General features: G+C 40.5%; 3 protein-coding genes and 1 long non-coding RNA gene across 12 annotated transcripts; 2 read left to right on the top strand and 2 right to left on the bottom strand.

The window, feature by feature from the left end:
• Positions 1–118,983: 118,983 nt before the first annotated feature.
• On the top strand, positions 118,984–429,284 carry GHR (growth hormone receptor). Of its 5 annotated transcripts, XM_061393616.1 has the most exons (11): positions 119,397–119,493; positions 120,065–120,246; positions 254,869–254,949; positions 332,410–332,475; positions 385,347–385,476; positions 396,970–397,130; positions 401,449–401,627; positions 406,136–406,301; positions 408,469–408,559; positions 415,487–415,556; positions 426,259–429,284. In XM_061393616.1, the coding sequence occupies exons 3-11, from the start codon at positions 254,880–254,882 to the stop codon at positions 427,228–427,230; spliced, it is 1,905 nt and encodes a 634-aa protein (XP_061249600.1). In that variant the 5' UTR covers positions 119,397–119,493; positions 120,065–120,246; positions 254,869–254,879; the 3' UTR covers positions 427,231–429,284. The 5 variants fall into 5 exon arrangements, with proteins under 5 accessions (XP_061249598.1, XP_061249600.1, XP_061249599.1 ...); XM_061393614.1 differs by lacking the exon at positions 120,065–120,246 and having other exon boundaries at positions 118,984–119,493; XM_061393615.1 differs by lacking the exons at positions 119,397–119,493; positions 120,065–120,246 and adding an exon at positions 239,213–239,600.
• On the bottom strand, positions 350,572–521,956 carry LOC133233634 (uncharacterized). The gene is made up of 3 exons (XR_009731785.1): positions 520,688–521,956; positions 469,955–470,112; positions 350,572–353,019 (listed from the first exon to the last, which is right to left on the bottom strand). It is a non-coding gene; the product is annotated as an uncharacterized LOC133233634 (long non-coding RNA).
• On the top strand, positions 485,169–526,163 carry CCDC152 (coiled-coil domain containing 152). 5 transcript variants are annotated; one of them, XM_061393621.1, is made up of 9 exons: positions 485,169–485,258; positions 489,909–490,002; positions 491,699–491,804; positions 502,388–502,456; positions 513,990–514,054; positions 517,682–517,784; positions 523,243–523,370; positions 524,729–524,812; positions 525,345–526,163. In XM_061393621.1, the coding sequence occupies exons 2-9, from the start codon at positions 489,916–489,918 to the stop codon at positions 525,492–525,494; spliced, it is 792 nt and encodes a 263-aa protein (XP_061249605.1). In that variant the 5' UTR covers positions 485,169–485,258; positions 489,909–489,915; the 3' UTR covers positions 525,495–526,163. The 5 variants fall into 5 exon arrangements, with proteins under 5 accessions (XP_061249605.1, XP_061249606.1, XP_061249603.1 ...); XM_061393622.1 differs by having other exon boundaries at positions 485,190–485,258; positions 489,914–490,002; positions 525,345–526,035; XM_061393619.1 differs by having other exon boundaries at positions 485,203–485,308; positions 525,345–526,035.
• On the bottom strand, positions 525,598–535,204 carry SELENOP (selenoprotein P). The gene is made up of 5 exons (XM_061393618.1): positions 535,099–535,204; positions 531,914–532,129; positions 530,983–531,195; positions 528,801–528,918; positions 525,598–527,046 (listed from the first exon to the last, which is right to left on the bottom strand). The coding sequence occupies exons 2-5, from the start codon at positions 532,114–532,116 to the stop codon at positions 526,378–526,380; spliced, it is 1,203 nt and encodes a 400-aa protein (XP_061249602.1). The 5' UTR covers positions 532,117–532,129; positions 535,099–535,204; the 3' UTR covers positions 525,598–526,377.
• Between the last annotated feature and the right edge of the window lie 41,512 nt (positions 535,205–576,716).

Here is a 576,716-nt window from a genome sequence, read left to right as displayed (position 1 = left end):
CCCCCTTAAATCTTTCCCAGTATCAGGGTCTTTTCAAATAAGTCAGTTCTTCACATCAGATGGCCAAAGTATGGGAGCTTCAGCTTCAGCATCAGTCCTTCCAATGAATATTCTGGACTGATTTCCTTTAGAATTGACTGATTAGATCTCCTTGTAGTCCAAGAGACTCTCAAGAGTCTTCTCCAACACCACAGTTCAAAAGCATCAATTCTTTGGCACTCAGCTTTCTTTATAGTCCAACTCTCACATCCACAATAATATTAATATTTATCAATTTATTAATTAATTTATTAATTAATATTCTATGTTCTACAAAAGTACAGTGAATCATGTGAGGAATACATAAACTCTCCTTCACTGAAGTATTGGGGCTTCCCATATGGTGCTAAGCAGAGATTTTGAAACATAGGTCAAGGGTTGCTGTTGATGAGATCCTGGAATTTGGTCATGAATTGGGCTCAGTGATCTCAAAGGTTCACATGATATAGTTTTCACAGATACACAGACTCTTTGGGAAGCCAGAAGGTATCTCTCATTTATCATCATGCTACAAACCTGCCAGATTTCACCTGGCCTCTGTAACATTTTGTCATTTAGAATTTCCAAGAATATCTGAGCACCGAAGAATTGATGCTTTTGAACTGTGGTGTTGGAGAAGGCTCTTGAGAATCCCTTGGACTGGAAGGAGATCCAACCAGTCCATCCTGAAGGAAATAAATGCTGAATATTCATTGGAAGGACTGATAATGAAGCTGAAACTCCCATACTTGGGGCACCTGATGCGAAGAACTGACTCATTTGAGAAGACCCTGATGCTGGAAAACATTGAAGGTGGGAGGAGAAGGGGATGACAGAGGGTGAGATGGTTGGATGGCATCACTGACTTAATGGACATGAGTTTGAGTAAACTCTGGGAGTTGGTGATGGACAGGGAAGCCTGGCATGCTGCAGTCCATTGGGTTGCAAAAAGTCAGACACGACTGAGCAACTGAACTGAACTGAACTGAACTGAAGGTATCAGAATGAAAACAAACCAAATTATACTTCAAATTACAAAAAAAAAACAAATTAACAGTATAATATTTTGGTACCCCTTTGAGCACAACAAATTTGACAGACTTTAACAGTACCTTAGACTTCCAATTTCATTTTTAGGAACCACTACTTCTGTCTCAACTGCAAAGGTTAATGTGTCTAATTGGGCATTTAGACGTTTTAGTGGCACAAGCCTTTTTATTTATTTATTTATTTATTTTATTCAGAGGCTAATTACTTTACAATATTGTATTGGTTTTTCCATATATTGACATGAATCCACCATGGGTGTACATGTGTTCTCCATCAAGAATTTTTCATTTAGGTTCTGAGAGGTTTCAGGATTTTTCCAACTTGCTGAACTTTCGGCAAATTATTGTCTAAAATGCACTTATTTCTGCTTCCATATGTATCTCAAAGAGATGGCTTGGGAAAGTTTTGGAATTGCTATAGGGTGTAAGGTTTAAACCAGGATTTGACTCCAGATTCAATATGTTCCAGGGTAGAAACAGTTATTCCTATTATTATGGATTTAATTGAGGAAGGTTGAGGTAATTCAGCCAAAGGCACAAATTCCTATCTTTAATTGAAGGATTTCTGCAAAGGAACACTAAGGATCCAATACTCTGTTGAAATTAACCTTTGAAAAGAAGAATTTTAAAAAGGAAGTCCTGGATTTCCAGTAGCAGGTTTTGAGCAGGTCTTGTTTAAATGCAAGGGTTGATTTTTAATTGCTATTATTCCTTGACTGCTCATAAATGTAACATTTTCTATCTGCTGAGCAATTAAAGACAGAATTCAAGCCACTTTTTCTCAGACAAAAACTTCTTCATGTTATGATCAAGATCAAACAAAATTCTCATATTCTTAATTTTCTCTTGGTAATAATTGTCAAATTTTGTTACTTTTATATTTGGAAACTATTTCTTCTTATTGTGTTTTTTACCTCTGAAAAGATTTGAGTTTGCTATATTTATAGTAGCAGTGAGCCTAGCTACATTTCAGGATCTAAAATGCCATGTTGTCAACAGCATACATGACTTTGCAGAATCTTCTCTGATAACAAGAAACATCATAGTCCCCTTAGGATTCTATAAAATGACCAAATTTTACTTAAGTGATAATTTTACTCTATAATGAGACTGTAATGGCTACTATTGGCCAGAAGCCTAAAAGAGATATTTATTGTGTGACTATAAAGAGAACTCTGGGGAGATATTCATGGGTAATTAGGTGCAGCTTTTAAATTCCAAAGTGTGTTTCATTTAACTCCATCTCATAATTTTATAGACTTCCACTGAATGCCTGAATGAGGATGACTAGATGGCATTTATGAAAGGATCTGAGACTATCATGCCTCTAAAAGAGTCATGCACTGAAAGGTCTAGGCATTAAAGTCATGCATTTTACAACATATAGGCAACAATAACAAAATCAAATGACAATACTCAGTCCTTACGCTCCCCAAAGTCACATCACTGTAACTGATGCTAGTTGCAATAAAAATGACCAGAAAGCTAAATGCCTTTGCAATGACAACCACAAGCAGCCTGGCTCACGTTTCCTTCCAGTTCCCTATGCCAGCTTGCCCTTCAAGTCCCAGCATCTCTTGAGGCTGAGGTTACAAGTGTTCCCACAATGACAAAGTCAGCTATAAATATTGCTCTCTCCTGTGCTATAATTTAAAACTAGGAAATGTTTAACTAGCCATGGGAAGGAGGAATTTGGATAGAATTGTTTTTAATCCTAAAATTTCTTTGCAAAATTGATATTTAAATTGGGTTAGTCTTCATCCATGCCATCAGTACAATATTTTCATTATTCTTAGAAGAGATTTGGAGTTGAAATGATGGGGTAGAAACCTTGAGGGAGCTAGTGATAACCCTCCTCTGATGCTCTAGAGTCTTTGACTTTTTCCTCTTTTAACCATGCATACTGCATTCCAGAATATTTTTTCCAATTCCTTCATCTCTTCCTTTCCTCTTCTTTCTCCCATTTTTTTCATTGTCCCTCATTGTTCAAACATAGTGAAGTTTGAACAAAAGAGGAGTAAGAAATATTCTACTCTTCAGGTCCCTAGTTTTATCTTTCATAATAAACCTTGGACAGGAACTTTACAAAGGATGTGGATCATAGAGAAGCTTCTAGCATTTAGGTCTCTGAAGTATATTCATGAACATGTTCTTGTATTCAGGTTTTCAAATACTTTTTGAGTACCCCTTAGTTCATGAAGATAGATGAGGATACATGCTCCTTTCTCTAAGGGATTTTACCTAACATCCCTTCCATAAAATAACTTAAAATGAGGAACAAACAAATAACATGACAAAATAGAATTGGAATGATTTCTTATTTCCCCTCACTTCAAATATCAGTTTCACCATGTCACTATATACGATCTTAAAGTTCTGGGGAGACTGAATGGGTAGATAGATGGGATTAAGGGACATTGAGTGTTGCTTAAGATTCAAAGTCCTTATCACATAGTCCTGGGTTTTCCAAAGAGAGAGCCTGAGCTTACAAATAAATCATATATAAAATCTGAGTTTTCTTATGGCAAATTATATACATAACACACTATATATGTATACATATATATACATATATGCATATACATTCATATAATAACTTCTTTTTTTAATTTTATTTTATTTTTAAACTTTACATAATTGTATTAGTTTTGCCAAATATCAAAATGAATCCGCCACAGGTATACATGTGTTCCCCATCCTGAACCCTCCTCCCTCCCCATACCATCCCTCTGGGTTGTAACTTCTAATATTCTGTAGTTTACATAAAAAATTCATCTCAATTTTTCAGAAGTTTTAGGTGACTACATCCAAGAAGCAGCATTAATGTCACAGCTGGGCCTTGGCTCTGGTCCCTGGACACACAATGCAATGCTTTTATTTTTAGATGTTTCACCTTTACCCTTTCAGATACAATTTTCCTTTCTTCATTGTTGAACATATTTGAGAAACTTTATAATCATCATTCTTCTAATCTGGCCTCAGAAAGCCAGCCACTGATTTTTCTCTAAGAGATACAGACAATGTAGTATTAGAATTTCTCATGATGGAAGAAGTGTAAAATTATTTGTCATAAAGAGAGAAGACCAGTGGCTACATTTCACATTTTCACAGGCTAAATAAATCTGGTCTTCGCTGTGTCTCAAAAGGATTCACTTAGAATGTGTGCAGAAAAAAGCATCTGTCATACTGATACATGGGAATTGCTGGCATCATAAAGATTTTTCCAACCAGCTACAAAAGCTATGACGAGAAGATAAGATATGTCTACTGAAATGTATCCTTAAAAATTCATTTTAATGTTAGCAGGATTTGAGAAAACAAAGCCATTAGAATGTTGCAGCTGGCAGAAGGGAACTTAAGCATAGTTTGAAATTACAGATACTTACCTGAATTCCACAGAATAAATAAATAATAATTACATAACTAACTAAATAAAAGAAACTATCAAATTGTTTGTGCAGACCTAATCCTAAGGTATACAAATTTGTGGACATATAGGGCAAAACAGCCCTGACTGTCTTCCTGGGTCTCAAAGTCTCCTGTCCAGATATCAGGGGGTTCCAGCTTTCTCTCTGAATTTCTAGCCAGATCACTTTCTCTGTTTCTTTCATGTGTCCCAAAGTGAGAAGTCAAGCAAAGTTATCATGTTCCCAGGCAAAAATTAATGTGTGTGTGAATGTGGTTCAATTAAAAGGCAAAGGCCCAAACATCTTTACCTGTCTCTTGCTCACGCTCTGTGAATCAAAGAAATCTGTGCCTCCATCGCGTCCCAAGAAGAGACTTTGAATCATGTGGCTGTCCCCCTACTCCATGTCCTCACCATTTCTCATCATATTCATTAAACTAAAAATAGCAAACTGATCCACAGGACAACCAACTTGGAGAAACAAACACATGAACAACTTGCTTGGTCAGGTAGATTCCCAGTTTGAAAAACCAAATGGAAATAAAAGTAAAAAATACTCATTTTAAGCAGGTCAAGAGCAACTGAGTGTAGTTAATGGCAAAGCACTTTCAGCCTCCTTTAATCTAGAAATACCATCCATCTCTTACCTTGATCCCTTGAATCTTTGTAGATTTCATCTACTTTTCACTCCATAATTATCCTCAACAGTAACCTCCCCTGTGTTGAAATTAACCTGAATCATTGTTTCTACTTTCTAAACCAAAGAGCTCTGATTAAGACAATGCCAAGGAAGACACTTCACAAAATTCATCTCATTCTTTTGTGACTAACCTCTGACTTTAAGGGTGAGCCCTGCAGTTCTTGCATTCATCCTTCTGCTCAGAACACAGCCCTTAGAGCTCCCCAGAGAGACCCCTGAGTTCTTTTGTGACTCCTCTCACTAATTCTCATCATTTGCCCTTTACTCTTGCCCTTTGCAGACTCTTGAGTAAGCCTCTGTATTATACTCATCTAATGTGAACCAGGCAACCTGCTGGTCTTCATACTCTATCTGAATGGAATTTTTGACATACCCAATAGGAAGCCAGTGCTATACTTGTGTCTACTTTAGCTTTGATCTTTTGTTGCTTTACCAGGAGCGAAGTTAGTTTTCCAGTATATTCTCACACATCAAGGATCAGTTCAGTTCAGTTGCTCAGTCGTGTCCGACTCTTTGCGACCCCATGAATCACAGCACGCCAGGCCTCCTTGTCCATCACCAACTCCCGGAGTTCCCTCAAACTCATGTCCATCGAGTCAGTGATGCCATCCAGCCATCTCATCCTCTTGTCGCTCCCTTCTCCTCCTATCCCCAATCCCTCCCAGCATCAGAGTCTTTTCCAATGAGTCAACTCTTTGCATGAGGTGGCCAAAGTATTGGAGTTTCAGCTTTAGCATCAGTCCTTCCAAAGAACACCCAGGACTGATCTCCTTTAGAATGGACTGGTTGGATCTCCTTGCAGTCCAAGGGACTCTCAAGAGTAGCTAAAACCTGCTTTTTATAGGCCTCATCCCAGAGATTTTGAGTTCAGTGAACCTGAGAAGGAGCCCATAAATCTACATTTTATCTAGCTCCCAGGTGGTGCTGATACAAGTGATTCTTGAGCCAACTTTGAGAAACACTGCTCTGGAACACTGGATTCCAAATTCAGTAGGAAACTAATGGATTATTATAACTCGCTGGGGAGCATTTAAAATGATCTCCTCTGGGGTCACACTCATGAATGTTCTGATTCAGTAGTTCTAAAGAAGAGGATGGAAGCATGCTAACTGACCTAAAAAATTGAATGGAAAAGCAAAATAGATGCTCTTTGTATTATTTATATCAGGTAGAGCTTCCTCTGGTGTGTCTCAGAGCATGAACCATTTGCATTAAATTCATCTGCTGAGCTTGCTGCACATGGATTTGCACTCTTCTAGACACAGTGGTCACAATTTCTGGCAGAAGGTGGGTGGGAATCTGCTCATTTGAAAGTTCCTCAAGTGAGACTTACATGTTTCTGCCTTTCTCTTCTTCTAATCACTGATCATCACTGAAGCATGAGCATTACAGCATTTTTTAGATTGTTTCCAAATTTGAAAATACATCCCTTGGCCATGTTAAAACCATTGGTACTGAATTAAGCTTTCTCGTTTCATGAGGTATAAATAATGAAGTATCCATCTGGATTCTCAGAAAAGTTTCCATTTAAATGCTCGTATTGACATGAATAACGTGTAAGTAAACTGTCTGGTTTGGAATGATATTTTAATATTTTCACAAGAGTCACTTAAAAAGTGTATTGATTTTCTGTGTCATTGTGGATCCTTTTACTTCTGCCCAAACACCAAGAGACAGAAAATACCATCAGGCAGGGGTGGGAATGGAGAGCTTTCTCAGAAAAGATATCACCAATATTTCTTCTTAGAAAGAACCAGCAGCAGAAATTGCCTGTAAGGTTTTCATGAATTACAAAGTCTCACCTTTCAAAGAACATACATAATTCCACATGCCGCTAATTCCCCACTATATAAATCACCCCCAAATAAAATGTTTGTGTATCCCTCCCTTTCAAGAAACTGCCCAAAGTTAGAAGAAAGGAAGTAATAAAGATTAGTGCATCAATACATGAAAAAGAGAACAAAAAACAAGAGAAAAAAATCAGTGAAATTAAGACGGGCTTTTTCAAAGATAAGTGATATCAACAAAGTCAGCAGGACTAATCAAGAAAAAAATAAAGAAAATCTTAAATGAAAGAGAAAACATTATAACTGATGCCACAGAAATTTTAAAAAAATCATAAGGAACTATTATGAACAATGATACAGAAGCAAATCAGACAAGCTAGGAGAAATGGATGAATTCCTAGATGCACACACCTACCTTGATATACTGAAGAAGAAATAACAAGCTTGGATTTAAAAAAAGGAGAAAAGGATATACAATGGAAAAAAGACACTCTCTTCAACAAGTGGTTCTGGGAAGACTAGACAGCTACACAAGAAAGAATGAAGTTAGAATATTTTCTCACATGGTGTAAAAAAAATAAAATGGTTTAAAGGCCTAGGTATAAAACTAGAAACCATAAAACTCCTAGAAGAGAATATAGGCAAAACACTCTGACATAAAGTGTAACAATTTTTTTTTTGATCTGTCTCCTAAGGTGAAAGAAACAAAAGCAAAAATAAACAAATGGGACCTAGTTAAACATAAAAGATTTTGCATAGCAAAAGAAACCATTGACAAAGTGAAAAGACAATCTACAGAATGGGAGAAAATATCCGCAAATGATATGACCAATAAAAGGTTAACATCCAGAATACTGTAAACTCATAAAACTCAGTATCAAAAGGCAAACAACACAATTAAAAAATGGGCAGAAGACATGAATAGACATTTTGCCAAAGAGAAAATGCAAATGGCCAAGAGGCAGATGAAAAGATGCTCAATATTGCTAACCATCAGAGAAATGCAAATCAAAACCATGAGAGATATCACTTCACATTGTCAAAATGGCTATCATCAAAAAGTATACAAATAACATATGTTGGTGAGGATGTGGAGAAAAAGGAACAGTTTTACACTGCTGATGGGAATGTCAATTGGTGCAGGCAGGCACTGTGGAAAACAGTACAGATGTTCAACAAAAAGCTAAATATAGAACTACAATATAATTTACCAATTCCACTTGTGGGCATATATCCAGAGAAAACGAAAACACTAATTTGAAAAGGTATGTGCACCCCAATGTCCCAATATTCACGGCAGCATTATTTACAATAGTGAAGGTATGGAAGCAACCTAAGTGTTTATAAACAGATGAATGGAGAAGAAAATGAAATACTACTCAGCCATGAAAAGAATGAGATTCTGCCATTCGCAACAGTGTACATGGACCTAGAGGTATTATCATAGTGAAATAAGTGACGCAGTGAAAGACAAATACTACATGTTATCCCTTATATGTGAAGTCTAAAAATTAAAACAAATGAATGTATATAATAACACAAGAAAACCTGAATCAATAATAAATGAGATTGACTCAGTAATTAAAAACTTCCCAACAAACTCAGTACCAGAGGGTTTCACAGGGATCAAGTCTCAATTAATATACCAATTCTCGAGCATTCTTTAATTGAAGTTTTATGAAAGAAATATTTTTAATGTTTATTAGAATTGTGAGGGAAAAATAAAAATTTGATGGTTTTCAAATTATGTCTAAGTAAGACTGGCTCCTTAATTTGTGGGATCCAGTGCAAAATTAAAATGCAGGACGTTGGTAAAGCATTCTTACAAATTTAAAAGAAAATGACAGCAGAACATTGAAACAAACACATAGTTTTCTAAGCTTGGGATTGTGCAAATACAGAGGTCTCATGCCAAGAAGCCAGGCTATCTCTAAGCTTACAAGTAATTTGTTCTAGAATTTTATTTAATATTTGACTAAGCAAATGCCCAATGGAGGGGGAAATATAGCAGTAACCAAGAAAGAGAATACACACATTTTATCACCATATCACCTAAGAAACTGCTACAGAAACTTACATTATAATATATTTTAAATGTTTTCATTTAATATCTAAAACCAGTAATTACCAAAACATTCAAAAATCCAGGTTAGTAATCCATTTCATTGATATGTAAGATTTAGAAGGTAATAAGTCTGCAGATTAAATAAGGAAGAAATCATCAAATTTTCCATTAAATACAAATGAATCTAAGATATTATACTTTCTACTGGAAATAGAAAAATGATTGAGAAAGTGGAAGTTTATCAGACAAGATGTACAACTACGAAGGGCCATCCTGCAAGATGAGGTGTGTTTTAACAAGCAAGGTTTCTTAATTAATTATGGGCAATTCACTTTCTAATCAGATGTAAGTTATTGCACAAAAACAGGAAATAAATTATATTTGAGTTCTTACATTTTCTCATTTTAATTAGCACATATTGTGTGGTTTGCCTCAGCCCTTCCATAAATAATTTATTTCCTACTGCTCAAAGCTTCAATTTCTTCATCTCAAAAAAGAGAAGTTTCAGCTAATTGAGTTTTGAATGCTCTCCCAGTCCTAATTGAATTCAGTGTTACTTATTGGTAACGTACTGCCCACAAATTTCTGTGCAGGAGACTTCAGAATTTTAAAAAGAATAAGCCATGGTTCCTGACCACAGAGAGGTTACAATCCAGAAGGCAAGGCTAGCCAGGTGCTCAGTAAGTACAATGTAAGACAGCTCCAAAATTCTCGATTTTTAATTCTAAACAAAAATCTTACCGAAGAAACACAGAAACTTTTAAGGTTGAGATATGATGTAAAATTAATAGACTGAAAGCGTGTAATACAAATCAATTTCCTTAAACCTTAGCTGTAGATGCTAGAGGCTTGAGTGAATTTTTTAAGCTATCTTATGTTGGACGTGACTGAGTGACTAAACACATAGCTAGTATCAGGGAAATTCTGCTGCCATGCCAACCATCCAAATGCCCAGGGTGGTATATACTTTATAAATGTGCTTTCTCTATAGTAGGGTGTGTTGACTGAATACATATCATGGACGCAGTTTCAGACCACATTTATCTTCATCACTGACTAGTGCAGCAAAGTGACCATGAGGCAAAACTCAGGCTTCATTATTTCACTTTTTTTGTATCCTGGGAAATTTTATTTGGTTGTCATCGTTTTCAACATTGCATGACTTTCATTTCACATATTCAGTTCAGCTGATATAATCAAGATTCTAGTGCATCATTCATCTTTCAATAAAAAATGAAAATCTGGAAGATTAAAAAGTGACAGTTTAAAATAGAGCATGAAATACAACCAAAGTCACAGAAATTGAATTAATATGGTTTAACATGATTTTCAAAGGTCTCCAGTCTGGAGTTTGGGCCCAATTTCCTGGCTGGCTTAAAATGAGACCACGGATCTTAAATGATATGCCTGAGGAACAGCCATGAGTCAGTGCCTGAATGAGCCAGGCCTGTGAGCAGAGAGGGCACAAGAGATAATAAGCGTTGTAGGTTCCAAACCTCAAAACAATCAAGAGCAAGATTTTCATTAATAAAAAATGTGCTTACTTGAAATGACATCAACATGGAACATGTTAATAGTGGTTGTCATAGGGGACACAGATACAGAGATGAAAGTGAAATTTGCTCAGTCGTGTCCGACTCTTTGCAACCCCATGGACTGTGACCATGGAATTCTCCAGGACAGAATACTGGAGTGGATAGCCTTTCCCTTCTCCAGAAATGGTAATTTGCAATTTGGCGTGTCTCCGGGAGCAGTACCTGTAAGAGAGAGGAGCCAGGACTGGGAACAGGGAGAAATTGAACTATGATGCATCTACAACAGAGGTCTCAACCACTCCTCTCAGAGCCTCGGAGCTGGTTTGGTTCTCTAGACATATGTCCCAAATTAAAGCAAGGGGGATAGGCCCTTTTATGCTGAGGAGGGCCTCAGCTGGAAGCAGTCATTTCCTGGCAGGTGGGGACATGAATGCCTTGGTCCCAGACATGGGTCTGGACTGTGTACCTCAGAATCCACTAGAGTTCACCCTTTGCCTCACGCAGATCCACCTGTTTCCTCCCATCTGAGAAGAGTTCACCAGGATTCTGGGTGTTTTTTTCCCCAGGGAAAACTCAACCTGAAGAAAGTTAACAGAATGACCTGCAGCCTACATCATCACAGGGAGTGTCAGGGCTGCAATGAATACTACCATTTCTTAGCTCAACTAGTGATTCTAGATTATTCTCACCCCCAGCTAGCCCTGTGGCTAGTCTCCGGGGCTCACCTGATGTGATGACTCGGACTCTCATCCCATAACCTTCATAAAAACATGGCTTCTGAATTTCTCTAGCATCATAATCACCCAATAGAGGACTGGCTTCTGCACTTGTCTATTTACTATCAAAATTAGGAGAGAAGCAAGAGACACTCTAGTGAATCATGTGGGAACCAAATATTCTTTCCTGCCCTCATTGTGTAACAACAATCCTACCATCTGTCTCCCAGTCATTAGGATCAATTACCCCTGGTGCTTCTTCTTGTTTAACAGGTGTTCTTGGTACAAAGTAACAAAAGTTGCCAGGAGGCACCTAGTTGTGCTCACTCATGAAAGCCTTGGCCCTCTTGGAACCAGCTTCTTTGGACCAAGAGGGTCTTGCAGGGAAGGGTAGCACAGCTTTTCAACTTCATCTCTGAAATCAGTGGTAAACATAGAGGAAGCACAGGAGTGAAGGTTAGTGTAGAGATCATTTGTAGATTATATTATTAGTAGTATAAGGGAAGGTCGGTCAAATGTCAGAAGAAAAGTAAAATGGTTATGGTAGCAATTCAAGGAAAAACTGAAGAGGCCTAAGGCCAGTAATTAAAGGAGGACCAGTAATTAAGAAAGATCACCATCTAAAACATTAAAAATATGAGTGATGCTGAAGCTGAAGCACCAATACTTTGGCTGCTTAATGCCAACAGCCAACTCATTGGAAAAGACCTTGATGCTGGGAAAGATTGAGGGCAGGGGGAGAAGGGGGTGAAAAAGGATGAGGTGGTTGGATGGCATCACCAACTTAATGCACAGGAGTCTGAGCAAACTCCGGGAGATGGTGAAAGACAGAAAAGCCTGGTGTGCTGCAGTCCAAAGAGTTGTACACAACTTAGCGACTGAAAAAGATAGATGAATGGAAGGAGGCTCATAAGGGAGGATGGGAAACCTCAGGTCACTCCCATGACTCCAGCCCAACTTACTGCTAAGAAGGACAGAGGACACAGGAGAAAGAGCAGGTTTGATTCTTTTGGTTTATTTTCACGTTGCCATAGGAGACAATATTTCAGGGTCACTTATTTAAGGTCACTGGCCCATCAGTGACCTTGAGGGGGCTCCCAATTCTTTATTTGCTAAGTTTAAAGCCTCAGACCTTCTTTAAATGACCTACACATGGAAGTTAGCTGTGCCTTGGCTTTCTGGGAACAGTAGCAAGCATAACTTCACATCTTTTAAATGTTTTATATCGATTACATGCCTCTAGAAAAAGTTAGTAATTTAAAGCAAAACTATGTCTTCCCTGTAATAGCTCCCAAATCTGTATTTCCTTCCTGATTTTTGCAACTATGTATTCCAAACTGCTTGCTGGACACTTTCACATGGAATTCATGCGAGCGTCTCAGATTCACATACCCAAATTCAACTAAGCCCCACCTCTGCCAGTTTTCCCTCATCTGCAAACAGGCTTCAGCTCCTGGAGCCTCTATTTCTAATAAAGGAAGCACTGTCCTCTCAGTTGGGTTTGCAGACCACAGTCCACAGGCCAAACTCAGCCTGTTCCTATATACCAAATTTTATGGCAATATAGCCAAATGAATTCATCTATATATTGTTCATGTCTGCTTTTGTGCCACAGTAGCTGAGTTGAGTGTAGTTGTGACAGAGACCCTTTGGCCCCGAAAGCCTTATTATTATCTGAACTTTTGTAGCGCGTTTGCCCTTACCTGCTCTAAGTCAGCTAGGATCAAAATCTTAGTCCTGTTAGACTTACTTCCCCATTTCTCTCACCTCATCTACTCCCTGCCCTTTAAACATTACAACTACAGATAACTCTCACTCCTGTGTCTCTGCTCTCTCTGAAGCTGACCTGTTTTAGCGCTCTGCAGACCCTTAGCATGCTCTCTTACAGAAAAACCTTTACAAATCTACCTAGCTTCTCTCTCTACCCTTGGTGATGTGATATTAGAGTCTCTCCCTCTGCGGTTTGTCGAAAGGGAAGGGAGGGAGGAGGAAGGGAGTGTGTGTGGGGTTGGGGTGGGGTGTTGGTTAGGGGAAGATTCACAGAAGAAAGAAATGATTCAGCTGATGAAAGATAAATAGGCACTTTGCAGCAAAACAAAGGACCAAGGGGCAGATGGCTAGAGATGTATAGTTGAAGATACTGCACAACTTTTAAAAAGGTGTTTTTGTGGACTAGCAAGTAGTTTGGTATGTCGGGAACACGGCAGGTGGGGAAAAAAGAACAATGTAGTAAGAGCATAATGAGCCTAGACTGAGAAGCCCATTCTAGAACCTTTGTTTAAATCATTATTTCCACCTTGGTCAGCCCACTCCTACTCACCATTCTAGGCCCAGCTGTGACATATCTGGTTTCTTCCAATCAAGTCACTGTATTTTCCTGTGGATTCTAATTAATAATGCACTCTAATGTCTCCCATTTATCACTTTTCTAACTTGGGTGACGGTACGGCAGAATAGAAGCCCAATATTTATGTAGATGTGATAAACTTTTAGTAGGTAGTAATCTCTTCCTCTATAATCTCTTACCACCCTAGAGACCATCAGAGGTCCCCCTGCTTTTCTTGGATGTTGTCTTCCTCACTTATAGTATGGTTGCACCTTGGGAACACCGGAGACTTTTGCAAACTGTAAAGTGCTAAATAAAAACTAACATTTGTAGGGTACTTGAGTGAGTGTTAGTTGCTCAGTCATGTCCAACTCTTTGCAACCCCAACTCTTTGCCAGGCTCCTTTGTCCATAGAATTCCTCGGGCAAGAACACTGGAGTGGGTTTATGTTTCCTTCTCTAGGGGATCTTCCCAACCCAGGGATCAAACTCAGGTCTTCTGCATTTCAGGCAGATTCTTTACCACTGAGCCTCCAGGGAACTTGGTAGAAGTTTATAACTTGAGAAAACACCTAACAACCTGCAAGTTTTTGCCTGTTTATTTACATATCTCCCTTACTGGACTAAACATGGAGGAGGAAACAGCACCCACTCCAGTATTCTTGCCTGGAAAACTCCATGGATAGAGGAGCCTGGTGGGCTACAGTCCATGGGGGTCTCAAAAAGTGAGACATGACCGAGCATGGAAGCATGCACTGGACTAAAAGATAACTTGAGATCAGATAGCAACTCTATCTTGTGCATTTTTATACCATCAGTACAAAAAGAATATTCATTATGTGTTTATAAAATTGTACAAATATTTTAAGTATATAATGCATCATGTCTTTAAATATGTGCATATTTTGACTTAAAAAATACCTCATTGATTAAAAATGCTAGGCACCATCTGTTCCTTCAGTGAGTCATTATCCTTTTACTGGTGGAGGGTCTTGAATGGAAGTTGATGGCTGTTGACTGATCAGGGTGGTAACTGCTAAAGGTTGGAATGGCTGCGGCACTTTCTTAAAATAAGATGACAATGAGTTTTCTTCCTCAATTGACTCTTCCTTTCACAAGCAATTTCTCTATACAATGGAAAGCTGTTTGAAAATATTTTATCTACAACAGAACTTCCTTCAAACTCGGAGTCAGTCCTCTCAAACACTGCTTTATTTTATCTAACTTCATTTTATCTACTTTATCAACTAATTTTATGCAATATTCTAAGGCCTTTATTGTCATTTCAACAGTCTACAGTATCTTCACAAGGAGTAATTTACATCTTAAGAAACCACTTTCTTGACTCCTCTATAAATAGCAATTTCTTATTCTGTTAAAATTTTATCCTGAGATTGCAGCAATTAGGTCACATCTTGAGATCCCACTTCTAATTCTAGTTCTCTTGCTATTTCTACAACATCTGTAGTTACTTCTTTTACTGAAATCTTGAACCCTTCAAAGTCAGCCATGAGGGCTGGAATCAATATCTTCCAAACTTCTGTTATTGCTGATATTTTGATCTCTCCCCATGAATCATAAATATTTTACAATGGCATCTAGAATGGTGAATCTATTCCAGAAAGTTTTCAATTTATCCAGATCCAACAGAAGAATCACTATTTATGGCAGCTATAGCCTTACAAAATGTATTTCTTAAATAATAAGACTTTAGAGTCAGAATTACTTCTTAATCTATGAGCTTTAGAATGGATGTCATATTAGAGGCAGAAACACAACATTAATCTCATTGTCCGTCTTCATTAGAGCTCTTGGGTGACCAGGTGCATTATCAGTGGGAAGTAAAATTTGAAAGTAATATGTCAGAGCTGTACTACTACTACTACTACTACTACTACTACTACTACTAAGTCACTTCAGTCGTGTCCGACTCTGTGCGACCCCGTAGACGGCAGCCCACCAGGCACCCCCATCCCTGGGATTCTCTAGGCAAGAATACTGGAGTGGGTTGCCATTTCCTTCTCCAACCCATGAAAGTGAAAAGTGAAAGGAAGTCACTCAGTCGTGTCTGACTCTTAGCAACCCCATGGACTGTGGCCCACTAGGCTCCTGCGTCCATGGGATTTTCCAGGCAAGAGTGCTGGAGTGGGGTGCCGTTGCCTTCTCCATGTAGGTCTTAACTGTGGGCTTAAAATATCCAGTAAACCATGTTGTAAACAAATGTGATTTGTTGTTCCATTTATACAGCATAGATGGAGTAGTTGTAGCATAATTCTTAAGGGCCTTAGGATTTTGAGGATGGTAATTGAACATTGGCTTCAACTTAGAGTCATCAACAGTATTAGCCCCTAACCCTGTCCTCTGAAGCTTTGAAGGAAGGCATTGACTTCTCTCTAGCTGTGGATGACATCTTCTTCCAAAATAAGGCAGTTTCATCTATATGACTATCTGTTGATTAGTGAATCCACCTTCATTAATCATCTTAGTTGGACTTTCTGGACAACTTGCTGCAGCTTCTACATCCACACTTGCTGCTTCACCTGAACTTCTATGTTATGGAGATGGCTTCTTTCCTTCAACCTCATGAACCAACCTCCGATAGCTTCAAACTTTTCTTTTGCAGCTTCCTCACCTCTCTCAGCCTATATAGACCGGAAGAGGGTTAGGGCCATGCTTTAGATTCAGCTTTAGATTAAGGGATGTTAAGGTTGATTTAATCTTCTATCCAGACCACTAAAACCTTTCTTCATATCAGCAATCAGGCTGTTCTGGTTTTGTTTTTTAAATTCTTAGGTTCAATAAAGTAGCACTTTTATTTTCTTCAACAACTTTTCTTTTACATTCATAACGTTACTATTTGTCTCAAGGTTTTTGTTCAGTTTCTCAGTCATGTCTGACTCTTTGAAACCCCAAGGACTGCAGCCTGCCAGGTTTCCCTGTCCTTCACCAGGTCTCCCATGTTGCAGGCGGAATCTTTACCCACTGAGCCACACGGGAAACCTAAGAATACTGGAGCTGGTAGCCTCTCCCTTCTCCAGTGGGTCTTCCCAACCCAGGAATCGAATCAGGGTCTCCTGCATCGCAGGAGGATTCTTTACCAACTGAGCTATGAGGGAAGTCCAATGTTGATTACTCATTTTAAGTATAGCAGTTTGTACACATCGATCCCAAACTCCATAACTATCCCTCCCCTAAATGGTTCCCTCCTGGTAACCATAAGTTCCTTCTCTAAGTCTGTGAGTCTGTTTCTCTTTTGTAAATAAGTTCATTTGTATCATATTTATAAATTCTTCATTTAAGAGATATCATACAATATTTCTCTTCTGACTGATTTCTGACTGATTTCACTCAGTATGACGATCTTTAGGTACACTCATGTTGCTGCAAACGGCATTATTACATTCTTTTTAATAGCCGAATCACATTCCATTGTGTATACATACCATATATTCTTTATCCATTCCTTTGTCAGTGGACATTTAGGTTGCTTCTGTGTCTTGGCTCTTGTGAACAGCATTGTTGTAATGAACATCAGGGTGCATGTATCCTTCTGGGCCATGTTTTTCTCTGGTATATGCCCAAGAGTAGGCTTGCAGGATCATAAATAGCTCTATTTTTAGTTTCTTAAGGAACTTCCATATTGTTTTCCATAGTGGCTGCACCAATTTCCATTCTCACCTATAGTGTGGGAGGGGTCCCTTCTCTCCACGCCCTCTCCAGCATTTGTTGATTGTGGGTTCTTTGATGACAGCCATTCTGACTGGTGTGAAGTGATATCTCATTGTAGTTTTGATTTACATTTCTCTAATAATTAGTGATGTTGAACACCTTTTTATGTGTCTCTTGGCCATCCATGTATTTTTTTGGAGAAATGTCTATCTAGGTTTTCAGCCCATTTTCTGATTGGGTTGTTTGTTTTCATAATATTAAGCTGCATGAGCTGTTGGTAAATTTTGGAGACTAATCCCTTGTTGGTCATATCATTTGCAAATATTTTCTCCTATTCTGTGAGTTTTTTCATACTGTTTATGATTTCCTTTGCCATGCAAAAGCTTTGAGTTTAATTGAGTCCCATTTTTAAACTTCTGTTTTTATTTCCTTTACTCTCTGAGACAGATTGAAAAAGATATTGCTGAGATTTATGTCAGAGAGTGTAGACAAAACACTCTCTCACTGTCTTTAAAATACTGTGACCTTTAATTTAATTTTCCTTAGGGAGACTGTCACTTAAATAGTATTCTCAAATGGGATTTCCTGGACCATTATCACATATTTTTCCTACAATAAACTCATAGTTTATCTTTTGTAACAATATATGTCATTTGCAACTAATCTTCAATCCATTCCCTGCACTCTCTTTGCTCCCACAGGGACTATTGTATTCTCTATTATCAAGGTTCTCTTGCCTTCCAATTAAGTTTGGCCAGTCGGAAACTGTGGCACATCAGAGGGTTGTAGGAGTGAAATAATACTTCTCTATTGTTCTCTGCTTCAGGTGACATATCTAGCAGTAGCTGCATCTTTTCCATCTCCATTGATCTATTAGCTTCTGTGTTCCATGAGATACTCCTGAATCACTGCAGTAAGTTCCCATTTATGCTTAATGAGTTTTGTTGTTGTTATTCAGTTGCTCAGTCATATCTGACTCTTTGTGACCCCTTGGACTGCAGCACCAGGCTTTCCTGTCCTCCACCATTTCCTGGAGTTTTCTCAAACTCATTTCCATTGAATCAGTGATGCCATCCAACCATCTCATCCTCTTTTGTCCCCTTCTTCTCCTGCCTTCGATCTTTCTCAACATCAGGGTCTTTTCAAATGAGTTGGCTCTTTGCATTAGGTGGCCAAAGTATCGGAGCTTCGGCATCAGTCCTTCCAATGAATATTCTGGGTTGATTTCCTTTAGGAGTGACTGGTTTGATCTCCTTGCAGTCCAAGGGACTCTCAAGAGTCTTCTCCAGCACTACAATTTGAAAGCATCAATTCTGCTGTGCTCAGCCTTTTTTATTGTTCAGTTCTCATATCCATACATGACTACTGGAAAAACCATAGCTTTGACTATATGGACCTTTTTAGGCAAAGTAATGTCTTTGCTTTTTAATACACTCTGTAGATTTATCATTGCTCTTCTTCCAAGGAGTATCTTTTAATTTCTGTGTGTGTTTTTATTACCAGTTATCAAAATGACTTATCCTTAACTTTTCATCACTTAATCATATTCCAGTGTAGCCTCGAATATTCACCTCTTTAGCAGGAAGTGATTTATCATTCTCCAGGTCTAATACAAAATGGCAAGAGGAAAGAGTCACTCATCTTAGGGACATCGTTTACTATTTTCCTATAAAAGTTTTTTTCTAACTCTGAGCTAAGAAACAGAGAAGGCAATGGCACCCCACTCCAGTACTCTTGCCTGGAAAATCCTATGGACAGAGGAGGCTGGTAGGCTGCAGTCCATGGGGTCGCTAGGAGTCAGACAAGACTCAGAGACTTCACTTTCACTTTTCACTTTCATGCATTGGAGAAGGAAATGGCAACCCACTCCAGTGTTCTTGCCTGGAGAATCCCAGGGACGGGGGAGCCTGGTGGGCTGCTGTCTATGGGGTCACACGGAATTGGACACAACTGAAGTGACTTAGCAGCAGCAGAGCTAAGTAAACATTACTTCAGTCTCTCAGGTATCTCCATCTCTCACAAGTCTTCACTGATTCTTTATGAAGCCATTGGAGAAAATAGAATCCATAATAAAGCCTAGGAATAAGAATTGTTGTTGTTCAGTTGCTAAGTTGTGTCCAACTCTTTGCAACCCCATGGATTGTAGCTGACCAAACTCTTCTGTCCATAGGATTTCCCAGTCAAGAATACTGGGGAGTGCCATTTCTTTCACCAGGAGATCTTCCTGGATCAGGGATAACTCATGTCTCCTGCATTGGCAAGTGGATTCTTTACCACTGAACCACCAGGGAAGCCCAGGAATAAGAATTAAAAGTTACTAAATAACTTAGTAAAACTATATATGTGCCAGGTATATATATTTGTAATATATATAAAAATATCACTGAGGAAGGCTTTCTTATCTCTCCTTGCTATTCTTTGGAACTATGCATTCAAATGGGTATATCTTTCCTTTTCTCCTTTGCCTTTAGTTTCTCCTCTTTTCTCAGCTATTTGTATCCAAAAAACATCTTCATGACCCAGATAACCACAATGGTGTGATCACTCACCTAGAGCCAGACAACCTGGGTTGTGAAGTCAAGTGGGCCTTAGGAAGCATCAGTACAAACAAAGCTAGTGGAAGTGATGGAATTCCAGTTGAGCTAATTCAAATCCTGATAGATGATGCTGTTAAAGTGCTGCACTCTGTATGCCAGCAAATTTGGAAAACTCAGCAGGGGCCACAGGACTGGGAAAGGTCAGTTTTCATTCCACCCCAAAGAAGCACAATGCCAAAGAATGTTCAAACTACCACACAATTGCACTCATTTCACATGATAGCAAAGTAATGTTTAAAATTCTCCAAGCCAGGCTTCAACAGTACATGAACCGTGAAATTCCAGATGTTCAGGCTGCATTTAGAAAAGGCAGAGGAACCAGAGATCAAATTGCCAACATCGTTGGATCATAGAAAAAGCAAGAGAGTTCCAGAAAAACATCTACTTCTGCTTTATTGATTATGCCAAAGCCTTTGACTATATGGATCACAATGAACTGTGGAAAATTCTTAAAGAGATGGGAACACCTGACCACCTTACCTGCCTCCTGAAAAATCTGTGTGCAGGTCAAGAAGCAACAGTTAGAACCAGACATGGAATAACAGACTGTTTCCAAACTGGGAAAGGAGTACGGCAAGGCTATATATTGTCACCCTGCTCATTTAACCTATATGCAGAGTACATCATGTGAAATGCCAGGGTAGATAAAGCACAAGTTGGAATCAAGACTACTGGGAGAAATAGCAATAACCTCATATATGCATATGACACCACCCTTATGGCAGAAAGTGAAAAGGAACTAAAGAGCCTCTTGATGAAGATGAAAGAGGAGAGTGAAAAAGCTGGCTGAAAATTCGACGTTCAGAATACTAGATCATGTCATCTGGTCCCATCACTACATGGAAAATAGATGGAGGAACCAATGGAAACAGTTACAGACTTTCTTTTCTTGGGCCCCCAAATCACTGCAGATGGTGACTGCAGCCATGAAATTAAAAGACACTTGTTCCTTGGAAGAAAAGCTATGACCAACCTAGACAGCATAATAAAAAGCAAAGATATTACTTTACCAACAAAGGTCCATCTAGTCAAAGCTATGGTTTTTCCAATAGTCATGTATGGATGTGAGAACTGGACTATAAAGAAAGCTGAGTGCTGAAGAATTGATGTTTTTGAACTCTGGTGTTGGAGAAGACTCTTGGGAGCCCCTTGGATCACAAGGAGATCCAACCGGTCAATCCTAAAGTAAATTAGTCCTGAATATTCATTGGAAGGACTGATGCTAAAGCTGAAACTCCCATACTTTGGCCACCTGGTGCAAAGAAAAGACCCTGATGCTGGGAAAGATTGAAGATGGGAGGAGAAGGGGACCACAGAGGATGAGATGGCTAGATTGCATCACCGACTCAATGGACATGAGTTTGAGTAAACTCCAGGAGTTGGTGATAGACAGGGAGGCCTGGTGTGCTGCAGTCCATGAAGTCACAAAGAGTCAGACATAACTGAATGACTGAATGAAACTGAACTCCCGGATTGCAGGCAGATTCTTTACCAGCTGAGCCATCAGGGAAGCCCAAACTACTGAAGATTTAAAAGATAATAAATGAATTTTTTTGATAACCCTACCCAGCCTACTCAAGGACAAAGCACCTAGACTGATTATTTTTCCAACTGTAAATTTATCAGTTTGTCCACAAATACATAAAGACAGAATTTACTCTTCCCTGCAAGGTTGGTTGGAGAAAGATATGACAACTCGCTCCAGTATTCTTGCCTCGAGCATCCCATGGACAGAGGAGCCTGGCAGGCTACAGTCCATGGGGTCACACAAAAGTCAGACAGGACTCAAGCAACTTATTACACAATGTTGGTAGTGACTCTATTTGTCTGGAATTGCAGTTTTCTCTCTCCAGTCCTGTTTTATTCCCCTTCCCTTTATAGACATGTGTAGCACAAATTCCATTTCAGTGTACTTCTGGAGAATCCACCCACCAATATCAGATGACCCTCCTACACAAAAAATGTAGTAAAAACAAACTTACTGTTATCAAACTGCTCAGACTGTTTTTCCCTTTTCTCTCTTCTTGTAAGTCGGTTCTATTGCAAATGATAGTGTGTCCCTAGGCCTGGGCCTGGAGATGAGCACATGTGTATGGGCAAATAATTTTGATGAATAAAAAGTATAGCCTTGTTTTTTTTTTTTTTTTAACCAATTTAATTAAATACAAATACACATGCATAATGGGCTTCCCTGGTAGCTCAACTGGTAAAGAATCCACCTGCAATGTGAGAGACCTGGGTTCAGTTCCTGAGTTGGAAAGATCCCCTGGAGGAGGGCATGGCAACCCACTTCAGTATTCTTGCCTGGAGAATCCCATGGACAGAGAAGCCTGGTGGGCTACAGCCCATAGGGTGGCAAAGAGTCAGGCATGACTGAGCAGCTAAGCACAGCACAGCACAAATGTGCATGCTAAGTCACTTCAGTCATGTCTGACACTTTGTGACACTATGGACTATAGCCCATCAGGCTTCTCTGCCCATGGGGTTCTCCAGGCAATAATACTAGAGTGGGTGGGCATGCCCTCCTCCAGGGGATCTTCCTGAATCAGGGAGCGAACACGTGTCTCTTACATCTCCTGCATTGGCAGGCAGGTTCTTTACCTTTAGTGCCACCTGGGAAGCCAAAATACAAGCATATATTTTGACAATTTCTAGAAAGGGCATTAGAAATAAATGGTGTTATTTTAAATAACCAATAACATGATAAAAATTTAACAGTCTCCAGTGCTATCAAATCTCAACACTTCCTCAGAATGAAGCATTCTGCAGTGAGAAAGCACCCTCATATCAGGCTTTAACTGAGGTCCACATCCTCGGGGTCATTTCTTTACAGTGTGTAAGGCTCTCCTGAGGAACTTGAGAATCCCGTTATTAAACATGACTTGAGTGAGACTCATGAGTTGGCATTTTAACCAGTACCCATATGCTTTAACTGCATGATCAGAGAGAACATTTTTTTTTGTTTGAATGCAATTGCTTTACAGTGTTGTGTTAGTTTCTGTTGTACAACTGCATGATATAGCATACACACACACACACACACACACACACACACACACATACATATACATATATCCTCTCCTATTTGAGCCTTTCTCCCACTCCCTCACCCACCAAACCCTTCTAGGTCATCACAGAGAACCTAGCTGAGCTCCCAGTGCTATACATCAGCTTCCTGCTGCTGCTGCTGCTGTTGCTAAGACGCTTCAGTCATGTCCGACTCTGTGCGACCCCATAGACGGCAGCCCACCAAGCTATCTATTTTACACGTGTGAAAGTGAAAGTTGCTCAGTCCTGTCTGACTCTTTGCGACCTCATATACTGTGCAGTCTATGGAATTCTCCAGTTCAGAATACTGGGGTGGGTAGCCGTTCTCTTCTCCAGAGGATCTTCCCAACCCAGGGATTGAACCCAGGTCTGCCACATTGCAGGCGAATTCTTTACCAGCTAAAACACAAGGGAAGCCCAAGAATACTGGAGTGGGTAACCTATCCCTTCTTCAACACATCTCCCCAACCCAGGAATCAAACCAGCATCTCCTGCATTGCATGCAGATTCTTTACCAGTTGAGCTACCGGGGAAGCCCCATTTTACACATGGTATACATGTCTATGCAACTCTCTCAGTTTATCCCCCACTCTCCTTCCCACCCACACTGTGTCCACAAGCTCATTCTCTATGTCTGCAACTCTATTCCTATCCTAAAGGAATGAAATTGAGTCAGTTATAGTGATGTGGAGGAACCTAGTCTGTCAGAATGAAATAAACTGCAAAGAGAAGAACAGATTCATATATTAGCACATATATATGGAATCTAGAAAAATGGTACTGATGAACCTGTTTGCAGGATAGGGTTAGAAGGAGAACATTTTTTAAAAAAACTATTCTAGGCTCACTCAAAGTTCTTCACTGATGAAAAAAAGAACCAAGTAATGTCTTCTATTTTGATCAAAGGAATAGAAAAACTGGAATATAAAAACCTCTGGCCTTGACAGAGTAGGGTTACCAGATTTAGCAAATAAAAATATAGGACATCCAGTTAAATTTGAATTTACTATAGGTATATCCCATGCAATATTTGGAAGACATTTATAGTAAAAAAAAAAAAAAGTTATTCATTGTTTAACTGAAATTCAAATTTAAAAAGATATGTGGTCTTCCTGGCCTTTCCCGGTGGCTCAGCAGAAAAGAATCCATGCAATGCAGGAGTTGCTGGAGATGTAGTTTCGATCCCTGGGTTGGGAAGATCCCCTGGAAGAAGGCATGGCAACCCACTCCAGTATTCTTTCCTGGAGAATACCACAGACTGAGGAGACTAGTAGGCTACAGTCCATGGGTTGCAAAGAGTTGGACACAGTAAGTGACTTAGCACGCACCCAAGCATGTGGTCTTCTTATCTGGTAAACTTATTACAGAAAGGTCAATCAGATTTCAATTCAATGTGTTTTAAGGTTCCACTCATGTTTGTCTAGGCCTGAATGGGTCTTTTGAAGGGGGATGATAGCACCTTTTTATTACAAAAGTTTTCAAAATAAAAAAACCCACAGAAAACAAGGAAACATAATTCTGCACAATTCACAGGAGACGTGTTGCTGGACTCCACCAGTGTGCTCCACGTGACCTACAGATGGTCTCTTTCCTGAGACACTCTGGGCTGCTGAGCTCCTTACCATGAAGAAACCAAAATTAGCTCTAAACAGGGTTGATCTTGGTGCTTTTCAGACAATAATTTTAAAAGGGATTTATTTTCTGATTAAAACAAAATCCTGCTTATCTTGATATCAGACTTCCAGCTGATTCTGTTTTTCATTGAACAGTCTTAAATTTACAATTAAAGGGAAAAACTCAGATTTAGAAAATAGCTGGTACTGGCACATGTTCTGTGCCTCTTGGTGTGGCCTTGTGAGTCGAATTACCCTTCTTGCCTTTAAGAGTGTAATTATAATTTGTTCTGGCTGGTGGGTTAGTTAGAGCAGAGATGATATTGGTTGACTATGAGAATTCAATGCACTGGGAAACTGTGTTAGATGGAAAATTCTACAAACTGAAAACCAGGACTGGGAGCATAAGCCCTCTGCCCTTTAATGGTCCCAAAGGACTCCACTCACAGGAAGATGGACCTTCTGCAATGAGGAAATGGCTACCTGTGCTTTGGGGCTTCCCAGAAGCTAGCTCAGGCCTCATCTTCTGATCTAACTTCCTGTTTCTTTCCTTGCTGGGTATGAGCAGCAAAGAAAGTAGAAGTGAGGCCTGAGGACTCAGACTGGGGCCCTGGACTTCTACCTGGCAGCAGCTCTCTGTCTTCCTGGTTTCTCCCCAGCTACTGTGGAAGTAACTTCTTCAGGCCCTGATCTGCTGTGCAGTTGACACCTGCTCTGTCTCCTAACATCTTTGTAAGCATATTAGTTTGCCAGCTGCCATAACAAACTACCACAAACTGAGTGGCCTAAACAATAGGAATTTATCATTTCATAATTCTACAGGCTAGAAGTCTGATATCAAGGTGTCCACAGGCCCATGCTTCCCCCGACAGTGCAAAGGAAAACCCACTCAAAGCCTCTCTCCTAGCAGCTGGTGGTTTGCTGGCTATCTCTGACATTCCTTGACTTATGCTGCATCAACCCGATTTCTGCCTTCATGTTCACATGATGTTCTCCTCGTGTGTACACCAGTCATGTTGGATTAGGGGCTACTCCAGTATAACCTCATCAAAAACTAACTATATCTGCAACAAATCTTTTTCCAAATAAGATCACATCCTGAGGTACTGGAGTTTAGGACTTCAACCTACGGATTTGGAAGCAACACAATTTGATCCATAATGGTAGAACTCAAGAGAAATGGCAAATATGAAAGCACCCTAAAACTTTAAACATAATATGTGAATACTGTCAGGAGGAGCAGGGTAGAGCCTTCTTTGATTTTCTGAGATTTGCACAAAGGAAGAAATTTTCACCATTATCCCTACACAGTGAGTTCTTATTTTTCTCTCTCTGCAGGATCCTTTCCTCTAGGGTGGGAGATGAATCCTTCACAAAAAAGCAATAAAGATTTTATGCAAGAAAATAAAAGAAAATTTGGAATGCAAGATTATATACAAAAGTAAGTACTTGTATATAAGGAGCCAAAGAAAATTGAAGTTACACAATAAGTTATCCTCTTGAATTATTTATAGTCACTCTATTTGTTGGTGCTTACCATATGCCAGATACCATGCTACACATTGTGAGTATGTTATTTTATCCTCGTAACAACCCTTCGGGCAAATATTATTAGGCCCACTTTTAAAGTGAAATGATGACACTGAGGCTCAGATACTTCAAAATCAGAAGTCACCCAGCTCAGAGGCATGGGAGTTGGCAGCGAAATCTAGGTGTCTAGGCTTGAAGCCCATCCTCTTAACCACTATGCCCTGAGTAGGGGTTAGAGTGGGCAGTTGGGAATGGAGGTGAGGGATAGGAGAGAGACAAGGGGACAGGTGCGAAAGATATTATAAAAGAGGAATAGAGAAGACTGAGAACAGGCTAGATTTGAGAGGGAAGCAGGAGTTGGCAGGATTCTCCTGAGAGAGCAATGATAACTTTGACAGGAGGAAGGAAATGCAGAGAGAGAGCAACTGGGGACAAGAAAGGAAAGGGCAGGGGGAGCCCAGCCTGGGCCTCATCATCTCAGGAGCAATAAGCAGAGAGACCATGGTGCCAGCAATCCAGAAATCCATGGGCACAGATGCAGAGGAAAAGTCAAGTGTTGCAACAGACACAGGAGAAGTTGGAAGGAAGTGAGAAACATTAGGTTTAAGTTTTCCTAGTTCTGAATTTTCAGAACTTTCTCTTATAAGAAGCCTCTTCAATTGTGTTTACTAATGATTGTTAAGAGGGTAGGGGGTGAATTATATTTGTTCACCACTGCCCAGTTCAAATTTGATCTTTTTAGATTAAATTTCTCCCTACACTTGTTTTTTCTCAAGAAAAGACAAAACAACTTAAGTTACAAAGTGTCCAAGAAAAATAAACCTCTGTTGCTTATTTATTTCCATTAACGTCTGCCTTATTCACCAAGAATCAAGGGGATTTAGTATTTCTCTTTGTCTTATTAGTGATTTGTTATATGATATTAGGTGCTTAATGTAATTTGTTTCTTATTTTTCTAGTTATAAAATAAATCTTTGACCATATAAGGATTTTGCAAATCTATGGAACATGAGGCCAAGTGAGCAGTTTTAACATTAAAGCTTTATGGAATAATGTGCATGCGTGCTCAGTCACTCAGTCGTGTCCTGCTCTTTGTGATTCCGTGGTCTGTAGCCTGCCAGGCTTCTTTGTCCATGGAATTTCCTAGGCAAGAATACTGGAGTGGGTTGCCATTTCCTTCTCCGGGGATCACCCGACCAAGGGATCTCAGTAGATGCAGGAGACTGAACTCGCATCTCCTGTATTTCCTGCATTGACAGACAGGTTCTTTACCACTGAGTTACCAGAGAACAAATATTTATGTAAATCCAAACACATACATCTTAAATTAACTCAAATTCACATGTGGGAAAAAGATAGTATTAGATGATCTCTCACAATGTAAATTCTATAATTCACTACCTAATGAATCATGCAGAGAAGGCAATGGCACCCCACTCCAGTACTCTTGCCTGGAAAATGCCATGGACGGAGGAGCCTGGTAGGCTGCAGTCCATGGGGTTGCGAAGAGTCGGACACGACTGAGTGACTTCACTTTCACTTTTCACTTTCATGCATTGGAGAAGGAAATGGCAACCCACTCCAGTGTTCTTGCCTGGAGAATCCCAGGGATGGGGGAGCCTGATGGGCTGCCGACTATGGGGTAGCACAGAGTTGGACACGACTGAAGCGACTTAGCAGCAGCAGCAGCAGCAGCAGCAATGAATCATGTACTTAAGAATACTGAGAACATTTTGACATCTCAGCACCTTATAATGTCTCATCTCTTCTCTCCTACCCTCATAAACACTCCTACCTTCTGCTGTCAATAGCTACACACCCACAGAATGAAAATTTTCTATATTATCTATCTTTTAAATCTGTCTCTGTTCCCTTCTAATAGCTTGATAACTAAGTCTGATTAATCTCACTTATTTTTGTTCTTTTTTATTGAATTGGTATCCTGAAAAAGTGTGAAATAGTCACCTTTAAGGAAATTGTTGCTAGTTCTTTGTTGATTACCATTCTCTACTAAGACATGAGCAGGTAACAGTTGTTTCAGTTTTAGGGCACAGTCCCTGTACAGGAGATAGACAGACATTAATCAGTCTCAGTGTATTCCAGCAGTGGTTCTTAAAGGTGATCTCTCGACCAGCAAAATAAGCATCACTTGGAAAACTTTTTAGAAATGCAGATTTTTCAGACCCACCTTAGAGCCACTACATCAGCAACTAGGAGTAAAGGAAGGATTAGGCCCAGTACTCTTCAGTCCAAAAAGTTCTCTGGATAATTCTGATATACACCCTACAGTTTGAGAACCAGTGTATTAGAGTAACAATTGACTCAGCATAGAATGGAAGACTCTTCTTTTCAGAACAAAGTTAATATTCCCTGCTGTACATTAGGAAGACTGGGGTTCATCAGAAGAGCTTTTGCTATTCAATTGTTTTAGGAGAAATGGTATCCTCCCTCTGCCATGAGCTGAGAAGTAAGAGGGAAGATCAGAGTCATCATGGTAAGGTGATAGTAACATATGCACACAGCACACGAGGCACATAGCACGTAGCAATGAAGCCCACATCTCTGGGCCCTATAGGTAGCAGTCTATAATCACATTTCGTACCAAAAATTGTCACATCTCGGTATCAGAGGCAAGTAAACTTTTTCTGTAACAGGTCAAATAGTAAGTATTGCAGGCTTTGGAGGGTCATTGTTCTCTGTCACAACTACTCAATTCTGCCACAACAATGCAACAACAATCCTGAACAGTATGTAAAGGAGCATTTACTGAGTTTCAGTAAAACTTTACTTTGTAAAAAAATGGTGGGTTGGATTTGGCCCGTGGGCCATAGTTTGCCAGCCTGCTTTATAATGCTTCCATTTAATGAATTTTTAAAAGGACTTAACTATTTTTTCCCAGTTGATTGTTTAGTGATTAATCAGATATTTAACTGCTATTCCACTAACAATTCATTAACTAGTTGCAAATCATTAAAAGCAATCCCCCAAAATCCAGTGTCCTTCTTTTGCATTGTTGGTGGTTGATCTGTAAATAGGGCTTCCCAGGTGGCTCAGTGGTAAAGAATCTGCCTGCAATGCAGGAGACATAGGAGATGTGGGTTTGATCCCAGGTCAGGAAAATCCTTTGGAGAGGGATGTGGCAACTCATTCCAGTATTCTTGCCTGGATAATCTCATGGACAAAGGAACCTGTCAGGCTAGAGTCCATGAGGTCGCAAAAGAGTTGGACATGACTGACCACGTGCAATCTGTGAACAATCAACCAAAGCATAGGGTTGACCAAACTCAACTTTATGCCTGATTTTCCACCTAATGTGCAATGGGAACAAATGTTCTGCCTTCATAGACGTACTTTTAAATAGTTTGAGTTTACCACTCTTATCATACTATGGTATACCAATATATAAATTAATCTCACAGGGCATACAAAAATATAAATTAATTTACCTTACAGCTGTGGCTCCTACAACAACCATTTTAGCTGCTGTTCTAATGTACAACTCTTATTCAAAAGCTGCCTCTACAAAGTAGGTTATGGATACCCTGCCTCACCAAAAGTTATTGATGAAACATCGTTAACAGGGTTTATCTGTTTAAAACTTTGACTGAAAAAAAGGAAAGATTACATTTCCTTGCTGTTACTGCAAGTGATGCCATGCAAGTAAATTTAATACATGCTATCAGTGTCTATTCCTTTTTAGCAGGTTAGTGAGCCTAGGTAGAGAAAAAGAAGGACCCAAGATGGTGGTTTAGTGCTTAGTTGTGTGAATACATCCCAGAAACATGAGCAGTTGGGCTCATTTCATAAATGTAAAAAGAAAAGAAAAAACTCTAGACATCTTTCCAAGTACAATAAGAAAACACGTTGGGTAATTTTGAAATTTCCCACCCTTCGCTCTTGTCCCAAGTGAAAGCATATGCCAGAGTAATAACTTGAACTTCTTCTGAACTTTGAGTTAGATTCGTGCTAACTTTCCTTATACTGTTATTCTTTCAGTATTATCTGTATTATCCTTCTGTCCATTCATAATTAGTACTCAACTGAATTTTTGCAGAATACAATACTTAATGAAGAGCCAAGTCTTGGGCTGTTGATGTTTCCACCAACTTGATAAATATTTTGTCACTATGAATCGAGTGGAAAATGGGCGCCACAGAGATAATGGCCTATTGTGTTTTAGAATGATTTCTTTTTTATCATTATTATTATTACTTAGGAAACTATCCTAAAGTATTAAGCATTCTTTTGCACTATCCTGCCACATGGCTTTGTCTCAGTGCACGTATGCCACAGGCTGGCAGTCTCAGGGAACTAAATCGCCAGGAACAGCTCTCAGTCAGGGATGCCTGAAGTTGAAGGGCAAACATCAGCTTCTTCCCATTGCATGTCTGATAAATCTTGATGTGTTTCACATCTAGTGCCGCAGAGAGATTGAGCCCCAGTTGTTCACAGCAACGACCTGCTTGATAATGAGCCTCCTTCACTTCTCTGTCTTGTTTTCTGCTCCCCTACTGATACCCTCTGAGATCACACTCAAATATGGGAAAACAGGAATCACGCACAGGATATACTTTACATATTGATACAAGCATGCAGGAAATTCAAATTTGACTTCTCTTCTTCTTGTTTTCTTAGGGAGGTAAACTGAGAAGAAGATGGGGATTAAATCCCCTAAAATGGACTCACTAGAGGGCTCTCAAGTCTGTATCCCTTGGAGAAGTCACAAACTGAGACAGATGTGCTGCTGCCTGGAATTGTTGTGGTAAAAATTATCTGAATCTCAGATTTCCAATTTATATAGCCTAGCTGAGTTTGACAAATCAAAACACTGAGACCCGTCTGTGAGAATTGATTTGGATCTTTCTTACCCTCTGCTTATTGAATTCTGTGGCCTGAAGATAAAGAGATAAAACTCTCAATGATAAAATTACTAAACTGAAAACCAGAGTTGGGATACTTATTCCAAAGCATATTGAGTTCATAATATGAGTCAGAGCCTTGTTTGACCTTTACAGTGATCTGTAGATTTAGAGAGATTATAAACTCCATTTTATAGATAAGAAAACTGAGGTCAGAAAAGTTAAGTAAGTTGCCTAAAATAACAGCCAGTAGAGCCAGGCTTGCAAGCCAGGATCTTCTCAGTCTAGAACCGAGCTGTAGCCAGTAAGCTGTTCTGATTCTGCAGAGGTAGGCTCCCTCTATCTTTAGCTATCATCACGCCTGACAGTGATGTGTGACATAAGAGTATTCTTCCACATGCAAGAACCACAACATAGCAAGATCAAATTTACACCCAAAACAAAAAAGCACAGGTTTTAGGGCCAGCAAGTTGTGTGATAGACAAATTTTTCTATGACTATAGGTCTTACTTCTACTAAAATGAAGATGTTAGGCTAAAATATTTCCAGGGTCCCTTGCAGTTATGAAATTGTGCTGCTTTGTTTGGAACAAGATGGAAAGATAATTTTTCTTTTCAAACTGCTACAGTTTTATTAATGTATCATAGTAGCTAAGATTCAGAGACCCAACCTGAGATGTAGCAGTGAATTAAAGAGTTAAGGAGTACATTTGTTGGATTGAAAATGCTAAGATGACAATTGATTAATAAGAAAATTTTAAACATAAAAGGCAACTTAAACAGGCATTCAGATGGAAAAGGGAATTATCCTAAGTGCCCCTAATAAAAGATAATTCTACACTTTATCTCTGTGAAACTACTCTACATCCCTCACACTGTACCACCTACTTAAGTTTTAATCTTATTGAAGAAAAGATGATTGCAGATTTAGCTAAGGGATTGCAATATTGATACAGAATTCAAAAGTCTCATCACTAGCCATTTATATCATGTTGTCCATTTCTTTTCACATGTTAAAGGTAGAAACCAACAACAAAACCACCAAATGCTAACCACCTCTCATCCTTAACCCTTCAAATAGAAGGAAACACTATCACTAAAAAAAACAGTGTTGAAATCTCATAACTCTTACATGGAAATGTCTGTTCTCCCATAGCTTGGATGTTTACGGTTGGAATATGGAAGCACAAAGGGTTCGTTTACACTACAAACACAGGGTGAGGCAGTAGGCCTGGTGAAGAAGCCCACGGATGAACTTCTTTCACTTACAGGATTATGAGAACTCACACTTTCATCTTCACATAACAATACAGACTGTGCTTCAGTTTGTAATCACAGTATGACGATCATCTCTGAATACAGAAGAATCATAAGGTGTTCAGTTCAGTTCAGTTCAGTTCAGTTGCTCAGTCATGTCCGACTCTTTGCGACCCCATAAATCACAGCACGCCAGGCCTCCCTGTCCATCACCAACTCCCAGAGTTCCCTCAAACTCATGTCCATCGAGTCGGTGATGCCATCCAGCCATCTCATCCTCTGTTGTAGGTACAATGTTAATATTTCCTGAGTCTTGGGCTCATACCTCTGAGGGCATACCAGAATGAAAGAGCTTAATGGACTAAACATCACAACCTTTCAGGAACAGGTTGAAGTAAGACAAATAACTTCAAAAATTCAGTTGAGAAACAAAGCTTTAAAAGACCAACATCAGCAAATGAACTGATGATAAAGAAAGATTGCCATTCTGCCAAAGAAGCCTCTTTTTAGAACCTTCTACCAGCCACATTCTGGGATGGTCTTTTGAAATCCTTAACAATTCTTTGGATCACCTTCTCTGTGTTCCTATCAGAAATCTCCCTGAAACCTAAAGCATGACAGCCTATCTTCAAGCACTAAACAAGTCAAGCAGCCTTGACTTCTCCCCTTCAGCTCACTAGCTGGTTCAGTTCAGTTCAGTCGCTCAGTCGTGTCCGATTCTTTGCAACCCCATGAATCGCAGCACACCACGCCTCCCTGTTCATCACTAGCTCCCGGAGTTCACTCAGACTCACATCCATCATGTCAGTAATGCCATCCAGCCATCTCATCCTCTGTCGTCCCTTTCTCCTCCTGCCCCCAATCCCTCCCAGCATCCGGGTCTTTTCCAAAGAGTCAACTCTTCACATGAGGTGGCCAAAGTACTGGAGTTTCAGCTTCAGCATCATTCCCTCCAAAGAAATCCCAGGGCTGATCTCCTTCAGAATGGACTGGTTGGATCTCCTTGTAGTCCAAGGGACTCTCAAGAGTCTTCTCCAACACCACAGTTCAAAAGCATCAATTCTTCAGCGCTCAGCCTTCTTCACAGTCCAACTCTCACATCCATACATGACCACAGGAAAAACCATAGCCTTGACTAGACAGACCTCTGTTGACAAAGTAATGTCTCTGCTTTTGAATATGCTATCTAGGTTGGTCATAACTTTCCTTCCAAGGAGTAAGCGTCTTTTCATTTCATGGCTGCAATCACCATCTGCAGTGATTTTGGAGCCCAGAAAAATAAAGTCTGACACTGTTTCCACTGTTTCCCCATCTATTTGCCATGAAGTGATGGGACCGGATGCCATGATCTTCATTTTCTGAATATTGAGCTTTAAGCCAACTTTTTCACTCTCCACTTTCACTTTCATCAAGAGGCTTTTTAGTTCCTCTTCACTTTCTGCCATAAGGGTGGTGTCATCTGCATATCTAAGGTTATTGAGATTTTTCCCGGCAATCTTGATTCCAGCTTGTGCTTTTTCCAGCCCAGAGTTTCTCATGATGTACTCTGCATAGAAGTTAAATAAGCAGGGTGACAATATACAGCCTTGACGTACTCCTTTTCCTATTTGGAACCAGTCTGTTGTTCCATGTCCAGTTCTAACTGTTGCTTCCTGACCTGCATACAGATTTCTCAAGAGGCAGGTCAGGTGGTCTGGTATTGCCATTTCTTTCAAAATTCTCCACAGTTAATTGTGATCCACACAGTCAAAGGCTTTGGCATAGTCAATAAAGCAGAAATAGATGTTTTTCTGGAACTCTCTTGCTTTTTCCATGATCCAACGATGTTGGCAATTTGATCTCTGCTTCCTATGCCTTTTCTAAAACCAGCTTGAACATCTGGAAGTTCATGGTTCACGTATTGCTGAAGCCTGGTTTGGAGAATTTTGAGCATTACTTTACTAGCGTGTGAGATGAGTGCAATTGTGCAGTAGTTTGAGCATTCTTTGGCATTGCCTTTCTTTGGGATTGGAATGAAAACTGACCTTTTCCAGTCCTGTGGCCACTGATGAGTTTTCCAAAGTTGCTCGCATATTGAGTGCAGCACTTTCACAGCATCATCTTTCAGGATTTCAAATAGCTCAACTGGAATTCCATCACCTCCACTAGCTTTGTTAGAAAGCTAGTGGAGCATCACTTAGAAAGTGATGCTTTCTAAGGCCCACTTGACTGCACATTCCAGAATGTCTGGCTCTAGGTCAGTGATCACACCATCATGATTATCTGGGTCATGAAGATCTTTTTTGTATAGTTCTTCTGTGTATTCTTGCCACCTCTTTTTAATATCTTCTGTTTCTGTTATGTCCATAACATTTCTGTCCTTTATCGAGCCCATCTTTGCATGAAATGTTCCCTTGGTATCTCTGATTTTCTTGAAGAGATCTCTAGTCTTTCCCATTCTGTTATTTTCCTCTATTTCTTTGCATTGATCACTGAGGAAGGCTTTCTTATCTCTTCTTGCTATTCTTTGGAACTCTGCATTCAGATGCTTATATCTTTCCTTTTCTCCTTTGCTTTTTGCTTCTCTTCTTTTCACAGCTATTTGTAAGGCCTCCTCAGACAGCCATTTTGCCTTAAATCCCTCTATTCCTTTTCATTTAAATATATCTTATCTCCAATTAACCAATTTCTAAAATACTTTGCAGATTAAACAAAACACCCTTTAGTAGTTGACTTTCAGGCCTGATTGGCCTAAGTTACAATAAACAGTGACCCAACAGCAGATTATTTTTATTGCAGAGCCAAGGATATTTCTATGTAGGTTGATTAGAAGTAGGTTGATTAGGCTGTACTAATACTTACTGTTAAATGAATGTTAGTTATTTTTATATTAGGCGATAGCATAGACAATGGGGAAATCAGGCCAAAGAAAGAGGGCTTGATGGGAAAGTTTGAGGGGAAAGGGGCCAGTGCAGAGTCAGGACCTGAAGAGAACCGTAGCTCTAAGGAGGCTCTATTGGACTCTCTCCACTTCCCATCCAGCTGAGAACGGAGCCCTTGCAGGTTCCTGTGCAGGATGGGATTTATCAAGGCAAACCAAAGTATTACAGTAAGAAGTAATTTAATGACACACAGGTGACCATTTCAAGGTGATTCACATAACTGAGTTTTTGTGAGGTTCTTTGAGGATGTAAAAATGACAAAGTTAGTAGAATTTAATTATTTTTATTTATATAGTGACTTTTAATACATAGAGAAGGTACATGTTCCCAAAAGGATATTTTAAAAACAAAGTTATGTGTAATGAATTTAATTTTTTGAAAGAAAATTAACAGGTTTATTCCCATAAAAAAAATAGTATCTCCAAAGCATACTAAAATCTCTGCTATGAGGAAATTTATCAGCTCACCTTCGAAGAGCACAGCCTGTGTCCAGTGTGGTTCTTCTAGTGTTAATTCTAACGCCCCTTATTAAGCTTGCTTGGGAGGGACACATGGGATGCTGGACTAGGATCTACATCAGTTAAGGATGCAAATTACTCTCTTAACCATGATGTTGTGCTGTGCTTAGTCACTCAGTTGTGTCCGACACTTTGCAACCCCATGGACTGTAGCCCACCAGGCTCCTCTGTCCACAGGGATTCTCCAGGTGCAAATACTGGAGAATTCTCCAGGTGAGAAAACTGGAGGGTTGCCGTGCCCTCCTCCAAGGGATCTTCCCAACCCAGGATCAAACCCAGGTCTTAATTATGATAGTCATGAGTTATTTCTAATTCCTTAGTTAGGAAATAGGTACCAAAATTTCATAATCGGTAGGTAGATGATAAATACATAGACACATGGATGTGTACATATACATGTATGATTTGCTGAAGTCAGTTATATAGTGTGGTATCATTCTGGTGTCTTTAAAGTCTCAATCTAAAGCACCTCCTCCCAGTAATGAATTAGACAGTGTCTGGGGATGCTTGGGCTTCCCTTGTGGCTCAGCTGGTAAAGACTCCATCTGCAATGCGGGAGACCTGGGTTCGATCTCTGGGTTGGAAAGATCCCCTGGAGAAGGGAAAGGCTATCCACTCCAGTATTCTGGCCTGGAGAATTCCATGGACTGTACAGTTCATGGGGTCAAGAAGAGTCAGACATGACTGAGCGACTTTCATTCTCACTTTTCACTTTGGGGATATTTAGAACCTTACCCATTATAATAAATTCTGGTGCCCTAAATGAATTAAAGCAGTTAAGCATATGTCCTACAGAGCTCTGTCTTAACAGGGCTGCTTTTCAAGAGTCAAGACTGCATTACCCTAGCGCGCTGTATGATCACTCCATGCTAGAGTAAAAGTCATCATAAATGTTTCCACCATAAATCAATCTCTGACAGTGTGTAGAGAATAGTATGCACTCTTTTTTTAATTTACTTTTTAACTGGAGGAAAATTGCTTTACAGTGTTGTGTGGTTTCTTCCATGCAACAAGGCAAATCAGCCATAATTATACATAGACCACCTCCCTCCTGAGGCTCCCTCCCCTCCCCAGATCCTACCCTTCTAGACCATCACAGAGCACTGGGCTGGGCCCCCTGTGTTATATAGCAACTTTTCATCAGCTATTTATTTTACAAATGGTAGTGTATATGTGCCAACGCCATTTCTCCATTCATCCCACTCTGTCTTTCCCCACTGTGTCCACAAGTCTATTCCTTATCTGAGTCTCCATTCCTTCCCTAAAAATAGTTTCATCAATACCATTTTTCTAGATTCCATATATATGCTTATTCCGTATATATATTCCATATACACTAATATCTAGATTAATATATTTGTTTTTTTTCTTTCTGACTTGCTCTGTATAACAGGCTCTAGGTTCATCTACCTCTCTAGAACGGACTCACATTCACTCTTGGTGCTTAGGAGAAAGTCCTAGTAATATTCTATCTCCTCCACATTCTATGCTCTCCATTCGCCTCCTCCCCCACCTTTGTCACTGTCACTCTTGAATAACTTGCCAAATAATTTGCAGCATTTGGACCTGGAATAAGCTAAAGTAAATAAATTCCAGGTGTGACCTCACCTGGCTATATTTACCATCCAGAGTCTCAGGGTCAAAGCATATTAAACTAATGCTTTTTCCAGGCCTCCTATAACTAAAAGTATTTATTTGATATTTCTCATTTTGGTATCAGACTGCAGAATTCAACCCGTATGCATACCCACAGGCTTTTTTTTGGAAATATTACTCACCAGATTTATTTTCTCTTTTTAATATCTGTTGTGGTGTGTTTTATCAAATGCATTATCCAGTATTTTGCCAAATGAATTTGAACTTCTTATTTTCTGCCTAGGAGACTTGTCTGGGGATTGAGCTGCTTGCTGGCCTAGCTGCAGATTTTGTTTTAGGGCTAGTACACTGTTTTTTAGCAGCCCACTAATGAGCCATTAAATGAACCTAGCTTCTTCACTGCAATCTGACCAACCCCACCATTAAACACACCAGTTGTCTTTTTTATTTCCTGTTGCTTGGAATAATTCTCCTTACTTAGATTTGGCATTTCATTTAAAAACTGATAAAAGTCCAAAGATTGAACAGAGACCTAAGTCAGGACAAAATAATGGCAGAGAAAGTTTGGTGTTTTGGCCCTATCAATCCCTTCAGTGCCTTTACTCCATTCTCAATATCCTTCCTGTCTTACGGTATCCTGGTCCCTATAGCATGGGCGGGGGGGAATTATCTAACCAACATCTACTATAAGAACAGTGGTCTTTACTCAGGGGTGATTTTGCCCCTCTGGGGCATTTGACAATGTGTGGAAACACTTTTGATTGTTACAACTTGGGGCAGGGGTGGTTCTAGTGGCACCTAGTGGGTAGAGACCAGGGATGCTTTAAATACTCCACAGTCTAACAGAGCAGAGGACAACTCCCACCACAAAGCATTATGCTATTCAATGGCATTAGTAATGTTATCTATTACTCTTTTTTAGAGTTTTTCGTCTTTCAAAAGGGACCAAGAAAGAAATATACTTAACTCTATCGTCTTATCACTTATCGTCTTATCCAACTCAGGTGTACAATTGGATGCAAGACCCATCAGCTTTCAGAGATTCAAACATATCAAGAGATACCCACTCCTCTCTCTCTTCCTCTCTCTCTCTCTCTCTCTCTCTCTCACACACACACACACACACACACACACACACACAGACTAGAAACAGGGAGCAGAGTCTGAAGCCAAATCTGTCCTCTGTACTCCCATACTGAATTAAAACTCAGAGATGGAGTTTTGAGTGTCAAGGCAGATGAGGCCACAGCAGGCTAATGCTCTCAAAACCATGTGCTCCACCTGGAGGGTGTACCGAGAAGTAAAGGTTCAAAGAGGGTGTGATCAGAGTGTGGACTTTCTTCTAATTGGTTTGTGGTGAACCTTCTGCTTCCAATCGGTCTAGAATTTATGTGCTTGTGGACAGCATACCAGCCTTAACCATTATCGGTAACTTCTCACACATGGTGAGGGTTTCTGTATCTGCACAACACCTCAAAGATGTTGTTCTTTATATCCCTTGATGAGGAACCAGGATGTTTCCCCAAGGCTATACAATTGCTTCTCTTGACTGTTCCTCCCAGGCCTCACATCCCCTCCCTACTCTAATTAACACCTGCTTTGAACCTGCCCATTGGAACTCAGGGATTGTGTGGAGGCTGAATGAATCCTATTTCCTGTAATCGAAGAAATGGGGACCCAGGAAGATTTTTGTGCCCAGGAGCCCCACAGGGGCCTTCTCAGTATCAAACCTAATACTGGCATGTAAAACTCTCTTGTTCTCCCCTATAAGCTCCTCCTCCCAATCCAGATGTCCTTTTTGCCATAGTGAGAAAGTTTTCTTTTAAATCAAGGGATTCTTCCAGACTTAGTGGTTCATATTGTAAATTCTGTGTCCTTTATCTCTGTATCAGCCTATAACTTTTAATGTTTCAAAAGAAGTTTTTAAAATGATAAATAAATTTATAAACAGGTAAATATGAATTATTTTCACTTATAGCTGCTAAGCTTTTCAGTTGAAATCAGGGCTTTCAAAACTTGGTTCTGCTAAGTTACAAAAGACTATATAAAAATTCAAAACTAAGAATTTTTTAGTTTTTTTCCTGCGTGATTCTCATCCTGATGGTCTTGGCTATAGGAAAGCTTTACCACCATTAAATGGTGGGAAGAATATAAAAAGAAAGTGAATGGGCAAATATGTAGCTTACTTACAAAATTTACTGTAAATTTTCTCTTCTATTTTTTCTATAACCCACCATAAATAAATGTTGATTCTCATCTAAATATTTCCTGGCTAAATAGGTGGGGTGGAGGGGTTAGGTTGTGACTCTTTCTAGAATCTGTTTCTTTAGAATATTACTCCAAGTTCACTGAGCTTCTACTTGCATCAAGGTCTGGATACTGGAAGAAATGTTCACGCCCCTCCACCGAGGGTCTCACTGCTCCCTCCTCAGTGTGTCCCACGACCCCCTCATCACACAAGACTGGCCTCCAGAGCCCTGGCAGTCCCTGTGTGTGAGGGTGACTCGTGGGGCCTTCACTCAGGGAGTGAACAGCTCCCTGCTGGGATCTTGACCTTGACCTGTGAGGAGAGTCAGCACCAGCCGAACGTGGCCTGACCCAAGAGCTGGGCTTCATCCTTGGGTCTCCTGCCGACTTCCCGAGAACTCCGACCCCGACTAGCTCTGCTTAGCTGCCCACTCTCTTTATGGTAAAACTACTGCCAAAGTTCTATCTCTCTACCAAAAGAAAACCAGAAAGAGCACAGCATAGCTTTAAACTGTTAATGACCATCATGGAAATGTTCACCCTCAAAATTCTTCTCTCTTGCATTTTGAGCCAATATCACAGGAATTAGTCATTCCTCTTAAAGAAAAGACTTTAATGTTTTCAAACATTACAATCCAAGGTAGAAACCTTGATTTTTCATGACATTGACCCTTCTTCCCCTCACTTTTTTCTACTTCTCTGTTGATTATTTCTTGGGGGTTTAAACCATTCTGCAGTATATTTTCAAGCTAAATATTATTTAGTCCACTCTTATAAAGTCAAAATCTGGTTTCTCTCTGCATTCACCATCTCTCCTAGGGTCAAAGTCCTGGCCTCCAGCTGACCTGCTCCAATTTTCATGTAGGGTTTGTAATAGTTCATGGCACACAAGAATTTTTGAAATTCTGGGCTGATGCCCCAAAAGAAATAGATGTGAAACTGCAAAAATAGATGTAATCTTTCCCAATAACTGAACTATTTCTAGCACAGAACTCTCAGTCCCTCCTCATGTATCCTAAATCTTGAGAAAATGAGGAACCTAGATAAGAATAAAAATCTTTTGATGTTAAAAGATATTAAATGATACTTTAGTGAGGTTTATGCTAAATACTATGTTATTTTCTATCCCTTTTACTTTATGTTCTTTTGCCAAATTTTTTTTTCCCGTCACTTAGTTATCAGTGATATCTTTTCTCATTGCGCTGCTACAAAAGGAGAGTGAACACATCTCAAAACCAAGGGGACTTCCCTGTTGGTACAGTGGATAATAATTCACCTGCCAGTGCAGGGGACATGGGTTCAATCCCTGGTCTGGGAAACTTCCACCTGCCACAGAGCAACTAAAGCCCATGAACCTCAATTACTGAGCCCGCATACTGCAAGTACTAAAGCCTGTGCACCTAGAGCCTGTGTGCCACGGCAAGAGAAACCACCACAGTGAGAAACCCATCCACTGCTACAAAGATCAGCTCCTGCTCACTGCACCAGAGAAAGCTTGTGTGCAGCAATGAAGACCCAGCATAACCAAAAAAAAAGAAAAAAAGGATAGGCTGCATTTCTGAATGAATTTGTGCTGAACACATGGAATGGAAGCAAAAGTAAGAGCCAAGTTTTATGAGAAGAAAAGAGAGTTTTGTTTCATTTGTTTGGTTAGAGATTTTGTTTTCTGAAATTCAAAAAACTTGACTTTTCTAAGCAAGAGGAAAACTAAAAGCTAGATTTTTGAGTTTTAAAAATAAACAATAAAACTGAAGTGTTTATAAAATGACAATTTTAGCTATTTTCCCATTCAAAAGAAAAGGTCAATTAGAAAGCAGGAAAAGGAGAATTGAAAGAGATATTGCTGACATTTCGATACTAGAGATACTATTCCTGAGAAATGAAGCAGGAGAATGAAACTTTTAGTTGTTCTAAATGTTATAGTTCTAGACTCTGAAGAAACAGATGCCAAGATGTAATTAGGAATGAAAGAGAATTGGGGATAAAACATTGATGAGAGAAAGTGATAAGGAAGTCAGGAGAGATGTCAACTGTGATGAAGGTCTGAATCCCGCGAAGGAGGGAGGGAAACGAGGGAAGGCAGGGTACAGAAGGCAGTACAGTTCTTAGAAGGTTGCGGGAAAGCCTACGGAGTCCTTGAGCCAAAGTCACCCCTCAGATGAACCCTGGTCCCTCGCAGATAGTTTCTTGACCTTCGTATCCTGACCATGCTCTCATTGACTGGGAACAGCCCCTGGGAAGTATGGCCTCATTCAAACAGTGCATCTCTGATCATGGCAGGTAAAGTCATGGGTAAATCATACTCTCCAGTGTCAGATATCTGAGAGGCACATTTTCCTGAACACAGAAACACTCATGGGATTGAGGTAAATCTTACAGCAGAGAATAAGTTTGCCTAGCTTCTATTGACTGAAAAAAAAAAAAAAAGTACAACCCAAAAGTTGAGAATTATGTTTTATTTAACAGACAAACTGAGGACTTAAGCCTGGGAGACAGCCTTTCAGATTGCTCTGAGGGACTGTTCTGAAGAACTAAAAGGGAGAAGCTAGGATATATAGGAATTCTTGCAATAAAAACCAGGTAGTTGGAACATCAGAAGATTATTGTTAGTTAAAGATACTAGATATCTCAAGTTAATGAATATAGCACTTTTCTATGTATGGAAAGATGCAAGAGTCTGGGCTCATTGAAATCAATCCTTTGGTATGATCTTAGCTAATCAGGGCCAGTATCCTGTATTTTTCTATCCTAAATTCTCTCAGGGCACAGAGTTGGGGGGCAGCTGCAGTGACTGATGGCTTGATAGCCACAACACTCTTTGTTTACTGATATGACAGGCAACATTCTTCATCCACACTTCTATCCTGCAAGCCTAGGAGTTAAGCTTCGAGTCCAATACATCACCTGAGAGGTCAAATATTTATAACAGAAAGAAAAGATCTTGGCAGATTTACTTAGTATAGTAAGGCAGAGCAACCACAAGACTGACTGGAAATGAGTAAGGGAATGCACAGGGTTCTGGTGCCAGAGACATGACACTGACGTGACCCAAAACAATGGCAGTAACTGCGGATATTAGTCATCAATGCCAGTAACAGTGGCATTTCAATCACAGTGTTTTAAAACCGAGTGAGAGTAACCATATCTCAGCTGATATCAAAGAACATCACCCAGTGTTCAGTCTAGAAGACCAGCAAATGCCAGTGTGGACCTGGGTGCTTAGCAATTGCTGTGGAAGGCACTCAGTGAGTGGTAAAGGCCTGAGTAATTTAAGATGGAGTGCATATACAGGAGTCTGGAAGTGAAGAGTAGAAAAATGAAACCCATGTTCTCATCTGGTACGCAGCAGCATTTGTGTTTTTACTGCTGTCTCTAACCTTGCACCAATATAAGCATTCTGCAGCTGTTGGATGAGAACATAATTACTTAATTTTGGGGTCACTGTGATCATCAGTGGCACATATTAATATTTACAGCTTCAGAATACTAAAATCAGCATGCTTATCAGATTTCTTTAATGAAAAAACAGGGAATGAATTACAATATGTTTGTTTTTTCATACTGTGCATGTTTCTAATTCGTTTGAAGTTAATATATCTGAATTATCTGTAAGTTGTTAATAGTAAGCAGAGTTTATTTCAAGGGAAAAAATAGATTCTAATAAGAGCAGACTCAAGTGTTGGCAGAAGAAGCTAAATATTAGCCTTATGGCAAAGTACTAGATTTTGTGAACTGGGGAATCAGTTCAACACTTTAGGCACAGCAGAAGTGAATGGGAGGTGGGAAGACCAAGTTTCTTCCTCTGAGAAGTAAAACTGTGAGGAAGTCCAGCCAGGATGGTCAGCTGCAATTCATAAAATGTGGACAATGCCATTCTGGGGATGAGAAAACAGGAGTCAAAACAAAACTTCTCTCCTGGTTCTACACTACCTACACTCACAGGGCCTCCACATCCCACTCAAAGCCCAGTTCCTTTAGTTTAGACTGTGTCTTTCAAGATAAGCATTAGCTCCTGAGTTATCCTAGGGTAGCTTCGCCTCCCTCCCTGCCAAGGTGTCTGGCTGCTTTTTATCTCTGATAACAGTGAATGACCATCACAGCAGCAGCCTCCTTGCCTGAGCTCAGAAGAAGAGGAAATGCTTTTACTCAAGAGATTAGTAAGCTACTTCTGCTCTACTTATATTATAAAAATTATATTTCTGTTTATTCTTGAAGTATTTTTCTTTCAGCATTATTGAGGTATAAATGGCAAATAAAATGAATACATATTTAGCATGTACAAAGTGATATTTTGATGTATGTATATATTCAATATGAAATTTTTAGCACATCCATCATTTCATAGAGTTACCTTTTTTGGAGAATAATTAGGATCTCTTAGCAAATTTCAAGTATATGATACAGTATTGTTAACTATAGCCAACGTGCTATAAAGATCTCTAGAAATTATTCATCCTACATATCTGAAACTCCAAAGGAAATAAAATCAGTATCTCCAAGAGATGTCTGCCTCCAACCCCCAACCATGTTCACTGCAGTATTTTTCACAATATCCAAGATATGGAACCAACCTAAGCATCTGCCAATAGATGAAGGGACATTGAAAATGTGATATATATGAATATATGTGTGAATATTATTCAACTTTTAAAAAAGAAGAAACCCTGTCATCTGCAACAAGAGAGATGGACTTTGAGGACATTATGCCAAGGGAGAGAAGCCAAACACGGAAGGGTAAATGCTGTATGATCTCACTCATATGTGGCATCTAAAAAAGCTGTGTACTCTTACAAGCAGAGACAGCATGGTGGTCACTCAGGCTGACGGAAATAGGAAGTGTTGGTCAAAGACAGTTTTAACCATCTGTCCCTGCTAAAGATGCCACTGCCCAGGGGAGCTTGGCTCCACCTAAGCAGAAGTTTTCAGCCGTTCCTGCTGTGATGATACAATGCTGTGCCTTAGAGAAGCTCTGCACTGTGTCATCGTGTGATACTCACTAGAACATGAACCCCGTTATCTATTCCTGTAGAGATTTTCAGGAAACAGTGCTTCCATTTTCGTTCTGAGTCCTTTCTCCCCAGCACTCAAGGCAGCCCCAGTGGCAGACACTGTTTCAGTCATCCCTCCCTCAAACCCACGGCAAATTCCTCACAGTCAGAGTGTGTCCCTCAGGGTCTTTAACCTTGAGATGAATGCACCGCAGTCAGGAATCTCTGCTCTCAGGACTCCTGCAAGGAACTCTCAGCCATGCCATGTATTCCTAAGACCACAGGTAAACACAGGCTCCACGTGGAACCCCTGCTTCAATTCTTTTATCCTTCCATTCAAAATCACTTACAATAATAGCTCTTTCTCTATAGATGCTAAACTGTGTGTAATGTAAGAAAAACAGAACTACAGCTTGCCCTCAAGAAATCTACACTCTTATCACACCTAGCAGCCCTGAATATAAATGACTTTTCTGGTATTGAGCAATAGAAGATCAAAGAAAGCAAAAATAATTTATCAGAGGCATCTGAGGAAGTTTATGGAAAAGTTGACACTAGCGTGAGCCTTGAAACATAGGTAGAGTTTTAACAAATATGGTCATTGTTGATGCTATCATAATTCTTCTAGTAAGGATCTGTCTTTGTTTAACATAAAGAGAAAAATCATATGGGTCACAATAACATTAACAATAACATTTCAAATAAATATTTGAAATGCTGTGGAAGGAGTAGATTTTTCTCTTTGTAGCTTTAAGGAATACAAGAGTATTTACTGGGTGAGAGTTACAGAAGACAAGTTTTTTTTTAAGTTTTACATTTTACCTACTTAAAAAAAACCTGCCTTATAAGGTATATGTCAAGCACATGCTATCTATTAGGGATATCATAGAATGCGCTGTGCTGTGCTCAGTCTCATCTGACTCTTTGTGACCCCATGGTCTGTAGCCCACCAGGCTCCTCTGTCCATGGGATTCTCCAGAAAAGAATACTGGAGTGGGTTGCCATTTCCTTCTCCAGGGGATCTTCCTGACCCAGGAATGGAACCTGCATTTCTTGTGACTCTTGGATTGGCAGGTGGATTCTTTACCACTGCAACACCACCCATTATTCTATGATATGGGAAGCCATATCATAGTTATTCTCAAAGGAAGATTTAGAAACCCCTGAAGTTTTCCTGAGATGCTTTCAGGGGATCCTTGAGGTCAAAATGAATTTAACAATTCTGTGGTAGGCAGAATAACATTCTCCCAATGATGTCCGTATTCTATATAATTTCAATAACATGAGAATATATTAATGTCAAAGGGAATCAAGACTCTAATGAAGTAAAGTTGTTAATCATAGGACCTTAAAATAAAGAGACTATGCTGGATTATCTGGGTGGGTCCAATGTAATCACAAGAGTCCATAAAAATAGAAGAGGGAATCTGAAGAGGGGCCCAGAGAAATGACAATGTGAGAAGGACTGAGCCCAAAATTTCTGACCTTGAAGATGGAAAGAGGCCACAGCCAAGGAATGTTGGTGGCCTCTTAAAGCTGGAAAAGACCAAAACAACAACAACAACAGAATCTCTTGAGAACCTTCAGAAGGTGTACAACCCTGTCAATGTTTTGCTTTTAGGTCAATGACACCCATTTTGAATTTCTGATCCTCAGAACTATGATGATGTTGTTCATCACTAAGTCATATCCCACTCTTTGAGACCCTATGTACTGCAGCATGCCAGGCTTCCCTGTCCTTCACTATCTCCCAGAGTTTGTTCAAATTCATGTCCACTGAGTTGGTGATGCTATCTAACCATCTAATCCTCTGCTGCACTCTTCTTATTTTGCCTTCAATCATTCCCAGCATCCAGCTCTTTCCTAATGAGTCAACTCGTCACATCAGGTGGCTAAAGTATTAGAGTTTTGGCTTCAGCATAAGTCCTTCCAATGAATATTCAGAGTTGATTTCCTTTAGGATTGACTAGTTTGATCACATTGCAGTCCAAGGGACTCTTGAGAGTCTTTTCCAACATCACAATTCAAAAGCATCAATTCTTTGGCCCTCAGCCTTCTTTATGGTCCATCTCTCATATCTGTACATGACTACTGGAAAAACCATATCTTTGAATATATGGAATTTTGTTGGCAAAGTGATGTCTCTGTTTTTTAATACACTGTCTAGGTTTGTCATAGCTTTCCTTCCAAGGAGCAAGATTTTTAAAATTCATGGCTGCAGTCACCACTGGCAGTGATTTTGGAGCCCAAGAAAATAAAATCTGTCACTGTTTCCACTTTTTCTCCTTCTGTTCACCATGAAGTCATGGGAACAGATGCCATGATCTTTGTTTTTTGAATGTTGAGTTTTAAGTCAACTTTTTCACTGTCCTCTTTAACCCTCATCAGGAGGCCCCTCAGTTCCTCTTCATTTTCAGCCATTAGAGTGGTATTATCTGCATATTTCATGCTGTTGATATTTTTCCTGACTATCTTGATTCCAGCTTGATATAACTTGAGTATAAGTTAAATAAGCAAAGTGCCAACATATGGCCTTGTTGTACTCCTTTCCCAGTTTAGAACCAGTTCATTGTATATCCAGTTGTAATTGTGGCTTCTTGACCTGCATACAGGTTTCTCAGAGGCAGGTAAGGTGGTCTGGTATTCTCATTTCTTGAAGAATTTTCCACAGTTAAGTTGTGATCCACACAGTCAAAGGCTTTAGTGTATGTAGTCAATGAAGGAGAAGTAGATATTTTTCTGGAATTCTCTTGCTTTCTCTATGATCCAAGGAATGTTGGCTATTGAATCTCTGGTTCCTTTCCTTTTCTAAATCCAGCTTAAACATCTGGAAGTTCTTGGTTCACATACTGCTAAAACCTAGCTTGACGGATTTTCAACCTAACTTTGTTAACATGTGAAACGAGAGCAATTGTATGATAGTTTGAATATTCTTTGGCACTGCCCTTCTTTGGAGTTGGAGTGAAAACTGACCTCTTCCGGTCCTGTGACCACTGCTGAGTTTTCCAAATTTGGTGACATATTTAATGCAGCACTTTGACAGCATCATCTTTTAGGATTTGAAATAGCTCAGCTGAAATTTGATCATCTCCACTAGCTTTGTTCTTGGTAATGCTTCCTAAGGCCCACTTGACTTCATACTCCAAGATGTCTAGTTCTAGGTAAGTGACCATACCATCATGGTTATCTGGGTAATTAAGACCTTTTTTGTACAGTTCTGTATATTATTGCCACCTTTTCCTAATGTCTTCTGGATCTGTTAGGTCCTAACCATTTCTGTCCTTTATCATGCCCATCCTTGCATGAAATGTTCCCTTTGTATTTTCTTGAAGAAAAACTCTAGTCTCTCCCATTCTACTGTTTTCCTCTATTTCTTTGCATTTTTCACTCAAGTTCAGTTCAGTTCAGTTGCTCAGTTGTGTCTGACTCTTCACTCAAGGAAACTTTCTTAATCCTGCTTGCTATTCTGTTTTACTATGCATTCAGTTAGGTATATCTTTTCCTTTCCCCCTTGCCTTTCACTTCTCTTCTTTTTTCAGCATTTTTTAAGGCTTCCTCAGGCAGCCATTTTGCCTTCTTGCATTTCTTTTCTTGGGGATGGTTTTGGTCACTGCCTCCTGTACAGTGTTACAAACCTCCATCCACAGTTCTTCAGGCTCTCTGTCTACCAGTTCTAGTCCCTTGAATCTATTCCTCACCTCCACTGTATAATCATAAGGGATTTGATCTAGGTCATACCTGAATGGCCTTATGATTTTCACTACTTTCTTCAACTGAAGCCTGAATTTTGCAATGAGGAGCTGATAGTCTGAGCCACAGATGACTCCAGGTCTTGTTTTTGCTGACTGTATAGTTCTCCATCTTTGTCTACAAAGAATATAATCAATCTGTTTTCGGTATTGACCATCTGGTGATGACTATGTGTAGAGTCAACTTTTGTGTTGTTGGAAGACGGTGTTTGCTATGACCAGTGTGTTCTCTTGACAAAACTGTTTAGCCTTTGCCCTGCTTCATTTTGTTCTCCAAGACCAAACTTACTTGTTTACTCCAAGTGTCTCTTAACTCCCTACTTTTGCCTGAAAAGGACATATATTTTGGTGTTATTTCTAGAAAAGGACTTATTTTTTGGTGTTATTTCTAGAAAGGACATATTTTTTTGGCATTATTTCTAACACATGTATACCTGTGGTGGATTCATTTTGATATTTGGCAAAACTAATACAATTATATAAAGTTTAAAAAAAATTAAATTAAAAAAAATAAAGGTATGATGACAGTTGCAAAAAAATAAATAAATAAAGTCTTGTAGGTCTTCATAGAACCGTTCAACTTCAGCTTCTTCAGCATCAGTGGTTGGGGCGTAGACTTGAATTACTGTGATATAGAATTGTTTGTCTTGGAAATGAACAGAGATAATTTTGTCGTTATTGAGATTGGACCCAAGTACTGCATTTCAGACTTTAGTTGACTATGAGGACTACTCCATTTCTGCTAAGGGATTCTTGCCCACAATAGTAGATATAATGGTCTTTTGAATTAAATTCACTCATTCCTATCCATTTTAGTTCACTGATTCCTAAGATGTCAAGGTTTACTCTTGCCATCTCCTGCTTGACTGCATCCAATTTACCTTGATTCAAGGACCTAACATTCCAGGTTCCTATGCAAGATTGTTCTTTTCAGCACTGGACTTTACTTTTACCACCAGCAATGTCCACAACTGAGCATCATTTCTGCTTTGGCTCAGCCTCTTCCCTCTTTCTGGAGTTATTAGCAATTGCCATCTGCTCTTCCCCAGTAGCATACTGGATACCTTTAGACCTGGGGGCTCATTTTCCAGTGTCATATCCTTTTGAGGCCTGGCGTGCTGCGATTCATGGGGTCGCAAAGAGTCAGACACGACTGAGTGACTGATCTGATCTGATCTGATCCGACAGTTCATGGGGTTCTTACAGCAAGAATACTGAAGTGGTTTGCCATTTCCTCCTTTTGTGGATCACATTTTCTCAGAACTCTCCACTATGACCTGTCTATCTTGTGTGGCCTTGCATGGCATGGCTCATAGCTTCACTGAGTTATGCAAGCCCCTTTGCCACAGCATTGCTGTGATCCATGAAGAGGCCACCAGAATGGTTTGATTGTTTATTAGTAATTATAATTATTAATAATCATATCATTGATATGAACATTAATTAGTAAATATGAATAATTAATAATAAATCAATGATAAATTTGTGTTGTTCTCAGTCACTAAGTTTGTATTACTTTGCTAGAGCAATAATAAAAAACTAATACAAAGATGTCATTTAGCTTTGTCACTTTCATTCTCCCATGCATATACAGTGGGGTTTTCCAGGGGCTATTTGAATGAAATAATACAACATATTGAATACAGAAGCAGCTAAGAGTATCTATATGTAAAACAGTGACACATATATTTTTGGAAAATATAGTTACTCCTCATGAAGATGTTATTTATCTTAACTTGTAATGGGTCTATATATAAATTTCTAATGTGTGAAATCTTGATAACTTGATAACACTTAAACCAAAGTTCTTTGGACTTCTTAATAATTTTTAAGAGTAGATAGCAATACTGAAACAAACAAAAAAAAACACAAGAAAACAAAACAGAATTTTGGTGAATAGCTATGTCTTTCCATGGCTAAGACCATATGAATACATCAAAGGGACACAGCCCAAATGAATTTTGATGTGAGAGATGAGCAGGGAAAGTTTTGAATTAGTGAAGGAGAGTCACATTGTGAAGGGCAGGCCAGAGTAGCACCACATGGTTAAGTCTGGAAGGACATGAGTGTTAGATGTCGAGGCTTTGTTTGAGCCCCGCAAGAATTGAGGAAGCAGAGAATACACTTTTAATGCATGTTAACTGTGGAAAATTCTGAAAGAGATGGGAATACTAGACCACCTGACCTGCCTCTTGAGGAATCTGTATGCAGGTCAGGAAGCAACAGTTAGAACTGGACATGGAACAACAGACTGGTTCCAAATAGGAAAAGGAATACGTTAAGGCTGTATATTGTCACCCTGCTTATTTAACCTATATGCAGAGTACATTATGAGAAATGCTGGACTGGAAGAAACACAAGCTGGAATCAAGATTTCCAGGAGAAATCTCAATAACCTCAGATATGCAGATGACACCACCCTTATGGCAGAAAGTGAACAGGAACTAAAAAGCCTCTTGATGGAAGTGAAAGTGGAGAGTGAAAAAGTTGGCTTAAAGCTCGACATTCAGAAAACAAAGATCATGGCATCTCGTCCCATCACTTCATGGGAAATAGATGGGGAAACAGTGGAAACAGTGTCAGACTTTATTTTTCTGGGCTCCAAAATCACTGCAGATGGTGACTACAGCCATGAAATTAAAAGACGCTTACTCCTTGGAAGGAAAGTTATGACCAACCTAGATAGCATATTCAAAAGCAGAGACATTACTTTGTCAACAAAGGTCCATCTAGTCAAAGCTATGGTTTTTCCTGTGGTCATGTATGGATGTGAGAGTTGGACTGTGAAGAAGGCTGAGCACCAAAGAATTCATGCTTTTGAACTGTGGTGTTGGAGAAGACTCTTGAGAGTCCCTTGGACTGCAAGGAGATCCAACCAGTCCATTCTGAAGGATATCAGCCCTGGGATTTCTTTGGAGGGAATGATGCTGAAGCTGAAACTCCAGTACTTTGGCCACCTCATGCGAAGAGTTGACTCATTGGAAAAGACTCTGATGCTGGGAGGGATTGCGGGCAGGAGGAGAAGGGACGACAGAGGATGAGATGGCTGGATGGCATCACTGACTCAATGGACGTGAGTCTGAGTGAACTCCGGGAGTTGGTAATGGACAGGGAGGCCTGGCGTGCTGCAATTCATGGGGACGCGAAGAGCTGGACACGACTGAGTGACTGAACTGAACTGAACTGATATATATGTATTTGGTATCCTGTCACTGCCTTCTCTGCTAGAAAGTGAAAAAGAAACTCTAAATAAAATAATACTCCCATAATACTATTTGGAGTTTATAATATCTGTCTGCAATTACCCACTTTGCTTGAAATGAATAGGTTAGAGATATGTGAAACCCAAATTAAAGGCCAAGGTTTATTTTACAAAATAAACTTGACGTCTTGAGGCAATGTACTCTTGGACGAGACGGGCAGGTCTAAAACTTTTATTCAGAAAAACTTACTCTTGAGCGCTCTCTGCAATGCCACTTCACTCAGATGGAAAAATGGATGATTTCCCAATGTGGATGATTCCACATTTCTAACACAAAACAGAACTATTTGCACTTGAACCTGAAAATCTCCCAGTGGATCACTGAAAACTATAGCAATATGTTACTGAGGCATAGACCTCTTACAGATTGCTGGACTCTGAGAACCAGGGAAAAGGCAAAACAAGTTCTGAGCTTGTTTAATAAAATCTCAAAATGAATAAATCTCAAGATTCCAAGCATTTAAAGCTTATGAAATTTGCCATTAGAACAGCCTCTCAACTGCTGTTAACTCTAACTCTAGGTGCATCTACCACACTTGCTGATACACTGTTTAGGTCACACCACTTAAAACAGAAGCAAAACAGTTAGAAGTTCAAGAAAAGAAAGTACCCAGGGCAGACACCCTAATAAAAGGTGGCATTTATTTCTTGCATTCCATATGCTTTCATGGACTGTCCCCGGTGGCTCAGTGGTAAAGAATCCGCCTGCCAGAGTAGGAGATGTGGGTTCAATCCCTGGGTTGGGAAGATCCCATGGAGAAGGAAATGGCAACCCATTCCAGTATTCTTGCCTGGGAAATCCCATGGACAAAAGAGTCTGGCAAGCTATAGTCCATGGTGTCACTAAAGCGTTGACATGACTTGGAGACTAAACAAAAAACAGCAACTATGCTTTAATATATATCTTCTCTAATCCTGATAATCCAAAGAGGTAAATGCTATTCTTCCATTTAACATGTGAAAGACATCTAGCCTTAGAGTTTGAATAACATGCCCAGACCCCAGCGGGGATTCCTGCTGAGTACAGAGCACAGAGGTCAACATGTTTACATCCATCCCTTACGGCACTTTTCTTCCTCCGAAATCGACTTCTCATCAAAACTTATTTAGAAATAAGATACATAGAGTTTTGAGATAAAATATCTTATGTCAGTACTTAAATGTTATGATCCATAAATTAACAAAATAAAAGATATTCATTAAAATGTGTTCATTCTTTCTCTCTTTTTTTGTTGCATTTTCCCTCACAGAATTCAGAGAAGAGCTATTTAAATAAAGAAACAGATGATTTTAATGAAGCCATTGTTTTTAGAAGGCTGCTTTTACTTTAACTAATTAGATCTATTTCAGAATTAGTCAGAAATAATTTCTCCCCAAAGACTTACAAAGCCAGAATTTCTAGACTTCATTAAGGAGAGAGTAAAAGCCTCCAATAGGATGCTCTTGAGAACAGACAGGGGAAGTGGCCCAAGGGGATCTAAGCTTCTTTGGAAAATGCCCCAAACAAGAGCAGGCTGGAGTGGGGTGCAGAGGAGGAGCAACATAGAGGAGGGGATGGCTATGTGGGCTTATTTCCTTTTTTAAGAAAAAAAGTATCTTTTAGTGGCTATTTTCCTTCCTTCTGTCTCAGGAAACCACTTGTGCTCTCCTCAAAGAAATAAGAATCTCATCATAGAAACACAGCTCACTAGCTTTCATCTTATAACACTCTAGCATAACATTCATCTTTATCCTTCAAGACTACAGACTGTACATTTCAAATGTAATGACCTCCTCTATAAATGTAGCAAATTCAGCTCTTGCTTTTGTAAAGAATCTCAAAAGTACAAATGACTAATGAACTAATGTATGTAGCTAAGTTTCTGTAGATGGGGAAACAGTGGAAACAATGTCAGACTTTATTTTGGGGGGCTCCAAAATCACTGCAGATGGTGACTGCAGCCATGAAATTAAAAGACGCTTACTCCTTGGAAGGAAAGTTATGACCAACCTAGATAGCAGATTAAAAAGCAGAGACATTACTTTGCCAACAAAGGTCCATCTAGTCAAGGCTATGGTTTTTCCAGTAATCATGTATGGATGTGAGAGTTGGACTGTGAAGAAAGCTGAGCGCCAAAGAATTCATGCTTTTGAACTGTGGTGTTGGAGAAGACTCTTGAGAGTCCCTTAGACTTCAAAATGATCCAACCAGTCCATTCTAAAGGAGATCAGTCCTGGGTGTTCTTTGGAAGGAATGATGCTGAAGCTGAAACTCCAGTACTTTGGCCACCTCATGTGAAGAGTTGACTCATTGGAAAAGACTCTGATGCTGGGAGGGATTGGGGGCAGGAGGAGAAGGGGACAACAGAGGATGAGATGGCTGGATGGCATCACTGACTCGATGGATGTGAGTCTGAGTAAACTCTGGGAGTTGGTGATGGACAGGGAGGCATGGTGTGCTGCAATTCATGGGGTCACAAAGAGTCAGACATGACTGAGTGACTGAACTGAACTGAAATTTCTGTAAACTCAGCAAGGGCAGGAACCACATTGTTATATATATATATATATATATATATATATATATATATATTTTATATATATATATATATATCCTTCTTTCTGATCATTGTACATGTAGAGTCTATACCATGTCAGGCATATAGAAGACCATCCATATTTGTGCTGAAAGAATGAGTACAAAATTTTATAATTTGACCATCTATAATAATCTTAATTCAGACCAAAATACTAAAGGAATTTCAAACCAAAAGGGCTTGGATAATAGTTCTGAAAAGGGACTGATTCAATCTTTTGTTTTATTTATGATTTCTTTGTTCTTTTGAAAAAAATTCATTGGAGTACAGTTGTTTTACAAAGTTGTGTTAGTTTCTACTCTACATCAAAGTCGGTAGTTATACATATATATATACCCCTGGTGGGACTTCCCTGGTGGCTCAGATGGTAAAGCCTCTGCCTACAATACGGGAGACGCAGGTTCAGTCCCTGGGTCGGGAAGATCTCCTGGAGAAGGAAATGGCAACCCACTCCAGTATTCTTGCCTGGAAAATCCCATGGATGGAGGAGCCTGGTAGGCTACAGTCCATAGGGTCTCATAGAGTCAGACATGACTGAGCGACTTCACTTTCTTTCTTTATACATATATCTCCTTTAAAATTTCCTTCCCATTTAGATCACTATAGAGCATTGAATAGAGTTCCATATGCAATATATTAGGTTTTCATTAGTTATCTATTTTACACATAATGTCAATAGAGTATGCATGTCAATTCCAATCTCCCAATTCATCCCACTTTCCCCCCTTTCTTTGCTCTTTATTTTAATGGAACTATGTAAATGGTGGAAATTATATATAATAAAATTTCACTTAACCAGAAATGAAAATATATACTTAATTGTATTTTGGGATGAAAAAGACAAAATGCAAAGAGGGATATTGAAAAAAAATCTGAATTCTGAGGATGGTTTGAAGTCAATATGCAAAGCAATTCCTACTCCAGTATGCATCCATGTCCAGAGATACCTGTTTAGTGCACAGGAAGGTAAAATATCCATAGGTCCATAGCTAAGTGACAAATTTTATTTTCTTGGGCTACAAAATCACTGCCCATGGTGAGTGCAGCCGTGAAATTAAAAGACGCTCACTCCTTGGAAGGAAAGTTATGACAAACCTAGACAGTGTATTAAAAAGTAGAGACATCATTTTTCCAACAAAGATCCATCTAGTCAAAGCTATGGTTTTTCCAGTAGTCATGTACAGATGTGAGAGTTGGACCATAAAGAAAGCTGAGCACCAAAGAACTGATGCATTTGAACTGTGGTGCTGGAAAAGACTCTTGAGAGTTCCTTGGATGGCAAGATCAAACCAATCAACCCTAAAGGAAGTCAACTCTGAATATTAATTGGAGGAACTGATGCTGAAGCTGAAACTCCAGGGCTTTGGTCACCTGATGCAAAGAGCCAGCTCATTGGAAAATACCCTGATGCTGGGAAAGACTGAAGGCAAAAGGAGAAGGGGGCAGCAGAGGATGAGATAGTTAGATGGCATCACCGACTCAATGGACATGAATCTGAGCAAACTCCAAGAGATTGTGAAGGACAGAAGAGTCTGGCATGCTGCAGTCCATGGGGTTGCAAAGAGTCAGACATGTCTTAGCAACTGAAAAACAACAAATAGCTTAGTTACCTGCCCTAAAGAATTTCCCCTTCTCTGTGTGAGCTTGTGTACATGCACTGCCTTGTTGATTGACTACATCAATATGAATGTGTCTCATATTCTCAAATAAATATCAAAATCTTCACCTTACATTATCTATCTCTCTTTTAAAAGGGTTTTCCCTCAGCCCTAATTCTCTGAATTCACCCAGAAAAGTACACAAATCTAAAAAAAGAAGGTGCTTGCTAACTGTGAAATCCCCAAATCAGAGAGAATAATGATTAATATTTCTTTTCTTGTCCTCAAGAATGAACAGAAATCCAGTATAGTGGTGTAGTACCTGCTTGATAGTTTTCATAAAAATAAAATCATCAAGCAAAAAAGACTCTTTAATCTATCTGCCGGTGAGTTCACAAACCGCTACAGAAAAAGTTACTACAAGTGCCAGCATGAAGACACATGTATACCTGTGGCAGATTCATTCTGATATTTGGCAAAACTAATACAATTATGTAAAGTTTAAAAAAATAAAATTAAATTAAAAAAAAAAAGAAGATAATTTGACTAAGGAAGCAATGGTTTTAAAAGTAAAATAGCAGGACTTCTTGAATTCATAAATACACAGAAACATTTTATTTTTAAATCATTAAAGCTAGTACTGGAAACAGAATAGAGAACAAAATTATATTAAAATTTGCTTTGAATAATGCTGCAATGAACATGGAGGAGGTATCTCTTTCAGACAGTGATTTCATTTTTTTCTAATACCCAGGATAGTAATTGTGGATCATATGGTAGTTCTATTTTTAATTTTTTTGAGGAAACTCTATACTCTTTTCCATAGCGGCTACACAAATTTCCCTTCCCACCAGCAGTACACAAGGATTCTCTTTTCTACATATCTTTCCAATGCTTGTTCAGTTCAGTTCAGTCGCTCAGTCCTGTCCAACTCTTTGCGACCTCATGAACTGCAGCATGCCAGGCCTCCCTGTCCATTTCCAACTCCCAGAATTCACTCAAACTCATGTCCATCGAGTCAGTGATGCCATCCAGCCATCTCATCCTCTGTTGTCCCCTTCTCCTCCTGCCGCCAACCCCTCCCAGCATAAAAGTCTTTTCCAATGAGTCAACTCTTCACATGAGGTGCCCAAAGTATTGGAGTTTCAGCCTTAGCATCAGTCCTTCCAAAGAACACCCAGGACTGATCTCCTTTAGAATGGACTGGTTGGATCATTTTGAAGTCTAAGGGACTCTCAAGAGTCTTCTCCAACACCACAGTTCAAAAGCATCAATTCTTCGGCGCTCAGCCTTCTTCACAGTCCAACTCTCACATCCATACATGACCACTGGAAAAACCATAGCCTTGACTAGATGGACCTTTGTTGGCAAAGTAATGTCTCTGCTTTTGAATATGCTATCTAGGTTGGTCATAACTTTCCTTCCAAGGAGTAAGCGTCTTTTAATTTCATGGCTGTAGTCACCATCTGCAGTGATTTTGGAGCCCAAAAAAATAAAGTCAGCCACTGTTTCCACTGTTTCCCCATCTATTTCCCATGAAGTAATGGGACCAGATGCCATGATCTTCGTTTTCTGAATGTCGAGCTTTAAGCCAGCTTTTTCACTCTCCATGCTTGTTATTTCTTGTCTTTTCGATAATAGTTATTCTAACATGTGTGAGGTAATGCATCATTATGGGTTTTTTCGTTTTTTTTTTCAGTTGTGATTTTGATTTGCATTTCTATGTTAGTGATGTTGAATACCTTTTCATGTCTCTGTTGGTCATCTGTAGGTCTTTATTCTTTAAAAATGTCTGTTCAGGTCCTCTGCCCATGTTTTTAATGGGATTGGCTTTTAGCTATTGAGTTGTATGAGTTCCTTATATATTTTGTATATTAATACCTTATCAGATAGATAGTTTACAATATATCACTCAATTATGTCTGACTCTCTGTGGTCCCATGGATGGTAGCCCACCAGGTTCCTCTGTCCATGGAATTTTCCATGCAAGGATACTGGAGTGGGTTGCCATTTCCTACTCCAGGGGATCTTCCCAACCCAGGGATCAAACCTGCATCTCTTGCAACTCCTGCATTGTCAGGCAGATTTTTTTTTTTTACCACTAACACCATCTGGGAAGTCCTTTACAATATATACATGAATCAAATCATCATATTGTACATCTTAAACTGATAAAATGTTGTATGTCAATTATAACTTAATAAAGCTGGAAAAAATCAATAAAATTGGAACACATCCTCACACCATACATAAAAATAAACTCAAAATAGCTTAAAGACTTAAACGTAAGATGTCACCATAAAACTAGAAGAGAGCATGGGCTCTCTTAAAGTCCAAGTGATATTTCTCATTTGGCCCTTTTGCCTTAAGTTAGTGAAACAAAATCACTAGGTTTGGAAAAGAACAGTGATCCTGGTATCAAGTAATGGTGCAGCAGCCTGTGGCAAGGACAGAAAAGAGTTTTCTGATCTCAAAGGCCTCATATTCCTTACAGTGGGCTCCTTATCACATGCCTTTAGTCAACTATGTTTAGCTAGACTAACATGATGATCTGTAATTATAGGGGGAAACATTGAAATAGAAAATTTTAAATATTTCATGGACTTAAAAACATAAATACATCTAGAGTTCCAGAACCAAAGCAACTTAAATGTTTTCTTACTTTTTTAAATTGACTATAGGTGAGTGGGCTTATTTCCGGGCCTCTATTCTGTTCCATATGTCTGTTTATTGGTCCATATGTCTGTTTTTGTGCCAACACTATGGTGTTTTGATTACTGTAGCTTTGTAGTATTGCCTGAAGTCTGGGAGGGTTATGCCTCCTGCTTCGTTCTTTTTCTTCAAGATTGCTTTAGCAATTCTAGGTCTTTTATGGCCCCATATAAATTTTAAGATTAGTTGTTCTAGTTCTGTGAAAAATGTCATGAGTAATTTGACAGACATCACATTAAATCTATAGATTGCTTTGGTCATACAACCATTTTAACAATATTAATTCTTCTGATCCAAGAGCATGGGATATCTTTCATTTCCTTGAATCATCTTCAATTCCCATTATTAATGTTCTATATATCTCAACATATAAGTCTTTCACCTCCTTGGTAAGATTTATTTCTAAGTGTTTTATTTTTTGATGTGATTTTAAGAGGCTTTTTTTTTTTTTTTTTTACATTTCCTTTTTGATATTTCATTGTTAGTGTAAGGAAATGCAACCAGTTGATGTATGTTAATCTCATATCATGCTGCTGCTGCTGCTAAGTCACCAGTCATATCTGACTCTGTGCGACCCCATAGACGGCAGCCCACCAGGCTCTCCATCCCTGGGATTCTCCAGGCAAGAACACTGGAGTGGGTTGCCATTTCCTTCTCCAATTCATGAAAGTGAAAAGTAAAAGTGAAGTCACTCAGTCGTGTCCGACTCCTAGCGACGCCATGGACTGCAGCCTACCAGGCCCCTCTGTCCATGGAATTTTCCAGGCAAGAGTACTGGAGTGGGTTGCCATTGCCTTCCTGCTACCTTGCTGAATTTGAGACATATTGTTAATAAACTGTTAAAATTAAAGATAAAGTGAGAAATTTGAAAGCAGGAAGAGAAGAGAAACTATCATATACAAGAGAACCCCTCTAAGGCAATCAGTAGATTTCTCAGCAGGCCAAGAGAGAGTGAGATGATATATTTGAAGCACTAAAAGAAAAAACTGCCAACCAAGTATACTTTACCTAACAAAGTTCTCCTTCTGAAGACTTTCCCTGACAAACAAGCTGAAGGAATTCATGACCATTAGACATGCCTTGCAAGAAGTGCTAAAGGGAGTTCTTGAGACGAAAATTAAAGGATGCTCTTTAGTAACCTGAAAATACATAAAAGTACAAAAGTCACTAGTAATGATAAGGGTAAGGTCAAATTCAGAGTACTGTAATACTGTAAGGGTTGTAAATAAATCACTTTAACTTTGATATAAAGGTTAAAAGAATAAGTATTAAAATTAAGTCTGAAAGTGAAAGTTGCTCAGTTTTGTCCCACTCTTTAAAAGTAACTATAGATACTTTGTTAATGGATAATTATCAATAATGGTTAATGGATATACAAAATTTTAAAATATAAGTTGTGACATCAAAAGCATAAAATGTGGAGGGGAAAGTAAAAGGGTAGAGTTTTATTAATATATGCAATTTAAGTTGCTATCATATTGAAACCAACTGTTGTAACTATAAAATGTTTTATGTAAACCTCATTGTAACCCCAAGGCAAAAACCTGTATAATACACAAAATATAATGAGAAAATAGAAAATCATGCTACTACAGAAAGTCATCAAATCACAAAAGAAGATAGCAAAAAAGGAACAGAGGAGCTACAAAAAGTCAGAAAACAATAAGGTGATATTTGTAAGTCTTTACATATAAATAATTACTTTAAATGTTGTTGTTGTTCAGTCACCCAGTCATGTCCAACTCTTCATGACCCCATGGACTGCAGCACACCAGGTCTCCCTGTCCCTCACCATCTCCCAAAGTTTGCCCAAGTTCATGTCCATTGCATCTGTGATGCCATTCAACCATCTCATCCTCTGATGCCCTCTTCTCCTTCTACTCTCAATCTTTCCCAGCATCAGGGAGTTTTCCAATGTATGATCACTGAAATATTATTTAAAATAGCCAAATATGGAAACAACCTGTGTCCATTGATAGATCAATGGGTAAAGAAGTTATTTTGGGTTTTTTGGTTTAATGTTATAGAGATGTTTTCCCACACCCTCTACCCAATATCCCCAATCCCATCCTGGATGGTTTTGAAATAAATCTGAGACATACCATGAAATCCATAAATATTTCAGTATGTATCTCTAGAAAACAAGGAATCTTAAAAAATAAATCCACAATACCATTCTCAAGATTAAGAAGATAAGAGTAATTCATTAATATTATCAAATAAAACAGCAGTTATTTCTGAGTAGGAATGATTAGGAGGGAATGTGGTAATAGTCTTAAGAAAAGAACAAATGAGCCGTGGGAGTTCAGGAAAAGAAAGTTCAGTTGTTCTTTAATGTTTCCAGTATTAAAGAAAAGAACAACTTACCCAGGGGAAAGGATTATGTTTGGACATTTTACAACTGTTTGTTTTTGGCTTTTCTCAGAAAAGTGGTTCTTGAAGTAGTACATAGAAGGAAGTTCCGCTTGTACATGGACTACTTGTGGATTTTGTATTCTTTCCCTTTTCCCTAGTAAGCAAGAAATAACAGAGAAAGAGATTCAGTTAGTAGCAAGGAAGTTGTACATTTACAATTTAGACAAATTCTGAGCATTCAAAGCCAAATTCTACTGATTCCAGCATAGAGTTTATCTTTGTATTCATCTTCCCAATTGAAAATATTCTCCTTTCCCTGGTTTAAAAATCTTATCTCAAGCCATTGAGAGTACCTTTAAATTGCTTACTTGAGAAAAGGCTGCCTGGATTTGTTTTACCAAAATGTACCAAACATTTTGCCATGCCTTCCAGTCTAGCACTTCTAAATGATTTATTCAGGTCAGGTCTAGCACTAAAATTTAATATCTAAAGATGAGTAAGAGGATTTTTTTCTTCACATAATTTTCACTTTCTAGGAAGTCAGAATGCATAAGGTTAAAAAACAAAATTAAAAGAGAAACAAAAAACCTATTCCAGTAAATAATGATAGTATTGGATTATAACCTATAGGTAAAAGTCATGTATCCACATTGATATAAATAAATAATCAATGAGTAAATAAGTAGGGTAGAAAGGAGAGCTCCTCCTTGCAGCAGAAGCCCAATGAATAAACAGAGGAGTGATAGAAATAGAAAATCGCCTTTAGGTGATCACCATAGTAATACTTCTTGCAAAGAAAACTGTTGATGTTAAAATTGAGTGACATATAATGAAAAATAGATTATTTGGAGAGTCAAAGTGTCTCATTGCAATATATTAATTAGTTATAAAGGGGAAAGGAGTTACTTTACAGTGTGGAACCATGACAGGATTCTGGTTAATTATAGTTATCATCATCAATAATAAAATATATTACCATTGTAAATTCTCAACATGATGTTCCTACAAGATACAAACATCATTTCTATGATATTCTTATTCAAAATACATAACTTTTAATAGAGACAGTTTTCAAACTACAGATTAATATGTCTCAAAATTGTTAAGGTTATGAAAGATGATGAAAGACAGAGGAACTGTCACAGACTGGAGGAGACCAAGGGGACAGGACAGCTAAATGCAACATTGAATTCTTGGATTGGATCCTACAATGGCAAAAGAACATTACTGGGAAAACTAGGGAAATCAGAATAAGGTCTGTGAATTAGATGCAGTATTCTTTTAATATTAGTTTTCTGGTTTTTATAATTGTATTATGGTTATGTAAGATGTTAACATTGGGAAAAGCTCATTGGGAATTTTGTGATATTTTTCAACTTTTCTTTAAATACAAAATTATTTCAAAATAAAAAGTTAAACCTTAAGGGGGAAAAAACCCTCTTCCAGCAGTGCACAAGTATATCATGGCTTGAGTGAATCCATTTACAAACATCTCACCCTTTGGATGGTTGGGCTGGGCCATATTTGGACAGTGGACATTTGCTCTGCAGAAAAAGGCATTTTCTTGGATATCTCTAAGTCTCACTAAATACTGTGAAACCCTGAGAACAATCAATAGAAGAGTAAATGTTGGGAAATGTTTGTTTTATGCTCCATGCGTGTTTTAGATCACCCCTGGGAGTAGTTTTTGCTTGTTCTCAAATAGTTGGAGACATAAGGAGGCATTCTGAGGCATGACTAAACCAGAGGAAGCTGTCTGTGCCATGTGCAGACTTCTCTTTCTGGTCCCTTACTCTTTTTTTCTTTTTTAAACTTTTTATTGGAATATAGTTGATTTACAATATTGTGTTAGTTTCGGTGTACAGCGAAGTGAATCACTCATACATATACACTGTTATACATATATCCATTCTTTTTTCAAGATTCTTTCCCCATATAGGCCATTATGGGTATTAAGTAGAGTTCCTTCTGCTATACATTAGGTTCTATTAGTTATCTATTTTATCCTTGAACATCTTGATCATTCCTTACTCTTCCTTCCATCCTACCCTTAATATACTCCCTAAACACTAACCTCTTAAGTGAAAGTAAAGCAAGCACAAGTCAGAAAAAATTCTCATTAAACACGCACACGAGTGCACACCCATGTGTCTGTAGTATAGGAAGTTCTAATGGCATCAATATCCAAACTTCTCTTTCTCCATCCACAGAAGAGCAGCCAAAGTGCAGTCATGTGAGTTTGTGCCTGCTGCTGTAGTGTCTCCCTTTCTGCCCCTTTTCTCCTTAAATGCCATTCCCCTCATCTGCCATTTCCATTTTCTACAACTAGCTCTTTCCTGCTTTGCCTTCACATTCACTGCTAAATAAGAAAGAGATCCAATAGCTTAATTATAGTGACAGAATGTCTGTCACACTAATATAATGTTCCTTTCCTTTCAGGGACACAATGAATTTTTTCAAGGGCTTGGGAATACACAGCAGGCCAGAATGATACTAAGTGTTACATGGACCCCCACGAGCAGGAAGTGCTCCTGGACCCATCAATTCCTAGAGGAAGGGACAGGACTTCAGGTCGACAGACAGTTCTGGAATGAGACCTCTGACTTAGAAATTTCATGAGGAAGTCTCCCAACAAAGTTCCATGCCACCCTGAACCTTCACGGCCACGGTGGAGTATGGGAGACAATTTGCTCTGCCTCTGCAGAGTGTCCAGTTTTGATGTGTGAACCACCCACAGAAAGCCCTATATACTTAGCCCCAAATGCTTTCAGTTCACTACCTCTGTCTCTTGGGATGACATATGTGGAAACCATATCAGGAGATCCCCTTATCTTACTAATTGATAAAAAGATGATTGAGAAGAAAGATAGATTGCTATGAATACTGACTTAATAGTTAAATTTTTCTCATGGCCTTCTGACTCGCCCCCCAAGTCTCTTTCCCCACACTACCGTTGTTAAAACAGTAGTCTACAGTCCTTACTAGAATTTCACCAGGTATCCTGTTACTGCCCTTTTCCCATTCCAGAATCCAGTCCAGGATCCACATTGCATGTAGTTATCATGTCTCCTTGGTCTCCTCCAATCTCCAAATACCTCTGGGTGCTTTCTTTCCTTTGACCCCAGCAAGATGGTAGTTTATAAAGCAGAGTTTCAGTGACTGTCTTAGCCTGGCAGGGACTGTGGAGTCTATCAGAGAAGCTGCCATGCCGCAGGTGAACGTGGAGCTGGGACGCTGTACTACCTTGCTTCTCTCACATCATCACTTTCCCTAATAGGAGCACTCTGAAGTCAAGGATGTCTGGGGACTTAGACCAAAGCTTCAGGCTACAAGCCCGAGGTAGTTTTTTTCTTTTTTTTTTTTTAATATAAATGTATTTCTTTTAATTGGAGGCTAATTATAATATTGTATTGGTTTGAAGTCTCATGCTTAAAGTTTTCAGGGATTTTCTTATTTTACTCAAAATTATATATATTTATTTTTAATTCAGAAAGAATTCTTCCTTACATTTTATAATGAAATTAACAATGCCAGAAAGATGCACCATGTTTATTCCCTTACCTGAAGTATTCATTGTTAATCCCTGCATATTTCAGTCTGAGAAGCTCAAACAGCGTTATTTTACCATTTCAAAAGTATGACCGGATGACACAGGCCATCACGACTAAATGCTGGTGTCCCAGCCACCACCTACAACATGTCCCTATAGGCAAATGCCTTCCAACTTACAAAGAACTGATTTACAAAATTTGGCTCACAATCCACTTCTAAGTGGGGAACTGTTTGTTCTAATATAATATCCTTGCCACAGGGATTTTATATCATCACAACAAATGGTTCTTTTAGTTTCTGTGAAAACCCACCACTTCTTCAAGCTGTATGTTGATTTTTTTTTCCTCCAGATATCAAATGGGCTTCAAGCAGAAACTCCCAATATGGTGATCTAGCTGGGAAAATAGTCTGACAACAACAAAAAGAAGATACATGAAAAAGCAAGATTGAACAGAATGCATTTATAAGCAAGGGCCTTTGATTCTGTGCTCTGTCCTTTGGCTTCAGAATTTAATTTTCCTACTCAATTTTCTGCTGTTCAAATGATGCAGTCATTTTGTTGCTTGTATATAGATGGTAAACTCCAGCTCTGAAAGCAACAAAGTTGGTGAAAAGCCCACAGGAAGCCAGCTTCTTCTTTGAGTCCTCTTTTGTCAAGGACCTTTGTAGTTTCAAAATGATCAAAGGTGAGTGCAGGTGAAAAGCAAATCACTGAAGTGAATGACAGAAAGGGCAAGCCCTGGAAATTTTATTCGCCTCGGAAGACAGATGTCCCTGAAGGGAGGGGGCAGATATTGTTACCTTAGAGCCCACTGGGGTTGGATTTTGAACTTCCCAGCCCCATTTTAGAATTGGCTCAATGCTGTCATTGGTTCTTGGCTATGGGAAACTTCCGTCTCAGGGGATATCTTTTCTTCCCCTTCAATGATTGTTTTTCTAATTGTGCTGCTTCCCCTCCTTCAGGTGTCGTGCTTGAGGAGAGTGAGGGCCACTTCATTTATGTGGCAGTGCTTTCCAGGCTCCTTACAGATGGAGGTAATTGCAAATGGAAAACATACCACAGGAGAAGATCACTGGTGACCACGAGAATTTAAAAGCTGACATGCGTAGGTCATAATGCTCTCTGAAAACCTGGCTTTCTGAGTAACTTTCCGTTCTTTCAAGCTGGAATATTCTCTCTCTTTGCTTATGATTTGGGATAACTGACTACCTCAAAGGAGCCTGGAAACGTATTGAAAGAGCCTCACCTGTGTGTGTGACTCATGGCAAAACAGAAATAGATCAAGCTTCATGCCACTCACATACAATTCCTAGCCTCTGAGAGTTTACCTTTTATACTAGAGTTCATCTTTTATATTAGTTAAATCTTTTCTATTACAGCTCTCTAGACAGATCTGCCCCCACCACTTTGTGTGAGGTTTTTTGTTGTTGTTACTGTTATTTAGCCTACCTAAGAATTTTTAAAAATACTTTTATACGGTTATGGAAAAACAAGAGAAGAAAAATATTTTGTGACACAAGAAACTTACTTGAAACTCAGATTTAAATGTACATGAATATAATTTTACTGGAAACAGAGCCATGAGTATTTATTTATGTACGACTTTTGTCTGCTTTTGTGTCACAACTGCAGAAGTTGCAACAGAAACCGTGTAAATGGCCTGCAAGGACTTGCCAGGTAGCGATAGTGGTAAAGAACCCACCTGCCAGAGGCATGAGACTGTGATTCAATCCCCAAGTTGGGAGGATCCCCAAGGAGAGCATAGCAAGCCACTCCAGTATTCTTGTCTGCAGAATCCCATGGACAGAGGAGCCTGGTGGGTTATAGTCCAGAGGGTTGCAAAGAGTCAGACACGACTGAAGCAACTCAGCACGTACACATGCTTGGCTTGCAAAGCTTATAAAGTTAGCCATTTGGTCCTTTATGGGAAAACTTTGTCAACCTTTATTCCATAACACTGAGAGTTCGCTTTTGCTCAGTGATGTGCAGCAAGAAGGTGGACATGCCTGGGGCAGAGGACAAGTGTCATAAAGGAGTTGGGGAGGGGCAAGCCTGGAGAAGCATGAAAAGCTTTCGAAGGTGCGCTTCCCATTGTCATTGGTTGTCTACAGATAAAGCTGCTCTTTGCTCGCTCTAAAGTATTTCATGCATATTTTTAATAAAAGGAACTAAGATCCCAGTAAAAGTTGGACAAGTTAGGATATAGAAAAGAAGGACAGAACAGCTGTCTGTGTACCATAGTAATGCATTTATCTCTGACTCTTACACTCTGCCTCACTGTCTTTCGTGGTTCCTCTTGAAATGAGAATTGAAAGAAGGAGGAAGAAAAGGAAGAGACAGAGAGAAAGAATTTTAGATGAAAGTAGAGGACTCAGGTAATGAAATAGAGGACATAGCAGAAATCAAAATGAGAATGGTAGAGAAAAAGATTATGGAGTAGTGGGAAGGGCATTGTTAAAAACGTTCTCTGCCGTAGTTGGTGCCATCCTCTATTCTAGATACAAATTAAGCTTTCTAAAAGGAGACTGCAGAGGCTTTATTAATTGATTATAGAAAGAGGGTGAAAGTGAGACATGGCATCAAAAATTAATTTTGCTAGCTGTTATGTGATAAAAAACTTTTTTTTTTAACTTATTGCCATTGGACTCCAAATTCAAATAAAAGGTTATATATGAGCCTAATATGCAGACAACATAAAGATGACCATCCACACACACTCCTCTCCCTTCATCAGGGATTTCCACAGAGATTTCAAGGCACACACACGTCTACTCTCTCCCAAGAATAATCACCATTTTCTCATTTGGGGAGGGGGAGGGGGTCATTCTGACTTCATGGGAGTCACTTTCAATCCAACTGCCAGAATGTAGGAAGACATAAACATGCATTTGCAGTCTCTGTCCACACCGGACTTATATAACTGCCATAAAACGGTTTAGTTTGGTAATCATCCAGATAAATTTACAGCTCACACATTTTTAAACTATGTTGTAATTCTCCCCTGAAACTCAAAAACACTAAGTAAAAGATCAGCTTACTATGCATATGAAGCAGATGAAGGTTTGTTTCATGTGGTGTTGGGCAACTTTTTAAGAGCATCAGACACCTAGAAGAAGAGAACCATTAATCCCTAATTTTAAAATAGCAACATTAGCAGCACAGGGATGACCAGGTCCTGGAGTGAATAGCATTCTTTGTAACCTTAATCTATGGCAAATTTAGATTTATAAAAACATTTGCCATTTGTGTTGAACAAGTCAGTGTGAACAATTAAGGACCAATTTATTGACAAACAGCAATAACAAATTTACAAAGGTAATGATATGTCTTCTTTTAAAGAGTTTTCCATCTTCGTTCATCCTATGGCACACAGGCCAGCTTGTTAGAAGATCAGGAGACATGGGGTTTTTTGCACCCTTCTTGCCATTTACTTGTTCAGACCACACAAACCAACCACATTAGAAAACACACACAAATGTGCCAAGAATGCCTGCCTCTCTCTCCATCATATTTGTAGCCACCGTTTCCTAATGGAGCATGGAATTCCATAACCTCAGGGAACATCAAGACTATTTCAAAACACTCCCAAATGTTCTAGAAAATGGATTTGGACCTGCTCTTTATTTTGCTTTGAGAAATGCATTACTAACATTTGTGCTTAAAGAGGGTCTTCTACTACTCTGAAATATTTTCCTTAGAAATAAATGTATAGTGAGAAGTAGACAACTGAACACATCTACCCCTCCAGCCTCACTTCTTCCCTGTAATTAAAGGAAACAGTATACATCCATCAGCTCTACTTCAAAATCAATAGGAAGAAAAATGTTAAGCACAGAATATGAATTATCTTCTATTTACCTAAAGAAGACTCCCCTAAGGATCCTATTAACATTGAACATGAGTACTTCAAAAGACAACCACATGACTTATGGGTAGGCAGATATAAAAATCAACAGATGTTCTAGTTAACACAGGGAATCAGAGCCTCATGATGAAAACAGGACCTTTATAATTCAGCTCCTGCTGCTGCTAAGCTGCTAAGTCGCTTCAGTCATGTCCAACTCTGTGCGACCCCATAGACAACAGCCCACTAGGCTCCTCTGTCCCTAGGATTCTCCAGGCAAGAATACTGGAGTGGGTTGCCATTTTCTTCTCCAATGCATGAAAGTGAAAAGTGAAAGTGAAGTCGCTCAGTCGTGCCCGACTCTCAGCGACCCCATGGACTGCAGCCTACCAGGCTCCTCCATCCATGGGATTTTCCAGGCAAGAGTACTGGAGTGGGGTGCCATTAGTGTGGGCTAAAATCCTGGTGACCACTGAAAGCTCTCCTAAATGAATTAGTCAGGATGACAGTTAATGACTTGTATGGCTTTTGGTCTCTGAAAAACAGTTCTTTGTGAAAGGCAGAAGTTGGAGGGAAATGTTATTTCTCTTGCATAGATTGTTAAAATTGAACAAAAATACAAGAAGTAATATCAGCACAAAATGACTGTTTTTCTTGTGCAGAAACCCTTATCAAAATCAAAAGCTTACTTTGGAGCAGTAATAAATCTGCTCCTGACTTGCTCCACCCAGAGTTTGAACAGTCTTCAAATGATTATGCCTCAAATAGATTTTCAGTGTTCCATTACCCTGTTCCAAACTACAAAGGGATTTTTCATGCTCTACTACTTAACTGAGCATTGTGTTCCTGCATGAAAGCTTAAGAAGGTCAGAGAAATATATAAAGATTAAATGCATTATGACTCTGGAAATGAATTGTTAGATCAGAGAAATGCATGAAAACCTCATGACTCTTTTGCAGTAATGTCTAGCTTGGAGGTTGGATGGGGTATAAAAGTTGAGTGTTTGAGGGGGAGAAGTTGAATGTGAAGGAGGGAATAAAGCCATAATGTACAGAGTTTAAAAATGGTGGGTTATTACTTGACAGTACATTTGAAATGGTTCCAAAGAATGGTAAATGCAAAGGCTAATGTGAATAGCTGGGAAAGGTTTGACATTATTAGTGAACATGATGACTGACGGGAGGCTTCCTCCAGGAGGGCCTAGACAACACACTGGCTTTAAAAGCAGGCCCGGGTGTTTCAGAGATGAAGGGAGCTCAGGCTTAAAGAGGTCTTTACAATTTTCAGTAATAACTAGGCAGAAAGACTCATAATCCACAGGACAATGGCATTTTTGTAGCCTGGAGGGGGACAGCAACTCACAGTGCTATAGCAAAGGTAGAAAATGCAGAGAAAGGCTAAGCGAAGAGCAGACGGCAGCAAATTCAACCTCAGTTGCTGTATGTTGCTCTCTGGTAACATCTCCAATAGTTAACTGATAGATAAGTTTTTACGGAACATAAACCGTAGACCTAGTAAAAAAAAAAGGCAAGGTACTCTGAGTAAAAAGCCCAAGGAGTTAAAGGTCTAGCTCAGAACACAGAGTCATTTAATGAAACAAAATGTGTATAATAATATATCAGATTATGTGATACTAATAATTTAAAGCTAAAAATAAACACAATAAAGTGTTACTGGAGAAGGAAATGACAAACCACTTCAGCATTCTTGCCTTGAGAACCCCATGAACAGTATGAAAAGGCAAAAAGATATTACACTGAAAGAGGAACTTCCCAGGTCAGTAGGTGCCCAATGTGCTACTGGAGAAGAGCAGAGGAATGGCTCCAGAAGAAATGAAGAGGCTGAGCCAAAGCAAAAACAACGCCCAGTTATATAAGTGTCTGGTGGTGAAAGTAAAGTCCAATGCTGTAAGAACAATATTGCATAGGAACCTGGAATGTTAGGTCCATGAATCAAGGTAAATTGGAAGTGGTCAAACAGGAGATGGCAAGAGTGAACATTGACATTTTAGGAATGGGTGAACTAAAATGGACCGGGACGGGCAAATTTAATTCAGATGACCATTATATTTACTACTGTGGGAAAGAATCCCTTAGAAGAAATGGAGTAGTCCTCATGTTCAACAAAAGTCTGAAAGTCAATACTTAGGTGCAAGCTCAAAAACAGGAGAATGATCTCCATTCATTTCCAAGGCAAACTATTCAATAGCACTGTAATCCAAGTCTATGCCCCAACAACTAATGCTGAAGAAGTTGAAGCTGAATGGTTCTAAAAGACCTACAAGATCTTCTACAACTAACACCAAAAAAAGATATCCTTTTCATCCTAGGGGATTGGAATGCAAAAGTAGGAAGTCAAAAGATACCTGGAATAACAGGCAAGTTTGGCCTTGGAGTACAAAATGAAACAGGGAAAAGGTTAATAGAGCTTTGCCAAAAGAATGCACTGGTCATAGCAAACACTCTCTTCCAACAACACAAGAGATGACTCTACACATGGACATCACCAGATGGTCAATACCGAAATCAGGTTGATTACATTCTTTGCAGCTGAAGATGAAGAAGCTCTATACAGTCGGCAAAAACAAGACCAGGATCTGACTGTGGCTCAGATCATGAACTCATTATTGTGAAATTCAGACTTAAATTGAAGAAAGTAGGGAAAACCGCTAGGCCATTCAGATATGACCAAAATCAAATACCTTACAGTTATACAGTGGAAGTGACAAATAGATTCAAGGGATTAGATCCAATAGAAAGAGTGCCTGAAGAATTATGGATGCAGGTACGTGACATTGTAGAGGAGGCAGTGATCAAAACCATCCTAAAGAAAAAGAAATGCAAAAGGGCAAAATGGTTGTCTGAGGAGGCTTTTAAAATACCTGAGAAAAGAGCAGAAGTGAAAGGCAATGGAGAAAAGGAAAGATACACTCATCTAAATTCAGAGTTCCAAAGAATAGCAAAGACAGATAAGAAAGACTTCCTCAGTGATCAATGCAAAGAAATAGAGGGAAACAATAGAATGGGAAAGACTAGAGATCTCTTCAAGAAAAATAGAGATATTAAGGCAATTTTCATGCAAAGATGGGCACAATAAAGGACAGAAATGATATGGGCCTAAGAGAAGCAGAAGATATTAACAAGAGGTGGAAAGAATACATAGAAGAACTATACAAAAAAGATCTTCATGACCCATATAACCACCATGGTTATATCACTTAGAGCCAGACATATTGGAATGCAAAGTCAAATGTTCGAAGCATCTCTACAAACAAAGCTAGATGGAATTCCAGCTGAACTATTTCAAGTCCTAAAAGATGATGCCGTGAAAGTGCTTCACTCAATATGCCAGCAAATTTGAAAAACTCAGCAGTGGCCACAGGACTGGAAAAAGTCAGTTTTCATTCCAATCCCAAAGAAGGACAATAACAAAGGATATTCAAACTACTGCACAATTGCACTCATTTCATATGCTAGCAAAGTAATGCTCAAAATTCTCCAAGCCAGGCAACAACAGTCCATAAACTGAGAACTTCCAGATGTTCCATCTGTATTTAGAAAAGGCAGAGGAACCAGAGATCAAATTCCCAACATCTGTTGGATCATAGAAAAAGCAAGAGAGTTCCAGAAAAACATCTACTTCTGCTTCATTCACTATGCTAAAGCCTTTGATTGTGTGAATCACAACAAACTGTGGAAAATTCTTAAAAAGATGGGAATTCCAGACCACCTTACCTGCCTCCTGCAAAACCTGTATGCCATGCTATGCTATGCTAAGTCACTTCAGTCGTGTCCGACTCTGTGCGACCCCATAGACGGCAGCCCACCAGGCTCCCCTGTCCCTGGGATTCTCCAGGCAAGAACACTGGAGTGGGTTGCCATTTCCTTCTCCAACCCATGAAAGTGAAAAGAGAAAGTGAAGTCGCTCAGTCGTGTCCGACTCTTAGCGACCCCATGGACTGCAGCCTACCAGGCTCCTCCGTCCATGGGATTTTCCAGGCAAGAGTACTGGAGTAGGGTGCCATTGCCTTCTCCACGAAACCTGTATACAGGTCAAGAAACAACAGTTAGAACTGGACGTGGAAGAACACACTGGTTGAAACTTGGGAAAGGAGTACATCAAAGCAGTATTTTGTCACCCTGATTATTAACTCATATGCAGAGTAATCATGCGAAATGCCATACTAGATGAAGCACAAGCTGGAATCAAGGTCGCCGGGAGCAATATAAATTACCTCAGATATGCAGATGATACCACCCTATCGGCAGAAAGCAAAAAGGAACTAAAGAGCCTCTTGTTAAGGGTGAAAAAGGAGAGTGAAAAAATTGGCTTAAAACTCAACATTCAAAAAAATGAAGATCTTGGCATCTGGTCCCATCACTTCCTGGCAAATAGATAGGGAAACAATGGAAACAGTGACAGACTTTATTTTCTTGGGATCCAAAGTCACTGCAGATGGTGACTGCAGCCATGAAACTGAAAGACGCTTGCTCCTTGGAAGAAAAGTTATGACAAACCTAGACAGCGTATTAAAAAGCAGAGACATTACTTTGCCAACAGAGATCCATCTACTCAAAGCAATGGTTTTTCCAGTAGTCATGCATGATGTGAGATTTGGACCATAAAGAGGGCTTAGCACTGAAGAATTGATGCTTTTGAACTGTGGTGCTGGAGAAGACTCTTGAGAGTACCTTGGACTGCAAGGAGATCAAATCAATCAATCATAAAGGAAATCAATCCTGAATATTTATTGGAAAGACTGTTGCTGAAAATGAAGCTCCAATAATTTGACCACCTGATGTGAAAAGCTGACTCATTAGAAAAGACCTTGATGCTGGGAAAGATTGGAGGCAGGAAGAGGAGACGATAGAGAACAAGATGGTTGGAGGGCATCACCGACTCAATGGACATGAGTTTGAGTAAGCTTTGAGACATGGTGAAGGACAAGGAAGCCTGGAGCTCTGCAGTGCATGGGATCACAAAGAGTCGAACACTTCTGAGCGACTAAAAAACAATAATAGACAGAAAATGGGCTGAGTTCACAGGGAAAGCTCTAAGAAAAGTCATTTAGGAAAGGTTTCTCAGGAATGAATGCAGTGGTTCAGCAGCCCCTCCTTTAATTTTGACTTTAAAACATAATGTTTTTTTCTGTTGCTCAAATTATAATAAAAGCCTTAACCCAATGGTATGACTCTAAGAATGGGAATTGCAGAAAGAGTACAAGGATGTACTTTGTAAGGCTGTAAGATAAATATTTCATTTAGATGCAATTTGCAGTTTTATACATATAGCTTTCCTAAGAGTGTGATTGAAGGTAGAATATCTAAAAGAGAGGAAGAAAGGTCTATTCTCAGAGAACAAATTATTCTAAAATTCTTTTTGTATAGAAACATTATTGCTGTTTCTTAACCCCTGAGTGTCATACATTTTGAATACATATAACAAAAACATTAAACATTAATAATGGGCAATGAAAATTAATTTTATAAATGTAGTTATCTCAAATTCTAGTTTTCTTAGTTTAACTGAAATCATATTTAATTAAAAGAAAAAATTAATGAAGAAAAATGAAACATCTGATGGTAATTTGCAAAAGATGGAAAAGAGATTATGATGATAACTTTGGTAATGCTTTATAAATTATTTTAATAAACTTGATTTTTTTAAAGACTTATTTCTTTACAGCAGTTTAAAATTCACACAATATTGAGAAGGTTCAGAGATTTCCCTTCACCCTTAGTCTGCACCTGTATATCCTCCACATTATCAATTTCCCCCACCAAAGTGTTCCATCTGTTTCAATTGAAGAACCTACATCAACACATTATAACTACCTAAAGTCTATAGTTAACCTTAGGATTCTCTTTTGGTGCTATACATTCTATGGATTTGGAGAAATGTATAATGACATGTATCTATCATTTTTGTTCCATACAGAGTATTTTACTGCCCTAAAATCCTCTGTGATCCACCTATTCCCCTTCCTCTCCTTCAATCCCTGATGACCACTGATCTTTTTACTGCTTCTATAGTTTTGTCTTTTCTAGGATGTCATATAGTTGGAATTATACAGTATTTAACCTTTTCAGAATGGCTTATTTTACTTAATAATATGCATTTAAGATTCTTCCATGTTTTATAGGGCTTAATAGCTCGTTTCTTTTCAGCACTGAATAATATCTCATCATTTGGATGTACCACAATTTATTCATTCACCTACTAAAGGATATCTTGTTTTTTAGTTTTGTGTAAACTTTACCTTTAAATTTAATTTTAACTGGAGAATAATTGCTTTCTAATGTTGTGTTGGTTTCTGCCATAAAACAACATGAATCAGCCATAAGTCTACACATATCCCCTCTTGAGCCTCCCTCCACCCTCCCCCACCCGCTCCGTCTAGGTCATTGCAGAGCACTGGGCGGAGCTGCCTCTGTTGCACAGCAACTTCCCACTAGCTACCTACTTCATCCAAGGTGGTGTATCTATGCCAGTGCTACTCTCTCAATTCGTCCCACCCTCTCCTTCCCCCACTGAGTCCACAAGTTTTTCCTCTATGATTGCATCTCTATTCCTGCCCTGCAAATAGCTTCCTCAGTACCATTTTTCTAGATTCCATATATATGCGTTAATATATGACATTTGTTTTTCTCTTCTGACTTACTTCACTCTATAACACAGATCTTGTTTGCTCCTAAGTTGTGGCAATTACAAATAGAGCTGCTATAATATCTACATGCAGAGTTTTGTGTAGACATAAGTTTTCAACTCCTTTGGGGAAATACGAAGGAGCACAATTGCTGGACCATATGGTATGAATTTGTTCAGTTTTGTAAGAAACCACCAAAATATTTCCCAAGTGACTCTTCCACTTTGCATTCTCACCAGCAATGAATGAGAGTTCCTGCTGCTCCACATCCTCTCCAGCATTGGATGTTCTCAATGCTCTGACTTTCAGTTCAGTTCAGTTCAGTCGATCAATGGTGTCTGACTCTTTGCAACGCCATGGACTGCAGCAGACCAGGCTTCCCTGTCCATCACCAACTCCCAGAGCTTACTCAAACTCATGTCCATTGAGTTGGTGATGCCATCTAACCATCTCATCCTCTGTCGTCCCCTTCTCCTCTCGCCTTCAATCTTTCCCAGCATCTGGGTCTTTTCAAATGAGTCAGTTCTTTACATCAGGTGGCCCAAAGTATTGGAGTTTCAGCTTCAGCATCAGTCCTTCCAGTGAATATTTAGCACTGATTTCCTTTAGGATGGACTGGTTGGATCTCCTTATAGTCCAATGGACTCTCAAGAGTCTCCTCCAACACCACAGTTCAAAAGCATCAATCCTTCAGTGCTCAGCTTTCTTTATAGTGCAACTCTCACATCCATACACAACTACTGGAAAAACCATAGCTTTGACTAGATGGACCTTTGTTGGTAATGTCTCTGCTTTTTAATATGCTGCCTAGGTTGGTCATAGCTTTCCTTCCAAGGAGTAAGCGTCTTTTAATTTCATGGCTGCTGTCACCATTGGCAGTGATTTTGGAGCCCAAACAAATTAACTCTACCACTGTTTCCATTGTTTCCCTCATCTATTTGCCATGAAGTGATGGGACTGGATGCCATGATCTTAGTTTTCTGAATGATGAGATGATGAGTTTTAAGCCAGCTTTTTCACTCTCCTCTTTCACTTTCATCAAGAGGCTCTTTGTGTTATCTGCATATCTGAGGTTATTGATATTTCTCCCAGCAATCTTGATTCCAGCTTGTGCTTCTTCCAGCCTAGCATTTCACATAATGTATTCTGCATATAAGTTAAATAAGCTGGGTGACAATATACAGCCTTGATGTACTCCTTTCCCTATTTGGAACCAGTCTGTTGTTCCATGTCCAGTTCTAACTGTTACTTCTTGATCTGCAATACAGATTTCTCAGGAGGCAGGTCAGGTAGTCTGGTATTCCCATCTCTTTAAGAATTTTATACAGTTTTTTGTGATCCACACAGTCAAAGGCTTTGGCATGGTCAATAAAGCAGAAGTAGATGTTTTTCTGGAACTCTCTTGCTTTTTCCATGATCCAACACATGTTGGGAATTTGATCTCTGGTTCCTTTGCCTTTTCTAAATCCAGCTTGAACATCGGAAGTTCATGGTTCACAGTTCTGCCTTTAGGGCACTCGTAGGTAAGCAGTGGTGTCTCGTTGGTTTCATTTGCACTTCCCTGATAACATATGATGTGGAGCATCACTTCATATGCTTATTTGCCACCTGTGTATCTTTTTGGTGAGATCTGTTAAGGTCTTTGGCCCATTTTTTAAAATGGGTTTTTTGTTTTCTTACTATGAATTTTTAAGAAGGTATTTTAAAATATATTTGGGGAAGCAGTCCTTTATCAGATGTGTTTTTTGCAAATATTTTCTTCCAGTCTGGACTTATCTTCTCATTCCCTTGACATTGTCCCTCATAGAGCACAAGTTTTTGATTTTAATGAAGTCCAGCTTATCATCATGCCTTTGGTGTTTTATCTAAAAAGTCACCATCATAGATTTTCTAGATCATCTAGATTTTCTCCTAGGCTATTTTTTAGGAGTTTTATAGTTTTGCCTCTTGCATTTAGGTCTATAATCCTTTTTGAGTTAATTTTTGTGACAATCTTAAGGCCTGTGTCTAGATTCACTTTTTCACTTGTGATGTTGCTTTGTTCCAGCATCATTTGTTGTAAAGACTGTCTTTGCTCCTTTACATTGTTTTTGCTGCTCTGTCAAAGATGAGTTGATTATACTTATGTGAACCTATTTCTGAGTCCTCTATTCTATTTTATTTATCTATTTGTCTTTTCTTTCACTAATACCACACTGTCTTGATTACTGTAGCTTTATAGTCAATCTTGAAGTTGGGTGGTGTCAGTCTTCCAACTTTGTTCTTCTCCTTCAATATTCTGTTGGTTTTTCCAAGTATTTTGTCTCTCCATATAAACTTCATAATCAGTTTGTTGATATACATGAAATAATTAACATTTTGACTATGGCTGCATTGAACCTATAGATTAAGTTGGGAAGAACTTATGTCTTGAAAATATTCAGTCTTCCTATCTATAAACATGGAATATCTCTCCATATATTTAGTTCTTTGATTTCATTCATTACCATTTTATGATTTTTTTCATGTAGATCTTACATATATTTTGCTAGATTCATGCCTAAATTTTTTATTTGGGGTGATAATATGAATGCCATTGTGTTTTTAATTCAAATTTCACTTGTTCTTTGCTGGTATATAAGAAAGTGATTAATTTTATATATTGATCTTATGTTCTACAGACTTGCCACGATTGCTTATTAGTCCTAGGAATTTTTGTCAGTTCTCTTAGATTTTCTACATAGATGACAATGCCATCTGTGAACAGAAGCAGTTTTTTTTTCTTCCCAGTCTTCATACTTTTAGTTTTTTGTCCTTGTTTTATTTCATCAGCTAGAATTCTCAGAACAATGTTGAAAAGAAATAGTGAGAGATGACATCTTTGCCTTATACCTGATGCTAGTCAGGGAAAATTTGAGTTTCTCACCATAAGTATGATGTTACTTGTAGGCTTTTGGTAGGTGTTCTTAATCAAGTTGAGAAAGTTCCTCTCTAGTTGTTTGAGAGTTTTTATCATAAGTGGGTGCTGGATATTGTCTTTTTCCTGCATCTACTAATATGATCAGATGATTTTTTTTTCTTTAGCCTTTGATGTGATAAACTACATTAACTGATTTTCAAATGTTGAATCAAGCTTGCATGCTTCAGATAAACCCCACTTGGTCACATGCATGGTTCCTTTTATGCATTGTTGGATTTGATTTGCTAATATTTTGTTGAAGATTTTTGCATCTCTATTTATGAGAGATAGCGACTATATTTTTCTTTTCTTGCAATGTCTTTATCTAGTTTTGGTATTAGGGTAATGGTAGACCCACTGAATGTGTTAGGAAGTACTACCTCTACTTCTGTATTTCAAAGAAGATTGTAGAGAAATGGTATAATTTTTTTCTTAAATATTTGGTAGAACACCAATCAATCCATCAGGCCTGATACTTTCTGTTTTGGAATGTTATTTATTCTGATTCAAGTTTTAATAGATATATAGACCAATTTAGAGTTACTTTTCCTTCTTGTGTGAGTTTTGGCAAATTGTGTTTTTTAAGGAATTGGTCCATTTCATCTGTGTTATCAAATTTGTGGGCATAGAATTGTTCATAGTATTACTTAATTGTCTTTTTGATGTACAAGGGATCTGTAGTGAAATCCTGTCTTTCATTTCTGATACTAGGAACTAATATCCTCTCTCTGTCTTTTCTTAGTTATCCTAGCTGGAAGCTTATCAATTTTATTGATATTTTCAAAGAACCAGCTTTTCATTTCATGGATTAATCTCGACTGATTTCCTGTTTTCTCAAGTTGACTGGAAAAAGATTAAGTCTAGACTTCTAAGTCCCTTAATTAAGAGGTTGAAGAAAACTGTATCTCTATTTAGTTCAGTTCAGTCGCTCAGTCATGTCTGACTCTTTGCCACCCCATGGACTACAGCAGACCAGGCTTTCCTGTCCATCACCAACTCCTGGAGCATGCTCAAACTCATGTGTATCAGTGATGCCATCCAACCATCTCATCCTCTGTTGTCCCCTACTCCTCCTGCCTTCAATCTTTCCCAGCATCAAGGTCTTTTCCAATGAGTCAGTTCTTTGCATCAGGTGGCCAAAGTATTGGAGTTTAAGCTTCAGCATCAGGCCTTCCAATGAATATTCAGGACTGATTTCCTTTAGGATTGACTGATTTTTATCTCTATTAGATGATGTATAAGCCTGTGATGTTCTCTAGAGAATCAGCAGAATATTTTATTAATATAGAATCTCAATCTATAACTTTTAAAATTCCCCGTATTTCCTTTATTATAACACTTTACCTTTGGGTTTATAGTCTTCAAAAATATATTATCACTATTTTATAGATTTTTAAAATTCTTTTCCTCTGAAATTAAGCATAATCAACAAGCTTACTTCACATGTACATCCAAACCACACAGAAGGAAGGTACTTTATACTCTTGTCTTTTTATTAATATTAGCATATTGATTTTCTCTACCTTATATTTATTTATTTTAAACAATGAAGGAAATGTATTAGATAGTAAAGTAGACACACAAATAAGTATCTTATAATACAAAGATGGTTGTTTTATAGAAACCAAATAAGTTGACTGGTAAGCAGAGATGGATGGCAAAACTTGGTATTCTGTTACTGGAGTCTAAATTTGAAACAAGAAGAGTTATTTGAGGGTAACAGAGTAAAAGTTGAGTTCCCATAGAGCATACATATGTGGCCTAGAGAGAGCCTACCTGGCTGTTTTTATTAAAAAGTAAAGACTTAAGCACCATGGCTGTTGAAAAGGGAAAAATTACCCACACTCCAGCTGGTGAAATGTACATAAACCTCTGCTCCAGAATTTGGTCTAAATTCAGAGAAAATGGTGTCTTTCATTGGATTGTTGTTGCTGTTCAGAGGCTAAGTCATGTCCAGCTCTTTGCAACCCCATGGACTGCAGCATGCCAGGCTTCCCTGTCTTTCACTGTCTCCCCAAGTTTGATCAGATTCATGTCCATCAAGTCGGTGATGCCATCCAACTGTCTCATCCTATTTTCCCATTCTCCTCCTGCCCTCAACCTTTCCCAGCATCAAGATCTTTTCCAATGAATTGGCTCTTTGCACCAGATGGCCAAAGTGTTGGAGCTTCAGCTTCAGCATCAGTCCTTCCAATGAATATTCAGGACTGATTTCCTTTAGGATTGACCAGGATTGATCTCCTTGCTGTCCAAGTTACTCTCAAGAGTCTTCTCCAGAACCACGGTTCAAAAACATCAACTCTTCAGCTCTCAGCCTTCTTTATGGTCCAACTCTCATGTCTGTACATTACTACTGGAAAAACCATAGCTTTGACTATACTGGGAAAACCATCACTTTGCTGGCAAAGTGATGTCTCTGCTTTTTCACTGGCTACTAGGAAGATATACCATATAATTTGATTCTGAACTTAGCATGGATATATAGCATTGGATTAAGTGTATCCTTGTAGACCAGCTTATTTGAAGAGGTGACACAATCAAGTTTTGTCACCAAAACTACCAGCATGTGGTCAAAAGCCAGCTGCCCTTTCCCATTTGCCATCTTATCTTTGTTTTTCAAATCTGTTATATTGTGGTGTGTAATAAAATACTGTCACCAGGCAAAATCTTGCAAAATTCACTTCAAGCAGGGAAAAAAAACAAACCCAACAGTGTTAGTTACCAGAGCTCAGGCACAGTCCAGTGTTACCAATACAGAACCATCTACGGTTGAGTCAGTCAAAGGCATCAGCTATCAGTGCAGTAAGCAGAGTCAAATAACAAGTCAAATAAGTTGGCTAATCCTGAGTCCACAGGTGAGGTGACAGACAACAGGTAGGTGTCATGAAAGAGGAGTGAAGAAATAGAAATGGCAGACATATCCTAATACCTCTCTGCTAGGAGACCTTATAAGTTCTCCTTTGCTTTCATCACTACCCTCTCAAGAGATGGCTTTCGTAAATTCTTCTGCTTCATTATGGCCACTGTTCTAATCTTTTAATGTCATCTTATCTATTTGTCTTGTGCAATTATCCCTGCAACAAAGGAATCAAATTCAAGGCCTTGGTGACCAGAGTAACTGGTAGAAGACTCCTGCTAAATCCAAGGCTTCCTTGCTGTCCTCTTGACTATTATAGTAAAGTCCAAACCATTGTCAACAACTCCTGTGTGGTTTGTAGAGGTCATACATGGCTGTCCTTCCTATGGGTCTGCCTCTACATTATTATATCTGTTCTCTTAAATAATGACTCCTATTTACAGCTTGCAGAGACAAGCTTTTCTTGTCTCAAGGCCACCATCTCACACAGATCATTTGAGGAGCACATTAATAACAGGAACTATTTCCTTATTTAACTTTTCATGACAAATACCTAACTGCCCAGGACCTAGCAAATTCTAGGTGCCAAATACGTGTTTCTTGACTGATTGAATGACATTTTCTTCAGTTACTTTAACTTTAAAGAAATCTGTTTTCAGTGCTTTTCTTCTCCAGCTTCATAAACAGCCTTCACACTGAAATAATTTATAATCGCCTTGGGTCTTGGGAGGGAGAAACAATTTCCAGACCTTGGGCTATTAATTTAAGAGGATTCATATTAGATACAGAATTAGTGTCACGTTTGATTCAGCCTTTCATGTCTTAAAACATGCCTCAAGCCACATCTGAATGCACCGAAATGCAGCAGGAATTCTAAAGCTGTTGTAAATCTTGGTCAAAGCCATCAGCAGAGGAGAACAAATGAAGTGATCTCATGCTAGGCACTGTTGAGGGTGAGCAGTGCAAGAGGAAGGCCACGTGCAGCCCTTGAGATGTGTGTACTCTGGGATAAGCCAGAGACTCAAGCATATTTAAAGTCTGAGCAAGATTTTTGAGCTCCCCAAAAGTTTGATAGTCAACTGATCTATGTTCTAACATAATAGGGACAACTATGCATGTAATAAAGAACCAGTGTCTAGAGTTGTCCCTACCTTTCCCCCTAATATGTTCCAAATTTCTATTCACCCATCCACCTTAAATCATTGTAACTCTATACTATCATCCAACAGACATACGCACAAATACACACACACAGTTTCCCCAATTATACTAATCTACCTTGACTAAAGTGTGAAAAAAATTACTTTTGTTCTAATTTAGTCAAACTAAAGTGAAAGTTTTTTTAAAAAACACTTTAAGAGGAAAAAACTAACAGAATACAAAACAAAGAGTGTAGAAACAGATGAATTTCACAGAATCATATGTTTATGAGCCAAATTTAATTCAGTTGAATACACTTAGGTTAGCTTGGCTGGCCCCACTTTTCTTCTGATGCTTGGCTGGCCCCAGCATCTTCTGATGCTGAAGCTGAAGCTCCAATACTTTGGCCACCTGATGCCAAGAGCCGACTCATTGGAAAAGACCCTGATGCTGGGAAAGATTGAAGAAAGGAGGAGAAGGGGATGACAGAGGATGAGAAGGTTGGATGGCATCACTGACTTCTTGGACAGGCGTTTGAGCAAGATCCGGGAGTTGGTGATGGACAGAGAAGCCTGGTGTGCTGCAGTCCATGGATGCAAAGAGTCAGACACAACTGAGTGACTGAACTGAACTGAACCAATGAGGAGGGAATCTTTTTGGCACTGAGCATATTTGCACGTTGAAAGTGATGTCCATCACTAGGACTCAGTGATGCAGGCACCCCCATCCATGGCTGCAGTGGCTATGTGCCCTCCCATAAAAAATCCAAAACAAAACAAAAATAAAGTACACATTTTCTGTAACTCTATTCACTACCAAACTTCTTGAAAAACAAAGCCCAACTCACTGCCTTCCCTCCACTTGACCCCCTGCCAGTGACTCTTTATCCCACTGCACTTTGCCTCCTGCCTCCAGCACTTCTCTAGAGCTGTTCCCAGAAAGTCTGCAGCAACCTCCTGATTGCCAAACCAATTCCCAGTTCTCTAGACTTGTTGTTTGACCCTGTTGGCCAACTCCTCATTCTTGGATCTCTTTTCCCTCAGTTTCTGTAACTCTTCTGGTTAAAATCCTACCAGATAAAGTTTGTGTTTGTTAGTTTCAAAATTGACATGAAAGAGCTGATATGTTTTTATGAGTTTCTATTATATACTCTCTTCCTACCACTCTGGCCATTCTCTTGGCCTCTTTCTCTCTGTCTGTCTGTTTCTTTCTCTGGTAGTAACGTTATGTTTACCTATTGCTTCAGTTCAGTTCAGTTCAGTCGCTCGGTCGTGTCCGACTCTCTGCCACCCCATGAATCGAAGCACGCCAGGCCTCCCTGTCCATCACCATCTCCCGGAGTTCACTCAGACTCACGTCCATCGAGTCGCTGATGCCATCCAGCCATCTCATCCTCTGTCGTCCCCTTTTCTTAGATGTAATTATTTATTCTGCCTTCATTTGCATCATTTCTCTTCTTTTCTCTCAAAATATCTTCTATTTCTGTAGCTCCAGTTGTCACATAATGAACAGAAGACTTGTTAACTGACCCACAGCCCTGTATTCTTGGCTCCTGTTTCCCATTGTCTGCTGTCTACTGCCACATTCCTTGATAGAGTTTATCCTTGGCCTGGAGGATTAAATGGAGAGGGCAGTCTACTCACCCTTCTGCAGTCACAAGTTGTTGCATTTTAAAAGTTTACTGACTCTTTTAAGGCATAATTTTCATTATACTGCTTTGATCTTTGATCTCCTCAGTCAGTATTTACCAGTCATAGGAAGCTATGAGCCATCCTGGCTTTGCATTGCCCTTGTCTTTTAATATATCTCATAGTATGTCTGTGGCTTCCCTCATGGCTCAGCTGGTAAAGAATCCTGCAATGAGGGAAACCTGTGTTTGATCCCTGGGTTGGGAAGATCCCCTGGACAAGGGAATGGCTACCCACTCCAGTATTCTGGCCTGCCTGGAGAATTCCGTGGACTCTATAGTTCATGGGGTCACAAAGAGTTGGCCATGACTGAGTGACTTTCACTTCACTTCATAGTATGTCTGCACCTCTTTGGTGGCACAGTGGTAAAGAATCTGCCTGCATTGCAGGAGATTTGGGTTTGATCCCTGGGTGGGGACATTCCCTTTGGAGAAGGGAACGTCAACCCACTCCAGTATTCTTGCCTGAAAAATCCCATGAACAGAGGAGCCTGATGGGCTACAGTCCATGGGATTGCAAAAGAGTTGAACGGGACTTAGTGACCAAACAACAACATAGTATGTCATGCAAATTACTAGATTATAAGCTCTCTGGGGACAGAAATCCAGTCTTGAATCCAATCAGAAATCCAATAATTTAGTTGTTTGTTGCTTAGTACAGTAATTTGCATTAATTCATTCACTTATTTTTAATAAGGTATTCATTTCCCACCTATTCACGCTAGACACATTTTGGGCATTGGAAGTACAGTGGTGGGCAGGACAGATATAGTTCGTACTCTCAAGGAACTAGTTCAAGAAAATAGCCATATAAAAGAAACAGGCTAATTGCAGAGCATAGCAAGTACTATGAAGAAAAAAATGGAATGAGATAGACTGATAGGATTAACTTTATGTACAGGAAGTTCAGGCAGGTTTTCTGACATCTGAGCTGAGATCTAAATAAGAACAATAAGACCCCCACCAACTCCCCACCCCCCACCCACCACACACACACACACATGAATACACACAAAATCCTGAGGAGTAACATTCCACATAAAGGGAATAACAGGATTAGAACAGAGAGGTAAGAAGGATAGAGACTGTGTTGGACTGGGTAGTCCTTGAAAAGGATTTTGGGTTTTTAATTCAATGGGAAATATAAGACAACATTAATCAGACAAGTGATTTGATATGAATTCCAGTTTTAAATTTCAGATTTATTTTTAATGAAATGGGAAAATATAGGAGGACATAAATCAGAGAAATTATGTGATCTGAATTCCAGTTCTGGTTACCATGTGAAGAGCAAACTGAAGAGTGGACATAGGAAATAGGTAAGAGGTGATGCAGGAGCCCAAGTGAGAAGCAATGGCAGTTTGTGTTAGTTTGGGACTTAGGAGGTGGTGGGAATTGGTTCAATTTGTGATAGATTTTAGAGTTTGCCCTAACAGGGTTTGAGTTAGACAAGACGGGAATTGAGAGTTACCACACCGTAGTTACTTAATACGGAGAAGGCAGTGGCAACCCACACCAGTACTCTTGCCTGGAGAATCCCATGGACGGAGGAGCCTGGTAGGCTGCAGTCCATAGCGTCGCTAAGAGTCGCACACAACTGAGCGACTTCACTTTCACTTTTCACTTTCCTGCATTGGAGAAGGAAATGGCAACCCACTCTAGTGTTCTTGCCTGGAAAGTCCCAGGGACAGGGGAGCCTGGTGGGCTGCCATCTCTGGGCTCGCACAGAGTCGGACACGACTGAAGCGACTTAGCAGTAGTAGCAGCATCAATTACTTAATAAAGGTTAATTGCCTGATAGCTGATGAATTCAGGTACTTCCAAGGTAAATGATCTCCTAAGATCCTACAAGTATGGTTTAACAATACAAAAAAAAAGGGGGGGAGCCAGAAATATTTAGCATATGATTTCTACCAAAGGAAGGTAAGAATTCCAGCCTAAGTCCAAATGCCACAACCTCTACTCACATTCCCATCACATATTTCTATATATCCAGGGAAAACAATTATGCATTTTAATTGGATTTAGAGGAAATTTGGGAGACCTGGGTTTGATCCCTGGGCAGGGAAGATCCCCTGGAGAAAGGAATAGCTACCCACTCCAGTATTCTTGCCTGGAGAATTCCATGGACAGAGGAGCCTGGCAACCTACAGTCCATGGTGTCACAAAGAGTCAGACATGAATGAGCGACTAACAATTTAACTTTCAGAGGAAATGTAGAATGAAATCTGTGAATATATATATGTAGAGCTGTCTGCCTTTGTCTTTTGGGGAGATCTTTTTATGTTCCTAACCACACAAAAGACCTCGGACTCTTTAAATAAGTTGACAGTTTATCCTGAATCAATGAAAGGATAATTTGAGGATGATTAGAAGAAACTCTGTTTTGACCAGTTCATAAATATACCTTTTAGTAGTTCTTTAAAGCTGTAAGAGTTTTCTCTATATGAACTATTTTCATGTAAGTTATCTTAAGACTCTCCTAAATGGCCCCCGACATGTCTGTTGTCACAAGGATAAAAATAAAAATGCTTACAGGGAAAATTTTACTGAATTTTGATTCAAAAAAAAAAAAAAACTTAAATGAGAGCTCAATTTGTAGCAGTTTTCAAAGCTCACCAGGCCTGCAAATATGCTCTGGCCAAGTTTTCATTGATTCTTCCTGCAGTAACATGCCTCTGCTGTTTCTTAGGTATCTTCAGTTCCAATGATGTATGTATGTATCTAAGTATGTACGTATGTATCTGTCTAATTGACTTTTTGGAGATTTAAAAAAAATGATTTTAGATTTACAAAAGAATCGCAAAATTACACAGAATTTCTATATACCACTCCCCTAGTTTTCTCTAATGTTTACGTAAACATAGAATATTTATGAAAACTAAGAAATTAATCTTGGTATGATTAACTAATAAACAGCTAATTCAGATTTTACCATTTTTTCCCCCATTAATTCTGCTTTGTCTATACTGCGGGATCTTACATTACACTTAAATCAGGGGTCAGTAAAATGCCTATAACATTCTTGTGCTTAAGGAGGGAATTATAATAAAAGAAATGGTTTTTTAAATACAGTGAAATTGTATAAGAATATTAAAGTAGAAATTTAATGAACTATTATGTTTATTGATATGTCTTCTATTGTAATTAGTGTTGCTACTAAGTCACTTCAGTCGTGTCCGACTCTATGCGACCCTAGAGACGGCAGCCCACCAGGCTCCCCCATCCCTAGGATTCTCAAGGCAAGAACACTGGAGTGGGTTGCCATTTCCTTCTCCAATGCAGGAAAGTGAAAAGTGAAAGTGAAGTCGCTCAGTCATGTCCGACTCTTAGCAACCCCATGGACTGTAGCCCACCAGGCTCCTCCATCCATGGGATTTTCCAGGCAAGAGTACTGGAGTGGGGTGCCATTGCCTTCTCCGTAATTAATGTTATACTTGATCAAAAGTAGCATTTAATGCATTTGGTGACTAAGGGATTCATAAATTAGAAATCTAGACAAAAGTCCTGCTTTGATTAAACTCTAACCAATAGATTTAAGAAAACATAATGGACCTTGCCTACAGCAATTTGAACTATGATAGTCTAATGATGATTTTTAAATTTCCTTCATTCCTTTTACATGTCTTAATTGTACTTCTTCTGTAAGAAAGAGTTGTCACTTCCAGATCATTTATATATTTATACATATATATGAATTTATTACTATATAATGATAATGTAACTATTAGTATGAATTCATGAATATTTATTTTATCCTTTGGGTTATAAATTTTGTCACTCAAGTTCTAAATTTGGCCATTGGGAGCTTTTTTGGAATTTTAAAACTGTGCCCTTTTGATATGCCCCAATTCTTTTTTGTGTGTGTGCACTTCCTTTATTTCAGATTCCACAAGATGTTCAAGCTAATCTTGTGTTTTCCCTGATTCAGTCCTGGAGTAAACCAGTTTTCCAAGAGTCCTGGTTCCTTTTATTGGAGACTGACATTTAGAAAACAAGCTCTGGGTGTTAGATGTGCTCATTGCTACTAGGACATCACTAGTCTAGCCACTCAGTATGTGCTCAGTTGCTCAGTCGTGTCCGACTCTTTGTGACCGGATGGACTGTGGCCTGCCCAGCTCCTCTCTCCATGAGATTTCCCAGGCAGGAATACTGGAGTGGGTTGACATTTCCTCCTCAAGGGAACCACTCTCAGTGGACAAAGCTAAAAACAAACATGAGATCATTTTGATGCCTGTGGCACCAATCCACTGCTATGGGGTTTATGCTACTTTCCTCCTCTCCTCATTTGTAACTTCTTTCTCCAGAAGTGAGAAACGTGGCAGTAGTATGAAAACAAAGTAGTTTCAGAATTGCTACCATATCCTTGTAAGAAATACATTTTCCAATATAGTGAAATGTTTCTATACAGTTCTATTATTTGTAGACTTACAGTGTCCAGTCAAAACACTGTTTCCTAGAGTTACTTCCACTAGTTCCTTTCTTCCCATCTCTTTCTTGTGGCTTTGTGATGTATCTGTTGTATTCGGTTGGTTAGAAGCAAGTCACAGATCTTACCCTTTAGGGAATAAGACCACCAAGGGCAGGATTTTCCTTATGCATTCCTATACTTTCCATCCAAACCCTTAGGACTCCACAGACTTTATTAAGTCATGCTTGTGTTTCACTGGTTAATAATTTCTTTTAAATTATTCAGCTTAATAACAGAAAACCAAAATGACTGCACTGTAGCATGGACATCTAGTCATTTCAACTCTTTTGAACACTGAGGCATTGTGACTCAGCTCAAAACTTAGGACTTCTATGCAGACAAAGTCCAGGAGGCCATAGCTGTCCTCCTATAGCAGATAAACTCTGCTGAGGTCATTCCTTTAATATCAATTCCTTCTCAGATCAAACCAAGAGAAAATAGAAGGCAGGTGTTCTAAGAACTACTGTCTGATTTTTATGCAGCTTACATTCCCCCCACCCCCAACCCCTGGCCCACATTTGCTTCACTTATGTATTGGATACACAAACTAAAACTAATTTTTTTGTAGTCATAATATATAAGCTGGAACCGTGATGAAGTTTAATATGCATACTTTCCATATTACACTCTAGGATAGATGTGGCTGTCTCTAATTTTATTTGTTTCTCCCAGTCCTTATAGGAAAACAAATGCAAAGCATTTGGGAATTTTTGCCGAGTTTTCTAGAATTGAAACCCTGCCTGAATAAAATGAGGAACAAACCCCCTAGAGAAAGTAGCAGGCTCACCATGAGCTGAGCAAACCAAGGAATAGTGTCTTGCCTTGGGGTGAAACAGAAGAGGGATGAGATTTACTTCTCCGTTAAACTTGAAGTAGGTTTATATAATTTAGGAGAAGCTGTTGAACATCAAGTCTAGCCTTAGATAAAAAGAGTCACTTCTATAATTTGCTGCGTAGAGACCTTGTAGGCATAACTCTGAGATGTCCACCCACTCACTGATCTGGCATCAGGCCCATGTACAGCTCTGGGCTTAGCCTCACCCTTTGAAGTGTATGAAAGAAATGTAAGAGAAGACCTTGCTCTCCAAGGACTTTGGAGATTCACCATCTGCTTTCTTCATTGTCTGCCACCATATGAAGATAAGGAGTAACTTTGATTAGAAGGCATGGCCTTTATGAAAGACCAGCGGAGTTAAATAGAAGAGTCTGAATCATTGCATATTTTCAAAGTGGAATATACATGGGAAGTAAAGTAAGGCAGTGCTGTTTATAAAACTCAAGATGCCTGAGGCAAAGGAAAAAAAGAAATACAGACAGACCCTTCAATTGTTGACAGCTTTTGGAAGTATATGAACAAACAGCACATGAACCAAAAAGGCCCCAATGCTCTACTATAAAACTTGAGTCAAATCTGGCACTAAAGGTGAAGCAAGCAAAGATTTCCTAAGATGAAACAACCAAGAAAGAGGTACTGGAACAAGAGGCAGTCTTTGAGTGTTTTTAAAGTATTTTCAGATGTTTGAGTTCTACACTGGAAAGACACAAGAGTGAAAATCTTAAGGCTGCAAAAAGGCTGAAATGAGAACGGAATAATCAACTGCTACCATCTTAGTCCTCAGCATCTCTCACATGTTTTACAACAGCCAACCTCTTGTACTGGTCATTTTCACTCTTGCAACAATTCACCCTCCATACTTCCCTGGTGGCTCAAACAAAAAGAAAGCACCTGCAGTGCAGGAGACCTGGGTTCAATCCCTGAGTCAGAAAGAACCCCTGGAGGAAATGGCAATACACTCCAGTATTCTTGCCTGGAAAATCTCAGGGACAGAGGAGCCTGGCAGGCTACAGTCCTTGGAGTCACAAAGAGTCAGATACGACTGAGTGACTAACACACACACCCTCCATACAGCCTTGAAAATAAACCTTTAAAAGCATTCATTTCTTCCTACTAACAAACTTTCAAATAGCTTTCCATTGCACTTTAATACCTTGTCTTTATTTAATTCCTTGTCTTCATTTAATTCCATGATAGTCACACTAGATTTTCAGAATTTCCAAAGCTTCTTGCTTTACAGTTCCTTCTGTGTGTACCATTCTCACTTTGGCTCCTCATATGACTGGTCCTGCTCATCTTAAGGGTTATTTCCAGAGGGAAGGTTTCCTCGCCCAAATGCTAAGCAGACTCCACGGGGTATTCTATGCCATAATACCCCATTTATTGACTCATGGAAAATATTCCAAATAGTAATTACTTACTTTATACATTTTTATTTTATATTTTTCTCTTTCTCCACCATTAACCATGGGAGAGGTGCTGCCCAACAGGGGCTATGACGTTTGGTAGAGGACTGCAGCCTCTATTCCAGCTGAGGCCTGGCAGAAAGTGAATAAATACCCCACCCACAATCCTCACTCCTTCTGATCTTTTGCTGGCTCCTTTTGACAACAGACCAGGGGCCAAGAGAAACAGGACAATGCAGGCCATAGAGGTTGGCTTTCTGAGACACACAGCAGGACAGAGAAGGGCTGAGGGACAAATGGGTCTGAGAGGTAAATGGAGACTATCCACACAGGGACTGAAAATAGAACAAAGTGATTTTAATGGGACTATAAGAAGAGAAGTACACAGCATACTGTGCAAAGTCTGTGATCAAAAAAAATAGGAAAATAAAATATTTCTTGAATTAAAAAAAGATTTGAGTCTACTGATCGAAAATGCTCATCAAAGAACTGAAATGAAAGAGCTTTAAATAATGTACTATCTAGATACCATGCCTTAAAACATAACTGGATAAAACAAAACTCAAGAATGAGGAAAATAAATGAACTGTGGATAATCATTAACACTCAGAAACCAGGACTTCCCTGATGGCTCGATGGTAAAGAATCCACCTGCCAATGTAGGAGACATGGGTTTGATCCCTGGTCTAGGAAGATCCCATATGCTGTGGCACAACTAAACCCATGCACCACAATTGCTGAGACTGGGCTGTAGCACCCACGTGACACAGCTACTGAAGCCCACGTGCTCTATAATCTGTGCTCCACAACTAGAGAAGTCATCTCAATGAGAAGCCCATGAATTGCAACTAGAATAACCCCTACTCCCCAAAACTAGAGAAAAGCCCACACAGCAACAAAGACCCAGGACAGCCAAAAATAATAAATAAATAATAAATTTTTTAAAACCTCACATACCAGAGACTTCTAAAATATCAATAACCTATTTTTAAATGTTTAAAAATTCCAGTGCAAATATTAAAAGTAAGCTTGTAAAACATAAGAAGCTTATCAAATAAGTTCTCAATTTGAATAATATATGATGTCAATAAAACTGGGAAATTTGGAGAGAATGGGCAAAATTATTTTACAGATGTGTAGATGGAAACCATTGCATTCTTAGTATTCATAAGAAAAACATAATTTTTCTAATTAAAATAATTCCAAATAGTGTGTCTTAGAAATCAACTGAATAAAAAGAAAAAAACAAAACATAATCAAATACTAGAGTAAAAAAATCACCTCTAAGAAGCATTAATGCAGAAGAGGTACATAATCCTAAGCAAAACTGGACTGATAGTATTGAAAAACAAAAACTAATGGATTTGTCAAATTCTTCATGGTCTTTGAAAAGATGGACCTAAAAGTGTAACATAAAGATTTAAATTAAAAAAAAAAAAAGGATTTGTAGGTATGTGTAAAAACAAAAGTGAGTAAAAAACAGTAACTGTTTTTATTGAAAGAAACAACATAGAATTCAAACCTATAAGGACTAGATTAAGGAGGAAAAGGTCAACACTTTATATTGATTCATGGTTCCCCAAAGAAGAGATTATAATTAAGAAACTTTGTGGAGCAAATATCAAGTCATTGAAATATACAAAAAAAAAAAAAAGTGACTGCAGAAAACAAGTCCTTGAAAAAATACAACTTTAATGGGAGACTTTAGCAGTCCACTTTGAAATACAAAAAATGGCATACCTGATTTAAACAATATAAAGATGCCCTATAAATTAGATTAAATACTGTATTTTGGGAATACAAATTAGAGTAAACATTATTTCCTAGTCAAAAACAGAATTGACAATGTTAATACTAGTTAGCTAATTTGAGTTTGTTCCATTTCAGGCACTTATCATTTCATTTAATCCTTACAACAATGCAATGAGAAGGATAATATTGAACATATTTAAAGATGCAAACACTATAACTTAAAGAACTTATCTAATTTGTGCCCCCCACCTCACAATTGTAGTGGGAGAAAAAGAATTTTAACCAACATGCATGACTTCAGGTATGCTCCTAACCACTTTAATATACTCTCTCCCACCCAGATTGTTGTTGCTCAGTTGCTAAGTCATGTTTGACTCTTGTAACCTCATGCAGCACGTCAGTTTTCCTGGTCCTTTACTATGTCCCAGAGTTTGCTCAAACTCATGTCCATTGAGTCAGTGATGTCCATTTCCTCCTGCCCTCAGTCTTTCCCAGCATCAAGGTCTTTTCCAGTGAGTCAGCACTTCTCATCAGGTGGCCAAAGTATTGGAGCTTCAACTTTAGCATCAGACCTACCAATGAATATTTAAGGTTGATTTTCTTAAGGATGGGCTGATTTAATCTCCTTGCTGTCCAAGGGACTCTCAGGAGTCTTCTCCAGGACCATAATTTGAATACATCAATTCTTTGGTGCTCAGTCTTTTTTGTGGTCCAACTTTCAAATACATACATTTGTGTTGTAGAGTTGTGCTTAGTCGCTGCTGTGTCTGACTCTTTGTGACCCCATGGACTTTAGCCTGCCAGGCTCCTCTGTCCATAGGGATTCTCCAGCAAGAATACTGGAGTGGGATGCCATGCCCTCCTCCAGGGGATCTTCCCAAACCAGTGATCAAACTCAGGCCTCCCACATTACAAGCAGGTTCTTTATGGTCTAAGTCACCAGGGAAGCCCAGCTACTGGAAAAACCATAGCTCTGACTATGGACCTTTATTGGCAAAGTAATGTGGACCTTTATTAGCAAAGTAATATCTCTGCTTTTGAATATGCTATCTAGGTTTGTCATAGCTTTTCTTCCAAGAAGCAAACATCTTTTAATTTCATGGCTGCATTCACTATCCACAGTGATTTTGGAGCCCAAGAAAATAAAATCTGTCCTAATTTCCACTTTGACCCCTTCTGTTTGCCATGAATTGATGGGACCAGATGCCATGATCTTAGTTTTTTGAATGTTGAGTTTTAAGCCAGTTTTTTCACTCTTCTCTTTCACCCTCGAGAGGCTCTTTAGTTCCTCTTTACTTTCTGCCAATAGGGTGGTATCATCTGCATATCTGAGGTTTTTGCTATTTCTCCTGGCAATCTTGATTCCAGCTTGTGAGTCTTCCAGCCCGGCATTTCACATGATGTACTCTGCATGTATATTAAATAAGCTGGGTGACAATAGTGGGCTTTCCTCATAGCTCAGTCGGTAAAGAATCTGCCTGTAGTTCAGGAGACCCAGGTTCGATTCTTGGGTCAGGAAGATTCCCTTGGAGAAGGAAATGTGGTGACAATATGCAGCCTTGATGTACTCCTTTCCCAATTTTGAACCAGTCTGTTGTTCCATATCTGGTTCTGTTGCTTCTTGACCTCCATACATGTTTCTTAGGAGACAGGTAAGACAGGTAAGTGAAGCAGAAGTAGATGTTTTTCTGAAATTCACTTGCTTTTTCTATGATCCAACAAATGTTGGCAATTTGATCTCTGGTTCCTCTGCCTTTTCTAAATCCAGCTTGTAATTTAGAAATTCTTGGTTCACATACTGTTGAAGCCTAGCTTGAAGGATTTTGAGCATTATCTTGCTAGCATTTGAAATGGTAGTTCAAACATTCTTTGGCATTGCCCTTCTTTCAGACTGGAATAAAAACTGACTTTTTCCAGTCCTGTGCCCATTGCTGAGTTTTCCAAATTTGTTGGCAGACTGAGTGCAGCACTTTAACAACATAATCTTTTATGATTTTAAATAGGTCAGCTGAAATTCCATCATCTCCACTAGCTTTGTTCATACTAATGCTTCCTAAGGCCCACTTGAACTTCTGAGGCTACTCAGATTATATCACTGTAAGAATTTGATAAGGGCCCATTCTCTGAGCACAATACAATAAAATTAGAAAGTAAGCTTCAATAAAAGATAATTTTAAAAACTCTTTTTTAAAATAAATGAGTTATGCACTTCATTCAAGATTTTAGGAGAAGGAGAAGCACAAAGGGAGTGCAAAAAAACATACCTAAGGACAGAAATTAACTAATTAGAACATAGCTTTTTAAAGGGAGAGATAATCAATATGAAAATACAAGCTCTGGATACACACACACACACAATTTTCATGAAACAAAGTTTAAATTTCCTGAGTGATACACTCTGATGTTTTAATTTCTTTAACAGACTTATTGAGTTATAACTGATAAATACTAAACTACAAATATTTAGTGTGTACTATATAAAAAGTTTTGAAATAGATGTAGACTTGTAGAGTCATCAACACAATCAAGATAATGAAAATATCCAATATTATTAGAAGTTTTCTCATGTCCTTATGGTGTCCCTTCCTCTCACCTGTACTCCTTCCTCATCCACAGAAAATCACTAATGTGCTTTCTATTACCATAGATTAGTTTTAATTTTCTTTCTTTTTTTTTTAGTTTTAATTTTCTATGGAATCATAAAGTATGCACTTTTTGGCCTGGCTTCTTTCACTAATTATGTAAGTTACCTTAGATATCTTAGATATCTTCTGAGAGTTATCTACATTATTTTATCTGTCAGTAGTTCATTTTTTTCGTTGTTGAGTAATATTCCATTGTATGGATATACCACAATTTGTTTATTCATTAACATGCAAGTATGGATTTGGGTTGTTTCCAGTTTGCAATGTCTATTGCAAATAAACGTTATTCTATTTGGTTTCTTTGTTTTAATCTTGTCATGGCCATCTTAAACTGATTGCACTACTAATGTGATGTATGTCACTGATTAGCAAATAGTGCCTGAAAACATCGAAGGCTTAAGGAGAAGGTTTCTTTGGTGGCCCAGCAGTAAAGAATCTGCCTGCAATGCAGGAGCCACAGGAGAGAAGGGTTCAATCTCTGAGTTGGGAAGATCCCCTAGAGGAGGGCATGGCAATCCACTCCAGTATTCTTGCCTGAAGAATCACAGACAGAGGAGCCTGGTGAGCTATAGACCAACTCTACAGATGCAAAGTGTTGGACATGACTAAACAGACTTAGCACAACATACACATATTAAGGAGACTAGGCAGGAACAACAGGAAGATTATTCCTGCTACACTAGCATCCCTCATTCCATATGGATCGACTCTTCTACAAACCTGGTGATGACCAATGTTAATAATTCACTTTTAGTGCCTTGGAGAAGGCAATGGCAACCCACTCCAGTACTCTTGTCTGGAAAACCGCATGGACGGAGGAGCCTGGTGGGCTGCAGTCCATGGGGTCGCTAAGAGTCGGACATGACTGAGTGACTTCACTTTCACTTTTCATTTTCATGCATTGGAGAAGGAAATGGCAACCCACTTCCATTACTCTTGCCTGGAGAATCCCAGGGACGGAGGCATCTGTTGGGCTGCCGTCTATGGGGTCGCACAAAGTTGGACACGACTGAAGCAACTTAGCAGCAGCAGCAGCAGCAGCAGCAGCAGCAGCTATTAACTATTATTCTTAACAGGACATTCATGGAAGAACAAAAATGAAAGACTGGAAGATAGGGTTGGGGAGGAGAATGATTAGGACATGATATAGAATAGAAATGATAGAAGTGTGGATGAGGGCAATTGACAAGGCATCAAGGACATGGTGTAGGAGCCCTGGCCCTTATGTTTCACTCCTTTCTGTCCTTAGCCTGTAACCTTTTGTTCACAGAGGCAAGCAGTGTTTTGGTTATCATTTTGTGCATATGCAAACGTATAAGGATCTACTGTATGTGTGTGCTCACACACTCACAGTATGGAACAGTAATATACTGTATGCACCCACTTAGTACTTCATGTTTTTACTCAGTATTCCAGATGAGTACAGATTAATTGTCTCATTTTTTAAAGACACACACATACCTTTCTTCTAATCAGATAATACTTTATAACCCACATGTTAAAAACTTCCTTTTTAGAATTAATGTTCCTTGGTGGCTCAGCTGGTAAAGAATCTGCCTGCAATGTAGGAGACCTGGGTTCCATCCCTGGGTTGGGAAGATACTCTGGAGAAGGGAATGGCTACCCACTCCAGTTTTCTGGCCTGGGGAATTCCATGGTCTGTATAGTCCATGGGGTCGAAAAGAGTTGGACACAACTGAGTGACTTTCGCTTTGACTTCAAGATACCTACAATCTATTACTAATGTGTTCATTGTTAAATGTCCTAGCCTGTAATAAAAGTAGTCTCTGTAAGATTCACTAGTTCTTTAAATGCATAAGGAACTTTAAATATAGGCGAAGGAGTATAGTTAAAGGGAGAAAATATGAAGGAGTAAAATAAAATTTATTCACTGTCAACAAACCGACAGATCTTTACACACATATTATAGCATTCCTATGAAGTGAAATACTATTATTTCCAACTTGAAGATAAGACATAACCTCCAGCATGGCCATTCTGGATAAGTTTTTACTGAAGAATAATATATGTATAGAAACATGACAAATAATAATATACAATTCAGTGAATTCTTACATACCCATTTAACCATTACCATTATCTAGGTTCGGGTTCCCTGGTGCCTCCTGCCTGCAATGTAGGAGACCCAGCTTCAATTCCCCAGTCTGGAAAACCCCCTGGAGCAGGGCATGGTAATCTACTCCATTATTCTTGCCTGGAGAATTCCATGGACAGAGGAATCTAGTGGGCTACAGTCCATGGGGTCACAAAATGTCAGATAGGACTGAGTGACATTTCCTCCTCCTTCATATCTAGGTTTACAACATTACCAGCACCCCAGGATTCTCACTCTTGCCTTCTCATTGTCAATTCAGATGTCTGGCTTAGAAATCAGTCATGAGACTGGATGATAGCATTAAGGCAATGGTCATGACAGTAAGAGAAAAAACATTTGACTGAAGAGATCTGGAAGCCAGTTGATAGCAAAGGAGTCACAGATACACTCAACTTGTGAGCATCATGTTACACACAGAATAGGTTTTATTGGGCAAAATCTCACAAACCAAGAAGCAGCTGAGCATGCCTGATACCCTGAGTTCTCATTTCCACAGATAGGACTCCAGGGGAAGGGCATCACACCTATAATATGACCAGTGCGTTCTCTTGGCAAAACCCTATTAACTGCTTCATTCCCTATTCCAAAGCCAAATTTGCCTGTTACCCCAGGTGTTTCTTGACTTCCTAATTTTGCATTCCAGTTCCCTATAATGAAAAGGACATCTTTTTTTGGGTGTTAGTTCTAAAAGGTCTTGGAGGTTTTCATAGAACTGTTCAACTTCAGCTTCTTCAGCATTACTGGTAGGGGCATAGGCTTAGATTACTGTGATATTGAATGGTTTGCCTTGGAAATGAACAGAGATCATTCTGTCGTTTTTGAGATTGCATCCAAGTACTGCATTTTGGACTCTTTTATTGACCATGATGGCTACTCCATTTCTTCTAAGGGATTCCTGCCCACAGTAGTCGATATAATGGTCATCTGAGTTAAATTCACCCATTCCAGTCCATTTTAGTTCGCTGATTCCTAGAATGTTGACGTTCACTCTTGCCATCTCCTGTTTGACTACTTCCAATTTGCCTTGATTCATGGATCCAACATTCCAGGTTCCTATGCAATATTGCTCTTTACAGCATCAGACCTTGCTTCTATCACCAGTCACACCCACAACTGGGTATTGTTTTTGTTTTGGCTCCATCCCTTCATTCTTTCTGGAGTTATTTCTCCACTGATCTCCAGTAGTATATTGGGCACCTACCGACCTGGGGAGTTCCTCTTTCAGTATCCTATCATTTTGCCTTTTCATACTGTTCATGGGGTTCTCAAGGCAAGAATACTGAAGTGGTTTACCGTTCCCTTCTCCAGTGGACCACATTCTGTCAGACCTCTCCACCATGACCCGCCCGTCTTGGGTGGCCCCACACGGCATGGCTTAGTTTCATTAAGTTAAATAAGGCTGTGATTATGGTTTGTGTGTCTGCCCTCTGATGCCTCTCACAACACCTACCATCTTACTTGGGTTTCTCTTACCTTGGACATGGGGTATCTCTTCACGGATGCTCCAGCAAAGCGCAGCCACTGCTCCTTACCTTAGATGAGGGGTATCTCCTCACAACTGCCCCTCCTGACCTTGAACGTTCCAACAACACAAGAGAAGACTCTACACATGGACATCACCAGATGGTCAACACCGAAATCAGATTGATTATATTCTTCGCAGCCAAAGATGGAGAAGCTTTATACAGTCAGCAAAAATAAGACTGGGAGCTGACTGTGGCTCAGATCATGAACTCCTTATTGCCAAATTCAGACTTAAATGGAAGAAAATAGGGAAAACCACTAGACCATTCAGATATGATCTAAATCAAATTCCTTTTGATTACACAGTGGAAGTGAAACAGATTTATGGGACTAGATCTGATAGATAGAGTGCCTGATGAACTATGGACGAAGGTTCGTGAAATTGTACAGGAGACAGGGATCAAGACCATCCCCATGGAAAAGAAATGCAAAATAGCAAAATGGCTGTCTGGGGAGGCTTTACAAATAGCTGTGAAAAGAAGAGAAGCGAAAAGCAAAGGAGACAAGGAAAGACATAAGCATCTGAATGCAGAGTTCCAAAGAATAACAAGGAGAGATAAGAAAGCCTTCCTCAAGGATCAATGCAAAGAAACAGAGGAAAAGAACAGAATGGAAAAGACTAGAGATCTCTTCAAGAAAATTAGAGATACCCAGGGAACATTTCATGCAAAGTGGGCTCGATAAAGGACAAAAATGGTATGGACCTAACAGAAGCAGAAGATATTAAGAAGAGGTGGCAAGAAAACACAGAAGAACTGTACAAAAAAGATCTTCACGACCCAGATAATCACGATGGTGTGATCACTCACCTAGAGCCAGACATCCTGGAATGTGAAGTCAAGTGGGCCTTAGAAAGCATTACTACGAACAAAGCTAGTGGAGGTGATGGAATTCCAGTTGATCTATTTCAAATCCTGAAAGATGATGCGGTGAAAGTGCTACACTCAATATGCCAGCAAATTTGGAAAACTCAGCAGTGGCCACAGGCCTGGAAAAGGTCAGTTTTCATTCCAATCCCAAAGAAAGGCAATGCCAAAGAATGCTCAAACTACTGCACAATTGCACTCATCTCACACGCTAGTAAAGTAATGCTCAAAATTCTCCAAGCCTGGCTTCAGCAATACGTGAACCTTGACCTTCCAGATGTTCAAGCTGATTTTACAAAAGGCAGAGGAACCAGAGATCAAATTGCCAACATCCACTGGATCATGGAAAAAGCAAGAGAGTTCCAGAAAAACATCTATTTCTGCTTTATTGATTATGCCAAAGCCTTTGACTGTGTGGATCACAATAAATTGGAAAATTCTGAAAGAGATGGGAATACCAGACCACCTGACCTGCCTCTTGAGAAACCTATATGCAGGTCAGGAAGCACCAGTTAGAACTGGACATGGAACAACAGACTGGTTCCAAATAGGAAAAGGAGAACTTCAAGGATGTATATTGTCACCCTGCTTATTTAACTTCTATGCAGAGTACATCATGAGAAACTCTGGGCTGGAAGAAGCACAAGCTGGAATCAAGATTGCTGGGAGAAATATCAATAACCTCAGATATGCAGATGACACTACCCTTATGGCAGAAAGTGAAGAGGAACTAAAAAGCCTCTTGATGAAGGTGAAAGAGAAGATTGAAAAAGTTGGCTTAAAGCTCAACATTCAGAAAACGAAGATCATGGCATCTGGTCCAATCACTTCATGGGAAATAGATGGAGAAACAGTGGAAATAGTTTCAGACTTTATTTTGAGGGGCTCTAAAATCACTGTAGATGGTGATTGCAGCCATGAAATTGAAAGACGCTTACTCCTTAGAAGGAAAGTTATGACCAACCTAGATAGCATATTCAAAAGCAGACACATTACTTTGCCAACAAAGGTCCGTCTAGTCAAGGCTATGGTTTTTCCTGTGGTCATGTATGGATGTGAGAGTTGGACTGTGAAGAAAGCTGAGCACTGAAGAATTGATGCTTTTGAACTGTGGTGTTGGAGAAGACTCTTGAGAGTCCCTTGAACTGCAAGGAGATCCAACCAGTCCATTCTAAGGGAGATCAGTCCTGGGATTTCTTTGGAAGGAATGATGCTAAAGCTGAAACTGCAATACTTTGGCCACCTCATGCAAGGAGTTGACTCATTGGAAAAGACTGATGCTGGGAAGGATTGGGGGCAGGAGGAGAAGGGGACGACAGAGGATGAGATGGCTGGATGGCATCACCGACTCAATGGACATGAGTTTGGGTGAACTCTGGGTGTTGGTGATGGACAGGGAGGCCTAGTGTGCTGCAGTTTATGGGGTCAGAAAGAGTCGGACACGACTGAGTGACTTAACTTAACTGAAGAATGTTATAGGAACAGCTAAGAATACACAGCTAATCTGTATAGGGTACAGATTACCATGTAACACTGGAAGCTTCCTTCTCCAGAAAGTGAGTGTCTTAGAAAGTCCATTCTGAAGCTCATCAGCTAATATCCACCAGTTTTTAAATTGAGTCAATTCAGCCTCACTAAGCTACCAAAACCAAAGAAGAAATGAGTTTACAGGTCCATCTGGACATCTCTCCTTGGCTAGTGAGAAAGCAATATCAAAGAGTTGAGAGAGATCAGTTCCTTCAAGACTCTGCTGACAGGTCAAGTAAGAAGAAGACCAGGAACTGACCTTTGTCTTTAGCCATGGGGAGTTTACTGATCACCTAGGCAAAGCCATTATTAATGGAGCTGTGGAGGAAATATCTGAATGGGATGAAATTAAGAGCAATTGGAGAAAGGGATTGGAAATAGTGAATATAAGGAATTCTTTCAAAAAGTTTTGCTATCAAAGACAGAGAAAAAAATAGATGATAGCTGGGAGTGGAATTGGAATCAAGAATAGTTTTTCTTTTTAATATGGTAATTATGACTATCTGTCAGGAATGAGTCAAAAGAGAGCAAAAATTGAGAGTAAGGGAGAAGGGAGACAGAAATGTTCTGAGTGAAGCCATATGGAATCTTATGCGCAAGGAGGGGGTCTGGCTTTAGTAGGAGTGGGAATTTGATGAGTCATGACAGGTGTACATGGACAGATGCTGGAAGGTGTATAGATGTAGTGGCAGTGGTGGTAGAGGGCTGGTTTCTGGAAGCTCTCCTCCAATTACTTCAGTCTTCTCAGTGAACTAAGAAACAAGGTCACCAGCTAAAAGTGAGGATGGAGAAGAGGTGTTGGTGTTCGAGGGGAGATGAGAGATACTCAATAATCGTCTGAAATTGTAAACCCTGGTATACAATTGGTAAGTCATTCTGAATGGGCTCAGACAGTAGCATAATTAACAGCTACAAACTTAAACATTATTCACCCAGAAAAATATGGGCGTGCCTGAACTCATTGCTCACAAGACCCAAATCCTGACAGTTCTTTTCTATGACTTAACATCAGGAGGTTAAGTTACAACCTGTTCTCTGTGCTTCCCTTTCATTACAGCACTTCACTTAGGGGTTGAGAAGTGTTAAGCCCATTTCCTTTTAGCCACTTGCCGTTTTGCTATTGTTGTTGTATTGTGTATGCTAAGTCGTGTCCAACTCTTTTGTGACTATAGCCCGCCAGACTCTTCTGTCCATTGAATTTTCCAGGCAAGAGTACTGGAGTGGGTTGCCATTTCCTCCCAGGGGATCTTCCCAGACCAGGGATAGAACTCCTGACTTTGGCATTGGCAGATGGATTCTTTACTTCTGAGACAGCAGGGAAGCCCCCATTTTGCTGTTAGTTACTGTTGAACATGAGCCATATCAGCCATGTTGCACCTCTGAGTGCATATGTGTACTTCTGGCAAGATAAGAGCTTGTTTATCCTGTTTCCTTTTGTTAATTCTTTGCTTCAACCAGGAAAAAACCTAGGTTTCTCGGCTTCATTTTGGTTATGGTGTATCAAAAGGAGACCATCCACATAAACTGAGATCACTCAGTTTTGTTTCACAGGCACGTTTGCCAAATTAAAATCTGGGTTATTTCCCCTCATGGGGAAAAGAAAAGGAAATGATATTTTCAAGGCTAGCTTAGTGCATCCATAAAAAGAAGGAGCAATTTTTCCCCATTCTTGAAAGCATCTCTATTCCAGCTGTCACTGTGGGAAAAAATAGGAAAGAAAGACTGAGCTTTACAGAATTCCTGTTGATCATTCATATGCTTTCAAAATGATGCTAGATTTGATTTTAAAGAAATAATAAGCATGAAATGGAAGGTCCATTTAGCAGACATTTTGGCTTGAACTTGAAGTGGATGATAAGAATAACAGATGGGGAGAGAAGACACGATAAGAGTAATTTTATAAACTAAATCCTGGGCTCGGTATTTTTGGGGGCTCTAGTTAAATAGTAACTTAAACTTTTCAATGTCTATTTGTGTGTGTGTGATAATAACAAGTGGGGGATGAACAAGTCATTCAACAACATTCTATTATATCCAAAATGCCAGAAAATCTGTTTAAGGCTTCCTATAGGAATAAATGAATAAAACTGAAGAGACCTCTGAGGAGGAAATTATACGGTTGTGTCATAGTGCCACCTGGCCTGTACAATACTTTGCTCACATGGCATCAATTTGCTAATGCAAACATGAAATGGGCTATATTTTACATGGAAATTGTATATTTTCAGGCACAGGATAAATTTGAAATGTCACTCCTTCAAAGAGAAAAAATATAGCATAGTGCATTTAGAAGGCTTTCTATTTGGATGATTTGCTGATTTTTGAACAGTCTTGAAGTGACCATTTCCAGATACAAATGCCTTTATCTCAGATACCATCATTATTATAGACTGCTAGCATTATTATCTGGAGAAAGAAATGGCAACCCACTCCAGTGTTCTTGCCTGGAGAATCCCAGGGACAGGGGAGCCTGGTGGGCTGCCGTCGATGGGGTCACACAGAATTGGACACGACTGAAGCGACTTAGCAGCAGCAGCAGCAGCAGCAGCATTATTATCAGACTAGAAAATTTAGGGTGGATGCAGGAGAGGAAATCAGATACCTATAACCCAAATACTATTGCTTAAATTAGAATTTATAAATAAGGAACACTAATTGAAAATTTGCAGGATATAAAGACTTTTTAAACTTTCAGGTGAATTCAGTTGCATTTTTATATATAGTTTACAGCTATTCATTCATTCATTTTAAATTATGATGTCTTGGTTTTGAGATTTATTCATGGTTTTAAAGTTAGATATACTCCCTAACAGGAGCACAGAACACCTATTCATCAAAGCTATAAACAACGTTTTTCTTTTCTTGCCATATATGCTCTGTTTTAAGGTAGAGCAAGGAATAGACATTTAAGAACATTTCAGAAGACTTGGCACACCCGATCAGCATGTGCAGAGGCTTGCTCCCTACACTGCATATAATTTTTTTCAGACTGTGTTTTGGTAGGAGCTTATCCAGATTAGCTATAGAGCAAAGGAATGTTCAAGCAGGAAGGAACCCCAGAGAGGGTCTAGGGCTCAAGGCCAACTCACCCTGCCTGTTTTATAAATTCTCCTGAAGAAGTAAAGAGACTTGCCCAATGTTGCATTACTGTGTAGCATGGCCCCCATCTACCATTTAGGATATTTAGGAAGAATGTACCATGTGTATGTACAAGTACAGACTTGGGGTCAGACTAACCCTCATTAGAATCCTTGCTAAACTGAGAGCGGGTTATGTAACCTTGAGCAAGTTACTCACCCTTTCTAAAACCCAGCTTGCATGTTGTAAATTAGAGATAACATAACACATAGGGTTATAATGTGAATTATGTGAGATAATCAGTTCAACAGGTCATTGCACATAGAAAATAATAACACAGGAAATATAGAAATCCACTATGCTCATATTTATGATGGTATTGTAATACATAGTGAAAATAATATGCTCTAAATTGCTTAAAAATTAAATTTGAATGGAGTTTTATCAAGAAGTTCTTCAGATTGTTTAAATCATATTCATGAATCTCACTAGTTGCACAGGGCATTATGCTGAACCCATAGCACTAAAGCACCCAAAGTGCCTATGTAGAACCAAGCCACATTGAAAGAGATCTGTGTAAGTGAGAAAGCGGATGACTTATGTACCCATCTGGAGGGAAAATGAACATGCTGTAGATACATACATACATAGCTGGAAATTTTAAGTAAACTAGTCCTCTTGATTTATCCTTTTTCATTAATTGAATCTGAATATGATCATATTAAAACCAGATTTTGACATCCTCAAAGAATCAGATCAGATCAGTCGCTCAGTCGTGTCCAACTCTTTGCAACCCCAGGAATCGCAGCATGCCAGGCCTCTCTGTCCAACACCAACTCCTGGAGTTCACTCAGACTCACGTCCATCAAGTCAGTGATGCCATCCAGCCATCTCATCCGCTGACGTCCCCTTCTCCTCTTGCTCCCAATCCCTCCAAGCATCAGAGTCTTTTCCGATGAGTCAACTCTTCACATGAGGTGGCCAAAGTATTGGAGTTTCAGCTTTAGCATCATTCCTTCCAAAGAAATCCCAGGGCTGATCTCCTTCAGAATGGACTGGTTGGATCTCCTTGCAGTCCAAGGGACTCTCAAGAGTCTTCTCCAACACCACAGTTCAAAAGCATCAATTCTTCAGCGCTCAGCCTTCTTCACAGTCCAACTCTCACATCCATACATGACCACAGGAAAAACCATAGCCTTGACTAGACGGACCTTTGTTGGCAAAGTAATGTCTCTGCTTTTGAATATGCTACCTAGGTTGGTCATAACCTTCCTTCCAAGGAGTAAGTGTCTTTTAATTTCATGGCTGCAGTCACCATCTGTAGTGATTTTGGAGCCCAGAAAAATTAAGTCTGACACTGTTTCCACTGTTTCCCCATCTATTTCCCATGAAGTGATGGGACCGGATGCCATGATCTTTGTTTTCTGAATGTTGAGCTTTAAGCCAACTTTTTCACTCTCCACTTTCACTTTCATCAAGAGGCTTTTGAGTTCCTCTTCACTTTCTGCCATAAGGGTGGTGTCATCTGCATATCTGAGGTTATTGATATTTCTCCCGGCAATCTTGATTCCAGCTTGTGTTTCTTCCAGTCCAGCGTTTCTCATGATGTATTCTGCAAAGAAGTTAAATAAACTGGGTGACAATATACAGCCTTGATGTACTCCTTTTCCTATTTGAACCAGTCTGTTGTTCCATGTCCAGTTCTAACTGTTGCTTCCTGACCTGCATACAAATTTCTCAAGAGGCAGATCAGGTGGTCTGGTATTCCCATCTCTTTCAGAATTTCCCACAGTTTATTGTGATCCACACAGTCAAAGGCTTTGGCATAGTCAATAAAGCAAAAATAGATGTTTTTCTGGAACTCTCTTGCTTTTTCCATGATCCAGCGGATGTTGGCAATTTGATCTCTGGTTCCTCTGCCTTTTCTAAAACCAGCTTGAACATCAGGAAGTTCACGGTTCACATATTGCTGAAGCCTGGCGTGGAGAATTTTGAGCATTACTTTACTAGCGTGTGAGATGAGTGCAATTGTGCGATAGTCTGAGCATTCTTTGGCATTGCCTTTCTTTGGGATTGGAATGAAAACTGACCTTTTCCAGGCCTGTGGCCACTGCTGAGTTTTCCAGACTTGCTGGCATATTGAGTGTAGCACTTTCACAGAATCATCTTTCAGGATCTGGAATAGTTCAACTGGAATTCCATCACCTCCACTAGCTTTGTTCATAGTGATGCTTTCTAAGCCCCACTTGACTTCACATTCCAGGATGTCTGGCTCTAGGTGAGTGATCACACCATCGTGATTATCTGGGTCGTGAAGATCTTTTTTGTACAGATCTTCTGTATATTCTTGTCATCTCTTCTTAATATCTTCTGCTTCTGTTAGGTCCTTACCATTTCTGTCCTTTATCAAGCCCACTTTGCATGAAATATTCCTTTGGTATCTCTGATTTTCTTGAAGAGATCTCTAGTCTTTCCCATCCTGTTGTTTTCCTCTATTTCTTTGCATTGATCACTGAAGAAGGCTTTCTTATTTCTTCTTGCTATTCTTTGGAACTCTGCATTCAGATGCTTATATCTTTCCTTTTCTCCTTTGCTTTTCACTTCTCTTCTTTTCACAGCTATTTGTAAGGCCTCCCCAGACAGCCATTTTGCTTTTTTGCATTTCTTTTCCATGGGGATGGTCTTGATCCCTGTCTCCTGTACAATGTACGAACCTCATTCAGGCACTCTATCTATCAGATCTAGGCCCTTAAATCTGTTTCTCACTTCCACTGTATAATCATAAAGGATTTGATTTAGGTCATCGGTTACCATTTTAACGAATGTAGGAAAATTCTGTATAATACTATTATTTTTTAGAATTGATGGATCCAGTTATTTGATCTTCATGTAAGAACTCTGAACCTGAACATCAAACATAGTTTTGCAAAGTATAGTCAATAAGCTGCTAATCAAGAGTGATGGCCAACTGGCACTTAAGTAACTTTTTGGCTGAGAGGCAAATTGCACGGGGGTCAGAGAGAAAGCCAAGTCCCTGAAGATTCTCTCATAACACTCTAAACAGCAATAGCTCCATTGTTCAGATAAGGGGCCCCTTGCTCAAGGCTTCCTTGTAAGTATATAATCTAAAACACATTCAGATAGTAATGACTCTTGTTGGAACAAGCTTTTAAGTAGTGCTGAAAAGTTCTTCAAAAATATATGTAAAATTTAAAAGAACCTTTAGAAAATGAAAGTGTTAGTTGCTTAGTCATGCCTGACTCATTGCGACCCCATGGACTGTAGCCTGACACTGCATCAGTCAGGTCGTTGGGGAGCCACAGAACACAGCCTGCCCTTTGGAAGAGCCTATGCTGGGCAGAAATGGCTCAGCTGTAGTTGCCAGTCACTGGTTGGGTACAGCCTAAAGAAAGTGAAGCCTTGGTGTGAAAATTATGGCAGATCCAAAGGTTGGGCCTCAGGAGGCTGTCTGCCAACCACAATTCTTGGACTAAGTTCTCTGGGAGGGAGATCTAAGCATTTTCTTTTTTTTTTATCTTTCCCACAATGAAATTTATTTATTGAAACTGAAAAAAAAATTTTAATAGCAATAATTAATTTTTTTGAATTTTATTTTATTTTTAAACTTTACATAATTGTATTAGTTTTGCCAAATATCAAAATGATGCCTTCCTAAAATCATATCCATCTCCGACTGGGTTCCTTAAAAAGATAGGCGGAATAGTTAAGAATGATTGAAATAAGAATTGTATACATTTTACTATATATGACATTATACACAATGAAATAAAGTTAACAGCTGGTGTTCAGATAATAATTTCCAGTTTCTATACACAGGCATTGGTAAAATCTTTGGTCTAACATGGCTTAAGCAATTGCTTTTATGGTAAGTGCAAGTTTCCTTCTTAGCTATTTTATGGTTTGTGTTTCTTTTATCTGAGTTTCGTGCAATTGTAGGTTGAAATGGCTTTTCCATCAGATAATTGACCACATTACTAATAATACTATGAAATTATCAGTCTCAACTACTCATTCATTAATCCTGACTTTGTGCACTTTCAGCAGCTTAGTGACTTCTTAATTTCACAAAAGTTAAAGAGTGTTCTTCCTTCTTTGACAGTCATTGTTACGTGGGAATGATGACTTCACTTGTAAGACCTGTCACAGCTCTGCTGTTTCTGAGCTGTCTCTGTTGTTCTACACAGGGAAGACCAGGTGGAGAGGCAATGGGCTGGGTTTCACGTCCCTGGCTTTGGGGCAGAAAAGTAATTGTAGGGTTTGAGTCCAAGAAGAAGCAAATTGTAGTCTGTTAGGATTGCCTCTGTATGACACTACTAAAACCTCTCACTGTAATGACCCAGAAGTGTTTCCACCAGTTTCTAACTTCTAAATCTAAAATATACCAACACCATCCCCAGGCCTAATCAGACCAGCCTCTTGTCTGGCATCATCTAGAATTTCTATTTTTAAAAGAATCATTTTCAGCCTCTAACTAAAACTTTTCCTTTACGCAGGAGTTTAAGAATCACAAAGCTCTGCATATGCAGAGCATTCAAGCAGAAAAGCTATCATGTCTTCTTTGAAATCTTCTAGGGAGCAAGAGATAGAGTTTTTCCAGCAAATCCTGTGCCCAGATAAATTGACAAAGTACAGATGACCTCCTGAGCTAAACCCTTTACCATGATAGAATAATCCAACCTTAACCTAAGATGTGCCAAGAATTCTGACAACTCCTCCCCAGGAAAGAATGCATGTCTCCTCCCTACTTGCACCAAGATGATAATCTACTAGGCCCAGAGATGGGGCACCAGCTCACAGAAGAAATAAAACAGATTGATTATATGGGAGCTGCAATGAGTGACCAGCTTTATCCCACTTTAAACTCTTCTTTTTTTTCACAGTATACAGGTAAATTGGGCTTACATGATGCCGAGGGAGGCCTCATGGAGATTTGTAACACAACCGTCATTCTCTGTGACTCATTTTTGCTTGAATGGTTTTAAGACCTCTCCAGAAATTTGAGTTAATGGAAAAGCCAAATTTTAATGTAAACAATTCTTATTGAAAGTAAAACTCTCTAATCTATTGCTTTGTGTTGTTAATGGAAGAGAGATTTCAGACTTAGTTTGAGTCAAAAGTTTATCCCAGCACTTGGCTACACTGTTTCTTAAACCAAAGCAGATGTATTACTTTCATCTTTATAAAAATTATTGCTCTTTAAAAAAATTACAGAAGTTGCCTTTGCTTACTAGAGGGAAAAAAAACTAGCAAAACTACATGAAGACTGAATTTGTGAAAGTTTTAAATACTCATTGGAAAAAATTCAAATAGTACACAAAATATATGAAATATAGAGTGAATATTCACCTTTTCCCACTTGCCCTTCCCCATTTCCCCTCTCTAGGGGTAACCTAGATATTTTGCTATGCATTTTTACAAAAGTTGGTTCATCCTTTAGTTTTCTATATCAGTAACAGAAGTCATGCCAATGAAGACTGATACATCTCATTCTTCGTATATCTGCATCCCACTTCATTGTATAAAATTTTGATTTAATTGATTATAATAAGGAGCATTTTGTCATCAATTTTTCTCTATTGCCATTAAATATGAAGTAAATATTGTCCATATGCCTTTGTACATGGGTAAATGTTACTCTAGGATAGTCCCAGAAGTAGAATTGATGGTTCAAAGGGTTTGCAGAATTTAAAATTTTATATGTGTAGCCAAATGCCTTTTGAAAATGTTACTAATCATACATAACCATAATTATATGGGAACGCCCCTTTTCTAATGCATTTGTCATCCTAGATGTTATCAATCTTTTATTAATTTAATCTTTAGTACTGGGGTATAATTGATTTTCAATGCTACGTTAGTTTTAGATATACAGAAAAGTGGTATATATATATATATATATATATATATATATATATATCTCCACTCTTTTTCAGATTCTTTTCCCATATAGGTTATTATAGAATATTGAGTTCCCTGTGTTATACAGTAGGTTCTAGTTGATTAACTATTTTATCAATCTTTCTGATGTGTTAATTCAGCATTTGGAAATCACTGAAAATATTATTACCTTTAGAGATAAATTTCCAAACATGGAAATATGTCTAACATTCTAAGGTTGAGAAATATTTGGGTGCATACTTTATATACCAAAAACTAAGAGGTGGAATAAGTGACCACACTAAGGAGATCTATGCATTAGCAGTTAATAATCCTTTCTCCCATCTGGCGACCCCCAAATTGATAAGGATTAAAAGAGTGGTGGTGATCCCTGAGTTACTTTCAAAGTTTCAATCTTTTCAACATTTCAAGATTGAGTATAATGAGGTGAAAATACCATAGATTTTGAAGTCAGTTAGAACTGACATCAAAATCTCTACTTTCCTTTTGAGTAAGTGAGTGAATGCTCTTTTGGTTTGGTTTCTTGAAATGAAAAGTGGTGGTATTTGGTCTTATCTCAAGGCAGAGTTAACTAAGTGAGGAAATAGTCCTTGATGAACAAGTGGGTAAGTATGACTACGTAAAAATTACCTGTCTCTTTATAGAAACACTATATCATTTTTAAAAAGTCAAAAGATAAAGAATATGGAATCATTGTATTCATTACTTTCATTCACATAATTTAATGAAATTTTGTGAGTTTACAAGTATATACCTCTAAAAGGGATTTCTGGATAAAAGGATACAAGATACATGCATTTAAAATTTTATCAGAGTGCGCGTGGCCGCGGCGGCTGGTGTGGGGTTGAGTCAGTTATGAAACCCGGAGCTGCGGACCGGCGAGCGGCCCAGCGAGTCGCCGACAGAGCGGCGGGTGTCGGGTTCGGGAGCCGAGCGCTGGCCCTGCGTCGAGCCGGGCCGGAAAAAAAAAAAAAAAAAAAAAATTTTATCAACATGTCAAATTGTCCTGAAGACAGATTTTACCTATTTACATTCTTAATTGACATTGAATAAGAATGCCTTTTTCTCCACACCCTGACTGATAAGGTATATTACTAATATGTTTTTTCCAATATGATAGGCTAATAAAATTTTTTGTTTTGAGTATCTTTTCATATGTTTATAATTATTTTTATTTTTCTGTGAGTTGTCTCTTAATCATCTTTGAAAAGTTTATTTTTCTACTGGGTAATTTGTCTATTTTTTGAAATCAGTTTTTAAGACTTCTTTATATTAATTAAATTTTTCTCTGTCTTAATCTATTGCATATAAATTTTCATTCTGTATTCTTTAGTGTTTGTTTTTTTCTATCATGGAAATATGTTATGTTTTAAAATTAAAATTCTAGAATATATATAAGCATAAATTATATTATGATTATCTATATCTATGTATAATGAATTTCTTATAATCCCAGTATATTATACTTGACCCATAATAAAGTCAGGTAGGAAATATGAAACACCAAATTTCTGCCCACTGAGTGAAACTATGCTACAAATTTTATTTCACAGTGATCTGCAGTACAATTTTGTATTTATATAAAGAGAATAATGAAAATGGAAATACAAATAAACTTATACTTGGCACACAAACTCCTTCAAAATATGAATTCTTGGGGAAAACAGATAAATTAAACAACTATTTTATTTTAAAACTGTATAACCATTTAATTCATCTCTGTGAATGTGTAAATAGTTTCTAATAGATTAATTTATTGCTCATCTTAAATAAATATTTCAATTTTGACAAGACCATTCTACAAATGAAGACTTAGCCAAAAGAAGAGATTTTGCGATTGGAATTGCATGCTCAGAAAGATGAATTTGGGGTATAGCAGTGTGAGAAAATAGTGGGGAATTTTATCAGGGAAACTTTGATGACCTTGATTTGTGCCACAAAAACTGGGCTGCTGATTCCGCCAGTCTTATTATGACCACTTTCAATAATTTAATGTTACTAATAGTGTTTATTTCTACAAACTTATTTCCAGAGAGAACTCGAACAGGGAGAAAACGGGCTCTAAGTTGTGTTTTGATAATTTTCATTTTAGAATCAACACCCATCATGCATCAGGCATACAAATGTGGTTCAAAATGTTTATTAACCCTTTTGTGAGTTATAAACATGTAAGTGAAACAGCTGATGTATTTATGTTGTTGTTGAGTTGCTCAACTGTGTCTGACTCTTTGTGACCCTATGGACTGTAGCCCACCAGGCTCCTCTGTCCATAGGATTCTCCAGGCAAGAACACTGGAGTGGGTTGCCATTCCCTTCTCCAGGGGATCTTTCTGACTCAGATCAAACCTGGGTCTCCTGTGCTGCAGGTGGATTCTTTACTATCTGAGCCACTGGAGAGCCCATTATCCTCCAGAAGGCACCTCACTTCCTTTTCAGAAGAAGGGGGCTAGGAAAACATTAAATATAAAAAAGGAAATAAATAAAAAATAGATAATAAGGCATACAGAATAAAAACTGTCTATTGTTATACATAAAAATTATATAATAAATTGACGAGAGGATGTACCTCATCTTACATTATACAATGGATGTGTTTCTAGAATGTTGCTTATGAATCAAATTATTTTAAAGAAAATTACACATTTAATCTACTAGAGGAGCTTGCCATTCCAGCATTTGTCAAGTGCAGAATTTTAGGATGATATGAACACTCAGCTTCTGATACAGATGAAGCTTGTGCTGTGCGGATTCAGCTTTTATGCTCCCTGATTTAAAAGAAAATTTTATAATAGCTGGAAATGGACTATAACCTTTAACCTTGTGAATCACTGTGTTGTACATATGAAACTTAATACTGTAAATCAACTATACCTCAATAATAAGAAAACTAGAGTGTAAAAGTAAAAAAGTCCTTGTTCTTTCATTCCCCCACTCCATGCAACTTTCTAAAATTTTTCATGCCCTGGATAGTATCACCAACTCAATGGACAAGAATGAGCAAACCCTGGGAAGTTGCTGATGGATAGGGAAGCCTGGCAAGCTGTAGTCCATGGGGGTCACAAAGAGTGGGACATGACTTAGCAACTGAAAAGAACAACAGAGAAAACCACGGTTAATAATTTAATGTAATCCTTCCAAATAATGAAAAAATTAATATTCATATATGTGGGGAAAATTTTAAAGTTTTTTGTCTCAGATAGATGTTTGTGGTCTGCTGGTTTAAAAACACAAAATGGTTGACTGGCATGGATAACTGGAGAGGGTGTGGAGAAGTCTCAAGAATAGACCTGACCCAGAAAGCCTCTGGGTTCCCATTCTACCCTCACATCTACCTCATTGAATGATTTGGGCCAGTTGTTTTGCTTCTCTCATCAGCTTGCTCACGATAGGATAATCACACCTTTTTCGTAGGACTGCTATGAAGAAACATTGACATAATTTCTGTGAATATGCTTGGAATACTCTATAATGTTAGGAAAACATAGCACAAAATTTGTCAGAAACAAATTTTATGAAACAAACTTAATTTTGACCGACATTGTGATTTACTATTTGTCTGCAACAGTTGAGACCTGCTTGACTTAGCTCTCAAAATTTCTTTCATTCAAGACGTCATGAGTTCCTTCGGTTAATATGTCTCAGCCTTTACCTCATTCAGCATGTGCTGCAGAGGGCCACTGACCTTGAGGAAAGTGCTGTTACGCTGCAGGCCCTCTCTCTCTTCAATAGTCCTCGCCCTGCCTAAGCATGTTTCCCAGCCAGGAATTCTCCAGCAGTTCCTCCCCTCACCTTGACCTTTCCTGGCTTCACTGGGTGGACACCAGGTAGTAGGCAGGTCTATTCCTTTGGTACACAAAGGGATCAGTATTATTCCTCTTGGGTTTTCATGATACCCTTGGAGAAGTCTAATTAGCAAATTAGATAGCTTATTTAGTAACTGGAAATATTCTGTGTGCCTAATTTATATAAAGTTGCTATGAAAAACTTTTTCATATCTGCTCAGATTACTTTCTCATTCACATTCCTTTTTTATTTTTATGTTTCCTCTTCTTTTAAAAATAAAGAGGATAAATAGAAAGAACCAAGTAATATGTGAAGACAAAGAGTAGGAGATGATTGAATGTGAAAGCAAAGAAGGGATGGAAATGCCCTGATCATGGTAAGATTGCTAAATTCACTTCCGTGGAGCATAGGCTGAGTGACAGTGGAAGCTGGATCAGAGCTAGGGGTCCCATCACATCTCTCAGACTTCAAGACTTCTGCCATTTCCACTACTTCAGAAAACCTAGTTGGAGGTTCATAGCTCTCCTCTATCTTGTGGTGATCATAATGGGATTGAATTTGATACTGGCATCAGGAATTTATGAAGGATTTTGATGAACTGGAATATAATTAAGGCAGAGGCCTAGGATGGTATAAGGTCTGGAAAACTCATCACATGAGAAGTAGTGGAAAGACCTCCATGTGTTTGGCCTGGAAGAGAGGTAACTTATGGTGAGACATGCAGAAACTGTGTCTCATGGAAAAAAGCAAATTTAAATTTCTAGTTTTTCCCTATGTGCTTTAGAGATCGAATCAGGTATCATAACAGAATATCAGATTCCAGCTAAAGTACTTTTAACAAATGGTGCGATCTCAGAATGGAACTTGGTTTCCAATGAGGAAGCTAACGGGTTCCACATCAATATAATTATCCAGACAGAAGCTGGAGGATTGTCTATCAGCTACTTTTTAAAAACAAGCTTTTGCATGTAGAGGCAGGATAGAGAAAATAATCTCAAAATATTTAAAGCATTTTAAAAAATCTTTACACTTAAATTATTTAAAGGGGAACATTCTTTCATGAGTCTCTGTTAAGCTCTGTCTTGTCTGGTTCCTTTCTACCTGCTAGCTGCACATGGATGGCATTGCCCAGGCCCTGAGCTTTCCTGAGGGTGACTCTGACTCCACCAGAGAGAGTCAAGGCAATCATATTCCTTTTAATTTTTAAGAGCTCTGAATTGAAATACCAATTCTTTTTTAAAAATAAATTTATTTATTTTAATTGGAGGTTAATTACTTTACAATATTGTACTGGTTTTGCCATACATCAACATGAATCTGCCACAGATATACAAGTATTCTCCATCCTGAACCCCCTTCTTTCCTCCCTCCCCATACCATCCCTCTGGGTCGTCTCAGTGCACCAGCCCCAAGCATCCAGTATCATGCATTGAACCTAGACTGGTGATTCGTTTCACATATGGTATTATACATGTTTCAAAACCATTCTCCCAAATCATCCCACCCTCTCCCTCTCCCACAGAGTCCAAAAGACTGTTCTATACATCTGTGTCTCTTTTGCTATCTCGCATACAGGGTTATCGTTACCATCTTTCTAAATTCCATATATATGCATTAGTATACTGTATTGGTGTTTTTCTTTCTGGCTTACTTCACTCTGTATAATAGGCTCCAGTTTCATCTACCTCATTAGAACTGATTCAAATGTATTCTTTTTAATGGCTGAGTAATACTCCATTGTGTATATGTACCACAGCTTTCTTATCCATTCATCTGCTGATGGACATCTAGGCTGCTTCCATGTCCTGGCTATTACAAACAGTGCTGCAATGAACATTGGGGTACACGTGTCTCTTTCAGTTCTGGTTTCCTTGGTGTGTATGCCCAGCAGTGGGATTGCTGGGTCATAAGGCAGTTCTATTTCCAGTTTTTTAAGGAATCTCCACACTGTTCTCCATAGTGGCTGTACTAGTTTGCATTCCCACCAACAGTGTAAGAGGGTTCCCTTTTGTCCACACCCTCTCCAGCATTTATTGCTTGTAGACTTTTGGATTGCAGCCATTCTGACTGGCTTGAAATGGTACCTCACTGTGGTTTTGATTTGCATTTCTCTGATAATGAGGATGTTGAGCATCTTTTCATGTGTTTGTTAGCTATCTGTATGTTTTCTTTGGAGAAATATCTATTTAATTCTTTGGCCCATTTTTTGATTGGGTTGTTTATTTTTCTGTAATTGAGCTGCAGCCTTCAGAATGGGAGAAAATAATAGCAAATGAAGCAACTGACAAACAACTAATCTCAGAAATACCAATTCTTTGAGATTCATAAAATAAATGGTGATTACAAGCTCTAATACTGGCTCTGGGATCTCCTCTTAAATCTTGGCTAAGAATTTACAGATTAGGAAATAGTTTTTCCCCTGTTGGCTTTCAACAGAGGAAAGAAAGGGTAAATTCATTCCTCAATTGTTTTCTTCCTTTCATGATTCCCCTGCCACCTTCTCAACCAATGCAATTGGGAGTGAAGGCTAGGGACAGGGTGAGGAGAGTCAAGTGTGCTCTTGCAGAATGTTCACAACCATCACATGCTCAACTTCATAATATGCTGCTGAGTCCTGGGCAAGGAAGACATTCCCAGCATTTTTCCACCTGTTACCTGGCTTTCCTGAACCCCTTATCCTAGTATAGTTTTCTCTGAGTGGCTCTTCAGCGATTCACCTATTTATTATCTTTATTATTGTTCACTGTCTCCCCCAACTGGAATGCGAGTCCCGTGAAGGCAAGGTCTCTGTGAGCATGTCAGGTAGGTTTTGTTCCCTGATGCATCTTAAGTTCCTAGAACAAATCTGTCATGGTGCAGCCTCTCCAGTACTTGTTGAATGAAAGAACCTGGTGGATGGGAATTCAGTGTTAGTTTTCAAAAATCCTTTAAAGTAAGTGTGTTTTATCTTTAGAATATTACTAATTTTATCAGCAAATATTGTCATGGTTTAAATTCTCCAGCAAAACAAGAACAGTAGAATTTGGGAGACAATAGCAGTAACCCAGGCAGAAAAGATGATGGTGGTTCAGACCAGGTGCTAGGTATAGAGAGGGCTCAAGAAGAGACCCAATTCTGAACATAGAGTATGACAAAATGTGGAGGATGGCAGTCTGGAGCTCTGTATAAAGACCTAGGTTTGAGATACAAATTTGGAAGCTCTATATTTTCATTCAACTTGATTAAATATTTATTGGGCATCTTACTATTTGCTGGGAACCCACCTAGACATTTTAGATACAAATTGTAAGAATATATAGTACCTCCCTCAGAAGCCTCATAATTAATGTGAACAGTAGACATATTAATAAAAACTGAAATATTTAATAAAAGTAGGTGTAAAGACTTATGAGGGATAGATGCAGGGATAGTTAATTAATTCCACCTTTGGGAAAAGTCAGGCATGAAACAACTGAGTTGGAATTTGAAGGTTAAGGAGAATCTCCCTATCTGGTCAAAGTAGAATATTTCAGGCAGACAGGAAGGCTTGGTAAGTACAACTTCATGTTTCATAAGTTAAAGGTACTCTGTCATGCCTTAACTTGCAGCAAATGAGTTAATTCAGTACCTGATATATTTCCCCTCATAATCTAGAAAATATAAAGAGGCAAATACTACGATAGACCTAATATGATCATATATGAGATCGGAGGATCTTTATTCATGGAGCTTAAAGAGGGCTGCCTTTCATGTAAGCTGCAATTTTATGTCTGGTTTCATAACTTTTTATATTAACCAATGTTTTTAGTGCATGGTGACCTGTCTCTCAAAGATGGAGTAGTCAGTTCCCCTGCCTCACAGAATGAAGGCTCCAGATGAACCCAGAAGAAGAAAGAAGGTAATCTTTCTTTGCTAAGCATGGCCCTGAAATGGTCTCAGGGCACAAACACCAGAATTAGAATATATTTCGTGAGTCCATCTGGCACCTGCTAGACTAGATCAAGTTTGGACTTGAGGGGGAGAAGGGGGAGCAAGGATAAGAAGGCACAGAGGTGATATAAAGGGAGAATTTGGCTATGCCAGAGTCTGAAGTGCCAACTTGGAAGGTCATCTCAGAAGGAGTGGAGTCAGCATTCTAGGACTGCCTGATTTCCACTCCTGTCAGAACTGCCCTTTCCGCCAACCTGGCGGCAGCAGTGACCACCCAGCAGGTGTTCCGCCTGCTTGTGCCCTAATCTCTATGTGGGCAACTCCCCCTTTAAAAACCCCAGACACTGATAAGCACTCCTTCTGCTCTAGGAGAATATAACCCCAGAAGTCAAAGGATTAGGGGTGGTTCTGAGGGAAAGGACATGAATTTGAGCAAACTCTGGGAGATAGTGAAGGACAGGGAAGCCAGGTGTGCTGCAGTCCATGGGTCGCAGAGTTGGACACAGCCTAGCCACTGAGGGAAAGGAAGCCTCATTAGACTTGAATCTAATGATAGAGGGGATAGAGCTGGGGAAGCACCAGTTCAAGATCAACACCCACCTGCCTCAAGACGGGACAGTGTGATCCACACCCCGTCTAGAATCTTCCCCCTCCTTTCCTGCTGGGTGTCCTTGCCTTGAACAGGTGGCTTGCTGAGCCACAGCTGAGCACCGGAAAGGACTCCAAGGAACAGAATTTTCCACTTCCTTGATTCCTTTAAAAACAGGGGTATCTGATGTGACATCTGCTGCCCCCAAGTCCTTGGTCCTGTGTTTCTTCCATTCTTGCCCCACCCACCCTCTGGACTGTCCCCTCATCCCGTACTATTTTCCATGCCCTGGGGATTTTTGTTTTATTCTAGTGCTAAGAAGCTTGGTTTCTTTAAGTTGTTGCTTAAACATTTATCTCTGGGTATAAATTTGGCTTTGTGTCTCGGAATCCTGTAAAATACATACATACATACACACACACATATATATATATATATATATATATGTAATTTAGTAAACTCAAGCTGTTAAATAAATGACATTACAAGTGGCTGTGAGTAATAAAGTTAAATAGTAAAAAGATAGCATGACGCGCTGGTCTGTCAAATCTCAGACAATCTGGAACTGGACTTTTGAACTTTCTGCTTAGAAAAGCCTGTGGTGACGAGAGTTTGATGCTTTAACAACATGACGGGCTTATGCAGAACGACACTGACTTTCTAAAGCACGTTGACAGCTTTTCACTTTATTTTCCCTGCAGTGGAATGGGGTGGAAAGGCCCGTATTTGACAGATGTCACGCGCAGGACATTTAAAAGCCACCTTCCCTAGGTTGCACACAAGGATAATCCGGGGGCTGAGGCCTGTGTCTGAATACCCGCCTCCCTGTGCTCCAGGGTCTGGACATACTCCTATTCTAACATGCCTTGTGTCCTTGGTAAATTACTTCATCTCTCCTGCCTCTGTTTTCTAACCTCTAAAATGAGGTTCTTCCTACTTTTAACTATCTTTTCACTATGCCCCAGCAAGTAGGTGTTTGGAAATTGATTGCAGGTGGAAAGAGGCAGTGTTGGGTTTGCTAATTACGCTTTTCAAGTGGTCTTGTCCGTTTTCTCCCCCTTTCCAGCAGAGAGCTAAGCGTTCCTCTGAATTTGTTGACTGCACTTAGGCTCTTTTAGGTCCTGCCTCCTTTTTGGGAACAGGGGTGGGCGGAGAGGAAGGAAGTGCCTTGCAACTACCAATATTTTCCTCTAGGAGGAGCCGCGCAGCCCAGATGAGAGTGACACGCACCAACTCCCAACTCCTCGCCGGGGAACGCTTTATCCCAGCTCCGCCGAAGGCTCGGCCGGGACGGCGCTCGGCGCCTCCGCAGCGGGTCTCGAACCAGCCGCCCTCAACTCCCGCTCCCCCTCGCTGCGGCCGCCCGGCTCCCGGGGGCGGCTGGCCGGGCCCGGCTTGACCCCTGGTGAACGGCCGCCGCCGGTTCCCACCCCTCCCCTCCCAGCCTCCCTTCCCGGCTCACCCCGCCCCCTCCCCCCTCCCCGAGCCTGACAGCTTGCGAGCCGCGGAGCAGGGCGCAGCCATGGGAAGAGGAGGCGGTCTGGGGAGCAGCGGCGGCGGCGGCGGCAGCGGAGACTGCTGCAGCGGCGGCGGCGGCGGCGGCGGCTGCTGAGCCGAGGCGGCGGCGGGGACCCAGGGGGCCGCAGGGCCCCGCGCCCTGGGCCCCAGCGCGGACGCGAACCGCGCTCTCTCTCCCGAGGCTCGGCTCGCAGGTACTGGAAGGGAGGTCCGGGATCGGGCTGTTACTTTTCCACTGTTGTGTCGGGGGGCCTGGGAGTGGAGCCTGGGACGCCAGTTGTTTATGAAAACTGGGGAATCTGTCTTACGTATTTACACTGATAATTTTTGTCCTGGTGACTTGGGGATTGGAGGTGCGCCCCTCCTCCTCGCCAAGAAGTTGTTTTCAGCTGGTGGGTAGTTGTAACCCGATCCACGCTCTGGACGTGTGTATGTGTGTGTGTGTAAGTTAGTGGGGGGCATCATGGAGTTAGGGGTGACAGGCGAACCGCCCCACGCTGGCGCCTGCACCCACCCGTGTTTGCGGTGCCTGGCGGGGCTTCCTCCGAATCCAGTTTTGTTCAAGTCTTAGAAGTTTTGCGAGCGTTTCTGTTTGACACCATCAGTCAGCGAGGCTGGGGCAGGAACTGCAGAGACTCAGCTGCTGAGCGAGGAGAGGTCCCAGGCTGCGCAGGGAGAGGGCAAAAGAGAGGAGGTGGTCCGGCTGTGCGCCTCTACCCCTCGCGCTCTTCCCCAAAGCGCACCACCCTTTGTGCGTTTGTGCAGGCTGCAGCCGGGACATTGGCACCGACGGAGCTGGGGCTAGAGTCACGGCCAGCAGTCCGCATGAGCTGAGGTGGGTGGAGATCGTGGCGAGCCGAGCTCCTCCAGTCCTGGACACACTTGTGGTTATGAAATCGACCAGGCTCAAAGTTTTGACAGAACTGCTCGAGGCAAGAGAGCCGCGGGTGAGTGGGATAGTGTCGGATCTGGGGTGAAGAGTCTGGCGGTGCTCAGTGGGAGGGTGCTGAGCAGGGTCACCGACTTGCGGGTGCACAGGGAACTCTATTTGGGGGTGAGTGCTTTGTATATAACCCGGAGCAGGAGGGTACGCCTGTTGGGGCCGCGCTGCGGGAGTCGGTGGCCGGTTGCGGGGTCTGAGTGCTGAATGGGTGTACGTGCGCGCTGTGTGTGTGCGCCCATGTGTGCTCCTGGGGGTGGGGGGCGTGTCGGAGCCTGAGCCAGTAGGGTGTGCGGGGGAGTTGGGGGGAGGAGGCCAGAGAGGTGCTGCCCCTCTGTTTGTGCCGCCAGAAGACCTTGGAAGGGACAGGGAAAGGTAACGGGAAGCCAGAGGGTTGGGAAGTCGCAGGAGTTGCTGAACGGGATTTAAGTACCACAGACTTTAAAATACTAATCCCTTAGCCATCCAAGGGCTGGTGGTAGAGGTTTCTGGAGCTCTCAGGAGACCTGCACAGGAGGACTGAGGGTCTAGGAGATGTGTGAATGTGTGGGTCCAGAAGCCCGGAGACGCGGACGCAGTTTGGATCGGTGGATCTGAGATTCCCAGGGTGCTGTTGTCAGTCTCTGCGGAGTTTAGACTCCGTGGTGTGTGTGCCTGGGAAGGCACTCACCTTTCCTCACCGTGGCAGTTCTGTGCCCTGAGCAGTTGTTGTCATCTTGGAAGTCCTCTTCTCTGGGGATTCCAGGGTATATAGACTTTGCAGGTAACTAGTATTGAAACATTTCTAGAAATTAAAATGCTGGATAGAAACGAAATAAAATTTAGTGGACAAGAGTTGTTGGTTCCATCTTTTCTGTGACTGAGGATTGTTTGCTTCTGAGAAAAGCAAAGATCAGTGTTGCCAGATTAGATTTCAGGGAGTCTGGGTCATTGATGGTTTCCCTTCAGATGGACTTTAGATGGAGCTGGAAGGATGTGTTTTAAGCCAGAGACCGTTGAAAACCTTTGTTTGTGGCTTAAGTATGTCCCATCTCTCATCTTCTTCCTCCCTCTTGTAATCTTCTTGCTTTACATGAGTCTAAGGAAAGTTGGTGAGTCAACATTCAGTTTTTCTTTTGGAGTAAATATATCACAGTGAAATTATAGTTTAAATCTCCTGAACAGCATGGAAAACCAGCACTTCATGGGCAGACGTGTGAAATGAAAATCTATAAATGCATTGACAAAGTGACGACACCAGTGCATTTCTTTTTTCAAACTGAGCATAACTTTGCCTGCCAAATATTTGTTCTAGGCAGAGTTTGGGGCTATGCTTTTGATTGTTAGTTTTTAAACAGCAGACTCCACATCATAAACTTTTTAAATGAATTCTATTATTAGATGCCTTCTCTGTGCTATCTCTGGTGCCTGTGTTAACAGATGTTTATAGTGCTTAGTAACCTATGGAATTGTCATATTGAGTATCTTGTTAGCTCAAGACATGTTTATAGCATAATGTAATAAATGAACCCTCATTGCAGTCTGCTTCTGCCAAGCACATGAAGCACCCCAACATGGAAACAAATCTTAAAGTTGGTCCAACTTGGCAAACCTTTTGGGCTATCTGCTAGTAAGCATTGTTAATATAAAGATAGATCTGAGTGATACACTAAGAATAAGGCACAGCATAATGGTTCGCTTAGAAAAAAGGCATGGGTTGTATTTTTTAAATCTACTAACCTTATGCTTCTGGTCATTCCACTGGTAAACTGCACAATTCCAGAGTTTTGGTTTACTTTCAGAGAATATATTTTTAAAAAGTGTGTCAATAATGAAAATAATTTCTACTTTGTGTGTGTGTTCACATATGTCCATACAAATCACCTCTTTTTCTTTTTGAAAAAGAAAACCCTATAAACTGTGGTAGTGACTTAAATAATATGAGTATTCAAATCACCTAATCATTTTCTGAATCTTGAGTTGATAAGAATCAAAGTGTTCTAAGGATAGAGTCATACCTTTGCTAGCTGGGTAAACAAGGCAATACAGGATGTCTTTTTGGTAAAGTGATATTTTTTAAAACTTGGGACAGTATAAAGTAAAGAATATACTCAATAACATGGTTGATTAGTGTGACCACTGACTTAGAGATAACTCCCTACCAGGGGCAAGAACCACCACTTCAGAGCCATCCCTATTAGTGGACCAGCTGAGCTCTTCTTGGAAATAATCAGATGAAAATCTTGCTTCCTCACTAGCCAGTCTTTTCTAAGAGAGATTCATGACTAGAAAGTTCTGCCTGTACTGAATCAACATTTTCTTCTGCTTACTGGCCTAAACTGGAACCACATGCTGCTGCTGCTGCTGCTGCTGCTAAGTCGCTTCAGTCGTGTCCGGCTCTGTGCGACCCCAGAGACGGCAGCCCACCAGGCTCCCCCATCCCTGGGATTCTCCAGGCAAGAACACTGGAGTGGGTTGCCATTTCCTTCTCCAATGCATGAAAGTGAAAAGTGAAAGTGGAGTCGCTCAGTTGTGTCCGACTCCTAGCGACCCCATGGACTGCAGCCTACCAAGCTCCTCCGCCCATGGGATTTTCCAGGCAAGAGTACTGGAGTGGGGTGCCATTGCCTTCTCCGCTGGAACCACATACAGTGAATCTAATCTCCCATCCCTTTAAGTGCTGTATGGAGAACAAATAGCCTGCTCCTTCTTCCTGAATTCTTTTTTGCCTGTTCTCGGAGTTGTTCCTCACCCACTGTGGAGTGCCACACATTTCTGCCCTGACCAATATGTCCTTGAGTCCACATTCTCACCATCTTTCCTAAGGTATATCATCCAAAACATAGATGTGAAATGCTGAGTGCTGGACGTTCTACATCTATTCATTTCAGTTCAGTTCAGTTGCTCAGTTGTGTCCGACTCTTTGCGATGCCATGAATCGCAGCACGCCAGGCCTCCCTGTCCATCACCAGCTCCCGGAGTTTACCCAAACTCATGTCCATCAAGTCGGTAATGCCATCCAGCCATCTCATCCTCTGTCGTCCCCTTCTCCTCCTGCCCCTAATCCCTCCCAGCATCAGAGTCTTTTCCAATGAGTCAACTCTTCGCATGAGGTGGCCAAAGTATTGGAGTTTCAGCCATAGCACCAGTCCTTCCAATTAAGTCAGCTTAATATTCATGAGCTCTTTTAGCCATTTCATTACACTGTTCACTAATTTCAAACCTGTAAACAACTCATTTCTTCTCAGATTATTAATCATCCACAGTCAAAACATTATGATATAATGGTTTCAAGACTTTATTTCATGCCTGAACTCCCAATGAGTCTGTGGAAAATATAATACTGTGTAGGTGAATAGAATTCTACATGCAGTGAAGACAGCTCTCTCATTTCTTACTATCAAGGAGTACCAAGCCCTGAATAGCAGATGTAGAATATTCTGAAAATGAGCAAATTGCAGCTGCGCGTTACAGACAGGTAGAGATGACGTTGTGAGATATTCTTTTCACAAGTGTGAGTTGATACTTGCAGTCAGCATTTATTGAAGGCTTGTTCTGTCCAAGTCCTAGACACTATACTATCTGGCCCTAAATGAAGTGAAAGTACATCAGACAGAGACACTTCCTCAGGCAAATGGGGTTGAAGATGTACATATAGGACATGAACTGAGTCAACAACCTTGTCTTCCTCTGGAGATAAATGCTTGCTGATGCCCCAGGGAAGTCTTGAGCAGTTATATCTCAGTACTCAGGGAGCTCCCTGATACTCCTCACTTACCAAGTCCTCACCTTGGAGGGAGGAAGCAAAGCTGGTGCATACAGGGGAGAGGGCGTGGTGCAAAGGCAACAGCTTTGGGACCCATCTGAGCCCAGTTTGAGTCTGAACTTTACTACCAACATGCAAATTAACTCCACTGAGAATGAATTTTCTCCTCTGTGAATATTTTGTGTCTACTGCCAGTGAGTATTTTCTCCTCTGTGAGTATTTTGTGCCAGGACAGAGGTGTTTCCAAATGTAGCATTTACGACCTGGACTTGGTATTAGACACCTATCTGTTATGATTGATTTCTCTTTTGTGTATCCGGCTGAGGCTTCCCGACTAAATTATGAGTTTCCCCTGCCACCCGCTGAGAATCTGCCCCAGCCGAGACTCTTCTGTCTTCCTGCAGAAAGTGTTTATGCTTGATGATGATGACCGTGTTGTTTATATCAGCAAGTCTGGATGTGAAAGAAATGACCATTTCTTTTTGGTAAAGAGAGAAAACTAACCTATGATAAAGACTGACTTCTGGGCCTATCAGAAGATCCTGCTGCTGCTGCTGCTAAGTCGCTTCAGTCGTGTCCAACTCTATGCAACCCCATAGACGGCAGCCTACCAGGCTCCCATCCCTGGGATTCTCCAGGCAAGAACACTGGAGTCAGAGGATCCTACTTGTGCACAAACTTCAGTCAAGACAAGGGGCCAGTGCGAGTCTTGTGCTCTTAGATGCAATTGTCCATGCTGTCCCCTTTGTGTATGTGTGTGTGTGTGTGTCTATTTGCAGTAATAGTCCTCACCCATCCCCCTTGCATTAAGGTCTCCATTCATATTACATTTTCTTCCTTGCTTTATTCTTTCTTCATTTAAAGGGAGGAAATAGTCAATGATAAAGTGCATTTTTTAAAGTTCAAAAATCTATTTCATTGTATTGACCTATGTGGGAAAAGAAGCTGAAAAAGATATATATATACATATATATGTATGTATATGTATATCTGAACCACTTTGCTGTACACTTGAAACTAACACAATATTGTAAATCAGCTATACATCAATAAAAAAAATTTTTTAATCTATTTCACTACTCCCTACCTCTATTCACCCTCCTCCCTCAAATATATCAGATCTATTGATAAATACTTGAATATATAATTTCTAAACCAAAGTTCTGCTTTGATATTAGAAACCTGCCAGTTAGGATGACATAATGTGACATAAAGTAGGTGTCAGGAAACCTGGGTCTCCTCACCTCTGCTTCCAATAGGCTTTGTAATTTTTGCAGACTAGTTAACTTTCTTGAGCTTCATATTTCTCACAAGTTAATAACAAATAAACAGCAAAAAGAGAGGAATTATCAAGATGATCTCCTAGGATTTTTTGCAGAGCTATATTTGTATCCATTAAATTATTGAATTTCTCTCTCAGATCTTTTTGGGCTTTGCTTGAACATCTGTAGGAACACCTATTTCACTCATTTTCAGTCTCGTGGTCTACTCTTTACATATCTGTCTTCCTTTCTAGGCTGTGGGATTCTCAAGAACACAAAATAAATGTGATTCATTTTTTTTATTGTTTCACTCCGCTGAATGCTGTAGACACAGCCATGTGGAAAGAGTGTTATTTGACTTAATGTGGGCTACCTTGGACAGTTGAGCTATAATTTATATCATTTATTTAACAGTGTGCAACAATTTTGGATATAAGCATCAAGAAATACTGTTTAATGATTCTCTTTCCTTACCATTAATTTTTAAAAATCAGTTATGTAAAACAGATAAAAATGTAATCACAACCATGCTTCCAGCTCCCATTTCTAAACAATACCAGCTCCTCACAGTCTAATGCAGGAGGTCTTCCTGAAGTAGTTTCTTTTTGTTTGTTGTTTTTATTTTGAGTGAAACAAATTTCCATGAAGAGTACCAGACTCTTAAAAGAAGGATGACAGAGAGGGTCATTGCTTAGTCTCAACTTCCTTTTTGGGTGTTTCTTACTACCTTTTAATATAGGCAAATGAACCCTTAGGTCAGGTCCCCATTTCACTGAGTAATGATTCATAGGAAGGCGATGATTTCGTCAAATTGTTTGGCTGTGTGTTTTTAATTAGCCTCTCACCTTCAAATACTCTGTTCCCAAATCAGTAGATAATTTCTTCTACAGAGTCCTTAAAACTTCCAGATGTGTTTACTGCTCTGATTAGGGCTTGCGTCTTTTGTTATTGACTAGACTTCAGTCAGTTTTCTTTAGAAGAATGTCATTATAATCCCAATGAAATAGACTTCTTAGATTGTGAATTTGTTTAAATATAAACAAGTCTATCCCCTTCTGGCTGGGCTTCTCAGTGGAAAATGTATCCTAAGGAAAATGCTCACTTCGTGGAGATTTGGCACCAGTGGTAGAAAGTACCCCATAAATCCCTCAGTCAGCATTAGAACCAAAAGGGCTTGCAAATTGAACAGGTGCTTTGATGTATTGGTCTATGGTGGACAGCCTGCTATGCTAGACATTTGCTGTAATAACTCCTTGATTATATCTTCAGTTGTTTACAAAATAAAACATTTAAAGTAATATATAATTAAAAACCTTAAGAGAGGTATCCTTTAGTATAGGGCTTCCCTGGTGGCTCAGATGGTACAGAATCCGCCTGCAATGCTGGAGACCCAGGTTCAATCCCTGGGTTAGGACGATCTCTTGGAGAAGGGAATGACAACCAACTCCAGTATTCTTATCTGGAGAATCCTATGGATAGAGGGATCTGGCAGGCTACAGTCCATGGGCTCACAAAGAGTCGAAAACAAATGAGTAACTAACACTTGTTAATGTATTAGACATATGATAAAGTCATTGGTGCATAGAAAAACTCATTTTTTTTCTTAAAAATGTCCTTTATCAAAGCATCACATTATATCCACCTTTTTTTTTTTTTTAATCTTTGAGTGGTCATGTCAAAAAGTAGAGTGAGATCATTACAAAACAGAGTCTTACAAAGTTTTCTTCTCCTGCTCATTAAACTAGAAGGTGCTACTGTGGTGCAGAAAATACATCATCTCAAGTTTGAGGATGGCTGATGAGTCCTCAGTTAGACTTCCAGTTATGATTGCTGTCATTCAGCTTTGTCCTTGGTCAGGATGATGGCATATGATCCCACTTCACCCTATCAGTGGCTTCTTTGGACATCTTCAAGCTATGTTATTGTTACCCGGGAGAAACCTCAATTTGATAAAGCAAAGTAAAGAAGAGCCTGGAAAAGCATAAGTGAATGAGAAATTGTGAAAAGATTCCTGAAGACAAACTCTCTACAATGGTTTCTTCCCATAAAGGGAGAAGATACCAGGATCCCTGCCAAGATGGTGATGACAGAAAAGACACCAGTTTTATACCGAACAAGTCAGAAAGACTAAAGAAAGAGCAGCAGAATAAAGAGGAAGGATGTCTTTTTATCAGCAGTCAATGCAGCACAATATTTCCAATAGGGACATGTCCAGAACAATCTTTGTTTGTCATAGAATAAACATTCAATACTGATATGTTACTAATGATATTGTTGTTTTTGTTCAGTCACTAAGTCATGTCTGGCTTTTCGCGACCCCATGGACTGCAGTATGCGAGGCTTCACTGTCCTTTACTATTTCCCAGAGTTTGCTTAAACTCATGTCAGTTGGTCGGTGATGCATCCAGCCATCTCATCCTCTGTCATCCCCTTCTCCTCCTGCCTTCAATCTTTCCCAGCTATCAGGGTGAGTCAGCTCTTTGCATCAGGTGGCCAATGTGTTGGAGCTTCAGCTTCGGCATCAGTCCTTCCAATGAATATTCAGGTTTGATTTCCTTGCCATCCAAGGGACCCTTAAGAGTCTTCTCCAGCACCGCAATTTGAAAGGATCAATTCTTTGGTGCTCAGCCTTCTTTTTGGTCTAACTCTCATATCCATACATGCCTACTGGAATAACTATAGTTTTGACTATATGGATCTTTGTTGGCAAAGTGATGTCTCTGCTTTTGAATATGCTATCTAGGTTTGTCATAGCTTTCCTTCTGAGGAGTGAGTGTCTTTTCATTTCATGACTGCAATCACTGTCCCTCGTGATTTTGGAGCCCAAGAAAAGAAAATCTATACTCTTTTCACTTTCTACCACCTATTTGCCATGAAGTGATGAGACTGGATGCTGTGATCTTAGTTTTTTGAATTTGAGTTTTAAGCCAGTTTTTTTGTTCTTCTCTTTCACCCTCCTCAAGAGGCTCTTTAGTTCATCTTCACTTTCTGCTATTAGAGTGGTATTATCTGCATATCTGAAGTTGTTGATATTTCTCCCAGCAGCCTTGATTCCAGCTTGTGATTAGTCCAGCCTGACATTTCATATGATGTACTCTGCATAGAAGTTAAATTAGAAAGGTGACAGTATACAGTCTTGACGTATTCCTTCCCCAGTTGGAACCAGTTTGCTCCATGTCCGTTTCTAACTCTTGCTTCTTGACCTGCATGCAGGTTTCTTAGGAAAGAGGTAAGGTACGCTAGTATTTCCATCTCTTTGAGAATTTTCCACAGTTTGTTGTGATCCATACAGTCAAAGGCTTTAGCGTAGTCAGTGATACAGAAGTAGATATTTTTCTGGAATCCTGTGCTTTTTCTATGATCGAATGAATGTTGGCAATTTGAGCTCTGGTTCCTCTGCCTTTTCTAAATCTAGCTTTTATATCTGGAAATTCTCAGTTCACATAGTGCTGAAGCCTAGCTTGAAGGATTTTGAACATTACCTGGCTAGCGTGTGAAATGAGTACAATTGTGGTAGTTTGAACATTCCTTGGCATTGCTCTTCTTTGGGATTGGAATGAAAACTGACCTTTTCCAGTCCTGTGGCCACTGCTGAGTTTTCCAAATATGCTAAGATATTCAGTGCAGCACTTTGACGGCATCATCTTTCAGGATTTGAAATAGCTCAGCTGGAATTCCATCACCTCCTCTAACTTTGTTTGTACTAAGGCTCATTTAACTTCACACTCTAGGATGTCTGGCTCTAGGTGAGTGACCACACCATCATCATCTATGTCATTAACACCTTTTTTGAACATCTGTACAGACCTACAAGACCTTCTAGAACTAACACCAAATAAAGAATACCCTTTTCATCCTAGGGGATTGGAATGCAAAAGTAGTCAAGAGACAAGTCAAGAGACACCTGGAGTAACAGGCAAGTTTGGCCTTGGAGTACAAAATGAAGTAGAGCAAAGGCTGACAGAGTTTTGTCAAGAGAACGCACTGGTCATAGCAAACACCCTCTTCCAGCAACACAAGAGATGACTCTACACATGGACATCACCAGATGGTCAATACCAAAATCAGACTGATTATGTTTTTTATATTTTTTGTAGCTGAAGTTGGAGAAGCTCTATACAGTCAGCAAAAATAAGACCCAGAGCTGACTGTAGCTCAGATCATGAGCTCCTTATTTCAAAGTTCAGGGTCAAATTAAAGAAAGTAGGGAAAAACCACTAGGCCAGTCAGATATGACCTAAGTCAAATCCCTTATGATTATACTGTGGAGGTAAAGAATATATTTAAGAGATTAGATCTGGTAGACAGAGTGCCTGAAAAACTATGTGGAGGTTCATAACATTATACAATAGGCAGTGACCAAAACTATCCCAAGGGAAAAAAATGCAAGAAGGCAAAGTGGTTGTCTTATGAGGCTTTACAAATAGCTGAAAAAAGAAGAGAAGTGAAAGGCAAGGGAGAAAGGGAAAGATACACCCAACTGAATGCAGAGAATAGCAAGGAGAGATAAGAAGCCCTTCTTAAATGAACAATGCCAAGAAATAGAGGAAAACAGTAGATTGGGAAAGACTAGAGATCTCATCAAGAAAATTGGAGATATCAAGGGAATATTTCATGCAAAGATGGACACAATAAAGGACAGAAACAGTAAGAACCTAACAGAAGCAAAAGAGATTAAGAAGAACTGACAAGAATATACAGAAGAACTAACGACGTTAGTATGTAGTAAAACAGAGAGAAATTGAGGTTGTTGACAAGACCTACATGGAGAGTTGGGGGCAAAAGGATGTGGATAGAATTGGATGATCACTAGACTCTAAGCTCATAATGCAAATTTAGTGTTAATTCACCTTAGATTAATGATGGCACCCAAACATGATGACCAGGTTTCCAAAGTGGATCTTGTTCAGGGCCTTGGAAACCTTGAAGCAAGGTGCAAACATTTTTAATTTTTCCACAGGATGCAGTAGAACTGGGAATAATCATCCTGTCTGCCAGCTCTTGGTATACCCTCATCACAGAGTATGAAATTTTAATTCTCTTTGCCTTTGTCCTGTACACTTTAGTGTTTTTATTTATTCTTTCAGTACATATAAGGTATGCAAGAGTTAATTATGTCATCTGAAAAGTACTTTGAAAACTAATTAGGAAAAGATGCTGAATAAATAAGATATTTTATTAGCCTGCAGGATGAAAATTGGCCAACCTACTCATTCCGATCTCAAAGAAAGGCAATGCCAAAGAATGCTCAAACTACTGAACTACTGCACAATTGCACTCATCTCCCATGCTAGTAAAGTAATGCTCAAAATTCTCCAAGCCAGGCTTCAGCAATATGTGAACCGTGAACTTCCTGATGTTCAAGCTGGTTTTAGAAAAGGCAGAGGAACCAGAGATCAAATTGCCAACATCCGCTGGATCATGGAAAAAGCAAGAGAGTTCCAGAAAAACATCTATTTCTGCTTTATTGACTATGCCAAAGCCTTTGACTGTGTGGATCACAATAAACTGGAAAATTCTGAAAGAGATGGGAATACCAGACCACCTGATCTGCCTCTTGAGAAACCTATATGCAGGTCAGGAAGCACCAGTTAGAACTGGACATGGAACAACAGACTGGTTCCAAATAGGAAAAGGAGAACTTCAAGGATGTATATTGTCACCCTGCTTATTTAACTTATATGCACAGTACATCATGAGAAACGCTGGACTGGAAGAAACACAAGCTGGAATCAAGATTGCAGGAGAAATATCAATAACCTCAGATATGCAGATGACACCACCCTTAAGGTAGAAAGTGAAGAGGAACTAAAAAGCCTCTTGATGAAAGTGAAAGTGGAGAGTGAAAAAGTTGGCTTAAAGCTCAACATTCAGAAAAAGAAGATCATGGCATCCGGTCCCATCACTTCATGGGAAATAGATGGGGAAACAGTGGAAACAGTGTCAGACTTAATTTTTCTGGGCTCCAAAATCACTGCAGATGGTGACTGCAGCCATGAAATTAAAAGACGCTTACTCCTTGGAAGGAAAGTTATGACCAACCTAGATAGCATATTCAAAAGCAGAGACATTACTTTGCCAACAAAGGTCCATCTAGTCAAGGCTATGGTTTTTCCAGTGGTCATGTATGGATGTCAGAGTTGGACTGTGAATACGGCTGAGTGCCAAAGAATTGATGCTTTTGAACTGTGGTGTTGGAGAAGACTCTTGAGAGTCCCTTGAACTGCAAGGAGATCCAACCAGTCCATTCTGAAGGAGATCAGACCTGGGATTTCTTTGGAAGGAAGGATGCTAAAAAGCTGAAACTCCAGTACTGTGGCCACCTCATGCGAAGAGTTGACTCATTGGAAAAGACTCTGATGCTGGGAAGGATTGGGGGCAGGAGGAGAAGGGGATGACAGAGGATGAGATGGCTGGATGGCATCACTGACTCGATGGACATGAGTCTGGGTGAACTCCTGGAGTTGGTAATGGACAGCAAAGCCTGGCGTACTGCGATTCATGGGGTTGCAAAGAGTCGGACACGACTGAGCGACTGGACTGAACTGAACTGAACTGAACTGGTATTTTGGGAATTACTGTGAAAAATTAAAGACAGAACATGTATTATTTATTTATTTATTTTTGTATTTAAACATGTGTTTTGATTTGTCTGCATTTTAATATATATTTGATGATAATACCACATAATATATAGTCATTTAAAATTTTTTTCATGATCAATCATGTATTTACCTTATACATTAAAATTACTTGAAGATATATAACACAGGTTGATTGGAAAGAATCATCTTTATACAGACTTCATCTTTATACTTCACAAGTATTATCCAAGTTCTATTTATGTCATTTCAAATTTATTTATTTATTTTTATTATTTTAATTGGAGGCTAATTACTTTACAATATTTTGGTGGTTTTTGCCATACATTCACGTGAATCAGCCATGGGTGTACATGTGTTCCCTCCCCTGACCCTCCCTCCCACCTCCCTCCCCATCCCATCTCTCAGGGTCATCCCAGTGCACCAGCCCTGGGCACCCTGCCTCATGCATCAAACCTGGTCTGGCGATCTGTTTCACGTATGATAACATACATGTTTCAATGCTATTCTCTCAAATCATCCCACCCTTGCCTTCTCCCACAGAGTCCAACAGTCTGTTCTTTACATCTATGTCTCTTTTGCTGTCTCACATATAGGGTCATTGTTACCATCTTTCTAAATTCCATATATATGCATTAATATATTGTATTGGTATTTTTCTTTCTGACTTACTTCACTCTGTATAATAGGCTGCGGTTTCATCCACCTCATTAGAACTGATTCAAATGCATTCTTTTTAATAGCTGAGTAACATTCCATTGTGTAAATGTACCACAGCTTTCTTTTCCCTTTGTCTGCTGATGGACATCTAGGTTGCTTCCATGTCTTGGCTATTGTAAACAGTGCTGCGATGAACATTGGGGTACACGTGTCTCTTTTAGTTCTGGTTTCCTTGGTGTGTATGCCCAGCAGTGGGATTGCTGGGTCGTATGGCAGTTCTATTTCCAGCTTTTTAAGGAATCTCCACACTGTTCTCTATAGTGCTGTACTAGTTTGCATTCCCACAAACAGTGTAAGAGGGTTCCCTTTTCTCCGCACCCTCTCCAGCATTTATTGCTTATAGGCTTTTGGATTGCAGCCATTCTGACTGGCATGAGATGATACCTCATTGTGGTTTTGATTTGCATTTCTCTGATGATGAGTGATGTTGAGCATCTTTTCATGTGTCTGTTAGCCATGGGTATGTCTTCTTTGGAGGAATGTCTGTTTAGTTCTTTGGCCCATTTTTTGATTGGGTCACTTATTTTTCTGGAATTGAGCTGCAGGAGCTGCTTGTATATTTTTGAGATTAATTCTTTATCAGTTGCTTCATTTGCTATTATTTTCTCCCATTCTGAAGGTTGTCTTTTTACCTTGCTTATAGTTTCCTTTGTTGAGAACACATATTTATTGAGCCATTACCATGTTCCCAGAAATGTTTGGGACACTGGAGAATACAGAAGTAGTATAAGACATGACCTTTGATTTGCTGCTGCTGCTAAGTCACTTTATTCGTGTCCTACTCTGTGTGGCCCCATAGACGGCAGCCCACCAGGCTCTTCTGTCCATGGGATTCTCTAGGCAAGAATACTGGAGTGGGTTGCCATTTCCTTGTCCAACCTTTGATTTGAGGACCTAGCAATTAAGTTAGGAAGGCAACACTAATAATGTACATGGAGTGCCTATGTACTGACAAGTACACAATTTAACAAAAAATTATATTACAGAATGTAAATGTGACATTTATTTAGAGTGAAGGGAGATCTGTTTTGAGCTAAAGCATTTGAGGTGAGGCATTATGGACAAAGTGGCTCCAAAGCCAGGATTTAAAATACAGTGAATTGTTTGGATACGTAGACATTGTACGGGAGAAGGGTGGGAACTGAGCTCCAGGAGGTATGTCTGGAGCTCGCGGGGTCATTTGTAACAGGGAGCAGGAGGGGTGTAGCAGGCTGTGGATTGGTTTCCCCCCTGGAAGCCCTTCTCATTGCTAATTATGGATTTACAGATGTGCCCTATAGGCCCTTCCTTGGGTGGCTGTTCAGGTAGACATGGCCATCCTGAACCTAGTGCTTGCTAGACAGTGGTGATGCTTGCAGGTGTCTCTGTAGACTTCTCTTGCATGAACATTATGTAAATTCAATTTAAAAACTTCTTTCTTTAGCAGTATTCCAAGAAGTCTATTAAAGATGCCCACATTGTGGTTTCTCTTTAAGAATATGATCTTGAATGTACCCTATGATGGTAGAGTTGGCCTGGGATTTCCTCCTGTAGCCACACTTCCCTGCCACATCCTTGTTCTGACAGTGTTGGGCCTACAGAGCCATGGAGTTTCCTAGAATCTGAGATCCTTCACCAGTGATTCTCAACCATTCAGCTAAGCAGGGCATAGGGGCATTTGGAAATAGGGTTGTTCAAAGGACTGGAAGATTTATGGACTTTTAGTGCCTAGAGTCAGGATGCTAAATCTCTGTAATGCCTGAGGCAACCCTATACAAAGGAGAATGCTGGTGGACCCTTGCTGAAAGCTGAATCTGACATCCTCCCTTTATTTATAGATGAGGAAATGGGAGTGACAAGACTTCCCCAGCATTAAACTCCCCAGGGACAGTGCCAGATTTATAGCCCCGTTCTTCTAGCTTTCTTTCAAGGGTTCTTTCTGCTACATCACAGTCCCACTCATAAACATTGACATTCACTATTTTGTTTATAGCATGTGGTTTATGTCCATCATTCAGGAGTGGGTGGGTTATGGATTAAGACAAGTGACACTTGACCAGCAGTTCTTTTCCCTGGGAACACACAGAGATTTGCCTGTGAGTCAGGGCTGGCGGATGTCTTCTGCGGTGGCAGCCGCTGCAGAAGCTTAAAGGTAGGTTGGCATTTTGGAAAGGGCATGCAGTAGGCTTTGGAATCACACAAATCTGGCTTATCTGAAGAGATTTGAATCCAGCTCAGTCATTTAATCCCCTAGAGAAGGGAATGGCAACCCACTCCAGTATTCTTGCCTGGAGAATTCCATGGACGGAGGAGCCTGGTGGGCTACAGTTCATGGGGTCGCAAATGGGGTTGCAAAGAGTAGGACATGACTAAGCGACTAACGTTTTCACTTTTTCACTGCCATTTACTACCTTTACAACTCTCAGCAAGTTAATGAATCATTCGGAGCTTTATCTGCAAAAGGGGGATAGTGATTCTTGGGAAAGTTGATGTAGTTTAAATGAATCCAAACAATGCCTGGCTCATATGGATGACCAGCAGCACCATCTTGCTCTAAGAGCAAGCCTTCAAAACTTTCCTCCTAAAAGGTTATTTGATACCAATTGCTGCTTTTTCCCCCCTTCTGCTTTCGCTGATCAACCCAAGTTACAGTTTTAATGAGTCCCTGAAGTGTTTTTGTTTGTTTGTTTGAATTGTTGAAATTTCCTCCTTCAGAAGAGGCCAGAGATTAGTTTCTTGTGACTTCTCTGTTAATGTGCCTAGACTATTACTATACAACAGAAATGAAAGATATACCCAGATGATTATCAGTGGCTTGTGAAATTTGACTTTTAACCTCAGTAACATAAGCCATTTCTGGATATATATGTTTGTCAGAGAGATTGCTATCTGTCAGTGTAGGCAAAGTGTTGCTTGGTGAGTTAAGGGACAGTTGAAAGTTGGCCAGTTGGGGTGGTAGGGCTTGTAGTAAAAGGCTTTTCTGAGGACAGAACAGCCTACATTGATGTGCCTTGACTTGTGAGAACCTAGGGGGATGAGCACAAAAGCCCAAGAGTGTTTCAGTCCTTGACTTTGAAAAAACTTGCAGATTTTGACACCTAAGTGCACATCTTCTATTACTGGAACACTTTAAAGTTGCTTCTCTTTGTTAAAGGTTAATTTTCTTAAAAGGTAAAACCATGATAGAAAACAAACATGTAAAATAATACAGATATTGATTAATGAAGGAACTTGAAAAGATGTCATAGTAATTTCAAAGGAGAACCACACAAATGTAGATACAGTAGAGGAATGTTGAAATGAATTTGTAAACTCTGACTTATCCATAGGGAAATAATCAATTACATCCCATGGATACAACTGATTTGCATTTATTTGAACAAAAACTATTTTTGTGGCTCATTTCTACAAGTTAACTTCTGATTCTGCAAAGCTATAAAATAGCATAGTCAAAGACAAAGGCTCAGACTCCCATAGGATCAGGTAATCCCTGGAGGCTCAGCATTCCATTGAAAGGATATCCTGTAATTTCCTTTCTCAACGCATAGTCCAGAGTTTCTCCTTATGCCTTCATGATTCCACAGGACTCCTGTTCATGGTAGAACTTCTAATTTGCTGATGAAAACTTGGTGAGGTGAGACTTCTATAACTTTGAGAATTCTCTATTTTTCTTTGATATACATTTTACTTTAAAAAAGCTTTTGATTGTGGGAAGTTTTACATAAACAAAATAAAGCAAATAGTATTTTGATCCTCAGGTACCCATTACTGAGCTTGCAGGGTCATCAATATTTTGCTAATCTAGTTTAATCTTTCCACATTGCCCCTAAGTATTTTAAAGCTCAGACATCTTATCTTTTCATTTGTAGATGCAACTACTTTAGTATTTTATCTAACAAGTAAACCTCCTATTTTTAATAACCAGATGGTCTATATTTTATGATGGATAGAGAGATAATACTTTATGAAAGGACATTATACTCCTCAGGCCTGACTCTGTAATATGATAGAGGTGTGAATGTGTGTGTGTGTGTGAATACACACACACACACATATATATATATACATATACATCCATGTAAGGCTAGTTCTCTTTTGTCATTCAGGCCCAAGCTCAAATGTCACCTTCTCAAAAGGACTTCTCTGACCCCTAGCTAGAGTAGTCTTTCCTCAACTAGGGGATGCTATCATATATCTCTTTTATTTTCATCACAGCACCTACAACTTACCTAATGTTATCTTATTTATTAATTTGTTTTTCTATTTTTTTGTCCATTTCCCTTTAATAGTACAGATCTTTTGTCTTGTTCACTTTATATCCCATAGAAAATCCTTCCTAAGTTTTAGTTGAATGAATGCATTTTAGTAGTTCATGGAAGTTTTGTTACCATTCTTCCAAAAATTTATTTCCCTTCCACATGTCCAAACACGCATGTCTTTCATGTGCCAGTTCCTAGTGTATTTATAATTTGGTGGGATTTCCTCATACCTGGAAAATCCCATGGACGGAGGAGCCTGGTAGGCTGCAGTCCATGGGGTCGCGAAGAGTCGGACACGACTGAGCGACTTCACTTTCCCATTTCACTTTCATGCATTGGAGAAGAAAATGGCAACCCACTGCAGTGTTCTTGCCTGGAGAATCCCAGGGACGGGGGAGCCTGGTGGGCTGCCGTCTATGGGGTCACACAGAGTTGGACACGACTGAAGCGACTTAGCAGCTTAGCAGCCTCATAGTATGGAATGAGGGACCAGAGGTAAAATTAGGTCAGTTGTTATCTCTCTCTGTACATGCGAAGTCGCTCCAGTTGTGTCCAACTCTTTGCAGCCCTATGGACTGTAACCTGCCAGGCTTCTCTGTCCGTGGGATTTTCTAGGCAAGAATACTGGAATGGGTTGCCATGCCATCCTCCAGGGATCTTCCTGACCAAGGGATTCAAGCCGTGTCTTTACATCTCCTGCATTTGGCAGGTGGGTTCTTTACCACTAGTGCCACCTGGGAAACCCCATCTCTCTCCATAATGACCTTAAACTGATATATTCAGTAGGCTCTTCACTTGAGTTGTGTCTTGGTTTGGATTTCTCCCAGAAGAAAGCCATAACAGAAGGAATCTGGGTAAATGTTTATTTGGGAGAGTGAAAAAAGGAAGGGAAAGGAGCCAACAAAGGATACGTTACGAAGCCAGGTACTGTCACTGGCAGTTTGTCGCCTTCTGGAGTTTGTCATCTTCTTGGAGGGATTTTGGGAGCCCCAGCAAAATACACATCTCAGAGTCCTCTCGCCCAAAGCTGAAAGAATGTGAAAATTTACCCACCAATTTCCATCAGTCATTAATTCCTGGTCGCTAACATTCAGGAGGGCAAAGCAATCTCCAGATGCAAGAGAGAACCTTCAGGCAGAGAAATACAGGTGCAGTGAGAAATCAGGCAGTGTGCCATATTAGGGCTTGGGGAAGGGACAGGCATCTGGCGTCGGATAGCACAATATGAGTTTTTAAAATAAACTTTTTATTTGGGACTAATTTCAGATTTACAGAAAAGTTGCAAAAACTGTGGAGTTCCTGTCTGTGCCTTGCCCAGTTTCCCCTAATGTTAACACCAATAATCATGGTTTATTTGTCAAAATTTAAAAACAAACATTAGTACAAAACTATAAACTCCAGACTTTGTTCACATTTTCTTGGTGTTTTCACTGATGTCCTTTTTTCCATTTCAGAATTCACTCCAGAGTATCACACTTTATTTAATTATAAAATTTTAAAATACTGCACATACACTCTTTTATGAGGGTGCTGTTATATGTTCAACCAGCTAATCTTTGTAACTAAATAGTATGTTCTATGAGTGAAAATCCAATGATGTTGGTTTCCAACAATATGTTGAACACAGAGTATGGTCTCAAAACAAATACATCAAAAGCACAAGACTATTTGGTAGGGCTATGTGTAGCTGAGCCACCATCAGTTAGCTCAGAATTACTCATAGCAGTATGATGACTAGGAAGAAATTTTATTTTGAACATTGTGTCCTGAACATCAAAGGTGAAGCAGGATCCCCTCAATCAGACATGACCCAGTCAGTTCCATGTGCCTGGCTTTGTGTGTACTTGTCACATTTAATTCTGCTAACTGTGAGTCGCATAGCCTATACCTTGAGCCCCTTAGATAGATGAGGGAATGAAACTCAGGGAAGTTGTTACTTGCCCAGAGATTTACAAGTGGTAAATAACTCAGTTAAAATGAAGACATATGTCTTCTGCTTTGGAGCTTATTCTCTTGATACTATCCTCCCACCTTCCCACTCTTCTCCACCTGCTTGCTCAGCCCCTCTCCTTGGTGCCTTTTGATAGTCATGCAGTCATTGACAAATCTGTATTATGAAACATGCATGGTATATTTCTTAGTAATCTGGATTAAACTGTCAGCCTTAGATCTGTGAAACATTTTCTGAGCCTGCCTAACAATTTGTAAAATCTGTTGTCTTGGTATCTGCATACATTGACCAAGAAGCTCATCAGAAAATTCAGACATGACCAGTCGCTCAGTCGTATCTGACTCTGCCACCCCATGGACTGCAGCATGCCAGGCTTCCCAGACCATCACCAACTCCGGAGCTTGCTCAAACTCATGTCCATCGAGTTGGTGATGCCATCCAACTATCTCATCCTCTGTCGCCCCTTCTCCTCCTGCCTTCAGTCTTTCCCAGAATCAGGGTCTTTTCCAGTGAGTTCCTGTGCTCTAACAATAAAGTTGATCCAGGGTCAATAATAGGGTTTAGAATTAAGCACTTCAATAGAGTGGGCATTGATGTTGTATCATAATTCAAATATTTTATTATTTTATAATGTGTTTGACTTTGCTTTGTTAACCTCTATTTCTCAGTCCTTCAATAGTTACTTTTCTTTTTTTAACATATTACATGAAGGATATGGAATATTCAGTGAAATCTTAGACAGATCTCTATACCTTCAGTAGCCCAACTGAAAATTACCCTTGGTTGCTTTGGAACTTGGGTCATGAAATTCAGAAGAAGAAATTTTTATAAATTATTCAAACTTTGACTCTGGGAAGATAAACAACATGGATATCTGGGCTAACCAATGCTGAAAACCCTCTAACCTCTAATTCTAAATTCAGAAAAGAATAGGCTTTAAGGTTTTTTGTTTGTTTTTGCTTTGATTACAAGTTGTTGGAAGCTTAGAGTTAGTATCTAATAACACAATCTATGTAAAACACAAATTATTGGCTCAGAATGAGATCTAACTTCTAAGATGATAGACAGAAACAATCATGTAAAAATGGTCTTTTGTCCTTAGAAAGAATAAATAGGGGTTGACTGAAAGGTGATAATCCCTTCAGATTTTAATGTTTGAAGCACTACACATTTTTAAAGGAGAAAAAGCATTACTGTTCAGGTCATATTTATGAAACTGTTTTCTTTCCTTAAATAACTGCATTAGGTTAGCATGAGCTTAAACCGTGACCTTTGATCGGATGGTCAAAGGGCTATTTGACCTTTGATCTTAGTATTTGTGACCCAGGCACAATCTATTCATGCAGATTTGCAAATTGTGCTTCAGCAAGCCCCCGACTCAGGGCCCTCGGGGTGTCCAGAGGACAGGGCCACGCTGACTGCACTCCAGGCTTCCCTCTGCAGAGTGCTGTGCTCACCTCTGTTTTGTACATGATGCTTCTGAGAAAAAGTTGAAGGAAGAGCCTCTCTTCTCCAAAAAAAAAAAAAAAAAAGCAAACAGGCAACCAAACATATTTAAACCATCATATATTTCCTTATTTTGTTTAGACTGCTTTTCTGAACACTTCTCTTTAGGAACTACATGTTCTCTTTAGGAAGCCCTTGGATTTCTAGAGGAAAAATTAGTTTCTCTATGTCACATTAACTTTTCTATGTCTAAATTCAGATTTACTTTCATAATGGTGAGATTATAAGCTCCCACAGGGCAAAGGAGGCTTCCCAGTGGCACTAGTGGTAAAGAACCCGCCTGCCAATGCAGGAGACTAAAGAGATGTGAGTTTGAGCCCTGGATTTGGAAGATTCCCTGGAGGAGGGCATGGCAACCCACTCTAGTGTTCTTGCCTAGATAAGCCCACAGACAGAGAAGCCTGGCAGGCTGCAGTCAGTCCATAGTGATGTAAAGAGTGGGACACGACTGAACCGATTTAGCACCCATGCACAGGGCAAGGGACTGTGTATATTCTACTTGGTGGGCACTCAGTAGTTTGCTTCGCCAGCTACTGTTGTATGGGCAACATTAAAGTGCTTACTATTACCAGAAGCTATTCCAAGGCCTTTTTTCCTATTATGTTATTTAATCCCACACAAAACCCCCACGAGCCACCAGATTCTATATTTGGTGAAACTATGACACAGGGAGGTTGAATAATTTATTCAATGACCTGCAGCTATAAGTAGCACAGTCAATTTTCAAACATGCACCTTCCAAATTCCAACTCCCATGCTTCTAGCCACTACCTGTGGGGTGGTTTTTAAAAATATATCCACAAATTCTTTGCTACTGTTCCCATCAAGAGGTGGACTCCAGGTTTCTCTCCCTCAGAGTGGGACCTGGACTTGTTGACTCATTTCTAAGGAAGAGAATAAAGTAGAAGTGATGATTTGAAACTTTGGAGTCCAGATCACTCAAAGGCACTGTGGCTTCTGTCTTGGTTGCTCTGTCTTTTGGATCATTCATTCTAAGGGAGACTGACAGCCACATGTTGAGCTGTCCCATGGAGAGGCCCACATGGAAAGCGAGTGAGACTCCCACAGCCAGCGTGGAATGAAACTCAGGCCCCCAACCCAGTAGCCAATGTGAAACCAAAGCCTCTGGACATTAACCACCATGACCTTGGAGATGAAGCCATCAGCCCCAGTCTAACCTCAGAATGACCCTTTCCTGCCAACATCTTGACTGTGACCTTGTCAAAGACCCTGAGTTAGAATCACCCAGCTAAACCTCTTCTAGGCCTCTACCCACAGACTGTAAGATAATAAATGTTTGTTGTTTTAAACTGCTACATTTTGAGTTGTTATGCAGTGATAGATAACTAAGGCAGCCTAACACTACCTTGATCACTTTAAAAAAATAAATTGTCTTAATTTCAGTATATCTTAAATTTTGAAATATTGATAGAGCAAAGAGAAATTTTCCAGAAAAAAACAGCTGCCAAATATAAGTAGTAAAATGTTAATGACCCGTTAACATAATAGTTATAATGACATCCCTGGGATTTGGGATTTTGTAATTCAAAGGACAACTGCCTTAAAAATCCATGATTTAAAAGGAAGGATATTAATAATAACCACATTGCTGAAGATAGCATTTTGAACTTTTAAAAAAATCCTCATGGGAAAACTCAGGAAATATTTTGTTTGGTAAGTTATCACTCATAATCTTAGATCGTCAGGAGCATGCTTGCACTGTAAAGTATTTAAAGAGGGATATAAAACAAAGTTGAATTTTAACCTCTTTCCTAGTGATTCCACTCAACTTTTCAAAGAGGGTCCTAAAAGCTCATAGGTCAAGCCATTTCTTGGTTTGCTCTGCCTGCCAAATTGCATTAACTTTGCTTTATGGCCACTTACAGTTTAATAAATTACTTGGACTTTGATTAATATCTTTTGAGCTTAAACCCAAGAATTTGAATAAGACTTTGGGACATAGTACTGTAAACTTATTTAAAGATGGACTCTCAGAGCTGGAAAGAGATGGGTTAATGTTGGATTTAGTACATGTATACATACTGAATTTAGAGCATTTTAAGATCCTCATGGAAGACTCTAAATGATTTGCCTTTTTAAAAAACATGTAAAGGTGATTTTTTTCTTATATACTTACAAAGGGATTTAAGTAAGTTAAGGAATTATTCATGAAGTGGATATGATTAGTTCTTGCTTGGTATTCAGAATTGAATACAGAGATGCTGGTTTTCCTTCCCTATGTTGGAGAACATAGATTAGACCCTGCTAGTCCTTCCCTTTCAATCTTTTTTCCTCCATGCAGCTTACACCCTGAAAAGTAAAAAATACTTTTTATATTGAACTGGTCTTGTTAATTTATGCTTGACTTTGATTCATGGGTTTGTGCTGCAGGGGAGAATAAAGATGAGTATTGATAGCCTAAGTATAAAGAGCCATCATTACCATAATTCATTCATTCACTCACTCTCAAATCACTCATTAATTCAGTCTATACTTTGCCCAGCAGAGCAGGGACTGGGTGCTGGAATCCTATAATAAGCAACTCAGACATAGCCTTTGCCTCATGTGAGTTTATGGTCTACAATGGAGAAGGACATTAACCAAGTATAATTAAAAGCAGTTTTAAGTATACTATGGAATAAAAGAATAAGGAGACCTAATTCAAGTGGGGGCTTGGTGGGAAGGAAGGCTTTCAAAAGAAGATTTTGAAATCTAAAGGAGTAAGAGTAGGAGGGAGAAGGAAGAGCAATGTGGGCAGGGGAAACAGGAGCCAGAAAGTTACCCAGTACCGTTGAGAAGTGAAAACAGTCAGTGTAGCCAGAGCCCAGGGAGTGACGAGCATGGCCTAGGAGGCCAGAGGAGGAAGCAGGGGCTGTATCTCACATGGTCTTGCAGTCTGCATTGTAGTCTTTATTAACAGAAAAGACAATAGAAAATCATTGAAGAGTTTGAAGCAAAAGGGTGACAGAATCAGGTTTGCATTTTAAGGAGGTCACCTGGCTCTATAATGAAGAATGGATGAAGGGGAAGTGGAAAGAGGTATTCAGGGAGATGAATTCTAAATCTGCTGGAGGCCAGAGATATTGGTAGCTTGGACCAGAGTTGGGGCTTCCCTGGTGGCTCAGATGGTAAAGAATCTGCTTGCAGGAGACTTGGGTTCGGTCCCTGGGTCAGGAAGATGATCCCTCGGAGAAGGAAATGGTTACCCACTCCAGTATTCTTGCCTGGGGAATTCCATGGACAGAGGAGCCTGGCAGGTTATAGTCCATAGAGTCGCTAAGAGTCGGACATGACTGAGAAACTAACACTTTCAACTTTCAACAATAGTTAATGGATTTACCACTTATTTATGAAGGAAAGTGGACTGGACTTCGTGCTGACTTGGATATGACTGGGTGAGGAATGCCATGTAAAACTTCCCAGTATTTGGCTTCTTCGGGTGAATGGGGAACACTGGAGGGACACCAGGCATAGGCTGGGAGACAGTGTTTAATATGGGGACGTTTTCAGTGGGGGGACTTTTGTAAGACATTCAGAAGGAGACCCATTGTAGTCTTAGTCCTGGACCAGAGGTATCTGGAGATAAAAATTTGGAAGTCAATGCTTTCCACACAGTACTGAAGCCACAAAGATATCACCCTGAGCTCCCAGAGTGAAAGTGGAGTGAGAAAAGAAAGAGTAAACCTGAGTCCTGAGGAATTCCAGCATTTAAAAGCTACATGGAAGAGAAGCTGATAAATAAGAGTGAAACCTGTGACAGGGAAGATGGTAGAGTGTCATCTCAGAGGCCAAGGAAAGAGAGTCATTTAAGATGCTGATGAGGGGTAAAGTAAAAAAAAAAAAAAGAAAGAAAAAAAAAGCCCTGAAAATGTCCATTAGGTTAGTAAAATGGGTGTCTGGAAGGACTTTAAGGAGACCTGTGTTGCAGTAGTGATGGAGACAGAGGCCGGAGTGAAGTGTCATGGGGAGCAAGTGGGACATGAAGAAAGGAAGACAGTGGATAGAAGATAACTCAAGATATTTGGCTGTTGAGGGAAACAGAAGGATGGAGCTCTAACTGGAGGAGGAAATATAGCTAAGGGAGATGTTTCTAAGGATGAGAAACCTGAGCTTATCTAAGGGTTGATGGAAAAGAGCAATGCGAAGGTGAGGGGGTGGCTTGAAGCTAGAGAGGGTGGGTAATCCATTGTGCAGGATTCCTGAGAAGATAGCATGGTTCCACTCGGAGAACAGCTAGAGGAATCAGAGAGGAGCGAGGATCCCTGCCCTTCTGTACTAGGAGGGAAGAAGAAGGGAAGGGTGCAGATGCCGAGCTGTGGTAGCTGCAAGTTAGAGGCATTTCTACTTGATGGCTTCTATCAATTTTGGAAAGTAGTTGAATGAGAGAGAGAAAGGGATGGCATCCTGGCAAAGAAAGGAAGCAGTTTCAAATTTTTGTGGAAGACAGAGAGAGCTTGAATAGGAAAGGGAATAAACTAGTAAAGCTTAATAGGATCCCTAGTTATTACTTGAAGGCCCTGTTGAGATTGATGATCACAAATTTATGGTGACAACACTGTTAAAAGGATAAAGTATTTGCTGCTTTCTGGAGGCATTCAACCATTACCACACACAGGGAAAGTGGAATCCTCTAGGCCTTGGGTTTTGTCAGAGAGCTGTGGTGAAAAGATGGCAGGAACAAGGGAGCCACTGAAAGGACTAACCAAGGACCTAAGCTGGTTAAAAAAAAAAGTTGAAATGAGGAGAGAGTAGGAATCAGAGGAGTTAATTAAATGTGGTAGAAGAATAGAAGTCAGTGAGAAGAACAGAATGCTGCACCCAAGAACAAATAAATTCAAATTCTTAAGGGGGTGCTCATTGATTGTTTAAAGCTCACTGGTGATGCCAGTGCTTTTTTGAAAAAGGAATATAGGATGTAGTGTAAAAAACAAACCAAAAACAGGAATATGATGAAATGATTGTTAATAAGTCCATAATGAAAAAAGATACTAGCAGTATGAAATCAAGATGAAGACATAATTAGAGAACTCAGTCAAAAAAGTGTGCCTTTAAAACAAAAACTCTGAAATCAAGCCTTTCCTTCTTCACAAACTGAAATCATAGGCCCTTCTGGCTCATTCTCTTTGATTTTAGAAGTCCATAGCAAAGATTATTATAGGGAAGCTAGTACAAGGGGTTGCTAAGAGTTGGACACAACTGAGCGACTTCACTTTCACTTTCCACTTTCATGCACTGGAGAAGGAAATGGCAATCCACTCCAGTGTTCTTGCCTGGAGAATCCCATGGATGGAGAAGCCTGGTGGGCTGCAGTCCATGGGGTCGCACAGAGTCGGACATGACTGAAGCGACTTAGCGGCAGCAGTGCAATTCAGGAGGGCCTCCCTGGGGGCTCAGTGGTAAAGAATCAGTCTGCCAATGCAGGAGATGTGGGTTTGATCCCTGTGTTGGGAAGATCCTCTGGAGAAGGAAATGACAACCCACTCCATTATTCTTGCCTGGAGAATCCCATGGACAGAGGAGCCTAGTGGGTAACAGCCCATAGGGTTGCAAAGAGTCCAGTACAATTTAGCAACTAAACAACAACGAAATGTACAATTCAGGACAAATTATCTGATGCTGTGGGATTGAGCTGATGCAAACAGGAATTGGAAACATGGTAATATTTGTTCACTACAGTCTCTTTGGAGGGACAGCACTTTGGCTTTCTTGGCATGGGATGCTGTTAGTCTGGCTACAGAGGTCTGAATGTGGGGCTTGGGTTCCTGTAAGGAGCCTGGTTGGCCCTCTGTTAGCCCAGATCCTTGGGCTTGGTGGCTTTATTATGGTCCAGTCTCCTTGGTGTGGTGTCGAAATCTGATTTCATTGAAATCAGATGTGAGGCTACATTAATGTTTTATCTAGAAGTCAGTAACAAAGATCATCACTGCCACTTCTTTTCAGTTCAGAAAACTTACTTCTGTTCTCTACATGTTAAATAGAAGGCCATTATATAGTTAATATCTGGCTAAGCAGACTGCTTATTAAATACATGGGGCTCATAGGCACAACCATTGCCTAAGAAAGCCCAGCAAATCTAGCTAAATACTCCTACTCCCAGGCTTCCCTGATGACTCAGATATTAATGAATCTACCTGCAGTGTGGGAGACCTGGGTTCAATTCCTGAGTCAGGAACATCCCCTGGAGAAGTGAATGACAATCCACTCCAGTATTCTTGCTTGGAGAATCCCATGGACAGAGGAGCCTGGCAGGCTATAGTCCATGGGATCATAAAGAGTCAGACACAAGGAGCAACTAACAGCACGCAGCTGATAACCCTTATCTCTCATCCCATAAATTCCATGTCAAGAGAATTTTCTAGAGAAGATGATCATAAGAAGATTCAGGTAGACAGGACGCAGGTTGTGAAAACTCTGGCATGTTTTACCACTGTTTGAGTGTTCTCCAGAGAAACAGAACCAATAGAATGTGTATACATATGGAAGGAGATTGAAGGAATCAGTTCATACAATTATGGAAGCTAGTAAGCTCAAAATCTGTGGGGTGCACTAAAGCTCTGGAGCAGAACTGATGTTGCGCTTCAAATTCAGTTGTCTGTTGCAGCATTCTCCCTGACTCTGCGAGGTCGGTCTTTTGTTCCATTCAGGCCGTCAGCTGGTTTAGTGAGTCCACCCACGTTCCGAAAGGCAATCTGATATAAAAAAGTCTACTGATGTAAATGTTAATCTCATCAAAAAAACACCCTGAGAATAGTGTTTGACCATGTATCTGGGCACTGTGACCCAGTCCAATGAACACATAAAAATAACCTAATGCCAAGTGGGAGCATTGTCTTCTCTGGAACCAACAACAACAAAAATACGTGGGGAGTGCTTTTGACTTCCCTGGTGGCTCAGATGGTAAAGTGTCTGCCTACAATGTGGGAGACCCTGAGTTGGGAAGATATCCTGGAGAAGGAAATGGCAACCCACTCCAGTATTCCTGCCTGGAGAATCCCATGGATGGAGGAGCCTGATAGGCTACAGTCCATGGGGTCACAAAGAGTCGGACACGACTGAGCGACTTCACTTTCACTTTCTTGTATCTATCAGATGCCACGTAGAACATAAACATCACACTACAAGTTTGGTTTGGTCTTTGCTGGGAATCATGAGCATTTTGCTGTACGTATTTTTTGGCATTTTGGTAATATAACAGTTCTGGGCCAATAGCAAGCACACAGACTGCTCAATGCCAGTAACAAGAGACTTCATAATGATGTGTTTGAAGCCAAAGGTCTGAGAAACAAGGCACCACAGCAGTTAATAGATTTCCATTTGACAGTATCTGGGAACATTAATCAGAAGGATCCCTACCGTGTTCAGCTCATACACTTGGTTGGAGCAGAAGCCACAACCACAGAAGTCCTTATTTACCCTCCTTTATCTCATCTCACTATTGCAAAAAGGAGAAGGGGGTGGCAGAGGATGAGATGGTTAGATAGCATCACCAACTCAATGGACATGAATCTGAGCAAACTCTGGAAGATAGTGAAAGACAGGGGAGCCTGCATGCTGCAGCCCTGGGGTCACAAAGACTTATAGACTGAACAACAACATCATTGCCAAATCATCTTAAATAATTGGTGTTCTGACCACTCACTCTCTCAAAAATCATCTTATTAGTCTAAGGATTGATTGTTAGATTCCTTAGCCACATGGTCAGAGCCCTGTGATATTACCCCAACCTACTTAGCCATCTGAATTTTCTGCCAAGCTTCAAACTGAACTGCTCCTGTGCCCTCAAAATATCTCATTTGTTTCTGCCCAACAATTCTTGTTCATGTTATTCTCTTCACAGTGAGCTCTCTCTCTGTTTCATCCTCTCAGTCTACTCATCCTTTGAGGCTCAGCTCAAAGGCCACGACGTCAGACTCCACAGTGCCTGCTCTGATCTGATCCTTCTCCTGCATCTGCTCCCTTTCCAGTTGCAAGCTCTCTTTTCCTTTCCCCTGGCATTTCCTTGGCGTATTTATGAAAAGTCTCATACTTGCTCTCAAGTTTCTCATGAGTATTATCTAATTGCATATGGCCTACATGTGGGAACGAAGTCCACAGTCTCCCCAATAGCCTCTCTGCAGTGCCTTGCAGGTGCTGAGCACTGTGCTGTGCGAGATCTTGTTGAGAGAAATCAAAATAAGGGGCCTGATGTGTAAACCCTCATTCTGATGTATTAGTTTCATCAAGAAAAGAATTTTTATTTATTTTTTATTTTTTTGCATATCATCCAGAGAAAATTTAGCAGTGTGCTGGCCTATAGTGGCCATTCAGTAATTTGTAATTGATGGATTTATTCAACTTTATAAAGTTGTTTTGGATGCATTCAGACTAAAGTAGATTTGACGATACAAATTTCAAAAGGTAACCTTATTGATGATGCACATTATGAGGGCACTATGGTATCTTTGGGGTTTCCCAGGTGGCTTGGTGGTAAAGAATCTACCGGCCAATTCAGGAAACGCAGGAGACGTGGGTGCAGTTCCTAGGTTGAGAATATCCTCTGAAGGAGGAAATGTCAACCCACTCCAGTATTCTTGCTGGGAAAATCACATGGACGAATGAGTCTGGTGGGCTATAGTTCATGGAGTTGCAGTGTTGGACACGACTGTGTGAGCGCACAGACATGCATGATATCTTTAAAGGCCAGCAGATAGAAAAATGAGTCAGTCAGGAGTGAGAATCATTGATGGAATTGTGCCACCATCAAGCTCTACAGGATTGACACTGATGTCAATAGATAATAACTCACTCTGAGAGCAGGCATAGCTAGCTCTCTGTACTGAACCAGTAGTGTGAGTGTGACTTTTTTCTGGGGTAAAGACTTGGTAGTTTGGTAATCCTTGTGGTTTTTAGAATCTATTTTCATTTGTAAACTTGACGTGACTCTGATTTTCTGTTTCCTCCATCTCTGGTGGTGACTTTTCTGAAGATATTCTTGATATCTCCTGATTCAAATCACAGCAAAAGACTATACCGTAGAAAAATAAGAGAACACTGTAAAGCAACTATACTCCAATAAAACATTTTTTAAAAAAGATTCGCTTGAGGGATCTTAGTGATGGAATTGTCTATATCTAAACAGTGGTGATGGTCACAAAGTTACACGTGTGATAAATAAATAAATCACCACAAAAGAGGTTCAGGTAAATATCAAGAGAGAGTGCCTACGATGTCTGATTTGAAAAGTGTACTTCAATCAACACTGACTTTTTTATTAATTTATTTTTAATTGGAGGATAATTGCTTTACAATGTTGCCTTGGTTTCTGCCATATATCAACGTGAGTCAGCCATAGGTATACATATGTCCTCTGCCTCCTGAACCTCTCCCACCGCCTACCCCATCCCACCCTTTTAGGTTGTCACAGGGCACTGAAGTTGAGTTCCCTGTGTCATGCAGCAAGTTCCCGCTGGCTATCTGTTTTACATATGGTAATGTACATGTTTCAGTGCCACTCTCCTGGTTTGTCCCAGGCTCTCCTCCCCCACTGTGTACACGAGTCTGATCACTATGTCTGCATCTCCATTGCTGCCCTGAATACAGGTTCATCAGTACCAGGCTCAACGTCGCACCAGTCAGAATGGTCATCATCGAAAAATCTACAAACAGTAAATGCTGGAGAGGGTGTGGAGAAAAGGCAACCCTCTTGCACTGGAAGGGAATGTAAATTGAAACATTGACTTTTATGTCAGACATTATGTTTAATAAGGAGGGTCTGATTTAAGCTCAGTGTGTTTGAGAATAGAGCATATTTTTGTTTGCTGGTTTGTTTCAATGTATTTTAAAGTCCTTATTGAGGTAATTGACTAATAATATTGTGTAACTTTTTGTGAGGATCTGATATATGTATTGTAAAATGGTTACCGTATGAATGTTAGTTAACACATCCATCACCTCACATTTGTGTGTGGGGAAGAGAACATGTAAGAGCTATTCTCTTAGCAAATTTCAAGTGTGCAATACAGTATTGTTAACTGTAGTCACCATGCTGTACATTAGGCCTCTAGGACTTGTTCATTTTATAAGTGAAGGTTCATACGCTTTGACAAATTTCTCCCTATTTCACCCAATTTCCAACCCTTCTAGCCACCATTGTACTTTATTTTTATGACTTCATGTCTTTTAGATTCTATATAACTGAGATTGTGCAGTATTTTTCTTTCACAAGAGAGGCTTACAACGGAGTAGTTGAAGCCAAAGCATGGTTAAGCAAAACAGTCACAAACAGCGAGTAAGCTTGCTGTGGATGGGGGCCAGAGTTGCCACAGGAGGCAGAACCGCCCAGGACACCCATTTGTCTGCTTATCTGCACAGGTGAGGCAGCAGCAGTTGGCTGAACTTGGCAAACCTGTGTTCCATACGGAGTGCCTTCATGAGCCAGGCACCAGGAGGCGATGAAGGGCAGGCACCGGCTTTGGGAGCACACAGCCTGGAGCCATTTAATCACGTTCATAACTAACCCCAGGGGGAGGCAGGAGAGATGGAGGCGGCAGAGACTCACTGTCCTGGAGAGTCATGGAAGGCTTGGAAGATATGCCTTTTAAGCTGATTCTTGAAAAGCCCACCAGGTAGAGAAAAGGGGGAAAGGGAGTTCTTAAAGGGCCCACTCATACTCATGGACCTATAAAAGAAGATGGTGTGTTTGATAAGCGATTTAAGGTGGCTGACCAGAGGATATTTTGAGGGTAGGTGAAGAGAAACGAGGCTGGAAAAGTTGATGAGTTCATGCATTGGCCCAGGGATCACAGACCTTTTCTGGGGCACTGTAGGTAGTTGCACCAGTATTTCTTATGTAGGTAAATGACACGATCAGATTTGTTATTTTAGAGATAAAACCACAGATAACCAGTTAGATCCATCCCACCTGCCTTCACTAATTAAATTTGTTGTAAGACTTGCCTGTCCTCTCAGCGGTACCTTGCCTAAACAATCAGATGTTTGCCCAAGTTGTCTCTCAGGAACTTGGAGTCAGCAGCCTCTAGTTGGTGCTGAGCTGGTTGAGACTGGATAGGACTACAGACCCTTCACCTGGGCATGCTTGTGTCTGCTTGGTGACCTTTTGACATCGGAGGGCGAAAACTCCACCCTCAGAAGGTTCAGAGATCCGTAGACTAGTTACACCTGTGCAGAAGGGTGATTCCCGCACCTTTTTCCAATCACCATTCCCCACGCCTCCCATGCTGCGTCTCTATACCCCAGCCCCTCCTCTTCGGGAGGCGGACTGGAGATTTGTTCCCCCCTCTCCTCACTTGGCTGCTGCTGCTAAGTCGCTTCAGTTGTGTCCAACTCTGTGTGACCCCAGAGATGGCAGCCTACTAGGCTCTTCTGTCCTGGGATTCTCCAGGCAAGAACACTGGAGTGGGTTGCCATTTCCTTCTCCAATGCATGAGAGTGAAAAGTGAAAGTGAACTTGCTCAGTCGTGTCCGACTCTTTGCGATCCCATGGACTGCAGCCCACCAGGCTCCTCCCTCCATGGGATTCTCCAGGCAAGAGTGCTGAAGTGGGGTGCCATTGCCTTCTCTGCCTCACTTGGCTGCTTTGCTGCAAACCTTGGCATCTCAGCATTTTGGTTTGCTGTGCATCCTGGCAAGACAAACCTGGTTCAATAACAAAACGACAGCTCACTATGAAGAGAGAGGAATGGATTGCGTTGACTGACAGGTAGGGCAGAAGTGTGTGTTTTTGTTTTTGTTGTAAAATAATAAACCAAATGAGCAATAGCTTGTCTTACTCTTACACGATAAATAGGGATTTCCAGCATCTTTATAGGATGAAAGGAAGTCTGGTATTGATCACCAAATCTTTTGAGGTGTTAATATAATACAACTCCATATTCCATGTTTTGAGGTGAGTCGTCCCTGTAGGGTGTGAAAAGGAATAAAAGTGTAGACAGATAAGTGATTGCAGGGTTCTGTCATAGGGAGTCAAGAAACCAAACCGGATATTTAAGCTGTGGCTATTGATATTGGCAAGGGTTCAGCTCCAGGGAAAATAACTACTCTGAGTTAGTGGTGGTGATGAAAGTGACATAAATAGAGTGGTCTGTTCCTTTTTGTACTGTTGCAGAGAGAGGAAGCTTTAAACCTAATAAGATGGGCTCTTGTGAACAGCTTATTCCTTCAGTTACTGTTTACAGCTCTTTGCCGCAGTGACCTAGGGATCTCCCTCCTAGATAGATGAGACCTGATAATTTGTTCCTCTGAAATGTTTCTAGACATTGCTCTGTAGAAAATTGATTTTTGAGCTTTTAGGAAATTTTATTCCCAATTTATATAGTAATAGAACTTTGAAAATCACGAAGTCATTTGTCGACCAAGTGTTTATTGAAATGATGACTTATCTCACTGGTGAGGGAGGGACTCAACAATCCTTTGCTTTCAGGGAATTTACAGTGCAATGCAAATGTTGCAGGAGAGTCACTCAACTTAGTTCTTGATGCTATGATCCTCTTTTTCCTAACACTTCTGTTGAGGAAGCATTTGGAACACTTTACAGTGTTGGAGCCCAAACTATGTTGCCAGTTCATTGGCAAGAAAAGTAGCGTTTATAGTAAAGCTTTGCTAGGTCAGCATGTTGGGTAAAACCCCCGTTCTTTCTCTCCTGGTAGCTTCAGGTTGCTTTAGTCTTTGAGCCACTATTTCCTCTCTATAGAATTCATAGATTAGACCAGATTGGTGTTTTTCAACTCTGGCTGCCTAATAGAATCACCTGAAAGCTTACCCTTGACAAATTGAGGCAGACCAGTGTAGCTCCTCGGAGAGGGCAATGTCAGCCCACTCCAGTGTTCTTGCCTGGAGAATCCCAGGGACGGGGGAGCCTGGTGGGCTGCTGTCTGTGGGGTCTCACAGAGTCAGACACGACTGAAGCGACTTAGCAGCAGCAGTGTAGCTCCTGGGTGATTCTAGTTTTCTTTTTTAAGCTAGGACTGAAACTCACCGGATTAGGTTGGCGTTCCCAATTGAAAATCTTCAGGTGAGTTTAATATGCACGTGGATATGGAGCTTAATAATCTTTTAAATTAGTTGCCAACATTAAAAAATTTCCAGTTTCTCTTGGAAAAATGGAAAGATTGGGCAGCAATTGGGTTTATAATTCTGAGTGGTAAAAATTCAACAAAATAAACCCCAGTTTCTACCTGGCCTATTTCACTTATTTGTGTTACCTTCCTGGCCTTTGGAGGCATTTTCGTTTGAACTAGAAGGTCTCTAAAGTCTCAAATTATTTAAATTGCTTGTTTCCAAAGCCAGAAAACTGGTGCAAACAAATGGCACCTTTATCTATAAGCTGGTTGTTATATTAAATCAAAGGGAATTTAATCTTTGAAGATGGAAAAACCCCAGAGTCCAGTGGAAGGAGAGAGAATGTGTTAACAGTGGAACTCTACTTGCTACTATTTACAGGACACATGCTGGGGGAGCGGGAAGGGGAGGAAGGGGATTAATTCATCTTCCTGGGATTTTTAATGATAATTTCCCTCTTCTTTTTCATTATTTCCTGTTTGAGTGCTGGATTATTAGTTGGGATGTGACTGGCCCTCCCAAGGGAGCAGAGAGGCAATTATCAGGTTTTGCTCACTTTCCTGTGAGATTTTTGCTGTGGAAGCAAGCCTCTCCAGTCTCGCTCAACTTCAACTTCTTATGTCTGCCTGAGAGCAAATACCTGGGTGGAAGGACTGATTTGTGTGGCTTATTGACAGCTGCCTATCCTGATATTTAAGTGGGTGTATTTGAATTAATAGGATTTTACTTTTTACAGATTGAAAATAAGTAGCCTTGGTTGGTATAAGACCTCTTGCCCAAAGTGAGTAATGCTTTGTGCCTTGCTCTATTTTTCTTACTTTTTTTTTAAACTAAGAGTGATGGTACTTAAGGGTACAAACTCGTAAAGAGAAATAAATAAGCAATTTACTTATTGCAATGAATATAGACAATTATACTATAATTGAGTAATGTGATACATATTACTATTAGCATTCATACTATATATAAATATATAAATGTGTCAAAGTGATCTACTGTACACCTATGATATGTTATATATGGTAATAATAATAATAAATAGCGTTTAATGACTTCCAGGTACTTTTCATAGATATCCAATTTATTCCTCACAACTCTATGAACTAGATGCTGTTTATTATTTCTGTTTTTTAGATGAGGAACAATGAGGTGCAAAACCAGTTATTTGATTTCCCATATGTCATTGCTAGGTTAAGTGAGATCCATTAACCTGTATAACCAGATCTCTGTTTTTGGCAAATTCAAATGTGTATTGGTTGTGACCAAGACATGACACATTGTTGTATGTTAAATATATTTTCTCCCTAGTTCCACCAGTTACTTCACTCGATTTGTTGTTGTTGTCTATTGATGTTGTTTACACATGGTAGGCTACAAAATTTCATGCAACTACAAAAATCTTGAATGTATCTCTTATAAACTATATATCCTGCCTTTAGAAGAAAAAAAATTTGCAGCAATAACCCAAGCAAATTACTTCTTATCCACATGACCATGGGCTTCTCTACTAGTTTTCTTGCTGGAAAAATGGATATTATAATATACACCTGATTTCTATCCACAAGCGTATTTCCAGAATCAAGTATGATCATGAATGAAATGTGTTTCATCAACTCTAGAAATTACCTGTGTGTATCTTAAGTACGCTGTGTTCATTGTGATACAGAATGGGAGATGAACATTCTTTTGTTAAAGAATTGTTGATTGTTAAAAAACAATCCATGGAGATTTTTCCATTTGAGAGATTTAATCCCATTAAAGGCTTTTAGATTGGTTAGACAATGTGAATTTATCTCTGAAACCCAGGCTGAAAAGTTGATTTCGTTTTCCTACTGGTTTCCTGCAGAGTCCCCTTCCACACTGTCTCAAGACAACTGCTGCCAAGCTGTCTTCAGAGTGGATGGATAATGTGATGGATTAATTACTCTAGTTGAAGCCATATCTACTTTTTGGTGCTGAAAGGTTGCTTGTATATATTCAACTTCTGTATATATATCAACCTCTGTTGACAGATGATGTGACTCTGCCCTTAGATGATAGCTCTTACTAACTTGTCAGGCAAGATTTCTTGGGACTGGGAGGGAAATGAGGGCACAGTTTTGCTTGGCTGCTAAGTAATTTAAATTATAAGTTGAGCTTCTCATTTTTTTAATGTGTGATTGTGTGCTTGTCATAACTAATTATCTTGCTGCAAAAGTCATGTCTGACTCTTCACGGCCCCATGGACTGTAGACTGCCAGTCTCCTCCATCCGTGGGATTTTCCAAGCCAAGTATGCTGGAGTGGGTTGCTATTTCTTCCTCCAGGGAATCTTCCTGATCCAGGGGTCAAACCCACATCTTTGGCGTATTTTACATTGGGAGGCAGACTCTTTACCCTTGCGCCCCCTGGGATGGCCAGAAGTAGCAGCCTTTTAAAGTAAAAAAGCTGAAATCGGATTCATAATCTTAGGTCTCCATCCCTGTGGTGTTTTCCACATATGTATGTGTATGCATACCTTCATATCAATATGAATATGTATGTATGCTGTGTGCATACTTACTGTAACTGGTGCTATATATAATTACTGTAGTGAATTCAATAATAACGGGAAATGCAATCTTCCCCAGTAAATAGCCGCCCAAGAAATTTTTTGTTTTTCATATTGTGGGATAAAGTAAACATTTATTTTAAAACAGCTTTCTCATAAAGTTCTCTGTTTGGCACATACAAAACCAATATTTGACTCTTTAATCTTGTGAAAATGGTGAAGAATAAATGCTGAGTTCTATCATCTCTCCTACTCTATTTAAAGACTTATTAAAAAAAGAAATTTAGGAGTTTGCCAGCTGGACTAGAGTTTAAGTCCCATTGTCTTAACACACTAATGATCTAGGTCTTTGGAGTTTAAGCTACTGTATTTCCCACTTTGAGAGGACAGCTTGGTAAGTGGACCGATTATGGGTATTTGAGACCTCTATTCAAATCCTGCTCATATCACTTTCTGTTGTTGTTGTTCAGTCATTAAGTCATGTCCTATTCTTTGAAACCCCATGGACTGAAGCATGCAAGGCTTTCCTGTCCTTCACGGTCTCTCAGAGCTTGCTCAAACTCATGTCCATTTAGTCGGTGATGCTATCTAACCACCTCATCCTCTTTTCAAATCTTGCATGTATCATTTTCTACCCACATGTTATATATGGACTGAATGTGTCCCCCCAAAATCCTTATGTTGAAACCCTAATCCCCAGTGTGACTGTATTTGTAAATAAGGCCTCTGTGGAGGTGATAAATGTCAGATGAGGTTCTAAGTGTTAGTCACTAAGTCGTGTCTGACGCTTTGCGACCCCATGGATTGTAGCCTGACAAGTTCCTCTGTCTGTGGGATTTCCCAGGCAAGAATACTGAAGTGGGTTGCTGTTTCCTCCAATACATCTTGTGACCTTAGAAGAAGAGAAAGAGATACCAGAGTGCTCTCTCTGACAGTCAAGAACATGGAGAAAGGAGCTATCTGCAAGACAGAGGTCTCCCCAGGAACAGAATTGGCTAGAACTGTGAGAAATAGCTTTCTGTTGTTTAAGCCACCTAGTCTGTGGTCTTTTGTATGGCAGCTAAACAAACTGCAATATCACCATGTAAGCAGATTACTTACATTTAGTAGATACATTACTTAAAACTTCAGATCCAAATTCTACCGTTTACTAGCCATAGAAGCACATTACTTTTTTCTTCAGCCTTGCAAAATGGTTTTGTTGTGAAGTTTTAGTTTTGCTTGGCTGATGGGTGACTTTTGTCCCCTCATTCATTCTTTCTGTCCACCACATTTGGCCACAGTGACTTTTCTGGCCAGAGGGACTTTTTTTCCTTCTAAATTTAGACTTCATTATTTCATTATCTGCATAAAATTCTTTCATTGTTCCCCAGTGTTCTTTGAATAAATCTTTACCATTTTTCTCAAAGCCACATGGTCTGGCAGCTGTTTTTCTCTCCAGCTTCACATTCAGTTCAGTCACTCAGTCGTATCCGACTCTTTTCGACGCCATGAATCGCAGCACGCCAGGCCTCCCTGTCCATCACCAACTCCCGGAGTTCACCCAAACTCATGTCCATCGAGTCAGTGATGCCATCCAGCCATCACATCCTCTGTCATCCCCTTCTCCTCCTGCCCCCCAATCCTCCCAGCATCAGAGTCTTTTCCAATGAGTCAACTCTTTGCATGAGGTGGCCAAAGTACTGGAGTTTCAGCTTTAGCATCAGTCCTTCCAAAGAACACCCAGGACTGATCTCCTTTAGAATGGACTGGTTGGATCTCCTTGCAGTTCAAGGGACTCTCAGGAGTCTTCTCCAACACCACAGTTCAAAAGCATCAATTCTTCAGCACTGAGCTTTCTTCGCAGCTTCACATTACTACCCTCCTTTTTGGCAGTTGCCACATATGTCTTCTTTCAGGACCTCAGATGCTGCTGCCTCTGTGCCCCTCTTATGTAATGACTGTCAGTTCAATTGTCATTTCCTTAGGGAGGCCTTTCCTCCCCGCCATTGTCTGACTGTGTGTTTATCTCTACAATTATGTGATTCATGCTTGCCTTCCCCGACTAGTCCCTCAGCATCATGTGGGTGGACCTGTGTGTGTTTGGTTCCAACTGTGCCTTCAGTACCTAGCTCAGTGCTGGTGTCATGAGTATTTGTGAAAGGAAACATGTAGAAAGGAAAAGAGATCATTCTGCATTTCATCTAGGGAAAGTGAGGTGCAGGCATCTAGCCTTAGGGAAGCAGGGTGCTGGCAGGAGAGGTGGATGGGAACAAGTTGGAGAATGGGAAAGCACAGGGAATGAGTGTTAGCTTCTTGGAGACTTTGCTTCTGGTAGACCACCTCCAGGTCTGCCACCTTTAAGGGGTAATGGAAGTAATCCCTCTGGTGTGCAAGCTTCCTCTTCCAGACAGAGGCATGGGACCCAGGGACCAGGAGCTGCCACCTCCATTTTGGAAGCTGACTTTTAAAAATAAGTGGCCAATCTAATGTTCAGTTTCCAGTCCAGATATACTGACTTGAACAAAGAAACTGGGAATTGCTCTGTGTAGGGCTTACTTGAATTGTTAGTTTTCTTGTATCAGTCTGTTACAGGTCATAGCTCTGTTTCTGTCTTTAGAATGATTTGAATGTTTCAACTTGGACTCTGAGTCATAAATTTCTTTAGCATGACCATAGGAATTTTAAGTTGCTTATTAAAATGAAGCTAAGTTAAATTCAGTAATACTTGTAGATTTTTTTTTTTCACTTTTGCACCCAAACAGGATATAAGGGGGGAGACTTTGAATTAATAAAGGTGTTAAAAATCTGATATATATTTAAGCTACTTTGTCATCATATGTAAACTGTTTGATCCACATAGTAGACCTGTTTTCAAATAGATAATGAGATTACCTAAATATTTGTTTTGTGTAAGATTACAGTTAATTCAGTTGGTTCCTTATTATTGGAAACAAATTTCTTCCTTTGTGTCTGGCTTATTGTGGTTATGAGACTGACTGTTTTAGGTATTTTTATAACAAAATGTGTGTGTTTAAGAACACGTGTATATACAGCTGCTGCTGCTGCCAAGTTGCTTCAGTCGTGTCCGACTCTGTGCGACCCCATAGACGGCAGCCCACCAGGCTCCCCTGTCCCTGGGATTCTCCAGGCAAGAACACTGGAGTGGGTTTCCATTTCCTTCTCCAATGCATGAAAGTGAAAAGTAAAATGAAGTCGCTCAGTCATGTCCGACTCTTAGCGACCCCATGGACTGCAGATCACCAGGCTCCTCCATCCATGGGATTTTCCAGGCAAGAGTACTGGAGTGGGGTGCCATTGCCTTCTCTGGTGTATATACAGGGAGGCCCTCAAATCCAGAAATGATAGAACGTTGAAATGCCAACACTTCCTATTGTGTAGTTTTTATTGTTGGAGAGATGTAGCTTTGCATCATAACATTTCTGAAATGGAAAACTAGAATGTGCTAAACATGTACTCTACCTTTAAGCTTTTGAAAAACCAAGAAATTTCCAGAAAATGAGTCATGATAACTTAGTTTCAATATTGCACTGGTAAATATTTAAAGACTAAGTTATAAAAATGTAAGGAGGAGATTCATGATTTTAAAGCTTATACTGCAATTCCTGAAAGATTTTAATATTTGTTTGACCTTTTATTTATTTGATTTATAATAAAATTACTGTCATCTCTGTAAGCATTTATGTAATAATGTTTCATATACTTTTCCATTAAAATTACTAAGATAAATAAGGAGTCTTGGTGAATGAGAGAGAATTTAATAAACATGTATTTCTTGGTAGAAAACTAATCAAGTCCTGCTGTAAATGTATATTTAGAAAGAAGCACAGTAGGCAAACTTAATGACTTTGTCAGTGATATGACTTCAGGGAAAATGTTCTTATGCCATGTTGGCCATATCTTTTAATACTTTCACTGAAAATAAAATTACACTCCAGGATAATGAGGATTGTGGAATTTGATAATTGTATATTTCAACCCTAAATTGATTAACAGTGGTATAAATGTAGATTTTTTAGGTTCAATCTGAGAGTGTTTTCTTAAACTAAAATCTTAGTTTAAAATATTTTCCTGGAAGTTTTCCAAATGGAATAATCATCTTTCTGGAAATACAAAATGAAGGGGAGAGGTGGGTGGCCGGACCACAAACCTCTTCAGAGACCTCTCAACCTATAGCTGTAATTTATATTTTTTTTATTATATTTACCATAAAATGTTTAAAGAATATTTTTAAAATAATTTAGTGCCTACCCCATTGATTTTTTTAAAACCAAGGAAAACATTTGCTCATAGCCACATAATTTAATCCTTTCAGAGCTGGTACTAGATTCCAGGTCTTCTGACTTCTGATGCAGTTTGCATTTATCATTTTCTACCTGCCAGCAGCCGCTCCTCAACGTCCCTCAGGAGTCTGCATTGGTGTGTACTGAGCTTTAATGAGTGCTGAGCACTGCTCTGGGTGTCAAGGATATAATGATGAAGGGAGTTCACATTCTGACTCAAGTTAATTTTCTCTTCTTGTTTCAATGGAAACTGCCCTTTTGCTTCATGTGCAGCATCAAGTTGTAAGTTTCTTTTGACTTTGGAAGTTTTAGACTGTGAGAGTGGGGCTCTCATCAGAAATACTTGTGTGAAAAGTTCAGCTGCCTCATGGAATAAGGTCTCTGGAAGGGAGTAGAAGATGTAGGCAAGAATTATTGCTAAGTCACTTCAGTGGTGTCCGACTCTGTGTGACCCCATAGACGGCAGCCCACCAGGCTCTCCCGTCCCTGGGATTCTCCAGGCAAGAACACTGGAGTGGGTTGCCATTTCCTTCTCCAATGCATGAAAGTGAAAAGTGAAAGGGAAGTCGTTCAATGTCTGACTCTTCGCGACCCCATGGACTGCAGCCTACCAGGCTCCTCCATCCATGGGATTTTCCAGGCAAGAGTACTGGAATGGGGTGCCATCGCAGGCAAGAATGCATCCCCTAAAATATGGAGCTAATCAAGAGAGAGGAACAAAGCAAGTGTGAAGCAGAGGAAAAGTAGGAGGTTCATGACCACGTTCTACGGTTGTGTGCTGACAGGCTGTAGGAGAGGCAGACCAGTGACTTCTCAGCCACGTTGCCTCCGTTTTTCCAAATGTATAGTGGGGCCAAAGAGGGTTAATCTAGGTGATTCCTAGAGTCCTTGGCAAAGCTACTGTTCTCAGTTATGTGTGTACACACACACACATGCTGATGTGTCATTATAAGCATCTTCTATCTTCTCATCTACCAAAAAAAAAAAATCTGATTTTTCTTTCAAAACTAGAAGTAACTAGGTCGCAGTGACCCAAGTGAGTAAATTGAGCAAACAGAAAAAGTACATTGGGATGTATTTATTTTGGGGAAACTAATTTTTGAAATGCAGTAGAAAAATACTCTCTTTCAAGGAATAATTGTTTCCTGTTGCCAATTGAGCAACTCTGCGATCTTCTTGAAAACAGAATTATGTAAATGGTGCTGGGATGGTAGGAACTGTGTGAGCAGAGCCTGAGTTATAGATGGTTAAGAGGAATGGAACATGTTGGTTAATAATGAGCATCTGAATTAAGAAAAGCAGAGCAGCTGGGTCCAGAGGCAGCAGGCAGGTTGGCAAAGCCAGAACAGTAACTTCAGACAGTGTTTTTCTTATACTGAGTATAATGATTTAAAAAAATTTTTTTTGGAGTATAGCTGCTTTACAATGTTGTTTGTTTCTGCTGTACAGTGAAGCGAATCAGCTCTGGGTTTACATGCATCCTCTCGTTTTTAGATTTCCTTCCCATTTAAGTCACCACAGAGCATTGAACAGAGTTCCCTGTGCTCTACAGTAGGTTCTCATTAGTTATCTATTTTATTCATAGTAGTGTCATTTCCAATCTCCCAATTCATCCCAGTTCTCTCTTACTCCCTTGGTATCCATAAGTTGCTTGTCTACATCTGTATCTCTGTCTCTGCTTTGTAAATAAGTTCATCTGTACCATTTTTCTATATGCCACATATAAAAGCCACGTATAAACGATATTTATTTTGTTGTTTTTCTCTTTTTGCATTAGGTTTCAGTATATGAATTGGAAACACAAATATTCAGTCTATAGCAGGTTAATTGCGTGTGCTGGGATTCTCACAGCAAGCTTTGGAAGTGGGAGAGGTGGGAAAATTATCTCCACTTTGCAGATAAGGATTTTGAGGCTCAGAACTTCTCATGTATTGCACCATCTACTTTGACAGACCAATCCATTGTCTACCTTGGCAGATATTGAAGGAGTTGTCAGTGAGGAAAAAAAAGAGAATCTCACAGTGGCAGCAAAAGGGCCCTCTTTCTCCTTGTCAGTGCTTCTGCCCAGCCTTGCCTCTGTCAGTCAGGTCCAAGCACCTCGTCTTAGAGCCTCAAGACACCTTCCCCTCTGGCCAGTGAACAGTCATCTTCCTAGAACCCTGATTCCCCTGACAATAGTGAAAGCCAGACTTAAAGGCTCAGGGTAGCATGGAGAGGAGAGAAGCCTCCTGGGACCCAGAGACCCTAGACTGGCATCCCTAGACTGGATTCTTCTGATTTCTGCATCACCCACACAACTGGAAAATGGAGCTTCTGGTATCAGAACATAAGCATAAGCTGTGCTTGAATTCCAAGTTTGGACTTGATCTGGTCTGTTGCTTCATCTTCTAGCTTCTAGTTTGCTGGTTTGGTGTTTTTTTTCTTTTATAGTGTAAGAGTTCCTTTCTGGAAGGTTCCCAGAGATACTCAGTGTGGGGTAAATACTCATTTCATCTTTCAGAAAAGCATGTTGAGAATTAGCCTGTCTCAAAACCTAATAGTCCCATCTCCTAAGTGGGGGTGGGGAGGAATGGGAGTGGGGAGGAATGTATGTGTGTGTGTATACATAAACATATATGCATGTATATTGCTTATTTGCTAAAAAAAGTCTTGCAATTATTAACTGCTCATTCTCTTCAGTAGACCAGAAGAATATTTAAATTAGCACAATGAAAATCCAAATTCATATCTGTATTCCCAACAGATTTCCTCCAGAATCTGGTGGATCATTCCATCTCTAACAGGAGTTGGATACAGAGGTTCTGTTTGTATCCCACTGCTGCCTCCCTCAAATGAAATGTGACTTTTGGTCATTCCAACACCCATCAGTGCCTTTCTGATTATTAGAGCTAATCACATACCCTCCTTTCAGACCTAAACTTTCTAGAGAGAAATTCTGAATTTAGAGACTAGTTTGCCATAGACCCTAGTCCTAAATGGAAAGATCTTGCCTGCTGTGAGGTTCACTGTAAAATGGAAATGGTCCCCACCCCACCTCTGCCCCCAGGGCTCTGGCTCCCTGCAGTGCTTGAATATTTCTTACTCACATGAAGGAATACTGAATTCAGTCTGAATCTAAATTTGAAGTAAAAATATACCACTCAGTAAAGCTGCTTCTGTGACCACTTTTTCTTCCTAACTGGCATTTCCTTCTTTCCCTATCTTGAGGAGCTTGTTTAGAGCTTTCGTGGACTGGCTTTAATGGTTTTTCAAAAATTCATTGCACTGAACCCATTAGGATAAGCGCACCAAGAATATCTACTATATTCCAGCAGACTTGCTAACTGAGAATGTGTGGGGAGACACCTGGAGCAATATAGCAGATCCTGAGATTGCTTATTGGTGAGGATAAAAGTTGCTGTATATACTGTTTGTAAACTACCTGTAAATATTTGAGGACGTTTCTGTTCCTACCTTCAGGTAGGCCAGTGCTTAGCTCTGGAATGATCTTCATCTTGATGTTTTTCCTAGGAAATGCATTTTTCCTTTTCCTCCAGATTCCTGGTGCCTGGTGTAGCCCTTTTTTGATTTGTTCTTGTTCTGGCAATAAGTTGACCGGGGCTCATGGTCCCTAACATTTTGGGTAAATACTTCCAGCAGTTGTGACTGGGAAGGAATGCAAATCAATGCAAGGCATTTGTATCCACTTTATGTTCGAGGAACTATATTTTAGTGATTTTTTCCCCCGCTGGTTAGTGACAAAAATATGACTGAAAGGAGAAGCTGCTATTTGGAGAACTAATGGAAAATCGAGCAAAATTCACTTTTTTAAGGTGCGTGGTCAGTGACCTTCCTTACTATCCAAATGTTCTGCCATCAGCTCACATGGAGGGAGTATGGCACGCATGCAGAAGGCAGACTGCCTGGGTTCAAAACCCAGCTCCACCACTTGCTGGCGCGACAGTCCCTGACTGCGTTAGTTAACCTTTCTGTCCTTCAGTTTGCTTTTCCAGGATTAAATTAATATTTGTAAAGTGCTTAGGACTGCCTGGTCCCATTATATATACCACATGTCTTTGTGTAAATACATGAAATGTTGAGATTGTTGTTCAGATGGGGGAAACAAGGGTCTTGAGAGGTTTACACATGTTTCTCAAGTAACAGAATCAGGCAGTGGCAGAGGCAAGAATATGATCACTGCCCAGTGCCCTAGTGGAGAGCTATAGCTCTTAAGAGCCATGTGGGGAACGAAAAGAACTGATGAAAACCAACCATTACTAAAGGGAGGATGGGAGCTTGGGAACTACTCATTCATTTATCCAGTGGTTTAGTCAATAAGTAACTATTTAATGCTTATTACGGGCTTTGGCACTGTTAACATTGCAGAGATGATGATAAAAATATAAAAGAAATTTATAGAACATTTACTTAACCTGGGTTAGACAAGATGTCTTTTTTTAGGGCTGGTGACCATTCCACAGAGGACTCTCTTGTCTTAAACTAAAGGACACCTTCTAGCATAGCATGGTATTGTGTAGACTTTCAGCAGAATTTGAAGATGAATTTGCTGACCTTCGGGTAACAAACTGCAAAAGGTCAATGGAGGGAGTATGATGGGATTCCCTCCTTTAAACATCTACTGGAAGATGATGATTGTAAGATACATTAACTGCCTTGGAAGACACATGATATTCTCTTCTTAGAGAATCTAGTTTAGAGAATGTTCTTGTTTTAAATTTAATTTGAGCCAAGAGTTTGGCATAGTGCCCACCCCCCCCCCCCCCCGCCGCCGCCGCCTCCCACCAGATTAGCTCAACTGTGGATTGTACAAATGCTGTTGCATGAAAATAGAAGTATTGTGTACAGATATGCATAGTCAGACGACATCTAGGTTCATGGTTTCAGGTATGCTGCTGCTGCTAAGTAACTTCGGTCGTGTCCGACTCTGTGCGACCCCATAGACGGCATCCTACCAGGCTCCCCCATCCCTAGGATTCTCCAGGCAAGAACACTGGAGTGGGTTGCCATTTCCTTCTGAATGCATGAAAGTGAAAAGTGAAAGTGAAGTCGCTCAGTCGTGTCCGACTCTTAGCAACCCCATGGACTGCAGCTTACCAGGCTCCTCCGTCCATGGGGTTTTCCAAGCAAGAGTACTGCAGTGGGGTGCCATTGCCTTCTCCAGGTTTCAGGTATAGATAAATGCTTTAAGAATGATATTGACAAATTAGAGGACATCTAGAAGCCAGTGCCAGAATTGTGAAAAGGCAAGAAACTGTGCCAAGTGTTTAACAGTAGAAAGAGAATTCAGTGTCTAACTGGAACTTGATAGGTTCATCAAAAGACTGTCATTGGTAGAGTGAAAAAAGAGTCCTTTTAAAAAAAATTTTATTGAAGTATAGTTGATCTGCAGTGTGCTAATTTCTGCATATAGCAAAGTGATTCAGTTATACATATATGTTCTTTTGCATTTTGGTTTATCACAGGGTATTGAGTATAGTTACCTGTACTCTACAATAGCACTTTGTTGTAATAGTTTTCTTTGGCGAATCCCGAATGCCGATCCTTCCCTCCTACACTCCTCTTCCCCCTTGGCAACCACAAGTCTGTTCTCTGTGTCTTCGAGTTTCTTACTGTTTCGTAATTACTTATTGGTGCCATATTTTAGATTCAACATATAAGTGATACCATGTGGTATTTGTCTTTATGTCTTATTTCACTTAATATGATAATTTCTGGGTCTATACACATTGCTGCAAATGGTATTATTTCATTCTTTGTATGGCTGAGTAATATTCCAGTGTGTTTGTGTGTGCACACTACACAAGAGGGTTATTCTTGGTTGCTTCCTGGGTAGGAGGGGTAGATGAGGGACTAAAGCCTAGAAGTGGGAAAATACAAGGAAGATTTTCTAAATAGTAAACTCACACTCCAAGGAAATGGCCTGCCAGGTAAGCAGGGATCTCTGAGACTGGATCTGTTTGTTTGCAGCCAGACGAACAAGCTTCTGGACCCTGGGGACTAGAGTCCTACTGCTGGATGCGAGGTTCAACCAGATCACCTTGGAGGTCCCTTCCATTCTAAGTATCTGCTACTATGATTTCATGACGTGGATATCACCTCCAGTGCTATCCTTACACTGGTTACTCTGAATAATGTTAAAAGTCAGTGTTTGCCTAAAGACTGAATGCACTGCATCAGCATGATTTTTGCCATGTAAGCAGTTGAGGCTAAGAGTGAAACAGTTCTTTCTAAGCAGGAGAGGTATGAATGATGCAAAGATCAGATTTCTCTGTGGCTGAAAAGAATTTGCTTTTGGGCCTTGTTGGATACATTGTAGGTCATAACCAGAACCTAATTGGCCACCTGATGTGAAGAACTGACCCATTTGAAAAGACTCTGTTGCTGGGAAAGATTGAAGGCTGGAAGAGAAGGGGAAAACAGAGGATGAGATTGTTGGATGGCATCACCAACTCAACGGACATGAGTTTGAGTAGTCTCTGGGAGTTGGTGATGGACAGGGAGGCCTGGTGTGCTGCAGTCCATGGGGTCACAAAGAGTCAAACATGACTGAGCGACTGAACTGACTGAATTAGATGATCTGTATAATATGCATGCAGAAGATGAGGCCTTATTCTTAGGTAAAGCTCAGGAAAGCTGGTAAATGAACTCGAATGGCCTTTTGAGGTGTATCTGCCCACCAGTGAGCTTCTGAGAGGAGCCCTCTTCTGACAGTGGAAGTGCTTGGTCTAAGAGGCCATGTGCTTCAGCTGCTGTCAGGGGAGCCAGTCACTTGCTGGTATGGTCAGGACTGAACCTTTGCAAGACACCTTCTAAGTGAGGTGTTGCAGGTAGCCCCGGAAGCAGGCAGAGGTCTTTGGCAAGTTTTGAATGAAGCATTATTTCTCTGACCTGAGCTAAGAACTACAATAAAAGACCCTCTTTAAACATAAGTTCCTTTTTTCTTAAGCGTGCAGTGAGTTTTGATTGCTAACAGTACGTTCTATGAAAGAGAACATCATGGTAATATGCACCCTATGAAAATTGGGTGCTCAGACAAGATGATCAAGGAGGTGTGAGTAGTATTTTGAGGGCTGAGATTCTGTATTTTTAGGAACAATATTTTAATTTTCTACAATATATTTTCCTTTTTTTTACCTTTTGATTTTGAATTATTATGTCTCTTTGAGTCATAATAAGTCTTTCTCAGGGTTAAGGGGATCAAGTAAAGGGATAAGGCTTATTCTTGGGCTGGAATTTCCCCTTGAGTTAGCTGTAATGCAGGCTGCAGAGACTTAGGGTAAGAACAGAGGCAGGTGTGGTATGAAGCTCCTAGGAGGGATCGTAGCAATGTGCTGTCATGGTCATTTATTTTTAAGGTAATTTTGTTTTATTTTTAAGTTATTTTTTAAATAGGAGTATAACTGCTTTACCATGTTGTGTTTCAGCTGTGTGTTGATCTACATATATCTCCTTCCTCCTGAGCCTCCCTCCCCTCCATCCCATACCCTTCTAGGTCCTCCCAGAGCACTGAGCTATTTTTTCTAAAACTGCAAAACATAATGTATTTCAACCAACGAGAACTGATTAAAATCACTGCCTCCTTCCAATTCAGCTTGCCCTCTTATGTGCTTGCCTTCAGGGGGGTGGCGTTGAAGTGAACATGGTGTTTTGTATATGTTATAAGGTATATTTTTCTTAAAGATTTTCCAAGTTGCATAAGTTTCGGGCCTTACAAACATGGATCTTCCCCTGGGGTTGGGAATGCAGTGGATAGCAAATCAGAAATTGCCTATGTAACAGAGTCAGCCAAAATGTCGAGTCACACATGAACATGTGGAGATGCGAGTGAAAGTGAATTGGCATCTGTATTCCTACCAGTTTCTGACCGTAGGCACACAGAGTTTTTCCCTCATCTTAAAGGTCTGTTTTGAACGGGAATGTCCTTTGCATGGTATACCTTTATGTATTGGTTAAGAGAAATACATCATATTAAATATTTAAAATCATGCATTCTTAAAAATAATGTAGATTGACAATGAGCTGTGTGAAAATAATGATGAGAAACTGCTGTTGGAAGAAATTAACGGTATTCTCCCTTTTCCCCTGCTACTTTCCATAATTATAAAACTTTTCCCTCAAGTTCCCTTCTGAGAGAGAAATGCAGCCAACAAAAATTCAGCAGAAACTGGAGGCAATTTACAGCGCTCCAGGGTGGAACTGTCTCTGATAGACTATCAGTGGAATCTTGTGAGGTGAGGGTCTCTTATGCCTTCTCCCCTTCTCTCTTCACACACTTGTGGTTCCTGTTACTGTCACACTACTCTCTTTTTATTTGTCTGAGTACATAGTTTGCAAATGAGAAGTCTGTCCAAGGAGTCTGAGCTTGGTGAATAAGGGTTCCTTTTAGCCCTGTCTGTGAATTTCTGATTCTGGGAGATCTTTGAAGATATATTTTATCTGGACATGTAAAAAGTTTCTTTATAACATTCAAAAAACTGTCTTATTGTTGGTGATAAGGATTACTGAGGAAAGGGATAATCATTCATTATATCAACTGTTTCCCAAATGATACCTAGTTAACATGTTATGGAAGGGAACCAAGCCTAAAAGAGATGCCCATTTAATGAGGCCAAGTGACGTCGTGATAACTAAGGAAAAACTTACAAGGCAAGTCTTAAGCCGGTGTCCAAAACATTAACATAAAGACAAGTTGAGGAGCTATTTGATCAATTCACCCAGATCCGAACTCTCAAAACTCAAGCACTGTCACTCTCAGAGTGACACTGTCAGAGAAAAGATTAAAAACCAGTGATTGTGTATAATATCATATGTGAAACGAATCACCAGTCCAGGTTCGATGCATGATACAGGATGCTCAGGGCTGGTGCACTGGGATGACCCAGAGGGATGGCATGGGGAGGGAGATGGGAGCGGGGTTCAGGATGGGGAACACGTGTACATCCGTGGCGGATTCATGTTGATGTATGGCAAAACCAATACAATATTGTAATTAGCCTCCAATTAAAATAAATAAATTTATATTTAAAAAAAAACCCAATGATTGTAATTGTTGGCTCTCTTGTAATCCTGGGCTATATGCCAAGGGTAGGATTTGACTCCGATTTTTATCTTGTGTTTAGAACTAGCCATGGCAGTCTCTGTGCTCAGCACAAAGAACTTATTAATGGTGGTAAGTGTGTTCTAAACACTCTGCTCTGGGGAGTTTGTGGCCCTTTGGACTCTTCATGCTGTGGACATTCTTAGAAAGCCCAGAAAGGGCATCTTTTATAGACAAACACGCGTCTTATTCCACGTGAACTTAGAACTCAGTGAAACACTGTTCTTTGGACTAAACTCTCAGGACTCATGTGCATGGCATACAATTCATTAACTGAAACTACGATCCATCCTTCACCGCAGGTAGGACCACAGGTGTCCACTGTCTGGATGCCGTTTTACTCTTGTCGTGTGGATGGTTTTCACAAGTTGTAAAAAGTGATCAGAAATAAACACTTTGCAAAAGAGGGAGGTTTGACATTGTGATTGTCCAGCCTGTAACCTTACTCCTGCAATTGTGAAATCTGAGCAAGATGAAAAGATGTTTTCTGTGCATTCTCTTCCAGAAATTCAGAGCTGCTGCTCTTCTGGCTTAAGTATAACCATGCTGCCCTGAGGAGAGCTCAGAACTGCTTTTAAATTCAAGAGGACAGCTGCTTTCTCCTCACTCAGACCCTCTGAGGCCTGACCCAAGACAGAAAAGGGGTTCTTGGCAGAGGCCCTCTGCCAGAGATTCAATATATGAATTTTACCATGAGATTACAAAGTTGGCCTGCTTATAAAAGGTTAATCGAAAGTTCACTATAGGGTGTTCTTCCTTTCCTCTGATGGAATCAATTTAAATTCTGGCCTCTGAGCAACAAGATTTATTTTTTGAAGAGGCAAGCAATCCTTCTGCCAGGTAGTCCCAGAAATGCCTCTAATCTCATGGCAGGAGGAAGGAAAATGGAAGAGTTAGATACTCCAAGGACAATTAACACCCTGGCTCCTTTACTTTAAAGCCAGCCAAGAAGTCTGAGATAAGCTTTTACCCCAAATTCAGTATTTATGAACTGCTGAAAATGAAAAAAAAAATTGTCCTAGCACTGAACTGATTGATAAAATTACACCATCAAATTTTCCCATTATTTTCAGGCTGCTGAAAATTGAAAAATCAATCTGAGAGCTAGAAAAAGGCCTTGTCTTTCCGTCATCAGTCTAGCATCTGAAAATCCACGCTGGGCTGTTTCCACTCCCACACTTGCCCTGCCCTTTCTCACTCTCTACCTTTATGGTCTCCATCTGTTGATTTTTCTCGCTCCTTGGGATCTACCTCCACTGTCCGTTCAACATGAAGGCTCTCTTGTTTTTCTTATTTAGAATTAGCTGCTAATGCCTCATTGTTCTCTAGGCATTGGGTATTATCAATATCCCTATCATAGCCTTTACCGTAATCTGCTGTGTACTTATGTATTGGGTTGCCCAAATGTTCGTTTGGATTTTCTGTACAGTATTATTTTTCCCCCTCCCTTGTTGTTTGAATAAATGAATAGCTAGATACAAAGCTAGAGGAAAAAATGAGCCCTGAAGATGTTTAATAACCTTCCCAGGGCCACATAGAGTTATGGGCTTCACTGAGTCTTAAGTTTTCTTCCAGTATATTTTCTCACCTATTTTAATGCCAGTAAGTCTTTTCTTTTTGCCTAATTTGATTCATTCTATACCCTGGTGGCTCAGATGTTAAAGTATTTGCCTGCAATACAGGAGACCTGAGTTCGATCCCTGGGTTAGGAAGATCCCCTGAAGAAGGAAACGGCAACCCACTCCAGTATTCTTGACTGAAGAAACCCATGGACAGAGGAGCCTGGGGCCTGGCAGGCTAAGTCTATGAGATCATAAAGAATCAGACATGACTGAGTGACTAAAACACACACAGACCATACATACATATATGTATATATAAACACATACACATATATACAAACAGTCCTTTAATTATAATAAAGCTGTCTTTCCAGGGCCCTAGTTGGCTACATGAAGCTCAGAATGCAGTTTTACATAGACTCCATATTACCGTGGAGGGAAGTTACACTCAAAAGCTAGTTCACAAGAAGACTGCTAATTCGGAAAGGTGTGCTGACCAGCTTCACAGGGGCCTAGCTCAACTCAGCTAGCCTTTCCCAAATTCCTCACCTCTATCCCACATTTCTCTCTGCAGCTGTTCTGAATCTCCAGCCCTGAAGTCCTGGCCCCACCCCCTTGTGAGACATCAGCACATGATGTGGTTTACTGATTTTACTAAGATGGTTTAGGTCTGTGGTTCTTAAACTTTAATATATTTAAAAATCACATGGCACAATTTGGGGCTTGCTATAATATAGCTTCCTGAGCCTTATCCCCAGGGATTCTAATTCAGGCGGTCAGGGCGGGGCTCCTGAGCTTGCTTTTCTAACAAACTCGCAGGTCCTACCAGAGGCCCTCACTTTGAGAACCCTGACTTAGACCATTTTATACGATAGGGTATCTTCAACATGAAACTGTCCAGATTTTTATCCTCCCTTTTTTTTTTTTTTTTCTGAATTCTGACCTACAGAAGCCTTATTTTCTTCTCAAGCTGAACCTTGTCACTACCAGTTTTTTATTTTGTCCGTTTCAGGACACTGCTCCAGCATTTAACCCTTCTGTCTTTGTGCATCTTTTACATCATCCGCTCTAATGCCTTATTTCTTTACTACTTTATTAACAAAACTGCTTAAATTTCCTCTGTCAGGTGTACTATTTAAAATACACTTGACCCTTGAACAAAATGGGTTTAAGCTGCGCAGGTCTGCTCACACTACAGATTTTTTTCAATAGCAGATACTGCAATACTACATGATGCGTGATTGGTTGAATCCACGGATACAAAGTAACCACAAATACAGAAGGCCAATTATAAATTATACTCAGGTTTTCAACTGTTGCAGAGTCAGTCAGCACCCCTGACTCCTGCCTTCTTCAAGGGTCAGATACATGTAGCCGTGTCTAGTGATTATAAACGAATTCATATTTCTGTGAAGATACATGACTATTTTGGTTCTCTAGGAATTGTAATTTGGCTTCCAAGTTTGTCTTTTTGTTTGTTTGTTTTATGGAATGGGTGGAACTGACTAAGGACATGTCATAAAAGAAAGTGAACTTGAACCTGCCTGTATCCTAAGGAAGGTCTGTACCTCTGGGTACTCAAACAGCACAGTAGGTTGAGATCTGAATTTGCTCCCCTCTGAGGCACTGCAACATAGACACGCCAGGCAAAGGCACTCCACCTCCTCTAGGCAGTTAGAGGTAGGGGAAGTGAGGACCAAATGTACTTCGAAAATTTCACAGCGAACCACTTTGCATTCTGATTGTTTTCCTTACTGAAGAACCTTGCATAAGGATGCTATGTCTGTTCTTCGTCACTGATACGTTTCATTTGCGTTATCACGTAATTAATCTTGACTATAAATCATAAGTATATTAAATCATTCTAAATTGACTCATTTCTGCCTGTGTTCTTAATATTAAGTCTTTTCCTAATTCAGTGTTGTTGTTCTTTGGATGCCTGAGGAATCAGATAAAGCATGTATATAAGACATGTAAAAGAAATGGAAACTTTTCTGCTTTGTTTTCTAAAGTTGGTTGTATTCCTATGACATGTGCAGCTTGATTGGTTCACATATAACTAACTCTACACTATTTAAATTATCTGACAGAAACCTAGCGAAACGTTGTCTTCTACCTAAGATGTATATTCTTTAACAGACCATATTTTATTCCTTTTGGATCCTTAATAATATTTTGATACAGGGCTCTGAACTTATTAATCAGTGACAGTTGAATGAATGAATGGTAGTCATGAGCGACGTAAGTAAAGTGTTCAGTTCAGTCTCTCAGTCGTGTCCGATGCTTTGCGACCCCATGGACTGCAGCACACCAGGCTTTCCTGTCCATCATCAACTCCCGGAGCTTGCTCAAACACGTCCATTGGTGTTGCCACCCAACCATCTCATCCTCTGTCGTCCCCTTTTCCTCCTGCCTTCAATCCTTCCCAGCATCAGGGTCTTTTCCAATGAGTCAGTTCTTCACATCAGGTGGCCAAAGTATTGGAGCTTCCAACTTCCCTTCAAATGTTTCATTTATTTTAATTCAAAGGGTGCTTTTAAAATATTTAATGGTATGATATTATTCAAATTATTCCTCTTTTCTCTGCATGATTTATAAAAATGCTTGCCTTTCATTACTTAACAGTTTGTGTTTTTTAATTTTTAAAAGATGAGTTCCAGAGCATCACTTAACAAATTTGCAGAAAGAAATCTTCTGCTTAATAATAGCCTCTAACTGAACTGAATATGCTTAGTAATTCATAATCCATTTTTTCTCCTTGTTTTAAATATGCTATTGCTATTGTCACATCAGTTTTCTTCAGAAAATATCATAAATGAGACTGTCATTTTTCATGGTGAATCTCAGTAGTCAAAATCCAATGACTGAACTCTCTTCCCATTGCTCCTTAAAGGACCAAAGTAGTTCTGGAGTCTGGGAATGTCGAAAGGTTCTCTTCCCAGGGGAGCAGTTTTATCAAATAGAATATTATTTAAAAAAAAAAAAATAGGATGTTATAATCAGTGCTTTTCAGTGTATTGGTTTAGTGTATGGGAAACTTTTCTATGTCTAGTTCTTTGGCAATTGGCTGTTATTTTTAACTAACATATTTATTTTTAAGCCTTGGCAAACAAATTTAGGCCAAGAAAAGCTCCATCTTCTGTGATTATTTTGAACATCTGGCTTACATTTTTTGTGACTCAGTTTCCAAATTGGCTCAAAAGGACATGCCTACCTATCAGAGTGCAGTTCATCAGTAGGATTAAAATGAATAGAGATCATGATATACAGCACCATTAATAAAAGGCCCCTAGAGACCAAATCACAAAATTATAAATCAACACAGATGACCTACCAAAGGTCGGATTCCTAGATATGGTTTCTTGAGACAGCGGGCCAGATTTGTTCTTCACTTTTCCATGACACTCACCAAAAATCAGTTAAGAGGTAAATGCTATTTGTCCTCCGGTGTAGGAAGACTGAGTTATTATACCCATTAACCTGTAGGCAGAATAGTATTTAAAACACTAATAAAGATTACTGCCTGTGTAACATAAAGCCCCTGAAAATGAAGCTTAGACTGTTGATATTTGTCAATGGTTCTGAACATGTGCATATCATGAAACTTTTCTGTCAAAATTCAACTTGAAACTTTCAGCTTGTCTTGTCCACAGTAGAAATTGAGAAGAGATACTCATCTTTTGATACAATTTTTTTGATATAATTGACATAACATATGTTAGTTTCAGATATGTAACAGTGATTGATATTTGCATATTTTGTGAAATAATCACAATAATTCTAGTTAACATACATCACCATATATATTGTAGTTACAAAACTTTTTTTCTTGTGGTAAAAGCTTTTAAAATCTCAGCAACTTTCAAACGCACAATACAGTAATAACTATATTCATTATGCTGTACACTCTTATTTTAATACCGAGAAGTTTGCACTTTGTGATCCACTTCTCCATTTTGTGTCCCCTCCCCTGTCCACTCTTGCCCGCTTTTGACAACTGCCAATTTATTCTCTGTGTCCATGAGCTCAGGGTTTTTTGTTACTTAGTTTTGTTTTATTTAGATTCCACATATAAATCATATGGTATTTGACTGACTTCACTTAGCATAATGCTCTCAAGGTCCGTCTGCGTTGTTGCGAGTGGCAGGATTTCATTTCTTAAGGCTGAATAATATTCCCTTATGTATATATACCACGTCTTCTTTATCCATTCATCTATCAATGGATACTTAGGTGCCTTCATATCTTGGCTATTGTAATAATGCTGCAGTGAACATGGAGATGCATAGATCTTTTTTAGTTACTGTTTTCATTTTCTTCAGGTATAAATATCCAGAAGTGGAACTGCTGAATTATATAGTAGTTCAATTTTTAATTTTTTGAGGAACCTCCAGACTGTTTTCAAGAGTGGCTATACCAATTTACTTTCCCACCAACAGTGCATGAGGATTCCCTTCACATCCTTGCCAACACTTTTTATTTCGTATCATTTTGATAATAGGCATTCTAAAAGGTGTGAGGTGGTCTCATTGTGGTTTTGATTTGCATTTCCTGGATGATAAGTGATGTTGAGTACCTTTTCATGTACCTGTTGGTCATCTGTATATCTTATATGGAAAAATGTTTGTTCAGATCCTCTACCCATTTCTTTGCTTCCATGGTGGCTCAGATGGTTAAGAATCCACCCATGATTCAGGAGACCTGGGTTCAGTCCCTGGGTTGGGACGATCGCCTGGAGGAGGGCATGTTCTGCCCCCTCAATGTTCTTTCGTGGAGAATCCCCATGGACAGAGGAGCCTGGTGGACTGTAGTCCGTGGGGTTGCAAAGAGTCAGATATGACTGAGCGACTAAGCACACAGCACATCTAACCCGTTTTTAAATCAGATTTATTTTTGCTGTTGAATTGTATGAGTTATTTGTATATTTTGGATATTAACCCCTTATCAGGTATATGTTTTGCAAATACTTTCTCGCACTGGGTAGATGTTCTTCCTTTTGCTGCTGGTTTCCTCTGCTGTGCAGAAGCTTCTTCATGTGGCCTTCTCCTGCTTGTGTTTTGTGTCCTCTGCTTTGGTGCTAAATCCAAAAAATCTTCCCTGAGACCAGTGTCAAGGAGTTTTCCACTTATGCGTCTTTGAAATTTTATGGTTTCCGCTCTGGTATTCAAGTCTTAGATCCATTTTGAGTTAATTTTTGTGTCTGGTGTAAGGCAGTGGTCTAGTTTCATTCTTTTGCAGGTAGCCGTCCAATTTTCCCAGCACCACTTTTTGAAGAGACTATCCTTTCTCTGTTGTACATTCTTGGCTCCTTTGTTCTAAGCTAATTAACCATATATACAAGGGTTTATATTTGGACTTTCTCTTCTGTTCCATTGATTAGTGTGTCTGTTTTATGCTCATACCATACTACTTAAGATAATTAGCTAGGTGAAAACAGAAGTAGAATATGGGATTGAAATAAAGAAAAATCTCCTTACCTTTTCTGTTAGAAACCTAAGTGCGTGATTACAGAGCCTAGCTCTCCATAATTTCTAAGTAGCTAAATATAGGCTACCACATACACACAAACACGCAGTGTTTTATGCATTGAATGCCACTTTACTGAGAAGCATATTTTTGTTAATTCAAAAAGAACTTTTGAGTTATCATACAGAGGCAAAGATAGGCTTGCCTCTATTGTGTAGAGAGCTGCTTTGGTAATCATCCCCTGCATTGATACAAATTATCATTGGAGTTTCATTTGGATTCTGAGCTTAAGCATTTTGAGCTGTTCTCTCCAGTTTCAGAAGTTATAGCTATTCATCTTCGTAAATAAGACTTTTAAAATAGGACAAAGCCATAAAACAAACATTTGAGAGCAGTGTTGGATGTGCCCAGCTGAATAAACTGCCCATCTATTTAGCTTTTTGAACTCTAAACTTCATTGAAATACCCAGCTTTTTTTGCCTTTCTAAAGAAAAGAAGGCAAAAGTCAACCATTACTGTGGATTCTAAAGAAAAATATAGCAGGAACATTTTGGTAAGAGATATTTATTCATGGAAAAGTACAAAAATTGGGCAAGTACTTGCAGCTTACCAGTAGAACTTGAAAGAATGAACTTCTTAGCCTGTGGAATGGTGTGGGTAAGTTTTGATTACTGAGATGTTCAGAGATCCAGCATTTACTCAAGTACTGGAATGGCTCATGTGGTCACCTGTGGCTTATACTTTATTTCTTCCAGAAGGATTAGGTTGTGTACTACCTAAGACCACATTTACTCTTAGTAATGAGATCACCAGATGAATTATGAGCACTATATACAAATGTTTAGAAGAGCCTCACTAATTTCTCAGAATTGAACAAACTATGATTATAACCCTGGTCCAGAAATCTCAGTTAGCTTGGCAAAACTATGTTTTGCCATTGAATCCACCTGACTGTATTTGCATTTGTGACAGCTGGCGTGGCCTTGATCGGCATATGCCACTTTGCCAACCTCTGAATGCAAAATTAAAGATCAGCAAGTCTTGGTTAGGTGAACTGTGCTTCACAGAAGTGGATACCGTAACAGTAGTAGATAACAGCCTTATCTCGGCCCCCAGTTGATTGCCTGGCTGTGCCATATCATAGGCGTAACAGATTTCTTTAAGAAAACTAATCTTGCATGTTTTTACTTTTTAAAAAAGTGAGTGCCCTCCATCCACTACCAAAAACACTACAGTCGTATCCATTTGTTTTGCATCTTGTAACTGCACAAATTCAAAAGTCACAATTACAAGCATGTTTCCTGAAATCTGAACTATAAAATATTACAATACCACAATCTCTAAGGGGAGCTAGTTTGATGTTAGGGAGCCATTTTTCTGTGTTTTTTAATCATCAGAACACTCTAACTGTTGAAGAAAATGTGAAGATTTTAATTTTGAAATAAGTCTGGCATTTCAGAAGACACACATGAATCTTTCTTGGGGAGGAAAAATGGAAGTTCCATTTTGGACACTGTAAATGGCATTACCAGCTGTTGTCATAATATTTCTAACATCCCCAAAGGATTAATTCCAGGCCCAGACAGCTCACTGGATGAGCAGAAACAACCATAGAAGTAAACACTGGTGCTTATGCCCTGACATTGTGAAGTTAGGCAGGAGACCTCTGGAACTGGGTATCTAGCCAACAGTGGATTATCATGCCTGTGGATCATTCACTTTGTGGATTATCTGCAGAAATTTTAATCCTGAACTTTCCTCTGCTGCTCAGCCCTCTAAATTTCCTGAGTATACCACTATATAGAGAATCTCATTTAAATGTAACCTTTTCATGAATATTCATTAAGTACTCAAGAATAGAAATCAGGAGCACTCAAGGTGGGGATACAGGCCTGGTTTTAAAGCATTGACTTTCACTGTAGAAACAGAGGCATGAGCAGGACGAAACAGACATGAGTTTCAGAGGTCGGTGGACCTGGATTCAAACCTAGTTCTGTTGAACTATGGCCTTAGACCCATTATTTCCATTTCCTAAGGCTGTTTCCTTTTCTAGAAAATATGGATACTAATACTGTGTGGCAGAGTTCTTTTGAGAATAGAAATGTTTTAGATTGCTGCATGGTGGCTGTTTTTCTGAGTCAGACATACTTGTACGTATATTTTCTATGAGACAGAATATGTAAAGTGCTAAGTGAGGAGAGTCCATTTTCCCCAGGCCCAGCAGGAGGTGTGAGTGAAAAATCTGCCCTCCAAGCAATGGGATCAAGCTGGGGCCAGGCATGTGGGAAGGACTTCACTAACCAGGCCAAGGGAGAGGACATTCCTGGGGGCGGGTATAGGTCCCACTTAGGAATGAAGACAGGAATACTCAGTGTTTTCAAGGCAAAGGATTAGGTAGTTTAGGTAAGACTGGAGACCTTGAACAGCAAGCAGACTAGGGCTTCATGAAAGAGTGACCACTAGCTGGAGGAAAAGAAAACCCACAAGGCCTCCTTTCTCCCCTGCCTTCCCTCCTGGACTTCCCAGGCGGCACTAGTGGTAAAGAACTGGCCTGCCAATGCAGGAAAGGGATATGGTTTCGATCCCTGGATTGGGAAGATCCTCTGGAGGGGGGCATGGCAACCCATTCCAGTATTCTTGCCTGGAGAAGCCCATGGCCAGAGGAGCCTGGCAGGCCATAGTCCATGGGGTCACAAAGAGTCGGACACGACTGAGTGACTAAGCACACACCTTCCCTCTTGCCCTGCATTATGTTCAGGCAAAATTCTGGCTTTTCCTTGAACTCTGTTTCTGTTGTTGTTCAGTCTCCCAGTCGTGTCCGACTCTGTGACTCCATGGACTGCAGCATGCCAGGCCTCCCTGTCCCTCACTGTCTCCCGGAGTTTGCCCAAGTTCACTTTCATTGCATCAGTGATGCCATCCAGCCATCTCATCCTCTGATGCCCTGTCTCCTTCTGCCCTCTCTATTTCCCAGCATCAGGGACTTTTCCAATGAGTCTCTGTTCACATCAGATGACCAAAATACTGGAGCTAGTGAATATTTAGGGTTAATTTTCCTCAAGATTGACTGGGTTGATCTTGCTGTCCAAGAGACTCTCAGGAGTCTTCTCCAGGACCACAGTTCAAAGGCATCAATTCATTGGCATTCTGCCTTCTTTACTGTCCAGCTCTCACAACTGTATATGACCACTGGGAAGACCATAATCTTGATTTATATGGACCTTTTTTGGCAGAGAAATGTCTCTGCTTTTCAACACACTGTCTAGGTTTGTCATTGCTTTCCTGCCAAGAAGCATTCATCTGATTTCATGGCTGCAGTCACCATCCGCAGTGATTTTGGAGCCCAGGAAGAGGAAATCTGTCACTGCTTCTACCTTTTCCCCCTCTATTTGCCATACAATAATGGGACCAGATGCCATGATCTTAGTTTTTTTAATATTTAGTCTTAAGCCATCTCTTTCACTCTCCTCCTTCACTCTCATGAAGAGGCTCTTTAGATCCTCTCGCTTTCTGCCATTAGAGTGGTATCATCCACATATCTAAGGTTGTTGACGTTACCCCCGCCTATGTTGATTCCAGCTTGTAACTCATCCAGCGCAGCATTTCTCATGATGTGCTCAGCATATAGGTTAAGCAAACAGGGTGACAGCAGACAGCCCTGTTGTACTGCTTTCTCTCAATCTTGAACCAGTTGTGTTTCTGTGAGTGATTTTTTAAAAAGGCAAAGCTGTCTGCTGTGTAATGATCAGGCAAAAGGCAGATTGAGTTTATGAAACTAGCAAATCCTATGGAGGATAGTGGTGGGAGAAAAAAGTGTCTAATTCTGAGGAATGCAGGGTTAGGATAGAGAAAAGTGAAATACAGTGAATGAAAAAGTAAACAGAAATATGAGGAAGGGACTGCTAGTGGTCTGAGTTTAAGCAGCATAGACAATCTGGTGTGTGTAGCTCAAAACTCCTTGGCGTCTCTTTCTGTTATCGGTCCTTCCTGAAACCAGGAGTGCATGTTCAGGGAGATGCAGATGGGGTTTTGTGTTGTAGGTACTAGTAGTGGAGGTGAACCCAAAGAAGAGATCATGGAGAGGACTGTGGTTCTCCTTGATACCAGTTAATGTTTATATGTAGAAGAAAGAGTGGTTTTCAACATAATTAACTAATGTCAATTATGAAGTAGAATTTGTAAAAGTTAAATATAATCCAGATTTTCTTTTTGCTGCTCATTTGGAAAAAAAAAATCCTTGGAGGAATATATTTGGAATGATTACTAGGGAGCATATCTTGGTATCATAGCTTAAAAGTATTGCTAAGAGAAAGCTCTACACATGGGGCAAATTGAAAAGGTGTATTTTATGTGCACTGAAATTCAAGATAAGGGAACCAAAAATTCTGTTGCCTGGGTAAAAGTTGTGAGAATTAAATGGGGATTTGGCAAACAATGGGCAAAAATTGACTTAAAACACAGATAAGCCTATTCAAGTATTTAAAGGGTGGAGGCTTCAAAGAATTTAGGAAATAGTTTAAATAACAAATACAGTGATGGAATGTGTAATGGGAGAGCAGATTCCTGCTGTCACAAAAGTCATGTTATTGTGTAAAAATGTACCATTATTTGGTACACTTAAGATAAAAAGGAAATGGTGATTTCACCATTGAATGGCTGGGACATTCTCTAGTTTGTGATTCTGTAGGCACAAAACAGGTTTTTGATAGAGTGGAGGTGGGGAATAGACTTACTGTATTAAACGAAAGCCATTGCTTAGAATAAAGCCAGCCTTACTTTATAACAGAGAAGGAAATTGGTGTACACAGAGAAAAGTATTCTCTTAATGGTAGACTTTTAAATTTTAGGCTTTCAAGTATTGTTTTGAAATAACTGCTTAATATTTAAACATTTTCAAACTCTGATTCAAAAAAAAATAAAATAACAAAGAATGGAAACTGTTTCTGTAGAGTGTTATATGCCTAAAAATCACTTTTTTTGTGTGGTTACGTGGATAGATGATACATCATTTCAGATTTTGTATATGACTTTCAAAGAAGATTGTGTTATCTGATAATAAATGATTTTGTGGTGGGATCTAACTCATAATTAGGAGGATCATGCATTATTTGTTACTAATAAAATCCACGTGCAGTGTTGGCAGAAAAGAAAGTAACATGTTAGGATCTGTTAATGCTCATCAGTTCAGTTCAGTTGTTCAGTCATGCCCGACTCTTTGTGACCCCATGGACTGCAGCATGCCAGGCCTCCCTGTCCATCACCAGCTCCTGGAGTCCACCCAAACCCATGTCCATCAAGTTGGTGATGCCATCCAACCATCTCATCCTCTTTTGTCCCCTCTCCTTCTGCCTTCAATCTTTCCCAGCATCGGGGTCTTTTCCAATGAGTCAGTTCTTTGCATCAGGTGGCCAGAGTATTGGATTTTCAGCTTCGGCATCAGGCCTTCCAATGAATATTCAGGACTGGTTTCCTTTAGGATGGACTGGTTGGATCTCCTTGGAGTCCCGTGGACTCCCAAGAGTCTTCTCCAACACCACAGTCCAAAAGCATCAATTCTTCGGCACTCAGCTTTCTTTATAGTCCAACTCTCACATCCATACGTGACTACTGGAAAAAACATAGCTTTGACTAGACAGATCTTTGTTGGCAAAGTAATGTCTCTGCTTTTTAATATGCTGTCTAGGTTTGTCATAGCTTTTCTCCCAAGGAGCAAGCATCTTTTAATTTCACGGCTGCAGTTACCGTCTGCCTATTCCACAATTGTGCTGGAAACTTCTATCGTAGTTGTTTTCGGGCTGAGATAGGCCTAGCTGTCTAGAGGTCAACAAGCATGGTTTTACACAATCAACATGGAGAAGTCATTTAAGAGACTGACACTGAGCTCTTGGAGAGCAGAAAGTGAACCTTCAAGTCTCTTGGGAATACTCCTCACTTCAGCTCCTAAAGTAGGAGCTCTAATGGTTGCTTGAGAGAATCTAAGTCCCATGTGCTGTGCTCAGTCACTCAGTGGTGTCAGACTCTGTGACCCCATGGACTGTAGCCAGCCAGGCTCCTCTGTCCATGGAATTTCCCAGGCAAGAATACTGGAGCGGGTTGCCATTTCCTACTCCAGGGGATCTTCCCTACCCAGGGATCAAACTTGCGTCTCCTGCGTTTCCTGCCCTGGCAGGCAGATTCTTTACCGTTGGACCACCTGGGAAGCCACAGGCAGAGTATACTTTATCCTACTGCTTTTGGCCAAACCACCATAAACCCTGTAACTGAACTATCTTAGGGAGTCAAAAGGAATGACAAGGACTAAAGGGAACATCAAAACCAAGATGGAACCTTAAGGCTCTCTGGCTGACATGACACCTCTCCCTATTGGAACAATTGGGAACCTTACTGATGGGAAGTGACAGGATGGTCATTTTCAAGGGGAAGCAAGAAATCATGCATAACCTCTTGCCTCCCTGTTCTCTCTTTAGTTGGGTACTAGAAATGCAGCTCAAGAAGGAATGGAGCCCTATTCATACTCCTAATATCTAGAAACGGCTCTCATTATTCAAGACTTAATAGGGAAAAAAATGTCTCCTTATGTCCTTTCTTTTCTAAAACCCCTCCAGTACCATCAAGCATGGATAGATATACATGAAAGTATATACATGAAAGCAGAATCCAGGAGACACACCGTCTGTGTAAATAACCCCAGAATCTGAAGCCTTCACTTGACAGTCTGGCTTCCTCAAATCTGCTGGGAGACAGTTGGATCTCTCTGTACCTTCAAGCATAGCTTAGCATGAATTGGGGGATAAGTCAGAAAGTTTATTGCTTTAAGTACAACTACATAGAGCAAGCTGATTCTTGGATGGATGACCTCCTCACCTGGAATTGAAAAATCTAATGAAGAATTTTCTTAACATTGGATATTTATTTCTGTTCACTCTCCTTTATAGATGAGTGAACTACACTGTAAAATTATGTTCCATCTGGGGCAATGCTTGGCTGTCAGAGCCCAACATGCAAGTGGTTGGAATTAAGTCCTTGATTTAGCATACCCGCTAGATAGGTGATGGAAACTCCCATTCCTTTGTTTTTCTGTTTCTGAATATGTGCCTTTTCACTGAGGCAATATGCTAGCATCTACATTTGACTGTCTCACGTGGATAGAACTAAGTGACACATCTAACTGAATGACATGCCTTCCAATTCCAAGCCCCCTTTTTTGGAAGGGGATAGATGATGTTTGAGAGCCAAGCATTGTCCCCGATAGCTCAGTGCATAAAGAATCTGCCTATAGTGCAGGAGACACAGGAGATACAGGTTCAATTGCTGGGTCAGGACAATCCTCTGGAGTAAGAAATGACAACCCACTCCAGTATTCTTGCTTAGGAAATCCCATGAACAGAGGAGCCTGGTGGGCCACAGTCCAAAAAGTCGCAAAGAGTTGAACACACTGAGCATGACTGAAATGATGTCATTTATACTGTACAGCTATTGCTTGAAGGTACTTGCTCCTTCTATGCTACTGCTACTGCTAAGTCACTTCAGTCATGTCTGACTCTGTGCGACCCATTGACGGCAGCCCTCCAGGCTCCCCTGTCCCTGGGATTCTCCAGGCAAGAATGCTGGAGTGGGTTGCCATTTCCTTCTCCAATGCATGAAAGTGAAAAGTGAAAGTGAAGACAGTCGTGTCCAACTCTTCGCAACCCCATGGATTGCAGCCCACCAGGCTCCTCCACCCATGGGATTTTCCAGGCAAGAGTACTGGAGTGGGATGCCATTGCCTTCTCCATGCTCCTTCTATAGACAAGCAAAAAACAGAAGGGAAAAATAATAGCTAGAAGGAAGATGTGCCCGTGACACTTTTTTTCACTCCATCTATCTAATAAGTATTTGTAGAATGTTCCAGGCACTTTGCACATAATGAGAGATGTGCCCACAGAAAAAGAATACAGCAACAGACTTCTTTGAGAGTGATATGGTAGGCTGAAGAGTAAAAGTTGTCTTCCCTACCCCCTGAGAGACTCATGAATTATGTATTAGCTAATTTTTCCACCAAATTTGCAATCATCTCATGTGTTGCTTGCCAGTCTTGCAAGTTATTAATATCTCGTGCTCTATTTATTAACATATTTACATTACTCATCCTGTATTAAACACAATCCCCTGAGTCTCCATCTCTTGTTTTTCCTTGGAACAGCCTTTTGTCACTGCCCTATTACTTCAAGATCAGAAAAGAAATACTGGCCTCAAAATTAGCCCAAGCATGCATATGAGGATGTTCATTTGGGTTGGAGTAGACAGGTGTTTGTGTAGATAACTCGAGCCTGTGTGCGAATCTTCACATTTCAAAAAGCACAATAGAGGAAGCATGAAAGCTTCGGCTTGTAGTGATCTAATGGAGGTGGAGGTCAGGAATCTCAGAGCTAGTTAGCTCTGTATTTTTTCCATTCTGCAAGAGATGATGGTTAATATTTTATCTCTTGCTACAGGTTCGTTTTAGATGAAGTCAGTCCTCTCTGCTGTCCATGTACCCAAATCCACTCTTGACAGCAGCTCTGCCTGCTAAGTCACCAGTAATTCCTCAAATTATGTCAAGTAGCACTCATCCTTTGGGAACACCCTTCTTTTTATTCAGGAAAAAAAGGAAGACAAAGCTGTCTGCATCTAGCCAGCCATGATTTAGCCCTTGGTGAGGAGTTACTGCAGGTAGAGGGCATGCCAGGCTGTTTCGTGACTCACCTCATCTCTTGTCAAGACTAGCTGAGGCAGCAGAGTCAGAAGCCTCACTGTTTTGTGCAGCAATATTTTGTGTTGGAGGGGGATGCATAAGTACAAACATAATTAGGCTTTCTGAGCAGAGAGAATTTGTTCTTCACGACTAGTGAACGGTTTCTGCCATTTAAGGTCTAAAATATTGTCAACTAATGGAGTATACTGGGTTTCTTCCTTTCCAATGACTTTTTCTCTTTGAAGGTCATTAAGCAAACTGGACCAGGCCATTTTTCCCCCCTTAGAGTTTTGATGCAGACCTGATGACATGCAGAAAGCTTAAGACTGGATATGTTGGATACATGTGTATGGAGATGTCCATTTGGAGCTGTGCCTGATTAGGGCACATCAAATGGAAATCCATGCCTTGCATTGTAGGTAGGAGCCTAGTTTCTGGAAGTTGAGGTAATATTTGGCCTGTGGGCTTGTAAGTATCAGGTCCGCCTTGTCCAACAGAACACGAATTATACCTGTTGAAGGTCAGATTGCCTTCAGGACAGTTGGCACCTGTGGATGGCTGAATACTCAGAGTTAGCAGTGTCCAGGCAGAAAGTATATTTATTCTCATCCATCATTTTCATCCATCATTTATCCCCTTAGTTGAGTTAGTGATCCCAGTGCAGGGCATATTTCTTCTCACATTTCATTATATTCAAGATAGTCTCTTCCTAACTTCACTAATTCACCTGGTTTCTTTCTCTTGCCAGAAACCCAGGGCTCTAAGGCTCAGTGGTAACTTTTCAAAGCAGCTTTTGTTAGACTAGAACTGGGTAATCTATTGGTCTTCCCTGGTGGCTGAGTGGTAAAGAATCTGCCTGCAATGTAGGAGACCTGGGTTTGATCCCTTGGTTGGGAAGATTCCTCTGGAGAAGGAAATGGCAACCCATTCCAGTATTCTTGCCTAGAGAATTCCACAGACAGAGGAGCCTGGCAGGCTGCAGCCCATGGGTTTGCAGAGAGTCAGACATGACTAATCTACATGGGTAATCTGTTGGAGTCTAGTGTTCAGACTGGCTTTTAAGAGCATAAATCTTTAGTTTTACCTCTTAGATGCTGCATTGTCCTAGGAATTCTAATCCAAATCCTTCAATTTACAGATAAAATTGTTGGGGTCCACAGTGGTTAAGTGACTCTCTGGGTTTGGTCAGCTGACTGGTTGCGGCCTGAGATTGAGACCTGGGTCTCCTGGGATAGTCGCTTACATGGCATCGTGTGGTCTCTCACTCTGGGTATAGGTAGATGCTGAATATCTCCGTTTCATCCTCCAGCCTGAAACCTTTGCGTGTGGTTTTTCTTCCTCCTCATACTTTCTACCTTGAGCTTGTCAGCATCATGATGAAGCATGGGAAGGGGTTACAGAGGGTTAAGGGCTTTTCTTGTAGCTCAGTGCTAAAAAATCCGCCTCAGTGCAGTAGAGGTGGGTTTGATCCCTGGGCCAGGAAGATCCCCTCAAGAAGGAAATGACAACCCACTCCAGTATTCTTGCCTGTGAAATCCCATGGATAGAGGAGCCTGGAATGTTATAGTCCATGGGGTCACAAAGAGTTAGACACAACTTAGTGACTGAACAACAGAGAGTTATACTTCATTGCTGAGAATATGTGAGTGACATTCAAGAAATTCATTCATTAAGAAACTAATTTGCAGATTATCCCAGCATCTCCAAGGCTTATCTTTCAGGAATAAGAACAGTTGACTTCCCTGCTTCAACTTCCTTAAATTCCTCCCTTAAGCTTTAAAATACCTGCTAAAGGAGGAAGAAACTATACATGTACATACAGGTGAAATGCTGATAAATTTAGAATTTCCTCCTGGCCTGACGTTTTATTTTTAAGCCTTAGAATGCTGTCCTTCAAACTTTTATGAAGCTCTTGTTATATAAAATTTTCAACATTTATAAAGTGAGGTAGAATAGTGTAATGAATTTCAGATAGTTGTTAGCAGCTTCAATAGTTATTAGCTCATAGAAATCTTATTTTATCTCTGCCCCACCCAGTTTACCCTCCCGTATTATTGGGAAGCAAATCCAGGCATCATTTCATTTCATGCATTAGTATTTCGGTATACATCTCTAATGGAGAAGGCAATGGCAACCCACTCCAGTACTCTTGCCTGGGAGATCCCATGGATGGCGGAGCCTGGTGGGGTCTCGAAGAGTCAGACATGACTGAGCAACCTCACTTTCACTTTTCACTTTCATGCACTGGAGAAGGAAATGGCAACCCACTCCAGTATGCGTGCCTGGAGAATCCCAGGGAGGGGAGCCTGGTGGGCCGCCGTCTATGGGGTCGCACAGAGTCGGACACGAGTGACGTGACTTAGCAGTAGCAGTAGTAATACATCTCTAAAAGATAAACTTTTTTTTTTCTTTTTTTAACCAAGATTTATTGAGAGTTTATTTATAGTTGATAAAATTATGAGATATTTAAAGTGTCCATTATGATAATTTGATATGTACATCTCATAAAAGGATTACCCCATCTAGTTAATATATCTATCATTTCATTTAATTAAAAGATAGTATTTTAAGGTATATTCATAATACCATTATTATATTTAAAAATAACAATCTTTAAATCATTGAATATTCATATACTGTTCAATTACAGTTGTCTCATACATGTCAAGAGTCTTGATAGTTTGAATCAGGCTCCAAATTTCCACGTATTGCAATTGGCTATGTCTTTTAAATACCTTTAAATCTATAGGTTCAAAATCTATCCTCCTACTCTGCCTTCTTCTCTCCCTCTCTTTCTCTCTCTCTTTGTCTCACCCCCTTTCTCTCTCTCTCTCTCTCCCTACAGTTTATCAGTTGAAGAAACTGAATTGTTTGTTCCGGAGATGATGTTCCCCCTTTGTATCTTTTGACATGTTTTTCTCTTCTCTTTATATTCTGTAAATTGGTAACTGCATCTGAAAGTTGTATTAAATTTTCTCAAGAAAAAGGAAAAAATACATATGGACGTGCCCTGGAGGGTGGAATGAAGCCGTTGGTGTGTGGAGCTGGCTTTGGGATGTGGAGGAGGAAGACGGTGTGACCTTGGGGAAATGTAACGGCCAGCAGCATAGATACCAGAGCCAGACTGTTTGCGTTCCAGTTTCAAGGTTGTCATTTCTTAGCTGCGTACCTCTGGAAAAATGACTTGACCTCTCTGTGATTCAGCTGCCTCATCTGTTCAATGAGAACAATAGTACAGGACACACCTCACAGTTGAAGATCAAGGTCAACATATATGTACATAACATACTTAGAACATTGCCATGAAGTAAGTACTTCCTAAGTGTGGGCTGTTATTTATGAAAGAAGTTAGAATGGAGTTCAGGGCAAGGACAGTAGTGAAACAAAGATGCATTTCTAGGAGAGAGCAACAGCCATCAAAAAGCCAAAAGACCAGCCTTCCTTTTTTTTTTTTTTTTAATATTTCTTTATTTATTTGGCTGCATGGGATCTTCAGTCTTGGTTGAGGCATGTAGGCTCTTTAGCTGCAGCATGCCAAGTCTCAGTTGTGCCATGTGAGATCTAGTTCCCTGACCAGGGATCTAATTCCCTGACCAGGCCCCTGGCCGTGGGAGCACAGAGTCTTAGCTGCTGGACCACTAGGGAAGCCCCATGACCAGCCTTCCAGAAACTCGCACCAGGCCTGATGATCTTCCTCTGACTAATTTTTCTTCGTTGCATTTTCTATTTTCCTTACTTTCTCCACGTTTCATCCCACATAGTTTATTTTCATATTATGAATGCTTTGCGTGTGAGTAAGGAAGAAAGCAGAGCAGTGACGCCCGTGCCAAGCAGTGCTGGGCCTAGGAGTGAGGGCCCTCAGGAGTTCGGAGGGCATCTGGTCCTCGTGCTCCTGCTCCAACCCCTTACCTTGTATCTGCCTCTTTGTGCCTCAAGAGTCAAAGACTGAAACACTTCCTGGTGTTTCGCATCTGCTCCCAATGGTCCCCTGACCTTCCTGTGGCACCCCCATGCTGTAGTCTGCAGATTATTTTATTCCCTTGAATGTCTTCATTGTCAGGCTTCTATGCATCAGATGGCATTCTCTGCCTTTGCTTATCACGGTTGGCATTGATCTTGGAGCACTTGTGTCTTTGGCTTCACATGGTAAGACAGCTTCTCATGTTGTAGGGATGCCTGCCTCTCCTGTCTCCTTCCCTCTTCTTTGTTGCTTTTACTTCAAGCCCTATGGTTTGTTTCATGGTGATGATTACTGGTGAGAGAGTCTTGCCTATTCCCAAATGTTTCTTGTCTAGTTTTGCATGGTTCCAGTGTCCTTTGAGGCAGGGACTGCCAACTATAGGCCACCTGTTTTTTGAATGTGATTTAATTGGAGCACAGCCACATGCATTCCTTTCCACATTATCAATGGTTGGGGTCTCATTACAGCAGCAGAGCTGAGTAGTTCAGTTCAGTTCAGTTGCTCAGTCGTGTCCGATTCTTTGTGACCCCATGGACTGCAAAACACCAGACTTCTATGTCCATTACCAACTCCTGGAGTTTACTCAAACTCATATCCATTGAGTCAGTGAGGCCATCCAACCATCTCATCCTCTATCATCCCTTTTTGCTCCCGCCTTCAGTCTTTCCCAGCATCAGGATCTTTTCAAATGAGTCAGCTCTTCACATCAGGTGTCCAAAGTATTGGAGTTTCAGCTTCAGCATCAGTCCTTCCAATGAATATTCAGGACTCATCTCCTTTAGGATGGACTGGTTGGATCTCCTTGCTGTCCAAGGGACTCTCAAGAGCCTTCTCCAACACCACAGTTCAAAAGCATCAATTCTTCAGTGCTCAGCTTTCTTTATAGTCCAACTCTCACATCTGTGCATGACTACTGGAAAAACCATAGCTTTGGCTATACAGACCTTTGTTGGCAAAGTAATGTCTCTGCTTTTTAATATGCTGTCTAGGTTTATCATAGCTTTTCTTCCAAAGAGCAAGGGTCCTTTAAATTCATGGCTGCAGTCACCATCTGCAGTGATTTTGGAGCCCCCAAAAATAAAGTCTACCACTGTTTTCACTTTCCCCATCTATTTGCCGTGAAGTGATGGGACCAGATGCCATGATCTTAGTTTTCTGAATGTTGAGTTTTAAGCCAACTTTTTCACTCTCCTCTTTCACTTTCATCAAGAGGCTCTTTAGTTCTTCTTTACTTTCTGCCATAAGGGTAGTGTCATCTGCATATCTGAGGTTATTGATATTTCTCCTGGCAGTCTTGATTCCAGCTTGTGCTTCATCCAGCCCAGCATTTCTCATGATGTACTCTGCATATAAGTTAAATAAACAGGGTGACAATATATAGATAGCCTTGACATACTCCTTTCCTGTTTTGGAACCAGTCTGTTGTTCCATGTCCAATTCTAACTGTTGCTTCTTGACCTGCATACAGATTTCTCAGGAGGCAGGTCAGGTGGTCTGGTATTCCCATCTCTTTAAGAATTTTCCACAGTTTATTGTGATCCACACAGTCAAAGGCTTTGGCATAGACCATAAAGCAGAAGTAGGTGTTTTTCTGGAACTCTCTTGCTTTTTTGATGATCCATTGGATGTTGGCAATTTGATCTCTGGTCCTCTGCCTTTTGTAAAACCAGCTTGAACATCTGAAAGTTCACAGTTCACATACGTTGAAGCCTGGCTTGGAGAATTTTAAGCATTTCTTTGCTAGTATGTGAAATGAGTGTAGTTGTGCAGTAGTTTGAATATTCTTTGGCATTGCCTTTCTTTGGGATTGGAATGAAAACTGACCTTTTCCAGTCCTGTGGCCACTGCTGAGTTTTCCAAATTTGCTGCATATTGAGTGAAGCACTTTCACAGCATAATCTTTTAGGATTTGAAATAGCTCAACTGGAATTCCATCGTCTCCACTAGCTTTGTTCATAGTGATGCTTCCTAAGGCCCACTTGACTTCGAATTGCAGGATGTCTAGCTTTAGGTGAGTAATCATATTTCTCACATGTCTCACATCACATGTCATGATTATCTATATCATGAAAATCTTTTTTGTATAGTTCTGTGTATTCTTGCCACCTCATCTTAGCATCTTCTGCTTCTGTTAGGTCCATACCATTTCTGTCCTTTATTGTACCCATCTTTGCATGAAACGTTCCCTTGGTGTCTCTACTTTTCTTGAAGAGCTCGCTAGTCTTTCCCATTCTATTGTTTTCCTCTATTTCTTTGCGTTGATCACTGAGATTATTGCTTTATCTCTCCTTGCTATTCTTGGAACTCTGCATTCAAATGGGTATATCTTTCAGTCAGCATTAATCTTTATGTTCCAGTCACCATGCCTGTGGCTCTTTGTGAATTGTCCCCAAGCTCCAGGCCTTGGTGATGCCTCTTGAGATGTAAGGAAAAGGAACAATGATGCCTCCAAAATATAAACATTCCTGTGACCATTTGCACCATAAGGAAGCATTTATGATTTATACCTAAGTCCTTGTCCCCCACCTGGCTACCCACACACAAAGTTGGGTGGGTATTTTGTTCATTTGTTTTTGGCTGCCAAACATAGAGCCTCAAGAGAACAGTATGTCCTGAAAAACAAGAATTTCAGCCAGCAGAGGAAGAATCCACTGAGCTTGGTCACCTGACGGAGTCAGTCAGCCCAGAATCTGGATGTGTTTTTTGCCCCTTCCGCAAAGGGGTTAAACCTTAGCTGAAGAGCTGTGAGAAGACCCATTTGCAACAGGGGCTTTTTAAAACAAAACACTGTAAATGTAATGAATACAGAGGTCACAAAGTTGGAAAGCTTGTGGCATCTTCAGTTCAGTTCAGTCGCTCAGTCGTGTCGGACTCTCTGCGACTCCATGAATTGCAGCACGCCAGGCCTCCCTGTCCATCACCAACTCCCGGAGTTCACTCAGACTCACATCCATCGAGTCAGTGATGCCATCCAGCCATCTCATCCTCTGGCGTCCCCTTCTCCTCCTACTCCCAATCCCTTCCAGCATCAGGGTCTTTTCAAATTAGTCAACTCTTCGCATGAGGTGGCCAAAGTATTGGAGTTTCAGCTTTAGCATCAGTCCTTCCAATGAACATCCAGGACTGATCTCCTTTAGAATGGACTGGTTGGACCTCCTTGCAGTCCAAGGGACTCTCAAGAGTCTTCTCCAACACCACAGTTCAAAAGCATCAATTCTTCAGCACTCAGCTTTCTTCACGGTTCAACTCTCACATCCATACGTGACCGCTGGAAAAACCGTAGCCTTGACTAGATGGACCTTTGTTGGCAAAGTAATATCTCTGCTTTTGAATATGCTGTCTAGGTTGGTTATAACTTCCCTTCCAAGGATCTTGGGAAGTAACATAAATGTGTGAAGTGAGCCAGTTGCTTGCAGGCAAGCCTGTGTGCCTTCTAGAGACACTCCTGAACAGAGGAATACTGGTTCTGCCTCCCTTCCTCCTTCCCTGTGTCTTTCTTCTTTCCTTCCTTTTTTCCTTTCTCCTTATCTCTTTCCTCTGTTTTTCCCCCCTTTCCTTCCCTAAGAAGCAGTAAATTTGGAATTTCATGCAATTGTTAGTGTTGACAACCAGGGTTGCCACTGGCTCATCTAGCTCTTTTTCCTAAATTGGAAAATGGCACCCCTTTATCCACGCTGGCGCCCATGATGGTCTAAGTCTAGTGAGGCCTGGATTTTGCTTGCCCCAGGGCTGAGCCTTTTTGCCAGACTCAAGCTGCCCAACTTTAGATGGTGACCCCAAAGTAACATATGTAAGTCAAGCAAAACATATCTGTGGGCCACACTTAGCCCACAGGCTATCATTTTGCAGCATCTGGAGTTGTGGTTAAAACAGAGCTCTGGGGTCAGACTGTCTGACTTCAAATCTGGGTTCTGTCATTTAGCCAAATTATTCCATGTTTCTCTGCCTCAGCCTCCTGTGTCTGTGAAATGGCCTATCTCAGAGGGCTGTTATGAGGATGGGATTAGATAATGTATGAAAGGCATTTAGCCATTCAGAGTGTGTTTAATACTCAGCACTTGATTCAGTTCAGTTCAGTTGCTCAGTCGTGTCCGATTCTTTTGACCCTATGGACTGCAGCACACCAGGCTTCCCTGTCCATCACCAACTCCCGGAGCTTGCTTAAACTCATGTTCATCAAGTCAGTGATGCCATCCAACCATCTCTTCCTCTGTCGTCCCCTTCTCCTCCTGCCTTCAATCTTTCCCAGCATCAGGGCCTTTTCAAATGAGTCAGTTCTTCATGTCAGATGGCAAAGTATTGGAGTTTCAGCTTCAGCATCAGTCCTTCAAATGAATATTCAGGACTGATTTCCTGTAGGATTGACTGGTTTGAGCTCCTTGCAGTCCAAGGGACTCTCAAGATTCTTCTCAGCACTTGATTAGTTGGTATGAAAAATCATGTAAAAACCTGAGTTTGCATACTTAACAGCTTATCTCTGCAAGTCCAGTTTTGTTGGTGAGTTCACAGCCTATGAAGTGGGTAACAAAGTGTGTGTCAAGCCTTCTTGATTTCCTTCCACTTCTTCAGGAAATGCTCACACTTTTGGTGACTTTGAAGGCAGGGAGCTCAAATAGCCAGCTTGACTTACCTACCAATGCTACAAGAACTTGAGTGAAGTAAACACTTTGCTTGAACCACTATTTCTGTCTCAGTGCATAAAGCAATTACAGGGATTAAGAACTGACATCTGTAACAGTGATACTGTAAAACCATTAACAGAAGATAAAATTAATCATGGTGGTGTTTGTTGCAAAAGGCAAAGGTGTATGGGATCATTTTAGAATGATTTACAGTGAAAATAGTCTAAAAGTAGTGGAACTTCAAGTGGCAAATGTGGAATTATTGAGTTCATCTTCTAAACTGGCTCATTCTCTAGGGAGCAGGCCACAGAACCAAGACTCCATCATTAAAAACTGCCCCAGTGGGTTTGCATCCAACAATCCAACAGGCATGCTCTGCATAAAAGATTGATTCTCACCCCTGAGACTGTTCCAGGGGAGAGTTAGCTCAGCGCTGACCATAACAAATCTGAGGTCGGCTGCCAGGGTTTGGGTTGAAATGAGACTACAGCCATCAGGGTTGCTCTGGAAGGTCCAATCATATCGAAGAGTTAAATATAAAGAAGTGGTAACCTATCAACTTACTTTGAAATATACTCAAAAAAAGGAAGTCCAAGAAATAATTTAGTACAACCTACGTCTACATTAACTTTTCTCTCCTGTAGTATCTGAGCTTCCCCTAAACACTCATGTAAGCCCTAAATGAATATGAAAAATATCTGTGAAACTCAAGAAATAAGAATTGCCCCCAAGAACTCCAATTCTTACTTGCCTAGCTTGGTTACACTACCATCCATCTAAAGCTTTCTCTCTAAAGTGAAGTAAGTCCAAAAGAAAAAAAAACCAAATATCATATGTTAATGCATATTTATGGAATCTAGAAAAATGGTACTCATGAACCTATTTTCAGGGACGGAACAGAGATACAAACGTGGAGAAGGGACTTGTGAATGCAGGGAGGGAAGGAGAGAGTCGGATGAATTGAGAGAGCAGCGTCAACATGGATACACTACCATGAATGGAAAGCTAGCTATCCCTGCTGTATAGCACAGGGAGCTCAGGTTGGTGCTCTGTGATGACCTAGAGGGATGGGGTGGGGGTTGGAGATAGGCTCAAGAGAGAGGGGTATATGTATACTTGGGCTGATTCATGTTGTTGTACAGGAGAAGCTAACACAACATTGTAAAGCAATTATCCTCCAATTAAAACTGAATTTTAAAAATATGTAAAGCTTCTCTTTCCATCTCATCACTTGGTTTCTCCATCTTGGCACTATTGACATTTTAGGTCAGCTAAATCCTTACTGTGGTGGCTGCGTTGCCTCTGCAATAAAGAGTAGGATGTTCAGCAGCATCCTTGGTCTTGACCCACCAGATGCCAGCAACACACCTCCCTCAACTTGAGACAATTAAAAATGTCCCTGACCTTGCCAAATGGCTATCCAAAGGAGAAAATCTTGATGATTGAGAACCACTGCTCTAGACTAAGAAAAGTGGCCAGAATTTGTAAACACAATCATTTTTCTGTGTGTGTGTGTTTTAAGTGACAAAGGCCCTAAAGACAAAATTTTCAAAATAAGCTCACGGGCAAGCTATATTTAAAGAATGTTTCAAGAAGGATCCTGTAAGCACCGTGTTTGGCAAATGGGTGATTTTGCTAAGCCTCAGAGCAGCTTTTCCATATGTCATGTTAAATGCTAACAAACTGACCAGTCTAGAAGGATGTGTCATCATTGAGATCACCCTTAAGGTATTTGTCCAGACTTCTTCCAAACAGGAGTGTTTCTTATTCAGCAGTGCTTGTGTTTAAAAACTCAGTAGGTGGGAATAAGGTTCATAAAGCAAAGAGAGATTTCAGATCTTCTAGTTGGCTTCTCATGTTTTATAGGATAAGATACCGAGGTTCAGGGAATAGAGTTTGTAGCAAAATTTATGATAAACCTCAGTGATTCAGATACTAACTTGAAATTTTCAATGATGTAGGCACAAAACAATATAGGTACAAAATTATTACTGAGTAAAATGTCAAAATCATACTCTTATGGCAATTTTAAAGTGCTTAGGAATAATAAAGAGAAACCAGAAACAAAATTTTAAATGTTTTTCAAATCAAAGGCTCAAAAAATTAAGGTTGCCATCAGTGTACCTCTTGCTTCAGAATCCAGAAAGTTCTATATTTGTTTATAACACATGACTGCATAATGCTGATCTATTGGAAATGGTTTTTGTTGTTCAGTCGATAAATCATGTCCAATTCTTTGCAACCTCATAGACTGTAGCATGCCATGCTCCTCTATCCTTCACTATCTCCTGGAGTTTGCTCAGATTCATGTCCACTGAGTCAGTGATGCTGTCTAACCATATTATCCTCTGCTGCCCCCTTCTCCTTTTGCCTTCAGTCTTTCCCAGCATCAGGGTCTTTTCCAGTGAGGGAATGGTAGATTTCCTTTAATGTACCTTATCATACTTATACACTTCAGTTCAGTCACTCAATCATGTCCGACTCTTTGCAACCCCATGAACCGCAGCACACCAGGCCTCCCTATCCATCACCAACTCCCAGAGTTCACTCAAACTCACATCCATCGAGTCGGTGATGCCATCCAACCATCTCATCTTCTTTCGTCCCCTTCTCCTCCTGCCCTCAGTCTTTCCCAGCATCAGGGTCTTTTCAAATGAGTCACTATGCCCACCAAATAAGTTATTTGGAACTTGAAGAATGGTTTATAATTGATTTGTCCTTAAGTTGATCAAATATTCTCTCTTCTCCTCCCTTCATGCAGCATTTTCTTTACCCAGATCATAATTCTAAAATGAAGCAACATGAATGAATTCATCCCATGGGTTCAGGATACCCATCTCTGCATCCAAATTTTTTTTACTAATTGGAGGAAATGGCTAATCATGTATTTAAAACTCAGTGTTCTTTCTACATGTCTAGGATTCATGTTTTCTACATGTGATCAGTTCCTGATCTAAGGAAGAAACAGGCAGGAAAGTGGTCAGATTCAGGTGGTGTTTAACTAGAAGATGAGATCATGACGAGAAGGGCACAGCATGTTCTGGTATGTGGGAGTTTTGATTACACGGTGCACCTTTGCTGCCTGGTGGAGTGCCTCAGGCTCTGCGTGCCTTTAGTTTGTGATTACTAGGTCAGATGTGGATCTAATACTACTCATGTCATGTTCGAGTATCTTCCTGTGCCCAAGCAATAAAAGAAAAGCTTCCTACTGTGACGTGCGTGTAAAGGTTATTGAAAGACTTCAGATAATGCCATCAACCTCGTTTGGCCCTAGAGGATGATCTCTCCAGAAGAGGGTACGGTGTCAAAATATGGAAAGTACCAGTAAAATAAGCATATGACTTGCTTAAAAAAAAAAAAAAACTTGTTTTCAGGGTGGAGATACGATCCACTCTAGATTTTAAGGAGAGATGTGGCTAAAACAGATGTGATATTTTTACCCAAAACAGGGTAGGCTACACTGTCACCTCTTGGCAATGATGTGAAAGGAAGACTGTTAATGCATCTAGCAAACATTTATAGTGGGCTTGTTATTAATAGTGAGTTAATCACTGTTATGGGTAGTAGAGATTCCACAAAGAACAAAGTGCTTTCCCATATTTAGTGAAGGGAGACTGTCAGTAAACAAATATATGTTAAGTTAGGTAGAGTTGAGTGTTATGGGGAAAACAAAACACTATAAGGGGATAGGTGGAGCTGGATGGGCCAAAGGGTTAGTATTTTATATGGGATAGTCAGGGAATCCCTCCCTAATAAGGTGACATTTGCTCAATTAGCTGAAGGAAATACAGCCTGATGCTGTCTGGGGAAGGATACCAGAAACTGTTATAAATGTTTCAACAGGAAATTTATTAGTCCTGAGAAAGGGCAGGTCTATATGTGCTTAGAATGAAAGGGGGTGGGATAAAAGAAAAGGGGGAGCTTTGGGAAAGAATTAGGGCTACATTAATATATATATACTTAATGAAAACAGCACTGATGGGAAAAACCGTAAAACTGGATTGTGTGTTTGCAAATCTCTTACATAGTTTTTAAATGAGACCCATAGTTCTGTTAAACGTCATGGTCGTTTCAGCTGAGTTGTAGTGAACACGGGATTGTCTTTTGAAGTTACCCTGCAAACCTTAGACTCGCTCAGAAAGCAGTAGTTCGGTTTTGTTGCCCAAGCTGGATGATATTATTAATTTGAGCTGAGGTTGTGGCTGACTATGGGCCCTGGTCCAATTCACCAGATTTTGTGCTCTATCTTTAGGGGGGAATGGGCTTTTTATGCCAGGTAGAAGGGAAGAAGGGGCACAATTTCAAGCAAAGTGAAAGTAAAAATGTTAGTCGCTCTTTACCACCCCATGGACTATAGTCTGTGGCCTGCTAGGCTCATTTGTCCATGGGATTCTTCAGGCAAGAATACTGGAGTGGATAGCCATGCCCTTCTTCAGGGGATCTTCCCAGTTCAGGGATCAAACCTGGGTCTCCCACATTGCAGGCATATTCTTTACCATCTGAGCCACCAGGGAAGCCCAGTTTCAAGGAGGAAATGCAGAAAAGCTGAGTATAGGTAAAGATCCCATGTTACCTGAGCCTCCTATGCCCATCTTCAGTATGAGCAATATGGTCTTCTAAGGAGTGTGAAATCTCGAGGACAGGACAAGGATGCTGAGGATTTCAGTCTTTTGGAAATTCTTACCTTATATTCTAGATCTCTATCTTAAGAGGGCCTTCATCCTCTTTTAAGTGTGAAATGAAAAGAGGCATTAGTTAGCCCTGTCCCATTCAGCCAAGAACTGCTCAGGTTTTTTAATGTTAGCATTAAACGAGGTTACCTGTACCAATTGGAAGCTGTTTCCCTGTTCTCAATGACAGTCAGATTTGACCTACACGCCTCTCAGGCCTGGCCTGCCTTGAGGGTTGTTGAGCATGCGTGCTGGGAGTTGTTGGCTGTTTAAAGAAAGGAGAAGTGGCCCAGGAGTAGCAGGAGAAAATGCTAGAATTCTACTTCATAGAGCTGAGGAGCATTTCTGTTGAAGCCCAATTCTTGGACTGATAATCAAGAGTGATTTAAACAAATAAAAAGCAAGGAAGTACTTACTGAAAAGGGATGGCCTCCAAATGCAGCTCATTTCTTGAGCAATTTCTTATCCTCAGTTTGCTCATTCCAAGTACTTCAGTATTCACGGATTTTTGCTTTTACCAAGTCATAATTCTTTTAAAGTGCTGTCGTATACTTAGCAAACATCCTTTGAGCATCTACCCAGGGCCCAGTCTTGTGCCATCCATTGTCAAAAGGAATAGGTAACATTGTCCTTGCTCCTGTGGAATTACTAGTTTTGTTAAAAACATGAGACTTCCAGCAGTGAAACAAGAAGGAGCAAGTGAAAAGTCAAGTAGGAGGCATAACTCAATGAGAAGAATCCAGACTTTGGAGTCAGGCAGCCGTGGCTTTGACTCAGAGCACTGACTCTGACTAAGAGTGTGCCTCTGTGAGGTTCTCTTATCCTGTGTGGGCCTCGGTGTTCTCTTCTGTAAAATGGGACAATAGTGCCTATTACGCTGTCCTTTGGATTGCTATGATAATGCACTAATACTATACATAATGCAGTTAGGGCCTGGAACATAGTAAGCACTTTGTTCTTGTTCAGTTGCTCAGTTGTGTCCAACTCTTTGTGACCCCATGGACTGCAGCACGTCAGGCTTCCCTATCCTTCACCATCTCCCAGAGCCTACTCAAACTCATGTCCATTGAGTTGGTGATGCCATCCAATCAGCTCATCTTCTGTCATCCCCTCTTCCTCCTGTCTTCTATCTTTCCCAGCATCAGGGTCTTTGCCAGTGAGTTGGCTCTTTGAATCAGGTGGCCAAAGTATTGGAGCTTCAGCTTCAGTCCTTCCAATGAATATCCAGGGTTGTTTTCCTTTAGGATTGACTGATTTGATCTCCTTGTAGTCCAAGGGACTCTGAAGAGTCTTCTCCAACACCACAGTTCGAAACCATCAGTTCTTTGGTACTCAGCCTTCTTTATGGGCCAGCTCTCGCACCCATACATGACTACTGGAAAAAACCATAGCTTTGACTGTACAAACCTTTGTTGGCAAAGTGATGACTCTGTTTTTTAATACACTGTCTAGGTTGGTCATAGCTTTTCTTCCAAGGAGCAAGTGTCTTTTAGTTTCATGGCTGCAGTCACCATCTGCAGTCATTTTGGAGTCCAAGAAAATAAAGTTTGTCACTGTTTCCATCATCTCCCCATCTATTTTCCATGAACTGATGGGACCAGATGCCATGATCTTCGTTTTTAGAATGTTGAGTTTTAAGCCAGCTTTTTCACTCCTCTTTCACTTTCATCAAGAGGCTCTTTAGTTCCTCTTCACTCTGCCATAAGGGTGGTGTCATCTGCATATCTGATTCCAGCTTGTGCTTCATCCAGTCTGGCATTTCACATGATGTACTCTGCATGTAAGTTAAATAAGCAGGGTAACAATATACAGCCTTGACATACTCCTTTCCCAATCTGGAACCAGTCCATTGTTCCATGTCCAGTTCTACCTGTTACTTCTTGATCTACATACATTTCTCAGGAGGCAGATAAGGTGGTCTGGTATTCCCTTCTCTTTAAGAATTTTTCTCAGTCTGTTGTGATGCACACAGTCAAAAGTCTTTAGTGCAGTCAATGAAGCAGAAGTAGATGCTTTTCTGGAATTCTCTATTTTCCAGATTCCAAGATGGAAATTTTATCCAGTTTAATATTTCTAAAGTCCAGATGCCCTGTATAATTGATACATATATTTACTGTGGTAATGTTTTTCTCTTTTTTTCTCTCCCAGATGTCATTTCTAAGTGAGAGAGCAGGGCATCTGTTTTTTAAAATTTATTTTTAATTAAAGGATAATTGCTTTACAATATTGTGTTAGTTTCTGTTGTATAATGAAGTGAATCAGCTATAAACATACATATAGCCCCTCCCTCTTGAACCTCATCCCCTCACACCCCTCTAGGTTGTCATAGAGCACTGGACTGAGCTCCCAAGACAGGACATCTTATAAACGATGAAATCTTTGAAGCAAGAGAAATAAATATTTTCCCTGTATTTTGAATGATAAAATAAGGCTGAGAGAAGTTAACTTACATGCTCAAGATTAATGAAAGTAAGAAAGGCACAGCTGGAATTTGACTAAGCTTTGTCTAGTTTTGCATACTTTACCATGCTTCTTGGAAGCAAAAAGTTGCCAACATATAGTCCTTTGCTCACCGTACAGCAAAATATGTTTGATCACTCCTAAATTGAGTGGTAGATTGCCTGTTTATTAGTTCTTAACAGGAATACATTTTTTAATCCTTCAAGCCAGACTTCATAGGCTGTCTTGTGCAATCTATTGTTGACATCTGTTGGGTGTTTACATCACCAGTGACATTGGTCAATCTGAAAAGTTATTTTCTTTTAGATAAGAACCTATTGGACTCGGATCTTTTTTAGAAATCTCACCCTGACCTGAGTTCACCTGGGTGATACCAGCAGATTTTCCCCTAGACTTTCAGGATTCTGGGTCCTTACAAGGAAATGGGGATATGGTCATTAGCAGTTGATTATTAAGCGAATTCATTGAAAATTAACAGCAGTATTCTTTGACCTCAGTTTTTATAGCCAGACTGCTAATCTTCAGTAAATATAAGACTGTATTTCTAATCTATTGACTTAGCACAAATTAGCTATTGAATGGGCCAGTTGTTACTGCTAAACTTTTTTTGAAGTATATTAAAATTCTTCTTTCCTGTGTTTCATTCTCTGAAACACAATCTTAGGGCCTTTTATTATGCCAGGACAACCTCCCCAAAAATCCTATTAAGCTGATTGTTGTTGTTTAGTTGCTCAGTTGTGTCCAGCTCTTTTGCAACCCCATGGACTATAGCCCACCAGACTCTTCTGTCCATGGTATTTCCCAGGCAAGAATACTGGAGTGAGTTGCCATTTCCTTCTCCAGGCAGTCTTCCCAACACAGGGATTAAACCCACATCTGCACATGTCCCCTGCATTGGCAGGCAAATTCTTTACCACAGAACCACCAGGGAAGCCGTAATTATATCACAGTCACAGTTAATGGAAAAAAACTTCAACAAAGGTGATCACTAGCCTTTGTAAGTATCCTTCAATTTGAGAAGTGAAACTTCTATTGAAAAAAGCCATTTGTAAACCTGGTTCCCTGTTAAGTTATTCTGAGGTTCTTACAGTGGAGTTCTGTCTCTCCCTTTAACAAGGCATAGATGTTAGCATTTTCACCTACATTGAATGAATGAATATATTATTTGTTTGGAATTTGCTTTTCCTTCCTCTGGTCTAGCAGCTTCAGCACCAAAGTGTAGTTGTAAAGTTGTGTGTGTGTGTGTGTGTGTGTGTGGTAAGTCGCTTCAGTCGTTTCTGACTCTGTGCGACCCTGTGGACTGTAGCCCACCAAGCTCCTCTGTCTGTGGGATTCTGCAGGCAAGATTTCTGGAGTGAGTTGCCATGCCCTCCTCCAGGGGATCTTTCCAACCCAGAGATCGAACCCACATCTCTGGCATCTCCTGCACTGGCAGGCTGGTTCTTTACCACCAGCTCTATCTGGGAAGAACCCAAATTACACATAGTGGAATTTGAAATGGTTTATGTGTCAGTCAGCAAGAAACAGAATCTAACTCGAGAGGTTCCTGAGACTTTAATGAAGGGGAAATGCAGGAAGTATGGGTGGGGCTAAAGTCACCAACAAGGCATGTTGAGGTTCTCAGACCCCGGCCCCAGGGAGGCTCTTGTCACCCCTAGACCTGGAGCAGCAGTGGAAGGAAATTGTGTTACCGTTGTTCTGGGAGGAGGGACCATATGACAGAAGCTAAGGTCCGGTGGGGACAGGTTCTGACAGAGCGTGAGGACTCGGGGGGAGGTCATCCCCGACCTCTTTCTCAACCTCCTGGTCTCTTTTGTTCAAACGCAGTGGAGAGTCAGCCAGGAAGGGAGCCTGCAGACTCTGCCCCCAGCAGACCAGCCTTCTGAGGTGCAGTAAAGAGAGAAACCTAGAATGGATCCTCTAGGGAAGAAGAGTTAATCAGAGACGAACTGGCCCAGGTGGGAAATGCTGCCCCCACAAACTGCCCCCCAAAAGGAACGGTGTATTCAAGGAATTCCGAGCCCTGAACTCATTTAATCTTGGGTTAGCATCTCCTTTCTGAATCGCCTTCAAATACACTTGGAGTCACCTGATGGCAGATAGAATTGCTGCTCATTTCCATCTGTCCCAGTCGCAGCACTGAATGTGGTTGTAGGGCCAAAGCGGGCTGGCCCTGTAGCTCCCTGATAGCAAACAGGAAAAACAAGAAAAGTGAGAATGTCATTGAGAATTTCTGCAAGGAGTATAATAACTAGGGATAAACTAGGAGTGGTAAGAAAGCCTGGAGGAGGCACAAGCCTAAAAATACCCTGCGAATGATTTCCCAGCTCTTGGGTCGTGTTCTGCCCTATGCTCTTGCAGCCCTGGTATCTTCCAGAGTCCTCATGGCAGGCAGGGTTGGGGATTCTTTATTATAAATAGTGAGTCCCAAGAGATGACTGCTCTCAGTATGAACAGTGGTATTGCCCATCTTACACATCAGCCAACAGGGAGTCTGTATTTGAAGTTACTGTTGTTTCACCAGCAGGAAAGGGAAAAATAATGTCTTTAAAAGGGACAGAAGTATCACTATGTGATGAGATGTTTAGTTGTGGGCTGTCGCTTGGTTAAAGGCTATACTGATTAATGTTCCATTGGCAGCTTGACAAGAAATAAACATCTTTACCCAATGCCTTTATTCTATGGCTCATACCTAAGTCCTTTCTGAGTTGCTAGAACAAGATGCCACAGTCTAAGTGGCTTACAAATGCTAGAAACATACTGCTCACAATTCTCAGGGTGTAAGTCTAAGATCAGGGTGCCAGCTTGGTTGGGTGAGGGGCCTCTTCTGGGTCTCGAACTTCTCATTGTATGCCCACACGGTGGAAGGGTCTACAGAGCTCTCTGGGGTCTCTATAAGATCCCTTATCCCATTTACAAGGGCTCAAGACCAAATCACCTCCCAAAGGCCTCACCACTAATCCCATCACCTTTGGGTATTAAGATTGCAGCTGATGAATTTGGCTTCAGACTGCAGCAATTGATTATAATGTTTTGTACTTCTTTTGCTTCATCATACTTTTGTTTGGCAAAATTCCAGCCCAGAATAAATCCAGCTCTCTACCTACACCATGCCAGCACCTGAGAGCTGAATATGACAGGAGAAAACACACACCATGATGGTCGGTTGCTGGTTAAATGCACGGCCACTAACCTCCCCAAGTTTTTCATACAACTGGCAAAGCCGTCTTCCCTGATCCATTCACTTTGTCTAGACAACTATTTCACAGCTCTTCTCACTGCTCTCCTCAAGCCCCTAACACTTCCTTCCTGCATCCTACGTCTGTGCAGATAGCCGCCTTTCTCTCTCACTGAAGATAGACCCCACGCACAACAGAAGGGAATCTGCAAGCTCCCACCACACCTGCTTCTCTCCTGGAGTCAGTGCCCATCAGCTCTGCCTTCCTCCTGTTAACACAGCATTTTGTAGGCAAACCTCTTCACATGACACCTGCTTTCTCTCTTGCCTTCTTCTTAGGGACATTACCCCCACAACTCTGCCTCTCTCTCTCAGATTTATTTTTTCCTCTCCACTGGATCATTCCATCACCATAAAAACATGCCATAGTGTCCCAACATTATTATAAAAGATAAGCATATAATTGTAGATCCTATGTCTTCTTTTAGCCCCGCCCCCCCCCCCATTTTTCTATCCTTTTCAACAAAACTCCATGTTTGGCTGAAATGTACCCCACTGACTATGGTGGGACAGCGGATGGAAGCTGAGCTTGGCCACTGGGACAGCTGCTGCCCTGTCCCACTTGCTAAATTCAGTAGCACGTCCTCAGTCCTCATCTCAGTTCACCTCTTGGATCACCCACACTTCTTACTTGATGTCCAGGACGCTACATTTTTCTAGTTTTTCTCACACTTCACAGGTCTTCCTTGTAAGCTCTTTGCTATTTTTGCTCATTACCCCCACCTCTGACTGTTAGAATGACCCAGAGCTGGCTTCAGACCTTTTCCGGCACCCTTCTCCCACCATAAGCACTCCCCTACTCCCATTCCAGGAATCCAGGCTCTCATACTAAGAATTAAAACCCAAGTCCACAGGTTTTGTAGCTTTTGGCTTCTACTCCAGCTGCTAGTAGGTTGCTGGAAAAATCAGTCTTTGAAAATTTGAATACATTTACTCTAAGGGTTTAATATAATATACACTGAAAACTTTCAAACTGTTCCCTCCTGAGTTTTGGACACGTCTATTTTGACTGCTGCTGCTGCCACTAAGTCACTTCAGTTGTGTCCGACTCTGTGCGACCCCATAGATGGCAGCCCACTAGGCTCCCCTGTCCCTGGGATTCTCCAGGGAAGAACACTGGAGTGGGTTGCCATTTCCTTCTCCAATGCATGAAAGTGAAAAGTGAAAGTGAAGTCACTCAGTCGTGCCTGACTCTTAGCCACTCCATGGACTGCAGCCTACCAGGCTCCTCCGTACATGGGATTTTCCAGGCAGGAGTACTGGAGTGGGGTTGCCATTCTACCTAGTTGAAATTCCCACTTGATTTATAGCCACTCAAAATTGAGTTCACCAAAATTGAAGTGACCACCCTTAACTGAATCACCCTTCAGTCATCTAGTGTCAGTTGCTTAGGCTGAAAAGCAGTGGAGTCCTCTTGGCTCTGTCTTACTCCATTGTCACTGCTCACTTCCTGGGCCAGCCCTCTCTCACCTGACTGTTGCAAAGGCCCCTCACTGGTCTGTTGCTTTCCACTTGCTCACCCTCTGTTCCTCCATTGTACCACTGCTTTTATTATCAGTGCATCAGGTCATCTCATGCCTCCTCTCAAAGCCCACCAGTACCCTCCCATTTCGTGTGTCCTGTGAGGCCCTGCACTCGGCAGATGTCTCTGGAATAACAGTATATGTGTGTCCTGTAAAACAGGGGCTTCCCAGGTGGCACTAGTGGTAAAGAACCCACCTTCCCAATGCAGGAGACCTAAGAGGCATGAGTTCAATCACTGGGTTGGGAAGATCTGCTGGAGAAGGGCATACCTACCCACTCCAGTACTCTTGTCTGGAGAATCTCATGGACAGAGGAGCCTGGCCAGCTAGAGTCCACAGGGTTGCAAAGAGTTGGACATGACTTAGCACGTACACACTTCCTGTAAAACTCTGTGTTCTGAAAAAAAAAAAAAGTCACTCAGTTGTGTCCGACTTTTTGTGACCCTTTGGACTCTACAGTCCACGGAATTCTTCAGGCCAGCATACAGGAGTGGGTAGCTGTTCCCTTCTCCAAGGGATCTTCCTGACCCAAGGATTGAACGCAGGTCTTCTGCATTGTAGGCAGATTCTTTACCAGCTGAGCCACCAGGGAAGCCCATGTTCTTCCTTACATCTGAAAAATGTACTCAAAAAAATAGGACTTGGGGGGAAAGTAGGATTAGAGTGGGCCTCTCCTAATCTTCTATGACTTAAAACCCCAGCACTCACCAGAGATAGCTTGGGAGAGCTGCACGTTTTTGGGGAGACAGCAAGGGGCAGGTGCTCATTCTCTCAGTTGGAGGTGAAATCCCTCTGGCCTGTGCGGCAGCCAACCTGAGGTCTTTCTCCTTTCCTGCTAAAAGATGAGAATTCTATTCTGGCTCTTCTGGCTCCTTTTGCCTAAGAAAAAAAACAAAACAAATGTTTCCATGTTATACCAACATTTATGCTACTATCTGCCAATAGCCTATGAGCTAATTACTGTTACAGAAACACACGTTGCAACAGAACAGCCTGTCCTGGCTTACTCTCAGTTGTCTTGCCTCCTCCTCCTCCTATGTGTCAGGAGAGCACTCACCGACAGGCTTCTGTCTTTGTTCTTCTTACCGTGAGACCTTCCTCCTAAATCCTCCTGATTTCTTCATCTTTTTCAGATCTTTATGCTAATGTGTCCTGCATATGGCACCTTCCCTGGACAGCTCCTTTAAGAGGACAACAGCCTCACTGTCCCCCCAACCCCGACGCTCTCCTGCACGTCGTTGTTTATTTTTCCCCATGGCGCTTATCATCTGATATATATGACTCACTTATTGCCTGACCCACATCCGTGAGTCTACAAGCTTCTGGGAAGGCAAGGATTGTGGACTTTTTCATTTTATTTGCTTCCTGTGTTTTTCTCCGCTAGATCTTCAGTGCCTGGAACTTAGGCCCACATGTGAGAGAGGCATTTCAAAAATGTCGACTGAATGAATGAACCTCGAACTCCTTTAGAATTCATCAGAATTTCCTTCCAGGCTAGAGAACAGTCTGTCTGCCTTTATTTTTCTTCTGATGTTATTTATATGTTTGTCTGCATATGTGACAGGAAGAGTGGATTTTATCAAGCCTGTTTTCGTGTTTTCTTTGGTATGCATCAGACTTGCATACTGTTTCATACTCACCACAGTGCCCCCGAGGATGTTCTAACCTTTTAAGCTTTGGTATTTTAGTCATTTATTATAAAGGGTGTGCTGGAAAAGATTGTGGTGCCAGGTTGCGTGTATCTTTTTATACCCTTCTACCAACATAAGTACTGTTTGTTCCCCTTTAGAAATCCAAGCTTTTATGAGATCAATTAACAGGTTAATTAGGTTTGTGGCTTTTCAAATGTTAGCCTGTGCTCTAACTGCTATGGGTTACTGTAAAATTGATTTTTGATGGAAATTTGAAATGTATTACCTCTATACCCACTACCAGTCTTAATGTATAGTTAGAGAACACAGATCCTCCCAATATTCCACAGTGATGGCCATGGCACTGGTTTATGCTAATATTACGAAGGGGCAGGGAGATGATGACTAACTCCTTTTGGTGCTGGACGTGGTTTCATGAGGGTGGTGTTGAGAGGTGGTGGTGGTGTTTGAGGTTGATAGGGCAGAGGGTAATAAGTGCAGAGGTTCTCAAGGTTGGGGTGCAGACTGGAGTCATTCCAGTGGATCCAGGAGTCGGCAGGTGCCATTTAAGGCACAGAAATGTACAGATTCCAGTGTATTCATCAATATATGGTGAATAATTAGGCATAGAGGTGAGGGGGAGTGTAGGAAATCCTGACGAGAGCAGCAGACCCTTGTGAACTTGACCCCCGCTAGGGAACTCTCAAAGTTTTAGGTGATATGACTGGATTGGTCTTCCCATTCCTCAGCTTTCCCAAACAGTACTTGGCTTCTTGGAACTGACAGCTTGTTTGGAGAAAAGATATCTGTCCCCAGTGCTTAGATGAGTGCCTGGCATATAATAGAAGGACTTATTTGTTTCGTGAATATATAATACATACACACACACACACACACATAGACGTACACACACATATATGATTTATATACATTTGTTGTTCAGTTGCTAAGTCATGTCTGACTCTTTGCCACACTGTGGACTGCAGCATGCCAGGCTTCCCTGTCCATCACCAATATCCAGAGCTTGCTCAAACTCATGTCCATCGAGTCAGTGATCCCATACAACCATCTCATCCTCTGTTTCCCCATTCTCCTCCTGCCCTCAGTCTTTCCCAGCATCAGGGTCTTTTCCAATGAGTCAGCTCCTTGCATCAGGTAGCCAAAGTATTGGAGCTTCAGCATCAGTCCTTCACATGAACATTCAGGACTGATTTCCCTTAGGATTGACTGGTTTGGTCTCCTTGCAGTTCAAGGGACCCTGAAGAGTCTTCTCCAGTGCCACAATTCAAAAGCATCAATTCTTCAGTTCTCAACTATCTTTATGATCCAGTGCTCACATCCATCGGAGAAGGCAATGGCAACCTACTCCATCACTCTTGCCTGGAAAATCCCATGGATGGAGGAGCCTGGTAGGCTGCAGTCCATGGGGTCCTGAAGAATTGGACATGACTGAGGGACTTCACTTTCGCTTTTCACTTTCATGCATTGGAAAAGGAAATGGCAACCCACTCCAGTGTTCTTGCCTGGAGAATCCCAGGGATGGCGGAGACTGGTGAGCTGCCGTCTATGGAGTGGCCCAGAGTCGGACACGACTGAAGCGACTTAGCAGCAGCAGCAGTTCACATCCATACATGACTACTGGAAAAACCATAGCTTTGACTAGACAGACCTTTGTCAGCAAAGTAATGTCTCTGCTTTTTAATATGCTGTCTATGTTTGTCATAACTTTTCTTCCAAGGAGCAAGCATCTTTTAATTTCATGGCTGCAGTCACTGTCCACAGTGATTTGGAGCCCAAGAAAATAAAGGCTGTCACTGTTTCCACTTTTTCCCCTCTATTTGCTATCAAGTGATGGGACTGGATACCATGATCTTCATTTTTCCAATGTTGAGTTTTAAGCCAGCCTTTTCACTCTCCTCTTTCACCTTCATCAAGAGGCTCTTTAGTTCCTCTTTGCTTTCTGCCATTAGAATGGTATCATCTGCATATCAGAGGTTATTGATATTTCTGCCAGCAATCTTGATTTCCTCTTGTGATTCACCCAGCCTGGCATTTTGCATGATGTATTCTGCATGTAAGTTATATAAGCAAGGTGACGACAATATACAGCCTTGATGTACTCCTTTCCCAATTTTAAACCAGTCCATTGTTCCATGTCTGTTTCTGTTACTTCTTGATCCGTATACAGATTTCTCAGGAGACAGTTAAGGTGTCAGGAGACAGAAAAGGTAGAGAAAATGCAACAGTGAATATTAATATATATTTGAATGAATGATCTATCAATATTCATTTCTGCATTTTCTCTGTAGTAAAGCTTAACTATATATTCAAATCCTTTAGGGTCCTGCACTTGACTAGCAGGTTGCTCATTGAAAACTAGCTTTATAGACTGTGAATTAATAAAAGTAATGGCATAAGTAGACACCCCATAACAGTTTTTGACTTGGATATTTTAGTTGTGACACATCTTCTTTCTCAATTCTGTTTAAGGTTCCTTCTACCAGCTCTGATCTACTTCTCAACTTGTGGTGTTTTAACGCCAACCCCCCCTGCCAAAATAAAAATTTTTGAACACCTTAAGGTTCTTTCTTTGATGTCCTGAACTCGTGGCTCTGGGAGAAAAAAAAATTTAATGATCAAGGAAATAAAATTGAATTAGATCCTTCGTGAAGTTTATGATGAAAACAGTACCCTTCTGTAAGCATAGTCTTCTGGTCTGCCACTGACAGGTTGGGTATCACTGATTAGCTCCTCCACATTTCTGCATCTCAGTAGACTAATGTGGCCAAATTTCCATAATCAAATGGTTACTAGAGACCTAATGTTTTAACCACCACCACCACCCCAAACTTACCTCTTTGGTGAGATTTCAACTGTATAGGTTATATGAGAGGAAAATGCCCTACTCAGCCTCTTTAATCATCTCATCCCAAGGCTGGGATGAGTTGTACACAGTAAAAAGTCATTTGTGCAGTCTCCAAATGACTTTGTGGATTATTCAGCCTCTAGTCCTCTCCCTTCCATGTGGAGGCCAGCTATCTTTGGCAACTTCATAGCTTATTAGCAGCCCAACTAGAGGCCAGGGAGAGGAAATGGATGAGATAAAGCTTAAGTATGTCACATTGGTTCTTTCTTAGCAACTCTGATAAAAGGCTTAGCAGGATGAGGCTAAAACTTGATTAAAGAGGTTTGGGGATTATCTGTGACTTTAACTTATGTATCTTACCTTCCTCCTTTCTCCTATTCCCTTTTCTAGTAATTAAGCATGAGTTGGCTGTAGACATGAATGAGGTTGATATAAAAGTTCTTTACTATCCTATAGGTTCTTGAAAAAAATATGTTTAATTACAGGAAAATCAAAATAAAACTTACTTTGTTATTTTTCCTAGTCAAATTTGGGCAAGTTCTTGACCAGAACTGTGACTAAATATAGTAAAATAATTGCTTAAGTCAAAAGATGCACCTTACAGCTATGTTCTGGATTCCACGTGCAGAAATCTGGCCGCTTACAAGTGGCCTATTGTAGGTCCTCAAACAAGATTTGTTCTGCAAATCTTCCATGAGCAAGGTCACATCTTTGGGTAGGCAGACCCAGAGATTTCACACTCAGAAGATAAATTCATGCTATATTTCTTGGAGAAATCTTTAGCCTTGCTTCTCTGATAACCCAGCCCTTTCTTCCCTCTTGTTAGAATTTGTGATCCCCAAAAATTATTATCTGGGTTTATGTAAACTCCCAGCTATTCATGATCGTGGACATAAATGGTTCTAGATGCAAGAAAAAAAAAATCCAGAGATAGATAATCTGAAATCAACTTTAGTGAAGAAGCCATAGAACAAGGTTCAGGATTTAAGAAACAGAGGTCAAAGTTGGGGCATGGCCTCAGGAAGATGGAGGACAGGGCAGAGATGAACCTGGGACCTCTGGTGAGGCAATGCCCAGGCATGCCCCTGGAACTCTGTCATGGCAGGGACATTGGTAAAGATCGGTAGTTATTACAGAAAGAGAAGGGAAGATGGAAGGAAAAGATTGTGGGAGGGTCCATGGGGTCCCCGTAAATAGTATCATCCCAGTTCCATTTGATAAAGGAGCTTTGTAAACTTTCCTATGTTTCCAACGTCTAAAAGAAGACTGGGTCTTTAGGGACCAATAAGATACTCCATTTCACTGGGAATTTGTGACATCTTGGAGGAGAAAGAGTGGTGGGGGCGTGATGGGCCAGCTAAGTCTCAAAGCCAGCTGTCTCATTAAAGGTGGCCAGAAGAGGGCCGTTACCTTTTATCAAGAGCACAGCTGAAGTTGCAGAGAGTACTTCTGCCACAGAGTCATAACGCACGGTGCAGGTTTACCCAAGATGCAGTATCTTACACATTAGTAGACCCTTAATATGTTTGCTAAATACATACTAGCTGCTGCTTTTTCCCAGATCTCATCAGACTTCCATAGAGACCTTGAACCTGGTCCCTTCCAGAAAACCAAAGAATGACTCTACAGGGAGATGATTGCAAATCCAGAAAGCAGTTTTGCCTTACTGGTAAAAACAGATTTCTTTTCCTCGTAGTTTACTTTGGCATAGGCTAGTGTCTCGTTCATGGCAGACAGCTACTGTTTGCAACTGTTGTTATCATGTGTTTCCTTCCTTATCTTCCAGTATACTCTCTTCCTGTTGTTAATTCTTTCAGTTTACTAATGAAACCCACTTTATAAGCTGTTGCATTTTTCTTCGTCTGTGAGATCCATCTTACTGTGCTCTGGGTCATCTCCATAGCTTTGGCTTCTGTTTACCTGGGAGTTAGTTGTTCACAGGAAAGAAGAGAGATGGTGGACACAGGTTGAGGACTAACTTAATGATTTCCTTCATTTGGCAGTAAGGCTTAATTAAGATCCCCATTGCGTGTTGTTGGATTTAGTCTGTGACCTTCTGGAACACAGTCTTGACTTAACACTGGGTGGATATAAAAACAGTAAGCCAAGAAATTTGTGTTTCTCTGGACTGTAGCTGTTTGTTTAGCTGTAGAAAATTTAGTGGGTGGTCCAGGCTTCACCACCGGTAAGACCAGAGCTGAGTTGGAAAATGGTTGTTGAAGGAGAGCGGTAGCAATCCTTGCATTTCTTCCATTTTATCACAGTCTAGAAATTAGTTCATTGGGCAGGTTGATCTTGCAGTAGTTCGTATTTTCGTTTTCTCTCCATCAAGTCATTTAGTTTAAATCTTAGAGCTATGCTCATTGAAAGCTCTTCCTGACCCATGAAGTGAATAACAATAATGATTGTCACTGGAAACAAAGGCTTTATTTGGCTTACTTTTGGAGTGGATACAGAGAAAAACTGTAATGTTATAGATAGATTTTTATTTACTTTTTGATTATTCGTTTAAGTGATCATAACCTCTAACTGGTATTTGTTTCTGACTTTTGTCAATGTGTTCCCCATATGGGAGAGGCAAAAGACCTGAAGTTGGTGCAGCCAACATATAAAATGTAATAAACTGCCCCATTAATTACCACTTTGATTGCCACCTTTAAAGTGAGAGTTTGTTAACTGGATCACTAGTACTCTGCAACCTAAAGCCTAAAAACGGTTCACCTTTACCATAAACACATAAGCCAAAATCACTTGGATGCAGCGTGACACAGTGGTTGGCTCAGAAGGGCTAACTGGGATCTTGGTTTGGCTGCTCCCAAGCTATGTAACCTTGGGTTTCAGGAACCTGATCTTGGTTTGGCTGCTTCCAAGCTGTGTAACCTTCTGCTACATATGATGATTGCAGAGTTTCTTCATCGGGGTTTTGAAATTAGATAATATATACAAAGAGCTTAGAACAGTATCTCACCCTGTAGAGAAAGTAGGGGAGAAACAATGAAAGGAAAGGGGACAAGACAGTGAGGGGTGGGGAGGAGGAGAAGGGAGAGAATGTTAGAGAAACAGTGGAAGGATCTCAAATATAAAATGGCTGTTTTTTAGTTTTTCACGAGAAGAGATACACAGGCATGCTCATATGATTTGGACAGACTTTGGTGTACATCAGCAAAAGGTTGGAGCCTACACTGAGCCAGAGGTATGGACCTGTGTGATTTATGTCTTGCCCAGTTGCCTGGTGTCCCTGTGGTCGGATTGATCCCTATTGGTACAAAGAATTTTTTGGACAGGTAATTGGGGCAAACTTTGAAGCCTGATTGTTTGAACCTATTTGCCAAAATGTGTAATTATTTACTGGTGCTTGCTAAAGATGTTAGCTTAGCTTTTATGGCTGAGACAGAATTAAGTTTAATACTTGGAGGCATCTTCTTCAGTTGGCCTGGTTGTTGTGACAGCCCTTGGTTTGGCATGTAGCAACCAAACCTACTGGTTAATTCATTAGACATTTATTATTTAGAAATTTATCTTCTCAAAGCACAAAAAACAATGCTTTATTATGTTCCATCTCTTTCCTCTAAGAAGATAGTAACTGTTAACTTAATACCAATGGACTGATATTAAATGGGGGTTGAGAAAATAAATTTTGAAAAGACAGTAATAACAAGAATTTTCCTCTGATGAAGATTTTCTTTTAAATACTTGAAGTGAGATTTATCAAAACAATAATTGAACTTTGAAATAAGATCAAACTAGCGAATTAGAATTTCCAGGAGATCAGGAAGGTGTCTGTGTCCTCTATGACTACATCTTTGGGCCTGTATCAGTACCCAGGTCATGGAGGCACTCAATAACACTGAATGAATGAGTACAGTATCTAAATTAGCATAACTGTCCCTTGGAGTAATATTAAGTCAAAGGGGGATATGTCATCACTTCTTTATGGTCAGGACCTATGTTGTCTGTTCCAATTAAAAGAAAAAATGTGATATAAAGGAAACAAAGTGAAATGCTCTTTATTTCTATTGTGTTTGACATCTTAATAAGTTCTGAGTTGATTTTCCAAATCCTGTTGTATTGAGATTGTCAGACGTTTCTTAGTGGTGTCTTGTTTGTTCAACTTACAGTGAAGGTTAGGTTACTGCCATTCTGGGTAGATGTATGTTTTACGTTATTAAAAAGGCATGTCTTCTGGGCATGATCATGTAATCCAAACACTTGGCATAATTTCTCTTGATGCTGTGCTCTTGCCATTGCAGAGTCTAAGGACCAAATGAGGTCTTGTTCCTTTCCTGATATTCTTCTGAACAATTTAGAATATGCCAAGTCCATTAACACAATGAACTGGCTCAGCGTTCTGTTTTCTGGTCTTCTCAGATTACCCACCAGCTGGAAGTTTAGACATTAAAAACAATGACTGTGATCCTTTCCCTGCACTGCCCTTCCTTCTGCTTCTTTCCCTAAAATTGGTCTCTTGATTCCAGTATATTAATAATGAATAGTATTAACAGTTTTATATGAATATCTTGATAATTATTTTTATTACTAGCATTATAATAATAGCATATGTGTGTACAAACACATATACAAAGGGGAGAGTGATTGGTAGATAATTTGGCCATTGGATGAATGCTAAAATTTTTTATTAAACAAATTTTGTGAGTGTGTGTGGTGGTGTTTGTTCCCTTTGCAACTCAAATAACAGACTTCTTGGGATGTAGGGAAAACATATGCTCAGGAAACAACAGAGCCTCCTTTTCCACTGTCGGTATGGAAGACATATGCAAAAGAAATGAAGGGATGTGTTTGCTGGAGCCAGGGCTCTGTGAGCAATAACACGGGTAGGAAAAAAGGCTCACAGGGAAGTAAAAGCTTGGGGCGCTTTCTCCTGGCAGAGTAATCTTGTCCTCATCAGCTTTTCCCTGGCCTCAGAAGTACATGTGGAGTGACCACAGCAGAGTGCCCAGCTTCTCAGATCCCCATCATCCCCTTCCCAGTATGAGCGGGACACTGCAGGACCATTCTGCCTCTTCCTGCTGTTAGCACACACAGCCTAAATGAACACATCCCAGTGGAGGGGGCACAGCCTGTTGGCATTTACAGGGATCCAGGGTGATATCTGATCTTCCCACTAGAGAAAAGTGAGAGAGTTGATAAAAAGTGCTAAACTCTGCATGGGTCATGTGACTTATTCTTGGCATTCAAGGAGCCAGAGGCTCTTGTGGTCTAATCTGGAGAGAGTCGCTAACTCACTGTGTCACCTTGGCAAATTGGTTGATCTCCTTGTGCTGTAGTGTTCAGTCCAGCTGCTAGAGGGAATAAAAGCAAGACCTCACTGAAACCAGATGCTGCCTCTCTGAAAGGCTTTCAGCAATAAATAATATCGTATATACTTTGTTCCTGGCAGCAAGTGCTGAACTGTTATAACCCCCTGTTTTCACTTGCTTCTAAAATTCTGGAAATTTCTCGTTTGGGCTTGAATTTTTCCATGCTTGTCCTCAGTCCAAAGCTCTTTGGAAATTTTGACCAAAATTTCACTTAGCTGTTTTTCCTGAATGATGGGAGAATGAGGGCAATGCATTGTTTCTTCAGCTCATAAAATAAATGTCAATTTTTGCCTGGTATACGTCAGAAAAACAGCAAAGCTGCTCTGTTTGAAGTGTCTAGTAAAAGAATCGTGGGCTGGTCAAGAATGCCCGCAGAAGACAAATTTAGGTTGTTCAGTGTATCCTCTTGTGTTTAAACAAGACCACACACAATTGGGACACACATGGAAAGCTCTAGTCTAATGTTAAAGATGGCCGAAGAGGAAGATTCCACTTAGTCCCTCAGGAATCCATCCCCAGCTAGTTACCAAGAGGCAGTCGCAGCTACCATCAGTTCTCATCTTTCTTGACCACTTGCTCCATGTCTACGTGGTTCCTAAAGACTTCATGATTATTTACTGTCACTGACCCCATTGTCTACATTTTGAATAAAGTAGACCTTATCTTTCAAGTGGACTTCAAAGAAGCCTTCTGTGACCATCAAACTAGCTCATGCATCTCTTCAAAGCACTTGCAGCCTAATTACATACATGTGTAATGACCTCAGCTATGCTTCCCCACTAGACCCACAGCTCCATTATGGCAGAGCCCATGTCTCTCTTACTCATTGTCTCTGTGACACTTAGCTTTAATGTTGAGCATATGGTGGAAACTCATTGCTGAATGAATTAAATCACTACGACTACAATTGTTCTTACTGGCATTTGTTCATAGATTTGTCCGTTCAGACATGCATGCGTGCGTTCAGCAAGCATCATTATCTGTTTATGCCAAGAGTTGCCGGGAATCTGTCCTTTGGTCGATGACACAGAAGTTCTTAAGGATTTATTACTTATACACCAAAACAAGTATATTATGTGGGCACCATTATAATTGGAATGCTTTTCCTATAATTGGAATATTCGGCTAATAAAAGCAGACCCAGGAAATTTATCATTTACTGAGCATCTGTTATGTGCCAGGCACTGTATTAGATACTGAAAAGAGAAAGATTGGTAAGAAACAGTCTCTGTCAATAAATGTCCTGTAGGCTAATGGTAGCAAGAAGACAGATCCTGAAATAACTATTACTCAAGGCAGAATATAATAATCAGGTGAGAGTTAAAAACTTGAGAGCGATTGCTGTGCCACAGGATACCTTGTGACCTTGTGCAAATCTCCTGAAGAATCAAGGAGAGATTTCTGGTGTTCCCTTTATGGTCAGAGGCCTCCTGAGGATAGGCAGTTAGTTGCGCTTCCTCTCACAGCCGCCTGGGGCTCTCCTTAACCCTACCAGCTTTGCACTCTCTGCCTTCAACCTTGAGAAACGGGTCCAGTCTCTCAGTACTAGAAAACATACTTGCCATCAAGATCATTATTATATGCATAAGACCCCCAAGATCTCTTTATGCTTTATACAAACATGGGTACATTTTTGCCTCTAGATTTCCCTGTTTCACCCTAAGTTTGAAGAATGTATGGCAGAAACCGAAGTGTGTACATTTATAGGCAATTGGCTGGGGGACAAACAGCTCTCTACACTCCAGCCACACTGACTTTTTCTCATGTTCCCTAACCCACCAAGCTAACTGTCCTCTTGCCTGGAATGTTTCATCCTCAGATTTTGGCATTGCTGGCTCCTCTTGTCATTCTGGTCTCAACTCAACTGAAAGGTCTTTTGTGACCCCAGTAACCAACCATCCCTACCCTTGTTTCCATTTACTTTCTATCATGTCATCCTATTATGCTTGCTTTATAGCATTTATACATCTGATAGTTTTCCACTTATTGTTGTTCAGTCACTAAGTCATGTCCAACTCTTTGTACCCGATGGACTGCAGCACCCCAGGCTTCCCTGTCCTTCACTGTCTCCCAGAATTTGCTGAAATTCATGTCCATGGAGTCAGTGGTGCTGTCTGACCATTTTTCACTTGCTTACTGGCTATTGTAAATTTTCTTCCAGTAGAATTCTCAGTTTCATGAAATAGGAAAGCTTTAGTGCTGATTTAGAGTGTCCCAGAAAGTGTATAATGCATGATAGGTGCTCAAACATGCACATTGAATGACTAATTGAATACAAGAATGGCCAGAGGCTGAGGGCAGTGGTTGAATCCTATTATGCTCTTTGCCTGAAGAAAACCTCTTGTCCGCTGATCTTCAGGTGCCTTTGCCTTGGCACCAACCCAAATCTACTCTCTACTGGTGAAGCAATAGCCGCTAGGATGGTATTTATCCATGCTCTTCAGATTAAAGGATGCGCTCTAATGCAGGCTCCTTTGATCTCTACTGTAAAGATGCCATTGCTGAGACCAGTATGTTTCAAGATTTCATCCATAGTTCTTATTCTAGACCTTCTGGTTATCACTGACTTCCAGGTATAATTTAGAATGTCATTTCAGGTTTATGAAGCTCTGTATGCTGTAGGTCTTCTCTGAAACTTTTTCAACACATCTTAAAAACTTTACAGTTTCTCTTGCTAATGATTTTCATCTGCCAAAGAGTCTAGTTAAAAATCAGATCACTGAAGATACCTCAGGTGTCTGTGTGCGCACTAAGTCAATTCAGTCTTGTCCGATCTGTGCAACCCTATGAACTATAGTCCACCAGGCTCCTCTGTCTATGGGATTCTCCAGGCAAGAATACTGAAGTGTGTTGCCATTTCCTTCTCTGGCAGTGGGGGGCGGCGGGGGGAGTCTTCCTGACCCAGGGATCGAACCCACGTCTCTTGCATCTCCTGCATTGACCGGCAGGTCCTTTCACTAGTGCCACCTGGGAAGCCCTACCTCAGGCATACATTTTTCATAATACTTAGGCTGATTGTGTTTTAAGTTGTTTTTTTCTCTATTGAGAAAACCTAAAGGAGGAGGGGGGCAAAACCTGACTTCTTTTTTTTTAAAGAGAAGATTTTATTAGGGTTGAGAGTTCTACTTACATAAAATATATTTCTCTAGTTCTTAACTGAATCAAAAATGAAGCAAACAGGCAATTTGGGGAAATAGTTTGGGGTGACCAGGTTTCAACATATTCGTGGGTTCTCTCAGCTATTTGAAAATGATCTTGAAAGACTTATTTGCATTCCCCAAATTAAAGATTTTAGCCCAAAGGAAAGACAAGTTATGTTTTTTGCTCAGGTTGATTTTTGGGGTGTTACACATTTACAAGAGTGTTTGAAGGGGGGACATGGATAGGACCTTTGTACAGAGTCAGCTGGCCAAAAGAGACACTTCATTGTCCCGTAATTTTGTGTTGCACAGGGGAAAACATCCCAAGCATTATGCCGTTAAGGGGACCCAAATTACCAGATTTGGAAGGAAAGCCAGTAGTTGGTTGAGCCACTTTGTGCATAAATGGCGGTGCAGGTTGACTGCCAAATTTCTTTCAACACAAGAAAAGATCATTTATATATTAAAAAATAAAATTTTCTCATCCATTATGTAAGAAATTTATGTATGTTAGTACTTAACAGAAGAAATGGCACAGATATATTCTGTGTTTCAGCAGTCTGTTGAAATATCTTGATTATTTGTGTGTGTGTGTGTGTTTTAAATTAGAGGGAATATCTTTTTTTGTTTTATTTTATTTTTAAACTTTACATAATTGTATTAGTTTTGCCAAATATCAAAATGAATCCACCACAGGTATACATGTGTTCCCCATCCTGAACCCTCCTCCCTCCTCGCTCCCCATACCATCCCTCTGGGTCGTCCCAGTGCACTAGCCCCAAGCATCCAGTGTTGTGCATCGAACCTGGACTGGCATCTCGTTTCATACATGATATTTTACATGTTTCAATGCTATTCGCCCAAATCTTCCCACCCTCTCCCTCTCCCTCAGAGTCCATAAGACTGTTCTATACGTCAGTGTCTCTTTTGCTGTCTCGTACACAGGGTTATTGTTACCATCTTTCTAAATTCCATATATATGCGTTAGTATACTGTATTGGTGTTTTTCCTTCTGGCTTACTTCCCTCTGTATAATAGGCTCCAGTTTCATCCACCTCATTAGAACTGATTCAAATATATTCTTTTTAATGGCTGAGTAATACTCCATTGTGTATATGTACTACAGCTTTCTTATCCATTCATCTGCTGATGGACATCTAGGTTGCTTCCATGTCCTGGCTATTATAAACAGTGCTGCAATGAACATTGGGGTACACGTGTCTCTTTCCCTTCTGGTTTCCTCAGTGTGTATGCCCAGCAGTGGATCATAAGGCAGTTCTATTTCCAGTTTTTTAAGGAATCTCCACACTGTTCTCCATAGTGGCTGTACTAGTTTGCATTCCCACCAACAGTGTAAGAGGGTTCCCTTTTCTCCACACCCTCTCCAGCATTTATTATTTGTAGACTTTTGGATCGCAGCCATTCTGACTGGTGTGAGATGGTACCTCATAGTGGTTTTGATTTGCATTTCTCTGATAATGAGTGATGTTGAGCATCTTTTCATGTGTTTGTTAGCCATCTGTATGTCTTCTTTGGAGAAATGTCTATTTAGTTCTTTGGCCCATTTTTTGATTGGGTCATTTATTTTTCTGGAGTTGAGCTGTAGGAGTTGCTTGTATATTTTTGAGATTAGTTGTTTGTCAGTTGCTTCATTTGCTATTATTTTCTCCCATTCTGAAGGCTGTCTTTTCACCTTGCTAATAGTTTCCTTTGATGTGCAGAAGCTTTTAAGGTTAATTAGGTCCCATTTGTTTATTTTTGCTTTTATTTCCAATATTCTGGGAGGTGGGTCATGGAGGATGTGATGTATGTCAGAGAGTGTTTTGCCTATGTTCTCCTCTAGGAGTTTTATAGTTTCTGGTCTTACGTTTAGATCTTTAATCCATTTTGAGTTTATTTTTGTGTATGGTGTTAGAAAGTGTTCTAGTTTCATTGTTTTACAAGTGGTTGACCAGTTTTCCCAGCACCACTTGTTAAAGAGATTGTCTTTAATCCATTGTATATTCTTGCCTCCTTTGTCAAAGATAAGGTGTCCATATGTGTGTGGATTTATCTCTGGGCTTTCTATTTTGTTCCATTGATCTATATTTCTGTCTTTGTGCCAGTACCATACTGTCTTGATAACTGTGGCTTTGTAGTAGAGCCTGAAGTCAGGTAGGTTGATTCCTCCAGTTCCATTCTTCTTTCTCAAGATCGCTTTGGCTATTCGAGGTTTTTTGTATTCCCATACAAATTGTGAAATTATTTGTTCTAGCTCTGTGAAGAATACTGTTGGTAGCTTGATAGGGATTGCATTGAATCTATAAATTGCTTTGGGTAGTATACTCATTTTCACTATATTGATTCTTCCAATCCATGAACATGGTATATTCCTCCATCTATGAGTGTCCCCTTTGATTTCTTTCACCAGTGTTTTATAGTTTTCTATATATAGGTCTTTAGTTTCTTTAGGTAGATATATTCCTAAGTATTTTATTCTTTCTGTTGCAATGGTGAATGGAATTGTTTCCTTCATTTCTATTTCTGTTTTCTCATTATTAGTGTATAGGAATGCAAGGGATTTCTGTGTGTTGATTTTATATCCTGCAACTTTACTATAGTCATTGATTAGTTCTAGTAATTTTCTGGTTGAGTCTTTAGGGTTTTCTATGTAGAGGATCATGTCATCTGCAAATAGTGAGAGTTTTACTTCTTCTTTTCCAATTTGGATTCCTTTTATTTCTTTTTCTGCTCTGATTGCTGTGGCCAAAACTTCCAAAACTATGTTGAACAGTAATGGTGAAAGTGGGCACCCTTGTCTTGTTCCTGACTTTAGAGGAAATGCTTTCAATTTTTCACCATTGAGGATAATGTTTGCTGTGGGTTTGTCATATATAGCTTGTATTATGTTGAGGTATGTTCCTTCTATTCCTGCTTTCGGGAGAGTTTTTATCATAAATGGGTGTTGAATTTTGTCAAAGGCTTTCTCTGCATCTATTGAGATAATCATATGGTTTTTATTTTTCAATTTGTTAATGTGGTGTACTACATTGATTGATTTGCGGATATTGAAGAATCCTTGCATCCCTGGGATAAAGCCCACTTGGTCATAGTGTATGATCTTTTTAATGTGTTGTTGGATTCTGATTGCTAGAATTTTGTTAAGGATTTTTGCATCTATGTTCATCAGTGATATTGGCCTGTAGTTTTCTTTTTTTGTGGGATCTTTGTCAGGTTTTGGTATTAGGGTGATGGTGTCCTCATAGAATGAGTTTGGAAGTTTACCTTCCTCTGCAATTTTCTGGAAGAGTTTGAGCAGGATAGGTGTTAGCTCTTCTCTAAATTTTTGGTAGAATTCAGCTGTGAAGCCGTCTGGACCTGGAATATCTTGATTAAAGGCATCTTCAACTCAAAGCTTGAGGGTGACAGCGTTAGTACAGATAAATTCAGTTCTAATAGATTGATCTTTCCATCATCTTAACACTTCTTTCCCCCTGCTCTGGCAATCAACAGAACACTGTAAAGGTAAAAACGTTTTTCTCTGATCTTGAAATGTTAAGTCAAAAATCATCTCTCTGCACTGCCTGTACCCCCGCCTCAATTACTCCTAGCTCATCCTGAAAAAGAGCACCATGTCTACCCATCGCTGTTGAGTGCTGCCTGCGTGGGTTGCCATTGTTACTGTTTGGGCAACTTTTCTCACTCCTAAGGTTCTTTCTCCCCTTAGAAGAAAGAGTATCAAACCCAAAGATCACGCACCTTGTGCTGAAGTGGTTGGCTACGCTTCTGTTCAGCCAAGCCTCATTTACTGGAGGAGAAAAAGAACATTTTATTAGGGCCTATAATTTTCCAGACATTATGCAAGATAATAGAGGAGGCACAGATGAGGTCTTGCTTTTGAAGTCTTAGATCTCTTTCCCTTTGGGCACTGGGGAATGAGAAGGCAGAGCTGAAAAGCTGTGGATGATTTTAAAATTTATTTAGTTTTGTAAAGCAGATGATCACATTTGTTAGGCACCCTTTCCAATATTAAACTGTGTCAGTTTAACACCAAATATAATAAGCCTCTGTCTCCCTAAGGGAACTTCTAGTTTGATAAAAATCACATCCAACTCGTTGTCAGACAAGCTGTGATAAATCTCCAGGCAAGAACACTGTAGTGGGTTGCCATTTCCTTCTCCAAGGGATCCTCTCGACCCAGGGATCGAACCCAGGTCTCCTGCATTGCAGGCAGACGCTTTAACCTCTGAGCCACCAGGGAAGCCCTATAAACTAAGCAAGAGTTTGACAAAGAAAGCATGCAGCTTCAGAGCTCAGAAAGATCCTGCCTGATTCAATGACTGAGGAAAACTTTCTGAAGAAGAGAGAGGAAAATTTGGTAGGTTGTATTACAAGACGAAAAAAGCCAAAACATGGAGAGAAAGGAAAATACAGGGCACTCCAGGTGATATAGAACGTAACAGTTAAAAGTTGGAGTATATCCACGTAACAAATTGAACGACATTGAGTGTAGCTTGAAAGACAGAATGGGACCAGTTCGGATTGAACATTGATTGCCAGCTAAGGAGTTAGGGCCTGAGCATGGGAAGTCATTAAAGAATACTAAACAAGGAAATGTTATGTTCAGAGATGGACTTCTGCTTCCTGGCTACAAAGTGCAAGAAGGATCAGAGACAAAAGTCAGAAAACAGGGGACCAATGAGGAATATGTGGTGGTTAATAGTCTTTAAAGTGAGCAAAGAGGCTGACACACTGTTGGTGAGGATCACAACAAAACCCCTTCACAAATTAGTGTCTTCCAAAGGAGTAGGGTCTGTCTAGAACACAAATTAAGTGAAACATCCAATGGAGATTCATTGCAGTAGGTGAATGGGTGGTCTAAATATGGAATTAGGAGCAATACCTAATGATGTAATAGATCAGTCAGCGATGTATACTGCTACTGCTACTGCTAAGTCCCTTCAGTCGTGTCTGACTCTGTGCGACCCCATGGACGGCAGCCCACCAGGCTCCCCCGTCCCTGGGATTCTCCAGGCAAGAACACTGGAGTGGGTTGCCATTTCCTTCTCCAGTGCATGAAAGTGAAAAGTGAAAGTGAAGTCGCTCAGTCGTGTCAGACTCTTAGCGACCCCATGGACTGCAGCCTACCAGGCTCCTCCGTCCAAGGGATTTTCCAGGCAAGAGTACTGGAGTGCGGTGCCATTGCCATTGCCAATGCCAATACATGTATATTACAGTATACATCTCTGCAGCGATGTATACTGTAAGGCATATATTCAAATATATACATCCATGCTAATCTCCTTGGTTAAAGTCCTGGCCATCTCATTATTCTCTGCAGCATCAAAGACTGCAGTGCTGTGTGCTTTGACCAACAGTAAAGGCAGCTTTGGCCCATGTCCGGTTTCTTGTTCTACTGCTGTGCAGAAGTCTGAGTCTGGAAGGTGAATCTGGCCAGTTTTGAGTTTGACAGTCTGCATGAAAGTGGACGTTCTGACAGGTGCTGTGTCAGACACAGCTTAACCCTTGGGTGGGTTGATTAGTTCCTGCTTGGTTGAGGCTTCAGCAAATTTCACATTTATAAATAATCTACTTGTCATCCCTTCCTTCCCTAAAATACAAGATCTGGAACTTCTTTTGGATCTATGATTTTTAAATCTTCCAAATTCACTAAATATGGAGACAAAATCCATTCTCAGGACCAGAAATAAAAATGAACGAATTAAATGACCCTTCATCTTTTCTAAGTTTATTATGCCAGCCCCAACTTCTTCACCTGAAATAAATTAAATGTAGAATTAGCACTAAAGAGAGAATTTGAATTTTTTCTCTTTTGAACACTGGCTACAACCTACAACACACATTAAAATTCTAATGGAAGAAGAAAAATTGTCATGTAGCTTTCCAGCTTTAGAAATAACTGACAAGCTGTGAGCCTTTTGAGGAAGACTTAGTCAGACATTCAGGAATGAATGGGAGCACTTAACTCTGAAATGATTGTTATGAAAGAAAAAGTCCATGCTGTCTTACAAAAGCATTCATAGTGCCAGTCTAGTTAAAAGGGCAAAATGAGCCATGGATGGAAGTCAGTGGCAACTAGGGGATTCTTATCTATTACCTACTCTTCCTCTTAGCTTTAAAGTAGGAACTTCCAGAATACCTAAAACATGTAGACTTCAGAAAACAAACTGAATTTAGCAAAGGAGGCAAACTTGAAAATATGCGAGCATCTTAGATGTGGAATAAAATTTGACCTAAGTATCAATAGTTGTTTCAAAACTGGCATCAATCAGTTTAGAAGCACTGTTCAGTTCACTTCAGTTGCTCAGTCATGTCCGACTCTTTGCAACCCCATGGCGTGCAGAAAGCCAGGCTTCCCTGTCTATCACTAACTCCCAGAGTTCACCCAAACTCATGTCCATTGAGTCGATGATGCCATCCAACCATCTTATTCTTTGTCATCCCCTTCTCCTCCCACTTTCAATCTTTCCCAGCATCAGGATCTTTTCAAATGAGTCAGTTCTTCACATCAGATGGCCAAAGTATTGGAGCTTCAGCTTCAGCATCAGTCCTTCCAATGAATATTCAGGACTGATTTCCTTTAGAATTGACTGGTTGGATCTCCTTGCAGTCCAAGAGACTCTCAAGAGTCTTCTCCAACACCACAGTTCAAAAGCATCAATATCTTTGGCTCTCAGCTTTCTTTATAGTCCAACTCTCACATCCATATATGCCTGCTTAAAGAACTATTGTCTTAAAAGTGAAATACTGTTCATTAGAAGGATCGGTGAGATAATTTACATTTGTTTGTTATAAAAAAGTTACATATGGGGGAAAAGTGGGAACCTTGTAAGAACTCAAAGCATAAAAATGCCTTTACCTTTTCAAGGGAAAAAGTAATCGGAAATAAAGTCACAGGACTTTAAAAATTTTCTAGATGTGGCTGCAATTCAGTAGGCGCTGTGGAAATGACTGCTAGAGCCAAATCTTTTAGCATGCAAGATTTGTCAGTTTTGCACAAGCTGTGTCATGTTCAGAAGTCGATTGTTGGCATAAACTAAGTTACCTATTCTCTTAGGTTTTCATCTCTTTCAATAAGAACAGCTAAATAGTTTCTAGAGCTGCAGTTGAAGCTGCTCTGGCCAACTCTGTGGAAACATACTTGTGAAGCGTGGTACTATCATAGGACATGCAGATAAAATATACAAGGGACACATTTCTACATACACTGAAATATACATAGAAGCCTATTTGGAATAATTATGGTGGTGGTTTAGTCGCTAATTTGTGTCCGACTCATACAACCCCATGGACTGTGGCCTGACAGGCTCCTCTGTCCCTGGGATTCTCCAGGCAAGAGTACTGGAGTAGGTAGTCATATCCTTCTCCAGGGGATCTTCCCAGCCTGGGGATCAAACCCAGGTTCTGCATTGCAGTGGATTCCTTACCGACTGAGCCACCGAGGAATCTCATTGTTTCTTAAAAGTAAAATCGAGGAAACTAATTATCGACTTTCTCAGAATATTCTCTGCTGTCATTTGAGGCAGCGAGTGTGGTATGCTGGTGCCTCTGTACTTAGGAACTGAGATGACCACAGATGTATGCCACTCATCCTGGATGTTCTGAACGGGATGTTCTGCCTGTACTGCCGTTTTATGGTCACTGTATTATTATTTCAATGTTTCTCAACCAACTGCATCACATAGTAGTATGTGAAATATTTTGATTCTTGTTTTAATGGGTGTTTGCTGGCAGGTTTTCCAATAGTCCACTTGATTAAAATGAACCAGGCCTTTCAGAGCCATTAGCTGCAATTCAGGGAGACTAAACAGAACCCCCCATCTAGCTTCCTGAGTCTTGTCCTGTTTGTGTGACTTCAGGGAGAGAGATTGAGAACTGTTTATTAATCATTGTACGCATGCATGCATGCTGCATGCTGAGTCGCTCCAGTCGTGTCCAACTCTTTGTGACCCTATGGACTGTAGCCCGCCAGGCTCCTCTGTCCATGGAATTCTCTAGGCAAGAGTACTGGAGTGCCCTCCTCCAGGGAATCTGCCTGATCTAGGAATCGAAGCTGTGTCTCTTATGTCTCCTGCATTGGCAGGCAAGTTCTTTACCCCTAGCACCACCTGGGAAGCCCCTTATTAATAATTATGCCCCCACGTCAGACAGTGGAGTACTGAAGCACTCAAATTAGCATGCTTCTTGAAGGCTAGTGAGGAATACAGCTTTTTTCACTTTCATCAGGCTCTGCTGGCACCAGACCTCTGGGAAGCCTTGTGACAGGACCTGGCCTGAGCAGCATCACATGTGATTTGCTTTTCTTCTTGTAAGATCCACTCTGTGGCTTTTCTCTGGAATCTGTGAAGACAGTGTTTCTCAACCTAAAAGCTGGAATTGAGTAAGCTCCCCTTCCTCCTCCTACCAGTTGACTGAGGGTCAACTATTAAGCCACAAGGGTAAGTGCAATGGATGTGGGAGTGACTGTCATGGGTTCAGTGACTGGAACCAACCTGAGTCACCATTTCAGCCTTTGCATCTCAGTGTCATCACAGGGATGGATGCTCCACACGTGGAAAGTCAATATAGTGTGTCTCTAGCTTTCCATCTGTACCATACTTAATGTGCTTGTCGCCTTTGACTCTGGCCAAGGATATAGACTTGGGGCTCTCTAAACTACTTTTGATTTTTTTTTTTTTTTTTTTTGCTTGTTCGTTTGTTTTTGTTTCTGTTTGGGTTTTTTGATAGGTAAGAAGTGGACTTATTTAGAGAGAAACACACTCCACAGTGTGGGCCCTCTCCAAAGGTGAAAAGTAAAAGTGTTACTCAGTTGTGTCTGACACTTTGCTACCCCATGGACTGTAGCCTGCCCAGCTCCTCTGTCCATGGAATTTTCCAGGCAAGTATATTGGAGTGGGTAGCCATTCCCTTCTCCAGGGGAACTTTCCAACCCAGGGATCAAACCCAGGTCCCCTGCATTGCAGGCAGATTCTTTACCATCTGAGCCAAGGTGAGGGTGGCTCAAAAGATGGCTTGGTTAGTGTTTATGGACTGGGTAGTTTCATAGGGTAATGAGTGGATGGATTATCCCAACTATCCTGGGAAAGAGGCAGAGATTCCAGGATTCAGGCCACTGCCTACTTTTTGGTCTTTGATGATCTGGACTCCTGAACTGTCTTGGAGTCGGTGGGTATGTCACTTAACTTGGTGATGTGTTAATGATGAGCATACACTGAGGCTCAGTGTCCAGTGGAGGTAGACTTGTCTGCCATCTTGGACCTGTTTGGGTCTCATCAGTTTATGTTGTGACTTTGGACAGTGTCATTCTTTCAAACCGTGTGCTCTACCCTCTTGCCTCCTGATTGATTCCCCGCTCAGAGACTTTACTTCCATATTCTTATGGGAAAGAGAGGGGTGGCAGTCCATCTTCTTGAACTGCTTCAAGGCTGAGTATGGGTGTCAACCCTGACCTACTTTGTTATTTATGTCATTTTCTTGATGTACTAAGGATGCTACAATACACACCTGTGTACTTGCCACCCAGATGAATACATCAAATGTAAACCTATTTCCCATGCCTGCTTCATAGCCATTGTTTGTAAAGAAGCAAACTATATGGGTAAATGTGAAGTCTCTAACATTTTCCAGTCTCGCCATTCTCTCTGCCACTCCAGAGGATACAGCTGTCGTGTATTGGCATTTTCACAATCCTGTTTTTATACTTTTAAATTTTACTACTACAAATATGAAAATATTATACATGAACCAAATTATTTGCATTTTTTTTCAAGTGTGTATTTTTTACTTTGGGTGTGGAATGTGTTACTCTGGCAATTGCTACTTTAACTACCAAGTATTTTGTTTTCAGAACTCACCTTCATGGTTATATTACCCTGGTTCATTTTTTAAATTGCTGTGTATTACTCCATATTTTGAAAATATCACTATCTATTCCCACACTAGTTGGAATATGAATTGATTTCATTGTTTTACTGAAATAATTGATACTGAAATAAATATCCCCTTGGGCATATGTAATAGAGCTTGTCTGGAGTACGTATCAGTGGAAACTTGCTGATCATAGGATATGTGCATTTTTGTGTCTGTGCTATATCGCCAAATTGCTCCACCAATTGCAAACCAGTTTGTACTAGTATCAGCAATATGTGAGAATCCTCCCTTCCCCAGGTCCCTGCCAGCACTTGATTACTCTCAGATTTAATTATCTGAGAGTTGATGGATACTGCATATGAATCTCATTGTTTTAATTTTCATGACTCATTATTTATGAAATTGAACATCATTTGTGCAGGGCCATTTGGATTTCCTCCTCTGTGTCTTTTCTACTCTCTGTCCATTCTTTTCTTGTCTATTCTCCCTATTGATTTATAGAAACGTGTATACATGTGATCCTAATGTATATATATCTTAATATATGTTTATTTTTCATGATATGCATTCATATATATGTGACAAACCCTTTGTCTATTATACACATAGAAAATTTTGCCTCCCATCTGTTGATTGCATTGTAATTTTTATGACATCTTTTAGCACAGATAATTTTAAATTTTTGATATAGTTAAATTTCCTTATTATTCTGATTTTTGTGCCTTGCTTAAGAAATCATTTTCTCCTCCATGGTTATATTTTATATTAACTCCTCCCATATTCTAAAGTGCTTTAATTTACTTATGAAACTTTTATTTTAAATAAGTAGACTTTTAATTTACGTGGTGTTAATGAATGTGTATGGTGTAAAGCATGAATCTTTTTTCCCATGTGAAAATCTAGTCCCAGCGCCATTAACTAAAAAGCCTCATTCTGTCTCCATTGTTTGTATTGTCTTCTCTGTTATACACTAAAATCCCACATATGCTTTGGACTTTCTAGGCTCTTTTTTCCCACTGATCTGAACTTTCCTATCCTTACAAGATACCATGCTGTGTAAATACTATTTCTTTATAATAAGCATTTTTATGTTATAGTCAAAGTCTTCAAAAATTTCACTTGTACTTCATTATAGTGTAAGTCTTCAAAGTTTCACTTGAAGAATGCTATTAGGTATAGGTTTGGAGGTGACCTATTTTTGTCAGATTAAGAAAATTGTATTTCTAGTTTCTTAAGAGAATTTGTAAATAAATATAAATTATAACATCAGTCTTCTGCATGTTAAAATAACCATTTGACTGCCTCTTCTAAGATATTAATGCTGAAAATTATATTGAGCCTTCTGAAAATGAACTATCCTTACATTTTGAGTCTAAATCTTACTTGAATGGGATGTATTACTATGTCATTTTTGTTTCATTTTTTAGTCTTAAAATGTATTTTTGGTAAACATGCTTTTATGGGTATTGATGTAAATAATTTTTAGAAATGTTTCTTAGAAAAGTTAAAAATGCAGATGTTTTCCTTTCATTTTATTTCAAATATAGGCATTACCTAGGAAAAGGGATTCTCCATTTTCTGCCTATTGAGAATGAAAACATTCCTGGAACAAAAGCCTAAAACATCTCCTTTTCCTATTTTCTAAACTCTGTGAAGACTGTCACTTTTCAAAAAATTGTGATCAGGCTCAGCTTCTCTCTCCCTTCCTAGTCTCTCTGGTGGGCTGTGACTCCCTCAGTCTTCCCCAGGGAGGGTCCCCAGCACCACCCTGCTAATTCTTAAGACAGCAGAACCTGCAAGGACCACATTGACAGCACTCACCACATGTCCGTGTATCTGTCCATGTACCCCTCAGTCGGGCTGCTCACTCCCACATCAGGCACTGTTAGCAATCCCGTTCCACATGCACCGTCTATCTTTCTAACAGAGTAGAGAATCTAGTACATTTTAGTAATCCTTTGAGATAATGTCAACTATTTCCCATATTTTTATTGCCTAAAATGTATTTTCATCTTTTTTGATCAATAAGAAATGTGATTAATATTGTTTTGACAAGCAATATGGAGTTGAATTAGCCATCTGGTTTTGCCTTTCTCTTCCTCATCATTTATTTATTCATCTAGTAAATCCTTACTGCATGTTTTCTCTTGGCCTGCCATGGTTATAGGTATTTGGAGGTACAGCAATGAACAGAGTGGATAAAGTCCCTAAACTCATGTAGTTGATATTCTAGTAAAAGAATAGAGAAAAAAAGTTAACGACTATACAATATAAATGCTCTGGGGGAAAAAAAATGAGTTTAAGGGTTATTATTGATGTAGGTTATCAGGAAAGAGCTCACAGATAAAGTGATATTTGAATAGATACTTAAAGGAAGTCTGGGAGAAAAGTACCCTGTGCAGAGAAAATGGCATATGCTGCCTGAGGGCTAAGAAACATCAAACAGTCTAATGTTGTTGGAGCAGAATGAGCAAAAAAAAGTAAGGTGGTCGATGGTGGCAGAGATGGGGATGAGAGTCGGGGGTGAGGGTTGAGGGGATCAAACAAAATGCTCATACCACTGTGAGCATTTTGGCATTTACTCTGAGTGAAATGGGTACCATCAGAGAGTCTTAAACAAAGAATTGACATGTTCTTGTTTTATCAAGATTAAGATCTTCGTGGGTTTATGTCTTTGGACATAAGATATTCAAGACCAGAAAGTAGACCAATTTAGAAATTATTATAATAATCCAGATAAGAAACATTAGTATCTTGGATAAGGAAAATAAAGATGGGGATGGTAAGCAGTGATCACATTCTGGATATAATTTGAAAGTATGTCTAACAGTATTAGCTCATAAATTAATCAGGGGTATGAGTGAAAGGCCTGAGAATCTGGAAGGATGATGGTGATTTAGGTTGAAATGACCAAGACTATAGAATGAGCAGGTTAGGATGGTAAAATCAGAAGTTTGGTTATAGATTTATAAGTTTGAGATTCCTATCAAACATCCAAGGGAATTATTAGTCATTGGATAGATGAGTTTGTCATTCAAGAAGAGATGTGAATTGAAATTATATGTTTAGAGAACATAATCATAGATGATATTGATGTCATAATACTGAATGAGGTCACCTAAGGAATAAGTGTAAATAGGGGAAAAAGGAGAGGAGAAGTCCTAGAACACCTAGGGGTGTTCCAGTATTACATGGTTGAGAAAATGAAGAGGACGCAGCAAAATTGACCATAACTAAGTGTCCAGCAGGGTGGGAGAATCAGTGGAGAGTGTAGATTATCACGAAAGAGCTCACAGATAAAGTGATCAGATTAAGGTAGTGTTTCAAAGAGAAGGCCACTGTGTCGTATATTGTTTTAACAGTTCAAATGAAGATAATTAAAAAGTAGCTACTAGATTTAGCAATGTATTAATAGAAGTCATTAGAGACCAGGACAAAAGCTATTTAATTGGAGTGGTGAAGATTAAAGTCTAATTTGAGTGCATTTTACAAAAGAGACAAAAATTAATTGGTAATAAAAACATAATGCAATTCCTTCAAAAAATTTTACTTTAAAGGGAAGAAGAGAAATAGTTCAATAACTACAGGATAATAATGAGTAATTGGAAGAGAATCTTGTTTTTGAGACAACAATTTCAGCATTTAAGATTTTTTGTCTTCTTGCAAAATAGCTCCTTTAGTAATTATTTAAATTAGAATCTTTAGGTTGTAAACTCAGTTTTCATATGACTCCGGCTCTGCTGTCCACCCATGCAAAAGACTTAGGGAGCATTTAGCTGGATATCAATTTCTAAATAGATGGTTATTTCTCTACCACTTTGAAGGTTTTCATTTGTGTCCTGTTATCTGTTGTTGATGAGAGAAAGTCTTCTACTTGTCCATTTGAGTTTCTTACTAGGTAATCTGCCTCTATGTAAAGTACTTTTTAAGGTTTTTTTTATTTATCCTAATGCCCTAGAGTAGGTTTACTTTTTATTTATACTACTCAATGATTACTTTTGCTTTTAACCTGAAAACTCATTTTATTCTTTAATTTTTATAAAATTGTCAATAACAACCGTTTCCAAAACTTAATCTTTGCAGTTGGAATTTAATTCAAATTCCATCCTGTGTATGTTGGAGCTTCTCAATCTGCTTTCTTTGGTGTGTAATTGCTCTTTCACATTTTCCAGTACTACTGTCTTAATTTTTTTTTTTTAAATAAGCCTAGCATTGAAGTATTTAGCACAGAAGAGGAAGTACAAAGTGTAAACTTGCATATTGGCTGCATTTCTGGCACTAGTTATTTTTATGGCTAACATACTGTATCATGCAGCTTTGTGCAGGATTAAAAGCCTAAGGTTAATTTGATATCAGTCTGGCAAAATCAAGCCAATTGAAATACTCTATTTTCTCTTCTTGCTACACCTTCATTCCTAGAGAATAACTAAGAAACTGTCCCTTTAAAAATGCATAAAAGAGCAGAAATAAAAAGGTAGGAACTCGAACAAAGAAAATAATGAAAAGGGGAGGACATATATAGATAATTCACATTAAATGTTTCAAAGAAGTAACCTCACTCATTTTCAAATAACTATATTAAAACAGTAGAAGGTCATTTTTACCCATCAAATTAGCAATGATTGGGGGAGAATAAATTTTTTTCTGACGGTTGTACACTGATATTAAAGTTCTCTGTTGCTCTGGTCGGAGTCTAAATTAAGATAGTTTGAAAGCATTGAGTAATATTTATCAAAAAACTTTATAAATTTTTACCACTTTCACACAGTAACGTTGTTTCTGGGAATCAATCACTTGGCAATAAATGGAAATATAGGCCAAGTCCCCTCCCTGCCAGGAGATATTTATTGTACCATTACTTATGATATTTAAAAATTAGAAACAATCTATATCAATGACCTACAAACTTTTTGACTACTGTCCACAGTAAGAAATAATCAGGTCTTCACAGTGAGCCAATAGTCATACACACACTTTAAAAAAAATTTTTCATGTGAGGAAACCACCATTCCATTCCATTTGTCTTATTAGTCTGTTTGGGCTTCTATAACAGAAGTACCATAAACTGAATGGCTTATAAATAACAGAAGTTTATTTCTCACAGTTCTGGATGCTGGGAAGTCTATGATCAAGGCACCAGCAGATTCAGTGTCTGGGGAGCACTCACTTCCTGGTGCACAAACAGCTCTATTTGCTATGTCCTCACGTAGCAGAAAGGTGGCGCAGGCTCTCTGGGACCACTTTTATAAGGGCCCTGGTCCTGCTCATGAGGGCTCTACCCTCATGATCTAATCACCTCAGGACCCCCGCCACGTCCATTTCAAAATATGAATTTGGGTGTCAGGGAGCACAAATATTTGTTCCATAGCATCATTCCATCCCATCCATTTAAACAAATTGACAAAGCTGGTTGAGACACTAAATTGACTCCACAGCCTAATTATAGGTTACGGCTCAGTTTAAAGAATACTCACACCTGAATAGGAATATGATAGAATATTAATTCATACAACCATTTATGTTCATCTTTTATTTTGGTTTAGGATGTGTGCTAAGTTGCTTCAGTGGTATCTGACTCTTTGCAACCCTATAGACTGTAGCCCCCCAGGCTCCTCTGCCCATGGGATTCTCCCGGCAAGGATATTGGAGTGGGTTGCCTTGTCCCCCTCCAGGGGATCTTCCTAATCCAGGGATTGAACCTGTGTCTCTAATGTCTCCTGCATTGGCAGGCAGGTTCTTTAACACTAACACCACCTGGGAAGCCCCTGGTTTGGGATAGGTGGGGATTATACTTTTTCAGGCAGCAAGGGAGAGGATGTTTCCATGTAACTCCATACAATGGGGACTTACTATAAAGATACCAGATCTCTGTGCAGGTTCCCAGTCATCCTTCTGTATCTCCCTGTATCTCCCTTTCACTACCTCATGTACCTTTCATGGATTCTTCTTGATGTCCTCAAGCTCTCTCTCCTCTTGTTACTTCTCCAAGCTGATAGTCTGCCTGGGTCGTCCAACATTTAATTTCAATCATTTCTTACTGGTCTGTTCTTAATATTGGGACTTCATTCTCAGTCTAATCAGTCAATACAGGCTGAGCCAGGTTGATTTCGTTTGAATCAACAAAGAATTGCTAAAAGCTGCATTTCCTAGAAAAAGTGGCAATATAATTGGCAGATGCTTGAGACACTAATGTTAAATGGAAAAAGAAAAATAAACAAATTTTTGGTATGGGATCTTTTCGACCTTTGTTTTAGAAACTATTAGAGAGTGACAGAAAAGGAATCTAAAATTTGTTTTACATTATATTAATTCTTACCAAACTTCTACAAAAATAAGTATTGTATGTTTATAACCAGGGGAAAAAAACCCAAACTGGCTCTGGGGAAAATGATCACTTTGCAAATTCACATCATGTACCCCTACTCTTTTTTTTACCCCTACTCTTGATTTAGCTCATGTTCTTGGTATAAATATCTAAATTTGAAGTATCTACAAATAAAATTCGCCTTGAAACAGAAAGCCTCATGTTTGGATGCAGCCTAGTCTAGGGGGACTGGGTGCAAAAACTTAGAAAGATCCTGTTCCTAAGGCCCCATACTTCCCTACTCTTTGTATGACCATTATTTACTGCCAGATTTTATTTATTCAATAAATCCCCTAGTAACTTGAGGTTTGCTAATTTTGTTTGGGATAAGGTTGGGCAGAGTGTCCCCTGTTTTCTTTAATAGACCAAAATATTTCTGTCTGTTGATGATGGTCATTACTGTGGGCCCTAATAATTCCCTAAATAAAGCTGCTGCTGCTGCTGCTGCTAATAAAGCTACTCATTTCTAAATACTTTTGGTTTCAGTGCACTAGAATTCATAATTCTCTCTTAGAAATGGAAGGGGTGCCTCTTAAGGCCCCATGAAAAAAATTCATGTCAGACTGTCATGTGCTCCTGTCAAGTTTCCCTTTTTATACATATTGAGGATGAAATTTCAGCTTATGCTTTTACATACATGTGTGCTAAGTCGCTTCAGTTGTGTCTGACTCTTTGCGACCCTGAGGACTGTAGCCCACCAGGCTCCTCTGTCCATGGGTTTCTCCAGGTGAGAATACTGGAGTGGGTTGCCATTTCCTTCTCCAGGGGATCTTCCCAACCCAGTGATTGAAGCCAGGTCTCCGCATTGCAGACAGATTCTTTACCTTCTGAGCCACTAGGGAAAGCTTATGCTTTTAGACCTCTTGATTTTTCTTTCCCGCTTCTTTTCAGTTGAACCTGAAAAATTCAGTGAAAAAAATTTTTTTCTTTCAAGAATAAGCTAGAAAGACCTCGACTGGCTGGTCAAACAACCACTGACTAGTTAGTCCTTTATGAGTACTTAAACCCTTATTATCTGAGATCCAACTTCAAGCATGTATGTATGCTCTATCGCTCAGTCCTGTCCGACTCTTTGCAACCCCATTGACTGTAGCCCACCAGTCTCCTCTTTCCATGGGATTTTCCCGGCAAGAATACTGGAGTGGGTTGCCAGTTCCTCCTCCAGGAGATCTTCCTGGCCCAAGGATCAAACTTTTGTCTCCTGCTTCTCCTGCATTGCAGGTGGGTTCTTTACCACCAGTGCCATCTGGGAAGAGCTTCCCAGTTCATAATGAGTTCCAGAAATCTTCCACAGAGGTAGATGCCCTCATCCAAGTGTTTGGTGATCCAGCCCATCAAGCCAGGGGGAGTGGAGAAGGAAAAGTGAAAGGGACATACATTTCCTGAAAGATGTTTCTGCCACTACTGACATCCTGTAACCAGAAGTGAGTCTTAGTATGACCAGAGGTGGCTGCAAGGTTGGCTGTGACAGGTGCTCTCTTACTGGGTTCTATTACTAATTGAAAGTGGGGAGAGTGAATGTTGGGGGATAACTGTAACTATTAACTCACATGATGGGTTATATTAATTGTATGAACAATGAAAATCATTTGAATGTTTTATTCACAGGGGTACCATGATCATATTTGTTTCAAAACATAATTTTTCCATGAAAAAATGATTGGAGGGAGTCTGAGGCTCCTCATGGGTGTTATGAGGCCATTCCTAAAGTCTCAATGAGAGATCATGGCTAGGACTTGGTGGTAGCAGTAGAGAGGATAAAGAGGATGGAATGAATTCAAAAGATACCGAAGAGCTAAAGTTGACAGATGAAATGGGGGCAGAAGAGGTAGAAAAGGTAACCCCTAGATTTCTGGCTTGTGTTGAAGACTCTGGAGGAAGACAGGGTTTAGAGATGAGGTATTCATGGACTCCTGAGTCTGACTTTGGAAACATCTGTCAGAAGGGCTGTTTCTACTTGTCCAATATATCATTCAGAGTAAATGAACTCACAGTCCACCAACTCACAGTCAGGGAGTCTCAAATCTAGTCATTGTCAACTAATCTAATCGAATGAACATTTCCCTGTAAGGTTTTTGTTGTTCAGTGGCTAAGTGGTGTCTGACTCTTTGCAACCCCGTGGACTGCAGCACGCCAGGCTTCCCTGTCCTTCACTGACTCCCAGAATTTGTTCAAATTCATGTCCATTGAGTCAGTGATGCCATCCAACCTTCTCATCCTCTGCCATCTCCTTCTCCTCCTGCCCACAGTCTTTCCCAGCATCAGGGTCTTTTCTAGTGAGTCAGCCCTTCACATCAGGTGGCCAAAGTATGGGAGCTTCGGCTTCAGAATCTGTCCTTCCAATGAATATTCAGTGTTGATTTCCTTTAGGACTGACTGGTTTGATCTCCTTGCTGTCCAAGGGACTCCCAAGAGTCTTATCTAGCACCACAGTTCAAAAGCATCAATTCTTCCATGCCCGGCCTTCTTTATGATCCAACTCTCACATCTATAAATGACCACTGGAAAAACCATAGCTTTGACTTTACAGACCTTTGTCAGCAAAGTGATGTCTCTGCTTTTGAATACACTGTCTAGGTTTGTCATAGCTTTCCTTCTAAGGAGCAAGCACCATGGCTGCAGTCACTATCCATGGTGATTTTGGAGCCCAGGAAAATAAAATCTGTCACTGCTTCTACTTTTTCCCCTTCTATTTGCCATGAAGTGATGGGACCAGATTCCATGACCTTAGTTTTAAGAATGCTGAGTTTTAAGCCAGCTTTTTCACTCTCTTCTTTCACCCTCATCAAGAGGCTCTTCACTTGCTGCCATTATGGTGATATCATCTGTATATTTGAGGTTGCTATTTCTCCCAGCAATCTTGATTCCAGCTTGAGGATCCCCTATGAGGGTTCCTTATATTAAATGGCTTTGTATGTGTCACATGTCACAGAATTGTCTATTGCACACACACACACAGGAAAGCCAGCCAAGCAGGAGTCTTTTAAACAGTAAAAGGCCTTGCTAATTTCAGCTATGCTCATCAATCATGAACAGTCTTTTTTTCAGTATATTATTTTTTAAAACTTTTTATTTTGTATTGGATGGTATATAGCCAATTAACAGTGTTGTGTTTGTTTCAGGTAAACAGCAAAGGGACTCAGCCATACGTACATATGTATCTGTGCTTCCCCAAACTCCCCTCCCACCCAGGCTGCCACATAACATTGAGCAGAATCCCATGTGCTATATAGTAGATCCTTGTTCGTGTCCATTTTAAATATAGAAGTGTGTTCATGTCCATCCCCAAAACCCTAACTATCTCTTCCTCCAGCTTTCCTCCCAGCAACCATAAATTCATTCTCTAAATCTGTGAGTCTGTTTTGTAAGTAAGTTCATTTGTATCATTTCTTTTTAGTTTCCACATATAAGAGATGTTATACAATATTTCCTCTTCTCTGTCTGACTTACTTCACTCAGTATGACAATCTCTAGGTCATCCGTGTTGCTGCAGATGACATTATTTCATTCTTTTTAATGGCCGAGTAATATCCCAGTGTGTGTGTGTGTGTGCGTGTGTTTATATATACATACCACATCTTCTTTATCCTTTCCTCTGTCAATGGACATTCAGTTACTTTCAGGTCTTGGCTGTTGTAAACAATACTGTAATGAACATTGGGGTGCATGTATCCTTTCAGATCATGTTTTTCTCTAGATATATGCCCAAGAGTGAGATTGCAGGGTCATATGGTAACTTTTTTAAGGAACCTCCTTACTTTTTTCCATAGTGATTGTGCCAATTTACATTCCCACCAACACTGTAGGAGGATGAATGGTCTTCTTGTATTGGGAGCATGGACAGGACCATTGGTCATATAAGAATAATACTCACATAGCTTTGCATGCAGGCTTCCCTCATGGCTGACTGGTAAAGAATCTACCTGCCAAAGCAGGAGACACAGGTTCATTCCCTGAGTCGGGAAGATCTCCTGGAGAAGGAAATCGTAACCCCCTGCAGTGTTCTTGCCTGGGAAACCCCATGGACAAAGGAGCCTGGCAGTCTATAGCCCTTGGGTTCGCAAAATCAGACATGACTGAATAACTAGCAGCAAAGCTTTGCGTGCACAGCAGCTCAACCCACACTCAGTGGTGGGAATCATTGTTCTAACTGGTGAGGAGGCTACAGGAAATCTGGTGAAGCTCCAGATAATAGCCACTGATAGGTACTATAATTAAACATGGAACTTTAAGTATGTTGGGATCTCCAATGGGCACTAATGTTTTAAAATTTAATTGCTCACCCTTCATTTAACAAATATTCCACTTTCTATACTCTGGGTTCTTGGGATCCTTCATGGAGATTCCAGCACCTCTGCCCTCCTGGAGCTTCCTTCCTTGAACTCCTTAGCTGTGGGATTAGATTCCGATAACTCTCCCTGTCTTCAGCCCCTCTGGCGTATGGTCTTTGTCAAATTCTAATACGTGGCCTTCTCAGTTGGTCTGGCTGGCTCCATCCTGATGAGCCTTGTGAGCCTCCAGCCCAGGCCTGGCCTTCACTTCAGTTGGCAGAACCCAGCCCTGGGCAAAGGTCGGGGGGTTCGTTATGTGAGGCAATGCGTTGTGTGCTCTAATCTTTTCTGGTACCAGGTTGTGTGTGTGTGTGTGTGTGTGTGTGTGTGTGTGTGTGTGTGTGACTGGGAGGAAGGAAGAGAGAGAAAATGTAATTGATTTGGGGAGGATTTGGGGAAGGTTTATATAGGAAAGCAGCAAGACCAAGAATCTACTGCCAAGCGGTGACCAAGAAACGTTCACCATATTCCTCCTCCAACCCCGCACTGTTTGCCAACTCTTAACCAAATTAGCATAGTGCGGTCTGCTTCCATACATGACTGAATGAATAAGGAAGTTTAGACGTCCTTGCCATAAAGCCTGGAGGAACCATACGAAAATCCAGCCTCTGTTTCAGGAGTGTCTGCTGGACTATTGGTTAGTATTTCCCTTCTTGTTCACTTTGCTTTAAAGGGTGAGAATCAAGTCTCTTTAAAAAAAACAAACAAAAGTGCTTTTGCGCTTGACTTAGTCAGTTGCTTTTCTTCTCCTCCCACCTCGCTCTTCCCTCTTCTGGCTTTATTCCTCTCTCCCTCCTTGCCATCCTCTTCCACTCTTCTTCTTCTACTCTGAATGAAACTTCTTTCTCCTGTCCAGCAGCCTTTAAAATATTCCAGTTAGGCAAAACCTCAGACTGCCTTCCTCCCTGTCCAATGACCATTATAATATAATTTAGGTCTCTGAAGTTTATTCTGTGAATGAAAGGCTAGCTTTCTGCGTGTGTAAGAAGCTGATACATTTTGAGAAAGTCGACAGAAATAATAATTGGCACTCAGGAGACATTTCGGGGTTATAATTGTGGTTCATGTTTTACTTTTCAGCAGTCAGTTTGTATTTTAGAGGAGTGTCATGAAGAAGTGCCACCACGATTGTATATTTGTTTTGCATTTTTTTCCAGGTTTCCTAAAGTCTTAGGGATGGCCAGCATATTGACGAAAAGGAAAATAAGACTTAGTTTTTTTGTACTGCTAGCTGTACCCATTGGCTGGTTTGCTTTGATGTCTCAGGTTCCTACCTGCATGCCTGATTAGGGCTGTCCTGTCATGCCATGGACTTTGCTTGTGTCTCAGACAGTAAAGAATCTGCCTACAATGCAGGAGACCTGGGTTTGATCCCTGGGTCAGGAAGATCTGCTGGAGAAGGGAATGGCTACCAACTCCAGTATTCTTGCCTGGGGGAGCCTGGAGGGCTATAGTCCATGGGGTCGCAAAGAGTCAGACATGAATGAGTGACTAACACACACATGCATCGTGCCTTATATGATAGGAAATGCCACTTATTTTATCTCATTGAAAAGCATTCAGCTGAACTTTCAACAGAAGGATGTGCTCCTACCCCCTTAAAAACATCTATTTTAAAGTCCAGGGGAATCTATTCATTTCTGCAATGATTCATTTCAGGCTGAATGTGTTAGGTATTGCAAGACAGTGGGGGATACAGAGATGACCCTCAGGGGAGAGAAAAGAAAGTAGTGGGCATCTCAGGATGCTATGGTGGAGGTTTGGCAAGGCACCTAACTTCTCCTGGTAGGGAGTGGGGGGCTGTTGCTAGAGATGTATTTAAGTTGAACTGACCTTGAGCTGAGGTTTGGGGAATGAGTACCTGGGATGAATGAAGTGGGAATAGGGTGGAAGGACACAGGGGTGAAGGTATGAATAGCCTGGAGCCTTCTGAGAAGGTTCCTCCGTAAGGGGGAGGTTTGGACAAGGGGTGGAAGATGGACATGGAAAGATAGGAGTCCAGGTGAGATCACACAGGACTGGAAGGACCTTGCTAAGGGTTTGTCATTGATACTAGATAGAGTGAAACAGACTGCCAAGCTGCACTTGGAAGGAGAGCTGTGTGGTGTCAGTGTGGAGAATAGATTTTTGCAAAGTGCTAATCAAAATTATTCTCGGAACTTCAGGCTCAGTTTGCTCCAGTCCTGAGGGCTGGCTGTGAGTAGGTTTCATTTCTCGGTTGTTCCAGGGCTCTTGTCTTAACTCACAGAAGGTGGCTAGGGCAGCTCACTGTGGAGCTGGGAAAGGCCAGGAGAGCTTGGCTCATCTCACCTCCACACGGGTTAGGATTTGTTTGTGCTGAATGCCTAATGATTCATGATATTATATGTGACAGCACGTGTGAGCCTAAGGGTGAACTGACTTTTTGCTCCTTGATAATAGAGCAACATGTTAAAGACAAGGTGAAGTACTGAAAAGCCCACTGGACTGAGGACGAGAGGCCTGGGTGCTGCTCCCAGCTCGGCTGTGAACAGCAGTGGGGTCTTGTACTCATCACTTATTCCCTTTGGGCTTTGCTTACCTCATCTTTGAAGTGAGACCTTTACAGTAGCACGGTCCTTAGGGCCCCATTCAGCCCCTAAGCTCTCTGATTGTGATACCATCTCCCTAGTCATCCTCCCAACCCCCACCATCACTAATGTTAGGCTTCCAGACATTTTTTTTTCTAGAGAAACTAGTAAACCCATTTCCTTAAATGAAGTTGTAGTTTGAAGAATATAATCTAGTGAGCATGGGAAGTAATTTCCAAAGGAAAAAGGAATTGTGATTCGTGCTCTATCCTGTGCCAATGGTAAAAGGGGAGCAGGAAGCCCCCTGCACCTGACTTTCTTCTTTTTCTCTTGACTTTTTCTGCTTGTCCCTCCTGTAAAAGTAGAGAGGAGATTGGCTGTGAATTCTGAGGGGAGTAAGGTAAGACACTGATGGGAAAGACTGACCTGTGAGGTCTGCCTCCTTCCAGAGGAGCAGTGAAGCCTTTCCTCTGGCATAAGCAGCCAGCCGCTCAGGTCGATGTTGGGCAGAATTTTGAGTAACTATGACCTTCTGTGCCTTTGTGAAATTCTCTTGCACTTATATCCAGCATCCTCAGGTGATATTCTGGCTGCCCAAAGATCAGCCCTAGGCCCATCCCCTAACTTCCAAAGTACCCTCTGCTCTCTTTCACGCAAACTAACTCCTATAAGCAGAGTGATAAATAGATGAGGGGAAAGTCTGTGTCTTACCCTGCTGCTGCTAAGTGACTTCAGTCGCGTCCCACTCTTAGTGACCCCGTGGACTGCAGCCTACCAGGCTCCTCCGTCCATGGGATTTTCCAAGCAAGAGTACTGGAGTGGGTTGCCATTGCCTTCTACAGCGTCTTGCCCTGTGGAAACTTACAACAACACAGGCACTGAGAACTCATTCATTCCACAAACAGGGGTTTGTTACCTTGTGACTTCTGTGTCAGGGCACATTTTTATAGTAGAGGGATGAAAGGTTAAGTCTCAGGAGAGTATGGAAGGCTTCATGGAGATAGTGATATTTGAGCATGATTTTGAAGAATCGATAAGTTTTGGGTTTGTCCAGCAGCAGCCTTGAAGGTAAAGGAAGAGAGACTGTGACAGCAGCTGTTTTAAGCCTAAAGAAGTGTGGCAGGCCTGGAGGGAGGAGGCGCTACCTTCCAGAGAGAATTCTGAGATAGAATCACCCCCTTATGGTAACAAGTTACACATGGTGTATATGGAGTAACCAAATTATCACTTGATAGTTCAGCTAATGTGGGAGCCGTAACTTCATTAAGCAAGTTAGAAAATGTATGAGATGAAGCCGTTTGTTTGTTAGGTGGGAAGCTGGGGGCGGGTAGGAGATGCTGAGTTCATTCAGTTTGGACAGGACTGATTTCAGAGGCTTATGGGCATCCCAATGACTATTTCCCTTTGTCTAGGGCACCTGCCCTCTGGTTCGACATTTACATGATGCTCTGTGTAAACTCGGAGAAGGCAATGGCACCCCTCTCCAGCACTCTGAGGAGCCTGGTAGGCTGCAGTCCATGGGGTTGCTAAGAGTCGGACACGACTGAGTGACTTCACTTTCACTTTTCACTTTCATGCATTGGAGGAGGAAATGGCAACCCACTCCAGTGTTCTTGCCTGGAGAATCCCAGGGATGGGGGAGCCTGGTGGGCTGCCGTCTCTGGGGTCGCACAGAGTCGGACACAACTGAAGCAATTTAGCAGCAGCAGCAGCAGCTGTGTAAACTGCCACGGTGGGATTCCCTGTAGCTTTTCTTCCTCTTTTGGAAGTAAAGTTTTGACTGATAAGATGGTCACAAGTGGTTGAAAGTGAAAAATTCATTTGAATCACTTTTCAGTTTGATGGGAAGATGAATGTTTTATTACTGCTCTCCAAGATGTGAAATAACTGGTTTCTCTCAAACAGATTGCAATGGAAGGTGTGTTAGTGTCTGTTCCTTTGACTTCTTCATAGGAGGATGGTCTTCTTGAATTAACAGCCATTCAGACTTTAGCTCAGTCCGCTTGTTCCAGCTTCATTCACTAGCCAACTGATTTAGGAGAAACATGACCAGATCGCTGAGTTAAGTTTCCTGAGTCATGCTGTGGTGGTCCCATGGGGTGGTAAAAATAAGGCTCCTGGAAAATGAACATTCCATTCAGGGGTCTTGAAAACAAGCCCTCCTGAGCCAAGATGTTAGATTTACAAGGACATGTACAAAGATAGCCTGTCCTCCCTTCCACAAGACCTTTTCCTCCATAAATACATGCGCCTTGTCCTTATCTTCTCCCGACTCTATTCTTTCATAGATTTTGACCTTGATTTTGATTTGTCTTTTCATTGACAGTTTTTTAATTTCCTGTCTGACATGAGGTTAAAATGAGAAGCAAGGCCAGCAAACTAATTTAGATGGGATCTCTCAGGCTTTCTCTGGAATCAACTGATCAACTCGTCCAGATTGATGTGTTCAAACAATGAATTGCATCAATTGACCCAGAGATGATTAGATTCTAGGCACCCAATTTACACTGGCCAACCTCATGAGATGAATGCCAATACATTTGTTTGTTTTCCATGTCAGCTGTGAAGCAATTTCATTTCAGCTTGTTATTGTATTAATTTTCCAGAGAGAACCCAGAAAACAAGACAAGAATCGGCAGGTCATTTGACAATTGTAGAGTTAGAATGGAGAGAACTGAGTGGCCTCAAGGGAGAGCATCAGCAGACTCTGAAAGGAGGATTCTTGTACCTGTCTCTGTATTGGGACATTCTTGTTGGTCCTAAATAGTTGGGCGAGACAAAGCCATAAATTATTTACTAATTTTTTTCAGGGTTCTTCATCAGTTACTATTTGATTAGACTGGATTATCTCTAAAGCTCCTTCTGCCTCCAAAATTCTGCGCTCTTGTAAAAATCTCCTCTCCTTTTGGCTGTGTTTCCGTCGGCTTGATAGTTGTCTTCCTGACAAATGTTTAGGATGTCAACCTCAGGCTTGTTTTGTATTGCTTCTAAAAAAATTACCATAAATTGAGTGACTTTATAAAAACCCATTTGTTAGCTCACAGTTCTGTAAGTGAGAAGTCTGGACACAGGCTGGTACAACTGGATTCTCTGCTCAGAGTTCACAAGGCTGAAATCAGCTGTCATTAGGGCTGCATTACCTTTGGGATGTCCTAGGCATGAATTTGCTTCCAAGTTCATTCACGTTATTGACCAAATTCAGTTCGTGGCCGTTGCACGACTGTCGTCCCCCTTTCCTTGCTGATTGTCAGCTAGGAGACCATTTTTGCTCCTCAAGGCTGCCTGCATTGCATCTCATGCTGTATGGCCCCTCTAGTAACAGCAGGGCAAGTCCCTCTCAAGTTTCTAACCTCTCTGACTTCCCTTTCTGCCACATCTCACTGGTTAACTTCCTCTCCTGGTCTTATAGACTAATGTGATTAAATGTAAATCACCCAGACAATCCAGAATAGTCTCCCTATTTTAAAGTCAATTGATTTGTAACCTTAATAACATCTGTGAAGTCTCGCCAGTGCAGTACCTCGAATAATGGTGGAATAACCAGAAATGATTGTCTTTGGGGGACTGGAGAACCTCTTTAGCATTCTGCCTATCCAGTCTGATCAGCAACACTTTGAAATCATGTTATATCATTATTGGAGTGATTAAAATATCTGTGGATGACTGGTCTCATCTGTTTACACATGTTCTTTCTTTTGCAGTTTCATTGGTTAATATTTTCTGATCTTACTTTTCATATTTCAGCATTTAAACCCCTTAGAGGGTTCTGTGTTATTGTTAAAAAATATGTTTATCGGTCAGCTGAATGGGGGAGAATGATGTTTTACTCTCCCCCTCCCCCTCACCCCTCAAGCAGCACCCATAGAAGCTGCTTGGAACAGCTAGACTCTATTTTCACAGACTTCAAAATCAAAGCACGTTTGACTTGCAGTAGGTCATTGATTTTCAGTTTGCTCATGCGTGCTCAGTTGTATCTGATTCTTTGCAACCCTATGGACTGTGTAGCCCACCAGACTCCCCTGTTCATGGAATTTTTCAGGCAAAATTACTGAAGTGGGTTGCCATTTCCTACTCCAGGGAATCTCTCCCACCGGGGATTGAACCCACGTCTCCTGCATCTTCTGCACTGGCAGGTGGATTCTTTTACCACTGTGCCACCTGGAAGCCAAATCTCCCATTTAGCTTTGGTACTATGGTAAAGCCAGGGCATTTGATTGTAAGGTCTAATACACAGTCAAGGCTAAGAACCATTGATATGCTCCCAACATACTCTTTTGGAAAGAAAGAGGCTAAGGGTGTGAAATGATTTACTTAAAGTCCCATACCTAATGACAGATCTGTTTCTGGGCTTATGGTTTAATTATTTGTAGAGTTCAGTGCTCAGTAATTATATGCAAAATGAGTGTTACGGTCTAGAAAAGCCTGCTTCTCGCTTCAGTAGAAAAACTCTTTCTAGGACCTTAATAAATTATTGGACCTTGCCAAATATGTTTAAAAGTCCCTTCTCAGCAGTTTGGTCTACACAGATACATCCTGCAATAGCCAGGGGCTGGGCACGTGGACCTCCCCAGTCTCAGAGTCTCAGAACTGCACCGTCCATTGCAGTGTCCGCTCACTGCCTGCGGCTCTTAAGCACTTTTAATGTGACGGGTGCCAGTTGCCATGTGCTGTGAGTGTGAAATACACACCCGATTCAAAGACTCAGTGTGGGAAAAGAAAAGCGCATAAAATATCTCAATAATTTTCCTATTTACTACATGATGAAGTGATGATATTTTGGATATATTGGGTTAATTAGGATATATAATTAAAATTTATCTATTTCTTACGCTTAATGTGGTTACTAGGAAATGTAAAATTATACAGACAGCAGGCATTTGTGGCTGGCATTATATTTCGGTAACAAGGTGCATTTTCTTTGGAGAGCATTTTCTACTAAAGCTGTTAACAATGATGGTCCACATCAAGCTATTACGCCTTCCATGATCTGAAGAGTGAAATGGTGTATTGTAAACTTCCTGGCGATGAGACGTGACATTGATCTGCCCTGTGTTTGCCATCTATCTGGCAGCCAGTCAGTCTGGCCAAATAGACTTCTTTCTATTTATAATATAGGCTCCAAAGAGGCGGGCAATGCCCTCATGTCATGGAAAGGGCACACCGCATAGCTCTTAAGTAATGTACCTAAAAGTAGACCAGGTGCTCTCGGAATCTCTGAGACATAGAGATGAATATCCTTCTCCTAAAGAAACAACGTCAGCACTTATGAGTTATCACCGTCCTTGACAGGTCCTCAGTACTGGAAATACTATAGTGCCTGTCCCTGTCCATAATTTAAATGCAGACTTTCCTCTCTTTCTCTTGCTCTTTGAGGTATGGCCTGCCTCACTGGTACCCTGCTTGTGTGTTTAGTCAGCCTGGCTTAGCATTTCCAGAGAAGCATGAAGGGCAATGGCAGGCTTGGAGAAGGTTCCAATCCATACCTGGAAGTATTCCGTCTGAGCTTGTGGGATTCCCTTCACTTCTCAAAGCCTCTCTAAACTTTTGTTTCCCTATTTTAAAATGAGGATCTTTTGCAAGGAATGAATGAAATAATAAGGCACTTGGCACATTTATTCATTGGCAGATTTTGGAAGGGGCATCTACTCTGTGGGGTCTGGGGCTAGTTGTTGGGGATAAAAGCATGACTGACACACAGCTGTGGCCTCCAGGTTGCTCACAGCCGAAGAACGAGAAAGACAAGGAGCCTGGCAGCTTCAGGACAGGAGGAACCCTCTGTACTTGGCAGCTGTTTATTACATTGCGCAGCATGGGGTTTGGCGCATCACAGAAGCCTGGTATGGTGTGTAGGTGAAGAGACAGGCCCCGCAGTGATGAACTTACTGCCTGAGCCATCACATCGGGCGATGTAGGGCTGCGTCCAGGGCACAGGACTGCTGACTCCTTTTCTAGCCATGCATTTCCCAGGAGAGCATATTGCCTCACTCTGGGTTTCCCAACTTGTTTACCCTGAAACCACAGCTTCACTATTTTGGACTTGATAAAAGAAAAAAAGAGTTTCTTCCAACGTTTACTCTATATGTGATCCAGGTATGTGAGTGACTCCTTGAATACTCTGAGTTATGGTCGAAATCATTGTCAAATTATATCTCATCAAGATACTGAATCTTTTTTGTTATTTGAAGATTTCATCCTATGAGATCTTCAACAGCTTATCTATTTCCAATAAATTAGGTAAGACAAAGCCTGTATTTCCATCTGAGAGTCTTAGAAGAAACTTCAGCATCTTCAACTTTGTTTAAAGTACATTTTCCATGTTCTGTGTGATCTGTCACAGTAATAAAAATTACATTTTTCGGTGGGGGGAGCCACTCATGGAAAGAGAGAAACCAGAAATCCAGTAAGAGGTTTGCTTTCTCAAATTCTATTTAGGAAAAAAAAATGACTTTGTAGGTGCAATACTGTAAGATATACAAAGAAATGGAACATACTGTTCAAATAAGCACCCACCTATGTGACTGATCTTCTCTTCCATGTACGAGTTACACCTGCCTCTTGCCCAGTGAATGCACCAAGGGTATCAGGCTGAGTGAGTTTGAAGGTCATCCATTGGTCTAACTATTGTGTTGAGGGGTTGCAAAGTGCCACTGGGTCCTGCTGAATTCAGACAGGATGTCCCATGCGCCAAGAAAGGTCCACTCCCAACAGAATGCCCATCCTTACCAGGAAAGGGGAAGCACAAGCATTTGGTCTTGAAATGGCCCTTATTCTTTCACTCCTCCAGAAAGAAAAGGGTGGAAGCCCAGGTTCCTGTAACCCCGTTGCCTTCTCTGTGTTCTCACAGGAAGATTCCTGGCTTTAAACCAAGCATGTCATTATTAGAATTAATCTACCCAGTTTTCAGCTGTAAAATCCATAACTCATGAAACAGATGATCTAGATCCAGTAAACAGGAGCATATAATATTCTTACAGTAGGTGAGATTGTGATTAAGGGGGAAATCAACCTCTGGATTCCCACACTTTTTATTCTGATTACTTTTTCCACCTCCATGTAGGTGTGCAGTTTGCCTGCACACCTAAGCAGAAGTAAGCAGTGTAACATGTGCTATCCTAGGAGATGCACATGTTACATTATGATGATCCTTCCACTTCCCTGGACACTCGTGTGATTTAAGTGCTTGCTTGAAGAGGGGAGTCTCACCTATTGTGCTGATGGCATAACCACATCCCTAGGCTTCCATTCCAGGACCTACAATGAGGGCCCCTCTCCCAACCCCATGGAAACATAAATGGTCTGCTTAATCACTAGTATCAGAAAGTGTAATAAATAGCAAGTGTTGATACACACAGAGTAAACTGAGGTTTGGTAAAGCAAGGATTTGAACCTGATTCCAGAACTTGTGCACTGAGGCCCTAAGCTCACCCTCTGTAGTTGAAGGGCAAGGATAGCATCTATGATAGAGTTTGATAGTAATTTCTATAGCCCTGGAAAAGTATCAATGCTTATTAATGACATATGGCCATCTGACGTGGAACAGGTGGCATCAGATGAACCCAAGTGTCCAGGGCTCACTCAGTAGCACTGTCTCCTGCCTGTTGTGTCCATGTCAGCAGATTGTTTAATCTTTGTACCTGTTACCTCACCTAGAGTCCAGAGAGCATCATTTATTTTCCCAGCTGGTGGTGTGCTCGGTCCAGCTTATACCAACTTGTGAATCAACATTTCGTGATGTCAGTGATTCAGTGAATCCAAGTTAAGTGACTTGGTAGCTTAAAATCAGCCTTAGTGGCGGTATTTATATCACAGAGATTGGCAAATGCTACAAACTGTGGCCCTTTTAAGTTATTACTCCAGAGAGACAATTGTTAGATATTAGTACACCACTGACTATGACTCCGGAGAAGGCAATGGCACCCCACTCCAGTACTCTTGCCTGGAAAATCCTATGGATGGAGGCTCCTGGTAGGCTGCAGTCCATGGGGTCACTAAGAGTTGGACACGACTGAGCAACTTCACTTTCACTTTTCACTTTCATGCATTGGAGAAGGAAATGGCAACCCACTCCAGTGTTCTTGCCTGGAGAATCCCAGGGACGGGGGAGCCTGGTGGGCTGCCGTCTCTGGGGTCTCACGGAGTCGGACAGGACTGAAGTGACTTAGCAGCAGCAGACTATGACTCAGAGATATACTGCAAACTATCATACTTCTAAAGGTAAACAAAGGCACAGTTGGTACCCTAAAAAGCTCCCATAAATATAATCATACCTAAGTCTTCAGTAAATCTTTTGTCCCCATCATTCTGCATTTGGGAAGACCTCTAAAGACTTAACCATTATGATTTCATATGTCATTATAAATATACAATTTTATTTTGTGTATTGTTTTTGTTATGAAGGCAGATATGCTTCTGTAACAGACTAATGTTTCTGAATGCAGGTACAGACATACAAGCCATAAAGTGTGTATATCAGTATTGTCAATAGGAATATAATATATAATTCAAGCCACATATGTAATTTAACTAATTCTCTATAGTTAAATTATTTTAAATGGGGGATAGTAGTTTTAATATTTTATTCAACAGTCCAAAAATATGATTTTAACATGTAATCAACATAAACATTATTGAAATATTTTGTATCCTTTTGTACCAAACCTTCAAAGTCCATGTATATTTTACACTTAGAGTACATCTCAATTTAGATGCTAACTTTTCATCCGAAATATACTTGATCTGTACTTAGATCTTATAAAATGTACAGTTGAAAAAGGTTTACATACTCAACCTGTTCTGAATATATACTTAATTAAATATTTAATTGAAATATTTAATCAAAATTAGGTATAATTTAGCTTGTTTATTCTTCAGTTGCGTTAGCCACGTTTGAAATATTCAGTGGTTGACTGGTAGTAACTGAATTAGCACAAGTGTTCATACCCACCATATATGCTCTATTTTTTTAATAAAAATGGAGACCTACTATATATACCACTTCCAAAGGATTTTTTCTCCCACACCTTATCTATTTAAATTACTTTCTCATCTTGTATTCCCTACCGGATCCAAGAAGGGAGAGAAATTTCAACAAGAGTAGTTATATCAATAATGTCTGTGAATTTTTTTCTCCCTCACTGATAGGAAAGAGATAAATTGACCTAAGGCATTTTGTGTCTGACAGATTTTCAAATGACCGTCACCAAAAAGTAGATAATAACATGAACTCTAGGTGCAATCTATTCAAATAAATGCCTGAAGCTAATTAGAATAGATTATTTCCAATACCCTTTTGGATGAACCTCTTCCTTTTTCAGTGCTGAGTTCTTAGAAAAGCTTTACCAAGAAATCAATGAGATTCAGTTTTGCAATTATTTCATTAGTAATCAACACTAGCATCAGAAAATACACATTTATTAGGTTATCTACCTGGAGTCTTGGTTTTGCAATATAAACAATTCTGCTTCTGTTGGGTTTTTTTTTTTTTTAATCAGCCCTCGCTTTTCCCAGGGCTTCCCTGGTGGCTCAGATGGTAAAGAGTCTGCCTGCAGTGTGGGAGACTCAGGTTCGATCCCTGAGTTGGGAAGATCCCCTAGAGAAGGAAATGGCAACCCACTCCAGTATTGCCTGGAAAATCCCATGGGCAGAGGATCCTGACAGGCTATAGTCCATGCAATCGAAAAGAGTCGGACACGACTGAGCCACTTCACTTTCTTTCTTTCACTTCTTGCAGAGCAGAATCACTAGATCAGTAAAACAGAAATTTGGGGAAACTTATTTCTGCTCAATTCAAGCCACCCTTTTGATATTCTTCCTAACTTGGCTGTGACAGGACTATAAGCTCCCAAATCTGTTATTTTACTCCTCCCATTTATTAAAATGTTAATATCATACTTCTAAGGATGCTTTTTGACTGTTTTCCTTTTAAATACATGATGCAAATCAGAGGTTGTAGGGGGTTTTGGGTAGTAGTTCATTATATCTCTGGTAAATTACTAACCAGATATGAGGACATTTTTTCCTGTATGGCTTTATATCTTTTTTAGTGTTACTTTTAATAAAGATGACATGGGGATTCTTTGCAAAGTAGTCTTATCTTCACTTTAAATTGACCTGCTGCTCATCATTTCTGTGTGAATATCTCTGAAATCCAATAGTGATTTCTCAATGATTTTGATTGCTTTTATATTTTCCATTGTGCCTTGAATAATGCTAGCAGGTACTGGTGATTCAACAAATACTTGCTAATTTTAAGTGAAAGAGAATTGAACCAATGGCTTCCTTTGCCTGGAGTTGGTTATAACATATTGGGAAAAAATATTTTATTTAATCTCCGTCTCTTCTTGTGTGTTTATGGACTGTTTTATAGCCAAGGAACAAAACTATATCATTGGCTGCACTGTGATTTTGAGGCCTCCTCTGCTAGGCAGTTTACAGAATTAAAACTCATGCCAGCTGGATCACAGGGCTTTTCAACTGGCTCTCCCTCGAGGAAGGGGGAACAGGCAAAATGCCTCAGGCATATTGAGCTCCAAATAAATGGTGTGAGTACCCTGATGCAGGAATAGCAGCTCCTTCTTCCCCCACCCCAATGAAAATCATGCCTTGTGGCTATAGCCAAAGAATGCGTAAATATCATTAGAAATGTAGAGAGGGGTTTTCCCTAGGAAAATATTGCAAACTTCAAAAACCCTATAGACGAAGGTACAGTTTAATAGATGCCTCTGAACAATGCCTGCCTCTAGTTAGATTATTATATTAGGAAAGGGAAATAAAGGATTTTCACATCTAGCACATCACTGATAGATTAAAGTACCAAACTTTGTGTTTTGGCACTCTCTCCTCTTCCAGTGACATTTCATCTCCTCCAGAATCTAATGAGAGAGAATCCTGTCATCTAGAAGCTGCCATGCAGAGCTCTGCATAGTTGAAGGGGGAAGCTTACAGTTGAATCATCCCAGGCCAACTAACACTCTGTTCATGTTAAGGCATTAGAGAGAGTTCACTAGGGGAGTGTGAAGGAGCGGGGTACACAAGGGGACTGCTTTTGCATTCATCCCCACTGAGCCAGCAACAGTGGAAGGGGAGCATTAATCTCTAAGGAAACACTTAGCCCTTCCTGGAATCCAGCCACATTGCTTTATCTTCTTCTCTGCTCCCACTCCTTGGAAGGAAAGTTATGACCAACCTAGATAGCATATTCAAAAGCAGAGACATTACTTTGCCAACAAAGGTTCGTCTAGTCAAGGCTATGGTTTTTCCTGTGGTCATGTATGGATGTGAGAGTTGGACTGTGAAGAAGGCTGAGCGCCAAAGAATTGATGCTTTTGAACTGTGGTGTTGGAGAAGACTCTTGAGAGTCCCTTGGACTTCAGGGAGATCCAACCAGTCCATTCTGAAGGAGATCAGCCCTGGGATTTCTTTGGAAGGAATGATGCTAAAGCTGAAACTCCAGTACTTTGGCCACCTCATGAGAAGAGTTGACTCATTGGAAAAGACTCTGATGCTGGAAGGGATTGGGGGCAGGAGGAGAAGGGGATGACAGAGGATGAGATGGCTGGATGGCATCACTGACTCAATGGACGTGAGTCTGAGTGAACTCCAGGAGTTGGTGGTGGACAGGGAGGCCTGGTGTGCTGCGATTCATGGGGTCGCAAAGAGTCGGACACAACTGAGCGACTGATCTGATCTGATCTGATGTATTCCCATAAGCCTATTAGTATAGTCCCATAAGATCTTATGGGAAAACCCGAACGAACTTCTTGGCCAAACTAATATTTTTGCTGGAGACCTCAAATTATGAATATAATGGCCTGTTCATCTAAGAGAGAAGCTCAGTAAAAGTAGATGTGGATGACGCAAAGCCATTAGCCCAGAGCCTTCCAGGTTAAGAATTTAAAACACGGGTGTCATAATAACCCCAACTCACATTAGTGTGAAGTCTCACTGTTGATAAAGTGTATTCCTCTGTGATGTCACACTCAATCCTATGAATGACCCTTAGGGCACTGTATAAGGGCTGTTCTCATGCATGCGGGAACACAAGAGAGATTCCGTTCACCTAGAGATGTTTTCTTAGAATGTTTTAAGAACATAAAAAAATGATACAGAATTTTTAAAATGTTGCATCATCCACTGTCTAGAAATGAAAATGTAGAACATCAGATGTTTAATACCTATTCAGAATTACACAGCTGTTACCTGGCTCAAAGCCTTCCATTACCCATGAAAACAACCATCCGTGTTCATCATTTCAGTTTGATTAGGGGAAATAGAAGGACTATTCTGTTGTTGTCAAGAATGTAATAAAAATAAGTCCAATAAAGTCACTGATGGAGCTCCCAGTATGATGATCAGATCTGCCTGAATAACTTGTAAAGAGCTATAATTTTATGGAAATATTGCAGCTAAGATTTAAAGTAGTTGGCATTAGTCATCAGATGTAGCAACAGCTTTCCAAAGGGCAGTCTGCTGATTTCATTTTAAGCCAGCCTAAACTTGTCTCTTTAGAGATCAAGGAGGTGGACATCTGGTTTATTTATTACAAAGAAGCTTCATTTCCTCCAGGTAAAGGTGTGTGCTGGCTGAGGCATGTTGACCTGTTCCCCCCATTCATCACACTGAAGGGTCCAAGGTGTGGCCAAGCTTGGGATTCCAAATGGCTAGCCCGCAAACTGACCCTTTTTAGAATTTGAGGTGCTCACATTCCTGGGCTTTTCAGAGACCTCATTCCTTCTGCAACTAACACCCACAAGGACACCAGGTGTCCCGGGGAGGCCACCTAGGAAGCACTGATGTTTTTTTCCTTTCCACCTCCCACCTTCTCTCTGCAGCCTTCTAGTTAAGCCTCCTTCCTATGGCTCATTAGCACAGTGTTTTGAGTGTTAATTGAGCTCTTTTGTTCACTGGGAAACACATTGGAGAAACTTTACTATGCCTTAAGTGGGTTGTTTTGTTTTTCCTTTTTTGGCCTGTCCAGCCCAAGGTCCCTTGCTTAGCGATACAGCTGAGGAGTTCCTATTACCAGGTCAAATTAAAGTGAACCATGCTGGCCCTGTCATGAAAGCAATGTGTGGGGGTCATTTGTTGTGAGGTCATTTTATGGCCATGGGCAAGAATGTGGAAATCTAGTGTCCATGTTCTTTCTCAAGGCGAGCACCCACCGGAAGTAGAATGTATGTAAAATGAGAAGTATGACAACGTGAGACTCTAGGGCAGCGAAAAACTTATGAAGATTCCTTCTAGAGCTGATGTGCATGTCAACTCATTCCTGCTTCAGCCGTATTTAAACAATTTTTGATGAACATGGTGTGCTTTTAATTGCTCGGCTTAATTTTATTTTTCTTTGTATGATTGCAGGTCCTACAGGTATGGATCTCTGGCAGCTGCTGTTGACCTTGGCAGTGGCAGGCTCCAGTGATGCTTTTTCTGGGAGTGAAGGTGAGTTCTGCTTTTCCATTCCCATTCGCAGTGTTTTGAAACCACACTGAACTTTATTTGTGAAATCTAAGTTCTTTGGGTGAGGTAATTAAAAGAGGTAAGTTTTAAGTAGCTGTAAATAGAAAACCTGTTGTAGGTTTAAAATTGCAAACTAGGAGGACATCTCTGGGGATGTTTTAGGAGGAATACAGTAGTCAGCTTTGACAGCTGATGTTTCTTCATCAAAAATAAATGCTGCAAATCATGCTGAGGACATTTCTGGTGAAGGCACACCAGGTCTCTTGGTCTCAGGCTCTGGGAGAAAGATTGAAATTGCACTGATGGGTTATTTACCAACTGATCACTCAGCTCATCTGTGACTAAGGTTACCAAAGCCTGTTTCCAGAGCTCAGATTTAAGGCCTCTTAATCATATTCTCTGAGAGTGGAAATTTCAGATTTCAAATAAAGTTCACCTCTCACTCACTGGATGGTTACCATTTGGCTAAGTTAGAAGGAAGAAACAGCTGAAGTAGTTGAATGATGTGCTCAGATGTCACTAATTTCCTTGGCCATCTGTGTAATTCTCCCTTCTTCTTTATTCTCTCTTCCTATTGGAAAAGTTGTCATATATTCAAACTTAGGACTCAAACAGTAATAACTGGAATAGGCGAGTAATGAAAGGGAATGAAAAGGATTTTTCTGCCCTGAAAGAAAACCGTGCTTATAATGAAGTAGGAGACTTTTTAAAATATCATCTTGAATACTTGATATTTTTTTCTTGCCTGAGCATCAACAAAGGAAAGGATCATCTGTTTCTCCTATTCTATGATTTGACAGTCACTTGTGGCTTTAAGAGCAGCCAGCTCCCCTGCTTAACCAGGCAACTCATGTTGGAAAACACAGTTTAGCAACAGAAGTAGTGCCTTAAAATGTCCTCCCTGACCTTCAAGCCAAAAATAAATCCCTAGTAGTGAGCTGCAGAGGGCAACCAGAGTAACTAAGAAAACAAGAAGGGTAAAATGTTATTTTATCTCTTAAAACAATTTTAAAATATTTATAGAAAAGAAGTCACAATTGTTTGAAATATTTTGGGGTCTCTCTGGTGTTACAGTGTCAACATTATGCAAGTCGAACATGGAGGGAATCACAGCCTCCATGTCAGCAGCTTTTCCCATGGCTGGTTTTAGACCCTGGTTCTGAGCCAAAGATTTACAGCTGAGATCCTGTGCCATTCCAAAGTCATGGTGGTTTAATCTCTACTTTCTTCATGAAGATGACTTTCACTCTTCCGGGCTAGGCTTGAGGAATTTAAAAGACTTGTGAAATGAAAAGTATGGCAAAGGACCTCTAAAGAAAATTTAAAATGTGTGCCTGGCTAAAAGACTAGAACTCAGATTACATTTTTGACCTAGAGAGTCTGCAAAGAGCATATATTCAACTGCTTTGACATTTTAGTAAACCTTTAACTTCGTGGAGGAAACAAAACAATTAGTTGGTTTTATGTTTGCTTTTTTTTTTTTTTTTTTGCTTTTTGATAGTTTTTTGTCTGTGGGGAGCATAGAATAAAAAAATGCAATAGTTTATAGTAAATACAAATTGTATATTCAACAGTACTTACAATTTAACAGTACTTGCACATACTAAGTAATTTAGGAAAAAGAAAAAAAAAGTTGTTACTCTTTTTTTCTTAGTGGGCTAACCAAAATTCCTTTGGAATATGTGGCTACTCCAGAATTCTTAGCTTAAAATGGCCTGAGAATTGTTAAGGACAGGGTATGATGTTTATATAAGAAGATGAAGATGAGCATGTTTGAACGTGAGTGAGTGAGTGAGTGTGTGTGTGTGTGTGTGTGTGTGTGTGTGTGTTTGTGGTGCTTGCCAGTTCTGGCCATTTATCTGATGGGTTCAGCCAGAGTGATCTCCTGACATGACATGAATTGAATCTCAGATTACCTTCATGGGCCACGTGTTTTTTTTTTTTTTTCCTGCTAGATCCAGATTGTACCCAGATCAATTTATTTTATCTCCCATTGCATAAGGCAGACTAAAACTGTAAGAGAGAACTTTGGGAAAAAAAAAAAAGATGTTTCTGTAATTTCACCAGCCATTCACTGAATCTAGTTTGGTCAGTGGAAGAGGTGGTGCTGCTGAGCAAGCAATCTGGGAAGCGTCACCTGGAGAAGAGCTGCCCAGAGGCTGGTAGAAGATGGCAGATCTGCATGCCCAGGGAAGGTTGGCACCTGAAGCCTTGAGCAGGGCTTTTCTTGCTTGGGCAGATGAGCAATTAAAAATATACTGGCCCTGAGAGAATTTTTTTATTAAGTCTAATTGGCCTGTCGGAAATTTAATGAGAGCTAAGCACTGAACAGTGCCACCATTGTCTTAGCTACAGTGTTGGAATAGCTGCTTTCTCTGTCTTTCATCCTTAATACATGATTGACTGGGGGATTTTGCAGGAACTAATGCCTCTGCTAGCGATGTGTTATGTAAGTGAATATTGACACACTCCAGTCAATAATGTTCAGGTAACAAAAGTTGTATTAATAGGTCTCTGATCCGTAAGCTGTTAATATTAGTCTTTATATCTAATCCTCAAGGCAGTATACCTACTCTTAGAATTTATTTTTTTTTCCTGGATGTAGTTTGTTTAACTTTTTAAATTAAAATATAGTTCATTTCGGAGAAGGCAATGGCACCCCACTCCAGTATTCTTGCCTGGAGGGTCCCATGGATTGAGGAGCCTGGTGGGCTGCAGTCCATGGGGTCACTAAGAGTCAGACACAACCGAGCGACTTCACTTTCACTTTTCACTTTCGTGCATTGGAGAAGGAAATGGCAACACACTCCAGTATTCTTGCCTGGAGAATCCCAGGGACAGAGGAGCCTGGTGGGCTGCCGTCTATGGGGTCGAACAGAGTCGGACACGACTGAATCGACTTAGTAGCAGCAGCATAGTTCATTTACAATATTATATTACTTTTGGGGTACAGCATAGTGACTTGGTATTTTCATAGATTATATTCCATTTAAAGTTATTGTAAAATTCCAGCTGTAATTTCCCAGACTGTGCAATGTATTCTTGTGGCTTATCTATTTTATATATAGTAGTTATACCTCTTAATTCCATATTGCTATGTTGCCCCTCTTGTCTCCACTCTCCCTACTATTCACTACTAGTTCTCTCTGTGAGTCTGTTTCTATTTTGCTATATTTGTTTTATTCTTTAGATTTCATAAATAAGTGATATGATAGAATATTTGTCTTTCTCTAACTTTTTTCAGTAAGCATAATACCCTCCATGGCCATCCACATTATTGCAAATGGTAGAATTCCATTCTTTCTTATGGCTGAGTAATAGTCCATTGTATATTAACACATATATACATCTTGTTTTATCCACTTGTTGATAGATACTTGGGTTGCTTCCATGTCTTGGCTATTGTAAATAGTGCTGCTGTGAACATGAGGATGCCTGTGTCTTTTCAAATAAGTGTTTCATTTTTTCCAGATATATACCCAGGAATGGAGTCGATGGATCACATGGTACTTCTATTGTTAGTGTTTTGAAGACGTACCATACTGTTTCCATAGTGGCTGCCCCAATTTACATTCCCACCAACTATGTAAGAGGGTTCTCAGGGAGAATTTCTTATTCCAGAATCAGAGATGAGCAACAGTGCCCCATTTTCAGAGGGCTGCACAGGGTTGAACTGTCAACTGGTTGCCTTAAAACTGCGGATCCTGTGATAATGATTTTAATGAGAAATACGCATAAAGATGTTATGGATACAAACGTACTTCTGAGGAGCACCTGTTATATGTTGTTGTACCTCTGCCCTTTCTGTCGGTCCCCAACGGAGCATCCTCTTGACCTCAGCAACTTCAGGTGAGAGCAGGCAAGGCCTGCCCTGAAGAAGTTCAGTCTAGCTGGGATGTGAGGAACCTGTAGGTATTAATGAGAGACTACAGCTTTAAGGTCTAGAGTGTGTGATGAATACTAATGACCAAGATGTTCTGAAAAAGAATAAATCAAGATGGCTGGAATAGTTTAATTCAACAAATTCAGCATATGGATACTTCTTCAGAGCTTCTCATTTTTAAAGATTGAACTCAGGGCTATGAGGAAGATAGTGATTCTTCCTTCAAGGAATTTATCATGACTTAAGAGATCAAGAAAATCCACAGAGAATGACTGTATGAGGTGGTTATGTATGGAAACAGTGGCCTGAACTACTGTCTTTCAGAGGAGTGAAGAGAGGAGAGTCACGTCAAGCTGTGGTGAAGTAGAGGGGACTTCACAGAGGATGTTGGTGTTATTTCAGCAGAAATGAGAATACTGGGTTAAGGCTTGAAAGGCTGAGAAGAGCAGGCATGGCTGTAGAAGTAGCATGGACGGTGATGGAACAACAGAAAAGAAGTGCTCAGGTGTAGATACGCAACAGACGTGGAGAGCAAGTCACCTGGTCACTGGGTTTACACTGCATGCAGGGCACTGTGCTAGGCAGTGAGTGGTCTATTTCACACACAGCATCCAACAGATGTTTTTTCAGCACTTCCTTTGTGGAAGGTGTATAATTAATTTGGTCAGAGTGTATGCTATGTGAACACTGTGTTTGTAATTATTCCCTTTCTATGTAAACTTAGGTCGATGAATTCAAGATAAAGTATAGAAGGTCTAGAGATGGCCAAAGCTTCATGGAAAAGGCAAGGCTTGTTGGGCCGGGAAGATGGGTAGTATTTGGAGAGGCTTATACCGTATCTGGAGAAGGCAATGGCACCCCACTCCAGTACTCTTGCCTGGAAAATCCCATGGACGGAGGAGCCTGGTAGGCTGCAGTCCATGGGGTCACTAGGAGTCAGACACGACTGAGCGACTTCACTCACTTTTCACTTTCCTGCATTGGAGAAGGAAATGGCAACCCACTCCAGTATTCTTGCCTGGAGAATCCCAGGGACTGGGGATCCTGGTGGGCTGCCATCTCTGAGGTTGCACAGAGTCAGACATGACTGAAGTGACTTAGCAGCAGCAGCATACCATATCCAGCAAGTCTTAGTTCTTAAATTCTAGGCCAGGTGAAAGTGTTCATGGTGATGCATTTTGTGCGTGTGTGTGTGTATGTATGTATGTAGAATGTATATATAGGGAATTCCCTGATGGTTTAGTGGTTAGGATTCGGCACTTTCACTTCTGGGGCCAACCCCTAGTCGGGGAACTAAAATCCCATAAGTCATGCAACTTGGCCAAAACATATATATATACATACATACGTGTGTGGATGTGTGTGTATGTAGGGCATGGTTTGCAGACAAAGCACATCGTTAGTATCTTATCACTCTAAATATCATTCCATTAGATAACTTACACTAGGAGTGAGATGCCGTGTCCCAAAGGAACCAAGATCCCTCAAATAATGTTTTCTATCTTTGAACATTTTTCATAAACTTATGCAAACATACACAGCACTTTTGTGAAAGAAAAGACACCTCTGGTCTAATTGCTGGCAATAGGAAATAATGACCCAATGGCAAGAACATTATTTAAAAAAATAAATAAATAAACCTTTCTCTTTCATGCCTGCTTGCAGGCCAAGCCCCACAGAGTCCTGGGAGCTTCAGGTCATGCAGGATGTATTTCACCCATGTATTAGAGTCATGGCTGTAGTTGGTAAACAGTAAAAGGTGTACCTGTTAAAAATGTTTTCAAGAAGGTGTAGTTCAGGGCTTTCCTTGAATTCACCCTAGAAGTTAGTGAGAAAGCCATGAGATGTACCTGTTAAAAATGTTTTCAAGAAGGTGTAGTTCAGGGCTTTCCTTGAATTCACCCTAGAAGTTAGTGAGAAAGCCATGGAGCATGAGATTCCTGCTGTCTTTACTTCAAGAGATGAGAAGAAGTCTTAGTCTCTTCTGGTGCTGTGGACATCAACAGCCCTGTGTCACCTGGTCCTCTTGGTGTATCACAGATGGCTAAGCCGCTGGAGTTCAAGTCCTAGCAGGCCAGGCGATGGAGCTTCCAGTCTCGTCTACCTGGGTGATGCCAATGGAAGATATGCAGAGACCTTTGTGGGTGATGAGGTCTTTCAGCAAGTTTTTATTGAATGTAAATTTGAATGTACCTATCTGCCTTTAAGGAGCTCATGGGCTATAGAAGCCAGACAAGTAAAAAAGTGGTCCTCTGAGGTTATTAAAGAGATTTTTAAAACATATATGATTTTACTTGACTGTGCCAGGTATTATTTGTGGCATTAGGGATCTTCAGTCTTCATTGTGGCATTCGGTATCTTTAATTGCTGCATGAAAACTCCTACTTACAACATGCGGGATCTAGTTCCCTCACCAGGGATCGAACCCAGACCCCCTGTGTTGAGAACATGGAGTCTTAGCCACTCAACCACCAGGAAAGTCCCTAAAGAGTTTTAAGCAAGGTAATACTACTGTTAGATTGTCATTTTGGAAACAGTGACAATGTTTGTAGTAGTAGATTGAAAGTTGCAATGGCCGTAGTAGATTAGAAGTGAATTGGAGAGAGATGAGCATGGAGGAAGGTGGTTGTAATAGGTTAAGAGAGATGATGCAAAGGTGCCAGTGGTGGTCAAGAAGAACAAATAGATGGGTTACAGACATGTTCAGGAGCACCTGGAGTCCAGTTACATGTGGGTTTTTGACTTCAGGAACTGGCAGAGCTTTCTTACTCCATCCATTTCAAAGTTTCTGCGTCTTGAGTTCATGTTACCAGCATCAACGGTGACTCACTTGTCACAGAGTGAAGCCCTGGAATACAGCTCAGCCTATAAGCAGTGAAGTGGTACTTGCACGGCACAGCTCTGTGTTGGGGGGAAACACTGAGACTGATGACAACAGAGTATCTAAGCAAGCTTTCTGCTGTTCCATTAACCAGAACCCCTCCTACCTGTGCCCAGCCTGGGTCCCACAGCCATCTACTCCCCCTCTGTGGTGTGTCTGTGATATGGCTTGGCCACTGAGCCCTGAGGGTCCACGGCAGGAAAAAAAGCCTGAACTCCTGAGTCCATGTTGTCTCTGCACATTCATGACTCAATCCCAAGACCTTGACATATCCCCAGATATTTGATCACCCCTAGAGTCTGCACTTATCTCATGGAATGCGATAAAATACACTCAGGATGAGTCAAGGGCAGCACAGCTATGCACTGAGCAGAATCTGGGAGGTCAATGAGGCTTCCGCAGTAGCTACGTGACTCACCCCTATGAAGCAGCTGGCCATGTGAGTGATGAGGTTTGTACCCTAGCTGCTGCTGCTGCTAAGTCACTTCAGTCGTGTCTGACTCCGTGCAACCCCATAGACGGCAGCCCACCAGGCTCCCCCGTCCCTGGGATTCTCCAGGCAAGAACACTGGAGTGGGTTGCCATTTCCTTCTCCAATGCATGAAAGTGAAGAGTGAAAGTGAAGTCAGCAACCCCATGAACTGCAGCCTTCCAGGTTCCTCTGTCCATGGGATTTTCCAGGCAAGAGTACTGGAGTGGGTGCCATTGCCTTCTCCGTGTACCCTAGCTAGTTAGTGTTAAAAGGACTGGGACCACCCAAGAGTAGTCTAAACCTTAACGTTCAGGTCCCACAGGCCAGTGTTGGACTATACGTCCTATCTTCCACTTTAGATGCCAACGTTACAGGACAAGAGCTTCTATGCACAATGTTGACAAACCACTTTGGTTCAGTAGCCCACACTCAGGCTCCTGTTATGTGGGGTCAGGAATGCAGTGGACAAAATGTGTTTGCTGGTGATGCTGGCCACCAGCTCCCGTCCATCCACACACCTGGTTTCCTGCCTCGAGCAGAGGCTCACATAAGTTTAAGTGTGCAGAAGTCCACACTGGCTTGGACTGGCCTGGCCAGCCTCTCTCTGGCTGATGTCATCTGTCATAGCTAGGGGCCCAGCTCTCTCTGTCATCCAGGTTTCCCTAGGAAACCCTCTTAGGAAGATCCTGTGGGGGCTGGTTTTCTTCTCACCCTGATTTTGAGTCATTGCGTTACTTTCTCGGAGTTGGTTTAGTTCAAAGCCTTAACCTTAAACTCAGTGATAAAGAATTCTAGGCATTTCAGAGCCATCCACAAAGACATCTTTGGAGCTCACCCCTTGCTCCTTGGAACTGCCTGCTTATCCATAGCCATGTATGTCTATAACTTGGTCATTAGGCAGAGTCACCGGCAGCCACAGACCAAGGATCACCCTCAGCTTTCCCAGGCAGCAGGCACTGTAGTTCCGTTTTGGCTCTTCAAGAAATTCTCACATGCTGTCAACAGGGTCATCCCTCCAACCCAGAGCACAGCTCCTTCCTCGTCTGTAGTTAGCAGCAAAGGTGGAGATGATGTGTGGCTTAAACACTGTCTGAAATCCGAGGCAGCCAATCATACAGAGAGGATTCTATGGTGCCCCGTATGGCCAGCACCATGCAGACCAGGAAGCCCCAGAGCCTGGAGTGCTTCTTCAAACCTCAGCTGGAAATCAGAGTTTTCTCTGGTCTGTATTCCCCAAATCTGTCCAAAAATGAATCTGCTATATTTTGTCAGATACATCTATCAGGAATCTCTGTTTCTATATATGAAAAAACTCACCAGCCTTAGGCTTTAACCTTAACTACAGTGTCGGTGTTATATCTCCACAGGAAGGTTGCAGGTATTAGAGCATGGAGGAGTGTGTCCACACAGAGTGAATGTTTCAGCATCTTGTTCATTGTTTTTAGAAATTTTACCAAGACACAGGACAGAGGGGTGGGCTTCTAGAAGGGCTGTCAGTGGCAGAGGATCAGGGGGTGGGAGAGATGACATTTGTTGCACGTCTCTCTTCTAAATGTATCTTCCCCTGGTGGCTCAGATGGTAAAGAATCTGCCTGCAATGTAGGAGACCTGGGTTCGATCACTGAGTCAGGAAGATCCCCTGGAAAAGGGAATAGCAACTCACTCCAGTGTTCTTACCTGGAGAATTCCACGAACAGAGGAGCCTGGTGGGCTACAGTCAATGGGGTTGCAAAGAGTCAGACATGACTGAGTGACTAACACTTTCACTTTTCACTTCTAAATGAAGTTATCATGACATCTGTGTTTTAAGTTGTGTGTCACATTCTGGATTGACCTTGAAATATATGCAATTTGTTTTCAAAAGATTGACAAAATGACTACTTGCAAACTCTGTACAATAAATAGTTACAGGTTAAAACTTAGTAGACCTAAAGATTCATGAAGAGTGTTTTGTTCACTCCTGTTTCCCCATCCTGTAGCATTCTGAGACATGGAGTAGATCTTCATTTTCTTTTCTTTTTTTTTTTTTTGATCTTTGTTTTCTTTAAGGAAATCAGCTTCTAAATCCCGACCTGGGACTTCCCTAGTCATTGTCCCCAGTTGTCACTAATGCTCTGTTATGCCCAGCCCTCACCAGGGCAGAGGCTGGATCTGGACCCCTTTTCAGTAGGAAGGGTCTGGGAATAACTGTGCAGCTATAGAAACTGTTCTCCAGAAAGCCCCAAGCCTCCCTGTGTCTGACCCAAAGCCCTGATTTGTGGGCAGAAGAATCATTTTCTTGCTCTGTACTTCAGATGCCTCTAGAGTCAGAACTTTGCCCAACCCACCAATGCCTGGGCATCTGATGCCATGTCTAAGTCTTGCCAACATTTTCCCAGGTGACTGAACTCTGTACCCCATATACCAGCCACTGGCCAGCATCCTTCATGGAATAGACCAGTCACCCAGCACCTACCCCTGAACCACCTTTATCTGCGCCCCACCTCCCTGATTAAATCGCCTCAAATATTGACAGACAGAGAGATGTCATGAGGGTTTCAGATTCCAGATCCAAATTGTCTCTGCCCCTTTGGACACTGAACTTTTGATTACGAAAGACCCTGATGAGCGATCTTACAGAGAACCGGTCAGTGTTCCCTGCCTCATCCCTGAAATATCAGGTTTTTCCAGTTTTCCAGTGACAGCTCATCTGAAAGTATGAAACTCTCAAAATTGTCAGTCATTTTGATGAAAACCCTACAGTCTTCATCCCTGAATAGGAAAAAAAAATGTATTTTGTGTAATCTAATTTTTTAGTTGTTCTCCAGTCGCTCAGTCATGTCCAACTCTTTGTGACCCCTTGGACTACAGCACACCAGGCTTCCCTATCCTTCACCATCTCCTGGAGCTTGCTCAAACTCTTGTCCATTGAGTCAGTGATGCCATCCAACCATCTTATCCTCTGTTGTCCCCTTCTCCTGTTTTCTGTCTTTCCCAGCCTCGGGATCTTTTCCAGTGAGTCGGCTCTTCACATCAGGTGGCCATAGTATTGGAGCTTCAGCATCAGTCCTTCTAATGAATATTCAGAGTTGATTTCCTTTAGGATTCACTGGTTTGATCTCCTTGCAGTCCAAGGGACTCTTAGTAGTCTTACCAACACCATAGTTCGAAAGTATCAATTCTTTAGTGTTCAGCCTTCTTTACGGTCCAGCTCTCACATCCATACATGACCGCTGGATAAAACATAGCTTTGACTAGATGGACCTTTGTCAGCAGAGTAATAAAATCTTGCAAATTTGTGGGAGAAATAATGTTCAGAATATTTGACTTGTGGACAGTCATGTGTTACCAAGTATTGGGTTGGCCAAAAAGTCGATTCAAGGTTTTCCATATGATCTTATGGAAAAACCCGAATGAACTTCTTGCCAAACCCAATGTTAATAGATTCACATTAGTGGAAATTGAATTGGTGATGTTTACCTTGCCTTTTGTTGTTGTTGTTGAGTTGTATCTGACTCTTTTGTGACTGCATGAACTGTAGCCCGCCAGGCTCCTCTGTCCGTGGGATTTCCCAGGCAAGAATACTGGTGGCTTCCCCCAAACTGAGAGCTCATTTTTTAGGAAAGGACCTTTTGGCTGCCTAACATTCAGGACCTTCCTTTCTCCTCCACTGCCCAACCAGTGGCCCAGCTATGTCCTTGATTGAAGCAAGAAGTACCTGCCTTATATGTATGGCTGAGTCCCTTTGCTGTTCACCTGAAACTACCTCAACACTGTTAATTGGCTATACCCCAATCCAAAATGTTTTGGGTATTAAAATAAAAAATTAAAGAAGCTCCATGCTTTTTCTAACAATAACTAACAATGAATGAATGTGTTGTGAAGAGAGGGCAGTCAGGAATTGGGGGAACCAGTCAAAGAGCCTTGCCCTGTGTCAGGGCACAGTTGGCCCAGACAAGGTTCTGGGGTGCAGAATGCAGTGAAGTATTGAGGTGCTGTGCTTAGACAGCCCAGGCTGAGTTTCCAAACGGGTTTGTGACTGTTCCTGACTTCCATGTTAGCCATGCCAACACCATAGTCTTTGGATGTTTGCTCTGAATTTCATAGGCATGGTTGACTAGCTCTCTCTCCCTTTGTAGCTATCACTAAACCTGACTTCCTGGAAAGCTCCTATCGAGGAATAGAAATCAACTAGATTAACTCCTGTGCATACCCTGGCCATATATACGTGTCAAACTTGTGTTTGTATAGCCATGATGGTTGTGAGAGGTGACAATCTGGCTACTCCCTAGGGTGACCTGTCTTGTCTTGTTTCTGTGGATGAATACTGAAAGCCTGTATTTTTAAGTCTTGAAATCTTACTTTAAGGAAAAAATAGAAGACTATTAAAGAGAAAAGAATATGTAGCACTTTCATTAACGTGAAATGTATCCAAAGTGAAACTATTTCATAACCATCAAATTTGGGAGGGTGGTGATTTCTCCACCACCCTCCACCATGTTGGTTGAGAGTAGGCTGCTGTAAACCCAAAGTCAGAAGACTTTGACAGAGGGGAGAGTTGACAGATGCCTTAAAGCAGAAGGTAGAAGGGAAAGACTGAGATTCTAGGTTGATGTGAGGGGACTGCTTCGGTCGCTTAGCCGTCGGTTGGCATTCAGTAAATACCGTGTAGACTGATGACTGATTTCTGCATTAGTTGCTAGGAACCCAGTTTGATCTGCATTTGCTTTGGTTATACACGATATCCCTCCCGTTCTATGATATTGCCCTTGGCTATCACAGGAGACAGCAGCAATCACCAGAGGCCTAGACCCTCAGAGAGGAAAGGGGACTTGTGGAAGAACTCCCCGTGGGGAAAGGAGAGAGGCTGGTCAGATGGCCTTGGCCGGTACTTGGAGAACGTACAGAGATGCTTAGGGAGTAGGACCAGTAAGCAAGTCTCTGCACCAGCCACTTCTGATTCCTGCTTCTGTCTTCTCTGCCACTGTCAGGAGAAGCAGTCTAGATTAGGGATTTTAGAGCACTGATCTCCAACTTTGTCAGAACTAGGTTTGAATCCCAGTTCTGTCACTTATGAGTGGTGTGATATATTTTTTAGTTTGAGTTCCCCAGAAGCCAGATGCTGAAACAAGGGTTTAAATGAAAGTGGATTATTAGAAAAATATTCCAGGGGAAAACTGAAGAGTAGGGAAATGAGACAAGGGAAAGGCTCAAAAAAAAAAAAAGAAAAAGAAGCAAGAATTGAATATCCAGTGCTGGATAACCATATGATATCTGGTATAGTCTCCTCTAAAGTAGTGTTTCAGGTTGTCCAGAACAGCCCTCAGTTGGTGGTTAAGGACTGACCATGGGATGACCCGGGGAGGTCATCAAATCCTAGAGGCTCCCAGCTCTTCCAGTGCAGGTCCAGATGACAGAGACACAGGTGCCTGGTGTTGAGAGTGAAGGCACAGAAGGAATTCATGTGTACAGATATGGATATGGGCTCTGCATCAGCAGAGCGCTGACAACATGTGCTGCAAAGGCTTTTATAGTTTCTTATACTCTCTAAGCCTCAGTTTTCTCATATGTTAAATGGGAGGAAAAGAGCTTGTTTAAAACCATCAAGGAAGTAACAGTAGTAAAGCACCTGCTGAGATGACACGGGAAAAGCCCCCAAGTACTCAAGAACTGGTAACTCATATCAACCTCAGGTTGACCGACTACAAATCCTGAGGCCTTAAACATGCAAACTAAACAGACATGAAGAATTTGAATTATAACAATATATGCCTAAAAGGAGCAATTCAGTTACACAATGAAGTTTTGGAAGCTAAAGATAATTTTAACAATAAATCCAGAAAACTGTCTAAAAGAGAATTCTAATGTTAAAAGTGCTTTCAACAATAGAACTAAGACCGGATGGTATAAACTTTTAGGAGATTGGACACTGTTCTATAGTTATAGTTTTAACAATAAATGCTCAGAGGACGTTTGATCAAATCTTAGTTCTCTGGTTCTTATACTTTCAATAAAATGGAATCTGATCAATCCAGCAAGTGGGTCTGGAGTGAGTTGATGCTGATACGGGGAGTGGTGCTGGGCGAGTCCATTGACTTCAGTGAACATTCTCTGAGCATTTGCGTATGGCAAATACAAGGCCAAGAGGAGTGAGGCCCACCCAGTTTCCCAAGTTGGTCACTGGCTGGACCGGGGATATGGAGAGAATGAATTAAAACCAGTTCACTGTGATAATAACTGAAGCATTTTCGTGGACCTAGTTTTAAGTACTTCATGCTTGTAACCTTGGTTAATCCCTCCAAGCAATAATAAGAGGTAAGTTCCATCATTACCTGCATTAGGTAAGGACACCAACAATAATTATGTAACTAACTTACATAACTGGCGAAGGCCAAAGTAGGAGTCCAGCCCAAGCAGTCTGAGCCCATAGTGCACGGCACATGGCCTCACAAGTGTCAGGATCCCCATGGTGCTTACCAAACTGTAGTACTCACCTCTGCAGAGATTTCAGCCGAAGTCTCGAAGTTGCATGTTTTACTTGCTCAGCCTAGGTCAAGAATCATAGTTATATTATGTCAAAGAGACAAGAGGCAATTACTTGAACTCCTTCTGTAAATTCTCTAGGTTTCAGATTCATTCGGTTTAATGTAGCACTTTGATATAAGTATCCTATATACTTATATATGAGACTTATGATGAGGTATGGGCAATTTTCCTCAAATCAAATGGGCATCTCTTCCTGAGGCTAACTCAGTAGCCAAGTTTGTGGAGACAGGAGCCTACCTCTTCTTTTGAAAAAAATCTGTAAAAGGTACCTACTGGGCCGCTGAACAATACTGTGTGATACTGTGCAGCCCTGATATCTACAAGGCTCTCCCAATGTTGTTCTAAGGAAGTGCAAGAACTGTCTTATGAAATCAACTCTGGGTTTTCTCTTCTTATCATTCCTGGATTCTCCATGAACGCAGAAACCATTAAAGTAAAGGAAAGCTGTCTCCCCTCTCTGCTAATATGCCTAGAGAATTATACCATACTCACTCTTATACCATGTACTTTTTGCCTGTTTCTAAGTCTATACCTCCTTACTAAAACTTTCCTCATTTTCACAGGATTAACGTTCCCTATTTTGTACCTTGGACTTGTGTTGGGTGTAACATTGTTCCTACACCATTTTTCTTTTTGGGGGGAGGTAGGAGTGGAGACAAAAAAATATTTGTTGATTTATTGAAAATCAGAGACAATGATAAAACAATGCTTATATTTCTCTTATCTTGTATTTCTCTCTATCCTCCCAAGAGTCCTACTTTCTCATAACATTTGTATCAGAAGTGTTTTAAAATGAGTCTATTAATATTTTTAAATATATTTTCTAATTGGAGAATAATTGCTTTACAATGCTATGTTAGTCGGAGAAGGCAATGGCACCCCACTCCAGTACTCTTGCCTGGAAAATCCTATGGACGGAGGAGCCTGGTAGGCTGCAGTCCATGGGGTTACTAAGAGTCGGACACGACTGAGCGACTTCACTTTCACTCTTCACTTTCACGCATTGGAGAAGGAAATGGCAACCCACTCCAGTGTTCTCGCCTGGAGAATCCCAGGGACAGGGGAGCCTGGTGGGCTGCCGTCTCTGGGGTCGCACAGAGTCGGACACGACTGAAGCGACTTAGCAGCAGCAGCTATGCTGGCTTCTGCTGAGCACTGAGCTGGGCTGTGTGTGTCATCTAGAGCTTCCTACTGGCTGCCTGTTTCACACATGGTAGTGTATTATGCCAATGGTACTCTCTCAATTCATCCCACCCTCTCCTTCCCCAGGTATTCCCACAAGTCTGTCTTCTACATCTGCATCTCTATTCCTGCCCTGGAAATAGATTTACCAGCACCATTTTTCTAATAAGATTTGTCCATACAAATCAGTGGAAGAGAAACCACGTTTATGAGAACAAGAATCTTCCACTTAGTGACAAAATCACCACTACCACCAATCACAAAGTCTGGGTGGTTTTGTCACTAAGTCGTGTCCAACTCTTAAGATCTTCTCAACCCAGGGATGGAGGAGCCTGGTAGGCTACAGTCCATGGAGTTTTAAAGAGTTGGACGTGACTGAGCAACTTCTCTTTCTTTCTTTCTGAGCCACTAGAGAAGCCCCTTAGAGTTGGTGATTGGTCAATGCTTATTTCCTGTTACACCATTAGGCAGGATCACTAATGGCAAGAAAGACATTACAGATTTGTTTTTAAACAATTTCTTGATACAGTTTTCTTTTCTGGCAATATGACCCTTTATCCTAAAAGAGTAACACACACAAAAATTTCTTTTTTTTTTATGTAGTAAAGTTTTATTAAAGTATAAAGGAGATAGAGAAAGCTTCTGACATAGGCATCAGAAGGGGGCAGAAAGAGTACCCACTTGCTAGTGTTAATAATGAGGTTATATAATCCAAAGAATGTCTGGAGGTTGTAAAGACCGAGTGGAAGAGTCTTGTTCTCATAAATTTTTGTTCTCAAAGTTTTTACCATCTGAGCTACCAGGGACTGGCAAGTTAATTATACTTTTACCTTTGAGAAAATTATACATGGCTGGGGGGTGGGGTGAGCAGGAACTCATAGTACTGCAGTGATAAGAGAACGATAAAGAGGGGCCTAGAAGTCCCTTTTGTTTATTACAACTAAATGGCTTTCTACAACTTACAGAAATGATTCCCAGATTTCATGGGTATAGTGAAAGAACACATTTGGATCTTTTCTAACTCCATCTCCAGAAGGATCATGCATGTTCTAGTGAATACCGATCCCAACAATACAGACATGCAGAGGACAGAGAGAACAAAGACATCTTAGGAATCTTCTTACCCACTGATTTTCTTCCTTTTAAAAATTTGAGCTATTGATTCACACAAAATCATACCTGGAAACTTACTGTGTAGAAATCAAAATTAAGATGTGAAGCTATATTTAGATTAAATATAGTGGTGTCAAGGCACCAGAGTGCCTTGACAGTTCAGCTCTGCTCTCCAAGACCTTAACCCCAGACCTGTATGACTCAGGAACCCATTCTACTTTGGGATACTTGCAATAGGCATAGAGTGCTTTCTAGAAAAGCGATCTAATTGTCCTTGTTCTTCCCCACTTGAAGGAAACGAAGAAGAGATTCAGTTCAGTTCAGTTCAGTCACTCAGTCATGTCCGACTCTTTGCAACCCCATGAATCGCAGCACACCAGGCCTCCCTGTCCATCACCAACTCCCAGAGTTCACTCAGACTCACGTCCATCGAGTCAGTGATGCCATCCAGCCATCTCATCCTCTGTCATCCCCTTCTCCTCCTGCCCCAAATCCCTCCCAGCATCAGAGTCTTTTCCAATGAGTCAACTCTTCGCATGAGGTGGCCAAAGTACTAGAGTTTCAGCTTTAGCATCATTCCTTCCAAAGAAATCCCAGGGCTGATCTCCTTCAGAATGGACTGGTTGGATCTCCTTGCAGTCCAAGGGATTCTCAAGAGTCTTCTCCAACACCACAGTTCCAAAGCATCAATTCTTCGGCGCTCAACCTTCTTCACAGTCCAACTCTCACATCCATACATGACCACAGGAAAAACCATAGCCTTGACTAGACGGACCTTTGTTGGCAAAGTAATGTCTCTGCTTTTGAATATGCTATCTAGGTTGGTCATAACCTTCCTTCCAAGGAGTAAGCGTCTTTTAATTTCATGGCTGCAGTCACCATCTGCAGTGATTTTGGAGCCCAAACAAATAAAGTCTGACATTGTCTCCACTGTTTCCCCATCTATTTCCCATGAAGTGATGGGACCAGATGCCATGATCTTACTTTTCTGAATGTTGAGCTTTAAGCCAACTTTTTCATGCTCCACTTTCACTTTCATCAAGAGGCTTTTTATTTCCTCTTCACTTTCTGCCATAAGGGTGGTGTCATCTGCATATCTGAGGTTATTGAGATTTCTCCCGGCAATCTTGATTCCAGCTTGTGTTTCTTCCAGCCCAGCGTTTCTCATGATGTACTCTGCATATAAGTTAAATAAGCAGGGTGACAATATACAGCCTTGATGTACTCCTTTTCCTATTTGGAACCAGTCTGTTGTTCATGTCCAGTTCTAACTGTTGCTTCCTGACCTGCATACAGATTTCTTAAGAGGCAGATCAGGTGGTCTGATATTCCCATCTCTTTTTTTTTTTTTTTAATTCCCATCTCTCTTCAATTTTCCACAGTTTATTGTGATCCACACAGTCAAAGGCTTTGGCATAGTCAATAAAGCAGAAATAGATGTTTTTCTGGAACTCTCTTGCTTTTTCCATGATCCAGCAGATGTTGGCAATTTGATCTCTGGTTCCTCTGCCTTTTCTAAAACCAGCTTGAACATCAGGAAGTTCACGGTTCATATATTGCTGAAGCCTGGCTTGGAGAATTTTGAGCATTACTTTACTAGCATGTGCTGCTGCTGCTGCTAAGTCACTTCAGTCGTGTCCAACTCTGTGCGACTCCATAGACGGCAGCCCACCAGGCTCCCCTGTCCTCGGGATTCTCCAGGCAAGAACACTGGAGTGGGTTGCCATTTCCTTCTCCATTACTAGCATGTGAGATGAGTGCAATTGTGCAGTAGTTTGAGCATTCTTTGGCATTGCCTTTCTTTGGGATTGGAATGAAAACTGACCTTTACTAAAAACCTAACTCTTACTAGTAACTATGCCAAGTACTTAACATGCCAGCTCATCTAGCTTTCATGGATGACTTTCTGAGCAAGGTATCATTATCGCCTTTTCAAGATGAGAAAGGAACAAGCTGAGAAATTGAATAACTCAGTCACAGAGTTGAAACTGATAGAATTAAAATTTTTACATGCATAGGTTTGGTTCCCAAAGTCTACATTTTTGGTATGTTATTTTTCCATGCTTTCTAAACAGAATTGTGACCTCTAGCTACTAGATGGTACCCTCCACCCTCAGCTGTAAGAACCAGAACATTTCCAGACATTGCTAAGTGTTCCCTGGGATGGGGGTGAGGGGCGGAGAGGGAGCGGTGGAGGTGGGAAATGACTCACAGTTGAGAACCACTGCCCTAGATCAGGAGCGTGCATGTTGACCTGACAGTGCTCAGGACTGTTGCAGGGTCCGATTAGACAAAGCATGTTTATAGACTTTTAAAGGGAAAGAAAATAGTGTGTGTGTGTGTGTGTGTGTGTGTGTGTGTGTGTGTGTGTGTAGTTACAATGCAGCCCTTATCTTTTCACTGGTTTATTTGTTCATCCAAGATTTTTTGAGCCAGGTGAAGGACACTTTTAAATAATAAACTTTGAGAGCCTTAAAGATTTGCCAAATAAACAAAGGACTTGGACGAAAGAGAACAATCCTAGAAAACATCCCATAATGAATATACATAATATGCACAAAATGCTGTGGGAACCCCAAGGAAGGAAGGGCTGCCTTTGACCGAAACCATAGAGAACGAGTTGGGCTGCATAGTTCAAGCTCTGTGATAACACCATTCAACTAATTGTGACTAATGCTTCTTCATACAGTGACATATATTCATGCAGTTTTTCCAGGAGTATTTAAAGTGCATGCTGACAATGGTCAGCACTGATTAAGGTAGTAATCATTTTTAGGGCACACTTAAAGGAGTATGAACTATGAATAAGCAACTTAATTGAAGTTAGACACCTCTTATTTTGGAGAAGGCAATGGCACCCCACTCCAGTATTCTTGCCTGGAAAATCCTATGGACAGAGGAGCCTGGTAGGCTGCAGTCCGTGGGGTTGCTAGAAGTTGGACACGACTGAGCGACTTCACTTTCACTTTTCACTCTCATGCATTGGAGAAGGAAATGGCAACCCACTCCAGTGTTCTTGCCTGGAGAATCCCAGGGATGGGGGAGCCTAGTGGGCTGCCGTCTACGGGATTGCACAGAGTCGGACATGACTGAAGCGACTTAACAACTTATCAACTTCTTATTTTTCCTTTTATCATACCTGCTCCAATGATAGCAAACAATCAAACAACAAGAACAAAAAAAATAAAGACAAACCCTCCAATCCAGATTTCATTATGTAGATTTCCTTCCTCTATTCCTTCCACAAATACAGGAAGCTCAATCTTGAGTATATTCTTCAGATAAACCTCAATTAATTCATATGAGGTCTGTTGATTCAAGAAGAACCATTCCTAGAATCATGAATACTTGTTTTAAGCTCTAAATCTGACATTGTATATTTAAGTAGAAATAAATTCTGAGTAATTACCTGTTAGTACCATAGAGACAAGTTTGACCATTATGAAAGTACCAGAATTTCCAAACTTTATTCCAAAGTGTTCTACATTAAATAGTCATTAACAAGGAAGCTCCATATAAAAAAACTGGTGTGTCTGATGAAGCCACATTTACCTTAAAGCATTTCCCCCCTTTCAGCTTGCCTGCAATTTTTGCTATTGCTTGTTGCAGAGGTCTATGCAGGTTGACTAGAGCCTGAGTTGCTAGCTTGAGCCTGAACTGCCCTAATGATGCTGAGTCACATTTGTTTTGGAAGATCAGTCTTAAAGCCTGCCGCTCATGCTTGTTTATGGGGAATGCAACAACTTCAGCATCAGCTAACAAATCCCTTTGCAAGAACAGCCACATCTGAGCGCTTCCGACAAATGCTTCCTGTCACTTCTCCCTCTACAGCTTTGAAAATTAGAGCCTGGTGGAGTGAACTGGGAGACAACCCTGAGCATTTAGGAAAAGAAGTATGGGAACTGTAAAGCTGGCTGTTGAAATCAGTGTAATTGGTCTAAGATTACCTTTCATCAGTCTTAAGACCTGCCTTTTACCACCAGAGAAATCAGTCTCCACATTTAAGGTCACATCAATATGGAACATTCTGCATACTGAGCTGTTGGTCACATGCCTTTAGAATAGCATGCCATGCTGTTTTTTAAGCATTATGAGTGAAACAAACAATTGACAAGTGGATCTTGTGGTACATTCAGAATTCTTGTGTAAACTCCCCCAATACTGTTTTTTTTTCAATCTCAATTTGATTGTATTTATGAGAACCGTATATATTATATATAACATAAACATGTATCAGCAGACCTAATATAATGACTCACACTGAAAACCAAGCCTGTATTATGATTTTTAAATCAGGAATTTGTTGGATATATTCATATCTCTAAATCGTACTTATTGTCTTTAGATTCCTTCACTTGAGAAAACCATACTTTTCATAAAATTACTAGGAATTGAGTCAACAGATATTTTTATTGCAAATTAACTCTACTCTAATTAAAGAGGGTTTTAAAAAAGTAAATACTTTCTGAGCATTTATTATGTGCCAGGCACTAGTCTTAATAGGTGCTTAGAATGCTTCAGTGAACAAGAAATATAAAGCATCCTGTACCACAAGCTTTCCTTAACAGGATGTGTTTGCATGTGTGTGTTTTAAAGAAGGTATGTGGATGCATGAGGCAGAAGATAGGCTATAAAAATAATACTTAAATTATCTAGTATGTTAGAAGGTAGAAAGGGCTAGGGAAGACCATTCCATTTGTTCTTCATTGGAGTGTAGCCAAAAGTTGGTCTTGAAATATTTTTATCTGAATCTCCTGTTTTAAATGTAAGTGAAAGTATTAATCGTTCAGTCCTGTCCAACTCTTTGTGACCCCATGGACTGTAGCCACCAGGCTCCTCTGTCCATGGAGTTCTGCAGGCAAGAATACTGGAGTAGGTAGCCATTCCCATCTCCAGGGGATCCTCCTGACCAGGTCTTCTGCATGGCATGAATTCTTTACTGTCTGAGCCACCAGGGAAGCCCTTAAATGTTAGGAATATATTCAAAAATATTTGACACTAAACATGTCCTCATGGTCTTGCCTAGAAGCTACAGCACACACCCTCTCTGTTTATTAAGGAGGAAGCCCAGGCCCAGAAAAGTGAAATGACTTTCCCAAAGTTCCAGTAGTCATCAACAGGAGCAGGGCCGAGATGCAGGCTCCTTCTTCAGTACCTGTTCCTCCATAGGTTAGCCTTTGATGGCAAGCAACCTAGTTGGTGAAATCTATTTGAAAATCTGTTTTGAAACATTGCAAAATTTCAAACACCTAAAGGTGCAGGCTGAGTGGCACCCTCAGGACAGAGTGGTCAAGAGCAGAAAGGAGCTTCTGCGATGAGTGAATTGGGTTGAGACAAGACCCTTATGAAATCATTCTGCCCTCCCCTGTGGCAGGCCAGCCGCAGAAGTGTGACCCCCGATTCTTGCGCCCTCCTTCGTCTTTCTCACTCACAGACTACCACTGACCATTCTCCTGCTTCCTGGAGCACCAAAGACACAGCTGGAGATGGGTCTAAGGCCTTGCTGTCGTGTGTGTATATGTTAGTCACCCAGTTGTGTCCAACTCTTTGTGACCCCGTGGACTGTATCCTGTAGGCTCCTCTGTCCGTGGGATATCCCAGGCAAGAATACTGGAGTGGGTTTCCATTTTCTCCTCCAGGGGATCTTCCCAACCCAGGAATTGAACCCAGGTCTCCTACATTGCAGACAGGTTCTTTATTGTCTGAGCCATAAGGGAAGCCCCCTTGCCATCATAGCTTTTTCTTAGTCCTGTCTCCGTTCCTGTTCCACATATACCTTGGGCTTGGCCATCAATCATTCTTAGAGTTTAATGAAATCATTTGATGAAAATATTGTTTATAAAGGTAAAGAACAGAATTGAAAAGACACTGGAAATAGTCATGCGCTGGAGTAAACTGAAGTCAACAGTCATGGTTCCCAGACTCGCCACCACAAGGCAGCCTCCCTGGGATTTGGTTTCCCTAGCTGTACATGGGGCTTTTTAATCTGCCCGCACACAGGCTTGTTGTAAGGAGTAAAAGGTTAAGGGAGAGTGTGTCTGCATAGCTCTCAGAAAACCATAACTTGCAATCCATACTCTAGAAATTTCAGTTACTTCTGCCCCTTCTTTCTCTGAAGACAAATTACTAGAGGGATAGACAAGTTTACTGTTATTTTGAAGGCTGCTTCAGGCTTATTTTATGTCAGGGAAATTAGTCTTCTCAGAGTTGGAAGGGATCTTAGACACCCTAATGAGGCCAACCCTGGCTGTTACAGAATAAGCTGGGACTTTTTTTTGAAAAATACAGATTCATAAGCTCTATATCCAGAGATTCTGATGCAGAAGCCCAAGAGTGATGTCCTGGAGTTTTATCTGTTTTCATATTATGTGTGTGTGTGTGTGTGTGTTTTAGGAAAACTCCAAACATGAATCTGAAGATCAGCTGGTTTGGAAAACCTTCTTCCAGCTTCCTCTAGTGCTGGGCTCTTTCTCCTTCCATCCCTGGCTTCACTTAGAAATGGAAAACCATTAATCACTCAAGCTCTCATCTTTTCCACTCAGTTGAATTGCCCCTTTGCACCCCCCACCCCCATTACTTGGCACCCCACCTTGACAGCTGCTCCTGCCAAGCCCTGACATTGATCCATTGGGACATCCTCTCCCTTCCACCTGCTGCCCTCTAGTGGAGGTGCTGAGAAGCAACAAAATGTTTAAGTGGGAGCCACCAGGGGTTGGCTGGTCTGAGCTGGCTAGTCCCCTAGGAGATATCCACAGACCACAGCTATGAGAGGAATCATTAGGATAGCCTCAAGCTTACGGGACACTGCGTGCACATGACTTATATTCAGAGCAGAACTTTATAAAGACCCTGGCATCTATTTATGTGTTCCCCCTCCTCACCCCCAGGTTTCAGAAATCTACCTGGCAAAGATTGTCCTTGGGATATTTTTAATTCTTTGGCCCCTCCCTTCTATCACTTACTCAAATCCTACTTCTTGCAAAAGGAGTCGATTCCTCCTCACCTCCCCAAACCTTTGGATTTTTTTAAATTTTGAAAAAAAAAAGGAAGGGTATTTTTTAAAAAATCCTTACACTTTAGAAACTTCCAGTCACTAGATTAAAAGGACAGACATGAACTCAGCATTAAGTGTAAGCAACACCTAGGTAACTGTGCTCACCCTGCATCCCACAGACACCCTGGAAGGTGTATGTGGTAATCATCTTTACCCAGGAGGACCTGAAGTCAAGAGAGCTCAAGGAGGTTATGGTTTGTCACAGCAGAGCCCAGGTCTGGCTGATGGTCAGCCCCTGTATGTTCCTTTAATGTGCTCGCCACCTGCAAGCAGTGCTTGTTTAGTTCTTGGATTAATGACACAGAAATCATAACTTTCATGGTTGTTGCTATTGTTCGGTTGCTAAGCCGTGCCTGACTATTTGCAACGCCATGGACTGCATCATGACAGGCTTCCCTGTCCTTCACCATCTCCCAGAGCTTGCTCAAACTCATGTCCATTGAGTTGATGATGCCATCCAACCATCTCATCCTCTGTCGTCCCCTTCTCCTCCTGCCCTCAATCTTTCCCAGCATCAGGGTCTTTTCCAATGAACTGGCTCTTTGCATTAGGTGGCCCCAGTATTGGAGTTTCAACATTAGTCCTCCCAGTGAATATTCACAGTAACTTCCATAGTAAATTATATTAAATCTCATGTTCAGTTCAGTTCAGTCACTCAGTTGTGTCTGACTCTTTGCGACCCCATGAACCGCAGCACGCCAGGCCTCCCTGTCCATCACCACCTCCCAGAGTCCACCCAAACCCATGTCCATCGAGTCGGTGATGCCATCCAACCATCTCATCCTCTGTCATCCCCTTCTCCTCCTGCCCCCCAATCCCTCCCAGCATCAGGGTCTTTTCACATGAGTCAGCTCTTCGCATGAGGTGGCCAAAGTATTGGAGTTTCAGCTTCAGCATCAGTCCTTCCAATGAACACCCAGGACTGATCTCCTTTAGAATGGACTGGTTGGATCTCCTTGCAGTCCAAGGGACTCTCAAGAGTCTTCTCCAACACCACAGTTCAAGAGCATCAATTCTTCCGTGCTCAGCTTTCTTCACAGTCCAACTCCCACATCCATACGTGACCACTGGAAAAACCATAGCCTTGACTAGTTAGACCTTTGTTGGCAAAGTAATGTCTGCTTTTTAATATGCAGTCTAGGTTGGTCATAACTTTCCTTCCAAGGAGTAAGCGTCTTTTAATTTCATGGCTGCAGTCATCATCTGCAGTGATTTTGGAGCCCAGAAAAATAATCTCATGTTACTGTATTCATAGTAAGTTCATTCTTTTCCTTTAATGAATGTTTAATAATCAGTGTATCCCTCCACCATCTTCAGCTCCTCATGTCAGTACTCTTGCATCTAGAATTATTTTGCAAAGGAACTTGGCAGGTGGGTGAATTTGGGAGGAAGTGAGGACAGCAAAAGCCACAAAAGTGTTGGAAATTTGAGATTGGCTATCACAGGGCAGATACAGTATACTCCTGCAGGCTTCAGTGAAACTAAATAGTTGTCTGTATTAACCAGCAGAGCGGAACTCAGAGGTCAAACACTGATAGAAACTGTGTGTGTGTGTGTGTGTGTGTGTGTGTGTCCATCCAGCTCCCATAGGATCCTGCATGAGTGCTATATCAGCATGAATGTACCCTTTTTGTAGTGGTGGTTTTCCACTCTTTAACCTTGATTGTGAATATCTTGGTAAGTGATCTTTTTATCAATATTTTTCTTAAGGGACAGAACAGTAGATTTCATTTGACTCACTTTTCTGTCCCTTGTATATCACTATTATTGGAATGCTGTCATACAATCTATTTAACATCTTAACTGGAAGGTACGTGTATGTACACACCCACCCACCCTGAACTGCCTTTTCCCCTGCAATGATAGAAAATACAGCTCTGGGTAGATAAGAGAATTATAGTGTGAAAAGAACAATACTTAGGACGTGGACTCCAGTTCCCTGCTGTCCTGCCACTTTAAAACTTTGTTACTTTGTCGGGGTGAGTAAACCAAAGTGAGCCTTGTAAAACCAGAATTCTGTTGCATACAGTCAGTTGATCAGGCTCATCTGAAGGATTCCTCAGAGTCTTTCTAGCTCTCTGAGCTGTATCTTCATTTGTGCTGTCACGAACTTGAAAAGAAAGGTGGAGAGTGGTCAGTAAGGTTGAAAGGGAGGGGATGCTGTGTCTAGATAAGCTTGCGGACCTAACCTGCCCTGTGTCACGGGGGTTGTGTAACATGGAGCCCGTCGAGCAGACTGTGCAGAGAACAGAGTGCATTTGATCTCCTGCAAGGTGAGGGATGCAGAAGATGAGGGTTCAATCCCTGGATTGGGGAGGTCCCCTGGAGGAGGAAACCCACTCCAGGATTTTTGCCTGGGGAATCCCATGGACAGAGGAGACTGGCAGGCTACAGTCCAAAGGGTCGCAAAGAGTCAGACACAACCGAGCCACTAAGCACAAGAGCTTCTAGCACCTGTATGCTGTGTGACCTCAGTGAAGTTACTTCACCTCTCTGTGCCTCAGTTTCCTCATGTAAGGGCGACAATAACAGTGCCTAACATACAGGGTTATTGTGAACATTAAATCAGTTAATACATGTAAGAACTTAAAACCTCTCTAGCACATAAACACTCAATAGATAAAAGCTCTTATTGTTATGAAACTAAAGGAAGAGAACCCGACAGTCATATGGTTTGGTGAAATGTTGATCATATTTCCTTTCTTCCTTCTCCTCTGCCTTCTTCTGATCCCACTTTGCTCCCCTCCCAATACACCCCAGCCTATTTCTCTTCCTTTCAACTTAAGAATTTTCAGCAAAAACGTTTAGAAGAACAGAAGAGATGTGCCAGTTGGAGGGCAGGAAGCTTTTTTTTATGTTATTTTATTTTTTAACTTTACAATATTGTATTGGTTTTGCCATATATCAAAATGAATCCGCCACAGGTATACATGTGCTCCCCATCCTGAACCCTCCTCCCTCCTCCCTCCCCGTACCATCCCTCTGGGTCGTGCCAAGCATCCTGTATCCTGCATGGAACCTGGACTGATGACTCGTTTCATATATGATATTATACATGTTTCAATGCCATTCTCCCAACTCATCCCACCCTCTCCCTCTCCCACAGAGTCCAAAAGACTGTTCTATACATCAGTGTCTCTTTTGCTGTCTCATACAGGGTTATTGTTACCATCTTTCTAAATTCCATATATATGTGTTAGTATACTATATTGGTGTTTTTCTTTCTGGCTTACTTCACTCTGTATAATAGGCTCCAGTTTCATCCACCTCATTAGAACTGATTCAAATGTATTCTTTTTAATGGCTGAGTAATACTCCATTGTGTATATGTACTAGGATAGGAAGCTTTTTGGCTGCCTCCAACAGTAATGGGCTGTATGGCAACAGAAAGCTTGTTTCCCAAGAAATGGGTTTAACTTTTTGATTGACTCAGTGATAATATAGGACAGCTGGACTCAGATATCTAAAAGATGAACACCCTGAGCCTGTCACCGTGCTTTTAGGAGAGACAGTCACTCTGAAAGCCCACTTGTCTTACTTCATCAGTGTTCTGCTTTTGTTGCTGTATTTTGTACAGGTCATTCTCAAGAAAGCACCATGAAATCCAAATGTAAGAGCAGAGTTACCCCTCAGGCCGTCAGTGCCTGCCACGTGTCTCTCCCTAGTGGCAGAGATCCTCACCCTTCTTTCCCAAGGCCCCACTGACCTCAAAGGGCCCGTCTTGTCAGGCCATAAAGTTCGTCTGAGCCAGAGCGCTGGGATTCCAGCCAAAGCTGAATGAAGGTGCAAAATGTCTGACTAAAAAAAGCTCGAACACGTGGCATTGGGTATCGCAGATAAATTTGTTGGAGAAATGGTTTATAAATAACATGAAAAGGGAAGAGGGTCAACATATTGAGTTGCTGTCTGATCCTTGAGGGACACCTTGTCTAATACTAAACCCCAAAGTGATAACACACTGGAAAAAAATGGGCTTCCTGAGTAAATTAACTCCACACAGGCTTCTTTTTTTCTTATCAAGATGTTTGTAAGTTTGGCAGTAAGCATTTTAAAAGAGGGTTGCTTTTATTTGGAATACACTGGAAAACATGGATATCATTTCAAAACAAATGAAATCAAAAGCAAGAAACAAACCCCAGGAAGGCAACGTGCTCTTCTGAGCATGGTCTAAGGCTGGGAGGCTGCAGAAACTGAAATATTTAGGGCTCTTACTAAAATGGTCTCCTCCTCTTCCAAATTAAGCATCGTCACAGGAGGACGCATGGACTCAAGACAGAAGGAATGAGGGGAAAAGGAGATCAGTAACTTGGGAAAGTTTTCTTTTTCTCTGCCCCTTTCTGTTTTTGGTTTTGTTTTGTTTTCCCTTGTCAAAGCCAGAAGGGATCTGAATTCTGCTCCAAAACTCCCAAGACCAGAGGGTCAGGGTGGGCCACTCAGCGGCTGGAAGCTGTGATCTTATCACTAGTCCAACCCCTCCCCCTTCCTCTCTGGGAACCTTGTGCAAACACAACTGCCTGGTCTTCCTGTTTAGTGGCAAAGGTTTTGCTCCCTTCTCTTTTTATTTGGGAATGTGAACTCTGGGGGATATGTTTTGCTGCCTTTTTTTTTTTAAAGAAACAGATTTGTTCCCATAAATCCATTCCCTGGCACAGGAAGACCACAGCTAATTAAAGAACATGATGAGATGCTTAGAGAAGTGGGGCCACGTGCCTTTCCCTGGGGCTGGACCATGTTCTCTGCCCACCATCACCTCTTCTTCCCAGCCTACCCCACCTCCGTCTCCATCATACCTGTGGTTATGTGTCTACCCCTGACTGTGAGTTTTAATCTCCCAGGAGGGTAACCCACTGGCTCAGGGACAATCTTCCAAGATGTGAATGCACTTGTCTTCTCTCTTTGCATAGATATCTGTCTTTGCCAGAGAGGACTGAGTGAGAGAGTCAGGTTTTCAGTGTTCACATGTGTATTGTTTAAAATCATAATTTGCTGTCTGCTTTGAATCTCAAAAATCATGATAATTTGCTGTCTGCTTTGAATCTCATTTTTGAAATCAAAATGATGCTTGGAGTCAGATCCTACTGATGCAGCTTCCAGGGAGTCAGAGAAGTTTGAGCACAGGCTTTGCCAGTGAAATGTCAGGCAATGATGCAGGCTGGTAAAGGGGTACTTTTGGAAGAGAATTGCAAACTGGGAACTTTACCTTTTCTCCAAACAATTTTGGAAAATTTTAGTTCATTTCAGTCCATTAGGTGAATCTAATGAGATCTGTTAGATTGGAAACCCTGTCCTTCTTTTTTCCTCCAGAACAGAATTACCAATTACTTTTCATCTATGGACTTGATAAATCCATATTCATGTCCCCCCACTTTACAGGGGCTCTTCTACCAAAGCCTTTATTGCAAAACCAAATTCAAAACCTTGCAACCTGCCCTTGAAAATCATGACCCAGGCTGTTTAGAATTCTGTAATTCACTTATTGGGTCATTTGTTTAACCATCTATGAATTCACTTATAATTATTCAGAAAACAGGAATAGCTTTTACTTACAGCATAGCATGAGAGACTATGTCCCTCGCCTCACTGAAACTGAGAAACATTTGAGGAACAACATTCTCCTAAACAGCCAGATAATCCTTTCATGAAGGGAAATGAAGTGCATTTCCAATAATGATTTGTTCTTAATGAATCCATGCTGGTTCCAAGTGACCCATGGTTTCCTTTCTGGGTACTCAGAAACCAACAATTCATTCTAGCATATTGCTGGGGATTGAAGCTAAAGGTATGGGTTAAGAATGTGCCCTTTTAACTTATTCAAGCTTTGCAATTATCCTGTTTTTTCCTCTGAAGATCCTCAGAAGTGAACTCATCATTAGCTTTGGGATTATGCTTATGGTTCATTGGCTTTAGACTTCAGTTTTATTAACTTCGTTTATTCGGTACACTCCAGTCTTCATGTTACTACCCTTCACTAAGAAAAAGAAAATTCTATACAAGTTTCCCTTTGCTTTCTTCTTTTCTGAGTTATCTGTTCTTATTGTTTTCATAGTATTTTATAGTTCTGTGAGAAGAGACAAAATATCTCAATTTAGAGCTTTACCTTATAAGTGTGAAAGTTCTAAACTATCAATTATTGCATCAGCTTTTTAAAAAATGGTCTATAGTCTCCCTGTCTCTCTTTCTCTGTGTGTGTACACGTATATATGTGTGTGTGTGTGTGTGTGTGTGTATACACACATGTAGACATACACACATATATGTGTACTTGCATACTTCTTTTAGTATTAACTTGGCTCTTTCAGTGCATCCTGAATATTTTAAGGTCATTTGTGCTACCTATAAGAGGATTAAGAGTCTACTCATGCATAGGTATAATTTAAGGTGGAGATGATTCCTTTGATTTATTATTCCTAGAATATGTAACAAGTCCCCAAATTATAATCTAAACATAGCAAATCATTAGATTTGTACCAATACTTGGCAAGATGCAATGAAACCCAAGATCATGAAGTTCAGGTAGAGAGGGATGGTGGTGAGAAATTCAGAGTCAGCTGGAGGTGAATGGCTCTGGGCCCCTAGAGGTCAACAGGAGGTCAGTGGGAAGTTGGGAGAGGGAAAGGCAGCAGTAACCAATTATTTCACTCATTCATTGGTCAGTGTTTATTGAGAGCCTGCTGCATGCCTGGCATCATCCTAGCTTCCCTGAAAAGGATGAGGGAAGCACACAAAAAGATGGTGAGAATAAATGAGAAGCAATCATCCTCAGCCTTCAATTACAGCTGGCTATGCTTTTCTGAACACACAGCCAAGCACTTAAAGTAACAAGCCATAGACAACTTCTATTTTAACACATAATGCTTCAAAATAATAAAAAAAGAAAGATCCCCAAAGAGCCTATCACCATTTAAAACGGTTTAAGATTAGAGTCCAAAAGGAAGGAGAGATGTTTCTGTGAGGAAAGTTTCTAAGACTAGAGTTTTCTGCTTAGCTACTAAATATGATGCTTTTTTCATTTTTTCCCTTCCTTTGCATATTTACTTATAGTGTGGGGGAGACTGCTCTATTGGCAGCACAATAGAGATGTGATCAGGGAAATGGAAACGCAAATTCAATATTCGAGAGCTTCTATTCCCCTGAAAACAACCACAGAGCATCAGATTTTGCCACATATTCAGATTGCAAACCAGCTACAGAATGCCAAGAAGTTTTCTGTTAGGACCAATTATCCCTGGGTTTTTGCTACTTAAACTCTGCTGTGGGGAACGCAACTATACACCAGCATTAAAAGTAGGCAATCTTGATATTAAGAAGGAGTGTTGCTTGTAACAGTAAGTACATGCATTGACATTCCAACCACTGACTTCTCATGGGTTTGTAGGATCAGAAACCCAGTATGTGTGCCTAGAACTGGCAAGACTCTTCTCAGGGAGTATGAGAGTGAAATGACTCCTTGCCTTCCCTGTTGGATTTCCTTAGACAGCTGTGTGTGTGTTGCAGAGACCATGGCAGATTTCCTTGCTGTAAGCCTAGCAGCTTGTTTTTCAGTAAGCACAGTAAAATCTGAGTAGAAGAGAACTCCCCTTTGGCCACCCACCTCACAAGCTCTAAAAGGGAACTCTGTGTGATGCATTCCGCATTAGGCAAATGTACAGTTCTGCAATCAAAATGAGAAACACTTGGCCTGAAGCATCCACATTAGCTATAGCTTCCAGCCCTGATTTAAAAGAATAGAGAACCTTGCAAGTTTAAGGGAATTGGCAAGCAAGAAAACAGCTGTAACATGGTCAGAGGTTGTCTGTAGGAGCTGTGCAAGCTGTTGACAGTACTTGGGATGCCCAGAAACAGAGCAGACCTTCCGAGTTAGGTCAAAGGAGTGGCAGCAACTCTGGTCAGGAAGTGAACTTTTGACCCTATTGGAGGCAAATTGCTCTCATGGACCGTGTTCTGCTGTTTCCTAGACTAGTTTTCTCCTCCAGAACCAGCGGGTAGGATCTTTAGCTTTTGAATTGTTTCACTGTCATCACCACTAGATGTACTTGTAGCTGCAGCTGAAGGGAAGAAGGATGGGCCTTGAGAACTGTTACTTCCCACCATCCTCCAGTGTCCGCCATCTTCCCCCAGATGAGAAATCATGTCAAGACCATTGCAGTAAATCTCAGATGTGCTCACCAAGGAGAATTGTGCAGTTGGTAAGGTTGTTTCAGCATGTGAATCTTCCACAGCTCTCTCTCTGAGACCCCCCCTCTCTTGTTTCTTACCCACTACACATGCCTCCCGCCCCTCACTGTACTGTGCCTGCCGCCAGAGAATTCCTCTGCATTCCTAACAGGCCCAGCCTCCCAAAAGAGCTCCAGACTTTGGAACTTCCACCTAAAAATCTATTTGCATGTGCCCCAAACTGATGGCCCATGCAAAAATCATAAAATAATTTATGCTGAAGTGTTTGCCCAGCTGAGTCTTCTGAATCTGACAGCTCCCTCAGGGGTATATGCATTTTGATAGAGGACCATGATTCATCCAAATGAATAAATCTCTACTGGTACAATGTCTATTCTCCAGCACCAGCTGGTATGGACATTTTGGTGACTCAGAGGATTCTTCCCTCAGCCCCTCGGGCCATACTCAGTGAATAAATACATTATCTAGCTCCCCATGTTTTCTTAAAGATACATAGTTCAGTTATATCTTTGAAAGCGTCTTTACTTCTTTGCCAGAGTTTATTGAAAAATCAGTGAAAATTAAAGAGGTATTGTATTGACTACCAGTTTATTTCAGGTTGTTAAACCAAGTCTCCAATTAACCTGAAAATATCCCTTCACATCCTTACCTGTACAATTGTTAAACTTCAGAAAACTTCTGTTAACCAAATAATATGAAGTAATGCCAGGTGGACAAATTGATAGAGAGAGATAGCTTAGTCTGGTTAGTTAGAAAAGGGCAATACATGCCCTCTGTTTTTGCTGTTTTAGTCACTCAATCATGTCTAACTCTCTGCAACCCCATAAACTATAGCCCACCAGGCACCTCTGTCCATGAAATTCTCCAGGCAAGAATACTGGAGTGGGGAGCCATTCCCTTCTCCAGGAAATCTTCCTGACCCAGGGATCAAACCTGGGTCTGCTGTATTGGCAAGCAGATTCTTTACCACTGGACCACCTAGGAAGCCCAGTTGCCCTCTAGAAGCCAACAATCCAAAGGAAATTATTTCAAAGATTCTCCATAAAGACAAAGCAGTTTCCAAGTGGAAAATCTGACCTCTACCCTTACAGTTCTATTATAAACATATAGTTTAGAAACAGAGTATGATGGGGACATCATTCTTGTGAAAATGCTATTTAATTATGCAAACACTGTTTATTGTTGCAAAGCAGTCGATACTGTCAAGACATTTGTAGAAATTAATATTGAACTTAAATTTTCAGCTGTGTCATTTCATGTTATTTCCTTAGATGCAAAATGCCTGGTGCCAGGTGCCATATCTCATCAGTCTACATAGCATCTAACAGTGTGCTTTGTGTAAAGTTTATTTAATGAACTGATACAGTTTGGGGTTTTGTTTTATTTTGCTTTTTAATTTTCACTGGAGTATCGTTGATTTACAATGTTGTGTTAGTTTCTGCTGTACAGCAAAGTAAATCAGTTATACATGTTCATATATCCCTTCTTTTTCAGATTCTTTTCCCATATAAGTCATTACCGAGTACAGAGTAGAATTCCCTTTGCTATACAGTGAAAGTCAAAGTCACTCAGTAGTGTCCAACTCTTGCAACCCCATGGAGTATACAGTCCAAGGAATTCTCCAGGCCCGAATACTGGAGTGGGTAGCCTTTCCCTTCTCCAGAGGGTCTTCCCAACCCAGGGATCAAACTCAGGTCTTCCACATTGCAGGCAAATTCTTTACTAACTGAGCCACAAGGGAAGCCCAAGAATACTGGAGTGGGTAGTCTATCCCTTCTCCAGTGGATCTTCCCAACTCAGGAATTGAACCGGAGTCTCCTGCATTTCAGGCAGATTCGTTACCAAATGAGCTATCAGGGAAGCCCTTGCTATATAGTAGGTTATTATTATTTATGTCACATACAGTAGTGTGTATATGTCGATCCCAATCTCCTAATTTATCCCTCCCCCAGTTCCCCCTTGCTAAACATTTGTTTTCTACTTCTTTGACTCTATTTCTGTTTTGTTTAATAAGTTCATTTGTACCATTTTCTAGATTCCACGTATATATGATATCATATATTTGTCTTTCTCTAACTTCACTCAGTATGACAATCTCTGTTTTCCTTAGAATGCAGGGTTAAGCCAAGGGAAGCTGTCTCTTAGCTCTTGCATATCAACATTGATGTCAAAGTAACTATTTTTGCATAAACAAATGCGTTCAACTGATTTGGTGAACATTCTATATCTATGGATATATATATGGGGCCTCGCCTATATTCAAGGTGCCGTGCACTGGGCAGCTGAAGACGTCTGAGGCACTGTTACTTCAGTCTTTCTGCCCTAATTGGATCTTGGACTTGACCTTGGTAGAACTACTTCCTAAGGAGGCCAGCTGTGCTTAAGGGCCACCAAAGGAGCAGCCCTGCTGAGGGTATTTCTGAAGGCCAGGAGCTGAAATGCCTTGCCTGGGCCTGGAATTTAAGAGAGTCCCTGAGAGAGGTCACACACATTTTCCACTTGTGGGGGAATTCCCTTTGCTGGAAATAGAAGGTGATTTCAGAGACCTGATCCAAACCTCGCTTCCTCTTCTGAGTTGAGTAGGCTGATAACCATTCTTGAGGCTCTGGAATAGCGACAGATTTTCTTACTTGGGAATTTAACTGCTGGTTTCTGAAGCAGAGTTTTGAAACTTAAGAATGGCAAGGGCATGAGGCAATAAAGAGAAGCCTAGACCGAGGGATCATTTATCTAGGCTAGCTTCACTTGGTTTATAAAATAAATAAGAAGGTAGAGAATGAAAGGCTAAGAGGACAATCGAGAGAAAAATCATGCACACGCATGCGTGCGCGCGCACACACACACACACACACACACACAGAACTAGGGCTAGCTAAACCCAAATATGGGAGAAGCAGGTGAGAGTACAAAGAATCACTGCGCTGCGGTGAGCTTTTGTCACCTGGTTGCTGTTATTCAATAGCTAAGTCGTGTCTGACTCTGCGACTCCATGGACTGCAGCACGCCAGGCTTCCCTGTCCTTCACCGCCTCCTGGAGCTTACTCAAACTCATGTCCATCGAGTTGGTGATGCCATCCAACCATCTCATCCTCTGTTATCCCCTTCTCCTCCTGCCTTCAATCTTTGCCAGCATCAGGGTCTTTTCCAATGAGTAAGCTGCAGGTGGTTAAAGTATTGGAGCTTCAGCTTCAGCATCAGTCCTTCCAATGAATATTCAGGGTTGACTTCCTTTAGGATTGATTGGTTTGCTCTCCTTGTAGTCCAAGGGACTCTCAAGTCTTCTCCAGCATTTTGAAATATCCACATTTCAAAAGCATCAATTCTTCGGCGCTAAACCTCCTTTATGGTCCAACTCTCACATCCGTACATGACTACTGGAAAAAGCATAGCTTTAACTATATGGACCTTTGTCAGCAAAGTAACATCTCTGCTTTTTAGTATGCTGTCTAGGTCTGTCACAGCTTTTCTTCCAAGGAAAAAGTGTCTTTTAATTTCATGGCTGCAGTCACCATCTGCAGTGATTTTAGAGCCAAGAAAAATTAAGTCTGTCACCTGGTAGAATTCACTACTTACTGACTTTTCATGAGGTCTGCTTGATTCATCACCATGTACAGAGCCTACCATGGTATTTAGCCTAGAGTAGGTGCCTCATAAATGTTCTTAGATGAATGAAATGGTTCCCTGCCTCCAAGGAAAATGAAGCAGGTAAATAAATAGATAAAGTGATATATGTATAAATCACTCTGAAAGGGTCTAATAAACAAGGAAAAGCAGGATTCTCAGCACAAAGACTGGAGCTGAAGTCCTGGGGGAACGGAGACAGCAGCAGAAGCAGATGTGTAATTACTGGATTGCCATTTCACATTCCGGGGAAGCACATAAACCTTCTTGCAGGGCCCTTGGACTGTGGGATTTTTAAGTCACCTGATGAGCAAAGCATTAGCTCCTCCCCTGGTGTAATCAGGAGCCAGGGTACAGTAGACATATATGTCAGAACCTTGGCTCCAGCCTAATCCTGCTGGCTTAGTGTTTGTGGTTGCAGGGAGCACTGGCCTCTCTCCTGGCATGATCAAGTGTCTGAGTTCCAGACCTTCAGGATGAATAGAATTGATTGCCTTAACATTGGGTAAGAACTCTTGCAGAGCTTTGCAGGAAGCCAGATCCTTTTCTTGGAGGCCAGCTTGTAGGGAGATCAGTCTTGAGCAAATGAGTCCTTAACTCTCAGTTCACCAACATGATTGAAAGTGCAGCCCTTAAGCATTGTACTCTACATCGCCAGTGACCTGTTCACTCCCAACTTGTAAGACTTGGGAGGCTGATCAGCGACATAGCCATGGGACGCTATGGAGGATGGTTAGAAAAGGGTGACCACTCCAGCCTCTTGGTTGGGTTCTGTTAAGGTGGATTGGCAAGGACTGTGTGCAGTGCTATTAAATATTGAACAACTGCTCTTGGTGATAGGGAGAAGGGAAGCAGTGAACCGTAGTATTTGCTGATTTCTGTGGTGTAAATACCACCCCCCTCATGGCCAATTTCAAGCTACCAGGGTGACAGAAAGTAGCACTGGGAAGAAAGGCACAGTAGTCTACTGTTATGTAGTTTTTCACCAGACAGATTCAATAGACATAAATAACCTCAAGAGCATAGAGAGTAATGAAATGTAATGAAATAATTGTGAAGTGATGAGTTTTGTCTTGATTAGATTTGTTTTTAATATAATGCATTTAATTTTAAGGTGATATCATTTAATTTTCAATAATGCCTATGTTTAATAACTAGCTCACACAATTCCTAAAAATGTGACCACTAACTCACCCCCATGAACTGGTAAAAGCTGATTCCAGCATTCCACTCGGTGAGAACAATCTGAAAGAAGGACTTTGTTCTGCCAGGAAAGGTGCCAACACTGGCATCCGTGGCTCCAGTGCTGGATCAGGGAAAGAATAATAACTAGGCCCTGCACCATTGCTCCCGGGTCTCTTCCAATGACCCGGGAAACATTCTGAAGGAAGAGTGAATTGTCTTGAATTACTTACTTAGCTTCAGGTCCTGGTATCCATGGTTGACAGTCAGTTTCATTTATGGGTACTGGGTGGTGCCATTTCATAGGTTTGCTGGAAGGCCCTGAGAGCAGAGGGATGATGTTAGGAGATATTGGAATGATTGCTCTGTCCCCCTGCCATATCCACTGCATGCATGCTCCGTCGTGTCTGGCTCTTTGTGACCCCATGGACTGTAACCCACCAGGCTCCTCTGTCCATGGAATTCTCCAGGCAAGAATACTGGAGTGGGTTGCCGTGCCCTCCTCCAGGGGATCTTCCCAACCTGAGGATCGAATCCACATCTCCAGTGTCACGTGCATTGGCAGGCAAGTTCTTCACCAGGGAGCCACCTGGGAAGTCCTGCCATGTCCAGTACTAAGTGGGAAACCCAGTGACACATTCACTGAGGACTCCACCAAGAAATTCAAGACAACCTGAGTAACAGGTTTTGTTTTTTTTTTTCTTTTTCCCCTGAGGGATTTGAGGATTAGATAGACAGAATGCAGAAATAAAGGAGAAATGGGTCTTTTCAGACCCATTTTCAGAGAAAAGCTCTGAAATGGGTCAAAGAAGCATGAAGAAAGCAATATTTGAATTGTCTTTAGTGGTGACTAGAGAAGACTGATCTTGGAAGTGGGAGGGAAAGATGGCAGAGTGGGTATTCTTGGCAGAGGAAACTAGGCACACAAAGGGTAGGAATACGGAGGCTGATAGAGTGTTTCTGTATTGCCCAGGTGCCTACTTGGGTACCTGGGCAGGGGGCTGCTGTGGTCTGAATGTTTGTGTGCACCCAAAATTCAAATGCAAATATATTCTAATAAATTCAAATATATTGACATTCAAATCCCCAAGGCGATGGTAGTAGGGCATGGGCTTTTAGGGGTCATGAAGTCCTGAGGCAGAACAACTGGAATTATAAGAGGTCCCAGAGTGCTCTCACCCAGAGAGCAAGGAGAGATAAGAGTGGGGAGGGGGTCAGGACCAGGTTGTCAGGGGCATTTTTATGTCTTGCTGAAGAGTTCAAATTTTTTTCCTTTTAGTAATAGGATGACTTTGGAATAAGCAGGGAACGGCTTTACAGTTTATGGTAGGAGGGGTTTATTTTTAATATAATTTTTGTTTTTATGTTGAAATACAGTTGACTTACAATGTTGTATTAGTGTGAGGTGTACAGCAAAGTGATTCAATATACATATGTTTTTGGAAGAAGTCTGGAAACACCCTAGGGGGCACCACTCCGTTACTCGGGGATCCTGGCTGAAATTTCCCCAGTCAGTGCACAGGCCATGGGGTACCCCTGGAGGCTTCCTCTCAGGGCTTGGCCCTTACCTGTTCTTACAGGGAATGTTTGCTCACTGCCAAAACAGTAGTCTTTATATCTAAAGTTACTCCACTTCTCTCCAAAAGGTAAATTTGAAAAACAATATACCTTTAGTTAAGAGAATTAATCTTTCATCATTTAAGTCGCTGTTTATGGCAGCTACTTCAGTTTTAAAGACAATTTGATGCACATAAATAGCTATAAGCCCCCAGAACTCTCTTTATGCTTGCGTTTTAAATTTATTGGACCCAACTTCTGCCAGTAATTCTAGAATTTTCTTTGACCTGTCGTCTTCAAGAAATATATTCCTGTAAATCTGGACTGAGAATTTGGAGGGAAAAAATACACATTGCCTAAAGCCTCTTAAAACCTTGCTCTTTAAGGGCAAATTACTCAAGAATAAAAGAAAAACTTTAAAAAATAGATACATCAGTGGAGATACGAATATGCAATATGAAGAATATGTGTAGGCAGGAGCATCTGGAGAGCTCATCTTCATTTAAAATCAGAGTATCTGGCACAGTTTCAAAGCTCTGGGTTATTCAGTTTTGCAGTTCGAAACAAATGTACAGCTGAGTTCTTGAGCTGTCTATGTGTGACCACTGCTGCAACAGTGGGCGAAGCTATCTGAAAGAGATGAGTAGCTTAAGGCAGGCTGGGTCAGTGGCACACTCCTCAGTGGATGCAGTGCCCTTCTGAGATGGGTTTTAGGTTAAACTCCTTGATCCCAGCCTGGTAATATGAGTTGGGGCATAAACTGAAGTGTTTCCACATATCCACAGATGTCATATCAGGCAGAAATGAGAAAATCCAGCCAAGCTACCAAACACCCTACTGGAGTTGGCCTCCTAGGACCATGTGGACCAGATAGATCTTGCCACAAAGCCCACAGACTGATATCTATAGGCCAGATGTTTTATGTCACCCAGACAGCATTTTTATAAAGTCATATTGGTGGGTATCATCTAAAATTTGAATTATTTAGCAAAAAAAAACACAAAACAACCTTACTTCTGTCCCTTCTCTGACTAATTAAACAAGTCTGAGCCTGCATGGTTAAGACAGTTGTCTGGGCCTAAGTAACCACTGGCCCTGTAAGATGGAGCAAACATTCTTTGCTTGTCACCGCACTCTACCCGCTCCAGGCTTCTTTAGACATTTCTGCTACCCACTTGGCTTCAGTAGGCCAGCAAATATTTAAGACTGAATAATAGGTATTATATAGGCAGTCAGATACCAGTCAGCAGGAACTAGGCCTGAGCACCAGCACAGAATCCTAGAATATGAATGTGCTAGACTGGACATTGGAAAAGACCCCAATGCTGGGAAAGATTAAGGGCAGGAGGACAAGAGAATTACAGAGGATGAAGAGGTTGGATGGCATCACTGACTCAATGGACATGAGTTTGAGCAAATTCTGGGAGATAGTGAAGACAGGGAGGTCTGGCGTGCTGCAGTCCAAGGGGTTGCAAAGAGTTGGATGCAGCTGAGCGACTGAACAACAATTGGCTGGACATGACCCCTCTAATTACTGGACCATAAAAAGGTCCAGGAGGTCCCAAGGAAGGAACTGGGGAGGCAGTTCAGGGAGTGGGGCCCTCAGGAGCTTGGGTTGGTAGCTTTTTACCAACTTGCATGGAAATACAGCATGTTTATTAAGAGCATTTCTTTCTTTTTTTTTTTTTAAATTGGAGGATAATTACTTTACAATGTTGTGTTGGTTTCTCCCATATAGCAACGTGAATCAGTCATAACTATATGTATAAATATATCTCCTCCCAAGAGTGCTTCTTAATCTTAATCACAGAGTACCTGTGAAAGAGAAAGAAAGGGAACATGAATGGGCAGAGCAAAAAAGGGGGCAGCAGAAAGACCTTTGTGGTGATGGAATCTCCATTTTGACTGCGGTGGTGGTGACCCGAATCTTCGTATGTGAAGAAATGACACAGAACTCTACATATACCCTATACCAATGTCAATTTCCTGGGTTCGATATCGTCTTATAATTATGTAAGATATAACTACCTTGAAGACCTCGGTAAACGATACAGAGGCTCTTTCTATACTATCTTCGCAACTTCTTGTGAATCTATAATTATTTCAAAATTCAAACAAATCAAACAAAAAGGTAGGGGGAATGGTGGGCAGGGCAGGAAGTTCAGCTGCAGAACAGGCCCAGGGACAGCCTCAGCTGACCCCACAGGAAGCTCAGGAGCCGAGGTGGCCCTTCATAATGGTCTCCCATGAGGCTGAGATGACCTGGTCAGCCACCCCAACACGGATCACTCACTAAATGCGGGAATGGTCTTGCCCTTGGCAGAGGCAGCTCTCTGCTACTGAAGCAGTCCCTGAAAGGGGCTGAGAACTGAAGGCTCTTGGCCTGAAGCACCTCCAGCATCTAGAACAATAGGTCCTTCACTGAAGGGGTCTGGACAGCACACCACAGTGGCCCCTACAGCCAGCAGCTGTACAGTGACAAATATCAACTCTGCCTCTAGACACAGGGTGTGACCCTTTCCTGTATGTTACCCAAGGCTGTGCCTAAGTTCTTTGCACTAATTCAGGATCAAACGAGTTTTGGCCTAAGAGAGCAGTTTGATGCCATAGTACTTTCTATCCCCTTTACTATAGCAACTTATTTAGTCACTACAGAAATTGTTTCATCTTCACATAGTATTAGATCATCAAACTGTTACCATTCTGTGTTCAGAAATCTGAATCAACTCTTAAAATATCTTACTTTAAACCTCAAAAGAGAATGCTTTTTGAGAAGGACCAGAATCTTCCTTCTTCTGATGTCTTCCCTTTTCTTTCCCGTGCAACTCTAACTCTACCGTATTTACCACACAAGGAATAATCAAATGTCTTCAGCTCTGGTTTGTACAATTCCTGGTGCAACTTTTTACTTTTATTTAATTTTGATCTATTCAGAGGATTGGTGATCCAGGCATTTGGAAAAACTCACTTTACTGCAAAATGGATTTTAGGGATTTTAACTCAATAATAGATATATTTTTGTAAGTGGGTCTGAAGCAGTTGTCCCAAAGAAGAAATCACAGTCCCAAACTCACCATAGGTTTGTTATTTTCCAAAATCTCATTGAAGTGTTAATGCAAGTGGAATTTTCCTAATACTCTCTTCCCCTCTCTCATCCCTGATGGGATTAATGTCATTAATTGCTAAAATCTAATCTGATTTATTGCAATTTTATATTAAAGATACATAATATAATTGCCCTTAGATGTCAAATACTAAAGAACCTGTTACTATTTTAGTCATGCTGGTTCTTATTCTTTCAGCTTTTTATTCCTCTCATAAAATTTTAATGAGAATTTATGTGTTAAAGGTTGTTTTCAATAGAATTTGTAGCTCAAAAATGTTCTGTCTCTTGTCTTAAATTTTGAAACCTATAAAAAGAAAGAAGGAAAGAAGCAAGCAGAGTTTAAAAATAAGTCTGGGATTTATTAATAGCTAAGCATTTTCTTGAACACACCAAGTAGGTAGTCCATATTATGCTAAGGGCTAGGAAAGATACAGCCATAAAAATCTGTACTCTCAGTGTACAATCTAATCAGGAAGAAAAGCCTGACACATATAAAGGCAAAGTAAGGCACCATAATAAGTTGCTAAATGCTCTTCTACTGAGTATGTAAGTGATGGCAGAATTCAGAAAACTGAAAGGGGGCAGGGTGGATAGGAGTTGGTCAGGAAGACCGCATGGAAAAGAGAAGTTACCTTGAGTGTTAAAGACGAGAGTGAGATGTGGAAAAACAAATGAAATGGAAGAGGCTCATTTCAGTATAGTAACAATATTAGAGGCACAGAGTTTATAGAAAGATTAAAATAGCAGAGGCTTGATAGTGATAAGAAGTTATTAGTAACTTTCTCCTAAAAATTTCAAGTGTTGAAAACATCCAACCCCTCAATCTACTTTCAAGATTTCCTGGCAAAGTGAAAGAGGCAATTTTTTTTTTTTATTGCTTTACAACTGAGGTTATTGACTTTCTAAACTACAGTTTGGGCTGATTCTAGAGTCAAAGAGTTAGGAATTCAGCATCAAAAGATGAAAATATGTATTTCCTGGCAGTGTGAATATGAGCGAATTGTAAAATATTGTGAGCTCTGGTTTTCTCATCTAGGAATGGAAATGAGAGCCTTATTTATATCACTGGGTTATTGTGGCTATTAAATTATATCAGTCAATGTGAAACTCTTTTTAAAATATTTAACAATACAAATGTTAGTGTTTTTGTTACCCTCTCCACTAGACCACACTTTTATGTCCTTGATTTTGAGTCTTTCATTAAAAAGTTAAGTGCAATGTTTTTTGTTTTAAAGATGAATATATTTTTTGTTTTATTCATTTTTATTTTTATACAATTTTTTATGGTTATAATCTATTTGTTGTTCAGTCATTAAGTCATGTCCGACTCTTTTTGCAACCCCATAATCTATAGCCCACCAGGCTCCTCTGTCCATGGGATTTCTCAGGCAAGAATACTGGAGTGGGTTGCCATTTCCTTCTGCAGGGTACTATTCATTTATAGTTATTATAAAATATTGGCTATACTCCGCCATGTTGTACCATGCATTCTCTCTTACACCCACTGGTTTATGCCTCCCACTTCCCAACTCCTATACTGCTCCTCCTCTCTCCTCACTGGCAACCACTAGTTCTCTGTGTCTGCTGCTTTTTTGTTATACTCATTAGTTTGTTGTATATTTTAGATTCCACATATAAGTAATATCATGTAGTATCTGTCCTTCTTTACTGTATTTAACTTAGCATAATGCCCTCCAAGTCGTCATGTTGCTGCCGATGGCAAAATTTCATTCTTCTTTATGGCTGAGTAGTATTCCATTGTGTACCACATCTTCTTTATCCATTCACCTGTTGGTGGACACTTAGCTTGCTTTCATATCTTGTCAATTGTAAATAATGCTGTTCTGAGCATTAGGGTGCATGTATCTTTTCAAATGCATGTTTTTTATTTTTTTGGATATGTACCCAGGAGTGGAATTACTGGTCATATTATTGTTCTATTTTTAGTTTTTTGAGAAGCCTCTATACTGTTTTCCACAGTGTCTGCAACCATTTACATCCCCACCCACAGTGTACGAGGATTTCCTTTTCTCTGCATCTTCACCAGCATTTGTTACTTGTATTCTTGTGGGTGATAGCCATTTGCCAGGTGTGAGGTGGTGTCTCATTGTGGTTTTGACTGTACTTCCCTGATGATTAGCAATACTGAGCATCTATTCATGTGCCTGTTGGCCATCTGCATTTTTCTCTTTGGAAAAATGCTTAAACAGTCTTCTGCCCATTTTTTAATTGGATTGTTTTGTTTTTTTGATGTTGAACTATATGAGCTGTTTACAGATACTGGATATTAATCTCTTATTGGTCATATCATTTGCAAATATTTCCTTCCACATACTAGGTTGTCTTTTTGTTGATGGTTTCATTTTCTGTTCAAAAGTTTTTAAGTCTGATAAGGTAAACATAGACTTTTTTTTTTTTTTTTTGCTTTTATTACTTTAGAGACAGATCCAAAAATATATTGCTGTAGTTTTTATCAGAGTATTCTGCATATGTTTTCCTCTAGGAATTTTATAGTATCTGGTCTTATATTTAGGTTTTTAATCCATTTTGAATTTGTTTTTGTATATGCTGTTAGAGAATGCTCTTATTATATTCTTTTCCTTGTAACTGTCCAGTTTTCCCAGCACCACTTATTTAAGAGACTCTGTTTTTCTCGGCTGTATTTTCTTGCCTCCTTTGTTGTAGATTAATTGACCGTAAGTGCTTAAGGGTTTATTTCTGGGCTCTGTATACTGTTCCATTGATCTATGTGTCTGATTTTGTGCCAATACCATATTGTTTTGATTACTGTAGCTTTGTAATACAGTCTGAAGTCAAAGAGTGTGATCCTCCAACTCTGTTCTTCCTTCTCAAGATTATTTTAGCTATTCAGGGTCTTTTGTGTTTCCATACAAATTTTTACACTACACGTAGCAATCACAAAATTAAGTAAGGCTCAACTAGGTTTTTTTCCATTTTTTAACCTTTTTACTTTATATTGGAGTATAGTTGATTATACAAAAAAAAAATGTATTAAGGACTCAGATGATCACAATGGTGCAGTTACTCACTGTAGAGTCAGACATCCTGGAGTGGGAAGTCAAGTGGGCCTTAGGAAGCATTACTAAAAATAAAACTAGTGGAGGTTATCAAATTCCACATGAGCTATTTCAAATCCTAAAAGTTGATACTGTCAAAGTGTTGCACTCCATATGTCAGCAAATTTGGAAAACTCATCAGTGGCCACAAACCTGGAAAAGGTAAGTTTTCATTCCAGTCCCAAAGAAGGACAGTGCCAAAGAATGTTCAGACTACTGTACATTTGTGCTCATCTCACATGCTAGCAAGGTAATGCTCAAAATCCTTCAAGCCAAGCTTCAGCAGAACCGAGATATACAAGCTGGATTTAGAAAAGACAGAGGAACCAGACACCAAATTGCCAACATCTGCTGGATCATAGAAAACTCAAGGGGATTCTAGAAAAACATCTACTTCTGCTTCATTGACTACACAAAAATCTTAGCTTATGTGGATCACAGCAAACTGTGGAACCTTCTTCAGGAGATGGGAATGAACGCCAGATTACTTTTCCTGTCTCCTGAGAAACCTGTATGCAGGTCAAGAAGCAACAGTTAGAACCAGACATGAAGCAACAGACTGGTTCAAAATTGAGAAAGGAGTTTGTCAAGGCTGTATATTGTTACCCTGCTTATTTAACTTATATGCAGTGTACATCATGCAAAATGCTGGGCTGGATAAATCACAAGCTGGAATCAAGATTGCCAGGAGAAATATCAACAGTCCCAAATATGCAGATGACACCACTCTTATGGAAGAAAGCAAAGAGGAACTAAAGGGCCTATTGATGAGGGTGAAAGAGGAGAGTGAAAAAGCTGGCTTAAAACTGAACAATCAGAAAACCAAGATCATGACATCTGGTTTCACTACTTCATAGCAAACAGAAGGGGGGAAAGTGGAAGCAGTGACAAATTCTGTTTTCTTGACCTCCAAAATCACTACAGATAGTGACTGCAGCCATGAAATTAAGACACTTTCTCCTTGGAAGAAAAGCTATGGCAACCCTAGATAGCATATTAAAAAGCAGAGACATCACTTGTTGACAAAGCTCCATATAGTGAAAGCTATTATTTTCTCCAGTAGTCATGTATGTGTGTGAAAGCTGGACCATGAAGAAGGCTGAGCACTGAAGAATTGATGCTTTTGAACTGTGGTGTTGGGGAAGACTCTTGAGAGTCCCTTGGACTGCAAGGAGATCCAACCAGTCCATCCTAAAGGAAATCAGTCCTGAATATTTATTGGAAGGACTGATACTGAAGCTCCCATAGTTTGGCCACCTGATGCAAAGAACTGACTCATTGGAAAAGACCCTGATGCTGGGAAAGATTGAGGTCAGGAGGAGAAGAGGGTGACAGAGGATGAGATGATTGCACGGCATCATCGACACAATGGACATGAGTTTGAGCAAACTCTGGGAGACAGTGAAGGACAGGGAAGCCTGGTGTGCTGCAGTTCATGGGATCATAGAGTCAGACGTGACTTAGCAACTGAACAGCAACTTAGTTGGTCATCAACATTGTGTTAGTCTCAGGTGTACAGCAAAGTGATTCAATTATAGGCATACATGTATTTATTGTTTTTCAAATTCTTTTACTGTTAATGTTGTCACATAATACAGACCATAATTCCCTGTATTATACAGTACACCCTTGTTGATTATTCACTTTTAATATAGTGTGTACATGTCAATTCCAAACTCCCTAACTAGTGTTTTTTTACAATCAGCCATCAGTTATATATTATACGTATGGGTCAAATTTGTATTTGGATTGTTGTCATAGATTGAAAGCCCTGGTTATACTACAGTACTGAAAGTACAAAGCATTCAGTCCTCATTTTTTTCAAATCCTCAAGTTAAACCAAAAAAAAAAAAATTCAGAAATAAGTTACACTATTAACATAAGATTATGATGAAATAGGGCATAGTTAGTTCAGTCACTCAGTCATATCCAACTCTCTGTGACCCCTGGACTGCAGCACACCAGGCTTCCCTGTCCATCACCAACTCCCAGAGCTGCTCAAACTCATGTCCCTTGAGTCAGTGAAATAGGGCATGGTACTACATATTCTTCTCTCATAGCTCGTTGGTAAAGAATCTGCCTGCAATGCAGGAGACCCCAGTTCCTGGGTTGGGAAGATCCCCTGGAGAAGGGATAGGCTATCCACTCCAATATTCTTGGGCTTCCCTTGTGGCTCAGCTGGTAAAGAATCTGCCTGCAATGTGGGAGACCTGGGTTCGATCCCTGGATTGGGAAGATCCACTCGAGAAGGGAATGGCTACCCACTCTGGCCTAAAAAATTCCATGGAACATATAGTCCATGGGGTCCTAAAGAGTCAGACATGACTGAGTGACTTTCACTTTCACTACATATTCTGCATTTTTTTTCCTTATGTCTATTGCTGAAACTCAAATTCTACCTTTTCTTCTACCCAGTGTAAAAGTAAAGAGTTGCTTTGTTTGTTCCACTAAAATACTTGCCTAGAACTCATCTTGCCCTATGTTTTCTGGACAATTTTAAATTGCTTATTTTGTATACCTTGAAAACACTTACTGAGTTTGTTTATTTTTTGTGTTTTAAAAATGAAATTTATTTTTGGTTTTTAAAAATAAAAATAAAACTCTCAATCAGGATTGTGGAATCAAAAATAAAACTCAGTATGTATAGAAATCCATTTTATCATCTAAAATCCAGGGCAGAAAGAGATGGTATATGCCAAGAGTTTAAGTAGAGAGAGCATAATGATGTGTCTCTTTACAACAGATTCATAAGTTTAATCAATCCATCCCTGGTGACAAATCCAAAGCTAGCAATAACTGAGAGCCTCTACTTCCCTCATGTCTAAAAGCAAGTGGGGAACACAGCGAGCTAGATCCCAGGTGGGAGTCAGAACAGTAGGAGAAGAGCCATGTGACCAGCGCTGTTATGGTGGAACACAGTCTCTGCCAGAAACAGAAGCAGACAGGGGACTTGGATTTGCATCAAAAATTTTTTTTTTACAGAATATCCTATTAACAGTGGCTCAAGCCATATGTGCATTTTCTGCTTATTTAAATTTAGAAGTGGTCTCAGGTTTGGTTAGGCAGCTTACGGGTATCATCAGGCTCTTCTTGGGTTTCTGCATCACCCCTAGTGTGATGACTTTTTGGCTTCACGAACTTTTTGCCTTCATGATTGTCACTGCTTACAGGCCAGATGATAGCTGAAGTCCCAGACATCACACACATATTCAAGGCATGTAGATAGAAAAGGTAGAAGAGGTAGTGGTGTCAGCAAGCTCTTCTTTTACATCTGTCTGTTTTGTAAGGCATCTACAGGTTTTCCAGACGTCTTCAGCCAACTTTCACAATACTTTCTTCAGCCAGAGTTCTTTCACCTGCACCTCAGTTGCAAAGGGTGTCATAAGTGTGAACATCTGGCAAAGGTGAATGGGATACCTTAACTGGTTTAGACTAATCCCAATCTAGCCATGGGTTTGGGATAATTTGGTTCCTGGCTGTTGAGTAGCCAACCAATAGTGTCGACCCACTAGAACGTCTTTAAAGAATAAAGAATGAAGTGCACTGGGACGACCCAGATGGATGGTATGGGGAGGGAGGAGGGAGGAGGGTTCAGGATGGGGAGCACATGTATACCTGTGATGTATTCATTTTGATATTTGGCAAAACTAATACAATTATGTAAAGTTTAAAAATAAAATTAAATTAAAAAAATAAAAATTTTTAAAAAAAAGAAAAAAATAAATAAATAAAATTAAATTAAAAAAAAAAAAAAGAATGACGTGTCCTGATTGAATTCATAAACACAACAGATTCAAGATCACAGTTTCAAAGAAGGAAATGAATTAGTAGATTAAAAGGATACACAATTGGCCTGATTCATTTCTGCTCTATTGTGAACACAGTTGTCTTTTGCTTTCTCAAGATTAATTCATTTCAGATAGCCTATGAAATCTTAACCTCCTTTACTTCAAAATCACCTTTACCATCTGTATTCTCCATCATTTGCTACAGTGCTCAAGAAGGGAAAATAATGGGCCAGTGATTAAGAGAAATCTTGGAAGATGAGGTGACCTTAGCGACTGTCACTAAAACGCAAACATGGCTTTAAATAGTAAGCAGGAGGCATCAAAGTTCTTGACAGGCAGGGCTCTCAGGAAGGCCCTTGAATGGAAGGAAGCATAATATTGTAAGTGTGTGATAGGAGTTACTCTTCTTTTTTTATTCATGTGTCAACGAGGGAAAGAAATTTCTAAAACAAGAAGACCAGACATAAATCCTAAGAGTACAGAGGAAAGCACGTTCAAAGGGGAAATGAAAAGTAAAAGAAAAGGTCCTGGAGGCCACGGTTACCTGGGTTCTTCCAGCCTCTGGGTCCTCCTTGGCAAGCACCCCATCGGCAGTGAGGCTAACCTGAGCCTGAAGCCCTCCAGTCCTTGAGCCTCTCTCTTCATTGCGAAGCTTGACAGCTTCTTTACTCAGAGGATACAGTTCACTCTTAGAAGAAGAAACAAAACTAAGTGGCTCATAAGCCCGTGGTATGGTATTTTGGGGTCTCTTCAGCTTGTTAGTGGCTGACCACTTAGCATTTCTTTTTCTCAAGCTCTCATGATCCTGGGAATGTAAATTTTGGCTCCTTGGTTAGCCTGAGTTTTCTGAGACTCAGACCTACAAGGGATTTCCTGGGAAATTAGATATGCAGGAGAAATATTAGAGGAGAGGAAAAGCGGGGAAGAAACTGCCTGAGAGGAAAAGGGGGGAAGAAACTGAGGGGACCGGAAGAGCTGTCAGACTGCAGTGCAGTTCCAACTTCTGTGAAGAAGAAATAAATGAAGGGATGAAGAAAGGGAAGGAGAGAAGGAAGGAAGGGGAGAGGGAGGGAGGGTGGGGAGACAGGGAGGAAAGGTCTTAGATAGCAGGCCAGGGCTAGGAAAGTTTTGGCAGGGACCTAGGGAAATAAGGAAAGAGAAGGAACATGATGTATTTTTGATAAGCTACCATCTCGGACTTTCATTTCAAAGTTTTATCCAGAGAAAAAAGTTTTATCTTGATATTGACCTTTCCCTTGTATAAAGAGTATTTTAATGATGTCATACTGTTTTCCTACAGGAAACTCTAACTACAGGCTGAGTTTCACTAAGGCAAGAACTTCAATTTTCACACTGTAGTGTATTAAGACACCAGTAGGTAAATGGTCCTCATTCTAAATTGTGTCATCACATCTGATCTTACTGCCTTCAAAAGTTTCACTTTTCAGAGAGGCCAAACATGTTATTTTAAAATGGCAAAATTAGCGTTACCCAGCTTCTGGTTTTTGTCACCTAAACCATTCCTGGAAACAAGGGTTTAGGACATCATTTGGGACAAGAGATGAATCAGCCTAAAAGTAACTTTATTCTTCTGCCTCTAAACATTGAATACATGTTAATATCTACCAATTTTTTTAAATATTTAAAAATTTGCAAATCTCCATTCTGTAGTAAATACTAGAAATTCTACCCAGCATGCCTCTGTTCATCTCCCGAGCAAGAGGTACTTGTTGCCACTGCCTTTGAACTGCTTTGAAGTTCATTCCTGTCCCTATTACATCACTGTCTCCTATCCTCTCAACTTCAGTCCTCACACACATGCTATTCATATTACCTAACCTAAGGCTATAGTTTTCAGAACAGTGAAAATTTTTCATTTAACCAGTCAAACCAATACATATGTGTATGTGTACCTATTTCTTCATTTTTACTTCTCATTAAAATGTTATCAAAGAGGGAACCAGTAAATGGTAGGTTTTAAGTAGAAAGCAAACCATGAAATAAATAAAGTGTGCACCAGTTTAATTCTATGGTTTTACTTAATTTACAACTCATACTTCTGCTTATGATTCTGAATGCCTTCATACCCTGAGCTTTGCCTGGAACAGAGGAATAACCTGTCAGAGGAGGGACAGATCAGGAAATGGGAGCATGGACCAGTGGAAAGAGCCCTTACAGACAAAGCTAGAGACCTAGATTACATTTTCAGTTCAACTAACTAGTTGTGAGGTTTTGAGCAGTCCCTTAACCACTTTGGGACCCAGTTATTTCATCTCTAAAATTATGACCCATTTAACAATTAGGTCCATTCCAACATCAGCCTTCAATGCTTTTATTTTATTTGCTGCTTTCATTTTGAGCATTTCCTTGTAATCATGTGAAATGAGTGCAGTTGTGCCTTAGTTTGAGCATTCTTTGGCATTGCCTTTCTTTGGGATTGGAATGGGAACTGACCTTTTCCAGCTCTGTAATCACTGCTGAGTTTTCCAAATTTGCTGGCATATTGGGTACAGCCCTTTAATAGCATCATCTTTTAGGGTTTGGAATAGCTCAGTTGGAATTCCATCACCTCCACTAGCTTTGTTTGTAATAATGCTTCCTAAGGCCCACTTGACTTTCCACTGCAGGATGTCTGGCTCTAGGTGAGTGATCACACCATCGTGGTTATCTGAGTTATTAAGATCTTTTTTGTACAGTTCCTCTGTGTATTCTTGCCACCTCTTCTTATTATCTTCTGCTACTGTTAGGTCCATACTGTTTTTGTCCTTTATTGTGCCCATTTTGCATGGAATGTTTACTTGAAATCTTTAATTTTCTTGAAGAGATCTCTAGTCTTTCCCATTCTATTGTTTTCCTCTATTTCTTTACATTGTTCACTTAAGTAGACTTTCTTATCTCTCCTTGCTATTCTTTGGAACTCTGCATTCAGATGGATTTATCTTTCCTATACTCTTTTGCCTTTAGCTTCTGTTCTTTTCCCAGCTATTTGTAAGGCCTCCTCAGACAACCATTTACCTTTTTGCATTTCTTTTTCTTGGGGATAGTTTTGATCACTGCATCCTGTACAATATTATGAACCTCCATCCATTGTTCTTCAGGTACTCTATCAGATCTAATCCCTTGAATCTATTTATCACATTCACTGCATAATCATAAGGGATTTGATTTAGGTCATACCTGAACTGCTGTCAGATTCTGGTGATGATCCAACTGACAGGATTCATAGACAAACATTGAAGGAAATATCAACTAAATTGTGAGGTTTAAGTGTATGAGCTCTAGAGCCTCTGTCTGGCTTAGTTCCATTTACTACCTTGTGATTTGGGGTGAGTTACAGTCTCTGTGCCTCACTATTCACATCTTTAAAAAGATGGTAATAGCACTTACACAGTAGTTTCGTGAGATTGTCTCAGGAATTAATCGGATCGTCTTTGTAAAGTGCTTAACATGGCATGTGGCCCATGGAAAGTGGTTATTAGCTCTCAGCTAGCATGATTTTTCCACATTCAATACCTATGTGCCCATAGCACTGTGCAGAGTGAAGCCACAGAATGTCCCCATTTCTGCCTATGTGAATTTAAAATTTCCAAAATGCCAAAGTTCTCATCCAGGGAGGTGATACATGGAAATGCAGCAAAGTCACTTAATGATGGAGAAGAAAATATTGTACTTAGCTGTTATGAGAAATTATTTTCCTGAATGAAAGCTGAAGAACCAAAAGAGCCTAGAGGTAGAGATAAGAATAGTAAAGAAGGCAACAGGAATGGAAAGATACAAATGTCTTTACTAAGAGTCACAAATGGTGTGATAGTCTCTAAATTATTAGGGTATTGGTTTTAATATGGCTGTTTCTGAGATGCCAGAGAAACAGTAGCTTATCTGCTTCCTTTCAGATAGGACTGACTGAAAATTCATCACATTTAAGTATTTAACTTTTAAATAGTCTGGAACACATTCGCACAGACTTAGCTCTTCTGCCTCTGCCATGAATGAGTACCTCTCAGTCTCGCTACAAAAACAGTTTTGGAGCAAAATATCAGTTTGGGTTTCCATAGTGTTATGATTTAAGGAAACTCGAAAGAAAAAGAGGCATTCCACTTGAGTCTCTGGGAAGATGAGCTATGTCATTGAAATGACCTGAAGTCACAGGCATAATATTTCTCAGAAATGTTCTGCCAGTAAGTGTGCTTGGAAAGCTATTTAATTTTGTCATAACATTAATAATTTTCACAATTATTGGTGATTTGCCACACATGGAGGATAAGTATTAGAAACTCTTCACAACTGTTTTTGATTCTTTCACAAGACATAGCCCCGAAGGATAAAGATAAAATTCTTTTCTGGCATTTTGACCTTTAAAAATTAAAAAAACATTCCTTGAACAGAAGCCAAGATCTTATAATGACTTTGACTTAATCGTGCAGTGTGAGATGGTGATTCCATCAGGCAGTACTGTAATGAGGAATGATGGGAAGAATGGAGAGACCAATACTGAGGATTATATTTGCTAGCGACTGGGTTCTGGTTCCTGGACCAGGGAACCTCTGAGGTTGTATAATTATTGCTCAAATATTTTCCTGATGTTAACTTGCTAGGTGGTGTTATTTTTGTTATTTGTTTTAGATTTTTAATAACATTATAAAACTTCTGGCCATTTAAAGTAATTTCAGCTCAAGGCATTTGATTGAATTTAGGAAGCTGTTTATCCTTTCTGGATTAAATTAGGACTGTACTTGCTCTCAGAATAAGAACTGTACCTTCCAGGAGAGATTTCCATCAAGAGTCCAGAGCCTCACAAACATGTTGTCTGTAATGACCCCTGGTCAGAAATTCTCACTACCCAGCATGCAGTGCAGCCCCTAAAGTCTCCCCTACTATTGGTATGAGATTGGTATATAGACCCTTTGCAAATTAAGCCTCATTTAGTCACAAAATGCAGGTTTTCATTTCCAAATTGTTCTTCCACAGAAGAAATTATTTTCTTTTATAGTTATTCAGACAGAGCTATTTCAAAATCAAAACAAGTACATAATATTCTCTATGACTGTGCCTCTTGGCATTTCTCCTAACTTCTACCTAGCCATCCTCCAGGATCCCCTTTAAGTCCAACTTTATCCATGTAGGTTTCCCAGTTTGTTCCAACTTTCAGTGATCTTGACCACATCACGGCCCTGGTTAGTTAATCATCATGCAACATTTGGGGAAGGCCTCTAGTAATGCTCTGCTAATACTGACTCATCCTTGCTCTTGGTCCACCGTGGGTGTGTTCCAGTCTGGCTCTTTCAACGAAGCTGGCTTTATCTGAGCATGGGGATTTGTCTTATACTTTTACTTCTCACAACCCTTGCCTCTTACATTGCTTAATCTATGCTTGATAACTAATTGGACACAAAACAGCCACTTGATAAATGTTTTTAAGAAATGAGGACACCAAGTATTTCTTAATAGCACTTTATACCAGGCACCACTATGGAAAGCTATGTACTTTGGAGTGCATCATTTCGAAAACAAGAAATTTATCACTTGTAAATTATTTCAGGTATTTGACATTATTTTGAAGACACAAAATTTCCTTAAAAACAGCTACCTGAAAGTGGACAGAAGTAAAAATGAATGAATGGGTGAATGAATGACATACCTAAATGCTATGAAATGTGGAAGTGATTTTTTTTAAGTTAACCTAATCTATTTTTCTTCTCTAATCTCCACTGTGGGTGAAGAATGAGGAAGAATTAGGTATTTGTAACGGCAAATATTCCTGATTCTTGGCTCTTAACATTAGGGACAATAGGAGAAGGGGATAGGATATCTACTTAGAAAATAAACTGGCATTGCAAAGTGTAAATGCCAAGTGTAAATTTTATAGGCCAAATAACAATTTTTGCAAGTCTAATGACTTGAAAGCTACTTGTACCCTGGTTCAAAGGACATTTTCCTTACTGTCTGTAGTAAGCAGTCAGTAAGCTGTATTTGGGATCTGGACCAAATGCTGGCCTTTCATTTCTCAAATTACAGCTTAGTGATCCGAGCTCAGAAGTCCCTCCATACACAATTTAATAAAATTAGCAGCATAAACATGGAACCAGGGTGCAACTATGCCTTGTTCCCTCCAGAAGAAACATGTGAACTCTCTTCTCTTTGGAAGTCTGTTGGTTACCTAATCCCAGATGTTGTGGTGCAGTTTTTGTCCAAGTGTTGCAGCAGAGACAGAAGCCCCTTCAGAAAGCTTCATTTTCATCACTCATTTGGAGGGGTTTCCTCAGGGTAAGTCATGCAGAGATTATGCCTTGTGTTTGAGAAATGGAAAAGAAAAAAGGGAGGAAAAAAATCATTTAGAGAAGCAGTTCTCAAACTTTAAGGTGCATGCAAGTCACTTGGGGAACTTGTTCAGACGCAGGGTCTCATTCTGAAGGTCTGGGGTGGGGCCTAAGACTCTGCATTTCTAACAGGCCACAAATGCTGTTGGCCCACAGACGAGACACTGCTGTGAGTAGCAAGCTTTCTAGAACAAGAATTTTTTTTTTTTTTTTTTTTTTTAGCAAGGAGCGCAAATTACAATTCTAGGCTACATTTCCAAGGACTTGGGGATAGTTTTAGTCATTTTTAATGACTAAAAAACACTGCCTCTCAACACTCCTGTGACACTTAGCAAGAATGGAAGGTGAACACTAGCCATTTACCCTTTCAGCTGTGGCAGGAGCACTGCGGATGCAGTCATCTGTGATTTGTTCCAGCTCCCATTCCAAAGGCCGCCAAGACTTCTTTTTCTCTTGGCCCCAGGGGGGTTTGCAGGTCTGAAACAGGACTTCTCTTCCTAGGTTTGTTTATAAATATTGGAGAGGGGAGCTGAACTTCTCTTGAGTTAAGGACAGAGGGGACCTGAAGAAAAGAGAGAGAGAGAGAATGGATACTTTTTGTAAATGTTTATCTCTGTGTAAGACTGCCAAAGAGCTATTTCCTATAGAAAGAGCTGAAACTGAATATCCCACCAACTTGGGAAGAACTGAGGAGGCTGAGTCAGGCGCAAATCAATTTTACAGAAGTACAATAATGTGGCATTCTTTGCACCCTGATGACTTTGTAGAAAATTTATGCCTGCTTCACACAAAATCTATACTTGGGAAGTTTACAAGAGTATACTCTTAAGATTTTTTAAAACTCTACAGCAAAATACACTAAAGAGAAAATAAGGTTATTTTTGTGCACATACACTGATATGTAGCTGTTAACAGAAATGAGTATAGGAGGCAGAAATAGCCTACCCTGTAAACTTGCACCTTTACTTGTTAATATCAATAATATGCATTCAGTGGGCTTCCCTGATGGCTCAGGTGGTAAAGAATCTGCCTGCAGTGCTGGAGACCCACGTTTGATCCCTGGGTCCAGAAGATCCCTTGGAGGAGGGAGTGGGTACCCACTCCAATATTCTTGCCTGGAGAATCCCATGGTCAGAGGAGCCTGGTGGGGTACAGTTCATGAAGTCACAGAGAGTCAGACACGACTAAGAGACTGACATGCATTCAGTACATAATGCTGACACTTACTTAGGTTAGTACATTGTACACTCTCCTATTTAAAAAAAAAAAGAAAAACAAAAAACTATTTTTCCATCCAGCTTATGGCTTTGTTGGTTGAAAACTGAGTTCTATATGTAAAGGAGATTTAACTGTCTAAGATTTGGGCTATTTTCCAAATTCATTCCCTAGTGTTTTCATATCATAGTCTAATTTTTCTGCTCACTAACGAAATTGGATTACTTTTTAAAAGTCCTAAAACAGTTACTGTCTTGGCTTTTTTTTTTTTTTTATCTTGGCATTTTTAACCAAACTGATGCTATTGAAATAGGGTAGCCATAGACTGTAACCTCCATGAAGGTAGGGATATTTCAGTGTTGTGTCCTTAGAGCTTTGAGTCATGCCAGTCATATAATAGGTGTAGTAGATCATCGGTTGTTATTTGTTGATTTAATGAACAAGTAGAAGCAATTCATTAGTCCGTTGCTGGAAGCACCTCATAAACTTTTAGGTAACTATACTGATATCCACTGAAATATTTTTTTTTGTTTTGAACTTTTTATTTTATATTACAGTGTAACCAATAACAATGTTGTGATAGTTTCAGATGGACAGCAAAGGGACTCAGCCATACATATACATGTGTCCATTCTTCCCCAAACACCCCTCCCATCCAGGCTACCATATACCACTGAGCAGAGGTCTCCGTGCTATACAGTAGAACCTTGCTGGTTTTCTATTTTAAATATGGCAGAATGTACATGTCAATCCCAAACTCCCATCCTTCTCCCCATTCTTCCCCCACTGGCAACCATAAGTTCATTCTCTAAGTCTGTGAGTGTATTTCTGTTTCATAAACAAGTTCCTTTGTATCATGAAATATCTTTCAAATCAAATGTTTTCTTTTTATAATTTCTAAACTTTTTGCCAGAGGCAGACTTGGGCCTTCTGTTCCCTCTTTGGTCAAAGCAGCCCCAATTTAAAATAAATAGATTGAGTCTTTAACATCAAAATGAAGTTATTTTGTCAGGTAAAAATGTCATAACAGAGCCCTGCGTCAAAAGGAAAGGAGGATTTGGCATGGCACACTTTGCAGGGAGGAAAGGAACACCTAATAGAAATTTTTTACCATATTTTTATTTCTCAAGAAGTTAAAACTTTTCAAAACAAACATTTGTGTTAATGTTTGGACCCTTCTGGGTTTAAAGTCTCAACTGACACAAACTTATGATCACACGGGTGTTTTACTACTTAATGGCCATGAGTTTGGTCCTGAAGAGGAGGTCACCCATACCCTGAAGGAGAGAAGCAAGGGGGATGGTCCTTAGGAGACTTGGCAGGAGATGTGGAAAAGGAAACTTTCACATAGAGATCAAGCCATGTGGCAAAAGCCTTGTTTTGTCAAGGTCTTCTGAACAAGTAAGAACAATAGAGAATAATGGATATGATCTCAGTGCTCTCAGAGGTCATGCCTGAGCTATTGCAAGAACCCCTTGAATTCCCCAATCGCTTAGGCATGCGGCTGAAGAGCCCAGTTTCCTAAAACAGCCCTTTTGTCCTATCACACTCTAGTTCAAGAATCTTAGTGGTTCCCATTGCCAAAGGCTACAAGTCTATGTGTTGAGGCCATCTGGCTCTACACTGAATGGCCAGTATTTCCCCCACCTCCACCCAAACACACTCCCCTTCATGGCCATATCTGTCCTTTGCAATGCTTCTGTAAGCCAATCGTGCCCTTTTATCATTGTCCTGGGACATGTTATTTCCCTTCTGCCGATCTATCTGCATCCTCCATCCTGCAAGCCTTCAAAATCAATCCCAACACCATGGCTGCTGTAAAGGTTAGCAAGCACCTCCTGACTGTGCTGCTTTCCCACTTCCCAGACTCCTTGGGCATCACTAAGTTCCAAACATTTTAGCCCTTAGGAGCATCACATAGCATCTGGTCTGTTAGTATTGCTCATGGACTAGTTGAAAATTCCTTCAGTTCAGTTCATTTCAGTCACTTGGCGGCCCCATGAACTGCAGCATGCCAGGCTTCCCTGTCCTACTCCAGCTCCCAGAGCTTGCTCAAACTCATGTCCATCGAGTCGGTGATGCCATCTAACCATCTCATCCTCTGTTGTCCCCTTCTCCTCCTGCCCTCAATTTTTCCCAGCATCACGGTCTTTTCCAATGAGTCAGTTATTTGCATCAGGTGGCCGAAGTATTGGCATTTCAGCTTCAGCATCAGTCCTTCAAATGAATATTCAGGGTTGATTTCTTTAGGATACAGGTTTGATCTCCTTGCAGTCCAGGGGACTCTCAAGAGTCATCTCTAACACCACAGTTCAGAAGCATCAATTCTTTGGCACTCAGCTTTCCTTATGGTCCAACTCTCACATCAATACATGACAACTGGAAAAACCATAGCTTTGACTAGATGGACCTTTTTCACCAAAGTAACATCTCTTCTTTTTAATATGCTGTCTGGATGTGTCATAACTTTTCTTCCAAGGAGCAAGTGGCTTTTAATTTCATGGCTGCAGTCACCATCCACAATAATCTTGGAGCCCTAGAAAGTAAAGTCTGTCAGTGTTTCAATTGTTTCCCCATCTATTTGTCATGAAGTGATGGGACCATGATCTTCGTTTTTTGAATGTTGAGTTTTAAACCAACTTTTTCACTCTCCTCTTTCACTTTCATCAAGAGTCTCTTTAGTTTGTCTTCACTTTCTACCATAGAGTGGTGTCATCTGCATATCTGAGGTTACTAATATTTCTCCTGGAAATCTTGATTCTAGCTTGTCATTTCACATGACAAGTATATAAGCATATAAGTAAAATATATGGGAAATAAGCATATATAAGTAATATAAGTAAAATAAGCAGGGTGACAATAAACAGCTTTGATGTACTTCTTTCCCAATTTGGAACCAGTCTGTTGTCCCATGTCTGGTTCTAACTGTTGTTTCTGGTCCTGCATCCAGATTTCTTAGGAAGCAGGTGAGGTGGTCTGGTATTCCCATCTCGAAGAATTTTCCACAGTTTGCTCTGATCCACAGTCAAAGGCTTTAGCATAGTCAATGAAGCAGAAGTAGATTTTTTTTTGAACTCTCTTGCTTTTTGTATGATCCAGCAGATGTTGGCGATTTGGTCTCTGGTTCCTCTGCCTTTTCTCAATCCAGCTTGAACATCTGGAAGTTCATGGTTCATGTATTGCTGAAGCCTGCCTTGGAGGATTTTGAGCATTACTTTGCTAGCATGTGAGATGAGTGCAATTGTGCAGTAGTTTGAACATTCTTTGACATTGCTTTTCTCTGGGACTGAAATGGAAACTGACCTTTTCCAGTCCTGTGGGCACTGCTGAGTTTTCCAAATTTGCTGGCATATTGAGTGCAGCACTTTCACAGCATCATCTTTTAGGAATTCTATCACCTCCAGTAGCTTTGTTTGTAGTGATGCTTCCAAGGCTCACTTGACTTTGCACTCCAGGATGTCTGGCTCTAGGTGAGTGATCACACCATCATGGTTATCTGGATCATGAAGATCTTTTTTGTGTAGTTCTTCTGAGTATTCTTGCCACCTCTTGCTAACATCTTCTGCTTCTGTTAGGTACATACTGTTTCTGTCCTTTATTGTGTCCATCTTTGCATGAAATGTTCCCTTTGTAGCTCTGATTTTCTTAAAGAGATCTCTAGTCTTTCCCATTCTATTGTTTTCTTCTATTTGTTTGCACTGATCACTTAGGAAGGCTTTCTTATCTCTCTTTGCTATTCTTTGGAACTCTGCATTCAGATGGGTATATCTTTCCTTTATTCCTTTGCCTTTAGCTTCTGGTCTTTTCTCAGTTATTTGTAAGTCCTCCTCAGACAACCATTTTACCTTTTTGCATTTCTTTTTCTTGGATTTGGTTTTGATCATGGCCTCCTGTACAATATTATGAACCTCTGTCCATAGTTCTTCAGGCACTCTTGTCTATCAGATCTAGTCACTTGAATCTATTTGTCACTTCCACTGTATAATCGTAAAGGATTTGATTTAGGTCACACCTGAAAAGTCTAGTGGTTTTGCCTACTTTCTTCAATTTATGTCTCAGTTTTGCAGTAAAGATTTCATGATCTGAGCCACAGTTAGCTTCCAGTCTTGTTTTTGCTGACTGTATAAAGCTTCTCCATCTTCAGGTGCAAAGACTGCAGTCAATCTGATTTCAGTATTTACCATCTGGAACCAAGATGAAACTCCTAAGTTTCATCTATCAGTACTTTTCCTTAGCCCATGAACCTGGCAAAAAGCTATGCATTTAGGCAATGCTCCCTATAAATGGGCTTCTCTGGTGGCTCAGGCAGTAAAGTATCTGCCTGCAATGCAGGAGACCTAGGTTTGATCCCTGGGTTGGAAAGTTCCCCTGGAGAAGGGAATGGCAACCCACTCCAATATTCTTGCCTGGAGAACTCCATGGACAGAGGAGCCTAGTGAAATACAACCCATGGGGTCACAAAAAGTTGAACATGACTGAGCGACTAAGCATGCACCCTATAAATATTTTGACTAAAATGGATAATCAGTTTGCCATCTCAATATTTTTCATTTTTAAAGAGTGGTTTTAGGAAAGACATTTTCAGACAAGATGGGCATATCATCCATTATCTTTACACAGGCTGCCAGTTATGACTAATAAATACTGTGGTTAAACTCAAGAAGGGCTTCCCTGGTAGCTCAGATGGTAGAGAATCTGCCTGCAATGCAGGATACCTGGGTTCAATCCCTGAGTTGGGAAGATCCCTGGAGAAGGAAATGGCAACCCACTCCAGTATTCTTGCCTGGAGAATCCCATGGACAGAGGAGCCTGGTGGGCTACAGTCCACAGGGTGGCAAAGAGTCATAAACAACTGAGTGACTAACACACACACACAAGCTTAAGAAACGAAGGAGGCTACCTGCTGGCACTGCATTCCAGAAGCAGAAATTTGACATTATAAACATATACTTAGTGGGTTTTAATTAAAGAAAATTATGTGATTATCAATTGTAATATGTCTGAAATATACCGGTTTGTGCAAATCTTCTATAAGAAGGTGTTCAAGGAGGGAGAACAATGTAAATTATTTCCTAGAAGCTTTGGGTAGATTCTAATTATTGGAAGTGTCACAAATAGTTCACATTCCAGTGTGACTTGAAGAACGTTTATGGAGCCTCCGTGTCCTCTAACGTTGTTATGCTACTCGTTTATCACATACTCTTAGGTCCCATTTTCCTGTTTGGAGAGATTATCTTAATGATAGTAACTATATACAAATAGTTTACATTCCATGTTTCTGCTTAACAGTCTTTTCAAGAAAAATCACTGACAGACAACTTCAGTAGCCAGTGCAAGGGGAGAGGTGAAATGTCAAAAATTGTCAGAAGGGAGCCAATTTTCAAGGAAGGTCTTGTGAAGGAGCGGGTGTTCTCGGGGAGTTGGAAATTTTGCTCAGGGAGGGAAGTATGGAAACTTTCAGCAGAAGAGGATGAAGAGGAAAATGTAAAGGATAAAGAAACGAGGACACAGGCTGACGATCGTAGGGATGCCGTTTTGACTGAAGAGTGTTTGCATTAATGAGTTGTGGGAAAGAAGTTGGAGCAAAGCAGTGCCTGCTGAAGAAACACTTTGAATGTCAGGCTGCAGAATTTGGACTTTATCCAGCAAGTGAGAGGGTGGCATGTGAGTCTTATCAGCAGGGGCATTGGCTCAGACAGTAAAGAATCTGTCTGCAGTGCAGGAGACCCGGGTTCAATCCCAGGGTCAGGAAGATCCCCTGGAGAGGGGAATGGCTACCCACTCCAGTATTCTTACCTGGAGAATCCCATAGACATAGGAGCCTGGTGGGCTACAGTCCATGGGGTCACAAAGGGTCGGACACGACTAAGCAACTAACACACCCACACAGCAGGAGTATGGCAGAATGACAGTGGTATTTGAGGAAAATTAGAGCACAAAGATTAGACTTGAATCCCTGCTCAGGGCAGAAATAACAGGAAGCTTTGGGGTAAGGCTTGAGTGGAGAAATGTCTCGTTAGGGAAGTAAAAGTGGGAAAAAAGAGGAGGAGCCTAGGAAACACGTCATGGAAGGAAAGAACCAATTGTAGGTTCTGACAACTAGTAGAGAAAGGAGAAATCATAGACAAATCCACAATTGTAGTCCCAAGTCCAAGAAAACAGTGATGATGCACGTCTAGCGACTGAGAAAAGATACTAGCCTATCTCTAGATTACCAACTGTTTGCATTCGAAGATTCTGCCTGCTTTAACAGCCTTTATGCCCAGTTAAGCAAATTAGCAATGATTTATTTGTTGCTAATGTGAGGAATTGTCATAGAGTTTCCAGGAATATATTTATAGATACATCTTTAGAAAGTATAGCCCAGATCTTTTAAATCTAAGGTAACAAGCAAAAAGTAAAGTCCCCATTATTACTAGGTCAAAACCTTCATTTATGCATTTATCCATTTGACAGATATTTATAGAATGCCTACTTTGAGCCAGGAAAGAAGATCCTTGCTTTCTTCAGGCCTTATATTTTAGTGGAAAGAAGACAGGAAAAAGTAGACAAAACTACAAATGAATAAAAGAACTCAACACAAAGATAAATAAGGACTATGAAGAAAATAAAATATGGTGATTGTCCTTCCAATTATTAGGTCAGAGAAGGTGTCCCTAAGAAGATACCATATGAACCGAAGCCTAAGCCATTCACAGGAAGATTACGTGGGTACTAAGATCAGCAAGAGTTCAGTCTGAGTAAGATCGGCAAGTTCAGGGCTGGGGCACAATGGTAAGCAGACATTGGTGCAAAGAGAAAGAAAGGGAAGTGGGGCCACTCTTTGAATATATTAATAGGAGTCAGGATCAGGAGCAAGGGATAGGAAGAATCATTCAAACTAACTTAAGTAATAATAAAAATAATTCATATAATTAGAAAAGAAGAGTTGGAGAAGGCTTTGGATTAGCTAAATACAGCAGCTTCAAATTCATTTTCCAAAAGATGTCTTTGCCCTCTTAGTCGTATCAGCTGCATCTTCAGGTTTGGGGTGAAATGGTTAAAGCAAGGAGACTCATGGCATTCTGTCATTTTTTCCATTAAAATTTCCAGAATGCCTCCTAGTAGGGTTCCCTTTGGGCCACATCCTCTTTCCTGAACTTCAAAAGAGGATAGGAATAGCCCTCTATCCAGTTACACCTACTCATGGAGCTGGGGTTGGGTCGGTTTCTGTTGAGGCACATGAGCTGCTTGGGGAGGAATGGTTACCCAAACAAAATCAAGATTTGGTTGAGAAGGAAGGAGGAAGGCACTCTGGGTAGGCAACCAGACATGTTTACCACACAAGAGATCTTGGTGTCCATTATAAGGAGTTTGAGCTTTAGTGTGATTACATGGGAAGCTGTGGAGCATTTTAGTTAAGTACCATGATCTGATTTATGCTTTTAAAAGGTCACCCTGTTTAATGTTTCAGTACTTAATTGAAGGGGGATAAGCGTGGAAATGAGAAGGCCAATTAGGAGGTCATTTGATAGTCTAGGCAAAAACTGTTGGGAGTTTGGGATATAATAATAGCACAGGGAAAGGAGAGAAGTTAATTGAGATGGAACTGACACAGTTTGTTAGTGGGTTAAACAAGGGAATGGGAGTTAGGGAGGGTGAAGACATGAAGATTACCTATAGGTTTTTAGATTAAGTGCAAGTGTGGATGGGCTCCCCTAGTGGCTCAGTGGTTAAGAATCCACCTGCCAACGCAGGAGACATAGGAGATGCAAGTTGAATCCCTAGGTCAGGAAGATCCTCTGGAGTAGGAAATGGCAACACACTCAAATATTTTTGCCTGGAAAATTCAATGAACAAAGGAGCCTGGTGGGGCTACAATCCATGGGGTTGCAGAGACGGGCAGAACTGAGCATGCGCTCACCAGCATGGATGGTGAAATAATTTACAAAGATAGGGAAGAGTTCAGAAGAAACAGGTTCATCATGAATTACTTGAGACTTCTGTGTTAGGATTGAGATACCTATTGGATATCTAGTGAAGAGGCTGAAGAGCCCAAGTTGAGCCTGGAGTTCAACAGAGGTTCAGGATTTTATGATGAGAAATTTGGATCATCAGCATATAGTGATTTTTAAAGCTGCAAGACTTGATGAGATTTCCCCTTCTAGTGGGGAGAAAGGCTAGGAAAGTGAAGAGTCTATGAAATGGCAATATTTAGGAGTAAAGCAAAGGAAGAGAAGCCAACAAAGGAGAACAAGAAAGAATAGCCAGTGAAGTAAAAGGGAAACCAGGCAAACAAAGATGACCTATAGGATTTTAGATTAAGTAGAAGTGTGGATGGGCTTCTCAAGTGGCTCAGTGGTAAAGAATCCACCTGCCAATGCAGGAGACACAGCCTTCCTAAATGATCAATGCAAAGAAATAGAGGGAAACAATAGAATGGGAAAGACTAGAGATCTCTTCAAGAAAATTAGAGATACTAAGGGGACATTTCATGCAAAGATGGGTACAATAAAGGACAGAAATTGTATGGACCTAACAGAAGCAGAAGATATTAAGAAGAGGTGGCAAGAATACACAGAAGAACTATACAAAAAAGATCTTCATGACCCAGATAACCATGATGGTATGATCACTCTCTTAGGGCCAGACATCCTGGAGTGCAAAGTCAAATGGGTCTTAGGAAGCATCACTATGAATAAAGCTAGTGGACGTGATGGAATCCCAGCTAAACTATTTCAAATCCTAAAAGATGATGCTGTGAAAGTGCTGCACTCAATACGCCAGCAAATTTGGAAAACTCAGCAGTGGCCACAGGACTGGGAAAGGTCAATTTTCATTCCAATCCCAAAGAAAGCCAATGCCAAAGAATGTTCAAACCACTGCCCAATTGCACTCATCTCACATGCTAGCAAAGTAGTGCTCAAAATTCTCCAAGCTAGGCTTCAACAGTATGTGAACTGAGAACTTCCAGATGTTCATGGTGAATTGAGAAAAGGCAGAGGAACCAGAGTCAAATTGCCAATATCCATTGGATCATTGAAAAAGCGGAAGAGTTCCAGAAAAACATCTACTTCTTCATTGACTGTGCTAATACCTTTGACTGTGTGGATCACAACAAACTGTGGAAAATTCTTCAAGAGATGGGAATACCAAAACACCTTACCTGCCTCCTGAGAAATCTGTTTCCAGGTCCAGAAGCAAGTTAAAACTGGACGTGGAACAATGGACTGGTTCCAAATTGGGAAAGAAGTACGTCAAGGCTGTATATGTTCACCCTGCTTATTTAACTTCTATGCACTGTACATCTTGCAACATGCCAGGCTGGATGAAGCACAAGCTGGAATCAAGATTACCAGGAGAAATATCAATAACCTCAGATATGCAGAAGACACCACCCTTATGGCAGAAAGTGAAGAGGAACTAAAGAGCCTCTTGATGAAGGTGAAAGAGGAGAGTGAAAAAGATGGCTTAAAGCTCAACATTCAAAAAACTAAGATCATGGCATCCAGTCTCTTCATTTCATGGCAAATAAATGGGAAAACAATGGAAACAGTGAGAGACTTTATTTTCTTGGGCTCCAAAATCACTGCAGATAGTGACTGCAGCCATGAGATTAAAAGACACTTGCTCCTTGGAAGGAAAGCTATGACCAACCTAGACAGCATGTTAAAAAGCAGAGACATTACTTTGCTGACAAAGGTCTGTATAGTTAAAGCTGTTTTTACTAGTAGTCATATAGTGATATGAGAGTTGGACCATCAAGAAAGCTGAGCACTGAAGAATTTATACTTTTGAACTGTGGTGTTAGAGAAGACTCTTGAGCGTCCCTTGGACTGCAAGGAAATCAAAGTAATCAATCCTAAAGAAAATAAATCCTGAATATTCATTGGAAGGACTGATGCTGAAGCTGAAGCTTCAATACTTTAGCCGCCTGATGCGAAGTACTGACTTTTTGGAAAAGACCCTGATACTGGGGAAAATTGAAGGCAGAAGAAGGGAATGACAGAGGATGAAATGGTTGGAGGGCATCACTGACTGATGGACATGAGTTTAAGCAAGCTGCAGGAGCTGGAGTAGGACCGCGAACCCTGGCGTGCTACAGTCCATGGGGACGCAGAGTCAGACATGACTGAGCACCTGAGCTGAACTGAGGCAAACTTGGCATAATAGATGCTAGACAAAGAGCATACCTTTAAAAGGCAGTGGTCTACTGGGGCAACTGCAACTGAACAGTTGAAATATAAAAGGTAGGAGAAGAGACCATTGAACCTGATAAGAGCAAGTAAGGGTAAGGGTCAGAAGCACAGCTGGAAAGGATTCAAAAGAGAAGAAACGAAAAAGTGGAGCCATTCATTCAGGCAGCATTTAAAAGATCCAGGAACAGGAAAGAAGCTTCTTGGGTGTGCAGCTCCTAAGGATTCGAAAATGAGTATACTTTCCAGATAAAGTTTTTAAATTGTTTTTTTTTGTGTCCTTCTTTCGAAAGAGAATTTTCCTCTTGTGACTTTCATTTGAAATTAATGTTTGTGGCCCAACCATTTCTCTTGATCCTTCTCTGGATCCTTTTTTGCTATGTGCTCCTTCATTAAAAAAAAAAAAAACTGGGCCATTCAGATTTTCCAACTTAGAGCAGGGGCTAATAGCAGACAAGACTCAAGTAGGCTCTGTATGGTCATATATATTATTTTGTGTGCTCTTCAGTTGCACTGGCTGCTGCTTGGAAGTTCATGAAATATAAATATAAACAAAATTTAAGTACAAATTGAATGACATGAATTGTATAAATCATATACATTATATATGTAATTCATATTATTTATATATATATATATTTTTTTTTTTTTTGCACTTGCTGCAAATTTCCTGAACTTGAACTCTATAGAGTCCCAAATCCTTCTTTGTCCCGTCTACCCAAAGGTGTCTTTCTCAGCCTTTTCAACTTACGTCTACCAGAAAGTAGAGCAAGGCAGAAGTTGTATGGGAGTCCTGCCCCTCTCCCTCCCCATCATCTCCTGGCCTCAGCACAATAAAAACTCTGTTCAGAACTTGGCTCATGGCTGTTTTTCCCACATTCGATCAGGGAACGCTTAAAGCCATACAGTGTCCCTGTCTTGCCAGGGAGCCTATGGGCAGGGCGCCCCTGCAGGCGGACACAAAGGCACGCTATGCTGGGCATGCACGGCAGAGCAGCGGCCACATATGGCTGATCAATACGGCCTTTGATTTTCTTTTCTTTATGTCATACCATCATCACGTTAAACATAATTCCAGCAAGGGATCGAAACTTATATTTTACACTACAAGACTTTGCCTGCCCTGTAGCTGCAAAGAAATGAAGTTTCTTTTCAGTTGAAACATATTCCTTCCAGAAAAATACCATAACCTTGTTTTTCACACCCAGTACAGTTTTTTGCTTTAGAGTGATGTTATGTGATTTGATGGACTGTTTTGATTCTAATCGTCCATTTTGGAAACTCTAAAGTTAGATTGAGAATTAAAGTTCAGCCCATAAGGGTTGCTTCTCACTGGAGCCAAAAACTATAGGCCCAGCAGAACAAAGCTCAAAAAAGTAAGCGTCAGGTACCTTGCTGCCAAGGTACGTGTCTGTGGTGGATTGTCACCTTATCCGTCTCCATTCACATTTTGGGAGAACTTCTATTTCCACTGCAAAATAATTTTTGGAATTGATGGCCTGTTAGTTACAGAGTTTCAAGCATTTCTTTCCATAACTGGCCTTCAGAAAAATGAATCTAAAAATTTTGTGTCAAGTATCTTAGAGAAGCTGTATCCAAGTTTTGTTTTCTTTTGGAACTCTAGAACTCTATATATTTTGTGACAAATATATCTATGAAGTGTACATGATCTTCCACTAAGACTCTTTGTTAACCAAAAAAACCTGTAATCTTGTAGATACTAATCAAAAGGAGAGCGTGTTAGGATAAAAGACCATCTAGCCATCATAATACAGATATTAATGGAGGGCCTTATATGTGTAAGGTTGGAAAGGATAAAATGTGGTTCCTACTTTCAGTGGATTTGTAATCCAATTGAGGGGGCAAATATATTAATACAATAATCAGCATTTTTATCAGATGAGTGGCATGTATAATACATGCCATTAACTGAGAGGCAACTGTAAACATAAACATTATGTACCAGACAGTCTTTTTACTTTAAAAAAATTTTTAATTACCTCATGCGAAGAGTTGACTCATTGGAAAAGACTCTGATGCTGGGAGGGATTGGGGGCAGGAGGAAAAGGGGACGACAGAGGATGAGATGGCTGGGTGGCATCACCGACTCGATGGACATGAGTTTGAGTGAACTCCAGGAGTTGGTGATGGACAGGGAGGCCTGGCGTGCTGCGATTCATGGGGTCGCAAGAGTCAGACACGACTGAGCGACTGAACTGATAGTTGACTTCCTATTGTGTTCATTCCTGCTGTACAGCAAAGTGACTTAGTTATACACATATATATTTTTCTTCATATTCTTTTCCATTATGATTTATCACAGGATATTGAATGTAGTTTCCTGTGCTATAGTATCCTATACATACTAGTTTGCATCAGCTAATCCCAAACTCCCAACCCTTCCCTCCCCCACGCCTGCACCCTCTTGGCAGCCACAAGTCTTTTCTCTAAATAAGTATGTTCATTTGTGTCATATTTTAGATTCCACATATAAGTGATGTCATACGGTGTTTGTCTTACTCTTTCTGACTTCACCTAGTTTGACAGCCTCTAGGTACATCCACATAGCTGCAAATAGCATTATTTCATTCCTTTTTTTTTATTGTGCCAGACATTCTGTGAAATACTTTATATATATCAATTTCATTTTCTGAATTATTATCCCCACTCCGTAAGTGGTAATTACCTCTGATTTTTCTCCCCATTCTAGAGAAAGCAAAGAGAATGATATAAGGTGAGCAAAGACCTAAAATCAGGAATGTGCTAGATGGCAAACACATGCATTGGTCTGGAGCCAAGGGTCTATTGAGGGGAATAGAGAGAAATGAACCGTGAGTGCTGTGGGAGTCTCTTCACCACCATATCCCAATGTCTAGCATAGTGCCTTAACATTATAGGTGCTCAGTAAGTATGTCTTGAACAAACAAATGGCCCTCTGGCTTATGTCTATAACTCAGATGAAGTACAGTGGGATAAAGGTACTTAGTGAATTGAAGCTATACACCAAAAAGCCTCAGGACCCTTTGACAACACTTCCCAATTCCCAGCTATTACAGTGAAGGATTCAGGTGGGAAGGACACAGCATAATGGGACAGATGTGACAGCAGTAGCAGCTCCAACTCACTGGTGTCCTTTTCATGAAACTGACATGGTGACGTGGTGAGCGGTCCACACGTCCTCACCCTGGCCTACAAGATGGTGCACTGTCTGACCCCTGGTGCTCCATTACCTCAAATCCTTCTTTACTCCTCTTCCTGTGTTCCTTGTCTCCACTTGCTCCACCCATACTGACCTCCTTTCTGTCCCCCAGCCCCATCTTAGGGCCTGTACTCTTTCATGCTGTGCTCAGGTCTCTTAATCGCCCCTCTCCCACGTCTCACTGCCCTCCCCTGCATCTGCATCATCTGTTGGCTCATCTGTTTCCTGCCTTCCTCCCACATGGTGGACTGTAAGAGCAGACCTCCCTCTGCAGTCCTCACCATCATATCTCTGGCGTCCAGGACAGCACCTGGTATATCGTATAAGTGCCCACACACTGCAATTCTGACCTCTCAATACCTCTCAGATACCTGCTTCTCAAAGGAATAGGCTTTTTTGTTCAAGAAATTCCATGGAAATTGATGAGTAGAGCTTGGGAACGAGAGGCAGAGTGGCAGGAGTTCAGATCAACCTATTTATAAAAGGTGCCTTTGGTCCTTCCCTGGTGGCTTAGATGGTAAAAAGAATCCATCTGCAACATGGGAAATCTGGGTTTGATCCCTGGGTTGGGAAGATCCCCTGGAGAAGGGCATGGCAACCCACTCCAGTATTCTTACCTGGAGAATCCTCATGGACAGAGCCTGGTGGGCTACAGTCCATGGGGTCGCAAAGAGTCAGACATGACTGAGTGACTTTCATTTCACTTGCTCAGCAAAGGAAAAATATGCCTTAAAACCTCTGGCAAAGTATATGCTTGCCTAGGACACCTTTACCATTTCACACTTCTGAAATGCTGCTGCTGCCGTTGCTAAGTCGCTTCAGTCGTGTCCGACTCTGTGCGACCCCATAGACGGCAGCCCACCAGACTCCCCGTCCCTGGGATTCTCCAGGCAAGAACACTGGAGTGGGTTGCCATTTTCTTCTCCAATGCATGAAAGTGAAAAGTGAAAGGGAAGTTGCTCAATCGTGTTCGACTCCTAGCGACCCCATGGACTGCAGCCTACCAGGCTCCTCCATCCATGGGATTTGCCAGGCAAGAGTACTGGAGTGGGATGCCATTGCCTTCTCCATCTGAAATGCTGACCAGTCTCAAAAAGGAGATCCATGAATCTGCCAAAACAACTGATGCCCAGGACTTAAGAGTCAGCAAAACCAGCCTTAGCCCAGTAAATGGTATCAAAAGACTGGCTGACTGCTGTAGCCAAAACCAAGCAAGTGCATCTATCCAGGTAACAGGAAGGCAGGTGAGGAAACTACATGATCCTGTGTTCATTTATTCTTCGAACCTCACTGAACTCTGTTAAGTGGTTTGATACCATGAAGATAAGCTGAAATACACAGACTTTGCCTCAAGTTTAAGCACTCAAGGTCCTGGGTGGACATTTGTCATAAGATCTAATGGTATGCTTTAGAATCTTCCAAATTGAGACTCCAGAGACCACAAAATGCCTGCTAAATTCAGAATAATAATATAGGTAAAGTCATGGTGTCTCGTAACATTTCTTGAAAGACTTCCCAGTGAGATATTCAGTAATTTCATAAATAAATGTTGAGCACTCACTGTATTGAAGGGGCTGTGCTAATGCTTTGGTGGATCAGAAGGAGGAGACAGGGTCCTTGCCATCAAACATCCAGTACATCATTCATTGGCCAAGTCAGATACCTGAGATATCTGACAAAGAATAAGAAATGCCACAGTCCAGCTATTGTGTGAGAGCACAAAGAATGGAGAGGTGGATCCCATCTGGGAGAAAATACAAAATGCATCATGGAGGAGAGGACACACTCATCTTGAAAGGTGAATGGAATTCCCACAGACTGTGGCAAAAAACCTTGATTTGAAGTATTCACTGATTTTTGTGGTATAAATATTACCACCACGGCTGATTCCAAGTCAGTGACATGATATCACAGAATACAGAGTTGAGAAGAGGTCCCAGCTCTGGGGCATCATCTGTGAGTCACCATCTGAGCTTTAGACTTTATTAAATCGTCCGATTCTGTTGCTCTAGTGAGTGTATTCACAGGTATTAAAAACATCTAAAACAACATTATAAGGGAAGAGACCCTTCTGCCCTCTTCCGTGCACATCAATCTAACCTTTTAATACTCTGGCTGTCCTTCCAGTCCCAGTCCTGTGCCCCTGCCTGGCCACCTAGGACTGATAATGGTCTGGTGCCAGCCTGGATTCTGTGTGCTTCCCCTTAGCAGGGCTGTCACCGGGCACAGAGGGCTGGCTTTCCACCCATCGCCTGGTGTTGACACACTTGCTGTTCTCATAATGAGAAGAAGCCTTAAGGGCAGCTAGCAGGGCAGGGTGTTTCACTGTTCTCTCAACAGTTAAAAGGGAAAGCTGGAGGAATTGCTGGGAAGCATGGCCAAAGGAAGATGTAAGCCAGCTGAGATCAGCATGCGTATTAACCTCCTTTAAAAAAAATAAAAGAGGGCACCCTCCCCAATGTGTTCTCCTTAAGTCACTGCACCCCTAACTGGCCTTATCACCCTAAGAGCTACGTTTGAAAAGTCGGGCCCTAGTTTCTGTCTTTAATTACAGGCAGATGTCCTCGGTACGTGCGTAAACTTGTGTCAGGATTTTTTTAACTTAGCATGGAGAACACTGCCAAACAGGAAAGGAACATGTGAAGCTTCAAGCTGTTAGGAAACTTCCTCATTTGTCCACTAGGATCTCTCACTGCACGTTCATTCTTCTATCCTCGAGGCCCAACTACTCTCTAAAAGCATTTACAGCAAAAAAATGACTGCTACAGATTTATTTCAGCATGTGCTTCTTTTCATGACACTAGTTTCTCCTCCAAAATTGCTATAGATTGTCTGCAACACAGGTTTTTTTCTTTGTTTGGGGTTTTGTTTTTTGTGTTTTAGCATTAAAAGGTGTTTGGAACCACCAGCATCATCTCACAACTCCTTTTCTTGTTTGTTTAAATTATCTTATGTAATGTGCTCTGAGATTTACTGTCCAAGTGTAGAAGAACCACATTCCCTCGTGGAGATCTGGGGAGGTGACGCTGTCTGTTTGAAAGGTTCAGAGATTTTCTGTTCAGATTACGCAGGCTTCTTTAGAGCTGCCAAGAGTCATAGTCTGTAGGAGATAATATGCCTTCATTCAGGAGAAACTACGGATGGAAATTCAAGTTAGTCAGTGAGCCCCAGAAGAAATGAAATTCCAGCTTAGAATTGTCATAGCGCTCGGGTCCAGGACTTGGGGTGCCAAGGGTTAGCCATGACCGGGACAACAGCTGCAGCCCCAGGAGCTGCTGTGTACACGTCACTGGATGACACAGCAAAAGGAAGAGGCCTGGCTGCCAGGCTGTTGTGTGCCTTACCTGCTTCCTCATGCGCTGACCCCTAAAGGATATTTGCACCCACAGCCTCAGCACCTTGGTTCCATCAGTTTTACTTTCCAGAACATTTGGAGCATTCAAATAAATCAGGTTGCGCTCTAGTGAGCCATAAACCCCAGCTGTGAACACTTAGCGGGGGAGCCTGGAAGGGGAGCCCCACAGAGGACACAATGGCTGACCAGAGCAAGAAAGTACTGCCAGTGGACAGTTTCTCCAAATGTATCATGTCATAGGAATCACCTGGCTGGGGGTAGGACATGCAAAGTAAACATATATATTCTCAGGGCCTTGCAAGCCTACAGATTGACCTGGGCCCTAGAGACCCAGATTCTATAAATCTGGTACAGAGCCTTGGAATCCACATTTTAACAAATACCACAGTTAAATCAACTATACTTCAGTGAGTGAATACGAACGCCACAGCAAATCTTGGTGGTCAGACAGGTTTGGGAAACAGTAGACTGGGATGGAGTCAGAACCTGGCTGCAGCTCCAAATTTGGCTTCTGCCATGTAATTGCTGGACGGCCTTAGACAAGTTACTTCTTGGAACCTCAGATCCCTCATGCACTGTTGTTGTTCAGTCACTCAGTTGTGTCCAGCTCTTTGCGACCCTGGACTGTAAGCCCGCCAGGCTCCTCTGTTCATGAAATCCCGCTGGCAAGAATACTGGAGTGGGTTGCCATGCCCTTCTCCCGGGGATCTTCCCAACCCAGAGATCAAACCTGGGTCTCCTGCATTGCAGGCAGATTCTTGACCATCTTGAGCCACCAGGGAAGCCCTCCCTCGTGCATACAATGTAACAAATCATATCCACTTCAGAGGGTTGAAGGTAAAAATGGAAAAAATTCAAAAAATGTCTTGAAGTATGGTGCTGGCTACATTTTAAGGGCATAGTAAACATGAGCAGTAAACACCTCACACACATTTTTTTGACTTTGCCGTCAGCTGGCCTCTTCAGAGTCAGCAGGATGGCCTGGGACACGATATCAGTGTGACCAGACAGGGAGCTGGAACTCGAGCCTTACTGCAAGGAGACCACACATCTGGAGGAGATAAGGACTTTAAACTGAATACTCTCTGGTGATGGTGATCATAGTGTGATAGAGAAAAAAAGGACAGAAAGGCAGAAGTGGGTCTGGAAAGAGCTCTAGAGGTTGAAATCTGAGCAGGGGAAATTTCTGAAATATGCTCAAGGATAACTAGACTTCCAAAAGGCAGGAAAAAATGGTCAAGCAAACTTGAGATTTATAAGGAGAGATGTAGTGTGCTGAGAATAAACTGTTTTTCTTTGATCCCCTTTTAGTCCAAAAGCCAAAGTTTCAAGCATTTTTAATTCATCTACCGCCTTTGTTTAGCAAGCTGTATTTTTCTACTAGGTTCCATGCCCTTCACTCCTAACAGAGGTTACAAAGATAAAAGCAATACCTATCTCAAGAAACTTACTGTGTGTCATAGGGCACAGGAAAAGAAGCAGTTACTGCAAAGGGTGTAAGAGTTGTTTCTAGGGCTGCTGGGTGGAAGGACAACTTACTGCCCAAGGGAGACTTCAGTGGAAGTCTTTTTTTTTTTTCCAGCTTTATTGAGATAAAATTATCATAAAATATTGTGCAAGTTTGTGTCCAACACGATGGTTTGATATATGTGTATACCACAAAATGATTATTGCAATCAGAGAAAGTCTTGAAATGGAGATTTCATGACAGTTACATCAGCATTATCTTTATAGTAACCATAAGGTAATAATGATAATAGCTGACGTCAACCGATGCTTATTTTATGGCAGATGCCATATGAGGCACTCTGTGTTCTCCTGCCGTGGTGTAAAATGGTTGCCATATGCTGTATCTTGGTTTACTTACTTGTGTTTGCACTATTCATGACTGATTCCAAATGCCACTGCTGCACGACAGGTAAAGTACAATCCTCAGCAGAACGTTAATTCTCCCATACCGACTTTCCTACTGTAAGTAGGAAGTCACCAACTTACAAGAACTGGAAATGACTGCATTGAGTCCCAGGTAGATTCCCATTCTCAATGCCACTGATCTCACTTCTCCAGGGTCCTACTGCCTGTGTCCAGCCTGCACAGGAGGACCTAAATAAATAGAGCAGATCCTGGCGCACTTAGGACTGAATCATGTCTTCATATGTGCAAAGCCTTAAGCTCACAAAGTCCACTTGTGATTGTCACATTCTTTTACAACAAAGATTCGTGCTGAATTCTTTGTTGTAAAAGATGAGCCCTTACTTTCAGGGTGCGTGCGTGCGTGCATGTTAAGTCACTTCAGTCGTGTCCAACTCTGTGCAACCCTGTGGACTGTAGCTTGCTGGGCTCCTCTGTCCATGGGATTTCCCAGGTAAGAATACTGGAGTGGGTTGCCATGCTCTCCTCTACTTTCAGGGTAGTGGTAGCAATAATAACAGTGACAATAATAAAAATAATATCTAACTCTAAACACTATATTGCATATTTAATGTATTTTATTGTATTGAATACATTGACTTAAACCTCACTTGTGTAGATACTGCAACTGGCCCCATTTTACAGACAGAGAAACTGAGATCCAGTTGTGTGCCATGGTTGGGAAGTTGAGCACAGGGTTGGACATAAGTAGGAAAGTATAGACTGCAGTTTGTTCTTAAGCAGGTTCACCATGAGAAGCTCTACCTCAAGGCCCCGCAAAGGAATAGTTCTCCAGTGTTTGCAGGATCACAATTAAGTTCTTTGGAAAGACCATCCTAACATGACCTCTCCCCACTCAACACATCCCCGGTCAGCCATGCTCTACCCACTCCCGACAGATTGTGACTCACATGCCCCAGCCACGTCTTAGCCCTCTCTTTATTCAGTGCTTCCCTTAGCACCAACTGCCTTATCCTTTCCTTCTCATTTGCTTAGTTATCCCAAATTCAGCACCATCCGAGGGGTCACCTTCCCCAGGAAGTGTCCTGACTTGTTAAAGGACACTGCATTGTTCCTCCAATGCAGACCACTCCTTCCTTTATATATCCCTGCCCAAAAACTGTGGGCTCACCAAGGCCAAGGGCTGTAGCTAATTCATTTTATAATGCCAGGATTTAGAAGCCCCCATGGGATATACTAGAGCAGTGCTTCTCTCATTATTGCCACCCTCACTTGTTTTCCTCTATTACTCAGCACTTCTAGACAGTGAGGACAGCTGGGACACTGAAATTGACCACCGAGGGTGATACCTCCATTTGCTAAGGTGTCACAGTTCTGCTCATGGTTCTCAACTTTGTAATCAGCGCCCTCTCGGTGCTGGCATAAATCGGTGGTTATTCCCCAAGGATGCCATTTGTTCCTTTTATGCCTTGATTCACCATGTTCTGTGGAGGCTGTTAGCTGAGTAAGACTTTCTGATTCATGAAAATGTTACCAAAGACACCATAAAGAGGAAGGCACCAGACCGCTGTCTGCAAGGAACGCAAAAGAGTCGAGGGTGGCCAGCGCTGCCCAAGCATTTCCGGGCCTGAGGTTTGGCTCTGTGGGCTCCCCTAGGGCCTCATAACTGACCCCCCACTGTCTGTATCAGTCATCGTTCTGGAAATTCATCAACTTTCCTGCCGGTCTGAGCCTGGAAACTGGTGTCTTTTTACCCAGTGTCAAGCTGAAAATGGAGAAAAACTCAGTGGATAATTTTGACCAAAATAACACAGATGGTTGTGTGTCTGTCGTCCCTGATTGACTTAATTTTCCTCTTTTTGGGAGCCCTTTTTTTAACATTCTCAAGGCATACATAGTTGTCAGTGAAAGAGGTCATTCACAGTTGAAAGTTATATAAACTTGCCCAACCTTGACCAAAAATAATGTTCTAGTGCCCAATTTAGGGCAAGGGGTAATAAAGTGTTGTCTGATTTGTAGCAAGGAATTAAAGGTGGGGGTTGGGGTCTAGATAATGATAATAACAAAGACTAAGGGTCTCAAGGCAGTGAGTAGACTTGAGGGGATTTTCATAAAATGCAATTTTCCTTTCTGGTCACGTTAAAATCCATGTGTAGTACATTATCTACTCTAGGGAAACGTGTATTCTATTTGCTTTCTGTCATAATTCTTTATTGCATTTGGGAGTAAATTAACTTCTGCAGATAAAGTTAATATTAAAATTTAGAGAGAGAATGAAAAGAAATCCTTTTGGAGCTGAAAGTCATACAGAATTTACAATATTATTCACCAAAGGCCCCCAAACCTAACTTCATTTGGAAAAATACTCTCCCTGATATGCCCAGGCTGCAAAAACTTTTAAGGGTTAGAATTCTGCAGCATTTGATGAGAGGATCTTAATTTCCTCCATTAGGTTCTATATTCTGATCTCCAGACCCGACAGCTGCTTCCTACTGGTTGGCCAGGTGGGAGGAGTTAGTGAAAAAACACATTGAAAAGTGGATCAGGACAGATGGACAGGATTCACCCGTTCTGAAATTCAGGGAGATGGATGTGGGCCAGTTCACTGTCCCTGCATCTTCATTTTCTTCCTCTTCCTTTTTTCATATCAGAGAACCATTTCTCAGCACTGCTACTGTGGGTTTCTATTGAGCACCAGAAGCATTAGCAGTTCCGCTGCTTTGAGGCAGTGCTGTGTGTTTGCTGTGGCCCTGGGTCACACTGCCTCTCCAGCAGCCCAGGGATCACCTAATGGGATGAGAAGAATCTTACAGACACTCCCTTCTCCACCAACCAGACAGCAGTTACAGTATGTTTGCAGTTGAGGTGTTTGCAGTTGAACCCAGTTCAACAGTTCAATGATAGCTACATTGATCATGTTCCATTTTTCCTGTTTTTAATGTAACCTAATACTAGTATTGGGACTTCCCTGGTGGCTCAGACGGTAAAGCATCTGTCTAGAATGCAGGAGACCCGGGTTTGATCCCTGGGTCAGGAAGATCCCTTGGAGAAGGAAATGGCAATCCACTCCAGTACTATTGCCTGGAAAATGCCATGGACAGAGGAGCCTGGTAGGTTACAGTCCATGGGGTCGCAAAGAGTTGGACACGACTGAGCGACTTCACTTTGAATACTAGTATCAGTACCATTAGAACTCCTTTATAATAGATGACTCATTGCCCATCTCATGTCCTAAAGTTCTGTCTCTCCCTCTTGTCCAGTTTTTCACTTCCCCTCATTCCTTCCCTACTCCCAGGGTTGCTCACATGTTTGTTTCTAAGAATAAACGTGTTTGACTGAACTGTTTTTAATACTGCTTTTAAAAAGAATTTATGTTCCTTCTTGTTTTCACAAGCAAGACTTAAGTTTGGACCCAAATGATGTAGGAAGGCAATTTTTCATCCTTCCTAACTGTGTCCAGGCGTGAGACCAGAGGCAACTAAACAAAAGGTTTCCATTTGCTCTGAATATTTAGGAGTTCCTTTTAGAGGATAGGTGCAATTTTAGTTTTGAAAAGAAAGAAAAAAGAAGAGAATTTTTGTGAGGTTGGGCCAGGTCACATGTTGACATTTGAAAATGAGAATGTAACAAGGTCACATCAGACCATTTTTCACAGGGGTGACTAATGGGTTTTTTCCCCTCTTTGTCTTTCAGCCACACCAGCTTTCCTTGTCAGAGCATCTCAGAGTCTGCAGATACTATATCCAGTCCTAGAGACAAGTAAGAATTTCAGTCCTTTTTCTGCCTTTGGCGATAATGTTCAGATTTTACTGCAGTTCAAGCTACTGTTCTTACTCTGTTTTATTTAGGATATGGTAACTGGATGAATTAATAACTGAAATTGTAGGGGCAAACTAAAAAAATTTTTTTTTTCAGAATTTGTCAACTTCTCCACAAGGCCGCTTTTTTTCTGCTTTTCTTTTAACTGAGTTAAAGATTCTTTAAATTCTGTAATGCTTTACAATTTTCAAAATTTTCACACACATGATACCATATAATCACATAATAACCCTTTTTCCCCCCCAACCCCCTTCCTTCTCCCTACTGGTAACCACTCGTTTGTTCTCCATATCCGTGAGTCTGCTTCTTTTTTTTTTTTCATAGTTTGTTAAGTTTTTTAGATTGCACGTATCAGTGACATCATATAGTACTCGTCTTCCTGTGTATGACTTATTTCACTAAGCATAATGCCCTCCAGGCCCATCCATGCTGCCGCAGATGGCAAAATTTCATTTCTTATAGCTGAGTAGTATTCCATTACATGTATATACCACATCTTCTTTATCCATTCATCTGCTGATGCAACTTACATTGCTTCCATATCTCAGCAACTGTAAATAGTGCTGCTCTGAGCATTGGGATAATGTATCTTTTTGAATTAGTGTTTTTGTTTTGGGGAGATATATACTCAGGAGTGGAACTGCTAGGTCATTTTTAGTTTTTTTAGAAACCCCCAAACTGTTTTCCATGACGGCTACTCCAGTTTACATTCCCACCAACAGTGTATAAGGCTTCCCTTTTTTCCACATCTTTGCTAACATTTGTTATTTGTATTCTTTTTGATGATAGCCATTCTGCCAGGTGTGAGATGATATCTCATGGTGGTTTTGATTTGTATTTCCTTGATGGTTACCAATGTTGAGCATCTTTTAATGTGCCTGTTGGCCATCTTCATGTCCTCTTTGGGGAAAAAAAAGGCTGCTTCTTTATTTCTCTCATACAGTTAGTCTTATAGGTTGTTGTTGTTTAGTTGCTAAGTGATGTCCAACTCTTTTGCAAACCCATGGACTGTAGCCCGCCAGGCTCCTCCATCCATGGGCTTTCCCAGGCAAGAATACTGGAATGGGTAGCCATTTCCTTCTCCGGGGGATCTTCCCCACCCAGGGATAGAACCTGTGTCCCCTGCATTAGCAGGCGAATTCTTTACTGCTGAGCCACCTGGGAAGCCCAGCCTTAGAGGTTAAGTAAGACCAACATAATGCAAAGAAAAGAAAGATGAAATAATTTATTGTGAGCCAGCAAGTAGGTTACTGAGTTTAGGAATCTTTCTTTTTACAAGTCCTGTATCATATTGTCATTATTAGTCTGAGATATTTCTTTACCTAATGATCACATTACCACTTAAGTTTGTCCCCTTAACCAAATCACCCTGGACTCTGAAATTCTGCCTTCATACAAGCTGTCTCTTCTCCTTAACATGACTTTCATATCCCCCTCTTCTCCTGTGACAATCTTTTCTTTATCTTAAAGACTGAACTCAAACATCTGCTCTCTTGGGAACGCCTCTCGAAATCCTTTAGCCCCAAAAACCGGTTCTGCATCTATGCTTCCATGGAACTTTGCTCACTGCTCTGTGATAACATTTATACCTCACAACATCATCATGTATGTCTTCGTATCATGCACAGAACTCAAAAAGTTGTGTGGGCTTCAAGAATTAATTATGTTGCAGTCAATTAAGGCAAAGCCCATGTTTTCTGCTTCTTCTAAATCTCTCACATGCCCTAAACAAATCCTAATTACCTCGTAGATGGTAGTGGTTTTGTTTAGTCACTGTCATGTCCAACTCTTTTGTGACCCTGTAGACGGGGACCCACCAGATTCCTCTGTCCATGGGATTTCCCAGGCAAGAATACTGGAGTGGGTTGGCATTTCCTTCTCCAGAGGATTCTCCCAACCATGGGATCAAACTCCCGTCTCTGCATTGGCAGGCAGATTCTTTACCACTGAACCACCTGGGAAACCCACATAGTAGGTACCTTTAATTAAATTCTATGGATGGATTTTCTCTTCCTCAATTGACATATATGCTCAAGTCCACATTACACAATAAAGAAAGGGAAGACAGTGTACCTGACTGTTTAAGCCACTGCTGTTTCATGGGTCATTCCAGCATCATGAAACCATAATTGGGGTTTTATGACTAAATTGCAGGCTACATTTCTAATACGCAATGTAAACATCATTTTTCTTGGAGGTCACTCAAAGGGAGGGTTGGTGCTGTTTTTAACAAACGTCATCAATGTGCCAGTTGTGCCAGACCACAGACTCATTACAACCCTCCTATTTTAGAAGCATCTGACATGTTAATCTGCTCCCTAATTAATGTGAGGGGCTGTAAAAGGGTTAGCTGTTAGTTATGTTTGCGTTATCCCAGCCAGTATGTTCCAGAGCCTTCACTCAGAAGATAATGTAACTTATTGCTACTTTCTGTAAGGAAATGAGAAGGAATGAGTTAAGAATGTTTTACTAATTGGCACATGCTCTTTCCCACACTGAAACCCTCTCCCACACACAAATATAATACATTGCCCTTCACTTTCCTCAAAGTGGTGGTAGAATTTCCCCAAGCCATTTTCTTTGTCATGTCATGGGGTCTGAGGAGCTCAAGCTTTGGGCTTTGTTGAAAGACAACCTCTGAGTATGGTGGATATGTTGAAGAAATTGCTGCCACTTATTTTGCATATGTTGATTTTTTTTGTCCTTGTGATAAGCAAGAAGAATAGCTACTTACCTTCATCTGTGAAAGGGTTAATCGATCAGTCATGCCCAACTCTGATCACAGAGCTCAGCTCAGTGCTCTGTGGTAACCTGGATGGATAGGATGCCGGGTGGAGGAGGGGGGACCGGGTAGGAGGGAAGTCCAACAGGGAGGGGGGACGTATGTATGCACAGCAGAAACTAACACAACACTGTGAACCAACATTACTCCAGTTAAGAAAAAAAAAATTATTGTTCATGATCTGTCAGTTTACAATTGTAATGTATACATTTTCTATGTGCACTTTTCTGAATTCTTAGATTCAAAGCAAAACCCCATGGAAGAAAAATAAATAAACCTCCTCAGAGCGAATCCTAGACAGAACTATCCAAACATAAATAAATGACACCACCCTTCTGCAGGTCACCTCGACTTCATACTAAGGGGTCACAATAACCCCTTAGTAACTGTCTCCCTCCTTCCACCCTCTTCCCACCTCTCCTTCCATTGCCAATAAAGATGTTCAGAATCCAGCATATCCCTCTGCTCTAAATAGCCTTAACTTTAGGGTCTCTTGTACCCTCCCCATTACCTAAAATTTAAACCGCAAACCTATTCCAAGACACTCGAATCCACCATCTGTCGTCTGACCCCAATTGTAAGTCTAGATAAGTCACTCCTCCCCAGGAACACTGTGCTTTCCCTCCTCTGGGACGCTGTTCATGCCATCCTGTCTTCCAAAACTGTCCTCCTCCTGCCTTATCCCACATTCTGGAAATATAAATCCTGCCCATACTTTTAGGTTCAGCCAAAACACTTTAACCCTTGGCCTGGAGCAATCCCTCCTTCCTCCATGTGTGTCTTTGAAGGAGGCCATGTGATTCCTTACCACTCTGAAGTAATATGTTAAACACTGCTTTGGAGTATAGTTGTTTGCATATTTCTCTTATCTCCCTATCTGGATCATGAACAGCTGTGTCTTATTCAGGGTTGTATAGTTCACAGTACCCCAAATGGTACCTTGAACACAGCAAGTAATAAATGATGTTGCAAATAAAATAACTGAATGGAGGCATCCTTTATAGCTCCCTGACTACCCACCCTTTTGCACACTTAACAATTCCCACCAACCCCCCCCACCCCCGCCTTGTTATCATGGAACCTCTTGGCTTACAGGAGGGTGGGGGGCACTCATAGAGGATCAGATCTCGCTGCCTGTATTAACTGCACATTGACCACCTTCAGGGTTCTATTGCTAAAAGAATCATAGAAATCAAATGGTGTATACTCAGAGGACAGCTTCCTGACTGGCAAGAGATACAGTGCAGCTACAGTAGATGGGCAAGTGCACTGACCAGGGTCTGCGGAACCCAAGTGTGCGCCTTTCTGTCCTCTCACTCCCCAGTCACAGCAGTCACCCTTGGTCTCCAGGTCTGGAACCATTACTCATGTTCCTGCCAAGCACCTCAGTACCAGGAAGCCCAAAGTCTGCTCATGACGGAGTTTCCTGGAGTGAGCTGGTCATGTGGGTGCACCCTAGCTATGTAGACAGCCTTAACTGTCAGGCCCCCAGTTCCAGTGAACTTAGGTACAAATCATAAATCTAATTCTATTGCTAAGCAGCATCAACAAGCTGACATATCTTGCCCTGAAATAATTTGGGGAACCATGACTAGAGCACATCATTCATCTTTAGTTAACATGATCCATACACAGCATTGCCAAGCAATACTCTGGGGGAAAAGCATGTGGTCAAACCACACCAGCTAAGATTAACCCACGCAATGCACCACCTAAAGAATTGTCCATTGCACTCATCTCTTTCTTCTCTTGCTCACCAACAAGTGTCTGGCCCATCTTCTAAGCCCTCAGGGCTTTGCTCTCTGTGTGGATACAGGACCTAATCCATGTGAATGGGTGTTTGTGCAGTCATGGGCCCATACTAACATACCTTCCACAGAGTACAGGCTTGAGAAATATTTTCTGGAAACAAAGAACTAATTTTAAAAGTCCCATGAGAAGTTTTCAGCCCACACACATGGGTAGCAGTGTAATTCACCAATGCAGAGATATAAATATGAACAAAAACACACATACAGGCTAAGAAGGGGTTTGAAGGAGTTTACAGTTGAAAGAGATAGACATCTTTATATACTTGAAAGAAGTAATGGCACAAACTTACTACAAAGAAAGCTGCTTTTAGTTGTGGGGGAGAGTGATGAGGATAGTTAGAATCTTTCAGAGAAAGACAAAACATTTTTAGTGTTCCTGAAGTAGGCAGACTCCAGAGTCAGGCTGCTGTGGTCTCATGCATTTTGTTTTTTTAATAATTTCATCTCTCTCTTAGTTGGTTTTTGGCACAGGATTTGATGATTGTATGGGACAAATACTTAAGACTTATTAAGTATTAGAGAAATTATTAGCTGATTGCACATCTTTCTGAGGAGGATTTTGGATATATGTATAAGTGAATTACTTTGTTGTACACAAACTAACACAACAATGTAAATCAGCTATACTCCAATATGAAATTAAAAATTCAATTAAAAAACACATATGAGATTAATAGTTTACTGTAATAACCATCATCTTGCTTGTTGGGGTCCTTACTGTACGTTCATAGCTGGACTCCTGCCCTAGCCTCCTAATTTTTCTTCCCTGCCTCCTCTTTTTTTCCTGTTCCCAGCCCCCTACCCTCTGCTTCCACATTCATCCTTCTTCCCTACCTCTGATCCAGTGATTCTTCTGCCCCGTCATCTTCAGTAGCTCCCCACTGTTTCCTAAACTATGAATAAACTCATCTCTCTGTCCTTTAAGAAGGCCCACAACATGGATCCTGTATGTATTTCCAGCCTCATCTCCCTTGTGTACTATGTACACCCATGTTTATGTCGGCAGAACTCCTGCTCATTATAGCCTTTCATAATGACTCCTTTGCCAGAAATTCCCTCTTCTTCCCTCCCAGGTGGGAACAAACCTTTATGGATTTTTGTCTTTACGGCATATTTCAAATATTGCTTTATCCACAAAGCTTTCCCCAGTTCCCCCAAGAGAATGTGCACTTCCATCTTGGAATCTTGGTAACCCTTTCTTTCCCTCTAAGAGAGGTAGTATGCAGCCCAGTACTTCGAGAACTCAACCTCTGCAACTTTGATGTAGTCCACTTCTACAGCTTACTTCCTGCATGATCTTACTTAAGTTTTGTGACTTCTTTGTACCTTGGTTCTGTTTTGTTTTGCTTTTTTATCTCTAAAATGAACATGCTAATAGTACCTACCTCGTAAGGTTGTGATGAGGATTCTAAGTGTTGATATATTTAAAGTACTTAGAATAGTACCTGGCTCCATGAGGGGCCTGGTAGGCTGCAGTCCATGGGGTCGCTAGGATTCGGACACGACTGAGCGACTTCACTTTCACTTTTCACTTTCATGCATTGGAGAAGGAAATGGCAACCCACTCCAGTGTTCTCGCCTGGAGAATCCCAGGGACGGAGAGCCTGGTGGGCTGCCGTCTATGGGGTCGCACAGAGTCGGATACGACTGAAGCAACTTAGCAGCAGCAGCCATGGTCTTTTGGAGAAGGCAATGGCACCCCACTCCAGTACTCTTGCCTGGAAAATCCCATGGATGGAGGAGCCTGGTAGGCTGCAGTCCATGGGGTTGTGAAGAGTCAGACACGACTGAGTGACTTCACTTTCACTTTTCACTTTCATGCATTGGAGAAGGAAATGGCAACCCACTCCAGTGTTCTTGCCTGGAGAATCCCAGGGAGGGGGGAGCCTGGTGGGCTGCCATCTATGGGGTCGCACAGAGTCAGACACGACTAAAGCGATTTAGCAGCAGTAGCAGCCATGGTCTTTACTGTACTCTCTTATGGCTCTTATTTATATTCCAACAAGAATTAGAATTGAACTGTAGGAATTCCCGTACTCAACTCCATTTTGGACCTCAGTATCATTAATGTCATTTGTTTCAACCTAATGGAGACTCTTATATGCTTTCTATTCCCTCTGATAGACTATACTACCCCAAAGAATAAGGGCTTTATCTTTTACATCCTTATTATCTTACAGCACCTGGTAAGGACCTGGCAAATGCCAAGTCTTTAATGAGTAGTCAGTGGATTTTACATGGACACAAAACAAAAATTCAAAAAATAGAAGCCAGGTGTTCCCCCAGTATCTTAATTATTCTTTGGCTCCCACACAGTAGCTTTATATCCTCCGGCAGTCATTTATGAGAGGATAGAGATTAAAATATGCAGGAGGAGACATTTCTCCTGTCCATTACTATAAGTATGTACAGCCTTTCCCAAAAGCCTTCCATAGAGCCTTATTGTCAGGTCATGGGACTACTGTCACGGGTCTAGTCTTAGGGGGGTGTCCCAGGATGTTCCTATGTCATCACTGTACTAGCCTACAGGCAATTCCAGTGCCAAAGGAATAGAAGCCTCCCTCCTGCCTGTGACCCGCCACTGCCCCCTAAAAGCCAAATGACCCTCTCGGCTTTAATCATTCTTTTTCATCAGATATTTTCAAACTTAAGGGCTTATTAGTTGACAATATAGCTGAAATAAGCACAAGCTAACAATCCATGTAAAGGAAACACAGGATAAAGGAAGTGTGTCCTTGCACAGATCGTGTCTTAGAATGTGCAGCCTTTACTTGTTGAGCTTCGGACACACATTAGAGAGTAGCACAGGGCTGTGACATCAAAGCTGACATTGAATTCTTGACAGTACGCTGTTTACAAACAACTCAGTAGACGACACAGTAAGTTAACATAGATAACTAGGATCCCTTTTAAGGAAATGGTGTTTATGTTGGCTACTTCTTGCACCCAAACTAGTGGTAGCCCTTTCTAACTCACAGACAGCACTGATGTTCTGATAATGCCAAGCATCCTGCAGAGACTATTTAGCCTCTATGCTTGCTTCTCTGAGGTCAGAGGAAGGCCAGTAGAATTATACACTTTATCCGAGAAGAAACAGAGGTAGAGACCAAACAGCTCTCCTGTTGTTCAGCCACTCAGTTGTAGCCAACTCTTTGCTACCACATGAACTGCAGCATACCAGGCTTCCCCGTCCTTCATCAACTCCCGGAGCTTGGTCAAAAACATGTCCATTGAGTCCGTGATGCTATACAACCATCTCATCCTCTGTTGTCCCCTTCTCCTCCTGCCTTCAATCTTTCCCAGCATCAGGGTCTTTTCCAGTGAGTCAGCTCTTTGCATCAGGTGACCAAAGTATTGGAGTTTCAGCTTCAGCATCAGTCCTTCAAATGAATATTCAGGACTGATTTCCTTTAGGATTGACTGGTTGGATCTCCTTGCAGTCCAGGGGACTCTCAAGAGTCTTCTCCAACACCACAGTTCAAAAGTGTCAATTCTTTGGCACTCCGCCTTCTTTATGGTCCAACTCTCACATACATGACTGCTGGAAAAACCATAGCTTTGACTCTACAGACCTTTGTTGGCAAAGTAATATCTCTGCTTTCTAATATGCTGTCTAGGTTTGTCATAGCTTTTCTCCCAAGGAGCAAGAGCCTTTTAATTTCATGGCTGCAATCACCATCTGCAGTGATTTTGGAGCCCCCCAAAATAAAGTCTGTCACTGTTTCCACTGTTTCCCCATTTATTTGTCATGAAGTGATGGGACTGGATGCCATGATCTTCATTTTTTGAATGTTAAGTTTTAAGCCATCTTTTTCACTCTCCTCTTTCACCTTCATCAAGAGGCTCTTTAGTTCCTCTTTGCTTTCTGCCATAAGGGTGGTATCATATGCATATATGAGGTTTTGATATTTCTCCAGGCAATCTTGATTCCAGCTTGTGCTTCATCCAGCCCAGCATCTCACATGATGTACTCTGCATGTAAGTTAAATAAGCAGGGTGACAGTATACAGCCTTGACGTACTCTTTTCCCAGTTTGGAACCAGTATGTTGTTCCATGTCCGGTTCCAACTGTTGCTTCTTGACCTGCAAACAGGTTTCATAGGAGGCAGGTCAGGTGGTCTGGTATTCCTATCTCTTGAAGAATTTCCCACAGTTTGTTGTGATCCACAAAGTCAAAAGTGTTAGCATGGTCAATGAAGCAGAATAAGATGTTTATCTGGAATTCTCTTGCTTTTTCTATGATCCAGCAGATGTTGACAGTTTGATCTCTGGTTCCTCTGCCTTTTCTAAATCCAGCTTGAACATCTAGAAGTTCTCAGTTCACGTACTGATGAAGCCTAGCTTGGATAATTTTGAGCATTACTTTGCTGGCATATGAAATGAGTTCAATTGTGTGGTAATTTGAACACTCTTTGGCATTGCCCTTCTTTTGGATTGAAATGAAAACTGACCTTTTCCAGTTCTGTGGCAACTGCTGAGTTTTTCAAATTTGCTGGCATATTGAGTGCAGCACTTTCACAGCATCATCTTTTAGGAATTGAAATAGCTTAGCTGGAATTCCATCACCTCCACTAGCATTGTTTGTAATGATTCTTCCTTAGGCCCACTTGACTTCACAGTCTAAGATGTCTGGCTCTAGGTGAGTGATCACACCATCATGGTTATCTGGGTCATGAAGATCTTTTTTGTATAGTTGTTCTGTGTATTCTTGCCACCTCTTCTTAATATCTTCAGCTTCTGTTAGGTCCATACCGTTTCTGTCCTTTTTTGTGCCCATCTTTGCATGAAAAGTTGTGTCCAACTCTTATGACCCCATGGACTATAGCCCTCCAGGCTCCTCTGTCCATAGAATTGCCCAGGCAAGAATACTGGAATGGGTTGCCATTTCCTTCTCCAGGGGATCATCTCAACCCAGGGATCGAACCCAGGTCTCCTGTACTGCAGGCAGATTCTTTACCAACTGAGCTACCCCAAAAGCCCGCAGTTCTCGTAAGTCTCTTTAACCAACCGAGAGATTAAAGAAGGTACCAGCAGTGTGATGCTTTATATCTGCACCTAGATGAACAAAATAAAGTGTAGATAATGCATGTTATTGATCAGTGAAATAACAGTGTTCAGTTATCTTCAAGTAGAGACTTGATAGTGACTTTTTCCAGCCTGGAATACGCAGATAATGCCTGCTATTAGTTTCCCAGTGATGGTGCTTCATTATACACTGTCTGCCTTCACATGTAATTGTTGGGGGAGTTAACGATTCTTTGTAGGATAAATAGTAGGTCTTACCTTCTTTATCCTCCTCAACTCCCAGCAATTTGCTGAGCCATAATCAGCAGTGAGTAGATGCTTCCCATTCAGTTTACGAGAGACCTGTTCTCTGTGCACCGGCCTTGGCCAGCGTTAACTGAATATCTGGAGTGGGGAGCGAGCCCACAGCTCAAGACCAGGCTCCTCAAGCACCTGCAGGTCCTTTCTGATTGTCAACATATGTCAAGGTCGTCTGTTTATGACGGATCCTAAAACAGTAAGAAAAGAATTGGAAGTCTGTGGGTATAAGCTTCAGAAAGCCTGGATCATGGAAGTGAGTAATATTTTTTTTAAGTCTGAGAAGGGCGATTAAGCGTCCCTCTAAAAATTCCAGGGGGCCTGTATGGACTCTCTATACCCATTCCTAGTATGGTGTCTCTTCCAGAGCGTAATGCACACTTCTCAGGGGTAAAATCCTAGACAACCATTCTTTCACCCTGGGTAACCCCAGTGGGTGGCAAACTCTTTCGTGATCTGAAAGTTAAAGCATCCCAAAGTTGATTGTGACCTTGGAGTTCTAGCCTGCAGCCCTGCTGAATTGCTAAGTTCTACAGCTTCAAACCCCACTCTAGAATCACTGCTCTCAAGAAAGCTCTTGCTTCTGCACACAAAAGCCTCTCTAGGGTGAGGACCCCAGACTCTGTCATTCCTAAAAGGCCTTTGTCCACACCAGCTCCTACATGCAATGCACAGTTTTTCAGATAATGTGTACTTTTGCACTGAGAAAAAAAATCTTGAATTCATCATATAGGTGTGCCCTGATTTTAATATAGATTCATCTGTGCAATGAGAAAGCAGACTGAACATCACATTTATAAAAAAGATTTATGAAATTCAAAAACAGGTACATGGAATAGAAATTCAGATAATAGTGTGCCTTATGGCAAGCACATGTAATATGAGATAATATATATTTAAACTAAAAATAACTTGAGAGACAACTGATTGCACCATATGTAAAATAGATAGCCAGTGGGAATTTGCTATATGATGCAGGGATTTCAAATCCAGTGCTCTGTGACAACCTAGTGGGGTAGAATGGGGTGGCAGGTGGGAGGGAAGTTCAAGTGGGAGGGAATGTATATATGTGTCCTATGACTGATTCATTTGATGTATGGCAGAAACTAACACAATATTATAAAGCAATTACCCTTCAATTAAAATTTAAAAGAATAAAATAGTCTATACAACTTTCAAAGGGATTTTAAATGTATGTAATTTCTAGGAAATTGATCTGCAAGTAATTCATAATATATAATACAAAAAAAGCTAATTCTTTTTTTAAGGCTGACAAATATTTAAACCAGGGGTTGGCAAGCTACAGTCATCAGACCAGATGCTTATTTTGTACAGTTTTATTGCAATACAACCAGACCTATTTGCTTCAGATCATCTATGGCTGCTTTGGGAATACCATGGCAGAGCTGAGCAACTAAAACATAGACAAGTCTGCAAGCCTGAAATATTTACTATCTGGCCCCTGAAGAAAAAGTATGCCAACCCCTTTTATAAACAGAAAAAAGATTGTTTCTGTAATAAGGTATTTTTAGTCATCATGTTTGAATTCGTTGTTGTTTTTTAGTCTCCTATAGAAAATTGTCTTCAATTGGTAACATTAATGAGAATCCCAGATGCATTTTATGAATTTCCTTCACAGTCACCTCCTCTGAAATACATATTCTATTGTAAAGTAAGATTAACAGTATCTACCAAGCAGTGTGGACTTATACATTTCTATCATTATGGGTATTCCACAAAATGAAAGCTGAGCATCTGTAAATGCTTGGTGATGGATTGAATAGGCAATAGTTTGCAACTGAACTGTCTGAGACGTGTCATCATTATCACATAACATTTATCTTATGAAGAGCTACAGTCAACAACACACAGCTCCAGTTTGAGGGCAGGCTTGACTTTGTGGGTTTGCGGATCATCCATAAGCTGACTGCTGCCACTGAGCACTGAATCCACACTGAAGAATAAAGACAGGAGACTGTCCTGTTAGGAAATTGTGCATCATGAAAGACTCATAAGCCAGAAACCCCACCTCATCGTAGTAGATGTTACTGTTCAGATGAATGGGCTTTGTGTGTCCTCAACATGCTCTTAGATAACATTCGTGTCTTTACTGCTATAGATTATCTTTTCGTTTTCGGGTGTTATGGAAAAGCAGCCTTTAACTCTTCTTTTTTCCTCACTTAATATTCCATAATCAATAGTTTCAGCCCTCCAAATTTGGGTTCATGGGAGAGCAAACATTTCCAGGAGCAGCTCTGTGCTCCTGTCAAGCAGACCCCAGAGAAATGGCAAATGTATGCAATAAGAAATGATACACATTTAAACCAAAAATAACTGAACTAAAACTCTTCTTCTTCTGAATTCCAAGAGCTTTTGAGGTTGTACATCTTTTGGTTGAACACAGGTGGCCTGTGTCCATATGGTAACTTCCCTTCGATTGTAAACTCTTCAGTTCAGTCCAGTCGCTCAGTCATCTCCGACTCTTGCGACCCCATGAATCGCAGCACGCCAGGCCTCCCTGTCCATCACCAACTCCTGGAGTTCATCCAGACTCACGTCCATAGAGTTGGCGATGCCATCCAGCCATCTCATCCTCTGTCATCCCCTTCTCCTCCTGCCCTCAATCCCTCCCAGCATCTGAGTCTTTTCCAGTGAGTCAACTCTTCGCATGAGGTGCCCAAAGTACTGGAGTTTCAGCTTCAGCATCATTCCTTCCAAAGAAATCCCAGGGCTGATCTCCTTTAGAATGGACTGGTTGGATCTCCTTGCAGTCCAAGGGACTCTCAAGAGTCTTCTCCAACACCACAATTGAAAAGCATCAATTCTTCAGTGTTCAGCCTTCTTCACAGTCTAACTCTCATATCCATACATGACCACAGGAAAAACCATAGCCTTGACTAGACGAACCTTTGTTGGCAAAGTAATGCCTCTGCTTTTGAATATGCTATCTAGGTTGGTCGTAACTTTCCTTCCAAGGAGTAAGCGTCTTTTAATTTCATGGCTGCAGTCACTATCTGCAGTGATTTTGGAGCCCCAAAAATAAAGTCTGACACTGTTTCCAGTGTTTCCCCATCTATCTCCCATGAGGTGATGGGACCGGATGCCATGATCTTCATTTTCTGAATGTTGAGCTTTAAGCCAACTTTTTCACTCTCCACTTTCACTTTCAGAGGGAAAGAATTTGGTCTTCCCTCATCTTTATATGCCCTACTCTCTTCTGCCACAACATAAACAGGGCCTGATTCAAAATGACTATTGGTTAAACGAATATTATACTGAGTTCCAGGAGAGACTTGAGAGCAAATGCAGAAGGAAGGTAGAGAGGGAAGTGTTAGTTTAGATCTCATGGCATTTGAGTTTAGCATCCTCTCCACAACACTAACACTGATGAGAATCATTTCCCAAATCTGAGAGCAGCAAACGCATTTTCTCTTCTGCCATTTTTCTTTCTCCTAGGAAAAAGCAGACAAAAAGGTCCTACAAAAGTATTAGAGGTGTTTGTTCTAAACCAGTAGTGATTGTACAGATTCTATTATTGGTTGCAATTGATGTCCCAAGCTGTGCCATGAGGACTTCGGAGGTCAGGGAGCTGGAGAACATGAGTTGTTATGTGTGTATGCACCTGGCATACTGCTGACATGCTGTGGACTCTGATTTATCTGTCAATGGCGATATTGACATCTATCTCAGAGGCTCATTTTGAGAAGCAGATAGGTACATAGGAAAATTCCTGGCACAAAGTAGGCATGGAATAAAAATTAGATATTTTATTATTTTTACTCTTGCTGCTGCTGCTACTAGGACTATTGCCCTTAAGCATCCCATCTACCTCCTCACCTCAGTCACCAGAGCTTTTCTTGTATTTATACTTTCTAGGAGGATAAGAAGGATGCTGAATCTAGTAGAATATATCTCATATTGAGTAGTATATTTTTAATTAATTTTTATTAGAGTGTAGTTGATTTACAATGTTGTGTCAATTTCTGCTGTACAGCAAAGTGAATCAGTCATATGTATACATATATCCACTCTTATTTGGATTCTGTAGCTCAGTTGGTAAAGAATCTGCCTGCAGTGCAGGAGACCCAGGTTTGATCCCTGGGTCAGGAAGATCCCCTGGGGAAGGAAATGGCAACCCACTCTAGTACTCTTCCCTGGGAAATCCCATGGACAGAGGAGCCTGGCAGGCTACAGTCCATAGGATCGCAAGAGTCAGACACGACTGTGTGACTAACTTTCTTTCTTTTCTTTTGATTCTATTCCCATATAGGTCACTACAGAGTACTGAGTAGAGTTCCCTGTACTATAGGGGACTCTAGTTATTCTTTATTTATCCCTTCTACCCCCACTTTCCCCTTAGTAATCTTAAGTTTGTTTTCTACATCTGTAAGTCTATTTCTGTTTTTTGTAAATATCTTCATTTATACCATTTTTTTTAGATTCTACATATAAGTAGTATCATATCATATTTGCCTTTCTCTGTCTGACTTCACTCAGTATGATAATCTCTACATCCATCCATATCACTGCAAATGGCCTTATTTTGTTCTTTTTATGGCTGAGTAATACTCCATTGTTTATATATACCACATCTTCTATATCCATTCTTCCATTGATGGACATTCATGTTGCTTCCACATCCTGGCTATTGTAAATAGTGCTGCTATGAATACTGAAAGTGAAAAAAGAAAGGGGCTTCCCTGGTGGCTCAGATGGCAAAGAATCTGCCTGCAATGCAGGAGACCAGGATTCAATCCCTGGGTCAGGAAGATCCCCTGGAGGAGGGAATGACTACCCACTCCAGTATTCTTGCCAGGAGAATCCCATGGACAGAGAAGCCTGGTGGGCTACAGTCCATGGGGTCACAAAGAGTTGGACACGACTAGGTATATGAATCTTTTCAACTTATGGTTTTCTCCAAATATATGCCCAGGAGTGGGACTGCTGCATCCATATGGTAGCTCTATTTCAAGTAGTATATTTTTTAAGGTAATAAAATTCTCACAGACTCCAGAGAATGCCCGTTGGAGAAAAAATTATTTAAAAAATAAATTTTAATATTAGAAATATGCCTTTTCATTGTCACTTATCTTTACAAAAAAAAGAACAAAACTTCATATCCCAGAAGACCCTCATCTGAGAAGCCCTGCTTTCTTCATGTTCTTCTGTAAGCACTTCAACCTGGACTATAAGTCAGTTCAGTTCAGTCACTTAGTCATGTCCAGCTGTTTGCAACTGCATGGACTAAAGCATGCCAGGCTTCGCTGTCCATCACTAACTCCTGGAGCTTGCTCAAACTCATGTCCATCAAGTCAGTGATGCCATCCAACCACCTCATCCTCTGTCGTCCCCTTCTCCTGCCTTCAGTCTTTCCCAGCATCAGGGTCTTTTCCCAGGAGTCAATTCTTCCCGTCAGGTGGCCAAAGTATTGGAGTTTCAGCTTCAGCATCCGTCCTTTCAATGAATATTCAGGACTGATCTCCTTTAGGATGGACTAGTTGGATCTCCTTGCAGTCCAAGGGACTCTCAAGAGTCTTCTCCAACACCACAGTTCAAAAGCATCAATTCTTCGGTGCTCAGCTTTCTTTATAGTCCAACTGTCACATCCATACATGACTACTGGAAAAACCATAGCTTTGACTAGACAGACTATAGGTCAGGCTGGCCCTTTAGAGCTGGGAGACCATGGGGCACTTACTGAGAGGAAGGGACTGAGGGGCTTGCCAGACTTCAGAGGATGAGATGTGGGCACCAGGTGAGAAAGACGGACACCCCAACAAGGAGGTGGTGGGCAAGAGGAGGACAGAGCAGCCTGGAAGCTGACTTCCTTGCTTCACTGTCTTGCCTCAGGATTGCCCCGGGGCAGGATTAGATCAAATGTTTACCACATTACTTGGCACCCTGTAGGAGGTTGTTTCCTTTTCTTCCTCTTTCCCCTGAAAAAGACTGTCCTTAGTTCTAGAAGCCATGAAGCTGTCCAGACAGTGAAAAGATATGTGATTACGACAAATTTTTTCTACTTTTCCAAAGGGCAACTTTACCCCCAACTGAACTAAACTCAGGCCTAAGCTTCTTTCTTTGAGCTTTTAGAACATTTACTGCCTGGATGAGTCATTTGGTAATAATCAAGTACTGTTTTATTGCTAGGATTCTTTTATATGTATACATTTATAAGTCCCTGGAGTCCCTAACTTAAAATTTAGTTTTGCTTCAGAAGTTCAGCTATAAGGAGGCTCCCCAAATCGAGTTTAACAGCAGCAACAAATAATATATTAACTAATGGTTAAGTACCCAGTCTAGCCTCTGACAGCCTGTTTGAACTGGGTAGCAGGTGAACTGTGGCTGGCTCCAAGAGCTAAATCAGGACCTCTGTGGTTTATAAGGAGAAGGAATATCTCCTTCACCATCTTATCCACGATCATCACACTTCACCCTTCCTGGCTGAAGAACCAGCTGGGGCAAAAATTTTGAAATTTTTCTTTGGTACCTTCTCCCAAAGTTAGTTTTTGACTGGATAATCTTGGATAAACCATGAGCAAATAACCTCCTAGGGTCTAGTCAGCCTCTGTATGAGAAGCTGTCAAACCAGAAAACCAGAAGAGCATACATCAGCTCTTTCCTGACTGGCAAACTTCTCCTTGTGGAGGTATTTTTAAGAGCAGGTGCCTTATTTATGAATCATCAGCTCTGGACAGGACTGGAGAGACATCTCTGACTCCTTTGGATAAATCAAAGACTGAGAGGGCAGACCAGATCCAGAGAGCCAGGGAAGCTAAGCACTAAAATGAGAACAGTTGGGAAAAGAAAGGTGTTTTCAGATGAATAGAAGCTGGAGATAAAAGGAGCAGCCTTCTTGGGCAGCTGAGAAAAAGAAGGCAACTGAGTCTAGAAGGATTATAAGTGAACTAGAAGGGTTTGAAGTCATAGGAGACCAGGGTTTCTCAAGTTACCGAAAGAAAGAAAGCTCCACCTTATTCAGGCTGCAGAATGAGACTCCCTTCCAGTGAGATCTGCTTGGTTAATTGGATGATCAAGTGCTGATCTTCGTCTCCTCCCTTTGAACCTACTGACGAGTAGTCCTCTTTCTACTCACGCAGCCTTGACCATCATCACCATCTATAAAAACTACTTCCAGTGTACTACCTAAGGGATGACCTGATAGCATTTCATTTCAAGTCTGAAAAACAGACTTGGGGGTAAAGAGCAGAAAGTTTTATTGGTCCACTGGAGTCACAGCAAGAGCCTAAATTCCATTGCTGTGGTTCAGTTGCTAAGTCATTTACAACTCTTTGCGACCCCATGAACTGAAGCATGCCAGGCTTCCCTGTCCTTCACTATCTCCCGGAACTTGCTCAAACTCATGTCCATTGAGTCTGTGATGCCATCCAACCATCTCATCCCCTGTTGCCCTCTTCTCCTGCCCTCAATCTTTCCCAGCATCAAGGCCTTTTCCAATGAGTCAGCTCATCACATCAGGTGACTAAATCCAACAGGATGTCAATATAAGCAGGTCAACCCCCAGGGCCCTGAAGTGGTGGTTCTTGATGCATATATGTCCATCAGAATCAGCTGTGGACATTTTCAGTAAGTATGAATGCCATCTACCACAGATCTCCTGAGTCAATCTCCATTGATTCAGGCATATTGTATTTATTTCCTGAAACAGCTGTGTAACGAATTACCTAATCCTAGGAGCTTAAAACAACAACATTTAATCTGTCACGTTTATGGAAGCCAGAAGTCAAAATCAAGGTGACGTCAATGTTGATTCCTTCTGGACTCTCTGAGAATTTATTCCTTCTTCTAGCTTCATCTCCTAGTGATTGTTGGTGTTTCTTGGTTTGTAGATTTATTACTTCAGTCCCTACCTCTATCTTCACATGGTCTTCTCCCTGTGTCTCTATGTCTGGTCTTCTTTTGTCTTATAAGGACACCCATCATTTCCATCTAGAGCCCTAACCCAGGATAACCTTATCTTGAAATCCTTACCTTAATTACATCTGCAAAGACCTATTTTGCAACTAAGGGCACATTCAGATTCTTTTTCAGATTCTCTTTTATTATAGGTTATTACAAGATAGTGAACATAGTTCTATGTGCTATACAGTAGGTCCTTGTTGCTTATCTATTTTATATGAAGTAGCATAAGGTGGTGTTTTTTTTTTTTTAATTTCCTCCACTAATATTCTTCACACACCCTTGCAAAGAACTCTGGCCTTAACTGTTTAGCCTACCATGTTTCCAGTGCTTGGGAAATGCTGGAACATGCAAAGTTAAACAGGGTTCTTCATTACAAAACCACTCAGAGTCTCTAATCTGTCTGTTTGGGCACATTGTGAATATCCAAAAGAAATAAAAGAACCACAGCACTTCCTGAAAATAGTTGGCCAGGGAACTTCTTTTCAAAGCATTACCTACTGCTACCCCAGTGGCCACTAGTGTTCAAAGGAGCACGGTTGCTAGTGACTGACACCTCTGCAGCTGTGCTCAATGCTGTGGGCATGGTGTGGGTCTAGCAATCAAACATGTAGATCTTGGATCAAATATGTAGATTGTGGGTATCTGTACCTACCCTTCCCTGAGTATATATGAATCCCTCACTAAATACCCACAGGGCAATTATCCTCCAATTTAAAAAAAAATACATATTTTTAAATTTTTTTAACTTAAAAAAAAAAACCCACAGGGGTTTGCCTTGAGAATTTGTATATATACATGGATTTTTAGATATCATCTGGTCTCAATGCTTGCTTCCAGCCATTTTTATAGAGGGAGCCTGGTAAAATAGTAGGGTGATAGAGAGGAAAAACGGAGAATGGAAAGAGGAAAGTTAGCCAAGATTACACAGTGAGCTTTTTATCTGAAAACAGCTCAGAATAACTGAAAAAAGATGAAATGACTTCATCCTTTCTATTCCTATCATTACAGTCCCCTAAAAATTGCATCAAAACATGAATCATCAGTAAGTTCATAATGAAACTTTTTAAAAAATGGTCACCTTTGAAAGTTACTAGGGTATTTACTCATTGTTATAAAAACTGATACATTAGGAAAATAAGAAATTACCTTGAATTTTTATATGAATTGCATTTCAAGGTGAAGGAAAGTTGTTTTCTTTTGGTTGTTATTGTTCCTCATTTAGACATACTTAGCTAATAAATGCAGCTAAAGTGGCAGATTAGAGAAATCACCAGTTTAGAAGCCCTAATGACATAATGATTTGGAGAAGGAAATGGCAACCCACTCCACTATTCTTGCCTGGGAAATCCCATGGACAGAAGAGCCTGGTGGGCTACAAGAGTTGGGTCACAAGAGTTAGACACAATTTAATGACTAAACCACCACCACCAATGACATATGATTTGGGCAAGATCATCAGTAAATGATAAAAATTGCTATATTCTAGATTAATCAGGCTGACAACATTTCAAACATAGATAAGTCTTGTCATCATATGATATAATATGTCCCTGATACAGGAGTTCACAGCTACCCATGATGGATTCTTTCCATTAGAGATAAACTCAATAAGCCTCTGGGTCTTACTGCCAGTTTATAGAAAATAGCAGAATAAGAGGGATATCTTAAATGACTCATTAAGAATGCATAAACCCTAAAGAAAATTATCTTCAACCAAAACAATGATGTAACAAAAAACTGAGAAGTATTATGGATTTGGACATACTTGAGACATTGCATGGGCCTAGTTTGTATCCTGATTCAAACAAATGGCCAAAAGACATTTTTTGAGATATTTTTGGAAATCTGAGCACAAAGTGTGTATTAGATGATACTGAGGAGTCATTATTAATTTGCTAGGTATAATATTAGATTATTTTTTAATGAGAGAGTCCTTAGCTTTTAAAGATACATATGTATGTAGCTATAGGTGAAAGCAGATGATTAAAAACAAAGGCAGAGAATGTACAAAACAGGATAGGTCAAATGCTGACAATTGTTTAAGCTGGGTGAGGACCATAGTAAAATCACGATTTCTATTTTTATGTATTTGCAAATTCCATAATAAAAATGGAGCAATCCCTCATGAAGAGATACCCATCCCCACCCCCAAGTAGAGATAATTCACAACCCCAGTGGAAACCATGAATTAGCTTTACTGGTGACCAGAATTCAATGAAAAGGCATTTATATGGAAAAGGCACTTATATGAACATATTAGTTTAGAAAATTGCTATGGGAAAATCAGAAAATACTGAGTTCTAGCTAACTAGACATTAATTGTGTTGAAGTGTGTGGTCCTAAATGGTTCATATTGAAAGATGATACTCTGTTTTCAAGTGGCAAGGAAAATGACTTGTCTAGAATTTAAGATTGTGGCTCTAGGATGTATTTGAGCTCAATTTGGACTGAAATTTTCATTGCTGCTGTCATCTACCATGATGAATTTGCTTGTGCAACTTCTGCTAGAGGTTCAATGTTGATGCAAGCAATTTCCTAGAGCTGAAGTCAAACTACAGTGACCATTGCTGTGTCCCTAGAGAGATTCCAAGATGGCATGGCCATGGAGTATTTACATTCTTTCCCGTTTGAATTAGCCTCTTGCCACTCCTAAAAGAAGAAAAAGAAAAGAAAAATAACCAACAGGCTTTTGATTAAATCACAAACCAAAAAGTGAGGACAGAAAATAGAACCAGTTAGTTGCAGTTTTCTAAATGCAGTCTATTATTTCTACCTTCAAGATACTTGTTCTTGAAGGTCCAGCTTTAAGGCTTGACATTTACAAGCCTGAAGGACATATTTGAAAAATGGCCACCCCTGCCCTTGTCCATGCCACTCGACCTGCCTCCTCTCTACTTCTTCCCTGCTGTCCTAGGTCAGGGGCTTAGAGGTTGAGAGCTCTGAAGATAGCATAGTCATTCAAGCCCATATAAATAGGAGGAGATCTAAATGAAAACCCAAAATAATGGAATTTCATTTCAAAGACTGTTCAGTCCCCTTCGTGTTGTTGCCTGACTTCTAAGCGGCTTAGGCTCAGCTGTTGGATGTATCAGAACCAAGGAAAGGAATCATTTATAACACAGGCATCTGCTTGTTGGCCTGAAAGCTACGAAAATCAGTTCATAATTTAGCTGTTCTAAAAAGAAAAGGAAACCCCATACATTTGAGAAATAATTCCTAAAACAGAACCATGAGCCACATACCTACACATATACATCTGCCCATCAAGCGATCCTTTATGGTTTCCCACAATGCTGTCTTCTACTCCTGCTGTACTTAAGGTTCCATGGAGCAAGAAAAGTCAAAGAAAGTCAAGATTTTATGAAACATTTTCAACCACAGGCTTTGGGCAAGCCAGTTAGAGGAGATGAAATACTGGAAATGAAGTGGCCATCTCTACCTCATCAATGTCGGAGAGCAATGGGTGTTCTCTCTTAGCTGATTACAAATGAACCCCAGAACATCTAACACCAGACTGTTCCAATCATCCCTTTCTTTGCCAGGTTGGGTCCATGCCCATATGTCAAGAAAATGGTGCTTCCAATCTATGGTGGACTAGCATTTTTTCATGCAAGCTAATATGGGTGAGCCTATGTCACCCACAGTAAAAATAAAAGCTTTCTGATACCTGCACACCAGTGTTCATAGCAGCACTGTTTACAGTAGCCAATACATGGAGGCAACCTAAGTGTCCATCAGCAGATGAAAAAAGATGATATGGTGTATATATACACAGTGGGCTATTCCTCAGCTCTGAAAAAGAATGAAATATTTCCATTCACAACATGTGTGAACCTAGAGATTATCACACTAAATGAAATTCAGACAAAGAATCTGAAAAGATGTAGAATCTGAAAAAATAATACAAGTGAAATTATTTACAAAACAGAAACAGCCTCACAGATATATAAAACAAATCTGTGGTTACCAAAGGGGAAAGGGGAGTGGAGGGATAATTAGGAGTATGGGATTAACAGATACACCACTATGTATAAAATAAGCAATAGGGATTTACTGTATAGCATAAGGAACTATATTCTATATCTTATAATAGCTTATAATGTAAAATAACCTGAAAAAGAATATATGTATGTGTGTATACATGTATATGTATAACCAATTACTTTGCTACACTCCTGAAGCTAGCAAAATTTTGTAAATCAACTATAAAACTTTTTACTCACTCAAGTAAATAAGCAAAAGACAGATCTAAAATTCATTGGAATTGAGTTCCAAGAAAACAGTGATTTCTGCTTCGTCTCTTGCGGTGCACTTGGCATATAGAACTAGCCTATAGTGGATATGAATGATATATCCATTCATTCATTCATCCATAAAGGAACAAATGGTTGCAGGTTCCACAGGGAACTTCCCTGTGCTTAGATGAGTCGTCATCCTATAGGCTTGGAGCCACAGTGTCAGTCCTGCAAACTGACTTGATGGAGTGGGGTTGTCCTGCACCAGGCAGATCAACTGAGAGCCTCCCAAGACCCCACAGTGGCCGCCCGCATGCTAGTTTGCATTCCCTTGTCCTTCCTAGATTTTCAAATGAGGAGTCATTGTGGTAACCAGACTAGAAATCATGTTCCCCATACTTTCTCATATTGGGGTTTGGGAGCTTTATCTTTTTTTTGGTGTCTGAAGTTGTTGTTCAGAGAAGCATATTAAACCATGACTCTTTCCATTACCACGCATTTCTGTTACCAACAGAGGAGGTAAATGAATCACTTAAAATGAAACAATTCCATCCTCTTTAGTACACTATAAACATAGCCTTAGCTTTGAGTGTAATTATAGTATGTGGGTGATGCTGCTGAGAAAATGGTATAATTATATCATTATGGTTGAGAACTGTCTGAGTAGAAAACACTGAGCTTCACTGTGCAAAGTTTCAGATGGGATTATGGTCCTTTTTCAATATGAATAAGACTAATTAGCCAACTGCCACTGAGCACTTTGTAGTATGATATTAATAGTGTAATAAAATCAAGAGCCAAAGTAAAAATAAAAGGAAAATCTAATTTTCATATGTTCCCAGGAGTTTTACATGCAAGTATTACGTGCAAGTATAACGAAGAGCAAAGAAGCTCACCAACTGGAAGGAAGCAGAGATAAAATCACAGGAAACTAGCTTAGAAAAACCAGCACTCACGCTTGCCTTTCCTTCTTCGCTCCTGGCTAAAGGGTTTTACATTAGGCACATCAAGTACCCAAAGTGGTATTTCCTTGAATATAGCTTTTGGAGTTTTTACTTCAAAATTTTGAGATGAGTTTTATTTCCCTATGGCTTTTCTTTCCCCAAAAAGTCAGACACAACTCGACAACTGAACAACACAACAACATAGTGTATACATAGAATATATTTTATACGTTCTGTATGTTACATATTCTATACTGTGATACAGTATATAATAGTAATATTATTATTATTGCTATTTTTAATGAAGAGAAATAAAAATGCTACTGCTGCTGCTAAGTCGCTTCAGTCGTGTCCGACTCTGTGCGACCCCATAGACGGTAGCCCACCAGGCTCCCCCGTCCCTGGGATTCTCCAGGCAAGAACACTGGAGTGGGTTGCCATTTCCTTCTCCAATGCATGAAAGTGAAAAGTGGAAGTGAAGTCGCTCAGTTGTGTCCGACCCTCAGCGACCCCATGGACTGCAGCCCTCCAGGCTGCTCCATCCATGGGATTTTCCAGGCAAGAGTACTGGAGTGGGGTGCCATTGCCTTCTAGTAGTAGAAAAAAATAGAAATACTTCCTGTACCTGAGTGGCAGCTCTATGATTTGGGTTGTTTTGGACTTTGCCTCAACAAACTTAGGACAACCTGGAATGCCTTTAGCACTTAAGTCCTGTCTCTTAAACCTGACCGATATTTCTTGTTCTTGGAATCAGTAATGATAATCTTTTCTGAGAGGTTCAAAGAGCACAAGTGATTTTCCTAAAAATTCCCTCAAATAAGAGAGGTACCTGAAAAGTGAACCCTGAAAGGAGCAGTCTTTGAGAAGCTCACCTGAGCACTTAGGCTCTGAATCAGTCAGTCAGTCGTGGCTGGCACTCTGACCCTGCTACTTCCTAGCTGTGGGATTCTGGACAAATCACTTAACCTGTGAGCCTTACGCTGCTGATCAGTAAACAAGGTTAAATGCTACCTGCCTCGTATGCATGCATAAAAATTTCCACAAACGTTAGTTTCCTTTCTTTTTGTATCCAGCTCTGAAAATACGTGGTGTAGGAAGTCGTTAACATTTCATTAACACAGGGGGATAGTATATAAATACACCAAATGCAAGATCTGAGGTCCTTGAGAGTATTTTTTTAAAGGGGCACTAATTTGGAATGTTATCAATGAAATAAGGAATATTTGTAAAATAATAGAATTAATTTAAAAATAAACAAAATACTTTAATGAATTTGGGAAAAATGAACTGAAGATAAAGATTCAGAAAAAGAGGAAATTATCAAAGCAGTGAGATTCAGGGCATATGATATTTTCAAAGTAATAGAAGCCATAAAAACCCATTAAAGAGAAGACAAAGCCAAACAGGCTGGTTCACTTTGAAGGGCTTTTGAAAACAGACATCTGGAAAATTATGGTCTACTCCCTGGGCCTTGTTTCCCACCCTGGAAAAGCAAACTCCTCTTGCGCAAAAAGAACAGCCAGGAGATGAAATGATTTATCAGAACTGGTAAAAATAATTAAATCCAAAAAGCGTGATCCTGGGCATGTAGTAGAGATGATTTTCACAGAGATTTGAAAATAAAGCAGCTCACTACAAGGATTTGGTTTGACTGCTCTAAACCAGTGTGACAGGTTGAGAAATGGAGAATGTTCTGAAAATCCTGTTTACTTTGATGGTGAGCCAGCCAGCCAGGGGGGATACCGGAGTCCTTTTCTTTAAGAAATGTAGGGTTCAGGAGGAAGAAAAAACTAGAAAGGTAAGTTTCAACCTTCAACCTAGTGTATTGAGAATATGTGGGTAAAGAATCCAGCTGCAGTGCAGGAGACAGGGTTCAATCCCTGGGTTGGGAAGATGCCCTGGAGGAGGGCATGCCAACCCACTCCGGTATTCTTGCCTGGAGAATCCCATGGACAGAGAAGCCTGCCAAGTTACAGTCCATAGGGTTGCAAAGAGTTGGACACAACTGAAGCAACTTGGCATGCACGCATGCACTGAGCCTCCATTAAGAGCATAAAACTATCCTAAATGGCCTAGGGAGTGAATGGTTACGGGGCCAGGGGTTGGAAAGAGAGGAGATATGAAGCCTTAAACCTGAAGCCTTACAATTTATTTGAGGACTTTTTGTCCCCATTTTCCTTACACCATGATGTTACTCAAAGTCATACAAGAGGCCATATAAATTTACTGGAGATGATATTACAGAGAACAATAGTGACACTGAAATACTTCCATTATATTCACTACCCCAGTTATCTGCAGTTGCCTGGGGACATTGCAAGCATGGACAGGAAAATCCAGTACCAGGCAGTTCCAGATAATGAAATTATTTGCTCCCAAAACTTTCACAGTATTGCTAAATTAGATTGGTTCAGACTAAAATGTAATAGGACTGATTTGCTTATGTGACTCATGAATTAATTTAAAGATAATTCCTTTAGAAGAAAGTAACAACCTCATTGGGATTTATTTAAAGCTTCCCAAGGTACTCACTTTTAAAGATAATGTTATTTAAATATATGAATGCCTGCATAATTATTAAAATGATAAGTTTTATTACTTTGTAATCACATCAATTGCTAATGGTTGAAATACAATGTATGATATTAGTGAATCTGATGATAATATACAGTATATGGAAGTCTTTCTTTCTGAAGTGTGCCATATATTGCTGTCATTGTAATTGTCCTCTTGAGACCCTGAACCAAATGCCCCAAATAAGTGTATAAAAGTAGTCATATCCGACTCTTAGCAACCCCACAGACTGTAGCCCACCAGTCTCCTTTGTCCATGGAATTCTCTAGGTAAGAATACTGGAGTTGGTAGCCATTCCTTTCTCCAGAGGATGCTTCCAACCCAGAGATCAAACCTGGGTCTTGGGCACTACAGGAGGATTCTTTACCATCTGAGTCACCAGAGAAGCCCCAAATAAGTGTGTAACATAGCCTTTATCCTGACCATGTTTCCAAGTACTGTAAATTTGTGAGTACAAGGAGCCACTGCCAGTTTACAACCATTAACTCCATTAACTCCAAGGTGATTTTAAATGGTTATAGGCCTTCTTTGGAATGTAGTGGACTTAGTATCTAACCTGCTCCATAGGGACTTTGCTGAAAGTGGAGTTGTCAAATAGGGGAAAGAGATCAAGCAAATAGGATTTTCCTTATTTCTCCATTCTAGCAATCCTGCATGGGTAGTAAGGACCCTTTGAGTTGTTCCCAGTGAATTTGAGGTTCCTACCTTGTCACAAAAGAATTTGGAGATGAAGTGATAATAAGAAGTGGATTTATTTAGAGAGAAACATACTCCACAGACAGAGTGTGGGCCATTCAGAAGGTGAGAGAGCCTTGAAATATGGCATGGTTAATTTTTATGGGCTGGGTAATTTCATAGGCTAATGAGTAGGAGGATTATTCCAGTTATTTGTGGGAAGGGATGGAGATTTCCAGGAATTGGGCCTCTGCCCACTGCTTGGCCTTTTATGGTTGACCTCAGAACTGTCATGGTGCCGGTGAGGGTGCCATTTAGCATGCTAGTGTATTATAATGAGCATGTAATGAGACTCAAGGTCTACTGGAAGTCGAATCTTCCACCGTCTTGGACTCGGTTGGTTGTAACCAGTCTTTGTCATGTCCTATGGCTATATCATTTTTTAAAGGTTGTGTCCTGTCCCCTTCCTTCCTGTTTCAAAGTGATTCTAGGAGACTTTCATGAACGTTGTCAAGGCTTGGGCTTCCTATAATTGAATCCTAAAGAAATCACACCACTCACATGTTTCCCCAAAGTGTGTCTGGTTCACACCTGAAAGGCCAAGTCTTTATTTTATGATGGTTTACTCCCAAGTGACCTTCAGGATCCACCCAGCCACATCTCTGATCTTTCTATGGCCTTCCATCATCTTAAAAATTTTAAGAGAGGTTAGTGAACCTCCAGATTGTCAAGGCTGAACCAGATTTTGAGTGGATACCCTGTGCAGTGCTAAGAATGAAACAGAAAGCTTAGTGCATGGTAGCCTTTTACCAGTTAGGAATTGAGAAGAGCTGGTCAGGGACCACAAGTTCGTAGACACACATGGACCAAGAGGCACATTTCTCTCTCAGCTGGGTTGTAGTGTATCCTGGAGCTATGAGAAGTAGGAGAGACATACTCCTTCGAGTGACATGCTGAACTGTTCTTTTTTTTTTTTAGTAATATTTATTTATTTAGCTGTATCGGGTCTTAGTTGCAGCATGCAGGATCTAGTTCCCTGACCAGGGATCAAACCCAGGCCCCCTGCATCGGGAGTGGGGAGTCGTAGCCACTGGACCACCAGGGAAGTCCCTGAACTGTTCTCACTCTCTGGTCTCTCTGCCCCTCAATTTCTTTTATTCTCTCTCTCTCATCTGTCCAGCAAACGTGTTTATTCAAAAACTTTTTCTAGACTGATATTATCAATCCAGAGATGGATGTAGTTTTGAATTAAAAGGGAAAGTTATATTAACTGATTTCATTTGGTAGGACTTCTGCTATATTTTCAACTTAAGCATTATGTCCCAGTACAAGTATTTTTAAAATGTGTTTTCAAACTGATAGGATATTTGCATCAACCATGAATTTGTAAGCCAGAAAGAAAAACACCAATACAGTATACTAACACATTTATATGGAATTTAGAAAGATGGTAACGATAACCCTGTATGCGAGACAGCAAAAGAGACACAGATGTATAGCACAGTCTTTTGACCTCTGTGGGAGAGGGCGAGGGTGGGATGATTTGGGAGAATGGCATTGAAACATGTATAATATCATATATGAAATGAGTTGCCAGTCCAGGTTTGATGCATGATTCTGGATGCCTGGGGCTGGTGCACTGGGATGACCCAGAGGGATGGTATGGGGAGGGAGGTGGGAGGGGGTTTCAGGATGGGGAGCACGTGTACACCCATGGTGGATTCATGTTGATGTATAGCAAAACCAAAACAATATTGTAAAGTAACTAACCTCCAATTAAAATAAATAAATTTATATTTAAAAAACTAAATTAAAAAAAAAAACTCTTGATTTAAAAACATTAACCCAAAAGAGTGCAAAAGAAAAAAGCACTGTTTTAAATTTTATTATAAATGACCTATATGGACATTATTCAGTTGTGTTTGTTTTTATTTAGACTTATTCAAAAAGAGAAATTTCTAAGTGCTCCTTTCCTGTATAACTGTGCTGATAACATAGCTTTCAAATTACAAGTCATAAACCAAGAGTTATTGGCCAAAGAAAAGTTCACAATTAGACTCTGGTAAACTCTCTGCCAAAAGAAGTAAAATGTTGCTCACATCCCACTCCTTATACCAGACAAGATGAATGTACTAGATTCTGTAGCACAGGGAGTTGTGACAACTATAAGGAATTCTGAGCTTTCAGACTTCAAATTCTGAACTCAGGTTTTTTGACCTTAAAAAATAAAGTATGGTCTTTAAAAGTAGGTCTTTAAAAATGATGACACTGCTACAGCATGAATTTTCAAAATTACAGTCTGCATATGGTAGTTATGGCTAGCATGTCAGATGGGGTCTCTGATCTAATGAGTGCCTGCTTTTAAAGACCACGTTTTTATTTCTCCTCTTTTTCTTACCCTATGATTTCACTGACCCAAATGAGTTTTACTACTGTTCACATTACAGAGGCCAGAATGGGTTATTAAAATGGGTTATTACATTAAGAAGAAATTGAGATAATATTTTAGTTCATAAAACACTGGCAAAGTTATTATTTGATGCAGAATTATAAGGAAAGGTTTGTAATAATTGAAGGGGGCAGGGACAGATTGTTTACAGTTCCAGTGTTGAAGACATCCATCATCAGATTTACCACCTGGAAATACTTTATTAATATAATGGGATTTACATCTTATTTACTATGTGCTAAACACTTTACGCAGGTCAGGAAGCAACAGTTAGAACTGGACATGGAACAACAGACTGGTTCCAAATAGGAAAAGGAATACGTCAAGGCTGTATATTGTCACCCTGCTTATTTAACTTATATGCAGAGTACATCATGAGAAACACTGGGCTGGAAGAAGCACAAGCTGGAATCAAGATTGCCGGGAGAATATCAATAACCTCAGATATGCAGATAACACCACCCTTATGGCAGAAAGTGAAGAGGAACTCAAAAGCCTCTTGATGAAAGTGAAAGAGGAGAGTGAAAAAGTTGGCTTAAAGCTCAACATTCAGAAAACTAAGATCATGGCATCTGGTCCCATCACTTCATGGGAAATAGATGGGGAAACAGTGGAAACAGTGTCCGACTTTATTTGTTTGGGCTCCAAAATCACTGCAGATGGTGACTGCAGCCATGAAACAAAAAGACGCTTACTCCTTGGAAGAAAAGTTATGACCAACCTAGATAGCATATTCAAAAGCAGAGACATTACTTTGCCAACAAAGGTCTGTGTAGTCAAGGCTATGGTTTTTCCAGTAGTCACGTATGGATGTGAGAGTTGGACTGTGAAGAAAGCTGAGTGCTGAAGAATTGATGCTTTTGAAGTGTGGTGTTGGAGAAGACTCTTGAGAGTCCCTTGGACTGCAAGGAAATCCAACCAGTCCATTCTAAAGGAGATCAACCCTGGGTGTTCTTTGGAAGGAATGATGCTAAAGCTGAAACTCCAGTACTTTGGCCACCTCATGCGAAGAGCTGACTCATTGGAAAAGTCTCTGATGCTGGGAGGGATTGGAGGCAGGAGGAGAAAGGGACGACAGAGGATGAGATGGCTGGATGGCATCACGGACTCGATGGATGTGAGTCTGAGTGAACTCCAGGAGTTGGTGATGGACAGGGGGGCCTGGCGTGCTGTGATTCATGGGGTCGCAAAGAGTTGGACACGACTGAACAGAACTGAAACACTTTACATATTTAAAATCAGTAATTCTCATCACAATCCTACTATTATCCATATTTAATGGATGAGGAGATGGTGCACAGGAGAATGAGGACTTGTTCAAAGCACACATCGCTAAATACAAAGTGGCAATTCAAACCAGGTAAACTGACTCAGGTAGGTGGGCTTCCCTAGTGGCTCAGCTGCTAAAGAATCTGCCTGCAATGTAGGAGACCTGGGTTCAATCCCTGGGTTAGGAAGATCCCCTGGAGAATGGAACAGCTACCCACTCCAGTATTCTGACCTGGAGAATTCCATAGACTACAGTCCATGGGGTCACAAAGAGTTGGACACTACTGAGAGACTTTCACTTTCACTTTCTCACTAACTGACTCAGGCACCCACACCCTTGCTCATCACCACTGTGCTGTGTTGCCTCTGTACATCTTCTTGATGTAGAACTCTTCTTCTAGAATGATGGGAAGTGGTGATATGGAGGTGCTTCCCTGGAGGCTCAGCGATAAAGAATCTGCCTGCAATGCAGGAGACGCAAGAGACATGGGTTCAATCCCTGGAGAAGGGCATGCCAACCCACTCCAGTATTCTTGCTGAGAAAATCCCATGAGCAAGCACAGTGATTGAAAGTATGGGCTTTGAAATAGGACTTCCTAGGCATGGTATTTTCCATCTGTAGGTCAAAGTTTTCCCATATTTACCATGGGATACCATTAGTCCCCACCTCATAATACTTGTTAGAAAGACTGAATGAGTTAATACACCAAAGCTCTGAGGACAGTCTGAGAGATAGCCAGTTCAAACACCGACAATAGGTATTAGCTCTTGTTATCCTAATATTTATATTACTATCAACCCTAGTATGTGAATTCAGTTCAGTTCAGTCGCTCAGTCATGTCCGACTCTTTGTGACCCCATGAATTGCAGCAAGCCAGGCCTCCTTGTCCATCACCAACTCCTGGAGTTCACTCAAACTCACATCCATCGAGTCCGTGATGCCATCCAGCCATCTCATTCTCTGTCGTCCCCTTCTCCTGCCCCCAATCCCTCCCAGCATCAGAGTCTTTTCCAATGAGTCAGCTCTTCGCATGAGGTGGCCAAAGTACTGGAGTTTCAGCTTTAGCATCATTCCTTCCAAAGAACACCCAGGACTGATTTCCTTCAGAATGGACTGGTTGGATCTCCTTGCAGTCCAAGGGACTCTCAAGAGTCTTCTCCAACACCACAGTTCAAAGGCATCAATTCTTCTGTGCTCAACTTTCTTCACAATCCAACTCTCACATCCATGCATGACCTTTGTTGGCAAAATAATGTCTCTGCTTTTGAATATGCTATCTAGGTTGGTCATAACTTTCCTTCCAAGGAGTAAGCATCTTTTAATTTCATGGCTGCAGTCACCATCTGCAGTGATTTTGAAGCCCAAAAAAATAAAGTCTGTGAATTACAGTAGCCAAATTTCCTGGGTGAAAGATGATTAGCATTTATTAAGTGGGCCCTTTTTAGAGTTTATCTCACAATAACTCAGTAAGATAACTCTTACATTCCCGTTTCACTGAATTTGAGAACATTAAGACTCCAGAACCATATGTTATTTTCTAAAATCAGATAAACAAGGAATCAAACTCAGAACACTTGCCCCAAAGCCTTAGCTCCATCTACTACTCTTGTCTTGTTCTAAAACCCAGGATTGTTCTGTCAGTCCCTACCTTGATCAAAAACAGCAATGCAAAGCAGAGGTAACAGTAAAAGAGAGAATTAATGCTGTGCTTATGAAATTACATCATGGGCATGTAACAGATGCGATTGTTCTGTCAGTCCCTACCTTGATCAAAAACAGCAATGCAAAGCGGAGGTAACAGTAAAACAGAGAATTAATGTTGTGCTTATGAAATTACATCATGGGCATGTAACAAATGCAGTGCAGCTGTATTGGCTCAGTGGATAACAACCATGCTGCTCTGTGCTGAGAGTTGTCCAAGTCCATAAATAAAGTCACGTTAATAATTATGGTATGGTGAGAGACCACCCAGGAAACCTTGCTTGATATACGAAGTGGCAGCTGTGGCTTCTAATGGAGAGTTAACTGCTGCTTGAATCAGTGCTGAATCATGGCTCCAGGGGGATATTAAGACTGCTCTGTCCATGGAAGATGTGAAACTCAACAGCTGACCCGACCACTTGTCATTGTTGACGATCCTATAAATTTCTCTTAAGACAGGAACTTTATGTTCTAGTTCAAACCAAGTGAATATTTCCTGTTTGTTGACCCACACTTCATGGGTGATAAGTCATCAGTTTAGAGAGATTCTTTTACTCCTCTTTACTGTAAGGGTTATTATAGTTCTATCAAATGGTCAGAGGGAATGCCTGCATATTTCCACTTCACCAAATACACTAGCTGTTCCCTCTTGTTTCCTGTCTCCTCTTTACTTTGGGGCTTCCCAGATGGCTCAGTGGTAAAGAATCCGCCTGCCAAGCAGGAGATGTGGGTTCGATCCCTGGGTTGGGAAGATCCCCTGGAGAAGAAAATGGCAACCCACTCTAGTATTCTTGCCTGGGAAATCCTATGGACAGAGGAGCCTGGTGGGCTGCAGTCCATCGGGTCACAAAAAGTCAGACATGACTTAGTGACTAAACAACAACAACAACCATACTTTTACTTTTTCTCTCATCTGTTTATTAATGGTACCCTGAATTTTAAAACCAAGATAGTGGTGCAAAGGCAGTGGGAAATATACTAGTTGTGAATTTCAGAGATCTGGTGCAAATCCCACTTCTGCCTGTTAGCTGAATGAACTTAAATGAGACATTTAACCTCTCAAAGTCTTACATTCCCATCTGTAAAGTGGGAATATCACTGACTGCCTTCTATGGTTACCTTGAGCATTAAATGTACATGTTTCTGGAACATAGTTGCCTGTAGTAAGTGTTAGCTGAATCTGTCCCAGTGCCCTGCCACCACCTCCATGTAAGCAAAGATACATTTCAGAAGACCAAAAAGAGGCTTCTCTTTCAAGGTAAAGATTTACAGTCTCTTCTTAAATGAATCCATTCTAGTATTTAATTTTCTTTATGGGTCAAATATTCTCTCATATCTTACTGAAGTTCACAGCATGAATATAATACTGTCTTTGAAGAGGGAGCCCCTAATGATCTCAGGCCAGCAAGGAAACCTCTGCTCTTTCTCCCTTTGTGGTTACCATACAGCAGCAGTCGCCAACCTTTTTGGCACCAGGAACCAGTTTCATGGAAGAAAATTTTTCCATGAACCAGGAATGGAATGGGAGGGATGGTTTGGGGATGATTCAAGTGCATCACATTTATTGTGTACTTTATTCCTAATTTAATGCTGCCACTGATTTGATGGGAGGTGCCAGTCCATGGCTGGAGGTTGGGGACCTCTGCCATACAACACACTCTGCCAGAGAGTTGGGACCCAAAAATATACAAATCAATGAGGGAAGCAAAAATAGCGATTCCTATGCCTCTCTCAGAGAATTTGGTCTGGAGTGGAGCACTGAAACCTAGGTGTTTCTCAAGTTGCCCTGGTGGAGAGCACAGTGGTTACCCAAGACTAAGTATACCTTCCGCTCCAGGATTTATGTAGATCATTGATCATAGCTCCACAAAGTAGAGAGAGCCAACATGGAGGAAAAAACTACTGGGGCTAAGGAAATGCCTCATCCGGGAAGGAAATTCTCTTGTACCTGCCCCAGAATACCAAACGATTTTCTCCATGACCACATCAACCTTTTTAAGCAATTCCTCACTTTGCTGTGTAGTTCAAAATTGTGAATACATTTTAATTAATTCTCTTGCTTATAAGAGTTCATTTGACAGGATTAATTATAGGAATAAACACTTAGCTTATCCTGTGGTATACTTCTGCTCTAGTATCTGGGTCCTTGTATCACACATAGCTGCATTTTTTGTGATGGTCAGATGCCTTCTCTTTACTATTCCTTGCACCTTTGTGCTTCCAACAATAATTCTTTAAGGATAAAGGCATTTGGAGAGTTGTAGGAGGATAAGGTCTAGTGGTCTGCCCTGGACCTGTGTACCTAAATGTATATCTTATAAGTTAAGCCTGAAAAGGGGATGAATGCAAATAGAAACCAATAGAGTCTAAAGAATTTAAAAATTAATGTTCTGTATTGACCTTAGTAGTCTGTAAGCCTCTGGACCTCATTTGGCTCATTCATCTGTAAAGGGATTATGCTCAGTCATAGGTCACTGAAGTTTGGATTCTATATCCCAATATTTAGTAAAATTTTTTTAAAACTCACAAAATATATGCTTCCATATTTATAATTTATGTGCAGTGTTCTAATATATTTTGTTACAGAATGTTCATAAAAATATACATTTTAAAGTCTTAAGTTGAACCAACAACATTATAAAATAGTCCCGTGTTTGATAAAACAAAATACTTCCTGCAGTGTGTTTGAAGTTTACTTCTTTTGGAGAAAGAAGTCTTCATTTAACAATTTAGGAAACACAGTTTGAAAGGTTGGATCTGTGCTACATTTATTTCATTACTTTGCATTAATTACAATCTCAGTCTCATATCTGAAAAGAATAAGATATATCAAGTTAGATGTTAACAAAAATGAAGAGTAGTTGTAGAAGATGTCAATCTATATTTCAAATCGTCTTTAGGATAATTTCCCCTTTTGGAAATCAGCTTCCTATCAGATTTGGATAAAGCTATTCTACGGGTAAGAAAAGCATCAGCGAGGCCAGTGCCTTATTGTTGACTTGGGCTGGCATCATTAGAATTACTTTCAATAATAGATTTCTTTACTTGAATATTTTTCCTCAGTTTTTTTAATTGAAGTATGGTTGATTTACAATGTTGTGCCAATCTCTGCAGTACAGAAAAGTGATTCAGTTATACACATATATACACTTTTTTTTATATTCTTCTCCATTATGGTTTAGCCCAGGATATTGAATATAGTCCCCATGCTGTACATTAGGACCTTGTTGTTCTTCCATTCTATACGTAACAGTTTGCATCCACCAAACCCACACTCCCGGTGCATCCCTCTCCCTCCCGCTCTCCTCCTCGGCAACCACAAGTCCGATCTCCACGTCTCCGAGTCTGTTTTGCAGGGAGGTTCATTTATGCCATATTTTAGATTCCACATATAAATGATATCATTGCATGAATATTTTTAAATCATTTATTTCCTATGTTATGATTAGCTAAACCACCATAATATCAGTTTAATCTGTTTAGCCATTAAATCAGCCATGTAGAACCTATTTTTAAAAATGCCCTAACATGTTAAAAAAAAGAGACAAGTGAAGGAACTACTCACCAACTCTCTAAACTGTGCCTCCCCATCCTTCCCGCAGAACCCTTCTTGTGCCAAATGTGGTGTGTGACTCTGACACAAGCTGAATGAAGGCTCCCTGTGACTCTCCATGTTCATTATTAGTAAACCTTAATTTCTATGTTAAATAAACAACATATGTTAATAAAAGCTTTAGTGTGTTCTTTTCATTCCCAGTGGATCATTTTACACAGTCCATTTTGAAGACGATGACTTAGACAGTCCTTCAGCCCTTTTGGTGATTAGGTAGCCTCTAATTTTTCTAAATACCTGCCAGTATTTAGAGCCTGCTTTTGTTAATACACATTTCCACCCTGTGCATCATAATAGTCACATCCTGCAACATCTCTTCCCAGACCTGTCTTCTCACTACTGAACATCCCCTATCCTCTGGTAGCCAGAGAAAAGATTCTGTAAATAAATAAAATATTGCCCTACCTGCCAAGAGCCAATGATTCTACAGTTCAACACTGCAACAATCCACCAAATTTTTAGCACCCTACCATACATAAGAAGGAATCTCAGTAAAAAACACAAGAACCACCACTTCAAGAATGTTTGAGAGCATGCAAGAGATTAATACTTGTGAACTTCCACTTTATTCAGTGAATATTGTATGAACTACAATCTGTGTGTAGTTTCCTTTTGTTTTCAATTTCCTAGTTAACTGACTATATACCTAGATACCTATTTGCTGCCATCTAGTGTAATAAAAATAGGTTAATTATGCATGGAATTCTGGACTCATTACGTGGTTGAATGTTAGTACTTAAAATACTTCATCTGGGTTTCTTAAAAGCTTTCAAAGTGCCTAATAGTGGCCTGTTTTTTCTAAAAACAGGGATCCAAGACATGGTTTAATATTGTCATAGAGTCTAGGGCTCAGGATTTAGCTTGGTTCACTCTATAAATGTGACACTTTGAAATTTGGTGAGGCATTAGAGGTTGTCAGATGTGAAGTAAGTCCATAATGATCATCAGGTCGTCATGTTTAGTGCCTGTGATTTTCCCTTCGTGGAGGCAGTGGAGCACGTAGCCTCGCTTCTTACCAGCTGTGTAACCTTGGCCAATTCATTTCTCTCTCTTTTAACATTATATTCTTCAGCTGAGTGAAATGGTGGGCCTTGCTGAGTATAAGTTTATCTGTAGTCACACCTCTAAGAGTGTGTGACTACATATAAACTTCTGTTTAGAATTGCCAAAGTCATGTTCCCAGAATTCTCTTTTTATGTCTGTAATAAATGTTGCTCCTCTAATTCTTCTATATGTTTGTTTGTCTTTTGGGTTATGGTTAGAAGTGAGTGGAAATTCTGACTTGGAAGAGAGAGAAGCAAATATGGGCCATGATTGTATGTCCTTTATTCTTGAGAGTTCCCCCAATGGAATGTTGTCTACCTGTGGATAAGCAGATATTCACCAAGGTGCATTTAACCGCCTCTCTTAACTCACAATGGCAAATTTAGAAGTATAATATCTGTTGCAAATTTAGAAGTATAATATCTGTTATAAATGATCAACTTCCTAAAATGCACCTCCATTTTTTCTCTCCTCCCATCCAAACTTTTCTATGAAAGATCCTAGATCCATTGTAATTTATACTGCTTCTTGCTTTCTTTATACGGATCAATACAGCTACTCCAGGATTTCCTAAATGGTTTATTTTATGATCATTTTATATGTGTACATCTTATTTCCCCAACTAGACTGAAAACTTCACAGAAGCAGGGACTGTTGTTAGTTTCCTGTTTCCATGAGGGGATTTGACACTGCTAGTTAGGGATACATATGACTCTGACCATAAGCATGCTCTTCTGATTTGCATCGGTTAAAAGGTGAAGTACAAGACCTTCTCAGACCAAGTACAGGACACTTAATCTCTAAGCTGTAGTCTCTACATGCTATCTGACAGCTCGTAGAAGCTGATAAATCTCTGAGCCTGATGCCAAAAAAGCAACCTTACCATAAAGAGAAAACCCAAATAAAACTGAAAGCAGCAGTGCAGTGTATGAGGAAAAACATTTTGAAATGAAAAGAATCTGGATTCAAACCCCAGCCTTGCTGCTTGCTGGTTTGTGCTTTGGCTAAAAATGTTGTACCTTTACTGAAGTTAAACTTCCTTATCTATAAAGTAAAGGTTATTATACTCTCATACACCATTCCTCACAGAAGAGATAGATGTCAAGATGAGATGAGAAGTATGGGGCAAGAACTTAGCACATATGAGAAGTTCAGTCCATGGTAGTCAAAAATAACTTTTACACATTAATATATACAATATACAATAAAAATGATTCCATTTATTAATTGTAAGTGCAATTTCATTATAATCAGGGCGTTGGTAATTGAGGTACTAAAGTGAGTGGTACATTCCCATGGAGCACTGGTTCTTACCAGGGGTGAGTCTCACCCTCAGGGGACATTTGGCACTAGCTAGAAATAGTTTGGTGGTCACAGCTGGAGGAGAGGGCAGAGATGCTGACATCTCGTGGGTAGAGAATGATGCTAAACATCCTCCCGTGCTCAGAATTGTTTTGTAATTGCTCAGTCATGTCCAACTCTTTGCAACACCATGAACTGTAGCCCACTAGGCTCCTCTGTCTATGGGACTTCCCAGACAAGAATACTGGAATGGTTGCCATTTCCTTCTCCAGGGGATCTGCCCGACCCAGGAATTAAACCTGTGTCTCTTGCATCACCTGCATTGGCAGGCAGATTCTTTACCACTCAGCCACCTGGGAAGCTCAGGATAGCCCTCACAATAAAGAGTTAGCTGCCCTAAAGTATCAACCCTGCTATAGAACCTAGAGAGCCCATTACTTCTGACAAAAATGTGTTTTACATTTGAGACTGACTGGATACATGAATAAGAAAGTAGTTTCCATTTTGGTGGATTCTAAGTAGATTTGCCTAGTTGTTGGAGAAGACTCTTGAGAGTCCCTTGGACTGCAAGGAGATCCAACCAGTCCATTCTAAAGGAGATCAGTCTTGGGTGTTCTTTGGAAGGAATGATGCTAAAGCTGAAACTCCAGTACTTTGGCCACCTCATGCAAAGAGTTGACTCATTGGAAAAGACCCTGATGCTGGGAGGGATTGGGGGCAGGAGGAAAAGGGGACGACAGAGGATGAGATGGCTGGATGGCATCACTAACTCGATGGACGTGAGTTTGAGTGAACTCCAGGAGTTGGTGATGGACAGGGAGGCCTGGCATGCTGCAATTCATGGGGTCACAAAGAGTCGGACACGACTGAGTGACTGAACTGAACTGAAATATCTTTCTGGGCTTCCCTGGCGGCTCAGATGGCAAAGAATCTGCCTGCAATGCAGGAGACTGGGGTTCGATCCCTGGGTTGGGAAGATACCATGGAGAAAGGAGTGGCTTCCCACTCTAGTATTCCTTCCTAGAGAATTCCATGACAGAAGAGCCTAGCAGGCTAGTCTTTGGGGTTGCAAAGAGTCAGACACAACTGAACAACCAACTTTTACTTTTTTCAAATACCTTTCTATGTGAACCATTTCCGTGTTTCAGAGTCTCATTGTGAATCATACTTTTAGACTAAATTATTACAATGTATAAGGCCCTGTTATATTTCAAAAATAGCCTGGAAACTCAATAGATGAAGGCGTGAGGACCTAACTAATCCACATGAGTAAATACGAGAGCTTTATATACAATTTTAAATTTAGTGAGTTTGTCCTCTGTAATAATGGTGATGGTTCTTTGTTGAAAACCAGTCACATGTCAGGCACTTTATGTAAATAATCTGATTTAATTTTCAGCAACCTGATAGGTATTTTGCTTTCATTTTGCACATGGGAAAATATAATATTTCTAGCAAGTTGCACATCTGAGATTCACACCCACATTCAGCTAGCCTTCAAGCCTGTGCTCTTTCTGCTGCTCCGTGATGCCCCTATTCACCAAGGGTCTAAGACTGGAAACAGAGGCAGGTGTGTTTTAGAGGAAATAAGGTAGGAAAGAAACATCGATTAGGGGCTTCGCTCAGGAAGGTTGGATTGGGTCTCTTGCTGAGGGGCCCATGAGTGTCCATGAACTAGGTGAAAACCTGGAGCTTTCTCAGGACAGTGGATCAGAGAGAATGGATTTGTTGAAATGGGTATTAGCTCTATACCTCAAATTTATACAGCTTGCCAGTTCAGCAACTTTTTTTAGGTCTTCCATGTTTAAGCTGATGCAATGAATTTTCTGAATTCTTCCTTTTTAGTTAAGTATTTTTTCTTTTGAAATCAGTTCTACCATCTAAGCAAGTACTGTCAAATAGAAATGCGAGTGCTACATATGCAGTTTGAGGGCTTTCCAGGTGGCACAATGGCAAAGAACCTGCCTGCCAATGCAGGAAGCAAGAGATGCAGGTTCAATCCCTGGGTCAGGAAGATACCCTGGAGTAGAAAATGGCAGCCCACTCCCTTATTTTTGCCTGGAAAATTCCATGAACAGAGGATCCTGGCAGGCTACAGTCCATGGGTTCGCAAAGAGTCAGACACAACTGAGCACCACCCACCTAACACACACATACAATCTTAAATTTTCTATTAGCCACATTAAAAAAGTAAAAAAAACAGGTAAAATTAACTTTTATATCTTATTTAGCTGAATATTAAATAAGATATATTTATACTATAATTTCAACATGTAATCAACCTAATAAAATGGTATTGTGATATTTTACATTATTTTTTCATAATCTTCAAAATTCAGTGTGTATTTTACATCACACTTTGGGATGCCAAAGTTTCAGAGAAATGAAATGTAGTCCTATTGAAACAAAGTTATATTTAAGGCAAAAACATTTTACACTGCTTTCATTTTTAAATGTAAATTAATTAAAATTGAATAAAATTCAAAATTCAAAATCTTGGTCACAGTGTCCCCATTTCAAGTCTTCAATTGCAACATGACACTAACAGCTACCATACTGGATGACACAGATCTAAATTCTTGCCCCTTGGAATGTGGTCACCAGAAGCAGCATCCAGAAACTTGTGAAAAGTTCAAAATCTCAGGTCCTACCTACTGAATCTGCATTTTAACAAGATTTCAACTTTGGATTTCTCATACTAAAGTTTGAAAAGCATCTCTCTCAAAAAACGTGAATCTCTCCAACAGAGAACTGCAGGAGTGAATAAATGAAGAACCACGAGGATTTAGGAAATTTGCTGCTGGAGCACTGCCAGGGCTTGGTATGATGTGTTCCACTGAGACATAGTCATTTCCCACAAAGGCAGCCGTGGCCATTCTACTGTGTGCACTGACACAGGGCTGTCCTGGAGCCCGGAGCTGGCTCTACTCCCAGGATCTATGGCGCAGAATCTCACAATAATGTCCATGACTCCCACAGTTAAGGCAGCTGCATTCTCACAACACCGTATATGCTTAAAACTGCAACTTTAAATCCCCCAAAACACAGCTGCGAGCATGTGTTTCTGCTCCACACAGTGGAATTTAAGGCTGGGCCTTCCTGGGAGACCCCAGGAAGATCACCCACAGAGGGGCTTGTGCTGTCCACCACACTGCCATCTCGGAGATTTCAGTGCATGCTGCTTTGCCTTGCTAACCTTATTTGGTGTGTTTTTCACAGGACTCGGCATTTAAGGGGCCTTTCAATATATCTGCTAAGGAATTCATTGTACTAATCTAACACAGAAGCTCATTGTTCTAATTCAGAGGTTCCCAACCGTGCTTGCATGTTAGAGTCACCTGGGGCATTTTTTAAAATACCAATGCCTAAGTAGCACTTCAGTCTTTTTCCCTCTGTACATTGAGAGTAGTGTTTATATTTTTAAAGATATAAGTGACATCTAACACTGTATAGGCATCACCCCATCTAATTAAATTAGATCTCTGGAAGGTATGTTGTTAAAGACCACCAGGTGATGTAAATGTGCAGCCAGCGTTGAGAACCACCGGTCTAATTTAAAAGAGCCCTTAGCTGGCAGTCAGAGACCTTAAGTTAATCCTTCTCAATCTTTAATGTACATAATACAGATAACTTGGGAACTTGTTAGAATGCAGATTCTGATTCAACCCAAAGAGGACAAATAAGCCCAACCTTATGTACAGATATGTCCCTCGTGGCATTTGGTTCTTGACCATCATCAATCTTTTTCCATCTCAGCAAACTAGGATTAGTTCACCACTCTCTCCTTATTCATCTTTGAAGACTTCATCTGTCTCTCTATCCTCAGCTATTAGTCATCACAAGTTTCTTTGATTTCCTAAAAGCAATTATTATCTTTATTGGAACTACCTTTTATTGTTAACTACTTCTCACATATTATTTCCTGTACTACTACAGCTCTTCAAAGGCAGACTCCATGTGTCATGTTATTTTCATAATTCCCATAACACTCAAAAGACTACGTTACACATAATGGGTACCACATAAATGCTTCTTGACTAATAGAGTGTCTATATGAAAGTCTCTTTAAAATCCCAAACAAGTTAAAAATGCAAGATGTTTTTCATTGTTGAGAAGACAAAAAAAATTCAATGTTTGTGTTAGCTTTTTCCATTCTGGGTACATATTTAAATTTTGGAGAACTACTTTGTAAGTTAATAGTCTTATTTGTTTGGAAGAGGGTATTATCGTCATTTTACACCAGATAATTCTTTGTCATCTGGTCACAGGAAGTCTCCTGTGCACTGTAGGGTGTTTCACAGCATCTCTGGCCTCTACCTGAAAAATGTCACCCCTCCCCCAGCCATGACAATCCAGTATGTCTCCAGCAAACATCTACTGGGAAGGAAACCCACCCTGGTTGACAGCTCTTGGTTTAGAAGAATGAAGAGTGACACAGCTGCCTTGCTGCAGCACTAAATACCTTTAAAAATTCATATACACACACACACAAGAATTACAAGCTATGTTCCTGAGAAATATGTATATAAGTATTTATAGAAAAATGTTCTCTCATATTTTGGAAGCCATGGCTGTGTATACCATATTTATCTTTGCATTTGTCATACTGGACATTCTTTTATGGAAATAGAAATATATACATGAAACATTTTAAAAATCTGAATATAGACTTCAGAATTCAAACATGTGGTGGGAATAAATTATACCAAGCGAGAAAGTATCCACAGAGCAAAAGTTATGAAGAAAGAATGACCAGGCGAATCTCTCTCAGGGAACTGGCCCAGCCTCTTGCTAGAAAATTGTCTGCTGCGCCATCATCCTTGGACATTTACTGTTCCAGCAAGTGATGCTCATTAAGCTGGAGCCTGGCACATAAACAGATGTTCAATGATTGTTGAATAAGTGGACAATTGAATGAATTCATGTTGCATGTGCCTGTAACCCTAAAACTAAAAAGCTTTGGTGTCCTCATTACAAAAGACCCTGTTTTACTGCATTTGAAACTCCAAACCTTAGAAATGCAATTACATAGAAGACTACATCATCATCAGTGAGAATTAAACGGCCTTGACAAAATTACAAGGACGGGAAAATAAAGACTCATTCATCATTTGGTTTCTTCTGGCGATTGAAGGTTCCCCTGAGACTTTAGGAGGTTTGTGTTTTTCAGTGACAAGAGTTTTGACTTTGGCAAAGCATGGCTATACTTTTAGGCTTGGATGAGAATATACCCACATGTACTTTCTCCTCCCATTCCTGGCAAAGAACTTGTCTGTGAGAACCAGACAAGAGGCTCCAGTGGTGGGAACAAGCAGGATGTCTTCTGGACTCAGAAGGGAAAAGATGATATAAGTCAGTGGTTCTTGAATCCTTCTGTCCTTTAAAATCGCTGAGGAGCTTTTAAAAATCCAATAGCCAGATAACTAAATTGGTGATTCCATGTATTATCAGTTAAAGTAGAATCTCAAAGAGTAGAACACAGCATCAGTAATTATTTTTAATTCCCCAGATTCCAGCATCAGTTCAGTTCAGTCGCTCAGTCGTGTCCGACTCTTTGCGACCCCATGAATCGCAGCACTCCAGGCCTCCCTGTCCATCACCAACTCCCGGAGTTCACTCAGACTCACGTCCATCAAGTCAGAGATGCCATCCAGCCATCTCATCCTCTGTCGTCCCCTTCTCCTCCTGCCCCCAATCCCTCCCAGCATCACAGTCTTTTCCAATGAGTCAATTCTTTGCATGAGGTGGCCAAAGTACTGGAGTTTCAGCTTTAGCATCATTCCTTCCAAAGAAATCCCAGGGCTGATCTCCTTCAGAATGGACTGGTTGGATCTCCTTGCAGTCCAAGGGACTCTCAAGAGTCTTCTCCAACACCACACTTCAAAAGCATCAATTCTTCAGCACTCAGCCTTCTTCACAGTCCAACTCTCACATCCATACATGACTACAGGAAAAACCATAGCCTTGACTAGATGGACCTTTGTTGGCAAAGTAATGTCTCTGCTTTTCAATATGCTATCTACGTTGGTCATAACTTTCCTTCCAAGGAGTAAGCGTCTTTTTATTTCATGGCTGCAGTCACCATCTGCAGAGATTTTGGAGCCCAAACAAATAAAGTCTGATACTGTTTCCCCATCTATTTCTCATGAAGTGATGGGACCAGAGTCCACAATCTTCGTTTTCTGACTGTTAAGCTTTAAGCCAACTTTTTCACTCTCCTCTTTCACTTTCATCAAGAGGCTTTTTAGTTCCTCTTCACTTTCTGCCATAAGAGTGGTGTCATCTGCATATTTGAAGTTATTGATATTTCTTCTGGCATTCTTGATTCCAGCTTACAATGTGCTAATTCTGAGTACAGCCCCTCTGCCAGCCACCTATTTCCAGGAATTGGGATCATTTCACTAAAAAGAACCTGATAACCTCATTCACAAGTGCTTCAGCTAAGTTTCACTTGGGACATTTTCATATGGCCAGGGGATCCAGTAGTCTTTTCTTAAGATTTTTTTTTTTGACGTGGATCATTTTAAAGTCTTTATTGAATTTGTTAGAATTTTGCTTCAGTTTTATGTTTTGGATTTTTGGCCATGTGTGATCTTAACTCCCTGACCAGGGATAGAAGCCACACCCCCAGCACTGGAAGGTGAAGTCTTAACCACTGGACCACCAGGGAAGTCCCCCTCTAGTAGTGTCTTCTGTGCAGTGAGTTATAAACCCTTATATTGTGACATGCCTAAATTAACAACGCATGCCGTATGCTGAGTCATGTCCAACTCTTTGTGGCCCCATGGACTATAGCCTACCAGGCTCCTGGAATTTTTCCAGACAAGAATACTGGAGTGGGTGCCATGCCCTCCTCCAGGGGATCTTCCTGACTCAGGGACTGAACCCGCGTCTCTTGCGTCTCCTGCATTGGCAGGCAGGTTCTTTACCACTAGCGCCACCTGGGAAGCCCCATCTAACTTGTGAAGAACTGTTAAACTTTTTCTGCAGTGACTGTACCAGTTTACATTCCTACTGGAGGTTTCAATTATTCTACATCCTCTTGCTTTATATTTTAATTATTTGATTATATTATCTAAGATGTCCCTTGCTTCAACCAAACAAAAAATAAATTTTACTAAATTTAATGTTGTTTCTTTGACATAGTAAAACCATGCTATAAGAATTTTTTTTTAAATAATAAAACTATGGCAGTTCTATTTCCTAAGTCAGTTATCCTGCAGGGCAGTAAGTATGCATCTTGGAGGTGACGCTCCTCTTTCATCTTCCAGCAGGCTATACTGTTAGAACCTGGAGCAGCTGGAACTGCCTTGGTAGATCCCTCTCCCTAGCCAGAGAAAAAACACCAGGGAAAATAGTGCTCCCACCTGCCCACTCAATTTTAAGAGAATTGATGGGAGAAGAGAGAAAGTCTTAGATAGGAAAGTGTGTGACCATTCTGTCCTAGAGAATTGAGTGAAATAATGGGAAAGTACTGTGTATGTGTGTGTTAGTTGCTCAGTCGTGTCCGACTCTTCGCAACCCCATGGACTGTAGCCCACCAGGCTCCTTTGTCCATGGAATTTTCTAGGCAAGAATACTGGAGTGGGTTGCCATTCCCTTCTCCAGGGGTCTTCCCAACCCAGGGATTGAACCTGGGTCTCTCGCACTTCAGGCAGATTCTTTACTGTCTGAGCCACCAGGGAAAGCAATGAGTAAGCTAAATACACTGAACAAATGCCATGGAGAAGAAAGGAAAGGGGAGAAGAATGATTAATTAATTACCCTGAATATTCAAAACTAGGATTAATTATGTTCAACCACAACGGTTTCAGAAGGGAAGTAAATACATTTGATAATGAAACTGTTCCATGAAAATTAAATAAAACAACAAAACAAACTTTGTGAAAAGATAGAGGCTTAAACGCTAACAGTCCTGCATGCATAGCTCTGTTTCCTGACACTGCCATACAGATGAGCTATCCACAGGGGCCGCATCCAGTTAAGTTCCCTGCCAGACCACATGTGCCGCAAATACTGTTCCAAGACCCTGTAAAGTTCACTTGACTTGACATTCATCTTAAAGTAACTGGATGTTTTCACTAAGTCCTTGTTTTAGTCAAACTTACAGTGTTTTAAATGCACCAAGAACCTATTTTTTAAAGCATACTAGAGTTATTTAAAATAATAAAAAAGAAAGAAATGAATAGTTCAGGGGAAATTTTGTGAACTCTCGGTCTGAACTCTAAGCCATTAAGCGCCTAAGCAGAAGATTTTACAGCTGTGCCTTCCTCATTTCTGCAGAGAACCATAAAGGAAGTCAAGCGTGAAGGTGAATTCCTTACATTTAATATTGTCCAATGCAAAATACTTTATTGGATTCTTTGCCAATTTCCAGTGTTAAAGATTTTTTTCCAATAGCTTATACAAACTGAGTAGTCACAGTTTCAGAACCATTTGATAATTCGTAGGTTATAAAAAGCCTACCAGACTTTTAAAATGTGTGTTCTTTGACACTAGATTATCTATGTGCTCAGTTGTGTCCAACTCCTTTCAGCTCCTTGGACTGTAGTCCACCAGGCTCCTCTGCCCATGGAATTTTCCGGGCAATACTGGAGTGGGATGCCATTTCCTTCTCCAGGAGATCTTCCCAACCCAGGGATCAAACTTGTGTCTCTTGAATTTCCTGCATTGGCAGGCAGGTTCCTTACCACTAGCACCACCTTGGAAGCCCATTTTATCTCTAAGGCAGCTTACTTACTTAACAATAGTGATCAACCAAGAAGTTTACAGACTTCTTTTACCATATTTTGACAGGCTAGCATCCATCAATAGTGATCAACCAAGAAGTTTACAGACTTCTTTTACCATATTTTGACAGGCTAGCATCCATCAAAGACAAGACATTTATTTAGTAAAGGGTTTAAGATGCTCTAGGGTGGAGAAATCACTGAATTTCTGAAGCTCTTCAAATAGGTAAGTGCTTTGAAAATAACAAGTGTACTTTGGAGAAGGATGAAGTGAAGTGAAATTCTCTCTGTTGTGTCTGACTCTTTGTGACCCCATGGACTGTACAGTCCATGGAATTCTCCAGGTCAGAATACTGGAGTACCAGGTAGCCATTCCCTTCTCCAGGGGATCTTCCCAACCCAGGGATCAGACCCAGGTCTAATGCATTGTGGGCAGATTCTTTACCATCTGAGCCACCAAGGATGCATGGCCTCAAAGCAGAGGTTCAAAAGGGAAGACTCCAGAAAGCTGGGCAAGGCGTTCTTTTCCCTCCACCTAAGTGTTTACAAGTGTGTGCAAAATACAGTGCCCCCCAGTCCAGAACCTAGTCCCCAGGAAGACCAGCAAATATTTAGGCTTTACAAAAAAATAAAAGGTAACATTTTAGAAACACAACTCAACCACCTAGCCCATTCCACTTATTTACTTATGAAGTTCATTTGTCTGTTCTATAAAATTGTCTTTTGTATGCCTTTGCAAGTTTTCATTCTTAATCATATCAACGGCCTTTGTTTTCTTTCCTTACTGTCTATGCCACCCAATTCAAAAAGCAGCTGTCAACTGCCTGCGCTCAGTTATGCTTTGGTCAGAGAGCAAGGTTGTCTCTTCACAAGATACTGAGTCCCCAGCCCCCTTTCAGCAGTGATAACAAGTGTCCAGGACTGTTGACAGCAGATGGTCCACATGACAGGCTATAGGGGAGGTTGTACGTTGAAGGGCACGTGGCTGCAGTGTGCCTGCCTTCCCCTCCATGACCTGGTGCTCCAGGAAGAACGTTGTCCTTTCCTTCCCAAAACCCCTTTCCTTCTAGCCTTCCCCTCCCACTTCAATTGCTCCTCTTCTTCCTTCTCTTCTAACCCTGAACCCTCAAGCACACATTGGGCACTTGTATGTGATTTCATTTGGCTTTTGTTTCTGTTTTGTCACGAGTTGAGGATGGGAGAGTGTGACTGGTGAGAGAGGGGAAGAAGGCAAATGACTATTTCAGTGGCAGCAGCTGCTTGATGTCTGTGTCCTGCCCCGGAAGATTGTCTTCCTCCAAAGGGAGAGCCCCTGGGCAGGGAAGGGGGCCCGGCCAGTCTGGCTGCAGAGTCAGTCATGGTCACTGTCAAAGGCGATGTGGGGCAACCAGCAGAGCCTCCCAGCCATTTGTGATCCTTCTGTCATCATAGGATTGAACATAAATCGACTTTTCAAAACTTGAATTGTAATAAAACTCTCTTCAAGCTTTCTTGGAGTAATAATTTCAGTAAGAATACTAATTTATTTTTAATTTTTATTACCAGTTTATAGTCCACCAGAAATTTGGGCAGGTTTAGCATTTAGATGTAGTATTTTATATATGTATTTGAAATCTCTCTTAGTTCTTCAAGGGTTCATGAACCATTATTATATTCTTCGGAGGCCATAATTAACACTCATATCCTTCTAGCACCCTCCAGAACTTGGCTCACAGGACTAACACCAAGTGACACTCTTCATCTGTAGTTGTGCTAGAGCTGATCGGAGAACCTAACGCTATGGAAAGCCAACTTTTCAGTGCTTACATATAGCTGTGTTTCTCTACAGCAGTGGCTGTCTCAACCTGGGCTGCATATTTCAAGCAATGGGTGAACTTTAAAAAATCTCAATGCCGATGCTGCACCCCTGCTACATTTGGTCAAGCCTCTGGAAGTAGACCAAGGGATCAGTATCTTTCACAATTCCTCGGTTGATTCTGATGTGCAGCCACAGTTAGGAAATCCTGCTCTTAGGGCTTGCCAGGTTACAGATAACCGAGAGTTTAGTTAGAGCACGTCTGTTTGCTTATCATCTTTCATTTCTGGGGATTTTTGAGAAGCAAAAGAGAATTATCTAACAAAAAAGCTACTATTTTTTGCTAGTACCAAGAGTTTAGATAAAATCACATAGATTTGTGTTTTAATCCCATCTGCATACAACAGTAATATAAATATGGGCAGCTCACTTCTCTGAACTCCAGTTTTACCCATTTCTAAGTGTAAATAGTACCTGCCTTCTAGAGCTGTTATTAGTGTTAAAGGAGATTATATAAGCATGATATTATCAACATGATGTAATATATAGCATGATGTATGTAAACTAGTAATAATAACTAAGTATGTCATTACAGTTATTTTCAAAATGGAACTCCAAAGAGAATAAAAATGAATCCCAAATGTATTATTAATATTTTTGAATCTTGAGCAGTGTTAATACTAACATTTCTTCAGGAGGCAGGACCACTTGAGTTGAAATAGTCATTTGTCTTAGTGAGAATTAATTTCTCACTAAGGGTCAAAGGTGGTTTCTCCTGTCCCTTGCAACATTAAGAGATGCTGTAAATGGATAGTGTACTACACTGTCTTCAGGGCTATACTAAAAAAAAAAAAAATCACGAACAGGTAAGAAGTATTTCTACTTTAGAAATGACTGTATGTGGCTCATCAAAGAGGAACTCAGAGAGTATCATAACCATTGGTCGTCTTCATAGTGAAACACAGAACAAGTTTCTACTGGGATTTTTAGATCTAATAGGTGCTCATTTTAAGGTTAGGCCAGTACCTCTCAGATTTGGAAAAGCTCAGTATGACTCTAAGGAACTGGACTTAGGAATGCTGAATGTCTTCAACCACAGTGGTAACAGCTGAAGCAGGAGGAAACTAAGAAAAAGAGAAGCAGCCAGCTATACTGCAGTTCTTCTTGCCTCCAAAAGGGAATTTACCCCCTTTCCTATGCTCATGGTGACATATTCTATTTGTGACTTATGTCATTCTTAAATGGTTCTTTGAAGTTCTGATGTGCTCAGTGACTCCTTGCAACCCCATGGACTGTAGCCTGCGAGGCTCCTCTGTCCATGGGGATTCTCCAAGCAAGAATACTGGAGGGAAGTGCCATGCCCTCCTCCAGGGGATCTTCCCAACCTAGAAATTGAACCCAGGTCTCCTGCATTGCAGGCGGATTCTTTACCATCTGAGCCACCAGAGAAGCCCAATATATTAGATTTATTCCTTATATATCAACAACATTCAAACATTTACTATGGTTAGTATTTTTCCCTATCCTTCCTCCACATGGACTTAGCAGGTGGGCCTGCTTCAGATTCTCTCACAGGGCTGTGCTCAAAGTGCCAGCAAGGGCTGTGGTCTCATCTGTGGTGTGGACTGGGGAAGGATCGGTTTCCACACTCACTGAGCAATTGTTTCCCAGGATTCAGCTCTTGAAGGGTTGTTAGACTGAGGGCCTCAACTTCTTGCTAATTGTGGACCAGAGGCCACCCTCAGTTCTTTGCTGTGTAGTTCTCACCACCATGGCAGCTTGCTTCAGCAAAACCGGCAAGAGACTCAGCCAGCCAGCAAGACAGAAGTCACAGTCTTTTGTATTCTAATCCCAGATGCGATATCCCCTCAATGCTGTTATATTCCACAGATTCAAGCAAGTTGCTCAAGGGGAGAACATACTTAAGGTTGTGGATAACAGGAGCCTGGGATCCATGGGGCCACAGCACCTAACAGCACACACCCAGCCATAAAAGAAAGGAAAGAAGGAAGGCAAGGAAGAGGCTGCAAGGAAGAAGGAAGAAAAAAAAAAAAAGGAAGGCAGGGAAAGGAAGACAGGCAATGAAAGACAGACATTTAAAAAAAGACCAAAAAAGTAGCTTTGCTGCACTGCGTCTACAGCAGGATTCCTCTGTGGGCATGTTATTTCATCACATTAGCACCACAACTATGAATTTCCTATTTCTTACTTAAAATGGAAGATAATATGGGGGCTTTCTATACATCTGGAGTTAAAAGGAAACAGAATAATCAGGAACAGTAAGTTGAAGCAAGCAAAATGTGTTTCAAATTAATTCTTTCAAGTTCTTTTCCCCCAAGCTAGCAATTTTTTTCCTTCATGTTTCAAGTTTTCTGATTGGATTTATTCTTTTTACCAGTATGTGGCAGGCTTATTGCACAGAGGCTATAGGAACCTGAATGGTGTTTGCATTTGGTGTTCTCTGGCAGTTTCGGCTCAAATGCCAAAATTATATTTTGATCATGTGCATTGTTATTAACAGCTGTTTATGTCACTTAAGGGCTTTCCGGGTGACTTAGCTAGTAAAGAATCAGCCTGCAATGCAGGAGACCCCAGTTCAATTCCTGAGTCGGGAAGATCCCCTGGAGAAGGGATAGGCTGCCCACTCCAGTATTCATGGGCTTCCCTGGTGGCTCAGATGGTAAAGAATCTGCCTGCAATGTGGGAAACATGGGTTCGATCCCTGGGTTGGGAGGATCCCCTTGAGGAGGGTATGGCAACCCACTCCAGTATTCTTGCCTGGAGAATCCCCATGGACAGAGGAGCCTCGCGGGCTGCAGTTCACGGGGTCGCAAAGAATCAGACACAACTGAGCAACTAAGCACAGCACAGCACATGTCACTTAACTGTAAAAGTGACGTCATAAAGTTTAAGAAAGAGTTCATCTATTCCAGCCTCTCTATTGAGGAAGTTGAGGCCCAAATGACTTGGGAAGTTCAAGGCTAAATATTGTCAGAGCTGAGACTAGATCACAGATCTCTCAAATTGAAATCTGGTGTATTTCCTCTCCTCACATTCTGTGCAAAAGAGCAGTCAGAATGTGCATTCCTTCCTCAACATTGCAGGTATTAAAACATGTTTATTGTTGTTGATGTTAAGTCACTAAGTCATGTCCAACTCTTTGCAATCCTGTGGACTGTGGTCCACAAGGCTTCTCTGTCCCTGGGATTCTCCAGGCAAGAATACTGGAGTGGGTAGCCATTCCCGTGTCCAGAGGATCTGCCCCACCCAGGGATCAAACCCACATGTCCTACATTGGCAGGCATATTCTTTACCAGTGAGCCACCTGGGAAACCCTAAAACATGTTAGTTGTGGCTTAAATGTGGTTTATTTAGCACTTATTTTCTGGAAGGATCTAAAAATAATGCTTCCAGTGCATCAGCTAATAGAAAAAGAACTTTTCCAGCAACTCTACTGTATAATAAAGTGTTTGGCTAACAAAACACACACTTTTTTCATTTGCAACAGATCATACAAGCTCCTATGCTTCAGTTAATTAATACTGACCACCATCTTCAAAATGGCTATGGAAATCAGAAAAAGAATTAAAACTGATACACAAAAATTTGTTTTGCCTCAGACCTACTGCAGATTTTATAGATGCAGAGGAGTCTGCTAATATCCTCACATCTAGGTGGCTTTCTCCACTTCCCATGTTAGAATTGATACATATGTATGCATAAGTTATTTAAAGTAGGTATCTATTTAATAAGTTTACTGGCTGAATCTTTTAAAAGAAGGCAAACGTAACTTTTCATCAAAAATTGGTAAAAAGAGAAAAGGCTCTGTGATGAATGCTGTGGTCCCCACACGACATCCCTTGGGTCCACCTGGTGCCAAGACACTCATCCATGGTGGTCAGCTGCCACCATGCATATCACTGGGCACATTTCAGGTGCCTGTCAAGGTTTCTAAGAAGTCTAGCAAGGACCCTCGACCCATGTGCAGGTGCAGCCTAGAAGTTCGTGGGCATTTGTACCTCCTGGACAGCCCTCAGCCTTGGGAGGTAGGAGTTGGCATATAACACCCTGGTCTTCCAGACAAGGATACCAGGAAGGCACACTCTGACAGCTTCTCAGAGGGACCTCTGTGGGGTTGCCCCCGCCGGCCACTATGGGAACGAGCTGAATAGCACACACCGTATTAGCTGTTCTCTGCTCCCCACATCCCTCTCTTCCTTTACCGGAGTCACCCTCCTAGTAAACTGCTGCTGCTTCTGCTGCTAAGTCGCTTCAGTCATGTCCGAATCTGTGTGACCCCATAGACAGCAGCCCACCAGGCTCCTCCGTCCATGGGATTTTCCAGGCAAGAGTACCAGAGTGGGGTGCCATTGCCTTCTCCTACTTGTGCCCAAGTCCTCATCTCTAACTCTGGTTTCTTAAACAGCATCCCCCACCCCAAGAAATAATGTTGGAAATAAAGACAAAATGGTTTGTTCCTGGAATCAAGGGCTAAGAGAAATAACTGACAACAGCTCTGAAGCTATGGCCCAGAGAAACAGCATTTCTAGAAGTGGTTGCTCTTGATCACTTTAAATGTGTGTCTCATTAGGACCATCCATTACCCTCCTGATTTCATGACTTGTCTTGTCTTTTTACTCTGCAGATTCTTCTGGGAATCCTAAATTCACCAAGTGCCGTTCACCTGAACTGGAGACTTTCTCATGTCACTGGACAGATGGGGCTAATCACAGTTTACAGAGCCCAGGATCTGTACAGATGTTCTATATCAGAAGGTATGGGCTTCATGCTTTTCTGATTTCTGTCCATGAATTTTCTGATGAAAATCCATTGAGTGTCATGCAGTGGTGGGAATGGAAATAATCTTCTTTGGTGATCTAAATGCATTCACCCATTCATTCATTTAAATATATTAGTTAAGCCCTTACTATATGTTGGGTACTATTTTAGATGCTGGAAATATGGCAGTGATGACAAAAAGTCCCTGTCCTCCTGAAGATTAATTTCCAGTGAGGAAAGACAGACAAAAATTTTAAAAATTAAAAAATTAAATTTCAACTGGTATATGGGTTACTGAGAAAAGTAAAGCCAGGAAGAATGTTCAGCTCAGTTCAGTTCAGTCGCTCAGTCATGTCCGACTCTATGCGACCCCATGAATCGAAGCACGCCAGGCCTCCCTGTCCATCACCAACTCCCGGAGTTCACTCAGACTCATGTCCATCAAGTCAGTGATGCCATCCAGCCATCTCATTCTCTGTTGTCCCCTTCTCCTCCTGCCCCCAATCCCTCTCAGCATCACAGTCTTTTCCAATGAGTCAACTCTTCGCATGAGGTGGCCAAAGTTCTGGAGTTTCAGCTTCAGCATCATTCCTTCCAAAGAAATTCCAGGGCTGATGTCCTTCAGAATGGACTGGTTGGATCTCCTTGCAGTCCAAGGGACTCTCAAGAGTCTTCTCCAACACCACAGTTCAAAAGCATCAATTCTTCCGCATTCAGCCTTCTTCACAGTCCAACTCTCACATCCATACATGACCACAGGAAAAACCATAGCCTTGATTAGACGGACCTTTGTTGGCAAAGTAATGTCTCTGCTTTTGAATATGCTATCTAGGTTGGTCATAACTTTCCTTCCAAAGAGTAAGCATCTTTTAATTTCATGGCTGCAGTCACCATCTGCAGTGATTTTGGAGCCCCCAAAAATAAAGTCTGACACTGTTTCCACTGTTTCCCCATCTATTTCCCATGAAGTGATGGGAACAGATGCCATGATCTTCATTTTCTGAATGTTGAGCTTTAAGCCAACTTTTTCACTCTCCTCTTTCACTTTCATCAAGAGGCTTTTTAGTTCCTCTTCACTTTCTGCCATAAGGGTGGTGTCATCTGCATATCTGAGGTTATTGATATTTCTCCCGGCAATCTTGATTCCAGCTTGTGCTTCTTCCAGTCCAGCTTTTCTCATGATGTACTCTGCATATAAGTTAAATATCTGCATGTGCATGAGAGCGTCTGAGGATGAGTGTGTGAGTATGAGTGAGCACGTGTGGGTGCATGAACGTCAGTGTGTAATAGTGGGTATAGTGTGACTGTGCATGAATGTGGGAAAGCAGGTGAGTATGCATGTGTGGGTATGTGTAAACGTGTGGGGTGTGTATGGATGCGCATGAGTGTATCTGTAAATGGGAGCATATGGGAGAGTAAACGTGTGAAAGTGAGCATGCATGAGTGTGTGTGCCTGTTGAGAGCCCAGGTGATACCTTAAATGAGGTCTTCAGAGACCCCTCTATGGTACCTGAGAGCAGAGACATAAAATAGGTGAGAGAGGCCATGTGACTATCTGAAGGAAAGACTGCACAGACAGAGGAAACTGCAATTGGCTGACATGGCAGGTTGGAGGAACGCAGGAGGCTGGCTAGGACAAGGTGGAAGACAAGGAGAGTGATGCGGGGAGAAGTCAGAGGGTTAGATGGGACCAGACCGAGACAAGCCTTGAAGGCCACAGCCCAGCCGACTTCCTCTGTGGTGCAAAGCCATAGGGTTTTTGTTTTTAAGATATGTGTAAGATGGTTTGGTTCCTATGTAGAAAGTCGACTTTGTCTCTGTTAAATTCATTATCTTCGATAAGGGACTGTGATACTTCTCTTTTCCATTTTTACGGGTATTCTATTAAAGAAGAGTGAAGACAAAGATCTTTCAGTGTAATCACCATCCAAGTCACTTATTGCTTGCCCCTCACTTGGTATGATTTGCATTTCTGTATATTCTCATGTTGCACCTTTATGCTCTTTAAAAGCCTAGGCTCAAACTCTCTATCATCTTCTCTCGTCCACCCAACCCTCAGGGAAGGCCTAAACCAAGAGGCAAGGTTAGTGGAGACCCGATTAAGTGGTGGTCATCAGTCCCAGGATGGTGCTATTGATCCCCCGGAGGAGCCAGGAAACTAAAGGAAGGGGCAGCAGTCAGTGAAGGGAGAGAGCTTAGGGCCAACCATCCTATATTTCAGCCTGGCTCCAGCCTTTGCTCCAGAGTAGTACTGGACAGATTAGTCATTCTGTCCACAATTCAGCCACCTCATACGCAAAATGAAGATAACAGAGCTTGCCCCATGGCTTCTTGGGAGGATTCTATTAACTAATGCATGAAAAAGCCTTATCACAGTGCTTGGTGACAAGCATAGTAAGTACTGAATGAGTAATAGCTGCTATTCTTATTATTGCAGTATGAGAATAATTTAAAATACTATAGAATTCCAGTTCCTGGGCTACAAAAGCATTTTTTTTTTTACTGCCTATGATTATTGATATGCTATATTCCATTTTTAATGCAGAGCCGGGTGCTTAATTTGCAAATAAATACGTTGAATTAACAACCAGGACGGGCCTTACTCCCCTGGTGTGAGAGGTCTCTCAAACATACCCCAAAGGGCACACAAGGATGAGATGCTTGGGCACCAAATGAACTTTTACCCCTGCAAGGCTGATACGCCAGGCTTCCTTGTCCTTCACCATCTCCTGGAGCTTGCTCAAACTCATGTCCATCTAGTCAGTGATGCCATCCAACCATCTCATCCTCTGTCATCCCCTTCTCCTCCTGCCTTCAATCTTCCCCAGCATCAGGGTCTTTTCCAATGAGTCAGCTCTTTGCATCAGGTGACCCAAGGATCGGAGCTTCAGTTTCAACATCAGTCTTTCCAATGAATATTCAGGATTGATTTTCTTTAGGATTGACTGACTTGATCTCCTTGCAGCCCAAGGGATTCTCAAGAGTCTTCTCCAACACCACAGTTCAAAAGCATTAATTTTTCAGTGCTCAGCTTTCTTTATAGTCCAACTGTCACATCCATACATGACTACTGGAAAAACCATAGCTTTGACTATACAGACCTTTGTTGGCAAAGTAATGTCTCTGCTTTTTAATATGCTGTCTGGGTTTGTCATAGCTTTTCTTCCAAGGAGCAAGCGTCTTTTAATTTCATGGCTGCAGTCACCATTTCCAGTGCTTTTGGAGCCCAATAAAATAAAGTCTGTCACTGTTTCCATTGTTTCCCCATCTATTTGCCATGAAGTGATGATGGGGCTGGAATGCCATGATCGTAGTCTTTTGAATGTTGAGTTTTTTTGTTTTTTTTTTTAATTTCAAGAGTTTATTTGAGCATCAGTTTGAATTCTTCAATGCTGAACTGAATTTGGTCAGAAAAGCTCTGAAGACGAGCTGGAGAAGGGCTTTTATAGAGCGACCTCAGAGGCAAAGAAAGAAATTACTTGATGGGGCTACAGTTTAAGTGGTGGCTTTCTTTGGGAAAGCATAGTTGGCCGTTTGTGATTGGACATTCTTTTTTTTTTTTTTTTTAACTTTACAAAATTGTATTAGTTTTGCCAAATATCAAAATGAATCTGCCACAGGTATACATGTGTTCCCCATCCTGAACCCTCCTCCCTCCTCTCTTCCCATACCATCCCTCTGGGTCGTCCCAGTGCACTAGCCCCAAGCATCCAGTATCATGCATTGAACCTGGACTGGCAACTCGTTTCATACATGATATTTTACATGTTTCAATGCCATTCTCCCAAATCTTCCCACCCTCTCCCTCTCCCATAGAGTCCATAAGACCGTTCTATACATCAGTGTCTCTTTTGCTGTCTCGTACACAGGGTTATCGTTACCATCTTTCTAAATTCCATATATATGCGTTAGTATACTGTATTGGTGTTTTTCTTTCTGGTTTACTTCACTCTGTATAATAGGCTCCAGTTTCATCCACCTCATTAGAACTGCTTCAAATGTATTCTTTTTAATGGCTGAGTAATACTCCATTGTGTATATGTACCACAGCTTTCTTATCCATTCATCTGCTGATGGACATCTAGGTTGCTTCCATGTCCTGGCTATTATAAACAGTGCTGCGATGAACATTGGGGTACATGTGTCTCTTTCCCTTCTGGTTTCCTCAGTGTGTATGCCCAGCAGTGGGATTGCTGGATCATAAGGCAGTTCTATTTCCAGTTTTTCAAGGAATCTCCACACTCTTCTCCATAGTGGCTGTACTAGTTTGCATTCCCACCAACAGTGTAAGAGGGTTCCCTTTTCTCCACACCCTCTCCAGCATTTATTACTTATAGACTTTTGGATTGCAGCCATTCTGACTGGTGTGAAATGGTACCTCATAGTGGTTTTGATTTGCATTTCTCTGATAGAGTGATGTTGAGCATCTTTTCATGTGTTTGTTAGCCATCTGTATGTCTTCTTTGGAGAAATGTGTATTTAGTTCTTTGGCCCATTTTTTGATTGGGTCATTTATTTTTCTGGAGTTGAGCTGTAGGAGTTGCTTGTATATTTTTGAGATTAGTTGTTTATCAGTTGCTTCATTTGCTATTATTTTCTCCCATTCTGAAGGCTGTCTTTTCACCTTGCTAATAGTTTCCTTTGATGTGCAGAAACTTTTAAGTTTAATTAGGTCCCATTTGTTTATTTTTGTTTTTATTTCCAATATTCTGGGAGGTGGGTCATAGAGGATCCTGCTGTGATGTATGTCAGAGAGTGTTTTGCCTATGTTCTCCTCTAGGAGTTTTATAGTTTCTGGTCTTAAGTTTAGATCTCTAATCCATTTTGAGTTTATTTTTGGGTATGGTGTTATAAAGTGGTCTAGTTTCATTCTTTTACAAGTGGTTGACCAGATTTCCCAGCACCACTTGTTAAAGAGATTGTCTTTAATCCATTGTATATTCTTGCCTCCTTTGTCAAAGATAAGGTGTCCATATGTGCGTGGATTTATCTCTGGGCTTTCTATTTTATTCCATTGATCAATATTTCTGTCTTTGTGCCAGTACTATACTGTCTTGATAACTGTGGCTTTGTAGTAGAGCCTGAAGTCAGGTAGGTTGATTCCTCCAGTTCCATTCTTCTTTCTCAAGATCGCTTTGGCTATTCGAGGTTTTTTGTATTTCCATACAAATTGTGAAATTATTTGTTCTAGCTCTGTGAAGAATACCGTTGGTAGCTTGATAGGGATTGCATTGAATCTATAAATTGCTTTGGGTAGTATACTCATTTTTACTATATTGATTCTTCCAATCCATGAACATGGTATATTTCTCCATCTATTAGTGTCCTCTTTGATTTCTTTCACCAGTGTTTTATAGTTTTCTATATATAGGTCTTTAGTTTCTTTAGGTAGATATATTCCTAAGTATTTTATTCTTTCCGTTGCAATGGTGAATGGAATTGTTTCCTTAATTTCTCTTTCTGTTTTCTCATTATTAGTGTATAGGAATGCAAGGGATTTCTGTGTGTTGATTTTATATCCTGCAACTTTACTATAGTCATTGATTAGTTCTAGTAATTTTCTGGTGGAGTCTTTAGGGTTTTCTATGTAGAGGATCATGTCATCTGCAAATAGTGAGAGTTTTACTTCTTTTCCAATTTGGATTCCTTTTATTTCTTTTTCTGCTCTGATTGCTGTGGCCAAAACTTCCAAAAGTATGTTGAATAGTAATGGTGAAAGTGGATGTTGAGTTTTAAACCAGCTTTTTCCACTCTCCTCTTTCACTCTCATCAAGAGGCTCTTTACTTCCTCTTTGCTTTCTGCCATTAGGGTGGTGTCATCTGCATATCTGAGGTTTTGATATTTCTCCTGGCAATTTTGATTCCAGCCCAGCATGCCGCATGATGTACTCTGCATATAAGTTAAATAAGCAGGGTGATAATATACAGCCTTAACGTACTGTTTCCCAATTTGGAACCAGTCCAGTGTTCCATGTCCAGTTCTAACTGTTGCTTCTTGACCTGCATACAGGTTTCAAAGCAGCCAGGTAAGGTGGTCTGGTATTCCCATCTCTTTAAGACTTTTCCACAGTTTGTTGTGAGCCACACAGTCAAAGACTTTAGCGTAGTCAATAAAACAGAAGTAGAGTTTTTTCCTGAACTCTCTTGCCTTTTATATGATCCAACCGATGTTGGCAATTTGATCTCTGGTTCATCTGCCTTTTCTAAATCCAGCTTGAACATCTGGAAGTTCTCAGTTCATGTACCATTGAAGCCTGGCTTGGAGAATTTTGAGCATTACTTTGCTAGCATGTGAAATGAGTGCAATTGTGCAGTAGTTTGAATATTCTTTGGCATTGCCTTTCTTTGGGATTGGAATGAAAATTGACCTTTTCCAGTCTTGTGGCCACTGGTAAGTTTTACATATTTGCTGGCATATTGAGTGCAGCACTTTCACAGCATCATCTTTTAGGATTTGAAATAGCTCAACTGGAATTCTATCACCACCAATAGCTTTGTTCATAGTTACACTTCCTAAGGTCCACTTGACTTCGCACTCCAAGATGTCTGGCTTTAGGTGAGTGTTCACACCATCATGGTTATCTGGGTCCTGAAGATCTTTTCTGTACAGTTCTTCTGTGTATTCTTGCCACCTCTTAATATGTTCTGCTTCTGTTAGGTCCATACCATTTCTGTCCTTTTTTGTGCCCATCTTTGTGTGAAATGTTCCCTTGGTATCTAATTTTCTTGAAGAGATCTCTAGTCTTTCCCATTCTATTGTTTTCCTCTATTTCTTTGCATTGTTCACTTAGGAAGGCTTTCTTGTCTCTCCTTGCTATTCTTTGGAACTGTGCGTTTAGATGGGTATATCTTTCCTTTTCTCCTTTGCCATTCACTTGTCTTTTTTTCTCAGCTATTTACAAGGCCTCCTCAGACAGCTGTTTTGCATTTTTGCATTTCTTTTTCTCGGGGATGGTTCTGATCACCACCTTCTGTACAATGTTATGAACCTCGAGCCCAAATAGCCCAGCACCATTTATCTGGAAAGGGTAGAATTGATGGGATTAGGAGTATTCAGAATATTAGTATTTGGAGAAGGCAATGGCACCCAACTCCAGTACTCTTGCCTGGAAAATCCCGTGGATGGAGGAACCTGGTAGGCTGCAGTCCATGGGGTTGCTAGGAGTCGGACACGACTGAGCGACTTCACTTTCACTTTTCACTTTCATGCTTTGGAGAAGGAAATGGCAACCCACTCCAGTGTTCTTGCCTGGAGAATCCCAGGGACAGGGGAGCCTGGTGGGCTGCCATCTCTGGGGTCGCACAGAGTCGGACACAACTGAAGCGACTTAGCAGCAGCAGCAGGGCTGCACCTAGTAGAGTACACACGTGTGGGGCTTTGCATCACCTGCTTACAGGAAGAGGCAGATACAGATGCACTTTCTGGCTCCAGTCACTGTTTCTTGGAAAGCAGTTCCCAGGTACCTCCTGGAACCATAGAATCACAACTCCCCGTCCCTGGCACACAATTGAAACTGTGACCCAAAGTCATCCAGAGGCAGAAGTGGAGGCAGGGAGGAGTGGGATGGGGCCACTGCACTCCAGGCCTGGCCTTGGTAGCTAAAGCACCAGGGAATCTAACCAGGTCAGGCTGGTCCACAGGACAGGCCCAGGCTGCATGCTTGGCTGGCTCTGTTTCCAGCCAGGTGAGCCAGTGGAAGAGGCAGCCAATTCAGAACAGTCTGTGCCACCCTGTGACGGGACCATGCCAGGTTCAACCTCGGAGCTGGGCTGGGACTCTGCAGGAATGCAAATTGCAGGCCTGGTGAAAAGGGGCCTCTAGGAGTCTGTCAGCCTGCTCTGCTCTCAGCCTGTTCCTGCAGATGCCTCATTTCCAAAGAAGTGGGCGGGTGAAGACTCGTTCCCAAAGGCTATATATCCCCACCCCCACAAACACCCCCTCAACAAATTATCCTGGCTTTTGACAAGAAAGTTCATTTGCCCTGCCAGGTTGTAGAGGAAATTAGAAAGGAAAATGAGCCGTGTTATTTAAAAAAGAAAAAGAAAATGTTAAATATTAAGCCTAAAACACATGATCTGGATAGCTTGAAAACAGTTGCCCTTAGGACATAAATGATGGTTTGTTTGGGTTTTTTTGTCTTCCAGTTAGGTACCTTTAGATGGAAGGCACGTCTTCTGCTCTTTATTCTGATTTTTATGGATAGGCTCTTTCTAGAGTTCTCAGCCCTGTTTCACAAGCCAGTCTGGGAACAAACCTAAAGCACTTAAGTCTTGGGACTAAAAGAAGGAGAGAGTAGCTTTTAGAAATGGGCTTTGGTCATCTGTAGAGAAATTCAACCCAGTGAAGGCAGGCAACAGAGCATCTGTGTTGTGTGTCCATTTGGCGTTTGTCTAAATTTAACAGTTTAAAAATAAGTTTTAAGTATGTATTTAAAATAAAATTCAACTTCAGTTAATGAGGGAGGGGGTTGGGAGTTGTGTTTTGAAGTGGCTCTTCCTGATCCATTGTGCTTTAGAGAAGTACTTTAAGTTGTTTGTTCTGTGGAGCTAATGGGTTGGAGATAATCTAAACAGGGCTTTTCATACCATCCCTTGGGGACCAGGTTGCTGACAGGCCAGAGTTGAGACACTGCATGCCATACACAGAGCTCATCTCCCATTACCAATCCAGACCTGCTAAGCACCGGCCTACGTCTTCAGAACGTTTTCATACTGACTTTAATACTGTCAATTTGTTAAATACATTTGACTATTATACAAAACTTGACTCCTTAACTATTATATGACAATCTCATTCCCTAGGCAATCTTGTAAAACCATTCTCTTTTACTACACTCGTATTTATTTTTGAAAGTCTATCAAGATAAACTATACCATAGTGCAGTGACCTACCTATCTGTATTTTTCTATCTTTTTCCTATTCTGAACACACACACAGTTTATCTTTCCTTCTACCCTCTACCCCCTTAATTTTCCCATTGGAGATGAATCTCCCTCTCATCCAAGGATATGGAACTTTTAAGAGCCTCAGCCAGAAATTAAGGAACAGTCCACTGTCCATGTTAATCCCAAGTTCTTTCCAACAGCTGATGAGCAGCTGTCTCAAGGACCCCTTGATATTACATAAGTGTCCTCCTAGTGCCAAACAGACCAGCTTGGGAAACAGCTGTAAAGAAGAAAATGTGTGTCTTCTCCCAGCTTCTCATCCCTTTCTTCCAGTCCCTGCCCTTGCACAGCCTGTGGGGTCCTTCTTGTCTCCCGCTGCCAAGCACACACTCCCTAGAGCGATGCTCACAGACCTCCACGGCCTGGCCCGCCAGCCACAAGCACCTCAAGGACACAAGGTCATTTCTTCCCCCTTCTGCCTCAGCCACACGTTACCTGCTTTATGTCTCCTTGATTTGTAAAACACCCTCTCAGCCTAGTGAAGAGTACGTAAATAACGAATGACGCCATCTAAGTAGCAATTCTAATTTAAGAAAGTTTTGCCCAGTGATTCCACTGCCTCTGTTCCCTCTCTTCCTTCCCCTATTGCCACCTTTTAAACTTTTACCCTTCTTCAAGATTGCTAAGAGTACCTTACTCACCCCGAAGCCGCCCATGAATGGTCACAGCAATCATTCTCTTTTCTAACTCCAGTGAGCACCACGTATGAACACTTGCCCACTCTGCTCTGTAATATGGTTTCTCGTCATTCCCCTGAGGCTGAAGTATTTCTTTAGACACACATGACTCCCCTGTATATATCAAGCACAATATTTTATGTATAATTGATGCTTATGAAACACTCATGTCCTGAATAAAGGAGACCAAAAAAAAAAGTACTCAGTGGATAATTTCTGAGTCGCCTTCTAGCCTGAAAGTAGGGATCAAGGCCCATTAATCCTTATGGCCACACAGTGCTAGTGTCAGATATGATACCTGCAGAGTGCTTGCATAGGAGGCACCCAAAGATGACTTGCTGAATTTACTCATTCAGGCAGGCAGGCAGATGGGAGGTTGGAGGAGAGCTGTGTCACATTCTCTCACATATTGCTGCTGGGATGGACTTGAGTCTGAGCCATCTTTTGATTGCTCTGCATTTTTGTTCAGGTCCCCTTGGCAGCTGATCAGGGTGAATCCTTTCCCCAAACTCCGACATCCTCCCCCAGTGACCTTCCTGCCATCTCTTTTCCATTCGACATCAGTTCTGCTGTTTTTTTTTTTTTTCTTAGTTTTATTTTTAAACTTTACAATATTGTATTAGTTTTGGCTCCAGTTTCGTCCACCTCATTAGAACTGATTCAAATGTATTCTTTTTAATGGCTGAGTAATACTCCATTGTGTATATGTACCACAGCTTTCTTATCCATTCATCTGCTGTTGTTTTAAGTCATCGAGGTAAATAATGCTTTCTGTAGAATGGGGTGGAGGTGAGTAACTCTAGGGTGGACCTTAGATATGGAGGTATAGCTTTTCTGATTTCTTCAGTGTTTTCCATGTGTCCATCTGTCATCTATGACTTGTTTCATTTGTTCTTATCTGATCCAAGATACAGAAAAGGATGAGCTCATTCTTTGTAGAGAAACACTCACAAAGGAACTGATAGGTAAACACATTGATTCAATACAGCCCCATTTTTGTTTTTCCATTCTTTTGATATTATAATTAAATGTCCATTCCCATTTACAAAATGGACAAGAAAAATGCTTTCTTAGTTTGGAGAATTTTTTTTAATTTCTGGTCTGGGTTTTAAATTTCTTTGGTTTCTTCTATGAGTAGAGGGGGAAAGGCTAGGAGTCCCATGTTTCTTAAAGGTTACCTGGATGTCCAGCATGTTTGAAATGTTACCATGGCTCTTTGTTTAAGAAAAGATATCAGGAATATGGGAAGGAGTTCAAGGCATCAGGAAAACTCCCACCCTCCACTGCCAAGCACAGGACAACCTTGCAGAGGAGATGGACATAAGATGCAGTGGTTCAGAGTAGGGTGGTAGCTGATTTTCCTCTTCAGGACCACCCACATCTCACTGTCACTCAACTTGAAGAACACCATCCATGTGTCGCCTCAGTTTCTTCCGCCATGAGTTGGGGAAATACCCAGGTCTAAAGACTCAGCTGTTCGCTGGGATTCTCTATAGTTTAGGAGTTGATTCTGCAGTGTTTTAATAAAAGAATATTTTTAAACCTCTGTAAGCCTCAGAACTTTCATCTGTAAGATGGGGGAAGTACCTACCAATGAATCACTTAAATTAGGAGCTGGCACCTTATATGCAGTCAACGAAGGGATACTTTTACTATAGACAGACATGCCAAAAGGCCTCCTCTCAGTCTGCAGACACTGATCGTCAGGCCACAGATGTGCTAGTCCTTGGAAATGGTACCACTAAGATACTTGCTCATAAAATACTCGTGTCCTGGTTTATTGAATGTGACTCTTAAGCAGCTTGCTTTGAATGGCACTACTGCATGATTTGGGGAACAATTCTTGCTTTTTACCCTCCATTTCAGGGACATTCAAGAATGGAAAGAATGCCCCGATTACGTCTCTGCTGGTGAAAACAGCTGTTACTTTAATTCGTCTTATACCTCCGTGTGGACCCCCTACTGCATCAAGCTAACTAGCAATGGCGGTATTGTGGATCATAAGTGTTTCTCTGTTGAGGACATAGGTAAATCACAGGTTTGTGTTTTATTTGACATGGCTTTAGATTACATAAGCGGGGAAGGCTGCAAAGTCCAAGTGCATGCAAGTAGGAAGACTTTGCCATTGCATTGCATTGCATTCTCTGGGTGGATGGAAGTCTCCTTTATAGCACATGAGATAAGCTGGCGAACAAGAAAGGGCAGGGGGAGCTCAGGTTGGCTCTAATATAGAACAATCTGGCAGGAGGTTTATAAAGGGAAGAATAGGAGTCTTATGGAGTCTTTTCCTTGAGAAGGTCTCTGAATGCCAGTTTGTATTCTTGTGTGGCACTACAAGGAAGAAACTCAATGCACTCTTAAGATTCCTTCTCTCCTCATGATCTGGTATGATGATTATATTCAGCTCTACTGAAATACATTGGCCTTGATCTCTGGCATTCCTATCATAAATGCCTATATTTTCTTTAGGTTTCCCAGGTGGCGCTAGTGGTAAAGAACTTGCCTGACTATGCAGGAGATGCAAGAGACACAGGGTCAATCTCAGGGTCAGGAAGATCTCCTGGAGAAGGAAATGGCAACCCAGTCCAGTATTCTTGCCTGGAGAATCCCACAGACAGATGAGCTTGGTGGGCTACAGTCCAAGATTTTCTTTGCCACAAGGCATAATCATTCTGGAATTTTACATTGGCAAAACAGCCAAAATCAGTTTAAAGGCATGTTTATAAGATCTCAAAACAAACACTGGAGAAATCAGTTCAGTGAACTAAGTGAAAGATTCAGGCAGCTTATCCCTTGCCCACCATGTGGACATAGGGGAAATGAAACAAGACAAAGAACCATAATTGGAATATTCGTGTTTGTACTATAATAGTATAAACAGCTAAATAGAATCACAAAAGGACCATAAGTAGCTGACACTGATGCCTCGCATCTATCCACAAAGCTTGTTTGTTGCTTACAGGAACTCCTTGGAGCCTCACTTAGATGTGCTGTTCTTGTGGTTTCCAGGCTGGAAGAGACCAAGAGAGGGAGGGTGGAAGATGCAGATAGAAACAAGTAAATCTGATAGACTGACTGTGGAGGGAGAAGATTGAGAAAAATGTAAAAAGCAGAAGATGACCTGTCTGCATGGTTTAAAGAAACTATTGAATCCAGAGAAGCTATCAGTACTTGAATATATGCCCTAAATTTAGTCATTTAGTCTAATGACTAAATGGGTAGGAGAAAGAATACAGTATCAAAGACTCGTGTTCTAAACCTGTCCTGCCAGTAGCCACCCGACTCGTTCACTTGGCTGATTTTCACTGAGTGCCTGGCTCCTGGCTGGGTGTGTTGGCTACAAAATGAGTAAGACACAGTCAAGTGGGGAAAGCAGGCATGTTTACAAATAATTGAGATACGGCCAGTAGGTGCTGGCCTCGAGGTGTGTGGAATGCACAGCAAGCCGAAGTGGTGGCCAGAGGTGTGAATGATTGACTGGGCCTGAGGGATGAGAAAGGGCTGCGCGGAGATGGTGACAGTTCAGTTACTTCTTAAAGCCTCAGCAGGAGTTGCCAGGTATACAAGATGGACAGTGTCTGCTAATGGCTACTGAGTTTCAAAAGTGATAGCACGGAATAGTCACAGACTCAGGAGCGGTTTGGCAGGCCTGACTGGTTGACCAGAGGAATCATCAGTGATTCTGTGTGCCCCACAAAGGAACCTAGACTTTACCTGACTGCCCAGGGGTACACTTGAGGATGTTTAAGCAGGGAAATGACCTCAGGATATTTACAAAGCATGTACCATAAATCAGGTATGCTAACTGTGCTAGATGGGTTCTATTATAATTTTCATATTACAGATGGTGAAACTGATCCCCAAAGCAGTTCAATGTCTAGCCCAAGGTCAGAACTACTGGTAGGCAGAGCTGAGATTTGCACGTAGGCAGCATAACTCCAGAGCCCACGCTCTTAACCTCAAAGGCATAGTGTGTATGTATATGTGTGCACGCATGCATGCAAAGTTGCTTGAGTTGTGTCCGACTCTTTGCAACTCTGTGGACTGTAGCCCACCAGGTTCCTCTGTCCATGGGATTCTCCAGGCAAGAATACTGGAGTAGGTTGCCATGCCCTCCTCGAAGGGATCTTTCCAACCCAGGGATCAAACCCACATCTCTTATGTCTCCTGTGTTGGGGGGCAAGTTCTTTACCACTAGCGCCACCTGGGAAGCCAGAGAGTATTGTACTAACATCTCAGGGAAATTCATCTTGCTGCAGTATAGAGGGTAGATTAGAATAGCACAGACTAGATTAGAAGGTTTTGTGATAATCAAGGCAAAAGATGATGACAGGCAGGGTTACCGTGATAGCAGGGAGGGAGGGAGCTGAGAATGAGAGACAGCAAAGAACTGGGGTGACCCTATAGCTCTGAAGATGCTGATCACAAGCTTCAGCTTCCTTGTGTATTATGCATATACTCTACTAGACCTCTCAGGGCTGGTCTTTGGATTTAAAGTCGTATATGACTTAGGTGTCTGTCATTTGTTCAGTTTATTCTGCGCTTCTTTGAGTCTCTTCCTTGGGCCAGGCAGCGTTCTAGGTGCTAGAGGCAGGAAGTGTCTGTACCAGGGGGACATTTTCTCAGTGCGGGTGGAAGGAGACCATGCTGGGAGGAAAAACAATGTGGAAAAATAGGAGAGGCTGCAGTGGGAGCATTATCACACATGGCCTCATTGAGACAGAGACACTTGAGTAAAGAAGGAAATGAGAAAACAGTCCCATGTCTATCTGATGGAAGAGGGCATAGACAGGGTAAAGATCTGGAGGTGGAAGCACGCCTTTGCTCACTCAAGGAAGAGCGTGGGGTAGTGGAAGGACACACGGAGAGGGAAGAGGAGCATGATCATAAACCAGATCCTGGAGATCAGAGGGTCAAAGCTATGGCACCCTTTAAGCTTTGGTGTGACTTTGACTTTCGTCTGGAGATAGGAAGCCTTTAGAAAGCTTTAAATGATGAGCAATGTGATCTAACTTAAGTGTTAGGATGACCAGCATGTCCACAGTGTTGAGGATTGTATCGAGAATAAACTGAAGAGGGACATGGACCACAGGAAGAGACTAGTTAGGAGGCTAATGCTTCAAAACAAAATGATAACGGCTAGGACCAGGTAAGAGCAGAGCAGGTGAAGAGAAGTGGGTAGATTCTGGAAATATCTTGGAATTACAGCTGACAGAATGTGAGGTGACGGGGGGGAAAAAAGTGAGTCAAGGAAGGGTTCACCATTTTCATCCTGCAGGAATGGAGTCATCAATAACAGAATTAGGGAAGGTGGAAGAGGAGCAGGTTACAGGCAGAAGACTAGAAGAGAGATGGTTATTATTATGCTCATCATGGTGGTACTGGGCATTCTCAAAAGGGACCCTGTTCTATATCCTCTATTAAAAGTGCGGGAGAGGTGGGGGTGTGGGTAAGATGCAACATGAGTAATAAGTTTGAGAAAATTTCCCTTTAAAAATATTTTTATAGTTCAGTCATATAAAGCGTTAAGCTTTGGTTTTCAGAACTCATCAATCCCCAGCAAAACTGGAAAGATGAGGTGTAGGTATCATTATGCGGCATATGTAGCTTAGCCATTTTGCAAATCCCTCCAATTTAATTTCCAAAATGTGGTCATGACTAATCAAATTGGGACTTTCTCTGTTTTTTTAAAAAGTAGTATCCACTCCACAGAAGTCAATAGCATGCAGTTAAGTGAAACACAGAAAACACTGACTCATCACCATCTGAGATCAGTGTAACGCCCTCCTTCTTTACCTGAAGAAACGATCACATGGGGCCAGGAAGACAAAGGGGTATTTACCAAGTGTTCTGAAGGACTGTGCTTCTGTAGCAGTGCAGAAATAAATGAGAAAGAAAATTTAAAAGGCCTTACCCCAGGTAACATACAGAAGAAAAAAGACTTCTCCACCCTCGCTCCAAAATGACCACACGTTTAAATACACTTGGGTCTTTCTGACTCTCTATTCCTTTCAGTTCGGGGTTAAAGTGAATTCCTTTGCCAAAATCCCAAAGTATTCATCTTATCAGAGCCAAAAGAAATGCAAAATGTGACAGATCTTCAAGAATGGCTATAGATCAGATTTTAAACTCAAAAAGGAATTTTTTATAGAGGCTTTTTTTTTCAGTTAATAACAGGTCATCCTTAATTTTAAAAATGATACTCTGCCATAAAGTGGAAGTGTAATGATGGGAATATTGGAAGAATCGAGAATAATGTATGAAGTAACTTAGTCGTCTTCGGAAAAATGCATTCCACTAACATCAAGCTATGTCTGTGTACTAATTCTCTGCTGAAATGCACAGTACAACCAGATCCACCCGTTGGCCTCAACTGGACTCTACTGAACATCAGTTTGACGGAGATTCATGCCGACATCCTAGTGAAATGGGAACCACCACCCAATACAGATGTTAAGATGGGATGGATAATCCTGGAGTATGAACTGCACTATAAAGAACTAAATGAGACCCAGTGGAAAATGGTAAGATATTATTACATCTCACATTGAAAAACCCTTTGACTTGACTTTTCTTTTTTGTGTTCAACAACCCCTCTCATTTCTAATTAGACTTTCTTTTGACTTAATACCACATATCCCAGTTCTAATTTCTTATTTGAGAAAAATGGATATAATCACTAAAATTTCATGTTGGAATTCTTTAAGACAGCAGATGCTTACATGGAGTTTTATATGGAAACCTATGGAAGAAAAGGAAAATGATTTCTCCAGTCATCACTGGTGTCCGGTCTAACCTTATAATAATATCACATTCTCTAGTCACTCAGCTATCTGTGAGGATGTGGCTAAACATGGGAAAGGTTATGATCAAGGTCAGTAGTGAGCTGTGGCTAAATATTCGCCCAGGATTTTAGTTGCCACTGTTCAGCAGACTCCCACTAAAATAAGTTCTTCAGTGACTCCACGAGGGAAACAAAGGGAGGGAACTGATCCCCTAGAGTTTCAGAAGGATGTTTTGTCACATACCCCAAGGAGAATCAAGCTAAGAGGTTTTTACTTAGGCAAGTAGCCTGGTACTGGGTTGACCTCTGAACTCCTCACTTCCTTGCCAAGGGCATGGGAACTGGGCACTGAGATAAATTCCACATGGCACACAAGAAGAAGAAAAGCAGGATTATCATGCTGCTTTCAATGTAACCAACTCTAAATCAGTTTAACCACAGCCACAGGCCTGGCCAAGCCAAGTGGTTTCTGGCCAGTCACCAGGTCGTGCCCAGCATCCTGGCATGGCCTCACTCCTAGAATTGAGACACCAGGCCCTGTCCATTCAGTGAACTGCTGAAAACGGAGCCAGTTTTGTCATTACAGGAAAGTTAAGTTTAGAGCACTATGAACAGTTAAATATTGGCTTCAAGGTTCTGTTTGTGGAATCATTCTAATTTAGATATCTGTTCCATAACTTGGTACAGAAAAGTTTGGCTGGATACTGAGTCAAACAAAGCATTCTAAATTCAAACTTCAGTCAAACATTTATTCAGCGGTATTGAAATAACTAGTATACACAAAGCACCGTGCTGGGCACCCCAGGGCAGCATTTTCCCAAAGTGTAAATTTTGAACCCTTGAGGGTCCCTGGGACTCTTTCAGGGAGTCCACAGGGTCAAGACTATTTCCATAATAATACTAGAATGTTCTTTCCTTTTTTGACTGCATTGATTTACACAGGTGGTACAAAAGCAATGGTGGAAACACTGCTGCTGCCTTCACACAAATCAGGGCAATAACTCCAGACTATACCGGTAGTCACTATGCTCTGCACCACTCTGTACTCACAGAAAAGAAATGGAAGCAGGCGAGGTGGGGGAGGCAGATGTCCTTGACGAAGCAGTATATATGTTTCTAAGTTTATTAAATCATGATTTCTGACTATGTAGCTTTTTCATATTCTGTGTACGCATAAAGCACTTTGGCTGCATTCGGAGCTGTGGATGGTTATTTTGAGCAAAGGCATTTAAATACCCGAGTTCCTGCTTGAACTAGCTGCTTTTTGCTTGGAACACCATTTTTACTTTGAAGGAACAACTGGTAAACTGATAGATGACTTTTCATATTTGAGTTGGCAAATATTTGGCAAATAGTTCTTGGAAAAGAATAAAGTGAGCTTAACACTTCAAGAAAAACAATTGACAGTATTTGTTGCCAGTGAGAAAATTTGAGCTGTCAAGGTTAAGTTAAAATTTTGGAAAACTTCGCCATCTGCAGCTGTGAACTTGAGAGTGTTCCCAACCTTTGAAGATCTGATGCGATCAATGGTGATCTTAGCAAAAGTGGTTTTTTTTTTAAAATATTGTATAATGAAATGTGTGAACAGGTAGAAAATCTGCATAACTCAGTGAGTGATATTTTCCAAGTGACCAATACATGCTGTAACCAAACGACGAATGGAGAAATGATGCATTCAAAATACTAGTTGCAATGGTGGATTTTAATATAAAGAAGTGTGAAAGATTTATTGACATGGTTTCAGATTTCACACTGCAACTAACCTTTAAGAAAATACTACTTACTGAGTTTTTTTGTTGGTGGTGGTGGTGAGGAAGAATATATATAATTAGCTGAAACAGCTATTAAAAGCTCTCTTCCATTTTCTCACTATATATCTGTGAGATCAAGTTTTATTCATGCACCTCAACCAAAATCACACATCCTAACACAGTTTTAATTCAGAAGCAAATGTAAAAATATAAGCATCTTCTACTAAGCCAGATAGTAAAGAGATTTGCAAAAATGTGAAACAATGTCATTTTTTCACTATAATTTTATTATTTCAGAAAATACAATTCTTATAAAAATATATGAACATAAAATCAGTTTATCATCATTTTGAAATTAGTATTTTTGAAATTCTCAGTAATAAATCCATGATACTTATAAGTTTGGTCATTTGCAAGGGTCTCAGAGTTGCCATGAGTATCAAGGACCCATCTATGACAACTGACCTTTCTTAAAGAACTTATGATCTAGTTGGTTGTAAAAACAAGAGGCATAAGCATTAAAAAAAAAAAAAAGGATTGTAAGTCAAGGGGGAAAAAGCTAATGTGTGTTACTTATATCAGGAATTTACCATTTGACAACATTGAATTTAGTATTAATATGCCCATTTTTTTAATTAAACACATTTTGAATATAATAGTAATTCTAATGACCATGTAGTTGCTTACAAGTATCTACCTGCTAAACCAATTGTGTTTTTGAATTTTTGGGGTTGTTTTTTTAAGACTTAATGAGTGGCATAGAATTATCCACAACATGTGGGTCATCTCTTGAGTACACACTGAAAAAGTAAATGCTGAAAGTGTTAGTCATTCAGTTGTATGGCAACTCTGTGGACTGTAGCCTGCCAGACTCCTCTGTCCATGGAATTTTCCAGGCAAGAATACTGGAGTGGGTTGCCATTCCCTTCTCTATATACCTGATATTGTGCTGGGCTTCAGAAATGTAAAGAGAATGAAAGCATTGTTTTCTCCCAGGGAATATGCGGTATAATATAGAAATTTGAGCGATGAATTAAAAGAAGTAATATGTGTATTCTCAGGCAGGATGGAGTAGGGAAAACTGCCAGAAAAGACTTCTTAGAATATCAGCAGTACTTGCACTGAGAATTAGCCAAGAATAGGTGTTCCCTCATAGGCAGGTGACAGGGGTCAGGGCGGTATTAGTTATGTGAGCAAATCTGAATTTGGTGTGGCTGCTGTGGAGGGCTGAGGGAAGATGAAGAGGGGGCCATAGATCGCATCACTCAGCCCCTTTGGGATTTTGTTATTAATGAAACCTGTAAAGAAATAATATATTGGTGACAGAGAAATGTAGGGCTTCAAGAATAGTAAATAGACTTTTTAAGAAAAATAAAAAGTTTAATATTCAGAAGCATTTCAAGTACATAAATATTCCATGTATTAAGCTTCTATAAAAGATCAAACTAACCATTCTGTGTACATGGGGGGAAAAAAAGAGGTACTTTGTGAGTAGAAACTAACTGTAGCGAAAGGAAATTTGTTTTAGAAGCTAAAGGTCCAGCTTCTAACTTAACAAATTATGAGAATCTTATTTGTGTAAATAACCCAGGCTGTTGAAAAAGAATGTTCCTGGTTTTCCTATAAATGGGAGCAAGATGTTCTACCTGAAAATATATAAAAAGCATATATTGACTACTTACTTTGAATATTTGACTTGAAGGAAAACCCCATCATTAGTCGTGTCTTCCTCTTTGATAGCAACATGTCTGAGAATCTCACCTGCCTTCCCTGGGAAAGTAAAGGAATGGCCTGGCCTTCAGGACTGCGGGATCCTGATGTTTGTTACCAAAGGCCTCTAGTGACTTTTCTTCATAGATTTTGAATAGCATATATTTTTGAGATGGCTTTAAGCCTTATAGAACAAGCTGATAGAATTATTTGAAACTTTAAGACAACTGATTTTTCTAGAACACTTTACAATTCTGTGATCATATGAATGATTACCCAGGATTTCCAAAGAACAGATATAGACATAGAGAATAGGAAATATGTTTGGTTTTTACTGTCCTGATGTCTTTACATAACAATGTAATATTCCAAAGGGTAGGCAGTGTGTCTGTAATCTTCTTTATAATTCTGCCATCCTCTATAATAATTCTATTATGCTTTGATCTTAGGAGAATATCTGACAGCCTAATGCAAGAATAGAGATGCATTTACTTTTAACAAGTCTATTATATCTTTGGGTTTATAACAGAACTAATTTGAGGACTGTGATTTATTTAACAAAGTGACTTTTTTACCATTTTTAAATTGAAGTGTAGTTAATTTACAATGTGTTACTAAGTTACTTACTTAGATCTTTCTCTAAATAGCAAACTCCAGGAGTGCATTTTAAAGTATTTCCTACTTTCCAGAAATTCATTTTGAATAAAAATGCAGAAGCACCTCATGGAGCTTATTGCATTGAGTTGTTGACTCTCTAACCAGTAAGTTTTATATTTTGTCTTGAAAGATGGACCCTTTAATGGTAACATCAGTTCCGATGTACTCGTTGAGACTGGATAAAGAGTATGAAGTGCGTGTGAGAACCAGACAACGAAACACTGAAAAATATGGCAAGTTCAGTGAGGTGCTCCTGATAACATTTCCTCAGATGAACCCATCTGCATGTGAAGAAGGTAAACCTAAGAGATTAAGGTGGCAGCCAACATGGTTTCTGTCAATACACAGGCATACATTCCCTACACTGTTAGAGTGTTGTCCAGATCAATATACATTAGCCTCAGTTTTCAGGATGAGGGACCTGGAGTTCACTACCTGTAACAAGTATTATCCATTACGAAAGAGGAAGAAGGATTTCACTTCTGAATTGTTCAGGAAAAGTCATGATGTAGGTGCAAGTTAAAGAGGAGAAGAGACACAAAGTTACTGATGGAGGAGAGTGGGGTGATAATTCCAGATAGAATTTCAGGTGATTCTTTTCTTTATATGTTTCTGTATTTCTAATATTTTGTTTGAGTTTGTTTTGCATTTATAATAATAAAAAAAGGTTTTTCAAATATACAGAGAAGAAATTCTGAATCTGGATGGATGGCTATCTATGTGGCTTCTAAGAGAAAGCCTAGTATTGAATCAGCATAAGTGGTCAATGGCAGGTGCTTATTGGTTTTAGAAAGTTTGTGTGTGGCTTTTATCTGGAGGAAGGCTTGATAAATCATGTGCTAGTTATGCTCAAGGGTGACATAGAATATTTGAAGATCCTATATAAAAGAAATGTAATTTTAAAATATAAACACAATTGTTTCTGCACATATGGTACAGGTAGAACCCATGATGCTATATAGCACAGGTGAAAATGTCTATAATACCATTTTTTCTAAGCTCTCCTCAGTAGGCTTGTTTCAGACAGTATTTGATATATGGAAATTCTGGCTTAAAAGTACATTTGCAATGTATGGCAAAACCAATACAATATTGTAAAGTAATTAGCCTCCAATTAAATAAATTTATAGTAAAAATTAAATTAAATTTTTAAGAAAAAGTATATCTGCCACATGCCCTTTATCGTGATGGCATTTAATTCACTTAAAGATTTTTTTAAACAACTTTTTACTTCTGTTAGAAAAGGAAAAAAACTCTTGCTTTATATTATGTTCCTAAGTATATATCATTGATATAAAATTATAGATACCACAAGAACAAAAAAAATGGTATTCTCTCCTCCACTAATTCTTTATAACATGCATAATAGCTCCCTTGTAGATTTTAATATGTGAATAAGAAAATAAATAAAAGAATATCACAGCATAAAAGCTTTCTTTCAGTAAAGCAGTGTTATGGTAAAAGTGAAAAAAAGTGGGAAAGTGTTAGCTGCTCAGTCATGTCCTACTCTTTGCCACCTCAAGGACTGTAGCCCACAAAGCCCCTCTGTCAGTGGGATTCTCCAGACAAGAATACTGGAGTGGGTACCCATTCCCTTCTCCAGGGGATCTTTCCCCACCTTGCAGGCAGATCCTTTACAGTCTGAGCCACCAGGGAAATTCCACCTTAAAAGTAGTCAACCTCTGCCACTGTGGCACTTGTTCTAAAGAAATGAAATAGAAGTTTTACAAACAGTCTCCCACAAATTTTCTATCAATTATACTAAAATCTGAATCAATGGGCATAACTCAATGAACACGAGTTTGAGCAAACTCTGGCAGATAATGAAGGATAAGGAAGGCTGGCATGCTGCAGTTCATGGGGTTGCAAAGAGTCAGACATGACTTAGCAACTGAACAGCATTCTAAAATCTGAGAGTCCTAGTACTGATCTTCTGTCAAACAGTACTTTTTACGCTGTAAAAATGTACACCCTGCATATCTAAGAAGTTTTAATAATGATTCAAAAATACAACTTGGCCCCCATCTTTTTGATGGATCCTCAGTCTAGATCAGATCTAGATCTAAAGATCACATTAAAAAAAAAAAGAAGTGGACATTATTTAGGTAAAGTAGTATATTAACAAGCATCACTTTTCCCTCGAGCTAAAGCCTTTTAATGACACACCCTGAACACATAAGATGTTTAAAGCAGGTTGTTTATATAATAAACATGGATTGTGCTTAAATTGTATGCTGTTACTCTTTTTTTTTTTTTTTGGTATACGAAAGGATCTGAAGAAGTGGATAGAGGTGTTCTTAGAAAATACTAAGTAATTGCATTCTATTTCAGTGGCTATCAAGTGAAATCATTGACTTTACTAGATGAATACAAATTAGGAAGTTTTATGTGGAACAGGAGAATGAGATATAAACTTCAACTGTTCATAGTTCTGTGAGATATTATTATTTTTGTGTTTTTCAGATTTCCAGTTTCCATGGTTCTTAATTATTATCTTTGGAATACTTGGGCTAGCAGTGACATTATTTTTACTCATATTTTCTAAACAGCAAAGGTAAGTGTGATATAACCTACTCTGATATGTTTTGCCAGTTATTTAGCAAATGTCCATGTTTCCATTTTTTGTTTGATGTTTTCTTTTGTGAATCCTGAGTGAAGTGTTTCATCAACCCAGTGAAACGTTATCGCTCTACATTTACATCTTTGTTGTGTCCACAGAGAGACAACACAGGTCTCAGTTTTATCTGGAAAGTTGCATAGGATGTTAAGAGGGTGAGGCTAGTGACTACATACCGTGTGACATGCACCTTAAAGTTCCGCACTGATATTTATTCCAGGACCCTGAGGTAGCTTTGAGCAAAAATTTAAGTGGTGAACTAAAGCTACTAGATAATTCAGTCTAATAAAACCTTTCTTTAGACTTCATATGATACCAATCTTAAGTAAATTTGGGTTTATTTAAATTGGTTGGCTACTTACAGTTTGGTATTTTACCTTCTTTTGTCAGAGATAAAATTCTAAGTTTGAGGACACCATCCTGCATCCTCTTGCAGCCAGAAGGCAGGTTTCAGTTATTATTCTGCCACTGTTGTTTGAGTTCATTTGAGTCCCTTTATCTCTAGGACTCCACGTTCTCATGGGTAATTTGAGGGTGGTGGATTGTATGATGTTTAAGTTTCCCTTAAGCTGTAAGGACCATTATTCTATTTTCATTCTTGAAAGAAACTCAGTATAGACTACAGAAACTTTTAATACAAAATACTGGAAAAGTTACTGGTGTGGGTTGCCAGTTTTCTTACATTTAGAATATGCCTTAAGTCCCATAGGTTAATCTTGTCCCTTCTCCTAGAATTAGGGTAGCTAACACTCCATTTGCCTGGGACTTTCCTGGTTTTAACACTAAAAATTCTGTGTCTAGGCAAACCGAGACAGTTGGTTACTCTATCTAAAACCAAATACAAGTTCTCCAGGTGAAGCCATGAGGCATCTAGAAATCAAAATAGGCTTTATATTATGAATATATTGTGAAATTTTTTTACTTTGTTTTGAAGCTGTATAGCATTTGTAAACATCAAAACAGAATTTCAATAGAAGAATTCTAGAGTTACAGAGTGTCAAGCATGCTTAAAAGTCTCCAAGTGGATGCAGGAAGGGTTATTTTTAGTAGAGTTTCATCTCCAATTTAATAATGTAAACTCAGGGGGACAAAATTAACTCTGGAGAATTTTGTTTTCTATCTTTCTAGCAACATTATTGTCTAACAGCAGCTTTCAGTTTGGGAGGGAGGAAATTAGTAAATAAAATTCTAAACAATTATTTACTTAAATGTATTCATTACTTAAGTAATACCAAAGGAGCCAAATTATTCTGTAGATTAATTTGAATTCACTGAACTGTCCAGTTAGGTGATAGGCTACTTTATATATAACTACAGCAGATAAACTCACTACATACATAAAGTAATTTACTTTTAACATTAGTTGTCAATTTCAAGTCATCACGAAGGCCAAGCAAATTTATGTTGCTAAATTACATTAGCTAACAATATTTGGAAGAAAAAGTCATCCTCTGATCAAATAGAATTACAAAGGAAATATATTAACCTTTGTCTAAAAGATAGTTTTCTATGAATAATGAAGTTTTTAACTATGACACTTGGTCAAAATCACCAAATTGGAAAAAAATTTGAAAATCTATTTGTACTGCCAAATTCCCTGTTCTGAATTTAATTCTTTTCAACAAAAAACTTATCTTCCTTTTTCATATGCCCACAAAAACCCTTATCATTGTCTAAATTTCCATGTTCTAATGAAAGCAGGAAATGGTAGAAAATAGCTGTCAGCAAGTGTAGAAAGAACAATTAAAATAAAACTCAAAAGAATGAGATACTATGTCAGTTACCGCAGAACTTCAGGACTATAAAGGATTTCAGGTGCTCCTTGTGTTTGCTTGAGATTTTGTTAGTTCACAAACCAAGCCACTGTTCCCTTTCTTAATCCAAATCATTAAGAGTCAACTCTAGTAAAATGTATAGTGTAATTTGGATTTGAATTAAAGATCAGAAACATAGTTTCATGCCAGTTTATCTTTATTCTAGACTCTGTTGCTCCCACCATACAACTTACTGTAGCCATCAAGCTATATGACTAAATCAGGAACGAAATAACTGAATCAACATAAAACAGAAGTGGCAACCTGAAAGCCAGATTCAGCCTGCAGATCCATGTTTTGCTGGGTTTTTTTTTTTTTTTCCTTCTGATTTTTGAGGGACAGTTTTGCTACAAAGTGTTTCTAAAACAGGGAATTTTCACACAAAAATCAAGATTACTAGATTATTTTAAAAACAGAGATCTTGGACTTCCCTGGTGGTAGGTATAGTCGTTAAGAATCTGCCTGCCAGTGCAGGAGACATGTGTACGATCCTTGGTCTGGGAAGATCCAACATGCTATGTAGTAACTCATCGTCTGCACCACAACCATTGAGCCTGTGCTCTAGAACTCAGGAACTGCAGCTACTGAAGCCCACAGGCCCTTGAGTCCATGCTCTGCAATAAGAGAAGCCACTGCAGTGAGAAGCCCACGCACAAAAACTAGAGTAGAACCCACTCCCCACAACTAGAGAAAAGCCTGTGCAGCAACAAAGACCAGAACACCCAAAATAAATTTAAAAAATTTTAAGTCATTGCCATATTAAAAAAAAAAAAAAAATAGTGAAACTGGGTTGATAATCCTGCATGGCAATATGTCCCGAGACAGAGGACCAACCATCCCATTCGGAAAGGGCTCATGTTCTCTGTCACAATTCCCACCTCTCCTGTCACAATTCCCATCTCTCCTTATGACTGGCTTGGTCGCTCCAGGCTACAGGGTGTGCCACCCTAGCCTAAAGGCAACAACACTTCCCTGACAGCTGACTCTCAAGTACCTAAATGCATCATCCTCTTTAAAAAAAAAAAAAAAAAAAGAGGGACCCATACAGAGCAAAGCATATTTGGGGATCTTTATTTCCTGTAATTAGAGTTATGTTACATTTTTGGTTTTGAACCTGTGAAGCTCTATACAGTCAGCAAAAAGAAGACATGGAGCTGACTGTGGCTCAGATCATCAGCTCCTTATTGCAAAATTCAGGCTTAAATAGAAGAAAGTAGGGAAAACCACTAGGCCTTTCAGGCATGACCTAAATCGAATCCCTTATGATTATGCAGTAGAGGTGATGAATAGATTCAAAGGATTAGATATGGGACACAGAGTATCTAAAGAATTATGGAAGTTCGTAACATTGTACAGGAGGCAGTGACCAAAACCATCCCAAAGAAAAAGAAATGCAAGGAGGCCAAGTGGTTGTTGGGGGCAGGGGCGGGGGGCTTTACAAATAGCTGAGAAAAGGAGAGAAGCGAAAGGCATGGGAGAAAGGGTAAAACATACCCAACTGAATGCAGAGTTCCAGAGAATAAGAAGGCCTTCTTATCTCACCTTGCTAAATGAACAATGCAAAGAAATAAAGAAAAACACTAGAATGGGAAAGACTAGAGATTTCTTCAATAAAATTGAAGATATCAAAGGAACATTTCATGCAAGGATGGGCAGGATAAAGGACAGAAATAGTAAGGACCTAACAGAAGCAGAAGAGATTAAAAAGAGGTGGCATGAATACACAAAACAACTATACAAAAAAGGTCTTAATGACCCAGATAACCACGATGGTGTAGTCACTACCTAGAGTCAGACATCCTGGAGTATAAAGTCAAGTGGGCCTCAGGAAGCATTACTACAAACAAAGCTAGTGAACATGACCGAATTCCAACTAAGCTATTTCAAATCCTGAAAGATGATGCTGCGAAAGTTCTGCACTCAATATGTCAGCAAATTTGGAAAACTCAGCAGTGGCCACAGGACTAGAAAAGGTCAGTTTTCATTCCAATCCCAAAGAAGGGCAATACCAAAGAGTGTTCAAGCTACTGTACAATTGTGCTCATTTCACATGCTAGCAAGGTAATGCTCAAAATCCTTCAAGCTAGGCTTCAACAGTATGTGAACCAAGAACTTCCAGATATACCAGCTAAATTTAGAAAAGGCAGAGGAACCAGAGATCAAATTGCCAACATCTGTTGGCTCATGGGGAAAGCAAGGCAATTCCAGAAAAACATTTACTTCTGCTTCATTGACTACGGTAAAGCCTTTGATTGTGTGGATCACAACAAACTGTAGAAAATTCCTAAAGAGATGGAAATACCAGACCACTTCACCTGTCTCGTGAGAAACTTGTATGCAATAGTTAGAACCAGACACAGAACAATAGACTGGCTCAAAATTGGGAGAGGAGTACGTCAAGGCTATATATTGTCACCCTGCTTATTAAACTTATTTGGAGAGTATCATGCTAAATGCTGGGCTGGACGAATCACAAACTGGAAGCAAGACTGCTGGGAGAAATATCAATAACCTCAGATATGCAGATGACATTACTCTAATGGCAGAAAGCAAAGAGGAACTAAAGAGTCTCTTGATGAGGGTGAAAAGAGAGTGAAAAAGCTGGTTTGAAACAACATTCAAAAAAAACTAAGATTATGGCATCCAGTCCCATCACTTTATGGCAAATAGAAGGGGAAAAAGTGGAAGTAGTGACAGATTTTATTTTCTTGGGCTCCAAAATCACTGCCGACAGTGACTACAGCCATGAAATTAAAAGATGCTGCTCCATGGAAGGAAAGCTATCACACATCTAGACAGCATATTAAAAAGCAGAGATAACACTTTGCCAACAAAGGTCCACATAGTCAAAAAAAGGTATGATTTTTCCGGTAGTCATGTACATATGTGAGAGTTGGACCATAAAGAAAGCTGAGTGCTGAAGAACTGATTCTTTTGAATTGTGATGCTGGGAGAGTCCCTTGGACAGCAAGGAGATCAAATCAGTCAATCGTAAAGGAAATCAGTCCTAATTCATCAGAAGGACTGATGCTAAAGCTGAAATTCCAATACTTTGGCCACCTGATTCGAAGAACTGACTAATTGGAAAAGACCCTGATGCTGGGAAAGACTGAAGGCAAAAGGAGAAGGGGGCAGCTGAGAATGAGATGGTTAGATAGCAACACCAACTCAATGGACATGAGCTTAAGCAAACTCCAGAAGTTAATGGAGAATAGAGGAGCCTGCTGGTGTGCTGCAGTCCATGGGATTGCAAGAGTCAGACATGAGTTAGCAACTAAACAACAACAGAACCTGTGAATTATTTATTTAGAAATGCAGAACCAAGTTAACCCAGCAGCATGACAGAAAGCAAAGGGCATGGGTTTTGGAGTCAGCTGCTTTGAATTTGAGTGCCAGCTGAACCAAGTATTAGTGTGTGATTTGAACATGTTCCTTAAATCTCGAAATCTTTCCATAGATAATATCTTCTTCCTCCCTGGTCGTGGTAAGCACCAAAGGAAATGTTTAGTGCAAGTGTTGGCAAAGTTGTTTTAAAAATAACCGAACAGTAAATCTTCAGCTTTCTGGGCTATGCAGTCTCTGTCACTACTACTCATTTCTGCCACTGTGTCATGAAGGCAGCTGTAGATAATATATAAACTATGTTACATAGATAATATGTAAACTGAACTTGACTCCATGTTCTAAAAGAACTTTCTTTACAAAAACAGAGGGCAGAACAGATTTGGCCCACAGACTGAAATTTGCCAACACAGTTTTGGTGTTTGGAGGCATTATTAGAGGCATTCAAAAGTGGTAGCAGTTATTAATAGCATGCTTTTTTTTTCCCTATTATTTCTATTCATCAGTAACAATTTAACACTTGTCCCACTAAGTAAAACTAGTGAGTCTACTCAAACTCAACTTACAAAATGAAATTTGCCTTGGATTAGGTTAAAAAGTGATGGAAACATTCAGAGAATGGGTTCCCTATTGAGTGCTGTGCTTAGTTGCTCAGTTGTGTGCGACTCTTTTCAACCCCATGGACTGTAACCCACCAGGCTCCTCTGTCCATGGGGATTCTTCAGGCGAGAATACTGGAGTGGGTTGCCATGCTCTTCTCCAGGGGATCTTCTCAACCCAGGGATCAAACCAGGCTCTCCTGCACTGCTGGCAGATTCCTTACCAGCTGAGCTACCCAGGAAGCCCTCCCTATTGAGTAGACCAGACTATTTATTCACACTGAGTAGAATATCATCTGATATCCAAAAATCAGATTAGAATGGATAATCTCTATTCCAGAGCCACAGTGTTGATTTTAAAATGAAAACTCTATTCACACTATTAATGAAATAGACAAATGATTTACTCAGATTTATTCAGGCAATGTTTCTCTGTGCCAGAAATTTTCTAAGTGCTGGGAATACACTTAGGCACAAGATAGGCAGGATAGACATTGAAATAAATTATGGTCAAAAAGTAATGTAGATATTTGGAACAGAAAATTTAAGTGCATTATAGAATTGTGTATATAAACCTGTACTGATTAGAAATAGTTCATATTTAGTCTGTCCCAACTGAAATGAACCACGCAATGACATCCTGGTTAATGAGATTATCTTAAGTAATTTAATAATTCATGTGAGCATTGTGGTATGAACTTATCTCAGCCCACTCTTTTTTTAGGGTACATATCTCTACATGGATTGGCTCTTTCTCCTCCCCTTCCCCAACGAATTATGTATTAAAATTACCTCCTTATAACTGACATGGAAATTGGCTTCAGATGGAATTAAATGTCTAACTCCCAATTCTGAAACTTTATAAAAGACATTAAGGAAAAGTTATAGGAAAACCACATTTTATTTAAATTCACTTCAGATGAGGGTTTTTTTCCATTCTTTAGTTTTGCCTCATCATTCACTGCTTAATGCTTTTCCTTCTCTTTCTCAGATTCACTTATTCCAAATATTCTGTTACTTTATATTAGTAATAATATTGTCAATATTTTATTTCTGTCTTTTGAAATGAGAATGAGTAACTTACATCAAAACAAAATTTTGTTTTCAAGGATTAAGATGCTGATTCTACCCCCAGTTCCAGTTCCAAAGATTAAAGGAATTGATCCAGATCTCCTCAAGGTAATTAATAAAATATCTAAGTTGTACATGACACTAATTAAATGTTACCTTAAGAACAGAGCCTTATGTTGAAACCTTTTGCAAGCTATATGTATCACATTTAATTTTTTGTATTCCTTCTGGGAAAAGTTTTTAAATAATACATCCCTTAAAATTATGAGGATGTCTTACGTATTTAAAAGCTCTTGACTTCTGAATCAAGATGACAGAGTAGTAGAACATGAAGCTCACCTCCTCCCACAAATTTATCAAAAATACATCTACATACGGATTGATCCTCAGAGAATATCTACTGAACACTGGCAGAAGACATCCAAACTCTGGAAAGGGCAAGAAAATCTCCATGTAACCGGGTAGGGCAAAAGAATAAAGAAAGAAACTGGAAAGGGACTCCACCCCAGGAAGTCCCTTCACTGGTGGGGAGATCAGCCAGGACAGAGGGGGAGCTTCAGAGCTTTAGAGAAGAACACAGGAACGGGTTTGTAGCAGCTAGCATGTAGAGAAACCTGAACAGATGGTCAGTGCCACTCCCCTGCACTCCCCAGCCAGAGACCCATGTCCACTGGTGCAGGCTGGGTGCTGAAGCTCAGGCTTCAGAGATTAGACCCAGGGAAAGGACTTGGGTTGGTTGTGTAAAAACAGCCTGAAGGGGCTGCAGTTTGGTGTAACCGCACCTGAGGATGTACATGGTGGAAGCCTGGACCGTCTTAGAGGCCAGGCACCGTTGTTTGGGTGAGGGTCCCTGCATCTGCTCTCAGATAACAGGCACCCCCCTCACCAGCTCCAAGAGCTATCACAAGCCACTACCCACCCCCTACACTTCAGGAGTGGTCATGAGCTGACACCACCTTCCTTGTAGACTCAAGGAGCACCTCACCACCTCTGCTCCCAACACGTGCTCCAGGGGCACACATGAGCCACCACAGATTACCTGAGGATTGGGCACCAGCTATCACACTTGCACACTCTCCTTATCAAGGGAATAAGGCCAGCAGATACTGAGGGAAAAAATGACAGGCATCCATAATAAAAACAAACTACTAGAGTGGATTGCCATTTCCCTCTCCAGGGGATCTTCCCAACCCAGGGATCAAACCCATATCTCCTGCATTGGCAGGCATATTCTTTACCACTGAGACACAAGGGAAGCCTCTGACTGTGTGGATCACAATAAACTGGAAAATTCTGAAAGAGATGGGAATACCAGACCACCGGACCTGCCTCTTGAGAAATCTGTATGCAGGTCTGGAAGCAACAGTTAGAACTGGACATGGAACAACAGACTGGTTCCAAATTGGAAAAGGAGTACCTTAAGGCTATATATTGTCACCCTGCTTATTTAACTTATATGCAGAATATATCATGAGAAATGCTGGGCTGGATGAAGCACAAGCTAGAATCAAGATTGCCAGGAGAAATATCAATAACCTCAGATATGCAGATGACACCACCCTTATGGCAGAAAGTGAAGAGGAACTAAAGAGCCTCTTGATGAAAGTCAAAGAGGAGAGTAAAAAAGTTGGTTAAAGCTCAACATTCAGAAAACTAAGATCATGGCATCCAGTCCCATCACTTCATGGGAAATAGATGGGGAAACAGTGGAAACAGTGAGAGACTTTATTTTCTTGGGCTCCAAAATCACTGCAGATGGTGACTGCAGCCATGAAATTAAAAGACGCTTGCTCCTTGGTAGAAAAGTTATGACCAGCCTAGACAGCATATTAAAAAGCAGAGACATCACTTTGCCAACAAAGGTCCGTCTAGTCAAGGCTATGGTTTTTCCAGTAGTCATGTATCAATATGAGAGTTGGACTATAAAGAAAGCTGAGTGCTGAAGAATTGATGCTTTTGAACTGTGGTGCTGGAGAAGACTCTTGAGAGTCCCTTGGATTGCAAAGAGATCCAACCAGTCCATCCTAAAGGAGATCAGTCCTGAGTATTCATTGGAAGGATTGATGTTAAAGCTGAAACTCCAGTACTTTGGCCACCTGATGCAAAGAGTTCACTCATTTGAAGACACCCTGATGCTGGGAAAGATTGAAGGCAGGAGAAGAAGGGGACAACAGAGGATGAGATGGTTGGATGGCATCACTGACTCAATGGACATGAGTTTGAGTAAACTCTGGGAGTTGGTGATGGACAGGGAGGCCTGATGTGCTGCATTCCATGGGGTCGCAAACAGTCAGACATGACTGAGAGACTGAACTGAACCAGTAAAGCCCACTAAAAATATTAAACCCACACAAACTACATAGGAAAAATGCCACATATAAATAGTCCTCTAAGACCATAGATCATTAATTCTTCTAAACTCACAGAATAAGAGAAATAAGTAAGATGAAGAAGCAGAGGAACAATTCCCTTTTAAACCGAGAGAATTCCCCTGAAAGAACAATGAAACAGACCTCTTCAGTCTAATAGACATCTACTTCAAAAAAGAAGATAATGCAAATACTGAAGGAATTAAGACAGGCTGTTGACAGAAATGCAGAGTACTGTAAAAAGAAATTAGAAACTATAAGGAAGAACAAAGAAATAGAAAACTCATTTGCCAAGATGAACACTAAACTAAAAGCAATGAATAGCAGGAGGAATAATGCAGAAAAATGAATACGTGACCTGAAAGAAAAAACAATGGAAATCAACCAATCAGGACAGCAGACAGAGAGTCAAATTGAAACAAAAACAAACAAAAAAAAAAAATGAAAGCAATATAAGAGACCTATGGGATAATACAAATCTTGCCAAGTGAAAGTCGCTCAGTCATGTCCAACTCTTTGCGACCCTATGGACTAAATAGTCCATAGAATTCTTCCGGCCAGAATACTGGAGTGGGTAGACTTTCCCTTCTCCAGGGGATCTTCCCAACCCGAGGATCAAACCCAGATCTCCCACATTGCAGGCAAATTCTTTACTAGCTGAGCCACCAGGGAAGCCCAAGAACACTGGAGTCTTTCTTCCCTTGCCAATTCATGCATAATAGGGATTCCACAAGGGGAAGAAAGAGAAAAGGGTATTGAAAATGTATTTGGAATGCTGAAAACTTCCCAAACCTAAAGAAAGAAACATCGAGGTATAGGAAGCACGGAGTCCCAAACAAGGTAAACCCAAACACACCAAGACATATTATGATAAATATAGCAAAAGTAAAATAGAGGATTCTAAAGGCATCAAGAAAAAAAAAACAAAGAGTTGATTACAAGGGAACCCCCATAAGGCTATCCACTGATTTCTATACAGAAACACTGCAGGCCAGAAAGGAGTGGCAAGATATAGGTTCAGGATGGGGAACACATGTATACCTGTGGCAGATTCATTTTGATATTTGGCAAAACTAATACAATTATGTACAGTTTAAAAATAAAATAAAATTAAAAAAAAAAAAGTTAATCCCCAAGAAAAAAAAAAAAAAAAAAGTCCTGAAACGGAAAAAGCTGCAATCTAGGATGTTCTACCCAGTAAGATTATTATTTAGAATATGAGATGAATTCCTCAGACAAACAAAAACTAAAAGAATACAGCAATACTAAACCTGCCCTAAAGGACTTCCCTTCTATTGTTTTCCTCTATTTCTTTGCATTGATCACTGAGGAAGGCTTTCTTATCTCTCCTTGCTATTCTTTGGAACTCTGCATTCAAATGAATATATCTTTACTTTTTTCCTTTACCTTTAGTTTCTCTTCTTTTCTCAGCTATTTGTAAGGCCTCCTCAGACAATCATTTCACCTTTTGCATTTCCTTCTCTTAGGGATGTTCTTGATCATTCTCTTATGTACAATGTCACGAACCTCTGTCCATAGTTCTTCACGCACTCTATCAGATCTAATCCCTTGAATGTGTTTCTCACTTCCATGGTATAATCATAAGGGATTTAAGTCATATCTGAATGGTCTAGTGGTTTTCCCTACTTTCTTCAATTTAAGTCTGAATTTGGCAGTAAGGAGTTCATAATCTGAGCCTTCCTCAGTGATCAATACAAAGAAATAGAGGGAAACAATAGAATGCAAAAGACTAGAGATCTCTTCAAGAAAATCAGAGATACCGAGGGAACATTTCATCAAAGATGGGCTTGATAAAGGACAGAAACGGTATGGACCTAACAGAAGCAGAAGATATTAAGAAGAAATGGCAAGAATACACAAAACAACTATACAAAAAAGATCTTCACGACCCAGATAACCACGATGGTGTGATCACTCATTTAGAGCCAGACATCCTGGAATGAAAAGTCAAGTGGGCTTTAGGGAGCATCACTGTGAACAAAGCTAGTGGAGATGATGGAATTCCAGTCGAGCTATTTCAAATCCTAAAAGATGATGCTGTGAAAGTGCTGCACTCAATATGCCAGCAAATTTTGGGAAACTCAGCAGTGGCCACAGGACTGGAAAAGATCAGTTTTCATTCCAATCCCAAAAAAAGTCAAAGCTAAAGAATGTTCAAACTACCACACAATTACACTCATCTCACATGCTAGTAAAGTAATGCTCAAAATTCTCCAAACCAGGCTTCAACAATACATGAACCAAAAACTTCCAGATGTTCAAGCTGAATTTAGAAAAGGCAGAGGAAACAGAGATCAAATTGGATCATCAAAAAAGCAAGAGTGTTCCAGAAAAACATCTACTTCTGCTTTATGGACTATGCCAAAGCCTTTGACTGTGTGGATCACGATAAACTCTAGAAAATTCTGAAAGAGATGGGAATACCAGACCACCTGACCTGCCTCCTGAGAAATCTGTATGCAGGTCAGGAAGCAACAGTTAGAACTGGACATGGAACAGCAGACTGGTTCCAAATCGAGAAAGGAGTACATCAGGGCTGTATATTGTCACGCTGTTTATTTAACGTATATGCAGAGTGCATCATGGGACATTCTGGGCTGAATGAAGCACAAGCTGGAATCAAGATTGCTGGGAAGAATATCAATAACCTCAGATATGCAGATGACACCACCCTTAAGGCAGAAAGTGAAGAACTAAATAGCCTCTTGATGAAGGTGAAAGAGGAGAGTGAAAAAGTTGGCTTAAAGCTCAACATTCCAAAAACTAAGATCATGGCATCTGGTCCCATCACTTCCTGGCAAATAGGTGGGGAAACAATGGAAACAGTGTCAGACTTTATTTTTTAGGGTCTCCAAAATCACTGCAGATGGTGACTGCAGCCATGAAATTAAAAGACGCTTGCTCCTTGGACGAAAAGCTATGACCAACCTAGACAGCATGTTTGCAGAGACATTACTTTGCCAACAAAAGCCCATCTACTCAAAGCTATGGTTTTTCCAATAGTCATGTATGGATGTCAGAGTTGGACTATGAAGAAAGCTGAGCACCAAAAAATTGATGCTTTTGAACTTTGGTGTTGGAGAAGACTCTTGAGAGTCCCTTGGACTGCAAGGAGACTAAACCTGTCAATCCTAAAGAAATCATTCCTGAATATTCATTTTAAGGACTGATGCTGAAGCTGAAACTCCATTACTTTGGCCACCTGATGCGAAGAACTGACTCATTGGAAAAGACCCTGATGCTGGGAAAGATTGAAGGCGGGAAGAGAAGGGGACAACAGAGGATGGGATGATTGGATGGCATCACCAACTCAATGAACATCAGTTTGAGTAAACTCCAGGAGTTGGTGATGGTCAAGGAAGCCTGGCATGCCACAGTCCATGGGGTCACAAAGAGTTCAACACAACTGAGCAACTGAACTGAACTGAATGGACTTCCCTACCTAAAGGGCTTCCCTGGTGGCTCAGCTAGTAAAGAACCCACCAGTCAATGCAAGAGATGCAGGTTCAATCACTGGGATGGGTAGACACCTGGAGAAGGAAATGGCAAACCACTCCAGTATTCTTGCCTGGAAAATTCCATGGATAGAGGAGCCTAGCAGGCTATAGTCCATGGGATCACAAAGAGTCAGACATGACTGAGCGTACACACGTACAAAGGAAATATTGAAAGGCCTTCTCTAAAAGAAGTAAGAATATATAGAGAAGAGGAAATCACAGTTAGAAAGCAAATCACCTAAATAAGCCAGTATACAGATTTTTTTTTAAATGTCTGTGAAAGTGATGATAACCGAAATGAACAGAAAAAGGATGAACATGAAGATATAAGAGGACATCAAAATCCTAAAATGTGGGAGAAAAGAGTACAAAAATGTAAAATTTTTTAATCATTTCCTAGAACATGTTTGAGCCTGTGTGATTACTAGTCTAAGGCAGGTAGAATATAATATGGTATATACATACATGAAAAACAAGGTAACCACAAATTAAGAACAAACAACAGATTCACAAAAACCAAAAAGAACATAATACAAAAATAATTCAAACCACAAAAAAAGAAGGGGGAGGGGGTCAAGGAAGAAATTTAAAAATCAGTGGGAAAGCAGGACTTAAAATAGCAATAAATACATATCAATTAATAATTGCCTTAAATGTCAGTGGACGAGACATCCCAATCAGAATACACAGAGTGGCAGACTATGTGAAAAAATGAGAGCCTACATTATGTTGCCTACAAGAGACCCAGTTTAGAGCAAAGGACACACAGATTGAAAGGTGATGGGAGAAGATTTCATGCAAATAGAAATGACAAAGTGGGAATCACAATATACATGTCAGACAAAACATACCTTAAAATAAAGGCCATAAAAAAGATAAAGGACACTATATAAAGATAAAAGGATCAATACAAGAAAAGAACTTTATACTCATCAACATAGATGCAATAATGTTGCAGCACTCAAATACATAAAACAGATCCTAACAGCTATAAAGGGAGAAACCAACAGGAATACAGTAATAGTACGAGACCTTTAACACCCTATTCACATCAGTGGACAGATCTTCTAGACAGAAATCAAGGCAACAGGGATCATAAATGACATGATAGAACAGTTAGACCTAAATGATATTTTCAGGACATTATATCCATAAGAAACAGAATACACATTCTTTAAATGCACATGAAATAGTCTCTAGGATTGACCACATGCTGCTGCTGCTGCTAAGTCGCTTCAGTCATGTCCGACTCTATGCGACCCCATAGACGGCAGCCTACCAGGCTCCCCCGTCCCTGGGATTCTCCAGGCAAGAACACTGGAGTGGGTTGCCATTTCCCTCTCCAATGCATGAAAGTGAAGTCGCTCAGTTGTGTCCGACTCTTCACAACCCCATGGACTGCAGCCTACCAGGCTCCTCCGTCCATGGGATTTTCCAGGCAAGAGTACTGGAGTCGGGTGCCATCGCCTTCTCCAAGGATTGACCACATACTGGAGCACAAAAACAGGCCTCAACAAAGAATATAGAAATTATCTCAAGCATCTTTTCTCACCACAATGGCATGAAACTAAAAGTCAACCACAGAAAAAGAAATAAAATAAAAATGATCACAAAGCAATATGCTACTAAAAAACCAATGAGTCAATGATGAAAGTAAATTTAAAACTACCTTGAGAAAGATGACAATGAAAATACAACCATACAAAATCTTTGAGATGTAGCAAAATCAGTTCTTAGAGGGAAATTCATAGCTATACAGGCCTTCTTCATCAAAACAAGAAAAAAACCTAATCTACTACTTGAAGTAGAAAATGAACAAACAAAACAGAAAATCAGCAAAAGGAAGGAAACAATCAAGATCAAAGAGGAAATAAATAAAATAGTGATTAAAAAATAGAAAAAAAATCAATAAAACCAAAAGTTCATTCTTTGAAAAGGTAAACAAGATTGATAAACCTCTGGCCAGGCTCACCAAGAAGAGAGAGAACCCAAATAAACAAGAAATGAGAAAGGAGACATAAAAACTGATATCACAATAATAACAAAGACCACAGGGAATGCTATAAACAATTATACGCCAACAAATTTGACAACCTAGAATAAATGGACAAGTTTCTAGAAACATACCCACCAGATTTGAATCACAGCCCACCAAAATTGAATCAAGAAATAGATAATTAGAAAAGACCAATCACTAGAGGTAAAATGGAATATGTAATTTTAAAACTTCCTATAAAGAAAAGTCCAGGACCAGATGGCTTTACAGGTGAATTCTACCAAACATACAAAGAAGAAATAACACTGATCCTTCTCAAAAGCTTCCAAAAAACTAAAGAGGAGTTCCATTAGTTCCAAAGACATTCTATGAAACCACCCTAATACCAAAACCAGACAAACACCACCAAAAAAGAAAATTACAGGCCAATCTTTGAGGAATATAGATGCAAAAATTCTCAGCAAAATATTAGCAGACCAAATCCAAAAGCAACAACAAAAAAAAGATCACATACTACAACCAAGAGTCATTCCAAGTTCACAAGGATGCTCAACATACACAAGTCAATGTGATACATAAACAAAAGACAAAATCACATGATCATCTCAAGAAAAAAGACCATCTGACAAAATTTCACATCCATTCATGATAAAACTCTTACCAAATTGGGTATAAAGGGAACATATCACAACATAATAAAAGCCAAATGACAAACCCACACCCAATGTAATAGCCAATGGTGAAAAACTGAAAGCCTTCATGCTAAAATCTAGAACAGGACCAGGATGCCCACTCTCACCTCTTCTATTTAACATAGTATTGAAAGTCCTAGCCACAGAAATCAGACAAGAAAAAGAAAATTTATCCAAGTTGGAAGGGAAGAGGCCAACTGTTACATGCAAGATGACTTAAATATAAGGCATTTTACCATCAGAGCTTCCCTGGTAGCTCAGACAGTAAAAAATCTGCCTGTAATACAGGAGACCTGGGTTCAATCCCTGGGTTGGGAGGATCCCCTGGAGAAGGGCATGGCAACCCGTTTCAGTATTCTTTCCTGAAGAATCCCCATGGACAGAGGAGCCTCCTAGGCTATACTCCATGGGGTCACAAAGAGTTGGACACGACTGAGCAACTAATACATACATACCATCAAGCTCCTAGAAGAGATCATAGGCAAAACATTCTCTGACATAAATCATATCAATGTATTCTTAGGTCAGTTTCCCAAGGCAATAGAAATAAAAGCAAAAATAAACAAATGGGACTTAATCAAACTTACAAGCTTTTGCATAGCAAAAGAAAGCATAAAGGAAAAGAACTTACATAATGGGAGAAAGTATTTGCAAATAATGAGACCAACCAGGGCTTCATTTCCAAAATATGAAAACAGCTCATACAACTCAACAACAATAAAAACCCAGTCAAAAACTGGGCAGAAGACCTAAACAGACATTTTTTCAAAGAAGAAATACAAATGGCCAATAGGCACATGAAAAGATGTTAAACACTGCTAATTATTAGAGAAGTACAAATCAGAACTACAACGAGGTACCACCTCACACCAGTCAGAATGGCCATCATTAAAAACTACAAATAACAGATGCTGGAGAGGATGTGAACAAAAGGGAACCCTCCTACACTGTTGGAATGTAAGTTGGTACAGCCAATATGGAAAATATTTATAATATGGAGATTCCTCAGAAAACTAAAGAATTACCATATGATTCAAGCTTTTTGTTGGCAGGAAAGCTATGACAAACCTAGACAGCATGATGAAAAGTGGAGACATTACTCTGCCAACAAAGGTCTGTATAGTCAAAGCTATGGTCTTCCCAGTGGTCACATACAGTTGTGACAGATGGACTGTAAAGAAGGCAGAGCACCAAAGAATTGATGCCTTCAAACTGTGGTGATGGAGAAGGCTCCTGAAAGTCCCCTGTACAGCAAGGAGATCAAACCGGTCAATCTTAAGGGAGATCAATCCTGAATACTCATTGGAAGGACTGATGCTGAAGCGACAGTATTTTGTTCATCTGATGAGACAGCCAACTCACCAAAAAAGTCCCTGATGCTGGGAAAGATTGAGGGCAGAAGGAGAAGAGAGCATCAGAGGATCAGATAGCTGAATGGCTTCACTGATGCAATGGACATGAACTTGGGCAAACTTTGGAAGATGGGGAGGGACAGGAAGGCCTGGCGTGCTGTGGTCCATGGGGTCACAAAGAGTCAGACATGACTGGTGACTGAATAACAGCAACAGTGATCCAACAGTCCCACTTCTAGACATATATCCAGACAAAACTCTAATCCGAGAAGATACATGCACCCCTGTGTTCACAGAATCACTATTCACAATAGCCAAGACTGGGAAACAACCTAAATGTCCATCAACAGATGAATGAATGAAGATGTGGTACATATATACAATGGAGTACTACTGAGCCATTTAAAAAAGAATGAAATAATGCTACTTGTAGCAACAAGGATGCAACTAAAGATTATCATACTAACTGAAGTAAATCATAAAGAGAAAGACATATAGCATATGTTACCACTTATATGTGGAATCTAAAATATGATACAAATGAATCTATGTACAAAACAAAAACAGACTCACAGACATAGAGAATAGACTCGTGATTGCCAAGGGGGAGAGGGTTGGAGGAGGGATGGTGTGATGTTGGGGTTAGCAGATATATGCTATTATATATGGAATGGATAAACAAGGTCCTTCTGTCTAGCACAGAGAACTATGTTTAGTATCCTATGATGAACCATAATGGAAAATAATTTTAAAAAAGAAAAGTTCTTCACTAATGTATTTGTTACATGGTTTGTTATATGATTTTGTTACTGATTAGACTCAATATTATTTGTTAAATCAATTGTTGTGAATTTATTTTCATAGATCTTTTTCTATTTTATAGGAAGGAAAATTAGAAGAGGTGAATACAATCTTAGCCATTCATGACAACTATAAACACGAATTCTACAATGATGACTCTTGGGTTGAATTTATTGAACTAGATATTGATGACCCTGATGAAAAGACTGAAGGGTCAGACACAGACAGACTTCTGAGCAATGACCATGAAAAATCACTCAATATCTTTGGGGCAAAGGATGACGACTCTGGGCGTACCAGCTGCTATGAACCTGACATTCTGGAGGCTGATTTCCATGTCAGTGACATGTGCGATGGTACCTCAGAGGTTGCTCAGCCACAAAGGTTAAAAGGGGAAGCAGATATCTCATGCCTTGATCAGAAGAATCAAAATAATTCACCTTCTAATGATGCTGCCCCTGCTAGCCAGCAGCCCAGTGTTATCCTAGTAGAGGAAAACAAACCAAGACCACTTCTCATTGGTGGAACTGAGTCAACTCATCAAGCTGTCCATACACAGCTCAGCAATCCAAGTTCATTGGCAAACATTGATTTTTACGCCCAGGTAAGCGACATTACACCAGCAGGAAATGTGGTCCTTTCCCCAGGCCAAAAGAATAAGACTGGGAACCCCCAGTGTGACACGCACCCAGAAGTGGTCACACCCTGCCAAGCTAACTTCATCGTGGACAACGCTTACTTCTGCGAGGTAGACGCCAAAAAGTACATTGCCCTGGCCCCTCACGTCGAGGCTGAATCACACGTAGAGCCAAGCTTTAACCAGGAAGACATTTACATCACCACAGAAAGCCTTACCACTACAGCTGGGAGGTCGGGGACAGCAGAACATGTTCCAAGTTCTGAGATACCTGTCCCAGATTATACCTCCATTCATATAGTACAGTCTCCACAGGGCCTCGTACTCAATGCGACTGCCCTGCCCTTGCCTGACAAAGAGTTTCTCTCATCATGTGGCTATGTGAGCACAGACCAACTGAACAAAATCATGCCATAGCTTTTCTTTGATTTCCCATGAGCTACCCATTGAATGGCACAGGGTTGGCTGGGGCATGAATGCTTAAACCAAAACAATGTTTAAACTTTTTTTGGGAGGGGGGTGAGTTGAGGGTGGGGAATATGAATTCTAAATGCCTTTTCCTGAAATGTTGAAACATTATATTAAAAAAAGAAGAAGAATCCTTAATCAGATAAATATTCCTGTTGTGAATTGTAAATACTTTAAAGAACTGTCTCAAAGACTGTTTAGTGGCAGTAATTGTCTTGTTATTGTGGGTGTTAATTTTGTGCTACTAAGCATTGAATGGCTGTGTTTTTTAATGTATAGTTAATCATGCTTTTTGAAAAAGCGAAAAATCAGGTGGCTTTTGCAGTTCAGGAAGATTGAATGCAAATTATAGCACAGGATAATTTTTTTTTATAATTGGGAACTAAAATTATAGGTAAGAAGAAATAGTTTGGATATGTAAAACATTTATTTTGGCATAAAATGGATAAAGATATTTTTAATAATTTACACTTTAAGCATGGCTATTTTATATTACACTGTACACGGTGTACTGTAGTTCATGCCAACCCATCTAAAGAATGTAATAACTGCAGTCTAAAGCTGGTTTAATGCTTTGGTCAATGCACCTGAAGAAAAACTAGTTTTTTACAAGGCCCTTTTTATACCTCCTAAAACTCTTTAAGTGATTCTGAAATGATTGTAGTTACCTGCATTATTGGAAAGTGCTCATCTTATCTGAATTTGTAAACAAATATTTGTTAATTTAGAAAACTTTTAAATGTTTGCACAAGTCAACTTACCATGAACCAAAAAAAACAAAACACACACACAGAAGAACAACAACAAAAAAAACCTTTTCTTACCCAAGTTTTGGTTCATGTCAGAGGGCTACATACTAAGAGAAGTAGAAATTACAGCTTGTTCCTATTGACCAGGATGCTTAATCACTGCAGTGCCCTGGAAAAAAGTGTCTTAGCGCATGCATATCATAAGAGTCAAGCCTTAGAACCTCCACCGCAATGTCTCGTATTTCATATTTATCTAAGGAAGGAATAGGAACAAGAAGCATTTTGTAAGTTGAAGCTGGTCAAAGTGAAGTTAACCAGATCATGGAATAAAAGTTCAAGAAGTAGGTTTTTCTTTCATAGCCTATAGCCAGACACATGCTCATTGTTAGTGATAATGAGAAACAAACCAAAAAAAAAAAAAAAACAAGATTTTAAATCCCGAAAGATAACTCAAAAATTTATTTAAACCCATAGCAGAAACTTTCTTCCTCACCACATCTTTTATAGGATTTATTTAAAGCAGTGAAATGAGTTTCATCATTTTTTACCTCCTCTCTGAGTGAATTGGCCTTAAAGCTGGTAGTTAGAAGAAAATGAGGTCTGAGTAATTTATAAATTATTGCTCAATCCCTGAATAAGTTAAACATCATTCACAGGAGCATTGGGATTGCTCCGCAAAAGGTTTGTCAAAAAGAGAAGACTCATCTCACTCATGAATGCTTCTCACTTTAAGTATTTTTTTAAAGTTAATAAAACTTTAAAGTTAGCTTTAACTTAAAAAGCATATTTGCCATTTAGCTCAGACCTTTTTAGAAAATAAGCTTAATGGTTGGTAATTTTAAATTCCTTCTTTCTTGCAGGAAGGACAGTGAAAAACTAAAATTGGGTGTTTAAAGTTCAATATGTTACTTGTAATAAATGTTCAATAGGTTTTCTGCTATCTTGCTGCTATGGTTTTCTCTAAGAGCTACATAATTTAGTTTCATAGACAATTTCATCTATGTAGAACCTAATTCAACTTAAAACTGTGTGTTTGGGGAAACTATCTTACCATTTCACAGTAGGCTGACAACATTTCTATAGCCAAAAATAGCTAAATACCTCAATCGGTCTCCGAATGTCATTTTGGTACTTTGCTGGCCACACAAGCCATTATTCACTAGTATGACTAGTTGTGTCCTGCAGTTTATATTTAACTTTCTTTATGTCTGTGGATTTTTTTCCTTCAAAGTTTAATAAATTTATTTTCTTGGATTTGTGATGGTATCCTTCTGTTATCAAACACCACAGAAAAACATCCTCAATCAGACTGCATACTCTTGAGTTCTTCTCCTTGTAAGGAGAACTTAGCACAGTAGCTTAAACACAGTAGCAATGTGTGTGATTTTTGATCTGGGCTGAAATACAGAAGCAGAGGAAACAGCTCCTTATTTCTTCTTCTTTTTTTTTTTTTTTTTTTTTTTTTTTGAGGAAACAAGAGCCCAGCACAAAAATATCCTGCTGGATTTCCTGGACTCTTAGAGCCATATTTTGGATGTGTCAAAGCATGCACGACACATGCGGGGGTGTTTGTTTGTGAGAAGGGGGAGAGTTTAAGCCTGTTGCCTAGAAGGGAAAAACAGCTCTCCCTCTACCATTCACACATTAGAAGAAGTCAGTTTGTCAGACAAGCCCCTTGTCATAATGGGAGACTGATAAGAAGTCAAGACTGGGAGGGAAGCTAGTCAGGCAGGTTGTGTAGGACCCTGAGAACAGGAAACCCATGAGGCAGAGATTCTTCCACAGAAGGTTCCCGCTCCTAGAGAGATGAAATTGTGATAAATTCAAATCCTATACACACCAGGTGGGCAACCCACAAACAGGAAAATGATTGTATTTCAGAGATTCTCCCACAGGAGTGACAGTTTTAAGTCCTGCATCAGGCTCCCTAGCCTGGGGGTCTAGCATTGGGAGGAAGGGCCCCCAGAGCATCTGGCTTTGAAGGCAACTGGGTTTGATCACAAGACTTCCGCAGGACTGGGGAAAATAGAAATTCCACTCTTGGAGGGCACATACAAGGTCATATAAGCACATACAAGGTCTTGAGAACCCAGGAGGAAAAGTAGTGACCTGGAGACCCTGGGTCAGACCTACCTGCTTGTATTGGACGGTCTCCTGCAGAACCAGCAGCAGGTGGCTGTGACTCAGTGTAGGTACAAAGACACTGGTAGCAAGAGTTCTGGAGGGTACTTATTGGCATGAGCTCTCCTGGAGGCCACCATTTTCTTACCAAGACCTGGCCCCACCCAACAGCCTATAGGCTCCAGTGCTGGAACACCTCAGGCCACACAATCAACAGGGTGGGAACAGGCTGCCTAAAGTTTTACTAAGCCCACAGCTGGTCACTAAACACAACCCTTGACATGGCCCTGCCCAGAGGAGGAACAAGACCCAGCTTCATCCAGCAGTGGACACAAACCAGTCCTCTCTCCAGGAAGCTAGCACAAGCCCCTGAGACCAGCCTCATCCACAAGGGGGCAGATCAGCAGAAGCAACAAGAGCTACAACCCTGCATCCTGCAGAATGGAAGCCATGAAAACAAAGACAAAGATAGCAGAGGAATATATCCCAGATGAAGGAACAAGCTAAAACCCCAGAAGAACAGCTAAGTGAAGTGGAGGTAGACATCTTCCTGAAACAGAATTCAGAGAAATGATAGTAAAGATGATCCAAGATCTCAAAAAAAAACAAAAAAGAAAGAAGAACAGGGGCACAGAACAAGATACAATAAATGCTTAGTGAAGAACTAAAGAACAGAGATGAACAATACAACAAGTAAAATTAAAAGTACACTAGAAGGAATAAACACCAGAATAAATAAGGCAGGAGAATGTATATGTGAGCTGAAAGACAGAATGTTATAAATCACTACTGTGGAACAGAATTTTAAAAAAGAATGAAAAGCAATAAGGACAGTCTTAAGAGATTTCTGGGACAATATTAAATGCACTAACATTAGCAATATAGGGGTACCGTAAAGAGAAGAGATAAAGGACCTGAGAATTAACGGAAGAATTAATAGCTGAAACTTTCCTAACATGGGAAAGGAAACAGTCACCCAAGCTGAGGAAGCAGAGACTTCTCCCAGGAAGGATAAACCCAAGGGGGAACACACACAGACTTATAGTAATCAAATTGACAAAAATTAAAGACAAAGTGATAATACTAAAAGCAACAAGGTAAAGGCAACAAATAACATACAAGTTTATCAGCTTCTTTTTTCAGCAGAAACTCCACAGAAGGTCAAAAGGGAATGGCAGGATATATTTACAGTGATGAAAGGGAAAAACCTAAACCAAGAAGACTTGTTCAGATTTGATGGAGAAATCAAAAGCTTTACAAACAAGGAAAAGCTAATAGAATTCAGCACCACCAGATAAAACCAACTCTGCAACAAATGCTAAAGGAACTTCTCTAGGTGGAAAGGTCACAACTAGAAGGAAGAAAATTACAAATGGAAAAGCTCACTGGTAAAGGCCAACATTCAGTAATGGTAGGAAATCATCCACACGTAAATATGATATCAAAACCAGTCATCATGAGGAGAGTACAAATGTAGGATATTGAAAATGAAATTTAAAAAAAAAACAGCAACTTAAAACAACCTTGTTTACAGACTGCTATATCAAAACCTCATGGTAACTGCAAACCAAAAATCTACAATAGATACACATACAAAGAAAACACAAGAGTAAATTTAGTCATCACAAGGAAGAGAACAAAAGAGGAAGGGAAGAAAAAAGACTTACAAAAACAAATCCAAAACAATTAACAAAATGGCAATAAGAACATACATATCAATGTGTTAAATGTAAACATATTAAATGCTCCAACCAAAAGACACAGACTGACTGAATAGATACAAAAACAAGACCCATACTATAAGAGACCCACATCAGATCTAGAGACACATACAGATAGAAAGGGAGGGGGTGAGAAAAGTATTCTGTGCAAATGGAAATCAAAGGAAAGCTGGGGTGACACTACTTAAGACAAATGGTTAAAAAAAATACTCTTATAAAGGATACTACATAATGATCAAGGTACCAATCCAAGAAGATGTAATAAGTATAAATACATATGCACCTAACATAGCAGCACCTCAATACATAAGGCAAATACTAACAGCCATAAAAGGAGAAGTAAACAGTAACACAATAACAGGAGACTTTAACACCCCACTTTCATCAATAGATCATCCAGACAGAAAATCAATAAAGGAAACAGACCTTAAGGATACACTAGACCAGATGAACTTAATTGATATTTATAAAGCATTTCATCCAAAAGGAACAATAATATACATTATTTTCAAGTGTCATGAGACATTCTCCAAGTTGATCACATGCTAGACCATAAAACAAGCCTTGGTAAATTTAAGAAAATTGAAATCATATCAAGAATTTTTTCTGACCACAACACTATGAGATTAGAAATCAACTACAAGCAAAAAAAAGACTGCAAACACACAAACATGTGGAAGCTAAACAATATGCTACTAAACAACCAGTGGCTCACTGAAGAAATCAAAGAGGGAATAAAAAATACCTGGAGACAAATGACAATGAAAACACAGTGATTCAAAACCTATGGGATGCAGGAAAAGCAGCTGTAAAGGGGAAGTTTATAGCAATAAAACCTTACATCAAGAAACAAGAAAAGTCCCAAATCAACACCTAAAGGAGCTAGAGAAAGAACAAACAAAACCCAAAATTAGTAGAAGGAAAGAAATCATAAAGATCAGAGCAGAAATTAATGAACTAGGATTGAAAAAAATATAAGAAATGAAACTAAAAGCTAATTCTTCAAAAAGATAAAATTGATAAACCTTTAGCCAGACCCAGAATCACCAAGGATAAAAGAAAAAGCACTCAAATCAATAAAATTAGAAATGAAAAAGTTACAATGAACACCACAGAAATACAAAGGGTCATAAGAGATTATTATGAATAAATACATGTCAATATAGAAGTTACTTGAATCCAAACTCTAGGTAGAATCCAAGATCATTTGCTTAATCTCCTTGCTAACTTAATATTTAAGGGCTGTGTGTAAACAGCACAGCTTCAGAGTAAGAATTTGACCTTTTGTTAAGCTCTGTTCCCTTGGAAATCAAAGAATATTATGTCAATTATGTTCAGATCAGATCAGATCAGTCACTCAGTTGTGTCCGACTCTATGCGACCCCATGAATTGCAGCACGCCAGGCCTCCCTGTCCATCACTAACTCCCGGAGTTCACTCAGACTCACGTCCATCAAGTCAGTGATGCCATCCAGCCATCTCATCCTCTGTCGTCCCCTTCTCCTCTTGCCCTCAATCCCTCCCAACATCAGAGTCTTTTCCAATGAGTCAACTCTTCGCATGAGGTGGCCAAAGTAGTGGAGTTTCAGCTTTAGCATCATTCCTTCCAAAGAAACCCCAGGGCTGATCTCCTTCAGAATGGACTGGTTGGATCTCCTTGCAGTCCAAGGGACTCTCAGGAGTTTTCTCCACCACCACAGTTCAAAAGCATCAATTCTTTGGTGCTCAGCCTTCTTCACAGTCCAACTCTCACATCCATACATGACCACAGGAAAAACCATAGCCTTGACTAGACAAACCTGTGTTGGCAAAGTAATGTCTCTGCTTTTGAATATGCTATCTAGGTTGGTCGTAACTTTCCTTCCAAGGAGTAAGTGTCTTTTAATTTCATGGCTGCAGTCACCATCTGCAGTGACTTTGGAACCCAAAAAATAAAGTCTGACACTGTTTCCACTGTTTCCCCATCTATTTCCCATGAAGTGATGGGACCGGATGCCATGATCTTCGTTTTCTGAATGTTGAGCTTTAAGCCCACTTTTTCACTCTCCACTTTCACTTTCATCAAGAGGCTTTTTAGTTCCTCTTCACTTTCTGCCATAAGGATGGTGTCATCTGCATATCTGAGGTTATTGATATTTCTCCCGGCAATCTTGATTCCAGCTTGTGTGTTACACAAGTAAAATTGCTCATGGTTAAAATGACCTGACTGGTAAATTGCATCTGGATAAGGAACAACTCTAAATGCTCAAAGATAAACCGTGCTTTAAACATAAGTATGGTGACTCTCTGAGTACATCCCATGTGGGGACATTGTAAGTTTTGCCTATGGAGTTATAACAAGAGCTAGTGGCACCAGTGAGAAATAGAGCTTCTAAGCCTTGGGTGAACTCCTTTATATGCCCACTACCAGTCTCCTGCTCTTATACCTCAGCGGTCACTTGGCAGAGGAGAGGAAAGAAAATACCACACAGCTGTATTAATGATTGTGTAGACTGCTATATGGACTGTTGCTACAACCATGACTATAAAACAGAAAGCCTCATACTGCCCTGTCCTACATTCTCATCAGTAAACTAGAAATAAGTATTGCCTGTAGTCATCTGGGGAATGTTTACTTGAACTTAAGGTCCCCTTGTGGAGGCAGCAAGAGACACTTGCCACTCCTTGAATAGAGTTTGTGCTTTCCCATCTCCGTGTGTTTTGTTCCTGCCTCTTCCTTCACCTGTAAAGCTCCCACCTACAAAGCCTGCCTGTCAAATTTCCCCTCATTATTCATGACCCAGCTCAAGACTTCCTTCATGCAGCCCCCCTAATTCCTTCGAACCTTGAATGATTACTCCCTCCTTTGAACCACTTCTAAATGGTGTTTATCACACTCTAGTTTTTAGCTCACCTAACAAGCTGCCTAGAATGGGTTTACCAACATGTACTCTAGGGCATACCTGTTCCCTTAACTGGTCTTAAATGAGCAATTCTCTAAAGCTGGAAAACACTTTATACTACACTTCCCTCTGGGAAAGCCAGAGTACAAATTGACATTTTAAACTATTGTTAAAGAAATCTACTTAAATTTAAACACATTTTCCAATTTATTCAACAATGGAAAATATAATGGTAAAGGAGTACACATCATTGGATATATTAACACTTGAGAAAAACAGCTCTAGAAGAATAACTAGCAAGCCTGGCACAAAATAAAGTTATAATAAAATTCATGTAAACATGAATCTGAACTGATCATCTTTGAGGCCATAAAACTTATCAATAAAACTTCCCAAGAAATAAAAGGCAAAGGAGCTGCATACTTAAAATAACCACAGATCCTTCTCAACACAGGTGCATTGTTTTTTCACACATGAAATGACATTTTTCTAAGACCTTGGAGGTCTTAGAGCATTCATTTTCTTCTCTGTGGCATTTACTTTCTATCTCCTTGCTGGAAAAAGACCAAATTTTCCTCTTTCAACTGAAAGACTAGCTGAGGGGGGCTGACACATGGAATTTAGCAATGATAACAAATTCTCGATTTCAGTGCATTTAGTTTACTGTGAAATCTGAGGGTTACAACACTGAAATAGTCACTCTGAAGAGCATATTTTTCTGGGAAGATGCAGAGTAATGTGTATGTTATTGCCTGAACACAAATAATTTCACACCTTATTTTTATCTTCTTAGTCAAAAAAAAAAAAACTGGGGGGAGAGGGGCGGCAGTCCAAAGATGGTGGAGGAATAGGATGGGGAGACCACTTTCTCCCCTACAAATTCATCAAAAGAACATTTGAACATTGAGCAAATTCCACAAAACAACTTCTGAATGCTGGCAGAGGACATCAGGCACCCAGAAAGGCAGCCCATTGTCTTCGAAAGGAGGTAGGGAAAATATACAAAAGATAAAAAGAGAGACAAAAGAGGGAGGGACGGAGATCCATCCCGGGAAGGGAGTCTTAAAAAGAAGAGGTTTCCAAACACCAGGAAACACTCTCACCGGCAAATCTGTGGCAAGCCTTGGGACCTCAGAGGGCAACATAACCAGGAGGAAAATAAGTAATTAAAACACACAGATTACGTGCCTAAGGCAACTTCCAGTGGAGAAGCAGCGCAGACGCTTGCATCCACCACTAGCAAGCGGGAGCTGTGCAGGGAGGCAAGGGCTGCATTGCTTAGAGTAAGGACCAAGCCTGAATGCCCTGAGGGCAGTCTTAGGGAACTAACTTGAGATAGCAAACCAGACTGTGGGATAGCTATCCCGCAAAAAGCCCTAACCTAAAACACTGCCAGGCCTGCTCACAGAACAAGAAAGAAAGTGAAGTTGCTCAGTCACGTCCAACTCTTTTCGACCCTGTGGACTGTAGCCTACCAGGCTCCTTCATCCATGGGATTTTCCAAGCAAGAGTACTGGAATGGGTTGCCATTTCCTTAAGCCACCAGAGAACAAAGGACTGAGCAGAGCTAGCCGGCTGTGGACCAGCCCATCCCCGACCAGAGACAGGCAGACAGGGCAGCCAGAGCCAGAAGGGGACAATCGTGGCCCCAGAGAGGCATCATCTACCAAACTGCAAGCAGGCTCCTTTGCTAACCAAGACTCCTTGGAATTCTGGACGGTCAACATCCGCCGGGAGGGTCGCAGCCAGAGATCAGCTCCCCAGAGGAGAGACACAGCACACCTGAAAGGGTGCGCCTGTTGTACACCCAGAAAACCGAGCGGCTGGGACGGGGGAGGCGATAAGTCACAGCTTGCCAAGCACCTGGTCACCTGAGCTGCTCGGACTGGGGAAGGGCACAAAACGCAGGCTCAATCAAGTCTGTGCTTTTGTGGAGTACCTGAGAACCTGAACCTGAGTGGCTTAGACCTGGGAAGTGCATTCAACCCAGGACAGGCCTCAGACAGTTCCTGGCAGAGCAACCTAGAGCCTGAGCAGTGTAGACTGGGAAAGCACATAAGCCATGAGCGGGGGCAAACCCAGTGTGGCCTAGACCCTGGGAGCTCTCTCCACAGACACCAGTGATATTTGTTTGCAGTGTTCCTCCCTCCCCACAGCACGACTGAACAAGTAAGCCTAAAAAAAGTGACCACCACCGCCCCCTTATGTCAGGGTGGAAATTAATCACTGAAGAGGCCAGCAAACAGAAGCTAAAATAAACAGAGGGAACCACTTTGGAAGTGACAGTTGCAATAGATTAAAACCCTGCAGTTGGCACCAACTACATAGGAATGGGACTACAGATGTTGAGAAGTATAAGCCAGATCAAGGAACTATCTGAAAATGAACTGACCCACACTGTCCACAGTAACACCAGATAAAGTCCTAGATGTATTTTTACTATTATCATTTTTTTTAATTTTTTTAAAATTTTAAAGTCCTCTATTACTCCTTTAATTTTCATTTTTATAACCTACTATTACTTTGCAAAAAAACCTTATTTTTAAAGCAAACTTCATATATATATATATTTTTTTATATATATATATAATTTTTGTGACTTTGTTTTTTTCTTTAATATTGTATTTTTGAGAATCTAACCTATACTCTAGATTTTTAATCTTTGCTTTTTGGTATTTGTTATCAATTTTGTACCTTTAAGAACCCGATCTCCGGTACCCATTTTTACTTGGGAGTGAGATTACTGGCTGGATTGCTCTTTGGAGCATCTTTGGACTCTCCCCTTTGGACTCTCCTTTTTCTCCACCAGGTCACCTCTATCTCCCTCCCTACCCCTTCTCTTCTCTGCCCAACCCTGTGAATCTCTGTGTGTTCTGGGCTGTGGAGAACACTTAGGGAACTGATTACTGGCTGGATCTGTCTCTCTCCTTTTGATTCCCCCTTTTATCCTCCTGGCCACCTCTCTCTCCTTCCTCCCTCTTCTCTTCTCTGTGTAACTCCATGAGCATCTCTGAGGGGTCCAAACAGTGATGAGCATATAGGGAAGTGATTACTGGCTAGCTTGCTCTCGCCTCTTTTGATTCCCCCTCTTCTCCTCCTGGTCACCTCTAACTCCCTCCTCTCTCTTCTCTTCTCCATGTAATTCTGCATACCTCTCCAGGTGTCCCTTACTGTGGAGAAACTTTACATCATTAACCTAGATGTTTTATCATTGGTGCTGTATCTATGGAGAAGTCTTGAGGCTACTGTAAGAATATGACTGAAAACCAGAGGCAGGAGGCTTAAGTCCAAATCCTTAGAACACCAAACCCAGAGAACTCCTGACTCAAGGGAATAATAATTGACAGGAGCTCATCAAACACCTCCATACCTACACTGAAACCAAGCACCACCCAAAGGCCAACAAGTTCCAGAGAAAAATATACCGTGCAAATTCTCCAGCAACACAGGAACATAGCCCTGAACTTCAATATACAGGCTGCCCAAAGTCACACCAAACCCACTGACATCTAAAAACATTACCAGACACCTCACTGCACTCAAGAGAGAAGAAATCCAGCTTCACCCACCAGAACACCGACACAAGCTTCCATAACCAGGAAACCCTGACAAGCCACACGTCCAATCCCACCCACAGCAAGGAACCTCCACAATAAAGAGGAACCATAAACTGCCAGAATATGGAAAGGCCACCCCAAACAAAGCAATATAAACAGGATGAAAAGGCAGAGAAATATCCAGCAGGTAAAGGAACAGAGTAAATGCCCACCAAACCAAACAAAAGAGGAAGAGATAGGCAATCTACCTGATAAAAAATTCTGAATAATGATAGTGAAAATGATCCAAAATCTTGAAAACAAAATGGAGTTACAGATACACCGCCTGGAGACAAAGATCGAGAAGATGCAAGAAATGTTTAACCAGGACCTAGAAGAAATAAAAAAGTCAATATTTAATGAACAACACAATAAATGAGATTAAAAAAACACTCTGGAAGAAACCAACAGTAGAATAACGGAGACAGAAGATAGGATTAGTGAAATAGAAGATAGAATTGTAGAAATAAATGAATCAGAGAGGAAAAAGAAAAATGAATTAAAAGAAATGAGGACAACCTCAGGGACCTCTGGGACAATGTTAAACACCCCAACATTTTTTTTTTAATTTTATTTTTAAACTTTACATAATTGTATTAGTTTTGCCAAATATCAAAATGAATCCGCCACAGGTATACATGTGTTCCCCGTCCTGAACCCTCCTCCCTCCTCCCTCCCCATACCATCCCTCTGGGTCGTCCCAGTGCATTAGCCCCAAGCATCCAGTATCGTGTATCGAACCTGGACTGGCAACTCGTTTCTTACATGATATTTTACATGTTTCAATGTCATTCTCCCAAATCTTCCCACCCTCCCCCTCTCCCACAGAGTCCATAAGACTGTTCTATACATCAGTGTCTCTTTTGCTGTCTCATACACCGGGTTATTGTTACCATCTTTCTAAATTCCATATATATGCGTTAGTATACTGTATTTATGTTTTTCCTTCTGGCTTACTTCACTCTGTATAATAGGCTCCAGTTTCATCCACCTCATTAGAACTGATTCAAATGTATTCTTTTTAATGGCTGAGTAATACTCCATTGTGTATATGTACCACAGCTTTCTTATCCATTCATCTGCTGATGGACATCTAGGTTGCTTCCATATCCTGGCTATTATAAACAGTGCTGCGATGAACATTGGGGTACACGTGTCTCTTTCCCTTCTGGTTTCCTCAGTGTGTATGCCCAGCAATGGGATTGCTGGATCATAAGGCAGTCTATATCCAGTTTTTTAAGGAATCTCCACACTGTTCTCCATAGTGGCTGTACTAGTTTGCATTCCCACCAACAGTGTAAGAGGGTTCCCTTTTCTCCACACCCTCTCCAGCATTTATTATTTGTAGACTTTTGGATCGCAGCCATTCTGATTGGTGTGAAATGGTACCTCATAGTGGTTTTGATTTGCATTTCTCTGATAATGAGTGATATTGAGCATCTTTTCATGTGTTTGTTAGCCATCTGTATGTCTTCTTTGGAGAAATGTCTATTTAGTTCTTTGGCCCATTTTTTGATTGGGTCGTTTATTTTTCTGGAGTTGAGCTGTAGGAGTTGCTTGTATATTTTTGAGATTAGTTGTTTGTCAGTTGCTTCATTTGCTATTATTTTCTCCCATTCTGAAGGCTGTCTTTTCACCTTGCTAATAATTTCCTTTGATGTGCAGAAACTTTTAAGGTTAATTAGGTCCCATTTGTTTATTTTTGCTTTTATTTCCAATATTCTGGGAGGTGGGTCATAGAGGATCCTGCTGTCATGTATGTCAGAGAGTGTTTTGCCTATGTTCTCCTCTAGGAGTTTTATAGTTTCTGGCCTTACATTTAGATCTTTAATCTATTTTGAGTTTATTTTTGGGTATGGTGTTAGAAAGTGGTCTAGTTTCATTCTTTTACAAGTGGTTGACCAGATTTCCCAGCACCACTTGTTAAAGAGATTGTCTTTAATCCATTGTATATTCTTGCCTCCTTTGTCAAAGATAAGGTGTCCATAGGTGCGTGGATTTATCTCTGGGCTTTCTATTTTATTCCATTGATCTATATTTCTGTCTTTGTGCCAGTACCATACTGTCTTGATAACTGTGGCTTTGTAGTAGAGCCTGAAGTCAGGTAGGTTGATTCCTCCAGTTCCATTCTTCTTTCTCAAGATCGCTTTGGCTATTCGAGGTTTTTTGTATTTCCATACAAATTGTGAAATTATTTGCTCTAGCTCTGTGAAGAATACTGTTGGTAGCTTGATAGGGATTGCGTTGAATCTATAAATTGCTTTGGGTAGTATACTCATTTTCACTATATTGATTCTTTCAATCCATGAACCTGGTATATTTCTCCATCTATTAGTGTCCTCTTTGATTTCTTTCACCAGTGTTTTATAGTTTTCTATATATAGGTCTTTAGTTTCTTTAGGTAGATATATTCCTAAGTATTTTATTCTTTTCATTGCAATGGTGAATGGAATTGTTTCCTTAATTTCTCTTTCTGTTTTCTCATTATTAGTGTATAGGAATGCAAGGGATTTCTGTGTGTTGATTTTATATCCTGCAACTTTACTATAGTCATTGATTAGTTCTAGTAATTTTCTGGTGGAGTCTTTAGGGTTTTCTATGTAGAGGATCATGTCATCTGCAAATAGTGAGAGTTTTTCTTCTTCTTTTCCAATTTGGATTCCTTTCTTTTTCTGCTCTGATTGCTGTGGCCAAAACTTCCAAAACTATGTTGAACAGTAATGGTGAAAGTGGGCACCCTTGTCTTGTTCCTGACTTTAGAGGAAATGCTTTCAATTATTCACCATTGAGGATAATGTTTGCTGTGGGTTTGTCATATATAGCTTTTATTATGTTGAGGTATGTTCCTTCTATTCCTGCTTTCTGGAGAGTTTTTATCATAAATGGATGTTGAATTTTGTCAAAGGCTTTCTCTGCATCTATTGAGATAATCATATGGTTTTTATTTTTCAATTTGTTAATGTGGTGTATTACATTGATTGATTTGCGGATATTGAAGAATCCTTGCATCCCTGGGATAAAGCCCACTTGATCATGGTGTATGATCTTTTTAATGTGTTGTTGGATTCTGATTGCTAGAATTTTGTTAAGGATTTTTGCATCTATATTCATCAGTGATATTGGCCTGTAGTTTTCTTTTATTGTGGGATCTTTGTCAGGTTTTGGTATTAGGGTGATGGTGGCCTCATAGAATGAGTTTGGAAGTTTACCTTCCTCTGCAATTTTTTGGAAGAGTTTGAGCAGGATAGGTGTTAGCTCTTCTCTAAATTTTTGGTAGAATTCAGCTGTGAAGCCGTCTGGACCGGGGCTTTTGTTTGCTGGAAGATTTTTGATTACAGTTTCAATCTCCGTGCTTGTGATGGGTCTGTTAAGATTTTCTATTTCTTCCTGGTCCAGTTTTGGAAAGTTGTACTTTTCTAAGAATTTGTCCATTTCTTCCACGTTGTCCATTTTATTGGCATATAATTGTTGATAGTAGTCTCTTATGATCCTTTGTATTTCTGTGTTTTCTGTAGTGATCTCTCCATTTTCGTTTCTAATTTTGTTGATTTGATTTTTCTCCCTTTGTTTCTTGATGAGTCTGGCTAATGGTTTGTCAATTTTATTTATCCTTTCAAAGAACCAGCTTTTGGTTTTGTTGATTTTTGCTATGGTCTCTTTTGTTTCTTTTGCATTTATTTCTGCTCTAATTTTTAAGATTTCTTTCCTTCTACTAACCCTGGGGTTCTTCATTTCTTCCTTTTCTAGTTGCTTTAGGTGTAGGGTTAGGTTATTTATTTGACTTTTTTCTTGTTTCTTGAGGTGTGCCTGTATTGCTATGAACTTTCCCCTTAGGACTGCTTTTACCGTGTCCCACAGGTTTTGGGTTGTTGTGTTTTCATTTTCATTCGTTTCTATGCAAATTTTGATTTCTTTTTTGATTTCTTCTGTGATTTGTTGGTTATTCAGCAGCGTGTTGTTCAACCTCCATATGTTGGAACTTTTAATAGTTTTTCTCCTGTAATTGAGATCTAATCTTACTGCATTGTGGTCAGAAAAAATGCTTGGAATGATTTCAATTTTTTTGAATTTACCAAGGCTAGCTTTATGGCCCAGGATGTGATCTATCCTGGAGAAGGTTCCATGTGCGCTTGAGAAAAAGGTGAAATTCATTGTTTTGGGATGAAATGTCCTATAGATATCAATTAGGTCTAACTGAACACCCCAACATTTGAATCATAGGAGTCCCAGAAGAAGAAGACAAAAAGAAAGGCCATGAGAAAATACTTGAGGAGATAATAGTTGAAAACTTCCCTAAAATGGGGAAGGAAATAGTCACCCAAGTCCAAGAAACCCAGAGAGTCCCAAACAGGATAAACCCAAGGCGAAACACCTCAAGACACATATTAATCAAATTAACAAAGATCAAACACAAACAACAAATATTAAAAGCAGCAAGGGAAAAACAACAAATAACACACAAGGGGATTCCCATAAGGATAACAACTGATCTTTCAACAGAAACTCTTCAGGCCAGGAGGGAATGGCAAGACATACTTAAAGTGATGAGAGAAAATAACCTACAGCCCAGATTACTGTACCCAGCAAAGATCTCACCCAAATATGAAGGAGAAATAAAAACCTTTACAGACAAGCAAAAGCTGCGAGAATTCAGCACCACCAAACCAGCTCTCCAACAAATACTAAAGGATCTTCTCCAGACAGGAAACACAGAAAGGGTGTATAAACTTGAACCCCAAACAGTAAAGTAAATGGCAACAGGATCATACTTATCAATAATTACCTTAAATGTAAATGGGTTGAATGTCCCAACAAAAAGACAAAGAGTGGCTGAATGGATACAAAAACAAGACCCCTATATATGTTGTCTACAGGAGACCCACCTTGAAACAAGGGACACATACAGACTGAAAGTGAAGGGCTGGAAAAAGATATTCCATGCAAATAGAGACCAAAAGAAAGCAGGAGTAGCAATACTCATATCAGATAAAATAGACTTTAAAACAAAGGCTGTGAAAAGAAACAAAGAAGGACACTACATAATGACCAAAAGATCAATCCAAGAAAAAGATAGAACAATTATAAATATATATGCACCCAACATAGGAGCACCGCAATATGTAAGACAAATGCTAACAAGTATGAAAGGGGAAATTAATAATAACACAATAATAGTGGGAGACTTTAATACCCCACTCACACCTATGGATTGATCAACTAAACAGAAAATTAACAAGGAAACACAAACTTTAAATGATACAATAGACCAGTTAGACCTAACTGATATCTATAGGACATTTCACCCCCAAAACAATGAATTTCACCTTTTTCTCAAGCGCACATGGAACCTTCTCCAGGGTAGATCACATCCTGGGCCATAAATATAGCCTTGGTAAATTCAAAAAATTTAAATCATTCCAAGCATCTTTTCTGACCACAATGCAGTAAGATTAGATGTCAATTACAGGAGAAGAACTATTAAAAATTTCAACATGTGGAGGCTGAACAACACGCTGCTGAATAACCAACAAACCACAGAAGAAATCAAAAAAGAAATCAAAATATGCATAGAAACGAATGAAAATGAAAACACAACAACCCAAAACTTATGGGACACTGTAAAAGCAGTGCTAAGGGGAAGGTTCATAGCAATACAGGCTTACCTCAAGAAACAAGAAAAAAGTCAAATAAATAACCTAACTCTACACCTAAAGCAACTAGAAAAGGAAGAAATGAAGAACCCCAGGGTTAGTAGAAGGAAAGAAATCTTAAAAATTAGGGCAGAAATAAATGCAAAAGAAACAAAAGAGACCATAGCAAAAATCAACAAAGCCAAAAGCTGGTTCTTTAAGAAGTTAAATAAAATTGACAAACCATTAGGCAGACTCATCAAGAAACAAAGGGAGAAAAACCAACAAAATTAGAAATGAAAATGGAGAGATCACAACAGACAACAAAGAAATACAAAGGATCATAAGAGACTACTATCAGCAACTATATGCCAATAAAATGGACAACGTGGAAGAAATGGACAAATTCTTAGAAAAGTACAACTTTCCAAAACTGAACTAGGAAGAAACGGAAAATTTTAACAGACCCATCACAAGCATGGAAATGGAAACTGTAATCAGAAAGCTTCCAGCAAACAAAAGCCCAGGACCAGATGTCTTCACAGCTGAATTCTACCAAAAATTTAGAGAAGAGCTAACACCTATCCCACTCAAACTCTTCCATAAAATTACAGAGAAAGGTAAACTTCCAAACTCATTCTATGAGGCCACCATCACCCTAATACCAAAACCTGACAAAGATCCCACAATAAAAGAAAACTACAGGCCAATATCACTGATGAACATAGATGCAAAAATCCTTAACAAAATTTAGCAAACAGAATCCAACAACATATTAAAAAGATCATACATATGACCAAGTGGGCTTTATCCCAGGAGTGCCAGGATTCTTCAATATCTGAAAATCAATCGATGTAATACACCACATTAACAAATTGAAAAATAAAAACCATATGATTATCTCAGTAGATGCAGAGAAAGCCTTTGAAAATTCAACATCCATTTATGATAAAAACCCTCCAGAAAGCAGGAATAGAAGGAACATACCTCAACATAATAAAAGCTATATATGACAAACCCACAGCAAACATTATCCTCAATGGTGAATAATTGAAAGCATTTCCTCTAAAGTCAGGAACAAGACAAGGGTGCCCACTTTCACCACTACTATTCAACATAGTTTTGGAAGTTTTGGCCACAGCAATCAGAGCAGAAAAAGAAATAAAAGGAATCCAAATTGGAAAATAAGAAGTAAAACTCTCACTGTTTGCAGATGATATGATCCTCTACATAGAAAACCCCAAGACTCCACCAGAAAATTACTAGAGCTAATTAATGAATATAGTAAAGTTGCAGGATATAAAATCAACACAAAGAAATCCCTTGTATTCCTATACACTAACAATGAGAAAACAGAAAGAGAAATGAAGGAAACAATTGCATTCACCATTGCAATGAAACGAATAAAATACTTAGGAATATATCTACCTAAAGAAACAAAAGAAAGTGAAAGTGAAGTTGCTCAGTCAGTCTGACTCTTTGCAACCCCATGGACAGTAGCCTACCAGGCTCCGTGGTCCATGGGATTTTCCAGGCAAGAATACTGGAGTGGGCTGCCATTTCCTTCCCCAGGGGATACAGAAAACTATAAAACACTGGTGAAAGACATCAAAGAGGACACTAATAGATGGAGGAATATACCGTGTTCATGGATCAGAAGAATCAATATAGTGAAAATGAGTATACTACCCAAAGCAATCTATAGATTCAATGCAATCCCTATCAAGCTACCAACGATATTTTTCACAGATCTAGATCAAATAATTTCAAAATTTCTATGGAAATACAAAAAAAAACTCAAATAGCCAAAGCAATCTTGAGAAAGAAGAATGGAACTAGAGGAATCAACCTTCCTGACTTCAGGCTCTACTACAAAGCCACAGTCATCAGGATAGTATGGTACTGGCACAAAGACAGAAACATAGATCAATGGAACAAAATAGAAAGCCCAGAGATAAATCCACGCACCTATAGACACCTTATCTTTGACAAAGGAGGCAAGAATATACAATGGAGAAAAGACAATCTCTTTAACAAGTGGTACAGGAAAAACTGGTCAACGACTTGTAAAAAAAAAAAAATGAAACTGGAACATTTTCTAACACCATACCCAAAAATAAACTCAAAATGGATTAAAGATCTAAATGTAAGGCCAGAAACTATAAAACTCCTAGAGGAAGACATAGGCAAAACACTCTCCAACATAAACCACAGCAGGATCCTCTATGACCCACCTCCCAGAATATTGGAAATAAAAGCAAAAATAAACAAGTGGGACCTAATTAAAATTAAAAAGCTTCTGCACAACAAAGGAAACTATAAGCAAGGTGAAAAGACAGCCTTCAGAATGGGAGAAAATAATAGCAAATGAAGCAACTGACAAAGAACTAATCTCAAAAATATACAAGCAACTCCTGCAGTTCAATTCCAGAAAAATATTTTACAACCCAGTCAAAAAACGGGCCAAAGAACTAAACAGACATTTCTCCAAAGAAGACATACAGATGGGTAACAAACACATGAAAAGATGCTCAACATCACTCATTATTAGAGAAATGCAAATCAAAACTACAATGAGGTACCATTTCATGCCAATCAGAATGGCTGATATCCAAAAGTCTACAAGCAATAAATGCTGGAGAGGGTGTGGAGAAAAGGAAACCCTCTTACACTGTTGCAAACTAGTCCAGCCACTATGGAGAACAGTGTAGAGATTCCTTAAAAAACTGGAAAAAGAACTGCCTTATGACCCAGCAATCCCACTGCTGGACATACACACTGAGGAAACCAGAATTGAAAGAGACACATGTACCCCAGTGTTCATCGCAGCACTGTTTATAATAGCCAGGACACGGAAGCAACCTAGATGTCCATCAGCAGACCAATGGATAAGAAAGCTGTGGTACATATACACAATGAAATATTACTCAGCCATTAAAAAGAATACATTTGAATCAGTTCTAATGAGGTGGATGAAACTGGAGCCTATTATACAGAGTGAAGTAAGCCAGAAAGAAAAACACCAATACAGTATACTAACGCACATATATGGAATTTAGAAAGATGGTAACGATAACCCTGTATGCAAGATAGCAAAAGAGACACAGATGTATAGAACAGTCTTTTGGACTCTGTGGGAGAGGGCGAGGCTGGGATGGTTTGGGAGAATGGCATTGAAACATGTATATTATCATATGTGAAACAGATCACCAGTCCAGGTTTGATGCATGATACAGGGTGCTCAGGGCTGGTGCACTGGGATAACCCAGAGGGATGGGATGGGGAAGGAGGTGGGAGGTGGGGTTCAGGATGGGGAACACATGTACACCCGTGGCAGATTCATGTCAATGTATGGCAAAACCAGTACAATTTGTAAAGTAATTAGCCTCCAAAAAATAAACCAATAAATTTTTTTTTAATTAGAAAATTACCCAAAGAAGACTTCAAGGGTAATAGATTTTTACACATAGTCCCAGGAAGCAGTCTTTGTAGGGATATATTGAAAAGCAATTTTATGTTGATTTTTTAATGAATCTCTACACAATTGCTCTGCAGACATTAAGAGATGTTACCAGTATTTTCTGCAAGGATGAAATCATTTGTCAGGAAACTGTAATGCACTTTGACCTTCCCAGTGGGTTTCCCAAAGGCTTCCCTTTAAATAGTACCATATGATAAAAATAATTTGCATAGTGTTTTAATTTTATAAAGTACTTTCATATGTATTGCTTCATTTAAACATAAATCTGTAAGCAACTAAGACATTATTTTTAACATTTCACAGGCAAGAAAACCAAGGCTCAGGAAATCTAACATATTTTCCCAGAGTTAACTGACTGATAAGTGTTAGAGCCAGGAAAGAAGCACAGACCTCCTGACTAGTCCAGTATTCTGAAAACAGTGTAGAACTTCCCTGTGATCCAGTGGTTAAGAATCCTCTTGCTAATGCAGTGTACATGAGTTTCAACACTAGTCTGGAAAGATTCTGCAACTAAGCCTGTCATTACAACAACTGAGCCTACTAATCCTAGAGCCCATTCTCTGCAACAAGAGAAGCCACTGCAATAAGAAGCCCATGCACCACAACTGGAGAACAGCCTCTGCTCTCCACTACTAGAGAAAGCCCATGCACAGCAAAGACCCAGGACAGCCCCCCCAAATTAAATAACTAAAAACTTTAAAAGAAATAATTTTTAAAAAATAAAAACAGTGTAGGTTGTAACATTTCTTGATTAGAAGAAAAGCTTCTGATCCTACTCAGTGTGAAGAAAATGGAAAACTGTTTCAGGATATCCATGAATCCAAAGAATCACCTGCTAGAGATAAAAGTTTTTCTGATAAACATAAGCAGCATTGTGCTAGTAAATGTTTAACAACTAAGTGCAGAGAGGTAGGGGGTGGGAGGGAGCCCAGATTCATAGTATTTGCAAATTTCTGTTGGTTGTGAATACAGTACTCCCAATGTGACTGATTTTAAGCCATCATTGTTTCATCACTGAACACAAAGTCAGGAAGAAATTGCACAATCAGCTCTCCTTCATAAGACAATTGAAACCAGCTCCAGCACACCACTGAGTCTACAAAACCTGAAAATTCCATCTAATGGATGACATTCTTCATAATGGCTAGATAGCATATCTAGCTGATATTTATTAAGCACTTATGTCCCAGACACTTTTCTAAACATTTTACACACATGAAATTATTTTATCCTCCCAACAATCCTATAAAGTAAATTCTATTACTCCCGGCTGTGTTAGTAGCTCAGTCATGTCTGACTCTTTGCGACCCCACCTGGACCATAGCCTGTCAGGCTCCTCTGTCCATGTAATTCTCCAGGCAATAATACTGGAGTGGGCAGCCATTCCCTTCTCCAGGGAATTTTCCTGACTCAAGGATGGAACCTGGGTCTCCTGCATTGAAGGGAGATTCTTTACCATCTGAGCCAGCAGAGAATTCCCAGCTTAATGATGTGGAAACTTGAGAATCATACTTTACTAACCATGATGAAAGTCACAAAATTAATATTAATGTCAAAATGCCAATACAAGCACTCCAGTTCCAGAAAGGAGCTAGAAAAAATGATAAAACTACCATCTTATCCAGTAGTCCCACTTCTGGAATTGAAAACAAGATCACAAAGAGACATCTGCACTCTCTTGTTCATTACTCACAATAACCAAGATATGAAAGCAACCTAAGTGTCCACTGACAAATGAACTGATAAAGTAAATGTGGGATAAAAAAACTGAGATACACCACAGGCTTGCACTAAATCTAGTGCAAACGCAACAGAGAAAGGGATGCCACTTTGGGCTGCTACTGAGCAGAACCACGGATGCCTCCGTATGTAGTGCAAAGGTCCACAGACCACACTTGTGCCAGCAACTGCCTCTTCTGAGACAGGGAATGCACTCAAGGGCAATGGCGCCTGAGCAAACCTAACCTTCAGGGCTTCTACTGCAACAACTGGAGGGTAGACCCCCCATCCCTGACAGGGTGGAGAGAGCCACAGCACAGAGAGAAAACCTGGTCTCACATGTTGTATAGGCTTTAAGTCCACCAACACCAATCAAGGGGATAATGGGCAGCACTCTGAGGAAAGATGTGGCTGGCATCCATACCAAAATCAGCCCACACTCCAAAAACATTGAACACACACAATCCACACAGAGATGCTACCACATAAAAATACCCTTTCAAGCCCACAGTAGGTAATTGAATTCTCCTAAATTCATAGAACTAGAGAAACTTACGGAGAAGGCAATGGCACTCCACTCCAGTACTCTTGCCTGGAAAATCCCATGGACGGAGGAGCCTGGTGGGCTGCAGTCCATGGGGTCACTAAGAGTCAGACACAACTGAGCGACTTCACTTTCACTTTTCACTTTCATGCATTGGAGAAGGAAATGGCAACCCACTCCAGTGTTCTTGCCTGGAGAATTCCAGGGACGGGGGAGCCTGGTAGGCTGCCGTCTCTGGGGTCGCACAGAGTCGGACACGACTGAAGCAACTTAGCAGCAGCAGAAAAACTTAAGTAAACTGGGATGGCAGAGAAACTACTCTGAATTAAAGGACTAAGAAAAATCACCTGAAAGAATGAAACAGACATCACCAGCCTACTAGACACTGAGTTCAAAAAAGGAGGTAATAGAAACGCTCAAGAATGATTGTCAACAGAAATGCAAATTACTGTAACAAGGAACTAGAAACCATAAAGATGAACCAATCAAAAATAGACAACTCAATTGTCAAAATAAAAATCAATCTACACACAGTGAAGAGCAGACTAAATGACATGGAAGAACAAGTAAGTTATTTGGAAGATAGAATAATGGAAACCTCCTAATCAGAACAGCAAACAGACAGATGAAAAAAATGAAAGGAACATATGATATCTATGGGATCACATAAAACATGCCAACCTATGCATGATAGGGATTTCCAAAGAAGAGAGAGACGAGTCGTCTAAAATGTATTTGAAGAAATTAAAATTCCCAAACCTAAAAGGAAAAAGATACCCAGGAACATGAATCACAGACAGTCCCAAATACAATGAACCCAAACAGACCCACACAAAGACATATAATTAACATATAAAGTTAAAGAGAAATATATAATTAACATATAAAGACATATAATTAACATATAAAGACAGCAAGAGAAAAACAAAGAGTTAATTACAAGGAAACTCCCGTAAGGCTATCAGCTGATTTCTTTGCAGATTTGTAGCCCAGGAGACAATGACATGATATATTCAAAGTCCTGAAAGGGAAAAACCTGAAACCTAGGATATGTTACCCAGCAATATTATCATTTAGAATAGAAAGAGATAAAAGCTTGGGGCTGGTGCACTGGGACGACCCAGAGGGATGGTGTGGGGAGGGAGGAGGGAGGAGGGTTCAGGATGGGGAGCACGTATATACCTGTGGCGGATTCATTTTGATATTTGGCAAAACTAATACAATTATGTAAAGCTTAAAAATAAAATTAAATTTAAAAAAAAGAATTTATCTTTATAAATTCTTTATAAATCTCTTTAAAAATACCAAAAGAATTCAGCAAAGCTTAACCTATCCTAAAAGAAATATTGAAGGGTCGTCTCTAAATAAAAAAAGAAGCAAGAATCTAGAAGAAAAAATCACAATAGGAGAAGCAAATATAAAAAGGATTCATGATCACTTAAATAAGCCAGTATATAGATTGAAAAAAAAAAACATTTTATAAAAGTGATGACTACAATTAACAGTAAAAAGATAAGCATGAAGATGTAAAAATAGGATATCAAAATCATGAGATTTGGGAAAGGATTATAAAAATGTAGGGTTTGCCTAGTGGCTTAGACAGTAAAGCGTCTGCCTGCAATGCGGGAGACCTGGGTTCGAACCCTGGGTTGGGAAGATCCCCTGGAGAAGGAAATGGCAACCCACTCCAGTATTCTTGCCTGGAAAATCCCATGGATGGAGGAGCCTGGTAAGCTGCAGTCTATGTGGGCACAAAGAGTCGGACACAACTGATGAACGATTTTCACTTTTCACTTTTATAATGTGTTTGAACTTGTACACTTATCTGTTTAAAGCAAGTAAATATAGTTATGCATCAACATCCTTGAAATCTATGGCCACCACAAATCAAAAACATACAATAGATCCAGAAAGGCCTAAAGAAAAGGAACTCAAGCATACTACAAAAGAAAATCAAACTATGAAAGAAAATTTTCAAACCACAAAAGGAAAGACAAAAATAATAAGTTAATGGAGAACTACAAAACTGGAAAATAGGTTTAAAAAGACAATAACTACATACCCATCAATAATCATTTTAAATGTCAATGGACTGGGACTTCCCTGGTGGTCCAGTCATTAAGACTCCAAGCTCCCGATTCAGGGGGCACATGTTCAACCCCTGGTCAGGGAACTAGGATCCAGCATGCCACATAGTGCAGCCAAAAAAAAAAAAAAAGTCAATGGACTAAAATGCTCCAACCAAAAGACAGAGTGGCAAATCGGATTTTAAAAGACAAGAACCTATAGTATGCCTACAAGAGGCTCACTTCAGGGTAAACACACATACTGAAAGAGAGGATGGAAAAATATTTCATGCAGATAGAAACAAGAAAGTGGGGGTAGCAATACTCATATCAGACAAAAAAGACTAAAATAAACACTATAAAGAAAAACAAAGAAGGGCATTATATAATAATAAAGAGATCAACACAAGAAGATATTACACTCACTAACATACATGCACCCAATATGTGTTCTAAGTCACTTCAGTTGTGTCTAATTCTTTGTAGCACTATGGACTGTAGACTACCAGGCTCTTCTGTCCATGGGAATCTCCAAGAAAAAATACTGGAGTGGGTTGCTATGCCCTCCTCCACAGGATCTTCCAAACACAGGGACCAAAACAGGTCTCTTACATCTCCTGCATTGGCAGGAGCACCACCTGGGAAGCCCCACATCCAAGATAGGTGTACCTAAATATATAAAACAGATAATAACAGATGTAAAGGGAGAAATGGACAATAACACAGCAATAGTAGGAAACTTTAATACTCACTGATATCAATATACAGATCATCTGAAAAATCAATAAGGCAACAGAGATACTAAATGATACAATAAGCCATTTGGACTTGACAGCTACAATAATACCCTACATCCAAAACAACAGAATACATATTGTTAACAAGTTTGCGTGTTACCTTCAAGAGACCATATACCAGGTTTCCAAACAATTCACAAGTTTAAGACAGAAATTATTTAAAGCATCTTTTCTGACCACGATAGTGTGAAATTAGAAATTAAGCATAGAAAGAAAATTGGGAAAATAACAAACAAATGGAGACTAAACAACATGTTACTAAAAGACCAATAGGTCAATGAAGAAACCGAGGAAAATTTTGGAAAATATCAAGGCAAACAAAAATGAAAACCCAACCTACAAAATCTATGGGAAAAAGCAACAGCAATTGTTAAGAGGGAAGTTCATAATGATACAAGAAAGATCACAAATAAACAACCCGATCTATCACCTAAAAGAATTTGAAAAGAACAAAAGCCAAAGTCAGCAGAACAAAGGAAATAAAGATCAGAGAGGAGACAGAGATTTAAAACAAACAAACAAACAAAAAAAAAACCAAAGAGATCAATAAAACTAAGACTCGTTTCAATAAAATAAAACTGGTTTTTTTAAAAGAAACAAAAATTAACAAACTTCTAGCCAGGCTCACCAAGAAGAAAAGCAAGAGGAACCAAATAAAATAAGAAAGAGGAGAAACTGCAACAACTGAAATCACAGAAATTTTAAAAATTCAAAAGAGAATACTATGAAGCTGTATTTTGACAAGTTTGACAACCTAGAAGACATGGACAAGTTTCTAGAAACAGCCTGTCAAAACTGAGTCAAGAAGAAAGAGGTAATGTGAACAGACTGATCACTAGAAGTGAAACAGAATCTGTAATTTTTAAAACTTCCTCAAAAGTCCAGAACTGTATAGCTTCACTGGAGAATTCCACCAAACATGTAAAGAACTTGTACCTATCCTGTTTAAACTATTCCAAAAAATTGAAGAGGAGGACACATTCCCAGAAACATTCTATAAAGCCACCATCACTGTCATACCAAAACCAGACAAGGACATTACAATAAAAGAAAATTACAGCCCAGTATCTTTGACGACACCAAGGCTTCTCTGGTGGCTCAGACAGTAAAAAAATCTGCTTGCAATGCAGGAAACCTGAGCTCAATCCCTGGGCTGGGAAGATCCCCCAGAGAAGGAAATGGCAACGCACTCCAGTATTCTTGCTTGGAGAATCCCCATGGACAGAGGAACCTGGTGGGCTACAGTCCATGGGGTCACAAAGAGTCAGACAAGACTGAGCAACTAAGACTTTATTCATGGAAAACTGGCCAGTACTTGGATGCCTGAGGCCAAGCAACTAGCTGAGTGGGTTCAAAACCCCACTCACCAGGAGACAGGCTGCAATAAGACCCCCTGAGCCCACAGCCACCTCTGGACATGAACCTGCGACACACCAGAGGGACCTGAGATATAGCTGCATCCATCATTGGGCAGACACCAGTCCCAGAATGCCCTGGGTCCAAGCCCTGCCCTCCAGGGAGCCTGGTCTGGTCTCTGGAGCAGCCTCACCCCAGACTCAAGAAAACCAGAATCCCCTAGCCTATAGACCCAGCATGTCCATCAGCAAACCAGAGACTGACCTGAGACTAGCTGGGCCTTGGCCCTGCCCACTAGCAAGCCAACAAACTTCAAGACACTCTGACCCTAAACCCAACTGTGTCAGAAACCAGTCCTGCCCCACCAGCTTTGGGGCCCCTGGGTTTTGCAACCAGACTCCAGGACCTGGCTCTCATCCTTGAACTTGGCTTTACCCACCAGAGGGCAGGCAACACCCCTGAGTCTTCTGACTCTGGCTCAGTCCAGGAGTGAGTGAGCATAAGACTTGAGGTCCTCTGAGACTCCACAGTCAGCTGCTTCACGCCCTCGTCCCATCAATCAGCAGGCTACATTCTCAGTACAAGTTATGGCCTGGCCATCAACTTGACCAACTATGCCAGAATGCTACATGGTAAGCCCACTACAACAGAAAGACCCCCACAGCCCTCATAGGGGAAGCCTCGAGAGCATATAGCTTGAGTTACAAGGGGTAGTATGCTACTTGGATGCACAGGATGTCTCCTTCTCCAAGGCTGGGAAATATAATCAACCTGCTGCTGCTGCTAAGTCGCTTCAGTCGTGTCAGACTCTGTGCAACCTCATAGATGGCAGCCCACCAGGCTCCTCTGTCCCTGGGATTCTCCAGGCAAGAATACTGGAGTGGGTTGCCATTTCCTTCTCCATAGAAAAGAAAAAGAAAAGTCGCTCAGTCGTGTCCGACTCTTTGCGACCCCATGGACTGTAGCCTACCAGGCTCCTCCATCTATGGGATTTTCCAGGCAAGAATACTGGAGTGGGTTGCCATTTCCTTCTCCAGGGGTTTTCCCAACCCAGGGATCAAACCCAGGTCTCCCACATTGTAAGCAGATGCTTTTACTGTCTGAGCCACCAGGGAAGCCATAATCAACCTACCAAATACATAAATATAAAAACAGCAATTTAGGCAAAATAAGGTGACACAGGAACAGATGCCTCATGTTCCAAACAAAGGAACAAGATAAAACCTCAGAAGAACTAAGTGAAGTGGAGATAGGCAATCCACTCAAGGAGGAGTTCCAAATAGTTCAGAATAGTGATCATTAAGATGAACGAAAGATTCAGGAGAAGAATGGATGCACAGAGTAAGAAGCTAGTTTTAACAAAGAGAAATAAAAAGAATAGGAAGCAGGGTCACTTGAGATGCTGTCTCCAGGGCTTGAAATCCTAAAAATTCCCAAGAAATAAAACATAAATCTTAACTTTTAGGTTGTGAATATTTTTGAAGTCCACAGTTATGGCAACCAATGAAGGGACCAGAGCAGATTCCTCTCTTTCACCTGAATTCTACGAGAATCCAGAGCCTTGGAATCAGTGGAGGCCTCTTTTGCCCATCCGCCTCCTCGAGGAGTCCAGACATCCTGGTTCCAGGATCTCATATTATTGGTTGACAATCCTAAGTTTTACTCAGTGAGGGAAGAGGTTATCCTTGAAACTTGGTCTCAAGAAGATGTACCTACGTTATTCTCAAAGGACTTGGGAAGATTTTGCTCAGTTTAGTCACTGAGTGGGTTATCATCAGTTTGAAAGGCACTGGGAAGACTCAGTTTGGATACTGAGCAGTCTTCAGTTTAGAGACTGGGTAAGACTTTGCTAAGCTAAACACCTCATTTTGTCTAAGTTGCTGTTTTTATTTTCATGTATTTGGTAGGTTGGTTGTATTTCCCAACCTTGGAGAAGGAGATATCCTATGCATCCAAGTAACATACTGTCTGTGCTCAGTCACTTCACTCATGTCTGGCTCTTTGCAACCCTGTGGACTGTAGCCCGCCAGGCTCTTCTGTCCATGGGATTCTCCAGACAAGAATACTAGAGTGGGTTGCTTTGCCCTCCTCAAGGGGATCTTCCCCACTCAGGGATTGAACCATGTAAAAGACTGAAATTAGAGCACTTCCTAACACCATACACAAAAATAAATTCAAAATGGACCTAAATGCAAGGCCAGAAACTATAAAACCCATGCAGAACACTCTGACATAAATTGCAGCAAGATTCTCTTTGACCCACCTCCTAGAGTAATGGAAATACAAACAAAAATAAACAAATGGGGCCTAATTAAACTTAAAAGCCTTTGCACATCTAAGGAAACTCTAAACAAGATGAAAAGACAACTCCCAGAATGGGAGAAAATAATTGCAAATGAAGCAACTGACAAAGGATTAATTTCCAAAATATACAAGCCATTCACTCCACTCAATATCAGAAAAACAAACAGCCCAATCAAAAAATGGGCAGAAGACTTAAACAGACATTTCTCCAAAGAACACATACAGATGGTCAACAAACACATGAAAAAATGTTCAACACTGCTCTTTATTAGACAAATGCAAATCAAAACTACAATGAGGTATCACTTCACACTGGTCAGACTGGCCATCATCAAAATATCTACAAGCAATAAATGCTGGAGAGGATGTGGAGAAAAGGGAACCCTCTTGTACTGTTGGTGGGAATATAAATTGATACAGCCACTATGGAGATTCCTTAAGAAACTAAGAATAAAACTACCATACGACCCAGCAAGCCCACTACTGGGCATATACTTTGAGAAAACCATGGTTCAAAAAGACTCACGTGGACTTCCCTAGTGATTCAGCGGTTAAGAGTCCACTTGCCATTGCAGGGTACACATTGATCCCTGGTCCAGAAGACTACACATGCAGTGGGACAACTAAGCCTATGCGTCACAACTACTGAGCCCACCTGCTACAGCTACTGAAGTCTGCACACTCTCAAACCTTTGCTCTGCAACACAAGAAGCCACCACAATGAGAAGCCCATGCACCACAGCTGGAGAGAAGCCCCCACTCACCACAGGCAAAGAAAGCCAGTGCACAGCAACCAAGATCCAGCACAGCCAAAAATAAATAATTTTTTTAAAAGACATGTACCCCAATGTTCATTGCAGCACTATTTATAATAGCCAGGACATGGAAGCAACCTAGATGTCCATCAGCTGATGAACGGATAAAGAAGTTGTAGTACATACATACAATGGAATACTGCTGCTACTAAGTCACTTCAGTCGTGTCGGACTCTGTGCGACCCCATAGACGGCAGCCCACCAGGCTCCCCTGTCCCTGGGATTCTCCAGGCAAGAATACTGGAGTGGGAGGCCATTTCCTTCTCCAATGCATGAAAGTGAAAAGTGAAAGTGAAGTTGCTCAGTCGTGTCCGACTCTTAGTGACCCCATGGACTGCAGCCTACCAGGCTCCTCCAATCCATGGGATTTTCCAGGCAAGGGTACTGGAGTGGGGTGCCACTGCCTTCTCCACCACAATGGAATACTATTCAGCCATAAAAAGGAACAAAACTAAGTCAGTTGCAGTGAGGTGGATGAACCAGAGTCTATCAAAAAGAATGAAGTCATAAAGAGAAAACAAATATTGTATATTAACACACACATATGGAATCTACAAAGATGGTACTGATGAGCCTATTTTCAGAGCAGGAATAGAGATGTATATGTGGAGAACAGATTTGTGGACACAGTGGGGGAAGGAGAGTGTGGGATGAATTGAGAGTAGCACTAACATATATAATCTTGTGTAAAATAGCTAGCTAGTGGGAAGCTGCTGTATAGCAAGGAACTCAGCTTGGTGGTCTATGAAGAGGGGCAGGAGGTTCAATAAGGAGGGGACATATGTATACTTACAGCTGCTTCATTGTTGATTATATCAGAAACTATAAAGATTATATAGCAACTATCCTCCAATTAAAAACAAATTTTAGAAAATCAATGTGTTAATTCGAAAAAAAGGAAAAGAAAATCAAGTTTTAGCATATTAATATTGTAAAAGAGGAAAACTTCTCCATCTACCCTTCTAGGTTCTGTGGCTGACTTAAACTGTCATAAACAGGAAAAAAAAACACTATTTTAATTATGTTCTTATATAAGGAGCCTTTCAAAGATGTGTGAGTCAACAAGCAGCCAGACAATTGAGGCTTATGTACAGTTCTGACCTAATGAAGTGATGAAGGTCTGGATTTCAAAGAGAGAGAAGGCAATTCATGGGAAGGTGAAAAGTGGAAATTAAATGTTTGTTAAATTAATGTTGCCTGCCTTGAAGGTAGGTACCTCAGGTGACTGTTACCTCTGGTGTTAGCTCTCTGGGCTTCCCTGGTGGCTCAGACAGTAGAGAATACACCTGCAATGCAAGAGACCCTGGTTCGATTCCTGGGTCAGAAAGATACCTTGGAAAAGGGAATGGCTACCCCATCCAATATTCTTGCCTAAGATCATGGCATCCAGTCCCATCACTTCATTGCAAATAGATGGGGAAAAATGGAAACGGTGACAGACTTTATTTTCTTGGGCTCCAAAATCACTGAGGATGATGACTGCAGTCATGAAATTTAAAGACGCTTGCTCCTTGGAAGAAAAGCTATGACAAAACTAGACAGCATATTAAACAGCAGAGATATCACTTTGATGACAAAGGTCCGTAGAGTCAAAGCAATGGAATCAGACCAGATCAGTCGCTCAGTCATGTCCGACTCTTTGCAACCCCATGAATCGCAGCACGCCAGGCCTCCCTGTCCATCACCAACTCCCGGAGTTCACTCAGACTCACGTCCATCGAGTCAATGATGCCATCCAGCCATCTCATCCTCTGTCATCCCCTTCTCCTCCTGCCCCCAATCCCTCCCAGCATCAGAGTCTTTTCCAATGACTCAACTCTTCGCATGAGGTGGCCAAAGTACTGGAGTTTCAGCTTCAGCATCATTCCTTCCAAAGAAATCCCAGGGCTGATCTCCTTCAGAATGGACTGGTTGGATCTCCTTGCAGTCCAAGGGACTCTCAAGAGTCTTCTCCAACACCACAGTTCAAAAGCATCAATTCTTCGGCGCTCAGCCTTCCTCACAGTCCAACTCTCACATCCATACATGACCACAGGAAAAACCATAGCCTTGACTAGACAGACCTTTGTTGGCAAAGTAATGTCTCTGCTTTTGAATATGCTATCTAGGTTGGTCATAACTTTCCTTCCAAGAAGTAAGCGTCTTTTAATTTCATGGCTGCAGTCACCATCTGTAGTGATTTTGGAGCCCAGAAAAATAAAGTCTGACACTGTTTCCACTGTTTCCCCATCTATTTCCCATGAAGTGGTGGGACCAGATGCCATGATCTTCGTTTTCTAAATGTTGAGCTTTAAGCCAACTTTTTCACTCTCCACTTTCACTTTCATCAAGAGGCTTTTGAGTTCCTCTTCACTTTCTGCAATAAGGGTGGTGTCATCTGCATATCTGAGGAGCAATGGAATAGTCATGCACAGGTGTGAGAATTGGACCATAAAGAAGGCTGAGCGCTGAAGAATTGATGCTTTTGAACTGTGGTGCCAGAGAAGACTTTTGAGAGTCCCTTGGACTGCAAGTAGATCCAACCAGTCAAGGAAATCAACCCTAATATTCATTGGAAGGACTGACGCTGAAGCTGAAGCTCCATTACTTTGGCCACCTGGTGCAAAGAACCAACTTATTGGAAATGACCCTGTTGTTGGTAAAGACTGAGGGCAGGAGGAGAAGGGGGAAACAGGGATGAGATGGTTGGGTGGCATCACTGAAGCAATGGACATGAGTTTGGGCAAACTCCAGGAGATGGTGATAGACAGGGAAGCCTGGTATGCTGCAGCCCATGGGGTCTCAGAGACAGACACAACTGAGTGACTGAACAATAACTCTCTTCCTGGTATAGGCCCCACTTCTAGTGTAAATTACTCTTACAGAAGGTACCTTCTACTGGTTTCAGAACTTACGTGTCTGCAGTTTCTCAAAATAATCAGCGTCAAAATAATCTGTATGCCAAAGAAGCATAATTTGGGGTGGCATAATCTGCCATCCTTCAATATTTTACTTTCTTTAATAGAGTTGCTTGGAAAAACTAGTTTTTCAAAAAGAGAGGAAGCAGAACAGAAAGAAAAGAATGTATTTTCCTAAAAACAATTATTTCAACAGTGTGACAAAATTAGGTGGTCTTCTCATTGGCATGTTGTAAAATTTATATTATTTGAATGATTAATGTATAAAATTGTCTAAAAATTTAGTTGAAAAATAGCACAGAGTCTCAGTTTGAGGTTCTCCAGGAAGCAAAGTTTAGCATGCAGACTATTAGGGAGTGCCCTGGGAACCAACATCTGTTGCAGAAAGGAAAAGGAGTGGGCAGAACAAAAAGTCAGGATTAAAAGCAGGCCAAGAAAGTCTTCTCATCCCTCTCATCCCACCCCCAGAGAGTGCCAGACCTGGGATATTCAAGATAGTCCTAAACTGTTCCAAGATGCGCAGGCCTACATTTGTTGTTGCTTAGTCACTAAGACACTTTGAGACCCATGGACTGCAACCCGCCAGGCTCCTCTGTCCATGGGATTTCCCAGGCAAGAATAGTGGAGTGGGTTGCCATTTCCTTCTCCAGGGGAATCCTCCTGACCCAGGGACCAAGCCACACCCGCTCCATTGACAAGCGAGTTCATTACCACTGAGCCACCAGGAAAGCCCATTCAAGCCTACATATCCCTGCCTCAATTAGTTAAGAGTATAAACTACTATAGCCATTCTAAAGAGGATGAAATTTAGCAGTTAGTAGATCTGGGTCAGCACACATCCTGTGACTTGTCAATATTACTTGTGTTACTCAGAGTAACTCTTAAATAGATTTATAAGGGAGAAATGGTGTAACAGAGAATTAGAGTCTGTGTTGTCCGTCACTAAGGAACTACATAAGCCAGATGGGGTGGAGGCATATGACAGTCCTATTCAGTTGTCAGAAACAGTGAACTGAGGATAATAGTGAATATTTAATGAACTACATGAACTGTGTGCTAAGTTGTTTCAGTTGTGTCTGACTCTTTATGACATTATGGATTGTCGCCGTCAGGGTTCATCTGTCCATGGGATTACCCAGGTGGGCTGCCATGCCCTCCTCCAGGGGATCTTTTCCACCCAGAGATGGAACCCATGTCTGTCTTCTGCGTTGGCAGGTGGATTCTTTACCACTAGTGCCACCTGGGAAGCCCTTAATGAACTGCAGGTAATGATAATACTAAGAATCTCTAACTTCTTTTTTTTCACCCCTTTCTTTTGTGATTTTTAAGCAAACTAGTAACTTGGAGGAATAAGTTATTCAATTTTATCAATTCAGCAATTCTTTTACTTCAATGAGTAAATTTTAAGTTTCTGGGGGGGAAAAAATGCTAGCTAATTTATTATTTGCCAGGCTCTTTGTTTATCTCAGTTCAGTTTAGTCGATTAGTTGTGTCTGACTCTTTGTGACCCCATGGACGTCATCATGCCAGGCTTTCCTGTCCATCACCAACTCCTGGAGCTTGCTCAAACTCATGTCCATCGAGTCAGTGATGCCATCCAACCATCACATCCTCTGTTGTCCCCTTCTCCTCCTGCCTTCAATCTTCCCCAGCATCAGGGTCTTTTCTAATGAGTCAGTTCTTCACATCAGGTGGCCAAAGTACTAGAGCTTCAGCATCAGTCCTTCCAATGAATATTCAGGACTGATATCCTTTAGGATGGACTGGTTTGATCTCCTTGCAGTCCAAGGGACTCTCAACAATCTTCTCCAACACCACAGTTCAAAAGCATCAATTCTTCAGCGCTCAACTTTCTTTATGGTCCAACTCTCATATCCATACATGACTATTGGAAAAACCATAGCCTTGACTAGACAGACCTTTGTCGACAAAGTAATGTTTATCTGCACCACCTTTATTCAACCCAATGTTCCATTATAGTATTCCTAATCGTGGACACCAAGGAGAGGAGAGGTGACGCAATTTGCTTAAGGTCAGATAGCTAAAAAGTGGCGGAGCCAGGGTTTAAATGGAGAAATTTTAATTTTGAGAGGCCAAAATTGAAAATTTGAGGTCATGCTTTTTAGTGCTTTTGGTTAAATACTTTTAACCACTACCCCAAGTATAAACTTTGTGGATAAAATGTTGAATGGGAAAAAGAACAAGAGCTAGCACATAATATTTATGCAAATGTAAGGCACACCTAATAGATAAATACACCATATCTTTGAATGATATATATCTTGCCGAGGATTTACATTAATCACTTTAGAGTAGCAGCCTTTGATGGAAGAAGGGAAATGGAAGCGGGAAGATGAAGGTTTAAAAGACTAAGAAGAGGAAAGATGCCTAGCATGCATCATGGATACCGTGCTATAAACGGATTATGACTAAGACAACTGCCTTCACTTGGAGCTCAAAGCAAACAAAGTTACAGTAAAACTTCTGATCTGATCAGGTCCTAACTCCCCTGATAAAAAAAAAAAAAAAACACTTGTCATTTATTCTGTGATAATTTACAAAATCCTTTAAAAAGTAGGCAAAATATGGGCCACTTCCACCTTACTCTCAATATCCAGCCATATAGCATTTCTCTGTTCTTTGAACACTTTGTACCTTCCCAGACCATCCTCCTTCAGCCTGATTGTCTGCTCCTTCCCTCCCCAGCTTGGCTACATTCTGCTCATTCTTCAGTTCCTGAAATACCCTTTTTACAGGAAGTTCTTCCTTTGATCTCCAGAGTAGATTAGCTCTTCACAGTACTTTTTTAAAAAATATTTATTTATTTGGCTGCACCAAGTCTAAGTTGTGGCATGCAAATCTAGTTCCCTGACCAGGGATTGAACCCAGACCCTCTGCATACTGGACCTCCAGGGAAGTCTCTAGCACTTACTTTTATTATGTAGTTATTTGTTTTGATTCTGTTTTCATGATTTTCTCCCACCTAATAGGAGGGCATGCATTTTATTTCCTATGTTCATTATCCCTAAGACCAGCAGAGTATTTAGCACATATTAGATACTCAATATTAAATGAGTAAGTCCTTCAGTCGTGTCTGATTCTTTGTGGGCTGGTGGACTGTAGCCCATCAGCCTCCTCTGCTCATGGAATTCTCCAAGCAAGAGTGGGTTTCCATTTCCTTCTCCAGGAGATCTTCCCAACCCAGGGATCAAACCCAGGTCTCTGGCATTACAGGCAGATTCTTTACCCTTGGAGCCACCAGGGAAGTCTGTAGTTTATATGAAATGGCCACAAACTTTTTCATGCTTATCCCTTTAAAAGACAGCTTTCTATGTTTTCATCCTTGGAATCTGGTGAGTTTGTGACTGCTTCAACCAATAGTCTGTGCTATTGTGTGGTGATACTGTGATAAGTGATACTGTGTGGTTTCAAACATTAAGTCACAAAAGGTGATACACCTTCTTCTCAGCTCTCCTGGGACAACCTTTTTGGAAAATCCAGCCACCACTTAACTCTGACAACACGGAAGCCACCATGCTGGTGACGTCATGTGTAGGCACTCTGGACAATAGTCCCCGCTAAGCTCAGCCTCCCAACCACTCCTGCCAGGAAGCCAGAAGAGCAGGGACATTATCTTGTGTGTCGTACAGCAGCCCATCCACCAGTTGGGTACTACAGAATACCTTCAACTGATGACACAAGCAGCAAACGAATTGCTCAGCCAAGCCTTGTTCAAACTCCTGATCTACTGATTATGTGAACTATACTAAAAGGCTTGATGTGAGCATCACTAAGTTTGGGGATAGTTTGTTTTGCCACAATAATAACCAGATCATCTAGAGAGTGGAGAAGAGAGATATAAAGAAACCCTGAATATTGAGATACCATGTGTATGCCAGGTGAACAATACAACAGGCTTATATGAATACAGCTACACATATTCTGGTAATATTTTTAAAGGCAAAGAAGCCTACAGTTATCCAGGATTTCAGGTATCTAACCCCTGCATTATAGGATATACCTTTGGTTTCCAGACAGTAATTCTAATAAGGGCCTCACTCATTGTGACAACCCAAAAAACACCCTTACACATATGAAAAAAAAAGCATGAATAAATTTCTCACAGACTCTTTACAAATTAAAGTATATTCCTTCTATAACTACAGACATTTGAAAAATAAATTAGAAGAGCATTACAGGATTGAGTTTTCAGGCCACATTAATCAGAAGATTTAGTTTTTGAAGCTTTTAAACTTTGTTTTAAAAAGCTAGTACAATTTAAAAATTGTATTGGCAAAGTTGGATTTATTCAGTGTATGGATTCAGAAATACAGGCTCAGGCAGCTCCCTCAGGAAGAAGAACAGAGGGGGAAAAAAGTCTCCACCATCACTAAGGATTTTTTGTTTCTGGAGGTTATCAAATCCTGGTAACTTGCCTCTCAATTCAAACTTGAAAAAATACTGTTACTACATAGCTTTCTATTCTAAAGTTGTGAGATTACAGAGCCCTCAAAGCCTCTGTAAAGAAAATCTCATTGCCACCATAATGAGTATGTGATTACAGCAGAATTCAAACATTTTATCCCAAATTGAGGAAGTCAGTCATTCTGACAGAGTTCTGTACAGAATGTAAGAGTATTATCCATAGTGTAATACCTTACATTATAACAGCTTTTTACTGAAACTCTTTGGAAGACATCTGTCTCAGCTATATTCTAGGGGTTTTTTTTTATTATTATTATTAATAGTGACTTTAGATCCCTGAGTTGGGAAGATCCTCTGGAGAAGGGAAAGGCTACCCACTCCAGTATTCTGCCCTGGAGAATTCCATGAAGTGTATAGTCCATGGGGTCACAAAGAGTCAGACACAACTGAGAGACTTTCACTTTCACTAGCTTTACTGAAGCCTATTTTCTAATAAACTTTAAATCTTGCTTGATAATTTCAAAAGTCATAATGGACTAGATCTCTAAAGATGTGACTGAAAATGGAAATCTAAAGGTAAGTATCTTATTACTATCTTACTATGTAGAGTAGAGGCCCCGCAAAATTCACCCCTGATAGGAATTTTAATGGCAATTTGCTGGTGCTCCCTATATCAAATAATGGCATCAGTATTTATGTTAATCTAAGTTACAAAATATCTAAGCCCCAAATGTCCACTCTGACTCCCAGATACCCATTCCATCAAATTCCATCATCAAAATTCAATTTCTACAAAAGGGGACACTCCTACACTGTTGTTGAAAATGTAAATTGGTATAGCCACTATAGAAAACAGTATGAAGTTTCCTCAAAAAGTCAAAATGGAAATACCAGATGATCCAGCAATTCCACCCACTCCATATCTGAAGAAAATGAAAACACGAATTCAAAAAGATACATACACCCCAATGTTCATAGCAGATTTACTATAGTCAAGACATGGAAGCAACCCCCGTGTTCATCAACAGATGAATAAAGATGTGGTATATATACACAACAGAGTATTACTCAGCCATAAAAAAGAAAGACGTTTTGCCTTTCGCAACATGGCTAGACCTGGAGGTTGTTATGTTTAACAAGTCGGAGAAAGACAAATATTCCATGTTATCACTAGCGTGTGAACTCAAAATGAATGTATATCATGAAACAGACTCACAGATCTAGCGAACAAACAAACAAACTAGTGGTTGCCAGTAGGGAGAGGGAAGCGGGGAGAGGCAAGATAGGGGTAGGGGATTAAGAAGTACAAACTACTACGTGTAAAATAAGCTACAAGGATATACCATATAGCACAGGGAATATAGCCAATACTTTATAATAACTTTCAATGGAGTATAACATAAGAATTTGAGTCACAGTTGTATAATATTATAAATCAATTCAAGTAAAAAATGAAAAAAAGAATAAGAATTCAACTTCTACATACCCCTTGTCTTTAAGAGTTCAGACTTTTATTGTCCAATATCCCAGCCTCAATTTTTTCCATAAATTGTGGCCTTAGAAGTATCTTTCTATAACTTACATATGATTGTGCCAATCCTTTGGCAGCCCCATGTCTTAACCAAAATAATCTTTATGTTCTTTAGTCTGATATTCAAAACTCATCAGAAGCTTATCCAGGGCTCTAGCCTATTGCAGAGTTTCAGGTTAGGCATTTCTAATTCTTATCTTAATCTAGAACAAATCCTTAATCAAAGCTGACTTTTAACTTTGGCTGGGAGATTGATGACCCATGTGGATTTCATTTGCAATGAACTGACTTAGTGGTCTTAGCCTTGCCTTGTGTGCTGACCCTCCCTGACCCATCAAATCTAACCAACAGAAAGGGTGGGGGACGAGGCTTGGCTTTAAACGAATAAATTTTGGAATAACTAAATTCACTTGTATCCTAAAGTATTGTTTACACTGGACTATGCCTATAAAACTGATTGTAACAAAGCCCAAAAGGGAACCCAGAAGATGCCTGCAGTCCTCCCAGGAGGTTATGCAATGCTTCAGGAATGTCACCAGGGGGCGCTGCATCTCCCTCCACCTCTGCCTCTCCAGCACTTCAGCCAGCAGCTGCTGCTAAGTCGCTTCAGTCGTGTCCGATTCTGTGCGACCCCATACACGGCAGCCCACCAGGCTCCCCCGTCCCTGGGATTCTCCAGGCAAGAACACTGGAGTGGGTTGCCGTTTCCTTCTCCAATGCATTAAAGTGAAAAGTGAAAGTGAAGTCGCTCAGTCATGTCCGACCCCAAGCGACCCCATGGACTGCAGCCCACCAGGCTCCTCCATCCATGGGATCCTCCAGGCAAGAGTACTGGAGTGGGGTGCCATTGCCTTCTCCGAGCAAGCAGCTACAGACCCTAAACGTCGAAGACAAAAAACAGGAAAGCTAGAAAAAGGTAAAAAGCAGTGGAGCAAAAATTCAGGAGTGGAAGGCAGGCCAGCTTCATCAGCGTGTGGCCTGTGTAGACGCACAAGGCTCCACATACAGAGGGTCTGTCCTTTGTTCAATGCTCTGTTCAGTCCTGAAGTTTAGTTTTTAATGCAAGGGGCCTCATAATTTGTGTAGCCAGTTCTGGTCAGAGGGTTTGGAGGCTGGCACTTGCAGTCATATCTAACCTTCCCTAAGGAAGGCTTTGATTTTTTTTTTTTTAACACAACCCATGTCCAACCCTCATGGTTCAGTGATAAAGAATCCTCCTGCCAATGCAGGAGACGTGGGTTTGATCCCTGATCCATGAAGATCCCACGTGCCTAGGAGCATCTAAGTCCCCGTGGTCTAGAGCTCACATGCCGCAACTACTGAAGCCCACATACCCTAGAGCCTGTGCTCCGCAATGAGAGAAGCCACCGTGATGAGAAACCCATGCAACACGACTAGAAAGTAGCCCCCACTCACAGAGAAAAGCCCGCACAACAGTGAAAACCCAGCACAGCCAAAAAGTCAGTAATAAAGTCTTTCAGTCACATCTAAAACTAGCTATAGGGTATTGCTGGGCTGCACCCCGCAGGCCTGCAAGCCTTGTTTCCCAGTCTCAAGACCAAAGAAAAAAGCCTGGAAACAGCTACAGAGACAATCAACTGTTCATTGGATAGAGAATCTTACCAGTCCAAAGCAGAATGTTCTGGAGTGACAACCCACTACCTATGGTAGAGAACAGGCAGAACGTGACAGCAACCTTCACTACCTGTGGAGAAGGCGGCTACCATTTATAGGTAAAATTGACATCAGGTGGGCTCATCAGTTAGCAGGGAAACCAGCGACTGGGGCGGAGGCAAGCACGAGGGCTTCCCTGATGGCTCAAATGGTAAACAAATCTGCCTATAATGCAGGAGACCCAGGTTTGATCCCTGGGTTGGGAAGATCCCCTGGAGAAGGGAATGGAAACCCACTCCAGTATCCTTGCACAACTTTCACTCTGTAGTCTAGCTACTGATTAAGCCCTATAATTAAGAGGATTGAAGGAATATAGAGAGAGAGCAAGAGAATAGTCATCTTAAGTGGCCTGACTACTCACTCCACCCCTACATACACTGTACAACCCTTACAATCTTGGTATGCCCCTCTTCCATGATATCCCTGGGGTCAGCTATACAGAAGTGTATAGCTGACACCAAATACCACAAATGCAATACAAACAACAGCAGCTAAAGGGTATCAAGAGTTAAGATACTTAGTATGCTCAAAACAGTGATTCACCAAGAGGTGGGCAAATTCTGGAGCCAGACTCCTGGCATGCAGGACAGGAAGGAGGTAGGCATTTTCAATTGTCCCCACGTAGTGGCATTAGCCTGGTCAACTTTCCATGGTGTCTCACTGCTGACCCAGCAATCAGACTCACTTCATAGTGAGACCACCCTTGTCACCCAGTCCTCAACAGATTTCCTCTGCTCAGACTAGGCATGAAACGTGAGATGTTTGACAGGCACAATCAGGGGAGACATGACTATTAAGCAAAGTCCAGGCAGTCACAGCATTCTGAGACAATACCACCCCTGCCTGGGGTTTTGTCCTGGCTGGCAGTGCCACACTACCTGTCCAGCCTCAGCTGCCACAGTTGGAGCCGAGGACTGGAGACCACACACATCAACAGACGCCAAGGTTAATGTAATGGTACCTCTCCCATAAGGGCCCAGATTACTTTAGTAGTTTTAGGTGTGACCAGGTAGAAGACAGGTGAAATCTAAGTCCCTTTTTGATCCTATTCCCCAAAAGGCAGAAAACCCAAACTACCAGGGATTTACCTGCCAGTCTCAGGCCCATTTTATGGTTTGTTCCCCTGGCAGGGTGGAGGTGGAGGGGTTAGATCCTTTGTCAAAGGTGAAAGTGAGTTACTGTCCTGAGTGAAGGACCTAGTTGCCTCTGGGTTCATGGTGCAAACACTGGACATTCAGTTATAGTCCACAGGGCTTGGTTAGCCGCCTGGTCCTGAGCAAGTTTTCGTCCTAACTGTCATTTGAGTAGTCTACCTACACTTCCCATGAGCCCGGCAGCAGTGGGATTGTAGGGCAGGTGGAAAGGCCAGTGTGTGTCATTTCTGCTGGCCCAAACCTGAAGTTCATGGCTGGTAAAGCAGGCCCCTTGGTTTCTATTCAAGTCCAGGAGAGTGCCATGCATCACGCACAGCTGTTACGGACTCCCAAAGAGTGGTTTTATTGTGTTGTTCAAGGACTCAGGTAGGCCTTTCGTAATGCCTTGCACCTGTTGTCACACACTAGCCCGCATGTAGCGGTTAGCTCCGACACACAATGTCATTACTCTGCCCCTTTCTATAGCTGGGACCAGAAGACCAAAGGTACTCATTTTGTCATTGCCACAGGCCCCAACCAAACTCTTCCGGTTAACTGGCCACATCGAATTCACAAGCCTGTCCCTGGGTTGATATCCCTAAAACCTGTGGCCCTAATTCTGTAGTGTAAATGTTTATCTTACCCAACCACGTAACAGCAAGTATTTGCTAGATAATCCAGGTTCCTGCATTTTGTCTGTATTCAGCGGCCACCCCTGTGCAGTCAGCTGAGCGCAAATGCAGGGCTGCTACTTTTAAAGGTAGAAACGAGACCCTGAGGCTAACAGGATATCATCAGTATCACGACAAGCGTCTCTCACAGTAGTCAGCTGCCTCTGCTCTGAAGAAGGGAGCTGCTCTTCACCTCTATTCCACGAAACGGGGCCTCTGTGGCCTCCTCCCAGCCTTCTTCCTCTTCTTCAGCGCCCTCAGTAGGGTCGTACACCTTGGGGTCCCAATTCAGACGGGCCCTGACCATCTGGATTCTCTTGTGGGCACCCATTCCTTAGTGCACAGCCACGCCAGGGTCCCCCCAGCACCTTTCCGTTCCCCGTTCTTATTTCCCGACATCTTGGCTCTCACAGGAGTCTCTTCAGCCTCCTGGTTCACTCATCAATTGTTGGGCTGCACCCCACAGAACCGTAAGCCTTGTAGTTGCCAGCCTCAAGACCAAAGAAAGAACCCGGAAATAGCAACAAAAACATCAACTGTTTACTGGGAAGGGAATCTTACCTGTCTGAAGCGAAAGGTCATGGAACTACACCCCACCGTGGCTGGCGGTGGCGGACTAACGACGGCAGGAACCTTTACAACCCGGAGCAGAGGAGGATGCACCACTTACGGGGCCAATGACGTCAGCGTGGCTCATCAGTTACCAGGGAAACCTGCAGCTGGGGGGAGGGGGGCAAGCACCGTAGGCAGTCACTGATGATGCCCTGTAATTAAGAGAACTGGATACTCATGTTATTAATGCTAGTTCACATGCTTAACGCACAGTGAGCCCAAACAAACGGAAACTTCAGAGTTTGGAGCGAACAAATTTTACTGCCGGGCCCTGTGAAGAGACCGGGGGCTCGTGCCCTGATAAGCCCTGAACTCCCTAAAGGGTTTTGGCATAACACTTTTAAAGGCCAGGTGAAGAAGGGGGAGGGTTTCTGGGTCTATTGTCAGCTTCTGCACAACTCTCTGGCTGATGGTGAGGTAGCAGAGTGGTGTCAGAGGGGTTAACAGTATCAGTCCTTAGGCTGCAGGAGGCCTGGGGCTATGTGCTCATGGTCATCAAGTAGCTAACTGTCTTCTATTTGTTGGAGAGGGGGAGTTGTTACAAAAACAACCAGGAAATGTGCATCAAATACTATTATCTAGGTACTTCAGGGGAGAAGGTAATGGCAACCCTCTCCAGTACTGTTGCCTGGAAAATCCCCTGGATGGAGGAGCCTGGTAGGCTGAAGTCCATGGGGTCGCTAAGAGTCAGGCACAAATGAGCCACTTCACTTTCACTTTTCACTTTCACGCATTGGAGAAGGAAATGGCAACCCACTCCAGTGTTCTTGACTGGAGAATCCCAGGGACGGAGAGCCTGATGGGCTGCCGTCTATGAGGTCACACAGAGTCGGACACGACTGAATCGACTTAGCAGCAGAAGCAGCAGGTACTTCAGAGAGGAACCAAAGCAGAGGATATGGGGGAAGGCCTGCCCTTCCCACCCCCTCAAGGCCCCGTGGGGTCCTGCTTGGTTACAGTGTGAGTGAAGCAGAGCCTGGTCAATCAGGGGATGCATAGAGAGCAAGAGAACAGCCATCTTGAATGACCTGACCCTACAGCTATCTCACGAGTATTCATTTTATACAACTTGCTAACCCTGGCAGCTGGTTTTCCATGATGTTCTGTGATTTCTTCAGTAAGCAAAAGGATCCAGGTGGAAGTTACCTCCTTTTGTTTCCCATGTGCTTATTTTCCCATTCTTTTTTGGGGGAGTCAGGCAATATTATTTTCCAGTATTCCCCAACAGTGATGATGGAAAAAGCTTCATTGTTGGGAGCTGGTTTTGTGTGTTTTGGCCTAAAGATTCAGATGAAGAGGTTGGTGCCTTCGGCCCAGCAGTTTAGAGGTGTTTAACCCTTCAGCTGAATCTGTGAGCCCTCTGTAACTTAGGTTTCTGTCGTATTTCTTGTTCCTAAAACTGAAATGAGTCCTTTTGGTTCTCATAGGTATTTTATTTTCCACTGTTATCTTGTTTGTTCCAAGACATGACTGTGAGTTCAACAAGTTTTAGCAAATAAATAACCAAGCTCCTGATGGGGACCTGGTTGCAAGGTGCAGTCAAACAGAGCAGCGAACAAAGGGGTCAAGTCACAGGTTGCCACTTCTTCCTCTTTGACCTGGATTCTCCCTTTAAAATCGTAACATAAAGTCTGAAGAGATTACAATATCAGCTTAAATGGAACTCTCTGCAGCAGCGTGAATTAAGAAGAGGATACCAAGTGGTCTTAGTTCATGTCGTATAGCTGAGGAGATGACTCAAATTGAAAATCACACAATGTCATAGGAAACTAATGGATAAATTGTTTCCTACGAGTTATTATGATATTAAAATACTTTAATATCTTTAAATCATTTCAAACTATGCACAATTGCTTTACAATCAAATTGCTATTAATGCTTCTTGGTAAAGATGGGAGATAATAAAATGATGACAGAATCTCACCACATTACAAATTAGTAAAATGAACCAAAAGGAAAAAAAAAAAAAAGATGAAAGCAGTCACAATGTTCAACGACAAGAAACAGACAAGAGAAGAGTCATGACCTCATGTCATATATTTAGAAGATGACAATCAGGAGAAGAAATGGAGGATGGTGAAGAAGAGCTCTTCTACCCACCCTCCCCTCCCACAAGCCTCACTGTTGAGTCAGAAAAGTCCTGAAACTTCTGCTTATACCTTCTAATGATGGAGAGAAATAGACTTAATATTGTTACTTTCTTGTGATTAGGAAAGGGTGGAGGAGGGGTTAAAACTACCAGGTGAGATGGAGGAATGGAAAAACCTGGGCTGATTTTCTTGTAGAACACAGGCTCCCAGAACTCCAGATTGAGTTTAACAATCTCTCATGAAGATATCAGAGAAGGCAATGGCACCCCACTCCAGTGCTCTTGCCTGGGAAGTCCCATGGATGGAGGAGCCTGGTGGGCTGCAGTCCACGGGGTTGCTGGGAGTCGGACATGACTGAGCAACTTCACTTTCACTTTTCACTTTCCTGCACTGGAGAAGGAAATGGCAACCCACTCCAGTGTTCTTGCCTGGAGAATCCCAGGGATGGAGAAGCCTGATGCGCTGCTGTCTGTGGGGTCGCACAGAGTCAGACACGACTGAAGCGACTTAGCAGCAGCAGCAGCAGCATGAAGATATCACCCATGGAGCTGAAATGAGCTCTTATTAAAGAGGCAAATTCCATTTGTGAAGATTTAACACAATCTCAGAGGAGACAGCCTAATCAGTTTTTCCAGGAAAAGCTGCAAACAGCTTTATCTGAGTTGTTCTCATATTCAAGACACAAGAAAGTGGTTAGATATCACTTCCCAGTCTTCACACAGAATTTAGAGGCAAGCTAGATTAATGAAGTAACTTAAGGCATGATATGAAATTTATATTTGAATTTACAATAATAGATATAATAGACATTACATTTCCTCAAACTCCAAAGAGCCAAAAGCCTCCCTCTTAACTTAGTCATGAAATTCAAAGAGTGATAAGTGCCCTAAAACCCAGAAAAATGAGAACCGACTTCCTTCTCCATGGTGAATGCCATGAAGTACTCTGACGGGAGATTCATAGATCACTAAGAGAGATTGCTTCTGCTGCTGCTAAGTCGCTTCAGTCGTGTCCGACTCTGTGTGACCCCATAGACGGCAGCCCACCAGGCTCCCCCATCCCTGGGATTCTCCAGGCAAGAACACTGGAGTGGGTTGCCATTTCCTTCTCCAATGCATGAAAGTGAAAAGTGAAAGTGAAGTCGCTCAGTCGTGTCCGACTCTTAGCGACCCCATGGACTGCAGCCCACCAGGCTCCTCCGTCCATGGGATTTTCCAGGCAAGGGTACTGGAGTGGGGTGCCATTGCCTTCTCCAAGAGAGATTAGTGAAAAGTAAAATATAAGAACACGAATAACTTCCCAAACTGTGAAAACATCTGCTGAACCAGGGAGATGGCTGAAGACCTAGGAAAAGAGTGAGAAAGAATGCCTTCCTTTTATTAAAGGCAGACTATCTCCAGTGAGACAAACCTCAAGAAAGATGATTGGCAGCTCTGTCAACTGAGAGAAAGCTCAAAGAGAAAACTGGGGTAGAGTAGGAAGAGGTTATGATAGACAAAATTGGTGAAAACACGGTTTAAATTCCAGCTTTTTCCAAGTGGCCCTTTTGCCCCTACTGTTTCACATACAGTCCTGGGCAGAGGCCTGCGAGGATCAGGAGAACTGCTGGATGATCAAGTCCTCAGAGAAAAAGGGTAATACTGTGAGGACTCAGGAATCCGGTGGACAAGCAGGTCTGATTCGGCTTTGCCAGCAGCCGACCTCTGAGCATCCACAGCCACAACAGGGCATCCAGCTGTGTTTTGTTGCCGGGGACCAGCCCCGGCTGATCCAGGGTATTCGAAGGAGAGACGGCGTAGGCGAAGATCAGGAAACAATTGCTTAATTAAACGTTAATTAAGGATATAAAGAGTAATAGAATGAGGATAGCTCAGTAGGAAAATTCAGTGGAGAAAAGAGGCTGAGTAGCTTGGTTTACGCGGGAGACCAATAAAACTTCAAGACAAGAAGTTTGCACCACTTACGTAGGCCGCAGGCGCCCTCTCGAATAGCGGAAGGTGCCTCACCCTAGACACCTTCTCGAGTGGGTCTTAGAAGCCCAGGCATAATTAGTAAGCGTGGTGCGTTCCGCGCTCCAGATGGAGACTCAGCTGGAAGTTAAAGGGAAGAATGACATGGGGAGACCAAGTTTCGGTGAACAAGGCCCGTACTTTATTTTCCAAAGTAGTTTGTATACCTTAAGTTATGCATAGAGGATAATGGGGGAAGGGGTAGAGTCTTGCAGCAAACCAGGCTTTCTTCCTGCAAACTTATCATATGCAAAAGCTTAGGTGATTTGCATCATCTTCTGGCCCGGAGGCCTGTTAACATTTTAAGACCTTTTCTTCAGAAAACTTATTTTTCTCTAAGGGTGATTGGTCAGGAGCCACCCTCCAAAAGCATTAGATAAAGTTGCATTCCTACAGAGCAAAGGTGTGGTGGGCTATAACAAGAAAAAGAATTAACTCAAGGGTCCCAGGTTATAAACATTAAAGCTACTACTTACACCAATTATATTAATCAATACACTGCCAGGGACCCAGCAGGTAAGGGATATGGAAACTTAGCAGCAAACATTGGCCCAACAAGTGAAAATTCCTTCACCAATACAATTTCTAATCAATCTTTTAACTACTCAAAAGAATCTGTGTTTAGACAGTTTAGAACATCTCCTGCCTCTCACAGTTGGGAGGCTCTGAACAATCACATGTGGCCGGAAAAACCTATTCAGGCAGGCTAGAGGATTTCCAAAGGAGTTTGTAGGTTAAACACTGTCACACCCAGGAATTATTAACTGGAACCGTAAGCTAACTCTTTCTTCAGAGAGAGGTAGTGGGGGACAGCCCCCGTAAAGTCAGAGGTGTAGGTGAAAGCACAAAGCAGAAAGTAGGCAGACTCTGGTTTTGGGGGTATATGCTTGAGAATTTCCAGGGGGACTCCTGAGGCTCGATCCCCCCTTTGCGTATGCCGAGCCTCCTTCCTCATGACCTTTGTCATGGGCGGAGTTCCTCACACTGGCTACTGGCAGTGATAGAATTCCAGTTGAGCTATTCCAGATCCTGAAAGATGATGCTGTGGAAAGTGCTGCACTCAATATGCAATATGCACTCAATATGCAATATGCCGGCTCCCAGCATTTTGTGTCTCTAAAAGTAATTCATTTCTTTTTAGTTTAATTGCAGTTATTTCACTGATGCTAGTTTTGCTCCTATTGAAGTTTGATAGAATTTTATTTTCCCCAAAAATGTTTTGTAATTAATGCTTATGAACGTATTTCCAACTACATTTGAACACTCTAGAATCTAAAAGCATACTGATGGTATTTTGATTGAACAATCACCTATTACTTCAAGCAAAATTGAAATTTTACATGATCAGATAGACCCATTTTAAATAATAAAGACCATCTTATAGGTTATGAGGATGTTATTTAAAATATGCAAAAGTCATTTAATTTACCTCAATAAATTTCATGTTTTAACAGCAACAACCACCAGTTACTGGAGCTAAACTTATTTTCATTAGTTTAGCTCTAAACTTATAGATTAATTTAGAGGAGTTGACATTCTGCAACAATTTGCTTTTTATTTTTCAATTTCTTTTTGATCTTTGTTATTTTGTTCAGAATATTCCATGTTCTTCAAATGTTTCTAAATTTTATGCAGTCAGTATGAAAATTTTTTTTCTCCTTAAAAAATTAACCCAGTTTGGCTCCCTGGTGGTCCAATGGTTAAGAATCTGCCTTTCAATGCAAGGGATATGAGTTGGGTTTCTGGCCTAGGAAGACCCCACATGCTGCAGAGCAACTAAGCCTGTGTGCCACGACTACTACTAGGCCAGCTCTCTAGAGCCCCCAAGCCGCCACTACTGAAGCCTGTGTGCCTAGAGCCTGTGCTCTACAACAAGAGAAGCCACCACACTGAGCAGCTCAGGTACTGCAATGAAGAGGAGCCCGCACTTGCCGCAACTAGAGAAAGCCCACGTGCAGCAACAAAGATCACCACAGCCCATAAATAAATCTAAAAAAAAAATTAATCCAGTTTATTTTATATAATACATAAAATTAATGTGTCCCAGATTTCATTATTAATTCAAATATTTAGTATTCGGAAAGCATCTTTCTGTAGAAATGGTCAGATTCTATGATTAAGCATACCTATAGATGCTTAACAGTTAAACCTCAGTGTAACTGAAATGCTATACATTCAAGATGAAATTGTAGATTCTGGGCACTAAGAAAATTAACTCTGTGATTAAGAAACAATTTTTAAAGTACCTTTCTTTTCATGTTTGAGAAGAACATTTAACTAGCACAAGGTGAGGGGACAGAGGGAGGCTTGTGTGAGAGGATGAAGAGGACTTCAAGAAACTTGCAAGGGATTTGGAGGTGTTCACACTGGCTCCCAACTTTACATTTTCTCTTATGTAGGTCACATTGCATTTATTAGCCAAAACTAATTTTATTTTGGTAACATACGAATTAATCTAAGAAAGAAAGAGAGATTTCTTAAGGTTGTTGTCGTTATTCAGTTGATCAGTTGTGTCCAACTCTTTGCAACCCCATGAACTGCAGCACACCACAATTCCCTGTCCTTCATCATCTCCCAGAGCTTACTCAAACCCATGTCCCTTGAGTTGGTGATGCCATCCAACCATCTCATCCTCTGTCATCCACTTTTCCTCCAGCCTCCTATCTTTCCCAGCATCAGGGTCATTTCAGGTGAGTTGGCCCTTCACCTCAGGTGGCAAAAATATTGGAGCTTCAGTTTCGGCATCAGTCCCTCCAGTGAATATTCAGGGTTGATTTTGTTTACAATTGACTGGTTTGATCTAGCAGTCCAAGCGAGCCTCAAGAGTGTTCTCCAACACCACAGTTCAAAAGCATCAGTTCTTCGGTGTTCAGGCTTCTTTATGGTCTAACTCTCACATCCTGGAAAAACATGACTACTGGTAAAACCATAGCTTTAACTACATGGATCTTTGCCAGAAAAGTTATGTCTATGCTTTTTAATATGCTGTCTAGATTTTTGATAGCTGTTCTTCCAAGGAGCAAAGTGTCTTTTAATTTCATGGCTACAGTCACCATCCACAGTGATTTTGCAGCCCAAGAAAATAAAGTCTTTCGCTGTTTCCGATGTTTCCCCTCCTATATGTCATGAAGTGATGGTACCAGATGCCATGATCTTCAGTTTTTGAATGTTGAATTTTAATTCAGCTTTTTTACTCTCCTCTTTCACCTTCATCAAGAGTCTCTTTAGTTCCTCTTCCTTTTCTGCCATCAGGGTGGTGTCACCTGCATATCTGAGGTTGTTGATATTTCTCCCAGCAATCTTGATTCCAGTTGTGCTTCATATAGCCCAGCATGTCCAGTGATGTACTCTGCGTGTAAGTTAAATAAGCAGGGTGACAATATACAGCCTTGACATACTCCTTTCCTGATTTGGAACCAGTCCATTGTTCCATGTCTGGTTCTAGCTATTACTTCTTGACCTGCATACAGGTTTCTCAGAAGGCAGATAAGGTGGTCTGGTATTCCCATCTCTTGAAAAATTTTCCACAGTTTGTTGTGATCCACACAGTCAAAGGCTTTATCATAGTCAGTAAAGCAGAAGTAGATGCTTTTCTGGAATTCCCTTGCTTTTTCAATGATCCAATGGATGTTGGCAATTTGATCTCTGGTTCCTCTGCCTTTTTTCTAAATCCAGCTTATGCGTCTGGAAGTTCTTGGTTCACGTACTGTTGAAGCCTAGCTTGGAGAATTTTGAGCATGACCTTGCCAGCATGTGAAATGAATGCAATTGTGCAGTAGTTTGAACATTCTTTGCCATTGCCTTTCTTTTGGGTTGGAATGAAAACTGACCTTTTCCAGTCCTGTGGCCACTGCTGAGTTTCCCAAATTTGCTGGCATATTGAGTGCAGCACTTTAACAGCATCATCTTTTAGGATTTGAAATAGCTCAGCTGGAATTCCATCACCTCTATTAGCTTTATTTGGAGTGATGTTTCTTAAGGCCCACTTGACTTCACACTCCAGGATGTCTGGCTCTAGGTGAGTGATCACACCATCATTGTTATCTGGGTCATGAAGATCTTTTTTGTATAGTTCTTCTGTGTATTCTTGACACCTTGTCTTAATATCTTCTGCTTGTGTTAGGTCCATATCATTTCTGTCCTTTACAGTGCCCATCTCTCCATGAAATGTCCACTTGGTATCTCTAATTTTCTTCAAGAGATCTCTAGTCTTTCCCACTCTATTATTTTCCTCTATCTGCATTGTTCACCTTGGAAAGCTTTCTTATATCTCCTTGCTCTTCTTTGGAACTTTTCATTCAGATGGGTATATCTTTCCTTTTCTCCTTTGTCTTTCACTTCTGTTCTTTTCTCAGCTATTTGTAAGACCTCCTCAGGCAACCGTTTCACTTTTTTTCATTTATTTTTCTTGGGGATGGTTTGGATCACTGCCTCCTGTACAATGTTAGGAACCTTCATCCATAGTTCTTCAGGCACTCTGTCTATCAGATCTAATCCCTTGAATATATTTGTCACTTCCACTGTATAATTGTAAGGGATTTGATTTAGGTCATACTTCAATGGTCTAGTGGCTTTCCATACTTTCTTTGATTTAAGTCTGAATTTTGCAATAATGAGTTCATGATCTGAGCCACAGTCAGCTCCCTGTCTTACTTTTCCTAACTATATAGAGCTTCTCCAACTTCAGCTGCAAAGAATGTAATCAGTCTGATTTCAGCATTGACCATCTGGTGATGTCCATGTGTAGAGTCTTCTCTTGTATTGTTGGAAGAGGGTGACAGGCACCCTGGAGTAACAGGCAAGCTCGACCTTGGAGTAAAAAATGAAACAGGGCAAAGGCTAACAGAGTTTTGCCAATGGAATGCACTGATCATAGCAAACACCCATCCTCTTCTTAAGGTTGAAGTAAAGTAGTGAAGTATTAGTTGCTCAGTCATGTCCAACTCTTTGCAACACCATGGACTATAGCTTGCCAGGCTCCTCTGTCCATGGAATTCTCCAGGCAAGAATACTGGAGTGGGTTGCCATTCCCTTCTCCAGGGGGTCTTCCCAACCCAGGGATCAAACCCAGGTCTCCTGCTTTGCAAGCAGATTCTTTATGGTCTGAGCCACCAGGGAAGCCCCTCTTCTTAAGTTTACTAGGCACAAATTGAGTATAGTAGAAAGGAGTTATTAAAGAGATTGTAAGAAGGTAATTATCTGAGGATTTACTAAACAAAGACAAATAAAATGGTGACGAAAAAGGAGAACTTTCATTAAAGGTCTAGACTCGTAGAGTAATATTGATTTCTTTTCTGACCTGACTCAGTTTCTTTTCAAGAAGAATGTTCTATCTCTAATGTTTATAGTTACCCTGCTATGGTATAAGTATAGGTATAGTTACCTATATTGCCTATTTATATATCTAGCTTCAGTGTGTTAGTTTTTTGATTATTTGTTTTGTTTTTTACTCATGAATCCTTTCTGGAGTTCCCAATAGAAAGGCTGCTAATGACTCCCTTGATGGAAGGCAAGAGTGTGGAGGACATCCCATTTACCTCTGTTTTAAGAATCGCCTGCCTCTTCATTTTCTCCATTTCTTTTTAATATTGCTTGATTATTTATAACTTCCTAGGAGAATACATAAACACCTGTAAATGGGTGATTAAAACTAGGAGTTGTCTCAAAAGACATTGCTATCTAACCACTGTTAGAACTAATGACCAAATTTCAATTTTTCTAACACAAAAATCATTTGTCAGATGTCCTCCAAATTTTATTGGGTTTATACTTAACCATTTTATACAACAGGCCATTTTTTCCCCTTTACTGAAGTATGCATTCTGTAACAATGTTATTTTGACAGGCGTACCTAAAGATAATCTCTTTATTTATTTTTTTTGGGGGGGGCAAAATGACAATATTACCTTCCCTTTATTTATCCTGTTCAAAATTGGCGTCATCAAGAAGTGGAATCTGTTCCTTCACTACTTCTATCTGGGTGGCCCTGTAATGCACTTTGGCCAATATAATGGTGCGGAAGTCACTGGGGGCAGTATTGAGCCTTGCCTTCTAGACAGCCTTGCATACCACTGCTTCTGTCCTGAAAACCTGACACTCCCTAAGGATAAGCCTGACTAAGCCTACTTGAGGATGAGAGGCCAAGTGACAGAATGAAAAGTCATCCCAACTCCTATCCCAGGATGCGAGAGCCCAATCATGACCAACAAAGCCACTTACAGCACTTCCTTGATCCACAGCTGACCCAAAGTTCATAAGCAAACCCAGGCAAGACCAGAAAAACTGCTCACTGAGCTCAGTCTAAATTTCTAAGCAGAAATAGCATTAGGTAAATAAATGTTTGTTTCAAACCACTAAGCTTTAGAGTAGTTTATTACACCACAATAGTTTATTGATTCAGAAACTAACATTGTTCATTGATTCACCAAGTCATTCAACAAATACCTGTGGCCTACTCTAAGCCTGCCCTGATAAGATATAATATTTCATTTTATCCCTTCCATGATCTTCAGAACTTTGTTCTCATTTGAAAATTATAAAACTAAGGGGTAGAGAGAGAAACTGAGTTGCCTAGAATCACACAGCTCATAGGTGCAAAGCCAGGATTGAAGCTGTGTTGTGCTGTGCTTAGTCGCTCAGTTGTGTCCAGCTCTTTGCAACCCCATGGATACCTAACAGTTTATTTATTCCCTTGACCCACAATCAAGTTATCACTAAGAAGGTATGTTATGAAAAAGTTGATGTTCTCAGGAGCAAAGGAATATTCTAGACTTAAACCATTAAACTCATGACATATTATCTTTTTTAAAGTTTTTATTTTGTATTGGGGTATAGCCAATTAACAAACAATGTTGTGATAATCTCAGGTGAACAGCAAAGGGATTCAGCCATACATATTCATGTATCCACTCTCCCCCAAACTCCCCTGCTATCCAGGCTGCCACATAACATTGAGCATAGTTCCCTGTGCTACACAGTAGGTCCTTACTGGTTATCCATTTTAAATATTCATGCTATGACATTAAAGCCATCATGGATCACTTGTTTATGTACCTGTGCAGACTTAAAATTGTATTTGAGAAAAAAAAATCTGACTTCTACTGAGAGTACCCCCATAGTCACCTCCAACCAACTATGGAAGACCAAGCTACCAAGAGTTGGCTAGATTCCTTAATTTTCACAAAAAATAAGTCACCTTTATCATATGCTCATGTCTAAACTGTATTGGTTTCTTCTGAGTAAATAGAATATTTGTACTTTCTGTCCTCAAACAAAAATGCAAATTCTACCCAGTTAGCAATGTGATTCTACTTTTAACAGAAGCCTGTTGAAAGATGGAATATTTACATATATAAGGATGATTGTTTCAAGAAAAGTAGTCCAAATATTCCATGGTTTAGGATTTATCCTGGAGTCATGCCCAAATCCTTCTCTGTACATGGAGAAGGAGAGAGGTCCAACCAACATAGTTCCATGGGGTCATAGACCCTATACACACCCTGTACAGAGTGTCTTTTACCCAATTATTGAAAATAATGCTGAAAACCAGGGAGTCACAGAACTGGGACCTAAAGTTGTAGTTGAAGACAGGACAAGATGGTTCAGTAGCAGATAGTGAAATATGGGAATCAGATAAATACAGAGATAACAGCATGGAGAAGTGTGCCAAGAGTGCAGGAGGGGCACATAAAAGCAACCCCAGCATCTATCTGTTGCCCCCAGCTAACATTCTGATGTATCCCTCGGGGCTTACTTCCATCTTATCTGCTCTGAGACATTCTTCATGATAGTGCACTATATTTAATGCAACTTCTATTCACTTTTTAAATCAAAATCATGGATTTGTGTTTCTTTCCTTCCACTTATTATAATTTTTATTTATCATTTATTTACTTGTTGAAGGAAATGGCAACCCACTCCAGTACTCTTGCCTGGATAATCCCATGGACAGAGGAGCATTGTAGGCTACAGTCCATGGGGTCGCAAAGAGTTGGACACGACTGAGCGACTTCACTTCTTCTCTTTACTTGTTGATTATCTATTTTCCTCTCTACACTGGAAGTCCCCTGGGGTCAGGAACCATGTCTGTTTTGTTTATTCCTAGTGTTCTCATAGATCCCCAAACATGGTTGGTGCTCAACATGTTTTGTTTTGTTTTTAACAAATAGATGGGTTAGTGCTGATGATCTTAAAAAGGCTGTCTTATGAAACTATAAGCTCTGAAGCAGAAGGAGAATGTCTTATTTGTCTTGCTCTCCCTAGCACCTAGACTCTTAGTAGCTGATATCTTGAAAGAACTTAAATATTTTAAAATGGATTAATAAATGAAGTTGTCTATTACAAGAAAAACATCAATGTATCATTCATCTTAAGATCCTTACATACATTAATTGGTAACTTCCAATTTTCTTCAGTTGCATTTATTTTCCAAATCAAGGCACTTTTTAATAGATTCAAACATTAGTTTCTTTCTACTCCCTTTGTTACCATTTATAATAATGTAAGTTATTTCTCTCATGGTTTTCCAGGCAGTTTCTGAGCAAATGTTCAATGAGTCCTTTCTGTTTCTCAGTCAGATGGTATTGATGAATACAACCGTGAAAGGCACTTCCTTTTTAAATGAAATCATGGGCAGTTCATATAGTTTCTCATCGACAGATATATTTTTAACTCACCAGGATTTTTTTCCAAAAAAAAAAAAAAATGCTAACATATACAAACTGGAAGAGAAGCTTGTGACTCATTTCAAACTAGAAGAATCAAGCCAGGTTTTCATGATTTGTTTCTGACATGTTGGTTCTTCTATTTATTCTAACTATGCTGGCACAATACAGAAATACATACATATAATATTATACACACACAAACACAGAGTTTCTTTCTCCAAGGAGCAGACAGTGCAGCAGGAAAGATAAGATATCAATTCAAACAGCCCTAACAAATACCAAGGAAGGCCAGTATGATCCAAAGTAATGGGAAAAAAGTAATAAAAGCATAGAACAAGGAAAAGTAAGTCACTGATGATTGATAAAATCACTGAATGCCTCATGGAGAAGATAACATTTTAGGAGGGTCTTGAAGTGGGTTCATCTCAATAAATAATATAAGTAACACAGAACATTATTTGCATACTTATTATTTTGAATTGGATTCCTTCATGGCTCAGTGGTAAAGAATCTGCATGCAATACAGGAGACCTGGGTTTGATCTCTGGGTCCAGAAGATCCCCTGGAGAAGGAAATGCCAACCCACTCCAGTATTTTTGCCTGAAGAACCCCATGAACTGAGGAGCCTGGTGCAAAGAGTCAAACACAATTGAGTGACTAACAAAACAACAATTATTTTGAATCATCAATTCAAAAGGCCATTTTCAATATCCCTTTGTGTTGTTACTAATGTCAAAGAAAGCCTCTTGGATAGTCAGAAGTTTCATCTCTTGTAAGATCTCTAAAAATTAAACTATGTGTGTGTTTGTGTATGTGAATTTTGTGAAATCAATACAGTAAAGAACATGAAAAGATAACATTTTCAAAACATTTTGATGAGCTATGTTTTATCATAAGACAAATTTAAAATCTTAAAATTTTATCTGTTATTTAGTCCACTTTCCTTATTTCAAAGTGAAAAAAAAAAAGACTTGGGAATCCCAATCTTTCCAAGATTACCAACTGGTCAGCAGCATGAAGAGGTTCCCCCCCACCACCCACATATTTCCCACTTTGATCTAGTTCTGTTGCCACCATGCTATAATACCTTTCAGATAATAATGTATTATTTATCCTGTTACACTTTACATTTTTCTGCTTGCCAATTTTGTTCATAGAAAAATCAAATTAATAAATCTTCCCTCTCCCACTCAAAAAAAAAAAAAAAAGTAGACAGGGAAAAGATGGCAGTGGATACACTTTCAAATGGTTATCAATTTTTTTAATTATAATAATTAATACTTTTAACACTTAACCTTTGGCACGAAGTACATTAAACACTTTTAAAGTACATCATTTCATTTAAACATTACAACAGCTCTATAAAGTAGGCCTTAGCCTGCAGTGTTACTCATTCAGTCCTGTCCAACTCTGCAACCCCATGGGCTGTCTCCCACCAGGCTCCTCTGTCCATGGAATTCTCCAGACAAGAATACTGGAGCAGGTAACCATTACCTTCTCCAGACGATCTTCCCAAGTCAGGGATGGGCAGTTTCTTTATGAGCTGCTGCTAAGTCACTTTAGTCGTCCTACTCTGTGCGACCCCATAGATGGCAAGAAAGCCCATAAAGTAGGCATTAACTAATGTCTGTTTTTACAAAGAGACTGAAGCAGGTATAATTTAGAATCTGCTCACTGATCACCCCCTTGGTAAATAGAAGAGTTGGGGCTTGGATCCACTAAAACCCATGCCATTAAACACTGAGCTACTAAGACAAAAACTCTGTAGAAGGGAGATCATATCCATTAACTGACTCCAGACTGCACAGACTGTATTATATCCATGATTTCATCTCCATCACCTAGCACAGTGTCTGGTACTTTTATAAGCCTGCTGCTGCTGCTGCTAAGTCGCTTCAGTCGTGTCTGACTCTGTGCGACCCCATAGACGGCAGCCCACCAGGCTCCCCCATCCCTGGGATTCTCCAGGCAAGAACACTGGAGTGGGTTGCCATTTCCTTCTCCAATGCATGAAAGTGAAAAGTGAAAGTGAAGTCGCTCAGTCGTGTCCGACTCTTAGCGACCCCATGGACTGCAGCCTACCAGACTCCTCCATCCATGGGATTTGCCAGGCAAGAGTACTGGAGTGGGGTGCCATTGCCTAGTTTATGTTATTAGAATAAACATGGATTACTATTTATTCAGTAGTGGTGACTCATTAATCACAACTTAATCCAATGTGATTTATTATTTGCTCAGAAAATAATTATTGATCTGATAGTCACTACGTGTTGAATCGTATTCTAGTATCTACATGAAAATACCTAAGAAGCCCAAGGAGGTAAGGCTGGAGGTGGGGCCCTAAGGGCAGGCTCAGTGGGGACTAGAAGAAGGGCGGGCCCATTGTTGGGGGAACACGCTTCCTGAGCAGGGGACAACAGTTAGGGCCGGACCAGTACCAGGAAGAAGCTGTGCGTGGGGAGGCTGTGGAAACCGCGAGCGACAACAGGTAACGCTCCAGGCTTTTCCTCCGCGAATTCGAAATTTCCTTTTCCACAGGTATTCTTTACTTAGCACTTCTTAACACTATCCTGGTTTGAGACAGAAGTTTGACCCAGCCACCTCTCCCACCCCAGGGGACTTTTGTCGTGCTGTAGAGTTGAGCTCCTAGGGACACCAGAATGGGAGAGGAAACCTGGAGCCCTAGGCCTCAGGACTGAGGGTGAATTCACGCAGTATGGTGAAGAGGGGGGTTGGGGAGATAACACAAACCTATCCTGGGGTGCGGAGGGCCGGCCTGAGCAGGGTGGGGGCGAGGGCAAGAAGGAAATGGGGCTGCCGCCCACTGTGGGGGTGGTTGAATTTGGGGTTGTAGAGGTCAGGAGTCAGTCCCGGCTTCTCAGCAAGAATTTGCCAATCACTGAATCAGCAGCCTGTGACCTAGTTCACCGGGTGAGAAGACCGTACCAACTGAAGAGATCTTGCTCTTGTCCCTCCTGCATTGGAGGAGAGGTAATGAAGACATCTAGAAGCAATCAGATGGCTTGGCCAGTGTGACAAAAGTGATAGCATGTGTTGCTAGCCAGTGTAATATTAGTGATGATTTTATGAGGAAAAGCACCTCAAGGCTCTCATTAGGAGGAAAGAGTTGGGAGAAATCAAGCTCAAGTAAAACAAACTTAGTTCAGGAGCCAGATTCTGAGACAAAGCTGTAGTAAAACCTTTTATTTATTTAAAATGTTAGGAACTACAGAGAAGATAGGAACTACAGAGAAGACATACAGATGGCCGGTAGACACATGAAAAGATGTAGGTCAAAGCTATAATGAGGTACCAAGTCACACTGGTCAGAATGGCCATCATTTAAAAGTCTACAAGTAACAAATGCTGAAGAGGTTGTGGAGAAAAGGGAACTCTCCTACACTCTTTGTAGGAATGTAAATTCCTACAGCAACTATGGAAAACAGTGTGGAGCTTCCTCAGAAAACTAAAAGTAGAGTTACTATATGATCTAGCAGTCCCACTCCTGGGCATATACCCAGACAAAACTGTAATTCAGATACATGCTGTGAACCCCTATGTTCATAGCAACACCATTCACAATAGCCAAAAGATGCAAACAACTTAAATGTCTATCAATAGATGAATAGATAAAGAAGATGTGGTACATATGCACAATGAAATACTACTCGGCCATAAAAAAGAATGAACTAATGCCATTTGCAGCAACATGGATGCAACTAGCAAGTATAATACTAAGTGAAATAAGTCAGAAGGAGAAATAGAAATACCATACAGTATCACTTGTATGTGGAATCTAAAATATGGCATAAATGAACCTATCTACAAAAAAGAAACAGACTTGTAGGCATAGAGAACAGACTTGTGTTTGCCAAGAGGGAGGAGGGTAGGGGAGAGAAAGACTAGGAGTTTGGGATTAGCAGATGCAAACTGTTATATGTAGAAAAGACAAAGAACAAAGTTCTATTGTATAGCACAGGAAACTATATTCAATATCCTGTGATAAACCATAATGGAAAAGAATATATGTACATAACTGAGTCACTTTGTTGCATAGCAGAGCATGACTCAACATTGTAAATCATCTGTACTTCAATAAAAAAAAAATTTTAAGTTAGAAATTAAGGAAAAAAGTTATGAGGAAAGATTTTTCATCATTACTTCAGATTATCCTATAAATTAAACAAAAATATATATTGTGATGATTTCTAAATTTTGCCCCCAAAGGAATTTTACTGCATTTAAATATTTTAATAGCATCATGGGATGCTATTACAGTTAGTCTTCTGTCTTAAGGAACAAGTTTTAACTATTTTAGAATTTTACTACTATGTGTGATACAGAGGATAATAATTCAGTAAACTGAAAATACACAGCTAAAATTCAAACTTAAAACCACTAATAGTTGTTAATGCAGTATAAAATAAAAAGAGGAAGGAAATGGGGTTTCTTTATAAAGTAACAAATTGTCAAACAATGTCTATGTTTTGGAGTACCTCATTTTAAACAATATGTCCCCAAAATTACTTTGAGTAATTACTTTAGGAATTTTACTTACCTTTTACTTTGGACTACTTATCACTGCCACTGTCACACACCAGGCATTTACACATGCCCTGTTGGAACCAGAAATCAAATTGCCAACATCAGCTGGATCATGGAAAAAGGAAGAGAGTTCCAGAAAAACATCTATTTCTGCTTTATGGACTATGCCAAAGCCTTTGACTGTGTGGATCACAATAAACTGTGGAAAATTCTGAAAAAGATGGGAATACCAGACCACCTGACCTGCCTCTTGAGAAACTTATATGCATGTCAGGAAGCAACAGTTACAACTGGACATGGAACAACAGACTGGTTCCAAATAGGATAAGGAGTTCGTCAAGGCTGCTTATTTAACTTCTATGCAGAGGACATCATGAGAAATGCTGGGCTGGAAGAAGCACAAGCTGGAATGAAGATTGCTGGAGAAATATCAATAACCTCAGATATGCAGATGACACCACCCTTATGGCAGAAAGTGAAGAGGAACTCAAAAGCCTCTTGATGAAAGTGAAAGAGGAGAGTGAAAAAGTTGGCTTAAAGCTCAACGTTCAGAAAACGAAGATCATGGCATCCGGTCCCATCACTTCATGGGAAATAGATGGGGAAACAGTGGAAACAGTGGCTGACTTTATTTTTTTGGGCTCCAAAATCACTGCAGATGGTAATTGCATGAAATTAAAAGACACTTACTCCTTGGAAGGAAAGTTATGACCAACCTAGATAGCATATTGAAAAGCAGAGACATTACTTTGCCAACAAAGGTCCGTCTAGTCAAGGCTATGGTTTTTCCAGTGGTCATGTATGGATGTGAAAATTGGACTGGGAAGAAAGCTGAGTGCCGAAGAATTGATGCTTTTGAACTGTGGTGTTGGAGAAGACTCTTGAGAGTCCCTTGGACTTCAAGGAAATCCAACAAAAGTCCATTCTGAAGGAGATCAGTCCTGGGTGTTCTTTGGAAGGAATGATGCTAAAGCTGAAACTCCCATACTTTGGCCACCTCAGGCAAAGAGTTGACTCATTGGAAAAGACCCTGATGCTGGGAGGGATTTGGGGCAGAAGGAGAAGGGGATGACAGAAGATGAGATGGCTGGGTGGCATCACCAAACTCAATGGGTTTGAGTGAACTCCGGGAGTTGGTGATGGACAGGGAGGCCAATTCATGGGGTCGCAAAGACTCAGACACGACTGAGCGACTGAACTGAACTGTCCTCAATCTAGAATACTGAAATGTCACATTTTTATTTTCTCCTTCGTGTTTGCTAGGGAAAAGTCTAAAGACAAGTATCTCATACATTTAGATTGTTTTAATCGTGATTCTTCTAGCTATTCTCACACCCTCATATGTAAATACTTGCTGTTTTGCAAAAGTCAGTTTCCATCCTAACTAGATGAGCTTACCTCTGGAATTCTGCAGAATGTCTTATGACTGATTCCATAGAACTGAAACTGGAACTCTTATTCTTAACTTCAGCAGTTAGTTGGTTATACCCCAAAGTACTCTTATGTAAAATAAAAGAATAGAAATACTTAGTGCTTGCTTTAAGCATATTAATTTCCTTATGTTCATTATTTACCAAACAGGTTGCCAGCCAAAAAAAATAAGAAAATTAATTGTATATGTCTACTCAGGCTGCTGCTATAACAAAATACTACAGGCTCAGTGGCTTAAACAACAGAAATTTATTTTCTCATAGTTCTGGAAGCTGAGAAGTCCAAAATTAAGGTGACATCAGTGTTGATCCTCGTGAAGACTCTCTCCTTGGGTTTCAGAGAGCCACCACCTCACTGTGTGCTCACAGGGCCTGTCCTCAGTGTGAATGTGTGGAGAGAGAACAAAATCACTCTCTTCCTCTTCTTATGAGGCCACAGTCTTATCAGATTAGGGCCACACCTTTATGATTTCATTCAACTTTAATATTCTCCTAAATATTCTATATCCAAATATAGTCACAGTTGGATTTAGAGCTTCAACATGCAAATTTTGAAGGAGACATAATTCAATTCCTAGCAACAAGCAGACTACCAAGAAATTCTGCAAAAATTATTTGTGGCATGATAGTTAAATATTTTAAACACTTTAAATTGAGAATACATACAAATACAAGTGTCAGTCAGTCGTGTCCAACTCTTTGCAACCCCGTGGACTGTAGCATGCCAGGCTTCTCTGTCCATGGAATTCTCCAGGCAAGAATACTGGAAATGAGTAGCTATATTTAAAAGCCATGTATCAGACTTAGTAATGCATCAGATTTTAAATGCAGTCATATTGATGGCAAAGAGCTGAGTGATGAATGGTGACATAATTTTTGTGTAATAGGGACAAATAATTTCTACATATGCATATATCATTGCACTAATTATAGATTTGTTTAGAGAAAACTTGGCTGGAGTGGCTGTGTAGAAGAGTAGAGAAGCCTTAATTCATTTGATCGTTGTTAATAATAGGGGTATAATAAAAATTCTCTTGAGTGCAATGGAGCTCAAGTATGTGCTCTATGAGTGGAATACAGGAACTTTAGTATTTGAACTATTATCATTATTATAGTGCTTTGTATTTTGTTTGTTTGTTTTAACACTATCTACTCTTCACTAGTTTAGATATGAATCAAAACAGCGAAGGATGTATGAAAAAGATTAGCAGTGTGAATCTTGACAAACTTATAAATGACTTTTCACAGATAGAAAAGGTATGTAAAGATATCCAACAATTGTAGAATATAAGGGAAAGTGTAACAGATTTTGTCAACGGAGGGAGTTAGGAAAAAAAAAAAAAATATATATATATATATATAAAAAGAAGCAAGATAAAAATAATGGAAATGTATTTTTTAAGCCCCTTCTCTCTCATTTTTAAAATCTGTATTTAGAATGTATGTGGTTGTAACTCATTAATACTAGTATCAAAATGTTTTGGGGGCAAGGGAGCAAACAATTGATATACTTTTGCTAAAGTTAAAGGGGAAATACATATGTATATACCCTGGATGCCCATAAACTCAAGAATGGTTTAGTAAGGATTGAAGTAGATTCAATCTTCAATCTCTTACTCTTATGACTAATTTCCTTTTTAGTCTTTCCTGTTCTATCTGTTCCCTTTTCTCTTTTGCCTAAAAGCAGACCTGTTTGAAGTCCCCCTCCCAAACTCTACACAAATTATATGTCAGACCATATCCCCAAGTATATACTAGGCTTTTTGTCTCCTCTGCCTGGGAGAGGAGTAGGAATATCTGTTGAGAAATGTAAGTGGATAAATCAGATTTGGGAAGTGGATTTGTGAAATAGGAATAGGAGGAAGAATAATCCCTACCTCTATTTTCTCTCTTTTTCTTATCATCCTTCTCTATTCCTTCTTTTCCTCTGTACAATGTAGTATTGCCCTCTTAAAAAAATTTTCATGATGATGGGTATTTTCATATAATGAGCTTTTTTCCAACAATGGACTTGTGTTTTTTTAACCAAGTGATTCTGACCAAAGTAAGAGAGGAGAGAGAAAGAAATAACACTTTGGTGGGAGAAGAACTGGTACAAAGCATTTGGAGCTTAACTTGGGATTATCTCTCATATTCTTAGATATTTTAAATTAGAAATATTGTTCTTTTTTAATGTCATAATGGTATTGTGATTGTACTTTTGAGTCATCTCTTAGAGAAGCATGTAAATGATAATATTTATCAATGAAATAATATAGTGTCAAGGAGTTGCTTTGAGATAAATTCAGAAGCAATGAGAATAGAGAATGGGTAGAAGTACAGATTATACAGGATAGGTTATGAGTTGATGATTTTTGAAGGTGTTTGAAGGGTACATGGCAGTTATTACATTATTCACAAAGATATATGTTTGAGAATATTTATTCATTGACTGTAATAGCAAAAAATGGGAACAGCACAAATTTTCCTCAATAGGGAACTATTTAAATAAATTAAATTCATGAATGAAACTCAATGCAGCTGTTAAAAAGAATGAGGTAAGACTTTTACATGCTTATATGCCATCATCTCTGAGAAAGCAGTACTAAGTGGAAAATCCAAGGTGCAGAACAGAGTATAATGTGACCCTTTCCTATAGTTGTTTAGTCATAAAATATTTTGGAAATATTTATAAGGAATGGTTAGTTTTAGGAGTGGAGGTTGAATAGTTGGAAAGAAGGGAGTTCAAATTAGGTCATATTTTTACTTTTTATAACTATTCACCTATTCTAACTTTTTATTATGTTACTCTTTAAAGATAAATTAGGAAATTGACTTATTTAAAAATGTGTGCCAAACTTAATTATTAGACTTTCAGGTATTAAATGGTTTATACTTTCATATTCTTAGGTTAAAAAAAAATCAAAATAGCGGCATTGATTTGGTAATAAAATGTATTCTGTTTCTTCTATAGAAAATGATAGAATCCAGTGGGAAGAACAATATCCTGGATATGCAGTTGGAAAAAGCTAACTGTTTATTAAGAGTAATGCAAACAAAAGAGGTCGCAATGAAACAAGGTTAGTTCTTTGCTACCTGTAGAAACAATCATTATAATGAGTGTGCTTTTTGCTATAACAGTAATTTTACATTTGTAAAATATTTTTAATTCACATAGAACTTTTCAGATTATCATTTCATTTTGTCCTTAATATAGCCCTGAAAGACTATATAGATAGGACTGATGTTATTATTCCACTTTGATAATGAAGAAATATAAACAAAGGAGGGTGATCTATCTGCATCCAGTCAGCTAAGAAATGACAAATCCAAGGCTCAGTCCAGGCCTTCAAACACATGGAAGAAGTACAGTTGAATTCCTGCCTCACAGTTACACCAGAAGAAACTTCAGATGGGTCAAAAATTTTAGTGTTAGAAAGATGCTGTCCTAGTCCCACTCGCTTCTCAGACATCCATGCCACGTGCTCTGCTCAGCTCCCAGCTGCCACCATCCCTTCTTGTGTCTACTCTGCCCCTTCTCTGTGCACCCGTTAGCCCTCAGGGAGCGTGGAAGCCTGGGCACCCAGCCTGGCATGGTGCTACTCGTTGAGAAAGTGGCATTGCTCTGCAGCACAAAGGTCTGGGACTACACTCAGTTGAACAAGCTACCTGACAACTTCTCCCCAGGCCTGGTAGTGCTGGTCTTCCCATGCAACTCATTCCTGGCATCAGGAGAACGCTAGGTACAAAGAGAGCCTGAGTTCCCTCAAGTTCAGAGACTTTTCCAGAAGTGTATGGTGAGTGGCACGCAGATGCATCTGCTCTGCACCTTCCTGTGGAAGGCCTTGCCCTGGCCCCCTGACAACCACTGTTTTCAACAGATTCCAAGCTCATCACTTGATCTCTGTGTGCTGCAGCCATGTTGCCTGGAACTTGGAGAAGTTCCCGGAAGGTGCATCTGTGCCCAACATGGAAACACTGCTGTCCTAGGAACCCAGCTATGCCTAGGGCTCCCCTCCTACTTCTGCTGTTTGCCAGTCACAGTGATACACTCTGTGTGGGTTTCATCCATATTTCCTCTAAACCTGCATGGAGAAACCACCTGATGACCAGGAAAATCCCCCTAGATGAATGTTAGTCCTGTCCATCCCAGCCTCCCCTTTCGTGGACCAAGCCTCCTTACTAATAAAGTGCTGGGCATCAGGAAAAGAAAAAAAGAAGCCGTATACCTACACTTCCTTGTTATGTCAACTGAGAGGGTACATAATCCATAGCAACAAGCAAAACTAGCACCAAGTTTCTAATACTATCTTATTACAAAAGGAACCAGGACTTCTTGAAGAAATGGCTGATTCTAAGACGGGGGCAAGAAATATATAAGTCGAAAGCATCTTGTAGTACCAGGAAATAAAGTACTCAAAAAGGAAAAAACTGCATAATAATGGGGTATGTCAAAGATACAGGACTCAAGTGAAAAAGTACTCAATGACCAAAGCTGAAACAATTTGAGCAACAAAATAAAATAGTATTAGATTAAAACCCCAGGTATATCCATGAGTACATATTCATAAAAATAAATGAATAAATAAATATATGGGGTGAAGAGATAAATCTCTGCAGAATTCCAAATAGCTTATGTAAATGACTTGGCCTCAAGGAAATATAACACGGCACTCATCAGGTGTGGGCTGTGTACAATGATTTTTTTCACTATCAGATCAGATCAGATAAGTCGCTCAGTCATGTCCAATTCTTTGCGACCCCATGAATCGCAGCACGCCAGGCCTCCCTGTCCATCACCAACTCCCAGAGTTCACTCAGACTCACGTCCATCGAGTCAGTGACGCCATCCAGCCATCTCATCCTCTGTCGTCCCCTTCTCCTCCTGACCCCAATCCCTCCCAGCATCAGAGTCTTTTCCAATGAGTCAACTCTCTGCGTGAGGTGGCCAAAGTATTGGAGTTTCAGCTTTAGCATCATTCCTTCCAAAGAAATCCCAGGGCTGATCTCCTTTAGAATGGACTGGTTGGATCTCCTTGCAGTCCAAAGGACTCTCAAGAGTCTTCTCCAACACCACAGTTCAAAAGCATCAATTCTTCGGTGCCCAGCCTTCTTCACAGTCCAACTCTCACATCCATACATGACCACAGGAAAAACCATAGCCTTGACTAGACAAACCTTTGTTGGCAAAGTAATGTCTCTGCTTTTCAATATGCTATCTAGGTTGGTCATAACCTTCCTTCCAAGGAGTAAGCATCTTTTAATTTCATGGCTGCAGTCACCATCTGCAGTGATTTTGGAGCCCAGAAAAATAAAGTCTGACACTGTTTCACTGTTTCCCCATCTATTTCCCATGAAGTGGTGGGACCGGATGCCATGATCTTCGTTTTTTGAACGTTGAGCTTTAAGCCAACTTTTTCACTCTCCACTTTCACTTTCATCAAGAGGCTTTTTAGTTCCTCTTCACTTTCTGCGATAAGGGTGGTGTCATCTGCCTATCTGAGGTTATTGATATTTCTCCCAGCAATCTTGAGTCCAGCTTGTGTTTCTTCCAGTCCAGCGTTTCTCATAATGTACTCTGCATATAAGTTAAATAAACGGTGACAATATACAGCCTTGACGAACTCCTTTTCCTATTTGGAACTCCATGTCCAGTTGTAACTGTTGCTTCCTGACCTGCATACAAATTTCTCAAGAGGCAGATCAGGTGGTCTGGTATTCCCATCTCTTTCAGAATTTTCCACAGTTTATTGTGATCCACACAGTCAAAGGCTTTGGCTTAGTCAATAAAGCAGAAATAGATGTTTTTCTGGAACTGTCTTGCTTTTTCCATGATCCAGCGGATGTTGGCAATTTGATCTCTGGTTCCTCTGCCTTTTCTAAAACCAGCTTGAACATCAGGAAGTTCACGGTTCACATATTGCTGAAGCCTGGCTTGGAGAATTTTGAGCATTACTTTACTAGCGTGTGAGATGAGTGCGATTGTGTGGTAGTTGGAGCATTCTTTGGCATTGCCTTTCTTTGGGATTGGAATGAAAACTGACCTTTTCCAGTCCTATAGTGAAACATATACTGAATGGAAAAGGGGTTGATAAAGAGTAATTATATAGTGGGGAAATCTGACGTACACAACTTAAGGCACGAAATCAAGGTCAGCTTGATGTCATGTTGATAGTAGGTACCTGTGCTATGATGTGATGAAAATGGCACTTTACTTCTATGTTTTTTCTCCCTTTAACCTCATCTCATCATGAGATAAGCATCATATTCACATAGAGGGATATCTACAAAAGACCTGGCCAGTAGTTTGAAAAACTTAAGTGCATCAAAAACAAGAAAGCTCTGAGAAACTGTCACAGCAAAGGGGACCTGAAGAAGACATGACAACTAAATGTAATGTGGTATTGTGGATGGAATCAGAGAATAGAGAAAGGATATTAGGTAAAAATTAAGAAAATCAGAGTAAAGTATGCATGTGTGCTAAGTCGCTTCAGTCGTGTCTGACTCTGTGCAACCCTATAGACTGCAGCCCACCAGACTCCTCTGTCATAAAGAGTCTCCAGGCAAGAATGCTGGAGTAGGTTACCATTTCCTTCTCCAGGGGATCTTCCTGACCATTGGCAGGCAGTTTCTTTACCACCTGTACCATCTGGGAAGCCCAAGTAAAATATAGATTTTAGTTAATAATAATGTATCAACATTGGTTCATTAATTGTAACAAACATACTGTACTAAAGTAAGATATTAATAATAGGGGAAACTTAGCTTAGGATATTTCACAACTCTCTGTAGCATCTTCCCAAGTTTTCTGTACATCTGTGCTCAGTCGTGCCCGACTCTTTGCAACCCTATGGGCTGTAGCCCGCTAAGCTCCTCTGTCCATGGGATTTTCCAGGCAAGAATACTGGAGCAGATTGCCGTTTCATACTCCAAAGGATCTTCCCAACCCAGGGATCAAACCAGCATCTCTTATGACTCCTGCATTGGCAGGCAGATTAGCACCACCTGGGAAGCCCATCTATACATCTAAAACTTTTCTGAATAATAAAGTTAATTAAAGGTCAAAAAGTGAAGCCACAATAGAAGAGAATATAGGGAGTTTTGTTTTTATGTTTTTAAGACTGAAGAAAGCTTTTCCAAGTGTGACACCTATCAGTGGATATCTGGTTAAATAAATTACGGTATATTTTGTAATGAACTACTATATAACTGACAAAAAGAATGAAGTATCTTTATATGATATAGCATCAGTTCAGTTCAGTCGCTCAGTCATGTCCGACTCCTTGCGATCCCATGAACTGCAGCATGCCAGTCCTCCCTGTCCATCAACAACTCCCGGAGTTCACTCAAACTCACGTGCATCGAGTCAGTGATGCCATCCAGCCATCTCATCCTCTGTCGTCCCCTTCTCCTCCTGCCCCCAATCCCTCCCAGCATCAGTCTTTTCCAATGAGTCAACTCGTCGCATGAGGTGGCCAAAGTATTGGAGTTTCAGCTTTAGCATCATTCCTTCCAAAGAACACCCAGGACTGATCTCCTTCAGAATGGACTGGTTGGATCTCCTTGCAGTCCAAGGGACTCTCAAGAGTCTTCTCCAACACCACAGTTCAAAAGCATCAATTCTTCGGTGCTCAGCTTTCTTCACAGTCCAACTCTCACATCCATACATGACCACTGGAAAACCATAGCCTTGTCTAGATGGACCTTTCTTGGCAAAGTAATATCTCTGCTTTTGAATATGCTATCTAGGTTGGTCATAACTTTCAATCTCCCACGTATAGTAAATGAAAATAATAATGTACACAGCAGAGTATTATCATTTTTAAAAAATATATTTTAACGCACAAACACCCTTCCCCCTGTATATTTGTAGATCCCTGGAAAGATAAACAGTGCCCTAGTAACAGTGTTTGCTTTGAGGGGAGGGAAACTGGTTAGTTTTGGGGCAGAGATTGTCAAGATATTCACTTATCACTAAACTTGTGTCTCATGTGTGTATATTATTTGAAAAACATAATCAAATACTTCCTTAAAAATTAGTTATACTTATTCTAAATCTAATGACCTTTTTCTGAATAATACACAATAGAAGTGAAAGAACAAGTGAGAATGATCTCTTAGAAAGCGAAGTGCGTACTAATTCACTTAGGAAGGGCAAACCATGTATGTGACTAGACTTGTTCAAAAGTAAATCATGATATCTTTATATTTTCTTCACTTGATATCAGATAAACAATGCCTTTGCCAGCTCAAGATGGTAACAATATTGATATTGAAGATCAAGTACTATAAAAAAAAGCCTTTTCATGCACATTTTATTTAATATTTCCAACTGATTTATGATATAGATATTAATACCTAAATTGCTTATAATGGTAGAGCCTAAATTTGACCTTAAAACAATCACTGATTTACTAAATTATACAATATAAGTGATAGCTTAATGTTCTGAGCTCTAGTTTTTAAGAATTGGATAGGATAGTTCTTCAAATTGTACTGTAAAGTCCAACAGAAATGATGCGTAGGAGAAGCTTTGCAAAGAGAATTAAAAGCTATTATTCTAAAATAATGAATGATCTTCTATTTTATGGGGCTTCCGTGGTGGCTCACATTTAGTAAAGAATCCGCATGCAATGCAAGAGACCCAGGTAAAATTCCTTACTGAGCCAGTTTCTGTTTTAAAAAATGTGTTTAGAGAGCCACCTTGTGTTCTAAATTTAAAAATACACAGTTTGGAAACATTCGGTATACTTTCAGTTTCAGGGTTCTGTTTTCAATTTGCTAATTACTGAGATAACATACTTTAAAGGCAATGGCACCCCACTCCAGTACTCTCGCCTGGAAAATCCCATGGACGGAGGAGCCTGGTGGGCTGCAGTCCATGGGATCGTGAAGAGTCGGACATGACTGAAGTGACTTAGCATAGCATAGCATAGCATGCATGCTGGATTCGTGCTTCTAAAGGTGCAAGGACAAGTGATGGCAGGATCTGTGCCTCCATTTTTAATTGCAGCAGCTAATACAGTAATATACATGAAGTAGGTAATGTCAGTTGTCATTTAACCATCATTCTGTTACTAGGACTCAGCAACAGAACAAAATGAAGGATGGTGGGAACTTTGAGTTGGCGATAGGGGAGGTAGAGTGGGAAAAAGGAGGAGTAGAACCTTGTACTTGCATAAAGCTTTTAACTTCTACCAAATACTTTCGTTTCTATTAATGTAGTTGAAGTACATGGAGACTGAGTTATAGGACCTCTAACTGAAAATGGGAAGTTTTGAACTCTCCCCTCACAGCATTGGTTCTCTCATTTAGTTAATAAATACAAAAACTATTGAACACTTATGAAATAGTCATCACATTATGCCGAGGTCCAGCCCCGGCTGATCCAGGGTATTCGAAGGAGAGACGGCTTAGGCGACCTATTTATTTATTTATTTATCAAAGATATAAAGAGTAATAGAATGAGGATAGCTCAGTAGGAAAATTCAGTGGAGAAAAGAAGCTGAGTAGCTTGGTTTACGCGGAAAATCAATATAACCCGTTACACCAGGTTAGCTCTGACCGCGGAGGCCGCAGGCACCCTCTCGAATAGCGGAAGGTGCCCCACCTTAGACACCTTCTCAAGTGGGTCTTAGAAGCCCAGGCAAATAAATGGTCGCAGAGGATATCCATGCTCCAGATGGAGACTCAGCTGGAAGTTAAGGGGAAGAATGACATGGGGAGACCAAGCGTTGGTGAGCAAGGCCCGTAGCTGTATTTTTAACAGGGGCTTATATACCCTAAGTTACACATAGAGGATAATAGGGATGCAAAGTCAGCAGTTTTTGATCCTTATCAAAAACCAGGGTTTCTTTCCTGCAAATTTATCGTATACAAATGGTTTAGGTGATTTACATCATCTTCTGGCCAGAAGGCTTATTAACATTTTATGACTCTTGACAAGGACTTATCAACAAAGACTTATTTTCTCTAAGAGTAATTATTTTAAGGTTTGGCGCCATCTTCTGAAGATAAAATTGCATTCCTATAGGGCGGATGTGTAATGGGTTTACAACAAAGGAAAGAATTTATTACCTTAAGGGTCTAAAGTTACTAACACCAAGAACACTACTTATTTTTTCTACATACAAACTATATTAATTAATACACATTCAAGGATACAATACAGGGGATGTGGAAACTTGGCAACAAGCATTGGCTCATCAATGAAATCTTTTACTAGTTTTATTCTGACAGTTTCTAACTCTCTGAGAGGCTCTAAACTATTTGAATATCTTAAGCTTCCCGTGCCTCTCGAGGCTGGGAGACTGTAAACAATCGTATGCATAGCTGTAGGAGTCCGGGTAAACTTGTCAGGCGAGTTAGAGAGCTATCTGAGGGGTTTGGATTTAAACACTCCTAGTTGCCCAGGAACTTTATTAATTGGAGCTGTAAGTTAACTCTTTGACAGAGAGAGCGAGATGGTGGTGGGGGACAGCCCCCAGTAAAGTCAGAGGTGAGAGCACAAAGCAATAAAGTAGGCAGACTCTGGTTTTTTGGGGGGTAGATGCTCGAGAATATCCGGGGGGACTCCTGAGGCTCGATCCCGCCTTTGTGTATGCCGAGCCTCCTTCCTCATGACCTTTGTCATGAGTGGAATGTCTCTCGGGCTCCTGGCAACATTAGAAGTAAGGATTATCAAAATAAATATCTTTACCTGAAAGAGTTCACTGTCTAGTGGGAGAAACCATCTAACTAAAATGTAATGTGAACAATGGATAAAAGTAATATATACAAATTGTGGGACACAGAGGAGAGAAACAGTGACAATGTTAAATATCTGTGAATGAACTTAGAAAGTATATTTTTTCATTTGGTTGTCAGAACAACCTAATATAGGAGAAAAGTACATTACCCAGAGCGTCATAGTTACAAAGTAAAGAAGAAAAAAACTCTAATCCAGTTCTTTTGATTCCAAATGTCATGGTTTCATCAGCATGTTATACAATTCCTGAGGAAGTCTTGAATTAAGAGCACAGGATTTAAAATGTGAAAAACCTGTGTTCAAACCTAGACCTACCATGTACTGTGGAATCTTTGTTAAGTTACCAGATATCTATGGGTGACTTCCTCCTTTTGTGAAATCAAGATAATGATGCCAATTTCTCAGCATCAGTTTGAATACTGATTATAATGTTTATAATGTACTTAATGTAATGCCTGACAGGGTAAATATTCAATAATGTACTTTAATGTACCTAGACAACTTTTTACTGTTAGATAAAAGTATGTCACACTAATGCACAGTAGCTGAATATCCACTGTAGGTCTCTAAAACTGAAAGAAAGAGAATAAGGTTCAATGTTTAATAACCATTAAGCCAAGCACATAAGAACAAAATTGCCTAATCTTTCTTTTTAAAAATACTGTTACTCTTTGTGAAGTTTTCATCATTATATATTTAGCTACTATAATTGTAAACTTAAACTGGTGCAACCTGGGTTTCTCAAACTTATAGTAAAAATGTGATAGCAATAACTATCACTAAGTCTTTCTCTGGCTCTATTCCTGCCCTCTTTCCAGGGCCTCTCACCTATTCAGATTAGTCTGAAGAAGTGATCCTACGCCGATCTTCTTGGTATATTAAAGTAGTTAGAATCATTGGCGTTAGTGCTGGACTGCTTGAGTTCATGTTGTAGCTCTACCATCTACTACTTTTAAGTGTGAGTTTGGACAATTTGCTAAACTTCTATGTGTCAATTTCCTGATATGAAAAAATGAGGCAAATACTAGAATCAATGTCATAGAGTTAAAAGGGTTAAATGAATAGTTGCAAAGCATTTAAAATAGCAGTGTGTTATTATTCTCATACCACTGTTTCTCCATTTACTCCTTACCGTTATAATGCCTGTCAATCAAATCACTTAAAAAATATTTAGGAAATGACTATTATGGACCACAACTCTTCTAAGTACTAGGGAGAAATGTTAAACAAGACAGAAGATAGCCCCTGCTATCCTGAAGCTTACAGCCAAGGGCTGCTTAAAGTTACAGAAGTCTCCACCACTGTTGCCCCGCTTCAAATGTTTAGCTGTTGCCGGTGATACCAAGAATATACATACTGAAAGCTTATTTGCACATTTCGGGCTTGATTGCACAGAATTCTCCCATTATTCAAGAAGACATTGGCACCAAAGTTGCTGATGCCTTGTAACCCAACACATTGAGTTTTTACTCTTTGTCGCTACTCCCTTGTCCTAGGACTCAGGCAAAAGGACAGGTTAGAGGACAATGAGGAAGAAAAGCCTTATCTTCTCCCAAATGACACTTGTTCACCAGCTCTGACTCTCTATCTTTGAATAAAACTTCATTTTCCTTGACTCTCTTTCCTTGGAATGTTCTGACTCTCTTTCCTTGGAATGTTTTTATGGAAAAGCCACTTGGGTACGTGCCTCACAGTTCTCCAGACATATCCAAATGTGCCTTATTTCTAGGGTAGCTGTTGCTAAAGGCACATAGAGGGAATCCCTACTTTACTGGGTTTTTCATGCCTTAGAAAACTCATAACTAAATCATGGAGTGCATTTGACTTAAAGACTGATTTAAAAAGTGTTTATTACAGATGGCTAACAAGCACATGAAAAGATATTTAACATCACTCATTATTAAGAGAAATACAAATCAAAACTACAATGAGATACCACCTCACACCAGTCAGAATGGCCATCATAAAAAAATCTACCAATAATGCTGGAGAGGGTGTGGAGAAGAGGGAACACTCTTGCAGTGCTGGTGGGAATATAAACTGATACAACCACTATGGAAGATGGTATGGAGATTCCTTAAAGAGCTAGGAATAAAACCACCGTATGATCCAGCAATCCCACTCCTAGGCATACACCCTAAGGAAAAAAAATTGAAAAAGACACATGTACCCCAATGTTCATTGCAGCACTATTTACAGTAGCTAGAACATGGAAGCAACCTAGATGTTCGTCTACAGATGAAAGGATAAAGAAGCTGTGGTACATGTATACAGTGGAATACTACTCAGTCATAAAAAGGAATGCATTTGAGTCAGTTCTAATGAGGTGGACGAACCTAGTGCCTATCATACAAAGTAAGTCAGAAAGAGAAAAGAGAAATATTGTATATTGACACATATATATATGGAATCTAAAAAGATGGCTTTGATGAATTTATTTTTAGGGCAGCAGTGGAGAAACAGAGATAGAGAACAAACCTACGGACATAGAGGAGGGGAGGACTGAGAAGGGGAGGTGTGTGGAGAGGATAAAATGGAAATTTACAATACCATATGTAAAATAGATAGCCAATGGGAATTTGCTGTCTGACTCGGGGAACTCAAACAAGGGCTCTGTGACAGGCTGAAGGGTGGTAAGGGGAGGGAGATGGGAGGGAGGCTTGGGAGGGAGGGGATGTGTGTACCAATGGCTGGTCCTTATTGATGTATGACAGAAAACCACAAAATTCTATAAAGCAATTACCCTTCAATGTAAAAAAAAAAAAAGTGTATTATATAACTTATTTTGAGATACCTGGTTGCTTTATTAAGTCTCATAATTGTCAATTAAATATTATTTTAAGTATTTTTTAACTTTGAGATAATAATTCCAAAAAGAAAGTAAATATTCAAATAGATTTGTCTTTTATGTTTTAGAATGTGCTACTCTTCATGATATGATAAAAGGGCTACAGCATACCATTGAATATCAACATAATTTGAAGGGTAAGTTAGAAAAAAAGTAAAATCTAAAAAAAAAAGGTTGTATTTAAGCATCTTTAAGAATAGAAAGTTTTTACATTGCTGACAGTAATCTTCTCTTAATCTGATCTTGTTAAATTTATCAGCTAAGAGCAGGATTCCTTACTACTCAATAATATCTTCCTAAATTATTGTAAAATAAGAAATGTCATGCTGAATAGAACAATTCAGTCATATTCTGACAAAAACATCAGGGTTTTATAGTTGATTATAATAATTCTCTTTATTACTTTAGAAAGGTTAGAAGTATATTTATTCCCAGTAGTATTCTTGGTCTTTAATAACCTTGTGTTCAGTTTTAAAGGATGGGTATTATGAGTAATTACTTCATGAGTATTCTGTTCAAACCTCAGAGATAGTTTAGTTTACTATTTAATTTCTGTCATTGAGTAAGGTTTTTATTTGTGTAAATTAAGCCAACATCTTCAGCCACCATTGAGAAAACAAGGCAACCAAGTGTTTTGTCTTGCTTTAATTTAGCTACAGTGCAATGTTAGTGGCATTTTCCTCTACTATAATTAATTAATTAATAAAAGTCACTCAGTCATGTCCCACTCTTTGCGACCCCATCACCATACAGTCCATGGAATTCTCCAGGCCAAAATACTGGAGTGGGTAGCCTTTCCCTTCTCCAGGGGATCTTCCCAACCCAGGGATTGAACCCAGGTCTGCCGCATTGCAGGTAGATTCTTTACCAGCTGAGCCACAAGGGAAGCCCAAGAATACTGGAGTGGGTAGCTTATCCCTTCTCCTAGGGTCTTCCTCCACTATATTAGAGTTTAAACTAAATTGCCTCCAAGATCTCATAAAACTGACACCAAACAATAAGAATTTTTTATCTTAGTCCTCTGCTTTTCTCATAATGAAACTACTTTACATATATAGGGGAGATACAATACTGACCTTATATGGTATTTATTTGATGTGTTATTCCTTATAGTCTTTTAAGAACTACTATTAGTTTTTACTTTTCCCCCATTGGTTTACCTTAAAATATTTCCTCAAGTGTTAATGAAACAAATATAGGAATTGGATCAGAAGACTTCACACTTAAACTGCCGAACAGCTTCTGCAGTACATAAAGGATTCATTTCCATGTTGATACACCACTAAGAGCTGTTCTGGAGATCAAGAAGGGTAGTAGATAGGGAGCCATATCATCTCCAATATCTTTTTTTAAATTTTTTCCTGCAGATGTCTGATCACGGTATGTCCCATAGGTTTTTGCTTGGCTTAGTTCTAGCATCCTGCTCATTTTTTCCCAGTATTTGATCCCTATCCCACACCTGGTTTGGGCTTTCATTTTTCCATCTCAGTGCCAAGGGCTCAGAAAAACTTTTCCTTTCTCTGACTAAATATGACACCTAGCTGCATTTTTTTTTAATGTATCTGTTCATAATCCTTTACAGGATTCAACTCTTTCCAGGAGTTTAACCCTTTCTAGGATTTTGTTCAAATAAAACATCTACCAGAGATTAACATTAAATACTTTGAAGTTCCAGAAAGTTGATTATAATTATAAACATGTTAAACATATTGCTTTATAAGAGGTTATCAAATATCTACCATAGTCAAGAATATTATATTTTCACAGATATGGTAGTACAGATCTTTTAATAATCCATTTCTGAAAAATGGATATCCTATGCTGCCTCTCAGGAAGAAATAGTGATTCACTGATTTCATTTGTCCAGTGCTCCTACAGGTTTTGCCCAACATGATAGATGTGAACTACCTATCTTTCTTCTCTTTGATCTGTTTGATTCTCAAGATTGTGTGGATAATTTGCTTATCAAGGTTACAGTGGTTGTAAATGTCTGCCTCCCCAGAAACTATTTCCTTTTCTTAATATAAACCTGACTTTTTTTCTAAGATTCATTCTTAATCCACGTGATCATATGCCTCGGGAGAAGCTAGTTACACCCCAATTCCAAGGGAGGGCTTCTGAAATATTTTCCTCTCTCCCAAAAAACTGTTATTCTGGTTGTTGTTAAGTCTGCATATAATGCCTGAAATTGTTGCAGACTGTTTGCTTTCAACCTGAAAGTGATGACAGCATTGAGGAGAGCAGCAAGAAAAGACTAGAAGGATATGGTGTCTTGACTGCATTATTGAGTTACTGAATCAGTTGCCCTCTAAGCTTAAGAGTTTCTTCAGCCACTATGAGAGAAATGATACCTCCCTTTACTCTCATCCATCAGTCTTTTCAGTAGGTGCTTATGGGCTGTGTAAAAGATGATCCATTGAGATGCAGAAAGAAAACAACACAATTCCTATTAATGCTTATTTTTTATTAAAAGTAGTCAGTCATGTACTGGAGAAGGAAATGGCAACCCACTCCAGTACTCTTGCCTGGAAAATCCCATGGGCGGAGGAGCCTGGTAGGCTACAGTCATGGGATCATGAAGAGTCAGACACGACTGAGCCACTTCACTTTCACTTTTCACTTTTATGCATTAGAGAAGGAAATGGCAACCCACTCCAGTGTTCTTGCCTGGAGAATCCCAGGGACGGGGGAGCCTGGTGGGCTGCCGTCTATGGGGTCGCACAGAGTCGGACACGACTGAAGCAACTTAACAGCAGCAGCAGCAGCTACTTACAATCAAAATAATCCTTTCAAACTGGACAGTAGCTTTAAGAAATAAAATATGTTTGACAATAATACTAATAATGCAAGCACAAATCAGCAATAAAAAAGTAGCAAAAAAGTAGCAGAGCTGTCACTTCTACCCTTGTACAAGTTCAGAAACATTAAAAAGTTTAATGAAAAACTATCATAACTGATGAAATGTCAGCCAATGGTGGCCAAGTGTAACTGCCTTTGAAAAAATTAATCTATAGCAGGACTGCTTACAAATGAATATTTAGAAATGGTTCCATCATTAAGTGATTGGGGGCCAAAAATGTGTCAACTTTAAACATTCTTACATGCGTATTAAACTTGGCATAGAAAGCTAAATTCAATTAAAAATTCTTCAAACAATGATCTAACAATGATTCTCAACCCTTTGTTAAATGTTTGTTTTCAAAAATCTTTTGAGAGGCTTATAACAACATCAAGGAAGATGGATTTGACAGAATTTCAAAAACAAATCACTTTTGCCTAATCAGTGTTTGGGACTGAAAAATGAGTACAGTAGGCCCTTCATATCTGCAGGTCCTGCATCCATGGATTCAACCAACCCAGACTGAAAATACTTGAAAAAAATTTCAGAAAGTTTCAAAAAAGCAAAACTTGAATTTGCTAAGGGCTAGTAATGGCACCCCACTCCAGTACTCTTGCCTGGAAACTCCCATGGACGGAGGAGCCTGGTAGGCTGCAGTCCATGGGGTCGCGAAGAGTCAGACATGATTGAGAGACTTCACTTTCACTTTCCACTTTCACGCATTGGAGAAGGAAATGGCAACCCACTCCAGCGTTCTTGCCTGGAGAATCCCAAGGATGGAGGAGCCTGGTAGGCTGCTGTCTATGGGGTTGCACAGAGTTGGACACGACTGAAGCGACTTAGCAGCAGCAGTAACTATTAATGGCAGAAAGCAAAGAGGAATAAAGAGCCTCTTGATGAAGGTGAAAGAAGACAGTTAAAAAGCTGACTTAAAACTCAATATTAAAAAAACTAAGATCATGGCATCCAGTTCCATCCCTTCATGGCAAAAAGAAGGGGAAAACGTGGAGGCAGTGACAGATTTCCTCGACTGCTTCTTGGCAGGAAATCTATGACCAACCTAGAAAGTGTATTAAAAAGCAGAGACATCACTTTGCTGACAAAGGTCCATCTAGTCAAAGCTTTGGTTTTTCCAGTAGTCATGTACTGATGTGAGAGCTGGACCATAAAGAAGGCAGAGCACCAAAGAATTGATGCTTTCAAACTGTGGTGCTAGAGACGACTCTTGAGAGTCCCTTGGACAGCAAAGAGATCAAACCAGTCAATCCTAAAGGAAATCAGGACTAAATATTCATTGGAAGGATTGATGCTGAAGCTCCAATGATTTGGCCACCTGATACGAACAGCTTACACTTTGGAAAAGACCCTGATGTTGGTAAAGATTGAAGGCAGGAAAAGAGGGCAACAGAGGATGAGATGATTGGAGGACATCACTGATTCAATGGATGGGAACTTGGGCAAAGTCCACGAGATGGTGAAGGACAGGAAGGCCTGTCATGCTGCAGTCCATGGGGTTGCCAAGAATTGGACATGACTTGGTGAATGGACAACAATAAAAGTAACTATTTACATTGTATTTATAACTATTAACATAGACTTTACATTGTATTAGGTGTTATAAGTAATCTAGAGATTAAAAAAAATATTAAAAAGATATACAGGATGTGCATAAATTATATGCTAATACTACACCATTTTATGTAAGGGGCTTGAGTATCCATGAATTTTGGTACCCACAGCAGTCCTGGAACTAATCTCCAATGGAAACCTAAGGATGACTGTGTTGTGATTTAGTAAGTACAGCCAGTAATGCATTTGAACCCGCAAATCCAAGTATCAAGACAGCCTGAATATTAAAAAAGTTTTCATAATCAAAGAGTTAAATCAACATTGTAAAAGCTACTGATGCATTTCCAGTGGCATTATCTCACTAAAATTTATCAACAATAATAGTGATTCAATAAAAAGTTTTATAACAGTGCTTTAAATAATATTAGAATAAATTAACATTTTTTTCCTCTTTAGTTCACCTTCTTAACTTCTACTTGTATCCTTTTTAAGAATTATATACAGTAAGAAAGTGATATATATATATAATTTATAAATAGACAAGAATTGGGGTGTACATTCTCATTATTTTTATTAACAGGGCACACAATTATGAGAGTTTGGAGACTATTAGTTTAGAACTTCACTTTATCTGTTTGTCACTACTTTTTAGATTTTGTGATTTTGTTATTTATGTTGGCCCACCTATTCCCTCCTAATATTTACCAGTTACATGTGAGACAGTGGATGATCCCTCTTACCATTCCCTGATGGCTCAGTGGTAAAGAATCTGGCTGCCGATGCAGGAAACTCAGGTTTGATCCCTAGGTCAGGACGATCCCCTGGAGAAAGAACGGCGCAACCCACTCCAGTATTCTTGCCTAGAGAATCCTATGGACAGAGGAGCCTGGTGGGCTATACTCCATGGGGTTGCAAAGAGTTGGACATGACTTAGCAACTAAACAACAACAAACCATTTATGGCAATAGCATTGGAATTTCATAACTTAAGGGAAAACTTGAGTCTCTCATTCTCATGAGTGATTGGATGATTAAGTTAAATATATTTTCTGAGATGTTCTCATTGTCAAGGACCAAAGAAGCTCTTCATTTATTACTGCTAACCTGACACAGAGAAGGAAAGTCATGAAACAATATTTAATGACATCTGTTATGCTGGAGACATCTATCAGGCTGGAGAAAGGCAAGGGCCCATTGTGTAGATTATACAAAAGTGTTGGCAGCCTTTTATACTATGAGCCTTTGTTTTCTTGCTGCTTCATTACCCCAAAGAATGAATTCATTCTATCTTTGAAATAATATGTATTTGGAGTTCAGGATATGAACATAAAACAGAGTATGATTCATCCAATATATCATAAATGATAGGAATATTTTTATATTGTTTCTTATATTATTGTAAAAGTATTATTCTATATTCTACTTTAGGAGAATCTCAGTAATTCACTATATGAGAGATAGTGACATTATACCTGCTAACTTATCATCAGTGGTTATTACTGCCCAGACAAAGGAAACAAGATTCAGAGCCTTTTTTCCACTAGAGGAGAATTATTGCGATATAACCAGCCCTAGATCAATTGAATTTCAGGCATTTAAACACATGAGCAGTGAAAAGAGAAAAAAATAGAGACGTGAAATCAGCCGAATATTCAGAGCACCTCCAAAATCAGTAGAATTCAAACATATTTGCCAATTTTCTCTAAATAATTTATTACAACCTAATATTGCTTTTTTCCTGTCTGAACTGAGCCTGAATAACTTAAATTTATTTGAGCCCTTATACTCTAAAAGAGTGGATTTTAAGGAAGACATTGTTATGGACAGTGCAGCTTTACTGTACAAAATTGTTCTAAACAAAATGATGTAGTCAAAACTGATCACTGATCAGAATGTTTTGAAAAGAGCAAAAGCATATATTCAGTGTTATTCTATAAAAGAATTGTATGAGAAACTAAGCTAATCCATGATCAACTACTACTTAAGAAAAAAAATAATGCTTACATGAAAATTAGTTTGAATAATGTAGAAATACTTCTTTCAATGTAATTGTGAGAAAGACCTTCTTAAAATAATCAGACTTGTTCAGTTCAGTCGCTCAGTCGTGTCCAGCTCTTTGGGACCCCATGAATCGCAGCACGCCAGGCCTCCCTGTCCATCACCAAATCCCGGAGTTCACCCAGACTCACGTCCATCGAGTCAGTGATGCCATCCAGCCATCTCATCCTCGTCCCCTTCTCCTCCTGCCCCCAATCCCTCCCAGCATCAGAGTCTTTTCCAATGAGTCAACTCTTTGCATGAGGTGGCCAAACTACTGGAGTTTCAGCTTTAGCATCATTCCTTCCAAAGAAATCCCAGGACTGATCTCCTTCAGAATGGACTGGTTGGATCTCCTTTCAGTCCAAGGGACTCTCAAGAGTCTTCTCCAACACCACAGTTCAAAAGCATCAATTCTTCAGAGCTTATAGTATATCTTTTGAAGAATGCTATCATATTTATATAAGCATCTTTTAAGTATGGGGAAATGACTTCTTATGAATATGTACTGTAGAATCTTCATTATTTAAAAATTGCCACCTTCCAAGAGAGATTTCCTAAAGGAACATTAAAAGGAAGGTAAAGAACAAAACCTATAAATAATTTTGGCCACCAACATAATTTTCAGGGCACAGTGCAAAGTGAAAACATGGAGTCCATGTTCAAAAATTAGGGAAAAAAATAACATTAAAGGTTCTGAAATATAAAGCTTCTTCCTTTCTTTTGTGATCTCTCAGTTGTCAGGATATTTTATTTGTTGTTTAATATCACTCAATGAAAAATGCTTTTAATTTTAATTATGAGCATGAATTTTACTATTTACCTTTCTATTGTACAAACTAGTTTTAAATTCAAAGAACACAACTCATATGTGGAAGTACAGAAGTACACAATTAATACTTCATAGTTTATACATGTATATCTGTTTCATTCTTACCAGAATAGAGAAAATGCTACACAAAACTACCTCAACCATTTTTCATTCATTTTAATTCTTGAGACATGCACATTCTACCAACACTCTCTACCTTCTGCTTACTGATGAATAAAAAAAAGACTGAAATGAAAAATAACTATGAATTTCCCTATTTTTCCTTTTGTTCCATGTCATCATTTTTTGTCTGGCTAATAGAGAGAAGTAACAGAAGTAGTAAGAAAGGATATGATAGAGTTGCTTGGTCATTCATGTTTCTTAGAAGACCATTTCCTTCTTTCTGGATTTAAAGCAAAATCTAGCTCAGGTTAGACAGCAATTCCTTGTCAAATATCAGGACCAGGTGGACTCTACAGTGATCAAGATGCTATTTGAGTTTATCTCTGCTCCAGCCAGTGCAGCAAGAGCCTTATAGCTTAAGGAAGTAGAGATATGTGTTTGAAAATCTAATGTAAAATCTGGGAAGATGATGAAAAAGAGCTGTGCCAACAATAATAATATAACATGGATTATAATAATAATATAACATGGATTATACTACAGATGAAAGCCAACAAAAAGCCAACTGAGGAGCACTATAAAATATTAAGGAGGTTAGCTGTTTCTTCAGTAGATGACTTTAATTCATAGGTAAGTTATGTGCCTCTGTTTAGCATAATTATAGATAAGCCAAAGCTAGATATTAACATAACATTTAGATGGGTTGATCAATATTTCTGGCAGAGGGAAGACTTAACATCATTAAAATGTCATTTTCCTGAATTTAATATACACATTTCATGTAGTTTAAATTAAAATATTAAATTTAGGGGTAAAGGAGAAGATTGCATAAGCTAATCTTACAGTTCATTTGACAGAAGAAACAAATAAACAAAAACAGAAAGTATGAAAAATAAGAAGAACGTAAGGGAGGAGGACTTCCACTACCAGAAAATAGCATGCTCTGAAGCCATTGTAATGAAATCAATATGGTATTGGCATAGAAAGTGAAAAATACATCCATGGAAAGAATGATCTAGATTCTAGAGACAGGCCCCAGTATTTGCTAACTTAATGATTGATGCAAGGAATATTTCAATCTATTGAAAAAGAATGATATTTTAAAGTATGGTACTGACACAACTATCTTACCATCTGGAAAGTTTTCCAACCATATCAAAAATAAATTCCAGATGGATTAAAAAAAAAACACGTTAGTACAAAAAAGAACAATAGAAACTTAAAATCCAGGAAAAGCATACAACCTGGAGCTGAGGGATATCATCTTAACCAATCTGAGAACCTCAGTTACTATATAAAGAAAAAAAGACCCAACACACCTTCTTAACAACAATGCAACCAAAGTACAAACAACAACAATGCAAAAAGAACCCTACATGTTATGTGTAAAACAAAAGTCAAAAAGCAAATAATTTATTTGAAATAAAAGTGTTTTCAAATACCAACGTAGTTTATATCTACAATACAAAGAGTTCTACAAATTAATCAGCAGGAACAAAGAGAATTTTTAAATGGGCACCTTTAATGTCTGGCTCAGGTACAGATCCTTGCTCTGTTTCAAACCCTCACCACACACTAAATCAGGACTGACTTTTTCCTGATCTAAGTATATGATTTTCCTTAAAACACCTAGTGGTTAACAAGAGTGAATATAGAAAAATGTGAAGCACCCTCCTTCTCCATCATGCCTTGTCAAGAGAAGAGTTTTGATTTAAAAAAAAATGTCAAAATTATGATAGGTATGAAATAATAGGGCAAATTGAAGATGCAAAACTGTATTTTACTTAAATTCATTTTTTCCTAAGTTTTACTTAATAGGGCATTATATAACTATGGTTCTCAATAATATTGTTCAAAGATTAAACCTTCCTTTCCTTCTAGTTTAGCTTAGCTTACTATATCAACTCATCTTCTTTTTAAAAGTATTTATTTATTTGGCCACACCAAGTCTTAGTTGCAGTGTATGGGATCTAGTTCCCTGACCAGGGATCGACCTCTGACTCCCTGCATTGAAAGGTCAGAGTCTTAGCCACTGGACCCCCAGGGAAGCCCCTCATCTTTTTTGTACAGTAGTTTTGTTTCCCTCACCTATCCTAAAATACAAACTATACTAATCCTCAAATACAGATCAATCCAGCCATATACTTGCTTGACTCACAGTGCTATAGGCATAGGCACTGAAGGCTATTGGTAAACATAAATTGCAAAGTCATTTTGAGTCCCAGTTTCACATATACCCTTAATTTATCCAGGCTTTTAAATTTTTCATTCTTTAAGTCCCCAACTTTAAATATTTCTTTCTCATTAAACCTACTTTACTTTCTATTTCATAGAAAAAGCTGTCAGACATAAACTACCTGATTTCCTGTCACCCACTATCCCTTCTTCCCACTGCACTTCCTCCAGTGTATTCATACACAGACATATCCTTTCTTCTTCCTCCTTAGCTTTGAAGAAAAAAAATCCTTCTTCCTATCCAAAGTTATTTTTCCACTTAACTCTCATCTCTCATCACCTCTCTCTTCTGGGATGTTGCATCTTCTACTGTCCCTTCCTTTCTCATTTCCCTCTTTCTATTGGTCATTCCTCTCAGCTTTTAAACAACTCAGATCTCTCCCATATTTTCAATAAACACAACAAAGTGTCCTTGATTTTGTATTTATTCCCTCCAATTACTCTCACTCTTTCCTTTTGCAATGGAATCTCAAGGGAATAGTGTGCACTCACTATCTCTATTTCCTTAGCTTCATCTAGTTTTTGGGCTTCCCTGATAGCGCAGTTGGTAAAGAATCCGCCTGCAATGCAGGAGACCCCTGTTCGATTCCTAGGTCTGGAAGATCCACTGGAGAAGGGATAGGCTACCCACTCCAATATGCTTGGGCTTCCCTTGTGGTTCAGCTGGTAAAGTGTCCACCTGCAATGTGGGAGACCTGGGTTCAATCCCTGGGTTGGGAAGATCCCCTGGAGAAGGGAAAGGCTACCCACTCCAGTATTCTGGGCTGGATTAGTCATACACGGACTATACAGTCCATGGGGTTGCAAAGAGTCAGACATGACTGAGCTACTTTCACTTCCACTTCACTTTTCATCTAGTCTTCAACTTAGAACAATTGGGCATCTCCCAAAGATTTCAGATTCAAAGTTCTCTCATTTCACCTTTTTATTGCATTTACTGCCATGGATTATAACCCCCATAAACTCTCTTCTCTTAGTAACACCCTCTCCTGCATCTCTGGACACTTCTTAGTCTCCTTTATAGGATAGTTTTCCTTTAGCCACCTCTAAATGTTTCTCAGCCTACAAGAAATATTCTCCTGGATATCTCAAGCATTTCAAATTTGGCATGATAAAGATAGAGATCCGTCATTCTAAATCCTAAAAATCTTCCCCTTTAAAATCTTCCCTAATTGATTAACAGTTTTCATCCACTCAAATCAGAAACCTAGAAGGCAAAGGTTCCCCTTTTGCTTTTGCCGCTGCTATCCAATCAGCATTAAGTTTCCTGATAATTCTATTGTCTATATAGTTATCTTTATTTTCCATTGTCTCTTACTGCCAGTAACCTACTTTAGGCTCCCATTATTTCTTACTTGATCTGTTACTGATGTATGGACATCCTCTGGGTTCAACCCCTTCCCTATTCATCTTCTGCACTGCCAGGTAATCTTTTTGAACATGTAACTAATAATTTCATTTCACTGTTCAGAATTCTTTGGTGAGTCTATAACCTATAAAATAAAATTCAAAGTTTTTCATCTAGAATCTGTCTACTTCCTATAAAGTTACTTCCCCAATCTATTTAACACATTCTCCTTATAAATTTACACTCCAACAATACTGTACTTGAATTGTAATTTTCCCAAATGTGCTATATTGATTCAAGCCCAAAGTCTTCTGGATATTTTTCTGTATCTCTCTCCAACTTACTATTTAAGTCTCAGATCAAGTGCTCCCTCTTCTACAAACGTTTTCCTGACTTAGAACTGACCTAAGCTTTTCTTCCATATCACCCCACCATATTTCAGACACACTGCCATTACCAAACAGTTATCACAGCATTATCATAACTGCTTACACATCTATCTGTCTTACCACTAGGCTGTAAGTTCTTTGAAGAGCGATAATTTTTTTGTTTCAGCATTCCCAATGTCATTCACAGAGCCTAACGTGTAGTAGATTTTGTATTCACATGTTTAATACATACATGAACGAAAACTTGATGGGTTAAAAATATTCCCATATTCATTGAAAAGTTCTATATATTATAATACTCTTCATTGACTTTTACACAGGTGAAAATGAACAACTAAAAAGAAATGCTGATCTTATGAAAGAAAAGTTTAAAATGCATGAACAGGTGAGTTTATGTGTCTTTATATTCTATCAAATACCTGTGGAGCATTGTCTTCCCAAATTAGGGGGAGGGGAGTCATTTTTAATTAATATAGGCAGCCAAAAAGATACAAGTTTTGCAGACCCTCAGTGTTTTACAAACTAATGTAATAGTATATTGCTTGCATTACTTTCTTTCAAACAAAAAGGGATGCAACAATTTTGCCATTTATTTAAAAAGTTATCTTAGAGTTTTTACTCTTCAGTATACTCTTAATTAGCACTTTATAAAAGCTTTTTTGTGATAAAGTGAATGCCTTCAGTATTTATGATTTGAGTGATCTATTGAAATTTTATGGCACCATCCAAATGAAGAGAGCATTTTATGTGGGTCCCCAATTTTCTCCCAAGAGCCAGCATACACTCTGCTACTTTTTCTTATCTCCTATAAAAAGAGCATCATGATAATAATTATAGAACATAAAACCTAGTGCCTAGAACATAAAATATCCTCAATGAATATAAGTTCCCACCCCTCTGCCCTTTGGGAGGTTTATTATGCTTGTTTTTTCTCATCTCCCAAGAGCCAATACGTCAAACTCTGGCAGATCTAAGATTTCCAAAACTCAGCTTAGATCTGTATCCACCTTAGAACTTCAACTTGAAGGATCATCTCTGTTTCAATCTGGTTCTTAAAGAGCCTTTGAAGAAACACAAGCTAATTCTGTAAACATGCTGGGGCTTCTAGGTAATACTCAGGAGTAATGAATGGTATCTCATGTACTCTTGGAAAATTTAGCTTCTCATCACCAATTTTGAAATAATTTAAATATCCCTGGGTTATATCCCATTCTTTCTATTTCCTTTATATCTTTACTTTATTTTTCCATCCCTTTCATATCTTTCCTCTACATTTCAACAATAAATGTAGTCAGGGTGTAATTGGAACAGAAAGGGAGAAAACTTTTGCCTCCTCTTCTAAAATGTCAGATTGTAGAATACTTCTTTGTCTAAAATAATATGAATTTTCAGAGGGGTGGGAATGACAGAATAAACACCGTAACCCAAGATTCTGAGCTTATTAACTGCTGTCCAAAGCAAACTAAAGATTACCTCAACCTAATGAACATTCTCTAGTACAACACCTCCAGGCACATCCAAGACATACGGAGAACCACTCCCTAGAAATAAACTTTGGAGTTACTTACCAGCCATATTTATGAGACTGGAAGATTGGTAACTTGTATGTGAAGAATGCTTAAGTTTTATAAGAAGATATAACCAGAAGCTGTCCCTTGGAATTTAAAGTTCTCAAGAAAGCAAATGAAAAGAAGGCAATCAACAAGAACCTGTTGGAATTTTGTCCCCTTAAAAAGAAGAAAGGATTGGACTCTTTGGGGCTGTTACAGATTATACTAGAGGAGAAGAACCCAGTGAGATACAGCCTGGTACCAGCCCAGACGTTTAAGATAGGCTTCATGCCTCGAGACTACAGTGAAAATTCTCAATCTTACCAAACTAATGGCAGCATGTCAGGTGGGAAAATCAATGGAGAATGAAAAGACATGTAGATTTGTCTCCTAGAGTTTCCCAGAGCAACAACTGCTTAGTGCACCAATTTGAGTCAGGAGTCATTTATGAAAGCCATTGTGTAGTTGTCCATCTAGAAATCTAGATTCAAGCATAGGAAAAATATCACAGTCTATGAGATTGACCCCTTCAGTCACCTACCTAACTTTAATCAAAGGCAATGGTTGGATAGGTTCAGCCATTCCTGTAAGTTTTCTGGCAAACTAAGTAACACAAGTAGGAATCCTGACTGTATCCTCTTGAATTTAAGGAAATTTTTAATTATATATATAAATTAATCTTTATTTTTAATTATAGCTGCTTAAACCAGTGGATCTTGACTTTTTTTCATCTCCTCAAATTCCTGAATATACTGAATATCTATTAAAACCCATGAACCCTGATAAAAAAGTGCTCAAAAGGGCACATGCATGCATACAATTTCAGGAAGTTAACAGACCCTTGAAAACCCTTTATCTGGGTCTAGGGTAAGAACCTCTAACTAATAATTCTTATTAGCATTCTCATTCATTGAATACATATCAAGGGATATACACCAGGAGATAGGAATACAACAGTGAGTAAAAACAAAGTCCCTGCTTTTACAGTGCTTAACACACATGCGTGCCCAGTCATGTCCAACTCTTTGCAACCCCATAGACTATAGTCCACCAGGCTCCTCTGTCCATGGGATTTTGGCAAGAATCGTGAGTGGGTTGCCGTTTCCTACTCCAGGGGATCTTCCTGACCCAGGGATCAAACTCTCATTACTTGCATCTCCTGCATTGACAGGTAGATTCTTTACTACTGGTGCCACCTGGGAAGCCTTACCATGTTTATTAGAAGATTTTTCTGGGCCTCCTGCCTGCATCATTGTCTCTTTCTTACTATCCCACTTCACTTTTATTCTTCCTTCTTTCCTTTACTCCTCTCCATCTAGAAATATACCTCTGGAAAAACTGAAAATTTAATCTCTCTGGTGGATTTCTCTTTCCACACTTCTCTCAACGCCTCTCTCTAGGGACTTCCCTGGTGGTACAGTACATAAGAGTCCACCTGACAGTACAGGGGACGTGAGTTTGATCCTTGATCTGGGCGGATTCCACATGCCACAGAGCAGCTGAGCCCATGCACCACAACTACTGAAGCCCATGTGCCTAGAGCCTGTGCTCTGCAACAAGAGAAACCACCACAGTGAGAAGCCCAGGCACCCCACCTAGAGAGTAGCCCCTGCTCTCTGCAACTAGAGAAAGCCCTTGTACAACAATGAAGACCCAGCACAACCGAAAAAATAAAATAAATACTTTTTTTAAATGCTACTCTCCTTATGAGCATAATAAATCACTTCTCTGCTTCAACAACCTATAAAACTAACCTCAGGAGGCTGTTGACCACTTCTCAGATCCCAAATTCATCCTTCTTTAGCCTCCTCATAAAGCTGACCCTTACCATAGATAATGCTTAACCTCCTTCTGGAAATTAGGGATGTTTATATAATTGTCAGAAATGGAAAATTCAGGCTACATTCAAAGAGATTGACCCTATGTTAAGGTAAGTTTGCTGCTGCTGCTAAGTCGCTTCAGTCGTGTCTAACTCTGTGCGACCCCATAGACAGCAGCCCACCAGGCTCCCCCGTCCCTGGGTTTCTCCAGGCAAGAACGCTGGAGTGGGTTGCCATTTCCTTCTCCAATGCATGAAAGTGAAAAGTGAAAGTGAAGTTGCTCGCTGGCTATCAAATGATACATAAAGTTGGCTCTACAATATACTTTGGCTTTTTTGAAATATTTTAATGTTCATGCCATTTCTGCACACACTTAAAATATTTTGAGCATCTATGATAAGTTATGGATATGGTGATGAGAATTCAGGAGGCAAAGATAAAAATCATTGTGTCTAGATGATCTGTCTACTTGAACAAGAAATTGGTCCTTCTCAAAGTTTAGCATTCAAACAATGAACAATATCTTTCCTCTCTAGATATAATTATATATCAAAAATTAATATAAACTTTGAAAATTTCATCTAATCAAAAGATGTGAACACATACTTAAATTGAACAATGAATATATGTTTTAATCTATAGGAACATAGGAATAATATTGCCAAACTTATGAGTGAAATGAAAATCAAAGAGGAGGGACATAAGATTGAAATAACAAAACTTTATCAAGATATGCAGAAAAAAGGTAAGTTTTTATTTTTAATTTACTGAATTCTAAGATACCATATATGCCAGAAAATTTGGAAAACTCAGCAGTGGCCACAGGACTGGAAAAGGTCAGTTTTCATTCCAATCCCAAAGAAAGACAATGCCAAAGAATGCTCAAACTACTGCACAATTGCAGTCATCTCACACGCTAGTAAAGTAATGCTCAAAATTCTCCAAGCCAGGCTTCAGCAGTATGTGAACCATGAAATTCCAGATGTTCAAGCTGGTTTTAGAAAAGGCACAGGAACCAGAGATCAAAGTGCCAACATCCGCTGGATCATGGAAAAAGCAAGAGAGTTCCAGAAAAACATCTATTTCTGCTTTATTGACTATGTCAAAGCCTTTGACTGTGTGGGTCACTGTGGAAAATTCTGAAAGAGATGGGAATACCAGACCACCTGATCTGCCTCTTGAGAAACCTGTATGCAGGTCAGGAAGCAACAGTTAGAACTGGACATGGAACAACAGACTGGTTCCAAATAGGAAAAGGAGTACGTCAAGGCTGTATACTGTCACCCTGCTTATTTAACTTCTATGCAGGGTACATCATGAGAAACACTGGGCTGGAAGAAGCGCAAGCTGGAATCAAGATTGCCAGGAGAAATATCAATAACCTCAGATATGGAGATGACACCACCCTTATGGCAGAAAGTGAAGAGGAACTCAAAAGCCTCTTGATGAAAGTGAAAGAGGAGAGTGAAAAAGTTGGCTTAAAGCTCAACATTCAGAAAACAAAGATCATGGCATCTAGTCCTGTCACTTCATGGGAAATAGATGGGGAAACAGTGGAAACAGTGGCTGACTTTATTTTTGGGGGCTCCAAAATCACTGCAGATGGTGACTGCAGCCGTGAAATTAAAAGACGCTTACTCCTTGGAAGGAAAGTTATGACCAACCTAGATAGCATATTCAAAAGCAGAGACATTACTTTGCCAATAAAGGTCCATCTAGTCAAGGCTATGGTTTTTCCTGTGGTCATGTATGGATGTGAGAGTTGGACTGTGAAGAAAGCTGAGCACCGAAGAATTGATGCTTTTGAACTGTGGTGTTGGAGAAGACTCTTGAGAGTCCCTTGGACTGCAAGGAGATCCATCCAGTCCATTCTGAAGGAGATCAGTCCTGGGTGTTCATTGGAAGGACTGATGCTGAAGCTGAAACTCCAATACTTTGGCCACCTGATGCAAAGAGTTGACTCATTGGAAAAGACCCTGATGCTGGGAGGGATTAGGGGCAGGAGGAGAAGGGGACGACAGAGGATGAGATGGCTGGATGGCATCACCGACTCGATGGACGTGAGTCTGAGTGAACTCCGGGAGTTGGTGATGGACAGGGAGGCCTGGCGTGCTGCGATTCATGGGGTCGCAGAGAGTCAGACACGACTGAGCGACTGAACTGCAGATACCATAAAAAAACTTACATGCATATATAATTTTTTTCTGTAATTACCAGTATTCTTGAGTAAACACTGCCTTTACACATCTCAATTTAGGTTTGTTGCTTTCTTTATATTCATGTGATATAAATTACATTTATAAATTGGACTCATGGAGTTTGAATTTAACATTTATGTGAGATAGTTAATATTATTGTAAAATTAATATAAAATGTAAGTTAGCTTTGATATTTATATACTCATCATATTGAATATAATTTCACTAAGAAATTATATTCACTATTCACTAAGAATGAAATGTAATTTCTCTAAGAAATTATATTCAATATTCAATAAGAATGAAATATTCTTCCTTTAGCAAAGTAGGTCTCATGAACTAATGTTGAGAGTTAACTGGTTTCATAAAGGTATTAAAAAGTTTCTTAACAAGCCTAGATGCACACCGTATGCAAAAATTAACTTGAATAATAGATCTGAATGTAAACCTATATCTATAAAACAGCCAGAAGAAAGCACAGCAGATAATCTTTGTGACCCTGAGTTAGCCACAGTTTCTTACAAAGAAACACAAAGCACAAACAATAAAGGAAAAAATTCTAAATTGAACATCAAAAACTATTAACTTCTGTCCTTCAACACAAAAGAAAATGAAAAGACAGGCTACAGACCAGTAGATAATACTTACAAACGCATAACTGATAAAGAACTTATGTTCAAAAATCTATAAGGAACTCTTAATTCAATAATAAGTCAAACAACCCAATAAGGAAAGGAACAAAATACTTGGACACAAATAATATATACAGATGAAAATAAACACATGAAAACATGTTCAACATAATTGGTTTGTAGAAAAATGCAAATTAAAACCACAGTGAGATACCACATTGCACCTTCTGTTGTTCACTCAGTCATGTCCGACTCTCTGCGACCCCGTGGACTCAAAACCTCAGTGCCAAGTGTTGGTGAGGGTATGGAGCATTGGAATTCTCATACATTACCAGTGGGACTGTAAAATTACACAACCACTTTAGAAAAGAGTTTTGCTGTTTCTTTGGGTTCTCTGAGAAGCAGATGTCTAGATAGAATTAGACATTCAAGAGATTTGTAAAGGAAAACATTTGTGAAGATAGATAGGGAGGGAACTGGGGGAGATGGGTTAGCTGTTACAGGTTGAACCGATGTGAAAAAGAGAAGGAAGAAAGGTGTGCTGGACAGGAGAAGTCAGTCTGTGACACATTTATAAGAAAAAAGTCAGCAAAGTTGGGCCAAAGTTGCCCATCAACCAAGTTCTACAACTCTCAGGAACAACTCTGCCTTAGTATCCATGCCAAGTTCAGTCAGTGGCTAGGAGCAGCTCTTGGGAATCGTGACCTCAGCATAAACATGGTCATGAAAAGCAATGAGTCAGTTACGGTCCCTGAAGTTGGAGATCTGAAAGATGCATTTTCATGGGCACAACAGTTCCCTCCTTATGCTACACGTACCTCCTTCTCCATTGGAGTTCAGGCAGCAGGTTCTCCATACTTCTATGGACGTTTCTTCCTCAGGAGAAACCTAGAAGAGGGGTTGTTGAAGTGTTCTTCCTCCTAGGGACCTAATTGTGTATTTTCAGCCAGCAGGTTCTAGGTCAAAACCTTGGTTCAGGTTAGGGAACTGAGCAAAAAATAATTTTTAATGGGGCCATGTGCCCTCAGCCTCCTGTTCCTCCATTCTTATTTCTTTTGTACTTGTTAAGCAGCATTTACTGCTCATCTGTTAACTAACTCTATGATTCTCAAAAATACCCCTTTGGCTGCTTTCTGACCTTTCTGGTCATTATAGTAATTGTGGCCTCCTGGCTTCTGGCAGTTAAACACCATCATCTGGCTTCTATAACTTGGTGGGGGAAGGGGGACACCATTCATGAATATTAATGAGCCCAACTTTATAACCTCTTACTGGCAGCCCTAGCTTGCAGATAAGAGTGAAAGTTGAACTTCTTGGTGATGCTGGTTTGTCTCTCACCAGCACATTCCCTGTGGCTTGATTAATAGTGTGCCTTCTGTGTCCTCCTAAGGAACATAATCCTTTGGTGCGTTTTCTTGCCTCACAAGATACATCTACTCAAGCATGCCAACTTTTGAGAGCCTCCTTATACCTTTCTCGCTAGCTGCCAGGGCATCTCAGGTGTTGCCACTTCACTCTGTTTTGGCCAGTGCTTTCTCTAGAGGTCTAAGGCTACTCCAACAGAATTTGCCCCATATCCTGGGTCCTTGCTAGGGTATTATGTCCCCTGACCCTAAAGAGTATCTTCAAGTCTATTAATTCTTGCTTACCTAAGTCTTAATTTCTGTAGTCTTCTATCCAGCACCCTCAAAAGTGCCTTCTCAAAGGTATTCACATGGCTCTTCCCAATACAACCTAGCTAATTCTTGCAGCTCTTTGGGGTATATTCACTTTCCCCACTTACCAGCCCCGGTACTCCCCCAGCCAGGTGATACTGAGCTTTAACCCTAGTTATTAGCCTAGCCACCAAAAGAAGAGGCTGGGGCAGTTTTGGAGAAGAGCCTCTGTAGCATCTTTCATCAGTTAAGCTAAGGGCTAGCTCTTCCTAGGAAAAGGTAGGTCACTTCTGCCAATTCTGAGCATTTAGGGGAGCTGTCAAAGCAGTTTCCTCATAGGCATTGATCCAGATACCCCTGTCCTATTTTTTAGGATATTAGGTGTTTCCAACAAGGATTTAGCATGGCACACCTGTTTCTGCTGAGCATTTAAACCTCTCTGGAGTTCTGCAACTTTAATGATTAGATTCTGTTGCTCAGCTGTGCCTGCGCTTCCACTAGAGTTTGTAAGAGCCTGTCTATGGGCTTCCAAAGAGACCCTCTGACTCTCACACCTGTTCTTTAAATCTTTACCTTCTAACAGCTCTGTTTCTTATTATCCCAATGCAGGTAGATGTAAGAGACGCGGGTTCGATCCCTGGGTTGGGAAGATCCCCCAGAGGAAGGCACAGCAACTCACCTCCAGTATTCTTGCCTGGAGAATCCCAGAGACAGAGGACCCTGGTGGTCCATGGGGTCACAAAGAGTCATATACAACTGAACCAGCTGAGCATACACACACAGGAAGTCAATTTAATTTAGTGATAAATAACTCTCCTGTCTTTGTGGGCTTTGTTTCTCATCTTTCAAATGTCTGAACTATTATACCTATAAGGCATTCACCTCCACCAGGACATTTTCCCAGATAACTGCTGATAAAACCTTCAGTGGGCTTCCCTGGTGGCTCAGTGGTAAAGAATCCGCCTACCAATGCAGGAGAGGTGGGTTCAGTCCCTAGGCTGGGATGATCCTCTGGAGAAGGAGATGGCTACCTAACTCAAGTATTCTTGCCTGGGAAATCCCATGGACAGAGGAGCCTAGCAGGCTACACTCCACGGGGTCACAAAAGATTTGGACATAACTTAACGACTAAACAACAACAACAAAATCTTGAGTAATCAGACCCCTGTGGTGTACTAGGAACTCCCAGTCCTCCACATACCACTGATGATGGCGTCCTCTTCCTCACAAAGTGGTAAGTGCCCATCCTAACTGTTTCTTGTGCTGATTCAGATCCTCCAAGGAACCACCGAGATGGGAGTAGAAACTCAGAAATTTACTGGACAAAAATGCCTATGAAGGGAAATAGTGAGGGAGCCAGAACAAGCTGGTATAGCTCTAGTCATCCTGTGATGTGAAGCCCTCTATACATAGGAACCCAGGCTTTGTGTGTCTCTTTAACCAATAAATCTCCTATTCTCCAGGCATTCAGAGAACATTATTCTCTAGATATTTAAGAGTACAAATTAGTTTACTTATTCAAAAGCATTCAATGGGCAGCCCTTTTGTTTCAATCATTTTTAAGGGACTTGTTAAAAATATATAAAAGCTACCCTGCACATAAACAGTTTCTAAAATACGTTTTTATTAATAAATTGTACTTTCTTGTCATTTTTTAAAATACAAAAAAGTAATCTTCTAAGATTTTTGAAATGTTATGGTGAATTTTTTTTATTCAGTCAAATTAAGCGAAGAAAAGAATAAAGAACTGATAGAGAAAAAGGAGTTGGAAATTTCCGAGTTAAATGCAAAGTTAAGAACTCAAGAAAGGGAAAAACAAAATGAAATGATCAAACTACAGCTAGAGGTAAGTGTTTAAGGCTCTGCTGAATTTGAGGATGCATCCCTTAGACTAGGCCATTCTTTGTCATCACAGTGAGATAAATTTCAGGATTAGAAACAAGCCTGTGAGACAGTTTCACACATGCTTATTCTTCATCCATAGCATGCAATGCTCAAACCCTGCACAACTGTTACACTGCCTTTCAGCACTTGGCCTCAAGGTGGGACTCCAGTCGTTCAAAAGGTGCTGATTTCCACAGAGGGTCCTATCTCCTCTGCCTGCAGAGACAGCTCAAAGATTACCTACATTTGACAGCTGAGTCAATGCAGCCAAAAGGACTACTGTTCTAGCAGTAGGGAGAGTGTTTCTAATCCTTAACGTTACTCTCTTCTCAGCAGTAATTGTGAAACCCTAATGAACCAACTGGAAGTTTTTCATTTACAATAAATAACTATTTTTTTCCTAATAAATGTGTAGAAAGATAGATGGTGAAGAATCTGCCTGCAATGCAGGAAACCTGGGTTCAGTCCCTCGGTTGGGAAGATACCCTGGAGAAGGGAACAACTACCCACTGCAGTATTCCGACCTGGAGAATCCCATGGACTATACAGTCTATAGGGTCACAAAGAGCCGGACACGACTGAGCGACTTTTACTTGCTATTCATCTTCATTGTAACTATCCATTCTCTCCCCAAACCAGAACACGATCTCACTGAGTTTATTCTTAGTTCACACTATAAACTCAACCTGAAGGAAAAATAATTGAAGATTTTGCAAAAAAAACATGACCTGTAAGAATGGCCCATGAGAATTTTTTTAACCTGATACAGCTTAATGTCAAACCAGCAAGCATTCAAACTAAATCAGTAAAATCATATCCAAATTCTACTATTTAGCCTCACAGTTTCTATAGAAGGGTATTTAAATGTTTTCCCATGACTGTTGATTACACTACATTTTCTTTACAAAATACACTCATAGCAACATGAAAGTATTTTTATCTACCTTTAAGTTCATGAGATTCTCAACCCTAGTTAACTAGATTCTTAACCCTACATGATAGAATCAATGGATGTCTTGAGGAAAAATGCTCCTGACCCCAGCCCAGAATCTCTAAGGTAGTATCCAGGTATTCGGTTCTTTAAAAAACCTGCCCAGATAATTTTATTTATTTATTTTTTTTTCCAGATAATTTTAAAGTGCAGCTAGGGTCAATCTTGTTTGGGTAATCCTTGTTCTGAAGACTTTTCTATCTTCTGTTATACAGTGAATACAATTGAACTACAGATGATACATCTAAGAATATAGTGGATTATATTTATAGAAACAATTGTTTCATTTAACTAGAATGTTCTCAACTTTCTTTTTAAACTTGATTCAGTTTGATGCCAAGCTAGCAAGAGTTCAAACTAAAACAAAATCATATCCAGATTCTACTGTTTCACCACACAGTATCTACAAAAGGGTACGTGAGTTTTTCTTCCATGATTGTTGCTCAAAAAATTCTTAATGTGTTTCCATAAAAGTTATATTTAAAACAATATACTTAGCAGTTTTCCTGAAAATATATTTATCCCACTATGAGACATTAAATTTTTAATAATCTTTGTAAGTCACTTTCAATTTAAACTAGTAAATCTTAGTAGTAAATTAAAACATTAGACAAGTCCTTTGACTCTTTGGACTATCTCAGGAATTCCACAGTGTATTTTGAACTAAAGCTGACTTACTATTCTGAAGTTGTTTAGATACTCAGATAGCATATTTCTTCTTGTTCAACAAATAGTGCTAATGTGTGTTTTTTGTCCTTACACCAGTTTTACCCTGTTAATGCCTACATAAACAAAATTATAGACCTTTTAAAATATGGTATCTTTTTAAATACCTTCTTCTACTTAAACCAGAAGCATCGTTTTTGCTGTTTTGTTGTTCCTTGTATTAATACTTAGTTGTATTATTTATGAACTGCAATATCAAAATTGTTCTGCTCCATTTAGAAACTTCAACATCTTCAGGAAGAAAAAGACAAGGAGATTGCAGTTCTTCGTAATACCGTTCGTGATTTAGAACAACGCCTCTCTGTCAGCAAAGATTCTCAAGTTAAACTTGTTGGCAAAGATCCTCGCTTTAAACGTAGACGGTTTTGAGTAGATTCATTAGTTGCTATTTAATTTCTTTAAAAGCAGTTGAAAATTAATTTTGATTGTCAATATAACATACTACCTAAGTAATAACAACAATGAAAACAAAAAGCTTTAAACTTTTTAATTGAATTTAAACATCCACATTTTTGCCAGTCCTGTTCTACATTTCTGCTTAACAGTATTGACCATAAAAAAAATTCAGGTTTATAGGACCTGGTTTGCCTATTGAACCATCATTGACTATGGAAATACTTTCTAAGCAATCAAGAGTTAGACAACATTCTTTTATCTTTTCCCATCTATCTTTCAAGATTGGCAAAAAAACAAGATATAAAGGCTTCATTCATATATGATAGTAAAAATCAAGATATGAGTCTTAGATATAGAAAAGTATAAATGAATATCTAAAATGTAATCATAGCAAAGTATTCATGTGTATTTCTGGGTCTGAAAAGACAGAATTCACTTCTTGCTTTAAAGGTTTAATCTGTTAAAAACCTAAGATTAAAAAGACGAAGATAACATTGTTTTGAGAAATAAGAAAGTGGAGAACATGTCTTTGTTGTTCTTCCTCCATTCTCAGTTGCCAACCATCCAACAGAAACCCCTAGGTTATAGTTTACGTTTCTGTTCTCATTAACGCAAGTAGAATACTGGAAAAAGAAAAAGAAAGACATGCTAACCAAACGCTGCAACCACCTCTCAGCTGAATAAAAATATGGTTTGGGTCAAAATTTCTTTGACTTAAATTTTATGGAAGTCAATTTCTCCATGTTTGCACAAATCCAATTCCTATTTTTGGATCACTGTTAATTAGGTACCTTATACAAATGCTGGAAATGCAATTGTGTAGATTGACTTGGGGAATATATCCAATTTCATATATTTAATTTGAAGGTCATTTTCACATTTTGGCCTTATTTTTTCAGCTTCACTTGGTGCTGGCTTCTGTGGGGTTGAGCTGCTGACCTGCTGCCTGTCAGGCAGCTGGAGGCAAACGTCACTGTCAAGATTCAATGACATTCTCCTCTGCCAAAAGGCCCTGTCAGCTACACAAAGAGGGGAGCTTTTCTGTACACTGTCAGGTGATTGCAGACCCTGTTTTTTCAAATACCAGATGTCGACAGTGGCAACAGCAGCTACTCAAAGCAGATTCTGAATCTTTGGGAAACTGTCAGAGTAACTGATTTATGCATCTCTTTCGTCAGAGCTTCTTTTGTGGAAGAGAAGGTTGTAAACTTTCACTTCCTACTGGTGTATCACAGTTATCTGAGTGACCCTGTCTTTGGGGACCCTTGTGCCTGTGGTGGTGGTGATGAAGACCTGAAGGAGGGGGATTCTCAGGGGTATCTGGTGTGTCTGGTTTTGGAGACTCTGAAAGATGAGCATTTTCATGAAGCTGATGCCCATGATGGGGATGGGGGTGGGGATGGGGATGGGGGTGGGGGTGGGGGTGGGAGTGGGGGTGGGGGTGGTGATGTCGCTGTGAAGCCTCAGCTGTTTTCTCCTTGGTAGCCAGAAATACATTTTTACAGACGTCTTCATCTTCCAGTGCCTGGAATACATTTTATAAATCATTTAACAAATTTATAGATTTAGCAAGAATGCATGAAAAAATGAATTCTGGAGTTAACATATATGAAAGTCAAACTGCTTAATTAGATTTGAACTGGTTTTGTGTTTCCAGCATCATATTAATAAGAGAAAAAAAAATTTATCTCAGCCTCAACGCCTAGACTTTTTATTAAATTTGGTTCCCATCCATACCTAATTATAAAGTGCTTCTTGTACAAAGTTTGCATTTAACTAAAGAATCTTCAAACATTTTGCAAATAAATCAATGTAAATGTTTTGAAAATAGATTTTTAAAAATGTAAGTTAAAGCTTTAACAATTAAGCTTCTATACTAGTTAAATCAACAGCAGAATTCAAATTTTCCTTTCCTTATTAAAAGCATTTCCTAAATTTTTAAGAATTCTGAGGAAGAATAAAACCACTATATTTATATCTGCAGAAGCAAAACTAAACTAACTGGTTAAAAGAACTTAGATCGACTGCAGTAAAATCAAACAACTATCAAATCCTAAAATCAGTTTACCAAACGGAACCTTTCACACCAGTGTCAACAAAGCATTGAATATAATATTATTTTCTGAAACAAACTAATTCCTCTGATAACTCAAAAGAGCCAATAAAATTAACTCTGCTAATATTTATAATTACTATTACTATTTATAATTACTAGGCATTTTCCAAATTTCAAAATACTGAAACAAATCCCAAAATAGGAATCAACATAGCTAACATTCATCAGGCACTGAATATAAGTTAGACACTGAGTTAGTACTTTACTTGCTTTACTTCAGTCTCATCTGTAAAAGCAGTAAAATAACCCTCACAGTATTATGCAGATTAAAATGTGAAGAATGACACAACTAAATTAATTAAACTGTTGGTTTTCTTATTAACTTAAGTGAGTCATTAGAATGTGAATGGCTTTCTTTAGAGTTGGGAAAAATCTAAAGGAAGCAGAGCTCATAAATAAAAATTTTAAATTATTTTTGAACCTGAGTTCAAATTTTGCCAACTTGGCTCTGTCAAGGAAACATTGTTTGGAGTTATTTTCCTTCTCAATCTGAGAGGAAAAGAAGTTTATTTAACATAAGAAGTTTAGTTAATATAAGTTAAAATCAATTCTCTAAGTATCTTTTTTATAAATCATACATACATATAGTGTTTCTCATAACAAGGAATAAATATTCTAGTGGTTGTGAAGAAGTAAAAAATAAATAAAGTTATTAATTTTAAAAATAAAATGATTTTTTAAAAAGTATCAGTAATTCCAAGTGCATTGTGTAAGAGCGTCACAGAAAAGCTGACAGTCTTACATTCTTGGTGAATTAAGTAGTTATCTGGGCCTGTTCCACTTCAGGTAATGCCATGGATAATCTTTGCTATCACTATGTACTTACATGAGCACATTCATAATATTGCAATAGTGTATTTTATGTTGGCTGAATTCTTTAAGCACTTAAAGTCATGCAGTATCATTTGGTGGTAATTATAATACGTTGCTGCATTGATTTTTGTTCTCTAAACTCCTCCTAGATAAAAGCAATATGAATCTTGAAAAGATGTTTTAAAGTGTATGTTACATAACAGGAAGTGTAGGTAATTATAAAAATGACTATTGTAGTTTATTTCTAGTATATCAAAAGAAATGCTGATTTAGCTAATTAGTAATGAAACACTAACTTAGATAGCTCTTTAAAGATTTCCTCTTCAAAGAAAAATAATTGAGAAAAATACCTTGAGAGAGCAGTTTCCACATTTATCTTCACAGTAAACAGTCTTAATGGAATCTTCTACATATGTGAAAGTTAGGAAGGAATAAGGCAAACCAAGATGATATACAAGGCGGCCACATCTGAAAAATATAATAGCCATTACAATACTTTGGCTTAAAACTCAATATTCAAAAAAACTAAGATCATGGCATCTGGTCCCATCACTTCATGGCAAATAGATGAGGGAACAATGAAACAGTGACAGACGCTATTTTGGGAGGCGCCAGAATCACTGCAGATGGTGACTGCAGCCATGAAATTCAAAGATGCTTGCTCCTTGGAAGAAAAGTTATGACCAACCTAGACAGCATATTAAAAAGCAGAGACATTACTTTGCTGACAAAGGTCTGTCTAGTCAAAATGTGAAAGTTGGACTATAAAGAAAGCTGAGCGCCAAAGAATTGATACTTTTGAACTGTGGTGTTGAAGACTCTTGAGAGTCCCTTGGACTGTAAGATCAAACCAGTCAATCCTAAAGGAAATCAGTCCTGAATATTCATTGGAAGGACTGATGCTGAAGCTCCAATACTTTGGCCACCTGATGCAAAGAACTGTCACAAAGAGTTGAACACAACTGAGTGACTAAACTGAAGTGAACAATATTTTCAGTGTCATGATCCTACTCATGCACCATCTGGCATGAGACTGTAGGTTTAATGGTCTTATAACTGTTATAAGACCCTTTCATAACTTTAGTAAATTTCCCTGAAGGGGATCTCAAGCTTCCTGGCACTGCATACCAGGTCAGGTCATGAAAAGACTATAGTGAGTCTGATATGGTTGCCAGGTGGGAGGGATAGTAAAGGAGTTTGGGATGGACATGTACACACTGCTATAAAGTGGATAACCAGCAAGGAGCTACTGTATAGCACGTGGAACTCTGCTCAATGTTATGTGCAGCCTGAATGGGAGGGGAGCTTGGGGAAGAATAGATACATGTGTATGTATGGCTGAGTCCCTTCACCGTTCACCTGTAACTACCACAACATTGTTAATCAGCTGTACCCCAATACAAAATAAAAAGTTTCAAAGAAAAAAAAAAAAAGACTACAGTGAGTCCGATACTAGCATTGTGAAAAATGAAATAGATATATGTCACAATAAATAAAGTCAAAATTATGTGGTTATTTTGATTTGGTCAAATACAATTTTGTAATTGGCTCATAAATTCTATCAAAGTTCAAACCACTGACCTCATAAATCAGGTCTGCAAATCACATGATCTTTTCATAACTGCTAAGGCAGCACAAATTCCACACAATAAGAAATCACAGCATAATGAGAAAGATCCTCAAGTCTTGGCCAGTAGCCCACTGATTTAAATAAGAATCTGATGCAGCAAAAATTTCAGCACAATGAAAGAAATGGAAATACACTTGGCATTTTCAGAAACGGTGGAGTTTAAATGTCGTTCTTGCCCCCATTTTATCCTGTATATACAATTTTATATGAATATCAAAAGGTTAAACTTTGCGACAGATTAAATTAGAAGCTCGCAGTCCTGAAAGAATAACATGTAATATTAAAAATACTTAGAGTAAGACCAAGTAGTTCTCAGACCTAGGCAGAGTCTGGCTTACCATCCCTGAAGAGCCAAAAAACAAACAAACCAGCACCAACTAGAAATGATGATAGCAAATAATGTATGCATTGAAGTTCTTTCATAATACAAACATTTTATTCATTCATGGAATCAAAAGCAGATTCATACAGATTATGCCTAAATGATTAACATACTTTATAGTTAAGAAATGCAGATATATAACCTTAAAATGTATTAATAGTAATTTTAGAGATAAGCCAGTAGTCTGCAAAGTACGGTTATTCGTCTGCAACATTTTTAAGTGAGAATTGTACGAAAGGTACAAATTGATTTTTCTTTTTATTTAATCAGAATGCTAATGTACAGAGGGAAGAAAGTATAGTCAATTTTCCTTATTTCCCTATTGGAGTGGTGAATTCTTTTGTGTAAAAGGAAGTCATCTGGCAAAACCAAACATTCTAATGGGCTCACTTTGAGTATTTGGTAACAAGATGAAAGCAGATGTCTTGTTTTAAATCACTTATTACCTTAACTATGAAGCAGGTATACTGTAATGTGGGGGTGGGTGTGCATGCACGTGTGTATAAAGGTGGGGACACACCTGTCATATATGAGGAAGTCATCTTTGTTTCCATTTAAGAGAGTCCAGACATCTGGTTGGTTTTCTTCTTGTTGGTAAACAGGAATATGTTCTGAAACCTTATTTTTAAGATGCACATATTTTAATCGAGAAGAGATTCCTTGATGATTAACAACAACATAGGAGATGTTAGAATATCCTTCTTTCTCCAGTTTTACTCGCAGGTCCTCCAATCTAACATATTTGGAAAAAATACAAAAAAAGGAATAATTAGTGACTTCTCCCTTTCTCCTCTATTTTCCTACATGAAACTCTTTTGTTATTTTTTACTTACTCAGACCTCTTTTTTATATTTTTTAAAAAAACTAAAACTTGTATTTTTCTAATTATTTATTGAACTCTTTATACTCAGTAAAAACTATACGCCAAGTGCTTGCACAAACAGTCCATATGGTCCTCAAAGGAATCCTATGAAGTGTGTATCTTTTTAATCCATCTCCCAGTTACAGAGAAATTGTACCCAATAAGTATTTGGCAAATAACCCAACAAATATATATATTTATAAATTCATTACATGACTCAAGACCTTTGGTGGCAAGTATAGTGTTTGTTCTACTCTGGCAAAGCTCTCATATCTACTTCCTTTATTGAAATAACTAATCCATTTGCAGGAGTACAATTTAAAACATTTTCCTTACACAAGTAATATTTAGTAGGCTACTACAAAATATAGGTACACAAAAAGAAAAAAAAAATTACATAGCTCCAGGAAAGCCACTGTAAACATCCCCCTAGTCTTCTCTCTTCTAACATGTTCTAGGCCAACAAATATAGTTTTTTTTTTAATGCAATTTAGTAAATATATCTTTTCTATTTTTAATGTTTCATGCATGTTATCTATTGAATAGCTATCCCCCTAAGAAATTGTAGACCACAGAAAGACTACCTTACCTAGATGCCTGCAGAATGCACAGGTATCAGCTGGCTTGAAGAAGAGCAACCACAGTCACTGAACCGTAGGAGTTCAGCATAGGGTCTTGATCCTTTATGCTCCAGGGTGGAGGTTGCTTACAATAGGAGCTTTGGCCCTGGCTCTCTGTCCCTCCGGTTAGGAGGAGGCAGAGAGCCAGAGCCAGCCCCAGGCCTCTCCACATGGCTGGGGTTGTCCTGTAAAAGAGAAAACCTTTCTGTCATCTTCACAGTTGTAACAAGGAATCTCTATAAACCAGCAGGTATAATTCTACTTTCTACAAATACCTAGCCAGTGGATTCTGCCTCTGTGTTGTTGGGTTCTTTGTATTGGGCATCTTAGCACCAAATCTCCCTGTAAAGGGGAAAGATCAGCCTGAGTCAGGGAAGCTGCCTAAGCACCTCTCAACTATCTGGCTTAGCAAGATACTTGAATAAGCCTGCTATGAAGATTAGCCTGAACAGGCAGTCCAGTGCTTCTCTAGTAGAAGATATATGTCCAGGAGAAAATACATGTCTAGGGAAATTCTGAGAATATGGCCTCTACAGCCAAGTAACATTCTGTAGACATGATTTGATTTTTGAGACACAAGTTCTGACTGCTTCTTTCTTTTCTCTACCAGTCTAAGCACAGGAAGGGTACATAGGGAATTCTGCATAGAAATGAAAAGACATCATGGGAAGAGAACTTAGGAAGAAAGGAGGTGGCAGTGAGGGAAGTCTGCCAACATGAGATTCAGATGTTATTGCCAGCCAAAATATTGCTATTATAGCCAAGACCAATATGGACCAATGATAAGACACCTGGCCAAGAAGAAATACTACAAATCACTGGGCCTTGTACCACTTAAGATTCACTGAAATCTACACTCTTATGAGTCTACTTATTGGCTACCACTACTTTCAGGAAGTTCCTGTGACTAGATGGCATGTTCTTGGGTAAAAAAAAATGACCCCTCTGAGTAGGGAAGTTAAATAACATGATGAGAAATATTCCCAAAACAAGGGCCAGAGCTCTCTGCAGAGAGGTACAAATAAAACACATGAACTGTAGATAGGTGGTGGAAAAAAGAACATATTCAGCAGAGAAAGAAAAATCCATACATTTAATTTTTAATTTCAGACACACCAAGTGAATCAGGTCATCAAGATAAGCGTGCTTATTTTGATATGAAGGTCGGTGGGAGACAGATCAAGGCAAAATTCCAGAACTAGGAAGTCGGCACATGTTTAGACACTGATCTATGATAAAAAAGTAAAAGTACTTTGGGGACGGGGTGGTTGGGGGAGAGGAGGCAGCTAATGATAAATTACCTAGAGTGAGCCCAGAGTTAAGAGGGGAGCAGAGAAGCTAAAATCAGACTGATATGGGCTCTATTGCACTAGTAGCTGTGGATAGAACTTTTAAAAACCTGATTACAACTATATGACCATTATCTCTTTTTGCAGCTGAGAAAACTGGCTAAGTGTGAGTTTAGGCAGCTTGCCCAAGTCCCACACAGGTACTAAGTCACAGGGAAACTGAATTCAAACCAGTTCTACCGATTCCAACACATGACCTCTTACCTACAGCAATATATTGACTCTTTTCAGATAGGTCACCTTTAGTAACTACAGTAGCCAGAATTTCGGGGTTTTAATTTATTTATTTATTTGCAGTATAACTGCTTTACAATGTTATGTTCGTTTTTGTGCTTTCCATCACATACAACAGCATGAATCAGCTGTATGTACAATATACCCCCTCCCTCTTAAGCCTCCCTCTCTTTCCTCCACCCCACCCCTCTAGGTTAGGACAGAGGGGATTGAGTTTTTTATGCCCTAAAATGACAAAGAAAACATCAAAATTATTCAGGCTTTTTTTGTTTCTTACTAGAATGACTAGATTTTCCCCACTTTATAGAATATAAATTCAGTAGTTACAGACCCTTCAGCATAAACTCGGCACCTGGCACCCTCACTCTGCACAGCATTCCAACTGGCTGAAGAGTGAATATAAATGAAAAGGTTATTTCACTCAGTTTTTTGATGAAAAAATAACTAAAGCCATTGGCAGAGGGTAGTGGATTACAGAGTTCACACTTCCAGATTTTCCCATCACTATAATCAAGAAGCTGTTAACTTTGTTTTCTTAAAATCACTTTTTACATAAACTTTTGATTGATTGCAGCTGTCAGACAACTACATAAAATAATGAGGATAAATAAAATTAGATTTACTGAAAGGTCTTGTGGCTCAGATGGTAAAGAGCCTGCCTGCAATGCAGGAGACAGGGGTTCAATCCCTTCAATCTTGGGAAGATCTCCTGGAGAAGGAAATGGCAACCCACTCCAGTAATCTTGCCTGGAAAATCCCATGGACGGAGGAGCCTGGCAGGTACGGTCCGTGGGGTCACAAAGAGTCGGACACTATTGAGAAACTTCACTTAATGCAGTAACAATTAAAATGTAGTTGTGAATTTCACTAATCTCATCACTTTACAATCACAAGCCTGGATTCTTGACCACAAACAGACCTATATTTGTTTAAAATTCCCCATTTAAAGGCAAAATATGCAGAAACATTTTCCACCCTCTTCCCCTACCCTGCATCCTCAGACCCACTTCTGAGGGTCCCCTTCTCATTCTCCTAAAAGCACCAATAACCACTGATTTTGACAGGGGTTTTAACTCTTTCAAGAATGACTGTTCTCCACAGTGAACCAAACCTGCTTTCTTTTTTTACCTTGAAATTGTTCACAATATCCCTGGACATTTCTACAGCACCCTCTACACAGACCAGATCTCAGTCTCTGCTCCTCAAACCCACCAGCTGTTTTGCCATTAGAGCTCTCACTTTGCATTTCAGTGGGAAATACTTAAGCTTGAACACACAGTATTGCCTATATAACAACACAACTTTTTGCAGAGGAAAAGTATTCCACTTCTCCAGCCTCCTCTGCCCCTATCTTTATCCTCCACTGTGCAGAAGGCAAGGCAAAAATCAGCTAGAACTGATAATGTCCCCACCACACTTTGTGTTCAGACTCTTGTGTTCTTTATTTTCTTTACCATCTCTTTTTTTCAAATCTCTTCTAAGGACAAAAACGTTTTATCAAGACCCGAAAATCAAATCATTTACCAAACTCTCAAAGAATCAAGTTTGGAAAACACAAAGTTCCTACTTACACAACCCCTTCTGACCAGCTTGCTTCCTTTCTCTTTGCTCAGCTGGGCGGCTCCACAAAGCCACAGAGAGAAACTCGGATATTTATAGTCCTGTTGTTTACCTCACCCCCTGAGCGAGAGTCAGAAGTTTAATGCATGCTCAGCCTGTGACCTTGCAAGGAGAGACCAGCCCTGAACTGATTATTACCATCAACTTTTAAAAGTAACAAGCGCTGGCATGCATAAAATGGGGGGAATTGGGGGTAATTACTGGTATATTCCCTATCGTTTTTAGTCACCCTGTTTGCTAGGATTTAATGGTACAGTCGGGGGCGGGAGGAAGAGCTAAGAATAAAGAAGGCTTCCAAGTTATGTTCTTCTCCAAACAAACTATAATAGGGAAAAATATTTGCTAAGCCAGTGAGGTAAGCTGTCACTTTAAAAAAAGAAAAATAATTTTTTTTTCTTTAACTTTGTAGTGGTCAGGTGATAGCCCAACCCAAACCGTGTGAGCTTTGTTAAGTCTCCTGCTGTTAAGGACCTGCTTGGGTTATTTTGCCGCTTTAAAACTTGAATCTCTGGGATCTCACAGGACTTCTGCTCTTTTTTTTTTTTTTTTTTTTTTTATCATTTAAGGGAAGGAATAAGGAAACAGAACTTCTGCCTGACAGAAACGAGGCTTCAGTTTTCTCATCACAGAAGTCCCACTCCCTGGAAGACATATGTATCCCATAGAAGTTCTTAAGAATCTACTGTAAAATCGTTACCAATTTAAGTACCATGCAAATAAGTTAACTGTGATAGTAGCTGCACATGGAAAAGAATATGGACATTTCAAAGTATACAAATATATTGAGAATTACCACCCTTTCAGACAGTGATACAGTCTTTCTATTAACTGCTGCCAATGAGCACATCCATGACAGGTAAGGCAAGTGGCAATTGCGCCAAGAGATGCCGGCCCTGGATAGTGATGATTTTCACGTGAGCCTTGCTTTCCCTACCAGTGCGCTTTGTCCAAGTGAACCCCTATGGATTGGTGAGCTGGGTACTGCTTTACAAGGTGCAGAGAGTGCAAAGAGGCTCAGATGTGATCTTTTCTGTAAGGAAACAAATTATCAAAGTAGAAGCTTTGCGTTTGAAAGCCAAATTCTATTTACTCACACCAAGCAGTAACCTTAATCTTTCAGGGTCCCTTTGAGAATCCAGTAAAATGCTTAGTTTCTCCTCGGGGGCGGGGGGAAATGCACATATACATCCTTGTTTTTAAAAGAATCTTTTGGGGGGAAAAAATTTCGAAATAAAACAGATAATTCCCCCTGTGGTTCATTTGCTTAAGAAATTTAAATAGTCATGTTGGGTCTTTCTGCAACAGAGTATTAAGTATATTACCATCACCTCCTTCCTTTACATGTGGCTTAGCATTTGCCTCCTGTACCAAAGAATTCCCTGCAAATATGCAACTGGCTCCAAAGCCAAGCACCCAGGACTGTGTGTGTCCAGGCGACTGTATGCCTAAAACCCCCAAATGGCCAAAGGAGATGATGGGGAGTTTGCAGTATTTGAAGGGAATCCAGGCTTTTTTAACTGAAGTATAGTTAACTTATTGTGTTAGTTTCAGACATACAGCAAAGTGTTTCAGATATAGTTTTTAGATTATTTTTCATTATAGATTATTACAAGGCATTGAATATAGTTCCCAATGTTGCCCAATAAATCCTTGCTGCTGCTGCTGCTACTAAGTCGCTTCAGTCGTGTCCGACTGTGTGCGACCCCATAGACCGCAGCCCACCAGGCTCCCCCGTCCCTGGGATTCTCCAGGCAAGAATACTGGAGTGGGTTGCCATTTCCTTCTCCAATGCATGAAAGTGAAAAGTGAAAGTGAAGTCGCTCAGTCGTCTCTGACTCCTAGCGACCCCATGGACTGCAGCCTACCAGGCTCCTCCATCCATGGGATTTTCCAGGCAAGAGTACTGGAGTGGGGTGCCATTTATGTATAGTAGCTTGTATTTGCTAATCCCATACTCCTCTAATTTATTACTTCCCCCTTTCCCCATTGGTAACCATAAGTTTGTTTTCTATGTCTGTGAATCTGTTTCTGTTTTGTATATAGATTAATTTGTATTTTTTTAGATTCTACATATAAGTGATATCATATAATATTTGTCTGATTTCATTTAGTATGATAATCTCTAGATCCATCCATGTTGCTGCAAATGGCAATATTTCATTTTTTCTTTTGGCTGAGTAATATTCCACTGTATATATGTACCACATCTTCTTAAACCAGTTATCTGTTGATGGGCACATAGCTTGCGTCCCTGTCTTAGCTATTATAAATAGTTCTGCTATGAACAGTAGGGTGCATGTATCTTTCCAAGTTAAGAGTTTCCACCTTTTCTGATGCATGCCTAGGAGTAGGGTTGCTAGATTATATGGTAGCTCTAGTTTATTTTTTTAAGGACCCTCCATACTGTTTTCCATAGTGGCTATACCAATCTACATTCCCACTACAGGGTAGGAGGGTTTGAAGGGAATCCATTTTTAGTAGCCTCTTCTGTGCTGGGCAATCTAGGTCTAGTCAGGTTCTTAAAAAGCAAAGGTTTTGAACAGACTTTTAGTGAGTATTAAATTATATTAAATCAAACAAAATCAAACATTTATTAGGGGCTTATGCTAGACACAATGTTGAGTTCCTTGTTCTGAAGGACTTCAAAATCTAACAGAATTGACAGACAAGTAAGCAGTGAAAAGACACTAGAAAGTGTGACAATATCTAGAATGCCTGTAAGCACAAGGTTCTGTTGGAACCCTGGAAATGAAAAGAGCAGCATCGTAACGCAGCCTGGAGACAGGGCCAACAGGACAGTTAGCACAAGTTCAACAGGCACTTCATCTTAGGCTTCTCACTCTGCTTCCAAAGTGCCCAGTAACTCTGATCATGGGACTGTCTAGAAAATTACTTTGTTTCAATTTTTAACGAATGATTAAAATCTCCTGATAGCTTGTTCCAGGTACCACCATACAGTGAACATTAAGATGACTGACTGTATCCCATCAAGCTGAACTTTATCCTAATGATCTCATCTCCCATAACTTCCAGCTCTGGAGCCAAGATTCTATCTTTCTTCGTACTTTCTCATTCTTCCATATTTTTCCTCAGAATGTTTATGTAAATGTGTAAACTATGTTTTTAATAAGCATTCTCAACTTTTTAATGTGTCTTGGGTGATTTTCATGGAGAATAGGGCCCTAAGAATCTGAGTTCATTATAGACTTGGAAGAGGACTATGAACTGTGATTTTAGAAATCAGTTAGCTGTAGCAGGTGATAATATGACATTAGCATTTAACATTTGTAAGACACTGATGTCTCAAATAATTAACAAGGGAATGTCATAACCATATGAAGGAACTATATAAAATATTAACCCCCTTAGCTTGGTTGTCAGATGGTGTTTTAAAAGCAAAGGTAAATGAAGATTTTTTTCGCAATATTTTGAGAAATGGAACCCTTTGACCTAAATTCTTTTTCCTCCCCTTTCAAATACATGATGGTGCCCTATACCTCATGTTATGCATTATACCCAATATAATACTTTTTGAACATCCATGTTGAAAGGTAAGTGACTGAGTATGCAAGGGTTGTCCAGGAAAAAACAAGATGCTTTCAAAGTAAAAAAAGCAAAATAAGAACAATGGCCAGAGGAAGGCATGGACCAGAAGCTTAGATTAGATAAGGAGTAATATAAACCTTTGAGATTCATGTGAGCTGAAATATGCTTTGAAGGGAGCTCTTCAGGCTCAGAAGTTTGACAGATCTGAGAACTGTTTGCTATATCAAACATGAATGCAATTGAGGGAGTGATGACATAGACTGCCAAATTTCATGCAGGACTGAGCACATTCAGAGAGTAATAGACAACAGAAGAATTTCTGTTTGAAATAGGCTGTTATTAATTTTTTTTTTTTAATTTAAAAGCTTGTGCAAAACAGCCAGCACCAGCAGCTCCTCAGAGGACACGGCATCAACATACAAGAAGCAAGGGGACATCAAATAGCCCCTTGATGACACATAAAGAAGGAAAAATGATTTTCCCTCTCCCCTTCTAGGTTCGTGGCTGAGACCCCCTATGTAATACAAGGTACAGTAACAAGAGAAAACGAACAGATATTTGATGACAAGTGTTGTTATTGTTGTTGTTGTTGTTCAGTCGCTCAGTCATGTCCGACTCTTTGCAACCCGTGAACTGCAGCATGCCAGGCTTCCCAGTCCCTCACCATCTGCCAGAGCTTGCTCAAACTCATGTCCATTGAGTCGGTGATGTCATTCAACCATCTCATCCTCTGTCATCCCCTTCTCCTTCTGCCTTCAATCTTTTCCATCATCAGGGTCTTTTCCAATGAGTCAGTTTTCACATCAGGTGGCCAAAGTATTGCAACATCAGCTTCAGCATCCGTCTTTTCCTCGAATATTCAGGATTGATTTCCTTTAGGATTGACTGGTTGGATCTCCTTGCAGTCCAAGGGACTCTCAAGAGTCTTCTCCAACACCACAGGTCAAAAACATCAATTCTTCAGCGCTCAGCCTTCCTTATGGTTCAACTCTCACATCCATATATGGAAAAACCATACCTTTGACTAAATGGACCTTTGTCAACAAAGTAATGTCTCTGCTTTTTAACATGCAGACTTTTTAATATGTAGAGGTTAATATATAGGTTTGTCATAGCTTTTCTTTGAAGGAGCAAGAGTCTTATAATTTCATGGCTGCAATCACCATCTGCAGTGATTTTGGAGCCCCCCAAAATAAAGTATCTCACTCTTTCCATTGTTTCCCCATCTATTTGCTATGAAGTGATGGGACCAGATGCCATGATCTTAGTTTTTTGAATGTTGAGTTTTAAGCCAGCTTTTTCACTCTCCTCTTTCACCTTCATCAAGAGGCTCTTTAGTTGCTCTTTGTTTTCTGCCATAAGGGTGGTGTCATCTCCATATCTGAGGTTATTGATATTTCCCCTGGCAATCTTGATTCCAGCTTGTGCTTCATCCAGCTCAGCATTTCTCATGATGTACTCTTCTTAGAAGTTAAATAAGCAGGGTGACAGTATACAGGTTTGATGTACTCCTTTCCCAATCCGAAACCAGTCCATTGTTCAATGTCCAGTTCTCACTGTTGCTTCTTAACCTGTATTCAGGTTTCTCAGGAGGCAGGTAAGATGGTCTTGTATTCCCATCTCTTTAAGAATTTTCCACAGTTTCTTTTGATCCCCACAGTCAAAGGCTTTAGTGTAGTCAATGAAGAAGAAGTAGATGTTTTTCTGGAATTCTCTTGCTTTTTCTGTGATCCAGCAGATATTGGCAATTTGATCTCTGGTGCCTCTGCCTTTTCTAAATCTAGCATGAACATCTGGAAGTTCTCAGTTCATGTACTGTTGAAGCCTAGTTTGGAGAATTTTGAGTATTACTTTGCTTGCATGTGAAATGAGTGCAATTATGTGGTAGTTTGAAAATTCTTTATCATTGTGCTTCTTTGGGATTGGAATGAAAACTGACTTTTTCCAGTCCTGTGGCCACTGCTGAGTTTCCCAAATTTGCTGGCATATTGAGTGCAGCCCTTTAGGAACATCATCTTTTAGGATTTGAACTAGCTCAGCTGGAATTCCATCACCACTAGCTTTATTTGTAGTGATGCTTCCTAAGGCCCACTTGACTTCACATTCCAGGATGTCTGGCTCTAGGTGAGTGATCACACCATCATGGTTATCTAGGTCATGAGATCTTTTTGTATAGTTCTTCCGTGTATTATTGCCACCTCTTCTTAATATCTTCTGCTTCTGTTAGGTCCATACCATTTCTGTCCTTTATTATGTCCATCTTTGCATGAAATTTTCCCTTGGTATCTCTAATTTTCTTGAAGAGATCTCTAGTCTTTCCCATTCTATAGTTTTCCTCTGTTTCTTTGCATTGAACACTTAGGAAGGCTTTCTTCTCTTTCCTCGCTATTCGTTGGAACTCTGCGTTCGGATGGGTATATCTTTCCTTTTCTCCTTTGTTTTTCACTTCTCTTCTTTTCTCAGCTATTTCAAAGGCCTCCTCAAACAACCATTTTGCCTTTTTGCATTTCTTTTTCTTGGGGATGGTTTGGATCACTGCCTCCTGTACAATGTTAGGAACCTCTGTTCATAGTTCTTCAGGCACTCTGTCTATCAGATCTAATCCCTTGAATCTGTTTGTCACTTCCACTGTATAATTGTAAGGGATTTGATTTAGGTCATCCTGAATGGCCTAGTGGTTTTCTCTACTTTCTTCAATCTAAGTCTTAATTTGGCAATAAGGAGTTCATTATCTGAGCCACAGTCAGCTCCCTGTCTTGTTTTTGCTGACTATATAGAGCTTCTCCATCTTCGGCTACAAAGAATATAATCAATCTGATTTTAGTATTGACTGTCTGGTGATGTCCATGTGTAGAGTCTTCTCTTGTGCTGTTGGAAGAGGGTGTTTGCTATGACCAGTGTATTCTCTTGGCAAAACTCTGTTAGCCTTTGCCTTGCTTCATTTTGTACTCCAAGGCGAAACTTGCCTGTTACTCCAGGTATCTCTTGGCTTCCTACTTTTGCATTTCAGTCCCCTATGATGAAAAGGATATCTTTTTTTGGTGTAGGTCTAGAAGGTTTTGTAGGTCTTCACAGAACCGTTCAACCCCAGCGTCTTTGACATTAGTGGCTGGGGCACAGACTTGGATTACTGTGATATAGAATGGTTTGCCTTCAATAACAAGTGTACCTCCTGAAAAATGGGAGAGACCCAGGAAAACTGAGTAACTCCCAGAAATGGCCCACATCACCGCCTTAAATGCCATCTTAAGCTAAAGACAAAAGAAGGTGTTGGGAGCTGGTTATGAGAGGCTACTGGGGAAAGCACAGTAAACAAAAGGTAAGGTTATTACACAGATTTAGGTCATTGTCTTCTCCACTGATAAGTTTCTAGAGATTTGGTCATTCTCCTCTTCCTGTATCAGAGACAGAGATACTCTTACAGATGGAGTTTTCCCTTATAAATGTAAATATCCCTTATAAAAGGATAACTTCTATTCCATTTTCAGAGCTTCTCCTGTGTCTATACACACACATGCTCAGTCGTGTCCGACTCTTGTGACCACATGGACTAGCATGCCAGGTTCCACTGTCCATGGGATATTCCAGGCAAGAATACTAGCATGGGTCACCATTTTCTTCTCCAGAGGATCTTCCTGACCCAGGGATCAAACCCACATCTCTTGGCATCTCTCGTACTGGCAAGCAGGTTCTTTACCACTGTGCCACCAAAAACAAGGTGGAAGGAAGTTCTAGGAAGCCCCACTATGTCTGCAGTTTCTCCAAAATAGTAGCCCAAAGTAACTTTTACTCCAAAGAGATATAAGAGTAATTCTTATTGCCAATGCAGTTCAAGTGATTATTCATTCCCTCACATATCCTAGACATGGAAAACATAAGTCAGTCTGATGAGTTCCTTCTCAAAACTAATAATGCCTTAGACTAGCCACCAAGAGCCCTTTATGCCCATTTTCTTTGAAACTTAAAGAGATTTTTAGTGTGTGTCTGTCATGCTAACCAGTTTACAAAGAGGCCAGATTTATACAGTTGAAACATTTTCTCTAGAATTACTGCCATCATCTTAATTAAATGGATATTTCAAGAAAACCTACTTTCATTTTCTGGAAGTCTTAATTTGCCACTACCATGTGTAAAACAGATAGCTAGTGGGAAGCAGCTGCATAGCACAGGGAGCTCAGCTTGGTGCTCTGTGATGATCTAAGAGAGGTGGGATGGTTTAGGCGGGAGGATCAAGAGGGAGGGGATATATGTATCATATAGCTGATTCACGATGCAGTACAGCAGAAATTAACACAACACTGTAAAGTAATTATACTTTGAATATAAAAGAATAAAAAAATATAGTTCAACTTTTCAAAAAAAGAAATATGGTCTTAATTTGTATCCCATACTGGTGGAAAAGAATATATATGCTCGGTATAAATAATTATAGTCATTCTCTATATAATTGTTTCACAACTATTTGTAATTTAATAATATATCATGGGCATCTTCCCAAGCCATAGACATCTTTTTCTGTCAATATGTACAAAGTTACCTCATTCTTTTTAAAAATTGCACATTATTTCATTCTATGAATAATCCATAATATGTATTCTATTTTAATGTAAGCTTTGCTTCCAGCTTTCAAAATGTAATTGATTATGTGTATATATTTATATCTTTATGAGTGGTATATAATTTCTGCTTGAAGTAAAATTGCTGGTAAAACTGAATACATATTTCAAATTTCAAATGATACTACCAAATTGACCTTTCAAGCATACCAAATTATATTATCACTCAGACGTACACAGCAGTACTTATTTCCATTATCAAATTGTTGTTTAATTTGAGTTTATATCATTATTTTCAAGTTTATTGATTGTGTTAGTTCATTAGGGCTGCCATCGCAAAGTTCTACACATTGGGCAGCTTAAATAACAGAAATTTATTTCCTCACAGTTCTGGAGGCTAGAAGTTCAAGATCAAGGGCTGGTTTTGTTTGGCTCCTAGATGGCCATGTTCTCTCTGTGTCTCCACGTGGTCTTCCTCTGCATGTGCCTCTGTCCTAATAGCCCTTTCTTATGAGGACACCAGTCATATTTCATTAGAATCATCCATATGACCTCATTTTACCTTAACCACTTTTTTCAACAAACTGAAAAACTCTTCAAGAGATGGGAATACCAGACTACCTTAACTGTCTCCTGAGAAACATGTGTGTGGGTCAAGAAGCAACAGTTAGACCTGGACATGGAGCAACTGACTGGTTCAAAATTGGGAAAAGAATATGCCAAGACTGTATATTATCACTCTGTTTATTTAACTTCTATGCAGAGTACATCATGCAAAATGGCAGGCTAGATAAATCACAAGCTGGAATCAAGGTTGCCAGGAGAAATATCAATGACTTCAGATATGCAGATGACACTAATCTAATGGAAGAAAGTGAAGAGGGACTAAAGAGCCTTTTGATAAGGGTGAAAGAAGAGAGTGAAAAAGCTGGCTTGAAATTCAATATTCAGAACACTAAAATCATGGCAGCTGGCCCCATTACTTCATAAATAGATGAGGAAAAAGTAGAAGCGGTCAAGATTTTATTTTCTTGGGCTCCAAAATCCTGCAGATGGTAGTTGCAGCCACAAAATTATAAGATGCTTGCTCCTTGGAAGTGTTAGGTAGTTAGAATAGGAAAATGGAGTCCAGAATGGCAGTGGCTAAAAGGCAAAGAGGGGGAAAGCCCGTGAAAATAAAACAAAGGAAGGTCTGAGGACTGGAGTGAGAACCTCAGATAAAACAAACAGCCCTCCTGGCTAGCCCAATTTACATAGGGCAGGCTCAGGGGGAGGAGAAAAAACATATAAAAAGAGGAGCCAAAATTGGGCCAGAGGTTTTCCTTCTCTTCACATCTTTTGGTTCGGCCTGCCCTCACGCCTTGAGGATGTATTTTCCTTTACTTTCTAAATAAAACTGAGCTGTAACACAGAGCTGTAACATTGGTCTGTCTGAGGAAATTACACGGGGCTGTAACACTGGTCCATCTAAGGGCTGTAACACTAGTCCATCCGTCGTTTCAATTTTTTGTTGCGAAGAGACAGAAGCGAGGAAATTGTACACTCCCCCTGACATCTATGGTGCCATGACTCGGATTTAACCCAGCTGAAACAACCTCGGCTCAGTCTCCGCAAGGTGGAGGCTAAGCATAGCAGAACCCCAACTCAGGGAAAACTCCTGCGGTGGAAGCTGAATGTGAAGAAAACCTAGCGCAGTGGAAGTGACAAGAAACCCACCGTGCTGGAAACCGGGACAGCAAAAACAAACTCAACAGAAAGCTCACGTGGCTCAGTCTCAGATTTCAGAAGACCTCCGGTTAAAGTAGGAGGTCCTTGCTACTATGGCTGGAAAGACATATGGCTAACAAAATCTTAATTCCTTTACAATCGCTCTTTTCTTGTTTCCTCGAACCCTCTGATAATAGGCGAGCAGCAGTGGGTGTAATTGAGGGACTTGGCAGGGGCTACTCCTCAGTGTGTCCCAAAGGCTCCACTATCTGCTGTGCCCTACTAACTGTTGCCCAAGCAGGTGGGGGTTCTTCTATCCCTAATCTTCTTTGTGCCAAGGATCAGGACAATGAAAACTGAGCACAGGTCAGGTATTTAGCAGATTTTTTTGGCAGACTATGAAGGGGATTCCTTGGCATGTTATTCCCACTGCTATTTCCTCCCATCCTTCAGCTCCTCTCTCCTGGGACTTGAGCCCTGCCAAAACCCGTGGTGCCTGGCTTCAGGACCTAATGAAGCTCAAGCTGTGATGTCTCATTGCAAAAATCCAGTGAGAGACACAGCGATAAGAGGTGAATTTGTTCAGATTCAGAGAGAAGCGCAGTCCACAGGGTGTGGGCCATCATAGAGGAGTATGCAGGGGCCATGGAATGTGGTGTGGCTAGTTTTCAAGAGCTGGGTGATTTCATATGCTAATGAGTGGGAGGATAACCCCAACAATTGGGGAACCACCCACTCTCCCCTCTTTCAGCAATGCCTTGGAACTGTCCTAGCAACTCTGGGTGTATCATTTAGCTTGCAGATTGGGGGATCAAGGTTTAGTTGAATTTGACTTGTCATCTTAGACCCATTTGATTTTAATTGGTTTATGTTATGCCCTTGGGCTATGTCATTCTTTCAATAGTTGTGCCCTTCCCCCTTCCCTCCTGTTTCATGCTCTTTTACTAAGCCCCATCCGGGCCCCCAGTGTTGCTTCTACAATCTTCTGGAGGGACAACCAGAAAATAGCTGGCCCTTGGGAGAGAAATACTATATAATAACCAGTCCCTCTAGATATACAGGCCTTCATCTTCCATGTTTCCTACAACATGTGCAACAACAGCATCTCTCAGTGAACCCACTAGGGCAGGTGACAGACACAGGATGCCTGCTGGAAGTTCATCTGTTTGTGGCATCTCTTCAAGGGCAATTGGGCTTCCAGGGATAATGTTTGCCACTTTGGGAGTTAGCCCTGCAGGCTGTTTGGGCCCAAACCCTTACCACCTTTCTCCTAAAGTTACAAACATACCCCTGGATCAAATCTCCACTCCACTTTTATGGAACATCTGGTTTGTTGCCTCTTATCATTTTGTTCTTAAGCCACTTACTAACACTTACAACCAGGACCCTGGCCCCTTTTAGGCAACATTGCACCATCCTGCTTATTATTAAAATACTCTTAATGCTCCTAACAGGACCAGATAACCCACTCCTTTGTCATTACTTCTGTTATTACCTAAAGTGGGTCTATGCCAATGAAATGTTTACCATTGGAAACACCCTAAACTGCTCTTATGGAGGACTAGGGCAGAAATCAGTGACTTACATTCCCTCAGAGCAATAAGAGGATAAGGCTTATGGCTGCTTCACCAGGTTCCCAGTCTCAGGGCACAGGCTTGGATTGCTTTACATCACAATATCTATTCCCATCTGTGGTGAACAAACTGGCAATGAGTTAATCCTTAATCCTTAATCCCTTAATCCTACCCAGCACCGGTCACACTGGAGACCTTGGGGATGCCCAACTCCAGTCCGGGGATCACAGGAGGTCAACCTGTCTCGACTGCCTAGGAATCTGGTCGTTGAAAGGTTGTCATGCCCCAACCTTCTTGGGGATGGCATTACCGACTCAATGGACATGAGTTTGAGTAAACTCTGGGAGTTGGCAATGGACAGGTAGGCCTGGCGTGCTGCAGTCCATGGAGTCGCAAAGAGTTGGACACAACTGAACAACTGGACTGAACTGAACCATCCTGAAGCTAGACTTATTCTGCAAAAGACAAGGGAAATGGACAGAGATCCCTATGTCCAAATTTTCTTCGACTAAGAGATATAAAGGAACTCTGTCTTAAGTATGGGATCGTTGTATTCCCTAAAAGTGAGCCTACTAGGCAAATGGTGTTAGGCACAGACAACCAAGAGAAGAAACCCACCCCCCACCCCTCCGTGAAGGTTCACCTCCCATGGCTCCTGTGTTGCCTGGTGCTCCTTCCTTGAAACGTGCCCCCATATCCGGGAGCACCCCCTCCACAAAAGCCAACTTAAGTATGTCCCTTAGTCAAAACTGGAGGAGAATTCAGACCAACCCAGGTCCATAAGCCCTTCTCCCTCTTAGAACTAAGACAGATCAAACAAGACCTGGGAAGTTATACAGATGACCCAGGCAAATATATAGATACATTCCAACACATTACCTTGGCCTTTGAGCATGCTAGGGTCTTAAAGGAAGCCCAAAGGTATGCTATGGGGCTTCACATGTCAAGCGATAAATACCCAGTAGGGGAAACTGTGGTCTCCTCCTCAGATCCTAATTGGAATTATAATGACCCTGAGCACCTCTGGGAAAGGGATTATTTTCTGATCTGTGTAAAGGCAGGACTGAAAGCAGCCCAGCAAAAAGTAATCAGTTATGCCCGGGTCTCAGCTATAACTCAGGAGCCCAAAGAGAACCCCATTGCCTTTCTGGAAAGGCTAAAAGAGGCCCTCCAAAAGTTTCCCAATCTGGACTTAGACTCTTACGAGGGACAGGTGATTTTAAAGAACAAATTCCTGTCCCAATGTGCATCAGACATGAGCATAAAGCTGCAACAGCTACAGAAGCAGGACCCTGCTGCTTCTTTAGATGAGATGGTCCAGACAGCCACCAATACCTTTTATAACAGAGAACAGGAGAGGGAGGCCAAGGCCCAGGAAAGGGAGAAAAGGAAAAAGACAAGGCATGCCCAGATACTGGCCGCCCTCCATGGAAGCCCTATGGCAAATCCCAAGTCTTTGAAGCACAAGGCATGAGGCAAATGCCTAATTTGTAGACAGGCAGGACATTGGGCCAAAAAGTGTTCAAGCCATGACAAGTCTCCTAAAATGGCTTGCTACAAATGCCATCAACTGGGATATTGGGTGGCACTCTGCCCTTGGGACCCCAAAGCCTCAAGGTCAAGCGCCAAGCCTTCCCTCGTGATGATTCAACAGGACTGAAGCGGCCCACTCCAGCCAGCCCGTTACAGATAACCATCACTGGGCTGGAGCCAAGGGTGCAACTGGATGTGGTAGGTAAGTCCGAGAATTTCTTGGTTGACACAGGGGTTACCTACACTGTCCTGACCTCCAACTCCGGAGCCTTCTCCTCCCAGACCTGTACCATTTTGGGTGCTACAGGAAAAACAATTACTAAAAGATTCACCCGAGCATTCTTTGTTCCTGGGACCAGTTTCTAGTGGTCCCTGAGTGCCCTACTCCCTTACTGGGAAGAGATATACTCACTAAACTGTGGACCACCCTTGTGATGGGAAGCTTTTCAGCCCCTAGAGCCCCATAGCTTCTGGTTACTACTGAGAACCCCATTACACCCTCTCCAATAGGGAGGGACCAAAAACTATGGGAGGACAAAATTAACCCCCAGGTGTGGGACCAGGGGACTCCTGGACAAGCCTACCAAACTGAACTGGTCATCATTGTCCTCCAAGGTCCCACTCGGTTTCCAAACTAGAAACAATATCCCCTCAGAAGAGAAACTCGGGAAGGACTACAGCCTCTAATAAATAAACTCCTTGCCTGTGGGCTATTGGTCCCCACCAATTCACCGTGTAACACCCCAATCCTCCTTGTAAAGAAAAGGACAGAACCTGGCAAATGGTTCAAGATCTCTGGATCATAAATGAAGCTGTGGCCCCCCTCCATCCCAGAGTACACAATCACTATGTAATCTTGGGAGCAATCCCACCCAGTGCCAAGTGGTTTACAGTCTTGGATCTCAAAGATGCATTCTTTTGCATACCACTGGCTAAAGAATCCCAGTATCTTTTTTGCCCTCAAGTGGGAGGCTCCAGGAGAAAAACACCAACAGATGACTTGGACAGTATTACCTCAGGGGTTCAGAGATAGCCCCTACCTGTTTGGGCAGGCTGTTAGCTGAATCTCCTAGATCTGGACCTGGGACCTAATGGAAAGATATTATAATACATAGATAACTTACTAATCTAATCTCCAGATGAAAAAAAATGTCCAACAACATGCAGTTCAGGGTCTAAACTTTTTGGCAGAGAGGGGATATAGTCTCCCACACTAAGGCATGGATGGTTGAGACAAAGGTCACTTACCTGGGGGTTCAGATTACACATGGGTCCAGGAGCCTATCCTCTGACTGGGTACAAGGAATCCTCAAGTTGCCCTCCCCTACAACTCAAAAACAACTGTGAGCTTTCCTGGGGCAAACTGGGTATTGTAGAATCTGGATACCCAACTATGGCCTAATTGCCCAGCCTTTATATAAAAGCTTGAAGGGATGGGATGATTCAATCCCACTGATGTGGGTAACTCCTCAAAAGAAGGTAGAGGCTGCACTAAAACAATCCTTAACTCAAGCACCTGCTTTGAGGTTTCCAGACCCAGAAAAAGCATTCCAACTTCAAGTCCACAAAAAAGAAGGAATAGCCTTGGGAGTGTTAACTCAAAGGTTGGGACCTGAGCCCCAGCCTGTAGCTTACTTATCCAAGAGGCTTGACCCAACCGCCTAAGGCTGGCCTCCCTGCCTTTAAAATCTTGCAGCTATTGCAATCCTGATAGAAGATGCTTTAAAACTCTCTTGGGGGGGGGGGGGGGGCAAACTATTTTTTCCAGTCCCCAAGTGAAACTGATGACTTCCCTGGTGGCTCAGATGGTCAAGCATCTGCCTACAAGGTGGGAGACCTGGTTTTGATCCCTGGGTCGGGAAGATGCTCTGGAAAAGGAAATGGCAACCCACTCCAGTACTCTTGCCTGGAAAATCCCATTTACGGAGGAGCCTGGTAGGCTCCTTCCTCCATGGGGTCGCAAAGAGTCGGACACGACTGAGCAACTAAACTTTCACTTTCAAGTGAAACAACTCGTAATTGGGAGAGGCCATTTATGGGTGTCTGATGAAAGAATCCTCAGATATCAAGTAGTGCTGATGGAAAATCCAGGCCTCACTATATCCCCTTGTGAGGCTCTTAACCCAGCCACCCTCCTGCCTAGCCCTGAGGGCTCTCTCCCCTTTCACTCTTTCCTAGAAACCTTGGACCACTAGACAAAATCCCGAGAGGGGTTGTCAGAAGATCCTCTGACCAATCCTGAGGAAATCTGGTACACTGATGGAATCAGCTTTGTCTTGGATGGAAAAATAAGAGCTGGATATGCAGTAGTCCCCAGTTTTGAGACCATAGACGCTAAACCTTTGCTACCAGGTACTTCAGCCCAATTAGCTGAGCTCATAGCCCTGACTCAAGCTTTAGACCTGGGAACAGGTTAAAGAGTAGCCATTTGCACTGACTCCAAGTATGCCCTTCTGGTGCTACATGCACACGCTGCTACTTGGAAAGAAAGAAGCCACTTGACCACCTGAGGGTCCCCAATCAAATATGGTGATCAAATCCATAGGCTCTTGGAAGCAGTTCATCTGCCCTCTGAGGTTTCAGTCTCCTACTGTAAAGGACACCAAAAAGGGAGCACAGAAGTGGCATGAGGGAACCAAGCAGTTTATCAGGCAGCTAAGAGAGCAGCATTACAGAACAATGACCTAATAGGGGTTGCCACCTTAGTTCCACAGGCTACTCTGTGGAAGTAAGACTACTCTGTCTGCCAGAAACTCCTTCATATACTGAAGGTGAGACTCTTAAAGCTAAGAGTGAGGGCTTTCAATAAGATGATATCAGGTGGTTCCACAAGGAGGGACTCCTTTTTCTGCCTGGGAATCTCCAATGGAAGTCGGTTAACTCCTAACATGCCTCCACTCATTTAGAGGAAAAGGCCCTCCAAAGATTACTAGAAAGGTCCTTCAGCAGAACAGGCCTCCAAATGACCATAAAGCAAGTGGTCTCCTCTTGTCCCACTTGCCAATTAAACAACCCCCAAGGAGCTCAAAACCCCAGCTGGCCTAGCCCATCCAATGACATGGGACCTACCCAGGAGAGGACTGGCAGATGGACTTCTCTCAGATGCCAGTTTCTCAAGGGTATAAATATTAGTCATAATAGATACATTCACAGGATGGATTGAAGGCTTTCCCACCTGGACTGAGAAGCCTGAGGCAGTGGTTTAAAAAAAAAATGCTCCATAAAATCATTCCAAGATTTGGTCTGTCCAGGTCATTACAAAGTGATAGTGGGACATCATTTACTTCTAAGGTCACCCAGGGGGTCTCGAAAGCATTGGGCATTACTTGTTATCTCCATTGTGCCTGGAGGCCTCAGTCTTCAGGAAAAGTAGAAAGAGCCAACCAATTCTTAAAATCAGCGATAAAAAAGATAATCCAGGAGACCTCCCTGGGATGGAAAGAGGCTTTACCAGTAGCTCTCCTCTGCACCTGTATTGCCCCTAAGGAACAAGTTGGTCTTAGCCCTTATGAGATGCTATATGGGAGACCTTTTGTTTATATCAACGACCTATTCCTAGATCCAGAGGCTCAGATCTTCCAGTCTTATACCATAGTCACTGGGCAATTCCAACAGGATATACATTTGTGGTCAACCAGGACCCAAAAGATTCTAAAGAGTCACCACTATATGCTCCAGGGACCCAAATCCTAATTAAAATCTGGAAAGATGGGTCCCCAAAGGCTCAACTCTAGCCCACATGGAAGGGCCCCTACCCTGTAATACTTTCTACCCCCACAGCAGTCAAGGTACCAGGACACAACTCCTGGATTCACTACTCATGAGTCAAGCCATGGAAGAAAACAGAAGAGGATACTCAAAACACCTATGAGCCCCTAGGCGATCTCAGATACCTATTCAGAACCACAAATGAGTGCCATTCTAATGAACACTCCCAAAATTAAGTTTTGGGGATAAGATTTCTCAGGATAGCTCTAAAGAGCCAACACAGCTTGGCAGGGGCTGTACTCCAAAAGAGACAAAACATAGATCTCCTGATCCCTCAACAAGGAAGGATCTGAGCCATCTTGAATGAGATGTGTTGTTTCTGGGTAAATACCTCCAGCTAAGTTAAAGAAAGTCTCACAGTCCTCAAGAAAAACATTCAGACCCTACAGGATCTCAAAGAATGAGCTGGAGAGTTCTTGAAGCGTCTACAATCTCTCTTTGGGGGATCCTCCTGGTGATGGGAAATTAGGAATTGGCTAATGCCCCTACTAGTCCCTGTCATCACCATATTGGTGCTGCTTATGATTGCTCCATGTATTATCAATTGTCTAACCCATTTTGTATCTGCCCAGGTCAACAAGCTACAACATGCAGTGCCAGTTCAACAAGGATATATAAAACTACAGCTAACCACAGAAAATATCATTCAGCCTTAGATGGACACCAATGTAAGGACTCTAAGGCTTGAGACTAGCAAGAAGGGGAGGCCCAATGCCCCTCACCATCCAAGTTCATCAGGAAGTAGCCAGAGAGACCTCTATGCCCCTATTCCCAAAGAATTGGGCCTCCCATCTCTTGAGGGGGGAGTGTTAGGTAGTTAAAATAGGAAAAAGGAGTCCAGAATGGCAGTGGCTAAAAGACAAAGAAGGGAAAGGCCCATGAAAATAGAACAAAGGAAGGTCCAGGGCTGGAGTGAGAACCTCAGATAAAACAAACAGCCCTCCTGGCTAGCTCAGTTTACATAGGGTAGGCTCAGGGGGAGGAGAAAAAACGTATAAAAAGAGGAGCCAAAATTGCACCAGGGGCTTCTCTTCTCTTCGCATCTTTTGGGTCAGCCCGCCCTCATGCTTCGAGGATGTATTTTCCTTTACTTTCTAAATAAAACTGTAACACGGAGCTGTAACACTGGTCTGTCCGAGGAAATTACACGGGGCTGCAACACCGGTCCACCCGTCACTTGAAATTTTTGTTGCGATGAGACAGAACCGAAGAAATTACACACTTCCCCAACAGAAGGAAAGCTATGACAAACATAGACAGCATATTAAAAAGCAGAAACACCACTTTCTGACCAAGGTCCATATAGTCAAAGCTATGGTTTTTCCAGTAGTCATGTACAGATGTGAGAGTCAGGCCATAAAGAAGGGTGAGAGGCAAAGAATTGATTCTTTCAAATTATGCTGGAGAAGACTCTTGAGAACCCCTTTGACGGCAAGGAGATCAAACCAGTCAATCCTAAAGGAAATCAATCCTGAGTATTCATTGGAAGGACTGATGCTGAAGCTGAAGTGCCGATACTTTGGCCACCTGATTCAAAGAGTTGACTCATTGGTAAAGACCCTGATGCTGGGAAAGATTGAAGACAGGAGGAGAAGAGGGTGGCAGATGATGAGATCGTTAGATAGCATCACCAACTCAATGGACATGAATTTGAGCAAACTCCAGGAGGTAGTGGAGGACAGGGAAGTCTGGTGTGCTATCATTCATTCATGGGGTTGCAAAGAGTCAGACACAATTGAGCAACTGAACAACAACCTCTTTCAAGGCTCTGTCTCCAGAGCCAGTACATTCTGAAGTACAGGGGTTAGAACTTCAACACACATATTTGGGAGAATACAATACAGCCCTTAGCACTGACCATTTGCACTCTCTTGGCTATTTTGTTATTAATCGTTTAAAATTTATTACAAACATTATTGCATATTAAGGAAAGTTTCCTTTCTCTGTATGTTTACCTTTGTTGTTTTATGTATCAACTTACATGAATGCATCTTCTAAATTCTGGTTGATTAGCAATATAAGGCTAAGCACAGAAGGAATTTTACTTTTCTTACATCCTTCAATCACCAGCTAGAAGCATGACATCTCTGCTTCTCTTGGAGTTTTCAGACTAGGTTTTTTGTTTTTTTGTTGTTGTTGTTTTAATTAGAGGATAATTAACTTTACAATATTGTGATGGGTTTTGCCATACATCAACATGAATCATCATTGGGTGTATATATGTCCCCTTCCCCTCAAGCCCACATTCCTCCCCATCCCACCCTTCTAGGTTGTCACGGAATACTCGCTTTGCATTCCCTGCTTCATACATGGCTATCTATTTTACATATGGTAATGCATATGTTTCAATGCTATTCTCTCATATCATCCCCCAACTGTCCAAAAAGTCTGTGTCTCCATTGCTGTCTTGCAAGTAGGATCATCAGTACTATCTTTCTAGATTCCATATATATGCATTCATATACGATGTTTGTCTTTCTCTTTCTAACTCACTTCACTCTGTATAATAGGCTCTAGGCTCATCCACCTCATTAGAACCGACTCAAATGTGTTCCTTTTCCAGTTGAATTATATTCCATTGTATATATGTACCATAACTTCCTTATCCATTCATCTGTTGATGGATACCTAGGTTGCTTCCATGTCGTAGCTATTGTAAATAGTGCTGCAATGAACATTGGGGTGCATGTATCATTTTAAATTCTAGTTTCCTCAGTGTTAATGCCCAGTAGTGGGATTGCTAAGTTATTCGGTAGCTTTATTCGTAGTTTTTTAAGAAATTTCTGTACAGTTCTCCATATTGGCTGTATCAATTTGCATTCCCACCAACATTGTAAGATGGTTCCCTTTTCTCCACATCCTCTCCAGAATTTATTGCGTGTTGATTTTTTGATGATGGTCATTCTGACTGCTGTGAGGTGATATCTCATTGTAGTTTTGATTTGCATTTCTCTAATAATGAATGATATTGAGCATCTTTTTGTGTGTTTATTAGCCATCTGTATGTCTCTTTTGGAGAAATGTCTGTTTAGGTCTTCTGCTCACTCTTTGATTGGGTTGTTTGTTTTTCTGGTATTGAGCTGCATGAACTACTTGTGTATTTTAGAAATTCTCCGTCAGTTGTTTCATTTACTGTTAATTTCTCCCATTCTGAGGGTTGTCTTTTCACTTTACTAGGTTTTGCTACAACTTAGTTTCAGTGTAATACTGATAGCATGGGGCCATCCTAGCTATTAAATATGTAAGACCAGCACTCGGATTTAGCTCCAAATTCTCCTCCTTTGTTGCTCCATTATTAACACTCTAGTGCTGGTAAAAGCAATCATGTCATTCAAAAAATATATATAAAGCATATCATACAAGGACTTTAAAGATGTCAAAGCATCTGTTTTTGTAAGCAGGTAAATAATCATCTTTGTGGTTTTAATTTGAGGGGCATAAAAATAACCTGCTCTATGACTTAAGTCCTCCCAATAAAATCATCTTTGTCTCCATAAAGGCCTGGGATACAGCAAATGGTTATCAGAGAGGGAAGGGAGCCGTTCCCTTTTACTCAGTGCTGCAGCAAGGTTGGGATCTAAGGAAATAAGGCCCGGAGCGAAGGATGCTGAAACTTAGGGCTTAGAACTGTGGGGAATATCAGTAGGCCAAGTTGTCATCATAAAATGCTCCTCACCATGTACGTAGGGGATGATGTTTTTCACCAGTGAGATATATGACCTCTGGACCTGTGGGAATCATCATGTGATAAAGCAAAGAAACTGAGCACAGAATGTTCCTTCTGGAGGACAGAGAGCAAACTCCTAGTTGCTCTCTCCCACTCCTAGTTGTCCCTGGAAACCTCTGTTATCACCCTCTATCCCAGCTTTCTGATCTGTGTAACATTGTCTATGGTTCTTTACCACATTCGAGGAGCCTAGAATCACAAACTGTCAGAGAAGGGAGAAATCACCCTCCCTCAAGGATACACAAGTGAGCAGAGGCCACCTGACTTCTCTACACAAAAAAGGAATGTGGGGAAGGCAGGGGCAGACCAAGGTGGGAAAAAGGATGTGTCAGCTCACTATTGATACATTGGGAATTCAGAACTACAGCTGTCGATAGACTCTCTTTCCCTTCTGAAATGAAACATAGGTTGTATAAATGAGGCATCTACTTCATTTTTAAAGTCTTTCATGTTTCAGTTCAGTTCAGTTCAGTCACTCAGTTGTGTCCAACTCTTTACAACCCCATGAATCACAGCACGCCAGGCCCCCCTGTCCATCACCAACTCCCGAAGTTCACTCAAACTCATGTCCATCGAGTCAGTGATGCCATCCAGCCATCTCACCCTCTGTCATCCCCTTCTCCTCCTGCCCCCAATCCCTCCGAGCATCAGGGTCTTTTCCAATAAGTCAACTCTTCTCATGAGGTGGCCAAAGTATTGGAGTTTCAGCTTTAGAATTAGTCCTTCCAATGAACACCCAGGACTGATCTCCTTTAGGATGGACTGGTTGGATCTCCTTGCAGTCCAAGGGACACTCAAGAGTCTTCTCCAACACCACAGTTCAAAAGCATCAATTCTTTGGCACTCAGCCCTCTTCACAGTCGAACTCTCACATCCATACATGACCACTGGAAAAACCATAGCCTTGACTAGACAGACCTTTGTTGGCAAAATAATATCTCTGCTTTTAAATATGCTATCTGGGTTGGTCATAACTTTCCTTCCAAGGAGTAAGTGTCTTTTAGTTTCATGGCTGCAGTCACCATCTGCAGTGATTTTGGAGCCCAGAAAAATAAAGTCTGACACTGTTTCTACTGTTTCCCCATCTATTTCCCATGAAGTGATGGGACCAGATGCCATGATCTTAGTTTTCTGAATGTTGAGCATTAAGCCAACTTTTTCACTCTCCTCTTTCACCTTCATCACGAGGCTTTTGAGTTCCTCTTCACTTTCTGCATAAGGGTGGTGTCATCTGCATATCTGAGGTTATTGATACTTCTCTCGGCAATCTTGATTCCAGCTTGTGCTTCTTCCAGCCCAGTGTTTCTCATGGTGTACTCTGCATATAAGTTAAATAAACAGGGTGACAATATACAGCCTTGACGTACTCCTTTTCCTATTTGGAACCAGTCTGTTGTTCCATGTCCAGTTCTAACTGGTGCTTTCTGACCTGCATACAGATTTCTCAAGAGGCAGGTCAGGTGGTCTGGTATTCCCATCTCTTTCAGAATTTTCCACAGTTTATTGTGATCCGCACAGTCAAAGGCTTTGGCATAGTCAATAAAGCAGAAATAGATGTTTTTCTGGAATTCTCTTGCTTTTTTGATGATCCAGCCGATGTTCGCAATTTGATCTCTGGTTCCTCTGCCCTTTCTAAAACCAGCTTGAACATCTGGAAGTTCACGGTTCACATATTGCTGAAGCCTGGCTTGGAGAATTTTGAGCATTACTTTACTGGCATGTGAGATGAGTGCTTATGTTACTCAAATACGTAAGTGCTTTCATGTTTATGTAACTCAAATACCTAAATGCTCAAACCAAGTAGTCAGTAGTAGGGCATACACTTTCCTTGACTTGAGGATTAATGGAAAAATGACAAAATAGTTGTTCTTTTTGAAAAATGACTCCGTAATAACAATTAAAACAAGTATTGATCTTTTAGTGTGTAGTTTAATCCTGAATGCATATTTATGCAGGGTTATCTCACCGTTAAGGCACAGTCTCATCTTTATAAAAAAGCATAAAGGGATGTGTGTGTATGTGTGCCTTGTGTTCACATGTGTGCACACCCCCGTGCACTGGAACTCTAGATACTGGAGCATGACGCCAGAGTGACAGTAAACGGAAGGCAAGTGCATTAAAGAAGAGTAGGAACATAGAATTCACAGCAGTTCTCCTTCAGTGTAAGGGTGAGTTTTCAGTTCTTCGTATTTATGTGCTTTTTTCTAAAAAGTCTACAGTAGTGATGGCTAAAAAGTCTACAACAGTAAAATGGCTATCTTTTATTATATGCCTGTCACTATCCTAAGTCTTTCCTAGGTAATAGCTCATTTAATCTTCTCAACAGCCTATTACCCTCACTTTATAGTTGAGAAAACTGAAGCAAATGGATATTAAATAACTTGCCCCAGATTCAGATCTAGAAAGTACAAAAGCTGGGATTCAAACTCAGCCGTTCCAATGTTCAAAAAGAGCTTAGCTGCTACAATAAACATGAGTTTACTTTTCCTTATAAATGTGTATGGGTTTATATATACATATATATGTATTATAAGCATTTTTAAGGCTAGACATATGCATGTATTTAAATAAATGCACAGCATCTAAAGTTGAATTTCATTCTCTTAGTTAATAGAGAAGAGTATAACTATTTTCCACAATACCTTAACTCTTAGGTTTTTCAGGAGAAAGAAATTTGTAGTAGGAGGAAGAAGGCTCTGCAAATCCCTCCTACTGTTTGGTAGCCACCTGACTCAGGACTGAAATGCTCTCAGATTATCATCAATACTTGGAGCCTAAAAATCAGATGAGTTTCAGATGAATATGCTATTCAATGACAAAAATGCAGATTTGAAATCCTCAAGCTTCACGTTCACACTTCATAAAGGGAACAATTCCAAAATCTCTCCCCTCAAGAGTCTTCTAGCCTATTCTCAAACGTTTCTAGTGCAAAGAGCTCACCCCTCCAAGAGGCGGCATTTTCCCTCATTGAGCCTCCCATATCATAAGTCTCCATACCGTAAGTAAAGTCTCCCCACGAGAACCTGAAATCTCACAGTGTAAGCCCTGCACTTGGGAACTGCACAGAAAGGCACATTGTCTAAAGCTATGAGGCTACCATTGTGCCCAGCTCTCTCCTTTTGAATTCTACCTTTTTCTTTGTGTTCCCACTCCAGTTACCCTGGGAGATAACACAAGTGAAGCTAATACTTGAAAGTAACTAAGTTCCAATGGAAAACACTTCCTTCTATGGTGCTTTGGTGATGAGGTTATCACATCCTCTTAAATGTTAAGTGTTAACTATAGTGGCTGAAAGCTGGTGCTCAGTAAATTGCCAACAATGTTGCAGGAATGGGCAAATATTTCTATTAAATGAATCAGGCCTTAGGTGTGTAATATACCAGGTTTTCAGTTCTTCAAACCTCTGACCCCAAACCATCAGACCCAGACCCTGACCTCCAGCTCCTGTATCTTTAAGACCATCTGAGGTATCTAAACCTTCAGAACATGCCTGGACCTAAACTTGGCTGCAGCTTCTCAGAATGTTCCAGCTTCAACCTTGGATTTGCCACAAACTGTGGGTTCTGGCTCTGCTCACATTTGGCATCTCCCAATGTACTGACCCAGATCATATTCACTGACCTGGATTCTGCCTTCTGTACAAGGTGTTCACTTCTTGCCAACACTTGCCTATTTATGGCATCATTATTTCAATCTCAGCACTGACAAGGCTCATGAAGGCTGAACCAGGCAGATGGAATGAAGCCAAACCAGCTCTCCCACCTCATCTGCCAGGACTCCTGAGTGTGGCTCCCTTCTCCAGCCTTAGGGCCTCACCTGCTCCCTATCCTCCCCACTTTGTCAGGAACACAATCCCCCTACCCCAGAGTCCCTTTCCCTCTATTCCCAGTTCAAATCCTAGCACAGGGTTAAGAATCCAGGCTCTGGAATCAGAATGTCTGGGTTTGAGTCCAGGTTTTCCACATATTAACTACATGGCCTTAATTAAGTATGACTTAACTCTCAATACTTATGTTTTCTCATGTGTAAAATGAGAATAGTATCAGTACCACTTGTGGAGGCACCACCAGCAGCTGATCCAACATCCGGGTCCTTCCTCCTTCTTCAGCTCAGAAACTTTTAGACAGCTCTGTGCTCAGATTAACAAATGAAAGCCGCCTTCTGTCTCCCAATCCTGCCCCTGAGGTGTCTAGCCAGTGGGACAGAAGGGAAGTCTGAAGTCAGTAGGGATTCCTAGGAAAGTTTTTCTTTCCATTTATTAGCATTTGTTGCTTCCTTTCTTCTGGGATGCCAATTCACAGCCTGCAGTGGATCAGCCCATTTGTACCAGGCATAACCAAACCCAGAGCCTGGCAGAGCAGGAAGGTAGAAGGAGCCAGAACCTTGATGATGTCTCAAGCACCTGCAATGAGCCCAGACTGTCTACTCCTGGACTTCCTCTTCCTTTTTTTTTTTTTTCTTTTTCATTTATTGTATTGGTTTTGCCATACATTGACATGAATCCGCCATGGGTGTACATGTGGTCCCCATCCTGAACCCCCTCCCACTTCCCTCCCCATTCCATCCCTCTGGGTCATCCCAGTGCACCAGCCCTGAGCACCCTGTATCATGCATCAAACTTGGACCAGCGATTCGTTTCACATGTGATAATTTACATGTTTCAATGCCATTCTCCCATATCACCCACCCTTGCCCTCTCCCACAGAGTCCAAAAGACTGTTCTATACATCTGTGTCTATTTTGCTGTCTCGCATACAGGGTTGTCATTACCATCATTCTAAATTCTATATATATGTGTTAGTATACTGTATTGGTGTTTTTCTTTCTGGCTTACTTCACTCTGTATGCTGCTGCTGCTAAGTCACTTCAGTCGTGTCCGACTCTGTGCGATCCCATAGACGGCGGCCCATCAGGCTCCCCCATCCCTGGGATTCTCCAGGCAAGAGCGCTGGAGTGGGTTGCCATTTCCTTCTCCAAAGCATGAAAGTGAAAAGTGAAAGTGAAGCCGCTCAGTCGTGTCCAACTCTTCGCGACCCCATGGACTGCAGCCTACCAGGCTCCTCCGCCCATGGGATTTTCCAGGCAAGAGTACTGGAGTGTGGTGCCATTGCCTTCTCCGTCACTCTGTATAATAGGCTCAATTTTCATCCACCTCATTAGAACTGATTCAAATGTATTCTTTTTAATGGCTGAGTAATATTCCATTGTGTATATGTACCACAGCTTTCTTATCCATTCTCCTGCTGATGGACATCTAGGTTGCTTCCATGTCCTGGCTATCATAAACAGTGCTGCGATGAACATTGGGGTACACGTGTCTCTTTCAATTCTGGTTTCCTCAGTGTGTATGCCCAGCAGTGGGATTGCTGGGTCATATGGCAGTTCTGTTTTCAGTTTTTTAAGGAATCTCCACACTGTTCTCCATAGTGGCTGTACTAGTTTGCATTCCCACCAACAGTGTAAGAGGATTCCCTTTTCTCCACACCCTCTCTAGCATTTATTGCTTGTAGACTTTTGGATAGCAGCCATTTTGACTGATGTGAAATGATACCTCATTGTGGTTTTGATTTGCATTTCTCTGATAATGAGTGATGTTGAGCATCTTTTCATGTTTGTTAGCCATCTGTATGTCTTCTTTGGAGAAGTGTCTATTTAGTTCTTTGGCTCACTTTTTGACTGGGTCATTTATTTTTCTGGAATTGAGCTGCAGGAGTTGCTTGTATATTTTTGAGATTAATTCTTTGCCAGTGGCTTCATTGCTATTATTTTCTCCCATTCTGAAGGCTGTCTTTTCACCTTGCTTATAGTTTCCTTTGTTGTGCAGAAGCTTTTAATTTTAATCAGGTCCCATTTGTTTATTTTTGCTTTTATTTCCAATATTCTGGGAGGTGGGTCATAGAGGATCCTGCTGTGGTTTATGTTGGAGAGTGTTTTGCCTAAGTTCTCCTCTAGGAGTTTTATAGTTTCTGGTCTTACGTTTAGATCTTTAATCCATTTTGAGTTTATTTTTGTGTATGGTGTTAGAAAGTGTTCTAGTTTCATTCTTTTATAAGTGGTTGACCAGTTTTCCCAGCACCACTTGTTAAAGAGATTGTCTTTTCTCCATTGTATATTCTTGCCTCCTTTGTCAAAGATAAGGTATCCATAGGTGCATGGATTAATTTCTGAGCTTTCTATTTTGTTCCATTGATCTATATTTCTGTCTTTGTGCCAGTACCATACTGTCTTGATGATTGTGGCTTTGTAGTAGAGACTGAAGTCAGGCATGTTGATTTCACCAGTTCCATTCTTCTTTCTCAAGATCGCTTTGGCTATTCAAGGTTTTTTGTATTTCAATACAAATTGTGAAATTATTTGTTCTAGTTCTCTGAAAAATACTGTTGGTAGCTTGATAGGGATTGCATTGAATCTATAGATTGCTTTGGGTAGCATACTCATTTTCACTATATTGATTCTTCTGATCCATGAACACAGTATATTTCCCCATCTATTTGTGTCCTCTTTGATTTCTTTCACCAGCATTTTATAGTTTTCTATATATAGGTCTTTTGTTTCTTTAGGTAGATATATGGCTGTATATTGTCACCCTGCTTATTTAACTTATATGCAGAGTACATCATGAGAAACGTTGGGCTGGAAGAAGCACAAGCTGGAATCAAGATTGCAGGGATAAATATCAATAACCTCAGATATGCAGATGACACCACCCTTATGGCAGAAAGTGAAGAGGAACTCAAAAGCCTCTTGATGAAAGTGAAAGAGGAGAGTGAAAAATTTGGCTTAAAGCTCAACATTCAGAAAATGAAGATCATGGCATCTGGTCCCATCATTTCATGGCAAATAGATGGGAAAACAGTGGAAACAGTGTCAGACTTTATTTTTTGGGGCTCCAAAATCACTGCAGATGGTGACTGCAGCCATGAAATTAAAAGACGCTTACTCCTTGGAAGGAAAGTTATGACCAACCTAGATAGCATATTCAAAAGCAGAGACATTACTTTGCCAACAAAGGTCTGTCTAGTCAAGGTTATGGTTTTTCCAATGGTCATGTATGGATGTGAAAGTTGGACTTTAAAGAAAGCTGAGCGCCGAAGAACTGATGCTTTTGAACTGTGGTGTTGGAGAAGACTCTTGAGTGTCCCTTGGACTGCAAGGAGATCCAACAAGTCCATTTTAAAGGAGATCAACCCTGGGATTTCTTTGGAAGGAATGATGCTAAAGCTGAAACTCCAGTACTTTGGCCACCTCATGTGAAGAGTTGACTCCTTGGAAAAGACTCTGATGCTGGGAGGGATTGGGGGCAGAAGGAGAAGGGGATGACAGAGGATGAGATGGCTGAATGGCATCACTAACTCGATGGACATGAGTCTGAGTGAATTCCAGGAATTGGTGATGGACAGGGAGGCCTGGAATGCTGCAATTCATTGGGTCGCAAAGAGTCAGACATGACTGAGTGACTGAACTGAACTGATAGGTTTTGGGTTGTTGTGTTTTCATTTTCATTCGTTTCTATGCATATTTTCTTTTTTGATTTCTTCTGTGATTTGTTGATTATTCAGCAGTGTGTTGTTCAACCTCCATATGTTGGAATTTTTAATAGTTTTTCTCCTTTTTCTTCTTATATGTGAGGAAAAACAATAGCAAACACCCTCTTCCAACAACACAAGAGAAGACGCTACACATGGACATCACCAGATGGTCAACACCAAAATCAGATTGACTATATTCTTTGCAGCCAAAGTTGAAGAAGCTCTATACAGTCAGCAAAAACAAGACCAGGAGCTGACTTTGGCTCAGATCATGAACTCCTTTATTGTCAAATTCAGACAAATTGAAGAAAGTAGGGGAAACCACTGGACCATTCAGGTATGACCTAAATCAAATCCCTTATGATTATACAGTGGAAGTGAGAAATAGATTTAAGGGACTAGATCTGATAGACAGACTGCCTGATGAACTATGGACTGAGGTTCCTGACATTGCCCAGGAGACAGGGATCAAGACCATCCCCATGGAAAAGAAATGCAAAAAAGCAAAATGGCTGTCTGGGGAGGCCTTACAAATAGCTGTGAAAAGAAGAGAAGCGAAAAGCAAAGGAGAAAAGGAAAGATATAAGCATATGAATGCAGAGTTCCAAAGAATAGCAAGGAGAGATAAGAAAGCCTTCCTCAGCAATCAATGCAAAGAAATAGAGGAAAACAACAGAATGGGAAAGACTAGAGATCTCGTTAAGAAAATTAGAGATACCAAGGGAACACTTCATGCAAAGATAGGCTCGATAAAGGACAGAAATGGTACGGACCTAACAGAAGCAGAAGATATTAAGAAGAGGTGGCAAGAATACACAGAAGAACTGTACAAAAAAGATCTTCATGACCCAGATAATCACGATGGTGTGATCACTGACCTAGAGCCAGACATCCTGGAATGTGAAGTCAAGTGGGCCTTAGAAAGCATCATTACGAACAAAGCCAGTGGAGGTGATGGAATTCCAGTTGAGCTATTTCAAATCCTGAAAGATGATGCTGTGAAAGTGCTCACTCAATATGCCAGCAAATTTAGAAACCTCAGCAGTGGCCACAGGACTGGAAAACGTCAGTTTTCATTCCAATCTCAAAGAAAGGCAATGTCAAAGAATGCTCAAACTACTGCACAATTGCACTCATCTCACACGCCAGTAAAGTAATGCTCAAAATTCTCCAAGACAGGCTTCAGCAGTACATGAACTGTGAACTTCCAGATGTTCAAGCTGGTTTTAGAAAAGGCAGAGGAACCAGAGATCAAATTGCGAACATCGGCTGGATCATCAAAAAAGCAAGAAAGTTCCAAAAAAAACATCTATTTCTGCTTTATTGACTATCCCAAAGCCTTTGACTGTGTGGATCACAATAAACTGTGGAAAATTCTGAAAGAGATGGGAATACCAGACCACCTGACCTGCCTCTTGAGAAATCTGTATGCAGGTCAGGAAGCAACAGTTAGAACTGGACATGGAACAACAGACTGGTTCCAAATAGGAAAAGGAGTACGTCAAGGCTGTATATTGTCACCCTGCTTATTTAACTTCTACACGGAGTACATCATGAGAAATGTTGGGCTGGAAGAAGCACAAGCTGGAATCAAGATTGCCAGGAGAAATATCAATAACCTCAGATATGCACATGACACCACCTTTATGCAGAAAGTGAAGAGGAACTCAAAAGCCTCTTGATGAAAGTGAAAGTGGAGAGTGAAAAAGTTGGCTTAAAGCTCAACATTCAGAAAACTAACATCATGGCATCTGATCCCATCATTTCATGGGAAATAGATGGGGAAACAGTGGAAACAGTGTCAGACTTTATTTTTCTGGGCTCCAAAATCACTGCAGATGGTGACTGCAGCCATGAAATTAAAAGATGCTTACTCCTTGGAAGGAAAGTTATGACCAACCTAGATAGCATATTCAAAAGCAGAGACATTACTTTGCCAACAAAGGTCCATCTAGTCAAGGCTATGGTTTTTCCAGTGGCCATGTATGGATGTGAGAGTTGGACTGTGAAGAAAGCTGAGCGCTAAAGAATTGATGCTTTTGAACTGTGGTGTTGGAGAAGACTCTTGAGTGTCCCTTGGACTGCAAGGAGATTCAACCAGTCCATTCTAAAGGAGATCAGTCCTGGGTGTTCTTTGGAAGGAATGATGCTAAAGCTGAAACTCCAGTACTTTGGCCACCTCATGAGAAGTGTTGACTCATTGGAAAAGACCCTGATCCTGGGAGGGATTGGGGGCAGAAGGAGAAGGGGACGACAGAGGATGAGATGGCTGGATGGCATCACCGACTCTATGGACGTGAGTTTGGGTGAACTCTGGGAGTTGGTGATGGACAGGGAGGCCTGGTATGCTGCAATTCACAGGGTTGCAAAGAGTCGGAGACAACTGAGCGACTGAAATGAACTGAACTGAACTGATTATGCTACTATGACCAGTTTTCTGTTACCTAATGGCTTGTCATTGTGAGAACTAAATGAAAATACGGATAAGCACCTCTTGTGATGTCTCATGCAGTAAGTGCTGTAAAACTGTTAGCTGTTGTTATTTCAAACCCCAACTTTGGTCTCAATGGCCCCATGCCAGCCGACTGTGATATCTCCCCTCTCAAAGTGCCCTTCAGACTTACATTGTGTACCACTCGTTAGGCACATATCTTAAGCCTGAAGTCTCTTCTAGGTCTATGTAATTTTTGTACTCTTGTTATTAAATTTGTATTTTCTGACTGTATAGATAGATAATAAACTTTGGGGTAACAATGTCTCAAGGTCTACCCCACAATGCTTACCCCAGTTCTCTGCATATAGGTGCTACTCAATAAAATAAAACTCTAGAACTGCTGAAGCATCTGAAAATTTGCTTCCTCACATTTCCTGTTGTACTTTGCAGCCAAATTCTTTAAAGGATTCTCTAGATGTATTAAACAGCTGAGAGGTTTTCATGAAATTGTTTCAATGGAATAAATGTTTTTCTTAGCTTTTTGAATACTGTAGAACTGATACTCCATCAATGGCAAGTTTTGAAAGGCTACTAATGCAACACAGATTTTTAACAGTAGTATTATCTATTAATACAGAGAAGGAAATGGCAACCCACTCCAGTGTTCTTGCCTGGAGAATCCCAGAGATGGCGGAGCCTGGCGGGCTGCATCTGTGGGGTCACACAGAGTCGGACACGACTGAAGCGACTTAGCAGCCGCAGCAGCAGCAGCTATTAATACAACTGTCTTTCTTATCAAGTGATACAATATTATAATGAGCTGCCCTCACCCCCAGAATTGGACTATGAATGACCGAAGGCTGGGAGAGAAAATGCACTGTCCACAATGACCTATCCATATTTTGCCTCTTCTTCACATGCCTAGATGCAATGCACAGGAGCCAGGCAGTGTAGACCTGTGGGAGTTTGTGTGTAACATGATCAGATCTGGATTTTCAAAAGTCACTTTCATGCACAGTAATTGGAAGACAGGAGGAGGGGCAGTGTGCAGCTTCGACGTCCCAGAGAGCTTCTCCAAACGCCAGTCTTTGCTTTTGCAACCATCACCTCCCTTCTGGCAGGAGTCCAAGGGCTTAACAAGCAGCTTGGAAGAAAAGTCTGGAAGTGGAAAAATGGTCAAATTAGACTGAGAGTGTTGTTGTAAGCTTGTTGCCAGACTTGTGTCTACTCTACTAGCTTTCAAAGGAGACTTAAGAGTCATGCCTTGCCATCTTGCTGACCATAATTACTAACTACACGTGGTTTATTGTCTTGAGTAAAGGGAGAGATTTTTTTTCCCCTAAAGTAATGCCATTTAGGGTCTCTGTAGAAAGCAAAGAAGTGACTGATAAAAGGAGTCAAGAGTCAAGAAGTTTATATGTTTGTGTTGGGGAAAGATGTTTAAATTAAGGAATTTGTGAGCTGGTGTGACAGCATGAGGGGATCTATACCTGATCTATACCTGATTTCCCAGCAGACTCTCACCTTCCCAGGTTTCCACTGGCAGAGCCCAGACACCTGACTAGATAACCACGAATTTCGATAAAAGTAAACAGAGCATTCCTAGGAGCTGAAGACTTCAGTCAAAATCTTATTCGCATTTACCCAGAGAAAAGCCCGGAGTTTTCTTTTCTTGATCTTAGTCCAAGGGTGAGGTTTTCTGGAAAGTCTGAGAAGAAATTTATGCCTAGCAGTTAGAGGCCTATAGGGAAAGAAAACAATATGTTCCTTTTTTTTTTCCTGAAGAAAGCTCCAGCAAAGAGCCTTGCAATCAATTTCTCTGGCATTCCTAAGCCCTTGGAGGACACACATTGGCCATTTTGTACCTATATTCAAAATATCATTTGGTATGGTATGGCCAGCGTCTTTGATTTCACTAGGGTGCTACCAGGGCAAATGGGAGAGAAAGTGCACTGGGAGAGAAAATCAGTGATCTGAGTCCCTAGGAGTGGAGGTCATGCCCTTGGTCTGAGACCTATCAGGTTACACTTCCCATCCTGCAAACTCCTGCAAAAATATGACACAAGTGAATTTACCTACAAAACAGAAACAGATTCACAGGCATAGAGAATAGACTTGTGGCTGCCGAGGGGGATGGGAGGGTTTGAGGGAGGGTTGGGGTGGGATATATAATATGGATAAACAAAATGGTCCTACTGTATAGCACAGGGAATTTTATTCAACATTCTGTGATAAACCATAAGGGAAAAGACTATAAAAAAAGAATATGTGTATATATGTGTGTATGTATGTGTGTGTGCCCAGTCGAGTCCGATTCTGTGACACCCTGGACTGTAGCCTGCCAGGCTCCTCTGTCCATGGAATTTTCCAGGCAAGAATACTGGAGTAGGTTGCTACTTCCTACTCCATGGGATTTTCACAACCCAGGGATCAAATGTGCATCTCTTGTGTCTCCTGCACTGGCAGACAGATTCCTTACCACTGCACCACCTAGAAAGCCCATATGTATATATGTACATATATACATTTATAATGTGTTAATTTCTCCTGTAAAGTGATTGTTTTATATATATGTATATATAAAACATATATATAATATACACATATATAACTGAATCACTTTGCTGTACAGAAGAAATTAACATAACTTTGTAAATCAACGATGCTTTAACAAAATAAATTTTAAAAATAAACTTATACACCAAAAATTAATTAATTAAAATTGAATGGTTGTCCAGTTACACTGTCACCCCATCTTACTTTAATCCATGGGACAGCTCCTAGTACACTTGGATTTTTCTGGGTATTTATTTCTGTATTTGCTTATTATCTGTCTCCCCATTAAAATTAGGGATCATGGCTGTCTTATTTACTTCTGCAGACTCAGTATTTAGGAAAGTAGTTGGCATATAACAAACAAATATTTGTTAATTCATATTACTAAACTGCATCATTAAACAAGGCAATATAGCATACATCAATATGATAAAAGTACATATTTTGAGTCCAAATCTATGTGTGAATCCCATTCCTTTCACATTGCTATTGGCAAAATGACCATTTAACCTCTTTGTCTCCATTTCTACACCCTAAATAAAGGAATAGTAACTACTTCATAATATTGACATGAGAATTAGATGTGTCTTTATGTAAGTGTTCAATATGTTAGATATTAATACTACAGAAAATTAAAGAGAATGAATGACATATAGTCTAACTATAATGCCTCCAAATTTACTTCTATTGTTTGCCTAAAGACTTGTACTCACATATTGCTGTAATTCATTTGCACATAAGAAAACTAATCTTTAACTGAAAACCTACTACCTTCCCATTTTAAGCATTTTTATATCTATTGACTTTAATCTCTATTGATCATATGAGAAAGCTATTACTATACCCATTATATAGTTGAGAAAAACTAAAGCCTAGAAGAGTGAGTAATTTGCCTAAAGTAGGAGACTTCACTTTCACTTTTCACTTTCATGCATTGGAGAAGGCAATGGCACCCCACTCCAGTACTCTTGTCTGGAAAATCCCATGGACGGAGGAGTCTGGTAGGCTACAGTCCATGGGGTCTCTAAGAGTCGGACACGACTGAGCGACTTCACTTTCACTTTTCACTTTCATGCATTGGAGAAGGAAATGGCAACCCACTCCAGTGTTCTTGCCTGGAGAATCCCAGGGATGGGGGAGCCTGGTGGGCTGGCGTCTATGGGGTCGCTCAAAGTCGGACACGAATGAAGCGACTTAGCAGCAGCAGCAGCAGCATACAACTTGTAAGTTGGCTCAAAGTTGACAGTTGTGCTCTATAAAGTTTGTTCTTAATCATTACTATCATGGGCCTCTCTATATTTTAATTAACATTTTAAAAACCCTAATATTAATTCATACTATTATTTTCACATATCAAAATGTCAATATGATTATCATCATTTAAAAACATTTTCCAATTATGATGACAGAATACAGGTTTTTAATCAGTTGGTGGATATAAATTATTTTAGTTGACCTTTTGCTTTTGAACTGTGGTGTTGGAGAAGACTCTTGAGAGTCTCTTGGACTACAAGGAGATCCAACCAGTCCATCCTAAAGGAGATCAGTCCTGGGTGTTCATTGGAAGGACTGATGTTGAAGCTGAAACTCCAATACTTTGGCCACCTGATATGAAGAGCTGACTCATTTGAAAGGACTCTGATGCTGGGAAAGATTGAGGGCAGGAGGAGAAGGGGACAACAGAGGATGAGATGGTTGGATGGCATCACCAACTAGATGGACATGGGTTTGGGTGGACTCCGGAAGTTGGTGATGATCAGGGAGGCCTGGTGAGCTACAGTTCATGGGGTCGCAAAGAGTCAGACACGACTGAGCAACTGAACTGAACTGAACTGAAAAAAATTCTGTAAAACAGGGCTTCCCTAGTGGTCCAACAGTTAAGAATCTCTTTGCAATGCAGGGAACATGGGTTTGATCCCTGGTCCAGGAAGATCCCACATGTTGCGGAGCAACTAAGTCCCTGCACCACAATTATTGAGCCAGTGCTCCAGAGCCCAGGAGCCACAACTACTGAAGCCCCTACACCCTGGAGCCCATGCTCTCCAACAAGAGAGGCCACCACAGTGAGAAGCTCCCCATTCTCTGCAACTAAGGAAAGCCCTCACACAGCAACAGAGACCCAGCATAGTCAAAAATAAGATTTTAAAAAATAAAATAAGTTTTAAAAATTATTTTTAAAAATTCTGTAAGATCACTATTATTAGCCTCACTTTAGAGTTGTAGGGACTCCAGGACCAAAGTCTGAATGTTTCTCCCAACATCACATGCCAAGTTTGAGGGCCAGGTCTTCAACATCTAGTTCTAGGTCTTCTGGTCTTTTTGTAAGAACTGCTGTCTACATTAATGGAATATTACAAGTTTAAGATGGCATATCCTGTTCAGTTTTGAATTAAAAACTGTTAGTTAGAATTTGATATTTGAAGTTTAAGTGTTTTCTAACCCCAACTCTAAAAATCCTCTCAACCTAAATTAAGATCATGCAATGGCATTCTACAAAATCCAAGTTTTCTCCTTTTGGTTTCTGGATGGACTTAAAAAGTTTGGCCAACCTGAAACCATAATGGCCTGCACAGTGACATGGTGGGAGGAATCCTATGAGGGTAACAGAGTAATAAGAAACCCAGAATTAGAGTTTTGCCTATAGAGTAAAGAAAGCTAAAAATCCCGGACAGTCACTCAAAATAAAGCCCAATCAATGCCATGAAAATGAAACAGGAGCAGGAGAGAATGTCTGGAGCTTTCTGAGACCTTCTTAAATGAAAGCAAGAGTTATTCATTCAGACTTTGGGTTTATGAACCCACCCCAGAGTTGCCCCCCCCCCCCCACCCCCTCGCCTCCAGAAGCCCGTACCATGGGGTTAAGACTGACTTCCTGGAGAGAAAAGTACCAAGTGCAACAAGAGAAAACGCCTGTTGAGAGTGAGGTCTGGGGCAGGGAGCAGCTAAGCAGGCCCTAATGGTCCCTTCCTTCTGGTCCTCATGTCCTTGGGTAATTAACTCTCCCTGAGTGCAGGTGGGACAGGAATAAAACACAGCAAAAGTGATGGGATGTTACCTCCGATATTGGGTTACAAAAAGGCTCTGGTTTCCATCATTCTTCCCTCTCTCACTTGCCCATTGGCTCTGAGGGAAGCCAGCCACTATGCTGAGAGCTTTCCTGTGGAGAAGTCCATGTAGCAAGAAACTGAGTGAAACCCTCAGTGCAACAGCCAGCAAAGACGTTAATCCTGCCAGCAACTGCGTGAGCCAGCTTGGAACCAGATCCTCCCCTAGTTGAAACTTTCAGATGAGGCTGTATAGCCCCAGCTGCCACTTTGACTGCAGTCTTGTGAGAGACCCTGAGGCAGAGGTATTCACATAGACTGTTCCCTGATTCCTCACTCCAGAAACTGAGAAATAATAGATGTTTGTTATGTTCAGTGACTAAGTTTGGGATCATTTGTTACACAGCAAATAGATTTTGAATACAGAAACTGTGCCAAAAGTAAGGGCCCCAATATATGAGACTCATTCATCTATCCATTCACTTAGCACCTACTGTTTGAGCATTACTGAGATAAAATCACATAAGGGACAAGGAGAGTTCCCTGTCTTGAAAGAGCTACATTCTGAACAAGTCTACAAACATCTAGGGAAGGCAGCAAGATCAAAGTTCCAGTTGAGAAAGGCATTCCAAAGGAGGTGAGCTAGGTTCTTGGCCAGACCTCCCTGGATAGGCAGTATTCAATGGGCAGGCAGAGATGGGGATAGGAAAAGCCAGAGAGGAGAGTGAATGATGGCAGGTGGGAAGCAGGTCTAGACCTTTGAGAGTCTGCAAGTTAGTGGGAAAAGGTATTAGGAGAAGCCACAGGGGGGAAAACAAGGTTCATTCCAGGTTTCCTTTCTGGCCAGTCACCACCAGCATCAGGGACTCTGGAGTAAGAGACCATCCTCTGCCTGGTCCTAATACTGTCAACACCATGGGTTCATCTTGCCAGAGGTGGGGGCAGGGAGTGGAATTTCGCTCCTTCAGTCTATTGTCCATCTCTGAGGTCATTGTTATACTGCTCCTTTGTTCCTAAGCTCAAGTGAACCATTCATCACTGGAAACGACTATGGGAAAACAAAGTGAACAGAAGGCACTTTCATATGAAGCACCCTGAGGACTTAAGTCTCATCATGTGGACTGTAGAAATTTAGCTAAAATGAGGTATATGTTCATACAATGTGGAAGTGAGAATTCTTGAGTCACAAATACAGATCACTAATGAATATTGCTGGGAGCCAGCACTGGAGTTCCCACCCATGACAAAGGTCATGCCGAGAGGCCTGATATGCAAAGGCGAGTCAGGACTCGAGGGGCCCCCCTGGACCTGCCTGAGCATCTACCCCAAAACCAGAATCTTATCTGTTTTACTATTTTACGACTTTCACAAACTCCTCTGACATTAACGGGGGGGCTATCCCCGACCACCTTTTCTCTGAAGGAAATCAATTTAGAGCTCTAGCTAATTAGCCTCCTGGGCATAATAGGAGTGTTTCAATCCAAACCCCTCAGATGGCTCTCTAACTTGCCTGACAGGTTTACCCGGACTCCTACAGCTACGAGTACGATTGTTTACAGTCTCCCAACCTTGAGAGGCATGGGAAGCTTAAGATATTCAAATAGTATAGAGCCTCTCAGAGAGTTAGAAATTGTTAGAATAAAACTAGTAGTAGCTTTCATTGTTGAGCCAATGCTTGCTGCCAAATTTCCACATCCCCTATATTGTATCCTTGGAAGTGTATTAATATAGTTGGTATATAGAAAAAATAAGTAGTGGCCTTGGTGTTAGCAACTTTAGACCCTTAAGGTAATAAATTATTTCCTTTGTTGTAAGCCCACTGCACCTTTGCCCTATAGGAATGCAACTTTAACACCTTCGGAGGATGGCGCCAAACTTTAAAATAATTACTCTTAGAGAAAATAAGTCTTATGGTTGACAAACCTTTATCAGAGTCATAAAATGTGAACAGGGCTTCTGGCCAGAAGATGATGTAAATTACCTAAACCATTTGTATACGATAAGTTTGCAGAAAAGAAAGCCTGGTCTCGATAAGGATCAAAGACTGCTGACTTTGCATGATTTCACACCCCCTATTATCCTCTATGCACAACTTAAGGTATATAAGCTCCCTTTGAAAATAAAGCTACGGGCCTTGCTCAAAGCTTGGTCTCCCGTGTGGTTCTTTCTTGTTTCCTTTTCCTCCTTTTCTCTTCTGATCTTCCTTCAGGCCAAAATAATTGGAGCTCGGAGGTCCTCTGAGACCACTTACTTGCCTGCGCTTCTAAGACCCACTCGAAGACCCACTTCAGCGACTCGAGAGAGCGCCTGCGGCCCCCGTGGTCAGAGCAAACCTGGTGTCACGGGTTATATTGATTTTCTGCAAAAACCAATTATAATGAGCCTCTAATCTCTGCTTTCCTATCCTTTAATTGCCAACGCCGTCCTCCTGAGGGAATCCCTGGATCCAACCGGGGCTGGACCCCGGTAGAGTATGATTTAGTGAAGATCGTCATAGCAGTCTGAATTCCTATTGTTTGACAATTGCATATCTATAGTATCAGTATTAGACTTACCTGGTTGCTCAGTCAGTAAAGAATCCATTTACAATGCAGGAGACCAGGGTTCGATCCCTGGGTCAGGAAGATTTTCTGGAGAAGGAAATGGCAACCCATTCCAATATTCTTGCCTGGAAATTCCATGAACAGAGGAACCTGGAGGGCTACAGTTCATGGGGTCGCAAAGAGTCAGACATGACTGAGCAAATAAACCACCACCATTATCAGTATTAGACCTTTCTTTGGCTTTTTTTGGAATCTTTGGGAAAATCACATAAGGTTTACTCTAAAAACAGTTATTTCATGAATGAGGTATTTGAGAAGACACAGGATATCCTCAACAGAAGCAGGTGACATTAAGAAGAGGTAGCAAGAATACACAGAAGAACAATACAAAAAAAAAAATTCTCAATAACCTGGTAACCAGGATGGTATGATCACTCACCTAGAGCCAGACAACCTGGAATGTGAAGTCAAGTGGGCCTTAGGAAGCATCACTACAAACAAAGCTAGTGAAAGTGATGGAATTCCAGCTGAGCTATTTCAAATCCTGAAAGATGATGCTGCTAAAGTGCTGCACTCAATATGCCAGCAAATTTGGAAAACAGCAGTGGCCATGGGACTGGAAAAGGTCAGTTTTCATTCCAATCCCAAAGAAAGGCAATGCCAAAGAAGGTTCAAACTACTGCACAATTACACTCATTTCACATGCTAGCAAGGTCCTGCTCAAAATCCTTTAAGCTAGACTTCAACAGTACATGAACTGAGAACTTGCAGATGTTCAAGCTGGTTTTAGAAAAGGCAGAGGAACCAGAGATCAAATTGCCAACATCTGTTGGATCTGAAAAAAGCAAAAGAATTCCAGAGAAACATCTACTTCTGCTTCACTGACTATGCTAACGTCTTTGACTGTGTGAATCACAATAAACTGTGGAAAATTCTTAAAGAGGTGAAAATACCAGACCACCTTACCTGCCTTCTGAGAAATCTGTATGCAGGTCAAGAAGCAACAATTAGAGCCAGGTATAGAGTAACGAACTGGTTCCAAATTGGGAAAGGAGTACATCAAGGCTATATATTGTCACACTGCTTATTTAACGTACATGCAGAGTACATTATGCAAAATGCCAGCCTGGATGAAGCTCAAGCTGGAATCCAGATTGCCAGGGGAAATATCAATAACCTCAGATATTCAGATGATACTGGTGGCTTCTCTGGTGGCTCAGATGGTAAAGAATCTGCCTGCAATCTGGGAGACCCGAGTTTGATCCCTGGGTCAGGAAGATCAGATCCCCTGGAGAAGGGAATGGCAACCCACTTCAGTATTCTTTCCTGGAGAATTCCATGGACAGAGGAGCCTGGAAGGCTACAGTCCATGAGGTCATAGAGAGTTGAACATGACTGAGCAACTAACATACACACACATATGGCAGGAAATAAAGAGGAACTAAAGAGCCTGTTTATGATGAAGGTGAAAGAGGAAAGTGAAAAAGCAGGCTTAAAACTCAACATTCAGAAAACCAAAATCATGGCATCTGGTCCCATCACTTCATGGCAAATAGATGGGGAAAAAAATGGAAATAGTAATAGACTTTATTTTCTTGGGCTCCAAAATCACTGCGGACGGTAACTGCAGCCGTGAAATTAAAGATGTTTGCTCCTTGGAATAAAAGCTATGACAAACCTAGACAGTGTATTAAAAAGTAGACATCACTGCCTACAAAGGATCTGTATAGTCAAAGCTATGCTTTTTCCAGTAGTCATGTATGGATATCAGTTGGACCATAAAGAAGGCTAAGCACAGAAGGATTGATGTTCAAAATGTGGTGCTGGAGAAGACTCTTTAGAGTCCCTTGGACAGCAAGAAGATCAAACCAGTCAATCCTAAAGGAAATCAACCCTGAATATTCATTGGAAGGACTGATGTTGAAGCTGAAACTCCAATATTTTGGCAACCTGATGTGAAGAGCTGACTCATTTGAAAAGACCCTGATGCTGGGAAAGATTGAGGGCAGGACGAAAAGGGGACGACAGAGCATGAGATGGTTGAATGGCATCACTGATTCGATGGATATGAGTTTGAGCAAACTCTGGGAGATTGCGAAGGACAGGGAAGCCTGGTATGCTGCAGTCCATGGAGTCACAAAGAATCGGACACAACTGAGTGACTAAAAAACAACAACAAGGATATCCTCAAACATCTGTTAATGTCGTTTTCATCACTGGTATTAATTTTTAATTTGAGTTATTTTGGTTAGACATTTCTAAGATGGAAGTTGTTACAGGCTGAATTGTGTAATCCCAAAATACATATGTTGAAGACCAAACCCCCAGGACCAAAGAATGTGACTATGTTTGAAGACAGTGCCTTTAAAGGGGTAGTTAGAGTAAAATGAGGTAATATGGGAGGGCACTAATTCAATATGACTGGTATCCTTATACGGAGATTATGACACATGCACACACAGGAAACAACCAGATGAAGACACAAGAAGACTGCCATCTGTTAGCCAAAGACAGTGAGCCTCAGAAGAAACCAACTCTGACCATACCTCGATCTTGGACTTCTAACTTCCAGAACTGTGGGGAAGTGAATTTCTATTGTTTAAGGCACCCAGCCTAGATGGTACATTATGGAAGCCCTAGCATACTAATACAGAAGTCTTTATAGTTTCACAAAAGGAATAAAGAGAGTTCTCTCAAAACTTTTTAATCATCCTTTCACAGTAAATGTTTAACTCATCTAAAAACTATTTGGCATCTGGTATAAGTTTCTCATTTAGAAAAAAATAACTTTCTATTAAGAAAAGATGTTCATTGAAGATAAATTAGAAAATATACATAAGCAAAATGAAGAAAATAAAAATCCATCAACTAATATGATTTATCACCAATGATTTATCCTTGCAGATAGATACATAGGTAGATATATATATATATGGTTGCAAAAAATTTGTGAGGTTTTTCCACTAAAAAACCAATAGTAATGGTTTAACCCAATAGTAATGGTTCAAAATATTCTAATGGAGCATGGACTTTTCCCACACATTATCAATGT

This window comes from Bos javanicus, chromosome 20 (genome assembly GCF_032452875.1).
Source record: "Bos javanicus breed banteng chromosome 20, ARS-OSU_banteng_1.0, whole genome shotgun sequence".
Lineage (NCBI taxonomy): Eukaryota > Metazoa > Chordata > Mammalia > Artiodactyla > Bovidae > Bos > Bos javanicus.
The sequence above is the reverse complement of the archived record's forward strand: the minus strand, read 5'-3'. Positions and strand labels throughout refer to the sequence as shown.

Excerpts from the sequence above, each read along its gene's own strand:
- CCDC152 (XM_061393621.1), top strand. The coding sequence starts at position 489,916 with ATGAATCAAAACAGCGAAGGATGTATGAAAAAGATTAGCAGTGTGAAT. Across the intron at positions 490,003-491,698 it reads ACTTTTCACAGATAGAAAAG|AAAATGATAGAATCCAGTGG; the intron begins GTATGTAAAGAT and ends TTTCTTCTATAG. Across the intron at positions 524,813-525,344 it reads CACACAGTATCTACAAAAGG|AAACTTCAACATCTTCAGGA; the intron begins GTACGTGAGTTT and ends TGCTCCATTTAG.
- GHR (XM_061393613.1), top strand. The coding sequence starts at position 254,859 with ATGATTGCAGGTCCTACAGGTATGGATCTCTGGCAGCTGCTGTTGACC. Across the intron at positions 397,131-401,448 it reads TTTCTCTGTTGAGGACATAG|TACAACCAGATCCACCCGTT; the intron begins GTAAATCACAGG and ends TGAAATGCACAG. Across the intron at positions 401,628-406,135 it reads ATGAGACCCAGTGGAAAATG|ATGGACCCTTTAATGGTAAC; the intron begins GTAAGATATTAT and ends TTGTCTTGAAAG.